The following is a 538,378-nucleotide window of genomic DNA, read 5'->3' on the forward strand; positions in this document are numbered from 1 at the left end:
AGCTAAAGAAAGGAAGGACAAGTTACTTGATTTCTGAGTTTGTTTTCTCATTATGAAATGAAATTAATCAAATAATGCACTCCAGGTTACATATATACATAATAAACAACTGGTGGCTATTATGATTATAGAGAAAGTAAAGTAGAGTCTTTTTGAACGCACCTAGTTAGGAATTTGGCAGAAAAGCACTGGACAACAGCAGATAGTAATAACATACCTATTTGCTAATTCAGGAGTAATAAAACAACATTTTATTTTAAGTGAATATAAGAACTTTTTATGTTCAAAGTGTTTCTCAGCTGTACTTGTAACCAAAGGATACCACATTCATACAATTTTGTGACAAGGTGTTTTACAAATACACAGGACAACTATATGGCTGTTATGCTTTTAATGAATGGAGGGAGGTACAAAATGCATCAATGCAAAAGAATGGTTTACATACTCATTAGCATAGTGATTAATGTTAATTTAGGGATACACAATGTGTTTAACCTCAACTACAAAGTTTCCTGCAACCTAAGATAATGGAAAAGCTCCTTAAGTTTTTACCCACCACCTTTAAAGTTCTGAATGGTGTCTGGAAGAACTAAAAAGTAATAGGCTCCTTTCAGCTGTGGTTAAGAACTCTAGTGAAGCTGTATGGCAATGACACTGGGACTGTGAAGTTTCCCCAAAAGGGCTTTCTAGATTACCACATCACAAACTTTAAAGGTATTTCCAGTAACAGGCAAGTTGAGTGGCTTAATAGTTGAAAAGTGGAAAGGAGTCAAGATGTCTCATTTTAGAGAATTTTAAAACCTGGTTATAAATACCATCTCTCTCCTACAGAGAAACTTTTTTAAAGCACGGATATAACTTTAAGGATACTAAGGAAACATCGATAGTTTTCATAAAGCTTCAATAAACACCCCAAGGCACAAGTGTTCAAAACTTCCTATTCACTAAAATGTCACTGCATTATACTTTTATTAGAGGTATAGGTATGCTATGCTTGCAGTGAGCGGACGTTTAATTTATGCCTAGTTAAAAGCACCAGGTGTCAAGTTCAGCTTCCATTTACACAGGATGCACCAATAACACTTAGGATAGTGAATCGTTCAAGTACTACATTTCCAACATACTTTGCTTTTTGATTAGTCAGCACTGGGGGCTCTGCTGCCTGTAGTTCTTCAGAATATTTTGGAAGAGGCTAGAACTACTCTGAATATAGGCTTCAAGCAATATGGAGCCCTTCTGAAAGAGATGTTCTTCTTTCATAATAACATTTAGAGAAGGAAATACAAACTTGCAAAATCTGAATGTCTTTCAAAAGAAGAAAAATAATGTAGAATCTGGCACCTAAGCTAAAATGTTTTGTGACAAATGTCAAAAATTGCCAAGACTTTCAATATGTATTTTGGTAAGAAAAAAACACTATATTGGCAAGGTTAATGATATACAATAGTATATTAATTAAATAGAAGAATTCATTAATGGAAGAAAACCCACGATAAGGGAAGCATCCAAAGACTGCCAATCAAAAGCTTAAGTAATTTTACTCGCTTTAGAATACATGAACACACTTTGATTATAGAACTATTTCATTTTTAAAACTACAATGTTGTAATGTACTTCTAATAACAACCCAATCTGAGGAGCCATGGAGGCTTATGAGAAAGACCTACCCACTAAGATGCATTTCTAGCGTAGGGGTGAATTAATACTTCTGTAAGAAGGAACCTGAATCACCTCAGCATCAACAAATCGCCTTTTTCTTTTACACAGTAATTCATAATTTGATGACTAATTTCTCTTCATTAGTTCAAAACTGGGGAAGAAAGGAACTACATCAGACCCAGAGACAATGATTTCGCAAGCCACAGTCACTCAGCTCATGGATTTGTGATAATCTGCAGAAAATTTGCTTGACTAGTACTTGATTCCTTCACATCTGTAAAGAAAAGTCCACATAAAAAGTCACTTCACTGTAAGATTAAAAGCAAATGTCTTCCCACTTTAAAGCTCTCGTTTCTCAATAAGCTATTAGAAACCACACAGGCTCCAAAAATTCTGACAGCTACATCATCTGGAAAGGTTACTTTCAAGTATGTCCTAGTGATTTCATGGAGCAAGTTCAAGTGAAACGAAGTTTCTATGATCTCTCTTTTCCCACCTCACCTAATACACAAACCATTAACAGAAATACAGTTCGGTGAGCAAACTGAATTCATATATAAGACAAATCATAAGCAGCTAAAACTCTAATATTTGCACTAGTGGTATATACCAACCTGTAGAGGAGTTCGATACAACCACTTTTCTTTATCAACTTTAAGCTGCATACAGGCAAAGAGATCACAAACTGCTGGGAGGCCGTAACGGTCTGGGGGAAAGTTGTGTTCCTCCTGTAGGGGCGAATTAAGTAATACTTCCTGCAACAAGACAAAGGGTGGGTTGCTACGTGACAAGTGGGATGCATGATACCAACAATTCATCTTCCAAACAGTCTAATGTCTATAAAGAATGATGTGAATGTTGGGCATTCTAGTAACAGAGCAAAAGTGACAACTATTTTCTCTACCCCTAATCTCTTCCATAAATTGCAATAAAATAGGCCAGATGGGGATTTGGGGCATAGAAAATGCACACAAACTTCAGTATGAGTAATCATAAATGTTCCGTTGCTAACATGGCACAAAAATTAATACTTAAGCCATATTTAACAGTTAAGATAGTTACGGGTCTGGTCCATTTATTTGCAAGGTTTGAGATTAAGAAAATAAGTATCTATTGAATATACTTCAAATGGTGCTTTTTTAATATCTTGGCTCACCTTGGCCTTCTTTCGAAGTAGCCACTTGTCCTCTCCTGAGGATAACTGGCTAAGATTTCCTGTCTTCTTTCCTGGCAAGACCCAGTCAGCTGTGTTAAAGGGACACCAGGCAGTGGCCAAGGGGCTTGTAAGCTTTTGTTTGCCACCCCTGTCCTCTATAAGAGGCACTTCCTTGTTGGGACATCCTTCTTTGTGTGAGGGAGTCATGAGCCACTCTGACAAGGGACTGTTCCTGATGACTTGGAAGGAATCAGCAATTCGAGAAGAAGCCATTGCCTTTGGTGCCTTAGCTTGTTCTGCTGCCTCTCTTCTGGATGGAGAGAGCCACATGTTCAGCGAATCTTTATATTTCTCAGGTTCAGGTTTTGGTTCCACAGGCATACCATTTTTATCCTTTCCTTCTTTCTTCAGAAGCCATTTACACAGAGCTTCCTTCTCACAATTTTCATCACATACACACTCTGCAAAACTTGTACAGGGCTCATTGGCTTTGCAGACCTCCTCTACTTTATATGGGTCTTGATGGTTCTGGACAAGCCAATCCTCAGCAATCAGGCTGGGAGCGGACAAGGGTTTCTTGGCCTCCAAGTGGTCATTCAGGCATTTCAGATTGCCCAGGTTCTCAATCTCCACACCTTTGGGCTGGTTACCCTGACAATTGGTACAGGAATCAGACTTGACAAGCCAATCATTCACATTGTAGGACTCCTGGAACACCTGGAACAAGAGCTTAAACTTCTCACTGGTGGTTTCACAGCCGCCATTCTCAGGCTTCTCAAGCTTATGGGATTCCTGGGGAGTTACCAGCCAGTCAGAGAGATCCATCTCATCTTGATCAAGAGGCTCTAGATCTCCAACCTTTTCGATTTCAATGGAGTAAGAACTGGTAGTAGAATAGCTGTTAGACTTTTGGTAACTTGGTTTTTCAGAAACTTCTTGTTGCTGACTGTTTTGGAGCCAGTTTTCCAAACCCTTCAGGTTGCCCCAGACTTTATTCAAGAAACTGCAGGCTCTAGCAGATGTCTACACAAGAAATACACATTATTACTTTGCTAGAATATTATGACTGCCTTGAAATTCAATGATAAGAGTTCTACTTATATTTACCACACTACAAAATGTTTTTAAGTATACGTAGCCAAAAGACATGGGATTTCTCTGAGATATTAAAATACATAACTATATTAAAACTTATATTTCTGCAGTTAAAAAAAAAAGGCAAACTAGGAGAAAGCATTAATAGCATATCTTGTAGAAAGAGATAAGTAGTTTTGACATGTGCATTTATGAGTAAAGAAGACAAAAATGAGCCATAGATAGAGAAGTCATCGAAGTTGGCTAATAAACATGAAAAATACTCAATCTCCTTAGTAACCTAAGAAACTCAAAAAGTAAAATTATTCTTTGTGTTAAATTCAGAGAAAGAAACTTGTAAATGACTACCACTGTTAGAGATGTTTAGGGAAGAAGGCAAATAAACTGGTATGGACTTTCTGGAAACCCAAATCGACAGTATGTGTGGAAAGCCTTAAAGGGTCTGCAGAACTATAGGAACACAATTTCTAAGAATTCGTTCCTAAAGAACTAATCAAGAATGCATATAAATAATTATCTCCTGGACATGCAAAAGAAATTTATTTATATTCAGAAAAACTGAAGTTTATAGCCAATCAATGAAATACTATATACTATGAGTGATTTTATGGAAGAAATTAAATGACAGAAATATATTCATGCAAGTATATGTACGCATAAACAAAATGTTACAGTGGTAGTTTCTGCATGTGGGATTATGATCTTGTATTTCTTTATATAGTTTTTTCCTAAGCTTTTAATCTACAGTGCAGAAGTGTCACTATTGTAATAAAATATTATTTTTAAAATATATGTTTCCCAGACTACAACTAAAAACCAAAGACATACTATCAGTTAATAACTAACCCCATTATGTCACCTATCTCAGAAACAATAAAGGCAGCAACACACCTGACTATTCTCCAAGGTCTGCTTTTGGTTGAGCCAGTCCTGGAGATTGGTGCTGGGTAGGTAAGGAGCCTGGTGACCAACGGCAGGTTTACTTCCAAGGAGCCATTCACTGAGAGGGACAGCTGTGGTGCTGGATGCTGACTTCTGCTAATCACATAATACTTTGCTGCTTAACAAGGCAATGTCAAATGCAGCAAAAACTTTGCCAGAAAAACAGGAGACCCAAGCTCTTTAATCTTGGCTCGGTGCTGACCTTGCACAAGTCAAATGATTTCCCTAAGCCTCCATTTTCACAATTACAAAACAAAGAGTATAGCTGGAAATCAGCTTCTCAACCCAAAACTTCTCAAAACTTTTAGGACCCTATATTCACACTTCTCACACTGCCTTCAGAAGTAAATGATAAAGAGAAGGATCCCTAAGAGAACCAACCCAATCACAAAGCTAATGATAATTTCTTATGAACTAACTGATAACAATTACTTTCTTACTGAACACCTCTAAAACCTCTAAACTTCTGACATTCAGTCTCAAGGGAAGTATAAACTCATTTATTACCACTGGTGCCTTTTTACAAATAAATGATAGCCAAAAAAAAAAAAAGTGATATAATCAAAACCCCAAAGAAATACAAGCCAAATAATAACTCAGTTACCAGAAACAAAATGACACTTTACCTGCTCTGGCAATGGGATATAGCCTCTCTTCTCTAAGAAGGACCCAATATTTGATGAACTAGCATGAGCCATCAGGTGCTCAGGAATTTGCTATAAGATAAAAAGCAAATTAGTTGTGTTTACTAATGTTATGCTTTCATACCAAAAAAGTGAACTTGTAATCCCTAAATTTCAAAAGTACTAAGCAAAGTGTTACAGTTCACTAGAATAAATATTCTTCACACTAAATTCAGTGACCTATGAAGTAGTTACAAAATCTGAGAATTCTCTATCTACTACATAACTATCTTCACAGAAGAAACCTTCGCCAGAACCGATAGTATTACAACTACTAACGAGACCCAGATGAGATGGTATTTGACTCTTATAGACCATTCAAGCCATAAATTTCTTAAGAAATAAGTCAAAGGTATTTAAAGAGGTACAAAGATGAATTCCAGAGACAATCAATCAGTCAATAATACATTCCAAGCACTACCAGCCTAATGCTCTATAAATTCAATCAGAACATTTAAGTATCTAAAGTTTACCAAATTCTCAACAAAGTCCCTGTGCATAGTGAAAATGTGCTATTTTTAAGACCATCTGTCTGGCCACAGACCTGAGAAGCTCACTATGAACCTTCTGAGATGAACATTACTTACAATGGTCTTGAGAGACCCAAATGTGGTGATTGCCTGGCGCAGGGCAGTTATGTCAGCTTCAAAGAGTAAAGCAGTTGAATCTTCAGGTTTGAGGGTCAGATTGCCCAATCTGGAGAAAAAAGTAAACAAAATCTGGCTATTTTAAAGGAATATCTATTTCAAATTCATCCAAAATAAAAACCAAATTGTGAGTTATTTGAAGTTTGGTTGAGTAACTCAACCAAAAGATAGATGACTTAACCATGTACCACCAAGTATGATATTAAATATTTAAAGCAAGATGATATTATCAAACAAACATTAAGTTTAACACCAAGTTAAATCCAAGTCACTCAAAGAGTTACAAAGTGACTTTTTAATACACCAAAGTCAAAGAGCCAAAATCAAAACACACAAAAAGGGTCTTTACCTCTCCAGGCAAGCTGAGACTTGATTGGCTAGGTCTTTGTTTTGGGTGCACTCCAGCTGATGAATAAGACAATTGAACTGGCCCAGTAACTAGAAGAAAATTGAAATCATAGAGCCACAATGATCCGAAAAGCACCAAGTGTTTCCAAGTTAACAAATAGCAAATAACACTTGAGATTAGATTTTTATCTGATCTGTATTAATGCTTCATTACAGAAAAGACAGTCTCTGGAAACCAGAAACCATATTATGGCCTTGCCGTCATCTTACCCAGTAGAGCTGTTGGGCCTGCTGCTGAAGTGTCTCCTCTTTAAGCTGATAGATGAGATCTACCTGTTCATACAGCCACACCTCACGGCTTCGAAGGCATTCCAGGTGGCGACTTATGCAGCTGTGAATCTGGGCTTTGACCTAGGAAACATAAATATGTTAGCTTCACCAAAGAACAGTGTTTCCCACAGAATGGTAAGGTTCTTAAATTTCTGGGGGTCACAAATCCTTCTGATTATCCAATGATGACATGTATGGAGTACCTCCCCAGAAAAATGCATACACTTAAAATTTTGCCTATAATTTCAGGGTTGAATGTTCCAAAGCCCACCCATCGAACAATCAAAGCCCCATGGACCCAGTTTAAGGTTTTCAGCCATAAAAGCATCTTTAAGCTCTAAAACCCTCAATACCCTTCCTTCTAAGAGGATAAGGTTTATTTTTGGGTGTCCTAAAGAAGTCAAAAGAAAATACAAGGATTGTCATGTAATACTGATTCCCCTATGTTTTCCACATAATTTGAAAACCTATAGTTTTACAAATTCATCAGTGGAATAAGACAAGAATGTAACTAGCTAGCCCTTATCTCTTTTCTCACCCTACGAATAAGCAACACATTTACAGCAGACCAATTTCGTGAAGAGATGAACCACTACGTGTCAACAGCCAGGGGACTATTAGGGTAGACAGTTTACATAAAATTATTAACTAAATGTTTCTGGAAGTACAAACAGTGATGCAAAAGAGGGATAAAAACAAAAATCCTATGGAAGAAAATCTTAATGGCTCTATTATTTATGATTTATCCATGAGAATTATCCATGAGAATCTACATAAGGAACTATATTTCAAAACACCTTTTCAGGTATAGTAAAATAGTATTTCAGTCATGTAATACTTGGTCTACCAATTCACCAACAGAATGCTGTTAGGCCAATAGAAGGAACAGATTTCATCTTGGCCTGCTCTTAACAACTAACTCATTTACAGAATCATGCCATGCCAATACCAAATTAAAAGACAGCAGGGGATGTGGAAATGCCATCCTTTGTGCACCAGGAACACAACTGACCAGTTCAATGGCTGAGCTCATTCATTTTGCTACTTTTTAGTTGATGGCAGTGCTTGGCACAGGCACCACAGAGAGGAGCAATCAAAAATGCAGGCTAAACTGAACTCTGTAAGGTGGTACAAGAATTTCTAGATTCTTCTAACATCTGCTCCATTTCCCCTTTGGAATCAAAGGCACCAAACATTTCAGGCGGATAATGCAAGGCATGGGATAAAAACTTTTTGGTTTGGAGAAGCCAATCCTTGGCTATGCTCTAACTAGACCTGTGCTAAGAGTTCAGACAAGGGAAAAGAAAAGCATACATCACACCTCTCGCAAGTTATCTTTAATTTGCTGCTCAGCCCGGAGAACTCCACCAATAGCAAGCTCCAAGTCCCTCCGTGCATCACAACACCTCAAAAGGGGTTCTCTATTAGTGGAGCAGCCACTCTGGTCCTGTGAGGTACTCATTCTGCACCTTGTTCCTTTAAAAAAAAAAAAAAATCCAAATTACACTATAATTACAACCAAACACCTTGCAATCATTCCCCCAACCAACTCCCAGTTACTATTCATGACTATTTAACATTACTTCCAACATAGGACCTGGCACACAGCATACCCTTAATATATATAACCTGTCTATCTGCTGCACCACCCCCCTCCCCTGACCACGACTGTCATCCTTCCCTATCTATCCTGGATAAATCTAAAATCAGAGATGGTTTCTAAATACTGAGAAAAAGAAGGTCGTGATCACAGTAGCCCAGCATGGATTCACTAGGCCCTGTGAATTTTTTTTACTTAGAATCCAAAGTTACTTCTTTCTTGGGTAGTTTTACTAAACTGGCCCGTCAAGTCAATGCTGTAGACATGATATATTTGGACAACAGTAAGACCTGTGACAAGGTTGTATACTACCTTTGTGGACAAAGTAAACATGGGCAAAACAGGACAACTAAATTGAATCATAAAATTATGTTTTACAAAGTACTCAAAAGATAATGGATTAAAACCAGTCTGTTAAGTTTTTAGAGGTATGCCCCTGTTTTCCCCAATTAGTCAACAGTTGCCTCTAATTGCGTGGATGAAAACATAGAAGACATTAAAGCTGGAGATAACATGGGGCTATGACAAAAACAGATTTCAAGACAAGCTCTACAGAGCTGTTAAATCTTGTAAAGCAAAATGCGCTTTTGTTTTTACTTGAATGGGGGAGGCCAAAATGGAAAACAGTGTATTTCAAAGAATGGAGATTTTTTTTTTTTTATTTTTTATTGAAGGACAATTGCTTTACAGAATTTTTTCTGTCAAACCTCAACATTAATCAGCCACAGGTATACATATACCCCCTCCCTTTTGAACCTCCCTCCATCTCCCTCCCCATCCCACCCCTCTAGGTTGATACAGAGCCCCTGTTTGACTTTCCTGAGCCAGACAGCAAATTCCCGTTGACTGTCTATTTTCCATATGGTAATGTAAGTTCCATGTTACTCCTCCCATACATGTCACCCCTCCTCCCCTCTCCCCAAGTCCATAAGTGTATTCTCTATGTCTGTTTCTCCATTGTTGCCCCTGTAATTAAATTCTTCAGTACCATTTTTCTAGATTTCCGTATACATGCATTAGGATACGGTATTTATAAAAGAATGGAGATTTTTAATTGAAAGCAAGCTTTATGTGAGTTAGCAGTACACTGGATCTCAAGGAAAAAATTACTTACTATATGACTACATTTACCGAAAGCATAGCATTTGCCACAGGACTAATCTGTTCCACGTTTATTAGACTAATTTTGAAATTTCTCTCTGAATAACAAACTTCAGAAACAGGCACTTAGGGAAAAAAAAAGAGGGGGGGGGCCTCAAAACCGTGAAAAATTTCTCCAGGAAGACAGGCTGTTTAGTCTAGATAAGAGAAGTCTCTGGGACAACAAGATTACTATTCTGGAATATGTGGAGACCTGTTAAATAAAATTAGCCTTGTTCAGAATGACCCAAAAGGAGTAGAGAAGGACTAAGAGCAGATATCTGAGGCAACACATAAAAGAAATTTCCTAACAATCCTGAAGGAAACGACCTTCGCAGAGAAGCCAGCCAGCTCTCAGGTGAACAGCAGTCTACCCGGAGCAGAGCCCTGCAAACGTCTGACGGCTCCTGTGAGACGCAAGGAACTCTGGCCTCCCCTGCATCTTCAAGCGGAAGTTTAGCGCCAGGTGGCTGGTTAGCTAGAACCTGAGAAGGGCCAAATGCAGCGAGATTCCCCATCCTCAGAAACAAGGCAACGGGAGGAAGAAATTCAGTAGGCTCACTTCTGACCACCTCAGCAAAAGAGATTCACATTCACGAACTAGATTTACTAAAAATAACAGAAAGATTCAGGAAATTTTCTAACTTCCCCCTGCTATTTTGTTGCCACAGTCTGGTTCCCTATAATCATCTCTGAAAATGGAAGGGCTTCATTAACTGGATTCGACAGGAATCCCCTTGGAGATTTTTTCACCCCTTAAAACACTAGCTGTAGCTACTTTGCTGCTTTCATTTTCACACTGTAAGCGGCCCTGTTTTAAACACACCCATTAGTGTACACTCAGAGCATACAGTAGGAACCTGCCAAATGTGGGTAAAATGCTGGCTCATATTCAGAGAGCAGAATGTCACCTTATTACCACAAGTTGCTTTACTTTGCACGTAAGTTACATGCAAAGCATATTCAGCTTTCAAATATACTAAACAACTTTCACCTTTGCCTAATTTCCCACTCTTGGTTCCTTACCATTTGTGTAGAATGCCACAATGTCTAGCACAGTGTAAATTTTAAACAGTAACATTAAATTAAAATGTTGCTTCACAATGTTAAAAAACCCCATAGCTGTAGATCATGTGGGAAACAAATTCAAATGCATACAATGCAGAAAAGTAGGTCTTCTCAAAGCAATCACAAATACTACACCTTGCCTAACAAGAATAGAATATGGCAAAAATACACAAATTGGATTTTCGCCTTATTAGCTATGGATACAAATTAGGATGAGATTTTAAAGTTATAAAACTGATTCTTTGCCACATATTTACCCACCTTGTTTTCAAAATAAAATGAGCATTATCCTTCAAAACAGTCACCTGGTTAGAGTAAGAGTCTTTAAAAACCTGTTTCAAAAAAAAAAAAAAAACCTGTTTCATTCTCTTACACCCAACCCGGAGATGTCTGTCTCTTTGCTGCCCTTGGCTCTGACCCTCCTCCTTCCTGTGGAGCAGTCACGGGGTAGTCAGCTTCCACAGCCTAGATCCCAAGAAAGAAGCTGTGCAAAGGTTTGTCTTCTTGTACTGCAGTGAGGAGGAAACCCTCAGAGCTGAAATCAAGAACTCTACCACACAGGTCAATTCAAACCACAGTAAGGTGAAGCCAGAGCTAGATTCCTGAACTGTCACATTCAAAGACACTTGTATCAGTTATCTTAAGTCCATAGGGTCAATTTCAACAATTTATTTGTTTCAGGTTGGAGAGCCAGTGTAGCAAGTGTGATGTTGAAGAGATTACTCTGAGGCTTGAGAAACCAGAATTCCAGTTACATCTGCAACCTTGAGACCCATGAGCTAGTTACTTAACCTCTCTGGACCACAATTTCTCTAGAAAAATGGAGACAACAGTAGCTATTAATACAAAGTGCTGCAATAAAGATAAACTGAGATAATATCTGCCTATAGGCACTTAACCCAAGCCCTGCACTTTTAACCTTTGGTTGCTTCTGTAATTAGGTTTAGCTGAGTTAATAGGGACCTTCAGAATCTCTACCTTTGGACTGTAGAAAGAAGCACTGAAACTAGAAAAGGCTCTCAAGTGACAATGCTCTGACTCAGAATCAATTAGCCATTAATTAATGCTATGACCTTGAACCATTTGCCCTTTTTGAACCTAATGTTCTAATTAACAAGTGAAGATAACAATGTCTACCTCAGAGACTTAGCGGTCAGGGTGTGGTACTTGTTTAATCAACATAGCTCTCCATCTACTCGCTCACTATATAACATAGCAAAACCTAAGTTGTTTTTATGGCAAAAACTCAGTGGTCTAAACCCTCCAGTATATTAATATACGAAGTATACACACACTTCTCTGCCCTACTACCTTCAAAAGAGGATTGACTTAAAAAAAAAAAAGTATTGCCTTAAATGTGTGGGGTGTTTTTGTTTGAGACAAGTTAAAAGTTTAAGTGCTTTCCAAAACGTCCCTGCCTCTAGGATTTCTGTTCGAGGTTTTGGGGAAGGAGAGAGATCATGGGAGAAATACACACATTCCTCACATAAATAAAGCTCCAGGAAAAACATAGAGCTTTCCTCAAAGTAGGCTCCGCCACTCGGGCGGCCCACTAGGCCCTCCTGCTGCCAGAGGAACCCCCAAACCCTTCTCCCTCAAGATTCCGTCAAGGGCTGCCTTTGTAGCTCAGCTGGTAAAGAATCTGCCCGCAATGTGGGAGACCTGGGTTCGATCCCTGGGTTGGGAAGCTCCCCTGGAGAAGGGAAAGGCTATCCACTCCAGTATTCTGGCCTGGAGAGCGCCATGGACTGTATAGTCCGTGGGGTCGCAGAGAGTCAGACACAACTGAGCAACTTTCATTTTCTTTCCTCGAAGAGTTCCACAAACTATATATGCCATATTTGCACAATACTCTGCACAAATCTAGTTATGAAATCCAAAGGACAGGGAACAATAATTGAGCAACTAAACCGCAAATGAAGCTAAGTGCTTGTCATATGGTTTAACCATAAAATTTCCAAAGAGCTAGAACCCTCTTGTGACCAATACTAAACACAATTTAAAATTAGAAAAACCTTAGGCATCTCTGTGGTAGACTACTCTCATTACACTGATGATGCCACAAAGACCCAGAGTGTTTAAACGACCTATCTAAAGGGTCCCCACAGCCGTAACATGAAGACACGGGTTTAGAACTAGGGTTCCTAGGGTGAAGTCCTGAATTCTCTCCTGACCAGTTTGTTCTTCCTTAGTGCATCACCCATATATTCTTTTTATTTGCCAACAGGAGGTTAAAATCAACATTCCAATGGGTTACTACTGGAACACCTTCCATTAAGACTCTCAGTCCATTCATAATCCTCAAAAAACCCAATTTTTCATAACCTTCTTCCTTAGATAATGCTAACAAAAACAAACAACATGTCATGACAGGCTCAGAATAACCAAAACACTTCCAAGTATGAAAGACAGGAGCAAGAGCCCTGGGATCTTACCTCACATCTTATCACAACCACTCTGCATCCTCTGTCTAAAAGAAGGTTTGTATCATTTCTAACTGCACCTTCCAGGTCTCACTGACTCCTTCCCAAATGCTCTCCTCTCCAAAAAGATGTCCATTTTTCACTTATATTCCTAGCATCTAAATCATTGCTAAAAGACCCATAAGGTACTTATTATATTCTATGAATTACTAAATTAGAATACTAATGGTCCATTTGGTTATCTCTGATGAGACAACATATATCAGAATATTTGTACAAATTTTCAAGAAAAAAATTTACACTAATAGTCCACATGCAATTTTACCCTGACACATTTCTTAATGGGTTCTTTCTTCTGTCAGTTTTTAAAGCTAAAGGTTTGTTTTTTTAGTATCACAAATCATTAACTCAAAGGTTATATATACGTATCGCATCCTAGCCCACAGTTTCTGAAATTCAGGATGAATCTCCGTTAATTTTTTAAAGCATGTAAATAAAGGTTAACGCCTGAAGAAACGCACAAAATAAGGGAATTACAATTCACGACAGCATATTTTAAGATCGTTTAACACTTCAGACCTTACTGCACTCAGATCTGTCCACCTTTATACATGTAACTATAAGCAACCAATTCGAGCACATCAACTTTCCAAAGCAAAAACTGAAAACGAACCACAATATTAGTCATTACCATCTAATGCTAAGTACGGCGTTTCTAGTTCAAAAGCAACAGTGACACATGCGACCTTCCAGGCTCCCCAACACTTTCTAGGAGCACAGCTGCCCAAAAAAGCCTGCGTCTGTTCCTCCCAGAAAGCCGCAGCCGCGCGTTCACTGTTTCAGAGCAGGTACCGGTACAGATCAGTACGCATGCGCACAGCAGGGACCTTTCCCGGCCCACCCAAGGAAGCCCATCCGGAGGGCTCCCGCTGCGGCTCTGGGCTGCCGGACATACCTCCTCTCAAGCTAGGCCCCGGCGCGCGAGCTGCCCAGCAAGCAGGACGCTGTTTTATCAGGGACAGGGGTGAGAAAGGTTCCTGGGCCCGCAGACAGCGCCCCGCCCCGCCAGCGCGTCTGGCAGCGCCCCACGGGCGGGCGGGAGCGCGCACGTCGGTCGCGGGGCGGGGCCAGAGGCTCCGCCCACTCGGGAGGCCCCCTGGGTCCCCTCCGCGGCCCGAGGAGGCCCCACCCCACTCCCGCCCCGCCTCCCTCAAGACTCTTGGTTCCGAGTCGCTTGGGCGCCACCGCCACCGGCCACTCCGGGAGAAGCCAGCCGGCAGAGCCTCGAGAGACACCAGGGAACTCCTCTCCAGCCTCTCCGCGGCCCACCTGCTCCTCCATTTAGCCTCTGTGTCCACCCTGATCCACACCCCAAATCGTCAAGACGTCTTTAAGGATTTTGCTGCTAATCACTACAAAGAAATAACAAACGTGGGTCAGTAAGGTTTCCGAAGTTGTTATTAGAATGTTCTGGCAGTAGTTCGTGACTCCCTCTGAGATCACCACTGCCAGCCTAGCTGAAGTTCAGGTCTCGGCTTTTGTTTCAGGCTCTGACATTTCCTCACATCTGTGACATACCTCTACCTGTACCCCGGTGTCCCTTTGTCTCTCAAACACACTCCCACATGGCCTCAGTCCACTTCTGCATTTAATGCTCATAGATGCTTTTCATTCAACAAATTGACTGAGCACCAACCAGATGCAAAGCTCTATTCTAGGTGCTGGGAAGACAGTAGTGAAATAAAAGCCCTACCTGGAGAGTCAGTAATACGGAGTAGTTGAGAGAATGAACTCTGGAGCTACACCATTTGGGTACAAAACCTGGCTCTGTCGTTTAGATGCTCTGTAACCTTAGGCAAGTCACTTAACCAATCTATGCCTCAGTTTCCCCATCTGTAAAATGAGGACAATAATAATGGGTCAACTCAATGAGAATTCTATGAATTGGTATATAAAAAAGTGTTTAGATGAACATTGGAGTACACGTGTCTCTTTCAGATCTGGTGTCCTCGGTGTGTATGCCCAGGAGTGGGATTCCTGGGTCATATGACAGTTCTACTTCCAGTTTTTTAAGGAATCTCCACACTGTTCTCCATAGTGGCTGTACTAGTGTGCATTCCCACCAACAGTGTAAGAGGGTTCCCTTTTCTCCACAGCCTCTCCAGCATTTATTGCTTGTAGACTTTTGGATAGCAGCCATCCTGACTGGCGTGTAATGGTACCTTATTGAGGTTTTGATTAGCATTTCTTTGATAATGAGTGATGTTGAGTGTCTTTTCATGTGTTTGTTAGCCATCTGTATGTCTTCTTTGGAGAAATGTCTGTTTAGATCTTTCGCCCATTTTTTGATTGGGTCATTTATTTTTCTGGAATTGAGCTTCAGGAGTTGCTTGTATATTTTTGAGATTAATCCTTTGTCTGTTTCTTCATTTGCTATTATTTTCTCCCAATCTGAGGGCTGTCTTTTCACCTTACTTATAGTTTCCTTTGTAGTGCAAAAGCTTTTAAGTTTCATTAGGTCCCATTTGTTTAGTTTTGCTTTTATTTCCAATACTCTGGGAGGTGGGTCATAGAGGATCCTGCTGTGATTTATGTCGGAGAGTGTTTTGCCTATGTTCTCCTCTAGGAGTTTTATAGTTTCTGGTCTTACATTTTAGATGTTTAATCCAGTTTGAGTTTATTTTTGTGTATGGTGTTAGAAAGTGTTCTAGTTTCATTCTTTTACAAATGGTTGACCAGTTTTCCCAGCACCACTGTTTATAATAGCCAGGACATGGAAGCAACCTAGATGCCCATCAGCAGACGAATGGATAAGGAAGCTGTGGTACATATACACTATGGAATATTACTCAGCCATTAAAAAGAATTCATCTGAATCAGTTCTAATGAGATGGATGAAACTGGAGCCCATTATATAGAGTGAAGTAAGCCAGAAAGATAAACACCAATAGAGTATACTAGCGCATATATATGGAATTTAAAAAGATGGTAACGATAACCCTATATGCAAAACAGAAAAAGAGACACAGATGTACAGAACAGACTTTTAGACTCTATGGGCGAAGGCAAGGGTGGGATGTTCTGAGAGAACAGCATTGAAACAAGTATACTATCAAGGGTGAAACAGATCACCAGCCCAGGTTGGATGCATGAGACAAGTGCTCGGGGCTGGTGCACTGGGAAGACCCAGAGGGATGGGATGGAGAGGGAGGCGGGAGGGGGGATCGGATGGGGAACACATGTAAATCCATGGCTGATTCATGTCAATGTATGGCAAAAACCACTACAATATTGTAAAGTAATTAGCCTCCAACTAATAAAAACAAATGGAAAAAAATAAATAAAGAGAAAATAAATGTTTAGGACAGTACCTGGCACATAATAAGTGCTTCCTGTCTGATGATTATAATGCTCATGGTACTCTAGTTTGATGTCCTTTTCTCTGAAGATAATCCTTATAGTCTGCATATCCAATCAGGTCGAAGACAAAATTCTATACAGCCTTGTCACACCTTTTAAATCAATTATTTTTACTGTAAAATATGAATTCTCATCAGGCTGCATAACTTATATGCAGGGTATATCATGCAAAATGCCAGGCTGGATGAAGCACAAGCTGGAATCAAGACTGCCAGGAGAAATAACAATAACCTCAGATATGCAGATGACACCACCCTTATGGCAGAAAGTGTAGAGGAACTAAAGAGCCTCTTGATGAAAGTGAAAGAGGAGAGTGAAAAAGTTGGCTTAAAATTCAACATTCAAAAAAAAAAAAAAAAAAAACTCAACATTCAAAAAAAAAAAAACAACACTCAACATTCAAAAAAACAAAAACAACACTCAACATTCAAAAAACTAAGATCATGACATCCAGTTCCATCATTTCATGGCAAATAGATGAGGAAACAATGGAAACAGTGACAGACTTTATTTTCTTGGGCTCCAAAATCACTGCAGATGGTGACTGCAGCCATGAAATTAAAAGACACTTGCTCCTTGGAAGAAAAGCTATGACCAACCTAGACAGCATATTAAAAAGCAGAGACATTACTTTGCCAACAAAAGTCTGTCTAGTCAAAGCTATGGTTTTTCCAGTAGTCATGTATGGATGTGAGAGTTGGACTATAAAGAAAACGGAGCGCTGAAGAATTGATGCTTTTGAACTGTGGTGTTGGAGAAGACTCTTGAGACTCCCCTGGACTGCAAGGAGATCCAACCAGTCCATCCTAAAGGAAATCAGTCCTGAGTATTCATTGGAAGGACTGATGCCGAAGCTGAAACTCCAATACTTTGGCCACCTGATGTGAAGAACTAACTCACTGGAAAAGACCCTGATGCTGGGAAAGATTGAAGGCAGGAGGAGAAGGGGATGACAGAGGATGAGATGGTTGGATGGCATCACTGACTCAACGGACACTGAGTCTGAGCAAGCTCCGGGAGTTGGTGACGGACAGGGAAGCCTGGAGTGCTGCAGTCCATGGGGTCGCAAAGAGTCAGACACAACTGAGCGACTGAACTGACTGACTCATCTATGCACATGAAGCCACTTTCATAACAGTGAAGAGTAAAGTAAAACCACCTGACAAAAAGCAAAGGCCAGTGAACACTATCAACCTCAAGTAAGCATCCCTCAGATTTCAGATGAACAGAATCTATGGACGTGCCTGCTTCATCTGTGATGCACACAGTTTCTGGGGTCCCATGTCAGTCATTCACTACCGAAATTAGTGAGGAAACAATTTCTCTCTTAATTCAAAATATCTTCACTGGATAGCATATTTTGTGAAGATACAAATAAAGCTAGACATACCTCTGAATGACTAAAGTTAAAATTTGATAGCCCTTTGTACTTTAAGTCAACAGCTAGAAAGAAGCAATTCTCTGTATTTTACAGCAATTTTCTGTAAAAATATGACTAATGTCAAGAACTTTCATCTCTCTTATATGCCCCTAAAGATAGTTACAATGTGAATACAATAGGAAATTTGTTGACCGCCACCTACATAACCAGTGGTCTCTATGCCCTCTCTACCAGATCCTGACCAATGCCTGCTCTCCTTCACTTGAACTGAGCTACACAGTTACTGAGAGTCAGTGTTATTCTGTTTATGACAGCTTTAATTGTTACTATAATGAAGTGACTAAAGAGCATACAAATGCAAAGACTGGAGAGAGAAAAAAATAATAAAAATCTAAACAAATTCCACATTCAGACTTTGCAGGTAGCTTTTTACTTCCTTAAGCTTTGTTATTTGCCCTTGCATATTTATGAAATGTTTAGGTTCTAAAGGGGAAAAAGTCATAAGACATTTTACCTCTCTTCTGTTTCAAGATTTCTTCACTGTCTCCCAACAAGAGAACCATCTATTTCCTAGTATATTAGTAGATCATCTCATTTAAAGAGCATAAACTACAACTGTCCAATGGTTTCCCACCTGCCTACAGGATAAAGTCCAAATTTCTCTAATAAAGTTCTGAGCCTTCTGACTTCAGCCTGACTCTCCTGCTATCTCCCCAGAGCAGCCCTCACATCGTGATCTTCTGGACAGCAGTTTCTCATGCATAGACCTGGCTGGTTCATCTTGTCCAGTCTGGCTCTCCTAGCTCTCTCTGCCAGCAATGCCAGATCCCTCCCTTCTCCCCACCTGTCTGCTTTTCTGACTATACTTAAGTCAGAAAAGCATAGTCACCACTATTAAGCCTTTTCTGACCAAGCATCCCATTTTGCAATAGTTTTAACCTATAGAGGCTTCCCTGGTGGCTCAGATGGTAAAGAAACCGCCTGCCATGCAGGAGACCCAGGTTCAATCTCTGGGTCGGGAAGATCCCCTGGAGAAGGGAATGGCAACCCACTCCAGTATTCCTGCCTGGAGAATTCCATGGACAGAGGAGTCCATGGGGTCGCAAAGAGTTAGACACGAGTCAATGCCTAACATACACAATAGAGTTAGCTGCTGCCTCCTCTGGGCTCAGTGTAATATGTATAAGTTTCCAGTATGACACCTATTACACATGTTATCCTTACTGTTTCATGTCTGCCTCCTTAGTCTGAGAGGTCCCTGAGAGAAGGGACCATGTATTGTTGGCTTGGTATCAGTATCATGGTGTTACCAACCCCCCTTCATATTCCATGTGCTCTATTGAACTGACCTAAAAAGAATGGTGTCCCTGGAGTTGTGCAGTGCTGTAACCCTCAACTCAACAGAGGCTTAATACATATTTAATAAACGGATGGATGACTAAATGAGAAATGAATGCTCAGTTTCAGACCAGCCACAGTAAGTTTGGTAGAGTTCTGCTTTAAACATAAGTAGTCAACTTGATGTCCCATTCAGAAAGGTTTTTCAGAAGTGGAAATGTTTCTATCATAACTGTTACTTTCCGTTTTCTTTCAAACAAGACAAAACTAGCAAGGATACTGCTACTGAAACTATGATTTCAGGCTAGGCTCTGATATAAAATGCCTTTCCTAATGCCAGAACCATCAAAGCCCAACTATACAGATTCACAAGCACTAGCTGATATGTGAGTTAAAGGTGAAACAGTAACTGTGTTTACAGCCATCTCTGGATTTTTTTTTTCTCTGATTTTACAGTACCACAGATATTCCAGCCTACATCACAGAAGTTTCGTAAGCTTTCAGAACTAGGGCTGTACCCTATCTTCAACTAGAAACTTCTTGCCATAATATAGGAAAAGATGTTATTTATCTATCATCACAGTAATAATACAATTTATCCCTAATTTTATATAGTAAATATCTTGTGGTTTTCCTGACAGAAACAAGCAAATGATAAAATATGTTCCCTCCTCTGAAGCCTAGAGGTCTAGAAATAATGCCAAACTAAAACTCAAAATATCCCCAAGATCATTTTCTTATGAAATCTGTAATTGTTCAAGTATCAAGAGACTTAACTTCCTGTCTATGACCAACTGACAAGCAAAAACTTTTTAACCTATTTTGCCAGTTATTCACTCCTTCACTGAACCAAACTGTCATGTTTCTAGAGGACTCAAGACGATGCTAGCTGAAAGGAATATTTAGTCCCAAACATACACTCAGCCTCAAAACAGAATATCTTGATTTCATTGCATAATCAAGCCAAGTAAAATCAGGGATGACAAGAGAATCAGGGATGGCTAAGAGAGTCAGAATGAAGCATTCATGCCAGAAATTTGTTGTTGTTGTTGTTTTAAAGGGGCCCTCAAGATAACCTTTTGTTGACTTGCCAGTGAATATTTAATTCAAAGGGTAAGGATGACATGCCAGGATTTCAGGTAATGGTAGACTAGGTGGGAAGTTCACAAATTATGACTGTAATATTAGGATTTAGCAAGCAAAGAATACAAGCTGAGAAGGACCATATGGCTGCTTCTCTAACTGACAAGCAGAGAAACACTACTAAAACAATTCACCAGAGCAGAAGTGGTCAACCTGGCCCCCTTATCAGCTCAGGCCATCTGCATTGCTTGCATCTTCTATGTGCAACAATGTGTTTAGACATACCTACATTGAAAACAAAGCCAAAATAAAAACTGATAGAAAAATTTTAAGTGGGCCAAAGTCAGCAAAAAGAGTAGTAAAACTGCCACAGCAATCTATAGTTCCTTCATGAAACTGAATTTAACCCCGTACATACATACTGGTTGGTCCCTTGTAACAATCACTTAAGACTTGCAAGTTAACTAGTACATATACAGAGACACTGAATTCACTGATTTCAGTAACACTCAGAAAATGCTCTCTGATCTAGCAGCACATGCCACTGTGTATCCCTCATAGAAACACGTCTTGGTTCTCTGAGACTTGGTATACTTTTTTGGAAAGAGTCAAAGATTAATACATGCAATCATTAATATGTGTATGGTATACATGTATTGTAATACATTATTACAAAGTAACACATTAATACATGTAATTAATATATGATAAAGCATTCAGAATAGTCTCGGATTACTTCTGGTAAGAGAATGGGTATACTAATAAAGGAAGACATTTTTTGTAGTTCATCAGTTAAATAAGTCACCCTCATCTGTCTCCAGGATTCCTGCAGAAACCTCATTACCTCTGCCCACTTCTCCCCTCCTCTTAGCCCACTCATCCCTGCCACAATGGCTTTTTTGCTGCTCCGCCAGCATACCAGGAATGCCTCAGGGCACTTGCATTTTCCTCCAGATATCTGTGCCTGCTCCTCTTCCTAGTGTCATCTTCCTTATTATCCTATATAAAATAAGTCTTCCTTCCACACACTTCCCCTTAATATATTTTAAATTATCTCCATAGTATTTATCACAATCTGACACAGAGAAACCATTTATTTTCTGATCCCACTTCAGAAAACAACTCTAGAAGGTACATTCCCCACAGACAGAGGCTATCTTTTTGTTCACTGTCACACAGAGGTGCTCAGTAAATAGTTGCTGGAGGAATGGATTCAGTAACTATTTAATATATCTATGAAGCAAGACTTTTTTTTAACACATCATCTCATTTAGTCCTCACAAAACTTTAAGGTACCTACATATTACAAATACAATTTTTAAAACAGGGAAACTAAGGCTTGACAAGGTTAGATGTATTACCTACAGTCACAGGCTTCCAAGTAAAAGAACTAAGATTTAATCCAAGATCTGAGCCTGTGTTCTCCAACCACACAATGGATGGTGAAGGGATCATTTAAGTGTTAAGATTTTACTGTTATTTTTCTTACTCATTCTAAAAATATTTACTGTCTAAGCTGACACATACTGTGATAGTCCCTAGGGACACAATGGCAAACTTGGCATCTAGAGGAAAATTTATGCCACTGAGTCACCAAAAACTAAGAAAATAAGAAAACTTTGAAATCAGAGACTGAGATTTACAAGTTCAGCAGTCGCAACAATGACTGCTCTGAATGCCTTCAAGTATGCTAACACTTACTCTGGGAAGGAAATTATCATAAAATTCTAGCCAAGAAGCTAGTAGGGGAGGAATCTGTATCAGAATCACCTGTGCAGTGTTATGAAACCCCTACAGAGGCTCCTGAGATTCTGGCACAGCTAAACTGACTTTAAGTAAAATGGCGGTGGGATAGGGAGTCATATCTAATTCTAAAATAAGATATCTCCTCCCTCTTAGAGAATCACATCTTCCTTTCCCTACATGGCTCACCATGCTTGTCCACTTTTAAAATACCTATTTGCCCAAAATAAGGTAACTGGAGAAGTTAATTTTAACACAAAACACATTATAAAACTTGAGGATTTTCCCTAGGGACCCAAGAACAATAGAAAAGGAGGGAGAAATAAAATGTAAGATATGCTACCCTGCTAGACTTTACATATATCATCTCACTTAACAAATCTGCAAACTAGCAAACCTTCAAAGAGCAAAGCAAGTGACTTGCCTCAAGGTACATGCACCACACTCCCAACTCCACTGTAGCATTTGAGTGAGTCTTCCTCAAAGACTCTGAGGTTCTTTAAAGTTCAGAAATGTCACACTAGTACCCCCGTGCAGAAATGAGTCAACTATGATTACCTGCGCCAACCCCATCCAGAAGTAACTCAATAGTCCCTACAAATATATGTCCATATTACCAACTGGGTAGTGGAAACAGTTGTGGTACAAGGAACCTTACCCTGATTAGAAAACAACACAAAACAGTATGGCGAAAAAAGCTCTGCCTCTGGCGTCAAGTATTACTCTCCGCCTTCTGCCATTCTTGATCTCACCATCCCATGTTATACCACGTGGCACTTAAGCTTATTGACACGATTATTGTTCCTGCTCCAATTATTTAGTTCCATGAAAATAAGGACTATGCCCATTTTTTTTTTCAGTGTCACATCCTCAACACCCTGAACATACAGGTGCTGAATTAAACAATTATTGGTGGAGTGAAGCAATGGACTAACAAGCGTAGCTTTTCTCGTTTGTAAAAAGGAGATAAGGGAGCCACCTCTCAGGGTTTTGGAGAGAATTACAAGCACTTTACCGTAAGTTACGCTGGGTTGGCGGGTAGAGGGCCGAAAAAAATGACGGTCTGTCTGTTTCCACCCAACAGGCTAGGAATGTATATACTCTGGGACCGTTCGGGAAAACAGGCCCCTCCTCGCTCCAAGAGACTTCGGCGAGAGCGAGCAAAAACTTGGAGCTGTCACACGCGGGGCTGGGGGGAAGGCGGAAGGGCAGGCTGGCGTTGGTGGTTCCCGGGCCAAGTGTGTCCAAGGACGAAGAAAGGAGGACAGGCTGGGCAGGAAGAAAGAGGTGACCCCTCAGGCCGAGAGTAAAGGGTCAGAGAAAGGAGGGCAAGCCCAGGCCGGCGGGCAGGTAGAAGGTCGCCCTCTGGGCAGGCAAGTCTAGGCAGAGGCTGGCCTCCAAAAGCAGGCCCAGACAAGCCCGGGTCGGGCCGAAAAACGGCCACGGCGCCTCAGACCCTCCCGCGGCGTGAGAACGGAAGGAGGCCCTCCCGCCCCGCTGGCCACTCCGGTTCTTACCACCTCCGAGTATCGCTCCGGACGTTCAGCAGAGACCTTCACCAAGCCGCCTCCAGACACACGCCAAGGGCCCAAAGGTAGAGTTCTCGCGAGAACACAACCTTCCTCCCACGCCTCATACCACACGTTTGACAGTCTCGCGAGATCTCAAGTCCGGGTCAGCCCAAGGTTCTCGCCTGCCCTCCAGAGGGATCAGAGGGACGGTGCACAAGTTTTCCTGCTCCCCTGATCAGTCTTTTTGCCAGTTTAATAGATAAGGTTAAATGAAAGAAACGTTTGTTGAAGGCAAGTTCTGAAAGGAGGACTATCCTAAGTGATTTTCTCATACCAGATGTCCTCACAAGGTGCATATTATTAAACTTTAACGCTCAGATGCAAAATTAAATGTCAGAAGACACAAAAGGACAAAATGTGGTTCCATTTACATAAGATACCTACAGAAAAATACAATAATGGTTTGCCAGACTTGGGGAGGGGGAATTATTTTCATGGATACAAAGTTTCTGTTTAGATAATGGGAAATTCTGGATATGCGGTGTGATGATGATTGCACAGCCATGTCAATGTGCTTAATACCACACAACTGTACCCCAAAATGGCCAAAATGGTAAATTTTAAGTTATGTGTACTTTGCCACAGTTTTTTAAAATTCAATAAATAAATGTCAGAGCCCTATTCCAAACTACACTATCTGACTGCAAAGCATTTGTTTGTACCATATCACACACCACACAATTTTCTACACTCCGTATTCTACCACTCTGTTTGCACCACCACCACACACCTCCCCTCACAATTTGACATTATCCACATTGGAATTTTATTTGTTTGTTTGTTTATTACCAGGTGTTAAAATAAGGATCTTTGTCTTGGTTTTGAAGAAGTCCCCAATACTATTAATAGCTGCTAACCTGCTCCTCAGATTTCCCAGAAAGATGGAAAGCCATCTGAGTAGGATTTGCAAAGGAAATGATTTTGATAGAGCTTTGTGCAACTCACCCAAGAATGATAAGGGGCAAGGCTATCTCAGCAGAAGGCAACAGGAAACAAATGCAGAAGCTAAAAGGGCTGTCATGAAGGGAATTGGAAGGGGATGTTGTTGTTGTCACTAAATTGTGTCCAACTCTTTGTGACCCCACGGACTGTAGGTGGCCAGCCTCCTTTGTCCATTGGATTTCCCAGGCAAGAATACTGGAGTGGGTTGCCATTTTTTTTTTCCAGGGGATCTTCCCAACCCAGGGCTTGAACCCGTGTCTCCTGCATTGCAGACAGATTCTTTATCATCTGAGTTACCAGAGAAACCAGATTGGAAAGGGAGCTATGGAGAAAGAGGAGCAGGAGGGAATGTCTAAGAAGCCCATGAAAGGCCCATGAAAAAGTAAATCATCTTAAACACTGTCAGGCAGATGAAGCCAAAATGGCATCATACTCTTAATGTTCCTGTCCCCCATTCCTTTTCGATTCAGATGAAGATTCTGGATTAAGACTTTTTCTTTTTTTTGCAACTAAAAGTGACCAAGGGATTTTTTTAAAAAACTTATCTTATGGTGACCAAGATCTAGGACCTACCGAGATTGCTCAACTAGTCCACATAGTATGTTTGCACAGATGGGGTGAGGGGCCAGAGGTGAACTAAAGTTCTTTACCAGTTGTCCATGGATTGATCAACAGAGGACTGTTTGCTTGCCTGTGATTTGTCATGTACACACACACCCAACTCTAAGCCACAAGAGAGCAGGGGCCTGGCTCACTACTGTATCCCCAGGCCCAGAGCACTGCCAGGCACCCAGTAAGGACCTGTTGACTGACGAAATATTCTGTTCACAGAAACAGCAAGAGACAATCAACATTGCCACCGTTTTAAGTTCCTAGGTTTTGAAAATTGATACTGGAGCCCTGTACTGGAAAACTGTACTGGAGCCATTCTCCAACTGCAAGTCAAGACTCCTGGCTTTTTCACACCCCACTGGGCTGCATGTGGTCTTGGAGGCACTTCTTCCAGGTTACCCTTCTCTAACCTCAGGCAAACACGGATGGATGTGAGGGACCCAGCAGATGCTCTCTGAAGAACAGGAAGGAAGAATGAACATGAAAACCTCAAAGAAAAGAGGATTTTGTCTTGATTTCATCTCAAAGACCTATTTCTTTTTTGAATTGTTCACCAGATAGTGGGTCACTGGGGCAGCAGGGCACAGATTATCAAAAGCAAGAAAAGCAGCAGTGGTCTTCTGAGTAAGGGATACACAATGATCTACTGGAGTGGAGGGAAAATATTATAACTTTTATCAACATTTATTTTTGTTTCCTCCTTTATCTGTTTGCATGCTTTATATTGTGTGTTATATCAATGCATACATAATTTATCAATTAAAAGTATACACATACTCAAGTGTTTGCTTAAAACATTTTTTACTAATAGGTAGGGTTATACAATCAGACTGTTAGAGGCCATAGGAGAATGAAGCCTGACCTGGGAGAACCTGGGACCCTCCGGGCGGGAAGCTCTGGGCTGATGAAAAGCACATTATAACACCCATGCCTTGACAGTACAGGTCTTTAATGGGTTCTTCTTCTCCAGCACTGTATAGGTGCAGGTCTTCTTGTTGAGGACTGCCTGACACTTGTCTCTGTCATAATCCGCAGGTATAGCTGCACTGTCATTGAGAGAAGAACAACACCTGTTAGAAGGAACAGGATGCCCAGCCTCCCTGGGGGCTAACTTTGAGCTGGAAGCTGCCCAAACTCCAGGTGTCTGGAGTGCCCCTTACCTACATAAGGGATTAACATGTCACCCTCAGAAATCTGCACCCCAATACACAGGGCCTGAACTATGAGCACAGACCATCCCTGACGTCATGGCTAAATTCCATCCTGCACATGCTGGACCGCAGCGAGTTCCAACAGGCGCAGAGGTCTGGACTCCTCTGAGGCCAGGCAGCTTACTTCAGCCTGACTCTTTTTGTCCTTGCTGCTCAAGAAGTAGCCAGCAGTACTGTTGCTTGAATGTGAGAAGGGAACTGTCGTCCCAACCCTGGCACGGAGGGCCTGTTATGTCAGGAGCTATCTCAGCCAACGGGAGCAATGGATCACTTCAGTCAGGGACCATGAAGCCCAGGGAGAAGATGATGAAAACTGGAAAATATCTCCCTGGGGAGAATCCACCCACACATTCAAGGACGCAAACAATTTTAGGGCTCATTGCCCTCTTGAAACCCACCTATAAACTCCAAATTTAAATTGCCCATCTTCAAAGTGCATACAAAATACAAAATAGCCATCTCCATGGCCTTTATGACAACGTTTCTTCCCACAAAGTGACCTTTGACTTATTTTAACAAAAGAGGACATTTCAATCCTATTCCCAAAGGGTAATATGGAAACCAAAGGAAACACTGGAAGAAGCTTTTCCCAAGGGTGGGTGACCTGGGTAGTGGGGAGTCCAGAGCAGCCTGGGCCTGGGCCACCAACCTCAAGCTCGATTGCTTCTGGGCAGCTTCAGATCTGGACAGTGTCCCCTAAAGAGTGCAATGAGTTAAGAAATTCCCCCAAAGAAAATTTTACCAAAACATGTATCACCAAAAAAAAAAAAAAATTCACAAGAGAAACTTCATAGGGAGTGATATAATTGTAGGAGAAAGGGGTTGAAAACTCTGAGCAGTAGAGAAAATGTGCCGATTTCCTCCATGTGGAGCTCTGTGCTGAGTGAGATAGGCAAGATGGCAGGAAACAGGGAAGGGGCTCTGTGGGCTCTGACTTGAAGTCAGTTTCTATCCCAGGATCGAGGGACATAACTGGTCTAGAGAAGACGTTAAATGTGATTTAAGTTAATGAATTTAAATGAATCTCTGTGTGTGTTAGTCACTCAGTAGTGTTCAGCTCTTTGTGATCCATGGACTGTTGCTCGAGGCTCCTCTGTCCATGGAACTCTGCAGGCAAGAATACTGGAGTGGTTTGCCATTCCCTTCTCTAGATGATCTTCCTGACCCAGGGATCCAACCCATTTCTCTTATGTTTCCTGCATGGCAGGAGGGTTCTTTACTGACTGAGCCACCAGGGTAGCCTGAATTTATATGAAGAATCTCATTTAATTAATTTATTTTTTTGGCCTTACTTCTCATCTTGCAGGATCTTTGTTCGCCAACCAGAAATTGAACCCAGGCCCATGGCAGTGAAAATGTCAAGTCCTAAACACTGAACCACCAGGGAACTCCCTCATTTAATTCTCATATTCACTTAATTATCCCTATTTTATGGTGAGGAAACTGAGTCTCAGCGAGATTAAGAAACAGCTGGTATACAAGGGAATGGAGATTCAGACTCAGTTACTCTGGCCCCAGCATTGAGGCTCTTTTCACTTCACTGTTTTCCACACTAGGTCCATGAGACCCCTAGAAAAGGATCCTAGAAAAGGATCACATTGACATGGCTGTGATGAGGCATCACAGAGGTGGGTGGGGAGGGTCAAATCTAGTGGACAAGGATGCTTTGGCCACTGTGGAGGGGTACTCTGATGTCAGAGAGGAATGGCTCAGTGGGTTTAATCTTGCTGATGCTATCACACTCCACAGTCACATTGACACTTGATACAGAGACAAAAATCAGGTTTCAGGAGCACAGAATCAAGGTTCAGTTGTAATATATGACTCAGTCAAGGCAATAACTGCAAACATGCTTCAGATAGCCAGACATACAGTCTCTGGATCTGATATTCCTTTTGTTCCACTTAGCACTTGGCATGGGGCATGCTCACCAAATGGATTCAGAACTTTCCAGGTACTTAAACCTCAGTAACACTTGGGTGTTTTGATTTAAGTCAAGTGTTTGTGCTTCTATTCCTTGGTGGTAGGTATCACAAGACTCTCTGAGGCACCTATTAAAATCCAAATTGCATGGCCTCATGTAGATCCTGACTCAGTAGGTTTCAGAGGTGGGCCCCAGGAATCTGTACTTCATTAAGCTTCTCAGATGAGTCTCTGATCAGGCAAGTTTGGGGAACACTTCTTTACACTAATGCTTCTATCATCAAAGCCACTCTTGTTCTTGTGAAACACTATAGGGCCAAGACTGATGTCAAGATAACAGATGGATGGGGGTGGGGAGGAGTGGAGGTGGAGTGGCTGATTTGGATGCAACTGCTGAGGAAACAGGAGAATTAGGACCACTTTGCAGGTACTCTCTGCTTTATTGGCCCAAGTACCAGAACTTTGGCATCCAGAAGAAAACATCTGCACAACCTTTCAGGTGACTTGAGTTAAACTTGAGCAGTGAAGCAACTTCGGATGCAGAATACAAAGTTCACTACAGAGAGCATCCTTTGCTCATCACATTCATACCCTCTGCCTGTGTTCAGAGCCATTCCTGTTCCTGCAAATTGCCACAGGCCAAGCGAGGCTGCAGGAAAACCAGATCCCTTCTAGAACAGCTTCAGACTGTTGGGTACCCTTTCCTGTTTTTAGCAACCCATATGGATATAGATATTTAATAATAAAAGTTATTATCAGGATTCAAAAATGACCTAAAAGAAATAAGCCTGAGGTAGAAGCAACCCATTAACAGATACATGGATAAACAAAATGTGATTATATATATATATGTATATACATATATAACAGTATCTATAGATATCTATGTATCCATACAGATAATCTATAGATATCTATATATCTATATATAATATAGACATAATTTAATACATTTAAATATATTATTTATATTAGATATATTATTATATATTTAAATTTAATTATATTTATCTATCTAATATATATGTGATATATTGAATGTAATTTTCTCCTTTTTTTAAAATTTTCTCCTTTTTGAAGCTGAAAAATGTTTACTGTATATATACAGTGAAACATTATTCAGCTTTAAAAAGGAAGGAAATTCTGAGACATGCTACAACATGAATGATTCTTGAGGACATTATACTGACATAAGCCAGTGTGGGTGTTCAGGATGAGCCTCCCCAGTATGTGCCACTTTTTCATGAAGCTTATTTTGAGCTAAAAGCAACAGACCCATTGCAGGCTCAAAAGAAACTACTGACCCCCCCCCAATACCAGTCATAAAAGGACAAATAGTGTACAACTCCACTTAGGGTTGTCAAATTCATAGAAACAGAGTAGAACGGCGCCAGGAACTAGGGAGAGTAGGAGACGGGGAGTTATTGTTTAATGGGTCTGGGATTTTAGTTTGGGAAGAAGAAAGATATCTGGAGATGAATGGTGGAGATGGTTGCACAAAATCGCAAATACACTTAATGCCACTGAAAGTTACTTTTTAAAATGGTTAAAATGGTAAATTTTATGTTATGTATATTTTACCATGATTTAAAAAAAGAAAAGAAAGAAGTAGGATTGAAAACTAAACTTCCTTCAAGACGGGATTTGGGGATTTTGGTTTTTTTGTTTGTTTTTTTAATTTTTTGGCATGGCTGCCCAGCATGTGGGATCTTAGTCCCCTAACCAGGAATCAAGTCTGAGCCCCTTGCATTGTAAGAAACGAGTCTCCACGGCTGGACCACCAGGGAAGCCCCAGGATGGGATTTTGAAAGAGGGAGTAGCTGTTCCTCAGACAGCACCCCAGCAGTGGCTGCCTCCCCCTCTCAGCCCGGTTGGCTTGAGACTTACGTGTTGCAACAGTGAATCCCAGCTTCATCACAATGACAGCTTTCACAGTTGTCAGTGTTCCAGTCTGATTTCAGCTGGTGTGTGACTCCACTGAGATCCGTGCATCCTAAAATAATGCATGTGGCATCATCAGCAGAGTCTTAAAGTTATGCAACCAGAAAAAGGACACTGGGGCTAGTTGGTACCCTCTACTCCACCCCACTCAGAGAGAGAGAATCGCAATGATTTTACAAGCATCTCAGAAAAGTACTCATGTATTCATTCATGGCTAAATTCAGTACTTTCTAACTCATGCTACTTTTTTTTTTTTTTAGTTGGAGGCTAATTACTTTACAATATTGTAGTGCTTTTTGCCATACATTGACATGAATCAGCCATGGATTTACATGTGTTCCCCATCCTGAACCCCCCTCCCACCTCCCTAACTCATACTACTTATCATATTTTCCTTATAACAAGATTAAATCTATCGAGAGTTCATTTCAGAAGGGACATTTCAAGAAAATCTAAGCCCCTCCCTCTTGAATTAGATAGCTATTATGAGCCAAAATTGCCTGATAGCTAACTTGCCAAACCTGAGATAGAGAAAAAAAGAAAAAAAAGAACCCACCTGCCAATGCAGAAGACTTCGGTTCAGTCTCTGGGTCAAGAAGATCCCCTGGAGAAGGAAATGGCAACCCACTCTGTTATGCTTGCCTGGGAAATCCCATGGACAGAGGACCCTGGTGGGCTACAGTCCATGGGGTTGCAAAAGAGTTGAACTTGACTTAGAAACTAAACAACAGCAACAAATTATGAGCCTTGGAGTACTTAGGGCGACTTTTTTCTGCTATATTATCTCTGGATAAATGCCTCTTTTCTCCTCTTTTACTTGGTTTTCAACCTCAAAAGCACATATGAAACATCTTAGACACTTAAAAAAAACAAAACAACAACAACAAAAAAAACCCTGTGCCTGGGTACTAACACAGAACAAAGAAATCAGACTCTCTGGGCATGGGGCTCAGGCTGCCATATTTTTGGACATTTCCCTCAGTTGGTTCAAATGTTCAATCATGAATGAGAACCATTGCTGTCGATCCACGGTGGTCTGTGGCTCTCATGTTTGCTTGAGGGACCAGCAACATTAGGACCACCTGAGCTCATGAGACATGAAGACTCACTCCACTCCAGGCCCACAGAATCAGAATCTGTACTTTAGTAAGAGTCCCAGAGGGTTTGCACACACAATTAGTGTTTGAGAAGTACTGGAATAATTAATGACTCTCAACCCTAACTGCATGTAGGAGTCAATCAAGAAGCTTCTAAATATGTAGATCCTATCCTTGAGATTCTGATTTACCTGGTTTTGAATGGGGCCTGAACATTAGTAAGCTTCAAGAATTCTCCAGGCAATTCTCATACAGCTAGGATTGAGAACCACTTTCTTATATAAATGGAATGTTGAAGTACCTCATTTTACTCCATTTATACGTCTGCCCTAACCCTCTATCTCATGCAGATTTAATGTTATTCATCTGCCAATAGTTTATATTTACTGAGATACAATCAAACAACAAAACATTGAAAAGTCAGGACTTACCATTAGATGTAGAGCTCTCATTAGGTATGAAATAGCACTGGGCATTGCATAAAGTCACAAAGGTGGCTAAAACCACAAAGCTGCCCAGAAGAGCATTCTGTAAAGTAAAGAAGGGTCAGGGAAGAAGAATGAATGGATTCAGTTGGTAATTATTGACTGAGTGTCCTGTATGGGGGGTAGCTCAGGGCCCTGCTGGACTCTGACAGGTGGTTCGAAGGTAGAGTTTTTATCTTCAGATAATCTAACAAAGAAACAAGATCTATAAAGTTACTAAAATTAACTGGGGAAAAAGCAAAATGTGAGTGAAAAGTCATAGAGCAATCATTTTAGTGTGCTATTTTCTTACAGAGGAGTTCAGGAAACCCTTGTGGATAGATTTTTAGCTGCTTTGCAGGGCATGTATAATTTAAATGACAGAAATAAGGGAATGAAAAGAGTTTCAAGAAGATAATAGAATGATGAGAAAGATAATAAAACATTGACAAAGATATGAAGACAAATAAACCACAATTGGAGACTTGCTGGAGCTAATTGGGAAAGTTAAGTTTCTTAGGCCACAAGGCTAAGAACTTCAGTTTCCAGATGATAAAGGCATTGCTGATGGCTGATGAACATATCAGCTCATCTAGGCTGATATTGGATCTGTAGAACAAAGGAAAGCATCAGATTGCTCTTGTCATCATTTTGAGGTAAGCAAACTAAACAAATAAACTTTAAGGTGGGAATTTCCAAGAACCTTTTAAAAAGGAAGATGGGATGAGGGTACTTTTTCTGTAAGTGTCTAAAATTAATTATGAGCTGATGCTACTTGAAGTAATGTGTTGCTGATATAAAGAGAGACAAATAAATGGAACAAGATAGAAAACCCAGAAAAAATACTTATTTATGAGTAAATATACATTATTAAAATAAATTTAGTCTTTGAAATCTGTAGAGAATGATTATTCAATAAATGGTATTAGAACAAATGGTGAACTATTTGAGGAAGAAAAAAAGTTAATTTTCTACTTTAGTTCTCACAATAAAATACTTTCTAAAAGGATTCAAAGGTTACATTTTTACAATAAGACCATGAACTAATCACAGAAATACAGGCAAATATTCTAAGCAGAAAAGGAAAAGAAAATAAATAGGTTTAAATATGTAAAAGTTGTAAGTCATAAAATTAAAAAAACAATTATCAAATTTGGAGAACATCAATATATGAAGAGTTTCTATACATCAATGAGAATAAGAGAAGCATAGCTGAAAGACGATAAAGGAAACAAAGTGACATTTCACACACACAGGCACAGACCCTAATAGAAATGATGAATAGATACATGAGAAAGTTCCACTGACACATAACACAAGAAATGTAACCATGTAGATAAAACAGAATCATAACAGGGTGACAAAAATAATGATTTAATTTATAACACCCAGAGGGAAATAGAGACATATATGGGAAGTAAAATGCACAAGGGTGGTTTGTATTAGAACAATTTTTATGGAGTGTATATCCGTTTAAATTCTTAAAACTATTTACAACCTCTGCCTTCATCACTTCTAAGTCTTTTCACTTCTAAGACTTGATCCTAAATAGAACAGCACAGAGGATATCAACTTCTCCTCAAGGATGTTCACTGCTGTGGGAAAATAGAAATAATCAATGCTCAAGAACAGGACTGGTTTAGAAGATGAAGATTCAGAGAAGAAACCGGTCAGCTGAGGAAGTAAGAGAAAATGAAGTGATGTGAGTAAACGATCACTATATATCATTAAGTGAAATACAGGTTACAAAGCAGTTTGCTTGGTGTGATTCCTACAATGTAAAAAGATACAGAGAGAGACTGATGGTTTTGTGGCACATTTTAACAAGTCATTTTTGAGCTGAGGGATTATGACTATTTCTTCTTTGGACTTTTATTTTCTAAATTGTCCACAATGAAATGCCTTGATTTTATGATCAAAGAAATAAATGAATTCTCACAACAAACCCTCCATACATTTAACTCACTCCAGGACTTGAGGCTGCACCTGTTCTCCCTGTTTTTTTCTTTCGAATAATCTTCAGCTTAAGATCACTGTGAAAACCTGAATGTTTTCTCAAAAAAAAAAAAAAAAAGCCAGCCTCATTAGCAAAATTTCTGCTCTCTTCATCCAAAAAGGGGGCTACTGGAAGGGGGAAAATGATCACAGAAATCTTGAAGGTCTTGTTTCACCGAGTCTCAGAACAGAGGTGTCAATGAACATGAGCCAGGGTTGCGGTCCAGGGTGAGTGAGGAGTGCAGAATTCCCATAACTCCTGCAGGTCTGAGCAGAGGCCCGTGATTCAGTGACTGGAAGATGGAATCCAAACATGGTGACACAGGGAGAACCAGTTATTCAGTTTTGAGATTAACCAATTGACACTGTCTCAAAAATAGCTTGCCACTGGCATGCATTTTCTCTCTCTCTCTCTCTCTCTCTCCCCTCGTGAAAAGAGAGGTTCCCCTACTTGGGTGGGCATCACCTGGGTTGCTAATAAGGAACACCCAGTTTCAAGCTCATTGAAGAAGGATAGGGCCTGGGGCTTTGAATATTTACCAAGTGCCCCAGGTGAGAAGCACAAGAGAAATTAACAAACCCAGTGCTGCTGCAATGTGCATATGAATCCCTGGGGGATCTTAGTAAATAAAAAGCAGGTTCTGATTCAGTGGAATTTAATGAGTCCTCATTCTAGCAAGCTCCCTGACAATGCCAATATTGCTGGTCTGAGGACCACTTCTAAACAGAGAAACTCTAAACTTCCTTCCTGTTCCCTTATTCTAGCCTTCCACAGTCCCTCCCTCCTTTCTCTGCTTCCTTTCCTGTCTTCAGTAAACATGGGCCCCTGGTACCTGCAGGCACAGGGGACGGTGCAGCTATAAGGTTGGCATCTGTTATATTTTCTAGACGGTGGGGCTTTGTGCTCAGCCTTAGATGAAGCAGGCTGGTGGTGCTCCTAGAAATTGTGTCCTTTGAGCTAAGTCACTGCTCCTGGAAGAGACTTGTCCTTATGATCAAGAGTCAGGGGTCTTCAGAAGGAGTCTGAGGCTGGGCAGGGGTCCTGTCAGGGCTGTAGCTTAGGGTTAAGTTCACCCTGAAGCTGGAGGAGGGGGTCTGAGCGGAATTGGGAGGATCCCACCATTTTTCTACTATTTCTAGCTCTGTCTCAAGACAGTTTCTGAAGCGTGGCCTGAGGGAGGATACTCTCCAGCATCACTTTCTACTCCTTCCGGGGTAGGGGGCCACTTCCTTCTCCTTCCCTTGCACCCTGAGTGCAGCCCACTCCATTCCCTTTTACTTATTCTACAAAAGGATACTTTTTAAAAGATCAAGTTTAAAAGACAGAGAAGGGTCAGATGAGTTTTTATGGATTTTGATGCACATTTCTTTCTTAATACAACTTGAAACAATGAAAAGGGCCTAGGGTGTTGTCCCCAAATTTCACTGAACATAAAAATCACCTGGGCAGCTTAAAAACCCTGCAACTCAGGCAGGCCTCACTGCAGACCAATTAAATCAGAATATATGGGATGGGAGTCAGGTATCAGTATTTTTCACTGACCCCCAGGTGATTCCACTGCACGGGCAAGTTTAGGGACCACTGGCCTAGAGAGAGGGGCTCCTGGGTTCACGTCTCAGCTGCCCAACAGGCTCCTGGTGAGATCCCTGAGGCAGCTTCTTGCCTTCCCCAGGTTCAGTTTCCTGTAAAATGACACAGTACTGTAGCTCTGAAGTTATATTTAATTTCACAAATCACTCACTCAAAGCCAAGGAATTAAAGAATTAGAGACATATATGAAACCCAATTTAATCCCCAAATTACTGGAAGAAATAACAGCTTAGAAAACAGAAATAATGCTAAATTCACAAAGATGTTCCCAAGCTTCCAGATGCTCCTCCTCCTACAGATTGTATTTCAAGAATAGAAGATTCATGACCAGGTCACATTTACCCTGAATAGTACTCAGTAGAAACATCCATCACAGTTTATGAAAATAAAGACTCTACATATCTTTTTTTTTCCTTTTCTTTTCTGTATGAAACCCAGTTACCTACCATTGTGATGAGCAGGAGTCCTTGCAGGCATGTGCATCCAGGGAAAGTCACACTGCACTTATATCAGAGACAGCAACCGCATGTTTGGCATCATTAGAAAAGATAACACGCCAAGGTCACATTCAGTGTTTACAGAGGCTTGACTATCAACAGGAAAGTATGGTTTCAGATGATTTATGAGTCGTTCATAAATCAGGTCTCCACCCCAATCATGTGTTTACCCTTGCTGTTCCCACCCCCAATATGCATTTGCCTCTGATGTGAAAGAGCAGAGGAAGAGAACACTGCTTTCCTGAGCCTTCCCTTGTGCTGAGTGGGTGGTTAAGCACAGGGCCTGTATCTTTTTTGATTTCACACACAAAGAAATGAAGACTTACAAAGTCAGGTGTAGAAGGTGGGCTTCAAGAAGGAACATAAGAATAGTTTAGTGGTCAGCCCAGCAGGCTTCCTGAGGGTATGTTTTGAGACAACAGAAATGTCCCAAGCCACTCTCCATGGCTTGAGGACACAGCACCCTTGCAGCCAGGGTTCCCTGGACAACCCAGACTTTCTAAAACCCCTCTTCAATCTGCAGTCGTTGCTCCTGACTACATCAGGCAAGCTTTCCTTCTCTTTGTTCAACCATGATCTTCTGAAAAGCCCTGCATGCCCATGATGGCCTTTGGGGAGTTGCATCAAAGAGAACCTTCTGGTATATTTGAGGAACTTAGCATTTTACTAATTTGCTCGGGCTGCCATAACAAAATATTTTAGACTGGGTGGCTTAAACAACAGACATTTATTTTCCCACAATTCTGGAGGCTAGAAGTCTGAGATCAAGGCTGTTAGCAGGGTTGATTTCTGCTGAAGTCTCTCTCTTGGGCTTGTAGATGGCCACCTTCTCGCTGTGCCTTCACAGGTCTTCTCTCTAAGCACATCTGTGTCCTAATCTCCTTTTCTTACGAGGATACCAGTCATATTGGATTATGGTACAGTCTAATAATGACCTCACTTTACCTCTTTAAAGGCCCTATCTTGAATACAGTCATTTCCTGAGGTACTAGGGCTTAGGATTTCAACATACGAATTTGGGGGTTAACACAATTCAACCCATAGCACCATTATATCCCCAAGTGTCCCCCTACAGCTTGCCACAGTGCCTAAAATTTCACCCTGGGTTTTCTTCTGCCCACAGAGGTTCACTCTTACTCAATTGGCTCTTAGAGCTCTTCGGAGCTGGCCATGTGATCTTTTCCAGTGCCAGCCTCTACCTCCCCTAAAATAAGCCTTACATCCCCAACACCGCTTGGGGGAGCTCTCCTGTTCCCCTTAAGGGGCTACCTTCCTTCTCACCAGGGACCCCAAAGGCCCCTGCACACTTCTGCTTTCATCTCATGTGTTTAAACTGCCCGCTGCTGCCTCGAAGTTCCTGAAAGTCAGGGGCACATTTGTCATGGTTCATGGCCCTTTGGTCTCTTTTGAAACAGGTGTGAAGAATCTCACACAATGTGAGTCCCATCACACCTAAGCAGCACCTAGGACTTGCCGTCCTAGAATCCTTGTCACAGGTGTGTGACTTCAGCTCCACACTCCAGACACACTGAGCAAGACCCCCTTAAGAAGGACACATGGCAACTGCCACTATACAGAGTCCCCAAGGAAAGATGGCAGTGGCTGACGCTACTCCCAGGGTGAGGGTGTCCAGAGTGCGGTGTCAATGGCATGAGCGGCAGTGACTGTGAACAAAGGCAGTGACGTCTTGCTGGAGCCGTGAGGTTTGGGAGTCTATCTGGCCTCGTGGCAACCAAGCCTATCTCTCTGGCCTTCCACAAAGCCTGTGAGCTGCCTGACATCTTTAATAAATTTCTTTCCTACTCACAGACTGGAGCAGGTTTGTGGCTTGCCACTAAAAGCTCTGTGACCAATTAGCGACCGTAACTTATTCTTGTCCATGTTCTTCCCAATGACTGACCCAATGCCTGGCACAGAGCAGGCATGCAGGATAGAATCACACTAGGTGATTCCAGGTATTCCAGCAAAGGAAAAAGATCCTGACATTGTCAACCAGGGCCATAGCTAGAAAGTGCTCACCAGCTATTCACTAGGTGCTACAAGGAAGGCAGTGCCTATCTGTGTCCAGAGGAGCTAAGCTGGGGCTTCTGATGGGGAAGGGATTTTGTGAGCAAGTATGGGGGCTGTCCACAGGGAGCGGGGAGGAAGGAGCGCAAAAATGAACAGTCCTCAGATGGTGCTGCAGCCAGCTCTGTCCAAACCTGCCTGACAAATTTTCACAGTTTGATCCTATTTCAATTTCATAGACTGAAAGGACTTTTTTTTTTTTTATTAGTTGGAGGCTAATTACTGAAAGGACTTTATTTACTTTTCTTATTTTAGATTTTTATACACACACATGCACGCAGTGGTAGAAACAAAGAGAACGTGGAGATAAGCAAAATAAATTCTGTGAAATTTTTAAAAAAAATTCTGTGGTTGTCCTGTCTGAAGAGAACTATTGTCAGCATTTTGGAAGATTTCCTTTAAGAACTTTCTATGTATATCTATCTATCTATCTATCTGTACCATGGATTGTAACCTGCCAGTCTCCGCTGTCCATGGAATTCTCTAGGCAAGAATACTGGAATGGGTAGCCATTCCCTTCTCCAAGGGATCTTTCTGACCCAAGGATCGAAACTGGGTCTCCCGCATTGCAGACAGTTTCTTTACTGTCTGAGCCACCGGGGAAGCCCCAGGTATATTTTCATTAAGGAAAGGCAAAAATCATAAGCACTTTCCCCCAAGATAGAACATGTACATAATACTATACATAGGCTATAGAATGTCATTACAGAATCTGCTTTTCTCATTTAGCAATACTCTGACCATCTTTGTATATTAACTATTTTAATGCCTACATTTTATTCCATAGAATGGCTGGGCTCTCATTTACTTAATCAACCTCCTCTTGTTGAACACTCAGGTTGTTTCTGACTTTTTTTTTTTAAGAATTAGGAACACCAACCTAGGGATTTTGTTTTTTAGATAAAAATTTCCCCACACTTATACTACTTTCCTTAGGATATATTCATAGAGGTAGAAATTCTGGGTTGGAAGTATTATTTCATTATTTGCTAACCTGAAAGGTGGGAAATGTTACTTTGTTTTAGTTTACTTTTTTCTGATAATTGGCAAGATTGGACATTTTTGGTATATTTATTTGTCACCTGTATTTCTCCTTTTGTGGGTAGCACATTGCCTTGTTCTTTTACCTACTTTTCTATTTTGATGGTATTTATATTTTTCTTTTGGATGAGTAAATAGGCTTTTAATATATTAAAGATATTAATCTTCAACTGTCACAAATGTTAAAATTTTTCCCTCACTTTTTTAAATTTAGAACACTGACTCTGGAGATTGAACTAAGGAACGAGTAATTTTCCTCACCTCTATTTTTACCTTTAATGTGGTATTTTGACATACAGAGATTTTAGCCTTTTTCTTAGATCTATTGGGTATTGACTATGCAGTTCCTGCTTTTATTTATGCATGATTAATAGCTAGAAAGGTCATGAGGTTCCCTTTTGGTGGTGTACCACATTTCAGAACATTTTGCTTTCAAATAGGTAATTGTATGTATCTGATAAAAACATTTAAGAAAAAAACCTCTCGTCTTGTCTCCCAGACTCTCAGTTTCTCTAGTTAGAATTGGCTATTACTGATCCCTTAAATATCTGTCTTCCTAGAGACGGTTTATACAGACATATTTGTGTGCACTTGCCTTTTGAAACACCATTCATAGCATGTTGCACACATTGTTCTGCATTTGCTTTTTCCTCTTTTCCTCTTAGCGCTCTACTCTTTTTAATACTTGCCTAATAGAGATTTGAGTTCGATCCCTGGGTCAGGAAGATCCCCTGGAGAAGAAAATGGCAACCCACTCCAATATTCTTGCCTGGGAAATCCTATGGACAGAGGATGCTGGTGGGCTACAAATGAGCCCATGGGCTCACAAATGAGTTGGACACAAATTTGCAACTAAACATTAATTATATCCTACCATCTGGCTATAGGGTAACAAGTCTCTTATTGATGAGATCACTATTTAAGTTGCTTCCAGGTTTTACTCTTACTAACCATGCTGCTACAAACATGCCTTTGAACCCCATTCCCATTAAAAAAAAAAAAAACCTTTTATCTTTAAATAATTTAAGATTCACAAGAATTTGCAAAAACAGTACAGAGAGTTCCTGTGTATCATCAGCCAGCTTTTGCCAATGATAACATCTTAAATAACCATGGAACATTTTCAAACCAACAAGAGATTGACCTTGATACAATGTTAACGTACTAAAACTAAACTATAACTTTACTCTGATTTTATTGGTTTTCATATGCACTTTATGGCAATTTCGTGTGTCCAATTGCCACTTAACAGCACTTCCCACTTGCCTTCCTGGCCCTTTTCTACTTGTGTTATTTTCAAAGCAGCATGGGGATAAGTGTAGGTGCCCCAACACACGTGACATCTTACAACAGCTTTGTCCTCACTCAAATAACACTGGACACTGCCTAACCTTTTCATGATCGACAATCTCTACCAGATGGTCTTTATAAAGGTCCTCGATTCATTGTCAGTTTATCTCTGGATGTGTGTGTGTGTGTGTGTTTGAGAGAGAGAGAGAGAGAGAGAGCCTGGAATAGCAGGGAGAGTCTAGGATTCATACCACTTTAAAAATATTTCACAAATTTGTTCCTTACTTTTTTCCATAAAGATGGACATGATAAATTAAAAACAAATATGACATATTGGGGCAAGGGAAAAATGATTTCAACTAGTTCAGTGACTCCACATCTGCCTGGGTGTGTGATCCTGGGCAACACACTCTAAGGAGTGGCACAAGCTTCCTAGTGCTAAAAAGTCAGTATCGCTTCGGAAGGCTTAGGATCCTGCGCTCTGCAGGCAGACAGACCAGAACTGGACTCCTGATTCCGAAATGTTCACTGTGTGTTCTCCAGCAAGTTACTTAACCTCTCTGTGTTTAACTATTCATCTAAAAGGGGGACTATAATAGCACCTACCTCTGTCGAGTTGTTCTGAAAATTAAAGGGGGTAAAAGTACTAAAAGTAAAGCCAGATCACCTCCAGTGGTTTCTCATCCTGCTCAGAGTCAGGCTGGAGTCCTTCTGGGCCCATCAGCTCCTCCATGACCCTTGGCCCCCTGGCCCCTCTGACCGTGTCTTCCCTGCAAGCCAGTCACAGGATCCATGCCTACTGGCCTTGCCCTCCTTGCAGACCCCCAGACATCTCCAGATCTTTACCCAAATATCACCTTCTCTGGAGGTCCTTTCCTGAGCAGCTACAGACCATCTACCCACAGGCCCATCCTCCTACCTGCCTCCTCTCCCCTTCCCCACTTCATTTCTCTGCCAGGCACTGATCATCACAACACCTATTTCTCATTGTCTCTCCCTCCCCCAGCTAGGACATCAGCTCTTTTAGGGCTGGTACTTTCACTCTTTTGCTCATGTCTTTATTCCCAACCCTCAGAAAAGTGCCTGGCACAGAGTAGGGGCTCAACAATTTGTGTTGAGGGATTGAAAAACAAAAAAGGGTTTGCACAGTTCCTAACACCCAGTTCGTGCTCTGTAAATGGAACCACAGCTGTATAAACTGAGAATGATGGTAACACCCACCAGGCCTGCTGCGAGATTTAAACTAAACCATGTAAGTCCGAAGCGTTGTAGAAAGTGTAAAGTGCTATGCAAATAGGGGAGGAGAGTTCTTATTACAAGGTTGTTTATTGATAAGCTTTTTACTCATTAGAACCTTCATTAATTGTTTGGACTGCTGCTTGGATCTCAACAGATCACAGCTTGTCACAGATTAACCATGTGCAGGTTCGTTTGTCCCCATCAGGGTGCAAAGCTTACTGTTCCATGTTCTGCCGGTACAACTTGCCAGGATAAATGCTTGGCGAGGGGGCACACATGCTCTCCACCTTGTTTCAGCAGCATGTGCCAGTCTCTTCCTCCACCCAAGTCACTACTGACCTCTGGGGGGCATTTGCCACACCATCCCAGGCTCCAACTATCCGGAGAGAAAATTTTCCATTACTCTCCTTTGAAATTGATTTTAATTTATTTATTTTATTTATTTAATTTAATTCACTTTAATAATTTAATTTTATTTTTATTTTTAAATTTAATTTATTTAATCTTTCTGTAATTAAAAAGGACAATGTGAAGACACTCTCCGGGGGAAGATGGCTTGCTTAGCAGCCAGGTCTTTAAGGGGAGTAGTGTCCTGGTGGGGTTGCCGTGTTCTAGGCTGTAATGTTCTGCAGAGAAAGCTGGGTCTACAGACCAAAGCATTGCATGTTCTGGTCTGTGAACCCACAGGGTTGCACCAAACTCCCCAGAAGCCCATATATGAATGCTGACCTAACCAGGTCCCTCTATCACACTGGGTAGCACAAAAGGGAAAAGAAACTGCATGTGTCGGGAGGCTGCCCTGTGGCAGCACTCTAGTGGCCAGTGAGGGGCTTCCTGGCAAGATCTCTGAGTTCTCCCACTCTGCAGACTGGGACAGAAGACCCTCTCACTGTCCAAGAGCTCATGAAAAAGAGCGCCTGATTGGAACTCAGATATGCTGTCTCCAAACTCCACTCTCTCCTGTGTCACTGCATCTGTGGGCCTGTCTCTTCTTTTAGAAAATGCCGCCTGAGGAGCTGGGTGAGTGCAGAATCAGAGGGAGATTTAGACCAAAGGCTAAGACAGAAGTACGTTCTAATCAAAGTTCTGCCCCTCCTAAAACCTGGGGCAAATTTCTTAACATTTCTGATCCTTATTTTTCTCATTTATTAAGTAGAGATGATGATCTCCATCCCAAAGAATTGGCCTGAAAAAATAATGAGAAATGTGTCTAAAGTGTTCAACCCAGTTCTAAGTAAAGGGTGATGTCATCTTTTTTTTTTATTATAAAAGTATTTTAGTATAAAAGTATTTAATGTATAATATTATATTAGTTTCAGATGTACAATATAGTAATTCAACATTTAAATACATTACAAAATGATCACCACAATAGTCTAGTAGCCATCTGTCTTCATACAGTTCTTAACAGTTTTATTGACCATATTCTTTATGTTGTGTTATACTCCTCTGATTTATTTATTTTATAACTGAAAGTTTATACTTAATCGCTTTCACCTGTTTCACTCAAGCCGCCATCTTGTTCCTTCTGGTGACCACTGGTCTTTTCTCTGTATCTATGAGTCTGTTTACTTTTTCTTTGTCCATTTGTTTTGCTTTTCCATACATTTCACTTATAAGCGAACTAATACAGTATTGGTCTTTCTCTGACTTATTTCACTTAACATAATACCCTCTAGATCCATCCATTTTGTTGCAAATGGCAAGATTTCGTTCTTTTTTTATGGGTGAGTAGTACTCTTGCCTGGAGAAACCCAGGGACGGTGGAGCCTGGTGGGCTGCTGTCTATGGGGTCCCACAGAGTTGGACACGACTGAAGTGACTTAGCAGCAGCAGCAGCAGCAGTATTCCATTGTATACCAAATCTTTATCCATTCTTCTACCGATAGACACTTAGGTTGCTTCCATATCTTGACTATGGTAAATAATGCTGTAATGAACACAGGGATGCACATATTTTTTTGAGTTAGTGCTTTCATTTTCTTCAGGTAAATACTTGGAAATGGAATTACTGGATTGTATTCTATTTTAATTTATTGAGGAACCTCTGCGCTGTTTTCCATAGTGGCTGTACCAACTTACATTCCCATCTACAGTGCACACAGTTTTCCTTTTCTGCACATCCTCACCAATGCTTCTTATTTGTTTTTTTTATGATGAAGACCACTCTGACAGGTGTAAGGTGGTATCTCATTATGGTTTTGATTTGCACTTCTCTAAAGATTAGCCTCTATTCCTATGACTGTTGGCCATCTGTATGAATTCTTTGGAAGCTTTTGCACAGTGAAGGAAACCATCAACAAAACAAAAAGGCAGCCTACTAAATGGGAGAAGATATTTGCAAACAGTATATCCTGCAAGGGTTAATATTCAAAACATGTACATATCTCAAGCAACTCGGTTCCCAAAACCCAAATAATCATGACCAAATGGGCAGAGGATCTGAGTAGGCATTTTTCCAAAGAAGACATACAGATGGCCAACAGGCACATATTATGATTTTTGGTGATGACTGGTGCCACCAAGTAGCAGCAGCTTGTTGCATTCTTCTCCCCTGGGAGTCTGGCGGCCAAGGCCTCCTCTGCTCTGGGACGTGCCGCTGATGCCCTGCTTGGTTCTGTCTCTGTAATATCCCATCTGCTTTCACACTGGGGACGGTTCCATGAGCCACAAGCATGAAAGCACCCTTTACTGGGAAAGCACCCTTCCCAACATGTGGTCTATAGCTGGTGATTCTGGAGAAGAGGGAAGATAGAAGCAGTTACCTTCTATAGGTGGGTGACCTCTATGCATGTAGGCTTTTATTTACTAATTTTCTCTCAGAGGTAGCCTCAATGTCACATTTTATGAGATATCTTGTGAAATCCCATTATATTTGCTAGGTAAACACTTTTCCTGATGATCTCAAAACCTTACTTCCCTATAGTTTGGTTCTTTTCTGTAATTTCACAGGTAGGCCTTTAAGAAAAGGTGGGTAAAATACTGGCACATTGAAGAAGAGTTTTGATGCATTTGTTTGATAAATATTGGCTGAGTGACTGTTTAAAGTTTTCTGATCGTACAGAAACCTTTTAAGTCTCAATCCAGGATTATCTTATTTTCAGAGATACAACTTTCCTTCACTTAACCCCAGGGGAGTCATGTTTGCTAAAGTGATAAATAGCCTGTCTTTTAATAAAATTAACATAGATCGCTGCTTCCAATGGGAGAGAGATGTTGCCAAAAAACATTGCTGGCTCTTTATGTATTTTTTTGCCAAGTTGATTTTACACGTGAACCTTTAAAATGTTTCACTGTAACAAACTGTATTATATCGGTTAAACAGAAACTATTGTAATCAGCAGCATCTCAGAACTAGAGGGACCCTCCAAGGACTGTGTGCTCTGACTTTATGGACAAGGACTGAGATTGGGAGAATCCAGTGATTAGCTAGTAAATTGCAGAGTTCCATACATTGTCAAGGGAAATGACTGTAGTCTCAGGGAGTGGAGCAAAGGGCAGATAAAGAATGAAAGTGGGTCACCTCAGGTTCATCCGAAGTATAGAAATAATAGGACCAACCTGCTTATCTCCCAGGGTGATCTCCCATTTGAGGAAATTGATAGACAGCAAAGAATAAATATAAAACACTTTAAGACAAACTAAGCTTTTCTTGCTATAACCATAGCAAGGAGTGTTCAGGAGTTCCTGGTGAACAACTGTTGGTCTAATTTTTAATGTTTTGGGATGAGCCATCTTTGAAATGGAAAATACTGTTTTGCCAGCAGGAATTCAGTCCTGCTGACACTTGGGATTAAGCAGATGATGATGGGAGAGAATACGACATTCTCTAAGATGTCCTTGGGAAACCGGGCTTTGAAATGGAGCCTCCATAATAGACATTGTTCTTGTAGATAATTTTTCACAGAGCCTATAGAGCCAGACAAGAATGATCAAGGCACATTTCCAAATCAGTCTCAGCCACATTCTTGTGTCTTCTAAATCGCTGTTTCTGGGAATATGGGCTACTGTGGTTAGAGGTGTTACTTCCCCTGAAATGCGGTTTGTCACACAAAAGAGGGTGGATTCCAGTGAGACGTCAGCCAGAGTGAGGTCCTCAGCACCTCACCTTCTGCTGCACCCAGTGGAGCCAAACCTGGGGAGCAGCTTTACAAGTCCCAAGCCTCAGCTCTGCCCCATGAGTTGCTCAGAATCCATAGAATCACACAGCCCACAGTGGAGGCTGCTACAAGATGGGTACCCAGGATCAGGGTGGCCCCCACTCACTAGTCTTCAAGGTGATTACTTATCTCCCATCTCTCACTCTGCATTCCTTCCAGAGCCTGTTCAGATTGTTTTCACTTCTCTTAAACCTCCCACACACCTGTGAAGCTTCCTTCACATCCAGAAGATAATCTCACAGGTAACAGAGGTGAGAACTGCCCACCTGCCCCTACACAGTGACCTGCACCTTCTCCTATTCCTATCCTTTCCCTTCAGGTGCCTTTTCTCTATCAGACTTACTGTCTGTATCCCACCCCACCCCCACCTCACATACAGACACACACACACAGACACACACACCTTTGTAGGGACTTTCCCCAGCCTGCCTGGTGACAGGTGGTCATGAAGGTGCAGATGGAAAAGTATCCAGCACTCGAGAGTTGTCGAGCTCCCAGCCAGGGAAAGTGTGATCCTCACCAAAGAACCATCCTCCCTGAAGGCCCACGCAGCCCCCTGTCAGTTTTTCACTTTAGAGCCTGATACCCTACGACTGGGAACTGGGAGGCCTAGCATGCTGTAGTCCATGGGATCACAAAGAGTTGGACACGATAGGGCGGCTGAACAACACCCCCACCACCACCTCCATCCTCGGGAGGACCAGTTTCTGCATTAGCCAGGATGCCGTCCATTAGAAAAATGAACTCAGATGAACATAGGCCACATTTTGGGTTCAAGCATTCAGACCAGGGGTAAACTAGCTTCTGGGTTTAGGGGATCAGACCTTGTCAGGCCTTGTGATATGAGTTTTCACTCTCCAAGGACTTCACTGGCTGTCCAGGGGTTAAGACTCCCTGCCTCCACTGCAGGGGGCATGGGCCTGATCCCTGGGCAGGGAACTAAGATCCCACATGCTGCATGGCCTGGCCAAAGAAAAACAAAGGAAAGAAAAAGTTTTACTCTCTAGAAATCAAAAAGATGGAGGCCGATGATAGTCCATATATTAATTTATGCCAAATGAGTATTTCCATCTATTTTAATACAATAAGATGAATTCACTGCCATTTGCCAAAAGATGCAGCAGAGGAGACTTAAACACCAATAGAACAGCAGGAATGTCACAGGTGTGGGTTTCCTGAACCATCCAGGAACAATGTAAATGCCATGAGCCATGTCCGCCTTGAATAGGTGTTGAAAGAATGAGCTTGAAGCTGACAAGCAATGGACCAGGAAGATTTCTGGTGAATTAGTTGTTGTTTTTTTTTCCCGTAAGGCAATTGAAACCCTGATCTGGAGGAGTGTAAAAACAACAAACGCAAATGAAACACTGAAACAAAGAAAAGGAGCTAAAGCAAACATATCTGGGATTAGCTACCAGAACCTGAGAAACAAAAGCAAGTTTTGTTCCAGAGAAATTGAAGACCCAGGCATCCCCAAGGAAGCTCAGAAGTCTCATTTGTCAAGTGGATTAAAGGCTATTTGGTCAAGGATCATGTGTTCACAGCTTAGAGTGACTGCGCAAAGAACCCGGGAACCACTGCCTCCCTGACCTTGGCCAGGGCTGTCCAAAGACTGCACCCTTTGTGAAGCTGATGCTTGCCTTCTTTTGAAGATAAGGCGATGACAGTAAGGTTCTGTGGACATATAGCTTGTTCCTTTTCTCTGGAATAGTATTCAAAACATTGAGCAACCAATAGGACTGGACCACCAACCCACCAGTACGGCTGGCAATGTGCCTAGGGGACCCTGTTGTATTAGGTGTTACATCTTCGATTTCTGTGCCTGGTGAGGTGGAGGGGTCAGGTTCTTAGCTGAATGGAGGCACTCAGGGGTTTCAGGGCAGTAGTCATTGATTCGCCAGGACACCTGAACTGATGCCTGCCAGCATCACCAGCCTTGACGCTCTCCTACAGAGCACCTACAAAGTAAAGCACCCCCCAGAACCAGGGAAGACAGTTAGCCAGCAACCTTTACAGTCTTGCTATGAGCAGAACCTTCCAGAACCACCTAAGAATTGAGGGCTAAGAGGTAGGAATAGAGCAGGAGCCAACACAGCAGGCCCCTCATAACTGCTGATATGTGTCACCTCATTGAGTTCTCACTCCCATTTTATTAATGGGACAATCGAGGCTTAGAGGGATGCAGAAATCGATCTGGGGTTTTCAGGTGGTGAGAAGGAGGCAAGATCTGAACTCTGGTCTGCTGACTCAAAGCCTGTGGTCTCTTTTTTGTAAACCTTTTATTTTTACATTGAAATATAGTTAATTTACAATGTTGTGTTAATTCCTGGTATATAGCAAAGCATTTCATATATAGATATGTATGTGTATATATTTATTTTTCAGATTCTTCTCCAGTATATGTTATTACAAGAGAAGGTCCTTGTGCTACACAGTAGAGTCCTTGTTGTTTACTATTTTATATATAGTAGTATGTATATTTTAGTCCCAAACTCCTAACTTATTCCTCTCTCCATTCCCCTTTGGTAACCATAAGTTTGTTTTCCATGTCTGTGAGTTTCTTTCTGTTTTGTAAATAAGTTCATTTGTATCATTTTTAAAGATCCATATCTTGGTATAACTGTCCTCCTTTTATGGTCTTCCCACACCTGCCTGAAGGGCCCTGCAGCCGCTGGATTCAAGCAAAAAGAAATAAGCACCATGGAGCCAGAGCACCAGGATGGCAGCTGCTACCTGGATGGGGTTTTCAGGCCAGGGAAATCCAATGCCCTCTTCCTTTCCCTTCCTGCTCCCTTGACAATAGGTCTGAGCCTCCCATAGCTTTTGGCATCAGGAAATTCCAATAGATGCTAATCAGCCTAACAATTTTGGCCGAGGTTAACAACCCACATGCTTTTATTTTTCAAACCCACCCTTTCTTTTAGGCATTCACTTGGGAAATAAGTGCCTCTCAGACTTTGTTAAATAACCACGGTTAACTAACTGAAAAGGAGCATACAGCTAATTCAGTAGTGACCTTGGGCAAATGGATCGTTCTCCCCAGGTCTCAGGTTCCTCTTTGGCGACTGAAGGAGAGTCCTCAAGAGGACTTTTGAGGTGACAAGCTCAAATGCTTCAGTGGCAGTAGGAAACTTGAGTGAAGTGGGTGTGGTATTTAGATGTTAAACACAAGTTAAGAAGAGCCTTCACTTCTCTGAGTAAATTTGCATTCTGTTTCTCATGAAATGTATTATCACTTCCAGTTTGTCTTGCTTTATCTCAGTTTTGATGGAGACATATGTGTAGAAGGTAACAGGGAACTGGGCCAGTGTGATAAGTGACTGCTGACACCCAGTTTAAGAAGACAATAGGAGTGGCAGCCTTCATGCTGGCCCAGGGAGTGTTAGTAACCCATGACCAAAGGGCCAGCACAACTACGCATCAGCCAGCTGTTTTAAGGCCTCAGTTATAGCTTTGATTTCTGATATTTTCTGATACTATTTTTATTTATTTTTAAAAATAATTTTATTTATTCATTTATGGCTGTGCTGGGCCTTTGTTCCTGCATGGACTTTTCTCTAGTTGCGGGGAGCAGGGTCTACTCTATAGTTGTGGTGCGTGGGCTTCTCACTGTGGTGGCTTCTCTTGCTGTGGAGCAAGGATTCTAGAGTGCACAGGCTACAGTAGTTGTGGTCCTTGGGCTCTAGAGCACAGGCTCAATAGTTGTGGCACACAGTCTTTGTTGCTCCAAGGCATGTGGGATCTTCCCGGATCAGGGATTGCACCAGTATCTCCTGCCTTGACTGGCAGATTCTTTAGCACTGAGCCACCTGGGAAGCCCCTATTATTATTTATAAATGAAGACATAGGCAATAAGCATGCAAACTTAAAAGTGCATATATTTACTCTTTGGATATATTGGTGAAATACACTATCAGAAAACAGATGGGACTAATTTTAGACAAGTATTATAGACTGAACGTTTGTGCCTCCTATGTTGAAGTCCTACCCCACCATTGTGATCCTCTCTTAAGGATATATCTGGCAGGTTCCACAAACTACAAGCTTGTGTATGGCAATGGCTGGGAAACTTAATATGAAGTGCATTTAACGACAGTATAAAAGCAAACAGACACACACATAAAATCAAGGATGTGCATCCTTGTTTACACAAGAGTATACAAGGAGATTCAGGTGGAGGTTCACAAGTCTTAAGCAACCGAAGGCAGAATTTTGACAGTAGCAAGGGAAGTTGGGAGACAATTTTCAAGCTTGTGAGGCGACTGGCTGGCTGAAATAGTATTAGTAGTTAAATTTATACAGTGCTTTATGGTTTCCTTTACATTGCATTTTTGTTTTAGTTCTGTAATCCAGTTACACTTATTCTGCAGGTGGTCATGCTGAGTGACCTTTAAAGTTACCTAGGACTTCCCTAGTGGTCTAGTGGTTAAAACTCCATGCTTCCAACGCAGAGAGCGTTCTCTGGTCAGCAAACTAAGATCTTGTATGGCTAGCAACATGGCCCCCCCCAAAAAGGAAAAAAATATGCCTAGGCTATTAGGGGCTCAAATCCAATTCTAAATTTTTCCAACATTAGATCTCCTCTCAAATCCCATCCTGATTCTCATCTGTTATATCCAAGTTCATGTAGATTCCTATCCCTCATACTGCCTATTTATTTGTAATATTAAACTTTTCTTTTTTTATTATCTTCTTCTTATTGAAGTATACTTGATTTATAATAGTATGTTAGTTTCAGGTATACAGCATAAGGATTCAGTATTTTACAGATTACACCCCACTTAAAGTTATTACAAGATAACAGTTACAATATATCATTATCACTTATGTATTAATATTTTATACATAATAGTTCATCTCTCTTAATTCTATACCCCTAGTATGTCCCTCACCCCTTTCCTCTCCTCTGTGGCAAACATTGGTTTGTTTTCTATATCTTTGAGTCTGTTTCTGTTTGCATATATGTTTCTTTGTATTATTTTTGAGATTCACATAAATGATATCATAAAGTATTTGTCTTTGTCTGATTTACTTCACTAAGCATAGTATTCTCTAGATCCATTCATGTTACTTCAAATGGAAGAATTCCATTCTTTTTCTGGCTGACTGTTACTTCATTATGTGTGCATACACATTTTCTTTACCCATTCATCTGCTGAATGGCATTTGGGTTGCTTCCATATGTTGACTATTGTAAATGGTGCTGCTCGAACATTGCGGTGCATGTATTTTTTTTCAAATGAGTGTTTTCATTTTTTTCAAATATATTCCTAGGAGTGGAATTGCCATATCATATGACAGCTCTATTTTTAGTTTTTTGAGGAACCTTTATACTGTTCACCACTGTGAAAGCACTAATTTACATTTCTACCAACAATGCAGGAGGGTTCCCTTTTCTCCACATCCAGGTCAACAATTTGTTATTTGTATGCTTTATATAATGGCCATTCTGACAGGTGGGAGGTGACAGCTTACTGTGGTTTTGATTCCCTCATGCTGATTAAAGCAATGCCCCAGACCTCACCACACAGAACGGAAGATGTCACAGTCACTAGAATCACTAGAATTAAGCCAGAATTCCTGAGGTCTGGGAAGGACACTGAGAAACTATTCATAACATTCCAGGAGAAGTGAAAGTGGTATTAGATTTATTACATTTTTATAAATGTATTTATTGTACAATGAACATACCTAGGTTGAGATGAACTTTGAGGCCATGGCCTCCTTTTCTCTCCAGATAACCTTACTCTGTTTGATCAACCCACATACCATCTTCCTTACTGCTTAGTAAGCTCTCTTTCCCTCAGGCCCAGGCACTCCGTTCTACCAAGCCTCAACTCACATCCCATCACAAAATCTAATCCTTAAAGATCTTATCATCTTTGTTTGCCTTTATGTCCCTTCCCACTTGCTACACTACTAGAAAAGAAAAATAAAAAGTAAATAAAGATATTTCCTTATTTGGTTTGCTCAGAGGTCAAAAGAAGGCGAGACTGATGTTGATAAATAATGATAATGTTTAAGGTAGGTAAACATGAAGTCGTGTGTTTATTTCTCCCAAATCAGCTGTACAATGATGGGATGGTATAAGACAAATATTAGGCAATGAGACTTGCTCTTTCTTCCCACCCTACTCTACTTTCTGGTATCCTTCCATTGAGAGTGGGATGCTTCTTGTGGTAATTCAGAAAAAAGTGACTCAGGATTCAACTTTTAGTTTCAAAACAGATTTTCATAACCCATGGCAGAGACGATAGCTTTAGGAGAAAAAGGCTTTGGGGGCATCAACACATTCAATTCTTAGCCTGAACACTAGGCACAGAAAATACCTAACAGCCACACAGATTGATGAAGATCCCATGGGCCTGGGGAAAAGAGAGAGTTGGACAGGGGAACAATACAGTGAGTCACGGCTCCCTGATAAGAATATGTAGATATGGACCCATATAGGTCCTTGAATGGGACTTCTGTGTTCTACTCATTACCCTACCTGGGGTGGGCAGCAGAGGAAATGGTAGAGGCAACGGCGTGCATGTGTGCTAAGTCACTCAGTTGCATCCAACTCTTTGCGATCCTGTGGACTATAGCCCACCAGTCTCCTCTGTCCATGGGATTTCCCAGGCAAGAATACTGGAGTGGGTTGCCATGCCCTCCTCCAGGGGATCTTCCCAACCCAAGGAAGATTTCCTGCATCTCCTGGAATTGGCAGGTGGCGTCTTCACCACTGACCACTCAGGAAACCAACAGAGGTCCCAAAACAGAGACCCTCCAGGGTCCTGGAGTGGGGAAAGGAGAGCTGTGCTCACTTCTCAAGGGGCCGAGGGAGAACAAGGGAGGTCTTGGAACATCGCCACAGTGCGGCACATGGTGACAGCGCCAAGGTGCAGCACACGTGTGCTGTCTCCTGGGCTCTCAGAGTGGTGACGACGCATGTCTACAAGCCCCCGTCCGCTCCAAGAGGCCACTGGGCAGGCATGAGCCTTGTGCTGAGGACAAGCAGAACTCTGAGTGTGCAGAGAAATACCTTGGGGAACATTTCCAGATGGGTTTTCCTGTTCTGTGAGTCCTGTTGCCTGGAGTCCTCTCACTCACTGAGTCAGGGAAGAGGCGGGTACCACCTAGGACAAAGAGGTTGTTGTTCTGCTTTGGGCCTCAACACTGGCTTCTGTTTTGGGTTCCTACCAAGACAATATGGCAACCCACTCCAGTAATCTTGCCTGGAGAATCCCATGGAGGGAGGAGCCTGGTAGGTTACAGCCCATGGGGTCACAAAGAGTCGGACACGACTGAGTGACTTCACTTTCACTTTCACCAAGACAATAATCTTAAAGACCAGGCCTGCTTCAGAAACAGACTGAGTTTCTTAAGATTAGAATAGGACATGTCTAGTTTATGTCTGTTGACCCACATAATTAAGAAGGGCTCCCTTTCAGTCTTTGTAGAGTAATGGAAATGTAAATTTTTATGATGGTGATGGCTGCATGACTCTGCACAGTTGTCAAAACTAACCCAATTAGAAATGCAAAATAGATATATTTTCATTGTATATAAATTATACCCCAAAACTTATTTTAAAAAAGACACAGGATGCTGGAAATTTTCCAGCAGTCCTGTGGTTAGGACTTTGTTCTTTTGCTGCCTGCAAGCTATGCAGCGCTGTCCAAAAAAAGGACACAATATGCTGAGACCAGTGAATGAAAGTTAATGAAGGACAGAATGTTATACCATCTCAAAATTGCTTATTAATTACAAAAGGAAAATTAGTAATTTTGCAATGCATACTAAGTGATACGTCTTTAACCAAGTATTCAAAGTTAATTGCCAACGATGGGGTAAGAAAGCTTCCTGCCACAATGCCCTAGGATGTTCTTTTGTGGAATTCCTGCCAAAAATGCATAATGTAATCTAATCGCAAGGAAATATGAGACAAATCTATTCTACAAAATAACTAGCCCCTACTCTTCAAATACCAAGGCCATGAAAGATCAAGAAAGGCCGAGGAGTTGTTTCGGATTAAAGGCAATTAAAGAAATAAGACAACAGAGTACAATCTTTGATCCTGGGCTTGAATCGGGACTATTGAGACAAGTACTAAAGTTCAGATATGGACTGTGGATTTGATAACATTATTTTGTTAAGGAAACTTAACAAGCTTCCTGATTTTGATAAATGTACTGAAGTTATACTTAATAAAATTGCCCTTGTTCTCAGGAAATTCACACAAGCATTCATAGATAAAGGGGCATGATATGCAAATTACTCTCAGATTACTAAAAAAAAGTGCGTGTGTGTAGAAAGAGACAGAGACAGAGAGAAGAAATGATAACACAAATGGGATGAAATGCTTATAGTTAGGGTGAATACGGGTGAAGGGTAATCAGGACTTTTAAAGAAAGCTCTTTTATAACTTTTCTGTAAATGTGAACCTATGTCAAAACAAAAGTTTTTAAAAATGTCGTCTTCATCATCAACAAGCACATGAAAGATGTTCACCATCATTAGTCATTAGGGACTAATTGAAAATAGAAAATAAAACTAATTGAAAATAGAAATAATAGTAACTGAAAATAGAAATAATGATTGAAAATAGATACTCAAACAAATGCTTCTACACATATGCTCATAGCAGTATTATTCTCAATAGTCAAAAAACAGAAACAATGTCCATCAGCTGTTGAATGGATTAAAAAAGATGTAGAATATACATTCAATAAAATATAATCAGGCAGTAGAAAGGAAGAGTAGGGATTCATGTAACAAGGCTGAATCTCAAAACACTGCTCATTAAAAGAAGCCAGTTGAAAAAGGCCATGTATTATATAATTCCATTTATATGAAATATCTAAAGCAAGCAAAATTATAGAGACAAAAAGTAGATTAATGGTTTCTAGGGGGTGGGAGATTGGAGGACAGTGGAATGATAGCTAAGAGGTATGGGGTTTGTCTTCGAGTATTCTAAAATTCTACATAGTTCTGAAATTGATTTTGGTAATAATTAGACAACTCTGTGAATATACTAAAACCCAGTAAACTGGACAGTTTAAAATGATGAATTTTGTGGTTTTTGAACTATATCTCAATAAAGTTTTTATTAAGAATTAATTCTACCAAGGAATAAAAAGACAACTAAGACAACATGATTAAATGGAAATGCATGCTCTGTTCTTGACTAGAAACAGAGAAGATGTCAATTCTTCCTGTTGACCTATAAATATATTTTTAAAATATTCACAGGATATTTTTGGTACTAGATGATTCTAATGTTCATTTAGGAAAAGAAACAAGCAACAGTAGTTCAAATAATTCTGAAAAAGAATAAGAGTAATAATAGATTTAAATGGGATTTTAAAAAACTCGAAGTCTTAAACACTTGGAACCTCTTAAAACTTTTAGAAAACTAACTGGCAAGTTCTGAAAACCATGAAATGACAAGTATCTGCGAGATGAAGAGAAGAGCCAAGAAGAAAACATTATGCTCCTTTTTTCTGTCTCTCTTAATAAGAGTCCCAACTACTTATTTATGGGATGTGGGCAGTCAGGATGCTGAAAGCCTCCTAAGTAACAGTGTTAGTAAAGATGTTAGGGAGATATTCTAATATCACGAATGTTTATTCCTATGACCTGCTTCTGCTTCAACCATAAAGTTATGAGGCCAGTGATACTTTCCAAGCCTATGTGAACATAATATTCTGATATTCTCTTAGTTACTGAAGACCTTAAAAGATGATGACTGCTAAGAAGGTATCCTAGTAAGGTAACTATCAGGGTCATGATAACTACCCTTAACAAAGTGCCCACAATGTATTGGAATCATTCAAATGCATCGTGTCAACCTCACAACAGATCTATAAACCAAATATCATGATCCTCATGTTACAGATGAAGAAGCAAATTCTCAAAAAGATTAGTTAGCTAGTTTATGGTGATATAGCTAGTGAGGCGGCAGACTTAACCACTGAGTTCTACCATCCAGAAACAAAAATGTATGACCAGCACTGTTGTTTATTTAATCAGAATCATGTTGCAATTATTTTGAACGTGTGGTTTTAGAGTGTAAGAGACACCTGGCAAACCCTTTAGATCTTGGTTTTACTTTGTGCAATTAGTTCAGAGTCAGACCAGAAAAGCATGACTGTGCTTATATTCCATGCTGGTACCTCATGGGATCTCTGTCAGCAACAAATACCAGAAACATTCTTGAACTGGAACTGGGTCTCCATCAAAAACTGGAGAATAGTCTAATTCTTACAGAGGTTCCTGCTACCTACCCATCGAGCACCAGATTTCCAGGAGAGAGTATTTCTGGGGTATTTCTAGGCAGGATAACTCTTAATGGTTGTGTGGTTAACGCACTGAGGGACTGGCCCGTGACCACTGAGGAGCAGTGAATGACTGAGTCTATGATTGGAATAAACCATGACCAGTGAAACCAGCTAACTTAGAATGTGATTTCACCAATTGCCTAATCTTGGAGGAGACAAGTGACTGTGGGCGGGCAAGTCTTTCTGGGGAAAAGCTGCCCTTCCTTGTACTCTGAATAAAGATAGGGAGAGGTATCTGGTGGGCTTTGCTGAGAGTTCAGTCCTCCAAGAGCAGCCGCATAGATGGAGTTTGAGGTGTGTGATATTTAATAAGAGTTCAACACCTATGAAGGGAAGGAGACGAAAGCAGATGGGCAGAGACTGCAAAGCCTCCCCCTACCTTAGGATGCCACAGAGCAACTGTGCCATCACTGTCCACTTCAAACCAGGCTGGTCAGGGCTTTGGACTCTACCTCACCTCACTGCTGGATGAGGCTGCCCCAGGAAGGCAGCAGCCCGGGCGATCCAAGGTCACTCTGAAAGACCAGGGACCTTGAAACAGCTGACAGCTGGAGGCCATCCACTGACCACACTCCCTGAAGCTGGGCAGCATGTTCTTCCCTTATGGGGGTGGGGGAGTCTGTGGTCAATGACTTTTTCTTAAATGTCGTTGCAGCAGATGCTATCAATGTTTGTTCCACATTCCTTCAGCCCACGCTTGAATTCATCTGTAGCCGTGGGGGATTTTTCCTGTGCAGGCTCATAGCTTCTCCTTTTTGCTGTTCGGGTCAGTTAACTCTCAGCTACAGGCGACACACATAAACACACACAACCCACACCACATGAAAGAAAACTGTTGTGTTTTCAGATGTCAGATTCTGAGAAATTTGGGGGCCAGAATTTGCCACAGAGCTTTGAATTCAAGGAATGGACTGGCATTGTTGAAAGAAACTGACTCATTCGAGAGAAGAATTTGTACCTGCGTTTCTCATGAACAAAATTCCATTACCTTATAGCTATAACCTATCTGGATTGTGATACGTAGGGGCTGGCATCTTCCCAGCTTTTCAGTTGCAGTATTAGCTTTGGGGCTTCTTGGGATTTCTTATCTGAGAAAGTTACTTCTTATCAAATTACCCATGAAATACATTGGGCAAACAGGATTTGATGAAAGAAGAAGGAACTTCTTTAGATGCATTGGATGTTTATATTTTAGATTTAAATCATGCATGTACATATTGGTTCTTCCTTAAATAATCATCAGTTAACTGTTGTCAAAGTTCAGATTAACAATGGAAAGAGTTTCTTTGTAAAGAAAAACAGCTCTGCTGGTTTCCTGCTATAGGGCAAGTTATCCTGCTACTGATTAAGGCCCCACAGAGATCTATACCCAATTTTGATCCTCTTAAGTGTCATCCTTAAAATGTTAGGCCAGGCCCTTCAACTAGAAACCAGGCAAAGCTAAGTGAAATACATGATCTGTTTCATACTTATCCAGAAGGGATTCTAAGCAAAGCTTAAATGAGAGTCATACAATTAAGCTGATTTAATAGAATTAGCAAATCAAGAGAAGGAAATAAGGCAGAAGAATTCATAGGAGTAAAAGGGCCATTGTAGCTACAATTAGAACTTGGGCAGGAGGTTCCTGGTTTCCAGGGGGCAAAAAAAAAAGCAAGTTACATAATTCTTCTCAGAAAGAGAGAAGCATTTCAGATTCTTAATGGTTTTCGTCCTAGATTTCTAAAATTTTTAAATAACAAAAAGTTTTTGAAGTTTTTAATTAAATTTTATAAAAGAGGGGCTTCCCTGGTGGCTCAGTGGTAAAGAATCTGTCTGCCAACATAGGAGACAAGGATTCGATCTCTGGTCTGGGAAGATCACACATGCTGTGGAGCAACTACGCTTGTGTGCCACAACTACTGAAGCTTGCGTGCCCTAGAGCTTGTGCTGCACAACGAGAGGCCACTGCAATGAGAAGCCTGCACACCACAACGAGAGAGTTGCCCCCCCTTGCCACAACTAGAGAAAAGTCAGCGCATCAGCAAAGACCCAGTACAACCCAAAATAATAAAAAAGTAAATAAAAAGTGTTTTTTAAAAGCTCCTTGAAATCCCTTAAAAAATTTATAAAATAAATTTCTCATGTGGAACTTTATGGTGGTCCGTCATATCCAACTCTACAGCCTCATGGACTATAGCCTGCCAGGGACCTCTGCCCATGGAATTTTCCAGGCAAGAATACTGCAGTGGGCTACCATGCCCTCCTCCAGGAATCTTTCCAACTCAGGGATCAAACCCTCTTCTCTTGCGTCTCCTGCCTTAGCAGGTGGACTCTTTACTACTAGCACCACCTGGGAAGGCTTTACCTGGCAGATACTAATTGGTTTCATTTGTGTAGCAGTTTTTGCAGCACAGAAGTGAATCTTGCATAATATCTGCAGTTCTTATAGGGGAAAGAATATGGGTTTTAGATTTAGGAAGACCTGGGTTTAAATCCCCCCAGCTCTTTTCACTATTTGGGGGATCTAGAGAAATTGTTTAATCTCTCAGAAAGTAGAGATGATGGAATCTTTATTACAAGTTTGTTGTGAAGATAACATAAAGTGCAAAACTAACAGTGTCTGGCATATGAGAGAAGCTGGTTCCTTTTCTGGCGTCAGCGTGTCCCCGTCCTCATTTCCTCTCTTCCCCCCGATGTGTCAGTCAGACTTCTGCTGGGAAAAGGACTGCACATACAGGTGGGGTGCAGGAGGTGGTGCTCCCAGAGGCTGCCAGGAACAGGGCGCCTTCTCACCCCAGGGCTGGGGACCATTGCCAGAAGCTGGATCCATGGGAGACGGACCACAACAGAAGCCTCTTCCAGAGGAACACAACTAAGGCAGGGAAGGAGCCAAGGTCATAATTTAAAGTCTCCGGTCTATTTTGAGTTTTTTTTTTTTTGGCTGTTCCATGAGGCATGCAGGATCTTAGCTCCCTGACCAGGGATTGGACCCTTGCCCCTGCAGTGGAGGCACAGAGTCTTAATCGTTGCACAGCCAGTTGGGTTGATTTTTGTATATGGTATAAAGTAAGGGTTCCACTTCATTCTTTGCATATGGATGTTCAGTTTTCCTAATACCAAATTGTAGTTTTTCCAATGCCAAAAGACTGCTCTTTCCTCATTGAATTGCTTTGACAGTCTTGTTAAAAATCATCTAACCATATATATGAGGATTCATTTCCAGTCTCTCTGCTCTATTGGTCTATATGTTTGTCCTTATGTCAACATCATACTACCTTGATTACCTTGTAGATTTGTAGTAAGTTACGAAATCAACAGGTGTGAATCCTTAAACTTCGTTCTTCTTTTTCAAGATTGCTCTGCCTGTGGGGTTCCTTGAGAGTCCATATAAATCTTAGGATGGGTTTTTCTATTTCTAAATTGCAAATTGCATAAAATTAAAAAAAAACATAAAAAAAATAAATTGCAAATAGCAAAAAAGTCTTTGCAGTTTTCATAGGAGTTGCATTGAGTCTGTAGTTTTCTTTGGGCAGCATTGTTATCTTAACAATATTAAGATAATATTAGTCGTTCAATCTATAACATAGGATATGTTTCCATTTATTTATGTCTTCTGTAATTTCTTTCAATAATTTTGTGTAGTTTTTAGTGTAGAAGTCTTTTGCCGTTTTTTTTTTTTGTGCATAAGACTTTAATTAATTTATTTTGAAGTATTTTATTCTATTTGATATTATAAATGGAATTGTTTTTATTAATTTCTTTGGTATTGCTCATTGTTAGTATATAAAAATGCAATTAGTTTATGTGAGTTCATCTTCTATCCTGACACTTTGCTAAATTTGTTTATCGTCTCTAACAGATATTTTGTGCAATACTTAGGGATTTCTACTTTAGAGAAGGAAAACATTTTCCCTTAACTCTCTTAAAGTTCCTTGCTGGGTTTGAAATAAACTAACAAAAACAGATTAACCAGAGAAAGGCATATACAAATTCATTTAGTATTAAGTTTTATGAGATACAAGAGACTTTATAAGGAAACGAACACCCAAAGAAACAGTTAGAATTGAGTGTATTTATACTAGGCAACAGTGGAAACAGTGACAGACTATTTTTGGGGGGGTTCCAAAATCACTGTAAATGGTGACTGCAGCCATGAAATTAAAAGACATTTGCTCTTTGGAAGGAAAGTTATGACCAACCTAGACAGCATATTGAAAAGCAGAGACATTACTTTGCCAACAAAGGTCCGTCTAGTCAAGGCTGTGGTTTTTCCAGTGGTCATGTATGGATGTGAGAGTTGGACTATAAAGAAAGCTGAGCACCGAAGACTTGATGCTTTTGAGCTGTGGTGTTGGAGAAGACTGTTGAGAGTCCCTTGGACTGCAACAAGATCTGACCAGTCCATCCTAAAATAGATCAGTCCTGAATATTCACTGGAAGGACTGATGCTGAAGCTGAAATTCCAGTACATTGGCCACCTCTTGTGAAGAACTGACTCACTGAAAAAGCCCCTGATGGTGGGAAAGATTGAAGGCAGGAAGAGAAGGGGACGACAGAGGCTGAGATGGTTAGATGGCAACAGACTCAGTGGACATGAGTTTGAGTAAACTCTGGGAGTTGGTGAAGGACAGGGAGGCCTGGCATGCTGCAGTCCATTGGGTCGCAAAGAGTCAGACACGACTGAGTGACTGAACTGACTGACTGATACTAGGTTTAATGAAGAGTTGGTAGTCATGGAGGAAAATGATAGTTTAAGTAATAGGAGGTATTTGTAGTAAACTGGAGGAAACTATGCAAGACCTTTTCATTAGTATTCTTCTTGGCATCCTTTGGTCATCAGAGATTAAAATGTTCCTTTTCTCCAGGTATAGAAAGGGCACATATGAGAGTTTTATTATCTGTTTCAGTGGAGAAGTGGGGAAAGATCAGAATGACCTTGCTTCTGCTGTTTTCTGAAAATTGTATAGCTTCCATGTCCCATGGTGCCATATTTTGGGGTAGCATATCCTGAGCCTCATCACTATATATAACATCACGTCATCTGCAGATTCCTTTCCATTTCGGATACCTTTTATGTATTTTATTGTCTACTTTGTTTAGAACTTCTGTTACTATAATGAACAGAAGTGGCAAGAGTGGACATCCTTGTCTTGTTCCTGATTTTGGGGGAAAGCATTTAGTCTTTCATTGAGCGTGATTTTAGCTGTGGGTTTTTTCCTACATGACTTTTATTATGTTAAGGACACACATTCCTCTCGAATGTGTTCTATGTGTCAAGCATTTCTAAGTGCTCTTCATGTACTATCTCCTTAATTGCTTATAACCCTGTGAAATAGGGATTACCATCCTTTTTTGCAGATAAGAAAACAGACCCCCAAAATTTATTTTCTCCATAAGTGAAGTCTTTGCATGTAGTTTTTGGTTTCACAGTTACTACATTGTATTTTTAGTAAAACAGTGAATTATTGGGATATATTAAGCATTAATTTTAAAACAAACTTTGTGGCATCATGAATCATACTGTATTATGACTTTAGATCACTCAGTCATTTATTAGATGGTGGATTACTGCAGTCCAGTGCTAGGCTCATGATTACTCTGTACTCTGAGTACTTAGTACACAATTTTTAACTGCTTGGATTCTTAAATACTTATTGATTTATCAATATTTATTAATTCCTAATATGTGTAAAAATGATAAAAAAATTTTTCCAGATAAGAACAGCATTACCACTTTGTAACATACAATGGTTCAGTTAATTGGTCTAAGAATTCATCATTGCTTAGTTGTTAAGAACCAGCCACCTGGAGCCATATGGTCTGGATTCAAGTACAGACTCTATTACTTGTGAGCTGTGTGACCTTGAAAAAATTATTTACCTCTTCTGTGTCTCTGTTCACCTTAAAATGAGGAGTAGTGACGACATACCTAAACTTTATAGAATGAAGACATTCTACAAAATGACTGGTCAGTACTTTCCAAAAGAATCAAGGTCATGAAAGGAAAACAAAAGAAAACAAGAGTGAGGTACCATTCCAGATTAAATGAGACTAAAGAGATACAACAACTGAATGCAATGTGAGGTGTTGGGTGGGATGCTGGAGCAGGAAAAGGCATCAGAGGGACAAATAATAGGCTATATGAATATAACAACTCCCTCCTCCCCCTGGAGAGAGAGAATTCTGAGGAGTGTGTTTGAAGGATCTTCTAAGGATTCCCTGCAGGAGTAGGCTCCAGTCACTCATCATGATAGCTTGACTTTTAATCTTCCCTTTGTTGGCAGCTGCCTTCCATCCTCTGTTTGCTCACTCCCTGCCTAGTGTTCACTCTACCTTTGCAATGAACCACCTGCTCTAAAGTCCTTCTCTCAAGGTCAGCTTCTAAGGGAACTGAAACTAGGATATTTCTTTCCATTGATACAAAGCACAATAATAGCTGGAATTAATCTATAATAGAAGTCTGAGTAGAGCTGGATGGGACAGAAGAGGGGCTCCTGGGGTGTTTGCAATGGTCTGTTTTTTGATCTAAGTACCGGTTATATGGCTTTGTTCCATTTGTGAAAATTAGTTGAGCTCTATAGGTACAATAGGTGTGCTTTTCTATAGGTATGTTATAATCCAAATAATTCTGTTAGTTTTGGCAAAGTGTTTTTTATTTTTACAGTAAAGAAATGATTAAAAAAATCTTATTTACTGGCTTGGCAGTGAAAATAGGGATAATATGTTTATATTAGCTAAAACAACAAATCATTTTTATAATTTTTTTTTCTGGTTCACATAGTCAGAAAAGAAGAAGAAACAAAGACCAGATGGGAACTTGGGCCCAGATGGCAAAAGAGAAGATGAGAAAAAGAAGATGAAGATGGCATAGTATTCACAGATCAAGGAAGCAAGAGATAACAATAAAAGTTATCTAAACAGATGTTTTTAATCTCCATAGGGTCCAAATAGGTCATGAAGATTCCTCTCCAGGAAGACAAATAAAATATAATGTCACTTAAGTGTGGAATAGGAAAACAAAAACAAATCCAAACAAGGAAACAAACTTCCTCCTCAAATATGAACTCGTACCTATAAAGAACACATTGGTGGTTCCCAGAGGTGGAGGGTGGAGGGGTGTGAGAAGTGGGTGAAGGAAGTCAAAAGGTACAAACTTCCAGTTATAAAATAAATAAGTCATGGAAATGTAATTTACAGCATGGTGACTATAATTAATAATACTTATTTTATATTTGAAAGTTTCCAAGAGTAAATCTTATTATAAAAGTACTCATCACAAGGAAAAAAATCTGTAACTATGTATGGTGATGCTGATTAAGTAGACCTACTGTGGTGATCATTTTGCAAAATATACAAATATCAAATCATTATGCCATACACCTAAAACTAAATATATGTTGATTACATCTCAAAAATTCATTAAAAAACACTCTTCTCCAAAGCTTAGATGCACAGACATTCGTAAGATGACCTTTATTTCTTATATTCAACAGAGAAAAATCCCTAAAATATTTTCCTATATTCAATAAAGAAAAATTTATTTGCAGAGAAACTGCAGTCAGTCAGTCCCAGTTTATAAGGAAGTACATCTTGTTTCAAAGCATCATGTTACCATCCTGTGGCTTTTTGCCAGAGGACTCAAGATTCACAGGCAAGGCAGAGAGGATATTTTCCACTGCATTTGCCCAGTAGTTTAAGCAATAAGCCCAAACCTCAGAGGAGAGTCCTCACTATTGTTGTTGCAGATTGTAATGAGAGACAAGGACAGAGCTACTTGAACTGGCTCTATGAATTTTATTTTATTGGATTGAGCAACAGTATTCACAACAAAAACAAGAAGATTATATTATCATGAAATTTGGAATTATTTATCAATTACTCCTTTAAAGTATTCCTTATAGATATTAACCCTCCTTTTTTTTTTAAAATAGGAGATTCCAGATTGACTTACACAAACTAAATTGAATTATTTAGTGTACTGACACTAAAACATTATTTCAAGTTAAAATGTCACAGCATGGGCATGCGAACACACACATGCACACTCACAAAACCACATACCTACTTTGAGCCAATGTCTGATACTCTCTACTCCCCTAAGTAAAAAGCAAAACTTTTGCTGAGATTTTTAAAAAATGTTTTTTTAAAAATATTTTAGGGATTTAAGATTATACAGTAAAGATAGCCTGAAAATTACTCATCTCCAGCCCCTGTCCTTATACATGATAAAACAGATATAAGAATTAAATCTCTGGGGTCATGCCTGAGCTTGAAATCATGAAGAGGCAGTACTTGAGAGTACAGAAACAAACAACGAGGTCCCCAAAGAAAGCAACTGACAGGAAGCCAGGAGAGAAGCCAAGGCCTCAGGCAACCTAAGTTTACACCCACAAAGAAATTCTGCTGAATTCTGAATCAGGTGGGATAGTTCTAAACCAGAAAATTAGTGTACAATCAAGAAGTGCCAGTGTCAGAGGAAGGCAATGAGCAAATGGAAGATCTTATACATGATCAATAGATTATTAAAACAAATTCATTCAGTATCTTAGCACCATAAAGAAAAATAAACTTGCAGAACGTTGTGTTTGATAATTTGGAATAAGTTTCCACTGTTAACTCAAGTTCAACTTATGGTTCTTTATGAGCCATAGACTATTATTCAGTGGATTTAAGAAAGTTATGTTATTTGTCAACTATTATTTCTGTAGGCATTTTTTATTTCTCCTATTTACCCAACTAAAGAGATACTGTTTTATTAAGCCAGGTGTTGAAGAGGTCTGCAAAAATGTAAGCCAATGCACTCTCTGACTAAACTGTTTTTGTGAACATATAATTAATTTTTCATAAAATATATAATTTATGCTATGCAATGGATTTATTATTGTTATAATAAATTAATAAATATATTTTTAAAAAGCAAAATAAAACCAAAGAGTTATGAAAAAGAACCATTTAGAAATGTTGATAATTTAAGCCCAAATTATTGAAAAGAAAAAGCTCAAATTATATTCTGAATAACAGAACAGACAAATTAAAGTGTAAATTAGCCAGCTGGGGATTAAGTTGAGAGGGTCTTATAGAATAGTACAAAGAATTAAAGAAAATGAAAAAGTTAAGAGACATAAAGAACAGAGAAGGACATTTTAGCTTTCATTTAGGAATTCCAGAGGGAGAGAAGAGAGAGAAAAGAGGAGAAAATACGTAATCAATGGCTAAGTGTTCCCCAGAAGTGAAGAAAGCTATGAAATTTCAGCACATCAAAATAAAGGGAAAAAATGCTAAAAGTTACCATAGCAGAAAGATGGTTTGAAGAAATAAGGATCAGATTTTCATTGTCAATTTCATTAGCAACACTATATACAAAAAGACAATGAGGCAATATTTTCAACAAGCTATTGAAAAGTCACAGTTATTTTAGAATTCTACACTCAGAGATAGTATCACTTAAAAGCACAGGTGAAAAGGCATATTTTAAGCATTCAGCATCTAAGAAAGTTCAGCACCAGCAGATTCTCACTGAAACAAGTACTTAAGGTGTACACCTACACAGGAGAAAGACTGAAGGAATCCAGAAGAAAAAGGAATATGAAAAAAGTAATCCCAACCACTTCATCAGCTATTAATATAGTTTAATAAGACTAAGTTAGTATTAATTACCAAAAATGTTTAAAAGAAGAATCTAGAATTAGAATTCTGGATGATATCAATGGAGGATTTGGGGAAAAGGGAAACAGCAGAAGGAAGCGAAAATGTCCTCTTTGGGAAGAGTATATTCATACTGATTAACTTTAGATTTTGTTAGGCAAGTATAACTTTCTGTGTGGATATTAAAAATTGAGTAAAAAATAGCAATGAAATATATAAATTTCACACCAGCAGAGGGGAAAAAAATGGAACAAAGAAAATGTAATCAACCAAACAGAAATCAGGAATGGGGAGAAAAAAGAAACAAAAGGAGACCACAGGAAATAGCAAATGCAAAGTAAGATAACATGGTTAAATTAAAACAAATGATTGACTATAATAAGAAAAAAATTTAAAGTGAATAAAAAAATGGGAGATTTGTGTGAAAAAACCATTTGAGGAAAATGAAAGTTGCCAATAAGCTAAGGAAAAGATGCTCAATCTCCCCAGTTATGAAGGAAATACAAATATATGGCACCGAGATGCCATTTTTACTGAGCAGATTGCAAATATTTTACTTTTGATAATAGCACATGTTAGTTAGGAAGTTGGACAGTTACACCCTCAGAGATCACCATTGGGGTGTATTTTGGCACAAGTTGGAGAACAATTTAGCATATCTATTAAAATCAAAATATTTGCACATGGGTGCAAGGAAGCATAGTCAAGGATAGCTAGCAGCTTGCCTTGTAACAGTGAGATATTAGAAAGAACCTAAATTAAGTGAGATAACAACTAAATAAGCCATAGTATGTTCTTACTGCAGAATACTTCACAGTAGTTAAAAAGAATAATTTAGCTTCTGATAATATGGATAGGTATATTGTGAATATTTAAAAATATGCAGAATGAAAGGTACAAAATACGTGTACATGTGTACAGGCATGCATGCATGCTTAGTCGCGTTTGATTTTTTGTGACCCTTTGGACTGTATCCCGCCAGGCTCCTCTATCCATGGGATTTTCCAGGCAAGAATACTGGAGTGGTGTGCCATTTCCTCCTCCAGGGGATCTTCCTGACCCGGGGACTGAACCCAAGTCTCTTGCATCCCCTGAATTGCAGGCGGATTCTTTACTACTAAGCCATCAGGGAAGCAGTTTACATGTATAAAACCACATAAACAAATACTGTATGTATAGATAAGATAGATAGATGGGTAGACACATATACTTAAACACCTAGAAAAAGCTCTGAAAATGTAAACATCAGACTCAGAGTTAAGGTCATCTCTGAGGGATGAGCTGAGATGAAGAGTGGGGTGAGTGGTACATGTTGGCTTGTGGGGAGAGATTGGAGTGGGGTACATACAAGGGCTTTAGTCTTTGTAAAGTCTGATTTTACTTTCAAAGAAAATATCTGGAAAATGAAAAACTAACTCTTTCATTTTCTGTATTATTTGCTGAATGAGTTTGATTACAGTTCTTTTCCTTCTGGACACGCTTACCTTTGCACAGATGGCAGATCTGCTAACCTAGACTAGCTATGCATTCAGGGAATGGGCTGTGTACGCACAAGTGGTTTACCAACCTTTGCACAACAGGATTCATGATCTCTCTCTTCTCCCTCCCTTCTACCCACAGTACTCACCAGACGCTGGAATCTTAAGGAAGGAGAGGTGTCCGCCATATTCAGCTGTGGACTAAGGATGGTAGCACCCACTCTTGAATATGCAGGTTACTAGCACCTTGCTAAGCAAAGCCGTGTGTGTATATGGGAAAGTAGTCTTTTATATAAGCAGGCTGGAAAAATTATACTTCAGGTAAGGTTTCAGTGACACAATGAAACCAACCCAATAGTTTCTAGACTATTAAAGCTTTTCTGTGACCTCTCTTGAGCTATCCACTTTCCGAGCTCTAACATATAATATCAAGAAAAGGGAAATCCTCTCCACTTGAGCAGTGAGAAGCTTGAAACACACTCAGAACAACTCTTTACGCCACTCATTAGTATCAGGCTTATGCATTTTGCTACTTTAAATTTGTCCCTTATTTCCAATCAACTGCTTATAAATCCTTCTGTTTGGCAACCTGGAAAATTTAATTAGAGCTCTTCTAAAATGATGCTGTTGTAGAAATAAAATAATTACGAGAACATTAAATTCAAATTTCATACTGCAAAGTCTAAAGTATTTCCTCTCTACCCCCACAGCCCTCAGAACTTTATCCATATTCTGAAACCCCAGTATTAAGTCATAATTTGCAGAATCTATTTGGAATTTACATTTTGAGTTTTTACAGTATTGTTAGTTGTATTCTACTGATAGCTTAGGGTGAACGATGTCGGATTCCTGATCTCCAAAGAAGATTTAGCTTAGGGACCAGGGTCCAGGATTGATCACTCAAGAGCTTTCATGTAGCAGAGTTTTATTAAAGTATAAAATGGGACAGAGAAAGCTTCTGACATAGACATCAGTAGGGGGACAGAGGCAGTGTCCCCACTCACTAGCCTTATCAAGGCCTTATATACTTTTACCAGGCCCACTCCCACAACATACATCTTAAATTAACAAGATTAGAGCTAACAATAGAAAGGTCTTACCAGACTCACTCCCACAACATATGTCTTAAGATAACAAGATTAGTCAGAAAACCTCCTTAAGGAGAAACATGTCCTTGAGTAAGATACATTGTTAAATTGACTAAGACAAAACAATGTAGAAGAAAATGTTTGTACTTTTCTCCTGGAGAACCTCAGACTCCTTTCTCCTTCTCAAGGGCTCTGGACCCCTTTCTCCTCCTTGGGGACCCTGGACTTCTTATCAACCTACCTAGGAACTGACTCTCTCAGTACCACTGGTTCTATTTCTTTCTCTACTTTGAAGTTCCTAATGCAGTGGTTACTGGTTACTTAATTGACTAGAATCTCAAAGTTCCAAGAATCATTAATACTTGATTCCCTAAATTTGCATTGGCTTGGTGCCTGGGACAATGACTGGTAAGATCTCTCTCCTTCTCCCCTGTGGTCCAGTGGTCCAGGGGGCTGCAAGGAAAGTGTGGGGAGTCCTTCAATGTCTGGGCCTCCCTAAAGCCAATAGTTCAAGAGAGGGCTACTTCAGTTTCTAAGCCTAAGCAATTTTCTTCCACTACCATCCAAAGAGTTTGACCCTAATACATTGCACTCCCACCGAAGATACTCTACATAAATTGTAGGGCCCAGTTCCTGGCTTCCATGGGAGCCTCCCAAAGCAAGATTTGGCCTCTCTCCTCTGTGACAACATTTCTTAGAGACTTTTCATATGGCACAGAGACACACTGCCTGACAAGGTTGGCCATGGAGCTGTATTGCTCACCGGGAAACTCTTAGCCTGGCTCTTTATTCCAACACTCTTTAGTTTGAGGAGTCTGGGCATCACCTGGGAGCTTGTCAGAAATGCAATGTCTCAGGCCCCATCTCATACCTGTTCATTTAGAATCTGCATTTTAGCAAGATCCCCGTGGAGACACCTCAGGACAGAAAATCAGATTAACTCAGAGAAACTCAGATTAGGGTTCTGGGTCTGAGATCTCCCCTGATACACTTGATTTCACAAATATCCTTACAGGAAATTCCTCTAGGATTTTCACTGGTTGACAATTTTAATCATGTAAGGATAGCAAGAGGGTCACCTGTATGATAGGTAGATTTATGTGAATTTTCATGCATGGTTATTACAGTATAAGATCTCTTTAACATGAATAAATTCAATACAAAACATGACTCAGAAACATGTGAAGGAATACCAGTAAAGACAGTAAGACTGAACACACAGGAAGGGGAGTTCAAAGCAGCACCATCCCAGGGGAAGCAGGAAAGGCTCAACCAAGAACATGGTGGTTACTGGCCTTGGGCAAAAAGGGGTTGACTTTTCCAGAGACTGGAAGCAAGGAGCCAGGCAGTTTGTAGTCTGTTTCTTTTGCTTGCCAAGCATCCCTTCTTCCTACTTTTTGCAGCATTTTTCTTATCATAGGCTTGTGTGCATGCACGTTCACTCGTGTCTGACTCTATGCAGCTCCATGGACTGCAGCGCATCAGACTCCTCTGTCAACGGAATTTTCCAGGCAAGAATACTGGCGGGGGTTGCCATTTCCTACTCCAGGGGATCTTTCCAATCAGGACTGAACCAGCATCTCCTGCATTGGTGGGGAGATTCTTTACCACTAGCGCCACCTGGGAATCCCCCTTCTTTCTGCTTTTGGTAACAGTCCCAAATTTTCATTTGAGGACTACTTCTCTCCATTCTAGGGCTTCCCTGGTGGCTCAGAGGTTAAAGCGTCTGCCTGCAATGCGGGAGACCTGGCTTCAATCCCTGGGTTGGGAAGATCCCCTGGAGAAGGCTATGGCAACCCACTGCAGTATTCTTGCCTGAAGAATCTCAAGGATGGAGGAGCCTGGTAGGCTACAGCTCATGGGGTCTCAAAGAGTCGGACACTACTGAGAGACTTCACTTCACTTTCTTTCCACTCTAGGTAGAAGAACCAACTAGGGAAGTGGGAATGTGATCCAGGGGAAGCTAATGAGATTCTACTTATCTCAGGAATGTGAAATTCAGAGGCAAAAACCAAGAAGGGAGATGACTGAAACTGAGTTCTTCTGATGGTGGTAACTCAGAGGAGACTGTCCCAAGTTCCTCTGATTTATGGTCTTCCCAAGACCAGTGTCTGCTTGGCTTTCCTTAAGTTCAGTGAGCTCTGCAATATCTTTCTCCAACCCCAATTCTGTTTTGTTTGAGTTTTCCAGTCATATTCTGTTACGTGCAAAGAAAAAAAAACTGTATGGGATACAGAACGTGTAGACACAGAAACATCTTAAGTTGAAATGAGAAGTGGAAGTCTGTTTTCTCTGGCAGAGGCAAACAGAGTGGACAGTTTGAACCTCATGGTAAAGTTACGGAAGAGATCTAATCAAGGATAAGTACACGGATCAAGTATAAGTAAAAGAACTGTTAACCAGTGCTGAGGGGCCAGCTAAGTTTGCAGAATATGAAATTGTAGTGATTTCCTTCAGGAACCTAGGTGCCAGGAAGGAGAAAGAGCATAGTTGGACTGATTCAAAGCTAGGAGGTAGCAGGGACCATGTGTCAAAACTATGAAGTGAGGCTATTAATGGGCTGTCAAGAGAAGTCGAAGGCTAATATCATGAGCTCTAGGTAGAAGGAGCAAAGAAATAAAGCAGAGAGGGTGAAATGGCGTGGTGGGGCACTGAGAGACTTGGGTTAGTTGAGAAAAGACCAGGGAATAAAAGAGGGACTTGGAAGTTTAAGGGGCAGCTCTATTACAGTCCACACTGAGAAGTCAGAAAGTTTCAGCTGATAAGGTCCAGAGTGTGGGTAATTCAGGGGCCCTGAGAATTGGAATGCAGATTAAGGTTATTAAGGCATATTGAGGCCAAGCTCATCCATGTGCCCACTGAAGTTGTCCATGATGATGTTAGAGGAGATGTAAATTTGGTAATTGGCTCACCCCAGTTTTACCAACCAAATTCTAAAGTGGTTTTATTTATGAAAAATATTTTAAATGAATGTGAAGGAATGGCCAGGAGGTTGGTAGACTGCAAAGCAGGGGTCAGAGTACAAATGGATTTTACCTATCATACGAGAAATTTGGACTTGAATCTGAGGGGCACTGCCTACGGAGTAAAGGATTTAGGGAGTAAAGGATTTTAAGGAGGCCCTACCCAGTGAGTTGAAACCGACCATGTCCTTAAAAGCATGATGATAACGAGATAGATCAATTTCCAGTAAATCTGGGTTTCTGTGTGCTGATTCAGTGACAGTCAGTGGATATGTAGCAAGGAAGAGGCGCAGCAGCCGCGAGCTCTTCTTCTGCACACACCTCCAGACGTTTAAAGCTCCTTGGATGGGTCTTCCAAGACCTTTTGGCTCCCCTCTGAACACATCTGGTTCCCTGCATACTTTCGGACTAATTACGCGCGGGCCACTCGGGCCCTTCAGCTGAAGCTCAACTTGACTCACGCACCCCTTCAGCGCCCCCTGGCTTCCGCAGTCTTCCTGCCTTTTTTTTTTTTTTTCCTTTTCTAAAGTGAAACAGATTAAAAAAAAATATTTTATTAAAGTATAGTTGATTTACAGTGTTTTAATTCCTGCTGTACACCAAAGTGATGGTTATACACATATACATTCTTTTTCATATTCTTTTCCATTACGATTTACCACAGGATATTGAATAGAGTTTCCTAGGACTGTGTTGTTTATCCGTTAAATATGTAACAGTTTGCATCTGCTAACCCCAAACTCCCAATCCATTCCTCCCCTGACCGCCCCATCCCTTTGACAACCACAAGTTTGTTCTCTACATTTGCGAGTCTGTTTCACATACAGTTCATTTGTCTCATTTCACATATAGTTTCTGCATATAAGTGATATCATATATTTACCTTTCTCCTTTTCACTTAGTTTCTTCAGTAGGATCATCGCTAGATCCATCCACGTGACTACAGGTTCACTCACCCTCAGCCAGCTGGCCCAGCCTCCCTTCAGCGGCACCCCCACATCCGGTCACGTGAGGGGCAGGTCACGGGGCGCTCTGGTCACGTGAGGTTGGTCACGTGCCAGGGCCGCACTGCTGGGGGCTAGGCTTCCGGAGACTGCGGGGGCTCAGCGGGTGCGGTCCTGCGGCTTCGGAGCCCACCAAACTGCACAGCCGGGATGGTGAGGGCGGCGCTCTGGGTTAGGGCTGGGCCGCGTCCGCCGCCTCCCCGGAGCTCAGCCCCTCTTCTCGTCCTTCCCGCTGCAGATGAACCGGACCACCCCCGACCAGGAGCGAGCGCCGGCGTCCGAGCCCGTTTGGGAGCGTCCCTGGTCGGTGGAGGAGATCCGCAGGAGCAGCCAGAGCTGGTCGCTGGCGGCCGACGCGGGCGTGAGAGACTGGACCCGGGACGGGAGGGGAGGGCGGCCCGTCTGGGGGTGATGCGCGGCCTGCGAGTGGGAGGACATCAGTCCCAGTCCCTCTCCACCCAGTCGATCCCGCTCTGTCTCCCGTGGACTAAATAACATCCCTTCTTTGCTCTCGAAAACTTCCTGGTGGCAGTCCTCAGGCACTTGGGCGGATGCCGGCCGGTTGACTTCAGCTCTCTTGAGTGCTCCAACTCGGACTGCAGCCCATCGCAGGGTGTTCTCTTCCTTGTTTGGTTTTTTTTCCCCCTTGTTTGTTTTTTTTTAGCCAGGCGCCAGCTCCATCCTGAGCGGAGAGTTAGGCTTCCACCACGCCGCAGGCTTACAGTGGCACCTCATAGGCGACTCCCTGTTGAGACCTGGACTGAGTGGGATGGGAGACAAACCAGTATATGAATATCGTTGAGTAAGACATCTTAGGCCTGGGACCCAGTAAGCTCAGAGCCGTGATTCCAAAGTCCCACTTGAGTAGGATTTTTGGATGAGTAGTTATTTTGCCTTTCGTCTGTGATCCCTGTGGAATGACAACCAAATAGCACTTTAAAATTTCTGCAGAAACGAGATAGGAAGTATCCATTGACTCACTGCCACTGTTTTGATGAGCTTTCTTTATGTTTTTCTATGCTACTTGGTCATGGTACTGTTAAAAGCAGCATCCCTTTTCCATTCCAGCACACACACACACACAAAGGTGAAAGAAAATGACTGCTTTTCTGTTTTGACATGCAGAATAGATGCATGTAATAGATGCATATTGATACTACTGTATATGTTTGTTTTTTAAATAGCTACTGCAGTTTCTACAGGAATTTTCACAACAGACTATCTCTAGGACTCATGAAATCAAGAAACAAGTGGATGGACTAATTCGGGAGACTAAAGCCACAGATTGCCGCCTGCATAATGTCTTCAATGACTTCCTTATGCTGTCTAATACCCAGTTCATTGAAAACGTGAGTTACTTAGTTACATCCGAATTTTAAAGAAATAATAATGTTAGAAGGAGCAGTACTCACTGTGATATTAAGTGACGTATTGTTAGGTTCTCTTAAATTTTGGTGTAAGTAGTACTTCTCGGTAATTGATGTTCCCTCCCTTTTTATTAGTAAAGTTTACTTTTTTTCAAGCCTTTGAGAAAACCTAATGATAAAAATTTCCTCATATTCCAACGTTTTCATCAATTGTTAATTCTGGAGTTGTCTGCAGTTTTGGTGAATTGCATGGCCCTCCAACAAGTCTTATTATCCTCTATAAGGAAAGTCATACACCTGATCTGATCCTCTGGGCACCAGCATGTTATTAATTGTATGCATTATGTTCTGTTAAGTTATATTAAAAGTATGTGTGTGTCTGCTTGTAATATTCTGAACTAATGCTTTGTTATGCTGGCTGAACCTGTGTCATAAAATGAACTCTAAACAGATTGTTGCACTTAACCCAAGTGCAGTTTTGTCGTTTATCAAGTTTCAAAGTTTTAGGTTCTAGGAACACATAGATAAACTAGAGCCCCTTCTTAGAGAATATCACAATTTTCTGTAATAGTGTTATTCCAGAAAAAAAAGTAATAAAATGTGGCTGGAGCTCCATGACTGTAGGGGAGATTATTCTAGAGGATGGAGAGGAAGCTTAGTTAAGCTGACCTGTGTTTCTTCCAGGGTGACTAACTTTCTAAGTATCAGTGTTAGTTATACTGTGAAAAGAGGATTATTAAATTAGGCTATCTCCTGAGACTGTTAGATACAAAATAATAAAAATGATTTTGAAAATTGCAAGATTATACAAAGATTTAGGATTGTTGAGACTAAATATTGTCATGCAGATATCTTACACAGTATGTTTGAACATTTTTAGTAATTCAGGTTGAAATGCCACTACTGGGCTTTTGGGGGAACCTGTGTGTAAAATAAAGATCTTAATAAAGATTTTAGTATGTGTAACTCCATGGCTGATTCATGTCAATGTATGACAAAACCCACTACAATATTGTAAAATAATTAGCCTCCAACTAATAAAAAAAAAAATCTTAATAAAGATTTTAAATAACTCTTTGCCTGTAATTTAAGATACAGCAGATATTCTAGTTAAATCTGTAGTCATTTTCTGGTCATCTGCACAGAATGTCCATGCTTGGTCCTGAGCATTGTTCCTATTGGAAGAGGCAGTTTACAGGACTCTCATCTCTACTTTAGTAGTGTGTGTAGTCCCATCATTTTTTCATCACGCTGAATTCTGTGTCCTTTTAAATATATCTGTTGCTTTCATTCTGTACCTTTCTTGCTGGATCAGGTGCTTAGCTCTTCTCAGCAGTGAGTCTTGCAGCCCTAGACTGGGCAAGGAATAGAATTGGGAGCCTTCTTTTGTACCTGATGTGCCTGTAGCACATTGATACTGGCTTGGTACCGACTGATACTTTTGGGGAAATGGGCATTATAAGCTGCTTTTTCTGAATCATAACCTTCAGGTCTTCTCTTTCCCCAGCTCTTCTTTTCAAGTTTTCTTAGTTTCTGATAATCCAGTTTTTGTGGGAGGTTTTTTGGTTTACTTTTTGTTTTTGTTGATTATTTTTTGATAATAGTTCATTATTTCTGTTCACTTCTTGGATTCCCTCCATCCATCTCTCTGTCTCCTTTGTCTTGTGCTTCTTCCCCTTCCAATCTGCAGCCAAATTTCCCTCTAGATGTGCTTGTGGCCACTGCCAACTCGAACTGCTTCCCAGACCTCCCTATAATGCCATGTGTTTCATGTTCTTTGCTTTAGTGGTAGAGCGTCATGTTGTTAAAAGGATGGCTAACACTTAATCAAACTCTGAAGGAATCTACCTGCTGATAATACATTTGGCAGTGATTTGGTTTTGCAAATGTTTTCTTCAAACCCTGACATCAGGACTCATGTATTACAATTCTGTCTTAAATGATGGTGCCATCTGGTTTCATGGTAGTTTATTGGAAAGATACACAACGTAATCGGTTTTTGGGTTTTAGTAACTGACCTCAGAGGCAGCTAATAGAGTGCAAACTGCATTATAGAGTTAGTGAAACCGAAGAGCAATCAAGACTCTTTAGGGCAAGAAAAATTAGCACCTTTAGTTAAAGGCTCACTAGGGGATTCTGAAGGAGGAAAAATGCTAATTAAGTGACCAGTGCATCAGTGCGCTATCAGTAGGGAATACAATTCTTGCAGCTTCATTAATCTGTTCCTTTAGGAATTTTGTCCTGAAACATTGAGTGACCTAATTAATGACTTCTTTCATAGCACTTCCTATGATTGTAATTCTACATCTGTCGATATGGCAGGAGAAAAAGGAGGGTATTGGTGCTGCTCAGACCTAAGCTTGAAGCTCATTCTTTTAAGTTAAATGGTTTTGCTATTTAAAGTTTGAAGTAACCTTGGCAGCTGTCTTGTCTTAAAGTCTCAATTTTAAGATTTATTTGCCATTTTTTGTTCATGCCTTTGAAAATTACTCCCCTAATTTCTGGTCTTTGTAGAATGATTTTTTTTTTTTTTTTTTAATACAGAAAAAGAAGCAGCATCTGAAATTTCAGATGCTAAAGAAGAGCCTCTCAACATATTGACATGTAGATTCCAAGTTCATTCCCTTGCAGACATTGGACTTTAAGTTTTTTCCTTTTTTCTTGTGAGAATAATGGACACTTACAGTAGGAGAGATAGATATATATATATAAAGTATTAAAATGTGAAAAAATTTAAACTACAGAAGTCAACTATAATTCTACCACCCCAAATTAACTGGCCACTGAACACTTTGGCATATTTTTTTTCTAATCATATGTATGTATATAACTTTAACCTTCTCTGTATGTATGTATTTGCAGCCTGCATTTTTCTTCATGTTAGCATATTATTTTATAAGCATTTTAACACATCTGTAAGATTTACTGAACTTAATTTCTGTTTCTATTTCATTTTATGGCTGCCATTATTTAACAATCCCCCATACAAAACTTTTTAAGATAAAATATTTTGTGTTATCTCGGAAAGAACAGATAATACCCACAAATGTTAATAATGTGCACTACCTTGTATTAACAGATGTTAATATTTTTTTTTCCTTAACTGTAAATATTTTGGGTGTGGGCTCATTTGTTTTGCTGTTTTTTTACTCTTCTTATGTGGAGAATATATGTAGTCTTTGGATGTATATTGGTACAGGTGTATATAATATGAGGTAGGGATCTCATTTGTTTCTTTTCCATATAGGTACTTTTATTATGTAGTCCTTTTCCTCAGTGACATATGTATGAATGTGTGTTTTTGTAGATATAAATAGGCTTACATGTACTTGTTAGTCTGTCTCTTACCTCTGTCTTTTACTGTCTTTATCTGCTGTAGTAAGTATCACAATCTTAAATACCAGAGATTTCTAATAAGTCTTAATAGGGTAAATCTCTGTGACTTCTTTTTTTATTTTTTTCCTGTGACTTCTTTTTATTCATAATTTTCATGGTTATCCGTGGCTTTTTTTTACTTCTGTGAATTTGAGGATTATCTTGCTAATTTCCCCAGAAAATTCTAGTAGTATTTTGATTGGAATTGCAGAGAGTTACAGATTTGATGTTTGTGACTTTAAATGTAAATCTGATGCCATGAGCATCTTACTGCTTGTATTTATTTTTCTTGGAACTAAATTTCAAGAAGTAGAATTCTTGGGTTAGAAGATGTGAACATTTAAAAATAACACCGTTTAATCAGATTGATATTGGGTTAGAAGATATGAACATTTAAAAATAACATTGTCTAATCAGATTGATAAGTTATTTTGAAAAGATGGACAACATCGTTCCACTGCTGGCAAAGGTCTGGGAAGTGGGCACTTGAATGTGTTGTGATGACAGTGAGAGTTGTTCCACACAGAAATCTACAAGAAGCTCTTAAGAGTAAAAAAGAGGAGCAGCGCGGCGACGGCGGCGGCGGTTGTTATTCGGAGCCGTTGGGTCCTCTGCGGCAGCTGGTGGCGCAGGTGGCTTGCGTGGACGTGGGCAGAGGTGGCCGGCCCGCCACCGCAGCCTCGCCGCCCGCGGCCCCAGCAGGCGCGTCGGGGCACCCCGAGGCAGCCTCCCCCTGCCGCCACCGCGGGAGCCGCGGCTCCGGTCCGCCCTCCCGCATCCTCTCGCAGTCCGCACCGCCGCACCTCCTCCCTGGGCTTCGGACCCTCGGCCTCGTCCCTGAAACATGACTTGCGACTTCAAACCTGGGGACCTCATCTTCGCCAAGATGAAAGGTTATCCTCATTGGCCAGCTCGAGTAGATGAAGTTCCTGATGGAGCTGTAAAACCACCGACAAACAAACTACCGATTTTCTTTTTTGGAACTCATGAGACTGCTTTTTTAGGCCCAAAGAACATATTTCCTTACTCAGAAAATAAGGAAAAGTACAGCAAACCAAATATACGAAAAGGCTTTAATGAAGGTTTATGGGAGATAGATAACAATCCGAAAGTGAAATTTTCAAGTCAACAGGCATCAGCTAAACAGTCAAATGCGTCATCTGATGTTGAAGTTGAAGAAAAAGAAACAAGTGTTTCAAAGGAAGATACCAACCATGAAGAAAAAGCCAGCAATGAGGATGTGACTAAAGCAATTGACATAACCACTCCAAAAGCTGCCAGAAGAGGGAGGAAGAGAAAGGCAGAAAAACAAGTAGCAACTGAGGAGGCTGGAGTAGTGACTACAGCAACAGCATCTGCTAATCTAAAAGTGAGTCCTAAAAGAGGACGACCTGCAGCTACAGAGGTCAAGATTCCAAAACCAAGAGGCAGACCCAAAATGGTAAAACAGCCTTGTCCTTCAGAGAGTGACATGATAACTGAAGAAGACAAAAGCAAGAAAAAAGGGCAAGAGGAAAAACAACCTAAAAAACAGCTTAAAAAGGATGAAGAGGGCCAGAAGGAAGAAGAAAAGCCAAGAAAAGAGCCAGATAAAAAAGAGGGGAAAAAGGAAGTTGAATCAAAAAGGAAAAATTTAGCCAAAACAGAGGTTACATCAACCTCTGATTCTGAAGAAGAAGGAGATGATCAAGAAGGTGAAAAGAAGAGAAAAGGTGGAAGAAACTTTCAGACTGCTCATAGAAGGAATATGCTCAAAGGAAAACATGAGAAAGAAGCTGCAGATAGAAAATGCAAGCAAGGAGAACAAATGGAAACTGAGCACCAAACAGCATGTAATCTACAGTAATAAAAAATATATCTCATTTTGGGCTCAAAGCATTAATCCAGTTACTGAAAAGAGAATACAAGTGGAGCAAACAAGAGATGAAGATCTTGAGACAGACTCATTGGACTGAATTTCCCCCTCCCCGCCTTTGATGGAAGAATGTTCCAGATTCTAAATTGAGGACTTCATTAATGGCATTGTATTACTGTGTTATGATTGTTAAAAAAAACATTTCCTGTAAGGTACACACTGCATACTAAGGTCGGCCATCATTCCTGTTTTTTACCAAGCTTAAAATGAAGCTTTGTGTTTGAAAGTTACAAGCTCAGATGAAGATGGTGGTTGTACATTATTTCATTTAGAAAATATAAAAATTTATTTTGTTTTGAAGCTAGGTGTTAAACTGGAGTAGCTATATTATACCCCTAGAGAGTGGGGCAGTTGTGCCCTTCCCTTGACATACCTTTGTTGTTTAATTCTTTAGAATATTAATAATTGTTTTTTTAATCCTGAGAGATTAAACAGTAGACTTGTTAAGAAAACAAAAATGAAACTGTAACCAAAATTTTAAAATAAAGTTCAAAAAAAAAAAGTAAAAAAGAGTTTTGTCCTTTGGCTTGGCAATCCTGTTTTTGCGAAGCCTGTAGATTTAAACGATCCATGGCCTAAGAATTTCGTATATATTTACAGTAGCTGGTTTGCACTAGCAAAAACTGGAAATGTCCTTGATGTTCTCTAATAGAGAATTCTTGAACTAACTGTAGTCAACTTCATACCATAAAATATTATGTAGATATAAAAACAATTGAGTCAAATCTATATGCATTGACCTAGAAAGTGGTTTATGAGAACATCAACTGAAAAAGTGGGGCAGAAGGATATGTGTCGTATAAATGCATTTTTGTTTAAAAGCTGGAAGGGCAGAAAACTCTGAATATGTGCATATGTCTGTATAAATTTGTGTAAGAGCCTTGGGAAACAAAGAGGAGCACACACCAGACTATATTAGTTATTCTGAGGATTAGGTTGGAGATAGGGATGGAATTATTTTTAAATACATCTCTTCTGCAACTATCTTTATATTGACATTTTAATTTTGATTGACATGTAGTTTACACACCAATAAAATACTCCCTTTAAAAGTGTAGAAGGCAGTTGGTGTTAGTGTATTCTTAAAGTTTTGTAACCATTACCAGTATCTAATTCTAGAACATTTTCATCACTGTGGTATTTATAATGAGAATGTTTTGCTTTGGGAGTTTAAACAACAATAAATAGTTAAAAAGGAAATCACAATGAGTTGCCAGAATGATGGCTCTATATTGGAAAAGAGAAGCCACCTGTCCAAGCTGTATGGATGAGTCCCATGACTGGTCTTCTGGCAAATCAGTGGTGGGCTTGGCCTATCTATTTTCTTATAAATGAGATAATAAAAATGTATCAACCATTTTAAGCAACAGGATAAAAATAACTTACCTTTATGGTTTCTACTGTATAAAATGTAAAAACTCTTATACCCAGTGGGTAAGTTTTACCAGTTGACATGCTCAAAGCCTCACATTTGAGTGCCTGTATCAGTGCCCTGTCAGCATTGTGTTAGATTAAACAAGAAAATGTGGAACACTGGTTTCTTATTAATTTTGTGACTGTGGTCAACCATGAGATTGAAAGTTTTTTTTTTTTTTCATGTTTCCTAGTCTTTTGTGTCTTTTCTTTAAACTTAATTTTGGGAAAGTTGTCTACTCTGCTTTGGCCTCAGCCATTTCTTAAATAATCATTTCTTCTTGTCTTTGTCTTTTTTAAATTGTATATTGAATTCTTACATTGTGATTGATTCCAAATGCTGTTTTGACTAAAAGCTGAACTTTGCTTCCATGTTTAGCGTGTATATGATGAGGAAGTGGAGGAGCCGGTGCTCAAGATTGAGGCAGAAAAACCAGAACAGGTACTTGCTTTGAATCATTCTTCTCTTGGTCTCCTTTAGAGAAGAAAAGTAGTGATTTGTGATATGGCTGCTGGAGGGAGAGTGGGGCAGGGAGATGGACTTTGGGAGAAATGGGAGAAGCTGCTTTTGACAGCTCAACACTTGAACTTGTTTGTTTCTGAAATCTATTGTATTAAGAAATGTATAGATTAAGTTCCTGATTTCTGGCTTAAGAGTAGAGCAGAGGTATGTAGAGATTTTCTGTAAAGGACCAGGTAAGAAATATTTTGTTCACTGGCCACATTGATCTCTATCCTTTGCTGCTTTTTCTTCTTTTCTTCCTCTCCTATCCCTTCCCCTTCCTCCTTTAAAAAGGTAAAAACTTTTTTTACCTTGAGGGTTATTTAAAAAAAACCCAAAACGGGCCATACTGGGCAGTAGGTGGTGAGTTCTTTGAAGATTGTGTACCCCTGTCCTTTCATGACTGCTTTGCTTCTTATTACTACCAGTTTAAAAATGAAAGTAAGAAGAAAACCATACTACTTGTAACATATGAAAGTGTTAGACTAAGAAAGGGTACTAGAAACCAGCTACAGTTTTGCATATTTCTAGCCTTTAAAAATTTATTAAAAAAAATTTTATTTTCAATGGATTTGCTAAACTGTTTTAAGTGTAGTAGTAACTGAACCAAGTCCAGGTTCAGTTTAAAGTGATAGCTATTTAGTGAATTATCTTTAAAAAATCCGCAAGCATGTTTTTGCACACTTAGTACAGTGTTAGCTATTTAACTTAGAATCAAACATACCAGAGTGCAAAAAAGATGCAGCCAAAACAAAAAAGGTAAATTAGAAAGACTTCTGCACTTGAGGTAGAAGTAGAAAACACTCCTCAGCTTTCCCTTTTGGCTTTCAAAACAGCACTGTCTGGGGGCTACCCAGGGTCCAGTGCTTAAGATGCCCCTCTCCCCGTGTAGGGGACACAGGTTTGGTCACTAGTTGGGGAACTAAGATCCCACATGCCACATGGGTGCCAGAAAAACAAACGGAAAAACTGTATGGTTTGTTTGTTTCTGTAATTATATATCAACTTGTAGAATATTTGTGAGGAGAGGAAATGACACTAAATGTATTCTGCAATACTTCCTACAACTGATGACACAGTTGAGTGTGTGAGAGCTGCTGTTACAGGAAGTGGAGATGTTGGAATATTTTCAGCAGGTTGGTGTTGTGTTCAAAGTTTTGTCGAGGTCGGGGGCATTGTTCTAGGGTAACCTACAGGATAGATTAGAGATGAAACCGACTCTCTCTTGGTTTGAAACAAGTTTATAAAATGTAATTGTCCAGTTATTTTTTTAACTGTAATTGGAAAATGACATCTCTGCCTGGAGTATTTTCTCTTAAGTCTTAACCTCTAAAATTGTGCTAAGGACCATTAACCAAGGTTAGTGGGATATAGTCATGGCAAAGCTAAAATTCTAGGCCCTTCTTTTTTTCAGATGCAGGGAGGGAAGGTGCCCCTTAATATCTTGTGATGTGCTATTCATTGTTGTAGGGTAATTTTACATAGTCTATAGAGGCTGAACCATCACACCATTGTGCTTTTGTTTTTGTAAATGATGAACCTGGAGCTCCAGAACCTTCTGTAGTTTGGTGTGTGTTCAATGCATAGACACATTTGGGACTTAACACTCCAAAGTCTGTGCTGAGGCATTCAGCAAAATCTTTGACTTTCAACATTTTTAACTGTTTAACATTGTAAATGGTTAACAACAATGTTTTTAATTAAGTTTTTTTGATTTTGTTTGTGTTTGAGCACGAGTCTAGGCTTCAGTGAATATTCTCAGTGTTTTATTAGGGTGGTATCAACATACTGGAGATCTTACTAAAAATTACTTTTTCCTAGGAAAAGACCCGGGAACAGAAAGAAGTAGATCTGATTCCTAAAGTCCAGGAGGCTGTGAACTACGGTTTACAAGTGTTGGACAGTGCATTTGAGCAACTAGATATAAAAGCAGGAAACTCAGACTCTGAAGAAGATGATGCTAATGAGCGGATGGAGTTGATCCTTGAGCCAAAGGTAAAGACATTCAACTGTACTATTTATTGTTATACCTGTTGTGATCTGGGTCCTTTACTTGGGTGCAGAATTGTTAAGATGTGGCCTTCACGTCTCAGAAGTGAGGATGTCACTTAGTGCTCTCATATTGACTCCATCAGTCAGAGGGTTGCAGTACAGGAGCATCGGTTGAGCACTTACTAGGTCCTAGCATGCCAAGTTGGGGGAGTACGAAGATGCAGGGCTTCATTCCTACTTTCAAGATGCTTGTTACAACCATACCAGATGGTCAGAGAAAGGAGGCAGTTACAAAAGTCACCATCATAAGTGTTTTGACTTCTAGCTGGAGAAATTGGGGTGAAGATGAGATTTGAATTGGGTTTCGAAGGATGAGGAGGCTCATGAGAGGCAGGGGTTGTTGGGAAACTGACATTCTGTAGCTTGCACAAAGAGGGACCTCAGAAGTGTTAAGAGACATGTGGGGTATGGCAAAAATCACTACAATATTGTAATTAGCCTCCAACTAATAAAAATAAATGAAAAAGAAAAAGACATGTGGGTTGTTTCAGGTTTTAGCCAATATGAGTGAACCTGCTGTGAGTGTTCATGAAGAGATTATTGGCCTAGCAGGTGCTTATTGCTTTACTGTTACTTCCTCTCAGGTTGGCTCTGTAGTAAACACAAGAGTTTGCCTTACTGATTCTGAGAGTCCTTGTGACACATCAGTGCTTTGTGAATTGAAGCATGCTGCAAAACCAGTCTCTTCTAATCATGTATTCACTGCACATTTCTCTTCCAGTTTGAGCTTACAGCGCCCTGCCGAGCTGGGGCTGATCCTTTAAAGATCCTTTAATGATATGCTGTCATCATTTTGCTTTTTCACTGTAGGGATTTAGAAGTCAGCAGCAGGGTTTCCCTGGTGGCTCATGCAGTAGAGAATCTGCCTGCAGTGCAGGAGACCGGGGTTCAGTCCCTGGGTTGGGAAGATCCCCTGAAGAAGGGCATGGCCACCCGCTCCAGTATTCTTGCCTGGAGAATGCATGGACAGACCTGGGGGGCTACAGTCCATGGAGTTGCAAAGAACTGGACACGACTGAGTGACTAACACACAGAGCAGACCTTGGGAAATGTGTTGCCTGGGTCACATTTCCTCCTTCCAAGTCTCTCACCAGTTTTTCTGTTATAGAAAGACATAGGATCAAGCCTTCTGAGTCAGTGAACAGTCAGCCTGGTTAGCACTTTGATTTCTTTGCACTAAATTAGTTTTTGCTGTATCTTTGACCTTTACATTAACCTTCCTAAACTTTCTGTCATTTCCCAAGGACAGAACTGTTCTCTTCTGTCCCCAAGGTCTTTTTTATAGGGAAGAGTTGTTGAAGCCAAAGGACCATGCCTCCAGGGCGGAGTGCTTTCTTGGCTCTAAATTTTTGATGTTTGCGATGGCCTGAAATGGAAGAATCTCTACATGTACCTGTAGACAGTGTACTTCATTTTATTCTGTTGTTTGATCTTCTGATCTTATTTTACCAACTTCACTTCTCTAAATTCTACTGTGTGAACCTCTGAGGGGTATTATTATTATTTTCTTTGTTTTGTTTTTTTTTTCCTCCCTCTCCTGGATAGGTTCTTATCAGTCTGTTGGAAGCATTCCTTTAGTTAATTATGTTGACTGTAGATATTTGCCCTGTAGGTAGCTGATATTCGATGGTAAAGATCTGTTTCTTTTCGCCTAGCCCATGTTTTGTATCTGTGCTCCTGCCTCTCTGCTCCGACGAAGCATGGAGGAGGCCTTCTCCATTCCCTTCCTTTGTGCCTTGTGCCCTGTTTGTCTGCACGTCCCACTACCCACCTAACTATTTGTGTTATTTCCTCCGTGTGCTTCTCCATATTTAGGACTTGATTCTCAAGAGTGGTTGATTGGTTGATTTTTGCTCATCACGTTGCTTTTCAGGGGAGGACGATAGGTCACTATCATCAAAGCTTGTCAGGATTTCCTGTTTCTTTCCTTGGTCCTCCTTTTGGGCATGTTGCTATGAAGTTGTGCCCCTTTCCTTGTTCAGTTACTGCTGGTAAACGTTTTACAAGCCTTTGCCATTTTTGTTAATATAATTAGGCACTTGAGAAGGGAAAGTCTCTATGAATCAGCTTTACTTTTCTATCTTTACCTAGGATTTAACTTTTTTTAAATCAGTGATTAAGAAAAAAATCCTGCTGTGTTTCTTATTCTTATTCTCTTTTATTATGTAACTTTTTTGGGGTAGTCAGATGGAACAGGATGTCAAATGGAATACCTAATTTTATTTTAACTTAAATATTTAACTGCTTATTCCCTTTCATTGTTTACAGGATCTGTACATTGACCGTCCTTTACCTTATTTAATTGGGTCAAAGCTATTCATGGAGCAGGAAGATGTAGGTCTTGGAGAGCTTACTAGTGAAGGTACACTTTTACACTACATATTTTTGTTGCTTTTAACATTTATAGCTTAACTTTTTATTTAAAAATAATTTCAAACTTCACTTTAAAGTCTTAAAGTTACAAGACTAGGACAAGGAACTCTCACATACCCTTTACCCAGGTTACCATTTGTGAATATTTTACCATACTTATGTATCATTCTCTGTATATGTACATAGTATTACTTTCTCCTGAACCTACTTAGGAGACATCATGCCGCCTTCCTCATGTATATGGTTGGCAGTTCATGTCCGTGGGTTTTGCATCTATGTATTTAACCAACCTGGATAGAAAATATTTGGGAATAAAAAATTACAGAAAGTCCCAAAAGCAAATAGTTGCTATGATGCACAGGCAGCTATTTACATAGCATTTACATTGTATTAGGTATTATAGGTAATCTGGAGACGAGTTAAAGTTGTATACAGGAGAAGGATGTGGGTTATACGTGGATACTACACCATCTTGGTGTCTGTGTGTGTGTTTGTGTCTGTGTGTGTGTGTGTGTGTGTGTTGGGGAAAGGGGGTCCTGGAACCTATCCCTTGAGGGACAAATGTATTTCTTTGTGTATTTTCTAAGAATAAGAACTTTCTCTTATTTAGTTGCACGTTCATTTGCCCATCTGTCGTCTTGTTTGGATGTGTGTATTGGGCTTTGATGTGAGACTTTTAATTTTTGTATCCTGTTTATTAATAGAAAAAAATTAATCCAAGTGGTTGAATCCTGTGAGACTTGGCAAGAATGTACAAATCAAGTATACTTGACTTTTTAACCTCTTCCCATAGTAACTTTTATATGAAATAAAGTCACCAATTGATAGGTTTCCAACAACAGTGACAAAAAGTATAATCACCAAAGTTAGGAAATTTTACTGGATTTAATACTAGCTAATCCTTAGTCATACTCAAATTTTTCCAGTTGTCCCAGTAATGTCCTTTACAGTCTCTTTTTCTCTGGTTCAAAATCCAATCTACTCACTGCATTTAGTTGTCAAATCTCTCTAGTCTTTTAGTTGGATACCATTTCTCAGCCTTTTTTTGCTTTTCACAACCTTGACATCTTCAGAGAGTATAAGCCAGTTTTTTTGTTTGTAACTAATATATTTTTTTTGTAATTAATAAATATCCTGTGGGGAAATACTTTGAGCCTATGTAAATGATCCGTTCCTCACTATAGTGAAGATACTTTTAATTCCAATGAATGAGTATGGATGGATGGTTTTATCAAAATCTTTTGATGGTTTTGTCAAAAGATGTATGGTGGTTTGTGATCTTGAGAAGATATTAAGAATGTTTCCTTATGAATATTGGCTATAACCTTTATCTTTCTTCTAACAGAAGGTTCAGTAGGCAGTGATCGCGGGAGTATTGCAGACAGTGAAGAAGAGAATGAAGAAGAGGTAAGGGCTTGCTGGTGTGTCCAGGTCATACTGGGCAGGAAACTTAGGGTGCATTTGGCAGGTTCAGTAAATAACATATTCATGAATTAGCAATTTGTTTACATCAATCTCTTAATAGCAATAGAAGCCATATTCTCAAGTCTTCCTTGGCATGGGAAATTCCTTTATTTTTGTGTACAAAACCAAAGAAAACTGCTTTAATCCTTTACATTACCTTTACCATTACCCTCCCTCTCACCTCCCCACCAAATCCTCTTCTTACCAATGTATTTTGAGGGGGATATCTTAGATAGTTTGGTGGAATCTCTGCCTGAGATACAGTCTTTGAATAAGTTCTATCTTTGAGTAATTCTAGGAGAAAAGTCCATATTTAAAACTTTCTTTACTCTAAAATCTTCTAGGCCAGAAGATTGCTGAAAGCATCCACTTACGTGTTAACTTTACTGCTACCTCTGGCATCTTCACACCCAAAGAGCCTGATCTGACTCCCTGTTCTCTAAGGCCTCAGAGTCTGCGGGCCTTGGCCTTGACCCCTATTATATCTGGCATTGTTCCTTTAAATGGAATATTTGTTACTGCAAAGGGTAGAAACTCTTTGAAGGATCATTCCTGAATGTTGCTTTCTAAAAGGTGACAGTTTTGTAGTGTGCTCCTCCCCTCTGTTTCCACAATCTGTTTCCTTTCCTCCTGCCTCCAGCCCTTCCCTCAAAAAACCTGATAGAAGGAAATGAACTTCTTAAAAACAGCCTTGCTTTCACTGATTGTCATTAGCTAAACCCTTTGCTTTTAGCCACTGAAGCAACTCTTTACCTAATGGCTTGTATTATTAAATACTAATGTTCCTTTCCTGGGTCTGATGAAGTAATGGTTTTACTTAGGAGGAAAATAGAGAATGCAAACCAATGCAAACTAGCTTTTGATAATTTAGTTAATTACATGTGCAACTCTTAATCCAAAGGTTAGAAATGATGGGGCAGATTGATACGAGTAAATTGTCAGAGAGGTTTAAAAGAATTACAAAAATGACATGTAACTGGAATAACCCTTGGTGATATTGCCAACTCTCCACCTCATCTACACCTTGATACTTCAGGTGATCAGTAGTCAATTCAGAGACCAGTCGGTGGTGGCTGTCCCAGAGACTTAGACATGACATCATTTCTGTACTTCCAAGTAGAGCCGGTGTTAACAAAGCCTTTTTTTTCCCCCCCCAAAAAGGAGTCAGATGAAGATTTTGCCAATCATAGTGACAATGATCAAAACCGGGTAAGATGCATATATTGAAGTGACTTTTAAATTTTAATTTAAGCATAGCATGTATAATAAATTTATATTAAAATTGCTTTTGAATGACTTATGGGAAAGTAAGGATTTATTCATATTTATAGATATTCATGTTTCCTTCAAATTTTAATGTTTTTAGGCTAATTACTTCCTTGTATATTTTTTCTCAATTTTACTCAATTTTGTATTTTTCTCAAATTTTTCTCAATTTTATATTTTCTTCATTTTTTTGGACAACAAAGAAGTAAAAAAAAAATTGAGAAACAGAGCCTCTAAAACATAGCCCAATTACCCATATTGAAATTTTCACACGAATTCACCTTTCCTTTTTTAAAATTTAAGATAATCTTACAGCAAGGCTAAGGAACACTCAAGAAATGGAAATCTTATCATCCTACTGTTTTAGCACTGTTGTCTTAATTTTTATATATCCTTCTAAGGACATGTTCTTTTCATTAACATGTGTAGTTTATTTTTTTGTTATTTTATATTAACTCATCAGAAGGATTTCTTTGTCGTTTTAAATAGTCTTTGTAATTTGCTTTGTAAACTTACGTATTTGTTTAACATACATGTATGATATTGTTATAGTCTCTAAATGTGTATGGGAAATAGTTTTAAGATTTATAGTTTTGAGATAGTACTGCATTCAGAGTTTTCCTTCATAAAAACTCTTTGCCTCTGACCTCTTTTCTTAGGAATTAGGTGATCTAATACTACTTGATACTGCTGTGTAATACACATTGCAGATTAACAGGTGGCACATAATGATTTTCCCAGAATCTCATCAGCACTGGGATTATGTGTGATTTTTGCTACCATAGTGTATGTTCAGCGGTATATTGAGATGATTCCAGTTTGTATTTCACTTTCCTAATTGAGAAAAATTTTTTCCACAAAAATTTCCAACTGATAAATGAAAGATTCGGCACTTTCTGATTGTTACTTTTATTTTTCACTGTTGTGTTTCACAAATGTGGCTTGTCTTTATGATTTTAATAATCAGTCCTTCTGGAGAGAGTATGTATTTCTATGGAACTTACTATTAAGATTGATAAATTCAGACAGTTTTTCAAATAATATGGTGATTTAAAAGCATTGGTGGAAAAAAAATAAAAGCATTGGTGGAACTATTTATATTGTTAAAAATAGACTTGTTTTGTGTGCCGTTGCTAACCTCAGAGTTCAAAGGATTAAATTAGTTGAAAAAATGCTCTAAGCATATTGATTGGCACAGTTTATTGATTTAAATGTTAAAAGTTTTAGAAAAAGTAAACAGTTTTTACATACAGTGGCTACCTTTGTAAAAATTAGAACTTAACACATAAGATTAAGTTTGAGTCATCTATTCTTCATATCTTTACACTCTCTGGAGGTAACTGGTGTAATCTGAAAGTACATATTTGCAAGTGTTGTCCTTTGCTTTTACAAATATGTCTGTGTTTATAGCAATGGTGTGTGTGTCAGAGGGTAGTGAATTCCTTCTGGGTTTATCATTCACTGTTTCGTCACTTGGACCGCCTTGGATGTCTCTCCAGTTGTTACAGCTTATTCTTTTTTTTTTTTTCTTTATCAAGCTTATTCTTTCTATTAGTATTTTTATTAAGATAATAGTATACTTATTTAGTTTATTCATTTCTCTAGTGGTGGACATTTTTAATATTTCATTTTTTTCCTATTGCACTGAAAATAAATCTTGTGTATGATTTGCTCTAGCACATTTACTGCTCTGTAACTTTTGGTGCATTATTTGTTCTTCCATTTTGAAGGAGAAGTCTAAAGACTGAGTGGTAGTATCTTTTTCAGCTTGATGCCCGTATCTGATACTTTTAATCTGATGGTTTATGTTCTTAGCACACTGCACAGATGAGTGATGAAGAAGAGGATGATGATGGTTGCGACATTTTTGCTGACTCTGAGAAGGAGGAGGAAGATGCTGAAGACACTGAAGAAAATTCTAGACCTGTAAGAAAGGCTATAATTGCCATCACCTGTCGAGGTTTTAGAAATGATTCCTAGGATTCATTTTTTTTATTGTCATTTATGTTTGTAACTGTCTCATTTTGCATCATATCATTTTTCATTTCATCACTTTGATCAGTAATTCATTTTCACTTTTGGAAATAATAGTTGAGCATCCCAAGTTGCCAAATAAGTTCCACTTTCTTCTCCAAATGTTAAGATTTTACTAGTTAGATCACTCAATATATATTCACATTCAGAGTTTCAAGATCCTAATACTTCTACCCCCAAGGACCTTGTAGTATTTTTCTTACCTAGATCTGTGAGTATTAAAGTTGAAGTATTAAAATAAGGAAATAAAGAGCATCTCCCTTTGAAGGAACACTGAGTCCTCTTTCTCAGGTGATCTGTTACAGGGTGAATATGTTTACATTTATTTAGTTAAAACATATCTTCTCATCAGACCGATTTCTTTGCCATTGTTTGCATAGTTTTGTTAGGTGTCCCAAAATAAACTGTACTAGTTAGTACAAAAAATAGTACAAAAAAGTGATTCTTTTGGTCTTCCCTGGCTGTAGAAAAGAAGTAGGCCTACATCATTTGCTGATGAACTGGCAGCTCGGATCAAAGGGGATGTCTCGAGCCGGATGGAAGAGGAGCACACGAGTACGTCACCTCCTCTGAGAGTCACTCATAGGGCGGTGGGGCCGTAGGGACCCCTCTCTGGGGTTCCCTGAGGGTGGGTTTCCTTGTTTAATTACTAAGGCACAAGAAGCATAAATTGTATTTCTTATAAGATTTACTTTATAGATTCTCTGATAAGTAAACACTGGACCGTGCCCCCCCCACCCAAGAAAAATGCACATATTCATATCTATATGTGAAGTTTCAGGGGATTAATGAATAACGCAGAGAATCATTCACTCTGGATTAAAAATCCCTGGCTTAATATTTACTCCTGTATTTTATTTTGACTAAATAAAAATGTAGCATACAGTATTTTCTAGTGATTTAACAAAGTGGAAAGATATCAGAAGAAATCTTTCAGCAAGTGCAATCCTGGCATGCGCATGATCTGCTCTGATAGCTGGACTCTTCTGCCTTAAAAAGAGGCACTTCTGAGTGTCTTCTCTGGGTAGGGCACTGAGTAGGTGCTCAGGTGGGGCAGAGACACAGAGTTGAATGTCTTGCTCTTAGCTTAGGAGTTGTGAGGGTGGCCGATGTGCCTGAAGGTTCAGTAGTAGATAAATATTAAGAATAGACTGAGTGTTATTAAACTGTGAAATATTCTTCAAGCCTTATCCCCAGGGGAAGCAAAACCTCAGAAGACGTTGAAAGAGAAGAAGGAAAGGAAAACTCCCTCAGATGGTAGGCCTTTCCCCTTGATCCTCTTCTTTAGGAGGCTCTTGACTCAGGAATGGGAATATCGCTTCTGTAATTCATTAAAATGCCTCTATTAAAGCTGACAAATGAGGTCTGTGATTTAAGAGTATGCTTTTGGGGGTGTGGGGAGAAGTGAGTGTGGGTTAAAAATGCTTTAAAGGTTTGATTTACTGGATTTTACAGGGACCATTAGCTGTCTTTCTAGACATTTATAAATTAGGGATTGCTAGCATTTGTTTTCAGTAAGGAATATTCTGTCAGGCCTTTTCACGTTCAACAGTAATGTCCATTGTATTTCTACTTGGGGCTGTGTCAATCTGATCTCTCCTCTGTTTACCCTTCTGTCCCCCAAATTCTGGTGGGATAGGTCTTGATGGCAACTGAAGCATATACTTGCTTTAGAAGAAATGAGATGAAAGGGATCACCTGCAGAGTTCACTCTGCTCCAGACACTTAATAGACTTGAGAGTGGGAACCCAAAGAACCTTTAAGGGATTTGATGGCCTGTTTTTTGATGGGTTTTTGTCTGAAGGCCCTCAGACCACCAGCATTCAAATAGTGCTTATTACAAATGGTTAGATAAACTTCCTGCCAGTTTTGGTGGTATTGTAATGTTAATCCCCAGAATTGGAGTTCCAAACCTATCTTTAATTCTCCATGCAAAGCAGTCCCTTCTGTTTGCTAGATGAAGAAGATAATTTATTCGCACCCCCGAAGCTGACAGATGAGGACTTCTCGCCGTTTGGTTCTAGAGGCGGCCTGTTCAGTGGAGGGAAGGGACTTTTTGATGATGAGGATGAGGAGGTGAGTCCCTGGTAATCAGTGAAGCTGTCCATAGCTGTGTCATGGGTTTGCAAGGAGGAAATAACTTTCAGTTCCTTTAGTAAGGAAACAATGGCTTCTTGGTTGGAAGTTGCTTCTACTTTCATATTTTAGAAGATTTTGAACTAAGGATCACAAAGTGAGGAAATACTGATCTTGATGCCTTTGTTAAGTAGGGAGAGGATGTGAGAGTGTTAATAGTGAAAAATTTACATTTACTTGCTTAAGTGGTTGTTTCTTAACCTTGTCTTTTGTCTTCCATGTTTGTATTTAATTTCTCTATAGACTAAATTGGGTTTCCATGATGGCTTGGTGGTAAAGAATCTGCCTGCCAATGCAGGAGATGTGGGTTTGAGTCCTGGTCCAGGAAGATACCCTGGAGAAGGAAATGGCAACCCACTTCAATGTCTTTGCCTGGGAAATCCCATGGACGGAGGATCCTGGAGGGGCTACAGTTCATGTGGTCACAAAGAGCTGGACATGACTTAGCGACTGAATAATAACAATAAGACCTAAATTGTTTCAGGGTCTGATTTCATCAATGTCTTCACTTTGGAATTGATTTTCTGGCAGAACAGTAGATGTGTATTTTTTAAACTTTATAAGACACTTTTCTTTAGAAATCTTTAAATGCAACTTCATTTTCCTGTGCTGTTTTGAACTGTGTTGTTTAATTTATTATAAGCAGAGTGACCTCTTCACAGAAGCCCCTCAGGATCGGGGAGCTCGAACCCCTGTTAATGAAGGTGAGTGTGGATTGAGGCTGGCTGTGCTTCTTTGTTATAGATTTCCAGAACTGGTTCCTTCTCATCAGGAGATGGAGCCCCAGAAGTTATCCCCAAACTTTGTTTCTCTGTTAGGCAGAAAACTGTTATGTTTGCCTTCATCTAGTTAAAAGCGATTCATTTGCACTAATTCATGTCTTGTAAAAACAAAAAGGTACCATTTGTAAACCCATATCACAATTTTGTCTCTTTCATAGAGAAAGCAGAAAAAGTTAACCAGGGAAAGCACTCTAGCAGTGTTGAGGATATCTTAATTTAATCAAGTTCAGTTCAAAGAAACATTTCTGAAATTCTGCATCTAAATTGGAGACCAGTAATTCCTTAGCCCAGTGTACATTAGAATAATTTGTGACATTTTTAAAAAGCACACATATGCTATTAAAAAACTTAAAAATTTTATTCCATTAGGTCTGTGATAGTCTTGAGAATTGGGAATGAGTTATTTTAAGTGACTTGGTCTCCCCAGGCCAGAAGTCATCAGATTTTGGACTTACTATGATGCTGGCTGACCTGATTGTCTTGAGGTTCCTACTCTCCACTTTATGGCATCTGTGACTTGCCTAGTTTCCTGCTTTCCTGTTATTGTCTTCGTTTTGGGCACTAATGTGTCAGATATTTTGCTGTTTGTTTTTTACTTGCATGTTCTCATTAAACGGGATGGATGGAGTCAGAACTATTGAACCCTGCTTGCTCTGCTCCCGCCTTCCCCATCTGTGCTCTACATCTTCCTTGGCCTCGGCAGGCAGCCCCACTGTAATTGTCTGCCCAGAGTCTGTGATCTTCCATGGGAGTCACAGCCTAGATTGGTTTAATACCAAGAGAAAAGTCATGACATTGGTAGAGAAGATAATACTAAGGAATTTTTAAATGGCTCTTCGAGGAAAAATTAGTTTTTGAAAGTCTCCTGTTAGCTTTGTGTTGTGTTGTACATATTTTAGGAAGGTGCATTTAGCAAGGAAAGTTGTTTTCTTTGTTGAAATGTTATCTCTTTGTTTCTCATTTTAGCATCTTCATCCTCTAAACCTGGAAAGAAAATCCCGGCAGGAGCTGTTTCTGTATTTTTAGGTATCGTAACTCAAGAGTTTGTTTTTGAGAACTATATAGTGTTGTAATTTTTTTGTTTGTTTGTTTTGTAGTTTTTAATACTATCCTCTTCAAAGAGCTGACTAGGGAGGAGAATAGGAAGAACTTCAGAGGGCATCCACAGAGAGCTCACTTACCTGTGTTAGCTCATATTCCCTCAGAAACCAGTGGCCTTGGGTTTTTTTTCATTCTGGGAGATCAGTTGATTTTGCACTGTGGGACATTCTATACCAGTAAAGGATGCATGTTGTTGGGTCCTGTTAATGTGTTTGTGGATGAATTGAAACTACAAGTTCCTGGTGGTGATACTGTTGTTGTTTTTTTTTTTTTCCCTGTGAAGTCAGGAGGCCCACCCACACTGGCTCACAGCTGGTTTGTCCTGTCCTTCCACCCACAGGGGAAACTGATGTGTTCGGTGCTGCATCTGCCCCGTCACTGAAGGAGCCCCAGAAGCCCGAGCAGCCCCCTCCAGGGAAAAGCTCGTACGTCCCGGCATCTGCTGGCCTCTTCGATGATGACGATGATGACGACGACTTTTTCGCAGCATCCCGTAGCAAACCTCCCAAGACAGGTGCTGCTCCAGCCTCTGTTTCAGGGAACGTAGCTGGATAAAGAATATTGACCTAAAAAGGCATGAAGTTCCTCTGGTGCCTCATCTCGCACAGTGCTAGAATCCCTCCTCAGGGATTCCTATCAGAGGTGTCTCATCTCTATTTAGTTATGGTGCTTTGGCAGTCTCTATTTTATGGACCAGTCTTTTCTTTAGAAACTAATTACTAGGATTATCTTCCTCATAGGGAGAAAAATCTGCTCCCCTCTAATAGCTGATCAGGATTCTAGTTTCTATCCTCTCAGTTACCAAGAAAGTTTGAATTATGCTCTCTTCCAGCGTCCTTAGTAAACTGTATGTGAACAGAGTGTCTATGCCAGGTATTCAGTTCCAGCAAGCCCAGGTGACCTTGACTTTTCTATGATGGAGTTTTCAGCCCCTTGACTGCTTTGGCACTGTCCTTTCTTCCCCCCTCAAATTTCAGCCATTTCGTTCCTGAAGTCACGCCTCTGAATCAGTTGTTATTTAATGAGCAGATGGCTCTCCCAGGACTGTTGTAAAAATGCAGATTCCAGTTCAGTGGAATTACGGTGAGGCCCTTGAGTTTCCATTTCTAACAGGCTCCCTGGTGGGCAGAGATCACTGGTCCGTTTGTTGCACCTGGAGTAGCAAAAGATGTGGTTCATTGGTTGTTTTCCAGAAGAGAAAGGTAGACCACTGAGGTGCACACAACTTCCAGCAACCTGAGCAAAGAGCTGTTTCTCCTAAGGACTGTGGACCAGGAAGCATCGAGAATCAGGCTCTTCAAATTTAGCTTATTTTCCAGCAATAAGTGTGAAAGTAAGGATAGCAGCAGAAATGCAAGGGAAATAATGGCCTGGTTTTAGAAAGGGTTGCAGACTAGACATGTAATATGCTCATATATAGGCTGACTGAAATGACAGTGAATAAAGGGTGTGCTGCTTCTCATGGCTTGGAAGGACTCTCACTTGGTATCATTAACTGATTTGGAATCACAGGTAAGTGCGTGCCACTTTGCTGGACCTGCTGCTCTCCTGGGACATTCACGAACCAGTGCCCTCATTTCAGGGATACACCCCTCACACCTCATTCAGTGAAGCAGTGCTTGTGGTTGCAAAAGGTTGAAAACCACCCTAATAGTCACCAGTAGGGTAAACTATGGTCCTTCCATTCAGTGGAATTTTGTGAAGCTGTGGAAAAAAATTGAAGTTTATCTGTGTTGACATGGGAACCTATGTACCCTAGGTGCATGGAAGGAAAATTGCAAATCATAAGAGTTTTTTTTTTTAAATTATGTTATTTAGAGCCATGTTTGTGAATTGCTAGAGTTAGCACGTTATTATATCTTTTGTGGAAATTAGAAGTATATACATCAAACTGTTCCTGCTGGCCTTCTCATTTGGGTGGGCAGGTGGAATTATGGGGGATGTTTCATTATTTGATTATATATAGTATAGTTCGGTGCTTTTAAAAAATTATTTATTTATGGTGGTGCTGGATCGTCATTGCTGCTCGTGGGCTTTCTCTAGTTGTGGGGAGTGGGGCTACACTCCAGTTGCGGTGTGTGGGCTTCTTATTAGGTGGCTTCTTTTGTTGGGGAGCACAGGCCCTTGGGTGCCCAGGCTCAATAGTTGTGCCCCAAAGGCTTAGTTGTCCTGAAGCGTGTGGGATCTTCCCAGACCAGAGATAGAACCTGTGTCCCCTGCGTTGGTAGGCGAATTCTTTACCCCTAAATCTCCAGGGACGTCCCTGGCTTTTTTTTTCCCTTGGCTATGCAGCTTGTGGGATCTTAGTTTTCTGCCCAAGGATTGAACCTGGGTAGCAGAAGCCAACCCTCACTTCTCAGATTCTTAGAGTGGTTGCCTCATAAATGATCTTTCTGTTGGTCTCTTTCTACCTTTTATGCCAGTCCAGACTACTGAAAGCATGTGCCGCTGCTTGGAGAAGGATGTAAGCCAGATAGTTAAACTGTCCTGTGTGTTTCATTGGAGCAGCTGTTACACTCTTTGAAAAATTCCAGCTAGTCCACTTCTTAACTAATCTAGCAATAACATACTTGTCCTGTTTATTCTTTGAGAGAGAAGAAGTTTTCATCTTCGAATTCTGTGGTGGGATTTTTGACCTTCGTATAACTTTATGCTGTGGTCTCTTTCTAAAGACAAAGTCAAATCCACTGCCAGTATCTTTGACGATGAGGAAGGAGACCTGTTCAAAGAAAAAACAGTGGCTCTGCCAGAAGCTACTGTGAATCAGACAGATGAAAATAAAGCAAGAGCAGAAACAAAGGTGAGCATGAGGGAAGACTAAACCTAGGAGTGTATATATGGGGCATTTTGTTAATTCATCTGGAACCCAAAGGGAAGTATCATTTCCTTTCAAGTGTATAGTGAACTTCAGATGTATAGAGTGTTGAAAGAATACAGCAAACACCCAAGTAACTACTACCACCTAGATTAAGCAGGTACTGGGTTTTTGTCTTCCAGAGTGGTTTTAATGGATGCATTAAATGCATTAAATGGATGCATTGATGATCTTTTCCTGAATCAGTTATTGTGGCAAAAGAATATTGTTTTACTTCTGTCATTTCTCCTGTGTTTATTAGCTGGGATTCTTCTGAACAGAAGAGCTTTCTCTCCCTCTTCTTCCTTGCCTTTTTAGTATCATTATAGAATCATGGATTCTCCATTCATTATCTTATAATCCATTAACATTGTTATTTTTTTTTATCATTTTTTTTTTTTTGATGCTCAAATTGGCCTGTCTTTGGCCAGTGGGCTGCGTTCCCCTCAGTCTTAAGCTCTGCTCACTCCTGTCCCTTCCTTTGCTATCCTGCACGGCTTGATCTGTCCGCTTTCTAAAGCACATCCCTTGTCATGTGTCTGTATGAAACCCTGGCCTTCCCACTGCCACCCACCTGGGTGCCAGCATTCAGAACACGGCAGGCTGCTACCCCGGCTCCAGCTGTACACATCCCGTTTGTGCTTTGCACACTGTAGGCAGTCCATTCCACACTGACGCCCGCAGATGAGCCCCCTGCTTTACCTGTTTTTTCTCTTCTCTCATGGTTCTCTCTGCCCAGAATGTCCTTGCTCGTACCGTGTCCCATGTCCAGGTCCCGTCTCTCCTGAGAAATTTACAAGGACTGCTTCTTCCTTCTTTCCTAACATATACCAATTTTTAAGTCCTTTTTCGTGGTACTTCTCTTTTTCCATTAATTCTTTATATGCACTTGATAGGTGGCCGATGTCTATGATGTTTTTATTCCTCTGGTGCATGACCTGGGACCTTATCTAGCAGAGATTCAGTACATCTTCTGAACAAATGAGTGAATGAACCTTTATTTCCAGGTTTCTGGTTTGTTAATTCTTTAATTTTTTTTTTTTTCAACAAAGGTTATGGTACCTTCCAGCAAAAATCTCAAGCTCTCATCGGAAACAAAAACTCACAAAGGTTTATTTTCAGATGAGGAGGACTCTGAGGTAAGGAATTATTCTTCTCAGTTCTGGAAATTACTTCATGGATATGACATTGGGAACTATTTCTGATTCAGGATGTCTCAGAGGTATAAGACTTAGTCAGTACTTTAGTTCTTTCTTTGGAAACAATGTTTTGAGAACACATGGTATTTAGAAAGCAATGTGTGTATAGTCCTTTCACTGTTGAGTTTAAGCCTAGTGCATCTCCTAGGAGGAAAACTCAGGATGCCCAAATTTTAGCCTATGCATTGATGCGCAGTGTAGTGAGGTGCTTCTACCAGAACAGAAATATACACATAGTTTCCTCTTTCAGGAGGAAGTGGGTATCCTATGCACAGTGGGTATCGTGTGTAGTGATAAACATACTCTGTGTATCACTGGAAGTAATAGACTTCCTTCACAGAAAAAGACGTGGACATGGCAGAAATTTACATGTAGTTTCAGGAAATTGTGAACTCTGGGCTAGACGCTTGTGGGTTTTTTTTTTTCTTTTTTTAAAGCAACAGAGCTCTTTCTTTAAGTGAAATGTTGCCAGTGTGTAAAATGCAGGAGAGGTATGGGAAGCTTGGTGCTTCTCCTGTGTGGCTCTTTCTACCTAAACAGACCTATGGGACTCTTTAGGGCCCAGGCAAAAACCCCTGGGCTGAGTGTAGCTCTTTTCACTTAATGAACTCATTAGCGCTATATTGAATAAACATTGATTCCGTGATTAAAAACAAATTCATCGAGAGAAGTCTTTGAAACTGTGTTCTTGTCCTATTTGTCTGACTCTTACGTATTGAAGATTTTCTTCCTGAGGGAATAGTTGTCCTATTTCATGTTTCTGATTCATTTAACTCAGTTTGCAGGTCTTGCTTTGCATTGTAGGCTAACATTTTACAGCATTTTGGAAATTTCTTCATAAGCTACAAGATCTTTGTCTATTTTGCAACATTTCCTAGCTGTCATGTCAAGAGTACAAAAGATTTTAAAGTTAAAACTGAATATGTTTTTATTTAAAAGAAATCATATCCTACTCTCAGGAAGCATGTCACGTGGTCTGGCAGAGACATTACTTTGCCAACAAAGGTCCATCTAGTCAAAGCTTCAGTTTTTCTAGTAGTCATGTGTGACTGTGAGAGTTGGACTATAAAGAAAGCTGAGCACCAAAGAATTGATGCTTTTGAACTGTGGTGTTGAAGAAGACTCTTTAGAGTCCCTTGGACTGCAAGGAGATCCAACTAGTCCATCCTAAAGGAAATCAGTCCTGAATATTCATTGGAAGGACTGATGCTGAAGCTGAGACTCCAATACTTTGGCCACCTGATGTGAAGAACGGTCTCATTTGAAAACACTCTGATGTTGGGAAAGATTGAAGGCAGGAGGAGAAGGGGACGGCAGAGGATGAGGTGGCTGGATGGCATCACCGACTCAATGGATATGAGTTTGAGTGAGCTCCAGGAATTGGTGTTGGACAGGGAAGCCTGGCATACTGCAGTCCATGGGATTGCGAGGAGTCGGACATGACTGAGTGACTGAACTGAACTGAACTGACATCTTACTCTTATTAGAGGAAAAAGGGGTATAACTACATTAAACAGAGTCACAGGTCCAGTAATTTGGGAATCTAGCTTCTATTTCCATTGTTACATGTGTTTATCTGGACAGAAAAAGGAAGTTATTTTTTAAGCATGGTAGGAAATTAATTGGAAAAATTTCCCCTATCCTTTGTCATCCAGGTGGGAGTATGGGACCTGTGGGTTCCTGTGAGGCCACCTGGAGTCAGGTGTGGGTCTCCTCCTTCTCACCTGCGCAGAGTGAGGACAGAGTCTGATGTGTGTTCCTCAAGGACTGTGACAGCCAGCTTTCCTCTCTGACAAAAGAGACCTGGACGGACGGCATCTGTCGTGCCATAAACTTTAGTATTTTATATCTGATACTTTAAAAACTGATGCATTTTATTAACCAGGAACTTTAATCTTGATCCAACAGGATTTATTTTCTTCTCAAAGTGTGAGTAAGTCAAAAGATGCAACTCTCCTGCCTAGCAAACCCCCCACCTCAGTCATGCTTTTTGATGATGAAGATGGAGAGGTAAACATTGTTACTGCAACATAAGCTAGTCAAGTTTTCAGTTAGTAGAAAACCATTGCCAATGTAGCTTTATATCCAGAGGCTCTTACAGGAGAACAGGGTGACGGGAAAGCAACCAAGTTATCTGAGGCATATGTACCAAATACATTTCGGTTTTTATTTCAGTGATTCCTTTCTTAAGTTCTCAGCCGCACAGTGGGCAGGCCCTTAGATTTCTTGACCCAGCTGTATACAAGACTGTGTAGATTTCACTTGTATAATCTGCCTTTAAGGAATAGTTTTTAGGGGATGAAATCCAGTGATCTACAAGAGTGTCTCAGATGAAGTGGGAGTAGAGGGGAGAAGACAGCCATGTCCCCACTTTGCTTTTCTTCCCCACCCTGGATGAGAGAGCAAAGTGGGGGAAAGAAATGAGAGGGAAGAGAAACCAAACTTTTGCTCTTACGCAGAATCATGGGGTGGCTGAGCTCATGGGCTTTGGCATCAGACCCCCATGTTCATATCCTAGGTCCACCACATGCAGACCAGGGACCTTGGGCAAGTATTCATAACAACCTTTCTGAGTCTCATCTGGCTTAATAGTGTATAGCGTCATTGTGACATTTGTAACAACTAGTGCACAGCCCTTGGCACAGTGCCTGGCACATAGTAAATGCATAGTAAATGTTAGCTCTATCTCTGGTATCCCCAGTGAGTGCCAGTTCGTTACTCTCACGGCTTTTTCTGCCTTTCCACAATTTCCTTAAAGGCTCCCTTTATCTAATCTTTACACTTCAGGACTATTCACCTGTTGTGGTACATTGTTAAGAGTGTTTTTCTGTCTCACCTGGGCTCAGGCCCTTTGATGGTTTTGTCCTCTCTTCCCCAGGTGTGTGTCTTTCATAAATGTAAGAGAGTAGAGAAAGCTTCCCATTTCTTTCTTTTTATTCATTGCTCTGGTTTGTAATTCACAGAAAGAAGGGTGCAGGTTTCTGGCTGCTGCAGGGGCTGTACTGTTCTCATGCCACTTGTGGGCTTTGGGCCCTCCCAGTGAGCATAGAAGACCCCCCCACAGGAGGGCCAGACGGAGCCAAGTTCCCTCCTGTTTCTATGACCTTGTCCTCTTGTTACTCCCCCTTCTGCTCCCACCCAAGTGTTCTGCCTTTGAATTCTGTTTCACTTCTGTGACCGAATACCGTCAGAGAAGATGATAAGTTGTTGCTGTAGGGTTATACATAAGAGAGAAGTGGCATTTACTATCACTGTATGATTTTTTACCCCCAAAGATGTTATATATATATTTTTCACTTGACTGGAGGCTTACTCTCTAATAATTTAACACAAGGGAATATCTAGTTTTTTGTTTTATGTGTTCAAAGTTGTCATACTTTTCTGCCTTTTTTTTTCCTAGGATAATCTTTTTGATACTCCAGCTGCTAAGAAGCAGACATCATCTCTACTGACTCAGAGCCAAAAGAAAGCAAAGCCCTCTGAGCCTCCCAGAAAGAAAGCACCTGCCTTACTGTTCAGCAGTGATGAGGAGGTGGGTGGAAGGTTATCTCCTAGTGAGGAGTAGGGGATGGTTTGATGGATTCAAGAGTTATGGCTGTCCTAAACATCTTCTTTTTCTACCTAGTGTAGATCTAGTGAAGTTTGGTCACTAAAGACTATACTCACAAAATTGTCATTCAGTTCTGGAAGAAAGATATTTATTATAGTATATTAGTTTAAAGATTAATCTTTTCAAAATGCTTGGGCATAAAGTGAGTATGGTCCTCAAATATATAATATATACTTATCCAAATGAATTAGGGCTTATTTCACTTTTTTAAATGATCGCTGTGTTTCATTAATCAAGGACTATAGCTTGACAAGGTAGGAGTGGCTTATGCTGGTTTAACTCCTTTTCTGTAAGAGTCTTCACAGTATTGCCATTTGGTATCTGGATTATATATATTGTTGCAGCCAGTGGAGAAGTCGGACATGACTGAGTGACTGTTTAGCAGCTGTTCAGATTTAGCTGTGTAGAAAAAGACTAAGTATAATGATAATAAAAACTGTGAGCATTAAAAATTTTCTTATTTTATAATAATTACTCTGTTTTAACTTTGTTGTTAAGTTTTGAGGGTAAGATACAGATAGATAAATCATAGACATGTTCAGTTTTTTATTGAAAGAAACTTAAAATGATACAACATAATTTGCTTTTTCTATTCAAACCTGTGAACGTTGATGGATTTTCCTTTTTTTTTTTTTCCTTTCTAGCATTGTTAGTGGGTGGTTCTCCCTGTAGTAATGGCCAACCATCATTTGAATTTTCTATCACATTATTGCAGTTCAGGGACAGTTAAAATACCAGCTAAAGTAGGGAGTAATAGTACCTGCAGAGGAAAGATAAAGAGGCTTCCATTATAGAAAAGTGGCTTGACTTTGGCTGCCATTGAGATCACTTGGAACCTGAGAGAGCACTGATCCTGGATTCTACCACTGGGGGTTCTGAATGAATTGGTTTGGGGAATGACCCATCAGTGGAGTTTTCTAAGGCTCATTTGGGGGTTCTGGCTTGTGGTCAGTGTTGAGTCTGACTTCTTCAGGGAAGCACTTCTCAAACTGTAACTTGTGAAGAAGTCACTGGATATACTGTTAATGAAGGCAGATTCTGATTCAAAAGGTCTGGAGGTAGAACCTGAGACTCTCTATAACAGCAGCTGCTGCTTTACAAAACCCACTTGGATTTGTAAAGCTCTAAACTCCAGAGACCAAAGGACCACTTAAGCAAGTGCTCAGGAGCTCCTTGATTTGAAGGGGTGAGCATAGCCAGGTGGGGTTTCCTTAAATGCTTTCTGAAGGCCAGATTCAGAATTTTGTGATAAGGATCACTTCCAGATTTCATTGTGTCTTATGTACGTTGTGTGAGCTTCTTTTTCTTTTTTCTTTTAATTTGGCTGGGTCGGGTCTTAGTTGCAGCTTGTGGGATCTTTAGTTACAGCTTGCAGATTCTTAGTTGTGGCACATGGGATCTAGCTCCCTGACCAGGGATCAAACCCGGGTTCTCTGTGTTGGGAGTCTGGAGGTTTAGCCACTGCTAAGGGAAATCTCAGGGAAATCCCCTGCATGAACTTTTTATGCATTTTTTTTCCCCAGCTTACTTTGGAATTTAAAAATTTTTTAATTCAAATAATCATTCTCCTCTAAAGTTGAGAGTTCTTGACTTTTTTAAAACATTTTTGTTCCTTCTCATTCCCCTTCATAGTTAATTTTGATCTCTAAAGTAGAGGAGATCCCTTGTCCTAACAGAGAGAGAGAGAGAGAGAGGTAGGTAGTGATGGGGGGAGACACCAGAAGGTCTGTGAGCTCAGTGGACCTAGCTGTCTAGATTTGAGTTCAAGGAAAAGCCTTGGACATGAACTTTCCTCAAAAGTGGTACACTTAGTTTAGATGCAGCTTAGTTTAATGAATGGTAATTTTATTTTATTTTTCAAGTTTCTTAATCTGAGTTGCCAGAGGACTTTAACATGTATTTTATCTTTTAAGGACCAGTGGCATATTACTGACTCACAGACCAACTCGACATCTGACAAGTCTAAAGGAGAACTTAGGGACCCTGAGACCACCCACAAGGAGGTTAAGGCGGTGAAGAAGACCAGCCTCTTTGAGGAGGATGACGAGGATGACCTGTTTGCTATTGCCAAGGACAGGTGAGATAGTCATTGTAAGAAATCATTTCATCAGTGTCTGGTAACAGGTGAAGGTATTTGATGTGCAAGATGTCAATTGCTGGGGGTGACATGCTGATCATTCATCACCTGGTAATGGTCCAAATGAGAATGTCTTCGATTTTCACTTGCAAAGTATTCTCCTTTGGTACTATGAAATGTTTTTCTTCATAGATCCATACCTAATTTCTTTTGCTTATCTCTGCATGGCTTATGGGATCTTCATTTCCCAACCAGGGATGGAACCCATGCTCCCTGCATTGGAAGCATAGAGTCTTAACCACTAGGCTGCCAGGGATGCACTCTCTCTCTTTTTTTTTAACCTTAAAATACTGGTTGTCTTAAGTTTGTTAGGGTTTTAAGTATAGTTTATCTTTTTTTGTCCCCCCCCCCCCCCCCCGGGATACCCTAAAGAATGTGAAGTTTTGTCCAAGTTACTTAAGTTTGTCACCTGATTAGAAATGCAACTGCATAAGGTCAACGATTGACTTGGTGGTAGGTGGGTTCCTGTAGGTATGGCCTGGAAAGAATACTGTAATTTTAAAATCACATTTGCCTCCGATTGGACTCTTTGTTTGTTTGTACAGCCAGAAGAAGGCCCAGAGAGCATCACTTCTGTTTGAAGATGATGGTGACAGCGGAAGCTCTCTGTTTGGCTCTCCTCCCACATCTATTCCTCCTGCAACAACGGTATTCCTAACCTCTTAGCCCAGGAAGTATCCTTGAGATGATGTTACGTGAATATTGATGCTTCCCTCAATGAGGTCCTAAAACCTAACCTTGGAGCCTGAGTCTTGTGGAAAAACTCCTTTGCCTGACTTTAGAGATCTTCTGGTAATGGTATTTTACAGGTGAAGGAAACATGCAAAGCCTGGAGAAAAGCATCACACGAGCCCCTTCAGTGTGAGTTGTAGGCATCCGAGTCTCAGGGGAGACCAGGGAACAGCACTGCTGCACCCCTTCTTGGGGAACTGCTGGGTTTAGTCCCAGTAGCATGGAATTCTGTTAACGTTAGACCAGGCCAGTTAATGTACAGGTTATCCCTTATAAAAGCAAGTTTCAAGTACTAACAGTTTGGTCCTGGATTATAATTCTTCACTATTATTATTAATAGTGAATAAGTAAAAAAAGGAAGGAAATTCTGACACAGGCTATAGCATGGATGAAACTTGAGGACATAATGCTGAGTGAAATAAACCAGTCACAAAAAGACAAATGCTGTATGATCATTCTTACATGAGATACTTAGGGTAGTCAGATTCATGGAAATAGTAGAATGGTGTTTACCAGGGCCTGGAGTGTGGTGGAGAGGGGAATGGGGAGTTGTTTAATGGGTAGAGAATTAGTTTTGTAAGATGAAAAAATTCTGGAGGTTGGTTTTACAATAATGTGGATATACTTAATAGTACTGAACTCTCCACTTAGAAGTGATTAAGATGGTAAATTTTGTGGGTTTTTTTTTTTTTAAATCAGCATTAAAGTTTTTTTAAAAATTGGTAATAGTATGTGATAAGAAAAGTCCATTAGTGCCTATCTAGTCTAAATAGCTTTCAGCGATTACATCTAAATGGCATTACTACCATGATCACTTGAGCTAAAAAATTAGCAAGTCTTCATGTTAATTATATTAAAAGGAGTATCAAGGGATGAGAGGATGGTGACATTATGGTAGTATTTGTGCTGAGCTTGTGCTGAACCCTTACTTGGTATAAAACACTGTGACTGGCTACAGACATGTACTGCTTGATCCTTTCAAATGAATGGATAAAGATGTATGATAGCTATTAATGTAAGTTAGGAAAACAGTAAAGTAAGGGCTTGGTATAGATATACATATTCTTATCAATGAGGCAACTGATAACTTAGCAAAGAGAACAGGAAAACCTTTATGGGTGACACCTGAGCTGAGCCTTGCTGGAACGATGAAGAGGATTTGCTTCTCTAGACAGTGAGGGTCAGGTGTGGAAGTGTGGAAGTGTACAATAGGTGTAAGGAAGTGTGAGGATTGAAGAGGTGGAGGTAGATGCGGGTCTAAAAAGGGGCCAGTTTATTGCATGTTTGAGTGAGTGAGTCAAGTCGCTCAGTCGTGTCCGACTCTTTGTGACCCCATGGATTGTAGCAGGCTCCTCCGTCCATGGGATTTTCCAAGCAAGAATATTGGAGTGGGTTGCCATTTCCTTCTCCAGGAGATCTTCCCAACCCAGGGACTGAACCTGGGTTTCCCGCATTGTAGGCAGACGCTTTACTGTCTGAGCCACCAGGGAAGTCTAGTTTAGGGTTTGATTAATACAAACTTATGCATGTTTGGGATGGGAGACGAAGTAATCTGGTAGGTGTTTTATTTTAGCAAGTCAGCTCTGGATGATGACATATAGCTGAAATGTGTAGGGAGGGAGGGAGACAGAGAAGAGAGACTAATGATCGTCTGGGTAGCAGAGGTTACAGTCTACTTGATGGTGCCCCCAAGGGGTTAACAGACATAGGAGTCAACTACAGACTGTGGTGGCAGAAACTGTCTGCAGGTTTGAGACAGTGGTAGTTACTGCTCTGCTTCTCCCTGTTTGTGCCCTTTTACTACCCTGTCCTGTCTCTCCTGACCCCAGCATTTAGCTAATAACCCTGAAGAAGTACACTTTGGTCGTCTTCTCTACATTGCCATGCTTGTCAGGCACACCGTGTTTGTTTGTTTTTAGCCACACCGTGAGTCATGCAGGATCTTGGGTCCATGACCAGGGATCGAACCTGTGCCCCCTGTAGTGGAGGCATAGTGTCTTAACCACTGGACCACCAGGGAAGCCCCTTTCCTTTTGTTTTTTTTTTTTTTGAGGATGTCATTTGCACTTCTTTTGATAGAAAAAAGAGACTGTTCCTGAAGTACCGCCTTTGCTGTTCAGTGATGAAGAAGAAAAGGAGGCACAGTTTGGAGTGAAACCTGTAGCTAAGAAGGCTGAGAGCGCCAAGGAGACATCAGAATTTGGGAAAACTCCTGTGGTCAAGGAGTCAGGAAAGGTGGACTCTTTTTTTCTTGTATCATCTGTTATTTTTGTCTCTCAGATGTTCTTGTAAAACCCATACATGTACGCACTTACCCTTACATTTTTCTACCACAGAAAATAATGACTCAATTGTTGAAAATTTTGAGAACACTGAAAAGTATGAAGAAGAAAATATCTGATCTCACCATTCTCGGAGGTCTTCACGTTGTTCTTGCCTTTGTTCTCTTTTCTAGGCACATGTGTGCACACTGTGATATGCTTTTTCCCCATTTTATATTATTGTGTCAATGCCCGTTTTGCCTTTCTCTGTCTCATTTCAGTTTTCCTTTTGGTTTTCTCCCTGTACACCTGTTCTTTTTGACTTACCCTGTTCTCTGTAGTCTGTTTCCCCTTGGTCTCTTTGAGTTTCCACTTGTACTTGAATTATAGTAACAGCCTTTTAAAAAAAAATATTAACTAAAATCCATACTTTATTCAGATTTCTTTAGTTTTAATCTGATACACCCCCTTTTTCTCCAGGATATCACATTTACAGTGACAACTTTTAAGAAGATTTTCATTTTCATTTACCAGTCTTTGATGATATTGCCTGTGAATTACAGAGTGAAGTGTTTCTTCTGCATTAGCTTTCTTCTCCTAGGATGTCTGTCCTTTCGTATAGGAGACCTGTGAATAAGACTTCTGGCTTCATCTGGGAATCAACAATCATTCAGTCTCTACCTTTTCTCTCATTGGTAACTCTTCTCCACTGTGTGTGATCCAGCTCTCTTCTAGGGCCTATGTGAGGAAATGTCACAAACACTTTTCCTGTTGAGGCTCCTTGGGGCTACAGTGATGCAAACGTTTTCTCTATATCTGAATCATTGTGTGACATTCTCTTCTCATCATCTCCATGTGGACCTTTTCTGTGGTGCTGTGGCCCATTTTCCCACTGAATTCTAGCTGTGTGTTGTACTGCTGCCTCCCTGGCTTGAAGATAAGCCCTTTGAGGACCGGGGCCACGTTTGTTTTGCTCTCCGTTATATCTGTGAGAGTGCTTAGTGCATTACCTTGCACCTAGTAGGCACATTCAAACTCACATATTTTATTTAAAGAAGCATATTTTCTTCACAGTTTAACCATTGTGAAATTAGGATGCACCTCACAATTGATGGCATGTTTAATTATAAGTTGTTCCTTTTTTTTTTTCTTGGCGGTTCATCCATAAACAGTAGTTATTCTAATCAAAGGTATCTTGCCTGAAACATGGTGCTTGTTGAACGAGTAAATGCTGCCTTTTACGATTATTTTAGAGGTTCTTCTAGTTGCACAGTATAGTAAGAGCCGTCTACAATTTAAGTGTCCAGTTCTATTGGTTAGATTCCTCCCTTGGAGTTATGTGTTAGTTAGTTATTAGGGAATATATGATCCATTCGCAATGATTGGCTTTTGTGTTCTATCTGTGACTTTGAAGCTCTTTCTAGCTCATGAGCAACCTGTGTCACTCAGGGCTATAACTGATACGTAATGTATCTTGGTTGGATGGAGTTATAAACACAGGTTTTAAACTGATTGGAAAAATCATCTTTGATTACGAATTATCTGTTCTAGACTCTCCATTAGAGTGACTGATCAAGAATTGCCTGAATATTTTGTCACCTAGGAGTAAGTGTGATTAGCTGTCCTGCTCTGAAAAAAGCAGATATGATAGTAACTGAATTAGTGAGGATCTTGGTAGGCCCCACAATAGTGTTTGTGTTTCCAGATGTTACTCACTTTTTTCCCTTACCTTACTGTTTCCATTTTCAGGAAGGATCTTTGAATGTACCTACTCAGGAAACAGCCAAGAACTCTGATTTATTTTCTTCATCATCCCCATTGGACAAAGGAACTAAAAGTAGAACCCAAACGGTTCTTAGCTTATTTGATGAGGAAGAGGATAAAACGGAAGATCAGAACAGCTTCCAAGCTCCAAAAAAAGAAGTAGGAAAGGTGAGCCAAAGCTATGAAGGTTCAAGCCTTCAGAAGGATAATAGTATCTCATTTTGATGTCAGTTATGTGATGTGAGTCACTGGATAATGGAGGATTCCAGTTTCTTCAGATTCTCACCCACTGTTGACTTCTTTGATGATGGCCAAATGTTGGTGAGGATGTGGAGAAGCTGGTGCCCTCATTCATTGCTGATGGGAAGGTAAATGGTGCTGCCACTTCAGATATCAGTTTGGTGTTCCCTCAGATTCTTAAATAGCAAGAGTTACCATGTGACCTAGCAGTTCCAGTCCTAGGTGTATATCTAAGAGAAATGAAAACTTCATGCAAAAACTTGAATGTAATGTTCCTAACAGGTATTCTTCATAATAGCCAAAAGATGGAAACAGCTCAAGTGTCCATCAGCTGATGAATGGATAGACACAATGTGTTATAGCTATACGAGAGAATATTCTTTGGCAATAAAGAGAGTAAATTATTAACACATGCTACAACACAGATGAACCTTGAAAACATGTTGAATGAAAGAAGCCAGGGGGGGAGAAAACCCACATTATTGTATGAATTCCTTTATTTGAAATGTCTTGAATAGGCAAATCCATTGTGATAGGAAGTATTAGATTAGTGGTTCCTGCATCTGGGGACAGAAGTGGATGGAAATGGAGAGTGTTTGCTGGTAGGCTTGGAGGTTCTTTTTGGGATGGTGAGAATTTTGTAAACTTAGATTGTGGTGGTATTTGCACAACTCTCTGAATATACTATAAACCATTGAATTACACACTTTAAGTAGGTGAATTTTATCTCAACAGAGGTGTTAAAAAGAAAACTGGCGATGGGCCATAGATTGCCAGTACTTTTTGTAAATCAAACTGAGGATATAGTCCCAACAACAAATGTTTTATGAATTTTTTTTTGTTATACTAGTAGGATAGCCTTGTTTATAAATGAGAGCTACACATGGTAAATGTAATAATTTGCTGCATTTTTTTCCCATCTCTTACTGTGTATGATTTTGTATGTAAATTTCAGATATAAAACTTTTAATCTTAGCTGCTGTGTTACACTCTTATGTGTAATCAATAATCATTAGTTAATTTTAATGAGACACATTTTGTCAGAAATGAGTGTTTTTGTTTGTTTCTATCTGTGCTTGTGATACTAAAGAATAAAGGGAAGAATTTTAGAATGGCAGATCTGGGGCATCATAGTATCAAACCAAGTAATGTGAGTAGTAATTTGCAAATGTCAGATATCCTAGCAAACAGAAAACACTTGTTTGGAGTCTGAAGGTAATGAGGTGGAATGTGAATGGACAAAGTGGAAGATTTGTGCCAGGTATTTGGCCTAAGATGCTGGTAAGCAGAAGTTAGGTAAATGTGCTGGACCACCTGTGAGTTTCTGATGTTAAGTTACCTGCTGTCTCTTCTTCCCTTTGGGAATGAGATAGAAAGAATTTGTTTAATTTTATATTTTCATTCCTAAAATGTTCCTCAGTATAAAGATTGGTGTTAAATAACAATTCAGATACCACACAAAGGTCGAAAGATCATCATCCCAGATTATGTATATTTCATCTGTTTTTATAAATATATTCTCCACTGTTTCTGGTATCTTCTGAGTATTCTATCCTGTGAATATGTCATTCCCTTTGTGATGGACATTCAGCTTGAGTCCAACCTTTGGACACTATAAACAGAGCCACAGGCGACATCTTTGTTGTCTAATCTTTATATCTGTGTTATTTCTTTGGATAAATTCCCGGGAGTCTACAAAACACGTGACCTTCCCTCTTTCCTAGAGTCCTGATCCTGGTACCCGCCCCAAGAGCACAGGTGTCTTTCAGGATGAAGAGCTCCTTTTTAGTCACAAGCTCCAAAAGGACAACGACCCAGATGTTGACCTTTTCTCTGGCACCAAAAAATCCAGGGTCAGTTCCAAGTGGTTCTCCACAACATAGCTTTGTTATTGTATTAAATATCACTTCTGCAGCTCACCTGACTCTGTAAACTATTTTTGTTTTGGATGTTGAATTTGAGTTTTGTCTGTTCTAGTTGTTAGAGCCCAGTGTTGGGAGCCTGTTTGGAGATGATGACGATGATGATCTTTTCAGCTCTGCCAAGTCGCAACCTTTGGTACCAGCCTTTTGTTCTCAATACTATGGCATGTGGGAAAACTTCTGGGAAAGGAAATGAATTATCCAATTATACAGTTAAGGCAAATGCTCATAAGTAAATGAACGGCAGATAATGTGCTGATGAGGGCATTCATGTTGTCCCCATCTTATGTTTCCTAGTTAACTAACATTAAAGCAATAACTAACCAGGTTTTCTTACTGTATTACAAATCTTGTTTGATTTTAAAGTTGTTCATTGAAAGACCACTGCATATCATACGATGACTGAATATTCATGCCTTTCAGGTGCAGAGTTATAAATCTGAATGTTATCTATGTTGTCATTCCCACCCCCCGCCCCCCGACTTCTGCAGTAGCTTTTCTAAGGACTCTCTATTTTCTCTTTACCATAGAGAGGATGCCAGCAAAGTCACAGTCTTTAGAAAGCTATTTCTGAAATGCTGCCTTTGTATTTGTTCAACCCTCATTTGAGAAATGACTTTTAAAACTCAGCAGTCATTTTCTTTTTTTGCATTATGACTTTTCCTTAAAATGTCTTATGATACTTGACAGACTTTGGGTGTTCTTTGTTTTTGAAGATTCCAGAAAAGAAGAAGGTAGTGAAAAAAGACAACTCTGTTTCCTCTGTCAAGAACCAGAAACATCCTGAATCCACTCAGGGTATCAAAGAAAAAGGCTTATGGAAATCGGAAACACCTCAGGTTAGAACTGATCTCTTTAAGGACTTCCTTCTCCTGTTTGCCTTGTAATACAGATTAACTCCATCATCCTGCCCCAGGGTCATTCAGAGTTGTCTTAATTAAGGAAAAAATAACAACTAGGACTGCTTCTCTTTGTTTACTGCTTCCCCCAACCCCTGCTTATCTCTCCTCTCTTCACTGCACAGTGTTTCCATGAATCTATACTTAGCATTATTATTTTTGGGGTACCTGCAGACTCGATTCCAAGGTAGAGTGAAGATAGAATGAAAGTTTTCTTCCCATTAGAACCTCATTTCTCCCTTTGGGCTACCTTGGAGTAGGACTTCATTAGAATTCAATATCAATTACATCCAGCCTCTTGATTCCTCTCTGTGTCACTCTTCTGAGAATGCTGCTATTCGGCCTCCTCAGCAGTCTTCTCTGGTGCTCCTCTGAGAGCAGACCAGTGTGTCCCAGTCCCGGCTTACAGCTGTCCTGGGGTACCTCACCGAGGCCTCAGTGGTCTGAGCTGTGGAAATGAAGCTCTGGGACTTGCACATCTCCAGCAACTCAAGTCTCAGCTGCTTTTGCTTCTAGAACTAGTGCATTAAGCTGTGGGTGAATTTCTGTGTGCGCTGATATTTGCTGTGTGAAATAACCAGCGTCATAATGTTTCCAGCTGGTGCTCTAAACACTATAATTCTTATGAATATTATTCATGATCTTTCTCTCCTTTTACTCCATATATGGTCTTACAGCCTTCCACTAACACAATGGATAAGGAAGCACAAATGAAGTAATGTTAGTGAAATGTTCTGAGGGTCCAGGAAAGATTCAAATGCCTTTTCCATTGTAGAATTACAGAAACCGATAGCTTTGTTCCATCACAAATTTATTTTCAGATATATATGTGATCCAAGAGACACTTCTCTATTTCCCCAATGGATTTTTAACTGAATGTAATTTCACGCAGGACTCACCAGGTCCCACTCCACTTAAAACCAAAGAGCCATCCTCTCGGATCTGGAAACTACAAGTAATTATAACATGTCTGGAATCTTCATTGCCTGCCTTGTGGCATCTATACACTTCTTTGGGTTTTCCTTTTCGTCAGCTGCTGCCGGGTGTTTTCTCATCTCTTCCCCACCCTCGAGTTGTTGCTTCCTGTGTGCTGGGTCTGTAACATCTCTTCTTTGGGCCCTGTGATGGGCATCGGTGATAGCCCTCCATCTTAATTCTGAGTGGATCAGGAGATTTCCCTGCATTTCTCTTTCTCATCTCATATTATTCATCATGTACACCAAGTCTTTCGTCATGTGTCGCAGTAACAATAACTGACTGTTGTGTTTAAGAAAACAATACAGAGTCAGCTTCCTTTCTTTTCTTTAGGCAAATTTAGCGATCAACCCAGCAGCCTTGCTGCCTCCAGCAGCTCCCCAGATCTCTGGAATGAAGTCTGTTTTGCCAGAATCTGGTGTTCCTTCGTCTGAACCTGGGAGGATGCAGAGTCTGGAAAGTGTGCCCACTCTTTCTGGGAGTGGGGAGGCTGGTGTGAGTTTTGACCTTCCAGCTCAGGCAGATACCTTACACTGTGCGAACAAGGTAATGAAACCTCCTTTGCTTGCTTGCCTGCCTTTTTTTTTTTTTTTTTTTAAAGAAAAACAAACCAGAACAATTTGTATGTTTCTTCTGAGTTCATTGGTTACACAGGATACGCTGACCCCGATTCCTCATTTGAAGGAGGCGCCCCTTCTTTCCTTCAGCCTCCTCGCTTTCCTTCAGCCTCCTCGCTTTCCTTCCATCTCTCTAGTTCTGTGTCCACTCTTTCACCACCCACGTTTGTTACGTTTACGTTCTAACTCAGTGACTAGCTCACTAGCTCCCGGCTGCCCCCTGGAAGCCTTCTAGACACTGGGCGGATCATATCCTCACCATGTACTTCTTCCTTTCCTTACTGCTCAAAAGAACGTTAAAGCTCCGTGGTTTAGTATTAAAGCCATTTACAGTCTGCGCTAACTGAATCTTCCAGCTCCCACCAGTCCCCTCACACTGTCAGCCTAAATCAAGTCCCCAGGCATCATCCCCTGAACACACACGCCCCAGCGTGCTGCCGCCATCCGTTCATGCCGCCCCCTGTGTCAGCAGTGCTCGTTCCTCATTGACAGCTCTGCACAGACTTCACAGCTTCTGTCCTATTTCTCCTCCTGTTCCTTGTCCTGGGCTTCCTCTCTGAGATCCCGTGGCAATTATCCCATGTCACACTGTTGCACAAGACTGTGGACTTGTGCTGCATGGACTGTGAACTCTTTGGGGTTTTACTTTTATTTTAGTTTGTTCTCTTTTTTTTCTATACAGTCTTCCTTCTCTGAGAAGTCTTAGCTGTACTCTGAGTAAGCAATAGTACATAGGATGACCCTGCAAATACATGCATTTTAAGTATTTCCCAACCTGTTTTCCTTACAAAAAAACGAAATATCCCTCATTTTGTTATATTTCTGTGTTTAGCTTTTTTGTTGTTGTTAAGTTTAAATGGACTACTTCTTGAAATTATGAAATTTCCTTGATATAGGCAAACACCATTGAGTACTTTGCCTAAAGTAGCATGTGCCTTTTTGAAACTACTTGACAGTGTATTTTGGAAAAGTATTATAAATACTAGGTTATTACTAATAAGTGATGCATATTTTGAGGTTATATTGAAAGTTTTGATTCCCAGGCCAAATTTTTTTTTAATGTGAAATATTTAAAATTGGATTTAGTGTTTGTTGACTAGAAGGAAAGAGCCCCTCTCTTTCTTCATTGTCTTAGTTCCCTGTTTCTGGAGCCTGATTTTTTATTAGCCTCCTGAGAAAGCTTAGTGCCAGAATCCCCCCTGATTCTTTCTTGTTTTGAAAGATACCTGCATTTAAACTAGGGCAGAGCAGGGCCCAGGGAGCACTGTGGGACAGAGAGTAGTGTGGCCTCTAGTGGTGAGGGAAGCCTTTATCAAACTGAACAAAAATTGTCCTCAAAAGACTCAAAAATGGGGGATACTAAAGGATTAAGAACGACTTAGTCTTGGAGTAGTAGGAGCTGTTAAATGCCTTTGGAAATCTTTAACAAATAACCTTGTCTACGTTAGATAGTATCTTAACTGAAATGGACCAGACAACCTTACAGTATTTTGAGTTGTTGGTTATTTGCTATGTTAGCTTGGAGCACGTTTTAAAAAAACCATCAGATCAACATGTGGTTCTTGCCATTGCAGACCCGGGTCAAAGTGAGAGGGAAGCGCAGACCACAGACACGCGCAGCTCGACAATTGGCTGCCCAGGAGTCCACTGAGGCCGAGGATATGGGTTCCCCCAGGGGATTTGTGGCACAGTTGACAGATGGCGCCACATCACCAGTTGGTCGTCAGCCACAGCTAAGGGCAGCTGGTGGAGCAGACATCTCTGAAGAAGCAGTGGCAGCTGCCACTCCAACGTGGGCAGGTGGTCCTGTGCCTGGAATGAACAGAGGCCTGTTTGCAAAATCTGTGGGTCAACCTGTTGAGGATGATCTGTTTGATTCTGGAGATATCTTTTCCAAGGGCATTGCATCTCAGTCTGCAGGAAGAAGAAAAGCCAAGGTGAAGGCAGCCAACAGCCTGGCCAACCTGGCAGAGGGAAGTAAAGACAGAAGCCCCATGTTCCCTGCTCTCGGTGAGGCGGGCAGTGATGATGATCTCTTTCAGTCTTTTAAACCAAAACCAGCAAGGAAAACAAATCCTTTCCCTCTCCTGGAAGATGAGGACGATCTCTTTACAGACCAGAGAGGCAAGAAGAATGGGTCAAAATCCAACAGTCAGCAGGATGTTATCTCAAAAGCACAAGATATATTTGAGGTAATAGGACATAAAAATACGTCTCTGTGCCTGGTTCTTTGTTAAGGAAGATATCTGATTGTCTTATTTGAACCGTAGATTACCTTAAAGCTGTTTTGTTGCTGCTCAGTATCTACTTGCTTACTAATTATACTTAGGTTCTCTTACTAATTAAACTTAGGTTCTCTTACTAATTATACTTAGGTTCTCTTATTAGGTTAATTATTAGGGCTTCCCTGGTGGCTAAGACAGTGAAGAGTCCACCTGCAATACAGGAGACCTGGGTTTGATCCCTGGGTTGAGAAGATCCCCTGGAGAAGGAAACAGCTACCCACTCCAGTATTCTGGCCTGGAGAAATCCATGGACTGTATAGTCCATGGGGTCGCAAAGACTCTGACATGACTGAGTGACTTTCACTTTCTTTCTCTTATGAAACAACTCTGAAACTTTTTCGGAAGTGATTTTCTGTTTTGTTCTTGGCCATTACCATTGACACAAGTCTTGATTTTTATCATTTTTATATGGATGTTGCTGCAATCAGCATACATAAAGTGGTATCTCTACAGCTTGGATGTTTAATCTCTGGTTCTTGGGGAAACAGGCCATGGCAGGAGCTGATGATTTAATGTAGACAGTAAGGCCTTGAGTGATACTCTTCAGGAGATGTTTACTGAGCATCTGGATACTGGATGTCATTAGGCAGATGTTTATTGAGCATCTGGATACTGGATGTCTTTAAGCAGATGTTTATTGAGCATCTGGATACTGGATACATAAGGTGAACCAGGACCCATGCTCTGCCCTCCAGAGCTCTCAGGGAGGGGAACTGGATCAGACAGGGCAGTGTACAAGTAACGTTTCCAGGTAATGTTAAGTGCCTGGAAACAACCCAGGGGCAGTGGGGCAGAGTGGGGGATTGGTGTGGGAGGTGGTTCTTCCGGTAGGACTGGTAGAGAAGGGCTCTCTGTAGAGCTTGTGTTTTAGCTGGGACCTGGAAGAATGAGAAGGACTTTGCCAGGCAGAGATTTGGAGTAGGACACTCCAGACAGAGGAGCAGCTCACATGGCTGTTACAGAACACCGTGGCAGTTGGCATTTCTGCAATTTGTTGAAATGAATGTATGTAGTAAAGAAAAAAAAAAAAACCTTGATTAAAAATTGTTTTGGTTGTTTTTTGGCTTACAAGGATGATATATTTGCTACAGAAGCAATTAAACCCTCACAAAAAACAAGAGAGAAGGAAAGAACATTTGACTCCAACTTGTTTGATGATAACATTGATATCTTTGCTGACCTAACTGTAAAACCAAAAGAAAAGTCCAAAAAGAAAGTGGAAGCTAAATCTATATTTGACGATGATACAGGTAAGTTTGGCTTTCTGTACATGACAGAGAGTCATCACCGTTCAGTGACTTGATATTTCTCTTGCTGTCTTTGTCTTGACTCTTTCCTGGAAGATGTTCCCCAGTTGGTTTCCTTTGACCTGCTCTATATTCCTGAGATAGACTGAAGGTGGATAAATAAATCGACTAGTCATTTTGGTGAAACAATGTTTTGTTATGATGGATGTCAAGAAATTTAATACATATCATAGCAGTGAAGAGCCTAGACAAGTGAATTAGCCTTGACTGTGAAGTCTAATTTAACTTTTATCTTAGTGTGCCCCCTGCCAGTCATCTAAAGTAGGCTAAAGACTACATTTTTGGCATTGAGATCCTGCAAATTGATGTATTTATTCTGAAAGACTGAGATTGGAATTTTCCTTTGCTAATTTTTAGTGCCTTTTCCTTTTAGAATCCAAAGGGAAAAGAATGTAGAGTAGAAATAAGTATAATGTCACAGATGGTAAAGTCATGGGCTAGATTTAAAATTAACTCATCCTTCTGCTTTTCCTCTCCTGCCTGTGCACACATGGCTTTGTAGCTGAGAAAATTATACTCAGAGAGAAACTATAACTTGTATGTGATCAGAAGACTTGGTTAGTAGCAGAGTTAGGACTGGAGTCTTAAGAGGCTTAGCTTCCTCTTAGTGGTTTTTGGTATCCCATGCTATTATCAGACTTGAGTCTTTGCTGGTTTGTGTAGATATGTCTTAAAAGCACTCATTTTCTTGCCTATTCTGTGACACTTTTTTTTCCCCCCATTTTTAAAGATGATATCTTCTCCTCTGGTATCCAGACTAAGACAACCAAATCAAAAAGTCGATCTTCACAGACAGTGACCGAATCAAGATCTGGACAGAAGGTTTCCAACATATTTGATGATCCTTTGAATGCCTTTGGAGGCCAGTAGAGTGTACAGGGTATCTTTCAACTACATCCTTGAGTTAATGATGCTGTCTTCCGTGCTCCTTAACTGAATTATAGAAAACAAATACTGAAACAAACTTGCTCACCTCTTACCCAACATACTTAGTATTTTTCTGTACTGGTTTTAAAATCATGCTTAATTCTGCAAACAAAAATAAATGTTTCACAGTGCTACTTTTTTTTTTAAAACCATATTTTGATTAGCCTTGGTAGGGCCATGGTTTAGGGTCTGTTAGAGAAGAAACCTATTTTTGCCTTTCATGGTGGGTGGTGACTCCCAGAGGAAGCAAATGCCTGACATGACCAGAAGTCTTCCCTAAATGTATGGGAGCCCTAACTTACAGCCTGGGCACTAGATAGAAGAAGAGGATGAGAGATTATATACTTCATGTGTCTTTATGCTAGGAGAGCATTCCACTAAATTTTGAAGATACCTTACAGGTCCACTACAGTGAGTTGACAAATTACAGTCCTCTATAGTTTATTTATTTATTTTTGTAAATAGAGTTTTACTTGAAGGCAGTCATACCCATTCATTTCTCTGGGAGTTGGTGATGGACAGGGAGTCCTGGCATGCTGCAGTCCGTGGGGTCGCAAAGAGTCAGACGCAACTGAGTGACTGAACTGATGGCTGTTTTCACCCTTAGTAGGTAAATGCCAGAGTTGACAGTTGTATCAGAGACTGGATGGCCCACAGAGTTTAAGATGTTTCCTTTTTGGCCCTTTACAGAAACAATTTGCTGACCCTTGTCTTAATGCATCCATTTCCACTCCTTGGAGCTTTGCATTATTTTTTGAAAGAGGCAGAATGAACCCAAATAATGGTAGGGAGAAATGCTGAGGATGGGAATGTCAGCTTCTAGAGCACCACTGTTCCATAGAACTCCACATTGATGGGAATAATCTATAACTGTTGTCCACTGTGGATGGCTCTCACTTCTAGTCTATTTTCCTGTGCGGTGCTCTCTCGCTTATGAGTATTCAGTCTGTAAACATGGTGCAATCTTGTAAGCAGACCCAGTTGGCTTCACCCATTCAGAAGCCACTAACTTCTTTCTTCTTTCTTGGATACTTTAAAATTGAATTGAGAATTGCTTATTCTCAAGAGATTTTGTATAGCTGTCACAGATCAGCTGTTTGTCCTGCTCTGCTGAGAGAATGACCCAGAAGGTTTATACTAGTTTCCTGTTCCTTTTCCCTACCCATTTAATGCATCTTCCTTCTGTCCCTTAGGTTATTTGTATTCAGAGTTACTTGTATGCTCTTGAGTCAGAGCCCAATGTGTGATCTTCCTCACTCAGGAAGCATTTGTTAAACATGTGTTCCTTTTGGAATGATAAAATCTGCTGACCCACCATTAGGACTGATTCCAGGGAATTCAAGAGACAACAGAGTTAGAAAATATGCAAATTGCTATTTTGAAATGCTTGAAAGGGAGAGGGAACTAAACACTTACTGGTTCAATGGTTGGCACTATTCCTGCTATTTTCAAGTGGTAAAGAATCAATCTGCCAGTGCAGGAGACGCAAGAGATGTGGGTTTGATCCCTGGGTTGGGAAGATCCCCTGGAGGAGGAAATAGCAACCTGTTCCAGTATTCTTGCTTGGAAAATTCCAGGTACAGAGGAGCCTGGGGGGCTACAGTCGATGGGGTTGCAAAGAGTCGGACCTGGCTGAGCATGCACACACACACATTCAGTCTCCATAACTACCAGATAGATATTGCCCTCATTTCACAGATGAGGCGAAATCTGGAAGCAGCGTAGTGGAACAAGTTTGGATTTTTGTGTTGAGACCTAGATTTAAATCTGCCACTTGGAACTGTTTTGAGTGTAGGCAACTTGTTTTACCTTAGTTATTTCCTTCTTTGTCAAGTAGGGGCCTCAGTACCAACCTTGCAGGATTGTTATGGGAGAATATGCAAAGATCCTCATTAACTATCTGGCACTTGAAACTTGGTAGATGATGATGATAATGAATGAACTGGCTTCCAGTGTTGGAACCCAAGGCTTTTTTTTTTTTTTTTTTAATTGGAGGCTAATTACAATATTGTGGTGGTTATTGCCATGCATTGACATCAACTCATTCGCCTGACTCTATAGCTTGTTTCAGTTCTCCTGACTGAGAGAGGAGGCAGGTTTGGAAGCTAAGGTTTAATTTAGTAACATTGACTCCATTATAGGCTGTACACAAAGATAATAATCTTATCTTGTTTCTCAAGGAGCTCCAATCTACTCAATATTAGAATTTAAGAAGGAATCATTGGTAAGACAGCTTGAAGATGTGTGAAAGCCCAGTACCTCATAAACTTTAGTGTATTCTCAGTTTTCTGAATTGTGGAGATAAATTGGTGGGTAGGGTCTCAGAGAATGAGAAAGGACGGGTGACAAAAGATTAGATACTGCAGTTCATTTTAGACTGGTTCCTCTGAGTCACAAGATGAGGATGAGTAAAAGCTTCTGGGAGAGGGAGATTACTTTGTCAGCTAACTAATCCACCTAGTAAAACAATAGGCTAAGAGAGCTGGAAAACCGTAAGGGTTGGATTTAGAACACCTCGGGGAAATGAGAAAAAGAAGCAATGGAGGCTCATGTCAGGCTGAAAGGCTTGTGTTGTCTGTTATGGTGTACACTGAGCTCAACAGCTTGAGAATTTGAAAACAGAAGTTGGCTGGCATACCCAACACTGCAGTTTAAGAACCCAAAGTACCCACTCAGTTTCAACTCTACACAATTCTCAGTAGGTTGGATGAGGAATAAATGGATAAGACCTACAGAACTTGTTTTCTTTCCCCCTTGCTTTCAACCAGGCATGGCAATGGCCCCATGTTTCAGATAAGGTAGGCAGGACTAGAAACATTAGGGGACAGTGAAGTGCGTGGAGAAGGATCCGTTCAAGGCATGCCTCCTGGGCCGCACTAGAAGTGCACAGGTTCTTGGAAGACCATCGACTGGGACTGTGGCTTCAGCAAGTCAGGCACCTCTAAGAGCGCCTTAGGTTGGTCTCGGTAAAGGTGCTGTCCACACCCTTGTCCGGCCAGAGGCCAACCCTATTGTTCCCAGAAGGCTGTGCGACTGGTCTCCTGCCTCCAGCTTTGGCCCTAGTCAGGCGGCCACTGTTAGTAATAAAGGATTAACATCCGGGCCTCTTCTAACCGACAACCACCACCGAACACGAAGGAAGCCTGGGCTTCCAAGCAACAGCCGGCATCCGGCGGTCAGGTCCCGCCCCCGACCCCACTGATTGGAGGGCGACGCGAGCGTCGGCGAGCGATTGGTACGTGGTGTCACAAAGGGGCGGGGTCGCGGCGGCGGCGGAGCGTTGCTCGTCTGTACCTGCAGCAGCGTCGCTCGTGGGACAGCGCCTCCCTAAAGGCCTGCGGGCGGGCGAGCGAGTGGAAGAGAGCCGGTGAGGGCGAGCGGGCTGGATGGGGAGGGCGCCCAGGGTCGCGGGCCGCTGAGCGGGGCCGCGCTGTTGTCGCTGGCCTGGCTGCGCCCCCTCCGCCGCCGCTGCCCCGAGACCGGCGCGGTGGGCTGCTTTGGTGGAGGAGACTGTCTCCACTTTACGTCCCCCCGGGAGCGCGACGCGGGGTGCCCGCCCCGCCGGACAGGTGCTGCCCTTCGAGTCGCCGATTCTGACGCGGAGCCTGACCTCTGCGGTCCTGATCGGGCCAGTGCGTGTGGGTAGCCGGAGTTTATCTTGGAGGAACACGGGCTGCGCAGGTGACTCCGTCCTCTTCAAATGTCAATACTTTGAAGGCTTTGGCTCCGAAGAATTTCCCAATCCCGCTAGAAAATTGATTTCAGAGCTTAGGGTACAGATGGGTGATGCGGTGAATGTAATTCTGAAGCTTGTATTTAAAACTTACGGATATTTCCAGACATTAGTAAAAACAGTTAATTAAAAGTTGGTATATTGAAGAGCTGCGTAATATGCTGGATCTCTTCATGTTGGGAGAAGAGTTTAAAAGAACTGCTTTTATGTGACTAATACTCTTTAGAACAGAGAGGATAAAGCTGATTTTGAGTTACTGAAATTAATTATTCAGCATAGGTCCTGCATTACCTGTCTTTCATTTCCCTTACATCTGTGGTGGTGGTATTTTAAGAACTTTTTCAGAAGACAAGAGAGAAATGTTTTGGAAATTGATTTAGAAATGATTGCTAAAAAAAAAAGAAATGATTGCTGCCATTACTCTTAATAGCTAGGCATGTTTTTTTTAATTATTGGTAAAAATTTTGGAAGTAATTTTTTCCCCCTGCTTTCTTCGTTTTTCCTTTTCTGTTTTTTTCTTTTTTAAGCTGTCCTTGTATCATGTTCCATCCTGTTTTTGATTCTTCATTGCCCCTCATTTTCCAACATCTTAAGGTTCCATAATAAGCTCAGTCAAGCATATTCACCCACAACTTTCAGAAAGTGTCCTGATGCAGTGATTTCTATTGCTGAGGAAAGGTGTAATTATTTCTTAGAGGCATACATTTCAGTTTCGAATTTGATTACCAATCTTGCTTCTTTTTGGATTTTGAAAATTACTTCATGATTAGGACCCAAATGTGTGGTAGTGTTCTAGTACCAGTAATGCTCTTCTAAGTTACCATAATTACTGTATCCATTCTCATTGTAGATGAAGGGCTTCCAAATTTGTCTTTATGTTACCCCTTGTTTGTTATATTCAGGGTATTGCTGTGGAAGACTACTGTGGTGAAAGAAATGCTTTTTATGTCTTGTCTCTGAATTCCTTGGGCAGGCACTGGTCACCCATGGCTTTATTTTTCTAGTGCTCAATTTAATATTCCTGACCCCTGACCTCTGTTACTAGATCTCTTACAATGTAGATAGAAGTGCTCTTTGCTTTGAGGGTACAGACATTGATAATTCTGTAGTATGTTGTTATTTGATACAGCATGATAAGTATGTTCTAAAGAATCCACATTCTATCCAAAACTGTATTTTGAATCCAAAAGCTGTCATTTCAGTGAGATGGAAAAAGGGGTTAGGGGTTCATTTTATACATTCATTATTTTTACAGGCCTGTGAATGTATTAAGGAAATCAGAAACACAGCCTGAGCAATACAGCCATTTATTTGGCTTTTATGTGAAAGTAATGGTCTTTTACCACTATTGCTAGCAGTAGTATTAGCACAGTACTTTGTGTTATTATTTTTATTAGTCATTATTTTAATAGTATAACAGCACTTGAAGCAGCTGTGCTGCCAGCAAAAGCTTTTCTTCCATCACATCTTCAGGACCTTTTGCAGTATATGCACAATGCAATTCAGGTTCCCTAATTATAGGGAAATTAATTATATTAATATATAATAATATATAATTATAATTAATTGTATTAAATTAATTAATTAATCAATTATATTAAATATACTTCATTATATTAAATATGAGCCAGAATACTGGAGTGGGTAGCCTATCCCTTCTCCAGAGAATCTTCCCAACCCAGGGATTGAACCAGGGTCTCCTGCATTGCAGGTGGATTCTTTACCAGCTGAGCCACAAGGGAAGCCCTGTATTATAGTTTTGCTCTAAAAATCAGTTGAGAGGGTGAAAATTTATTCACTCTCTCATTGAACAACCTTTTAATGTGCACCAGTATGTACAAAATACTGTGTTAGGTGATGGGGTGGTAAATCCCTCAAGTAGCTTACAGTTAAGTAGAGTAAAAAAGCCATCTTGAAAATGAAACTGATTGTAATGGGTGCAGTGTATTATGGAGGTCAGAGTGTGAAGGGGAGTAACCATAAAAGGCTTTGTGGACTAGCTACTATTTGAGTTGAGTCTTGAAAGGTCATAGGTGCTTGTCAAGTGGCCAGGTGTGGGGATGGCAGTGAGGAGAGGAAAACAGGAGCAACATATAGAGACCAATGTATTCTGAAGCTGCAGGTGCAAATGATTAGCGGAGAGAATGCCAGGTATTGCAGGATGGGATGAGGTATGGGTATAAATGAAGTAGGGCTTGGGAGCCTTTCTAAGGTGTCAAATCTGTAGACAGTGGGAAGCCATTGTGGGGCCTTGAGCTAAGGAATAACGTGATCAGTTCTACATTTTAAAAAGATAACCATGCTCTACATTGCATGTGATCAGGGGCAAGCAAATGAAAGCAGTGAGATACCATTACATGCCTGTTAGAATGGTCAGAATCCAGATCACTGACAACATCAAATGTTCATGAGGAAGTAGAGCAGTAGGAGCTATTATTCATTGCTGGTGGGAAGACAGTATAGAACAGCCACTTGGGAAGACAATTTGACAGTTTCTTAAAAACTAAACATATATTTACCATAAGATCTAGCAGTTATACTCATTGGTATTTACCCCAGTAAGTCTTAAGTCCATACAAAGTGTGCACATGGATGTTTATAGCAGCTTTATCTACAATTGACGAAACCTGGCATCAACCAAGAGGTGAATGGATAAATAAACTTCGGTACATTTAGGCAGCAGAATATTTTTCAGTGCTCTAAAGAAATGGGCTGTATCAACCCATGAAAAAACATAGAGGAAACTTAAATGCAAATCACTAAATGAAGGAAGCCAATCTGAAAAGTCTACATACTGTATGATTCCAACTGTATGACATTTAGAAAAAGGCAAAACTGTGGGGATGGTAAAAAGATCAGTAGATCAGTGGTTGCCAGGGATTGAAGGGAGAGAAGGATAAAGAGACAAACCACAAAGGATTTTTAGGGCAGTGAAGCTGCTCTATGTGTTACTATAATGATGTTACTACAATCAGTAGAATTTGCAGTACCAAGAGTGAACCCCAATGTGAACTGTGGGCTTTGAGTGATGCTGCTGTGTCTATGTGTTCATCGATTGTAACAAATACACTACTCTCATGTAACTAAGTTGTTGGTAGTGAGAGGCTGTGTGTGTGTGCGGGCAAAGGGTGTATGGAAACTCTGTTGTTCGGTTGCTAAGTCGTGTCTGACTCTGCAACCCACCGACTCCAGCATTCCAGGCTTTCCTGTCCTTTACTGCCTCCCGGAGTTTCCTCAAATTCATGCCCATTGAGTTTGCAATGCTATGTAACTGTCGCGTCCTCTGCCGCCCGCTTCTCCTCTTGCCTTCAATCTTTCCCAGCATCTGGGTCTTTTCTAGGGAGTTGGCTTTTCTCATCAGGTGACCAAAGTATCGGAGCTTCAGCTTCAGCGGCAGTCCTCGCAATGGAAATTCAGGGTTGATTTGCTTTAGTATTGACTGGTTTGATCTCCTTGAAGTCCAAGGGACTCTCAAGAGTCTTCTGTAGCACCACAATTTGAAAGCATCAGTTCTTTGGAGCTCAGCTTTCTGTCTCGTCCAGCTCTCACACCTGTACATGACTACTGGAAAAACCATTGCTTTGACTATACAGACTTTTGTTGGTAAAGTGATGTCTCTGCTTTTTAATGCGCTGTCTAGGTTTGTCATAACTTTCCTTCCAAGGAGCAAGCGTGTTTTAATTTCATGACTGTGGTCACCATCTGCAGTGATCTTGGAGCCCAAGAAAATAAAATCTGTCACTGTTTACACTTTATCCCCTTCTGTTTACCATAAAGTTACGGGACTGGATGCCATGATCTTAGTTTTTTGAATCTTGAGTTTCAAAACAGCTTTTTCACTCTCCTCTGTACTTGGAGACTGTACTTTCTGGGAACTCTATACTTTCTGCTTTATCTTGCTGTGAACCTAAAACTGCTCTGAAAATAGTTTATTTAAACGGAAATCAAATTCAGGCTTTAGGCTGTCTAGGTTCATTTTCCTCATTTAGTCTGAATGAGTGATTTCACTGCAGTGCATTCTAAAGTCAAATATTAAGTGATTTAAAAATTTTGTGTGACCTTTTCCCCTGCTTAAATATAATTAAGAATAAAATAATTTCTGAACTATGTGATATGATGCCTTAATCCAATTTTTATTAAACTTTCCTTTTTTTTTTTTTTTTTAAAAGATAACTGACATTATAGAGAATGGATCAGAAGAATGAAGGGCAGGAGTCAAAGATCATAGCTCGGCTATCAAAATTTCTCCATTAAGAGCTAATTATGGCCTGAACTAAGTCCTAATCAGTGAGGTTGGAGAGGGTCATGTATTACAGAAATGTTAAGTTGTCCTGTTAGAATTGGTCACATCTGGATACCTTGAGGATTGTGAAAAAAAAATCTAAAATGATTCCTAGATTTCTGGCTTGAGTGACTAGGTTAATAGTGGTACTCTTTACCAAGATGGAGACTAGGACAAGAAGGAGGTTTGTAGAAAAGATGGTTAGGTTTGGATGTGTTGGATTTCAGGTGTCTGTCTAGTATCTGGATTTCAGATACCTGTGAAAATCATGTGTATAGAATGGAGATATAGGTTATTAATTAAACCACACGTTTTAAAAAATAAGTGCTCCCTTACTCACATTGTTAATGAAAATTGCAGTGAGTTCAGTGATATATACTTTGGCAAAAAAAAATAGTAAAAAATATATCCTTCGTTTTTCTTCTTGATTCTTGCACTGCCCTCATGTTCCCATTCTGTTCACCTCGTCTTCCAGATATTCTTCTCCCACTTGGAGGTTTTACCCATTCAGTGTGATTCACATGTACAATGGTTACAACAGTATGCTTTATATGGGTTATAAATGTAGCTTGTGTATTTCAGGAAAGGATGTGCATAACATTCAAGGTCTTGCAAATATATACCTACATGTTGAAGTCATTGGTTTAAATATCATTACCAAGAAGACATAATTGTTCAGCATGCAGTATACATAAGTAACTGCTGAGCTCTAGTAAGATAAAATATAGCAAATATACCTATTCTTAATAATCTTAGATTCTAACTGGTAGACATTGCTTTCAAAGACAGTCGTGAATAGTTTAGGAGTAGACATAATAAGCACTAAAATGAATTCTGGGCTGTCTGGAAGATTGATATAGGCCAGAGTTGTTCAGAGAATCTTTGTGGAGGAATGAGACTTTCACATGGGCTTGTTAAAAAAATTATTCTTGTTTTTTAGGTATAAAACTCAAAACATGAGCAACCATATATATAACCAGTGTTCAAAGCTGATTTGGCTAGAACTGGAATACAGTTGCCTACAGCATATTCCAGAGGAATTAGAAAAGTCAAAGTAATGGATAACAGAAAAGATCCTCCATTCTTCAATGAAGATAACGTGGGACCACTTTACTACAGACTTCCTTTTTATGATACCATGGAGCTCTTCATTGAAACACTGACTGGAACTTGTTTTGAGCTGAGAGTTTCACCCTTTGAAGCTATTATTTCGGTGAAAGCGAAAATTCAAAGATTGGAAGGTACTAGTCTTTTTTTTTAATTTTTAGGATATGAGGATTAAATTTGTTCTTCAAAATTGTATAATACCTTTTTAGCTTTTCTTGTGGAAAAATGTCAAACATCCATGAATTAGAATTGGATAATGAATCCTTATATACCCCCTATTTAGCCTCAGCAGTTATCATGAACTGTCTTGTTTTCATTCCTGCATTTCCCCCACTCTTCCCTTTCTACCAGATTCTTTTGAAGCAAATCCCTGGCATTATGTTAATGGTGTGAAACAATATTTTAAAATGGTTTTTCAGTAGGTTATGATGATGTGCAGATTCTGCCATAACTGCCTTACAGTGATGATTTACTGACTCTTTTTACTTTTTTACAGTGCTTTGCAAATACCTTTTTTTTTTTTTTTTTAATGTGGAGACTTTCTGTGGAGAGTTTTTGGTGTACATTTACATAGATTTGAAGTTTCCTCAGTATAGAGGGATACTGAATGTTGTATAATATCTCTTTTTTTGACTGGTGTATTTGTGAAAAGTGTTATGAGTTACTTCGTGTTAAAAATTAATCTTTTTCTTTGGCAGATTTCTGAAAGAAGTGGTTTTCTTTTTTTGCCTTTTACAGTTGTTAAAATACAGTAAAGACTAGAAAATTGTTCTGTGTAACACTAAATGGGTCTTTGCATTTTGAGCCAGCTAGAACTAGCTTATAATTTAAGGCAGAAACTAGCATTGCCCTCCAGCCCAGTTTAAGTTCAGAATTAAAGAAGGATGAGGAAGATTGGGATTTTTTTATCTTTGTAAAGTCAAGGATCTTGGTATTTGAGCTTCTGAATAATAGTTCATTTTTGACTTTGTTCTGCTTTTTTATTTATATGATGTTGTACTGGTAACTTTTTAGGAGCAGGAGGATTAAAAAAAAAAAAAACCTGTTGTGTTGTAAATAATCTCTGCATTATTTTCTTGCTTTCATGCATAATCTCTCTGCAGCTAAAGCACTCTAGAGGGAATCCTGTTTAGTTATCCTAATGTCAGAAGAGTAAATTTGGGCTTAGGGAAGATTAGAGACTCATCCAAGGGAACTATTTACTGACAGGGTTGGACAAGAGCCAAGATGTAGGAGACATTGTCAGGATAAAAGCTCTGTACTTTGTAGTTATTAGACAGTTGAATCCTAGTTTAGACATACAAAACAAATATACTTGTTGGGAGATTAAATGAGATAATGTAAAATCTCTACTGTCTTTGTCTGATAGGGCTGTCATAACAAAATACCATAGAGTAGGAGGCTTAAACAACAGAAATTTATTTTCTCACAGTTCCAGAAACCGAAAGTCTGAGATCAGGGTACCAGCATGGTCAGGTTCTTGTGAGGCTTTCTTCCTGTCCTGTCGATAGGTTTGTTTTCAGTCCTCACATGGGCATCTCTTCTTATAAGGATGTGGATCCAGCCACAAGGGCCTCACCCTCATGACCTCATCTAAACCTAATAATCTCCCAAAGGTCACATCTCCAAATGCCATCACTTTGGGATTTAGACTTCGAGATACAAATTTTGGGGGAATACAGTTCGGTTCATAGCACTTACCACTAGTGGTCATGCTTTGTGTGCTGTCACGTCCCACTCTTTGCAACCGCATGGACTGTAGCCCTTCAGGCTCCTTTGTCCATGGGATTTCCTAGGCAGGAATACTGGAATGGGTTGCCATTTCCTTCTCCATGGAATCTTCCCAACCCAGGGTTTGAACCTGAGTCTCTTGTGTCTTCTGCATTGGCAAGCAGATTCTTTACCACTGTACCACCTGAGAGGAGAGAGAATCCTTATTACAGAAAATGTTACTGTGTTTCTCGCTTAGGCTGGAAATGCCTTCAAACCAGGATCAGCATACTTAGCAATCAGAGAAGCAACGTGATTTCTTCTTAGCAATCAGAAGAAGAAAAACTCACACCTGAGACTCACCCACTTGTGAGCAATTCACTCAGGTACCTGGAGACCTAGGATCAACTCTCTATTCCAAGGGTTGGACCATCATCAAGGGAAGGAAAGGTGGGAGGCACCTCTAGTGGTCAGTAGATCTTAATTCCTGTTCCCATTCCCCATCCTTATAGTCCTCACCCCTTCTTTCCTTCCTCTTCTTTAAGCTTTGATAACTCCTTGCAGCATGTGGGCAGGGACAGTCACTCTTCTTCAGGAGGCTTCAAGAGGGATTCCTTCATGTAAAATATATTTTAATCCTTTAATAGGTGATCTTTCTATTTCTACCCTGGACAACATTTGAGAATAACATTTTGGATCAGTCTTTCCCAAGATAGAGGAATATGGAATAGGTAGGATTGGAGGGCAGAGTGACACTGCTTGGTTTAATTATTCAGGAAAATTGTGGTTCTGCTGGACTGCTTTTCCTGTTGGGCAGCTTTAGGAAGCTGGGAACTAGAGCATCATAGAAGATAAGAGGGTAGATGGAGAGGACTGCAAAGAAAGGGTTGACGGAGTGTGCTGGATAGAAATGATGAGGCTTAATGAGAAAGGAACAGTACCTACAAGGGAATTTAAATGGGCCTTGATGGGACAGGAGCACTGAAGCCGCACTGCCTGATTTCAGATTACCAACTGAATAAATCACCCTCTCTTTACCTCAGTTGTGCTAATTTAAAATGGGAATAATAATAATACCTATTTCAAAGAATTTTTCTCAGGATCGGATGAATTGAATGAAAAGCACTTAGCCGAACATCTGTGCTTTTTTTAGTCTATGGAGATAGTGCGATATGTACTGAAGAATATAAATGCTGTGCCCTTGGGAAGAGATGTGATTTAGTTCTCTTGAGTTTCCAGAGAAGGGAAATTGTTTGGAGCTTATCATTACGTAGAGCAGTAATCTGTAGAGAAGAGTACATAGTACTCAGAGAATAGGAATTTGGAAAGAAAAAATGTGCCAAGAAATGTAAGGAATTATTGTCAACTGGTTCTTTATTGCCGTGGGCAGTGGGTTCCCTGGGCTTGCCATCAAGTCATTGGCATTACTGCTTTCTAATAAAGATTTCTGTTCATGGGATAGGATTGTTTTCCTGGCCATTTTTATGAGTAGATGGGACCATGTTAATAGTTCTGACCAGTGAGCTATGAATGGAAGTCTCCATCAACCTGAGTTGCTGAGTGGCTGTAGTGAGCAGAGCCCTCATCGTGACATGCAGTAGACATGTAACTTATGCAGAAAATAAGTTAAATGTCACTTAAACCAGTGACATTTTAGGCATGGTTTGGGATGAGTTCAATTTAACCTACTTTATTTTGCCCCATACAGTATCAAGTAGGCATCCATTTTTTTTTTTTACTTTATAAATAATTAGTTATGCAAATACCACTAATTCAGTCTAGTCTCTTCTCACTAATTTCATACCTGTCATCTATTATTTATATATATACAGAACTGTTAATCACCTGATATATCTCCCTGTGCCAGTATTATACTGTCTTTCTGTAAGGCTTCAAGTTCCTCTAGTTTCCTTGTTTTGCCTCCTCTTTTCTTTTTGGGTTTCCCTGAGAACTCCTCCATAGAAAGAATCTGTGTGCTTAATAGCTCTTTCTGTTGTAATCTTATACTAGAGTCCTGTTAGTGTGGTGGTAAGGTATTGGGTAGGGGAAACTGTCTGCTGTCTAATGATTAAATCTCAATCTTTTAGTGGGCCCATGTGTCTGGGGCAAAGTGTTTAGCTTCTTACCTTCCCCACCATATAATCACTTAGGTGAAAAAGCAAGGCTAGAGGAGTCTGAAATCACTGCAGTGTCCTTGCACCAGGTGGGATCAGCCCCTAATAAAGTGAGTTGGCCTCCATTATGGAGAATGCTCTGGGATTTTTCATAATGTTTATGTCCCCCTCCCTCTGCCTGAGCTATAGGGGAATCTTTCTTGACTTCTGAGTAAGAACCTCATGGAGTTTCTAGAGATAAAACTCTCAAAAGTGTTACAGCTCCACTAAGACTATGACTTCAGGGATTCCTCAGTCACATGTTAGCCCATACTCAGCCTCTACCAGATTATGAAACTACCATTTAAATTTTCCTTCCAGCTTATGTCTCTGGAGGCTTCTGCTTCAGGTAAGCAGATCTTGGCTGTAAGTCTCTGGATTTTCTTATCTGTAGATTTGGAGGTGGTGGTTTGCCATCCTGTCTCATATCTCTGGTGGCTCCAAGAAAAGTTGTTGAATTTGTTTGTTCAGCGCTTTTCTTACTGTAAGGATGGGAGTGGCAGTTTACATGCCCTTTACATGTTTTACCTAAGACTGGAAGTCTAAACTTTCTTTTAAATGTAGCCATTTATAATTTAAAATTTCTTTCCGAGAACTGTGTTAGCCAAATCCTACAAGTTTTCATAAGTTGAATTTTGTTGACATTAAATTCTCAGTGTTTGTTTTGCTAAAAATATTTATTTTACTATTTAAAAATTATGTTAAGGGCTCTGTAACCACAGTTATATATAGGATTGGATACATTTGATCACTTTTTAAAAAAGATAATTTATTTATTTTAATTGGAGGTTAATTGCTTTACAATATTGTGGTGGTTTTTGCCACACATCACATGAATCAGCCATGGGTGTACATGTGTCCCACCATCCTGAACCCCCTTCTCCTCTTCCTCCCCACCCCATCCCTCAGAGTTGTCCAAGAGCACCAGCTCTGAATGCTCTGCTTCATACATCGAACTTGCACTGGTCTACTGTTTGACATATGGTAATATACATGTTTCTTGTATAGTCCCACCCTCCCCTTCTCCCACAGAGTCCAAAAGTCTGTTTTTACATCTGTGTCTCTTGCTGTCTTGCATATAGGTTTGTCATTACTGTCTTTCTAAATTCCACATATATGTGTTAATATACTGTATTGGTGTTTCTCTTTCTGACTTACTTCACTCTGTATAATAGGCTCCAGTTTCATCCACTTCATTAGAACTGACTGAAATGTATTTTTTTAAATAGCTGAGTAATATTCCATTGTGTATATGTACCACAACTTCTTATCCATTCCTCTGCCGCTGGACATTTAGGTTGCTTCCATGTCCTGGCTATTGTAAACAGTGCTGCAGTGAACATTGGGGTACTTGTGTCTCTTTCAGTTCTGCTTTCCTGGGTGTGTATGCCCAACAGTCGGATTGCTGGGTTGTATGGCAGTTATATTTCCAGTTTTTTAAGGAGTCTCCACACTGTTCTCCATAGTGGCTGTACTGGTTTGCATTCCCACCAGCAGTGTAAGAAGGTTGCCTTTTCTCCACGCCCTCTCCAGCATTTATTGCTTGTAGACTTTTTCATGGCAGCCATTCTGACCGGCATGAGATAATACCTCTTTGTGGTTTTGATTTGCATTTCTCTGATAATGAGTGATGTTGAGCATCTTTTCATGTATGTGTTAGCCATCTGTATGTCTTCTTTGGAGCAATGTCTGTTTAGTTCTTTGGTCCGTTTTTTGATTGGGTTGTTTATTTTTCTGGTATTGAGCTGCATGAGTTGCTTGTATATGATTTAATCACTTTTTGTAGTTTATACTCACTCCCAATATTCTGACCAATAATACAACATGTTTTCATTTGTCTCCAAGATCTAGCAAACTCTTTTACTCCATTTTTTAATGAAGATATAAGTACAATTTTATATATTATGAAAAACAATTTTGCATATTGTAAAACTCACTATTTCTAGTATTATATTCGTTTTCTAGGGCTGCCATAACAAGGTATCACAAACCAAGTGGCTTAAAGAATAGAAATTTATTGTCTCATAGATTCAGAGGCTTAAAGTCCAAGATCAGGGTGTTGGTATTATTAGTTCCTTCTGAGGGCTCTTAGAGAAAATCCATAACATGTCTTTTGCCTAGGTTCTGGTAGTTTTCTGGCAGTTTTTTTTGTTTCTTAACTTGTAGAAGCATCACCCCAGTCTCTTTACATCTCCCTGTGTATGTCTGTGTCTATCTCCAGATTTCCCCTTTTTATAATGACACCAATCATACTGAATTAGGGCCCTCCCTAATGACCTCATTTTAACTTGATTAATTTGTGAAGACTGTCTCTACAAGTAAGGTCAGATGCTGAGGTTCTGAGGGTTAGGACTTAAGCATGTGAACTCTTGGGGACACAGTTCATCCCATAGCTAGTCTATATTAATAGTTCTATCAGTACTGACAAGTGTTACTGTCATAAAACTACCACCATGATCAAGGTATAGAACAGTTCCATCACCCACCAAAATTCTAATGTGCCTTTGTGGTCAACTTTCCTTCAAACCTGGTACCTGCCATCTACTAATGTGTTTTTGTCCTCATAATTTTACCTTTTCCAAAATTTCATATAACTGTATACAATAGTATGTAACCTTTTGAGTCAGCTTTCTTTTGCTTATACGTAATACACATGCATTTGAGATTTATTCATATTGTTCTGTATATCAGTAGGTCATTCTGTTTATGGCTGAATAGTGTTCCATTGTATGGATTTACTACACTTATTCATTCCTAAGTTGAGGGACCCTTCACTTTTTGATGATTTTGAATAAAGCCATTTTTAAGTTTCATGACAGTTTTTTATGGGTGCATAAGTTTTCATTTCACCTGGGTCAGTATTTAGGAGTAGAATTGCTGAGTTGTGTTGTAAGTGGTTTTTTAACTTAATATGAAACTGCCAAACTTTTCCAGAGTGGCTGTATCATTTTGTATTCCTGTGAGTAGTGTCTAAAAGTTCTAGTTGCTCTGTATCATCAGAACATGGTATTGTCTGGGTGTTTTTGTTTCTTTTTTGCCATTTTAATAGATACTGGTGATAACCTCATTGTTGTCAGGGAATGTTTGATGGGAGGATTCCTACGTGCTGTCTCTCATGAGTCCTTTGTCCCTCTTCAAGCGGAACAGCACGCTGCTCCCAGGGACTGAGGTCATTGTGTGAGGCAGGCTTGGGTCTCCTTTAGTAAACATTCTCTTTAGGACAAAACTGCTTAGTCTCGTTCCCTTTCTTGAGATATGGATTGTGTCATGACCTTGTGACTAACATTACCCCTTGTTCCCTTGGTAACGGTTGCTGTACGTTTGGTTTTCTGATCTTTATCATTCCTGAAAGAAGTTTCTTGTACCACAGCCTATATATACTCACAGGAAAATCATTAAAGCACCTTTGCTTCATCAGAGCTTAGGTTCCCGGGTCTTTTTTGTCTCTCTCTCTCTCTGGCTGACTCTCTGGAGCGTGGAGACCTGTCATGCTCACTTTTCTGCCCAGGCTTCTCAGACCCCCTCGAGAGGGCGCCTGGTGTCTTCGTGAGCAATGCAAGTCCTGTGTCAAGGACTTTATTGGTCCTCTGCGTAAACCAAGGGATATCAGCCTCTTTCTTTCACTTTCTCATCGTCGACTCCATACCACAAGGTTCCGGTCCATTAAAGGACCCCAACACATTGTGGTTTTAATTTGCATCTCCCTAACTAATGATTTTGAGCATATTTCTATTTGCCTATTGATTACGTCTTCTTTGGTAAAGTTCCTATTCAATCTTTGCCCATTTTTAAAAATTAAGTTGTTTTCTTATTGTGTTTTTAAAGTCCTAGTGTTTTTAAATTTTTCATATGTTTCCTTGTGTCTTCTTTGACCCCTGAAGTTTTGGAAGTACACTTTTATTTCCATACTTAGGGGAATTAAAAAGTTTCATTTTATTATTAATTGTGAATTTAATTGCAGGTGGTCAGAGTAAATAGAATATTTATGGTAAGCATGGTATTTATGTGCACAATTGTCTTTGAATCTTATAGCAACTTGGGGCTCTATAAAAAGTCATGTGTGGCATAGAAGAAACAGGAAGAAAAAATTTGATGAGATAAATTATTGACATTATGAGTTCAAGTGTATCTAAGCAGAGTGGGAGGTTGGCTCTGATGTAAATCTTTGTTCTCCACACCCCACAACCACTGTGTTTTTTTGTTTTGTTTTCCCACCTGCTTTCTGGTATTGTAAGATGCTCTAGGATCATCCTGTATACATTTTGCCCTATCTTAGAACTAACCATTTCTTCAAGAAGCTCTGGTTCCTTTTTTTGGAGTATGGTATTAAAAACCAAGATCTGGGCATGACAATTGATTTTTCAGCAACAATAATAGAAACCAGAAGACAGTGGAATATTATCTTCATAGTGCTGAGAAAAATAACAGTTTCTACTTAGAATTGAATTTAACTTTCAAGGGTGAAGACAAAGACATTTCCAGACAAAAACAAAGCTTGAATTTCCTAACAGCAAATTCTTGCCAAAGGGACTTCTGAAAGATATATCTTAGAATGCATATAATCCCTAAAGGAAGTTGATGATGCAAGATGGAATGGCATATTTGTGGAAAAATCTAAATAAACATGTACTTAAAAAGCAGTATGTGAAGGTTTGAAAAAATTGAATTAAAATCTTAGTAACTGGCATGCAAATCAAGGTGAAATTGTTCATAACGGAAGTCATTAAGGCTGTGAGCATTGTTCATGAGGAGGATAAAGATGTGATTAGCTTTAGACTTTATTTTGTTAAATATGATCATTTAAATTTCTAAATTAATCACTTGAGATTAGCAATAGAATTAATTTCAAAATGACAGAAGTGCCTCACCTTTTCCAATCATTCAGAATTAATACATAAAGGAGGGGGAGGAGCCAAGATGGCGGAGGAGTAGGACGGGGAGACCACTTTCTCTCCTACAAATTCATCAGAAGAATAACTGAACGCAGAGCAAACTTCGCAAAACAACTTCTGATTGCTAGCTGAGGTCATCAGGCGCCCAGAAAAGCAGCCCATTGTCTTCGAAAGGAGGTAGGACAAAATATAAAAGATAAAAAGTGAGACAAAAGAGCTAAGGACGGAGGTCCATCCTGGGAAGGGAGTCTTAGGCGGCATTGCTTGGGGTAGGGTCCGGGCCTGAGTGCCCTGAGGACAATCGGAGGGAGCTTCTGTGAGTTGTCAACTTGAACTGTGGGAGACCAAAAGAGAGAGAGAAAATTAACCGGCCGGAACACACTGCCGGCCGTTCGCAGAACAAAGAGACCGAGAAAGTCCAGAGAAGAGCTCGCAGGCTGCGGACCGGCCCAGCCCCGCTGGAGGCAGGGAGGCAGGGGGGAGGGGAAGGTCGCGGCGAGACACAGGGCGCAGGCACCCGACCGGCGCGGGTGGGACTGGGGCTGGGGACGCGGAGGGCAGAAGGCGCGCGCACCCGACTGGCGCCAGGGGAAACTGAAACTGGGTCCGTGGAAGAGAGTGGGCGCGCACACCTGGGGAGAGTGCGCCCATCAAGCCCCTGGCTGCCTGGACCGCTCTGATGGGGAAGGCACAGAGAGCAGGCTCAGCTTTTCGTTCCGCGCTTTTGTGGAACACCCGAGGGCTGGAACCTAGCGCAGGGCGCGGTGCGCTCTATATAGAACAGCTCGGAGCCTGAGCAGCGCAGAAGGAGAAAGCAGCGTCACCCCCTCCCGGCAGCGCCAGCCCCTCCCGGCAGCGCCAGCCCCTCCCTGCAGCGCCAGCCCCTCCCCACAGTACCAGCCCCTCCCCACAGCGCCAGCCCCTCCCTGCAGCGCCAGCCCCTCCCCGCAGAGCGACGGAACTAGCTACCTGAATAAGAGTCCACCTCTGCCCGCCTGTGTCAGGGCGGAAATGAGGCTCTGAAGAGACAGGCAAACAGAAGCCAAATAAACAAAGGGAACTGGTTCAGAAGGGCCTGGTTCAACAGATTAAAATCCCTGTACAAAACACCGACTACACCGGAAGGGGCCTGTAGATATTGAGAAGTGTAAGCTGGAACGAGGAGCTGTCTGAAACTGAGCCGAACCCACACTGACTGCAACAGCTCCAGAGAAACTCCTAGATATATTTTTACTTTTTTTTTTTCTTTTTTTCTTTTTTCTCTTTTATTTTCCTTTAAAATTCCCTATTACTCCCCCATTACTCCTTAACTTTGATTTTCATAGGTTTTTACGATTTTTTTAATTAGGGAAAAAAAAATTTTAATTCTTTCTTTTTTTTTTCTTTTCTTTTTTCTTCTTTCCTTTTTCTCTTCTATATTCTATTTTTCTTTTTCTCTTATTTCTTTTAAAGTCCTCTAGTACTCCTCTACTACTCCTTAATTTTCATTTTCAATACACTATAACCTTACAAAAAAAAAGAGAAGCCCTATTTTTAAACCGAAGATTATTCTCTCCCAATCTTGACTCTCTGTTTTCTTCCTCAGAACACTTCTATTTCCTCCTTTCCCCTTCTCTTCCCAATCCAATTCTGTGAATCTTTGTAGGTGACTGGACTACGGAGAACACTCTGGGAACAGACAGCTGCGTAGATCTGTCTCTCTCCTCTTGAGTCCCCCTTTTTCTCCTCCTGCTCATCTCTATCTCCCTCCTCCCTCTCCTCTCCTTCATGTAACTCTGTGAACCTCTCTGGGTGTACCTAACGGGGGAGAATCTTTTCGCCATTAACCTAGAAGTTTTCTTATCAGTGCTGTGTAGTTGGAGAAGTCCTGAGACTACAGGAAGAATAAAACTGAAATCCAGAGGCAGGAGACTTAAGCCCAAAACCTGAGAACACCAGAAAACTCCTGACTACATGGAACTTTAAGTAATAAGTGACCGTCCAAAAGCCTCCATACCTACACTGAAACCAACCACCACCCAAGAGCCAATAAGTTTTAGAGCAAGACATACCACGCAAATTCTCCAGCAACGCAGGAACATAGCCCTGAACGTCAACATACAGGCTGCCCAAGGTCACACCTAACACATAGACCCATCTCAAAACTCATTACTGGGCACTCCATTGCTCTCCAAAGAGAAGAAATCAAGTTCCACGCACCAGAACACTGACGCAAGCTTCCCTAAGCAGGAAACCTTGACAAGCCAATCGTCTAACCCCACCCACTGGGTAAATCCTCCACAATAAAAAGGAACCACAGACCTCCAGAATACAGAAAGCCCACTCCAGACACAGCAATCTAAACAAGATGAAAAGGCACAGAAATACCCAAACAGGTAAAGGAACATGAAAAATGCCCACCAAGTCAAACAAAAGAGGAGGAGATAGGGAATCTACCTGAAAAAGAATTTAGAATAATGATAATAAAAATGATCCAAAATCTTGAAAACAAAATGGAGTTACAGATAAATAGCCTGGAGACAAAGATTGAAAAGATACAAGAAATGTTTAATAAAGACCTAGAAAAGAAATAAAAAAGAGTCAGTTAGAAATGAATAATGCAATGAATGAGATCAAAAACACTTTGGAGGGAACAAAGAGTAGAATAACGGAGGCAGAAGATAGGACAAGTGAGGTAGAAGATAAAATGGTGGAAATAAATGAAGCAGAGAGGAAAAAAGAAAAAAGGATCAAAAGAAATGAGGACAACCTCAGGGACCTCTGGGACAATGTGAAACGCCCCAACATTCGAATCATAGGAGTTCCAGAAGAAGAAGACAAAAAGAAAGGCCATGAGAAAATACTCGAGAAGATAATAGCTGAAAACTTCCCTACAATGGGGAAGGAAATAGCCACCCAAGTCCAAGAAACCCAGAGAGTCCCAAACAGGATAAACCCAAGGCGAAACACCCCAAGACACATATTAATCAAATTAACAAAGATCAAACACAAAGAACAAATATTAAAAGCAGCAAGGGAGAAACAACAAATAACACACAAAGGGATCCCCATAAGGATAACAGCTGATCTATCAATAGAAACCCTCCAGGCCAGAAGGGAATGGCAGGACGTACTGAAAGTAATGAAAGAGAATAACCTACAACCTAGATTACTGTATCCAGCAAGGATCTCATTCAGATATGAAGGAGAATTCAAAAGCTTTACAGATAAGCAAAAGCTGAGAGAATTCAGCACCACCAAACCAGCTCTTCAACAAATGCTAAAGGATCTTCTCTAGACAGGAAATGCAGAAAGGCTGTATAAACGTGAACCCAAAACAACAAAGTAAATGGCAACGGGACCACACCTATCAATAATTACCCTAAATGTAAATGGGTTGAATGCCCCAACCAAAAGACAAAGATTGGCTGAATGGATACAAAAACAAGACCCCTATATATGCTGTCTACAAGAGACCCACCTCAAAACAAGAGACACATACAGACTAAAAGTGAAGGGCTGGAAAAAAATATTTCATGCAAACGGAGACCAAAAGAAAGCAGGAGTCGCAATACTCATATCAGATAAAATAGACTTTCAAATAAAGGATGTGAAAAGAGACAAAGAAGGACACTACATAATGATCAAAGGATTAATGCAAGAAGAAGATATAACAATTATAAATATATATGCACCCAACATAGGAGCACCGCAATATGTATGGCAAACGCTAACGAGTATGAAAGAGGAAATTAATAGTAACACAATAATAGTGGGAGACTTTAATACCCCACTCACAACTATGGATAGATCAACTAAACAGAAAATTAACAAGGAAACACAAACCTTGAATGACACAATGGACCAGCTAGACCTCATTGATATCTATAGGACATTTCACCCCAAAACAATCAACTTCACCTTTTTCTCAAGTGCACACGGAACCTTCTCCAGAATAGATCACATCCTGGGCCATAAATCTGGTCTTGGAAAATTCAAAAAAATTGAAATCATTCCAGTCATCTTTTCTGACCACAGTGCAGTAAGATTAGATCTCAATTACAGGAAAAAAATTGTTAAAAATTCAAACATATGGAGGCTAAATAACACGCTTCTGAATAACCAACAAATCATAGAAGAAATCAAAAAGGAAATCAAAATATGCATAGAAATGAATGAAAATGAAAACACAACAACCCAAAACCTATGGGACACTGTAAAAGCAGTGCTAAGGGGAAGGTTCATAGCATTACAGGCTCACATCAAGAAACAAGAAAAAAGCCAAATAAATAACCTAACTCTACACCTAAAGCAATTAGAGAAGGAAGAAATAAAGAACCCCAGGGTTAGCAGAAGGAAAGAAATCTTAAAAGTCAGGGCAGAAATAAATGCAAAAGAAACTAAAGAGACCATAGCAAAAATCAACAAAGCTAAAAGCTGGTTTTTTTAAAAAATAAACAAAATTGACAAACCATTAGCAAGACTCATTAAGAAACAAAGAGAGAAGAACCAAATTAACAAAATTAGAAATGAAAATGGAGAGATCACAACTTACAACACTGAAATACAAAGGATCATAAGAGACTACTACCAGCAGCTCTATGCCAATAAAATGGACAACTTGGATGAAATGGACAAATTCTTAGAAAAGTATAACTTTCCAAAACTGAACCAGGAAGAAATAGAAGATCTTAACAGACCCATCACAAGCAAGGAAATCGAAACTGTAATCAGAAATCTTCCAGCAAACAAAAGCCCAGGAGGAGATGGCTTCACAGCTGAATTCTACCAACAATTTAGAGAAGAGCTAACACCTATCTTACTCAAACTCTTCCAGAAAATTGCAGATGAAGGTAAGCTTCCAAACTCATTCTATGAGGCCACCATCACCCTAATTCCAAAACCAGACAAAGATGCCACAAAAAAAGAAAACTACAGGCCAATATCACTGATGAACATAGATGCAAAAATCCTTAACAAAATTCTAGCAAACAGAATCCAAAGACATATTTAAAAACTCATACACCATGACCAAGTGGGCTTTATCCCAGGAATGCAAGGATTCTTTAATATCCACAAATCAATCAATATAATACACCACATTAACAAATTGAAAGATCAGAACCATATGATTATCTCAATAGATGCAGAGAAAGCCTTTGACAAAATTCAACACTCATTTATGATTAAAACTCTCCAAAAAGCAGGAATAGAAGGAACATACCTCAACATAATAAAAGCTATATATGACAAACCCACAGCAAGCATCACCCTCAATGGTGAAAAATTGAAAGCATTTCCCCTGAAATCAGGAACAAGACAAGGGTGCCCACTCTCACCACTAGTATTCAACATAGTGTTGGAAGTTTTGGCCACAGCAATCAGAGCAGAAAAAGAAGTAAAAGGAATCCAGATAGGAAAAGAAGAAGTGAAACTCTCACTGTTTGCAGATGACATGATCCTCTACATAGAAAACCCTAAAGACTCTACCAGAAAATTACTAGAGCTAATCAATGAATATAGTAAAGTTGCAGGATATAAAATTAACACACAGAAATCCCTTGCATTCCTATATACTAACAATGAAAAAACAGAAAGAGAAATTAAGGAAACAATACCATTCACCATTGCAACAAAAAGAATAAAATACTTAGGAGTATATCTACCTAAAGAAATAAAAGACCTATACATAGAAAACTATAAAACACTGATGAAAGAAATCAAAGAGGACACAAACAGATGGAGAAATATACCGTGTTCATGGATTGGAAGAATCAATATTGTCAAAATGGCTATTCTACCCAAAGCAATCTATAGATTCAATGCAATCCCTATCAAGCTACCAACGGTATTTTTCACAGAACTAGAACAAATAATTTCACAATTTGTATGGAAATACAAAAAACCTCGAATAGCCAAAGTAATCTTGAGAAAGAAGAATGGAACTGGAGGAATCAATCTGCCCGACTTCAGACTCTACTACAAAGCCACAGTCATCAAGACAGTATGGTACTGGCACAAAGACAGAAATACAGATCAATGGAACAGAAATAGAAAGCCCAGAGATAAATCCACGAACCTATGGACACCTTATCTTTGACAAAGGAGGCAAGGATATATAATGGAAAAAAGACAACCTCTTTAACAAGTGGTGCTGGGAAAACTGGTCAAACACTTGTAAAAGAATGAAACTAGAACACTTTCTAACACCATACACAAAAATAAACTCAAAATGGATTAAAGATCTAAATGTAAGACCAGAAACTATAAAACTCCTAGAGGAGAGCATAGGCAAAACACTCTCCGACATAAATCACAGCAGGATCCTCTATGACCCACCTCCCAGAATATTGGAAATAAAAGCAAAACTAAACAAATGGGACCTAATGAAACTTAAAAGCTTTTGCACTACAAAGGAAACTATAAGTAAGGTGAAAAGACAGCCCTCAGATTGGGAGAAAATAATAGCAAATGAAGAAACAGACAAAGGATTAATCTCAAAAATATACAAGCAACTCCTGCAGCTCAACTCCAGAAAAATAAATGACCCAATCAAAAAATGGGCCAAAGAACTAAACAGACATTTCTCCAAAGAAGACATACAGATGGCTAACAAACACATGAAAAGATGCTCAACATCACTCATTATTAGAGAAATGCAAATCAAAACCACAATGAGGTACCATTACACGCCAGTCAGGATGGCTGCTATCCAAAAGTCTACAAGCAATAAATGCTGGAGAGGGTGTGGAGGAAAGGGAACCCTCTTACACTGTTGGTGGGAATGCACACTAGTATAGCCACTATGGAGAACAGTGTGGAGATTTCTTAAAAAACTGGAAATAGAACTGCCATATGACCCAGCAATCCCACTTCTGGGCATACACACTGAGGAAACCAGATCTGAAAGAGACACGTGCACCCCAATGTTCATCGCAGCACTGTTTATAATAGCCAGGACATGGAAGCAACCTAGATGCCCATCAGCAGATGAATGGATAAGGAAGCTGTGGTACATATACACCATGGAATATTACTCAACCGTTAAAAAGAATTCATTTGAACCAGTCCTAATGAGATGGATGAAGCTGGAGCCCATTATACAGAGTGAAGTAAGCCAGAAAGATAAAGAACATTACAGCATACTAACACATATATATGGAATTTAGAAAGATGGTAATGATAACCCTATATGCAAAACAGAAAAAGAGACACAGAAATACAGAACAGACTTTTGAACTCTGTGGGAGAAGGTGAGGGTGGGATATTTCAAAAGAACAGCATGTATACTATCTATGGTGAAAGAGATCACCAGCCCAGGTGGGATGCATGAGACAAGCGCCCGGGCCTGGTGCACTGGGAAGACCCAGAGGAATCGGGTGGAAAGGGAGGTGGGAGGGGGGATCGGGATGGGGAATATGTGTAAATCTATGGCTGATTCATATCAATGTATGACAAAACCCACTGAAATGTTGTGAAGTAATTAGCCTCCAACTAATTTAAAAAAAAAAAAAGAAAAAAAATACATAAAGGAGGCAAGTAGTTAAAGCAGAGCAATTAGAATGCACAAAATATGGTAGTAAAAACGAATAGAAATATGTCAGTAATCCCCATAAGGTAAAATGGATACAACTTTCTAATTGAAAAGCTATTAGCAGACTATTTTTTATTAGCTATTTTTTATTAGCATAAAAAATCATATGACATACTGTTTGCCAGAGGCCTAATCTAAAATAAAAGGACCTCAAAATGTTGAAAACAGAAGAATTGAGAAAGATATACCAGGAAAAACTAACCTGAAGAAAGCTGGTGTGTGTATTAGTAAAGTTGTTTTGTAAAATACATTTCAAAGTTAAACATGTGAACAAGCCTTATGGAGGGATATTCCTGGTAGTCTTGTTGATAATGTCAGAAATCTAGCAACAAGTTGAATGACTATGCTAGAATGTGTAAGTTGTGGTATATGTAAATATTTGTGTCCTATGGCGCAATCAAATTCTGTGAAGTAGTTGACAACAAGGAAAATAATGAAGTAGTAGCTTTGTACATGGCATGGATAAATTAAGAACAATGGTGAATTAAAAAAAGCAAGACAGATAACACAGTATGATTCTACTTAAATAAAGGTCAGAAAGGGGCAAAAAAACCCACTATCACTAGAAGTAAAGCACTAACAAAAAGCAGAGGAATAAATCATACCACATTCAGAACATTGATTACCCCTGGGTGGAGTAAAGAGGATGCAGTTGGGGAGAAGCAGGAATATTGTTTTTCTTTATATCCTTCACTTGGTATAGTCAATCTTTTTTTAGTCATTCTAGTAGGTATGCAGTGATATCTCATTATGACTTTAAGTTGCATTTCCCTAATGATTAATGATATTGAGCATCTTCATGAACTTATTTGCCATCCTTATATATTCTTTGTTAAAGTGTCTATTCATTTTTTTTACCCATTAAAAAGATCTGGTTGGTTGTTTTCTTACTGTCAAGTTTTAAGTATTCTTTATTCCAAATACAAGTTTTTAATCAGATACACATTTTGCTGAGATTTTTCTCCCAGACTGTGGCTTGTCTTTTTATTCTCTTAAACAGTATCTTTTGAAGAGCAAAAAAGTTAATTTTGCTGAAGTCCAATTTATGAATATGAAAATGGATATCATATCTAAGAATATGTCAATCTGAGATCACAAAAAATTTCTTCTATATTTTCCTGTAAAGGTTCACTTGTGTTGATTTTTTGTTGTTTTTGTCGCACCGTAGCAGGACTAGTTTCCCAATCAGGAATCAAACCTGTGCTCCTTGCATTAATAGCAGAGTCTCAACCACCGGACTGCCAGGGAAGTCCCAATTACATTGATTTTTAAAATATTAAACTAGCATTTCTGGAATTTCCTTTACTTGAACATGTTGTATTATCTTTTTAATATATTGTTAAGTTTTGTTTGTTAAGACTGTGTCGGAATATTTGTATCTTTTTTCATGAAGAATATTAATTTTATTTTGTAATGTTGTGTTTGGTTTTGGTAGGGTAGTAGTGTCCTCATTGAATGAGTTGGGGCTATTCTTTCCTTTGCAGTTTTTAGATAGAGTAGAATTGGTGTTATAGCATCAAATATGAAGCTATCTCTTTAATAAGTATAGGGCTATTCAGGTTATCTTTTTCTTCTTAAGTGAGTTTGGGTAGCTTATATCTTTCAAGGATTTTGTTGATCTGTTGTTAAATTTTATTGGCATAGAGTTCATAATATTCCCTTATTCTTTCAATATCTGTGTAGTCAGTCTGTAATGTTACCCTTTTTATCCCTAATACTGGTAACTTGCATATTATTTAACAAATTAGCCTTTATTAATTTTAATGAATTTCTTAAAGAATCAGATTTTGTTTTGATTTTTTTTCCTCCTGTTTTTCTTTTTTCTATTTCATTGAATTCTCTTTTGATTTTTATTAATGTTTTGGCTTACTTTGGATTTAATTTACTCTTTTTATAGTTTCTTGAGACCATGGTTATTGATATGATTCATTTCTTCTTATGAAATATTGGTATTTAGTGCTTTGTTTCCTCCTAAGTGCTACTGTCTTCTTGGTATTCCATACATTTTGATATGTTGTGCTTTCATTTTCATTTGGTTCAAATTATTTTCTAATTTTCCTTTTGATACCTTTTTGATCCATGGGTTATCTTGAAATATATTGCTTAGTTTCTAAAAATTTGGGGAATTTCTAGAAATTTTTCTTACATTGGCTTATAATTTAATTCTGCATAATTTTGATTCTTTTAAAATTTAGGAACTTGTTCTGTGGTCCAGAATATTGTCTATCTTGGTAAATGTTACCTATGCACTTGAGAAGAGTATGCATCCTGTTATTGATGTGTGCAGTGTTCTACAAATGTCAATCAGATCAGTTTCTGTGGTAGTGTTGTATATATTCTGTATATTTACTTTTCTGTGAACTTTGGGGAAAGGAATATTGAAATGTCCAACTAGAATTGTGGATTTGTCTTTTTCTCCTTCCAATTCTGTCAACCTCTGATTTGTGTGTTTTGAAGTTCTGTAATCAAGTGCATACATTTTTTGGATTGTATGTCCTCTTGAGTTTATTGACCTCTTCATTATTGTGAGATGAAATTCTTTATCCTTGGTAATAATTTTTACCCTAAAATCCACCGTATCTGATGTTAATATCATCAGTTTAGAATTTTTTGATTAGTAGTCAGCATAAAATGTTTTTCTGTCCTTTTAATCTATTTATGTCTTTATATTTAAGATGTCTGTTTCTTGCAGGCAGCATATAATTGAGTTTTGTTTTTATTTCTAGTTAATCCAATCTGTGTTTGCTTTTAACTTTCAGCTTAATTTAGACCACTTCATTTAAGATGACTGTAGTTGTGATTAGATTTTAGTTTGTTATTTTATTGTCTTCTATTTGTTCCATTTGTTCTTTATTCCCTTTTCCCTCTTTTCCACATTTGTTTTGAATAAATTGAGTATTTGTTATTCTATTTTGTTCTCCTTTGTTGGCTTATCAATTATAACTCTTTCCCCTACTATTTTAGCTGTTGCTTTGTTGGTCTGTAATGTACATCTTTACTTATTTTCTGTCTTCAAGTGATATACCATTTCACATATCTTGCAAGAACCTTACAATAGTTTGCTTTCATATCTCCCCTTATGGCCTTTCCGCTATTATTGTCACGCATTTTCTTTAACATATGTTGTAAACTCCACAATACATTGTTTTTCTTTTTGCTTGCACCATCAATTATCTTTTTTGCCTGAACCATCTGTTATCTTTTTGCTTGAACTGTCAGTTATCTTTTCTGAGTTCTGTCAGCAGTCATTTTTTTTTTCTTTTTAAAAATATGGAATGCTTCACGAATTTGCGTGTCATCCTTGCGCAGGGGCCATGCTAATCTTCTCTGTATCGTTCCAATTCTAGTATACGTGCTGCCGAAGCGAGCACTGTCAGCAATCATTTTATCTCCTCTACCTTTTTGGACATTTTCTGTCCTTAATTTTTGAATTTCTGATTCAGAGTACTGAATATTTCAGATGCTTTAGTATGTTTAGGGTGTGGCCTTACAGTTTTGCTTCATGGTTATTGTTCTGGGTAAAATTTACCTTGGTTGATAGGTACGGAATTTCATTTTTTTAGATTTTACTGTTAACTTTCTGTGGGTTTGTTATTTTTTCTCCTCTTGATTTTTGTGATATTCAGGTATTCTACAGATGCTGTTTAATGGTACTCTACCAGTTTATCAATGTCCAGATATTTACATAGATGTTTTATGTCTGTTTTGTGGTGATGATGGGGAGAAATGAGTTTCTCCAGTTTTGTGGTTATCTTTTTACCTGCAGGACTCTAAGTTTTTACCCATTGTTTCTTTTCCCCCTGAACACTGAAATTACTAATGGATGCTCTTCCTTTTTTGCTTTTTGCCTCCTATAGAAGTTCTCTCAAATTGTTTGTCCTTAAAAGTCCTTTGCTTGCAGGCAGTTTTCTGGTGTGAGTCCTTTTTGTAGACTTTTCAGACTTAAAGTGCCTTCCTCTTCCTTGTGATGGTTTTGTATTGAACTTGTATACCACCATTAGCATTAACTTCTCCATAATTTTTCTTGATCAGCCTTGTGGGGCAGGAGTATAAGACTTCCCACTCTGGGACAGAGAGATTGCCCCTTTTTATTTCCAGTCATTTGGAGTTTAGACATTCTCAGTCTTCAAATTATGAGGGCTGAGGGCATAGTTTCTGTGTAGATTCACTTCTGTTCTTTTTATTCTGTACTATCTTGGGAGAAAGTATTGGAAGAGGGGAGCTATGGCCCACCACTGTCTTTAATTATCCATAAGTGCTTTTGATTCTGGGTTTATTTTATAAATGTAGATATGAACAAACTCAAACATACAAGTATCTATGTGAAAATTCTAAAAAAGACATAGGAAACATGTTTGAGTCATTATTACGGTTAGATGAGGTTATAAGTGTAAGGATCCCTCCGCCCTTAATTGGAATAGTGCCCTTTTTAGAAGAGATACTTGGGAATTCTTTTTTCTGGACATGCTCATAAAGAAGAAAACGTGAGCACACAGAAAAAATGTCAGCCACCTATAAGCTGTTTTTAGAAAAATGTTAGCCACCTATAAGCTAAGAGATGTGGTTTCAGAATGAAACTTATGCTTTGATCTTGGATTTCCCAGCCTTGAGAATTGTGAAAAAATAAATTTCTGTTGTTTAAACCACCCAGTCTGTTGTATTTTGTTATAGCAGCCTAAGTAGACCAAGACACACACACACAGACGCACACACATTCACAGATACATGTACACTTGTATATTATTATAGATTTTTTTGTAACAGTAAAAAATTGGATGTGTGAAAATATATCTTAGTAATGGACTGGGTAAATAAAATTTATGACAGAAACATATATTGGAATACCGTCTAGTCATTATACAATGTGTATTTTCATTTATTGATAGCAAAGATAAATGCAGTATATTAAGTGAAAACTGTTTATACTCAAAGTATGTTCCTATTTTATTAAAAAGAATAAGTTTTTAAAGGAAATTTACCCCAAATATTGAATATAGATTTTACTGGACTTAGGACAGCATATAGTTTTAATTTTCTTTTGTATATTTCTGTGTTGTCTTCTTAATAAGTTGTTGTTTTTATCATAAACAAATATTTGAATTTGTGAAAAGTTCTAAAAACATTGAACGGAAAAATCATATATATGGAATCTGTCTTTTGGGAAGACATGTTTGTTTAATAGGAATTAATTTTTCTGAATATAGTTGTAAGAAGTTAAGAGTTGAGGCTTAAAGGCAAAGGGCCACCTTTAAAGAGGGATGCCGTATTTCTATTTGCTAAATCTGGCCACTCTATATTAAAGGAATATGATTTGCTTTGTATATTTGAGATTCTAAAAGTGTTCATAGTAGAAGGAACCCTAGTATTTTTTAATGTGCAAGTGAGGAGGTTAAGAGTCACAGAGGTTGATGACTTTTTCAAGGTCATCCAGCAACTCAGGTGGCCGTCAGGACCACAACTCAGTCTTGCACAATTCTTGCCACCCTGTCTTGCTTGTCAACCTCCTATATTTTTAGTTTGCTAACTGATAGCTAAATTCTGTTAATAGTGATTATAGGAGTTAATCTAAGCAGTGTTGTCACTTTGTCTTTACTCCTGTTCTAAAGTTTTTTTTTCTTTAACACAATAATGCTATACAATGTTGGTTGAATAAATAATGGTCTTACCTACCCATAGGCTTCCCTGATAGCTCAGTTGATAAAAAATCCGGCTGCAATGCAGGAGACCCTGGTTTGATTCCTGTGTCAGGAAGATCCGCTGGAGAAGGGATAGGATACTCACTCCAGTATTCCTGGGCTTTCCTTGTGGCTCAGCTGGTAAAGAATCTGCATGCAGTGTTGGAAACCTCAGTTCCATCCCCGAGTTGGGAAGATCCCCTGGAGAAGGGAATGGCTACCCACTCCAGTATTCTTGCATGGAGAATTCCATGGACTGTAGAGTCCATGGGGTCGCCAAGAGTCGGACACAACTGAGCTACTTTCACTTCACTTCACTTCACTTCGCTACCTACCCATATTGCTTTTATCTAGCTATTCTGGTGAAATCCTGTAATTTAGGTTGAAAAGATGACCACAGCATATTAAACAAATTAAAAAAATATATTTATTTATTTATTTTTGGCTGTGCTGGGTCTTTGTTGCTGCTTGAGCTTTGCCCTAGTTGTGCTGAGTGGGGGCTACTCTCCAGTTGTGGTGCATGGGCTTCTCATTGCAGTGGCTTCTGTTGTTGTGGTACATGGACTCTGGGGCATGTGGGCTCAGCAGTTGCAGTTCCTGGGCTCTAGACCACAGACTCAATAGTTATGGTGTACCGGCTTAGTTACCCGTGGCATGTGGGATCTTTCCAGACGGGGCTCGAACCTGCCCTGTTCTTGGCATGCAGATTCTTTACCACTGAGCCACCGGGGAAGCACTAAATTTTTTAAAATATTAAAGTACTTTTAACATGAAATAATTTCTAGCTTAAAAGCCTTTCCTCACTGGCATTCTTTTTTAACTGGAAGCAAAAAAGGTGAACTGTTCCCAGTTGGGAGATACATGTATATCCACCTACTGAGCCCATGGGCTGTATTTCAGGATGATCTTTTGGAACATTTGAAGACTGTTTAGTAGACGTTCAGGTCTACTAACAGGCAATACTACTTAAACATACACCCAGACAGCTACTTTTGCTTTGTGGAGACTGACTGTCTTCAGACTGATTAGCATAAAGGTTGACTGCAGTCTCTGGAGTTAGCCTGTTGGGGCTTTACATCTCTAATCCACATTCTCTAGGTGTCACTTAATCTCTCAATGCTTCAATTTTAGCATTTGTGAAATATACATAGTAGTGTTGCCTGCTTCAGAAGATTATTATTGTTGCAGTAAATTATGATAATACAGGTCAAGCATTTATAACAGTGCCTAGCTTATAATAATAAAAACTAACACATATTGCACTTACTGCTATCATTCTAGTCAACTTATTTTGTAGCATCACAAGCAAAAGTAACGAGAAGGCAGTATGTGAAATACTTGGAAAATATATTCATTGACATGTCAACCATTAAATGTTCTATTCAATATAATGCTCACTCTGGCTAGTGTAGTCTTCAGGCATTCAAATATGGAGTTTGCAGAAAAAAAAGTTTACGCTGAGGTATGGAATCTGGGTTTCCCAGGTGCTGCAGTGGTAAAGAATCCAGCTGCCAATGCTGGAGATGCAAGAGATGCTGGTTGGATCCCTGGGTCGGGAAGACCCCCTGGAGTAGGAGATGGCAACTCACTCCAGTATTATTGCCTGGAAAATACAATGGACAGAGAAGCCTGTTGGGCTACAGTCCTTGGGTCCCAAAGGGTTGGACACAACTGAGCACATGCACACACACACTCACAGACATGGAATCTACCTTAACATTCTTTTAACATCACGGAAATGCAAAGATACCGTCTTTTAGACCATAATTTTCAGCGTTGAAAATTGCCCATGTGTATGTATACTTAGTCACTCAGTCATGTCCAACTCTTTTCAAGTATTCTTGTCCAGGCAAGAATACTGGAGTGGGTAGTCATTCCCTTCTCCAGGGTATCTTCACAACTCAGAGATCGAACCCAGGTCTCTTGCATTGCAGTTGGATTCTTTACCATCTGAGCCACCAAGGAAGCCTGAAAATAATCCATAATATACTCTTTTTTCAAGATTAAATTATTCTTTACTTAGTGTTCAGACTAAAGGCATGTTAATATGCAGTTATGGACTATAATCACATTCAAGGTGGAAGGAATTTCCTAATATATTAATGTTTTATGGTAAATTATATTCTGTGCCCTGTTTCAAGATTATTGACCTTTCCATTTGGAAGAGGTATGAAAGATGCCATCTGAATCACTAAATAATCTCACATATAAACAATCATTATTCCATGCATACATGCTGCTCTGGGAACAAACTTTTAGAATACAAATGCTTAAGGCCAAGTAAACTAAATTAAATGTTGTATTTGTAAATATAGATATAATTGACATTATATTATTTCAGAGGTATACAGCATAATGATTTGATTTTGTATATAAAGTTGGTGCCTCATACCCTCTGGGTCTGCAGGATTTAATTAACTACGGATTGAAAATATTGGGGAAAAATTACAGAAAATAACAAAAAGCAAAACTTGAATTTGCATCGTTAGCAACTATTTACATAGTGTTTATATTGTATTAAGTATTGTAAGTAGTCTAGAGATGACTTAAAGTATACAGGAGGATGAGTATAAGGTTATATATATAACCTTATATATATATGGGTTATATATATATATATACACACACATATGTATATGTATGTATATATATACAAAAAAATGCTATGTCATTTTATATGTAAGGTACTTGAACATCCAGTGATTTTGGTATTTGTGGGGGACCTGGAACCAGTATCCCTTGGATACCCAGGGGCTGCTGTATTGTAAAATGATCAATGCAGTAAGTCTAGTTAATAGTTAACATCCATCACCATACAGTTACAAAATTTTGTTTTCTTAATGATGAAAAATTTGAGGACCTACTCTTTTAGCAACTTTTAGATATACAGCACAGTCTTATTAACAATAGTCTGCATGTTGTGCATTATATTCCCATGACTTTCTTATTTTATAGCTTGGAGTTTACACATTTAACCCCCTGCACCCATTTTGCTCACCTTCTACTCATAATACACTTTTAACACTTAATATAACTAAATGGAGGCTGTACTTTGCAATATTGAGAACTGTTCTCTAGGCCTTAGATCTTAAACTCTTCAGGACTGATTTCAAGATATTTTTTTAAATGACTTCCTATTCTTAAACGTTGTTTCAAGGCCAGAGAGTTACTGAAACATACTGTTGTCACTGTTCTTTTCTAGTGAGTGGATAGAGCCATATCTACTTTTAGCCACGCCTTTTACCTACAATGCTGTACATTTTAGCTAAGCATCTATCATTCAGTTTAGAATTGTGTTTCTTATTTCTTTAATGAAATAGATTTGTATCATACTCTTCCAAAGATTCTATTGAATTTTTAACCAGTTTCTTTATAACTTTCCCCTAAGGTATTCCCATCTGTCAGCAGCACTTAATTTGGAATAACATGGAACTTGAAGATGATTACTGCTTGAATCATTACAAGTGAGTGTAATTGCACATCAGATGTTTTATAGATGCTCAGAATTATGACTTCATTTGCCATTGTTTTTCTTCTGAATCCTTGAATCATGTCTCATCTTCTGAATAATTCTTAGCCCTGGATTTCAGTGTAAATTCCAAATTTTAAGATGTGTTGGCTCCATACCCATACTATGTGATCCTTGTCCTCTGATTTCTTTGCTTTACCTTTTCATTATTTATACCAAGCTATTTACCCCTGCAATTTTAGACTTCCTCTTCTTATGTTACTTTCTTTGCTCCTTTCTTTGAATATTGACTTATTACCACCTGGCTTCGTTCCTTTTCTTTCATTTTCACAAGTGTACTGGGTAAGAGAGTATTGCTCTTCATGTCTTTCATTTTTCTTAAGCTCTCCTGATGTGACACTAAGTGACATTGTGTGCATCAGTGATTGCAAATATGTTGTCTGACCTTTTGTCTTTCTCCCTTCTCTCACATCATTCTTCATTCTTTCCTAAAACAAAAAGGTCAGAGGCCATGTGGAATAGCTGGGAGAGCAGTGGGCATTGGGAGATTTGTAGATTTGCAATTTTTCTATTTTGTTAGTTAGATCTGTTATTTCTGACACTTTGGGTTTTAACAGCTTCTTTTCTTCTTAGGGCCTAACATGTGAAATGATGAGGTTGAACTACAGAGGTCCTTTTCGTACTTTTTATTCATTTCATATTTAAGTCTTATGAGAACTTCATGTTTTCATTATTTATACAAGTAAATAAGTTAACATTTTATATTTATGCACATTACTATATCTTTTAAAAAATCTTTTAGAGTAGGCACTATGCCTGATAAACAACACATAAGTATGTGTATATTTAACACTGAATGTATTTTGATGTTTGTGGTTTTTTTTGTGTGTGTTAATTATCCACAGCATTTCAGAAGGTTGTACCTTGAAGCTGGTTTTGGCTATGCGCGGTGGACCTATAAACACTAGTAGAGGTAGGCATATGTTAAAATTACGTATATTAAAGCAGTTTGACAGTAGTAATCTTCAAGCCAGATGATCTTATAGCCTCAGGTTTTATTCAGTTTTTTTCCCTTCTATTATGTCTTAGAAGAACCACACTTGTTTCTCTCAGCATTTTTTAAAAATTTTTTAAAAATTTATTTTTATTGAAGTATGGTTGATTTACAGTGTTGTGTTAGTTTCAAGTATCTAGCAAAGTGATTCAGTCATACATATTTATATGTGTGTTTATTTGTATATGTATGTATCTTTTTTAGATTCTTTTCCCTTATAGGTTATTATAAAATATTAAGTATACATCCTTGTGCCATATAATAGGTCCTTCAGCATTGTTTTTTAAAGCCTAAATGCACAGAGGCAGGAACTCATTCTCCAGAAAATCTCATGATTGCTCATTCAATCCAGAAAGTTTAAATATAAACCTCACCAGTATAGGAAAGGAGAATGGGATGGCATAGTATAAATATTACATTGTTATCCCTGTGTTTAGGTGCAGTTTACTGGTCTTGTTGCTTTTTTCAATCCACCAAGTCTTCAACTCCTGGGGTAATGATTCTTATAGGAAATTCCAAAGATACCTCTTAGCCTGGTTTGTGATGCATTTGGATTTTATAGATATTATCATGGTCCTGTTAAAGCCCTTTTTTCAGAATGTGGGTGTCTCTAAAAGTCCATTCATTCATTCATTCATTCAGGAAGCACATTTTGAGTATCTCCTAGATGTTCAGTGCAGTGTTTCTTGGGAGAGAATGTTCCTGCTTCATTACAGTGCCCACAATAGATGGGAGAAGAATTGATGTTGCTTCAAGGAGTTGTAAGTGCTGTGGGGGCAGTAGTAGCATAACAGTGTCTATGGAAGTAGGGTAGTAGGAGGACAGTTGTGGAAGAGCCCTTGGAGATGGTGATATGAGCAAAGACTTGATTAACAAGAAAGTTCTAAGCTTGGGAAAAACTGGGAGTGTTCACCTTTGTCCTTGATTCAGGTTTGTCGCATGAATCCCTACAAAGTAGAGGCATCCTTCAATTTCTCAGAGCAATCCTGCTCTGTAGGCCTCATTTTGGGGAAGGTCTTTGTATTTGATCCTTTACTAACCAGAAAATTGAATGTTAAGTATTGATTCCACTGATGGCTTAATACTTCTTCCACAAGTCAGATTTCATCTCCATGCTTCCTAATTTTGATTAGAAAATAGGGTTATCACCGTCTTTTTCTTAGCTACTTCAAGAGGATTTTTTGAGATAGGTTACTGTGACTGTTGAACTCTTATGGATAATTTAGAAAAAAACAAAGATAATACTGTGAGAGCTAATTAACCAGACTGGTAATATCAGGGACTTCCTGTTAATTGGACTTAAATTGTCCCATGTGACATATGATGTCTATACTACTGATTGTGAGAGTAGTACAAAAACCCTAATGCATTTACTGAGCTGTTATGATAAGACGTGAATTTAATATCATGTGAATTCCATTGTATTATATTTTCAAAGTTTGTTATTTATGTATAGTATTTAAACACGGATGTTTTATTATTTATTATTATTATTTATTACCTGCTTTTCTTACTAGGACTACAATTATATATATGAGGATGAGTATGAGCACCACAGGTTCTGAATTTAAAATATATGTATTTTTTAAATTTAAAGTAAGTGAAAGTTAATCACTACCCTTTGGTAGTTGAAGTGTTGTCATACTTTTTTCCTACAATTTCCTGTGCCTTATTTGTAACTGAAAAAATCAGACCCTAGAACTTGTCTTATTTGATATTTTAGATTAGGTTTTTAATAAGTTTGCCTTTACTGAATCAGCTTTTAAAATTTTAACAGCTTGCTGTTCTTCTACCTTTGTTCCTTTGGTTGCTAAGTTGTATCCAACTCTGCAACTTTATGGACTATCTTTATTGCCTGCTAGTCTCCATTCCCCCTTGAGGTTCTCCAGGCAAAAATAATGGAGTGGGTTACCATTTTCTTCTCCAGTTGTCTGCTTTACATCATTGAACACTTTGTGAAAAGGGAAAACTACCCAAATCTAGAACTTTTCCATATTGTATATCAGAAACCTTATTTTTAGCTACTGAGTCTTACTTGAAATTCGTGGTTTAGAAAATATCTTTATCATGTGAATTCTAGTAATAGTTAGCTTTTAAAATTGTTTTTTGAATTAAACATTATCAAAGCAACCTAGAAAAGGACTTCCTTGGCAGTCCAGTGGTTTGGACTCTGTGCTTCCACTGCAGGGGGCAATGATTTTGATCCCTGGTGGGAACTAAGATCCTTGAAAGCTGCATGGCACAGCCAAAAAAGAAAAATATTTTCGTTTCTAAAACTAAATTTTATCCTAAACTATATGCATAATATTTTATACATGATGAAATCTAAATGATTTTTCTATTATGAAGAGGGATGTGTGTGTGTATAGACATAAGTGCATACACATAGTCAATGCCAATGACTCCCGAAGTAAGGCACACTCTGTTGGTTTAAACAAGACTTTTGTGTGGTTTTAGTAATGGCAGCAGCATAGTTTTTGTGTCTTGTTAATGTAATGTGGAAAGTGTAGCATAAATACATTTTGTGTCTATGAAAGTCTTATCAAAAACAAGGTAAATCTTACTGTGTTTCTGAAGTTTCTGTGTTTTATTAATAGTGGTGGTATTGAATTTAGGACATGGGGACATCTTCAATGGTTAATTAGCTTCAGAGTTTAATATTCATTATTGTTGTGACTTTCTAAAGGGTAGTTCAGCACAGTGATTCTGTTAATAAATAAGCTACTTGAAAGAAAGTTACAGAGTTTGAGAAATTGTTGTCTCTTTTAAGAAAGAACAGTGTTTGTGCAACTTGACATGAAAATGTCTTGGGGAATGAACTTTTTTTTGCTGTAGCCATTACTTAGACCCCCTGATCTGGGGATCAGGGGCTTTTAGAACATTCAGCCTGTGAGCTAGCCACCTCTTGAGGCTTGTTCCCACCACAAGAGCAGAATCTGTGGCTGCTGTGGATGAGAGTGGCTTGAGATGATGGTAGCAATATCATTCAAACCTGACGACTACTCTGGACCACTAGAGCCATGTGCGCTGACTAGACACATAGGTGTATACCAGAACAAGTGGGGTCCTGGGATGATGCTTTCAAGTAACAACATATTAATCATTACAGACATAGCAGTTTTTGTATAATAAGTCACCCCCTCGTGGTCTTGAGTTACCATATACTGAAATGGCAACCCACTCCAGTACTCTTGCCTAGAAAACCCCATGGACAGAGCAGCCTGGTAGGCTACAGTCCATGGGGTTGCAAAGAGTTGGACATGACTGAGTGACTTCACTTTTACTTTTTTTAAATTACCTGTCTTCATGTCAAGAAAGAACTCTGAGAAGAATCAGCCTTTATATAAAACCAGAAAGAAAAAAGGGATTTACTTCTAATTTCTAAAATATGTCTCCCAGTTGTGTGTGTTTGTTTTTTTTAATCTAAAGTAAGTGGAATTTACATTGATTTTTAATTATTGATTGTTGAAACCAATATTGGAACATATAGGGAGTGGAAGATATGAAGTGAAAATAGTTATAGATAATTATGTCATAGAATCAATGAACATACACTCCAGTAGCACAGGAAAAACCTCTTGTATTTAGTTAAACCCTGTCTTTGTACATAAAAACATATTTCTTTTCTTTCATATTAATACAGCATAGAAAATGTTGTATTAACTGTAAAAAGACCAAAAACTTATTTGAAGAATGTAATATATATGTATTGTATGCACAGGATTGTTGTTCAAATTTGACATGTTATATCCTGATGGTGTACCAAAATGCATTGAACTTGATATAAATTGAAAGCTTACCTATTAGTGTTTCCATTTGTAGTTCCTATGGAAGATCCCCTTAAGGAGATGGCTGAGTACATGGATTCCAGTCGAGATGAGGTCTGGGAGAAGACCTCCTGCAACAAGCAAGTTACACTTTTGGTATACCAAGAAGGAGATCAATTGAATTTCTTCCGTGTAGTAGACAGGGGAGACGGCACTCTAACACCATTATCTGAATCTTTAAGGTAAATAGGTTTTCATTTACATGTCTCACTTAGAAAAGGAGAATATCATATGATACACCCATAAACCTTATATTTACCTTGTGTTGTCAGAATAATCTTACTATAGTCACAAGATTAACTAAATTTTATGCATTCTCCCCTCCTCCCCATCCCACCTCAGTTATGTAATTCTGAAATTGTCTTTCCTATGATCGATAGGGGAGAAGGCAGTGGCACCCCACTCCAGTACTCTTGCCTGGAAAATCCCATGGACGGAGGAGCCTGGTAGACTATAGTCCATGGGGTTGCGAAGAGTCTGACACGACTGAGCAACTTCACTTTCACTTTTCACTTTCATGCACTGGAGAGGGAAATGGCAGCCCATTCCAGTATTCTTGCCTGGAGAATCCCAGGGACGGGAGCCTGGTGGGCTGCTGTCTATGGCATCACACAGAGTTGGACACGACTGATGTCATGTCACAGCAGCAGCATGATCGATAGGAGTAATTTCTAAAACTGAAAATTCTTTATGGAGTAGGATTTTTTGTAAAAATATTTGTCATTAAAACTCTAAGATGCCTACTAGATTATTGAGTTTTGTTATAATAGTATGATGTTATATCAGTATAGCCGTGGCATAATATAAAGGATTAAGCCTAAAGTTACTCTTTTTTTTTCCCCCCAAAATTTAACTGTTGCTTAAAGGTGGATAAATCTTTGCTTCTCTAGTCCTATTTTCCTACTCTGTAAAAGGAGGAGGGGGAATTCCTTGGTGGTCCAGTTGTTAGGACTCAGTGTTCTCACTGACAAGGGCCCAGATTCAATCCCTGGTTTGGGAACTAAGATCCTACAAGCCGTGGGGCACAGCCTCAAAAAATAATAAATAAATAAAATAAAAAATTATGTAATGTAGAATCCTTAGAAAAAGGAAGGAGGGTTGTTTTAAAGTCAGAAGGAAACAAAGGTACTTGTGCGAGGCAGTAGAGAAGTTAGTAAATTGGGTAAGGTAAGTTTTAAGTTTCTGTGCACTCTGCCTTACTATGTTTTTTTTAAACTTATTTCACTTTAAAACATTCACTAAACATTTAACTGAGCTTTTATAGTCAGTTTTTATACTACACACTAAGTTATAAAGATTATATTCCTTCCTTTATGGAACATGAAATCTGCTATAAATTGTATCTATAATATAATTTTGTCAGTTGTTGTAAAAAGACATTAAAATCTCTGGAAAAGCAGATAAGAGGGCCTTCATTTTATCTGAAAGGTGGGGAGTTAGGAATAACCTCTGAGAAAAAGTGACCTTAAAAGAGGAGTAGGACAGGCAAGAAAGGAAAGGTATTACAGGTAACTAAAATTTAATTCCACAGCATTAAAACCTGGTGGCAATACCATTCATACAAAAATTAACTTGCAGTCTGAAATCAGTTTCCATGGCTTGGGAATCTAGGCACAGTTTAGCCAGGTGCTCTTCTCAGGTTTCCACAAAGCTTCAGTCAAGGTGTTGGCAAAGGTGCACCCCCACCTGGAAATTTCAGTGAGGAAGATAATCTGCTTGCAAGCTCATTCATTTTGTTGGCCTATTTCCTGATGGTCATATGACTGAGGGCCCTGGTTTTTTTGCTGGCTTTTGGGTAGAGGCTGCCTTCAGTTCTCTTTTGATTAACTCAAAATCAGCTGATTTGGAGCCTGAATTATATCTGAAAACCCCCTCTACTTTTGCCATATTCTGTTGAATAGAAGCAAGTCATAGGTCATGCCAAGCTCAAGGTTAGGAGAATACACAGGGTGTGAGCACCTGGAATTGGGAATCAGGGAATTCCTTTAGGATTCACCTCACCTAAGTGTGTTATGTGGAAGAGAGATTATACTTATTCTTTTGGCAGAGAGCAGACATCACGAATGGTGCTTTTGTTGACTGTATGTGTCAGAATCTGGTTAGCACTGCAAACATGCCTTAAACATAAAAGTAGAGAAGAGGAAGCAGTGAGGCTGCAGCTTTAATCCAGCATCTCTTGTTTTAGACTGTGAGTAGAATTTCTTTATAGCAGTCTTTCCATTTGCTTGTTTACTGTTATTTGGGTTTTCCTCCTCAGGACATCCTCTTTTGGCTCTCCTTTCCTAGAGAAGAGGGTCTAAGCTCCATAGCTTTGTGTGGAGGCCCTTTACAACCTGTTATCATTTTTACAGCTCGTGTTTATTATCCCTTGCTTTTGTGCTTCTTTCTTCATTTGCTTGAAACATCACTTACTCCTTTTACTAAGAGTAAACTCAAAACTTCTATTTGTGTTTAAGACATAATCCAAATGTTATTATGGATTTCAATTAAAATTGTATTATTGTTCCTCTTAATATATTCTTTGCTTCTTTTTCTTTTCCTCTCTCTTCACTTGCCAGAATTGGACAAGGGGTAGGGTGGATGAGGAAGCAGAGCAGAAAGCTCTTTTCTTATCCCGAGAGAGACTTTCTTAACTCTTATAATAGGAGACAGCAACTGTTTCTGTAAAGGGCCAGATAGTAACTATTTTAGGGTTTTCAGGCCAAGAGATGAAGCTAAGGATACCATGTAAAAGTACTTATATAGCCAGATAAAGCAAATTTTCACAAAATTTTTACAGATAAAATTCAAAATATAATAATAATTGAGTGTGTGTGTATCTAATTCAGGTCTACTAACGAGAAGGATGGAGTTCTTTTTTATGGGAGTAATAGTTTAGTTAATTGGGGTTGAAAGCTAGCGTTACCTGTCAAATTTTTGAAATCAGTTGTGAAAATTTATTTGTTAATGTTGATCTGGAATGAGATTTTATATATTTTATCTTTAAAAATTTGTACTTCCAAATACTGGTAGCAGTCCATGAGCATATGATTTTAATTGAGCACTTTCATCACTAGGAAGGCATTTATAGACTACTCTTAGAGTCATTTTTTGCTGTTTGCCTTTAGTATGTCACTATGTTGCACTTCCAGTAGAACATAGGTGGAGCTTCTCAATTGCACATTTAAATAGATTTTTGAAATATACAGATTTCCTTTAACTTCCATTGACACTGTTGGTTAAGTAATATGTGATAGATTCAAATATTTACTGCAGAATACCTTCTGATGAATAACACAAATAACCATAGGTTTTAAACACCTCACATTTTCATTAGCTTTGTAAATTTGTTCAACAAAGTTTTTTCCTGTTCTATCAGTTGTAGCAGGTTTCACTTCTTGGTGGCTCAGGTGGTAAAGAGTCTACCTACAGTGCAGAAAACCTGGGGTTCTTTCCCTGGGTTGGGAAGATCCCCTGGAGAAGGGAATGGCAACCCACTCCCAGTATTCTTGCCTGAGAAATCCATGGTGAGAGAAGCCTGGCAGGCCACAGTTCATGGGGTCTCAAAGAGTGGGACACAACTGAAGTGACCAACACTTTCACTTGTTTCACTTCAAGTTGTACTTAGTGTTTTAGCAATTTCTTTGAAAATATTCTTACCTGTAGTTGTTTCATGCAGACATGCATCATGCAGTTGTTCATGCAGATGAACTAGACATTGGGTCTAGTTCATCAGTCACTTCAAATTTGGTATTGATACCCTGAATAAACAAAAACAACTGAGTAACATCTGGCTTAAAAAGCCAAGGAAGAAAGTGACTCATTTGCCTCATCTTTTAACTGACTATTGATGTTGCTTCCATTGTTTTCAGTTCTTCTAGAAAATTATTCTTGCCAAAAAATATAGTCTTTAAACAAGTTTATTTTCTCTGGCTACAGTTTTTCAACTGCTGTGATCAACTGCTTAATTCACAATTGGTAAACATTTCCTTGTTTGGCTAGTAAATAAGCCACTTTGAAACTTCTTTCAGTTGCGCTCTCATTTTCATTTTTATACTGTGATGAGATATTCCATTTTTAATTTTCTGCTCGTTCTTATCATTGCTTTCCTGCAAGTTGGGCATGTTGTCATGATTCCTTAATCTGATAATGTCCAAATATGTTGTTTTGCTTTAGCATACCTGTAGTGTCCTTGTATCATAAACAGAATACTCTGCTGCTTAATTGATAGCAAAATGATCTTCCCTGGTGGCTCAGTGGTAAAGAATCCACCTGCCAAGCAGGAGACCTGGGTTCAATCCCTGCGTTGGGAAGATCCCCTGGAGGAGAAAGTGGCAACCTGCTCCATTACTGTTGCCTGGGAAATCCCATGGACAGAGGAGCCTGATGGGCTACAGTTCATGGGGTTGCAGAGTCAGACATGACTGAGCACTCTCTGCAGTGCTTTAAAACTGTAACTTTTTAAATTCATTCTTCTCTTTGTTTTGACATGTTGGGTATGTACTAGTAATAAAATATCATTGTACAGTGATACACATGGCACTCAAAATGCTGTTGAATTCTGACAGTGCCCCTGTGATTTATAGTGCTAAGCCACAGTACAAAGCAAGGAGAGAGCCACATAAAATTTCTGTAGTAGCTATCAACTCTGCCATTGTAGTGCAAGAGTAGTATGCAGTATGTGTAATGTGTGATCGAGTGTGATTATATTCCAGTAAAACTTTATTGGACACAAATAGGAATTTCACATTTTCACATTATGAAATATTATTTTGATTTTTTTCAACCATTTAAAGTTACAAAGACTATTCTTAGCTCATGGGCCTAAGTGGTGGACTAAATTTGATCTTGGTCTAAGTTTGCTAATTCTTGCTCTAAAAAAGAAATAGAATTATTTGATTTGTTTTGACGCAACACCTAGTATCAGTCATCACTGTTAATCTCAAATCTTTCCACCTTACTGCATTTTTAAGTGGGAAGAAATAAAAGGAAGCATTGCAAAAGTTAATTAAATGGTAACTTATCTGTGAAAGTCACATGAGGACTTGGCTTCAGGATGAACAGTATTCTTGTTGAAATAAATATTGCATTTGCACATCTCTTATTCTTTAATCATATTATTAGATTAAAAGATTTAGAAAAAGTTAAATACAGCATTCAAGAAAATATAGCATTTAAATATAAAGAAAGATATTCTTGGATTAAGTTGATAAATTAATGTGTTATCCTAGTTACATTTTTCCATTTAGAAAAAAATTGAGATTGGCTTCTCAGTGAATCATGAATCTATGCTTCATGAGAGAAAATACAATAATGTGGTACTTGAAAAAATTAGGTGAACTTAAAAGTGTTTTTTATCTGCTAAAGTGCATCCCATGAAATATTTTTCACGTGTGTGTGTGTGTGTATGTGTATACACACACACACAGAAACATTGATCTCTGTGGGAAAACGGTAAAGGACCAGTGTTTTATTACAGGAAGATTGAGTCAGAAACCTCTTTCATTATTCAATATGGATAAATTTAAAATGCCATGGGATATATTGAGAAGTAGTTGAAGTTAAAGTATTATAAGGTGAGCAAGAATAGAATATACTTGAGTTATTCCTTCCAACTCCAAGGGAGAACTGGCAGAAATCTTCACTCAACCCTCTTTTTCAGGTGTAGTTAACCTCAAGATGAGAGCCTTCATGTACTATAAGTTCTGTCACTTATTTGGATACATAAGCATGATGCAGTAAGGTCTGTAGTTTGGTGCCTGGGGAAGCAACAGGAAGTAGTATTAAGAATAGGCTTTGGAACCAGAGATGAAGGATTTTAATCTTAGATGCATCATTTATGAGCTCTGATTTTGCTAATGATTGAACAAAATCATTTAACTTCTCTCAGCTACAGGTTCCTCATTTATAAAAATGGGATATAATATCACTTTATGTAATTTTTGTGAAGGATTAGAAATATTATGTGGAAAGTGCCTGGCAGATTAGGCGTTCAGTAAATAGTAGCAATGTTAATTTGGTCTTATGTCATTGTGTCAGTTTTCATATTATACTAGACATCTCTTGTATTTAGGTAGAAATGATAGTCACAGATTAAGCAGAGGGACTGAATTGATTATGGAGACCAATTCCCATCATTATTCCTCCTGATACCCATTTTTGCTGTGTAGTGTAATTAACCCATGATTTCAAAATGTCACCAGTTACACATTTAGTTTCCTAAATGTAAATTTTAGGAGTGGACATATCCACTCTCAGCTTCACCTTTGTGTGATAGTAGTATGTCCTTCAGAAGTGGTATGGAATGTGCCTTGTTAGGGTTATCTTAAATTGTTTCCATTTCTTAACAATCATATAGTATAGTACAGGAAATCTTATTAATTCTCATACCGCTTTAGCATACATACTTTAGTTCTCCTATAGTACATTGGACACAGTGACTAGTATACATTCTTGCTATGCTCTATTTAAAATTTCAGTCATTCTTCAAATACACTGAGATTATGTAACCATTTAAGTTTTCCCATTATTGAAAAAGTTGAATGAAATTACAATTATTTGTGTTCTAACAGACATTTATTAAATGTTTAATAAATCTAGCAAACATTTATGAAATATGTGCCAGGCATTGTGCCAGGTGCTAAGACTGGGAAGATGAAAAAAGCCCAGTATTAATATCTGCTTTCAACTTGCTTACATATAGAGGAGTAAGAGGGAAAGATAGACATATAATAGTAGGACAGTGTGATAGTACCATTATATTATGGCATTATGTACTCAGAAGGGATTCCAGATAATAAGATATGAATAAATGTTATTGTAATTGATCAGTAATTGGAGTGTTTTACATTTGTAATAATTTGTGTCATGACTTGACCAAAGTGTGTCTTTTCATTGTAAAATCTATGCTATTCTGAGTGGTTCCATTTCCAAACATAAAAGATCTTCACTTTTGGTATATTAACTTTAGAAAAGCTCAGTTGTACTAGATTTTTGATAATGTTAAATCATGATTTTTATCCCCATTTATTTTTTCTCATAAGAAATACATTTTTGAAGTACATTTGCCTTGAATTTCCATTGAGAAAATGAACTTATTTTATCATTAGTAGCATCTATAGCTTTATATTATACTTAAATATTTTAGTCATTGGGCAGGTATCAGGTGCATTTCAATAGTAATTATCATTTTCTTTGCAGTAGTGGTTCTGTGTATAGTTTGTATGCTGATGAAGATGAGGAAATAGAGCCTTCTCCTTCTGGGCAACAGATAATTGAAAATTCAATAACTATGAATAAGATGAAGCTGCTGAAGGCTAAGATGGAGAACATGAATCTCAGCAAAAAGGTGAAGCTTGGCCAGGTCTTTCTTGAGTTTATCCTTGCAGGGCTCGCAGCATTGAGGTCTGTTGGTAATTGTTGGGAAAAAATTTTATATAAAATACTATTCATCTCAAGTTTCTGACCTCATTTATTGAAATATTAACTATAAAGAATTAATTTTTTTTCAGCCAGCAGTGTATTTAATGTGATAATATTGCACTCAAAATAACTCATGGCTTTAAAAAATTTCATGGGTCTAGAACTAAGAAGGATAATAAAAGAGAGTCTAACCTTAATTTTGCAAGTTACTTTTTAAAATGCTGTTAATATTTACTTATTATGGATAGGTCTGTCTGGGTGTTGATAAGGAATGTTTAGCTATCTTAGATATTGTCCATTTTCCAGAATAATTGAATGAATTCTCTCCAAACTGAATGAGAGTTACAGTTTTCATGGATTCTTACCAGTATTTGATATGGTTCTTCTTTTTTATTTTTGTCATTCTCATTGGTGTGTAGTGGCATTACATTATAGTTTTAATTCATTTCTCTGATTAATGAAGTTGAGCACCTTTCATATATTTATTGGGTATTTGGATATCCTTTTTTGTAAAAATGTGTATTCAGATTTTTTGCCCATTTAAAAAATTGGATTGTATTCATTTTGCATACTGATTTTTTTGGAGATTTTTATATATTCTGTTTATTAGTTCTTTGTCATATGTATATCACTACTCTATAACTTTGCTTTTCACTCTGTTGATAACTTTTTCTTTATTGAAATGTACTATGTACATAAAATAAAATTCACAAGTCTTGAATATAGCTTGATGAATTTTTACATTTATATAGTCATGTAGGTACAACTCAAATTAAAATAGGACCTGTTTTTCTCCCCAGATTTCCTTATAGACTTTCCCAGTCAATGCCTACCTTTCCCTACTCCCCAAATAACTACTATTCTTACATGTGTCGTCACAAATTAGTTTTTACTGTTCTTGAACTTGGTATAAATGATATCATATGTAATATACTTTCTTTTTTTTGATCTGGTTTCTTTTGCTCAACATAATACTTTTGCAGTTCATCCATTTGTTGCATGTATTGGTTCATCCTCTTTTACTGCTGTGTACTAATCCATTGTATGACTATACAGGCATACCTCGGAGATATTGCAGATTTGGTTCCAGACCGCCACAATAAAGCGAATATCACAATAAAGTGAGTCAACACGAATTTTTTGGTTTCCCAGTGCATATAAAATCTATATTTCACTATACTATAGTCTGTTAAGTGTACAATAGCATTATATCTAAAAACCAATGTACATACCTTAATTGAAAATATTTACTTCTAAAAAATGCTAGCCATCATCTGAGCCTTCAGTGAGTTGTAGCAGTAACATCAAAGATCACTGATCACAGATCACCATAAGAAATACAATAATAATAATGAAAAAGCCTGAAATACTACAAGAATTACCAAAATGTGACCCAGAGATGCAAAGTGAGCAAATGCTGTTGGAAAAATGGCATCAATATAGATTTGCTCAATGCAGGGTTGCAGCAAACCTTCAGCTTGTAAAAAAGCAATATCTACAAAGTGCAATAAAACGAGGTATGCCTGTACTTCGTTTATTCTTTCTCCTTTTGACATTTTTGGCTTTCATCAACAAAGCTGCTTTGAGCATTCTTTTATACATGTCTTATGTGGACACATGCACTCTTTTCTTTGGGATATGTAGCTAGGAATGGACTTGTAGAGTACTTCTGGGCTCTTAATTCTGTTCTATTGGCCAGTATGTCTGTCTTTATGCCAGTACTACACTTTTCTGATTACTGAGCTTTGCACTAGGTTTTGAAATCAGGAAGTGTGAGACCTGCAGCTTTGTTCTTTGTCAAGATTATTTTGACTCTTTGGAGTTCCTTGTGGTCACTTACAAATTTTAGGATGGATTATTATATTTTTGCAAAAAAAAAAAAAATCCATTGGGATTTTGATAGGGGTTATATTTAATCTTTAGATCCATGTGACTCATGGCTCTGAACTTCTTAGTTTACAAATATGTGGAATAATATATTTTTTTGATACATCTTTTTTTATTGATTTGTAGTTTAATATTACTGTAGTCAGAGAACATACTCTAAAAGATTTCAGACCTTTGAAATAAGTTGAGGATTGATTTGTGACTAAGCATATTGGTAAATGCCACTTGGAAAGACTGTAGTCTGTCACTCTGTGTGTGTGTGTGTGTGTGTGTGGTATTCTGTATGTATCAGTTAGGTAAGTGTTATTTGTGTTCAGTCTTCTGGAGCCTTACTGATTTTTGTGTGTGTCTGTTTTCCATCAGTTATTGAAAGAGGTTTATTAGAAATCTCCCCTTTGGTTGTGAATTTGTGTTTCTTCTTTTAGTATGTTTATTTTTGCTTTATATATTTTGAAACTGTCAAACTAGGTCAAGTGATCTAGTACAGATTTGTTTGATATCCAAGGAATTATGGTATCTTTCTTGTAGTTTGTATTATTATAAATGTGTTTGTCTTGTAATGCACTTGTCTTAAAAGCTATTTTGTCTAATATTAGTGTAGCTAAGCTAGCTTTCTTTTGATTTATATTTCTATTGTGTATCCTTTCTATTTTATTACTTTAGTCCTTCTATGTGTCTATATTTTAAGAATTTTTCTTACAATCAGTGGATGATGGACTTTTTATTATTTTTTATCCAAACTGACAAGCTTTTCATTCTGTAGCATTTAATATAATTACCAATACATGTGGATTTTTATCATCTTACTATTTGTTTTCTATTTAACCACCTGTTTTATGTTTCTTTTTCCTCTCTCTTTTTTCCTTTCTTTAGTCTACTTTTTGTTTTTCAGTTTTTATCCTATTTATTTATTATTAGTTTTTTCAAATGGTTACTCTAGAGATTATTTGTACATTCTTGACTATAGTATAATAAAAATGATTTTTATCCCTTTTCTTTTAATGCTAGAATCTTAGAACACTAACTCCAGTTATACATATGAACATCTTTTGTGTTGTTTTTGCCATGCATTTTAATTTATATATATATATTTTGAATACCTCAAGTTGTTTTATATTGCCAATATTATTTATATTTATCCATATACTTACCTTTTCTGTTGCTCTTTATTCTTTCCTGCAATTACTTGCTTCCTTTAATGATTATTTTCCTTCTTCTGAATCATCTAGCCTTTTTTTTTCATTTATGACTCTTGGCAAATAAATCTCTCAGTCTTTGTCTGAACCCTTACTTTGCCTTTTTTTATTTTGAAAAATGTTCAGTCCTTCAGAAATGTTATACCTGTGAACATCCATGGATATTTTACCTAGATTCAACAATTAACATTTTTTCTACGTTTGCTTTCTCTGTTTTTTTTACCTGATTCATTTGGGAGTTAGTTGCAAATATCATGACATTTCCCCCTAAATATTCAATATATAACTCCTAAGAATAGAGTCTTCTCCTGTATAGCTGCAATACAGTTATCATACACACAATTTATCACTGATACACATTATATAATCTACATTCATATTTCTTCATTTCTCAATAATGTATTTGCTAGCATTTTGTTTTATTTTGATTTTTTGTTCTCTTTTCAATTTGAGATCCAATCAAGAATCATGTGTTGTATTTAGTTGTAATGTTTTCTTGGTCTGCTTTTTTATGCATTATTATTTCTTAGCCTTTTTTAAACGTTCATGTCAGATAGTTTTGAAGTGTTGGCTAGTTTTGTAGAATATCCTCAATTTGAATTTATCTTATTGTTTCATCATGATTAGATGCAAGTCAAACATTTTTGGCTGGATATTACATTATCTACATTTTCCTATATTTCTAGGTTGGGAGTTTTGGTATTCCATCAGGTATTCCATTCTTTGTCATGCTCATATCAGTGCATATCTTAAAGATAAGTGCTAAGGCTTTATATTTTTAATTTCTAACTTTAACCATACATCATGAATTGTTGCGACACTTCTATTAAAATCAACTATATTGGGAACTCCTAGACCACTCCTAGATTTGATGATTTGCTTGAAGGACTCACAGGACTAGCATATCGTTTTACTCATGGTTAAGATTTATTTTAGCAAAAGGGTACAAAGCAAAATAAGCAAAGGGAAAAGGTGCATGGTGGGTGAAGTATAGAGGAAATCAGGTACAAACTTTCCCAATGAAGTCTCATAAGATGTATATAATTACTTTGTCAGTGAATTTTATCAGCACATGTGGAATGTTGTCTACTAGGGAAGCTTATTAAAGACTTTGTGCCCAGGGATTTCATTAGGAGCTCTTAATGAAGGCACCCTCTGCCTAGCATGTACCAAAATTCCAGATTCCCAGAAGAAAACTCGATGTTCAGCATAAACCGTATTGCTTGCACAAACAAGTTAGGCACAATGAGTGTCTCCTACACGTTAGGGTAGCAGGAATCTTCTTGAAATACAGGTTTCTAGAAGCCAGCCAAGGGCCAGACTTGCAAGCAGGCATTTTCAAGGATAGCAGTTTAGGTCATCTATTAACTCTCTTCTGCAGTAGCTACCTATCCAAACACTTGACTCATCTTACTAGGAAAAGTTGTTGGGGATCTGAAATAGGTCAGCTGTGTCATATCGAATCAATTTTCTTCTCAACAAAACTGACAAATAATCAATAATGATGAAAAAGAAAATTGGTTTTCTTTAACATTGTCGGAAATTATACTCAATGAGGAAAGATAGCAAAATGCTTCTCAATCATAAGCTGAAGATTTTAATCTTTTTAAATATTTTAGATTGAGGTAATCCAAATGCCAATATGTAAGTAACATTTTCTTACTTCGATAATTTTTGTTAATGGGTGGAGAAAATGATTGTGTAAAGAATTATGTATTCATTCCTTTCTTTTAGCCTAAGAAAGCTGTCAAGGTAAAACCTTGTCCACCCATAGCTCCTCGACCTTCTAGTAGTTCCACAGCAGCTGCTCGCCATAGATTGTTAAGAGTTCTTCCCCACATTGGGCAGTCTTGTTTACCTTCTCCTGGGAACACATATCTACCTGACTTGGCCAGCAGTGCAGTTTCAAGTTTGGCAGCTCTGCCCCCTGCTGATAGACCCATATCATCTATCACTAGTGATTTCCTTAAAGAAGATGATAACTGGGAGAGTTACACACTGTCTCATTCCAGTAGTGGCTTCAAACTGCCATCTCAGGTACCTCATATGGAGTTTGAAACTGACAAAGAGCTTGCTGATACTATTCTCCATCTTGGATCATCCCTGCCTAGGCGGACAAAGCACTTTTCAGGAAATCTGTCATCTAACAATGAGGATGACACTGTTTTATTTCCAACTTCAGAAGAGTGTGTAACTGAAGAATCACTTCTACCTGAAGTGGGTTCATTTGCTTCCATTACAGAAGGAAATGCTGATGAACAGAGCAGTGGCGTAGAAGGCACACGGAAGGTAAACCCAGAATTCTCTCTCATTAATGGTGATAAAGGGTTGAAAGCTAAAGAGCCGCTTAAACATGTTGCAAAAGTGTTGAATGGTGAATCAGTAGAGGCTTCAGTTCTCAAACACCATGAATTAAGTCCTCACAAGAATAGACTCTTATCACCTCTTCGCTGTTCTGCACCAATGTCATTCCATAATTCTCTGGTGAAACCACAGAGACAGTCCAAGTGTTTTGAGTCTGGGAGCCTCCAGTCTTCTGCTTCACAAAACGTGCTTCGGTCCTTGGATGTTCGAAATATAACTGATTCTTCTTTCTCTAGGACTACTCGCTTTCGAGCTGTTAAAGTTGATTCACCTGGGAAAAGATCTGATATTATTTCTAAAGTTGAGGCTCGGGATATCGCAGAAATGGCTAACAGGGCATCCAAAGAGCCTGTTGGTTTTGTAAATAATATAGGTTTTCTTGCTTCGCTGGCCCGGAGCGCAAGCAGAGACAGCTTACAGAGTGCACGTGGGGCAGGCAGGCTGCGGACCTCTGGAATTGGGCTGTCTGCAAACCTCCAGCATTTTCAGGAAGAAAGCCTTAGGAAAAGTTCTCCTCAGTTAGAACCTACAGAATTTTTTTTAGTAAGTATTTGCCTTTCAATATGTTCTACTAGTTATTCTTGTAGTGATTCAGGATACTTTGTTTTTTGTTTACATGTTAAATAAAGAGGTCTAAGGTTGAATTCTTTTCATAACTTCCTCTTAAAATGTCTGTCTAGTATATAGAAAATTTTTTGACAGTTGAATTTTAAATAATGTTTTAGTTCTAAATTTAGAACTGTAATTTGAAAGTAATTTAATATAAACTAGTTTTTTATACTGCCTTAAGATGATTTTAATTTTAAACAATTTATCCTGTATTTTAAAATGCTAAATATTTTAATTAATGTTTTTCCCTAATAAGAACTTTGATTTGAGCCATCAAATTTTACTCTTTTCCATCCGAGTACTAACCAGACCTGACCTTGCTTAGCTTCCAAGATCAGACAGGGTCAGGCACGTTCAGAGCTAACCAGACCTGACCTTGCTTAGCTTCTAGGCTCAGACAGGATCAGGCACATTCATAGTCATATGGCCATAGACAACTTTTACTCTCTTGAAGGTAAAGAATAAGTACAATATTGATGGATGTGACAGCCAGGTCCCAAGTTAATTTACCTAAAAATAGATTAAATAATTTAAAATGAAAGTTCATCAACATTTTTGTCATAAAATATAATTATTTCATGTTAGGTAATCTCTGTTTTCCATTAACTCACCTCTGTAGATGTTTTGTGTTTTAATTGTAGTCTGCCCGTGGTATTGGAATGAATGGAAATAATACAACATCAGGGAAAAGAGTAGGTAAGCTACAGATAATTTTAAAAACAATATAAGGCTAATAATCATAGCATTATGCATACTATGAATTTGAATTTTCAAAGAGTAATGAGAAGAACATTCTCTGTGGTATATACAGAGTAAACTTCCTTAGACTTTGTTCCACTAAAGAAAATGATTAAGAGAACTGAATGTAGGGCATATTTGAAGAATAAAACAAAAATTGAAACTGAGGTCTCTATTGTCTGGAAAAGGATATGGTCTATGTGAAAAGATAAGATGAATTAAAAATTAACATGTATTTCACAATTTATCTAGTCCCTGGCCACTCTAGAGCCATGCTGGGTACAGGATGAATTTTGAGAAAATACTCTAGAAAGGTGTTTCTTAAACTCATGGTCCAGTATCAAGGACAGTAAGAGCTCCATTTGATGAACTGGTTATTTCTGGATAAAAGAAAGGGACAGTCTCTTTGACTAGCCCTTTCCAAGGCATACTAGCAGAAATGACTGTATTATTAGCATTACTTCTACCAGTAATATCTTAAAGGTATACTGACCAAATATTTCCGAAGAAGCCATTACAATCATCTTTTGTGTTCTAATACCCAGTCTAGAGATGGAAACTCTTAACAAATATGTACCACGTTTGTAGCCCCAAGATTCTAAAGGATACATTATGTGTTATGATTGTCATGTGAGTTTCATGTCTTTAAAGAGATAACTAAGGTTTGTTTCCACTACTGTATAAAGCCCAAGGTTCTAAAGTTGTAATATATCTACTTTTTTCAATTTTTTATTGTAATAAAATTTGCTGTCCTAACCATTTTTAAGTGTACATTTGAATGGTATTAAGTACATTCACATTTTTAGCCAAACAATATCACCATGTATCTCCAGAACTCATTTCATCTTCAAAATCGAAACTCTGAACCCATTAAACTTTAACTCCTCATTACTGTCTCTCCCCAAACTCTGGCAACCACCGTTCTTTTTTCTGTTTATAATTTTAACTACTCTCAGTACCTCACATAAGTGAAATCATTCAGTATTTGTCTTTTTGTGCCTGGCTTACTTTATGTAGCATAATGTTCCCAAGGTTCATCTATGTTGTAGCATGTGTCAAAATTCCCATACTTTTTAAGCTGAATAATACTCTATTGTTGTATATACAGTATCTTGCTTACCTATGCATCTATGAATGAACACATGTCACTTCCACATTTTAGCTACTGTGAATAATGTTACTACAAACACAAGTGTACAAGTATCTCTTTGAGACTCTGATTGCAATTCTTTTGAGTGTATATCCAGAAGTGGCATTACTGGATCATATGGTAGTTCTGTTTTTAATTTTTTTTTTAAATTTTTTTAGGAATTACTGTATTCTTTTCCATAGTAGCTGAGCTATGTTACATTCCCAGCAGCAATGTACAAGGTTTCCAATTTCTCTTTCTCACCATACTTGTTATTTTCTGTTTGTTTGATAGTGAGCATCCTAACAGATATGAGGTGGTATCTTGTGATTTAGATTGGCATTTCCCTGATGATTAGTTATGTTGAGTATCTCTTAATGTGCTGTTTGGAGATCTTTGGAGAATTGTGTGTTCAAATTCCTTGCCCTGGAGGCAGGAAACAACAAAAAAAAACACCTTGCCCATTTTTGAATTTGTTTCTTGGTTTTCTTGTCTCCATATATTCTAGATATTAATTCCTTATGTATGGTTTGCAAATATTTCTCCCATCTATAGGTCACCTTTTTACTCTGTTGATTATGTCTTGATGCTCAACAGTTTTTAATTTTCATAAAGTTCAATTTGTCTGTTTTTTTTTTTTCTTTGTTGCCTGTGCCTCATATTGTGTTCAATAAATTGTTGCCAAATCCACTGTTAATGAAGCTTTTCCCTTACATTTTCTTCTAGAAGTTGTGTAGTTTTAGGTCTTACATTAGATCTTTAATACATTTGAATTAATTTTTATACATGGTGTAATGTAAGGGTCCAACTTCATTCTTTTCCATGTGGATATCCAGTTTTCGGGGCTTCCCTGATAGCTGCATTGGCAAAGAATCAGCCTGCAATGCAGGAGACCCTGGTTCGATTCCTGGGTCAGGGAGATCCGCTGGAGAAGGGATAGACTACCCACCCCAATATTCTTGGACTTCCCTTTTGTGGCTCAGCTGGTGAAGAATCGACCTGCAATGTGGGAGACCTGGGTTCGATCCCTGGGTTGGGAAGATTCCCTGGAAAAGGGAAAGGCTACCCACTCCAGTACTCTGGCCTGGAGAATTCTATGGATTGTATAGTCCCATGGGGTTGCAAATTTTTCATTCCGTTTTGGAGGCTATATTCGTTTAAAAAAAACTGTCTTTTCCCCCATCAAATGGTCTTATTAGTACCTTGTCAAAAATCATTTGATTATATTTGTGAGAGTTGATTTCAGAGTTCTCTGTTATGTTCCATTGATCTATATGTCTGTCTTTATGCCAGTGCCATGCTGTTTTTGATTAATGTATCTACTTTTAATCTTATAATTATTTTCCTTTGTACATGTGTGCTAAGTTGCTTCAGTTGTGTCCAGCTCTTTGCGACTCCGTGGACTGTAGCCCGCCAGGCTCCTCTGTCTATGGGATTCTCCAGGCAAGAATACTGGCGTGGGTTGCCACATCCTTCTCCAGGGGATCTTCCCGACCCAGGGATCGAACCTGCATCTCTTACATATCCTGCATTGGCTGGTGGGTTCTTTCCAGTGCCACCTGGAAAGCCATAAATAGATGTCAATTTTCTTTTGACATCTATTTAAATCTGTCTTGTACTAATCTACAGCTCAGCCTCTTGGAAGTTTGAGTTGTACTTATTCTATCTCTCTAAACTCTAATTTAAGCTACAGTGCTTTCTTCTGAAACTGCTGTTGCTGAAAAGATCTTCATAATTTTCAATTCAATGGATGATTCTGTATACTTATCTTGATTGTTATGGTCCTTCTTCTTAAGAGTTTTTCTCTTTCCTTTCTTTTTTTATTCTGGGCTGTTAACATTTTTATAGATTTTTGTTTTTGTGTTTTTTTAAACTTCCGGTTTCTTTTGCATTTGTTTTACCAGCCCCTCTGCTTGTCCCCAGATATATACTCTTTTGATTGATTTCATTTAGGTCATCAACTGCTACCTGCAGTTTGCATGTGTGTTAGTCGCTTAGTCGTGTCTGACTCTTTGTGACCCCATGGACTGCAGCCCACCAGGCTCCTCTGTCCATCAGATTTTCTAGGCAAGGATACTGGAGTGGGTTGCTATTTCCTTCTCCAGGGGATCTTCCCAACCCAGGGATCGAACCCAGGTCTCCTGCACTGCACGCAGATCCTTTACTGACTGAGCTACCCAAACTAGAGCTATGTAACTTGCTGCCATTTCCTTCCTGCCATACAATAATAACAGTATCATTCTCAATTACTTAGAAGAGTTTTTGAAAATTCTGGCATAAATTTTGTTTAATTAAGTTTTTTCATTGGTTATCTTTGCTTTTCACTGTAAGGTCTTCCTTGGAAATCGTACCCATCTTCATCATTTTAGTTATCATTTTTAGGCAGATGACTACCAAACTTGTATCACAAACACTGCCTTATTACATTATTGGCTGACTTTTCTGTTGGGTGAATTTTTATAGATCATCGTGTTAGACCAAATATTAAAGTAGAAAGTGCCAAACAAGTGCCTTAATCCAAATATCTTTACTCTCATTCTGAAAAGCAGCTCTTCACATCGGCATTATTTTATTGACTTTTTCTTTTTCCATATATGTTCATTACATATTGGAGAGAAGGCTTCAGAGAAGAGTTAATAATTAATAAAATAATAATAAGTAGAATTTTACTAAGTTGACAAAAGTTACTGAGCATTTTAGAAGAGGAGATGGCACTTGTAAATGGATCTGGTGCATCATTCAGGGTGGGGATGATGTGGCACATGATAGAGCATGACTCTGAAAAGGTATAAAGGCATATTGGACACACAAGTCCTTGAATGTCGGTCCATGGAAGTTGAATTTTTCCTCTTTGTAGGAGGGAACTTACCTATTTGGGCTGGTTCCCAGCATGGAGCATGTGACTAATAAATTTTTTTTCTCTAGTGGGGAGGAGGATAAATGGAAACCGTTGTTGTAGGAGAGGACTGCAGTTATGTTTATGTGCCACCTCATTCTGGTCACTGCTGGGTGCTGTTTCTGCACATTCGCAAGAGTTCCTGAATGAAAAAAGGGTTGGGAAACTTACGTACCCCAAGGAAACAAAAACATGAAAATATGACTACACTAAACTAAATTTTTGTCAACAGATTCTTTTTTTTTTTTAACTTTTATTTAAGGAACAACATCCTAAGCCTGAATTCCAAAGATAATTGCTATTGGATGAACTTCAGAGGATATCTGGTAGTATGTGCCTTTCCTCTGTGTCCTATGCAAATGCCTGTCTTATTTTTATTACTTAAGAAGAGGAAAGTATCCCATCACCTTTGTGAAATGTTCTTAAGAACTCTTAAGTGCCCTTGAAGAAGAAAGTGCTTATTGGCTTGAGTTGGTACCTGACCACCATTAGAAGTCATAAGTTAGTTTCCAGTTTGGGGCAGTTTTTTTTTTTTCCCCAGTTTTGGGTAAGATCTGGGAGTGTATCTTAGACTAGTCATAAAGCATTAATTTTATTCTGCTTGATATACAGAACCCAATCTGGATTGTGGCAAAAGGCATACTGCCAATTAACTGTAACTCCAACTTTTTGAACCCTTGGAAGATTACTTTTAGCTTGCTAGTAGCATTAAGCCCAGGCCTCCCAAACGTTTTTTGGTAGTAGAGAATGGGTCCCATTTCCATTGACACTCTACACTGTTTTTCTTCTCACTCCTTCCCTTTGTTTTTGCTTTGTTTGTTTCTTCCTTCTTGGCCTCTGGGTGCCACCAAGCACCGTGTACTTGGACTTTAGTGTGACAGCTATGGATGAGGACATTGAGCCTCTGCTCATGAGTGGGGTTTGTTGGAGTTCTGCTCAGTTTTAAAAGCATTTCACTTAGTTTTAAACTGATTTAATTCTTTCTCATATAATAGCAGATGTGCTGTTATATTTAAGATAAAAAATCAACCTGTTGCTATAGCCCAGAATTTAGTAAATGTTTTTTGGAACGGTTGTAGTACTGTGAAATTGAACAGTGCACCCTACAGATCACTATTGGTGATACTGCTTTAAAAATTCAGAATGCTTTCTGTTGTGAGAAGAACTGAGTTGACCTTTGAAACTTAGGGAGTTAGAAACTTAGGGAGAAAAATACATGTCCTGTTATCTTAAAAATGAACAAATTGAAGTTTTAAAGTTAAATAATTTGCTCATGGTTCGATGAATTTAGTTTCTATGGTATAGTTAGTACTAAGAAATGAGTTTCATGATATTCTCATGCTCCTTCTTGGTGTGAAAGAACAGGGTGATTTTAATACATACTATGTTGTTCCTTAAATACGATTTTGAGCCAGATATTTTTCTTGATTATCTGTCAAAGTTTAGTGTACTTTAAATATACATATTGCCCTCAGAAATAATCAGAAAGGTGTTGGTATGGATAAAAATGTCTTAGTCAGTAGAAATTACCATGTCTTAAGAGAAATAACAGTTCTAGATCATCTTTATTACAGATTCTATAAGTAATTTTAGATATAAAAAAGCACAAATTAATATTTATGGCTTAGAGGTTTGCTGTGACAGGAATGTGTTTAATGTTTTGTTTTATAGCATTTCACATTTAGAATTTTATTTCTGTATTAATCAAGGTGTCCTTTCTCTGAACAGGAGAATGTACTCATCACCTCCCACCTGTGAAAGCCCCTATTCAAACAAAGAAGAAAACAACAAAGCATTGTTTTCTTTGTGGAAAGAAGACTGGACTGGCTACTAGCTACGAATGCAGGCAGGTTGGCTAGCTGAAAAGTTGAGATGCTTTGTGGTGACCCAGCTTAAGGATACAATAGAATATGTTCTCTAAATTGCCTCTTCATAATACCATTTAGATGATGTTCAAATAGCAGTCCTCAGCTGAACTCCTTATTGGCTGAAGTAAAGAGCAAATAGATAGCTTATGCATTTCCAAACTCCTGAGATCCTCTCCTGCCCTCTAAAGTAGGATATATAAGCCAATGGAAGAGTGTGTTCTCTTTGTCTTGTGATAGATAGATTTGGTTTTTCTTTGAATGTAGCTTGGGAGAATGCCTGTTTCCAAGATTCTATTTTAAATTGAATAAAAAGGACTAAATTTAATGTTAATGTACTGTTAATTATATGGTACACTTTTGTTTCAAAAGAGATGAATAATATGTTTACAAAAATAATGAGTTTTTTCTACCAATAACTATTTAGTAGTATTGATTAATATGCTCCAAGGATGGTGTCTGCCCTTAGGTTGAGGCCAGGCTTTAAGTAAAGCTGCTGCTTTTTAAAGTGTATTCTGTTCAAATGGAAACAGCTTACCTTGTTGTTGAAATACTTTAAAATCCTTTCATGGCATAGTTAGGTATTACATAATTTGATTTTCTTATTAGACTGAATTTCTCAGAAATTAACAGTTTTCCCAGGCTTACTAGATATGAAAGAAGGTACACATATCTGTTGGCTTTCGCAGTTTTACTACTTCATAAAGGTCTACATCCTCTTTCACTGCAGAAGAGATTCTTTATTATACACTTCCACATTCATGGACAATTAACTTGTTCTTTTGGAGCTGGGGGAAGCCTGTGCTTGTTTATATGTAGAAGGGAAAATGTCAATTCTGAAATTGCTAAAGAGAACCAAAGGGCTCCTGTTGGACTACCTGAAGTCAAGCTTTGATCTTCCAAAGAGAGGAGGCTCTTAGAGAAATGTGACTATTCACATAAACTTTTTTTGTGCTTTAGATGTGGAAACAACTTCTGTGCATCTCATCGCTATGCAGAAACTCACAGCTGCACCTATGATTACAAGAGTGCAGGGAGGAGATACTTACAGGAGGCAAATCCTGTGGTTAATGCACCAAAACTTCCAAAAATCTAACTCTTGCTCTGCGCCTAACTGTTCTGCACAAGGAATCGTATTACAGTGACAGAAGAAATGTTGTTTAGACTGCATTATTTTTGTTCGACTCCAAAAGACTTGCCAAATAACAAAAGCTTATTATGCATACTGTTGGAGAATGAGAAAGCTACTGTATTTGACACCTCTATTCTTTGGTGAATCAAAAAGTTTTAAAAGTAGTTTTAAAAACTTTATAATGATGTAGCTTTGTTATTACATGTCTTGTGTTAAGTATTGATATTGCAATTTTACTAAACAAGTCTTCAAAAGATGCACTTTAGGAAGTTAACATTGACTGTGTAACCAGCTTCCATGTTGTACAGAAATGAGCTGTCATATAATGGCTCTACTCAAATCTACAGTCTTTTTGTGGGGGTGGTGTGGGTGGGGATTTAAAAAAAAACCCATACGTGAAAGTTCATTGAGTTTACTGGCAAGTTCCTTTTTATGTCAAGCTTTTTATAAAAAAAGAACATTTGGTTTTCCAGTGTGGTTTTAACATATGTATTTCTTCTATATTCAGATTGGCATTTGGATATGTATCCATTCTACAATATAAAACACATCATGTAAATCATAGTATATATTTCTTAAAATATTGCTTTTTGAATGGTAGTCCCACTTGTTGCCATTAAATAGAGAACCCAACTTTTCACTTTTTGAAAAATGAGTATATTGAAAACAGAATCTCACAGCTTGGTTTGTTTTTCTTATGTTGAGTGCTATTACCAGGAAAAATTCAAATAAATATTCAATTTCATTATGATTTTGATTTGATTACTTACAACAGTTTTCTCTTATAAATACTTAAAAGATAAAACCATTTAAATAAATCAGTAATTTATTCTGCTTGGAAAAAATGACTATCAGTATAAAAGAATTCTTTTACAGTATAAGGATCCTGCTCCCCAGATGCAGCTAATACAGCATTCAAGCTTTGAGGAGGCCACTTGCTTTATGGAAGCTTAGTTGAATCTGATGCTGAACCCTGGCAAATAGCTAACTGGCAACCCAAGTGGACTCTGCAACTCTAGTCCAACCCAGGTGGGATGTGCATGGGTACCAGAGGCTACCAGAGGTGAACAAAATGGAGAGTTCTGTTACCCTTCCTCTATTTCTTGTGCTCAGTTGTGTCCAACTCTTTGCAACCACGTGGAATGTAGTCCACCAGGCTCCTCTGTATATGAGATTTTTTCCAGGCAAAAATACTAGAGTGGGTTGCCATTTCCTACTCTGGGGGATCTTCCTGACCCAGGGATTGAACCAGCATCTCTTATGTCTCCTGCATTGGCAGGCAGATTTTTTACCACTGTGCCAGCTGGGAAGCCCTCTACTTCCCTCTACTATTAGGGGTTAATAGCATACTTTTTAAGGGGGGCTATCTGTATAGGCTAGTGAAAAATATTTCTGTGTCGCGTAGTTCACTTTTTCTTCCCTTTATCAAGACCACCTGTGCTTTAGATATTTAAAATCTTAAGAACTCTGTTATGTAGATAGGCTGCTGAAAAATGGACCAAAACATTTTATTCTATAGATAAAAATGAATGCTTAGGACATATTTGATATATGCTTAGTGCACTATGCTTTTTAAACCAAGACCATGCATAGTAGAAATCAATCTTGCTTTAAGTTTATCAGAGATTTTGGTCAAAGTTGAGTCTTTTTACTAATTTCTAAGTCACTGAGAATTAAACCAGTTTAATTCAAGAAATTATATCATTATTGGGAGGCATTTCTTTATGTCTTAAATTCTTATGAGAAAGTGATCATAATTTTTAGAGACCTCAGATCTATCCTTGAATTGCTAGTAAATAGAATGCCTTACATATAGGCACTGGTTGAACATTAGTTAAATTAATTAATTGTATTGGACAGTTTAACCATAATAAAAATAAATGCATTTATACTGTTTATATAACTGACTTTAATAAAATCTAGCTTCTGGATTTTTTAGAACAGTAAGCATTTGGTTTTAGCAGCACTAAAAATGTCTGAAAAATTTTAACTTTTAACTTGCAAATATTTCACATAGTTTAGTGAATTTTAGTCATTCTAATATGGAAATTTCACATACTAGGATGTTTTAAAATTATATAAGTGTTGTGACTTATGGAGGTATTTAATTATGAAAAAGGAATTAATTTTCTGATGTTTAATAATATGGTTTTATGCCATTATGACAGATAATTCAGTCTTACATTTAGCAGTGTTTTCCAAATTATGACCCCTATACCATTCCTTGGAGAAGGAAATGGCAACCCACTCCAGTACTCTTGCCTAGAAAATCCCATGGACGGTGGAGCCTGATGCAGGCTACTGTCCATGGGGTCACAAAGAGTCGGACATGACTGAGCGACTTCACTAACTAATACCACTCCTGGAACATGAGATGATTTTAAGTGGTACAGGTGAACATTTTAAGAATAATTATATTTTTAATGTGTATCAGAAGAAAAATGTAACTAAGTAACAAGTAGAAAATAAATTGATATAGGTTAAGAAAGTTGATTGAAAACTGACAAACAAGGTTACATACAACAAAAATTGTAAAAGTAGATGTGAGTGGCAGGAATTTAGGAAAAAAGGTATGATCTTTTCACTTTTCTTTGAAAATTATGTTAAACTTTCAAAGTGATGAAAGTAAATTACATATTTTTAGGAAAACTATAAAAGGATGAAAAATGAAAGTAAAGATTTCACCAAATACCTCCCCAGTCTCTTAATGAGCTCTAATTTTTTTGGTAGTTACCATCATAATAGTAGCCAAGGTAAATAGACATTATTTTTTGATACCACATTATTACAGATATGGAATTTAGCATGATAATACATTACCTTAAGACTTTTACTTTCCAGTTTTTTAGTGCATTAGTCTGCTCATGCTGCCATAACACAAACTACCACGGACTGTGTGGCTTAAACCACAGAATTAATTTTCTCACAGTTCTGGAGGCTAGAAGTCCCAGGTCAGGGTTCAGCAGGGTGCGTTTCTGGTGAGCCCTCTCTCTCTCTCTGCCTTTCAGAGAGCTGCTTTCTGACATGGCCTTTCCTTAGTGTGTACACGTGGAACTCTGACGTCTCTTCTCATAAAGACATACATTAATAGCATGACTTCCTTGGCGGGCCAGCGGTTAAGAATCTGCCTTGCAATGCAGGGGACACTGGTTTGATCCCTCTTCAGGGAACTGAGATCCCACATCTCCGGAGCAGCGAAGCCTGTGAGCCACAACTAAGACCCATTGAAAGCAAATCAATAAATATTAAAAAAAAAACACATTAATACCATGGGATCCTCTGATGATCCTTTCACTCTTATGACCTCATTTAATCTTAATTACTTCCTTACTCCAAATACATCCTCATTGGGTTTATGGCTTCAACATAGGAATTTGGAGGAGACACATATTTAGCCCACAGCAGTCGTTGAGTTACATTGATAAAAGTGAAAATGTTAGTCCCTCAGTCTTGTCTGACTCTCTGCGACCCCATGGGCTGTAGCCTGCCAGTTTCTTCTGTCCGTGGAGTTGTCCAGGCAAGAATACTGGAGTGGGTAGCCATTTCCTCCTCCAGGGATCTTCCTGACCCAGGGATAGAACCCAGATCTTCTATATTGCAGGTAGATTCTTTACCATCTGAGTCACCAGGGAAGTATTTCAAATTCACCTACTCCTCTGCAGTTACCCTAGCCCATGTTACCATAGCTTTCACCTGAGCTATTGCAATAGCTTCCTCACCAAGCTCTTTGAATTTAGTTCTATGTCCTTCATGACCCATTTTATGTTCTTAAATGTACTGTGCTTGCAGAACCAAAAAAATTAAGCACATCAACGTCAAAATGTATCAGTGACTCTTCTTATGTTCTTATTCTAAGACTCAAATCCCAACCCTTCTTATTAGTAAGACCCCTGTATTCTGGCTTCCATCTGCATCTCCAGCCTCATGCTGTACTGGTTTATCCACGTTTTCAGGGATTTGCCCACACTAACTTTTAGTTTTCCTAGCTTGTTTGCCCATTAACATCTACTCTATTTTGTCAGATGCCAGCTTGATCATTACTTTCTGAAGAAAGCTTCCCTGATCTCTCTCTAAGTCAATACCCTTTCTTTTACATTAATACTTTTGCTTCATGGAATATACCATGGTATTATTTTGATACTTGTGCTATCCTTTAAATTGCACAAGATGGCAAGTCCGTGAAGGCAGGAATTGCCTTCCTGTCTGTCTATCCTTGTTCCCAAGCATTGCATATAAACCCTTGTTAAATCAACTTTAAGTGATTATATAGTCTTTTCTGCTTTGCTTTTAGGTTGATTTTACATTAAAAGGCAAAAAATAAGTTAAAATATTAAATTTATAGAAATATTATTGAAGACACAAATAGCCTGATAGTATGATATTTTCTTTTCCATAATCCAGGGTTGCTAGAATGGGCTTTCCTTTAATTCCTTTCTTTGGCTTAAAAATATATGTTTTTTTGTCATTTTTATTCTTTTTTTGTACAGCCCATGGGGTTTTGTTTTGTTTCCAGTTGCTTTGCTTTCTCTTAATGTAATAAAGAAAATGTACTTGCTCTTATCAGATTAAGAATGTTCATGTTCTCAATCATATTGTTTTGTTATGAATTCTTCATTTTTAAAAATAATTTTAATTTTTTATTAATTCATTCACTTTGGTCATGCCACACGTGGCTTATGGGTTCTTAGTTCCTCAGCCAGGGATTGAATGAACCATGGCCCTCAGCTTTGACAGTGAAAGCGCAGAGTCCATTGGACTGCCAGGGAATTCCCTGTGAATTATTCTTGAAGACATTCTTCACATAATCATTTGCCTTCTGTTTTAATTTAGTCTGTTTTATTTTGAAATTCTTCCAAATTTATAGAAAAGTTGTAAGCACAGGAAAAAGAATGCCCACAGTCCTTTTACTGATTCCTTAGCTGTTGATTTTTCATATTTGTATTCTCTTTGAGTGTCTTGAGAAACCTGTATGCAGGTCAGGAAGCAACAGTTAGAACTGGACATGGAACAACAGACTGGTTCCAAATAGGAAAAGGAGTACGTCAAGGCTGTATATTGTCACCCTGCTTATTTAACTTATATGCAGAGTACATCATGGGAAACGTTGGGCTGGAGGAAGCACAAGCTGGAATCAAGATTGCCGGGAGAAATATCAATAAGCTCAGATATGCAGATGACACCACTCTTATGTCAGAGAGTGAAGAGGAACTAAAAAGCCTCTTGATGAAAGTGAAAGAGGAGAGTGAAAAAGTTGGCTTAAAGCTTAACATTAAGAAAACTAAGATCATGGCATCTGGTCTCATCACCTCATGGGAAATAGATGGGGAGACAGTGGAAACAGTGTCAGACTTTATTTTTTTGGGCTCCAAAATCAGTGCCGATGGTGACTGCAGCCATGAAATTAAAGACGCTTACTCCTTGGAAGGAAAGTTATGACCAACCTAGATAGCATATTAAAAAGCAGAGACATTACTTTGCCAACAAAGGTCTGTCTAGTCAAGGCTATGGTTTTTCCAGTGGTTATGTATGGATGTGAGAGTTGGACTCTGAAGAAAGATGAACGCCGAAAAATTGATGCTTTTGAACTGTGGTGTTGGAGAAGACTCTTGAGAGTCCCTTGGACTGCAAGGAGGTCCAACCAGTCCATCCTAAAGGAGATCAGTCCTGGGTGTTCATTGGAAGGACTGATGCTGAAGCTGAAACTCCAATACTTTGGCCACCTCATGCGAAGAGTTGACTCATTGGAAAAGACCCTGATGCTGGGAGGGATTGGGGGCAGGAGGAGAAGGGGACGACAGAGGATGAGATGGCTGGATGGCATCACCGACTCAATGGGCATGAGTTTGAGTAAACTCCGGGAGTTTGTGATGGACAGGGAGTCCTGGTGTGCTGTGATTCATGGGGTTGCAGAGTCGGACACGACTGAGCAACTGAACTGAGTGTATATAACCATTTTCATTTGTCTTTTTCTGAACCGTTTAAGAGTAACATGCAGACATGATGCCCATCCAGCAAATAAATATTCCAGAGTGTATTTCCTCTAAGGACACTCTCCTATACAACTTCTATCCAACCCTCCAAAAAAAGGAAATCAGTATTGACTTTTATATTACCATCCAGTCTTAACACACCCCATTCAAACTTCATCAACTTAGACAACAATGTTTCTTTTCATCTCTGGTTCAGGATCCTTGAGGAAAATCTCAAGGGCCTAGGAAATAGAAGCTTTGAGGCCTTCCTGACATGTATAAAGTGTCTTTCATATGCCCTCACACTTGACTGGTGGCTTGTCTGGGTCTAGAAGTCTTTTCCCTCAAAAGTTTGAAGACCCTTGACCACTGACTTGTGTATGCAGTGTTGGTGACAGAACCCTAGTGCTAGTCTAATACGTAGGTCTTGGATGGTTTTTTATTTGTTTCTGGAGACTACAGATTTTTGTCTTAGTTTTTAGACATCTGAAATTTCACTTGCATCAATTTTTCTTGATGTTTGTTTACTTGTTTTGAACTCTCAACATTTTCTATAGCTCAGGGATTTAATTTAAAAAATTAATCTCTGCATTGCCTCTATTCTATCATGATAATTCTGTTGGATGGTTGGTCCCCTAGACCTAAGCCTGCATTTTGATTTTTTTTTTCATTTTTAACCATTTAAAAATTTAAAAACAAAGAAAAGTGAATATATTCAAAATATATGTAGTTCAGGGACTTACCACGGAGCAAATCACTGTGTAAACTATTGCCCACATTAAGAAATATTAAACATTGTTAGTACCCAGAACTCATTCCTGCTTTCGACCCTTTCCCAGTCACTATCCCCTCGTCTCTAAAGGTAGCCACCATTCTTCCTTGCTGTGATAGTAATTTTCTTGCATTTTTTAAAGTGGTTTTACCACCTAAGCATGTATTCCTGTAGTTTTGCTTTTCAAAAAAAAAAAAAAAAACACAAAAAAAAAACCCCCAAAAACCTTTACTTAGTGGCATTGTATGGCATGTATTTACATGGCTTTTTTCATTCAATGTTGATTGTGGGACTTATTTGGGTTGCATGTAGTTGTACTGAATTTTTCATCAATGTATTATTTTATTGGGTTGGCCAAAAAGTTCAGTCGGATTTTTTGTACCGTGTTACAGAAAAACCCGTATGGTTTGGCCAACCCGATATATGACTGTGCCACAATTCTTCCATCTACTGTTAATGGACATTTGGGTTGTTTCTAGCTCTGAGTATTACATATAGTGCTGCTGTGGACATTGGTACATATGTCTCTTGGAGCACATGTATACACATTTCTTTGCAGTCTGTGCCTAAGAGCAGAATTCCTGGATCACAGACCTATTGGATGATATTAATGAGTTTTCCAAAGTAGGTTTTACCAGTTTATCTCTACTCATAATAGTTTAAGGGTTCCCCTTAGTTTAAATTTCATTTAAATACAGGATTCATTCATTATTTACTGAGCCTCTGTGAGGTTTCAGATACTATTCTAAAGGCTGTGGACGTAGCGTGCTTTCATTGTGTGCTTATATTCTAGAGAAGGGAAACAACAGAAATAAACATGCCAGGTGGAGCATTGGTGTTAGGATGTATTTGTTTACTCGGGCTGTCATAACAACGTACCATAGACTGGGTGGCTTAAATGATTTATTTTCTCCCAGCTCTGGAAGCTGGAAGTCTTAGATAAGGAGTTGGCAGGGTTGGTTTCCTGTGACGCCTCTATCCATGGCTTCCAGATAGGGGTCTTCTCCCTGTGTCTTCATATGGTCTTCCCTCTGTGGGCATCTGTCCTCCTCTTATGAGGACACCCACTCATAATGGATGAGGGACCACTTGAATGACCTTATTTTAACTTAAGTACCTTTTTAAAGGGCCTTTCTTCAATACAGTCACATTCAGAGGTACTGGGACTTAGGACTTAAACATATAAATTTTAAAGAGATATAATTCAGACCATAATAAATAGATGCTGTTATGATGTGGTAACACATAAAGCCCCCAAAGCTCAGTGGCTTAAACACAACAAAGTTTATTCCTCACCCCTGCAACTTCTCAGGCAACTAACTGCCTGATGAGGTGACTCAGTGATTCAGTCTGTTTCTGTTGTATGGCCTGCTGGTGCAACACGTGGTCTCCGAAATTGCTGCAACAGCGGAAGAGAGCTGGAGGGTTGCATGGTGGCTCCAATATGCTTTTGCCTAGAAGCATAGAAGCATCCTTCTGCTCACAGCCCATTGGTTGGAGCTAGGCATATGGCCCTACCTAATTGTAAGAATTGTGGGGGTGGGGAATGGATATTTCATGAGCTGGAAATGTCTCAGCCACAGATGGTAATAAGTGCTAAGACAAAAGCCAAGCAGAGAAGGGTGACAGATATGAGTGCTGTTTTAAAAAGGGTGGTCACGTACAGTCACTATGAGAAAGTTAACATTTAAGGAGAGTCATAAAGTGAAGAAATGGGGAGAAAGTGTTCTTTGCCTGAGGTAATGAAGAAATGAGGGCAGACAGAATGGAAACCACAATTACAGAAAACTAACCTAACTGATCCCTTGGATCACAGCCTTGTCTAACTTAATGAAACTATGAGCCATGCCGTGTAGGGCCACTCAAAACAGATGGGTCATGGTGGAGAGTTCTGACAAAATGTGGTCCACTGGAGAAGGGGATGGCAAAAAACCACTTCAGTATTCTTAGAGCCTTGAGAACCCCATGAACAGTATGAAAAAGCAAAAAGATACGACACTGAGAGGCCCGTAGGTGCCCAATATGCTACTGGAGAAGAGTGGAGAAATAGCTCCAGCGTTGGGAGAGACCTTGATTCTGGGAAGGACTGAAGGAAGGAGGAGAAAGGGATGGCAGAGAATGAGATGGTTGGATGGTATCACCAACTAGACAGACATGAGTTTGAGCAAGTTCCCAGAGTTGGTGATGGACAGGGAAGGCTGGTGTGCTGCAGTCCATGGGGTCTCAAAGAGTTGGACACGACTAAGTGACTGAACTGAATGAAGAAATACCAGAGAAGCCTGGTGGCTGGAGCAAAGCAAGTGAGGGAGATGACAGGAAATAAAGGGCTATTTCATGGAGGGGTCTATAGGCAAGAACTTTGGGCTTTATTCTGAATTGAGAAAACTGGATTTAAGTTTTGAAAACTCATACTGGGGATAGTGTAGAAAAAAGACTGTAGGATGGAAGTCAGGAAATGGAAAGGTATAGCAGTCGTCCATGTGAAAAATCATGGGGCTTGGCTGGGTGGGGCTGCAACATTCTCCTGGATGATTTTCACCCTCTCCCGAAACCAATAGCATCTCCCCCCCTCAGCTTTTTTTTTTTTAGTTAAACTTTGAATAACTGGAGAAGAAATTCCACATGCTTCAAACAAGTCTACCAAGCTAACCATGTCTGTCTGCTCACCAGCCCTTGTTTACCCATCTACAGATGACCAACCCCTTCATGAGGAGATTTTTCCTACGGTTGTCACTCTCCTGCACAGTCTTTCCTTATCACTGGGCTGTTTCTATTAGCATATAAACATTTAAACAGAAAAACCTTAACATTCACATCTTTTGCCTGCTGTTGTGCCATTCCCCTGCTCCTCTTTACAACAAAAAACAGCTACTTGCTGTCACCATTTACTATCTCGAAAATAAAATTTGAAAAAAATCAAGTTTGTATCCCTAGCACTTTTAAAAAAAAGTTAATTTATTTTAATTGGAGGCTAATTACTGTAGTGGTTTTTGCCATACATTGACATGAATCAGCCATGGGTGTACATGTGTCCCCCATCTTGAACCCCCCCTTTCACCTCCCTCCCCATCCCATCCCTCAGGGTTGTCCCAGCCTGGCACTGTCTTAAATGCTGTGTTCTCAAACTCTCAACAGACTGTAGTACTGCCGAACCCAAAGGTCAGTTTTCACTGTACTCAACTTCTTAGGACCAATGACACAGCTGAAGCATTTTCTTCCTTCAGGCTTTAGGATTCCTCTCTTTTGTTTCTCCTCTTACCTCTGGCTGCTCCTAAGTTTCCTTTGCTGATCTAATTTCTAAAGTGCCATGTGACTAGCCTTTGGATTTCTTTTTTGCCAGAAATTATGTAATTAATGTCCTTGGTCAGCAACTTTCAGTGATTTTCAAACTAGGACACAACAAGTACTCAGTTAAAAAGTCAATTGAGTTGGAAGCAGAAGTTTAAAAAAACAAAAATACCCAACAAAATAAAGATAAAAGGAGGGTAAATTTGCTTCTTGAAACTTTTAAGTTATACACATATATTTGGTCAGTATAGAAAATATATTTTGTATTCTGGATTGAGGTCAGAAGTTATCAAAGTTAGTGCTCTGTGTGATCTCATTCAATCCTGTGGCTTTCTTTAATACATTGATCAATCAATTTTTATATCTCTGTGTGTCTCCCCAGAGTTACACTATTTTATAATCCATTGCTAACTGTACAGCTCCATTTCAATGTCTATTAGGCATGTAGAGTTTAACTGTTCAGAATCAAATTATTGATTTCCCCCCAAAACTGCACATATCCCTTCTCTATCTAAATGACAGTTCTCTTCCTTTGGATGTGCAGGTCTGAAACCTTCCAGTCATCTTCACTCTGTTGTTTCACATCCACCTCTAATCAATCTGAAAATCCCATTTACTCTATATTTGAAATATACCAAACAACATGTGAAAGAAAATTGTCACCAGTGTACTACAGAGAGTTCAAAATCAAGAAAGAACAGGCAAATGGCATGATGAAACCACGCACTTTTTAATTATTAATAAAAAGACACTTAAAATCAGGAAACATAAATACAAGGGCTGGTGCTACCACTTCATAGCCTTGCAGCACCTTAGCAGGTTACTGTTCACTCTCTGTTTGAAAGTCCCCCATTATTCCTTTATAGTCATCATTCTGGGTACACTTGTATAGCCACTGTGTTAGATGAAATGCCACTATAGAGTTCTACTCAATTGCAGTATATCTTATATCTTGTTTGCAGTGAAACATTAAAAAACTAGAAATGGTTACATGTGTTTAACCATTTGGTGGATGGTCAGGTTTGACTGGCTCTTAGGGTAACACTGGTCACCTGGCTCAGGACTGACCCTTTGCCCACAACTCTAGGAAAAAGTAGGCGATGCCTGTCTGTGGGTTTAGGCAATGGAAAGGTAGTATATTAGGAGTCCCCATCACCACAGACAGACTTGGAACTGTACTCCCCTTGGAGTGAGCCCCTGGTCACCCATACTTCCCTTACCAGCAAACTCCCATTCTAGGTGCAAAGACTTCTTTCCAGTTGTGCTTATAATTTCCTTGCTGGCAATCTTGTCCTCAACCCCAGTCCCTGCATGCTGAGTCACTTCAGTCTTGTCTGCCTCTTTGTGACCCCATGGACTATACAGCATGCCAGGCTCCTTGCTCCATGGGATTATCCTGGCAAGAAGACTACAGTGGGTTGCCATTTCCTCCTCCAGAGTTATCTTACCAATCCAGAGATCAAATCCATGTCTCTGCATTGACAGGAGGATGCTTTACCACTGAGCCACCTGGGAAGCCCCCAACTCCAGTCCATGTGGCAAGAATCCAGACCTACGACCTGGATATATTCAAGTTGTCAGCTCCCATTCCCTTGGGACTCTGCTCTATCCTACTAGCCTCTTGCCAAAGGCCTATAATATGATTAGCATTTAATGGGCACTGTATGTGCTAGGCACTTTAAAGTGGTGTGCCAGCATTATTTTATTTCATCTTTATTAAACAGGTATTTTCTTAGATAGATGGAGAAAGGGGCTCAAATGTTAAATTGTCTACACAGTAATGGGTGAGCCAGGACTTTCCTTAGCATTGCCTCTATGAATACTGCCTAACTCACAGATCCTTCTGGATCTACAAAGGTTCTTTGCCACTTCCTACAGAAGAATGGCAGGATTCCATGCCCATAGATCAGACAACTTTCTTTGCTTCCCAGATATGGTCTAGGCATAAGGTATACCAATGGAAGATACCATTCCTGCTTCCATGCTACATCTGCTGCCAGAGGCAGTGGAAATCAGCCAAGTTGTGGCACCTTGCCTTGTAACCTATTTCCCATAGTAGAGGATGAACATGCAGATGATTCATCACTATATTTTGTACTCTCTGTAGTGTTGCATTCTAGGCGTGTTATAGAAATGAAGATGGTATTTGACCTTGTCCTATTGTCCCTGGTGGCTCAGATAGTAAAGAATTTGCCTGCAATGCAGGAGCCATGGGTTCCATCCCTGGACTAGGAAGATGCCCTGGAGGAGGGCATGGCAACCCACTCAAATATTCTTGCCCGGAGAATCCCCATGGACAGAGGAGCCTGGTGGACTACAGTTCATAGGGTCACAGAGTTGGACACGACTGAACCACTTAAGCACACTGGGGGTAAATATTGACCTAGAGAATATTTTGAGTCCACCGTTTTTACCCTGTCAATTTGCTCATAGATAGCTAAGTATGCAAAGTGATCGGAAATAAATGGAGGAACATGATTATTCCATAGTTCACACCTTGACAACAGAACGACTCTGGAATATTTAGGGGTATTTGCTCACATTTTACCCATGAATTCAGTAAGATAATATAAACTATGTCTTTTACCCAGTTTATAGTGAATATTATGGGAGAACCTGTCAGTGGCTGAATCTATGCTTCTGCCAAGTTTGATCTAGGAAAAACTATACTTGTTAGAAGTAGTCACTACAATCAGAGTGACTTCGCTATAGTGAGGAAAGTCTAAGGTGGACAAAAGCTCAACGCCAAATCAAATATTTACTCAGATATGTTTGTACTTACATATACAAACACTAATCATGGAAAAATCGATAATATAAAATATAATTTAAAATAAAAATAGGAAGTCCCATAAGCCATCCTCACACACATCCTTTCTATGGCGGGGGAGATTGTTGGCTGAGGACCTTCATTCCACAGTAGGGAGCAAAGCCAAACAATTGTTCGTTAATGAAGCTCAAATCATCATTACTTATTCCTCTGCTCTCCGTTTGTTCGCTAGCTTTGGGTAGGTAAGGCAGTGTTTTCCATTTTTCTCTCCAAGTTCAACATCTTAAAGCCGGGCGGAATTCCCTCCCCCATCCAAGACACGAATAATACAGGCAGTCAGCCCTAGAGGTCACTAAACGATGAAGCCGGGTGGTGGGAGACTTTCCTTTTCCTCGCCGAGTCGGTCAGGGGGCGTCGTTTGTCGACTCTGTACAGACGCAGGTGAGGGGGGAGCGCTGAGGAACCACGTCGTCGCCGCAGTTGCCCGCCCCTAGAGCGCCGTCGTCGCTGGGCAACGCCTCCGCCCCACCCCGGGCGAGCACGTGACGTATGCATCACGTGACGGCCAAGTCGGCGTCCTCCCGCGGAGGGGTGTAAACAGGCGCTGCGGTGGCCGAGCTGCAGCGTCTGCTGTGTCCGCGTCTCCGGCATGCTCCAGGCCGGCGGGGGCGGCCCTGCCGCGAGCTCAGCGCCCACTTGAGGTAATTCCTGCGGCCTTCAGGCCAGCGTAGCCCGCGCCGCGCGCAGCAGCCGGTGCCAGGCGCCGTCGAGGCCAGCCGAACCCCTGGCCCTAGCAGGGGGTGTGGCTGCCGACCGTGCGGTCCGCGACAGGTGGGCGGGTCGGGGGCGGCCGTTGAGGTCGGCGCTCCGTACCACCCTGGGCCAGGGCCCGGCGCGGAGCCGGTCGAAAGTAGGCAGGGACCCCGAGATGTGGGCTCTTCCGCCCAGGCTCTCTAGCGCCCTTGGATCCGGCCAAGCTGGGGGCCTCAGGAGCCATCGGGAGCTGAGGGCCCGGGGCTGCCAACGTGGAGTCCCAGTTGAAGTCCTGCCCCCGACGGACTGTGAGACCTTGGGCAAGTCAGCCCTCCCCTCGGCCTGAGTTCCCACATCTGTAAAATGCAAGTCTGGACTAGATGATTTGTGAGGACCTTCCGTTCCTGACGTGTGTGATCTCGGGAGAGACCTGCATACATTGGCAGCTGCCAGAGAGAAAGGATAGGTAGATAGTTTGTCCTTTAATTTCTGAATTTCTGTTTGACTTTCAGTTTTTCATCTGGCACGATTTGGATTGTTGTTCACTAGGGTGAAGTTTTTAATAGAAAACTTAGAGAAAGTCATAGTGGTGTATGTTACTTCCCCCGCCCCGCGCCCCCGGCAACGGAACCTTCTTTCTTAAAATCTTGTTTGGGACCCTGATACGTCAAAAGCAAAATCTTTATCTGCCTACTGCCTTCCTCCCCCTTCCCCGGTTCCCACTACCCCTGAGGCCCCCAGAGATCCCAGGTTGAGAAGTGCTGTTATAGAGCGACTGTTTTATGTATTTGTTAACATGATGGGATCCGGAAGATGACTGTAACGAGTATATAAAGTTTTTTATTTTTTCCTTTGATTTTGTCCAACTCTATGTCTTGTAGTATGTTCCACATATGTAGTGGAAGAAGGCCCCAGATTTCCTAGAAAGACCTTTCTGTTTCCATCTTTTGTTGCATCCCCGTCCCGGGAAAGGAAGCGTGTTGTGATAGTGAGACCTCATGCCTTTTTGCTGGTTTAGCTTGGACACAGAATGGGAATGGAGGACTTTGCGAGACTTTTGAGACCAACTGAATGCACTAGGATATTTTCTCTGAAAAATAGGAAAGTTGGGAGAATATAGGAACTAAAATCGTTAGAGCCATGGACTAATGTGAACACATTCCAAATTTGGAACCCTGGGGCAAGAGACTTTTGGATTGTGAGAGAATTATGTTTGGGACAAAAGAAGATCCTGTTTCTTGTAGTGAGTGAACATAAACAGAATCTGAGGTGGTGGTGTGTAGGCAGAAAGATTGCCAGGAGGATTTTTTTTTAAGCTAAGAGAAATAGTTTCCTATTATTTTGTTGTTGTTGTGTGGTTTGTCCATTCTTTTTTTTTTTTTTTTTAATTTTTATTTACTTTTGACTGTGCCTAGTCTTCGTTGCTGCAAGTGGACTTCCTCTTGTTGCAGTGAGGGGGCGCTATTGTTTTGTTGCAGTATGGGAACTTCTCATTGCAGTGACTTCTCTTGTGGAGCCCAGGTTTTGGGGAGCATGGGCTTCAGTAGGGCTTCAGTAGTTGCAGCGCGTGGGCTCGATAGTTGCAGCCCCGGAGCTCTAGAGCAGAGGCTCAATAGTTGTGGCACCCTGGCTTTGTTGCTCTGTGTGGTATGTGGGATCTTCCCGGACCAGGGATCAAACCCGTGTCTCCTGCATTGGCAGGCAGGTTCTTTACCACTGAGCCACCAGGGAAGCACTCCTAATTTGTTTTTGAAGACTAAAGTTGGTAAGTGTATTAAAATTCACAGTTTATTATTAGAAGTGGAAGACCATAGTTGCAAGCTTGTCTGCTTGGTGCTTCAGTGAGGTGTATGAAAATTGGCGGTCTAGTGGACCATAAGTGGAACCCAAGGTGACCCTTGTAGGTTTGTGTTTTCTTTTTTCAAAGCAGACTCACTTCCTTGATCTTTGGCTTAAGTTTAGGCAAGTCACTTCCCTTCTTGGGGTCATAGTTTCTGCTACTAAGTGAGGAAATTGGACTGATTTTGGCTTCCCTCAGGGTTGCCAGATAAAATACAGGACACCCAGTTAAATTTGAATTTCACTAAACAATGGGTAAGTTTTTAGTATAAGTATTGCATAGGGCTTGCTTTACTAAAAATTCATTGTTTATCTAAAACTTAACTTGGGTCTACTGTATTTTTATTTGCTAGATCTGACAACCTTAGCTCCAGCATTTTTGTCTTCTTTAAAATAGTTCCAGGAAGATTTTATAGATGCATAGACAGGGGTGAATTGATTCAAGCAGTCAAGACCCCTTGTTTGTTACCTGTAGCAGTGTCTAGTTCTTGAAGAATTGCTCTGTTTCTAATTGGCTTCCCCCCACCCCCCCACCTCATGTAGCAGTTCCCTTTCTGCTATAATCACATACTATTTAGGTTTATGTTCTTGGTTGTAAACAATTTAAATAACTGAAAGAAAAAAAAGTTGCCAGAATTTCTAAAAGCAACAATATTGGGTCACGAAATGATATATACTAGAATGTATATATACTAGTGTATATATACACTTTTTTCCTAGAAAAAGTGCTTTACAATCCCACTTATTCTCCAGTTATCTGACTGACTTGAAGACATTTTTCCAAAGCAGTGGACTGCTCCAATAGTAAATAATCCTTCAGGAAGTCCTTAGGCCTTTTGCTTTGGCTGCCTGTGAGTATGGAAGTGACCAGTATAGGGCACTGTAGACATTTGTTTTAACTGTTTATCAGTTTGTGTTGTTTTGAAGATTTTCAATGTTGAAATTCTTTTTTAAGGAGTATAATTTTTAACTCTTCATTTTTGAGGATTAAAAAAAAAAAAACAACTAGGCCTGATCTAGTTTCTCTGCTCAACTCATTCTGAAATTCCTGAAGTTTCTAATTCATGTTTTCATTTAACAGCCAGTAACAGCAAAAGCATGGGTGCCACCTTTGAGCCAGGCTGATGTGATCAGTGTTCTAGTTCTTCAGGTGCTTAATCTGATAGAGGAGTTTAATCATGTGCAATCCAGGGATACTGTGATGAGGACCTTGAAGTGATACAAATGTTGTGGAAGTTGAGAGGAGGATCCTCACCTAACAGGTTAGATTGAATGGCAGAACTTCCCAGAGGAGGTGGTATTTAATCTGAGTCATGGAGGTCGAGATGGGGTCAGGAAGACAGGCTTACAGAAGGGTGGGAAGATGCTGAAAAGTGCAGGGGAATCCTTTTCAGTTCTACAAAGCATACACTTTGTTGAATTGGAAATAGTTGATAATTTTGTTTACATGTAGTTTTTGATTCACTGTGATACTCGTCATCTGCATTAAGTTTATTAGCATGGCACTGCTTCAGTGTGTATCTCTGTATTACAAAGACCTTCAGATGTCAGTGTAGCTCTTTGGGAGAATGTTTATGAAATATGTCACTCATGAAACCGTATGAATGAGGAACTCACAGTGAGTTTTGAAATTTTATTTTAAATGAAGACATGTTTCAAAAAATTTTAAGGATTTTCTCTATATTTTTCTTACTTTTTAAAAAATGCAAAAGATTTATATTTATTAACATTAAAAGATACTTGGGGGAAGAAAAAGATACCTGAGACATTGTATGAAAAATGTAGACCATAGAAGTTTTCTTGTATATTTTCTTTTTGAAAGTTTTATGGTTTTAGGTCATATATTCATATATTTAAATTGTGATCTATTTTGGGGGGCTGATGGAGGTGTGAGGTGTGGGTTTGGGTTCATTATTTTCCTTTGTGGATACACAGTTGTTTTTGTATATTTGTTGAAAAGATTATCCTTTCGCTATTGAATTTCTCCATCCTTTGCCCACTGAATTTCGTTGGAAATTAGCTGACGGTACATGTGTGTGGTTTGTTTCTGGACCCTGTCTCCTCTTGATTTGTTATGTCCTTATGTCAGTACCATACTGTCTGCCTTACTGTGGCTTTATGTATGGTTTGAAATCGGTCAGTATAAATCCTCCACCTTTGTTCATTATTTTCAAAACTGTTTCAGGTATTTTAGGTTTTATGTATTTTCATAAATATTTTAAAATTGGCTTGTTAGTTTCAAAAACTTCTTGAAATTTAAATTGCAATTGCCTTGAGTTTCTGGATCAATTTGTAGAAAATTGCTATCTTAATAGCGAATTTCCCAATCTGTCATTTATTTAATTCTTTAATATTTTGCAACATGTTTTTAGTTTTTAGTGTATGCAGGTCCTATACATATTTTGTCAAATTTATATCTTCAATATTTTATGGTTTTTTATGTCATTATAAATGGATTTTATTTATTTATTTTTTTTCTTTTTTTTGCAAGAAGAGAGCGGGGTGTATAAATGGATTTTAAAAAGTAACTGTCCACTTTTTCACTGCTAATATGTAAAAATGCATTGGTTTTGTATATTCCCTCTGTATCTCACAGCATTTCTAAATTCACTTATTATTTCTAGTAGTCTTTAGGTCCGTTTTTCAGGATTTTCTTTGTATATAATCATTGAATAAAGACAGTTTTACTAATTCATTTCTACTCATTACTTCTTGCCTTCCCTCCTGCCTTTCTCTTTTTTTCTTTTTTGCCTGAGTGGCTAAACCTGGCTAGGACCTCAAGTCCAATATGATGCTAGAGGTGGTAAGCAGATATCCATATTTTGTTTCCAGTCTGAGGAGTAAACATTCAGTCATATACATGATACAAAATAAAGCACTAACTATGAAATTTTTAATGTTAAATTAGGCTTAATAAAAATTAAAAGCTTCTGTACTTTAAAATTTAAATTTTCTGTACTGTTTTAGGGCTTCCCAGGTGGCACAGTGATAAAGCATCTGCCTGCCAGTGCAGGAGATGCAGGAGGCGATGATTCAATCCCTGGGTCAGGAAGATCCCCTGGAGGAGGAAATGGCAACCCACTCCAGTATTCTTGCCTGGAGAATCCCATGGACAGAGGAGCCTTGCGGGCTACAGTCCATGGGGTCGTAAAGAGTCGGACACTACTGAGCGACTGAGCATGTACACATGTAGTGTTTTAAGAAAAGGGAAACATATGCTCCAGTTGGAAATGGATATTTGCGATTCATATATCTGACAAAGAACCTTTATCCAGTGTATAGAAAGGACCTCTATAATCAATAATGGGCTTCCCTGGTGGTTTAGTGGTAAAGAATCCACCTGCCAATTCAGGAGACATGGGTTTGATCCCTCGTTTGGAAAGATTCCCCTGGAGAGGGAAGTGGCAACCCACTCCAGTATTGTTGCCTGGAAAATCCTATAGACAGAGGATCCTGGCCGATTACAGTCCATTGGGTTGCAAAAGAGCCGGACGTGACTTAGTGACTAATCAACAGCAATAATCAATAATAAAAAGGCAGACAGTGCCCAAATTGCAACATTGGTAAAAGACTTGGACAGACACTTCACGAAAGAAGACATTTAAATTTTTTGATAGGCACTTTAAAAATTCTCAACGTATCTAGTCATTTATGGAAATGCAAATAAAAATGAACAGCCGTTTGCCTACAGGAGTGGTTAAAATTTGTAAGACTGACAGTAGCAAGTGTTGGTCGGGATGAGGAGCAACTAAAACTTGCATAAATTGCTAGTAGGATTGTATAATGATACAGAAACTTTGAATAACAGTGTGGCAGTTTTCTGTTAAAGTTACATATACTAAAAAAAAAAAACATGACGTATACTCTTTGGTCCAGCAATTCTATCCCTGATTATAAAATAAAAACTTAATATCACAAATGACTTACACATCAATGTTTAGAGATGAAAACTGGAAATAGGCCAAATGTCTATTAATGACTATACAAATGAAGTACTACTCAGCAGTATAAAGGGAATTACTGATAGTGTAAATTTTACACTGAACAAAAGCCCCACACAAAAGAATGCATACTGTATAATTCCATTCACGTTGATCCTAAGCCAGCAAAACTAATCTATAATAAAGCAGTTTAATGATTGCTTGCAGTCAGAGGTGAGGGAATTGATTGCAGAGGCACAGGAAAGAACTTTTTGTGGTAATGAAAATGTTTTGTCTGAATTTTGATTGGGTAGTTGTTACACTACATACACTTCTGTCAGAGCTTTTCCAACACTTAATATGGGTTCATTTCATGTAAAGTGTAACTTAATACACTTGATTTTTAAAAAGCAGGGATCTAAACAGCATTTATAGAATAAGCAAATATATTTGTGTATATGTAATGATTTTATTTAAAATACTTTAATGTGTAAACATGTGTACATGCAATGTCCCGAAGCATGTTCAGATTTTTAGCAATTATGTCTTGATGGTGGAATTTTAGGTGATTAAAAAAAAGATTGGACTTTTATATATTATTTGAATTGTTTTTTCAATGAACTTATCTTGACAAAAGAAAAGGAAGGATTGTTTTTTGTCATGTAGATATTTTATTCCTGGATGATTTTGTTCTCTAAATACTGAATAAACATAGTAATAATTCTAAACTATGTTTTAGAATTTAAACACTATTACTCTGTAATCAGTACCAGTTAAGACCAAAACCTTATGTTACCTTCAGTATCCCTTGGTTTTCCCTTCACCCCATCCTCTGACCTCCCCACAGACATGACTGCTACTCTTAAGATTTATGTTCATTATTTCTTTTTTTAAAGTAGTTTTACCACATGTGCACCTCTAAGCTTTGTTGTTTCTATCTATGCACTGTTGAACTTCTAACTAGAATTATCCTCAGTGTACACTTTTGTCACTTGCTTTCTTATCTTACATAACATGACTTGACATTCATCTGTATATTCATGTGTGGTTGTAGGTCATTGATGTTTCATTGTTGTATTGCATTATTTTATATAAATATTCCACCATTTTACCTTTATACTTTTGATGAATGAATAGGTTGTTGATTTATTTTCTTTTTGTCATGAGCAGTGGTGATGTGAACATTTTGTGTGTGTCTTCTGGTACAAATGGGCAAGACTTTCTCTGAATATATAATTACTTCTAACCATAGCTGCTGGGTTGTAGAGTAATGCATTTCTTCAGCTTTTCTAGAAGTATTTGTTTTTTATTGAACTCTAATGAATTACCACAAACTTTAGAGGCTTAAACCGAGACATTTTTAATCTCATAGTTCTGTAGGTCAGAAGTGAGTTTGGCTTGCCTGGGTTATCTGCTTTTTGTCTTAGAAGGCTGAAATCGAGTTGAGTGGGTGAGTACATGCTGAGTCGCTTCAGTTGTGTCTGACACTGTGTGACCCCTCGGACTGTAGCCCTCCAGGCTCCTCTGTTCATGGGTTTCTCCAGGCAAGAATACTGGAGTGGGTTGCCGTGCCCTTCTCCAGGGGATCTTCCCCACCCAGGGATGGAACCCTCTTCTCTTATGTCTCCTGCATTGGCAGGTGAGTTTTTTCCCACTAGCGCCACCTCAGAAGCCCCCAGGTTGGGTACATTTATTCATAATTAATCCAACTCTTCCCCTGTTATTAGTGGATATTTAGTATACTCTGGCTTTTCTCTTTTTTAACAGTATTGCACTGACCATTCTTGTGTAAATGTCTTTGAATATTTGTGGGAGTGTTCTTGTAGTATAGAATGCTAAAAGTGGAATTGTCTGGTTAAGGGGATTTAAATTGAGTAGTGGTAGTGTCTCAGTTTTTATTTCATCTGCATTTCCCCTGATAATGTTGATCTTTTCCCCATTTTTTTTTTTTTGCCCATACTATCTATTGCCAATCTCTTTGTTTTTCTGTATTTTAAAATTAATGTTTAAATTTTTATCACAGTAATACTTGGATATTGTTTAAAAATAGTAAGCATAAATGCTTGTAATGAAAAACAGAGGCACCTTTTGTTTTCTTGTTTGTTATGGTGGTTACCTCCATATTCCATAACTTAATGCTTATCTCACTGTTAATGATTTATCAACTTTAAATGTTAGGCATTGCTGTCCTGTTTTGAGAATGTAAGCGTTTTGAATTCTCCTCACTTACCTTTTCTCCATTTCAATAATGGTTATAGGCCTATTTTTATTGAAATCAGTAATTACTATTTGCTGCTGCTGCTGCTAAGTCACTTCGGTCGTGTCCGACTCTGGGCAACCCCATAGACGGCAGCCCACCAGGCTCCCCCATCCCTGGGATTCTCCAGGCAAGGACACTGGAGTGGGTTGCCATTGCCTTCTCCAATTAGTATTTAGTCACTGACTAAACTCTTTTTAAACTATAGAGCCAAATTGTAGTCTGTGACTACATTTCCTTTCTTCAGTTCAGTTGCTCATTCCTGTCTGACTCTTTGAGACCCCATGGACGGCAGCACGCCTGGCTTCTCTGTCCATCACCAACTTGCTCAAACTCATATCTGTTGAGTTGATGATGCCATCCAGCCGTCTCATCCTCTGTCATCCCTTTCTCCTCCTGCCTTCAATCTTTCCCAGCATCAGGGTCTTTTCCAATGAGTCAGTTCTTCACATCAGGTGGCCAAAGTATTGGAGTTTCAGCTTCAGCATCAGTCCTTCCAGTGAATATTCAGGACTGATTTCCTTTAGGATGGACTGGTTGGATCTCCTTGCAGTCCAAGGGGTTCTCAGGAGTCTTCTCCAACACCACAGTTTAAAAGCATCAGTTCTTCAGCACTCAGCTTTCTTTATGGTTCAGCTCTCACATCCATATATGACTACTGGAAAAACCATAGCTTTGACTAGATGGACCTTTGTTGACAAAATAAAGTTGTTACCTCACTTTTTTACATACATCGCATTTTTCATATACCTTTTCATAGACAAATTATTACTTCTAACAGATGCTGTATCACATCGTCTACAATATCACCTTTCCTGTCAATCTCTATACTCTCCTGGATATTTTTCCTTGTAAAGCCTTTCATCATCTTGCTTTAATGTGAGTCTGAATTCTCTAGTCTTACTGCTCAGTCCCTGTGGGAGGCCTTTTCTCTGGGTCATTCAGTTTCTCCAGAGAATCATCTGTTCTCCCACTGTGTATTTGTCTTGGTAGTTGAAGGCTCTTGCTCTTCACAGAGTATTCCATAGACCGTCCACATTAGTATCATCTCGGTGCTTGTTCAAGATGTAGGATTTCAGGCCACATCATGAACCTGCGTCAGAACAAGATGACTTATTTGCAGCAACATTTTTGAAAGTGCTGGCCTGTGCTATGGCAACAGCGATAATAGCAACAAAATATTTTTTGTCATGCAAAGTCTTAACACAAGTTGGATGTAACTCCTCCCTCTGTAGCCGTACCATCTGACTTTCAAGATGGCAGTAGAAGAGAGCTGGAGGAACTCAATGAATGTTTTTAAAGGCCAGGTCTAGAAGTGGCTAGTGTTACTCTTCCCATATTATATTGGTCAGAAATCAGTCACATTAACTCTAACATAATTGCAAGTGAGACCGGCAAATATAGTCTTCTAATTTGCCCAGAAACAGGGAACAGTGTAGTGGATAAGTAGTACTGACTTTTCTTCAGTTGTCCATTCTGGTCCCCAAACTGTTTCATTCTCAGTTCAAAGTATGGGCATACCTTGGACATATTGTGGGTTCGGTTCTAGACCAAGGCAATAAAGGAAATGTTGAGATAAAGCAAATCACCTTTTTTTTTGGTTTCCCAAAGCACATAAAGGTTATGTTTATGCTATACTGTAATCTGTTAAGTATGCAAGAGCATACTCATAATACTATCTAAAAACAACTTACATACCTTAATTTAAAAATAACTTATCACTAAAATGTGCTTACCATCATCTGAGCTCCCAGCGAGTCACAGTCTGTTTCCTGGTGGAGGGTCTTGCCTTGATGTTGATGGCTACAGCTGACAATGACGGAGGCATCTCTGAATCTGAGTGACTGTGGCAGTGTCTTAAAATAAGACAGCAATGGAATTTGCTGCTTTGATCAACTCTTCCTTCCATGACCCATTTCTCTGTAGCATGCAGTGCAATTTGATAACATTTCATCCTCAGTAGAACATCTTTCAAAATTGGAGTCCATCCTCTTAAACCTTTGCCACTGCTTTATTAACTAAGTGTATATAACATTCTAAATCCTTTGTTGTCATTTCAGCAGTTCAGCGGCATCTTCACCAGGAGTAGATTTCTTCCCAAGATACCACTTTCTTTGCTCATCCATAAAAGTAATTCTTCCATTAAAGTTTTGTCATGCATGTGTGCTAAGTCACTTCAGTCATGTCTGACTCTATGCAACCCCATGGACTATAGCCTTCCAGCCTTCTCTGTCCATGGGATTTCCCAGGCAAGAATACTGGAGTGGGTTGCCGTTTCCTTCTCCAGGGGATCTTCCCAACTTGTGGATCGAACCCCTGTCTGTGTGTCTTCTGCATCAGCACGTTGGTTCTCTACCACTAGTGCCACCTGGGAAACCCATGCCAAACTCTCCTTAATTTTGATAAAGTTGATCAACTTCCAAATGCCCTGTAATTCTTTCCATGAATCATGAATGTTTTTAGTGATGTCTAGAATGATGAGATCCTTTCTAGAAAGTTTTCAGTTTTGCCCAGATGTAGCAAAGGAATCACTGTCTATGGCTGCTGTAGCCTTCTGAGATGTATATGTTAAATAATGAGATTTGAAAGTCAAAATGACTCCTTAATCTATGAGCTGCAGAATGGATGTGTTAATGGTCATGAAAACAACAATACAATGATCTCATTACAGTATACCGCCCCCCCCCCCCCCCCCCCCCCCCAGTGCTCTTGTGTAACCAAGTGTGTGGTCAAAGAGCAGTAATATTTTGAAAGGAATCTCTTTTCCCGGACATTGGGTCTCAATAGTGGGCTTGAAATATTTAGTAACATGTTGTGAAGCGATGTGCTGTCACCCAGGCTTTGTTGTTCCATTTATAGAGCGCAGGCAGAGTAGACTTAGCATAATTCTTAGAGACCATAGGATTTTCATAATTGAGCATTGACTTTAACTTAAAGTAACCAGCTGCAGTAGTCCCTAATAAGAGTGAGTCTGTCCTTGGAAGTTTTGAAACCAGGCATTGACTTCCTTCTAGCCATGAAAGTTTTGGATAGCATCTTCTTCCAATATAATGCTGTTTTGAGATTTCATCTTCATTGAAATCTCTCATTTACTGTAGCAGGCTCATTAATTATCTGGATTAGGCTTTGGCTTAAGAACATGTGGCTAGTTTGATCTTCTGTACAGACCACTAAAACTTTCTCCATGTCAGCAGTAAAGATATTTCTCGTCAATTCAGAGTACTAGTAGCCAAACATGTTTCTGGTTTTTGCTAGCAACAGCCAATAGTAAATAACAGCCAATAGAAAATAAAGTTTCATTTTCCAGTTGTTCCCCAAACAGTTTTAAAGTCATCATGTGTATGATCTGTTTTCTGAATTATAGCCATCAACAGATTTTGTAACTATTTTTGCAGTCACTAAAAGTGGATCATCATCTTTTCATTTTCTTATATGAAGTTTATCATTGCCTACAGAATGGTGACTAAGAAAATGCAACTTGTTCAGGTTTTCATTATGATAGCACCCCACTTCTGGTAGCGGTTTCTTCTGGGGAGGTGGCCAAGGTACCAGTTGTTGTTTTATCTCTGTTTTTAGCCAGTATTTTACTGCTACTCATAACCTGAGGCACAGGCTCTTTGGCATCTTATAGGTAAATTAGCTCATTATGTATCTTTATTATTTCATATACTTCTATTATGGCTTTCTCCATCTTGCTAATTTAATTACTATTCCCATATTTTCTGTCTTTAAAAAACAGTTGAAATCATTTTCATCTGCTTGAATGCTCTCTTACCTCATTTGTGGCCTTGTGATTTGTCTTTTTTGTTTCCTTTTTAAAAATTTTAATTTTTCATTTTGAGATAAATGTAGGTTGATATGCAGTTGTAAGAAATAATGTAGAGAGATCCTGTTTAAGAGATCCAGTTTTCCCCAAAGTTAACAGCTTGCAAAATTTTATTAGTACAATATCATGACTGTAATATTGACATCTGTGTGGTTCAGATGTAGAATATGTCTGTCATCACAAGGATCCTTTATGTTATTCTTTGTAATTCCCCCTACTCTCCCTACTCCCACTGCCGTCTTAACCTCTGGCAACCTCTAATCTCTTTTCCCACTTCTATATTTTGTCTTTTCAAGGATATTCTATGAATGGAATTATACATTGTGTGACCTTTTCAGATAGGCTTTTATCACTCAGCATAATTCTCTGGAGATTGCTCATGGTTGTTTCATGTCCAAATAGTTCTTTTTTATTCGTTTTTTATTTCCAAGTAGTATTCTGTGATATGAATGTGCCATAGTTTGTTGAATCGTTCACCTGCTGAAGAACATCTAGTTGAATAAAGCTGTTGCTAACATTTGTGTGCAGGTTTTCCGGTAATCATATTACTTCATTTCTCTGGTATAAAAGTCCTGGAGTGCAGTTGCTGGGCTGTATGATAGTCACCTGGTTTAAGAAGTTGCCCAAGTGTTTTCCAGAGAGAATGTACCATTTTACATTCCTACCAATACTGAAAGGATGATTCAGTTTCTCCTTATCCTTGCCCATGTTTTGGTGTTGGCACCATTTCTTGTTTTAGTAATTCTGGTAGGTATGTAATGATACTTCATTGTGATTTTCACTTGCTTTTCCCTAATCGCAGAGTTGGACATCACTGAGTGACTGAACAACAGCAATGGCTAGTAAGATTGAACGTATTTTGATGTGTTTATTTGTCACTTGTATATTCTCTCAGTGAAAGTCTCTTCATGTCTTTTGCCCATTTACTAATTGGATTTTTGTTGTTAACTTTTGAGGGTCCTTTATATACAATATTTTAGATACTAGTGCATTGTCAGTGGTTTGTAAATATTTTCTCTCAGTCTGTGGCTTACCTTTTCACCCTTTGAAGTTCAATTTATAAATTTTCCCAGTTGGGAATCATGTCTTTGGTGTCAAGTTTAATAACTGTCTAGCCCTAAATCCTAAAGATTTTTTAAAATGCTTTTTTTCTCCCTAAAAGCTTTATAGTTTCAGGTTGTGCATATAAGTGAATGAACTGTTTCAGTTAAGGTGTTGAAACTTCACTCGAGGTTCATTTTTTTCCCTTATTGCTTTGGCACCATTGGTTGAAAAGTTATTTTTCCTTCATTGAATTGCTTAATCAAAAATCATTTGGGCATATTTGTGTGGGTCTATTCATGTGTTATCTATTCTGTTCCTTGAATTGTATGTCTCTCTCTCTGCTAATGCCACACAGTCTTGATTAGGGTCGCTGTGTGTTGTCTTTCAGTAGCTAAGTTGTGTCCTACTTTTTGTGACCCTGTAGACTGCAGCATTCCTGGGTTCCCTGTCTTTCACCATCTCTTGGAGTTTGCTCAAACTCACATCTGTTGAGTCAGTGATATTATCCAGTCCTGTCATCCTCTCTTGCCCAGTTTTTCTCCTGCCCTCAATCTTTCCCAGCATCGAGCGAAAGGGAAATCTTTCCTGTGAGTCGGCTCTTCACCTCAGGTGGCCAGAGTATTGGAGCTTCAGCTTCAGCATCAGTCCTTCCAGTGAATATTCAGGGTTGATTTCCTTTAAGATTGTCTGGTTTGATCTCCTTGCTGTCCAAGGGACTCTCAAGAGTCTTCTCCAGCACCACAATTTGAGAGCATCAATTCTTTGGCACTCAGTCTTCTTTATGCTCCAGCTCTTACATCTGTACATTATTGCTGGAAAAACCATAGCTTTGACTCTACAGACCTTGTCTTGAATTCAGTAGACTGAATTCTCCCCTTCTATTATCTTTCAAAGGTGGTTTAGCTTTTGTCTTTCCATATACATTTCAAAATATTTGTGTCTGTGTCTACAAAAGTCTTTAAAAGAATTTAACAGGAATCTTCTTGAGTTAGTGTATTCATTAGGGAATAATAGACATTTTTACTTTGTTGAGTCATGAACACAGTTATTTATTACTTTTTTATTCTCTTAATTTCTTTCACAAGCATTTTATAGTTTTCAGCATAGAAGATCTTTCTTACATTTACGCCTAATATGCTGTTTTTTCCGTGATTGTAAATGATGTTGTATTTTTAATTTCCATGTCCTTGTTTTCATTGCTAGTCTTTAGAAGTACAGATAATTTTTGTATGTTTATCTTGTATCCTGCAACTTTGCTGAATTCTGTTAATCTGGGAGTTTTTTTTTTTTTGGTAGTTTCCTTAGGATGTTCTTTGTAATCTGAAAATAGGTGCAGTTTTATTTGTTTCTTTCTAACCTGTGTGCCTTTTATTTCTTTTCTTGCTCTACTGCATTGGCTAGAACTTCTAGCACCATATTAGGGGCAGAGCAGTGATTTTTTTCATCATTAAGTGTAATGTTAGTTGTAGGTTTTTTTTTTTTGGTAGATGCTCTTTTTCAAATTATGTTCTTTTTTATTCCTATTTTTCTGAGATTTTTTTAAAAAGTCATGAATTGATGTTGAATTCTGTCATATGCTTTTTCTTTGTTTATTGGTATCATCCTATGATTTTATTCATTAGCCTCTTAACACTGTAGATTACACTGATTAATTTTTTTAAAAAAGTTTTTATTGAAGTTAATTTGCAATGTTGTGTTACTTTCTGCTTGTGTATACTTTCTATTGTGTTATTTTCTGTATAACTGATTCACTTTGCTGTACAAAGTGAATCAGTTATATAGCATATAACATATATCCAGTCTTTTTAAAGATTTCCCCATATAGGCCATTACAGAGTGTTGAATACAGTTCTGTGTGATATATAGTAGGTCCTTATTTGTTACCTGTTTTATGTATTGTAGTGTGTATATGTCAGCCCCAATCTCCCAATTTATCCCTTCTCCTGATTAATTTTCAAAAATTGAAAAAGAATCTTGTATCCTTGAGATAAGCCTCAGTTGATCATGGTTTATAATTATTTTTGTATTTGCTGAATTCTGTTTGCTAATACCTTAAGGATTTTTCTTTCTGTTCAGAGAACTTCCTTTAGCCATTTCATCCTTTCAGGGTACATCTGCTGCTGTCACTGTCTCTTAGTTTACTTTTATCTCAAATGTCTTGATTTCCCCTTCCTCTTTGAAGGATATTTTTATTGGATATTGAGCTCTGAGTTGACAGTTCTTTTCTTTCAGTACTTGAAAACTGTTGTGTCTTTCTGACCTCTCTATATTCTGATGAAATATATGCTACCATTTAAATAATTTTTCCCCTATAGGTAAGGTGTTATTTCTGTCTCATTGCTTTCAAGGTTTTTTTTCCTTTAGTGTTCAGAAGTTTAACTGTTTACATATCTTACTGAGGATTTCTTTGAGTTTATCCTGTTTGCTCAGATGTTTGCTCAGAATCTTGAGCCTGTAAATGTATCTTTTACCAAGTTTGAATACTTTCAGCCATTATTTCAAGTACTTTTCAGCTCATTTCTCTCCAATGACATGAATGTTAACTTTTAGTTATAGGCCCATAGGTCCCTGAGGCTCTGTTCATTTTTCTTTTGCGGTCTATTTTTCTCTTTGTCATTCAGATTGGGTAGTTTCTATTTGTCTATCTTCTGGGTTACTGCTTTTTTCTGTCTACACCATTCTGCTGGTTTTTATATTTTGGTAGTTGTATTTTTCAGTTCTGAAATTTCCTTTTGGCTCTTCTTTGTATCTTTGCTGAGGCCCCCCCCCCCCTTTTTTTTAAACCAAGACACAACAGTAGTAAGGAAGAAAGTTGCAGCTACTTACCCAACCTCCTCTTGACACCACCCTGATGAGGATGTTGGGATTCTTGGTTATATCTTGGTGAGAGAAGATGTCTTATCTACCCTTGGTCTTTGCTGGCATGGGTAGGGATGTGACCACAGGTTTTTTTCCTGTGGTGTTGTGGCTCAGTGGTAAAGAATCTACCTGTCATGCAGGAGACGCAAGAGACACACGTTTGATCCCTGGGTTAGGAAGATCCCCTGGAAGAGGGCATGCTCACTCACTCCAGTATTTTGGCCAGGAAAATTCCATGGGCAGAGGAGCCTGGTGGGCTACAATCCATAGGGTCTCAAAGAGCCGGATGTGACTGAAGCAACCGAGCGCAGCAAAGCATGAGCACACGTTTGTCTGCAGTAAGGTGATTGCCTTTTTTTTTTTTTAACTTTCAAGGCTGACTCTCCTACTCCTCTGGTTAGAAAGAGCAAGTTTTTCTTGGAGCTTTTGTTCACTTCTTGATGTTTCTGGATTTGCCAATTCTTTGGCTCCAACTTTGGATTATATGAGGCAAAAAGAAAACTCAGGAGACTTAACAAGACATCATTCCTTGAATCCTGAGATCCCTAGCTAGTCTGCCTTCTTCTTTCTGCCTTTGAAATCTTCTATTTGTTTTATATAAAATATGCAGAGTCTTCACTTGTCCTTATTGGAAAAGTACATTTACTCTAACTTCTGAGAAGTGTAAGCTTCTTTTTAAGAAAGCCCTTTTATTATTTTAATAGGATCTTGGTGGAAAAAGAACTTATCCACACCTTTATTACTTCTTAATATTTCATAACATTTGTGTGAATTAGGCAGATTGAATATATTATTTGCTTAGTGCTTATATATTATTCATGGCACACATCTTATGTGGAAGAGCCTTTGGGAAATGATTGAGAGCGTGAAGCTTTGCTTGCTTAGGGTTTCTCAAAAAGCTCCCTGTGATAAATGAGTTCCTTCTGTGTTACTCCCCAAAAGATTAGTTTGCTTCTTGGTGAATTTCTTTAGGGTAGTTGATGTAGAAGATGATACTGTAATACTATAACCTAATTTTTTAAGTTAAAATGACCTTTTATTTTATGCCAGGAGGCTATAAACTGTAAATCTTTAAATTTATCTTGATTTGTTAAAAAATAATTTAAATATTTTCTCGGGAATGGTATCTTTTATATTAGATTATATCAAAGCATTAACATTTTAAAGAATCACTGGAAGTCTTAAGTTTGTTAATTCAGTTGTGATAGTATTGGGAATGTTCTAGTGCTTACCCAGGTTGCATAGTGGTTTAAGAATTTGGCTTCTAGAGCTTCAGGGCTTACTGGTGACCTCGGAGCTGGGTTTCTTCCATCCATAAAGTGTGAATGGTCACAATTACACTAGTTCATAAGGTGATTGTGATGATGTAAGTTGTTTTGAACTTGTGACAACTGAAAATATTTTTCTGTTTTATCATAAAACTTAAAAAAATGTCCACTTTATTAGTAACAGCATCTAATACAACTTGATACAGTTCTGTGGAGATTAGACTTAAGAGTTAGGAAACCTGAGTTCCACTTCAAGCTTTCCTGTATAGCTGCTTGATTTTTGGCAAGCAGCCTTGCTTCATCCTTTTCTATCTTATTTTACTCATTTATAAAGGTAGGATTGAGTTTGAACTGGTTGATCTTTAATATTCCTTCTATTTCTTCCATTCTGGGCTTTTTCTTTTTTTGTCTCAATGAATCATAATTGAGTTCATCAGGAGAGTGCATTTTACAGCCTGTAGAAGAAAAGGGTTTGGGGTGAGGAGGACAAGATAATTTTACAGAAACTTTTAAGTACTAATGTATTGAAAGTAATTAAGTTTCTCGCAATTCTAATTGAGGGCAAAACTAATGTCTGTGGATGGAAGGAGGGCCCCAGGGTAATGGACACACTTCTAACATTTATTGATACTCCTGTCCAACATTGAAATGGGCCACCTTAGGTGCTGGATGCTTCGTAACCCTGCAGGGATGAGAGTCAAGGTCAGACTGGCAAATGATGTATCAGAGTCAGGTCAAAATTACTGAAGTCTCAGCCAGGGATGGTGCTGGATGACTTCTCTTAACTTTCTAGCCTCCTATGGGTGGAAGTCATGACATGATAAAATTGTTAAAGTAATCAAGAAAAAAGATACTGTAGTATGCCACAGATGTCACTAACCTTAACTGAATTATAATAATGGCATTTTATATGCTAAATTCCTTTTTATCTGCAGGTTTTTTTTGTTGTTGAAGTGCAGACTAAATACTTTTTGTTCTCAGTTTTTGAAGATGTTGCTTCTCTTAAGTCTTACGTAGTTTTTGATGATTTGTGTGGGGGAAGGGAGCATTATTATTTTCTTCTCCTTGAATGATCTTTGAATGTTTGCCATTTTTAAGCTAAGCTGGGAACTGTGAGTTTGGGTTCTTAGGTCCTTGAGATAGGCAGCTAAATTTGTCATCAACTATGTGGGTGCATTGCCAACTTCTCTGGAGATGTTTACCAGTCTGGGCAATTTTGATAGTATTATCTTCTTACAGTTTCTGCTGTGAGGCAGCCTTTGAAGAAATATGTGACATGTGGCAGAGCAAGCCCTTGAGGAAGAAGAGGTATTCTTATTACTTTTATTAAATTATAATGTTCTTGTTCCCAACTCCTGCAGTGGAATTTTGGTCCAAGGGAACAACTCTCTCAGTCTGCCTTAAGCATCTGGCTGAGGAGGCTTTGTGTGCATGTGTGTGTGTATTTACATTTCCTAAAATGCCTCAAATCTCCTTTACCCACTGTGTGTCCTGTTCCTCCTGAGTTGGGTTTAGATTCTGCTGTATTGGCGGATAAATCAATTTATGGCAGGTTTCTCCACTTTAGCACTGCTGGCATTTGGGTATGGATAATTTGTTGTGGGGACTGTCTGGCATTTTAGAATGGTTAGCAGCTTTCTTGGCCTCTTCACACTGGATGCCAGTAATATCCCAAGGGTTAGGGCAACCAAAAATATCTCCAGGACTTTGCCAAAAGTCCCCCGAGTGGCAAAAATCACCTCAGTTGAAGACCACTGACTTATGATGCCTCTCAGTCAGTCTTGTGCCACAGTTGTGGTCATTCTACTCCCTTCTGGTTTCTCCATGTTGCCAGCCTTGCTTAGAGCTTCTTCCTCCTGACTGTGCTCTGCTCATCTAATTAGGTGGAAAGTTGCCAAGTGGAAGGTGGATTCAGTGGGGAATAGGGTGGGGCTGGAGTCAGGTGTGGCCCTGGGTAGTGGCTGAGCACTGCAACATGCAGATGGGTGTGTTTTTTGGTGGCAGCTAATGATTAGACTTAAAAACAAATGTCCTTTGATGCAAGCCTGAGATGACAATGGCACTGGTGGTCCTGGCACACAACACTAATCAGGTATGTGATGTCTTTTCTGTTTCCTGAAGCCTGCCTTGGGAGTCTGGAGTGTTGAAAGAAAGCTCTTTTCTCCTTAATGTTTTTATTTGAAAGAAGCAAAGGAAAGAGAAGCTGCATCTTGGTGAACTTCCATATTCAATTTAGATTTCATTTTTGAGGTGACTTCAGTAGCTGGATAGAGCCAGTTGTTTTTTTTTTAATGTGTATGAAATGAGGTGGGAGAATTTGTAAATATTAAGCAGCAAATGTTTAATGAGTGCAACTGGGGATGGTGCCATGCCCTCAAGAAATGCTCAGGGTGCTGAGAGGGAACAAGAAACAGGTCATTGCAGATGTACCACCTTGGAAGGAGTGGTGGCTCTGTCTGGGGTCGGGGCAGGTGGTGAGGGGTGGGCAAGATAGATAAACGAGACTAGAACAAGTGTTTGCAGCCCTTGTTTTATTAATTTTCAGACAGTGTTCATTATTGGTACTTTTTTCTGGGTGTTACTGATTGTTTTTTTACCTAATTGGAGTCATCCTGAATGCCTGTTTTTATAAGCTTTATTCTCTTAACATTTATTGCATGACATTTCCCATTTTTAGTACTTCTTAAGGACTGCATATTGTATTTTATGATTATATATCAGTTTATTTAACCACTTCCCTGGCTCTTAACATATAGCTTATTTTAAAGAACTTTTGCTACTGGAAATATCCTTTGATGAGTAACTTTGGGCGTACACTTAAATCCACAGTTCAGATGATTTCCTTAGGATAGTGTCATGAACTGGGTGAAGTGGTACAGATATTTTTAAGATTCTTAGATTATATTGCTGAAGTGCATTGCTGAAAGTTTCTAATTAACATTCCCACGAGCAGGACGTTGAGTGGCCATTTTAGAATATTCTTGCCAATGTTGGGTGTTTTAAAAAAGAAAATAACTGATTTAACAGATGGAAAACATCTCATTGTTATCTTCCTTTGCCTGTTTAAATTATTAGTGAAGTTGGCTTTTTGTTATTGTTTTTCCTTTAAAAGTACATTAGTTCCTTTTGTGAATTGGCTGCACATGTTTTTTCCCATTAATCTTTTGGGGGTGTTACTGCTTTTTTCTGATTCCTTTATACAGTTTGTTTATATATTGAGGGAAGTGATCATTTGTCCTTCGTGTTTATCCAGACATTTTTCCAATTTTCCAGTTGTGCCTTTTGCTTTATGTGTGACTTTTAATTTTGATATGATTTCAGATTTAGAGAAAAAGTGTAAGAGTACAAAGAACTACCACATATCCTTTACTAAGATTTACCAATTGTTAGAAATTTAGCCCGTTAGCTTTATCACTCACTCTCTATGCATATATATATAAATACATTTTTTATGATTCATTTGAGTCTAAGTTGTGTATTTCTTAAGACCTGGGACAATCTCTTATATGACCATATAAAAATTTTATAATTAATACAGTACTGTTACCTAATTCAGACTTCATATTGCATTTTCAGCAGTTGTCCCTATAATGTCCTTTATTGTTCTTGTGTTCTCTGTTCAGTGTCCAATCCAGAATAACACTGAATTTGATTGTCATGTTTCTTTAATCTCTTTTGATTTGGAATAGTTCCTTAACCTGAATTTTTCATTCTTGACATTTGACATTTTTGAAGACTATGGACCAGTTTTTTTCTTTTTTTTTTCCCCTCCAGAATGTTTCCCAATTTGTGTTTCTCTGAAGTTTCCTCCTGATTAGACTCAGGGTATACATTGTAGACAGAATTACACAAGAGTGATTTTATTGTTCTCAGCACAAGATGTCTGGAGCCCCCAGTGCTAGTTTGTTCCAATATTGATGATGACATTGGACACTTGATTAAGTCAATATTTTCCAGATTTCTCTACTGCCAAGATACAGATTTTTCCTTTGACGTTATTAAGTATCGAAAAGTGAAAGTGTTAGTCCCTCAGTGGTATCTGACTCTTTGCTATTCTGTGGACTGTAGCCTGCCAGGCTCCTCTGTCCATGGAATTCTCCAGGCAAGAACACTGGAGTGGGTAGCTATTCCCTTTTCCAGAGGGTCTTCCTGACCCAGGGATCGAACCTGGGTGTCCTGTATGGCAGGCAGATTCTTTACCGACTGAGCCATCAGGGAATCCTGTTCCTCTTTGAACATTCACCCACATGTTTTCACGTCCAGTGATGATTTTAGCATCCAGTGATGAAATACATACTTCCTTTTGTATTTATTTGGATAGGGAAATGACAACCCACTCCAGTACTCTTGCCTAGAAAATTCCATGGATGGAGGAGCCTGGTGGGCTACAGTCCATGGGATTGCAAAGAGTCAGACATGACTGAGCGACTTCACTTCTGTATTTATTAGTTGGTATTCTGCTGCAAAGAAGAGCTTCACCCCTGTTTATTTATCTATTTGAATTATTCGTAGATCTGTTCTTATTTGGGATTTGCCTGGTGGCTCAGATGGTAAAGAATCTGCCTGCAACGCAGGAGACGTGGGTTCAATCCTTGGGTTGGGAAGATCCCCTGGAGGAGGGCATGGCAATCCACTCCAGTATTCTTAACCTGGAGAATCCTCATGGATAGAGGATCCTGATGGGCTATAGTCTATGAGGTCACAGAGTCGGATGCAACTGAGTGACATAGCACTTTATTATTTAGTGGCCTATAATTCACTACTCAGATTATTTTATATATCGCCATAATTCTTTGAACATTTTTTGCTTTCTGATGCAACAAGCTACTCTGGGCCCATTTTGTGTGCCTCAGCCCTCAAATCAGCTTTTCTTCAGGGAGCCTTGTTCCTATTAGTGGGAAACAAGATCCGGGTGCATGGTGCATGCAACTTGTATCATTACTTCTACTCCTGTTTTGTGGACAGAGCTAGGATATGTTTGTGGGTGTGTAGATACACATACACATGCACACATACATTCACGGTTTTTACTTATATTTTTAAAAAACTGTCAGCTTGTATTGATACTACCCAGTGTTAATTAAAACATTCTGGTGCCCCTCCTTATGTTGAATTTGTCGTATGCTTTTGCATCTTGTTTATACATGAGGTATAAAGATATTCTTCTGTGTTTATTTCTAGGAGTTTCATAGTTTTGGCTTTAGGTTAAAATTAAGAGGTACAAACTTTCAGTTGCAAAATAAATGATTCATAGGTATAAAATACACAGTGTGGGGAATATAATCAGTAATTATGTAATATCTTTATATAGTGACATGATAACATGCTTATCATGGTGATCATTTTGAAATGTATAGAAATATTGAATTACTGTGTTGTGTACCAGGAATCAACATAGTGTTGTAGGTCAATTATACTTCAACAACAAACAAACTTACAGAAAAAGAGATGAGACTTGTTGTTATTGGAGGTGAGATGGGGGCTGGAGAGAGAAATTGGATGAAGGTAGTTGAAAGGTACAGACACTCATGTAAAAGATACTTAGGGATGTCATGTACAACATGATAAATACAGTTAACACTCCTATATGTTATATATGAAAGTTATTAAGGGAGTAAGTCCTAAGAGTTCTCATCACAAGGGAGGAAATGTATTTTTCTCTTTCTTTAATATTGTATCTGTGTAAAATGGTGTATGTCCAATAAGCTTATTGTGGTAATGTTTCGTGATGTAGGTCAAATCATTATGCTGTATACCTTAAATTTACATAGTGCTATATGTTAATTATACCTCAGTAAGACTAGAAGGAAAAAAGAATTGCTGTGTGTACTGAACTAAAACTTTTGAAGTTTACTGTCTCATTAAAACCTGATACTTTGAAACTGACTTGGAAAAATAGCATATTAAAAGTAAAATTCAGAGCATGAAACTTACTTTATAAATTTTGACATCAGAAGACTATTTTATTCGTCAAAGTAAATGCATCAAAAATGTGAAAAAGATTTGGGACCCATCTGAAATTATTTGTGGTTTATGATGTCAGATAGAGGTTAAAGTTGATTGTTTTTTCTGTATGAACATCCAGTTGCTTCAGCACTGTTTGTTGAAAAGAATTTCCATTTTCTGTTGAATTGCTTTTGTGCCTCTTAAGAAAATTGGGTGACAGTGTCAGTGTGAGTCTATTCCTGGACTCTCTGTTTTGATCGATTTGTCTGTCGTTAGACCAGGACCACACTTTGACGATTACTGTGGGTTTAGAATAAGTCTTACAGTGTAAGTCCTTCAACTTATTCTTTTTTAAGATTGTTTTGGCTCTTTTACATCCTTCACATTTTCTGGTATGTTTTAGAATCAAATGGCCAATTTCTGCAAAAACATCTGTTGGAAATATGAACAGAATTCTGTGCAGAATCAACATCTTCATAGTAATGAATTTTCCAAATTACAAACAAGATGTATGTTTCCATGCCCTTAGATATTTAATTTCTCTCATCAGTGTTTTTTAGTTTTCAGTATATGAGACATGCATGTCTTTTGTAAAGATGATTCATAATTAGTCTGGCTAGGACCTTCTGTCTGTTGTTCAATAGAAGTGGTAAGAGTGGGCATCCTTCCCTTGTTGCCAATCAAGTGGAAGGGGCCTCAGGATTTTACTGTTAAGTATATTATTTGCTGTAGGTTTATATGATTAAGGAAGTTTCTCTGTTTCTAGTGTGCTGAGGAGTTTTTTTTTTTTTAAAACTCAGAATGGATGTTGATTTTTGTTAAGTGCTTTTGCTGCATCAGTTATTCTGTGACATGACCCTGACTTTCAGATATTAATATAACTTTATGTTCCTGGGATAAACTCCACTTGGTCATTATATATTATTATTTTTATAAGTTGTTGATTTTTCCAATAGTTTGCTAAGGATGTTTTCATCTGGGTTCATGAACTACCCTGCATTGGAGAAGGAAATGACAACCCACTCCAATGTTCTTGCCTGGAGAATCCCAGGGACGGGGGAGTCTGGTGGGCTGCCGTCTGTGGGGTCGCACAGAGTCGGACATGACTGAAGTGACTTAGCAGCAGCAGCAGCAGCATAAACTATGTTCATGATTTGTAGTTGTTTTTTTTTTAATTGTTTAGATTTTTCTGATAGTTTTATGCAAAGCATGTAAATGAGGTGGGAATTATTCTCTTCCTTATTTTTTGATAGGATTCACTAGTGAAACCATTTGAGCTTTGAGTTTTCTTTTTGCAGGAGGGTAGACTAACCAGTTAATTTGTTTAACAGATATATTGCTATTCAGATTTTTAAAATTTCAACGTGTGTCAGTTGTGGAAAGTTGTGTTTCTTTTTTTCCATTCTCTCTACTTTAGACCTGTGTTTTTAAACTCAAAGTGTATCTCTGCATATCTTGCAGGGTATGGTTGAGTCTTGATCTTTTGGTTTTTGTTTTTCTTTATTCCCATTCTGACAGTCTCTACCTTTTAATTGGACTATTTGGTCCTTTTATATTTAATGTACTTACTGATACACAGTTGATTCTCTTTATTCACGTATTCTATATTTGCAAATATAGAATAGAATCTATAAACCTACTCAATAAAATTTAAATCTGATCCCCAAATCAGTACTGACAGTGCTTTCAGCATCATTCACGGACATGCACAAAGCAGTGAAATTTTTGAGTCATCTAGTTTTCAGGCTCTGAACTGATGTTGAACAAGTCATACTCTACCTTCTTGTTTCATTTCTCACACTGTAAACATATGTCCTTTTCATGATCTATTCAGTACCATGATTTTCACATTTTGTGTGTTTTTTTTTTTTTATGATTTCACTGTTTAAAATTGCCCCTAAGCATAGTGCTGAGGTGCTGCCTAGTGTTCCTAAGTAAAGAAGACTGTAATGTGCCTTACAGAGAAAATAGGCTTGTTATTAGGTAAGCTGCCTCAGGCAGGAGTTAAAATACTATTGATCATGAGTTTAGTGTTAATGAATGGACAAAACATATTTGCTTCAAACACAAGCAAACTAAGACAAGCTTGTGTATTGATGGTTGGCTGAAGTGTTGTGACCAGAGGCTCCCTGGAACCTAACCTTGTATTTCCCCTAGGAGCAATGGTTCTGTGTTCACTAATTCCATGTTCCTGCCAACTTTATAGAAGATAACTATGCACAGTGAGAACTGACTAAAGTCGGGTTTAGATCTTTTTTTTCCTCCCTTTTTCTGTTACTCTGTTACTACCTTACTCTATTGATTGTTTTTGATATTCCATTTAATAACTTATTTTTAGTGGTTGCATTTGCAATTGCAGCGTTCATCCTCAAATTACTGCAGTCTGTCCTACTCTCATAATTAATGTCTTACCAATTCTTGTAAAATAGAAACACTTTGCAACAATATAATCCCATCTCGTCACATTCATTGTGCTGTTGTTTTCATATATTTTACATAAATCTACATTGTAAGCCTCCATGTTACACTTGCTGCGTTAAGAGGAGAAAATGAGAGACAGTTCTTTGTTAATCCACATATTTCCATCTCTGGTACTCTTCTTTTCTTTTTGTAGATTCTAGTCTTTATCAGGTATCATTTGTTGGGAGTAAATTTCCTTAGTTTTTGTTCATCTGGACTTCTTTTTTTGCTTGATTTTTGAAGGATATTTTTGCTGCATATGGAATTTTTTCAACATTATGGTTATCATTTCATTGTCTTCTGGCTTCTTTTTTCTGATAGAAAGCGATAATTGATACTGTATTTACTGTTATTGTTGTTACTATTTCTTTCTAGGTGCTTTCAAGATTTTTCTCTTTATTTTTGGTTTCCAGCAGTTTATGATGCTCAGATGCAGTTCTGTTTATATTCATCCTACGTAGGGTTCTTTCCTTTTCTCCTTTGTCTTTTGCTTCTCTTCTTTTCTCAGCTATTTGTAAGGCCTCCTCAGACAACCATTTTGCCTTTTTGCATTTCTTTTTCTTGGGGATGGTCTGATCACTGCCTCCTGTACAATGTCACGAACCTCTGTTCATGGTTCTTCAGACACGCTATCGGGTCTAATCCCTTGAATCTATTTGTCACTTCCACTGTAAAATCGTAAAGGATTTGATTTAGATCATACCTGAATTGTCTAGTGGTTTTTCCTACTTTCTTCAATTTGTCTGAATTTGGCCATAAGGATTTCATGATCTGAGCCACAGTCAGCTCCCGGTCTTGTTTTTGCTGACTGTGTAGAGCTTCTCCATCTTTGGCTGCAAAGAATATACAATACTGCTGATTTTGGTGTTGGCCCTCTGGTGATGTCCATGTTTAGATTCTTCTCTTGTGTTGTTGGAAGAGGGTGTTTGCTATGACCAGTGCGTTCTCTGGGCAAAACTCTGTTGGCCTTTGCCCTGACTTTTTTTTTTGTATTCCAAGGCCAAATTTGCCTGTTACTCCAGGTATCTCTTAACTTCCTACTTTTGCATTCTTGTCCCCTATAATGAAAAGGACATCTTTTTTGGGTGCTAGTTCTAGAAGGTCTTGTAGCTCTTCATCGAACCATTCAACTTCAGCTTCTTCAGCATTACTGGTCAGGGCATAGACTTGGATTACTGTGATATTGAATGGTTTGCCTTGGAAACAAATGAGATCATCCTGTCATTTTTGAGATTGCATCCAAGTACTGCATTTCTGGATCTTTTGTTGACTATGATGGCTACTCCATTTCTTCTAAGGGATTCTTGCCCACAGTAGTAGATATAATGGTCATCTGAGTTAATTCACCCATTCCAGTCCATTTTAGTTTACTGATTTCTAAAATGTTGATGTTCACTCTTGCCATCTCCTGTTTGACCACTTCCAATTTGCCTTGATTCATGGACCTAACATTCCAGGTTCCTATGCAGTATTGCTCTTGACAGCACTGGACTTTACTTCCATCACCAGTCACATCCACAGCTGGGTGTTGTGTTTGCTTTGGCTCATCTCTTCATTCTTTCTGGAGTTATTTCTCCACTGATCCAAAGAATTACAAAGAATAGCAAACAACAGAAGAGTTCTGCAAAGAATAGCACAGTACCAAAGAAGAGCGAGGAGAGATAAGAAAGCCTTCCTCAGTGATCAATGCAAAGAAATTGACAAAAACAACAGAATGGGAAAGACTAGAGATCTCTTCAAGAAAATTAGAGATTCCAAGGGAACATTTCATGCAAAGATGAGCACAATAAAGGACAGAAATGCTATGGCTCTAACAGAAGCAGAAGGTATTAAGAAGAGGTGGCAATACACCGAAGTACTATACAAAAAAGATCTTCATGACCCAGATAACCACGATGGTGTGATTACTCACCCAGACATCCTGGAATGCGAAGTCAAATGGGCCTTAGGAAGCATCACTAGGAACAAAGCTAGTGGAGGTGATGGAATTCCAGTTGAGCTATTTCAAATCCTAAAAGATGATGCTGTGAAAGTGCTGCACTCAATATGCCAGCAAATTTGGAAAACTCAACAGTGGCCATAGGACCATTTTTCATTCCAATCCCAAAGAAAGGCAATGCCAAAGAATGTTCAGACTACCACACAGTTGCACTCATCTCACACGCTCGCAAAGTAATGTTCAAAATCCTCCAAGCCAGAACTTCAACAGTACACGAACCATGAACTTCCAGATGTTCAAGCTGGGTTTAGAAAAGGCAGAGGAACCAGAGATCAAATTGCCAACATCCGTTGAGTCATCGAAAAAGCAAGATAGTTCCAGAGAAATATCTACTTCTGTTTTATTGACAAAGCCTTTGACTGTGTGGATCACCACAAACTGTGGAAAATTTTTAAAGAGATGGGAATACCAGACCACCTGACCTGCCTCCTGAGAGATATGTATGCAGGTCAAGAAGCAACAGTTAGAACTGGACATGGAACAATAGATTGGTTCCAAATCGGGAAAGGAGTACATCAAGGCTGTATATTGTCACCCTGCTTATTTAACTTATATGCAGAGTATATCCTGTGAAATGCTGGGCTGGAAGAAGCACAAGCTTCTTCTGGCAATCAAGATTGCCAGGAGAAATAGCAATAACCTCAGATATGCAGATGACACCACCCTTATGGCAGAAAGTGAAGAACTAAAGAGCCTCTTGGTGAAAGTGAAAGAGGAGAGTGAAAAGTTGGCTTAAAACTCAACATTCAAAAAACTAAGATCATGGCATCCAGTCCCATCAGTTCATGGCAAATAGATGGGGAAACAATGGAAACAGTGAGACTTTATTTTCTTGGGCTCCAAAATCACTGCAGATGGTGACTGCAGCCATGAAATTAAAAAGACGCTTGCTTATTGGAAGAAAAGCTATGACTAACCTAGACAGCATATTAAAAAGCAGAGACATTACTTTGCCAACAAAGGTCCATCTAATCAAAGCTATGGTTTTTCCAGTAATCATGTATGGATGTGAGAGTTGGACTATAAAGAAGGCTGAATGTCAAGGAATTGATGCTTGGCTGAGCGCCAAGGAATTGATGCTTTTGAATTGTGGTGTTGGAGAAGACTCTTGAGAGTCCCTTGGACAGCAAGGAGATTTAACCAGTCCATCCTAAAGGAAATCAGTCCTGAATATTCATTGGAAGGACTGATGCTGAAGCTGAAATTGTGATTCTTTGACCACCTGATGTGAAGAACTGACTCATTGGAAAAGACCCTGATGCTGGAAGATTGAAGGCAGGGGGAGAAAGGGATGACAGAGGATGAGATGGTTGGATGGCATCACCAACTCAATGGACATGAGTTTGAGTAAGCTTTGGGAGTTGGTGATGGACAGAGAAGTCTGGCATGCTGCAGTCTATGGGATCACAAAGAGTCGGACACAACTGAGCGACTGAACGAACTGAATGTGGGGTTCACTAAGTTTCTTGGGTTTATAATGTAAGTCAGTGTCTTCTAATCAAATTTTGGAGGTTTACAGCTGTTGGACCTTCAGATGCTTTTTCTGTTCCAATATTGCTCATCGCCATCTGATCTCCAATCATACATGTATTATTCTGCTTGATGTTATTTCACAGTTCTGTGAGAGTGTTTCTTTTTCTACAGTCTGTTTTTTTTTTTCAGCTTGTATAATTTACATTAGTTTGTTTTCTAGTTTCCTAACTTTTCCATCATCTCCAAACTACTGTTAAGATCATCCAAGTTTTCATTCTTTTCAATTCTAGGATTTGTATTTGGTTCTGTTTCATAATTTTCATTTCTCAGTTGAGATTTCCATTCTTTAAGACCATGTTTTCTCAACATTCTCTCACTTACAGTGAATAACAGATAAAATTGGCTTATATTTTGTTATTAGAGCTATTCTTGTTTTATTTTGGTTAATATTTAACATTTTAAATTCTTTTATTTTAACTTTTTGTGTTATTATTCATCATGTGTCTTCTATAAGCAGTATATAACTGGAACTATTTGTATTGTATAAAATTATCTCATAAGTTGTATTTTAATTAGCAGTTTTAAGTAAATTTTGATTGTGAGCTTTTCTTCTTATTCAGATTTAATCTGTGAGAGTCCGGAGGACCTTAATTGAAGATATTTTCCTGAAGAGACCATTTGAATACAAATTCTGCCAGGAGGTAGGGTGTACCTTTGTCATGGATAACATTGTCCACTTTTCAGAGTACAGTACTTAACTACTCATCCCAGGCATATTTTATTCGCATGACCTTGTGAGTGGAAAGGGGTTCTAATAATTTCTTGATTGGCTTATCTGTTACCCTCCTGATTCTAACTGTACCTTCACTCCTTATTCCTTCTGGAGCTGTCCAGTGTTAACTCCTCAGACCTTTGGAAGTTCTGCAGTGTCATTATCACCCATGCCACTCTCAGTTTTGTGACTAACAGCTGCTGCTTCCTGTGCTGCCTATTCCTTGAACTTTCATTGTTCTACAGTCTTTTTGAGACGTGCCTTAACTCCTGTATTTATAACTCCCTTGTCTTATGCAGTGTAGTGTGAATGACAGGCATCATGTTCTCCAAGCCACATTCTGTTCTCATGCTCTGTGACTTTCTTTGGACTAAACTTAGACTTTTGATTTAGAATGAATGGTGCCCCACCCCCAGTCCCCCCACCTCTTTGAGAGTTCCCAGACTTCTGTAAACTGGCCTTTAGCAGGACTGACCCTGCGCATAACCTCAGTCATGTGCAAAATCCCTCTTATCTTTCCTGGAGTGGTCCCAGTGCAGGCTCAGCTGGGAGTCAGGCTTTGGAAGAAAATGTATGTAAGTGATTTTCAAAGCTAGTGGTTTAATAAGGGTTCATCTTTCTAAAATAGAAACACCAAAGTTACATTTAAAGTATAGTAACAGGCAGAAAAATATAAGCAATACTTTTGTTAAGCATTTATACTGTGGTAGGTTATTTTACTAGATTTATAGTTAAGTCATCATTATTATTGTAATTATTTTGTAGGCCTGAATAGACCTATTTAGCTAAAAGTCTGTTGAATGAGGGGTGGCACAGTGCATCTGTTAGATTGGCACTGTATACTTCCCAGCAGTCTTGCCATCCTTCCTATGGGGCAGCCGGAGGAGTGGTAAACCCCAATTGAACGCAGTCCCCAGAGGGCTACTGCTTCTGTAGTTGGTGCTGCCTCATTTGACTTGCTTTAGCTGTGGGCCCCCTCTTCTGACTCCTCATTTGCATTCAGAGTGATCGTGAAGCCATATTCCAGCTGTGCCCTCTCTCTACACAGGGGTTCATATGGAGCTTCTGTTCATGGCCATACTTCTGACCTCTTCCATTTCCTTGAACAATTATTTTTTAAATCTGCTGTTATTCTGCTAGTAGTCCATAACATTTATTGTGAAAATAATTTTACTTCATGTATAGAATAAAATAGGCAGTGGGTAGAAACTATTAAGAATAAGCATCTTTTTTGCTGTTGGTTTATTTTTTTTCTTCCAGTTTTATTGAGGTCTAATTGGCATACAGCATTGTATAAGGTTAAGGTATACAGAAAAGTGATTTGATTTACATGCACCATGAAATGATTACTACTATAACTTTGGTGAATTTATTGCATCTTTTGTTTAAAGGGTATAGAGTTTCAGTTTTGGAAATTGAAAATGTTTTGGAAATCTTTTCCTGACAATGTGAATATAATTAATGATTAGTGTTAATTATATTAATATATTAAATTATAATATATTAAATATTAATTAACACACCACATAATATATTAATTATAATTATATTAGTAATTATATTGATATATTAATAATTAACAATTTATATTATTAATAATAGTAATTATATTAATATATATCTACCAAACTGTACACCTAAAATGGCTAATTTCATAAATTTTGTTATTTTTTCCCCCTACAGTAAAAAAAAAAAAGTATCTTTTGTGGAATATAGATTTAAACGGTTAAGGGCAGAGTTTTGAATTTTTTTACCTTATTCATTGTACTTGGTTCTATTTACTCATCCTTTACCACAGATTGAATCAACAGATTGGAGTTATTGGAGGGTCCAGAGCAGAGGAGATGTTTAGCAAACAGAATTTATAGGTGCTCAGAAAATATTAGATGAGTTATTTCAGTGTTTGGGTTATGCTGACTTTCTTGTCTGTATGAAAGTACATGCTTGTCTGTTTTTTGATTCAGATGTTTTATGTGTCTTCCCAAAGAGAAGGGTTTTATAATGAGGTGAAAATCTCTGAGAAGTGATAGCTGACTTTAAAAACAAATAACTGTTTCCTGGTTTGCATTTATATTATTTTAAAATTAGATCTTGGGTTACTTGGGCTTCCCTTGTTACTCAGCTGGTAAAGAATCCGCCTGCAATGCAGGAGATCTGGGTTCGATCCCTGGGTTGGGAATATCCCCTGGAGAAGGGAAAGGCTACCCACTCCAGTATTCTGGCTTGGAGAAGTCCATGGTCTGTATAGTCCATGGGTTTGCAAAGAATCAGACATGACTGAGCAACTTGCACTGGGTTACTACTTTGATGACTGACTAAGAAGTTTTTCTCACTATAGTTTTTTCCACTGAAAAGTGCTATCTAGAGGGAGGAAACTGAGTTTCAGGATCATAGAGCAAACAGTAAACTGAAGACTTTTACATTGTACCACTTGTGCAAATTAATATTAAAATTCCCAATTCTTAATAGACTATAACTACCTTTGGGATTTACCCAGAGGAAAATGGGGCCAGAGTTGCTTTTCTTTCTTTCACCTTATGCTTTGTAATACATTATCGTGCCGATCACAGTAATTAAGGCAGAAAGATTAGGAAACTGGGAGGATTCAAGGTTTAGTCATAAAGAAACACCAGTTAAATTTTCAGAAGTATTTCACCTGTGCTCTATATAGAACACTGTGGGGAATGCTTAAAAGAAATACATGATGATCCAGAACACTGTAGGGAATGCTAAAGAAATATGTAATGGTCCAAAGAGAGTTCAGCCTTTTTAGTAGGCCAAGATTTCTACACTGTAAGGAATGATCTGTAACTAGATAGTATTTTGTTTTAGGGTTCACCAAAGAAACAGAACCAATAGTATATAAAAAGATAGATGGATAGAGAAAGATTCTTATTGATAGATTTTAAGAAATTGGCTCGTGTGATTGTAGAGGCTGCCAAGTGTGCCAGCTAGGCTGGCAGATTGGGGAACTGAGAGAAGAATTGAATCTGAAATTTGAGACCACAGGTCTACTGGCAGAATTCTCTCTTCTTCTAGGAGAGGCTAGGGTTTTTGTTTTAAGGCCTTCGTATGAGTAGATGATTACTATCCACATTATAGGCACTTCCCTGGTGGCTGACACAGTGAAGAATCTGACTGCAATGCAGGAGACCGGGTTTGATCCCTGGAGAAGGCAACCCACTCCAGTATTCCTGCCTGGAGAATCCCACGGACAGAGTAGCCTGGCAGGCTACTCTGTCCGTGGGGTCGGAAAAAGGCGGACATGACTGAGTGACTAACACACACCCACATTGTGGATAGTGATATCTTTTACACAAAGTCTCTTGATTTAAGTGTTAATCATATCTATGAATATACCTTCACAGAAACATCTCGAATAATATTTGACCAAATATCTGCGTACTGTGGCCTATTCAAGTTGATACATAAAACTAACCAGCACATATATTGAAGAAGCATTTTGTGTATAATTAAATGTCAAACTGTGAAGAATATTGGGTATGTGTTGTGGGTGGTAAGGTAGGAGTGGGGGAGCCTGTTTTGACGTTTCTTTGCTCACAGAGGAGATAAATTTTAAAATGTGCTCTGAAGGCCAGGAGGTTTTTGGCCTAGTGTATGGAGTGTGTACAACATCCCAAGAGGGTGGATTAGAATGAACAAGGGTGGAGCTGACCGTGGCATGGGCAGGAGAGGATTTGTCCTGGCTGGAGAGATATTTCTTAAATGGTAAGGCAGGCCCTGCTCTGATTTCTCTACCTTACTTACTGCGTTAAGTAGAGAAGATGCTTGCTCCAGCCTGAGATGACAGATGGCTGGTGCAGGGCTGTCTGTACCACCAGCTTTATATGCTACATTATACAGTGTAATGAGATGAGAATTCTTCTGCATAAAGCATTTCAAATGAGATAGAGCTGCCTTAAATTTTTCTGTTATAAAATGTGCCCAGAATTCTTTCTTCAGTTAGTTTAATGAATTGCTTCGAAAGATGTATATGTTTGTGAAGAAACATAAGATCTTCAAATGATGTGAATTGCTGCCAGTAGTAATTCTAATATTTAAGCCTTGAAATGTTTTTGGATCCATTCTGAAGTAGAAATAGAGCCCAGTAACTCCCCCTCCCTCCACATTACAAATTAAGGAACATAATCAAATTTTTAGATGTAATAGGTGTAAAGACACTTTATAATAAAAATTCTACCAATGAAAGTAGTTATCAGAGAGAAAAATAGCAAAAACAATGTATGTTAAATAATGGCACAAAATAGCCCCTGAATGAACCACCGCTCCATGTCTCTCCCCCTTGCAATGTGGGTCTGCTTGTTTTCCAATCAGGTGGTAGAGTCTGTTTCCATACCGTTTGTACTGGACTGTGCCACGTGGCTTGAAGTGGCCAGGGGGGCATAAGCAGACACGATGCAGGCAGAGGCACCATGTGCAGTGGGTCAGCTTCTCTGCCCGCTGCTGCCGTTCTGTGAGGAAGGCTGAGAGGAAGGCCAGCTGGAAAGGGAGGTCCAAACCTCCTCACTGAGCCCGGTCCCCAGCTGACCTGGGCCCAGTGCGGCAGCACATCAGTCAGGTAAGAGCAGCAGAAGAGCTGTGCAGTCAGCCCATGGAATTGTGAGAAATAGGAAATCGCTGATGTTTAGGCAACTAAGGCTGGGTTAGTTTGTTACCCAGCAATGGCAAGCAGAAACATCCTGTGACTAATAGCAGGAATTCATCTCTGTAATTCTAATTCAGGCTTCATTCCTGAACCCTCAAGGAGCCCACAGTGCGGTGAGGGAGGCAAAAATGTAAGCAAGTCACTCCAGTACAGTGTGGTGCATGCCCAGGAAGGGCTCTGGGCTGCTGCAGCCTTGACGTTTTCTCTGTCTCCCTTTCCTCATCTGTAAGGATTAGATTTTTCTCTGCAGGACAAGCATTGAAGAACGCTTGGAGAAACTAGAGGAAGATTAGTTCTGTACTTCATTGAAGGTATTTTCCTTCTCTTACGTCTGTCAGACCCACACTTCCCTTTCTCAGAAGTGAAATGCTGAAAGAACCCCAACAAGTCTCCTCTTTGCCTTTTGTTAAGAACTGGTGTTTTCAGTATCCTTGTATTTGTCCTGAAGAATGCCCACAGGTATGCCTCCTTAGCTTTCCTCAGGTTCAGACTCTTCTGGAAAATTCAGACATTAGAGTCCAGGCCCTTTCCTTGTAATCATCTCAGGTTCACCTAATTCACACACACGGTGGAGTGGTTCTGCTGAGGCCTCTCTGCGTCACAGATGGCATGCACTGTTTGGATCTGAGTCCTGCCTGCCTCACCTATCTGCTACTCACTCACCGTCAGCTTTGGTCTGCCCCTCTCTTACTCTGTTCCTTGAGATTCTAAACTGCACATTGCAGCCTGTAGCACTGTCCTCTCCTGGCCCAGTTGGGTTTGCTCAAGACTTCCAGCACCAGGCTCCCTCAGTTTTCTTCAGCTGCCCATTCTCCTTCTGCTGGCCAGCATTTTGGGGGATACCTAGAGTCCACTCTCTTTCTTCTTGGCTGCCTCGTGGTAGATGGTAAAGAATCTGCCTGCAGCGCAGGAGAACAGGGTTCAGCCCTTGGGTCAGGAAGATCCTCTGGAGAAGGAAATGGCTGCCCACTCCAATATTCTTGCCTGGAGAATTCTATGCACAGAGGAGCATGGTGGGCTACAGTCCATGGGGTTGCAGAGTCGGACACTGCTGAGCAACTAACACTTTCTTTTCACCAGCCTTTCAGGTTGCGTGTTAGAAAATTAATCTTGAATAATCTACTCGAGTAGTTTAAAGATATAGCTTTAGTTTTAAATAGTTGTAGTGGTTTAAGGTTATGTTATTGTATATGTAATATATGTGTAACATAGAATATGCACTATAATTTTAAAATGCAGTATTTTTCTGTGGCTTGTGATACATATTTGTAAATCAACTCAAAATGATAAATATCCAATTTTTGTGATAAATTGGACCTAACTTTTCAGGCATGTCTTACAGCCTTGAAGTATATAAATTATTATTTTGTCAAATTTTTAAAAGTATATCCATTACTTTGGTCAGATGTCCCCCTATGCAGACAAAATTGCAGCAAAAAGCATGTTGCTATTTAATGCTTAAAACTGTGGATTCTGTGTTTTTGTATCCGTGTTGATCATACCTCTTCTTTATCATAGTAAAGCCAACAACACACCAGGTTTTGTCTTTTTCTAACAGCTGTGCTACAGTGAGATGAAAAAGAAAAAAACCTACATATTTTAGATTCACCTTGTAAATTGCCACAGGCTACTACATCTAGTGAAATATGGCTGAGCAGCCTTAGGCAAGTTGCTTAACTTCTCTGAGCCATGTGTGAAGGGAAGATAAGACAGTTTCTCTACCTTCTGGCACTGCTGTGAGAATCAAATGAGATAATTCATGTGAAGCATTTACCATTTGTCAGTGCTTTCATCTGTTGTGTTTTTCTCCAGAAAATTACAGTTCAGAAGTTCTATTTCTATACTTCTCAGTTTGTTTCTCTTATACTATCATTTTAAAATTTTTTATTCTTTGGATTTCATTTTCTAGTTATCCTCAGCATTGCTTATTTGTTATTCTTCATGTAACATTGAAATTATTGTTTATTACCTCTGGTCATACTCTGAATTATTCTAGAGGATTTTATTTTGTTTAACATTTCTGTCTTTAATTTTATTCATTTATTTATTTTTGACTGTGCTGGGTCTTCGTTGTTGTGCGGGCTTTTCCCCAGCTGCGGTGCGCTGGGGCTAATCTCTAGTTGCGGTGCCTGTTTCTCATGCGGTGGCTTCTCCTGTTGCAGGGGCACAGGCTCTAGGGCATGCAGTCTTCAGCAGTTGCCGCACGTGGGCTCGGTAGTTGTGGCTCGCAGGCTCTAGAGCACAGACTTGGTTGTTGAGCACGGGTTTAGTTGCTCCGTGCATGCAGGATCTTTCTGAATCAAAGATCGAACCCCTGTCTCCTGCATTGGCAGGTGAATTCTTTACCACTGAGGTAGGTAACAGGGATACCCTCTAGGGGATTTTAAAACTAACAAAATCTTTTTTTGTTTGTTTCTGAGTAAACTTCATTTAGTCTGTGGGATGTGTTTGTGTGTTTTATCATTTTTTTCTTCACTTTTAGTAATTGCACCTATATTTTCTGGTAGTTACTACTTTATTCTGACACATTTAACCTTTTAAAATTCATTTTGATATTTTTAATGAGCTCATTGTTCTTGAAGATCATAGTGTTAAACAGACCAAGTCAAAGCTTTGTCTCAGACTGCTTTTAATGGGTGGCATATGGAGGCCTTGTAGTGTTACTCTACCATCTTCCCTAAAATTCTCAGAACCCTGAACTTTAATTTTGATTTTAATTTCAATAAAGAGTGGGAATAGGGTGATCTTGATGCCTTGTTACCTATTGGTCTGGTGTGGGCATGACAGTGGCCAGATGTGAGTTGCTTGTGAGAGAGCATTCTTCCCTGGTTGAGTGAGGGGAATAGGCCTTTCAAGGATGCTGTTAGTGAAGTAGCATGTTTTACGCCCTTCTTTAGTAACTTGCCACCTATTCTTAAGCGTATTTCTGACTCAAAGATTGAAATTGCTAAACTGAATTTTATGAAACTTGTTTTTCTTTCTTTTTTTTTTTGTTTTTCTCTTTCTTAAAAGAGCTCTTATCCTCAGTTCTTAACAACTTATAATTGTAACCTTTTAGAATTATTCTTAAAAATACTTGGATTGGATTTTGAATTATTACAATTTTGGACTTAGTCTGATGTGGTCAAACTGTTGCACATATTTAAAGATCAGTTGTTTCTTCTCAATTGATATGAATTGTACCAGGATAAAAAATACTGAATTTTTGTGTTGTCTAAATTTTCACTGTGCTACTTGATCAGCATTTGAGACAGTAAACAGTGTTAGTTATAGTTTGAGTTATAAATGAAATTCCTAGTTAGTTCTGGCTCTTGTGGGAGAAAAGTTGATTTAGTCAATATTTACTGAATGGATATTATGTGACAACATTGGGCTAGAGAGTGCTAATACAAAGGTGAGCAAAGTGAGATAGGATTTCTGCCTTTAGGGAGCTTACTGCCCAGTAAGGGTGAATGTCATTAATTAAAGAATTTAACAAAAGTAAAATTCCAATTGTGATCCTTGTTAATGAAGTAGAGGTTCTTCATCAATGCTATAAAGACCTGTAAATGTGGGATTTCCTGAGGATGTTGTTATTGTTGTTTAAGTTTACGTTTGACTTATAATAACTGTCAAGACTGTTTTCCAAGGTCTCTAAAGCACTTCACATTCTCAAGGGCAGTATATGAGGGCTTCAGTTTCTCCACATGCTACAGTTGATGTCAGTGGTCTTTCTGATTATAGCCCTTCTACAGGGGATATGTTAGTTACTCAGTCATGTACAAATGTTTGTGTCCACACGGACTGTAGCCTGCCAGGCTCCTCTGTCCATGGGATCCTCCGGACAAGAACACTGGAGTGGATAGTTGTTCCCTTCTTCAGGGAATCATCCCGAACCAGGCATCAAACCTGGGTCTCCTGCGTTGCAGGCAGATTCTTTACAGTCTGAACTATCAGGGATGCTCAGGAAGGGAAGCCCAGGAGGGATATAGTATTACCTCATTGTGGTTTTAATTTGCAGATCATTTCATGAGCTTACTAACTATTCATTTATCTTCTTTGGTGACATGGCTATTAAAAACTTTTGCCCATCTTTAAATTGTGTTGTTTGTCTTAAGTTCTAGGCGTTCTTTAGATATTCTAGATACAAGTCTATCAGATAGATGATTGTCAGATTTTTCCCCTCAGTTCATCTTTTTAGCTTTCTTGATGATGACTTTTAGAGCACAGAAGTCTTATTAAATTTGATCATCTGATTTATCAGTATTTTCTTTTGGAGTAAAATGCGTAGAGGTGGTCATTGGAGCCAGAGATACGGATTTGATAACTTGGGAGAAGGGAACACAGAATGAGACTCAGAGAGATCTCACGATCTCAGAGACAAATATCTATGGCTGTTCAAGTTGCTGATTTTATTGCAGTTTGTAAGTATGTTCTCAGAAGTGTGAGGCTGACAGTTCCAGTCACTTCCAATTTTAAAGTAGTATTTCAAACTATCCTCATACTACATGGTGAAGTCACTCAGTTGTGTCCGACTCTTTGCAACCCCATGGACTGTAGCCCACCAGGCTCCTCGGCCCATGGGATTTTCCAGGCATAAATACTGGAGTGGGTTGCCATTTCCTTCTCCAGGGGATCTTCCCAACCCAGGGATCAAACCCGGGTCTCCTGCATTGTAGACAGATGCTTTACCGTCTGAGCTACCAGGGAAGCCCAGAGACTGGGAGAGGGTAGAACGGAGCTTTGAGGAACCAGAAGATTCACTGTCATGTGAGGAAGTAAATGTGTCAAGTCAAATAACATGGGCTCAGGAAATGTCCTTTAGGCTTAGCCGCCATGGAGATGACTGTTGACCTTACTGTACTGAAGCTAGATTGTGATGAGATGAAATGTGCATGGGAGGTAAAAAAATGTCAATTTGAGTGTAGAAGAGCTCTAGGGTATAGAGGAAGAGCCCTGTTTTGCTCTAGAAAAGCAAGATAGATGGGATGATCCCAGGAGACAAACGATGAGTCAGATGAAGTTTTATTCCTTTCTTTTTTCCTTTCTTTTTAAACTTTTCATTGAGAGAGTGAATATCCTTATTCAGTACCTAAATTGTGACCCAGGTATAATGCCACATTTGGTAAAAATATGTGATATAGGTATTGTTCTCTCTGAGGTCACATGAGTCTCCTGTTTTCTGTTTATAATTTCTCTCCATTTATTTCTTAAAAATATATTCAAAATGAAAAAAGTAATAAATGCACACAGCTTTTTAAAAAAATGTAATGGAGGCCCAGACTCTCTTCTCCAGACATCTTAGGTCAGAAATACTTTAAACTTCAGAAATTTTCAAATTCTCGAAAGGTAATCTATACATAGTATGTAATAGTGCTTGTATTGGGGTAATACCCATAAAACTCATTAATATTTCCTTATTGAAGTATAATATTTATACTGAGTTGCATAAGTATTAATAGAAACTATAAGTAGCCTCCTATTAGTTCAGGTCAGGTTTTGGCCCCTAAAGAGTTTAAGATTAGGTCTTAATGTTAAATGGGACCTAATACTTAATGTTAAATAAGACTTACACATTTCTTTACTAAATATAAGTAAGTAAAAGCTAGCTTTGTTTTGGTATTTTTCTGAATTTTATAAGTGTGTGTAGGAGATGGTAGTACCCAACCTCCTACAATGAAAAATGGTAGTCCTTTGCTCCACTCCTCCGCAGCCCTTGTCCTGCTCCACAGAGGCAGCTACATATATGGCATCATTGCATCTTCTGATTGTTGCCTCCATGTTTTCAGATGATGCACTCATGCTGTTTCTTGACTTGTAAATATTAGACCTTATCCCTTGACTTCCTTTTATACCCCATTTCTCTTCTCCCCATCCTCCGGTTATGTTTGTCATGATGTTGTTTATATCACTATAATACTTACACTGTAATCAATACTGAACTATTTATTGTTCACTTTAGAACCAAATGATTATGCTGTCTTTTTACTATAATTTTGTTGTTGTTACTTTATATTTTCACTGGTATGATCGTTATTAGACGATCTTAGTTCTTCTAAGATGTCCTTGGTATTATCTGTTACTCCGTCTTCCCTGTTGAGACTTCCTTTGTTCTGGAGACCTGCTTCTGGAAGTGTTCCTTGTGTCCGCTCCACTCTGTACCAGGAGTCTCTAGGCCAGCAGTGCAGTTGCAATCCTGGAACTTGCATTTCGTGCCCCTCCTAAGTTATAATGGCTGTTTTGTGCATTCTTTGTTTTTCTCTTCCTTGATTTAGTCCTTTATTTTGCTAGAGTACATCTTCCAGGAGTTTACCGTAAAAGGGTGCATGGGAAATTTATTACCCGGCTGTACATCTATAGGGATGTTGATTGACTTGTTTAAAAGGAATTTTAAAACTTTAGAAAGTTATCTTTATTTCCCTGAGATTTTTTTTTTCCTTTTTGTGCGTATATATTATTTTGGTTCCTTCATTCAGAGCTCTTCTCCTAAGTGAGAAAGGCCAAGAACAGGGAGCAGAGATTAGATAGACTGCATTGAATTCAAGAAAGTGAAGAGCACTGAAATGTAACTTAAAAAGTGGTTATAGAGGGAGAGTGAATAGGAGCATTGAAAGCATTTTCTCTCTACTTCTGTTTTTAAAGATGAGAGACCCAAAAAGCACTTTGAAATTCTGTATCAGTGTAGATTTTTATTATTTTTCTACAGCATCTAGTGATATAAACTACGTGTTCTATGCATTTTTGGGGAAAACTGATTCTGTTACTTTGTTGACATGAAGGAGTCTTTAGAAAGGATGGGATGACAATATGGGGTAAGGGGGGTGGATGTTAGAGTGAGGCCCCTGAATAGCCAGGTGGGGAGGATGGCAAAGAGCCCAGGTACACTAACAGAGCTGGGGCTGCTTCTTCCCTGAACTGCATAATGTAATTTATTTAATTCATGAAAGGGTTGAGGGCAATGGGCAGGTTTATATGGTTGGTGGCGGGAAATTGAGGGACTTTTACAATAAATTGTCATTTAAACAGCAGAAGTGCCTGATCTCATGGTCAGATACACAAGGGCTTGCTTCATACAAGGAAATCTGTTATTAAGAGAGAACAGTCTCTTTTCCTCTGGTGGAAAGAAGTCTTTCACTATTTTGGAACAAGAGGTTTCTTTTATAACCATCATTAAAAGAAAAAAACATTTACTAATAGCCCATGTTTATTATTCTTTTCTGTGTTCTGTGAAAGATAATGGTTCCTGCTGCAGATTTTTTTTTGGCCATAGCAACAGGGACAAACATATACTGGAAAAAAAGCAGTGTAAGCAACAGATAGTCTTAGTGCTGGGCAGATGCTCAGATTTATTGATGGTGGACAAGTACTAACCTCCCCTTGTCTGCCATGTTAATAATGCTGTGTCCTTAGCACTGCATGTTCTGAGCCGCCATTTCTAAGGATGTATAAAGACCATCCCATAGCAGTTGCATTTTGCGGGAAATATATGAACTGAAAGTGGTATGACATTGAAATATTAATAAAGTCTTGTGTTGCTTAAGTGTTAAGTCAGTCAGTCATGTCCAACTCTTTGTGACCGCATGGACTGCAGCCCACAAGGCTCCTCTATTCATGGAATTCTCCAGGCAAGAATACTGGTGTGGGTAACCATTACCTACTCCAGGGTATCTTCTTGACCCAGGGATCAAACCTGGGTCTCCCACATTGCAGGCAGATTCTTTACCATCTGAGCCACCAGGGAAGTCCAATAAAGGCTTACTATGCATAAAATATGTAAGAAAGCAGTCTTCAAAATCAGTAGCTGCAATGAAAGTTAGATGTAATAAAACCCTGAAAAGAAAGGCAAGCTAGTCCCATAATACACTGTGCTTTTTTTTTTTTTTTTTTTTTAAGGAAAAGCACTCTGCAAAAATATTAGAGGAATTGCTGAAAAAAATCTGAAGGGAGCATAAAACAAACACTACAGTAGTTGAAAACATTGGTGTCCTGAGAATGCACTTTCTACTTTATTTAGGCTTGATTTCTATGAGGTCTTCAGAAATGTATGCATCACAGAAAATGAGTCCTCTTACGGTTGTATACATTCATCAATAACGTAAAATTCTGACTATTACCGACCTATGTGGAATGACTTGTGCTTTTAACACTTTAAAAATAGGTATCTAAACTATAAAAGTATTACATTGTTACTGAAAGTTTAGAAAATAGAGAAATGAAAAGTCATTAGTATTGCCACATCATTAAACTGCTGTTAGCATTTTTATGAATTTCTCTCCTAGTATCTAACTATGTATTAATATTAAATAATAGTGACAGGAATATGCTTATTTTGCTTTTTAATTTAAAACTTATTTAAAACTCTAAGAGTTTTGCTGTGTGAATATAATGGTAAGTTTTGGTTGAGATAGGTTTTTTTTAATAGGCATTTTCCTTTGCTTTTTCCTAAAAGGTTTTAAAATCCTGTAATGGTGTTGAGTTTTATCATTTGATTATGTTAATAGCATCTAATGACATAAATGCTTGATTCTGCAGGTTTTCCTTGGAAACCAGATTCTATTCCTGTGTACTCAGATGTGACAACATGCTGGTGACTCCCAGTGTCCACTGTGTACATATCTTGGGTTTCCCACCGGCAGGTCAAGCTCAGTGTGCCCGTGGCCAAACCCTCGTGCATCTCCCAGTCCTCTCTGCATTCCAGTCTTGTGAAGGCACAGCCAGAAACCAGGGGACAGTTTAGACCCCTCACGAAGTCATGTTGGTCCTCCTTTTCTAATGGTCTCTCTCCTCCCCCCAAGTTCTGTTCTAGGTCTGGTCTTGGTCATTCAGTGCTGTGTGTTACAACTGGTTTCCTCACTTCTAATGCTTTTGTGTGTGTGTGTGTGTCTGCTAGCTGCTGTTCATAGGCTTCTCATTTCTTATATGAACCATTCTTCTGATAAAAACAGGCTTAACTTAAAGTTGTTTATTTAGAGTGCCATTCAGGATACTGCGATTCAGCAGCTCACAATGGGGAGGAGGAGGGCACTGCTGGAGACTGGTACCCTGTGTGCCAGGATTCATGGAGGCATGCAGACCCGGGGTGATCGTCTCCTAGGGGATTTGCCACTGATATCTTGTGTCTTCTCCTGGCTGCCTTCTTTGTCATCTGTATTTGTCCCCAGTATTGTTGAAATGGGCAGAATCCTTCGCTTATCTTGACCATCTGGGAAGCACACAGAACAGCCTGATTATTAAGCTACTCTCGTTGTCTTCTGGATTGGGCCTTCCTGCCTCTCCCCTTAAAGGGATAGCATTGTCAGCCACACTTCCCCCTGGAGTCATGCTGCTAGAGGTCCTAAGTAAATGTCAGAAAGGATTTGAGGTCCCAGTGGTGTATATCTTGTGTCAGACTGAGGTGTAGAAGGACAGAAAATAGTACTGGGAAGACAAAGCAAATAAACTGACTTATGTAAAGCAGTAAGAGGCATCATTTCAGATGCTTGAAAAAGCAGACTGGAAAATATGCTGATGGTAAAAACCCTGATATTTGTGTATGTGGACATAATCTTATTTGGCTTCACAATAACTCTGTGAACTGAGTAGAGATTATTACCTTTCTGTTTTACAGATGAAGAAACAGCCTTTGAAATTCATCAGTTTGCCCAACATCATGTACTTAGTATTAATATTTAATAGAATCATGACTTGAACTTAGGTTTCTGATTGCCAATTTTATGTACTCCCTTTTACCTTTCTTAAAACCAGAAGAGTGGTAACAGTGGCCATCTCCATGTCATCAGATAAATTACATTAGGGATAGCACAAAGGAAAAATAAAAAGTAATCTGTCTTAATCCATGTGATTTTCATATTTTTACACATTATTATTGAAATATGGGCTTCTGTGGTGACTCAGATGGTAAAGAAGCTGCCTGCAATGCAGGACACCTGAGTTTGATCCCTGGGTTGGGAAGATCCCCTGGAGAAGGGAGTGGTAACCCACTCCAGTATTCTTGCCTAGAGAATTCCATGGACAGAGGAGCCTGACAAGCTACAGTCCATGGGGTTGCAGAGTCGGGCACAACTGAGCGACTAACACTTTCACTTTCACTTTATTGAGATATAATTCACATCCATTACAATCTACTCATTAAATGGTACAATTCTGTGCCTTTTAGTATACTTAAGAGTTATGCAGCCATCACCATAATAAATATTTTTGAGAGTTATGTTTTAATAGATTTTAGAACATATTCTTTGCCCTAAAAAGAAACCCTTTTAGCCATCACTGCTGCCTTCCCCTAAGTCCTTACCTCAGCCCTTGGCAAGCACTAATTAATTTTCTGTCTCTGTATATTTACCTACTCCAGACATTTCACACAAATGTAATCTTATGATATGTGGTCCTTGTTTCATTTAGTATACGGTTATCAAGGGCCATCCATGTTGCAGTGTGTACCCATATTTCTTTTCAGCAAAATTTCTGCTGAAAATCAGCTGATAGCCTTATGTGGATTCCCTTGTGCATAGTTTTTTTTCTTGCTGCTTTTAAGATTCTCTCTTTAGCTTTTGACATTTTAATTATAACGTGTCTTGATGTGGATCTTTTTGGGTTCATCTTGTTTGAGACTCTCTTTGCCTGTGGGACCTGGATGTCTGTTTCTTCCCTAGGTTAAGGAAGTTTTTAGCCATTATGTCAAATACGTTTTCTGTCCCTTTCTTTCTCTCTTTCCCCTCTGGAACCTCTATAATGCAGATGTTAGTGCATTTTATGTTGTCCCTTGGGTCTGTTAAACTATCCTCATTTTTTAACAATTCTTTTCTCTTTTTTGCCTTTCTATTTGGAGATTTCCACTGCCCTGTCTTCCAGGTCACTGGTCTGTTCTTCTGTATCACTTAGCCTGCTGTCGATCCCCACTAGTGTTTTACAGTTCACTTGTGTTCTTCAGCTCTGTGTATTCTGTTTGGAAATTTCTTATATTTTCTGTCTCATTGTGGAATTTTTCACTGTGTTTCTCCCTTGTTCTCCCAAGTTCAGTGAGCATTTTATGACCATTGCTTTGAACTCTTTATCGGGTAAATTGCTTATTTCCATTTCATTAGTTGTTTTTTTCTCTAGGGTTTTACCTTTTTCCTTCATTTGGAGAATGTTCCTCTGTTTCCTCATCTTGCTTGATTCTCTTGTAAGTTTTTTCTGTGTATCATGTAAAGCAGCTGTCTCTCCCTGTCTCCAAGGGGTGGCTCTGTGTGGGAGATGAACCTTATTTCTTAACCTTTGCCCTAATTTTTGTTTGTTTCTTGAACTCTCTTTGCACTTGTTGGGGTTTGTGGTGTCCAGAAACACAGTCCTCCTGTCAGCTTGAGCCTGGCACCCAAGGGACATCCCCTGTGTAGGCTGTGCATGCCTGCTGGCTCCCATGGGATTGTGTGAGTGGAATGGGGATGTGTGGCTGCTCACCAACGGCATGTACTGGTGCTGTGACTTGAACAGGGCTGTTCACACGCCACTGTTGGCAGGTTAGAATGAGAGTGCAAAATGGTGCCTGCCAGCGCCGGCTAGGTAGAGGGAGCCTGTAAAAATGGCATCTGCCAGCATTCCGTCCCTGGAGAGTCCCGGTAGACTTCTGCCCCTTTGCCAGATGCTGTAAGATCAGTAAGTGAATTTCCTTCACATATGGTCTAAGCTCTTTAGAAGCTGTTGCTCTTTGCTCTGGGTCTTGGGGTGAGTGGTTCTGTTGGAGAGGAGTGAAGTCTTTATTCCCTGCAGTCCTGAGTTTCTCCATGAGATAATCCCTGTTGGTTTTCAGATCTAGACATTTGGGTGAGTCTCTTCTCTCTGATGTAGGACCCAAGGATTGTGGTGTCTGGTGTGGGTATAAACCCCTTACTTCTTGGGGAGAAGGTCCATTTATTTGTTTGTTTGTTGATTGATTTGTTGATTAATTTATTAAGATTTCTCTTGATCTTGCGTCACCACACGAAGAGTGGAGTTTTCGGTGAGAGCATGCCTTTCCTACCCGTTTGAGTGTGACCCTTTATCCTTTGTTGTGGAGCTGGTGTTCAGATAGTTCTCAGGTTCTGTTCAGAGGAATTTATCCTCCTGTGTAGCTGTCTATTTGTTATGTCTGTAGAAGGAGGTGAATTTAGGATCTTCCTATGCTGCCGTCTTGAACCCAATTCCACAATGGTTTGCTTACCATCCGTTTGAGGTAAGTTTTGAAATCAGGAGATATGAATTATCCAACTTTGTTCTTTCAAGATTGTTTTGGATATTCTGGGTCCATATAACTTTTAGGATCAGCTTGTCCAACTTCTGCAAAGAAGTCAGCAGAGTTTTCAATGGGGATTACTTTATTTGTAGCTAAGTTTTGGGAGGACTGCCATCTTAACAATAGTAAGGCTTCCGATCCATAAACATGCTGTATTCATTCCCATATTCTCTTCAGCAATCAGTTTTTTCAGTTCAGTTCTTCTAAATAATGGGTTCTCATATTAGGTGTCTTGTATTTTGTAAGGTAACTTTAGTGAAATTAAAGTCCTCATGCCTGGATTGTCAGGCATAGTGCAAAGGTTTAACTATTGCTCTTAATTAAGCATGACTTGAATTGTTATAAAATGATTCTTGGAAATTATGTGAAGAAAATAGTATGAGTAATACCTGCTTTATGCTTTTCGTATGAACCTTCACATGCAAAGTGGCATGGTTTATTTTGTAGGTTGGTTTTTTAAATTATCATTTTTTATCCTAAGTATGTCTGGCATAGGACAGGGATGCTTCAGGCAAGCTTTCAGGTATAGTATCTGGAGTAGGGGTGTATAACAGAAGAGTAACTTATGTGGCTGTAACGAGGGAGGTCCTGTAAAACTTTGCAATAAAATTTAAAATACTCTCAGTTTGTGTTTCTGTGGCATAAATAGTCTTCCCAAGCTTGACATGGTCAGGTACCAATGATGTAATAATGATGATTATACCAGATGCACCAAAGGCTACTCTTGGTATGCCATGTGGTGGGACTCCAGGCATGGTTAGTTTGAGTAATTGTTCTGAGGCCACATGGAGTTTGTCATCTCTCACAGAGGAATTTGATTCATTAGTGTAAGACATCGCAGCAGTAGGTCAGTGCCTCTTGTCTTATGTAATGTGAATACATGTATTCAGACCACTTGTTTGAGCACAGTGCTCTATCTTGGGTCAGCCTCATACAAAGCCTTGAAATAGAGTATGTGATGTATAATGTCTAGACTTTAACATTTTATATATTATTGAATATAATAATATCTAGACACAGGTGAAGAATCTGCCAGCAATGCTGGAGACCCGGCTTCAATCCCTGGGTTGGGAAGATCCCCTGGAAAAGGGAATAGGCTACCCACTCCAGTATTTTTGCCTGGAGAATCCCATGGACAGAGGAGCCTGGCAGGTTAAAATCCATGGGGTTTCAAAGAGTCAGACACTACTGAACAACTTTCACTTTCACTTTTTTCAATATTACTGACTCTCTTTTCCTGTTCTGTTGGCTATCAGTGATTACTTGTAACTTATTAAACTAGGCTCTTTAAAAGCAGGATTTTCTTTTGGCTTGTCTTCTCACGTGTGTTGAGTCTCTCTGGCTTCTTGTTCCTTCCTGTTGCTGGTTGATCAGAGTCCTGTGGAAGAAATCAATTCTGTGAGTCCTGCTGCTCTTCAGTTTGGTTAGTAACACTGCGGAGGTGGGAGCAGCCGCTCAAACACCTGCCTTCGGTCCTGAGCACAGTTAGGGGAGAGGGGTAACAAATGGCTGCTTGGTAAGTGTGAGCTTAGTGTTATCAGGCCCTACGTTGTTCACCCGCCCTGTCTACCTCCCCAGCTCCAGTACATGTTTAATAAACGAAAATCCCCAAGTTAGAGATTCATTCTTTTGGATTAAGGCTTCCATCCTTTGTTAAAACTGAAGCAGCATCAAACATTATCTTGTTAAACATTATGGATTTTTTGGATAGTTTATATTTAATTGGTTTTGTACACAGAGTTTGATAGATCTCTGTGTAGGCAGAGATAAAGAACATATAATTCAGTTGCTAGGCACTTTGGAGGAATGTAGGAGAAAACTAGAAAAAAGAGTAAGGGCTGCCTGGAACCATGAATATAGCTTATTCAGACATGTTACTTTACCTACAGGCAGCCTTCAATGGTTCCAGGAATGTCTGGGATGACCCTCCTCTTCCCTATAATATTCTTAGAGCAGGATTAGCAAACCCCAGGCCCATGCGCCAAATCTAATCTGCCACCTGTTTTTGTAAGTGAAGTTTTATTGCAATGTGACCATTCTCATTTGTTTACATACTCACTATGGGTACTTTCATGTTACATTGGCAAAATTGAGTAGCTGTAACAAATAGGCCCACAATGTATAAAATACTTGCTTCTGGCTCTCTGTAGGAGACCTTTGCCAGTAACAGGTCTAGAGAGTCCAGACTTTCAGAAGTTTAAACATGGATCATAGATATCTTAAACTTATTTTAGACTTCTTAACTTTTATTCTCACCATTATATGGACTCAAGTTCTGTGGTTTTAAGGAAAGATCACTACTGATATCAGCTGGTTCAAGAAAAAATGTGTAACTTCAAAAATATTATTAAAGGATGACACTGCTATGTTTAAAAACTAAGTTGCCATTGGAAGATTAATATCTGATTGTACACATACCTGGGGGTTTCCCAGGTGGCTCAGTGGTAAAGAATCCACCTGCCAGTGCAGGAGACTCAGGAGACACAGGTTTTCTCCCTCGGTTGGGAAGATCCCTGGTGAAGGCAGTGGTAACCCACTCAAGTATTCTTGCCTGGGAAATTCCATGGACAGAAGAGTGTGGCAGGCTACAGTCCATGGGGTTGCAAAGAGTTGACAGGACTATGCAACTGAGCATGCACACAGGCATACATGTACCTGATCCACCAGACTTTTTCAGGTGCTCCCATCTTATATGAGAAAAGTGTTGTAGTTCTTACCCCACATAGGCATTTATATTCTGTCATTTTTGAAGATGAAGTATTTATGTTAGACATTGTAACTTATTTAAATAAATATGAATATAAATATAAAATGTTAATCTCACTGTTGGAAATTTTAAGTGTTTCAGACCAGTTATGTCTTACCTTCCCTTCTCTCTCTCAGCTTGAAGTCCATGGCCCAAAATGACTCTACCACTGGAGACTTTCTTCCGTAAAGAGGAAGATCAGACAGGAGGCTGGGATGAACATGCCACTGCATCAGATCTCTGCCATTCCATCCCAGGATGCCACTTCTGCTAGAGTCTACAGAAGTAAAACCAAAGAAAAGGAGAGGGAAGAACAGGTATGGGGGGAAATATCATTTTTAGCTTCATTATTTTTGTTCTTTGTATTAAAACAGTCTAGAATAAGCTCTGGTGATCCAGTTTTTTTCTGATAATAATTTATAAAAGCATATGGTGTGAACAGTTTTACTCAGAAGAAGTTGTCTTTTTGTAGGTTTCTAAGTTTTCAGATTTTGCAGTCATCTCTAGTGGTAGAGTACATGGTTTCTGGATGTCATATGTTCAGTATTTTTTTTTTCAACTTGCTGCAGATGCAAAAACATCTCCAAATATGTTTCCCATATTCCATCAATTGTCATTTAAGTTAATAGTTTTCATTTAAGGTTCAATTAAGTTAATAGCCTCTTCTTATAATTATTCTTAGCCCAAATGGATATTTAAATACCACTCGGTAGAACATTTCCTTGGTCTAGAGTACTTGCTAATACCAAGCTGAGGCTGTTAATTCTTCATTCATTGTAGTGTTGAATGAGTAGCAGATAGGAATTTCTTAGTATGCATTTATATGTGGAAGCTGTACATATTTGTGTTGAATAGAGAAAGGAAAGTGTCCAACATTGCAGCAAAGGGATGTCTTTTGTATAAAACCCTATTGCAGATTTGTTGTAGGTGGGTATTCAGTAAATACTTACTGAATGATATGATCTATTTGATGGAATTTTTAAGGTTTAAATAAGTAACATTTCCCTCATGTGCTTATTTATCATCCATATATCTTTTTTTGTTGGACTGTCTATTCAAATCTTTTGTCCATTTAAAGAAAACCACTAGTTTTCTTACTGTTAATTTTGAGCATTTCTAATGTAATCTAGATACATGTCCTTTGTCAGATATGTGCTTAACAAGTGTTTACTCCAAATGTTCAGATTGCCTTTTCATGCTTCTGCTGGTGTCTTTCAAAGATGAGAGGTTTTTAATTTTGGTCAAGTCAAATTTGATTGATTTTTTTTCCTTGTTTGCATTATACTTTTGGCATTCTATTTAAGAAATTTTGGCCTAACCCAGGGTTGCAAATAATATCTTCTGTGTTTTCTTCTAAAAGTCTTATAGTTTTGGCTTTATGGCTTTATACTTTTGGCTTTATAGTTTTGGATCTATTTTGAATTAATTATTTTAGACTGTATGAAATATATATCCAAAGTTATTTTTTTAATATGAATATCCAGTTGTGGCCAGTAACATCTGTTGAATGGATTGTCTTTTCTCTACCACATTACCTTAAATCTGTTGCTTATATAGAGGTGTGCTTATTTTTGGAGTCTCCTGTTCCATTGAGGTATTTGCCTATCTTTACATCAGTACCTTACTGTCATGAACATTCTGACTTTATAAGTCTTAAAAATCAGATAGTGTTCTTCGGCAAACTTGTTTTGCCTATTTTAGGTTTCTTGCATGTTTATATGAATTTGAGAATCGGCTTGTCAGTTTTTACACAAAAAAGTCTACCGGGATTTTTGTTGAATTTGTAGTGAGTCTGTAGTTCAGTTTGAGGGAGAACTGACATTTTGACAATATTGAGTCTCAACCCATGAACCAAGTGTATCTTCTCGTGAAAGTGAAAGTCACTCAGTCGTGTCTGACTCTGCGACCCCATGCATTCTACAGTAGTCCATTCCAGGCCAGAACACTGGAGTGGGTAGCCTTTCCCTGCTCTAGGGGATCTTCCCAACCCAGGGATTGAACCCAGGTCTCCCACACTGTAGGCTGATTCTTTACCATCTGAGCCACAAAGGAAACCCAAATTATTTAATTGCTCTCAGCATTGTTTTGTAGATTTCAGTGTATGGTCTTTACACACCTTCTGTCAGATTTATCCCTAAGTACTTTGTAATTTTGATGCTATTGTAAATGATACTGCTTTAAAAATTTTAACTTCCTCTTGTTCATTGCAAGCACAGAGAAATAAAATTGATTTTTTTGTGTCTTGATCTTATATCTTGCAATTTTGCCAAACTTGCTTATTAGTTCTAGTAAATTTTTTGTAGAGTCCACTGAATTTTCTGCATAAGTAGTCATGTCATCTGTAAATGAAGATAGTTTTATACTACCCTTTCTCTTTGGATACCTCTCTCCATCTTTCTTCTCCTAGTGAAAATCTCCAGTAATATACTAAATAGAAGTGGTGAGAATAGTCATCCTTGTGTTTCTTGTGACCTTAGAGGGAAGCATTCATTCTTTCAGCACTAGATGTGATGATAGTTATGTTTTTTGTAGATAATTTTCAACATATGGTTCCCTTCTATTTCTAGTTTCCTGAGAGTTTTTATACTGGTAATTTGTATTTTCTCTCTTTTTTTTTTCCCTTGATCTGGCCAGAGGTTTATCAATTTTATTGATCTTCTTAAAGAATTCTTTTGATGTCATAGATTTTTCTCTGTTGACATTCTGTTTTCTGTTTCTTTCATTTCTGGTGTGGTATTTATGATTTCCTTTCCTCTGTTTCCTTTAGTTTGTTATTCCTTTTCTAGCTTTTTAAGGTGGAAGTCAGGATTATTTGAGATCTTTCTTATTTTCTATCATAGGATTTAGTGATTATAAATTTTCCAAGTTCTGTTTTCATGGCATTCCACGAATTCTGCTATGTTGAGTTTAATTTTCATTCAGTTCAAAATACTTTCTAATCTCCCTTTTCATTTTTTCTTAGATCCATGGGTTATTTTTAAGTGTGCTATTTAATTTCCAAATTTTCTGGACTTTCCAGAGATCTCACTCTTAATTCATCTCTAATTTAAATCCATTTTGGTCTGAAAACATGTTTTGAATAACTTAAATCCTTTTAAATTTATCAAGACTTGTTTCAAGGTACAGAATGTGGTCTCTTTTGGTAAATATTATGTGTATACTTTAAAAGAATGTATTTCACTGTCATTGGATATTTTATTTTGGGTAATTCTAATTGTTGTGTTTTTAAGTTCACTGTGTGTTAGTCACTCAGTCATGTCCAACTCTGCAACAGTAGCCCATAAGGCCCCTCTGTCCATGAAATTCTCTAGACAAGAATACTAGAGTGGGTTGCCATTCCCTTTCCAGGGGATCTTCCTGACCCAGGGATTGAAGCCAGGTCTCCTGCATTGCAGGCAATTTCTTTACCCTCTGAACCACCAGGGTAATCTTTTCTCTTTCAATGTCTGATCTGCCATTAACTCTACTTAGTGTATTTTTTTTTTTTATCTCAAACGTGGTATAGGGTTTTAGACCATGCCTAGTTTTTTTCCTAGAAATACGTTTAAATAAAGAGATGAATATACATCTTTAAAATGTACCTGTCCCAAATTACTGCCTTTGATTGGGTGTCATCTAGCATGAGATCATTTCTATGGCTTCTTGAATCATCTATCTGCTTGACCTGCAAGAGTCCCATGAGTTGTAACTTCATACCTAGAAACCATAATTTCCTTTGTCATCTGTTTATCTTTTCTTGGTCCCTGGAGTGGCTTTTTTCAAACTTGCTTCCAAGCATGTTTTTCCTGTCTGGCAGTCAAATCTCCTTGTGACAGGGTGAGAGCTATTCTAGTTTGCTCAAGTACACACAGGAAGTCATAGCATGGTTGCAGTTTGAGAAGTATATAATATAATATACTTATTTTCTTTGAGAATGAAGAAATAAGGTTAGATATTTTTCTAGTAATGATGTTATCAAACATGAAATACAAGTTGATCTGTTTGAACCATTACATTTTCTTGTAATCTACATGCATAGATTTTGAAGCTTAAATGTAGATAAAATTATACATGGCTATGAGATCTGGCCATTTTAAATATTCTTAGTCAAAAGCCAGCAGTATTGGTTCTAGCTGTTTTGTGTGTTAGCAACTTACCTTTCCCAGCCAACTCTCACATGAGTCTTAAACTGGTAACGGTTTGCTCTTTACTTATTTGGGGTATAGAATTGGAAGGATGTGCAGAATAACTGTAGCTGACCTCTGTGTTGTTGGTCTGTTGAGAATTTGCTCGATAAGAGTTTATGTCATGTGGGTCAAACCAGGAGTATAGTTAGGGCATATGGGAGTGAAGCACTAGCAGTTGGCTTCAGAGTGTTACATATAAATTGGGTGAAAAAGGCACATGAATATATATGTCTGGTACCGATGCAGGGCTCAGTGATTATGGTTTATTGGTTGTCACTTTTCTCTTACAGATGTCCTATTAATTAAATGATTGAGAGGCAGATCATTTTTCAGATTTTCTGTCAGTAAGCCATTGAAATAAGAAAACCACCCAAATTTGTTTTTATTTATTTATTTTTTCCCATTTATTCTTATTAGTTGGAGGCTGATTACTTTACAGTATTGTAGCGGTTTTTGCCATACATTGACAGGAATCAGCCATGGATTTACATGTGTTCCCCATCCTGAAACCCCCTCCCACCTCCCTCCCCATCCCATCCCTCTGGGTCATCCCAGTGCACCAGCCCTGAGCACTTGTCTCATGCATCCAACCTGGACTGGCGATCTGTTTCACACTTGATAATACATATGTTTCAATGCTATTCTCTCACATCCCACCCTCGCCTTCTCCCATAGAGTCCAAAAGTCTGTTCTGTACAGCTGTGTCTCTTTTTCTGTCTTGTATATAGGGTTATCGTTATCATCTTTATAAATTCCATATATATGCTTTAGTATACTGTATTGGTGTTTATCTTTCTGGCTTACTTCACTCTGTATAATGGGCTCCAGTTTCATCCATCTCATTAGAACTGATTCAAATGTATTCTTTTTAATGACTGAGTAATATTCCATCATGTATATGTACCATAGCTTTCTTATCCATTCTTCTGCTGATCCAAATTTGTTTTTAAATGCAGAGGTTTCAAAAATTAATATAGCTGTAGCATTCTATAATAGTTGTTAATGACTTTTATATTTGATGTCATCAAGATAACTCCTGTATTTTACACAAATGGAGAAACAGGTCTAAAGAGAAATATCTTGCCCACGGACACTTGAATTTGTGTATTTTTTTCTAGGTTATTTTATTTGCTCTTTAAAAATAGTTTCACGTGAATACAAATGCCCTCCACACATTTATTCTTTCACTCGATTATATGTCAAGCAGGTATTCACAGAATATAATGTACTGGAAGGGATCCTGCCCTGGCGGAGCCTGTCATCCAGCAGGGAGACATGTAACACTGCATGTTACAGAATGCAGTGAATGTTCTGATGGCAGCCTCCTCAGTGTGTTGTAACAGGAACTTTTTGATCTGTGATGCTGTAACTGTGCTTTTGTTTTATCTCATTTCTGCTTGGTATTTAGGTGTTCTTTTTCAGTTTTTGAATTTGAGGACCCAAACATTTCTTCACTTTTGAAATTTTTCCACCCATTATTTCCTTAAATATTGCCTCCCCTGCGTTCTCTTCATTCTTTTCCTGGGAATAAAGCTCACTGTGTCTTCTGCCGTGTTTCATGGCTGTCTGTGCACTGGACTCTGGGTGATTTCTGCACTGACTTCTTCTGTTTGCTGATACTCTCCTTGGCCATGTCTAGACCTTCCATTGAGATTTTAACATCTACATGTTTTTATTTCACATATTTTTTCCCATAATTTCTGGTATTTGCATTATGTTTTCTTATTTCTCATTTAACTCTGTGAACATATAATTCAAGTTTCTTTCCTTTAGTTTTCCTAGTGTACTATGAATTTTTGTGCTTATGTATAGAAACCTGAAACTCTAGATGATAAGAAAATTCTTCATGGTTTGCAGTAAATATGCTTGATACATTACCTTCTAATAAGTAGAGGTGTGTAGTTGTCCACTGGTTAATTACTCACTTCACATGTGGCCATTTTTACAGCATCTGAATAGGTGAAGGCACCACTAAAGATTTGTTTTATTTAATTTAATATAGTATACTTATATATACTTGGGCTTTCCGGGTGGTGCTAGTAGTAAAGAACCCTCCTGCCAGGGCAGGAGATGGGAGAGATGCGGGTTCTGTCCCTGGATCAAGAAGGTCCCCTGGAGGGAGGGAATGGCAACCCACTCCAATATCTTTGCCTGGAGAATCCCATGGACAGAGGAGCCTAGCGGGCTATAGCCCATGGTGTTACAAAGAGTTGGACATGAGTGAAGCAACTTAGCACATGTATATACTTATATCATGTTTATTCTGTACAAGGCACTGTTCTTCTAAGAGCTTTACAAATATTAATTCATTTGATCCTCGTATGAGCCCTATGAGGTAGGTATTGTTGTTGTCTTTATATAGGTGTGGCACAGAAAAATTGAATGAGCTGCCCCAGGTTCCCTGGTTGGTGATTGGCCTGTTGTGGAATTGGTATTCAGATCCAGCCTCCACACCCTTGCTGTTCACTCACTTGCTCTTTGCATGCCACTCAGCCAGCCACTATCTCTTCAAGCCACATGTCCCTCTTAAAGCACCTCACCCAGCTCCACTCCCTTTGTGTCTACAATCCTGTAGTACTTAATAAGTCTGTACTGAGCCAATTTTAGGTATTCTGTTTACTTTGTATGTCTAAATCATGTCTTCATTAATTTATTCGTTCTTTGAAAAGTATTTAAGCACCTGTTACACAGTGGCTTTCAGTATAAATGTGGGATAAACACAAAGACACTCTCTGTGCTGCTTAAATCTCTCTCAAGCCGTGTACTTCTGTCAGCCCCCATCACAGCTGTGGTCCAGGACCTCACTGTTCTATTACTGCAGCAGCCAACACACCAGTCTCCATACTTCAACCAGTCTCTTCTTGCCTTGGGCACTGCTGATGGGGAAAAGAGTATGCAGTTCAGTGACAGTATGGTAGGTGCCATAGTCCAGGGACGCACCCCTGATCCAGTCTCGTGGTGACAAGGAAGGTTTTTCTGGAAGAAGAAATGTCAAAGATGAGTCCTTAAAAAGTAAGAGTTAGGTGACGATAAAGGAGAACAGTGCTTAAGGCAGAGAGAGAGGTAGAAGGCCAGAACTCCTAGGGAATAGAAGAACACATGGCATGTTTGAGATACTAAGAAAAAACTCACTGTGCTGGAATTTGAAGTGTGCAGACCAGGCAGTGAGATAAGTCAGGAGTGGCCACATCGGTGCTGAGGGTACTGAAATGTCAATGCAGGCAAAGAGTCCAGAGTTGAAGTTCTGTTTTAGTTAGGTGACTGTGTAGTTTGGTGAGGGAAGCTGGGGAGGAGACCACTAGTTTTAATTTGCTAAGTCATGTCCAACTCTTTGCAACCCCATGGACTGCAGCATGCCAGGCTTCTCTGTCCTTTACTATCTCTTGGAGTTTGCCCAGACTCAAGTTCATTAAGTCAGTGATGCCATCCAACCTCTGTTGTCCCCTTCTCCTCTTGCCCTCAATCATTCCCAGCATCAGGGTATTTCCAGCAAAGTCTGAACTTTGCATCAGGTGGCCAAAGTATTGGAGTTTCAGCTTCAGCATCAGTCCTTCCAATGAATATTCAGGACTGATTTCCTTTAGAATGGACTGGTTGGATCTCCTTGCTCTCCAAGGGACTCTCAAAAATCTTCAGCACCACAGTTCAAGAGCATCAGTTCTTCGGTGCTCAGCCTTCTTTATAGTCCAACTCTCACATCCATACATGACTAACTGAAAAACCATAGCCTTGGCTAGATGGACCTTTGTTGGCAAAGTAATATCTCTGCTTTTTAATATGCTGTCTAGGTTTGTCATAGCTTTTCTTCCAAAGAACAAACAAATGTCTTAATTTTGTGGCTGCAGTCACCATCCACAGTGATTTTGAGATCTGAGAAAATAAAATTTGTCACTGTTTCCATTGTTTCCCCATCTATTTGCCGTGAACTGATGGGACCAGGTGCCATGATCTTAGTTTTTTGAATGTTGAGTTTCAAGCCAGCTTTTTCACTCTCCTCTTTCACCTTCATCAAGAGGCTCTTTAGTGCCTCTTCATTTTCTGCCATTGGAGTGGTATCATCTGCATATCTGAGGTTGTTGATATTTCTCCCAGTAACCTTGATTCCAGTTTGTGATTCATCCCGCCTGGCATTTCACATCATGTACTCTGAATATAAGTTAAATAAGCAGGGTGACAGTATACAGCCTTAATGTACTCCTTTCTCAATTTTGAACCAGTCAATTGTTCCATGTCTGATTCTAACTGTTGCTTCTTGACCCACATACAGGATTCTTAGGAGACAGGTAAGGTGGTCTGGTTTTCCCATCTGTTTTAGAAATTTCCATGGTTTGTTGTGATCTACACAGTCAAAGGCTTTAGGATACTCAGTGAAGTGGAAGTGGATTATTTTTCTGGAATTCTCTTGCTTTTTCTATGATCCAGTGGATGTTGGCAATTTGATCTCTGGTTCCTCTGCCTTTTCTAAATCCAGCTTGTACATTTGGAAGTTCTCTGTTCACGTACTACTGAAGCGTAGCTTGAAGGATTTTGAGCATTATCTTGTTAGCATGTGAAATAAGTGCAGTTATACAGTAGTTTGAAAATTCTTTGGCATTGCTTTCTTTGGGATAGGAATGAAAACTGACCTTTTCCAGTCCTGTGGCCACTGCTGAGTTTTCCAAATTTGCTGGCATATTGTGTTCAGCACTTTGACAGCATCATCTTTTAGGAATTGAAACACATCAGGTAGAATTGCATCACCTCCACTAACTTTGTAGTAATGCTTCTGAAGGCCCACCCCACTTGACTACACACTCCAGGATGTCTGACTGTAGGTGAAGGACCACACCATTGTGGTCATATCCTGGTCATTAAGACCTTTTTCTTACAGTTCTTTTGTATATTCTTGACACCTCTTCTTAATCTTGTTGTTGGAAGAGGGTGTTTGCTGTGACCAGTGTGTTCTCTTGGCAGAACTCTATTAGCCTTTGCCCTGCTTCATTCTGTACTCCAAGGCCAAATTTGTCTGTTACCCCAGGTGTTTCTTGACTTCCTACTTTTGCATTCTAGTCCACTATGATGAAAAGGACATCTTTTTTGGGTGTTAGTTCTAGAAGGTCTTGTAGATCTTCATAGAACTGTTCAGCTTCTTCAGCATTACTGGTCGGGGCATAGACTTGGATTACTGTGACATTGAATGGTTTGCCTTGGAAATGAACAAAGATCATTCTGTCGTTTTTGAGATTGCATCCAAGTACTGCATTTCGGACTCTTTTGTTGACTATATGGCTACTCCATTTCTTCTAAGGGATTCCTGCCCACAGTAGTAGATATAATGGTCATCTGAGTTAAATTCACCCATTCCAGTCCATCTTAGTTCACTGATTCCTAGAATGTTGATGTTCACTCTTGTCTCCTGTTTGACCACTTCCAATTTGCCTATATTCATGGACCTGACATTCCGGGTTCCTATGCAATATTGCTCTTTACAGCATCGAACCTTGGTTCTATCACCAGTCTCATCCACAACTGGGTGTTGTTTTTGCTTTGGCTCCATCCCTTCATTCTTTCTGGAGTTTTTTCTCCACTGATCTCCAGTAGCATGTTGGGCACCTACCGACCTGGGGAGTTCATCTTTCAGTGTCCTGTCATTTTGCCTTTTCATACTGTTCATCGGGTTCTCAAGGCAAGAATACTGAAGTGGTTTGCCATTCCCTTGGGAGTAAAGTTATGACCAACCTAGACAGTATATTAAAAAGCAGAGACATTACTTTGCCAACAAAGGTCTGTCTAGTCAAGGCTATGGTTTTTGCAGTGGTCATGTATGGATGTGAGAGTTGGACTATAAAGAAAACTGAGTGCCAAAGAATTGATGCTTCTGAACTGTGTCTCCAACAAGGAGACAACAAGTCTCCAACAAGGAGAAGACTCTTGAGAGTCCCTTGGACTGCAAGGAGATCCAACCAGTCCATCCTAAAGGAGATCAGTACTGGGTGTTCATTGGAAGGATTGATGTTGAAGCTGAAACTCCGATACTTTGGCCACCTGATGTGAAGAGCTGACTCATTTGTAAAGACCCTGATGCTGGGAAAGATTGAAGGCAGGAGAAGGGGACGACAGAGGATAAGATGGTTGGATGGCATCACTGACTCAATGGACATGGGTTTGGGTGGACTCCGGGAGTTGGTGATGGACAGGGAGGCCTGGCATGCTACAGTCCATGGGGTCGCAAAGAGTCAGACACGACTGAGCCACTAAACTGAACTGAGCTGAACTTCTTAATCATTTCTGCTTCTGTTAAGTCCTTGCCTTTTCTGTCCTTTATTGTGCCCATGTTTGCATGAAATGTTTCCTTAGTATCTCTAACTTTCTTAAAGAGATCTCTAGTCTTTCCTCTTTTATTGTTTTCCTCTATTTCTTTGCATTGTTTTCTTAAGAAGGCTTTTCTTATCTCTCCTTGCTATTCTCTGGAACTCTGTGTTCAGTTGGGTATATATTTCCCTCTCTCCTTTGCCTTTTACTTCTCTTCTTTTCTCAGCTGTTTTTAAGGCCTCCTCAGACAACCACTTTGCTTTCTTGCATTTCTTTTTCTTTGGGACAGTTTTGGTTACGACCTCCTGTACAATGTTATGAACCTCCATCCATGGTTCTCTCAGCACTCTGTCTACCAGATCTAATCCCTTGAATATGTTTCTCATCTCCACTGTGTAATCATAAGGGATTTGATTTAGGTCATACCTGAATGACCTAGTGGTTTTCCCTACTTTCTTCAATTTAAGCCTGAATGTTGCCACAAGGAGCTCATTATCTGAGCCACAGTTGTCTCCTGGTCTTGCTTTTGCTGACCATATAGAGCTTCTCCATCTTTGGCTGCAAAGAATATAATCAGTCTTATTTTGGTACTGACCATCTAAGGATGTCCATATGTGAAGTCATCTCTAATGTTGGAAGAGAGTGTTTGCTATGACCATTGTAGTCTCTTGGCAAAACTCTGTTAGCCTTTGCCCGGCTTCATTTTGTACTCCAAGGCCAAACTTGCCTGTTACTTCAGGTATCTCTTGAATTCCTACTTTTGCATTCCAATCCCCTATGATGAAAGGACATCTTTTTTTTTTTTTTTTTTTTGGTGTTAGTTCTAGAAGGTTTTGTAGATCTTCATAGAACCGTTTGACTTCATCTTCTTCAGCATTAGTGGTTGGGGCATAGACTTGGATTACTGTGATGTTGAATGGTTTGCCTTGGTAAGGAACTGAGATCATTCGGTCATTTTTGAGATTGCACCCAACTACTGCATTTAGGACTCTTGTTGACTATGAGGGCTACTCCATTTCTTCTAAGGGATTCTTACCTACAGTTGTAGATATAATGGTCACCTGAATTAAATTTGCCCATACCAGTCCATTTTACTTGCTGATTCCTAAAATGTTGATGTTCACTCTTTCCATTTCCTCCTGGACCATGTTCAATTTATGCTGATTCATGGACCTAACATTCCAGGTTCCTATGAAGTATTTACAACATCAGATATTACTTTCACTACTGACTCTTCCACAACTGAGCGTTGTTTCCACTTTGGCCCAGCCTCTTCATTCTTTCTGGAGCTATTTCTCTGCTCTTGCCCAGTAGCATATTGGACACCTGTCAACTTGGGGGGCTTATCTTCCAGTGTCATATTCTTTTTGTCTTTTCATACTGTTTCTCAAGGCACGAATACTGGAATGGTTTGCCATTCCCTTCTCCAGTGGACCTTGCTTTGTCAGAACTCTCCACCATGACCTGTCTGTCTTGGGTGGCCCTGTAAGGCATGGCTCATAGCTTCATTGAGTTAGCAAGACTGATCCATGTGATCATTTGGTTAGCTTTCTGTGATTGTGATTGTTGTGGAGGCTGTGGAATTGTAGTTCTGGCTTCTTCCGTCTGCCCTCTGATGGATGAGGGTAAATGGCTTTTTTAGGCTTCCTGTTGGGAGGGACTGGCTATGGGGAAAACTAGGTTTTGCTCTGGTGGGCAGGGCCATGCTCAGTAAATCTTTAATACTGTTGTCTCTGATGGGTGGGGCTTTACTCCCTCCGCATTAGTTGTTTGGCCTGACTCCAGTCCTGGAATCTACAGGCTCTGCCTGCATGCTAAGGCACTTCAGTCTAACTCTTTGTGACCCTATGGACTGTATTCCACCAGCTTCCTCTGTCCATGGGGATTCTCCAGGCAAGAATACTGGAGTGGGTTGCCATGCCCTCCACCAGGGAATCTTCCCCATCCAGGGATCAAACCCGTGTCTCTCACGTAGCCTGCATTGGCATCTGGGTCCTTGACCACTAGCACCACCTGGGAAGCCCTAGCTCCTATAGGCTCTGCTGCTGCTGCTGCTGCTGCGTCGCTTCAGTCGTGTCCAACTCTATGTGACCCCATAGATGGCAGCCCACCAGGCTCCCCCGTCCCTGGGATTCTCCAGGCAAGAACACTGGAGTGGGTTGCCGTTTCCTTCTCCAATGCAGGAAAGTGAAAAGTGAAAGTGAAGTCGCTCAGTCGTGTCTGACTCTTAGCGACCCCATGGACTGCAGCCTACCAGGCTCCTCTCTCCATGGGGTTTTCCAGGCAAGGGTACTGGAGTGGGGTGCCATTGGCTTTTCCACCTATAGGCTCTATGGTAGCGCTAAGACTGGATGATGATGGTCTGAACCAAGGAGGTGGTGCTGAGGATGAGAAAAGTGAGCAGATCGCAAAGAGATGATCAAGAGATCAGAAGACTAGAACAACAGTGCTGGTGGCTGATAGATTGTGGTGGTCAGATAGAGGGCCAGATAAATGAGCCTCTGGCCCAGATTAAAGGCTAACATCATTCACTTTGACAAAGGAGAGGTGGCAGATGTGCAAGTATGAGGTACTTGTGGGGTGTCCAGCTGAAAGTATCCAGAATTCAGTTTTGTCTGAATCTCTGGAGGAAAGTCTCTCTAAGCCAGAGATAGAAATTTTAGAGTTGGTAACATATAGACAGTAAAGGATGCCCTAGGAATAGATAAAATTTTCATTTAGAATGAAGAGCCTGAGGAGAAATCAGGATATGTGATCGGACCCTAAAGAAGCAGAGTCACCATGTTGCATCACTGTGTCACAGACACCCCGTGCTGATAGTTACCTTTGGCGCTTGCTGTATTTCGGAGTATTTTATATCTTTCTTCCATGCCTCTTCTGCATAGAAGAGGCACCCCTTTCATTCAGTTGTCCTTATGCTTTGTTTGTGCATTTTTTGTGTTCGCTTGTGAACTCAGTTGACCACGTTTCAGAAGCCTGTCTGTTTTAAAGCATCAGGAGACTACTTCTGGATTCACAACATCTGAGTATATGTGAATAACTAGTAGAGACTGCAGTTACAGGAACATCTTAATAATATCTTTTCACTCAGGGTTTTGGTTTTTGAATTAGGCTTAGGTCGGACATGACTGAGCGACTGAACTGAACTGAACTGAACTAGGCTGACTAAGGCATAAAGCTTGTGTATTGCTAGCTGCCATATTAGCTCTTATAATATGTAGCAGAATCACCACCCAAATTGTGAAAGACATGATCAGGTCAGTTGTCCAGTACCCTAAGGTTCATCCCTATCTGTTCCCTGAGAGCGAAGATCTTCTCTTCAAATTTGCTCTGTGAACATTTGCTTACCAGCATGGTGCTTGTGGCCACTCAGTGTCACCATCTTTCTCTCTGGGCGTCAGTGGCCCTCTCATACCAACCTCCAGATAGCAGTTGTCATCCTAAATCTAACTCACAGGTGTAGCGACTAGAATCTTTTACCAAATGAAGTTTGAAACTGCCTTTGAAAAAATTATTCCTTAAAGCTCAAGATAATGCTGAGAGATTTTTGAAGAAAATTTGAGATTTAAGCCCCTTACTTAAAAAGTGTTTATTATGAAAAACAGAAAAATTGTGGGGAGACTACTTTAGGTTTAAAGAAATTAAACAGGCATAGCAACCAAATATAATGTATAAACCTTGATGGAACCTGCTAGGAAAAATTAGCAGCCATAAGCTGAGTTTTTTAAGACAGATGGGAAATCTGAATACTGTCTGTATTTTAGATGATAATTATAGAATTATGGCTAATATTCTTAGATGTGAAAATGGCACTGTGGTTATACAGGTGAATGTTCTTGTTCTTAGGACATGCATGCAGAAGTATGTAGAGGTATCGTGTGTCTGCAACTTACTTTCAAATGGTTCAGCAAGGAAAAGAAAAAATGTGTGTGTGTGTGTTTCAGAGAAAGAGGAAGAAAGCAATTGTGGCAAATTCTTTAACAGTTGTTGCATCTTGTTGAAGGATAATAGGGTATTCATTATACTGTTTTTCCAGCTTTTCTGTGGCTTTTTAAAATTTTCAAAATAAAAAGTTTTGGGAGATAAAAGGCCATTTTCTAATGTGAGGTAAAGCTAGAGTTGATAGATCATTAAAAAAGCCAGTTGATGAATTATCTAATGAGTTGCTTCGTAGGTATTCAGATACTTAAAAATCTGATTCCAGATGTTTTAGGATTGTGCTATCATTGGTTGATATTTATGTCCAGTTGTTGAAAGAGAGTTCTAAAAAAAGAAATAGAGTTCTATTTTTAAATTGTTTATTGCTGATCATTGATGTTTCTCATCCATCTCATTAGAATATTAAAAATGTAAGTTGTGATTAGATGAGATTTTCTCTGTGTTGTATTTGAGGAGGTGTACTTCCTTTGTTCAGATTTTCATGCTGTTGAATATCTGTACTTGAGGTGTTCTCAGATGTGTGTCTTACTCTGTCTCTTGCTGCCCTTTCTTCTGTGATGTACTGAAGAAGAGTCTTCAAACTAGTGTGTCCAAGGCTGGGAGGCGTGTGCAGTTTTTCCAAAGAGCAAACAAGCATGGGTGGGCTTAAGAGGATCTGTGTTCATATCTTCCTTTTCGACATATACTTGAGCTAAAACTACTCCTATGAGTTTTCCACTTGCGTCTCCTTTTCTACTTGAAGAAAGGAGATGCAAGTGGAAAACTCACTCAGCAACATTGTCTTAGGAAATAAAAACCTCAAGCCATCAAAGGGACAATCAGAATTACTGTTTTGGGGAATCTCCTTTTACTAAATAATCAAATGACTGTGTGCCTGCCTGGTTATTTTGTCTCTTCCTGTCTTATATAAACTATATTTCTGAGGCTTCAGAAGTAGGGTATGTTGGCCTGTGATTACATGTTCTGAACTCAGATACACTATAGACACAGGTTGGTATAAAAAATACCTTCATCTCTTCCATCCCTCCAAAATGCCATTCTCCAATGAAGATTTTTTGAGGGAGAAACCTTTAAAATCTTTAAGAGCAAAGCAAAGGAAACTTCAAGTGACAAAATGGCTTTTTAAAAAACTGGTACTGATGAACCTATTTGCGAGGCAGAAGTAGAGACAGAGACATGGAAGAACAGATTTGTGGACACAGTCTGGGGAGTGGAAGGGTGGAGGAGAGGGTGGGACGAATTGAGAGAGTAGCATTGAAATGCATACATTAACATACATAAAATAAATAGCTAATGGGAAGTACTGTAGACACAGGAAGCTCAGCCCAGTGCTCTGTGACAACCTGAAGTGGTGGGTTAGGGAAGGGAGTGGGAGCAAGGTTCAAGAGGGAGGGGATGTGTGTGTATACTTACGGGTGATTCATGTTGTTGTACATCAGAAGCCAATATAACATTGTAAAGCAATTATCCTCCTATTAGACATAAATTTTAAAAAGTGTAACTTATTTAAAAATAGCTGATTTTTTAGCTATTCTTGGTTCTTAATTGCTAGGATGGTCATTAGCTATAGAGTAGTGCACATTTGAACAGCTGAAGTAGCACTCGCTAGTGAAACCAGTTGTTTTAAATGTGATGTTTCTTGTATGGAATGTTTTCTTGGTCTATACAGTTTTTCAAGATATTCCAGGTAAAATATGAGGGTAAAAATGTTTTTACATCTTTCTGATAAAATGTATGTCATTCAGTAAAGTAGTTAATACCTCTTTTACTGAGTTATATCATGAAATATCTATTTCAATTATACTTAATTCTCAGAAAATAATTTATATTTTCTACCTCCTATTAATAAAAAATGAAATTTTATTCTTGCTGCCAGACTGATTTATTTTTATAAGTGTTGTAATTACAGTAAGTTATTAGTAATTTCACCTTGTATATGCTCCACACTATCTCATGTGGTAGAATGGAATTCATAGCTTACATAAGTTTTTAGATCATAACAGAAGCACATGATTGAGTTCTCCTGGAAACCTGGTTATTGGCCCAAGCCTGATTCCTATGTGACACCCAATTTAGACCCTAGTCCTTTAGACCCTAGTCCTTTACACCTTTAGACCCCAGTCCTAGTCCTTAAGTCTGACTTGACTTTGCCCAAATCACATATATCTTCATTCATACATTTTATCCTGGCCAACACTACTTCTGCATTGATTTTTCCAGCATTGAGGAGATTTAACCTGCTATTAATATAATTTAGATTAAAAGTGCCATGTACTGTGTCAAGTATTCAAGGATCACTTAAACGCTGAAGAATGTTATTATTGTGAGACTGTGTTTTTCCTCTCTTTAAGTGGGTTCTCTTTAAACTCTCTGTAATGTGTATGTTCAATAGAGACTCCATTCTTCCTTGTCATTCTCCATTCTCTTTCTCCATGGGTGGGTGGTGGTGGGTAGATTTGTAAAAGAGAAAGAGAGAAGCTAGCATCTCTGTCTCTGATGTGGCATTCAAGAAATTCTGCTATGTAGTTGTTACCAGTTAGTTGTTTACCTGTTTATATCCCATAGTAGAGTATGAATTCCTTACTGGTAGGGATGATACCTTCTTCATCAACAGAAATCCCTTGTAACTAAGGATGGTGCTATCCATGTTTGAGTGAACATACACTCAATCTTTTGTGAATGATAATTGTAATGCCTAAACACATATTTATATTTTCATGTTAAGATAGGTCAAAAAATATATAAGATGGCAGTTGGAAAAATCTAGCAAATTTTTTTTGTTTAAACTTCCTGCCAATATATCTGTTAGAACTTCCATAGCTGTGGGATTCTCAATTCTTCTGTTATAAACCTGACCTATTCTCCAGGTCTCTGACAAGTTCAGTGGTTTGAAAGCTAAGTCATTTTAATTACTGTATGATGCACCCTTTATTAGAAGCATTGTGGTCTAGAGCAATGATATGATACTGATGGCTTCAAGAATGCTCTTCAATGTGGCATATAAAGAAAAGGGTCCTAGGTAGAAAACTATACCAGTGTCTGAGGACATGGTTTCCAGCTGAGCTAGAATCAACTGACCAGGTCAGGACTGACATAGAGATAATGTGGAAAGGTTCCCACAGGGGTTCTCCCTCAGGCAACCTGTTAATAGCTGAGGAAGTCCAGTCCTCCTGAAATGCTCAGATAAGCTTATAATAAAGGTCAGAGCAAACGGGATATCTCATTCAGAGTTTTGGGCAACATTTGAGGGACCGAGTTTCGAGATTATGGGGAGTAAAAGTTCATCAGATGCAAGGTCTGATGAACAATGGCAGAGCAATGGCAGAGAATTCACCAATCCGTTGGGTGCTGACTGCAGGCAGGCAGGGTTATTGATACTTCCCTTTTATAATTCCTACTGCTTCAGGGATGTGTGATTGCATTTGTCTTAAGAGTTTGAAGGTCTTGGTTGGAATGTCAGTAGTAAGGAGAATACACATATCCTCAAGTGTGGACTCTGCATTCTGTCTCACTTCAGTCTCTCTTTTCTACATTTCATGTGGCACTATGATCATAGAATCAAAAGTGCTCTGGGGCAGCCCCAACTTTGATGCAGAGTTCTTATGAAAATTGAAAGGACTTGCCTGACAACTGTTGCCTTGCCCTATTTCAGAATTCTTACAAAAACTTGGCCCTCCATAATCAAACCTTTCACCTCACACACCCAAAGGGAATCAGAATTCTTTATGAAATACTTGGAATATGTGTGAGTCCATCACTTGTATTAACTGCCAGGGAGGCTACTCTGTGGAGAAATACCTTTACCTGTATACACGTAGGTTTTAAGGTCTTCAAGGATGGTTCTGTCAGTGGTAATTTTAAACCCAGTGACAGAGATATTTGAAAAGAGGATATGAGTCAAGGAATAGATGATAGTAGTTGAGAGACAGTAAGAACAAACAAAATGATAACTCAGTAAATTTACTTTACAGTTTACAATATAGAAGAAAGTGAATTGGTGACCATGGTGGTGATTTTCTTAAAACTGGAGAATTAGTTTATCACATAGAATTCATGTATTACTTCACAATTCCTTGTGCCTCTCTGATGTTTTATCATGGGGAGAATGTTGAAAACCCTTTCCTGTGTTAAATATGTTTAAGATTTGTTCACCTAAGCCTTAGCCTACTAAGGGAGGACATGGAAAACTCAGGAAAATGTGAATGACACTATGTTCCAGCACCTTCCCTTGTGAAGTTTTAGTTTCTTACAACAGTTCCAGGCCCTTCATGTAGAAATTCTCCCTTTACAATATAGGCTCAGTCCTCTGTATCCATAGGCTCCACATCTGCAAAGTCAGTCAACTTTGGATCGAAGATATTTGAGAAAAAAATTCCAGGAATTTCCCAAAAGCAAAACTGAATTTGTCACAGCTATTTACACAACACTTACATTGTATTAGATATTATAACTAATCTAGGGATGGGTTAAGGTATATGGAAGGGTGTATATAGACTATATACTAATACATTTATATAAATAACTTGAGCATCTGTGGATTTTGATATCCATGAAGGTCCTGGAACTAACCCTCCGTGGGTACAGAGGGACAGCTATATATACATATTATCATTCCTGGAGTAAGGAGTAGAAGAAGCCTCCGGAACCTAGGGTAGATTTATACATGTATGTGGGCCATAAGAAAGAGTTTTAATAACCTGGTTAAATGCTAATGAAGTCATAATCCTGCTACCAGCTGACTGATAGTCTAGGGAAAATTGATGTCCGTGGTATGTTTTGTTAATGCCATCATGATGGGCTTCAGGGGTGGTTGATCCAGCATACCAGGGACATACGTGAAGACCTGGGTTCTATCTGTCCATCTGCTCTGCCATTAATGGGGTTTACTTCATCTCAAGGCGGATTTTCACTGATGTTGTAGTTAGTTGTCAGCCTTCATGGCTGTACATGAAAAGAGGAGCTGTTGCTCTCTCTGAGGCTGAGAACGTATTCCCTGGGTGCCTCCTGCAGATCTCACCTCCTGAGCCAAGAAGAGGGTTCTTGCCAGTCCACCTGCTCCAGGAAAAAGTGCTGAGGTCAGCACCCTGAGATGGTAAATGGGGAGAGAGGAATACTGAAGAGAATTGGGGCTCTGTTGAGGAGGAAGATGGGGAGGCAGGCTAATAATACTCACTTTAGTCATTTTATTTTAATGCTACTCTTTTGATGTCTATTATGCCATAAGGTTTTTGAGTTAAAACTGTTTTTTTATGTGGCCATGTCAGATGTCTTTCTTTTTTACTGAGTAGTGTGACTTCTGTTTTAGGATGGCAGAATGAAGCCAAATTTCAAAATATCCGTCCTTTTAAACTTAACTCTATGAACAACAAATGGATAAAAAATTAGCAGAAATATGCTAGCAACAAATTCAAAGAACACAGCTGATGGTCAGTGAGAGAAATGAAAAGTCTCCACAAATTCAGAGGGTTTGGCTCAGGGTCATTCTTAGCCTCTCCCTGGGCAGAAGCTCTATAAGAGAAAAGGAGAGTGAGCAAATACTGCAAAATCACAATCAGGTGTAGCAGGAGAGCAGGTGAGGACAGGCAGTGCTGTGCTGTAGGAGCACTGGGATTTCCAGGAGACTGGAAACCCTGCCTGGGTGGTTCTCTCCTGTGACAAAGACAAGCAAACTGGAGATCATCACTTTGAGATGTCCAGGCTGGGAGAGAAGTAGAAAAGAAAGGTAGAATGACACTATACCCTGGTGCTGATTATCTACATCAGTAAACCGGGAGTTAACAGGACACCTGACAGAAGGTAGCCTTGATAAAGTCGGTCTCTGGAGCACAGTAAATGGAGGAAGGGGCACAGAGTGAGCCCAGGGTGACAGGGCTCCCTTATCTCACTCATGATTGAGGTGGGGGTGTGCAGGGGGTTGTCAGGATTAGGAGGAAAGGGAATGATTACAAAGGAACAACCTGATTCTGATGGGAATGCAATCTCACAAGGATTGCGGAAATTGGAGAATGTTAGAATACATCCCTGGGAGAAGAGAGCAGAGTGAGGCTGCTTGGAGCCCTAGCCCCAGCTGAGCTTTCTCCTTCGTCACACTCCCGAACTTCCCTTCCGATCAGCACACCTGCACAAAGCCGCTAGCCGCTGAGGATATGGCTGGGAGGGGACGGGTTCCCCTGGACTGCATAGTAACACCAACAGAAGTGCTCCACAGAACGTCCTGTGAGGAATGTCCTGAGCCAAGCAGAAGACACGGCCAGGCCCCTGCACTAAGAGCAAGGCAAAGAGAAAGGCACAGTGCCTGAGGAGGAGAGATGCAGTCTGTTCTGGAGGAAATAATAATTTCCCTTCAAAAAAGAAGAGAATTCCTGCATGAGCTATTAAGAACCTGAGTTTCATAGAACATTGGCTCAGAAATGATGATGATAATAAAATAACAGAATGAGGTGGAAAGGGTCAAATGCAGAGCCAGGGAGACTCAGCGAGAACCAGTTTGCAGAACGCACAGAAGCAACTAGGAAAGGAATAGCCTTCTCTAGTGGCTCAGTGATAAAGAATCACTGAGCGACTAAACAACTACATCAACTCCTTATAGATCATTTTTTAGGGCTTCCGTGGTGGCACAATGGTAAAGAACCCACCTGCCAGTGCAGAAGACATGGGTTCAATCCCTGGTCTGGGAAGATCCCCTGGAGAAGGAAATGGAAACCCACTCCAGTATTCTTGCCTGGAGAATCCCATGGGCAGAGGAGCCTGGTGGACTGTGGTCCATGGGGTCTCGAAGAGTCGGACATGACTTACTGACTGAACAACAACAGCAAAGGGATGGAATGATCATGGCTGAAAAATTAACTTACTGACAGAACGCAGTCTTGAGAAATTCGGTGAGTGCAGAAGAAAAAAAAACGAAGATCGAAACAGGTGAAAATGATAGGCGTGGCATTGGAGTTCCTGGAGGCAGAGCTGAACTAGAAGTATGGGCCTTCAGTTTTTCTGTTCAAGTTCCTCTTGGAATTAGGTTTCTTTTTTGTTGCAGAAAACGGATCACTTTAGACAGCACTTATTTGGAAATGTATAAGCATTGACAAATGGTGAAAATGAATGTTCATGTTCTTCCTAGAAGAATACCAATGAGATGAAAGATTTATTTATAGCCTGAGAGACCAGGAAAATTCCCCTTTGAAGCAATTTGTTTCCTGGCAGTGATACTAAAAGCTCCCCTCCCCCACCACACGACGATTTTCTGTGCTTTGCAGGAACTGGTCTTTTGTTAAATGTAAATCCTGACCTGCTGAGCTCAGGGCAAACTGCTTTTCCTACAACCAGAACCCACTTTGTAGGACAGGTTCTGTGGAAAAAAAAATTTGTGTGTGTGTGTGTTCTGTCAGACATCTATGGTTAATCATTGACATTTTCTACATTAAAAAAAAAAAATCTCTCAAGTAAGTCCGGGTGATAGGTTATCATGAAAGAAGAGCAAACAAATCCACTAACATTTACTTTAGTTGACCAGAATACTGAACTTTCATGTCTTGCATGTCACCAAGTATGGTTTAGAATCCTTACACTATAAATTGCTGTGGGTAGTAGTGGATCGTAGAGCAGAAATTGGTTGCTGGAATGGACTTGTCATGAATTATTCATTCACTACCTAGTTCCTAGGAAATCAGCTGGAGGAAGTGGTTAGTCCAGTTTGATCACAGGAGTGGTATGCCGCGGGCTCCAGCAAGCCCTCACAAGTCCGGCAGCAGGGACTGTGTGCTTCTGCTGGCGGCTGTCGGGCGGCAGCTGCGGTGCACTGCAGGCGGAACCAGGGAGCATGCTGCTGGCAGAGAGCTTCCCTGAGGACTCCCTGATGCTTCTTGCCAGAAGATGAAACTTCAGGTAGGAGAACTGCCCTGCTCGCAGTGGCCGGATTTCTCATCCATCCTAGGGATGCCAGTAGGCCTCATGGAACAAGACTACATAGAACTGGAGTTGCATCAAGGGTACCTCATTAGTAAGGTCGCCAGCTAGAGAGGCTTAGCAGTTTATTTCCATTTTTCAAGTGTGTACTTTGTTTCTGACAAAACTGTTCCTTGAAATTGTGAAAAGTATTCTTGCTTCAAATACACATGTAAGTCTATAAGTTATAGTATATTTTTTAATGCTATCTCCTACTCCTGGTGTAAAAAACGTGGCTTTTAAAAAAAAAAAATGGCTTTTTTATTGACTTAATATTGGTCATATAATTTAAAATCATGGAACTATGGCTTTAGAAAATCATGAGAAAGACCACTTAGTTTATACTGTGAGTGAGTGCAGCTGCAGAGTCCATTGTGTTTTCTAGAGGAAAAGCACCTTGGTCCTTTCTGCCGGATCATTCATTCTGGGAAGGTCTTTTAGCTTCTCATAAGACGGAAAATGCATAAAGGATAGAACAGTAACAAAGGGCCTTTGTTCTGTCTGTTGGTATTATTTACTGTGTGTTTGTGTGTCTGTGTGCGTACACTGTCTCGCTCTTGCCCTATCTTTCTCAGTAAGCCAGACATGTAATTTCATTTGGCAGGGACATTCTAATGTTGCCATTTGCATGTCTGTCTTATTTTGTATGGATGCTCTGTCTAGTGACTTTGCTGAGGCTATGAAATGCTCTTGAGCTGGAGGGACAAAAATAGTAAAGATGCAAAAAGTCAGTCTCCAGGAACCTGGGCCAAATGGGATATATGTATTTGATCATGAAATACTATTTATATTTTGAAACTCTTTAAGTAAGCAAACATCCCTTAAACACATGCACTGTGAGCTCTGACACAATCAGAGAAGATCAGCAGTCTCCTTCTGCATCATTTCTTAAGCTCCACAAGAGAAAGGGATCTTTATTTTGTTCACTCGTCATTCCCAAGGGCCTGGAACAGTATAGGCACATAGTGGTTGATAATTGTGTTCCCTAAATGAGAACATTCTATACTAAAGAATGGTTAGAACCATTCCTACAAAGGTTGTATAGTAATCACAGTGTTACAATTTCTGTAACTTTTAAAGTAATAAGTAGTATTTATTATTAGTCATATCTATATGTACTGTAAACTGGCATAAAATTACACATGAAAATGAGTGAATAATTTATTATTAGTCATATCTATATGGACTGTAAACTGGCATAAACTTACACGTGAAAATGAGTACATAATATTCTGAGCCAGCAAAGAGAATAAGCTGAAGCAACAGTTACTCGAACATCTCAAAAACCCAATATCAGGGAAACCGTTTTATAATAACTTTTATAAAGATATAGTCTGAATTTTATTGATAAAGGTTTTTCAGCTGACTTCAAGGATTTATGTATTTTTGGATATATAAAGAGTTTTAAAATAGCAGGAATTAAAATTGTTCATTTTACTTTATATTCAAAAAATGAAAATTACTTAATGGAAAAATAGATTTGAAAAGGATTATTTTCATCAATACATTATTAGGGATATAATCATGCCATGTCACATGTAACATTTTAAAAGGTATTGAATTTATTTGTCTATGTCAGAGGCTTTTTAAACTATAAACCTGTTTATTCATGACTTCTAGGGTAAGTTTAAGATGGCAGTGTGTGTGGTGCTGAGTGGAACTAAGCAGGACAACGTATTCCTCATAGATAATATCACATTTGAGAGCTCTGTGCAATGAAAAGAAGTTATCTCTGTTAACCTCTCTCTCCTCCCCACTCCCACACAAATCCACTTTATAAAGAACAAAACTAAATCCAGAAAACACAGATGAATGGCCCAAGAACAAATGGTTGGTTAGCTGATAGGGTTTTAATGCTTGACAAGCTCAAATTTTTTAGTTGCTTGTCACTTTATTGTTGTCACAGTAAAGTTTTAAAAAATGAAGAAGATAACCACACTATTATGAATTTGGACTGTATTTCACTGAAGGCAACTATTTTGCATTACTTATTGCGTTAGTCCACTTGTTGAAATACAGTTTTAGAAATTGTAGGTTTTTCACCATTTTTTTTTTCCTGAGTTAAAATTGTAATGACTAAATGTGCCCTAAATTTTATTTTAAATTTGAATTTTTTTGTAAAATGATATTTTGTGCTGTTTTTGTTATTCCTTAAAACTGCCTAGGTTTTGCTTTTATTTTTCAGGTAGAGATTGTTGCATAATTTTTCTAAATCCTTTTTACCACTTTGTTAGTCTGCTTGGGCTGCCTTGATAAAACATTATGTGTATAGAGACAGGGAAGGATCTCTTTGTCTTTCCCTTCTCAAAGGAATAAGCAAAATGTGGCAAATCCAAACAATAGAATGTTATACAGCCGCAAAAAGGATAAAGTATTGATACATACTGCAGCATCAGCGAGCTTTGACAGCATTATATTAAGTGAAAGAAAGCAGGCGCAAAAGGGCACATTATTTTTTGTCTGACTCCATTTATGTAAAATATAGAGATAGAAAGCGATAAATGATTGTTACTGAGGGGCTTGAAAGAGAGGAGTGGGGTTCCATTTTAGGGGAATGAAAATGTTTTAGAACTAGAGAGTGAAGATGGTTGCTGCACATTGCAGGAGTACTAAATTTCACTGAATTGTGTACTTTAGAATGGTTGAAATGATAATTTTTCTATGTGTTTCACCACACACAAGAAGAATGAAACAGATAAGATGAACTTAAAAGCAGAAAAAATATTTCAGGAAAGGGTAAAATAATAACTCTCATGAACACATATTAAGGAGTTTATTATATTCATGTGATATGAAAGAACTAAGTTGATGCCTCACCAGTTCAAAGGAAGAGTCAAAAGAGCATCAATTTATGTAAAGGAAATATTGAGAAAATTTCAAATGAAGATAAAACTGGTTTTTCCATGGGGTTGAGGGATAGAAGTCAAAGTCACTCTCAGATAGGACATATATCAGGTATCTACAGTGTAGAAAGAATTGCACACAGCTCAGTAGTTTTCCACTGAAACTCAACATTTTTTCCTTCTCTCTTTTGATAAAAAAAAAATAAAATCTCATAGAAGAATTACTATTAATCAAAATTAAGATACTATTATATTTGGCCTGATGATTTATATATATGCACAGTAAAAGTTAATTTCTCTTACAGTCCTTCTTAAGTTTGCTTTACGGTAAGTTTTTCTAAGGAATATCAGATTGGATCTTTTAAAGCTTCATTAATTGTGGTCCTAACTGTAGGATGCCAAGCCAAGAACTTGCTCTCCAATTTCACCTACAGTACCTATAAAAATTTCTGATTTCTTGAGATTTCATAAATATTTCAAGTTTTCCAGGCCTGCCAGGAAGTGGCTTTCCTTCCTTATCTGTAAGGCTGGAAATCCTGTAAGCCAGTTTTCCCAAAAAGGCTTTGCATTCATGGCTCCGAGAATGCAACCTAAGTTCCTGAAATGTGCGTTATCGTATCTGATTGAATGAACACCATCCTCAAATGTGAGCTTGGTTGCAAATTCAGTGTTTCCAATTATGTCCTGGTAAGAAAGAGGACAGATCTTATTGAAACCTATGCAGATAACTTTATTTCTATGAAAATAGGAATATGCAGTAAGAGTTTCTGAAATCTGGAGGGCTCAGACAGGAAGAATAAGATCATTGACAGGGATTATTTTGTTTCAGTTTATGAAAGCAGAGTCTATTGAATTGTGAGTTAAAGGAAAGAGAAAGGGCTTCCTTATATATTTAGAAAATAGAACATTCAGACAGTATCAAGAAAGCTTAAAACAAAACTAACAATATTCCAGCAATTCATTTAACCTTATTCGATTAATTCTTATTCCATTGAATCTTGATAAGAGTTCTGGAAATCATGACCTAGTCCACTGGTGTGGTCTCAGGGTTGTTTAAACGATGCTGTCAGAAGGCTGTACTGAAAAGTACCTGGCAGAGTCCTTTTCAGTGAGCCTCTGACACAGCCATCCAGCCTGTAGCTGATTGCAAGGGGTTTCAGGGAAACATCAGACTAAAATAAACAAATAGAAAGTATTTGTAGATGACAGAATACTTAAATGGCTCTGCTTACTCTGTTAGTGATCCTTTTAAAAATGAAATATTTGATGAGAGAACTTCTTTTAAGAAGAAATGTAACTGGCAGGGAAATTTGGTTATTTCTCTCACATGCAAAGCACGATAATTAAGTCAACCCTCCAATTTTAGAGAAATAATTATAAACACAATTAACTCTGTGTTCAAAGAATGCAGTGAACAGTATATCTGGTTTATAAAAATGAGTGAGCATAAACTTTTCAGAGAAAAAATCTTGAGATATAATAATCCTTAGATATTAACATACCATGAATACAGCACAGATTTATCAGGACTGTCAAGTAAAGAGATTCAGTAAGCCTGGAATAGGTCCTAAACTTTATGTATATTAATGAAACTCTATAGTAAGTGTTGGGAATCCCTAACTGAAAACCATGGCCTAGATGATGCTAGATTCAAATATTTAAAGTAGTGACCAAGTTAACATTAAAAAACCAGAAATCACGTCTGATAACAATGATGTAGTATAGAGCATGAATATATCTTGCTCATGAATCTCTTGTCACTCATAACTTCTTATGCATTTCATCAGTAGTAAATCAAGTAAACTGAGTTTCAGTACCTCTCCCTTTATAGGATAAGAATACAAAAAAAGATACATTTTTGTCATTTTTCAGGGCCCTTTGGGAAATCTCAAAGATAGGTTTAGGAGCAAAAGATATCATGGAATTTTTATTGTATTTTATTTTACATTTAGGATTTGATTTTGTGTAGACAAAACCCAGAAGTTTTCAGGAGATTTGAACATTTAAAAGAGAAATCAGATCATGGGTACTTGGAAAAGCAATGACTACTCATTTTAAAAGTGATGATAAACATTATCCACCACTGTGAGCTTAGTAGCTTTTCTATAATTAAAGATTCTTCTGATACAGTTGATGGTCATATTAATGAGTGTGGTTTTTTTGATATTGCATAGTACAATGTGTTAATCTTGGAGATTTGCATAATTCAGTGAGCCAGTAATTTCTAAATGGCCAGTGTGTGATGTTACAAAGTCATGCATGGTTAAGATATTGTTTCAAAGAAAGATTGAGCAGTTGATTTTACTGGAGTATTAAAAGTTCATTAATGTCAGAGTCTGAATCCCAGGTAGTTACTGAGTTTTTGTGTAGTACAAAGTAATATCCACATTTGTTTCATGATTATTAAAATACATACTCCTTTTCTAACTTCATAACTGTATAAAGCCAAAGTCTTTACTTCAATCAAAACAACATATCAGAGGAGATTGAATGCATAAGTAGATATGAGAATCCAGCTGTCTTCCATTAATTAGACAATAACAAGATTTATAAAAATGTAAAAATGTGCTACTCTGCTAGCTTTTTTTGTTTGGAAAAAATAGTTGTTTTTCATAGAAATGTTGTTTAACTGGGTTTATTATTGCTAATTCTAAATGAAATAAGAGATTCCTATTTTTTAAATTGTCCATTTTAATTTTGAATATAGTAAATATCCATAGGTATAATCCACATAAACAAAAGGTTTTTGGAGTTCTCAATAATTTTTTATGTTGCAAAGGAGTCCTGAGACTAAAGGTACTGCTGTATCCCCTGGCATGGCATATATATTCCAGGGTGGAGGAGGGCAGGAGGAATGCTAGAGAATGGAATAGCAGCTGCATCAGGAAAGGAAAATGTGCTCCCAGAAAACATCAAGGGTAATATCTTTAGAACTATCTTACGTATTTACCCTTAACTGCAAAATAGTGTGAGAAAGTGAGAACTTTGGGTTCTGTTGTTGCTCAGAACAATGTTGGAGTTCTGCTGGAGATGATGGATTTTGGTTAGATAGTTACCAATGTCTTTTACACATAAATTGGGGTGTGTGTGTGTTTAATGACTTAACTGGTCATGGTCAGAGTTTCAGGGAAGTTCTGTCATTTGACTGTTTTGTGCAGATTCCCCAAGACTTGCTTAGACATCTCACTTCTTTGTCTTCTTGTTAATTCTTGGCTTCTTCCATGGTGTGTTTGGTCTCAGTAGGCTCTGCCCCCAGGTCCATTTTATTGGAGTCACACATAGACTTGCAAAATCATTGACAGAACTGATTAAATTGGGAAATGTCCCATGTTTTTCAACAGAGATTCTCTTTATCTTTGTGATTTGGTAACTACTACTCAACATTAACAAAACTTTGCTTTCTTATACCCTTAAACTGTTTTTCTCAAACTTGTTTATCAGTCTTGTTTCCTGACTGATTTATTTATTTGTATTAATTCAATTATGAGCTCACTGCCATCTTTTAAAGAGAAATTTACTTTGTCAGGAGTCATGATTCACTTTAAAAAAAAAAATGAGTCAGAGCCTATATGGATTATTCTGGCCCAGGATTTACAATCAGACTTACATCTTAAAATGTGGCCTGGGGGCCGGCAGCATGGAGTCATCTGGGAGCTCATTAGAAACACAGAATCCCAACTGTCCTCAGGCCTAAAAGTCTGCATTTTAGCAAGGTCCCTAAGTAATTCAAATGTACAAAGTTTCAGAAGGACTGGTCTGAGAGAGGCAACAGATGAGAAGAGGAACTGTATTCTGAGAAGTTTTCTTGTTTAATGTAGAGAAAAAGAGCCCATAAAGAGAGGCAGAGATGAGAGTCAGCTGGGGAGGTGTGTGGTATGATATCTCCGTGCTTCCTTGAGGAAGGAGCAGGCAGTGAGGCGCTCTCCTGTCAAGATGGTGGTACCCAGTGAGCAGTGATGGAATGTATTAGAGACTGTGTGAAGATAATTTGCCAGGGTTTTTATCACTTGGGCACTGAAGCTTAGTTTCAGCTTGAGCTGCAGTGAAACTCTCTCTCTGTTATTCCTCATTCCAGTTCTTGATATTGATGTTCGGTAAACTTTCCTTCTTCTCATGTAGAAACTTGATGTTCTTTGACTGTAGGAGAGAATGATGTCACCCACTCTACCCACTGGAATTTATGTATGTGCTTTTTTGTGTCATTCTTTGCCTCTTCCCTAGTTGTACAGTCCTCAATGAAACACTATTTCAAGGCACTTCTGTGATAATGTTACCATTGGTGCAGGCCTCAGAGTTAGATTTATTTTTGTCAGTATTCTGTGCCTGATACAGTTGTTTGTATATGGCAGTCACATAGTAAATAAATATGGAATGAATGAGAAACTGATTTGAATGAATCCTGGAATTTGCTTCCTTTCAGTTAGTGCAAATAAATGTGGCAATGTTTTTAAAAAAACTATGGTCTATTGGAACTGAATTGTTAATTTCCTACCAAACAGTGGAGAAGCAATACCAAATATCGAGGCTTTAAAACATCTGTATCTTCTGGTGCTCTGGGGCTAGTTATTTGTTTTTACCCTATAGAATACTGAATTCTTCTAACAAGGAAAACAGGATAAAGTTTGCATCATTAAGGTTATTTCTCAAGTTCATAAGGTAAAGAGCAATTTTTAGATCTCAGTCTTGATTTATAATGTTACCTAGCTTAACAGCTAGGCTCTCCCCACTCAGTACCATTCTCTATGGAATAATGGATGTTGGGAAGGTCTAGGACATGAATTATTGCTGCTTGGAACTTCTCTGTAGATTTCCATATGGTATTAAACTGGCTATTTCTTGTAAGGTGGCCGGTAATTTGATAGCAGTTATAATTGGTTTTCTGTACAAATAATACAAAGCATATGGTATCTTTGTTTTAATTTAGGAGACTAAATTAAAATTTAGTAGTAAATTGCCAGTAGATGAGCCTTTAAGTTAGATTTGCAGCAGTGTCCTGTGTTTGTCCCTAGTGCGTTCTTGACTCATGAATGAAACTTCGATGTTTGTAGATTTACCTTTCATGTGGACTCTCATTTTCCAGAGAAATAGATATTGGTGATATATTGCTAACACCTTGAACATTGTTTATAATTTTATTCTTTTCCTTTATAGCTAGCTAAGTGATGAGCTTAAGACCAAGAAACAATCCATGAAACTAAACACTTAATAACATTGTCATGTTGTTTTACATTTAAGAGATATGAACTTCTGTTTGTACTCAGATTTATAAAGTAAGGGAGAATATAATAAAATCATTCCCCAAATTACACAAACACACTGCTATGAAGACAAGACAGTATTGCCAAAACATGTGCTGAGTGGCAGGCTACTCGTGAGGTCTTGAAACGTTTCTTCAGAATCATTTTAGTGATACCAAGTGTACAGAAGCAAAGTGTGCGAAAGTCAAAGCCATCTGTGACTTGATGGATTGAGGGGAAGGAGAAAATCAGAATTTTCTTGGTGGCCAGCTTTCTTGAAGGAGAGCCGTAGTGGAATGGAATCAGCTCTTCCTCAAAGGAGTTTTTATATGATCCAACCGCTCCTTTGTACTTCTTTATGATAAAAGAATTCTGCCTCCATCTCAGCATTTTGTGGTCTTTGCCGTGGTTATTTTCTGGCATGTGAACTGAATGGAGAAAAGATAATCTTAAAAATACACATAAGATCATCTCTTCCATTTCCAGTAGTTTTTTTTTTTTTTTTTTTTTTACTCATTTGATTTAGAGCAAGCCTGAGTGGATGCAGGGAAAGTTACTGTATTATTATTATTTTTTTTTTTTTTACAATTTTATAGTGTGGAATATTGCTGTATTCATATGCTAGGGATATCATAACAAAGTACCATAGACTGGATAGTTAAAACAACAGGAGTTTATTTTCTTATTGTTCTGGAAGTTTTAAGTCCAGGATCAAGGTGTCAACAACAGGTTAGGTTTTTCTTGTGGACCTCTTTCCTTAATGGGTAGATAAATGGCTGTCTTCTCCCCATGTCTTCTGTGTTCGTGTATCTGTGTCCTAATTTCCTCTTTTTATAAGGACACCAGTCATATTGCTTTAGGGCCCGACCCTAATGGCCTCATTTTAGTAGTTTCTTCTTTAAAGACTTCCATCTCCAAATGTAGTCACATTCTCAGTATTTAGAGTTAGGGCATCAACATAATTGGAGGTGGGCGGGGTAACAATTCAGTCTATAACAATTATGTATCAGGGAGGTCAATTTAAAAGCAGAAAGACCAGAAGGAAAGTTATTCAAGAATTCCAAGTAAGAAATGAAGGGAACATAAAGGCATTGACAGTAGAAACAGAGATGGGATTTGAGATTGAGAGACACTGGTGGGGAAGCATTTGATAAAAAGACTTTGTAACTTGAAGGTAGAGGAGAGTGAGAGGGAGGAGACTAGCAGGACTCTGTTTTCTCTAATCCAGGAGGAGAGATAGGCTTGAGGGAGTAGGTGTGAGCTGTGGAGTGTCCCTGCAGAGTATTAGCACTTTTCAGCCATCCTTTGTTAGGGTCTTTTGTCCCTGTCTTATGGCAGCTCCTCATAGCATGGACCACATCATACACAACTGAAGACACAGTTTAACCCCTCTGAACCTCCTCTTGAATGCTTCTTAAGATATGTATTGCCCTCATATTTTTACAGTTAGCTCTAAATTCCTGTCCTTTTCTTATTAATAAGTTCCTTTAGGGAAAAGACTTGTTTTATTCATATTTGCCAAATTCTCCAGTGTCTAATAGCTGGCCCTGTACACAATAGTTGGTGCACAGCAAATTCTAATTGAGGGAACAATTTGTTAGTAGAATTGTTATGTTCAGTTACTTGTTTGCCCATTTTAATCAAAACTTGATGCCTTAGGTAAAGTAAACCTGTTTGGTTTTCTTGCAGAATGAGAAGACTTTGGGACATTCCATGAGTCATTCAAGCAACATTTCTAAGGTAGGGTGCCACTGAAATATGTTATTTTTATAACGGGGTTTTTATATTCTTTTATATTTATACCTGGCATGTGTTTTATACTCTTTTCAAGACATAAAGATCTCAATACATTGCTTTAATCTGCTCTGGAACCAGATTATATGTGAGGTATGTAACAGTCATATTTTTCTAGGGAGGCAGTTCTGAGCATGTGTTTGAGGGGAGTGAGTAATAAGAGAAAACCCTATTTCTTCCGGTAGAAATAATTTACTTCCAGGTAAAAGAATTCTCAGAGAGCTATCAGAGAATCTGTCACCTCAATTAGGAATGCATTTGAGAGACAGTAACAAAACAACAGTTCTACTGACTTAAATAATCATGGATTTATGTGGTTCTGATGACAAGATGTCTGGAGGTGGATGGTTCATGGCTGATGTGTTGTTGCTCACAGCTGTTGCCAGGGACCCAAGCTCTTTCTGCTTCCTTTGTGCCATCTTCCTTGGCACACTGTCATCCTCTTTGACACCTTATGGTCTTGGGTTGGGAGTTGGACCTTAGCTGACACTGTAGCTTGTGCAGTCTGTCAGCTGAGAGTGACCCTTTTCAGTCAGAAGGCAAAAGCTTTCCCAGAAGCTCCACTCAGTTGCCTGACTTCTGCTTACATCTCACTGGTGAGAACTGGATCACAAGACCACTGCCAGCTGGAACATGGCTAGGAAAAGGAGGGCAGAGAGGGCGAATCAGCCAGCCAACAGCACCTGATCACCTGTGGGATAGTCAGTTGGGTAGTCTGTCAGGAGTACGTCAGATGCTTGGGGTGACCCCAGAGCCTACAGACAGTGTCTCCCATGCCGTGAGCTTGCTCACATGCCCTGCTCATCTCTCAGCCCAGACACAGGCGCCGACCCACCCCTTGTTCGTGTAGCTATGTCTGTGAAGGTTCCTGGCAAAGGTGGACTTTCTCCCCAAGTCTATGTCAGGTCTGGACAGTATGGCAAAACCTGGCCTGCTGTGCGGTGGTACCTCATTACTGTCAGAGTGAAATGGCCAGTTTTGACTTCTGACTTTTTGAAGGAGCTGTCCAAAATGTTCCTCTAGACACAACTCTCCAACAGTGTCTAGAGGAACATTTTATGGGCTTGGCACAGACCTGGGGTGTGGGCCATCTGAGTTCGGTGAGGGTTTTTAGGGTAAGGTGAACAAAGGTTTACCAGACATGTGACTTTGAGTAAGGACACTCCTCTCAACTTTAATTTCTTGATGAGTAAAATTAGGATAATAATAGAATCTTCAGGCTTATTGTGAATCTTAGCGGTGATGTTTGCCAGAAGCCATGTGACAGCTTCCTCAATGTAGTGAGTCAGTAAATAAAGTGACTCTTACTAAACTTGGTTGAACCCTGAAGACCTTCAACTGATTGGATCAGGATAGTCTTATTATTATTTCACTGCTGATTGAAGAACTGCAGGCAGGCTTTGTTTTATTGCATTTCACTTTATTACACTTTTCAAATGTTGCATTTTTTATAAATTGAAGGTTTGTGGCAACCTTGCTTTGAGGCAGTCAGTCAGCACCATTTTTCCAACAGTATTTGCTCACTTGTTTCTGTGTCACATTTTGGTAATTCTCTAAATACTTCAAGCTTTTTTGTTACTGCTATTGTATTTGTTATGGTGATCTGGGATTGGTGATCTTTGATGTTACTACTGCAACTTGCTGAAAGCTCAGGTGATGGTTAGCGTTTTTTAACAATAACGTATTTTTTAATTGAGGTATGGCTTCACTGATAGCTCAGTTGGTAAAGAATCCACCTGGAATTCAGGAGACCCCGGTTCAATTCCTGGGTCTAGAAGATCCACTGGAGAAGGGATAGGCTACCCACTCCAGTATTCTTGGGCTTCCCTTGTGGCTCAGATGGTAAAGAATCCGCCTGTAATGTGGGAGACCTGGGTTTGATTCCTGGGTTGGGAAGATCCCTTGGAGAAGGGAAAGGCTACCCACTCCAGTATACCGGCCTGGAGAATTCCATGGACTGTATAGTCTATGGGGTTGCAGAGAGTCGGACACCACGTGACTTTCACTTTGTTTTTCAGTTATAGTGTTACTTCAGAGTTAATGGAGAACTGTGAAAGCCCAAAGCTTTCTTCCATAGAGCAGAAAGAAGATCTGGGCTTCTTGCATTTCCACAGCAGGAATTCCTGCACACTTCACTGGGATCAAAAGAAAACTTCAGTAGTGGGGAGTCTTGTTTGCTTACACAACTAACTTCCCAGTGATCCCATCAGCACGAAATTTTGTTGCAAAAGCCTCCTTAAGTTTGTTAAGAGATGAACAAGTTAAATGGGGCTGAAGAACAGAGGGCAGGATTGCTATGAAACTTGTTTTTGAGAATGCAGTTCTTTCTTGTTCTATTTATAAAACAAGCCTGTTATTTGAGGCTACTTTTAGGCCACGACATGTAAAACTCTTGTCTTCAGTGTAGCAGACATACTTAAGCAGACGCTTCCTACCCTTGAACTAGAAGATACAAGGGAAGGTCAGTCTGTGGACAGGTTATGCTACCTGAGATTCTGTCTTTGTCAAGACTTTTCCTGCCGACTCGGCCTGTACCCAGGTTTCAGGGTGGTCTGCCCGTGTCAGTCACGTGCAGTCTGCGTTACACTCCTATTAGAAAGCTTATAAAATGTTCTTCATCATGTCACCTAAACTCTGATTCTATCAACCCCCACTGGTGCTGATTCTGCCCTTTGTGAACTAGAGCTCTGACAGACAGTGGGATTTGGGAGGCTTTGTGTTGGAGAGAAGGGAGGGAGTGAGGTGGGTCTCTGCTGTCGGAGTGATGGGCAGTCTCTGACTGGTGGCCATCACTCCTGGGTTACTTGGAGCACGAGCTGGTGGGGGAATGCGCCCAGGTACTGACATGGCCTTCAGGTGAACTCAGGTGGTCACAGAGGTTGCTCCTGGAACGCCTACCATGTAAGGGTGAGGTGACCTGACTCCCTGTCCAGGGGTATTGTACCATCACTGCCCCCCACCTGCAAGCTGTCTCATCACCTGGCATAAAGTACCCTCAACTGTAAGGTGCACAAGGAGGTCCAGCGCGGTGTTTAGGAGTATTACATGAGTTCAGATTTCATCCGCACATAGCTCTGTGCCAGACATTATGCTTTGAGTGCTGAACTAAACAGAGGAGAGAGGAATAAGCAGATGTCCATGAAATACCTTTAGGCAGAATCATGAATGGGAAGGAAAAGGGGCTAAGGTACAAAATGGTGAGGCCCCAGAGTTGGAAGGGCTGTTCAGGGAAGGTCTGGCTGAGGAGGGGATGCGGACGTAGAGGGTTGAAAGCAGCTGGCTGGGATGAAGTTAAACTGTAGTAGAAAACTGGTCTGTCACCTCCTTGGGAAATCCAGTGCTTTAGGTAGAGATAAAAGGAAGGTATTTGCAACCTTAGTCAATAGGAGTGATGGCTATCTCGCCCATCCACTTTCAGGTACCTGTAAACCCTGGGGCTGTGTTGGTTGGGGCTGTTCCAGTGAGGATCACTGTTTAAGGCTTCCCAAGTGGTGCTAGTAGTAAAGAACCCGCCTGTCAGTGCAGGAGACAGAAGTGGGTTCGATCCCTGGGTCAGGAAGATTCCCAGGAGGAGGGCATGGCAACCCGACTCCAGTATTCTTGCCTGGAGAATCCCATGGACAGAGGAACCTGGCAGGCTATGGTCCATAGGGTCACACAGAGTCAGACATGACTGAAGCAACTTAGCATGTTGTTGTTCAGTCGCTAAGTCGTGTCTGACTCTTCGTGACCCTGTGGACTGTAGCCCGCCAAGCTCCTCTGTCCACGGGATTTCCCAGTCAAGAATACTGGAGTGGGTTGCCATTTCCTTCTCCAGGGGATCTTCGAGACCCAGGGACTGAACCTTCATCTCCTGCATGGGCAGGCAGATTCTTTACCATTGACCCACCAGGGAAGCCCTGAGGACCACTTTACTTCGAACAGAAATCCTTTAGAGGAAGATTGGGATTCCCTGAGGAGGCTTGAATTCACTCTGTCCAAATGAAATTTTTTAAGATACATGGAATCAGCTTAGGCCAGGTTCACTGTGGGGGCTGTACTTCCTCGAGCCTCTGCTGACACCTCTCTGGGAGACTTATATGCAGGAAAGCACAGCACCCAGACACAGCATTAGTTTACCCCTAGGGAAGCATTCTCATTCAGCTCTGGGAACTGGATTTGGTCCAGGTGACACAATTTCTTGAACAAGTTCATGACTAGCAGTGCTTCCTACGGGGAGATGGCAGTGGCAAGCTGCACATTGCTCATGAAGCCTGGAACATGTGTGCCTCCTCCTCCTGCAGCGAGGTGAGGTGACTAAGCTCTGGCAGTTTCCAAAGGCTGGTACCCAGCAGAATATTTTAGAGCTCTGCATAATTTTATTCAGATATCTCAAGAATCATGTGCCTGCCTCTGGTTAATCACATATTCCTGGGGAGAAGTCAGATTGGGCATATTTAATGAACACTTAAAATTATAGCTGTTCTGTTGTTTGGCAGGCAGATCTCAGTGAATTTGAGCATTTAATATTTTCCTGTTAATGTTGCCATTAGATAGGAATGAGGAGTTGTCACATGTCAGATGTAAACACAGCCTTAGGGTTGTGACTCGCTGGCCACACACCTTGATTTGATTGTCACAACCAAGTTTTTCTCTCTATTTCTGAATACAGAGTTAACCAGTGACAGACAGTTTACTCAGACCTATGGGTTAAGTATAAGGCAGATGTGCCTTTCTCAATTTATACTGAAGAAAGCAGCTATCTCAAAGACAGTGTACTTATTTCATTGAATAGAAACAAGGAGAATGAATTGGCAGGGTTAATGGCATCACGTGGTGACAGCCTGCTTCATGTGTATCATGAATACCATGTAGACTCACTTTGGGTCCTGATGAAGCTCTGTGGTCAGTGTCTTGCTATTTGGCTCTCCTTTTGCACAAATTGACTGACTCTATTTTTTTTTTTTTCCTCCTGATTTATTACAGTTGAGTTTTTGGCTATAGCTTTAGACCAGCAGTTTTCAGTTTTGTTCTGGACCCCCTGGCAGAGCAGGGGACCAGACTAAAGCTGGTTTCATAATAATATGAAGACATGATTTGCTTGTGTTACTCTCACTGTCTCACAAGTGTACAGAGGAGTTTCTAGAGTCTGAGTGGCATGCAAGATGGTATCTTCTGTCTGTCACTAACAGAATGTGTGCTGGCAGTCTTGTGTTTTAAAAATTTCTAATCTTTGGTTGATGTAACCTACCTAAACACACACTCTTTGGGGCCCTCATTCATTTTTCTTTTTTTTCTTTTAGTGTGTAAAGTGACCCTGAGACCAACTAGTTTGAGAACCTCTGTTTTAGACGTATTAATAGAGATGCGGTTGCTCCAGAGTGTCCTTGTTTTATTTATTCAACAAGTGTTCAGTGAACACCTCCTGTGTGCAAGGCACCATGCACAACTAAATAGCAGCAACTTCTGAGTGAATATATTGTTCTAGTAACGTCTTTTTGTAAACCTTGACAGTGCCAGGAAAGAAGTGAACAGGGTACATAGATAGTGAATAAGAGGGGTGGAAAGCCTTTTTTGAGAAGAAACCTGAGGAAGGGCCAGTCATACTGGGTGGTGTGTGAGAGCACCCCCAGGAAGAGGAAGGAGGGGGTGAAATGCTAGGTGGTGGCCAATGCCGAGTCTCAGAGCAGAGAGGGAGGCGGGGCCTGGGATGTTGAGGCAGCAGTGGGGTTTCAGGCAGGTCTCTGAATATTCTTTTAGATTTTGGGTTGGGGAGGACATGTGCTTAAAGAGATTACTGATTTCATTTGTTACCTAACATGTTGGCTTTAGAGGAAGAGCCTTAGCATTAAGTTTGAGTTCATCTTCTTGTCTCCTGAGTTCTTCTCAGTTGAATTTCCCAGGGCAAAGGTTAACCTCACAGGTGAGTAGCCTGAGCAGAAACTCTTTGCATCTCAAGTGAGTAGACGGTGGTAGCCTGTTGGAATGGGGGCATTTCATCACAGAAACACCTGCAGGTTCACTCTGCAGACCAGTAAGCAGTGGTCAGTAGTATAGCTGGAAGCCTTCTTCTCAATGGAGGCTTTCCGAGAATGGTGTGTCACATTTCTGCATCTCTGATTTTTTTTTTTTTTTTTAGTTGAAGGCTAATTACTTCACAACATTTCAGTGGGTTTTGTCATACATTGATATGAATCAGCCATAGATTTACACGTATTCCCCATCCCGATCCCCCCTCCCACCTCCCTTTCCACCCGATTCCTCTGGGTCTTCCCAGTGCACCAGGCCCGAGCACTTGTCTCATGCATTCCACCTGGGCTGGTGATCTGTTTCACCATAGATAGTATACATGCTGTTCTTTCAAAACATCCCACCCTCACCTTCTCCCACAGAGTTCAAAAGTCTGTTCTGTATTTCTGTGTCTCTTTTTCTGTTTTGCATATAGGGTTATCGTTACCATCTTTCTAAATTCCATATATATGTGTTAGTATGCTGTAATGTTCTTTATCTTTCTGGCTTACTTCACTCTGTATAATGGGCTCCAGTTTCATCCATCTCATTAGGACTGATTCAAATGAATTCTTTTTAACGGCTGAGTAATATTCCATGGTGTATATGTACCACAGCTTCCTTATCGATTCATCTGCTGATGGGCATCTAGGTTGCTTCCATGTCCTGGCTATTATAAACAGTGCTGCGATGAACATTGGGGTGCACGTGTCTCTTTCAGATCTGGTTTCCTCAGTGTGTATGCCCAGAAGTGGGATTGCTGGGTCATATGGCAGTTCTATTTCCAGTTTTTTAAGAAATCTCCACACTGTTCTCCATAGTGGCTGTACTAGTTTGCATTCCCACCAACAGTGTAAGAGGGTTCCCTTTTCTCCACACCCTCTCCAGCATTTATTGCTTGTAGACTTTTGGATAGCAGCCATCCTGACTGACGTGTAATGGTACCTCATTCTGGTTTTGATTTGCATTTATCTAATAATGAGTGATGTTGAGCATCTTTTCATGTGTTTGTTAGCCATCTGTATGTCTTCTTTGGAGAAATGTCTGTTTAGTTCTTTGGCCCATTTTTTGATTGGGTCATTTATTTTTCTGGAATTGAGCTGCAGGAGTTGCTTGTATATTTTTGAGATTAATCCTTTGTCTGTTGCTTCATTTGCTATTATTTTCTCCCAATCTGAGGGCTGTCTTTTCACCTTACTTATAGTTTCCTTTGTAGTGCAAAAGCTTTTAAGTTTCATTAGGTCCCATTTGTTTAGTTTTGCTTTTATTTCCAATATTCTGGGAGGTGGGTCATAGAGGATCTTGCAGTGATTTATGTCGGAGAGTGTTTTGCCTATGTTCTCCTCTAGGAGTTTTATAGTTTCTGGTCTTACATTTAGATCTTTAATCCATTTTGAGTTTATTTTTGTGTATGGTGTTAGAAAGTGTTCTAGTTTCATTCTTTTACAAGTGTTTGACCAGTTTTCCCAGCACCACTTGTTAAAGAGGTTGTCTTTTTTCCATTGTATATCCTTGCCTCCTTTGTCAAAGATAAGGTGTCCATAGGTTCGTGGATTTATCTCTGGGCTTTCTATTTCTGTTCCATTGATCTATATTTCTGTCTTTGTGCCAGTACCATACTGTCTTGATGACTGTGGCTTTGTAGTAGAGTCTGAAGTTGGGCAGATTGATTCCTCCAGTTCCATTCTTCTTTCTCAAGATTACTTTGGCTATTCGAGGTTTTTTGTATTTCCATACAAATTGTGAAATTATTTGTTCTAGTTCTGTGAAAAATACCGTTGGTAGCTTGATAGGGATTGCATTGAATCTATAGATTGCTTTGGGTAGAATAGCCATTTTGACAATATTGATTCTTCCAATCCATGAACACGGTATGTTTCTCCATCTGTTTGTGTCCTCTTTGATTTCTTTCATCAGTGTTTTATAGTTTTCTATGTATAGGTCTTTTGTTTCTTTAGGTAGATATACTCCTAAGTATTTTATTCTTTTTGTTGCAGTGGTGAATGGTATTGTTTCCTTAATTTCTCTTTCTGTTTTTTCATTGTTAGTATATAGGAATGCAAGGGATTTCTGTGTGTTAATTTTATATCCTGCAACTTTACTATATTCATTGATTAGCTCTAGTAATTTTCTGGTAGAGTCTTTAGGGTTTTCTATCTTGAGGATCATGTCATCTGCAAACAGTGAGAATTTCACTTCTTCTTTTCCTATCTGGATTCCTTTTACTTCTTTTTCTGCTCTGATTGCTGTGGCCAAAACTTCCAACACTATGTTGAATAGTAGTGGTGAGAGTGGGCACCCTTGTCTTGTTCCTGATTTCAGGGGAAATGCTTTCAATTTTTCACCATTGAGGGTGATGCTTGCTGTGGGTTTGTCATATATAGCTTTTATTATGTTGAGGTATGTTCCTTCTATTCCTGCTTTTTGGAGAGTTTTAATCATAAATGAGTGTTGAATTTTGTCAAAGGCTTTCTCTGCATCTATTGAGATAATCATATGGTTTTTATCTTTCAATTTGTTAATGTGGTGTATTACATTGATTGATTTGCGGATATTAAAGAATCCTTGCATTCCTGGGATAAAGCCCACTTGGTCATGGTGTATGAGTTTTTAAATATGTCTTTGGATTCTGTTTGCTAGAATTTTGTTAAGGATTTTTGCATCTATGTTCATCAGTGATATTGGCCTTTAGTTTTCTTTTTTTGTGACATCTTTGTCTGGTTTTGGAATTAGGGTGATGGTGGCCTCATAGAATGAGTTTGGAAGCTTACCTTCATCTGCAATTTTCTGGAAGAGTTTGAGTAAGATAGGTGTTAGCTCTTCTCTAAATTTTTGGTAGAATTCAGCTGTGAAGCCATCTGGTCCTGGGCTTTTGTTTGCTGGAAGGTTTTTGATTACAGTTTTGATTTCCTTGCCTGTGATGGGTCTGTTAAGATCTTCTATTTCTTCCTGGTTCAGGCTGCTGGTAGTAGTCTCTTATGATCCTTTGTATTTCAGTGTTGTCTGTTGTGATCTCTCCATTTTCATTTCTAATTTTGTTAATTTGGTTCTTCTCTCTTTGTTTCTTAATGAGTCTTGCTAATGGTTTGTCAATTTTGTTTATTTTTTCAAAAAACCAGCTTTTAGCTTTGTTGATTTTTGCTATGGTCTCTTTAGTTTCTATTGCATTTATTTCTGCCCTGATTTTTAAGATTTCTTTCCTTCTGCTAACCCTGGGGTTCTTCATTTCTTCCTTCTCTAATTGCTTTAGGTGTAGAGTTAGGTTATTTGTTTGGCTTTTTTCTTGTTTCTTGATGTAAGCCTGTAATGCTATGAACCTTCCCCTTAGCACTGCTTTTACAGTGTCCCATAGGTTTTGGGTTGTTGTGTTTTCATTTTCATTCATTTCTATACATATTTTGATTTCTTTTTTGATTTCTTCTATGATTTGTTGGTTATTCAGAAGCATGTTATTTAGCCTCCATATGTTTGAATTTTTAACAATTTTTTCCCTGTAATTGAGATCTAATCTTACTGCACTGTGGTCAGAAAAGATGACTGGAATGATTTCAATTTTTTTGAATTTTCCAAGACCAGATTTATGGCCCAGGATGTGATCTATTCTGGAGAAGGTTCCGTGTGCACTTGAGAAAAAGGTGAAGTTGATTGTTTTGGGGTGAAATGTCCTATAGATATCAATTAGGTCTAGCTGGTCCGTTGTGTCATTTAAGGTTTGTGTTTCCTTATTAATTTTCTGTTTAGTTGATCTATCCATAGTTGTGAGTGGGGTATTAAAGTCTCCCACTATTATTGTGTTACTATTAATTTCCTCTTTCATACTCGTTAGCGTTTGCCGTACATATTGCGGTGCTCCTATGTTGGGTGCATATATATTTATAATTGTTATATCTTCTTCTTGGATTGATCCTTTGATCATTATGTAGTGTCCTTCTTTGTCTCTTTTCACATCCTTTATTTGAAAGTCTATTTTATCTGATATGAGTATTGCGACTCCTGCTTTCTTTTGGTCTCCGTTTGCGTGAAATATTTTTTTTCCAGCCCTTCACTTTTAGTCTGTATGTGTCTCTTGTTTTGAGGTGGGTCTCTTGTAGACAGCATATATAGGGGTCTTGTTTTTGTATCCATTCAGCCAATCTTTGTCTTTTGGTTGGGGCATTCAACCCATTTACATTTAGGGTAATTATTGATAGGTGTGGTCCCGTTGCCATTTACTTTGTAGGTGTGGTCCCGTTGCCATTTACTTTGTTGTTTTGGGTTCACGTTTATACAGCCTTTCTGCATTTCCTGTCTAGAGAAGATCCTTTAGCATTTGTTTGAAGAGCTGGTTTGGTGGTGCTGAATTCTCTCAGCTTTTGCTTATCTGTAAAGCTTTTGAATTCTCCTTCATATCTGAATGAGATCCTTGCTGGATACAGTAATCTAGGTTGTAGGTTATTCTCTTTCATTACTTTCAGTACGTCCTGCCATTCCCTTCTGGCCTGGAGGGTTTCTATTGATAGATCAGCTGTTATCCTTATGGGGATCCCTTTGTGTGTTATTTGTTGTTTCTCCCTTGCTGCTTTTAATATTTGTTCTTTGTGTTTGATCTTTGTTAATTTGATTAATATGTGTCTTGGGGTGTTTCGCCTTGGGTTTATCCTGTTTGGGACTCTCTGGGTTTCTTGGACTTGGGTGGCTATTTCCTTCCCCATTGTAGGGAAGTTTTCAGCTATTATCTTCTCGAGTATTTTCTCATGGCCTTTCTTTTTGTCTTCTTCTTCTGGAACTCCTATGATTCGAATGTTGGGGCGTTTCACATTGTCCCAGAGGTCCCTGAGGTTGTCCTCATTTCTTTTGATCCTTTTTTCTTTTTTCCTCTCTGCTTCATTTATTTCCACCATTTTATCTTCTACCTCACTTATCCTATCTTCTGCGTCCGTTATTCTACTCTTGGTTCCCTCCAAAGTGTTTTTGATCTCATTCATTGCATTATTCATTTCTAACTGACTCTTTTTTATTTCTTCTAGGTCTTTATTAAACATTTCTTGTATCTTTTCAATCTTTGTCTCCAGGCTATTTATCTGTAACTCCATTTTGTTTTCAAGATTTTGGATCATTTTTATTATCATTATTCTAAATTCTTTTTCAGGTAGATTCCCTGTCTCCTCCTCTTTTGTTTGACTTGGTGGGCATTTTTCATGTTCCTTTACCTGTTGGGTATTTCTGTGCCTTTTCATCTTGTTTAGATTGCTGTGTCTGGAGTGGGCTTTCTGTATTCTGGAGGTCTGTGGTTCCTTTTTATTGTGGAGGATTTACCCAGTGGGTGGGGTTAGACGATTGGCTTGTCAAGGTTTCCTGCTTAGGGAAGCTTGCGTCAGTGTTCTGGTGCGTGGAATTTGATTTCTTCTCTTTGGAGAGCAATGGAGTGCCCAGTAATGAGTTTTGAGATGGGTCTATGTGTTAGGTGTGACCTTGGGCAGCCTGTATGTTGACGTTCAGGGCTATGTTCCTGCGTTGGTGGAGAATTTGCGTGGTATGCCTTGCTCTAAAACTTATTGGCTCTTGGGTGGTGGTTGGTTTCAGTGTAGGTATGGAGGCTTTTGGACGGTCACTTATTACTTAAAGTTCCATGTAGTCAGGAGTTTTCTGGTGTTCTCAGGTTTTGGGCTTAAGTCTCCTGCCTCTGGATTTCAGTTTTATTCTTCCTGTAGTCTCAGGACTTCTCCAACTATACAGCACTGATAAGAAAACCTCTAGGTTAATGGCGAAAAGATTCTCCCCCGTTAGGGACACCCAGAGAGGTTCACAGAGTTACATGAAGGAGAGGAGAGGGAGGAGGGAGATAGAGATGAGCAGGAGGAGAAAAAGGGGGACTCAAGAGGAGAGAGACAGATCTACACAGTTGTCTGTTCCCAGAGTGTTCTCCGTAGCCCAGTCACCTACAAAGATTCACAGAATTGGATTGGGAAGAGAAGGGGAAAGGAGGAAATAGAGGTGTTCTGAGGAAGAAAACAGAGAGTCAAGATTGGGAGAGAATAATCTTCGGTTTAAAAATAGGGCTTCTCTTCTTTTTTTTTTTTTTTAGGTTATAGTGTATTGAAAATGAAAATTAAGGAGTAGTAGAGGAGTACTAGAGGACTTTAAAATAAATAAGAGAAAAAGAAAAATAGAAAATAGAAGAGAAAAAGGAAAGAAAAAAAAGAAGAAAAATGAAAAGAAAAGAAAAAAAAAATTTTTTTTCCCTAACTAAAAAAATCGTAAAAATCTATGAAAATGAAAGTGAAGGAGTAATGGGGGAGTAATAGGGAATTTTATCTGATTTTATAAGGTCCTCATAGCAGCCCTATGGTTTATTGACCTGATTTTTAAATAATTAAATTCCTGTGCCAGTTGGTGTGCTCTTGGGAGGTGGTATGCTTAGCCAGGTAGCCCCAGAACACACACAGACTGAGGACTTTGGAGTCAAAAGCCACTGCTTTTGCTACCACCTCATAATTTTCTCCAAGAATTATTGGAAATAAAAATGTATTTAAATTATATTTGAAAAGTTAAATACTTGAAGTCTGTAATAGTGAAGGGTCCTTTTGAGTAGTAAATGACTCGGAAACCCAGCCCTTCTACCATGGTATTTCTGGTGATTTCAGTTCAGTTCAGTTCAGTTGCTCCATCGTGTGTGACTCTTTGCGATCCCATGGACTGCAGCACGCCAGGCTTCCCTGTCCATCACCAACTCCTGGAGCTTACTCAAACTCATGTCCTTTGAGTCGGTGAAGCCATCCAACCATCTCATCCTCTGTCGTCCCCTTCTCCTCCCGCCTTTAGTCTTTACCACTATCAGGGTCTTTTCAAATGAGTTAGTTCTTTGCATCAGTTGGCCAAAGTATTGGAATTTCAACTTCAGCATCAGTCCTTCCAATGAATATTCAGGACTGATTTCCTTTAGGATGGACTAGTTGGATCTCCTGGCAGTCCAAGGGACTCTCAAGAGTCTTCTTCAGCACCACAGTTCAAGAGCATCAGTTCTTTGGTGCTCAGTTTTCTTTATAGTCCAACTCTCACATCCATACATGACTCCTGGAAAAACCATAGCTTTGACTAGATGGACCTTTGTTGGCAAAGTAATGTCTCTGCTTTTTAATATGTTGTCTAGATTGGTCATGGCTTTTCTTCGAAGGAGCAAGCGTCTTCTAATTTCATGACTGCAGTCACCATTTGCAGTAATTTTGGATCCCCCAAAAATAAAGTCTGTTACTATTTCCATTGTTTCCCCATCTATTTGCCATGAAGTGATGGGACTGGATGCCATCATCTTAGTTTTCTGAGTGTTGAGTTTTAAGCCAACTTTTTCACTCTCCTCTTTCATTTTCATCACGAGGCTCTTTAGTTCTTCTTTGCTTTTTGCCATAAGGGTGGTGTCATCTGCATATCTGAGGTTATTGTTATTTCTCCCAGCAATCTTGATTCCAGCTTGTGTTTCATCCAGCCCAGTGTTTCTCATGATGTACTCTGCATATAAGTTAAATAAGCAGGGTGACAATATACAGCTTTGACGTATTCCTTTTCCAATTTGGAACCAGTCTGTTGTTCCATGTCTAGTTCTAACTGTTGCTTCTTGACCTGCATGCAGATTTCTCAGGAGGCAGGCCAGGTGGTCTGGTATTCCCATCTCTTTAAGATTTTTCCAGTTTGTTGTGATCCACACAGTCAAAGGCTTTGGCACAGTCAGTAAAGCAGAAATAGATGTTATTCTGAAACTCTCTTGCTTTTTCTATGATCCAGTGAATGTTGGCAATTTGATCTCTGGTGACTTTGAGGGTCTTTATGTGGTTACAATTAGAGCTTCTGGGAATGTGAATCCATCTTTGCTCAGAAACGATTGCCTTCAATGTAATTTATTGAAAACAAGTTATATTAGCAAGATTCCCAACAGTAGCTTAAAGACCTGCTTTGTAAGATGGGCCATGATAGAGCCCCTTCAGCTGTTGCTTTCCCTCTAGCAGTGCTGTGACATAGGCCCCTCATTATGCTGGGGATATATTGTTATTCACGTAATTCCAACCCTCTCTAAAAGGCCACCAAAGAAAAGAATTCAGTGTTTGTGCTACTCACTAGACAATACTGAGAGTCATTTGTAATGGAAATCATTTTAGAATTCAGTACACTCTCCTCCATGAATTCTATATTGTACATATTCTATATTGACTTTTTTAATGGTCAGTTTTAATTAATTGCTATCGAGAAAGCTCATTCTTGGCACAGCCCTTCATCAGGAGTCAACATGTATTTATCAGAGCAGCCACAGAACTGGCCTGTCCTTTAATTGTAGATCATTTTGGAAGTTGAATACAACTGGGTGTTTATTTTTAGAAATCAAGAATCTCTCAGAATGAAGCATTTCTTTTCACAGAGAAACTTCTGTGCTAAGCAGAAAGTTTGCTGAAATGCTGTCTCAGTTTGTACATTGCAGTGTCTAAACACCAAGTGAGATGCTATTTGGTTTTATTATTTGAAGTCAGACTTGCTGAGTGGCAGTAAGGACCCGATCTCTATCTCCTGCTTTGAGGGCAGGAGGGCAGAAGCATTTAGTAACTTCCTGAGCAGAAAGTAAAGGTAAGGTGGTCTGGTAAGCAGAATTTCTAAAGTGCCACCCCTCCCCACCCAAGATGTCCCACCCTGATGCCCGAAGCTTGTCACTGTGATGAGAGATATTGCTGATAAGATCATTGTACAAAAGGAATCATGTGAGCTCTTAAAGGCAGAGAGCTTTCCCTGCCTGGCGGCAGAGACTGGAAGCAAGAGTGGGCTTGAACATGGGGAAGGATGGTTGGGGAATGCAGGCAGCCCCTGGCTGACATCCAGGAAGTAAATTGGTCCTCAGTCCTAAAGCTGCTGGGAACTGCCTTCTGCCAGCAGCCTAAATGAACGTGGGAGTGCGTTCTTCCCCAGAGCCTCTGCAAAGAAGGGAGGCCCTGAGCAGAGGGTCCCATTGCGTTGTGGGTCAGATGACATATTTGTGGTAATGAGCCACTAAGTTTGTGGTAATTTGTTAACAGGATAGTAGCAATCTGTTACAGGTGGCAAGTACCATCTTTGTAGAGAAAAAACCTCTTTCTTGGTAGCTGTCAGAGCTTTTCACTTCCAAACTTTCTATGCTGACAATGTAACATGTTTTCTTAATTTAGCCATATTCTTCTAAAGGAAGAAATATACATGGCTCTTAGAACATTGATTTTGATGTTTTGGGTTTTTGTTTCTTTGGTAGAAATACAGTAGTGCAGTGACTTGCTACACTAGTATTGACATTCAGGTCCAAGCCCACGGGCAGTGAGGTTATGCCAGCCCTTTGCTCCCAGGCAGTTTTGTACAAACCTTTTTGTGCATATGTATAAAGATGAATTCTTAAGAGAAGAGTTGCTGGGACAAAGTACACATGCATTTGTAATTCCGAGCGAAATTGCCAAATTGCCATCTTCGGTGGGGGGTTTACCAGGTTGCTTTCACACCAGCAATGTGTGAGAGTGATTGTTACCTCATACTTTTGCCAATGTGGGTATTTGATTTTTTTAAAAACTCTTGTTAATGATGAAGGCATTTCTCATTTGAGCTTTAATTTGTATTTCTCATTGTGAGAAAGGCTAAGCATCTTCTTATGTTGTAAGAGCCGTCTGTATTTCCTTTCCCATTTTTTGATCAAGTCATTGCTTGATATGTTATAATTTGAGATCCGTTGTAAACACAAGCCCTCTGTATCTTGCCCTCCTTCTCTAGTCCTTTCTCAAGTTCCTCCTGGCTTAAAAAGCAGGCCCAACCAGACCATTTCCTGTGGTCCTACACCTGTTGATGAAAATCAGATGGACAGATTCACTTTTAGTAGAGCACAAAATGTATTAAAAATAGCTTTGCTGGTAAATGAAAAAGGGCCCAGTGGAGTTTTGCAATAGAGAAGGAGGAGGAAGTGGCCTAGAGGGAGGTTGGGATGTAATGTAGTAAAAGGAGCAAGGGAAGGAAGTGAAGCAAAAAGCAGGTGGGGAAGGTAAGGGTGAGGGAAGGTACAGCTGGTGTCCCGCAGGGAGGAAGTCCTCTCTAGCGTCAAATTGCTAAGTTCCTTCCAGGGACTGAGAACACTACCTGTTGAGTCTGTTATGACAGGCCTGTCAGTGGTCGTTTGTTCTCTTAAAAAAAAACAGAGGTGAGGGGGCATGCCAACTTCTACCAGGGATATGTGATAAGTTTTCTGTTTGCTGTAAGTGTTTGGCAGCCTTGATAAAATCATTTAGAACAGTGCATTGATAGAAAAACCACCATTAAGTGACTTGAGGACAGCAAAACAAACTTGTCATTCCTAAGAAATAAGAGCAACTGGGATTTAGGCCTAGACAGAATCCAGAGGTTTATTTGGGCATAATTGATTACAACATCTTAAAAAAAAGGGGGATTTTTATGAAAATTTTTTTGCAGTGAGATTGCTTTACATTCTTTTTCATGACTGGAATGTCTCTTGTTTGAGAACCAACAAAGAACTTGAGGAACAGAGGGCTTCAGTTTTCTCAACACATTTGAATTGTCTCCTCATGAACATTCACACCTTTTGTCAGTAACTGCAGAGTCTTGTGTGGCCTGATCCTCCCTCGAGGAGGGGAAAGTATGTTCCCCCGTGTTGTGTGGGCACAGAGTCTCCTTCTCCCTTAAGCCAGCACTGCCCCACAACCTCCCACACGTCACCCCACTCGCTGTTGCTGTCCAGAGGAGCTAGGGAGCTATTGGCTGAGCCTCTGAGAGGGGACTGCAGCCTCTTGACCTACCTAGATTCCTCTGGTTAGACCCTGGAACTGTGTTTGAAGCTGTCTTCCTCATTTCATTGTCACCATTAAGTCCTTGTGGGTAGATTGATAGATTTTACTCAGCCTGATACCAGCAACAAGTTGAGCTCTTGAAAGATGCTGTCGCTGTGCTCGGGGATCATTCTGCACGAGGACTGGTCCTGACCTTCATGACGTACTCTTCTCTAGCTGATAATGGAAGGAACCTCTCCAGGGGCTGTGATGGCCCCGTGAGTCTTGCTTATTTTCTTGCTCTTGAGAAGGGTAAGGCATGTGTTGGTTTGTATGTATGTAAAGCAGCAGTTTTCCCATAATCTCCTCATCTAATAAGAAGGGAGAGTTTACCTCTGCTATTGGGAGGCTTGTTGAGGCTTGGATGTTACCTGCTGAGAATGTTTCGTAATGTCCTTTGTGGGATCGGAGAGGATGGAGTGAGGGTAGGAGCACAGAGGGAGGCGGTTGGAGCTATTCCTGTTTGCTGAACAAGCAGAGCCAGGTCTCGGGGCCACTGCAAGCGCAGACACGACTGTGTGGGAGTCCCTGTGGCGCACCTGAGACAGGAGACTCCCAGGGAGAGGATGACCAATGTCAAGTGTGTGGCTAGTCTGGCTGCCGCCTCAGTGCAGGTTTTTGTTCCGCTCTGAGGCTCTTCCCTCCTGCTGCTAAGCCTTGCCCCCTTCAGGGCCTTGGATAATGTGAATTGTTACCCTGGATGTCCCTTTTTCATGTGAATTACTTGAGGTTCAGAACAGGAGTAAGAGAACATTTTGTCTTGATTTCAGCTTCCCATCTGACTCCTGCCTCCTCTCAAGGACACTGACCCTGGGAGCATCTCATTCCGCAGATGAGACCCGACTCTCCTTTCACAGGGTTTGCCTTCTTTTCAGAATATAGACAGTATGTGTGTTTCATGAGGCTCCTGTCCTCAGAATGTAACAGGGAAGGAGATGACAAGATGTTGCCTTGTGTCTGGATGAGCATGCACTTGGCCATTCCTCACGTGGGGAGGGCACTTCCTTCTCTGCCTCAGTCCGAGTGACTCAGCTTGACCCAGCAGCCTCGAGGAATGAGAGCTGAAGGCACAGGGATGCGCACCTACTTTCCTATCCTCCCTTCCTCCCAGGTCTGCTTGGGGAGGCTCCTTCTCTACACCATGACTGGCCTTTGGCCCCGCCTACAGATACTGAACAAAACTGGTCACCCTCACAGGTTAAAGAAGGGAGCGAGAAGTTCAAGGAGGCTGTCCATCTCAGAGTAGGGTTGGGACTGAATATCAGAGACCAGGCCGATAGTAGGAGCTAGGGACATTAGTGTGGCTCTCCTTATCCCGCCTCCTGCGATATAACAGTAAAGGCTCCCTGTTCCCATTTCGGGAGAATAGAGGGGCCCATGACAGCTGTCTGGGAGGAGGGTGCAGGAGAAAGGGTTGTGGGGAGTGGGTAGCTCATGCAATGGGAATGTGGTAGCAAAGTGTTGAGGACCCCCCACTTTTGTTTTAGAAAGAATCGTAACCAAGTAGTGCAAGATTATTTGGGGGAATGTCATTTTTCTGGCTCCAAATAAAGTTTAGATTCTTAAGAACTTTGACCAAAAATGCTTTTAGAAAATAAATGTGGATTCTTTGGTAACTCTGAAGATGTGCTTGTTGAGTAATACTACATAATTTTAGCATATACATGTGCCATGATAACGTATAACTTCATGGATCAAGTTTCATTAGGTTGACTTGGGTCTACGATGATGTTTCAGCTCCGTGTTGAGGAACAGGAGTCACTGTCCAATGAACCTCAGGCAGAGTGCCGGTTCTCTCTGGTTCTGTTCAGGCTGATGCACATGCTAACAGGGGAGTTGGTGATGCAAGTCAGGGGTTCCTTAGCTGCAGTGCCAGGATGAGAGTATGCCCCGGGGGTGACACTTCGCAAGAGTGGAGGCTTGGCCTCAGCTGGGGAATGGTGGCCAGAGTGGGGCTTTCCCGAATCAAGGGACAGGGCTGAGGGCCTTTTGAGTGGGCCTGGGGAGGGTGGGGAGGAGATGCTGGCTTGCCCTTGATAACAGACTCAGTACTATTTCCACGTGGCCCCTGAGGTTGCACAGAGCAGATGCTCCCTCAGAACAACTGTCCTAAGGAGGGAAGAACACACTTGCTGCTATGAGGGCCAAGGAAGCTCAGGAGTCAGTCTTGATGAGGCCTCGCAAGTGCCCTGCAGAGGCTGGAGTGGAGGTTGGGGGACACCCTAAACAGTAGTTGTACAACCTCAACTCAGCTGTACTCCCTGTTCCTATTTCTCTCCTCTGCTTCTCTTTCCACCATGGTATTTCCTCACCCTCTCAGATCTTTTCTGTAAGTTTGGCATGTTCAGGGAGTCTCCCCTCTGTGTAAGGAGTGCTGGCAGGGGCTTGGGAGTTCGTGGACCCACTGCCAAGTGGTGAGGGCGGAGGAGCTCTTGTGTCCTGCCAACCTCCACAAGGATGACCCCAGATACAGGGTTAGAGAGTGCTGGCTGGGGGGAAGTAAGGCTGGCAGGGAAGGCACCTCACGTTCCTTTTGTATTTACATGCACCTGTGGTGCTTGGTTTCTTGGCTTATGTATGAACTAATTTAAGTTTAGATGCTTAGAGGATGAATGACCGTTGAATCCATACAAGGTAGATGCTGCTGCTCCACGGTCTCAAATATTCTTGACTACAGTTTTACCTTCATCTTAGAAGAGAAGAATGCTGCTTGTTCTGTTCTTGGCTTGGCTCGTAGGGACCTAACATGAGTACTGCTCACTGAGCAGTGGGCAGCAGCAGACCCAGTGCCATTCAGGAGAAGGTGTTCGTGGTCCCCTGGCTCTCCCTAAAAACTGACCAGAGGTATGTGTTGCAGGCTGGGGGCTCCTCGGTGGCGTCGGCTCCAGTGTCCTCCTTCGCTCGCACTTCCGTCACGCCCTCCAATCAGGACATCTGCAGGTAACACTCTGCACGCTGCCGTGGCTCGTGTGCGTCCTGGGAATACGCGTTAATGTCTGCAGATTCTTGATTCTCCATATGCCTCTGCTCTGAACAGTCAGCCTGGTTTTATGTGCTGTGTGCTCACCAGGTTATCATGCGAGTCTCATTTCTTCACTTTGATGTCTATTCTCTTTTAATATTGTTTTTACTTTCTGTGCTTTTATTCCACTGTTCTCTGCATGCAGTTCCAGTGCAGTGTTTTCTGAGTGTTGTCACCACAGTCCCGTGCCATCTGCTGTTGTCTTGAAAGCTCCTCCCTGCCAGAGTTCTCTGACCCAAGGGCTTACTGTGACAGTTGTCTGTCAAGATACAGCGCAGGCGTCAAAGAGAAATTCCTGTGGTTCAGAGTGGGTCCAGGTCTTGAAGCCTACTAAGAATACCAAAGCCAGAAGAACACTAAAGTTCTCAAAATCCCTAAACGATGTGGGTGAGAACGCCCGGGATGCCTTGGAAAGTTTTGACTACGTGGAGAGAACCTGCTCTGAAGGGAAACTGGTACTCCCTCAGGACCCATGTCTCAGAACCAACAGGTTCCACCAGAGAGAAAGAAGAATACTGAATCGCAAAGCCCTGGGCAGTTCCAAGCATTCTTGTGTCTCATCCCTTTCTGCCAATCGTTCAGCAGCCTCAGAAGCAGGAGCCAGCAAGGGGGGCATGCATGTCCTGCTTCTGGATGAGAAGGCGGACGGCGAGGCCCTGTCCCGAAGCCGGAGGCTGCTGCGGTACCTGCTGTCCCTGTCACACGGCTCGAGCACCAGCAGCCTGCACCGTTTCCACGAGCTGGAGAGCCGTGCCACCAGCCCACAGCCCGCCAAGTCCTCCAGCAGGCTGGCCGGGAGTGCCGGCTTCTACTCCGATGAGATGGGGGATGACGACGTCTTTGAGGACAGCACATCTGCAAAACTGAAGAGTAGGGTGCTGCGGGCGCCCCTCTGCTCCGTGGAGAAGGACAGTGACCTGGATTGTCCTTCCCCCACCTCTGAAAAGGGCCCCCGCATCTCTCCTGTGTCCACATCAGGGGATGCCTGCAGGTTGGTTTGCCGAGAACCACCATCCTGGCCACCTCTGCTCCCTGTAGCTCCACGGCCTCATCTTGCTTTAATATGTGAAGTTTCCGGAGAATGTATAGGCAGTTGTACACAATTACAGATGAATAGTTTTTCTCCAGAAGGATAGATTATTGATATCATTTGAAAATCCAATTTCTATGACATGGGTCCCCAAGATAGTCTCATAGATGGTAAAAGATGAAGAAGCTACACATATTAAAGGCCAAGCTGACTCTTCTCAACCAAAAATAAGTAGCCTTTGCATAAAGAAATTGGAAGAAGGAATAGTACCTCCAGTCTTCTAGCCTGATGGTCTAGATGTTAAGCGTTGGCTTCCCCTCCAGGCCTCGTTTTGACCCCCTGCTCCACCTGCAGCACCGTGTGTGGGGGAAAGGCTGTTCTCCAGCAGCTGCTTTCTTCCTTCTCTTTAACTTGGATGCAGCCACCTCTGCCCAGATCCTCACCCACTTCCCAACTTTATCTTCCCGGGTGTAGCATCCTTGTCAGGCCTTCAGAAGCTTTCAGAATTTCCTTTTGTCACCACTCTTAGCCTTCTTCCCCATTCTCACCTTTCTACAGTGTCCCCTCCTCAGGATCAGCTATTATTTCTTTCAACAGCTGGATCAGATGCCCCCCTCATAGACACAAACAGCTGAGAGCCTGGCCTGGGCCAGAGCCCAGCTCCTTTTAGGCCAGGTATCCCTACCTGCTCTCCAGCTTCTGGAAAAGGCCCTTCTGTTTCTCAAAAATCTGTTAAGTTTCTTGAGGTTAGTGCCTACATCCTGTTGCATGCACCCTTAGAAATAATGATTTAAATTTCTCACTCATTGCTGAGTGGTCCTGAAAAAGAAATGAAATGGCAGTATCTTATAATGGTTTTTCAGGTCCAGGAGAAGCTCTGTGGTTTCTCTGTTTACTTGCTGATAGAGGACGGGAATATGTAGTGTGGTGTGTGAAGGTGAAGTCAGTGATTATAGCTAACAAGCAATGTTCATCATCCTTCCAAGTTCCTGGTATTTTTGAAAGGTAGAGTGCTGGTTTTGTTTTACACAGGAATTTTACCTCTGATTATTTTAACGTCATAAGTTCTGGAAGATGCTTCCACGTTGCCTTAAAATCACCTTTTAGTGAAGTTCTAAAGTCTTACCCAAAATGACTGCTTTGTCATTTCTTATATCATTTTTTCCTCTCTGATGCCAAATGCCATCCAGACTTTCCGTGTTGGTGCGGTAAGCTAGAAAGTTTTAGTTTGTAGTAGCTGTTTTCTTTTGTGTTTGTATGTTTTTGTGCTTATAGTCATTTTGTGATGTTTGTTTCTGAACATTTTCCTTGGGCGGACTGACCTTCCACTGAAGCGTCGTCTTCCCTGTCATGTGGCCCTCCTTCTAAGGACCGACTTTCCTTCTGCTGCAGGATCTGTCACTGTGAAGGGGATGACGAGAGCCCTCTGATCACGCCCTGCCACTGCACAGGGAGCCTCCACTTCGTGCACCAGACCTGCCTGCAGCAGTGGATCAAGAGCTCTGACACGCGCTGCTGTGAGCTCTGCAAGTACGAGTTCATCATGGAGACCAAGCTGAAGCCGCTGAGGAAAGTACGTGCGGGGCCGCCCTTGGCGGCGGTTCCGTCTCGCAGAGACAAACTCCTGAAGAGTCAGCGCTTGGGGTTGGGTGGGCCACAGTCGACCTGTGTTCACTTCTTTCGGAAGTGGAGGCCAGTGTGTACGTTCATGTTACTGGTACCGATTTCCAAGTCCCCTCTCTCAAGAACAAGCTCTTTCTGACTGTTCAGTGATCATGTTTTCTTTTTCCTTGAAACTAAGACTGCTTGCTTGTCTGTATCAGTCATTTGGCCCTTGACCACACACCACTTTGTGATGTCTTAGTCAGCATTAGACTTTATATGTATTAACTATTCAGGCCTTGCCTCTAATTAGGACCTCATTGTGGAGATTAGTGCCTCCCCTGCACGAAACACAGCCTAATGTAGTAAATTTATTTTTATAAACTTGTGACGAATATTTGCTAGATAGGAGGTGGGGGCAAATGGGAAAAGAAAGGAACTACAGGCATTACATGAAACACAACTCTCGTCAGGTCTTATATCCTTACTTTTTCTGAGAGGAGCCTCATCCGGCACTCCCCTCCTGTGTAAACACTGGCTATTTTATGTGTCTTTGTACCTAGCATATGGAGAGGCTTTGTTTGGAAGAATAAAAGACTTGTTCTTATCTCAGAACTTTAGTACGTAAATTGCAGGGAGAATCACATAATCAAGTAATAGCACTTGATGTGCCAATAAAACGCTAACTTCCGTGGGGACAGCGCATATCAGATATTCAGAGAAGGAAGTGTTCATTGTGGATTGAAGTGCTGGGGAAGCAGAGTGGGGTGGCATCATAGAATGTTTGGTGTTGAAGCAGTTCTTGAAAGATCACTAGGATTTAGAGAGAAAGTGAAAGGAGTCTAGAAAGGTTGCATTGTCTCCAGAGGAAAGCATCCAACCTAAAGGTAGGTGAGCATTTCAGAGGAGGATGAAAGGCTGAAACTGAATGTATCTTAGAAACTCAGGGGAGTGTTTTAGGAGGGAAACCAGGTGAAGATACAGTATCACACCACAGCAGAAAGCAGTCTAGATGTTAGAGAAGGCAGGCCCAAGCTACTTTAAAAAAAATGCTTTTCCCCATAAAAGCCTTATCATTTATCAGGTACCTTACTCTATACTGATCCCTCAAGTGAGGCTTATGGCTCTGTGACCAATATAGGTAGTCCACGAGGCTCTACTTTCAGCTTATCCTACATAGAACCATCTGGAAAGGCTGTGACTAGCTAGGGCTGGCAGAGGATATGCAGTGTTCACACTTGTTCTTTCTCTCTACCTTTATGTGTTTTCTTCTGATTCGGAAACCGGTAAATGAAAAAGAAAATCTGGCTATTTGGAGTAAATTAATGAGCTCCTAGAGGAGATGGGACTGGGACAGACTGCTTGTACCAGGAACTCTTAGCATCGATTTCACGGTGTTGCTGCCAAAGTAGCAGAGGACCAAAGAGTGAGCGCCTCCCACCATCACCTTCACGCCATAGGGCCACCCATCTGCTAGTGTGTTGTGGTGTCATCCGCCCCCCTTCTTCCCCTCACTCACGCCAGTCAGCAAGTCAGGGAAACAAAAACGTGCCACCTGGGTCTTGGCCCAACATGCTGTTTTCATCTGGACCAAAACCATAAAATCTTTTATCAAGCCAGTGAATGCCTGCTTGCAGGAATAAGCAGCCAGGGGGATTGGATTGCTGGTGGTGATTCATAGCTCATCTCGACCCCGGCTTCTCTTCATTGCATAGAAAGTTGGCTGTCGACAGAATACCAGAGCCTGGTACCTGGTTGAAGCCACATGGTTTAAAGGGAACGACTCAGTGTCTGGGGAAATTCATCTAGCTTGGGCGTGGGGTAGCGGGGAGGGAAGCCGGTCTTGCCATCAGCAAAGCTCTCACCCTGTCGTAGCCCCTGAGGCCCGGGAGCCTGAGCCTCACATCTGTGTGCTGTCTTTCCAGTGGGAGAAGCTGCAGATGACGTCCAGCGAGCGCAGGAAGATCATGTGCTCCGTGACCTTCCACGTCATCGCCATCACCTGTGTGGTCTGGTCCTTGTATGTGCTCATAGACCGCACCGCCGAGGAGATCAGGCAGGGTCAGGCAACAGGTACGTGGTCAGAACGAAAGGTGTGCCCAGCCAGGGTATCCTGAATGGCACAGTGGGTCTTAGGATTGGGGTATTACTCCATGTTGATTTCCAAGTCCGACCTCCAGTGTCTGGGCTTCTGGAGGGAGATATCAGTTATGATGCACCATACATCCTTTTTGGATGTTTCTTGTGCTGTGGTGGTAGTTTGTATAACCCAGTCAGGGGATTTCCCTGGCAATCCAGTGGTTAAGACTTTGCCTTCCAATGCAGGGGGCACAGGTTCGATCCCTGGTCAGGGAGCTAAGATCGATCCCACATGCCTTGCAGCCAGGAAGCAAAATACAAAGTAGAAACAGTATTGTAACAAATTGAATAAAAAGACTTTAAAAATGGTTCATATTTTTAAAAAAAAACAAAAAACCAAAAAACTTTAAAAAAAGAAAAAAAACCCAGTCAGGAGAGATCAAATCATGGAGAGAGAGAATTTCCATGAATGCCCCTTGGAAGCACAGGATGCAAGGGTATGGACGAGCTCTTCCATGCCTCCTCCAACAAAACTGGATTTGATGAGTTAAGAATCTGCGGCTGTGACAGACTCAGAAACTGTGTTTTATTTACTTCACGTCTTGAATAAGGTCTGCTGATAGGCTAACTGGGTTTTTTCCCTTCCAGGAATCCTAGAGTGGCCCTTTTGGACTAAGTTGGTGGTTGTTGCCATTGGCTTTACTGGTGGACTTCTTTTCATGTACGTTCAGTGCAAAGTGTACATACAGTTATGGAGGAGACTCAAGGCTTATAACAGAGTAATCTATGTCCAAAACTGTCCAGAAACAAGCAAAAGGAATATTTTTGAAAAATCTGCACTAACAGAGCCCAGCTTTGAAAATAAAGACGGACGTGGAGTCTGTCATTCCGATACAAACTCTTCTTGTTGCACAGAACCTGAAGACACTGGAGCGGAGATCATTCACGTCTGATGGCGTGGAGGTTGTGTTCTCTTGGACCGCTGAGAACAGCCGAAGGAAATTGTTTACTGCCAATTGTATACATTTTCTTATGTCCTTGAATAGCATAGACTGGGCAGGTGACTATTTTTAATGGCTTCTCTTTTTTCTAAACCCTCCTTAGTGACTCTCCTGGAAAACCCTCACGTCAGCTGTGCCTGGCTGGGTTCTGCTTCTGCCAGCGAGTCTACAGGAAGGGAGGGTGGACGAGCCTGTGACACCACGATGGGGTGCTGGCTGGGTTCTGGCTCGTAGTCTTGCGCAGAATGAGAGAACAAGATGCCAAACCTGAGGGAAGAAGAGGAGCAGGTGGTGCCTGGGCCCTGCCACGCCTCTTCAGGTGGGCAGGTCCCCGCCTCCTGCCCGCTCGGTGAACTGTTGGGAAGGACCAGCCTTGGGGAGAGGCTTCTCCACCACTAGTCAGGGTCCGGGGAGGCTGCCACTGACAGTCCCCGAGCAGACGGGCCGTGGTGCTCTGTGCGTGGTGGTGAGTGATTCACTAAGCAAAGCAAAGCACTTTACAAAAAGAGAATCTTTATTTTGTAATACGTGTGTCACGTGGGGTTGACATTTGAAAGAACGTCTCATTTAGAAACCTTCCTTTCATGACCCTGATTATCTCCTTCACATTATAATAGATCTGAAACCCTTTTTGCCTTATATATGCTAAGAAATGTGACTTCCACTCTGTGTCCATAAAAGGGACTTGTAAAGCAGAACAAACAGGTCGGAGGCATTTTTCATAACATTTTGTGGGGATGACTGGATGGTAAATGGCAGTTGGAGCGTAATTCCTGTGGTTTTGAGCCTGTTTTATGACAAGTCTTCATGTCATCTGGCTGCCCTAAACGTTTCTTTTTTTGTCAGTCCTAAAGAAGAAGGGTTCATGAGATCTAAATGAAAGGAAGTGAGGCATCAGAACAAAATGGAATATTTAAAAACTATTCCTTTACAGACAGACCTCTCCAGTTTGTGCTGACTTCACACTGAAGGAGTAGGCGTGTATCGCCCAGCTGGGGCACACGCTGAAGGTACTCTCAGGGGCCCCTGCTCCTGGCACCTTCTGTGGGTCGCTGCCCAGAGCAGAGAGGCAGATGGGCTGTCTCTGGGCTGAGGGCCAGGAGTGAGCAGCAGACTGCCACGGTCCACCGTGTCCCTGCTCCCAGCCACACCCCTGCCCATTTGTCGCCTTAACTGGACTGAACCCCTGGCCCTGCTTTCAGTCCATTCTGTCATCAGGGATTATCTCCTGTACCATTTTTTCATAAAACCAAAATCACTACCATCAAATGGCCTTTGTACCTTTAAAAAGGTCTGCTTAAAATTCTATTTTTAAAGACCAGTTTCATCATACCAGGCAAAAGAGAGTCAACTCCAGAAAAATAGCCCAGGGAGTTCTGCAGTGTGAGATGAGTGTGCCCAGGCACTTACTCTCCAGGCAGCTCTCTGGATGTCTTGGGTGGGAGGCCCTGGGGTCCTGCCCTCCATCCTCTGAGCCTCAGGTGTTTCATCCAACCTGTTAGAGTAGGAAGCAAACAGAAGATGATTCCTTTGCATTTCAGTGTGGAAGCCCTATGGTTTGTTTTGAAAGCCAGGAGGTTCTTAAGCCCTTGGGGGAGGGCTTTGCCCTGCCATGGCTTCTCTGGCCTGGCAGGTGCTATCCAGCCATAGCCCACCCCTGGAAATAGGTCAGCTCGTCCTCTCCATCTCCAAGGCCACATCCAGCGCGTGCCTGAGCTCACTGTGCCCCAAAGTGCAATTACCTACGCCCCTTTTCCCAGCCTGGGGACACCAAATAGCTACAGACAGTCCGCTCAGGAGAGCCACATCCCAGGTCTGCCTTGCCAGTGCCCTTTAGGAACTGCCCGGGCAAGGCCCCTTGTCCCTCTTGACGGCAGGTGAGTCATCAGGGGATACTGAGAGAGATTTCTAAGTGGGCACCATTCCCCTTCTCCCCAGTGGCGCTTCTTGTGCTGCCCCTGAAAAGCACTGAGACTTCTGATAGAGAGGAGAGTGTGCTCAGGTGGGGATGGCCCTGGGACAGCCCAGCCAGTGTGGCTGGCGCCCCACCTGTGGCAGAGGTGACTTCATAACCAGCCCTGTTGTGTTGCTCCCATGGCCCACCCAGGCTCTCACGGGACGCTCTCTCACACCATCTCGTCACCTTCAGCCAAGCTCCTAAAAGCCTCTGCCTGTGGGTGGTCTGCCCCGTGTCCTCCTCTTCTTTCCTAGGATGGCACACACACAGCTACCGCATTGCCTTCTTCTGTCTTTGCGGGTTCTGCTGACCACCTCTGACCCCCAACTTAGTCCCAGCACTAACCCCCCGCCCCCCAGCCGCAGGGACTGAGTGACGTGCGAGGCCCTGGTGAAGTGGCGCTGTGCTGCTGCCGAGTGGGGGCTGTGGCTGTGCCAGGCGTTCCTTTAGTCTGTCAGCTTGCCCTCTAGGTTCCTGGAAGAGTTAATCATTCCCCATTTCCTCATCGTTTTGCACCTGACTGAACAAATTACAGAAACGTGGGGTGAGCTTGCAGGTCTCAGGGCCTGGAGGGCTGGTAATCTGAAGGCCAGGCGAAGGGGAGAGGGAAGCAGCCTGGGGTGTCGCCAGCCAACCATCTCTGACTCGGCCTCTGCTTCCCCTCAAACTGTAGTTCCACTGAAGCACTTTTGTGCCTGAGTTTAAAATTTTACTGAAAATTATAAAAGATCTCTTCATCCTCCAGACCTGTACTGTCTCTTGCTTTTTTTTTTTTTTTTGCTTCGGTCCACTCTTTTCAACCTTACGGGTCCAGTTTCAAATCCTGCAGGTGTCCCCTAACCAGGCTACAGACAGACAGACAGGCCCCGGGCAGTTGGAGGGGTCCGAAAGCCTCGTGTAGAGCTGCCCCCCTGACTGGTGGTCGGCCCTGGAGCCAGAGGATGATAGGGCACACAGGATAAAGATCCACGATGGTGTGGATTTGGCCTGACGCAAACCACTTTTAAGATACTTTCCCTCTTGGATCTGATTTGAAGTTTGCAGCTTCTATCTCTAGCCCAAGGAAAGACTGAAACATAGGGAAACAAATGCATTTGTCTTTGTTTTGACAGTAATGAAATTGTGCAACTCATCACCTATTTAGAGGCAGTGTTTATAGGATGTTGATTGTTAATAAAGACCAAATTTACACTGGCATGTGTGTGGTAGTTTCTAACAGGCACTTCACACTTGAAGTTTTTCTCAACTTAGAAACTTTCTAGTTATCTAAATGTCTAGTTTTGTATCATTTTGTGTATGTTCACTGTTTCTCAGTATTACTGCTTGAATAATTCTCTGTATGGGTGGGGGGGTGTTTGTACTATACACGGAGTGTCTAAGTGCAGCAATAAAGCATTTCTTTAAAAAGGAGCTTTGCCATGCAAGTGTTTTCCTGCCAGGAAGCTGGGAATATTGGCAGCCCCTCCAGTGGTCTGATCCCCTTTCCTCTGGCTTCTGTATCAGAGAAAATCATGCAGCCTTGGTCTGTCCCTGTAAGGGAGGCTGGACCCCCCAGACGCTGGTGGTCAGTGGGGAAGAGTGGGTTCCGGAGAGTGGGTGAGCATGGGAGTGAAAGCTGAAGTAATTCTCACAAGTGTGCTTGTTCCAAATATCTGGACCCTACTTGGACTCACTGCGCTGAGGAAAGCCAGACTCGAGTTCAGGGTGTGTATGGCACCATGACCACTGGAGCGGTCCATGGCTTAACTGACCTCATTTCTGTTAAATCATTGACTGATACCGTCCAGCAGAGTGAGGAAGTGCGGCAGGGCTGGCAGGATTGCCGGCGATAGCTGAGCCTAGCTGTACTTCCTGGCTCATGGTGAAAGGTTGTTGCTGAACCACAAAAGACACTGGGATTCTTGGCCTCTGGAGGAGAAAAATTCAATCCGGGGCCAGAGACGAGGCTTGATCGCTCAGATTTTGTGTAGTAAAGTTTTATTAAAGTATAAGAGATAGAGAAAGCTTCTGACATAGACATCAGAAGGGGGCAGAAAGAATACCCCCCTGCTAGTCTTTAGCTGGATGTTATACAGCTACTAGAAGTCTGCCAATTAAAGAAAGGAAATGTCTCAAAACTCAGAGAATGGCACCAGGTGAGTCATCCAGGGCCATAGAATGATTGACTTGAATCTTGAAGAAAGATTACCAAACAAATAGTTTCATTAACATAGATTAGGAGAACACTGTGTGAGTATAACCTACTGGTTTGTCAAATTAGTTCTGAGCCTTAAGGCGGAACGGACTTGAAGACAGAGTTGGGGGTAAATGCATAGTACATGAACATAGCTTAAAACAAACATTTCCATAAAAATGCATTGGTTAGCAGAGTTAAGTTAGGGTGGAGCCAGGTGTCGTTATGGTAACACAGAGTTTTAAGAGAAACTGCTTTTTAAATTTGTATAGAGAAGGGGAAAAGTGTGACACTAATTTGTTTCCTCCTGCCTTAAGAGAGAAAAGGTGTCTGACACTTGCAGCCTATTTCCTCCCTTTGGAGACCCCTGGCCTTCCTGCCTGTACCCTCTCACTGCCAGGGCTTCCCCGAATAATGCCCATGTGGTTGATCCTCCAGTCTTGGGACTGCAAACCACTCCTGGGGCTGGGAGTGCTGAGGGTGGGTGCCTGGTTTCACCTGTGCTCAGGAGATGAAAGGAGGGAGGCCAAGGTTGCCCCAACATACTGTGTGGGTGAGCCGGGAGAATTGGCCCCCAAGTTCAGGGCACCACAGAGGGCAGCCAGGAGACTGGGGAGCTACTCAGGGGGTTGCTTTGCTAGCGTCCTTCTTGCCTGACTTGGGAGAACAGGTCCTGGGAATTGAGCGCAGCTGTGGAAGCTCCTAGAGGAGGGGATGGCCGCAGAACAGCTGAACCTGCTCAGGAGTGTGCTTGCAGGAGGGACAGAGACTAGTGCCCCCTGGGCTCACTTGCACTCAACTGTTGGTTGGAGGGAATGTTGGGAGCCTGGAGCTGGAAGAGAAATCTTCCCTAAGAATGTGAGGAGGGGGCTTCCCGTGAGGGGCTTCGATTTTTTGGGGACCCAATGAATTTTAGTGAGTTTGGCTGAAGAGACACCGGATAAGGTCTTGTTGCAGCGAGGCTTTGAAACAACACCACCCCCAAGCCTCTTCGCTCTTCGAAGTGAGCCACAGAATGATGGATTAAGGCACACTGCTAGGGGAACTTCCAGTCCTCTAGGTCAGGGGGTGGCCACTGGTGCTCGCAGACCAGCCTCCTGTTTGGTAAATACACTTACAGACACACAGCCTTGTCCCTTCGTGGATGTGCTGTGTTCAGCTTATTTCCTGCTACACTGGCAGATCCTGTGTCCTGGAAAGCCTACAATATTTACACGCCCCTTTATAGAAAAAGTTTGCCAACCCTTGGTCTGTGTGATCGGTGCCCCTGGAGTTGTTGGTGCACAGCCCACGTGGTGACAGAGGTGTAGACGGCCCTCTTCTAGGGCCTGTCCTTTCTCCCAGCCTCAGAGGTGCCCCAGTGACCAGTTTTCCTGCTATGCATCTCTGTTGCTGGTTCTGGATAGAGCTGAGGTTAGTTCAGGAGTAAAAGGAAGAAGGGATGAAACTGCTGTCCTGAGCTGAGAGCTTCCCTCGGCCCTTCAGCTGTCAGAGAAGCCTCGTCTGGCCTGCCTCGCCAAGCTGCTTCTGGGAGCTGAAATGAGAGAAGCAGAGTCCAGGCTCTGTGGGGGCATCGCAGGGTCCCCTCTGCATGAAGTAGGTGTCTGGAGGTCCAGTGGTCCAGGGAGCCGAACTGGGCTCCGCTTTGGTCCCTTCGTCCAGCTTCCACCCTTTCATTCAAGACACACAGAGCCAGGGTCTTGGCAGAGGGGAGCTGGCCTCACTGTGTTGCCTGGCACCACTGTGGGGGGACCAGGGGTTAGATGGGAAAAAGACAACATAGGTTGTTGCGAGAAAGAGTAGTCTGTTATCCTCATTCTCCCACTTTTCTGTTGTTAAATGCCCTGTTACAGAACAGTGACGAGAGCAGATGGTAGCTCTTGGTGGGGGTGATTTTTTTAAATTTATTTTTTAATTGAAGGATAATTGCTTTACAGAATTGTGTTGGTTTCTGCCAAACAGCAACATGAATCAGCCATTGGTATAGTTTGTCCCTTCCCTCTTGAACCTCCCTCTGGTGGGGGTGATTTTGTGGATTGGGTGGTTCATAGCAACAAAAACTTGGTAACAATGTCCCTCCTGATTTTTCCTGCAAAACTTTTTTGGTCCATAAAATCTAGTCACCTGAGAGCCCTGGTCCTGGGGCTCCTTCACAGACATAGGAGGTGTCCTGAAGGAAGTGTGTTCTGAAGGAAGCATAGGAACTTTCTGGGCAAAGAAGAGAGAAAAGTACCTTTTCTCCAAATGGAACGGGGGCAGTTTTTGCCTAGATGGGATCACAAAGATTATGGCTTTTTTGTGTGGGGAGGGGTTTGGGCTTTGAGCTGTTTGGGAGGGGTTTGGGAGAGGATATGAGCTGTTTGGGGTGATTGGAACATAGCATGTTTGAGAATTGTTTTAAGCAAACTCCTTTATTTTTATAACAACCAGTTCTTAATTCATTCAACAAGAATTTATCTGGGTACCTACTGTATGCAAGAGTTGGGACTAAGCATAAATAGAACAGAAAATCATCTTCCCATTTCTCAGCAAGAACATCCATCATTTGTGTTGCTCTTCTGGGCTGCCTACCATGAAGCGCTGAGCTGGGTGAAAGGGCTGGAAGGGGCACAGTCCTGTGTAGGAAAGGTCCCTGCAGTCTTAACATACTCTGATCAAAGTATGGCACTTGCTAAAGACTGAGGAACAAACAGGAAAATGCTCCAAAGCTGAGCTACTTTGTGGTCCAATCTGGGGAGTGTTTGGTTTGAAGCCAGGAGCCTGGGTCCCACAGGCCACTTCCCAGGAATCCGAAGGCCCACCCCTTGGCGGCCCCAGGAGCCCGCCCAACCCGGCAGGCTGCAGTCTGGGAGCCGAGCCCAGCCTCGAGCAGCTGGGCCTCCTGCAATGAGACGGGCTCAGGCGACTACTCAGATGGCCACGCTATTGGGAATCCGGTCTGGGGACAAGTAGTAATAAGGCAGCTTCTTATTCTTGTTGCGCTCGGCGATCACGCTGACGATGGAGTCGAGGTTCTTACGAAACCGGGCCATGGCCTCCTTTACCGGCTTCTCGATGAAATGCTCCTCCGGGTACATGCCCAGGAACAGCTGACAGACAGAGACAGGTTAACCTGTGATGAGGCGATGTAAACTGACAGGACTCGTCCTGTCCCCAGAGCTCAGCCTCTGGGAGTCAATTCCTATGCTCATCACCGCTCCCCGCATCTCTGCCCCCTGCCACCTGCTGAGAGCACCCGAGTATGCTCTTGGGCTGGGGCCTCACAGATCAATGTCCCACTGCAGGGAGGCTATAAGGACCAGTAATGGCTCAGGCAGATGTGGATGGAGGCTGGCGTGGTCCTGGCTGTGGTGGGCATGTGGCCCAGTCCCCAGGTGCACTCCCACCTGGTGTCGGGGCCACAGGGGCACAGGGCCAGTCTGGCCTTCTCTCCAGCCCAGGTCAGCCACAGCCAGGCTCTGCTGGGGTGGTGTGCCCATTTGCACACTCACAAATGTCTGCAAATTGGAACTAGGTGTATCTTTTAGAAACAAGATCCGAGAATGTTAAAATTGGAAAGTTTCATAGCCAGGGCTGGGCAGGATGGGAGAAGTGTTCTGCACTGTTGATGGGATGTTGGATTCAGTTTGTGGAGGGCCATTCAGTCTCAGCATTCTTTGACCAAGAAATTCCTCTACAAGGAATGTACTGGTTCTGTTGAACACACGTGCTGAGACCTATATGTGAAGATGTTAGGGACCAAGACAAAGGTCCCAAAGCAACACACTGCCAACAAATGCCGGTGGGTCTGGGGCCTGTTCCACCGACCAGTCATTCTTAGCAGCACTGAGGTAACAGCAGGGGGTGGTGTCTGAGAGGCGGCTTTGGGGCTTTGGAATTAGGTTCAACAGGTTGTATGAGTATGGGAATGTCTCAAAAGATACCCAGGAAACTCAGCTCTCACCTCTGGGGTACCAGGGAGGAATTCACATGGAAGAACTTTACCAACAGTGGGGACGGGTGGGGTGTGCCCTTGTGGGGAGCATCACAGTGGAACAGTGACCCCTGCTCTCCTGCCCCATCCCACTCTGAGCTCCATCCAGGCTCTGGCCTGAGGACCTCACAGGTCCCTCCAGCCTTGCAAGCCAGGATTCCTGGCCGGCAGGGGTACAGCCTGAGCCCTGAATCACAAAACCCTGGGAGTGAGGAAGGGGTTAAACCTGGTCTCACCTCATTGTCCTGGAACTGGCTCAGTGCCCACACTGCGCCCAGATGCCAGCAGGAGCGGCCACGGTCAGGCAGCGTGTCCACGATCTGCTCAATGGTGACCACACCCTTGGCCGTCGGCGGCGGGGCTCGCATGGTCGGGGGGGCGTTGGGGATCCAGGAGCACCAGTCGTACTGCAGGGACAGCCACCGACCCAGCTGGGTGCCCCTGCAGTGCAGCCCTCACCCACCTCTGCCTCCGGTGCCACTTCCCTGAACCCCTTCCTCCAACTCCAGCGGGGCTAGGGAAGCCCCCTCCCTCATACTGGCATCCAGTGCTTAGCACAGAACCGAACTCCACTGGCCACCGGGAACACCAGACTCCTGGTCCCTCCGCCCCTCTGTCCCCACTCCTGTTGAGGAAGTGGGGTGGCCCACCCAGGGCCCTCAGAAGCAGCCGAGCTGGCCCTGGCCATCTCCCGCCCAGAGGGCTTGCCCTGTCCTTGCCCACCTGGCCGAAGTTCACCGCCGCATGCTGGGCTGAGGCCGTGAAGATCACCACGGTCAGGTACTCACACAGCTTCTCCTTGGTCTTGATGCACTTGGGGAAGCCTAAGGGAGAGCCCTGGGCTGGCTGAGGCCCCAACCCCAGGGAAGGCCACCCGACCAGCAGACACCCACTCCCATGCATACAGGTCCCGGGTGCCCACACACCAGTGTTGGGAGGGCCCGGGCATGAGCAAGATGCACTGGAAGAACACGGCTGCTTGGCCCAGTGTTCCAGTTGCTTCTGCCCTGGCTCTTGGAAAGCCCCTGAGATATCCCGGTGGGGTACAGTGAAGGGCAGGGGTCCCCTGGGAGCCGTGGGCTCAGCCCCAGGTGCGAAGATGGAGGCCAACGGCCAGCATCACCTAAAGCAATTCAGTGGTACAGGGGAGAGAGAGAGGGCCGCGGGGTGGAGAGTGGTCCCCACCTGAGGCCTTCTTGCCCCGCATGCCGTACATATAAACGTCCTTCACAAAGTCCTGTAGCTCCTGGTCCTCCTCCACCACCTGGTCGCTCTCGTAGTAGATGTCCACCACCTCGGCCGTGAACCTGGCCCAGGGGGAGAGGCCCAGCCAAGAGTGGGTGACCAGCCAGGGTCTGCAGAACTGGCCCCTTGGCTCCATCCGTGACCCCATCACTTCTTGATGTCTGGATTCAGGTCACCCTCTCCCCAACCCCCGTCCAACCTGCCATAGCCCCGTTTCCCCATCACTGCCCTGACAATGAGCCAGGCCTCCCGGCCCACTGAGGCAGCAGGCCAGCATCCCAGTCATGACTGTCAGAGCCCCGCCCACTCCTCCTGCAGGCCCTCAGCTCCCGCTGCCCAGAGCTGACCCCCCAGCCCTGTAGCTCACGTCTTGATGGCCTCCCACACCAGGAGCCCGTCGTCCCGGTAGAAGTAGTAGGGAATGTCTTCCGTGTTGTCCATGCCCCTGGCCTTGATGGCCTCAGGGAAGCACAGGGAAGTGTAGGTCAGGTCCTGCATGGCCCTCTGCACCATCTGCACATGCCCACCGCCCCCGGTGGCATTGGCCTTGAGCAGGAGGGGAGGAAGTGCTGTGAGCCAAGGCCGGTTCCTCCAGGGCCAGAGCTCAGCATGAGAAACTGTGAAAGGGCAGGGAGATGCCCAGGCCCACCAGAGCAAGCCCATGTCCAGTGAGGTGGAGTGGGAGGGACATTTAACTCAGAGCATGCCCAGGGCAGCCCCAGGAGGAGGTTATGGGGAGGAGCCTCGTCCTGATCCAAATATGAAGGGCTGAGATGCAGGAGGGAGGGGTGAGCTCCCCATCCAAGTGGTGCAGTTGAGGACAGCAGGGAGTGTGGAATCCAGGCCAGAGCAACCCCTGGACCAGACCTGCCTTTGTTCTGAGCACAGGTTCTGAGCTTGTTCTGAGCTGCCTGGAGCCACGCATTGCTCTCAGAGACCTGATCTTTGAGCATAAGACAGGGGCATACACTGGACCCCAGGACACACACCACTCTGCTGAGGGCCTCTTGCATGCCTAGTGAGGGCTGCTGGTCATCATCCCAGCTGCAGAGATGCTGGTACACGTGCTTGCAGGCAGGCACACACATGGCTGAGTGCTCAGGGCATAGAATCTTCCAAGGAGAACTTGGGGGCTGGGTCCAGACACTGGTCCTCGGTTGGTGTTTGACCCAAGCAGAACCAACAGAGTTGCTCCCTGGTACTTTCTATTTGTATGGAAGATGATGTCACTGTGTGGGAATGTAATCCTGGAGCTCACTGTGATGTCCCCCTCCCACTGGGGGAAGCCTGTCTGCAGAGCCCGTCTCAGAGAGTAAGGCCCACACAGTTTAAAGAGAGGAAGAGTGCCAGCCAGTGGGCTTGTACCCTGGGGACACTGAGTCCTGGGCCGTGTATGAGGCATCCTAGAGGGCAGGGGTCGCCTGGGGGGCTTTGGGCCCCTCACCAGGTGTTGAGGTGGAGGCCATGGGCCAGCGTTGTCCAAGGGAACATGGAGCGAGGAGCTGAAGCGCCCGAACATGTCCCGGTGTGTGAGATGACACGGTCCCATTCCAGCTGTAGCTGGCCTGAGATGAGTTTTGTCATTTTCCACCCAAATGGCGACTCAACCCTTGGGATGGTCTGGCTGGCTTACTAACTGGAGGTGGGAAAGAGCAAGGTTGGGGGTAAGGCTGTGGGAGGGTCCAGTAAGCCTCCAGAGGGGTCACAGCAAGGGGTACTGCCTGCGAGGGCGTGATGGGTGGGTGGGGGCCCAAGGCCCCACTGAAGGGAAGAGTGGGTTGGGAGTTCCGACAGCCTGGAAGGGAGGAAGGGTGGGAGGCTGTGCTCAGAGTGATGGGGGGCAGAGTGGGTGGGGAGGTGCAGGAAACTAGTGTGGGCCGCAGGGCAGGCAGGCAGGGTTTACACCCACATGTCAGGGGGAGGGGAAGGGAGGGATGGGAGGAGGTGACAAAGTGAGGAGGAAGAGAGGGTGGATGGAAGGGGTGGACCCCAACCAGAGAACATGGGAGACTTCACTCGGAGCGCACCCAGCCTCTAACCCTTCCCAGGCCTTCACCCAGGTGGTGCCTAGGGGGCTGGTCTCTGAAGAGGAAATCTGGGCCTCAGGTCGGGTGGGGGCCGCTGAGATTCTTCCGGCCCTGGGGTGGGCCCTCACCTTGTCAAAGAGGCCGTACTCGCAGATGAGCTGCTCCCGGGCCTTGGTGTTGATGGCGATGGTGAACCGCACGTGTGCCACCAGGAGCTGGTGCAGCGACAGGGGCAGACCTCAGAGGTGGCCAGGGCAGGGGCTCCCGACCCGGTCTGCGCCTCTTCGGGGTCCCCAGGACCCCCAGCCCCACCCCACCCCAGTGCACTGTGGAGGAGCGATGCCAGGGCTCACGGAGGGAGTGAAGCTGGCGTGTCGACCTGCACTGCTGAGAGCTGCTGGCATGGCAGCCTGGGGACTGCCGCTCTGATGCTCAGTAAGAATGATCATGATGAAATGACCATCGTCAACACTTGCACAGAGCACAACTGTGCGCTGGGCACTCTTTGAAATTCTCCGAATTTGTCCACTATGTCAACCCTGACAGTGATCCTAGAGGGCAGGGCTACTATCTGATCTCGGTGTTACAGATGGGGAAATGGAGGTAATTTAAGCCTGCAGTTGCTCCAGCAGTCAGTGTCTGCAGGATGCAGGAGAGAGAAGGGCAGTGAATGTGGGGCTGCCCCCTGGGATCAGACAGAGCAGCACTGAACTCATTCGTCTCTTCAGACTCTGCTGCCTCCCCCAAGGCTAGCCAGATCCAGGGCAGGCCCAGGCACCAGCCCCTGCCCCATGTTCTCAGGACCCAGCAGGCTCTGAGCTGCTTTCTTCCTGGGGGTGCCTCCCCACCTCCCCAGCCTCTCCAGGGCTCTCTTACAGCCTCTCCTAGCCTCAGGCCTGTGGGGATGTCGGGGCCCCTCCTCTGTTCCTTCTGTCCTTTACCCCCGTATCTGATACCTCTCCCCCCAGGGTGAGGCAGGAACTTGCTGTACCTTGAAAATGGGGTGCACGGCAGGCAGCTGGCGGTACATGGCGATGCCAAACACCTCAGACACCAGATGTGTACGCAGAAGGTGGGTGATGGTCTGGTGAACGTGGAAGTCACTGGAGCGCACCCAGATCTTGGCCAGGAGCCAGTCATACTTTGCATCCGAAGGGAGAAAAATGGGATTCTCTTCTCCCGGCACCTGGTTGAGCTGATACGTTGGAGAAAGAGAAGGCATTGCAATATTTCACTCCAGATCTAACCGTAGGAGAGTCGGGCCTCTCAGGAAATCCCAGGAGAATCCAGATTTCTTAAACAGAGACTTTGAATCATGAGAGGATCGTGGAGGAGGGTAGCGGCCCAGGGTTTGTAACAATTTCTCCTCCCGGCTACATCATTTACTGCCTGTAGGACCCTGGACAACTTAGCCTTTATGAACTCCACCTTCACTGTTGTTAACAAGGGGACAGGGTCTATTCGCCTGGCAGTTACTAGGGGAAGTGAATGAAAGGGTGTGACGGTGACAACACGGGGTGAATGTTGTGGTGTGAGAAGGTGTGGGCAGTGGTCTTCCACCCGCTCCCCATCTCTGTCCCTCCCTCCCGGTCCCACCCACTTCTCTGCAGCTGCTTTCTGGTCTCCTGATTTTTCCTTCCTCGGCTCTCCCCTTAAATGCTGCTGCTCCCCAGCCTCTGTCTGGGTGCTTCTGAATCCCCTTGTTGCCCTTGATTGATTAGAGGTGGGGGTGGGGGAGGGGGACACAAACTCTGGAGCCAGATGACCTGGCCCCATCTCAGTTCTGCCGCTGACTGTGTGCCCTGATGCCTTGGTTCCCTTATCTGCTTAAAATGATCAGCAGATGGAGTGCCTGCCTACTCCGAGGGTTGTAGTGACAATTATGTAAATAAAGGCAGGTTTTCTGGTCTGAAACCCTGATGGCCAAATGTTTCAGAATCCAGGATTTTTAGGATTTTTAGCAGCATGTACACATCATTATGTGACACCTGTCTTTCTCTCCCTGGGTTTTCACCAACACAATATTTTACACTCAATCATGCTAATATTTCTGCATGAAACACACCTTTCACACTGAGTGGGAGAAAGCCTCTTAAGTATTCCCTTCTATCAGGAAGATCCCCTGGAGGAGGAAATGGCAACCCACTCCGGTATTCTTGCCTGGAAAACCCCACGGACAGAGGAGCCTGGTGGGCTAGTCCATAGAGTTGCAAAGGTTCAGACACGACTGAGCGATGGAGAATGCATGCACATTGGTTCAGAGCAAGCTTTGCTGCCAATGAATCTGCTACAAATTTTTTGAGAATCGAAGAGTTTTAGATTTCAGAATTGAGAGTAAGGGGTTGTGGACTGTGTGGGCAAACCCTTGGGATAATCTTGGCATGCGGTTAACATCTGGCAACACTAGCTGCCCATGCCCATGGCACCCACTGCCGGGTTCATGAGTGACTCAGGGTGCTGTTTGCTGAGATCTGTCTGCCTTCCCCCTGGGGGCCCTGTGAAGCCTCGCTCCTTCACAGATCCACGCCAGGTCCTGGCCTCGGCGTGGTTTCCTACTGCTGGTGTAATATCTCTCACAGTTGTTGCCGTGGCGTGATACCCTGAGAAAGCAGATGCAGCCAGGAACAGGGAGAGAGGAAGCTCTGGCCCCGCCTGTCCCTCCTCCAAACTGCACCCCTCTCCTCCTCCATCATCCTCGGTGGAGACAAGAACCGGGAGCATCTTAGGACTGCAGTGGTTCCTGACCTCCATGGTCCTCCCTCGGCAACCTCAGCTTCGAGCTCATCTCACAGCTTCACCTGCTCAGGCCCTACTGGTGTTTTTTTTTTTTTAATTTATTTATTTTTTTATTGAAGGACAATTGCTTTACAGAATTTTTTCTGTCAAACCTCAGCATGAATCAGCCACAGGTATACATGTACCCCCTCCCTCTTGAACCTCCCTCCCGTCTCCCTCCCCATCCCACCCCTCCAGGTTGATACAGAGCCCTGTTTGAGCTTCCTGAGCCACACAGCAAATCCCCGTTGACTGTCTATTTTGCATATGGTAATGTGAGTTTCCATGTTACTCCTCCCATACATGTCACCCCTCCTCCCCTCTCCCCAAGTCCATAAGTGTATTCTCTATGTCTGTTTCTCCATTGTTGCCCCTGTAATTAAGTTCTTCAGTACCATTTTTCTAGATTCCGTATATGTATTAGAATATGGTATTTATCTTTCTCTTTCTGACTCACTTCACTCTGTATAATAGGTTCTAGGTTCATCCACCTCATTAGAACTGACTCAAATGCATTCCTTTTTTATGGCTGAGTAATATTCCATTGTGTATATGTACCACAACTTCTTAATCCATTCATCTGTCGATGGACATCTAGGTTGCTTCCATATTCTAACTATTGTAAATAGTCCTGCAATGAACAATGGGATACTTGTGTCTCTTTCAATTTTGGTTTCCTCAGGGTATATGCCTAGGAGTGGGATTGCTGGGTCATATGGTGGTTTTATTCCTAGATTTTAAGGAATCTCCACACCATCTTCCATAGTGGCTGTATCAATTTACATTCCCACCAACAGTGCAAGAGCATTCCCTTTTCTCTACACCCTTTCCAGCATTTATTGTTTGTAGTCTTTTTGATGAGGGCCATTCTGACCAGTGTGAGGTGATACCTCATAGTTTTGATTTGCATTTCTCTAATAATGAGCAATGTTGAGCATCTTTTCATGTGTTTATTAGGCATCTGTGTGTCTTCTTTGGAGAAATGTTTGTTTAGGTCTTTTCCCCACTTTTTGATTGGGTTGTTTGTTTTTCTGAGTTGTATATGAGCTGCTTGTATATGTTGGAAATTAATCTTTGTCAGTTGTTTCATTTGCTATTATTTTCTCCCATTCTTGAGGGTTGTCTTTTCACCTTGCTTACAGTTTCCTTTGCTGTGTAAAAGCTTTTAAGTTTAATCAGGTCCCAATTGTTTACTTTTGTTTTTATTTCCATTACTCTAGGAGGCGGGTCATAGAGGATCTTGCTTTGATTTATGTCATTGAGTGTTCTGCCTATGTTTTCCTCTAAAACTTTTATAGTTTCTGGTCTTACATTTAGATCTTTAATCCATTTTGAGTTTATCTTTGTGTATGGTGTTAGGAAGTGTTCTAGTTTCATTCTTTTACATGTAGCTGTCCAGTTTTCCCAGCACCATTTATTGAAGAGGCTATCTTTGCCCCATTGTATATTCTTGCCTCCTTTGTCAAAAATAAGGTACCCATAGGTGCATGGGTTTATTTCTGGGCTTTCTATCTTGTTCCATTGGTCCAGAGTTCTGTCTTTGTGCCAGTACCATACTGCCTTAATGATTGTAGCTTTGTAGTATAATCTGAAGTCAGGAAGGTTGATTCCTCCAGCTCCATTCTTCTTTCTCAAGACTGCTTTGGCTATTCAGGGTCTTTTGTGTTTCCATATGAATTGTGAAATTTTTTGTTCTAGTTTTGTGAAAAATGCCATTGGTAATTTGATAGAGATTGCATTAAATCTGTAGATTGCATTTGGTAGTATAGTCATTTTCACAATATTGATTCTTCCTACCAAGGAACGTGGAATATCTCTCCATCTGTTTATGTCATCTTTGATTTTTTTCATTAGTGTCTTATAATTTTCTGTGTACAGTTCTTTTGTCTCCTTAGGTAAGTTTGTTCCTAGATATTTAATTCTTTTTCTTGCAGTGGTGAATGGGATTGATTCCTTAATTGTTCTTTCTGATTTTTCATTGTTGGTATATAGAAATGCAAGTGATTTCTGTGTATTGATTTTGTATCCTGCAACTTTGCTAAATTCACTGATTAGCTCTAGTAGTTTCCTGATACTATCTTTAGGGTTTTCTATGTCCTACTGGTGTTTTGATTTAGGGCTGGTCAGAATGCTGCGGTGGGGAGCCCATACCATCCCAGGGAAGGTCCTCCCCAGAGCCAGGAAGTGTTCAAGGGTATCTCGTGGAGTGGAGCCCTTTCTGCCCACTATGGTCAGCCCTCCCCACGACTGGCAGGAAGCCCTATGTTCTTGTTTGTCCTGTCCCCCTGGCAAAGCCTTAAGCAGGAGATTCCAGGCAGGGCTGCTGCCTTTCCCTCCTGGAGGTTTGTTGGATCCACCCAGGAAATCCTCCCTGAGCCCTGGCTACTGAGGATGAAGCCGCCCAGGATGAGAACCGGGCTGGGCCGCCTACCTGGATGGCAATGGGGACAATCTTATTGGCCAGATTCTTGTACAGCAAGCAGATGGGCGCAGCCAGGAACTGCAGAGTGCAGGGGTCTGTTTTGTTGGCATCGATGCCATCCAACAGCTTAAAGTCCACAATGAAGATGTTCCCTTGCTGCAGGAGGTAAGAGGAAATACATCCAAATCAGGTTCAGTCTGAGACAGACCCAGGAATTGGGCACAGTGGGAGGGATAGGAGGTCCAGTCAACATAGTGGAGTTCAGAGCTTAGAGTTCTTGGAGTCCTCTGACTCCAAGGCTGATTGACAGCAGTTTTCATAGGCTATGGTGGGGCTCAGCAAGGTGAAGAAATGCAGGGGCTCCTAACACACTTGCTGTACCTGCAGTCTGCCTGAGCCTCATGAAAGATGTTGAGTCTCATGAAAGACCACCCAGAGTGACAGTAAAGAAAGAAGACAGAATTTAGATGAAATAAATGAGAGAAGTCAAATGCCAAGAGTGATGCTGCAGGATTCCACTTATAAGAGTTCAAAGCTGGGTGTCAGAGTCAGGACAAATGTTACCCTTGGGAGGAGAGATGGAAAGGTGGCAGGAGGGAGCTTCTGATGTTGAAAAGCAGGTGTCCACCGTGTCAGAGTCAGGACAAATGTTACCCTTGGGAGGAGAGATGGAAAGGTGGCAGGAGGGAGCTTCTGATGTTCAAAAGCAGGTGTCCACCGTGTCAAGAGGGGGTAGTCAGGGCTGGGGGACCCTGAGGTTTTAAGGGAGGGTCTTCAGAGGTAAGGAGGTCTACAAGGGTGGGGGTGGGGTCTACAGGGGTGGTGTGTGTTCTGTGTCCTGGTGTGAGGTTCTGGCATGGCTGGGTAACTTGGTGCTACCAAGCCATCATTGAGCTTGCTGCCACTCTTGATTCCTGTAGATATCACACTTCAATATAAAACAAAAATGCATGTGGGGAAGGTAGCAAGTTGCCCACCCCAGTTTACACTTGAGTCCCCTGCGTGTGTTAGTCACTCAGTCATGTGTGACTCTGTGACCCCATGGACTGTAGCCTTCCAGGCTCCTCTGTCCATGGAATTCTCCAGGCAAGAATACTGGCTGCTGCTGCTGCTAAGTCGCTTCAGTCGTGTCTGACTCTGTGCGACCCCATAGACGGCAGCCCACCATGCTCTGCCGCCCCTGGGATTCTCCAGGCAAGAACACTGGAGTGGGTTGTCATTTCCTTCTCCAGTGCATGAAAGTTAAAAGTGAAAGTGAAGTTGTTCAGTCGTGTCCGACTCTTCCCGACCCCATGGACTGCAGCCTACCAGGCTCCTCTGTCCATGGGATTTTCCAGGCAAGAATACTAGAGTGGGTTTCCGTTGCCTTCTCCAAGAATACTGGAGTAGGTAGCCATTCCCTTCTCCAGGGGATTTTCCGGATCCAGGGATGGAACCTGGAGTCTCCTCCATTGCAGGCAGATTCTCTACCATCTGAGCTACCAAGATGGAGCCTAACCTGAGCGTCGTGAGGGCTCCTTTTGCAGGGCCGGGGCCTGCTCAGGCCAGAGCTGGAAGAGTCTGGGTGGAGGACAAATGGTGCTTCTTGTGTTTTAAGCTAGAAATGGAGGCAGGGGTTGCGATCCGGTTGGGGAAGGGGGTCAGGGTAGATGTGGTAGATAGAGACCTGTTAAGAGGTGCTCAAGTCAGCTGCATGTCCATATGTCTGCCAGCAGAGGGCGCCAGGTGACCACAGCTCACAGGCCTCAAGAACACCAGCTGCAGGACACTGCAGTTGTCGGACACCAGTGATGAGCTCTGAGCATCCGCCTGAGTGGCACTTGGGGCAGGAAGGGGACGGGGTGTGGGAAAGAGGTAAGGGTGCCCTTGGCCAGTCAGGGCAGGGGGAAGGTGGGGATAGGCTGCTTCCAGGAGAGTATGTGATGGTCCCTCAGGACACCTTGGCCAGAAACTGGAGACACCCAGGCCTGGTGGGTCACGGGGCTGGTTGGGCTTCTGAGATGCGCTGGACAAATGGACTTTCAGAGCAGAGTGGCCATCAGTGACCACTATGCAGAATAAATGGCTGCCAATCAACTCTTGAGCAGACCAAATTATTTAACTTGATGAATGACAGACTAAAGGGAGACCCTGGGAACCAGGAGGCCTGGGATTTGGGGCTGCCTATAGGGAATTTCTCTGTCATTCCAGGCCACCTCCTTTCTCTGGGCTGTGATTTCATCCTTCTGGGAAGTGAGGAGCCAACTGTATCTCTCAGTTCTGATATTCTAGGTTCTGTAGAAGATACAGGTGGTCTCGCTTATCTGGTGTCTCTGTCCTCTCCTTTTGGCCAGCATTCTCCATTCTCCTGGCTGTAGTGACTGGCTACAGCCAGTAGTCACTCAGGGAATTGTCTCACAACTCAAACTGGACCCATGACATTTGCTGAAAGTGTTGGGAAATAGGGACTTTTTTTTTTTTTTCCTGGGATTCAGCAGTGTTTGCTAAAAGGATGGAAGGTAAGTCTGAAGCTCTTAGTGGTCATATTTATCTACACATAAGGACACCCTAAGAAAAAAAATAATTCCAACAGCAGCAGAAAATTGATAACTGGAGAAATGATGCTAATGGAGTATCTGAATCTTAGACCCAGCTAGTTCAGTCTGCTTTATGCTGTTGCCCCAACCAAGGCATTTCTTAGATTAAATTGGTTTTAACTTGAAACCACAGAATCCTAATATAAAGTCTAAGAACTAAGACACTCTTGAAGAGTTGTGACAATGACTCAAAAAGAACAACAGGGGTAGAATTTACCTATTCATATTGCAAAAAAATAATTGCATAGGTAAAGATGAGAAAAACAATTTGGAGTTTTAGTTGGCCACAAATCTATGATCTCTGTAGCTCATAAGATGCTGCCAAAGAGAGGTAGCAGAAAAGACTGTGGGGATTGAGAACTACATTGCAGGGGATGAAGCTATGTATGCGTAAGAGATGGGGGATGGAGCCATGTATGCATAAGAGATGGGTGGTGCATGTCTAAGGATCCAGTCAATGGTGGCTATTGGATTACTGCTTCACCCTTGAAACCACAGCTGAGCACCAAGACCATTACTCAAAGGAAAGGTGACCACTGTGGTGGCAAGGACTCCTAAGTGGAGGCTGATCCCCCTGCTAGGGTGGCTGGGTACGTGGGTGGCTGCTCAGTCCCTTCCAGTTCTAGGATTCTCTGACTTTCAGGGTTCAGTGATTCTCTGACTTGAAGCTTGAAATCAATATCACTGAATCAATGTTACCATGTCCAGCAATTAAGTCTACAGAGAAGCACTGCTGTGTATGCCTATCTGCGTGGAGGTATGTGTTGTCACCTGTCCATGTGACTAGGCAGGAGCCCTGCCTGGGGACCTTACCTGGGCAGGCGGCCCTCTGGAGTCAGGTGGGCAGGGTGTGAGGGCTAGGAGGTCTATCTTCAAATGGCACTGACCATCCCTCTCTTGCCAGCCTCCTAAGATGAGCCGAGCAAGCAACATGGGGTGCCTAGAAACAGTAGGAGGCCCCCTAGACACCTGAGGGGCCGCTGGCAGGAGGCCTGCTCATCCTGGCTCTAGTGGGAAGGGGCCAGCTGACGAGAGACTAAAGGCCATTCCCAGAGCCTCAAGCTCCCGGCGTGGAGGTGGCTGACATCAAGTCCCTCCAGAGGAGGAGATTTGAACCCTTTCTGTCTCAAAACTAGACGAGTCTTGGAACTGGAGACAGCTGACCCTGCAGATGAGGGCCAAGAAGAGGGGTGGGAAGAGGGTGAGGACAGGAGCAGAAGACCAACACTTCTAATTAAAAAGTCAGAGTTCCATCAGTTTTCTCCTTTTGTTTTTGTTTTGTTTTGTCCTGATGTAAGATTAGCTTTTTCTCCAGTTTCTTTACCTTTGCAAGGTGGGTAACAATGGATGGTTCTGCATGTAAAGCATCTCTCAGAATACTTGACCCATAACTGGTCCTTTGTTACAGGGAGCTCTTTTATTTATTTATTTATTTTTTAGAGGGAGCTCTTTTAATTGTGATATTGATACTGAAAACATTGATCTTATGCTCTCAGACCTGAGCATCATGGAGAAATGTTACTCTCAATTCCCTCACTTACGTTGGACAAGACTGTTTTCATAAATGCTCAGGAAAAGGAAGAGGCCACTTCACCAAAGGCAGCCAATCTGACCATCAACCAGAGCCTGGAGATAGTGGCCTGGAGGCCAGCAAGCATGGGCCTGCAGGACGTGGTTTCTGCCTGACTGAGTGTGACCCGGCCACCTGAGCTGCCTCTGGCCCGGGCCACTGTCTCCAGCCGACCAGGTCCTACCTCAACCTCCTGCTCCAGGGTGAGCTGCCGCTCCAGGCTGCACTCCACCATCTCTGTGGTCACCGGCAGATTGTCTGGCAGCTTCAGACAGCGCTGGATCATCACAGGGTTGCAGCCGTTCAGGAACTGGTAGCCGAACATGAGGTCTTCCTGCCAGTGATTCATGACCCGCTCTGCAGAGAGAGAACTGCAGCTCAGCCTGAGCTCTGAGCCGGGCTGAGGTCGTCCTGATGCAGACCGAGGGCCAGAGTCCCTGCTGGTACCCTCTCCCAGGCATTCACTGCACAGCCCACCATGCCAAACTGCTTGACCACTCAGTCAGGCCAGGGCACCACCCCATCCTCCCTGAGCTAGCCTTTAGGCTAAGGAGCTAGCTCCTTAGCCAGAAGGAATAAAAATAGACAAATGGGACTGCATCAAATTAAAAAGCTTCTGCACAGTAAAGGAAACAATCAAGAGTGAAAAGACAACCTACACAACAGGAGAAAATGTTTGCAAACCATATATCTGATAGAGGTTAATTTTCAAAACATATAAGGAATTCCTACAACTCAACAGCAAAAACACCAATAACCCAATTGAAAAGGGGCAAAGGATCTGAACAGACATTTCTCTGAATAAGGCATAGAGATAGCCAGCAGGCATATGACAAAATGCTCAACATTACTAATCATCAGCAAAATGCAAATCAAAACCACCATGAGATACCACCTCACACCTGTGAGGACGCTATTATTTTTTTTTTTTAAAGGCAAGTATTGGTGAGGCTGTGGAGGAGCTGGAGCCCTTGTGCATAGTTGGTGGGAAGGCAGGATGCACAACTGTCATGAAGAACAGTGTGGAGCTTCCTCAAAAGGTTCAAAATAGAATGACCACGTGATCCAGCAATCCCAATTCTGGGTCTTCGTCCCAAAGAATTGAAATCAGGATCTTGAAGAGGTATCTGTATCCTGGTGTTCATTCCAGCACAATCTGTAACAGCCAATATGTGGCAACCATGTAAATGCTCATCTACAGACAGATGAAGAAAATGTGGTGTATACAGTCAATGGAATACTATTCAGCCTTAAAAAAGAAGTATATGTGCAGTATATGACAGCATAGATGAATCTGGAGGACATTATGCTCAATGAAAAAAGCCAGTCTCAGAAGGACAAATACTGCATGATTCTACTTACAGGAAAAATCAAAATTAGTCAAACTCATAGAATCAAAGGGGACTTCCCTGGCAGTCCAGTGGTTAAGACTTTGCCTTCCAGTGCAGGGGTTGTGAGTTCAATCCCTGGTCGGGGAGCTAAGATTCCCATATGCCTTGTGGCCAAATAACCAAAACATAAAACAGAAACAATAATGCAAAATAGTCAATAAAGACTTTTTAAATGGTCCACATTAAAAAAAAAATCTTGAAAACATCAATACAAAAAGCAGCATAGCCTGGTGGTGGTTAAGAGGGAGTGGGGGAGTTAGTAATCCATGAGCATGAAGTTTCAATCAAGCAAGATGAATAAGTTCTAGAGATCTGCTGTGCAACGCTGTACCTACAGAGAGAAAAAGAACCCAGGTCCTGTGCCCAGGAAGGAGGGGGGCCCGGGATGCGGGAGAAGGAGGGGAGCAGGGGGACAGCCTGGGGATGAGTTGGTGAAGGCAGCTGTTCCCTGTGCTTGCTTCCTTACTGTCTCCTAACTTTTCTGTTGCTGCATGGTCCGTCCTATGCCATTCCTGGCAGGTATACGATGCTACTGCTCTACCAAACACATCCTAGTCCAAAGGAACCCATTGTTGCTTTCATGTAAATGCTTAAAAAACCACTCTAACTCCAGCCTTTTCTTTGTTAAGAAGCATAAAAAATGATTGATTTATGTAAAGAAAAAAGTCTGATATTTTCAGGACTTCTGATGGTGGAATGAGGTTGAGGGTGCTCAGCCTTGAACATCCAAGGAGTAGAAACCTCTGGCCAGGGGAGTGGTCCCCAGAAGAGGGCGCTGTGTGGGTGCAGGCGGTGCCAGCCTAGGGGACAGGGAGGGCCTGGACTGGAGCAGGTGGGTCAGCCCTTTCCCATGCCCAGGCAAGGCTCCCCCAGCACCACGAGAGTGCCCCAAAACACACTCACCAGAAATAGTGTTGCTGATCCTGACAAAGATTTTCTCAAAGTCGGCGAAGTCGCTCCAGGACGACTGGAACATGTGCATAAAGCGGTTGATGAACAGGTTCTCCATCCTGCAGATCGAGACATGGTGGCCCCCTTGCACACGCTCTGGCCTCGCCTCCCCCTGCCAGGTCCCTTTGCACCCAGGTCTCATGGGGCCTTTAGGGGCTTTGAACCCAGGACAGCTCCAAGGGGCAGCTGATTGGCCTTGTGGAAAGCAGGATGAAACTGGCACCCATGTCCACGTGCTTCCTTCTGCACTCCCCTAAGAAAGAGCCCAGTGGCCTGCCCTCAACAACAGTCTACAGTGCTCATGCCTTCATTCAGTCATCAAACTGCTGCTTCCCCCAATCAGTGGAAGCTTCCAGGGACAGAGCACTATTATTTCCTCTGCAGCTGCTCTCCTGAGTCTCCTGGATTTGGTAGGATGAGCAGTTCAGTAGAGTTTAGCCATCCTTTACTGTCTCCCTAACTCTGGCTCTTTGCCTGGTGCTGAGGAGGACACAGCTTCCAAATATTCATTACACAGGAAAGCAAAGTAACCCAGGATAGGAACTTACTAAATTCAAAAGGCCGGCTGCAGGCAACAAGGAGAGAGATCCGAGTGGCCTGAGCAACCCGGGGGGCTTCCTGGAGGGGGCAGGTGTGCGATGGGTCTGGGAAAGGTGGGGAAGGCAGGAAGGGGTATCCCAGGCTTTCCTACATAACCTAGGCAAGGTGCAGGACGGAGGTGTGGGAACTCTGGCCAGTGCTCATGGTGGCAGCCTCTGCTTCATTTTCCCTCTCTGGCACATGCACAGCTGAGAGTGACGAGCAGTCACCCCGTTTCCTGCCTGCCATCCAGTCTTCCAGGGTTCAGGCCTCCCCACCAGCTCTGTCTCTTTTATCCTGACTTGGTGGTGTTGGCAAGCATGGTCTCCCCATTTGGAATGTCGTGTGCCCCTCTTTCTCCTCCTCCTGAGCATATGGGGTGAATGTCTCTGGTGGGCTTGCCTAGTGAACCCCGCTTCTCCTCTGACCTCATGAAGCCTCCCCTTCCCCACAGGCCTGTGATGTTACTTCTACATTGCTGATGGCAGGTTAAGTACAAACACATTCACATGAAAACCTGCCTACTGCCCAAGCACCAGGAGGGTGAAGGTGGGTCTGCATTGCTCCGTTGGGCCTGGGCTCCGGGCAACAGTGGGCTCAGGGTGTATGGTCACAGCATAGTCAGGGCCTGGGGTGGGGGACCTTGCCGGTGCTCCTCCAGTGGGCTGCCTGTCCTGCCCACCCATCTTCCCCAAGGGTGCCTCCCCCCGAAAGCAGCCCTTACGGAGAGGCCCCAGCCCCATCCTTGCATTTACTCCTGGGGCAGTGGGCTGGCGGGGACTGAGTGTGTCCACAAAGGTCTGGGAATCCTGGAGCCTCCTCATGCCTTCCAAGGACTGAGGTTTGGGTGTTTTGTCTGGAGTGAACCTGGCTGACGGGCACAGAGGGCTCTGAATAGCATCGTCGGGGGGACACCCGTGAACATGCAGGAGGGCAGCAAGTCCCAGTGACTAAAGATGGGGACTCAGCAGACTGGGGCCCCTCCTGGCCCTGCCGGTCACAGCAAAGGTCACAGGCAGAAAAGGACACACCTGCCTGAAGACTCCTGTTTGGGTCCTGCCTCGATTTAGCAAATACTTTTCTTGTTGGTCCTGGCTACCTGGAGACCTGGGAGCCCACTCTGCTTGAGGGCAGGTCCTGGGGCCATGAGGCCAATGACCTCAGCGAGTTAGAGGAATCAGCTGCCTACGGAAGGTGGATACACTGTGAGGCCTGGAATGTGCTACAGCACAGCCTGGGTTGTGGTGGCTGCACACAGTAGGTGCTCGGTGCCTCAGAGCCTGAGAAGAACCGTGGTTTCGTTCTGTCTATCGTCATCAGCAATTTGATCCCAGCCCTTCATGGGGAAGGGGGAGCTTTTACCCACACACTTGCTTTACTCACGTGCTTGTTGCAGTCTCACCACTGCCAGGCAGGCCTCCAGGAATGCCCCCAGCTAAGCTTCTACCAGCCACGTTCCTCCTTCCTCACCCAGCACCCAGCCCTCCTCCTCCAACCTCCTTTGTTAACTGAGCTCCCTGGGACAGGAATCCTTGTGAAGGTGGAGGACTAAATCTCTAATGATCTCTGGTGTCTGGGTGCGGAGAGGCCTTCCCAGGCCTGTACAATCCTCCCTGCCCGGAGGATGGCCCAGCACCACACTGCCCTGGAAAGAGGGCACTTTGTGGGGGACTGGGAGGGTGTCACAGCCCCACGTGGGTCACGGGTCTCCCTAGCTGGTCTCTTTGACCTTTAAACAGAAGGTTGGCACCGAACACAGGGTGGGGTGTGGTAGGACTACCCAGAGGAAGCCAGAGATCCAGGAAAAAGAGGAGTTAGGAGGAAAACTATTTGCAAGTCATCTAGAGGCAAAATATTGCTACATAAAAAGACGTGTTATCACACAAAGCAGAACCCGTGGCCAGAGAGGGCACCTGGCTCGTCTGAGGTCACACAGCCAGGTGACAGCAAGGACAGGTAATGGCACAGCCAGGTAAAAACAGAACCAGATATAGACACAGCCAGGCGGGAACTCACATGGAGCCGCCTCCTGGCCTGGGCTGGGCACCAGCTGTGGGGCCTGCGCTGGCAGAGGCGGGAGCTCCCGCTTCCTCCGCCCCCTCCACCCCTTTCCTTCTTTGAACAGCTTCTCCATTTCCCATTTCATGGTTTTGCTCTTTGGGGGTGGGGGGGCCAAGCTTACTGGACAGGGCCAGCCCCGTTCCAGGCAGAGCAGGTGGCTTCGAGGAAACTTGCCAGTTACCCAGAAGTGACGCGGAAACCGAGCTGTCCAGAGGCGGATGTTCAAGAGGGAAGGGCCCTGAAGATCTCCCTGAGTCTGTTTCCTATAGTAAACGCCGGAAGGACGGAGTGGCGCCTCATGGAGGGAGCTGTAGGGAGGCCGGCCAGGCCCCAGGTCAGGTCAGATCAGGGACCTTCAGGGCAGTAGGGCTGCCATGTGCAGGGTGGACACCTTTTCCCCTTCAGACCACTGAGGGGATGGACCAGAGGGTCTTGGAGCCCCAGCTCCACTGCTGGGGTCTGGACACAAGAATCCTGAGTGGGGCTGGAGTCCATATGCAAGCCCAGGCCAAGGCTAAAGAGGACAGTTGAGATGGATGCAGGTCACTACAGCCTGGCTGAAGATCCTAGCCCCATCTCTTCCCTGAAGTGTGGTCTCAGACAAATCCTTAACCTTCTGTGCCCCAGTGTCCTCATCCATGAAATGGGTATAACGATTGTCCCTGCCTCACAGGGCTGACATGATATATAAAAAGCACTGGTATGTAAAATGAGTTCAACAAATATTAGTGACTAGCACCCCGATTATCACTTACTGTTAATGTTAATATTAAAGTCTGTAGCCTTAAGCTATGGTGTTCTGGGGGGACCAGTGGGTAAGTTCACAATCCAAGCTACAGCACAGTACTTGCCCCCTCCCTCCTGCCCTCTCCTTCCTGGGGTCCTGCTGTTTAATTCACTCATCCCTTTCTTCCTTCACACTCAGTTCACCAAGGAATCTGTACGTATTGGTTCCTCTTTGCTTCCTCTCATCTGCTGCCCCTGAGTGCTCTCCTCCATGACACTGGGTGTCATATCCTAGTCACTGTATCCACAGAGTCAGCTCTAAACTCCCCTGATCTCCCTGAAGCATCTGACAGTCAACTTCTCTTTCCTTGACACTAAAATGCTGACCCCCATGGACCTCATCCGTGCTTCAAACCCTCATGGTCCAGCAGTCTCATCCCAGTAAAGGCTGGGATCCTTGCCCCATTCCCTGCATTGGCAGCCTCAGTCCCACTTCCCTACACAGGCCCCCCAACTCCAGTCCTCATGGATCATGGAGTTCTCACTGCCCTGAATGCCACCCCTCCACTCCTCCAATCAGCCCAGTGAACTCCTATACATCCTTCAAGACCCAGGTTGGGCTTCCCTCTTAGAAAGCTCTCTCCTGATGCTGCTTCCTCAGAGCTTCCTCCCTGCCTCCCGCTTCCCGAGTGCTCCTTTCCTAAGGAATATCCATCAGATGCCATTGTGATGATCCGTCCACAGCTCGGTCTTCAATAGACTGTGAGCTTTTTGGACTGCTTTTGATTCATCTCAGGTCCCCACTCGCAGGAGCCCAATAAACGTTTGTCAAAGGATGAGCAGCAGATAGCCTGCTCTGGGCCAGCTTCCACGGGGGTGGAGGAAGCCCAGAGGAGCCAGCAAACAGGCAGTGACAGAGCCTCAGGTGGCAGCTCCCTGGCCAGTCTCCTTCCTTGGACTCAGGAAGGAGAAGGAGGTCCCCCCCAATCACCCAGAACGGAGCTACTAGAGGCCACACCCCTACAGGGTGCTAGACCTCCCCACAGCAGCAGTGCCTACATGACTTCATTTCAATCTCACAACAATTCTAGCAGTCAGGCAGCATCGGCCTTCCTTTATAGTCAGGGAACTTTTAAGCCAGGAAACTTAAAAACCTCTACCAAGATGATGCAGCTAGAATCTGAAATGGCCACTGCTTTCCAGGCTCTAGAAAAGGTGACCTCTTGCTTGTAAGGGGTACTTAGAGATGAGATAACATTTGTTATAATTTTAATAGATTAATAGATTCCCCCCCCCTCCACCCAGCATTGCCATGACGGTTAAAACAGACAATTCTACGGAGAAATTCTACATACCCACAGCCTGGCACTGAGTAGGGGCTTGGTAAGTGTCAGGCCCTTGTTACTTTCTTCCTCCCAGAGACGCAGCCTCAGGAAGACAGATAAACTGGGTCTCTGGATCTCTCTGATATAAGGGGGATTCCCTGCAGAGTTTGCTTCTCAGGCTGTGTGTGTGTCTGTGTAGGGTTTTTCTTAAATGTCCCAAGGAAGAAGACCTGGGGGTGTGGCCTCCCACCTCTTCTTTACAGAAGTTCAGAAGCTCGACCAAATGAAGCAACTTCTTGAGGGGAGAAGCTTTGCAACTAAGCAAACGTTGCCACAGAAGCTAACTGAATGAGTACTTCTCAACCTGTCTGCCTCCTGGTTATGCCAATCCACGGCTAGGGCCCACTTGGGGAAACTCTCACCCTAGCGGTAGGGAGTGGCCGGCACCAGGAGGTGCTGAAGCTCCTCAGGGCAGTCCAAGGCTTGGTCAGGTAGCACGTCCATGGATTTAGGGTTTTCCAGATTTGCATGACTGGGAGAATTCCCTAAAGTGTCAGTGTACTGATTCAAAGACCCCTCTGCTAGCCCCGGGGCGGGCCTGGGGCTCCATGTTGGTAACAAGCACCCAAGGAGTCTTTGAAAACCATCAGTAATTCAGCCACCAAGAAGGAGCACAGAAGTCAGGTCTCTGCCATTTATTAGCAGGAGCTATCAGGCAAATATCTGACTTCCTTCTTCTGCAGATTCTTCAACTGCAGAATGGGGTTAAGAACTGTGCCCACCACATGGGGCTGCAGTGAAAGATGAACAGAGATGCAGGTGAGCCACCGGCACAGGCATGCTGGCTGCTATTACCGCAGGACCCTACCACTTAGGGCACAGCTTACATCTGGTCTACCCTGGAACCGGCCCGAGGGGAGATGAGGCACCCCCAAGTAAAGACCTCCACTCTGGGCTGAAAACAGCTCTGTTTGGTGTCTGGAGCCCTATGTTCTGTAACTTTGTTTAGATACAGGTTCCCCTGTGATTGCACATTCAGGATCCATGCTATGACCAAGATGGAATCAAGTGATTTGGGAGGAGTTGCTCAGCAGAGCTGCTCCCTCAGCCCAAGACCCCCACGAGGGGAGGAGTGAGAGTCCCGCCTCCGGCCCCAGCTGCTCAAGCTCTCACACACTTACGCTTTGGAGTAGTTCAGAACGAAGTCCACGCCCTTCTCACTATCGAACTGGATATCTCGGGGTAAATCCTTGTGGCATTTGGCATCAATACTCAAGGGGAAGCCGGGGTTCCACTCCATCCATCTGAGCGTGAAAGCGAAGGAGAAAAAATAGAATTAAATGTCTGACTTCTGGGCCTGCCCCTCAGGCTGAAGGTTGCCCATCAGGTCATCACGTTGTGGCTGAGCACGTGCCAGGTGAGGTATGGGGATGCCTCTCAGGGTCTGGTAGCCTCCCACCTTGCTGTGTCCTGAGCCTCCCAGTGGGAGGCCTGAGGTCTCCTAAACCTGAGGCTGGGCTTCCAGCAGAGGAGTGGATGGTAGGTGCATACAGAGAGCATCAGAAGACCTCATTTGTTTGAGATGACATTCAAGGGCGATGTCCCCCCAGCCCAGAACTGCCTTGCTGGTCACTGGAGGTGGAAGTGGTAGCCCCCCACATCTGACCTGGACATCCAATGTCTCACCAGCTTGGTCAACACCCTTGTATCGTGTGTGGCAGTCAGGGGAAAGGGGACAGTGGTCATGCCTTCACACACGGGGCACAAGGCAGCAGGGTGGTTGGGCAAGGACCTCCAGGCACAGACTGCTGCCAATAGTGGGTTCAGACATTGCTATAGTCAAAAGAGCTCCCCTCAAACACAGGCCATGTACTCTACCCAACCAAAGATTTTAGAGTCTGTTATCCTTGAACTTTATCCTGCAGCACTGGGCATTTAAATTTTATTTATTTTTTTGCCATGTCTCACAGTTTGTGGGGTCTTAGTTCCCCAACCAGGGATCAAACCCAGCCCCTTGCAGTGGAAGCTCAGAGTCTTAACCACTGGACTGCCAGAGAATTCTCTGTCTTTTTAAAATTTTCTTTTTGTTTATTGCAGAAGCAAACCAAACCAAAAATCTGTTAACTTCTTTAGGGCAGGGAGAACGATCTTATATTTGTTTAAAAACCAAAATTTACATTCTGGGATTTCAGCTTTTCCATTTGTATTCCTAATTATCTTTCCTTTTTAATCTCTCTTATGAGAGGGAAGTAAAACATCGAGTGTACAGGTCATTAAAAAGTTGCGAGGCCCTTTAGTATCATCTTGCACTTTTATTGTCACAAAAATTCCCAGTGTTTTTTCAGTCATCCTGTTTGTCCAGTAAGCCTCTCACTATTATCATTAGAGGTGAAGAGGAGTTGGATATGAGCACTCTTATAATCACTCAGGGTGTATTTTGAAAAGTGTTTTCTGTTGCACAGAACCTTACATTTCCTGCTCTTGGTTTACTTACAACATTCTATTTTCTTAGATATTAAGAAAACCTTCTATTTTTGTTGTTTGTATTAATACCAATGCTGGGACACTAACCAGACTAAAAATGCAGGTGAATGTACAAAATAAATCAACCAATTTATTGATTTTTTTTCCTTTGTTTAAAAAATTATTCAAGGCATCTCCAATATACGTCTAAAACTGAGACAGTTATCTGGTAGCCCAGCTGGTATTAACTATCAATTGTGGGTGCATGCCTGCTCACTTGCACAGTCATGTCTGACTCTTTGCAACTCCATGGACTATAGACCGCCAGGCTCTTCTGTCCATGGGGTTTTTCAGGCAATAATACAGGAGTGGCTTGCTATTTCCTCCTCCAGGGGATCTTCCCGACCCAGGGATTGAACCCCCGTAACCTGTGTCTACTGCATTGGCAAGTAAATTCTTTATCACTGTGTCACCAATTACTGTTGGTCAAATCAATTTAAACATCACTAAACATTTTCTCTTAGCCACTGGAAGTCCAAGGGCTCTAATCATTTAAGAGCTTAGTGGAGCTGGATTTTTTTCAGGATGCAAGCACTGAGCCCAACGAGGGGAGATGTGCCAGCTAATGCATTCCCATTTTTTTTTTAAGTGCAGTTTACCTGGAGTACATTTGCTTAGGACCTCCCTGACTCCCGCTGACCCCAGCCTCCAAAATGCTTTCACCTCGGGTGGTCATGAGACCACAGCCTCTTCAATGCAAGGAGACAGTACAGTTTGCCAGCTAGTTTACAACTGGCACCTGAAACCAAATGCTATATTCCTTCGACTCAAGGACTGCTGCCTGAGAGACCTGACAGGCTGACCTGTGCAAGGCCCAAAGACCTTCCCATCTGCAGATAAATAGGCCAAGAAAAATCACACTCCACTGGGGAGACCATGTTGAACAACCAACCAGAAGGAAAAAGCAGAAAAGACATTTAATTTCTTTAAAAAGAGAGAGGGCTAGAGAGGTCTTAAGGAGATGTAATTAGAATCTAAAAAGACTTTCTGCAACCATAAAACATGATTTCTGAATAGAAAATTCCATAGAAAAATGGGAAGAGAATACTAGTCACTGTGAGATCTGATCAGTCTCCTGGAAGACAAAAATCTATTCATTATCTCATTAGTGAGCACTGTTATATGACAGGAACTGCCTTGGGCCAAATAGAAGAAATTGTAACACCGATATACAAAGAAATGGAAGCCATGGAAGAAAACACAGGAGACATGAAAGTTGGGTATAGAGGATTTGATTTGTGGAGAGTCAGAGTTCCAAAGGACAGAGAGCAATATATGGAAGAGTAAAAATCAAAGAAATAGGAGAAAAACTTCCTTAAGCTGAAGAGACCTCAATTTTCTGAGTAAATCCTATACAGAAAAAAATAACAAAGGGGAAAAAAGGCATTCCTAGATATATTCTGGCTATATTGTAAATGTCAAAGAGGAGAATGTTGGAGGGAGGGAGGGGAGAGGAAGGAAGGGGTAAAGAGGGAGGAAAGCTGTTCCTACAAACTCACAAGCTTCCGGGAAAAGGAAACTAACCAAACTATTATTAGGTTTCTTATTTGTCATGGTGACGACCGGGAGATAGTGTTAGGTGTTTAATGGACATTTTTTAGATCATCATTTAAGCCTCTTATATCAAGTCAAGGAATTCGTGAGGGCAGGAGAAATATTTTTTTGGGGAGGGGTTGTGGGGACAAGTATGGACTGGGACATTATATTACCCACATATATTACTAACTTTTTCATATAATTAATTGAAAGTGCATGTATGCATGTCCAGTTGTTTCAGTCACGTGCAACTCTGTGACCCTGTGGATTGTAACCCACTAGGTTTCTCAGTTCATGGGATTCTCCAGGCAAGAATACTGGAGTGGGTTGCCATGCCCTCCTCCAGGGATCTTCCCAACTCAGGGATCTAACCTGCACCTCCTGCATTGCAAGAGGATTCTTTGCTGCTGAGCCATCAGGGAAGCCCCATATTAACTGAACAACTTCAGCTAAACAAACATGATGTTAAAATGAACCATGAAGTTACTGTTTATTAGAAAACAGTAGCAAATATATTGAACAAATAAATAAGCAAAGAGCGTTTGTCAGAAAACAACATATTGAACAAATAAAAATATCAAAGGTATTTTCTCAAAAATCAAGACTCATAAAGGATGTTCATCCTTGCTACGTTACTTTGTTCTGGCAATAAGAATAAAATCACTGATGTAAATAATGTAAACTAAGACAAAAAAGTATCATCATTTTTATAACATGATCAAATAACCAGACAATTTAAAAAGACTCACTTAAAAATAATTAGAACCAATAAAATAGTTTAGCAAGGTGTCAATACAAAGTAAATAGTGAAAAATGAGTAATTCATCTTTATCCCAGCAATATTCATTTAAAATGGAAAAACATCCCACTTAGAATGGTAACAGCTGCAGTTTCCATTGGTATAAGGCAACTGGAACGGTGAAAGCACTTCATGAATAAAACCAGAAATTCTACTGAAGGATATCACACAGATCTAAGTGGGTGGAAAGATGGAACATTATTAAAATGCCAGTATGGGACACATTTATTTGTAATTCAGAGCAATTCTCATCATGAAAAACTAAAAAGAACAATGAGAATACAAAACAACCATTCACATTTATCAGGAAGTCCTGATCACCAAAAGATGGTGCTGGGTCATGCGGTAGAAAAACAGACCCAAGAAAATATGTGAATGTAATACAAAACTAGCTAATACGTACTCAGTGTTTCCTGTGTGTCGAATACTAGTCTATGTGTTTTCATAGTGTAACCTATTTAATTCAAAACCCTAAGAGGTGGTATTACTATTTCTCCCACTTTACAGATGGGGCAGTTGAGGCGCAAAGAGACTGAACAGCTTTCACAGTGGCAGTAAGTGGGGCTGAGCCCAGGCATTGACTGCAGGGTCCGCACGCGTGGTTGCCACATCAGCTCCGCGTGCCGTGGGTATCATCCCAAAGCAGCAGGGAGAAACTTATTACCTAATAAATGATACCAGAAACATTTGATTCCGATTTCACATCATGTATAAAAATGCATAGCAGATGAATTAAAAGCCTAAAGTTAACAAAATTATAAAAAATATTAGACAAAAATATGAGTACTTATGTAACACTGGGATGGGGAGGGCCTTCTTAAGCAAAGCAGGAAACCCAAAATTTACAAAGAAAAAGAATGCATATATTAAGAAAATAAAGAGCTAAAATCTGTGGTAAGAGCAACAGAAGACAAATGAAATACACTATACATATAACAAAGGGATACTATCCCAATATATGAAGAGCTCCTTTAGATTAATAATAAACTCATAGAAAAATAAAGTGCATAAACAGGCAATGTGAACAAGAAGCAAAGCAGAGGCTAAACTCACCAGTGGCCAGAGGCATGCAGATTAAGACAGCAGTGGGCTCTTACTTCAGGGTAAGGGCCTTTTGTTTTGTTAAAAATTTAAAAGATTGATGTCATCAGGCATTAGTGAAGGTATAGGTAATACTATATCTTCATATACCATTGGTGAGATTGAAAACTGCTGTAAAATTTTGGGAAGAGAATTTTGCCATTATTTCTTAAAGTGAAAACTGATGATTTGACTCAGGTATGTGAGTTCTGGAAATTAATCTGACAGTAATTCAAGCACCAGTACATCAACCTGTTTGTACGAGGTTGCTTCTTGCAGCACTGGTTTTAATACAAAATATAATCCAATATACAAATGGGAAACAAACTGAATGCCCGTCTATAGGAGAATGGTTGAATAAACTCTGGTACTGTCACATAAAGCAAGAAATAGTGGCAAATTAAGGATGAGGAAAACAGTAAAAGAGATGCTATTGCACACACATTAGATTGACAAGGATGAAAATGTCTCAAGGTGTAAAACGGGTGGACGATGTAGGGAAATAGCAACTCAGGAACAGCGCCTGGGGTGAAAATTGGCAGAACCTCTTTGGAAAACAATAGGCAATATTTTGAAAATTTAACATGTGGTCTGCAACCCTGCGTGTCTGCTCCTGTGTATGTTCCATAGAGCAACTCATTAAAGAAATCAGGAGACAAGGTGTATGAGGAAACTGATTGCACTGGCTTGTGACAGCCAGAAATTAAAGACTTCCAACATGTCCACCAGCAGGGGAGTGGGGGAGCATGATGGTTTATTCACACGATGGTGTGCTACACAGAAGCTAAATGAAAGCACGGCACCTATCAATTGGCAGCTCTTTGCAACAGAATAATGGGGGAAGAAAAAGCAAGTCATGGAATGATTAGATTAAATGATGTAGACGAAAACCCACTTCTCTATAGTTTGCTCTCTGTGTGTGTGTGACTGTGTACCACACATGCAATCACAGTGAGAGAACCTAGGTGCTGGGTTATGAACTGTGTGGGCTTCTCCATCTTCCAGCTTGGCTGATTGAGTGAAGAGAACCAGCTGAATTTGCCAGCTTCTGACATACTGGAGACTATTCTTAGCTGTTAACTTCACTTTCAAACTCTTATCTGGAAGCCTGAGGGTTCCTGTGAAAGAGGAACTCTAAGAATACGCAGACAGTGCAAAGTTCAGTGTTTCCTAAACGGAAACAGAGCAGGAGGTCTGAAAAGAACAGATGAGCAGAAGGAAGAAGAAAAATGATGATTAGATCTACGAAAGGGGCAAACAATCTCATCAGAATACCCTCTGCCCCGTGTCCCTGTGTGTCCGTGCGTGGTGTGTGCTCAGCCAGGAACGACTCTTTGCAACCCTATGAACTGTAGCCCGCCAGGTTTCTCTAGACCCTGCCAAAGCCCGGTCCCTGTAAGACCAACACACCACTGAACCCACCTCTCCCTGGGGAAGGGGTGTTTCCCAAAGGGGCTTCACAGAGCACTCCTTCTGCAGGACATTGAGTCCTACATCAAATTCTCTTGGGAGATCTTGGGTTATAAAAGATCAACCAGGGATCATTACCTCCAAAAACGTCTCAGTATTCTCAGTGCTTATGTGCACTGTGAACCGCCAGGAGAATGTGATAAACAGTTTCCCAAACTTGTTTTACCATGGAGCCCTTTTTTGGAGAGAAAGTTTGGGGACCAACGTCCCAGGATGCATTTTGGAAAACACTGGGTTAAGACAAAATGCCTGTTATAACAATTAACATCTTAGTCTGAATTAGTGTGGAACTGATAAAATCTGCTCTCCACTCTCTTACTTGGACATAAACTAGCAGATTCTCTGGAAGCTGCTTAACTCACCGTAGTATAGGACTCCTTCCTTCCATAAGCACGTGGAGTACTTGCTGTAGGGGCTTTCCACCGTGGGTGAAATGGGAAGGGAAGGGGTATAAGAACACCAACCCCTTAGGATGGGGACGGGTGGTGCAGTGCTCTTGGCCAATGCCTCGTGCACTGCATCAAGCACAAAATTCTCAAAGCTCATATGGTGCCTGAGCTGAGAGGCTTACTCACAAATATTCTACAGCAAGTCGCAAATTCATAGATGCTTAACATCACACATTGCATTATCAGATTATTCTTCCGAGTGTGTGTGTGTGTGTGTGTGTGTGTGTGTGTGTGTGCACGTGCACACGCACGCTCAGTTGCTTAGTCATGTCCGACTCTTTGTGACCCCATGGACTGTAGCCCATCAGGCTCCTCTGTTCATGGTATTTTCCAGGTAAAAATACTGGAGTGGGTTGCTGTTTTGGTGATCTTCCTGAACCAGGGATCGAACTCACATCTCCTGTGTCTCCTGCATTGGCAGGCGTATTCTTTATCACTGTGCCACCTGGGAAGCCCTTTATTCTCCTATATGTGGTACTAAAATCATAGAAGTTTCATTAAAATTTTTTTTACTATGGAAAAGAAAATATAAATATGGAAAAGAAAAAAGAAAAAATTTAATACTCACATATGAAAAATGCACAAAACATCGTATAAGCAACATCCAGATCAAGAATCAGAACATTGCCAGTAGCCTCAGCCTCCCACATGCCAACTCAACCTCCCCAATCACCTCAACTTTGTAATAATCACTTCCTGCTACTATTTATTGTTCTACTGTTATACAAGCTTCCCTAAACAACATAATTTCAAACCTCATAAATTGACCAGACATGTGGCTGGCTTCTGTTCTTCAGCACTGTGTTTGAGGTTTGTTCCTGTTGCTATGGGTACCAGCAGTTCATTGCTCTTCCTAGCAGGGTAGAATTATCATAATTTATTTACCTCTTCTACTGTTGATGGACATTGGGTGGTTTCCATTTTTTTGCTCTCATAAATAATACTGTGACCATCTCTGTACATGTATCCAGGTGCACCTGCACACCTGGATTTGGATCCAGGAGTAGAACTTCTGACCATAGATCAAATGTAGCTTGACTTCCATCAGATATTACAAAACTGTGTTGTACAGAGGTTGTTTCAATTTTTAGCCCTGTTAGCAGTGCCTGAGCCTTCCCATCCCTTCATACCTTCTTTGACACTTGGGTATTGTCAAGGTGTTTCAACTCTGACTGTGTGTGTATAGTATAGTATAGTAGTAGCAATCATTCATTGTGATCTTCTGATTTCTCCGATTACAAATGAGGCTAAGCACCTTTTTGTATACTTGCGGTTCACATTTTGTGCAGTGACTGCAAGTGCCTTTTTTTTTTTTTTTTTTTTTACTGAACTGACAATCCTCTTTTTGTAGATTTGTAGAGATCCTTGGTACACAGTGAATAATAATTCTCTTTGTACTGTTTTGTAGGGAATAAGACTTCCTCACTTTGAAATAGCTGAGATTATTCTTTCCTTTATGGTTAGGGCATTTTGAGTCTTATTTGAAAAATCTTTTTTCCTGAGGTCATGAAGAAGAATCTTTTATGGTTTAAAAGTGTTAAAAGTTTTGCCTTTAATATTTAAGCCTACTCACTCCAAAAATAAATTTTCTGAACAACATGAGTTTAGTCTCCTTTTCCTCTTTCTCTGCCTCTTTCTTTCCATTCTGTATGATGCTTAATAACCCCACACCACTTATCATCACTGCCTTTGTAATACATCAAAGTATATTTATAATATATCAAATATATCCACATGTGTATGACTCTCTCATTTTCCATTCTGTTTTATGGAAATGTAAATTTTTGAAGGGAAGGGGGATAGAGCTAAACATAATTTTGAGACTGGGGGAATCAGTGGTCTCAGTGGGGATTTCTCAACCACTGGACAGGAGTGGGTCTCTGAGAAGCGGGGGAAGAATAAGGAACTAAGAGATGCTTTCACAAATTAGGAAAGTTAAAAAATAAAAGATACTATTCAGCTTTGGCAAGTATTAAGTGAAATGGATGCCCACACACTGATCCTGAAAACTAGCTAAAAGATTTTTGAAAAGAAATTTGTCAATACATACTAATAATTTCTGCTATTTGATTTAGTAATTTCACTCCTGGGCACCTATCCTGAGGAAATACTTAAAAATGCACACAAAAATGGAAAGATAATAAAAGCCCGATTCACTCAGAATTCCACAATGACGCATTAACTTATAGGCTGCATATAGCACATTGAGCATCACTTTCCAGATGTGAACACTTGCTCATGTGTATTATTTTTTTAAAACAGTTGTCTTAAGGGACTTCCATGGTGGTCCAGTGGGTAACAGCCCACACTCCCAATACAGAGGGCCTGGGTTCAATCCCTGGTCGGGGAACTAGATACCACAGGCTGCAACTAAGAGTTCGCATGCTGCAACTAAAGATCCTGTGTGCCACAACAAAGACCAGGCACAGCCAAATAAATACATAAAAATAAACATGAAAAACAGCAGTATTGAGATATAATTTACATACAATGAAATTCATCCCTTAAAAGTATCCAATTATAAGGTTTTTAGTATATTTTCAGAGTTGTGCAACCATCACCATAATCTAATTTTGGAATATTTTCACCCCCAAAAGAAACTTTGTATCCACCTAATAGTCATTCTCCATGTCCCATTCCCAACTTTCAGCCCTAGCTGATGACTAATCTACTAACGTCTGTCCATAGACTTGCCTATACTGGACATTTCACAAAAATAGATTCACATAACATACAGCCTTTTGTAAATAACATTTGGCATAATGTTTTTGAGATTCATCTATAGTTTAGCATGTATTCATAATTCAATGCCATTGAGAGGATGTTCCAGTGCCCGCTGCATTGGAAATGCAGAGTCTTAACCACTGGACCACCAGGGAAGTGCCTCATCTAAGTTATCTAACAGGTTGGTATACAGTTATTCATACTATTCCCTTTCATTCATTTTAATTTCTGTGAGGTTGGTATTGATGTTCCCTCTTTTCTTTCTAATTTTAATAATTTGAGTCCTTTCTCTTTTCTTGGTCTGTTTGCTAAATATTTGTCCATTTTCTTGTGGATCATGTATCACATTTATAACTTAAGTATGATAAGAAGACAAAAAGTGAGGGGTAATCCCTACAATGGGAAGTGAGAGAATACCAAGGTGAGTTCAAGCCTTTGCTGTCCCATTCCTTCTAAATGTCAATGAGGTTGATTCCACATTTTTCGTAACTCTTTAACCATCTCTGCTTGGAGTGGTGGTAAGGTGGAGTGAGGAGAATAGAAGGGATCTGGCGCTTCAGTCATCACGTACCAACACTGATGGGCCACAAACTGCGGGCAGAGTTATGCCTCTGAGATAGAAGAAACCATGGCTCCTCAGCTATTTGGCCTGACGTCACAACTCACCGATACTGTTTTTGTCGTGTTTCCAGTTCTTTGCGTCTATGCTGCTTGAGAATGTGAATCTGGTCATCACAGGCCAACTTCGCTGTGAAGAAAGCACATGTGTGAAATGACCCTAGAGAAGGACAGAAACAACATCCAGTGTTCAGGCTTCCCGCAGAAACCTACTTATGTCAATAGAATACGGGGGACATCACACTGAGCCAGTTTCCAGAGTCAGGTGTCAGGAAACTGGCAGCATCCACTTTCTGCCTCTTGGAATACCTGCTCTTGGAAGTCTACCACCACTTAAGAAGCATGAGTCCCCTGAGACCACCAAACTGTGAGACGTCTAAGCTTTAAAATGAGATGCCATGTGGAGAGCGAGAGACCATGGAGCCCTGAAGCTCTAGCCACATGAGAGAACCATCCTAGAAGTGGATCCTCTAGCCCTCCCCCCTCAGTGGATGCCCATGGCTCACAGAGGAACCACCCAGCTAAGCCCTTCCCAACTTCCTGACCCCTAAGATCATGAGCAAAATAAAATGGCTATTTAAAGCCACTAAGATTGCTACACAGCAATGGGTCAGTGAGACATGCTGGGTGGCTTCCATGTGCCTCTCCAGAGCCACCCTTCATCTTGTCCTATCCCTCAGGGTCCCTGATCAGTGCATCAGTGGGCTCCACGTTGGGTCGAGCCACTGGGAACTCTTGCCAGAGAGTGGAGCGCATGGGACAGTGAGGAGAGGACATTTCTTCCCCAGCCTCTCTGCAGTGTCTCCCCAGACTGTCTGCAGGGGCTGAGACAGCCCCTGCTACAGCTCCTCCCAAGGTAGCTCTGGCTCCAGAACAATCCCCTTCTGAATTATTCTGGCATTTTTTTCCCTCCCCCACCCTCCTAGGCCATTAGGACTAGCAGTGCTAATGGCCTTCCACACAGGCCTATGCCTTCTAAATATCCCAGTTTGAATGTGCCATATATTTTATTGCTGGAAAGAGCTTTGGGGTCTGTGGGAAGAAGGATTGGACTTTATAGCTGAGACCTTGGGTGGCAGGTGGGTGGCAGGTGGGTAGCAGGAAGTGGAGCTCGTGATTTTAAAATCTTGGTAGAAGAGAAGTGTCCTGTCTGCAACCTTTGGTGGCCACCAAAAGACAGAATGACTTTTGTGATCTTTTCCCTGCCATGAGGACAGAGGGTAAAAATCCTTCTTGCCCCAATCATGTAGTTCAGAAATGCTCCTGAAATTTTCTTTCTTAAGTTAAATTCCAGATCAGAAAAAACGGGATGTGGTCTGAGAGTTTAAGAGCACCAGGCATGGATTTGAATCATGCTAAGAGGCTGGGGCACCCCACTCCAGTACTCTTGCCTGGAAAATCCCATGGATGGAGGAGCCTGGTAGGCTACAGTCAACGGGGTCGCGAAGAGTCGGACACGACTGAGCGACTTCACTTTCACTTTTCACTTTCATGCACTGGAGAAGGAAATGGCAGCCCACTCCAGTATTCTTGCCTGGAGAATCCCAGGGACGGGAGCCTGGTGGGCTGCCGTCTATGGGGTCACACAGAGTTGGACACGACTGACATGACTTAGCAGCAGCAAGAGGCTGGTGAGCCAAGTGGGGAGGCACATTGTTCAGAGGGAAAGTGGCCTGAGATCACCCCACCATCTGCTTCTCTCTCCTCCACCTCCAAGCAAGCCAGCCGTGTGTCTCTTACCAAGAATGGCCTCGTGAGGAAGTGTCAGATTGGGGTCTGCACATTTGAGGGTCTTGCTTAAGAGGGCACATTTTAGGTTCTTCTCTCTTTCAGCAAAAATGTGAGACTTCAGGTTTAATGGCTGGTGACCACTGAACATGAACTCTGCCCATGATTCCTCCGAGCTGGCACATAGGCACTCCTGGTCACCCCCTTCCTTTCCCTGGCCTGAGTGGGATCCCTAGGAGCCCAAGCCCCACCATGACCTCCCAGAGAGGAGAGCCAAGAACTAAACTGGAGAACCGTCCATCCAGGGACACGTCCTAGGGGTGTGTGCTACTAGAGATCCTGGTTACCCTCTGACAAAAGTGGGGGGCTCATAATCTTCCCCCTGACGGACTGTATGGCAGAGAGGGGACATGGCTGGATGGAGCTTGGAGCCTGTCACTCCACCCTCTGAGCCTGGGACTTATCAGTACCCAGAGGAAGTCACATCTCCTGCAGGTGCATCAGGACACAGAGCAGGTGCTCAGCCATGGGCAGCACTGTTATTATTCCCATGGATACAGATCTTCGGGGATGGAGGGGCTGCAAACCCTCTCATTCCCTGGAAACCCGGGAGGTGGACGGGGTCTGAGCTGCTCACCTCGTCCATCTCTCAGGACAATCTCGCCCTCGCCCGATATCCAGCGGTAGCAGGGGAACTCGATGTAATCCCCACAAGGTGTCTTCACTGTGATGTACTTCAGGTACCAGTCGTCATGGAGCCAGTACTTGCGCTTCTCGATTTTGATCAGTTGGATGTCGCCCAGTTCTTCATCCACTGTCACATCATAAGAATCAACCTGAGAAGAAGAAAAGGCAAATCACACGGTCTGGGAGCCCCTGAGCCTTTGCATCATCCTCAGTTCATTTAGCAGAGATGTCTGCTGATGTCTGCCCTTGGCATGGCTCTGTGCTGCCCCCTGGGTGACAGAGATGGCCAAGTCCCCCAACTCTGCCCCAAGGAGATGGAAGTGAATAAGTGAAAGCGCTGCTTGGAGGGAGACCGTCTGCTGTCTTCATAAGGCCCAGGGTGGAGGAGGTGGAGGCTCCAGGCAGGCGTGCCCTCCTCCAGGCCAGGCTCAGTGAGGGCCTCTGCAGCTGACCCCACTCACAAGGGCAGCAGGCTGCTGGCCCTGCTACCCTCTAGGGCTGGATGAGACAAACTGGCCCTTACACACAGGGGCAACTGGCAAAGGGCTCTCTGAGCTGCTATCGATTCCACAGGCATTTTGGGAAGAGGGAGGGTTAGGACCTGTGTCTCAGATGCAGACAGTGAGACTCAGTCCCACTTCCACTGCTAACTGGCAGAGTTGGACTTCCAATCCAAGCCCTTCCATATGTCTCTCATTATCAGTGGGGCAAATAGCTGAGTGAAAATGAGGAGGCTCAGGTAAAACTGAAACCACACAGATTCAAGCTGTCCCGGGGCCTCTGCACATTCCCTGAGCCACAGTGATGCCAAGAAAATCAGACGAGTGGTTCCCACTACGTCGCAGGCATAGCGAGGGGCTGAGGCTGGCCTTGCTGCCCCAGGCCACGTGCAGCACTGCACCCCAGGCTGCTGCCAGGCTCCTGACCCCAGAAGACAAGCTGGCATGGTGGCAGTGCTGCTGGAGGCTCTCCTCTCCATATGTGTAGCTGGGAGAGAAGGATGGGGGCTCAAACACTGCATTGGGTGTTCTGAAGACCAGCAGGTTTGGGAAGCCCCAGACTCAATGCCATCTGAGGCACTTTCTAAGCCAGATTTCACTCATCTCTGAAGTTTTTCCTTGGTGGCAGCACTTAAAGAGTTCTCAGTGCAATAGTGAGATAAGTGGAGGGGACGGGTGTTCCTCATGCACAAGACCCTGTGCATCCCCATTTCCATCCTTGCCCTCCAAACGCCAGGACACCCCTGGGAGGACTTCTTAAGAAGAGTGGGAAGTTGGATATTTTCAGCAAACCCTCTGGCTCCGAGCACAGGGAGCTATTTGTGTGTCTTTGCTGCTGCGGATGCTAGATGCTTATGGTCAGAAAGCGGAAGCCTCTTGCCAGTTTCCTGTGGTCTGGGCCTTTCCTTTCCCTCCTCCCAGCTCCTCTGGTCATCCAGCCCCTCACTGGGACTCCTCTCCCAACCTGGGGCCAGCCACTTTCTCCCTAGAGATCAGCAGTCTGTAGTACAGACAGCCCCCTCCCTGCCCAAGGCCCCATGGGCCTGGGGGTCACCGTTCCCTGTGAACTTTTCTGAGATCCCTGCTCTCTCACGAGAAACACTGTGGGACAGGAGGGTTCTTTTGCTTGAAGGGTGGGGCATCCGGCAGAACAGATAAGCTGGCTCACCTGTCAGGGACCCACCACACGGGCTGGCTACTCTGTCGTCAGAAACTGTTTCTCACTGAGAACCCCACTGAGGCCAAGTGAGACCTGCAGGCATCTTGCTGCTGGCAGCACAGACCCAGCAGAGGGAAGTCAACCTGTGGCGAAGTGTGGTGAATCCTGGGCCCCGGGTGGCGGCTCCAGGGGAAGTGGCTTTCCTGTGGCTCCTCAGGGGTGGGGGTGGGGGGCTGCAGGTGTCTGGAGGCTGACGCAGGAAGGCTGAGGTGAAGGGGGAGAGGACAGCCACTGTCAAGTAACAAGAGCCATGAGCCTCTGAGGTGGACATTCTCAGGGAAGTGGGATGGAGCCCCGGGAGCCTCTCCAGGGTGATTCTCAGACGGAGGGCCAGACGTCCAGCTTTGGGTAGGGACTGATAAAGAAGGGACAGAGTAGCTTCTTTGAGGGAAGGGAGAGCAAGGTCACCCTGTGCACGCCTATGTGCAGTCACAGGAGAATGGACCCTTCAGGTGCCCCGGCCCCAGTGGCCCCTACAGGTACCTGGTGGAAGGCCCTGGAGCTTCACCTGGGATAGAATCAGTGGACAGACTTATAGGGACTCAACATGCTATCTGACGGGGAGCAGGAAGGACAGGCCTGAGAGTCTGGTTGGTCTCCGGCTGGCCCTGGCTTTGGAGCAGTGCCCCAGGAGGTGAATGAGGGTCCGAGGAATTCAGTCCTCACTCGGGCTGTCTAGGGACAAAGTCTGGTGGCTTGGCACTGGCTTCTGAGGGAGTTACTGCTGGAGAGTCACAGAGGATAGAGGGGGCTTCTGGGAAGATCTCAGGGTCCTGTACGTCAAACAGAAAGTCAGGTCTTAGGAAGGAACAAAGAGCCAGAAGGTGTAATGGCCTTCCTTCCTCCTTTGCCTGGGCCAGTATGCTGGATGGATACTATGTTTGTTGACTCATTTGCCTTGACTCATTAACATCACATGTCCATTCTGCACATTCTACAGTGCCAACAGTGGATGGCATGATGCACAATAAATATAGTACATGTGCATGGCCGAGTGGATGATTATCTTATTTTATAGCTGGAAACTGAGGTTCAGAGAGGTCAGGCAGCTACCACACTAGTGAGTAACTGGTGGCCCCATGACTGGAACCCATAGCTGTGTGATGGCCCAATCTGGGTTCCTCTCAATTTTCCCGATGATCACATCATGGGAAAAGCCTGGCCTGGGAGCCAGGCGACCTGGCTTTGAGCCTGGGTTCAAGCCCTCCATGGAGTATGAAGGTGATGTGGAATAGGGTGGAGGACATGGAAAAGCTTCCTACGAGATGGCATTTGAGGCAGCTCTTAGGAGTTTGTAATATTTTGGAGGTGAGCTGAGTGGAGAAGGGGAATGAGCAGGGCACTCTGAATGTGGAGAAAGGAGGTGAGGAATTCACATGTGGGAGGAGGAGTCTGGTGCATGGAGTCCTTGGGGCAGAAGTGGTGGGTGCAGCAGTCAGGCACTGGACAGAGACGTGGAGGCAGGGAAACCTGATATTCACTAGTCTCCTTTCTCAGAAGGGCCAGCTTGCTGATTTCATCCAGTTGCTCTCAACTCAACATTGGACACATAGCTCTAAGGCTTTGGAATATTTAGGCAAAGTATTAGTTGGTCAGTTTTTGTTTTGATCTTTATATCGGCATTTAAAGAAAGGTTCCATTTGTCTCTGCCCCAGATTCCTGCTACAGCAAGAACAGAGAACAGTCATGATGTGGTCCAGCATGGACTGCCTGTTGTGGAGGGGGCTAACGAGGGGCTGATGGGGGGTGGGAAGGGAGAGGAGGGGGCTGTGGAGCAGAGAGAGAGAGAGAGAGGGAGGTGATTAAGGGGTGGATAAGGGAGAGGCTAGGGCAGAAAGAGGGAGAAAAGGGGCAGTGGCTAGGGAGGTTAAAGAAGCAAAGAATTGGGGAGCTGCGGGAATCTAGGAGACAGCAGAAGGGAGAAACTGGAGCGGAAAAGAAGACAAGAGATTTGGGGCATTGGGGAACTGTGAGGAAAACGGAGCAGAGGAAGGAAGAGAAGGAGGAGGAAGAGGCAGAACGTAGGGAATAGATGGCGCAGAGACGGAAGGTGAAGGATAGACTGAGGATCAGAAGGAAATACTCTTTCTTCAGATTTCCCAGGCAAGAATACTGGAGGGGTTGCCGTTTCCTTCTCCAGGGGATCTTCCCCACCCTGGGGACTGAACCCGAGTCTCCTGCGTTCCAGGCAGATTCTTTACCACCTGAGCCACCAGGGAAGCTCTTATTCTTCAGTAATATAGTCTTTCTGGGAAGGCAGTATTCTAGAATATATTCTTCATGAACATATTGTAAGAATATTCCCTGAAAATATTTAAGAAGCAAAGCTGTAAGACGTTCACACTTACTGACTACGTTCAAGGAGATATACTAAATATCACTCTATGACCTTTGCTTTGCTGCCAGGGAATGAAAAAGGCTCAGGTTAAGATTTCCCAGAAGTCTTCGGATCTGTGAAAGTCATCCCACCTGGACTTGAATTACTTTAAATGGACAGAGTCGAAGAAGCACCAGTTTGCTAAATTTGCCTTGACAGGAGAATCTCACCTGTGAAGGACTCTGATTCCCACTCCAGTCCTGAATCACTCTGCAGAACTCTGATGAGAATAACCAGTGATTTGTGACTCAATTTATTGCTGGGGGAAAGAAGCAATCCTGTTCATTACAGGGACTGAATTTTGAGTGAGGGGAGTGGGGTGTTGACCTGACAATGACCTGGAAATGTCTGAATTGGTTGCCTCGAAAAAGTCTTTATTGTTGTTACTATTACTGTTATTATCTATGATGACTGTAACACTTTTTAGGTTAAATGGGATAGCATTATCTTCTACACAAGTATTTCCTCTAAGATTTCTCCCTCACCTTTACTACAAAGGGACAGATTGTCCTTAAAGAGACATTAGCTGGAGAATGAGGAAGTAGCTCTGGGCTGTGCAAGACCAAGTGTGGAGTAACTTTGCATCAACGGGAACTTTCTCAAAAGCTGATTTTTTTCAAAGAGCCTTTCGGAGACAGCAAGTCCCCTGCAGTGCCCTTCCTGAAGTGCCCCTTCTCCTAATGGAAATGTGATATGCAAATCTCTCCTGAAATTTGTTTCTGGGACTCTCACAGGTGTTTAATCACAATGTCATTTGAATGAATTGTCAGGGTGGGGAAATAATGAACAGAGGGATGCTTTCATCTCTCTTCCAATGACCCTGTTATGGTCACATCCTTATATCCCCTCTGAGAAGCCACACCCAGGTGTCCCATGCCAAACAGCATGAGCACATCGATATGTGATATTCGTAGTGTATGAAGGAGAATGGACCCCCTGAAGACAGATTATAAAGATCAAGCAGTCTGTACCCTGTCCTCCTTGCATACGTGTTGGCGGAATCCACAATATAATGGAAATAAATGATGGTGCTTCAGAAATAGCTGAGGGTGTCATCACCCTGAATGGATGATTCATTAGCCCTCCTGCACCACCATCCTCTCAGCCAGGTCCCTGGTTGGGGAAGCCAAACAACAGGAGGTAGTTCTTATACTCAATGCCTAACTCTTCCAGAAGGGTACTCTCTAGCCGCATAAGTATGCTGAACTTGGCGAAGTGTCAGTTGGGCTTATAGAGCGAGGTTCTGAGGCTCCTGGGTAGGAATCAAGCCCATTCTGAGTTTCCAGTCTGGAAAAGGAGTGGAGTATTAGTGGCTGACTTTAGGCTCTGCAAACCTAAAACATGCTTTGTAAATATTATCCAAGAAGTGTTAGGTTGAACCGTAGGAAATTGCCAGTTTTATTTGTCAAAAATAGTCAACTATGAGTAATTCCTTTTGATTCAACAAAATAATGAAGAGGTAAAAAGACAGCTTTATGAAATCTAAATCTTTACGGTCCAGTTCAGAAGTTGGGAGTGGCAGAAGGGAACAGATATTTTCTGGGCACCTGTAGTGTGTTGGGACTACCAGCACATTTAATGAGCACTTAAGTAACGATCATGTAATAAACCCAGTGGACTGGACACCAAACACCTGGCAAGGACCAGTTGTGAGCACCTTTGTGCTCACAGAGAACGCTGCAGGCTAGAATTCACTCCCAGGTCGGCACTGGGAATCCACTTCTGAACGAAACCTCACTGCAGCGCGTGTTACCGCAGACTAGAGGTGCAGTCCACACGGGGTCCCTTTGCTGCCTGTACTCCCAAGGCGTCAGGGTCTCCGGTGAGGTGGGGAAACGGGAAGGCTTCCTCCCTCTTCCTCTTCTGAACACTCACACCCCGGGGGGAAGTGTTCCCCGGTGTACGCTCTACTGGAAGCCAGTGAAGACCTCGAGGTTTGCAAAAGGCAAGAAGCCTCGGTCTCTTGTTCCTTCGCTCTGCCTCCCTCTGGGAACCTGGCCTGGGAATGTGAGCTGCCCAGGTGTGGAGGCATCAGCTAGTGCCACACTGAGCCACCGCCCGGGACTCCTAGACCAGCCGGAAGCCCACCCTTGCACTTTATGTCTGGGGAAACTGAGGCCCGGGATGGGGGCGGAGCGAGCTAGGGATCAGGCCCCGGTGGAACTCAGGTCTCTGGATCCCTTGCCCTACCCATTCTCCCCACGGCTGAGGTGCCATCTATGGAGTCCCAGGAAGTGGGCGCAAGTAATGGTCACAGCACTTGCCCAGTTAAGGATTCTCTTAGAGCCCCTCGCCCCCAAGCTCGGGTCCCCGCCACCCTGATGGGTCCTGGACGCGCGCGCACCCCGTCCCGCGGCCGCCCAGCCCGTCCCGGCCGCGCGCGCTCACCGCGCCGCGCTCGAAGTCGTTGTAGAAGGGCTTGTCCAGCAGGTGCTTCTCGCTGCAGCCCGCGGAGCCTACGAGGCTCAGGTAGATGTAGTCGTCGGTGCCCGCGAACCACTGGCTGCCGGTGGCCACGGTGACGGTGTAGGAGGGCATGGCAACGCGCAGCGGGGGCCGCGGGGCGCGGGCGCAGCCAGGACGGGTAGCCTCGGCGCGCCTCGGCACCTCTCCCGCCGGGCGCCGCAGCTTCCTCCCTCCGGGCGCCCCGGGTCCCCGCCGCCCCGCGCCCCCCACTCCGCCCCCGCCCCGCCCCGGGCCCGCCCTCCCGCGGCTCTGGCCCCGCCGGACTCGCCTAGGGCTCCGGGAGCGTCACCCCGGCCTGCACCTCACGTCCTCGACTTGGCGTCAGTTTTAGCAGTCAGGGGACTGGGGCCGCCCAGCTGCTCCCTCTCCTCCCTCTCTCTGTCCCTCCGTTCACTCACTCAGTTTCTCCTTCGCTGTTTCCACTCATCACCCTTCCCTCCTGCCTCGGCCTCCCTCAGTCCCGAGTTCCTGTGAGGCATTACGGCTGGGCTCCAGGGACCCCTAGAAAACCAGACATAGCCCCTGCCCTCACTGAGTCCCCGGGGAGTGGGAAGCCGCGCGACCGAGGCAGTTCTGTGATTCTTGAGAGCAAGGGGTGCTCTGGGAGTCTAGGGCGGGAAAAGGAGCCCACGTGGGGCGTCAGCTAAGCTTCTCAGGGGTGACACCTGAGTAGGTACTTTGACACTTCCGTGGGCATGGGCTTCCTCCACGGCCTTGGTGGAAGGTCGCAATAGGCCGGGTGTAGGGGGGCCCAGAGGGGAGTCAGGTGCCAGCCACGCTGAGGCCTAGAGATGGTCGGTGTGTAGTGGGAGGCAGGGCAGCCAGAGAGGGAGGGGAGGCCAGGACGGGAAAACTGGAATCCGGACACCTAGGAGGGTGTATGGAGGGGGCTAGCGCTCGGAAGGGTTGCAGAAACTTGGGGGCAGGGAGGCTGGGCGCGCAATAGGACTTGTTTGGAGATGGTTTGGGAGTGGAAGCATGGCCGGAAGTCCAGGGAAGATGATGTGGACTCCATAGCAAGGATGTTCCAGGAGTTAGAGCTGGTTTTGGAAAACCCGCTGCCTGGCAGAGTATTATTTATTCATTTATCTATTTTAATTATTTTTTAATCGGCTTTGTAACTGATGATGGGCAAGAGGCCTGGAAGGGATGGTAGTAAAAGGCTTTGTGTGCAAGAGGGAGGAGAAGGCAATGGCAACCCACTCTAGCACTCTTGCCTGGAAAATCCCATGGACGGAGGAGCCTGGTAGGCTGCAGTCCATGGGGTCGCTAGGGGTCGGATATGACCGAGCGACTTCACTTTCACTTTTCACTTTCATGCATTAGAGAGGGAAATGGCAACCCACTCCAGTGTTCTTGCCTGGAGGATCCCAGGGACGGGGGAGCCTGGTGGGCTGCCGTCTATGGGGTCGCACAGAGTCCGACAAGACTGAAGCGACTTAGCAGCAGCAGCAGCAGCAGTGCTAGAGGGAAACTTCCCGCCGGTGGTCAGCTTTCTAACTGCTGTGTCCTGATCTCAGAAGTCTTCGGTATTCCCCTACACCTCCCCCATGCCCAACTGCAAAACTGACTGTGGTGTGCATTCAGTAATGAGTTGAACTAAATTTAAAAATAAATTCATTCCACCTGAGGTAGTGGGTCCATAAAATTGCCTGTTTTGCACACTCACTTTTGGGGACAGGCAGAGGCAGGCTAAAGGCAGACCTCTCATTTCTGGGAGCTGAGACTACCTAGTGGCAAATTCTGCTTCCTCCTCTGCCTGGTAGGACCACTGCTCTGGGCAGAGATAGAGAGTGAGTACCTGCCATTCTCTACAGGTGGGAATGAGGGCAGATTTCAGTCGGACTGGCTTTATTTATCAGAGTACAAATACCAGAGGGATTCTCTGGGAATCAAATTGTAGGGCATGAAAGACTGGCCACAGTTGAGATATGGTGGATGATGATAGCACAAAAGTGGGATCCAGCCCCTGCCAGCCAAAATATGTGCTCCAGGGAACTCTGGAGAAGGTATGCAGGATGGCTATGGAAATGTTCTTCAAATCTAGGAATAAAATGGCCATTATTTTTTTAGAAAAAGGAAATACAGTATGTTTTTTGATGAAAGTAATGAACTATCTTTGTAGGAAGTAGAAGTTTGATACACAAATAAAACTCATAACAATGTGCAGAAAAAGCAATTAGTAAACACTTACTAATTGCCTTATATATTTTTACATTAAGAGCACATTATATGCATAATCTCCTGTCATATTTCTGTTCTCCTTACTATTATAAGATATTTTGTTGTGTAATTTCATGGTTTAAATATTTTGTCAACTGTGTAATATTTAATTATAATTATATGCCATCATTCTCTTAGTTAATCCATTATTATTGGGCATTTAGATTGCTTTCCTTCATAAATAATGCTGTAGTACATATTTTGTGCTTAATACATTAAAAAAAAGTTTTTCTTAATATAGGGACCAAAGTGTATGAACATTTTGAAACCTTTGTAACATGTTATTAAGCTACTTCCCCAAGCACTGAGTTCATTTACACGCATGCCCTTTACTCTCAAGCAGAAAATGAAATGAAATGTCTGTTTCAACAGAAACTTAGCCATCTTGGGATAGTATCTCCCAAAATATCTCCATCTTGTCCTTGCTGCTCTGCCCTGGCTCAGTCTTTCAACATCTTCTGTATGGATTGTAGTGACTGCGTCCTATCTACTATCTTTATCTCTAGTCTAACTGCCATCCCCCCACCCCATCCCCCAATTCTTTGTAGCATAGGTGGAGTCATCTGTTGCCTTACTTAAAGTCCAGGGTGGTTTACTTTTTTCCTTTTGTCCCTCTCTTCCTTTCTTCTTCTTCTTCTTTTTTTTAACAGCTTTATCGAGATGTAATTAGCATGCCATGCATTTCACTCATTTAAAGGATACATGTCAATAGTGTTTAGTAATGTAATGTTCAGAGAGTTCTGAGACTTTCACCACAGTCAATTTCAGAATATTTTCATCATCTGCATTAGCAGTCACTTCCCATTGGTGGTGGTGGTTTAGTCGCTGAGTGGTGTCTGACTCTTGTGATCCCGTGGACTGTAGTCTGTCAGGCTCCTCTGTCCATGGGATTCTCCAGACAAGAATACCAGAGTGTGTTGCCATTTCCTTCTCTCCTCCTTTTTCCAGTCAGGGCAAACAAATCTATTTTCTATCTTTACAGATTTGCCTGTCCTGGACTTTTCTTATGAGTGGAATCATACAATATATGACCTTTTGTGACTGACTTCTTTCACTTAGTATAATTTTTTCCAGGTTGATCCATGTTGCATCATGTATCAGTACTTTACTCCTTTTTGTAACTGAATAATATTCCATTTTATGGATATACCACATTGTGTTTATCTGTTCATCAGATGATGGAAATTTGAGTTAGGGCTATTATAAATAATGGTGATATGAACATTCAAATGTTTGTGTATACTTATGTTTTCATTTCTCTTCAGGAAATAACTATGAAGAGAATTGCTGGATCATTCCCCTTGATCCAGGGGGTACAAATAACTTGATGTGTTTATCATTTTGAGGAAATGCCTGATTGTTTTCCAAAGTGGTTGTACCATTCTGTGTTTTCATCAGCAATATACAAAGTTCCATTCTCTCCATATCCTCATCAACACATTATATTCTTTGTGAAGGGGTATCTCACTGTGGTTTTGATTTACACTTCCCTAGTGTTCTTGCCTGGAGAATCCCAGGGCCAGCGGATCCTGGTGGGCTGCCATCAATGGGGTCGCACAGAGTTGGATATGACAGAATTGGAAGCGACTTAGCAGCAGCAGCAGCAATTGCTAATGATGATGAGCATCTTATCTCATGTTATTGGGTCACTAGTATATATTCTTTTGAGAAATGTATATTTAGATCTTTGACTCATTAAAATGTTTAGCTAGTTTATCTTTTCATTATTGAGTTGTATGTGTTCATACATTGTTGATAGAAGCCCCTTATCAACTCTTTTATAGATACTTTGTTGCTTTCTTTTCAGTTTTTTAAATGGTTATATTTGAAGCACAAAAGTTTTTAATTTTAAGTAAGCCCAAGTTATATATATTTTCTTTTGTTGCTTGTGATTTTAGTGCCATATCCAAGAGACAGTTGCCTATGCTAAAGTCACAAAAATTTACTCCTATGTTTTCTTCTAAGAATTTTATCACCTGAGTCTTCATTTAGACCTATGGTCCATTTGCTAGTTTTTATGTATGGTATAATATAGGATCCAAATTCATTCTTTGGCATATGAATATACAGTTGTCCTGGACTGCTGAAAAGAAGATTCTTTCTCCACTGAATTGCCTTGGCATCTTTGTAAAAAGTGAATTCACCATAAATGTAAGGGTTTATTTATGGACTATCAACTTTATTCCATTGACCAATATGTGTGTCTTTTGTCAGCACCACACTGTGTTGATTACTGTAACTTTTTAGTGAGTTTTAAATTGAGAAGTGTGAATCTGCCCTTGTTCTTTATTTTCCAAGAATGTTTTGCCTATTTTGTGTCCATTGCATTTTCATATAAACTATAGGATCAACTTGTAAATTTCTGCAAAAAATAAAAGCCAACCGTGACATGATTACCACAGTCAAACCAGTAAACACATCTGTTACTTCATTAGTAACTTTTTTTTTGGGGGGTGTGGCAAGAACACTTAAGATACTCTGTTAGCACATTTCAAGTATACAAAAGAGTATTATTAACTATAGTCACCATGCTGTGCATTAGATGCCTAGAACTTATACATCTTATAGCTGAAAGTTTGTACCCTTTGACCAACCTTTCCTGATTTTCCCTACCACTGCCCTGGGTAACTACTGCTGTTCTCTCTGGCTTTGAGTTTGACTTTTTAAGATTCCACATAGAAGTGAAATCATACAGTGTTTGCTTTCTGTGTTTAGTTTGTTTTACTTGGCATGATGTTCTCCAGGTTCATCCATGTTGTCACAACTGGCAGAATTTCCTTTTTTATGGCTGAACACTATTCCATTGGGTGACGCACACACACACACATACACATATATAGGTATGTCTATATCACATTTTCTTTATTCATTCATTTATTTGTCAAAACTTAGGTTGTTTCTGTTTCTTGCTATTGTGAATAGTGTTTCAATGAACATTGAAGTACAGATATCTCTTCAAGATCCTTTCATTTCCTTTGGATATATACCCAGAAGTGGGATTGCTGGATCATATGGTAATTCTATTTTTAACTTTTTGAGGAAACTCTCTACTGTTTTCCATAGTTGCTACACCAATTTACATACCAGCAATGTACAAGGATGCCCTTTCCTCCACATCCTGACCAACACTTATCTTTTTGATAATCCTAACAAGTGTGAGGTGGTATCTCACTGTGGCTTTGATTTGCATTTCTCTGCTAAGTGATGCTGAGCATCACTTGTTGACCATTTGTTCGTCTTTGTCATCTTCAGATCCTTTGCCTATTTTTAAATTGGACATTTTGTTTTGTTTTTCTACAGAGTTGTACGAGTTCCTTGTCCCTTGTATAGCTTGAAGGTTAACCAGACAGACTGTCGCCCGACAGGCTCCTCTGCCCATGGAATTCTCCAGGTAAGAATACTGGAGTGGGTTGCCTTTATCTTCTCCAGGGAATCTTCCCAACCCAGGGATTTAACCCAGATCTTCTGCACTGTGGGCAGATTCTTTACCATCTGAGCCACCAGGGAAGCCCCTTTTATCAGATACATGGTTTACAAATATTTCTCCCATTTGGTAGGTGGCCATTTCATCTAGTTAACTGTTTCCTTTGCTGTGCAGAAGTTTTTAGTTTGATATAGTCCTATTTTATTTTTACCTTTGTTGTCCTGTGTGGTGTCATATCCAGAAATCATTGCCAAGACAGATTTTAGACAGCTTTTCCCCTATGTTTTCTCCTACAGTTTTGTGACTTCACATCTTACATTTAGGTCTTTAATCCATCTTGAGTTGATTTTGCATATAGTGTAAGATAAGGATCTGACTTCATTTTGCTTATGGATATCCAGTTTTCCCAACATCATTTAATGAAGAGGCTTTTCCTTCGCCATTGGTGTTCTTTCTACCCTTTTCATAGGTTAGTTGACATGTATATACATATATATATACACACACACACACACACACACACACATTTATTTCTGAACTCTCTACTCTGTTCCATTGATCTATGTGTCTGTTTTTATGCCAGTATCATACTGTTTTGATTATTATAACTTTGTAATATAATTTGATACCAAAAATACCTCCATATTTGCTCCTGTTTCTCAAGATTGCTTTGGCTGTTTGTGGTTCCATATGAATTTTTGGATCATTTTCTTTATTTCTGGGAAAAGTCCTATTGCAATTTTGATAGGGATTGCCTTGATTCTGTACATTATTTTGTGTAGGTTGGAAGTTAATCCCTTATCATATATATATATATATATATATATATATATAAATCTTCACAATTTTAATTCTTTTAATCTGAGAACATGGAGTATCTTTCCATTTTTTGGTGTCTTCAATTTCTTTTATTATAATCTTACAGTTTTTGATGATCTTTTGCCTCCTTGGTTAAATTTATCAGTATGTATTTTTTCTCTTTTGGCATCACTGTAAATGGAATTGGTTTATAATTTTATTTTCAGATTGCTTGTTGCTAGTTTATAGAAAAACATTTGACTAACTGCCTTGGCCAGAATCTCCAGCACAAGACAGAATCTAAGTGTTGAAGGCAAGCACCCTTGTCTTGTTCCTAATTTAATACATGTGTCTTTTAAATCAGTTAAAAGGAGAAAGGAAAAAATATATGCTTGTACTGAATTATACTGTATTTTATAATTACCCATATAATTAAATTTACTGGTTCTCTTGGTTTTTATGGGTGGGTTCAAATTATTGTCTGATGTCACTTGCTTCATCCTGAAAAACTTGTTTTAGTGTTTCTTTTAGGGTTAGCCTGCTACCTATGAATTCTCTCTGTGAGTGTCTTTATTTCAGCTTCATCTTTGTAAAGTAGTTTTGCTAGATGTGCGATTCTTTTTATTATTGTGTATAAATACATAAACTAAATTTATAATTAAAAAATTTTATTTTAATGAAAGTTTCTTTTTACTGTCACAAAACACATATAAAATAAAATTTACTACTATTTGCATAATTTTTAGGTGTAAATTTTAGGTGTAAATTTTTAGGTGTAAACTGTAGTTCAGTTCAGTTCAGTTGCTCAGTCATGTCCGACTCCTTGTCACCCCATGAATCGCAGCATGCCAGGCCTCCCTGTCCATCACCAACTCCTGGAGTTTACTCAAACCCATGTCCATCGAGTCGGTGATGCCATCCAGCCATCTCATCCTCTGTCGTCCTCTTCTCCTGCCCCCAATCCCTCCCAGCATCAGGGTCTTTTCCAATGAGTCAACTCTTTGCATGAGGTGGCCAAAGTACTGGAGTTTCAGCTTCAGCATCAGTCCTTCCAATGAACACCCAGGACTGATCTCCTCTAGGATGGACTGGTTGGATCTCCTTGCAGTCCAAGGGACTCTCAAGAATCTTCTCCAACACCACAGTTCAAAAGCATCAATTTTTTGGTGCTCAGCTTTCTTCACAGTCCAACTCTCACATCCATACATGACCGCTGGAAAAACCATAGCCTTGACCAGACAGACTTTGTTGGCAAAGTAATGTCTCTGCTTTTTAATATGCTATGAGGTTGGTCATAACTTTCCTTCCAAGGAGTAAGCGTCTTTTAATTTCATGGCTGCAGTCACCATCTGCAGTGATTTTGGAGTCTGACACTGTTTCTACTGTTTCCCCATCTATTTCCCATAAGGTGATGGGACCAGATGCCATGATCTCAGTTTTCTGAATGTTAAGCTTTAAGCCCACTTTCTCACTCTCCTCTTTCACTTTCACCAAGAGGCTTTTTAGTTCCTCTTCACTTTCTGAAGGGTGGTGTCATCTGCATATCTGAGGTTACTGATATTTCTCCCGGCAATACAGTCGGTGGCTTTAAGTACATTATGATGTTTTGCCTCCCTCTCCAGAACTTTTTCAGCTTTCCAAATGGAAACTCTGTATCCATGAAACAGTTACTCTCTATTCCCTCCTGTCTATGGCCCCTGGCATCACCAATTTATTTTGTATTTATGAACTTGAAGTATTCTAAATACCTCCTAGATGTGAATCATACAATATTTGTCCTTTTGTGTCTGGCTTACTTCACTTAGCATAATGTCTAACATGTTTCGTAGCATGTGTCAGTTCATTCCTTTTTTTAAGGCTGAACAATATTCCAGTATACCGTATTTTGTTTATCCATTCCCTGTTGATGAACATTTGGGTTGTTTTTACCTTTCGGCTATTGTGAATATTGCTGCTATGGACATTGGTGTAAAATATCTGTTCCAATCCCTGCTTTCAGTTTTTTGGAATGTATACTCAGAAGTTGAGTTGCTGGATCATATGGTAATTCTGTGTTTAACTTTTTTGATTATACATGTATATGTATGTATCTATATTCTTTCTTGAATTCTTTTCCTTTGTAGTTTATTATAAGATATTGAGTATTGTTTCCTGTGCTAACAGTAAACGCATGCTGTTTATTTTACATATAGCAGCATGCATCTGTTAATCCCACACTCCCTATTTATCCTTCTCCACACTGACCCTTTGGCAACTATAAGTTTGTTTCCTATGTGTCTTTGATCCATTTTGATTTAATTTTTGTATGTGGTGTAGGATAAGTTTTCAACCTTTGCTGATATAACACTGTTTTGATTACTTTGGAATAAGAATTTAAATCAGGAATTGTGGTGCTTCCAGCTTTATTTTTCTTTTGCAAGATTATTTGGCTATTCAAGGTCCCTTGCCATTCCATATGAATTTTGGGATGGACTTTCTGTTTCTGTAAAAAAAAAATTGTGGGGATTTTAATAGGGATTGGATTGAATATATACATTGTTTTGGGTAGTATTGTCATCTTAACAAGATTAACATGAGATGTTTATTTTATTTGTGTCTCTATTTTTTTTTTCAACAATGTTTTGTAGTTTTCTGTGTACCAGTCTTTTATCTCTTTGGTTGATCTTATTTCAAAGTATTTTATTCTTTTTGATGTTATTGTAAGTGGAATTGCTTTCTTAATTTCCTTTTTAAATAGTTCGTTATTGTATGGACATGTAACAGTTGTTGCATGTTGTGTTGTTGTTGTGTGTTGATTTTTTACTGTGGTTGTATTTTTTAAATATATTTATTTTATTGAAGTATAGTTGACTTAAGTGTTTCCGGTGCACAGCAAGGTGATTCAGTTATACAAATACATATATATTATTTTTTAAATTATTTTCCATCATGGGTTATTACAGATATTGACTACAGTTTCCTATGCTATACAGCAAACCTTTGTTGCATATCTATTTTTGAATTAGAAATCTAGCATTCTATTCATACTAAGTCAAACAAGTGGAATAAAAATGTCATAATTTTTTTAGTTAGGCAAAAATTCATAAGTTTTCTAAAATGTACTATCTTGGTGTCTCAGATGATAAAGCGTCTGCCTGAAAAGTGGGAGACCTGGTTTGATCCCTGGGTTGGGAAGATCCCCTGGAGAAGGAAATGGCAACCCACTCCAGTACTCTTGTCTGGAAAATACCATGGATGGAGGAGCCTGGTAGGCTACAGTCCATGTGGTTGCAAAGAGTCGGATGCAACTGAGCAACTTCACTTTCCCTTTTCACTTTCACTTATACATATATATCTTCATGACCCAGATGATCATGATGGTGTGATCACTCACCTAGAGCCAGACATCCTGGAATGTGAAGTCAAGTGAAGCATCGCTACAAACAAAGCTAGTGGAGGTGATGGAATTCCAGTTGAGCTATTTCAAATCCTAAAAGATGATGCTGTGAAAGTGCTGCACTCAATATGCCAGCAAATTCGGAAAACTCAGCAATAGCCACAAGACTGGAAAAGGTCAGTTTTCATTCCAATCCCAAAGAAAGGCAATGCCAAAGAATGCTCAAACTACCGCACAATTGAACTCATCTCACGCGCTAGTAAAGTAATTCTCAAAATTCTCCAAGCCAGGGTTGAACAATACATGAACCGTGAACTTTCAGATGTTCAAGCTGGATTTAGACAAGGCAGAGGAACCAGAGATCAAATTGCCAACATCTGCTGGATCATTGAAAAAGCAAGAGAGTTCCAGAAAAACACCTATTTCTGCTTTATTGACTATGCCAAAGGCTTTGACTGTGTGCATCACAACAAACTGTGGAAAATTCTTCGAGAGATAGAAATACCAGACTACCTGACCTGCCTCCTGAGAAATCTGTATGCAGGTCAGAAAGCAACAGTTAGAACTGGACATGGAACAACAGACTAGTTCCAAATAGGAAAGGGAGTATGTCAAGGCTGTATATTGTCACCCTGCTTATTTAACTTACATGCAGAGAACATCATGAGAAATGCTGGGCTGGATGAAGCGCAAGCTGGAATCAAGATTGCTGGGAGAAATATCAATAACCTCAGATATGCAGATGACACCACCCTTATGGCAGAAAGTGAAGAACTAAAGAGCCCCTTGATGAAAGTGAAAGAGGAGAGTGAAAACGTTGGCTTAAAGCTCAACATTCAGAAAACAAAGATCATGGTGTCTGGTCCCATCACTTCATGGCAAATAGATGGGGAAACAGTGGAAACAGTGAGAGACTTTATTTTCTTGGGATCCAAAATCACTGAAGATGGTGACTGCAGCCATGAAATTAAAAGACGCTTACTCCTTGGAAGGAAAGTTATGACCAACTTAGATAGCATATTAAAAAGCAGACATTACTTTGCAACAAATGTCTGTCTAGTCAAGGCTATGATTTTTCCAGTAGTCATGTATGGATGTGAGAGTTGGACTATAAAGAAAGCTGAGCACCGAAGAATTGATGGTTTTGAACTGTGGTGTTGGAGAAGACTCTTGAGAGTCCCTTGGACTGCAAGGAGATCCAACCAGTTCATCCTAAAGGAAATCAGTCCTGAATATTCATTGGAAGGACTGATGCTGAAGCTGAAACTCCAATAATTTGGCCACCTGATGTGAAGAGCTGACTCATTGGAAAAGACCCTGATGCTGGGAAAGATTGAAGGTGGGAGGAGAAGGGGATAACAGAGGATGAGATGGTTGGATGGCATCACTGACTCAATGGACATGAGTTTGAGTAAACTCCGGGAGTTGGTGATGGACATGGAGCCCTGGCGTGCTTCAGTCCATGGAGTCGCAAAGAGTCGGACATGACTGAGCAACTGAACTGAACTGAACTGAACTGATACATATATATGTATACAAAAGCTTTCTACTACACTTGATAAAAGCTTGAGAAAGAACATTAAAAAAAAAGAAGAGATGGAGAAATTGGAGAACATATACTAAATGAAATGGGAGCCCTGAATTTGAAATAGAAAAAGTGAAACAAACTAGATAAAAGTAAAAGATCATCATATAGTCCGGTTGTTTTTAAACATGACTGCTCATGAGAAACATATCTGGAGCTCTGGTGAAAAAAAGCAATAACTGGGCATTGTATTTTTCAAAAATTTCAAGATAATTCTGATATGTATCTAGATTTTTAAAAGTGATTGCAGGTTTTTCTCTTAGATCCTAGTTTTGGTGATGTAGAATTCTATTATTTTTCTGTTGACCAATCACGATACAATGGTTTAGTGAGTATAGTTACATAATCATAATGTTTATCAGTTTTCACAATCAATAGCCAGATAAAAATAAAAGACAATTACAACTGCAAGCCATAATGGGAACATGATTAACAATTTAGAATAATTGCATACAACTTGGGGGCGGGCATCAAGCAGAGTGATGTGGTGAGTGGAAGTGCATACATGCACATGTTTTCATCCACCCAGTCAGTCTATGTCTTTTGGTTGGTGCATTTAATCCATTTATGTTTAAGATAATTATCGATATGTATGATCCTGTTACTGTTTTCTTAATTGTTCGGGGTTATTTTCTGTAGATCTTTTCCTTCTCTTGTGTTTTCTGTCTAGAGAAGTTCCTTTAGCATTTGTTGTAAAGTTGGTTGGGTGGTGCTGAATTCTCTTAACTTTTGTCTGGAAAGCTTTTGATTTCTCCATCAAATCTGAAGGGGAGTCTCGCTGGGTAGAGTATTCTTGGTAGTAGGTTCTTCCCTTTCATTACTTTAAATATATCATGCCGTTTCCTTCTGGCTTATAGAGTTTCTGTTGAGAGATCAGCTGATAGCCCGATGGGAGTTCCCTTGTATGTTATTTGTGATTTTTCCCTTGTTGCTTTTAATATTTTATCTCTGTCTTTAATTTTTATCAGTTTGATTACTGTGTTCTCAGTGTGTTGCTCCTTGGGTTTATCCTTTCTGGGACTCTATGTGCTTCCTGGACTTGATTGACTATTTCCTTTCCCATGTTCAGGAAGTTTTCAGCTATTATCTCTTCAAATATTTTCTCAGGTCCTCTCTCTCTCTCTGCTGTTGGGGACCCCTATAATGTGAATGTTGGTGCATTTAATGTCACCCCAGAGGTCTCTTGGGCTGTCTTCATTTCATTATTTTTTCTATATTGTGTTCTGTGGCAGTGATTTCCACCATACTGTCCTCCAGGTCATTTTTCTGTTCTTCTGCCTCAGTCATTCTGCTATTGATTCCTTCTAGTGTATTATTCCTCTCTGTTTGTTCTTTAGTTCTTCTAGGTCTTTGGTAAACATTTCTTGCATCTTCTCAATCTTGGCCTCCATTCTTTTCCCGAGATCCTGGATCATCTTCACTATCATTGTTCTGAATTTTTTTCTGGAAGGTTGTCTATCTTCACTTCATTTAGTTGCTTTTCTGGGGTTTTATCTTGTCCCTTTCTCTGGGACATAACTTTCTGCTTTTTCATCATGATTAACTTTCTGTAAAATGGTTTTTGTTTTCGCTGCTGTGAGACTGTGCTTCTTGTTTCTTCTGTCTGCCCTCTGAGAGGTGAGGCTAAGAGGCTTGTGTAAACTTCTTGATGGGATGGAGTGGTGATGGGAAAAACTGGGTCTTGCTCTGGTGGGCAGGGCCTTGCTCAGTAAAGTTTTAATCCAATTATCTGCTGATGGATGGGATTGCACTTCCTCCCTATAGTTGGCCTGAGATGACCCAGTCCTAGGGTCTATGGGCTCTTCAGTAGGGTTAATGGCAAACTCCAAGAGGGTTTACACAAGGGGGAGCTTCCAGTGCCCCCATTCCTGTGGTTAGCCCTTGTCCACCCATGCCTCCACAGGAGGTCTCCAACACTAGAAAGTAGTTTTGGTTCAGTCTCTTGTGGAGTCACTGCTCCTCTCCTCTGGGTCTTGGTGTATGCAACGTTTTGTTTGTGCCCTTCAAGACTGGAATCTCTGTTTCTCTCAGTCCCCTGGAAGGTCTATAGTCAAATATTTCTGGCTCTCAAGGCCGTTCCCTGGGGAGGGAATCCCCTTTGTTGGATCCCCAGGCTGAAAGCCTGATGTGGGTTTCAGAACCTTCACAATAGTGTGAGTATTTCTTTAGAATTATTGTTCTCCAGTCTGTGGGTTACTTACCTAGAGGGTATGGGATTTGATTTTATCATGATTGCCCCCGTCCTACTATCTCTCTGTGGCTTCTTCTTTGTCTTTGAAAGTGGCGTATCTTTTTTTTTTTTTGGTGGGTTCCCGCATCCTCCTGTCAATGGTTGTTCAACAACTAGTTGCAATTTTGGTGCTCTTGCAGGAGGAGATGAGTGTATGCCCTTCTACTCCACTATCTTGAACTGGAAGCTCCTGTATGTTGATTTTGTATGCTTCAGCTTTGCTGAATTCAATTATTTTTTCTAACATTTTATATTTGGGGGGGGGTGTAGAATCTTTAGGGTTTTCTACATATAAGATCATGTCATCTGTTAGGAAAGATAATTTTATTTCTTCCTTTCCAATTTGGATGCCTTCTATTTCTTTTCTTTGCCTAATTACTTTGGCTAGCACTTCATATACCATATTGAATGGATGTAAGATTCTTTATTGACAGTTTTTCCCCTCAATACTTTGAATCTCCATCTCACTGCCTCCTGGCTGCTATTGTTTCTAGTGAGAAGCTAGTTGTTAACCTAACTGAGGTTTCATTGTGTGTGGCAAGTTGTTTTCTCTTGCTGTTTTCAACATTTTCTCTTTACCTTTCAACATTTTGACCATAAGGTATCTGAGTGTAGATTTCTTTGTGTTTACCCTTCTTACATTTCCTCAAGCTTCTTGGATGTGTAGATTAATATTTTTCATCAAATTTGGGGATCTTCAACCGTTACTTCTTTGAATATTTTTTTCTGTACATTTCTCTTTCTCCTCTCCTTCGAATGTTCTTAGTGGTGTATGTAGGGATGTTTAATGGTTTCCCATGTTACTCTGAACCCACTCTGGTATTCTTGCCTGGAAAACTTCATGGACAGTGGAGCCTGGTGGGCTACAGTCCATGGGATCACAAAAGAGTCAGACACTACTTAGCGACTAAACAACAACAATATTACTCGGAGGTTCTGTTCATTATTCTTTATTCTTTTTTCTCTTTTGATCTTCAGACTTTATAGTCTCTGTTGGTCTGCCTTCAAGTTCTTTGATTATTTCTTCTACTAGCTCAAGTCTACTATTGATCCCTTGTAGTGAAATTTTTATTTTGATTGTACTTTTTAACTTTAGAATTTTTGTGTTTTTATTGATATTCTCTAATTAACAAGACATTTTGTCATGATTTCCTTTAGTCTTTAAGCGTGGTTCCCTTTAGTGTTTTGAACATTTAAAAAATTGTTGCTTTGATGTTTCTATGCTATGTCTTATATCTGGACTCTTTCAAAGGGGGTTTCTGTTGCTTGCCTTGTTTCTTCTATATGGGTCATTTTATGTTCAGAACAGGATGTTTTAAATAATAAATTTTTTTAAAAAAAAGAAATTCTGGATACTCGTTTCTGTCTCATCATCCAGAGTTGTCATTTGATTATTTATTTTTTATTGATTTGATTGACTTGCCTGTAACATATATGAAGTCTATTTCACTTGCAATGTGGCGAATGCTCTGATGTCACTCTTCAGGGGAACAGCCTTGGGCATGTGTATTCTTAAGGTGGGATGACAGGATTTTAGCAGTGCTTTCTTTGTCTCCCTGATCTGTTCAATTTTTCTGCCTCTTTTGGCATCACACTCCACTGTTAAGCTCCACTGAATACTGGTTAATTGCTCTCTGAGGCATAAATTGCTCCACAGTCTAACCTGAGTTAGTGAAGAAGAACTAAAGAACCTCTTGATGAAAGTGAAAGAGGAGAGTGAAAAAGTTGACTTAAAGCTCAACATTCAGAAAACTAAGATCATGGCATCCGGTCCCATCACTTCATGGCAAATAGATGAGGAAACAGTGGAAATAGGAAGAGACTTTATTTTCTTGGACTCCAAAATCACTGCAGATGGTGACTGCAGCCATGAAATTAAAAGACACTTACTCCTTGGAAGGAAAGTTATGACCAACCTAGACAGCATATTAAAATGCAGAGACATTACTTTGCTAGCAAAGGTCCATCTCGTCAAGGCTATGGTTTTTCCAGTAGTCATGTATGGATGTGAGAGTTGGACTATAAAGAAAGCTGAGCACAGAAGAATTGATGCTTTTGAACTGTGGTGTTGGAGAAGACTTTTGAGAGTCCCTTGGTTGCAAGGAGATCAACCAGTCCATCCTAAAGGAGATAAGTCCTGAGTGTTCATTGGAAGGACTGATACTGAAGCTGAAACTCCAGTACTTTGGCCACCTGATGTGAAGAGATGACTCATTTGAAAAGATCCTGATGCTGGGAAAGATTGAGGGTGGGAGGAGAAAGGGATAACAGAGGATGAGATGGTTGGATGCATCACTGACTCACTGGAGATGAGTTTGAGTAAACTCTGGGAGTTGGTGATGGACAGGGAGGCCTGGTGTGCTGTGATCCATGGGGTCATGAAGAGTCGGATACGACTGAGTGACTGAACTGAGCTGAACTTACAGGAGTAGTCTTTGAAACCTGCCTTTGAATTTTGTTTAAACCTAGGAAGTCTCTCCTTAACTGTCTCCTTACTTAGTTTCTCTTACATATGTCTAGTTGGTTTATGGTTTAGACTGTTGTTCTCATAAAGCTGCCATTCTCTTCTTAATTGCTTACCACCAAAATCTCCCATTTTTGAACAGAACAGGGTTGAACTTCCCCATGGTCTCTTCCAAATAAAGGTAGTCCCCTTAGGGAGATGCATGGAGGTCTTTGCTGTCCTACCTCTCTCTATGTGAGCAGATTCTCCATGCCACTGCTCTTGACCTGGGTTGGAGGCAGTGGCGTACTTTTCTCAGATGGATTTCCTTATTTATGAGTAGGGCAGTAGCCCTTGTTCTTCTGCATCTCCTGGTATGGAACCATTTCTTTTGGCATGTAATTTCCACCCTATAAGTGATCCAAGGTGAGATCATTCAAGGTCCATTCTTTTCAGTCTGCTGCACCTGGGATAGTTTCTAAGTGTAGAGGTTGAGTGGAAGAAAGGAGCTTCAAGACTTTTCTGCCAAGCTTGCCTGGAATAGACCTTTGGCAATGTAGAGCCAGATGAGATGAGAAATGGTGATTGCTCCTCAGGGTGAAACTATAACTCTAGTCTGGGAACCAGGTAACAGGGCAGCCCTATCTTCTTGGCCACACATCATCAGAGTAGAATTTTGATTTCACTGGGCTGGGTGGAAAGGAGGGAGAAAGCATGTCAAGGCTTAAATGTCATAGACTCTCACTTCTCTTACTGCGATTAACAGATTTTCTTGGATAAATGTGTCTTCATTTGCTACATGCCTTTAGGACAATTTCCACTCACTTTAATATTTTTTGTTTTGTTTTAATTTTCACAAGTTATGATTGTTTCACTCTGGAGAATGTTTGTGGAGCTCTTCATGTTATTGTTTTGGAAATATTTCTTGCATCCTTACTCCCATAACCTGAAGAGTGAATTCCTTATTTTATTTTCCCCAAATGAAATCCTGTAAGGAAACAGATAAAAGTGGAGACACTCTGGTTGAATATAAACTCAACTAATGTTCTTGGCTTTTCTCTTGTTTCATCCCTCCCCCTCATCCCTATCCTCTCAGTCATTTATGCAGGTGGAAACACACTTTGAGAATCATTTGCCTTTAAGATAAAGTATTTACTTTGTGCACTGGACCTTTACTATCTTCTACCTTCCCTCATCCACTCACTTCTTTACATTTCCATGTGTATCTGAAGGAGTTTCTTCAGAGAAACAGCCAGAAGGATATGTGTACAAATGAAGAGATTTATTACAGATTGTCTTATGTGATTGTAAGAGCTGGGTAAGCCTGACTCTTGTGGGTCCCGCTATCAGGAAGGCAGGCTGGAAACTCTCAGGCAGGTGCTGATGCTGCTGGAATGTCTGTTTTCTTAGGGAAAACTCATTTCTGTACTTAAAGCCTTTCAAAGGACTGAATCAGTTCCACCCAGATAATCCAGGATAATGTTTTCTAACATAAAGTCAGTTGATTATAGATATTAATTATGTCTTCAAAATATCTTCATAGAAATACCTAGACCAGAGTTTGACTGAATAACTAAGTACTGTAGCCTAGCCATGTTGATGAATAAAGCTGACCTACTGTGCTTCACCTATTCTGTTCTTTCTTGAACACTCTACATTTTCTTATCCCATGAAATTCTGGCACATTTCTTTCCCTTGGTAGGAAATACTCCTATTCTTCTTTGTCTCTGGACTTCCTCATCCAAAAACCTGCACTAATGTGCTTCTTCCATGTAGCCCTACTTGATTTCCCCAGGCAGAGTTAACTGCATGTATTCTGAGTTCTCACGACTTCGGCTCTTGCCATAATTTGGAGTATTGCCTCTCCATCTTGTCAGTATTTGCTATTGTCTCCATTTTCTTTAACATATTCTGAAGTACTTGAGGGCAGGGATTGTCTTATTCATGTCTTGGTCTCCAGCACAATGCCAGTCATAGAGAAGCTATAAATAATTCCTAGGTAGGCTCTTACTGGAGAGCCTGAAATTTGCTAAGAAAGTATGTTGTTGTTTTTTTTTCCATGACGTGTGGCATGTGGGCTCTTAGTTCCCCAACCAGGGATTGAACCTACGTCCCCTGCGTTGGAAGGGTGAAGTCTTAATCACTGGACCACCAGGAAAGTTTTGGAAAGTATGGTTTTTGTGGTTGGCAGAGCAGACAGGCAGCATGAGCCTAAACTCAAGAGAATAACTCTAACTTCCCCTCTAGTTGGTCATGTGATGCCATGAGTCATGGAGTGGAACTGGTGACATGTCCACAGGAAGCCCTGCAGCGACGGCATTCCTAACTGCAACAGGACGAACACTCCTGCAGGACAACAGCCCTGATGCTCTAGCTGGCCAAGAACATCACTGGGCATGGGTCCTTTAAGCAGTCCGTTTTCTCTGGAGGATGTTTTGTAGGACCATTCTGTCTTCTGGCTCCAAATGTTTATAGCTCATTTCAATTTCACCCTGACCCATTTGCTGTTAAACAGAATTAAACATTGTCTACCATTGAACACTATAAAGCAATGCTCATTCATTGGGGATTTAGAGAAAGAAAAAAATAAGTCTTGTCCAGACATCCATCCCTGCACCAGAGTCCTAGGATAGATGTTTTCATAATTCTGACCGACTTCCCCTCAGGGTAGATATTATCAACTCCTCCCAGCTTCATTGTTTATTTGTTGCCATTTGTTCTCTCCCAGGAAGAACAAGAGGGATAAAACTAAGTCTTATGAAGCATCAGTGTCTTTCTTTGTAAGGATCCTGCTGAAAGGATAACAATGAAATGTCTATTTTACCTTCTTCAGTCTGTGATGGGAGCTCAGACACTTTTGATGAGAGCCTCCCCTTCCCTCATTTTCTCCCTCTTTGTGCTTTTCAGAATAGGATCAGACTCTAGCTGATTGGTCTGTCTCCTCTCCCTCAAGGCTGTTAAGTAAGAAGCTGGGTGGGGAAACCCACACTGCATTACCTTGCCTTATGCTCTCCTTTCCTAAGACCAGGGTAGGTTTACTATCTGCAGCTCAGTTCAGCTACTCTATTTATATACTCGGAAGGAGAAGCTAATGAAGGTTTTTTCCTTTGAAACTTCTCGACTAAGTACAAAGATACTTGTTGACCCATGAAGGACAAGATTCAAATAGAATTTGTGATTAGTATGTTTTTTTCAATAAAGAGAATAATTCAAATTGTGATTAGTGTGTTTTTCAAAAAAGAGAACAAGTCAAATTCTCAGACTGAAATGTGTCTAAATTTTTTTTTATCCCAAGATTAATCACAGAAGACTAAGTCTATGAGCTTGGATTGAACAAGCATAAGAGAAATAATTTACTCCAAAAATCTGAGCATCTCTCTCTTTCCTCAGAGTCCTGCCCTAATGCCATCTGAAAGGACCACAGGCTGTCTTTATCTCTTAATACCCTTATGAACTTTCTTCATTGCACTTACTTAACATTGTCTTCTGTTTTTCCTTGTTTATCAGCTGTATCTCCCACTAGAGGCTGAGCAATGTGAGATCTTAACAATTCTGTTCACTTTCATACATGTGATCCCCATGATGACTTGTAGTGATAAGTAGGTAGGGAAAAAGGGAACTAATAATTTTTTAGGTACTCTGTGCTAAGAAATTTTACATACTCTAGCTCATGTATGCTTTTAACCCCCCAGCAAGTAAATAAATTACTCAGTTTTACAGAGAAAGAAGCCCAAATTAAAATATCCCCTGAATAGCAGTGTGTGTATGTTTGTATATATATGGATGTGTGTGATTTAAATGTCTAAAGTATGGGAGAAGTGCAGTCAGTATTCAAGAAAGTTCCAAAAAATCTTAAAGAAGAAAAATCATCCTGTATGATTAAAAACCCAGTACCTGAAAGTGTCAATCATGTGTGTGATGTTAGCTAACCTTTACTTGGGTTACATGCTGCCAGGCGCTGTGCCGAGCATCTTATTTGGGCAGGTACTATTCTGACCCTCATTTTACAGATGGCAAAACTGGGATAAAGAGGGACCAAAGAGCATTCCCAGAGTCACACAGCTAGTGAGTGACGGAGCTGGGATTTGAATCTTGGCAGTCTAACCACAGGATCCTAGCTCTTAACCAAAGATGTGGGTGAGAAGGTAGGTGTGATTTGTAAAATGAATGAAAAATAATAGTTTCCTTCAAAGGATTAGATTTAAAATTTTTTTGATCTACAAGACGATTGATAACAGTTTCAACTAACATTTGCATAACACTTCATATAATACAGAGCATTTTCATATAACAGGACTTTATTGTGCTTCTCATGATGGCTTTGAGAGGCAGCAGAGGTGAGTTCTAGTTGTTACTCTCCGCTGACAACTGGGAAGAAGTTCAAAAGTGTGAAGTGACTTACCCTGTAAGTCTATTCCATGAGGCAGTCATGATGGAAGAGTTCTCACCAGAAATGGAATAGACTGGTATTTGATCTTGGATTTTCTAGACTCCAGATCTGTGAGAAGATTTTTCACTTCTGTTCTTTAAGCTGCTCAATCTATGGTATTTTATATGACAGCCATAGCTGAATAATACAATATACTAATATAACACCAAATTTTGTGCAGTAAAACTGCGGGAAATATAAGCGCAAATAGATAAATTCAACTCATTTCTTTTAGAAACAATAAATGAATCAAGAAATATAAAATTTTGCAAAATTAAGTAAGAATGATGATAGAGGAAAAACCTATTTATAAAAGTTACAAAAAAGATAAAATAACTAGAAATACACCTGGTAATATGTGTTCAAGATTTATATGTCAAAAACCTTTAATCTTTTACTAAGAAATATGAAACAGGAGATTAAAATGGAAAAACATGGTTAATGGTTAACTCTTAGAGAGGAGGATCAATATTGTGAAAATGTCTAATCCTTTTAAATTGACTCATAAGTCAGTGTAACATCAGTAAAGCTACCAAGGTTATATTTGAAACTACACAAGGTGATTTTAAAGTTCCTGCTGGGTAAAGATAAGGTAAGAGTTAAAAACATTCTGGATACTATGTTAGTACATATCGTTTCACTACAATAAATAAAACAGTTTGATAATAAAAGAGAAACAGGCAGATAAGAATTGAGAATTTCAATATAATGGTGGAAATTTGAAGGAAGATAAATACTGCATTTCAAAGAAGTAGTGAAAAAGACAATTTTTTTCAATAAATGGTTAGAATAATGGCTACCATCTCCCCATCTTAATACTTAGATGAATTTAAAAAAATTTTTGGTAAACAATTTAAAAAAATTTTGGTAAAATGTACATATACATAAAGTATATTTTACCATCTTAGCCATTTGTGACTATATCATTCAGTCACATTAAGTTCATTAACATTGTATGCAACCATTGTAACCATCCATGACTTTTTTGTCTTCCCAATCTGAAACTTCATATCCATTAAACAATAACTCTCCATTCCCTTCTCCTAGAACTTTATTACCACAGTTTTCCTTTCTATTTTTATGAAGGTGGCTACTCTAGTTACTTTATATAAGGGGAATCATAGAGTATTTGTCATTCTGTGACTGGTTTACTTCACTCAGCATAAAGTCTTAAATTCATTCATGTTGCAGCATGTGCCAGAATTCCCTTCATTTCTAAAACTAATAATATTCCATGTTATGTATGCATCAAATGTTTATCCATTCATCTATAAATGGATGCTTCGGATGCTTTCATCTTCTGGCTATTGGGAATAATGTTGCTATGATCATGTGTATACAAGTATCTGTTTGAATGTCTGCTTTTGCTTCTTTTGAGTATATACCTAGAAGTGGAATTGCTGAGTCACGTGATAATTCTATGTTAAAGTTTTGAGGAACTGTTGACTTATAGTTTTAGGTATAAAATAGTAGGCCTCAAAATTGCTAAGTAGAAACACTATTTTTTAACATTCTAGAGTAAAGAATGCTTTTTCCAGCAAGAGAGAAAAGCCAAAACTCACAACAGGAAAGACTTTTTAATTTGACTACATGAAAAGTTCAGAATTTCTGTACACAGATACACACATAGATATACATACACCAAACAAAAGCTATTTGTAATGTGCAGTAGATAATAACTTCTAAATATAACAAGACTCCAAGCAAATAATTGGGAAAAATAATAGCTATGCAAATTTAATATGTATGAAAAGCTGTTCAACCTTTCTAATTAAATAAATATAATATAAAAAAAGAACATATTTTTTCACTTAACAAGGATGAAATACCAAAACAGTATGGGTGTAGTTGTAAAAACATTTCCTTGCTTGGCAATTAGGCAATATGTATCAAAATTCTTTGTCATAGAATTTTAGTTCTAAACATTTGTATTATATTGCTATATTTATTGTCCTGTAACCACAGATTCCACAGTTGCTTAGTGATGATTTTATATTTAAATGCATTTCATGCTGACTCTTAGTATTTTTTCTTTTTTGCCATAGCTTCTTCATTCTGAGTCCTTTATTTTGATTCATTCCTAGACAACTGCAACTTGCTGTCAGGTAGGGTTTTTTTTTGTTGTTGGTTGTGGTTAAAAATAAATTCTTAATGACTGTACTGAAATATAATTGACATACAACAAACTGCGCATATTTAAAGTTTACAATATGAAAAGCTCAGGCACAGGTGAAACCATCACAGAAACAAGAAAATTAACAAACATATTTATCACTATCAAAAGTTGCCCTATGCTTTCTCCTAATCATTTCTCATTCCTTCCCCAGGAAACCATTGATCTGTTTTCTGTTACTACAGAATAGTATACATTTTTCTAGAATTTGTATATAGATGGAATCATGTAGTATGTACCTTTTTTTCTTCACTCAATCTGGTTACTTGGGGATTCTGTCATATAATTGCATGTATCCATTGTACATCCTTTTTATTTTTGAGAGGTTTTCAATTGTATCACTTTTGTTTATCCATTCACATATTGATAAACATTGCATTTTTTTTGATGGTTAGCATTTTTAGCAGTAAAGTATTTTGTTATTTATTTTTTAACTTTTAATTTTATATTGGAGTATAGTTGATAACAATGTTGTGATAGTTTCAGATGTACAACAAGGTGATTCAGTTATACTTATACATATATCTATTCTTCTTCAAATTCTTTTCTCATTTAGGTTTTTATATAATATAAAGCAGAGTTCCCTGTGCTATACAAAAGTCCTTGTTGGTTATCTGTTTCAAATATAGCAGTGTGTAATGTCAATCTCAAACTCCCTAATTATCTCTTCCACCCACCCTTAAACATTTCAGTTTTCTTCCAGTTTTTGGCTAGTAAAATGAAGCTGTATGAACATTTATATACAAGTTTTGGTAAGGATGTACATTCTCATTTCTCTTGGCTAAATGCCCACTTGAATGGGATGGTAAGTGTTTAAGAAACTGACTGTCTTCCAAAGTGATTATACCATCTTCATTTTTATCAGCAGTGTATTTTTTTTTTAGCAGTGTATTTTTAACACTTAGTATAGTTGTTTTAATGTTAGCCATTTAGGTGTGTATGAGTATCTCATGGTGATTTTTTTTTTAATTTTTTTTTTCCAGTGGGTTTTGTCATACATTGATATGAATCCGCCATGGATTTACATGTATTCCCAATCCCGATCCCCCCTCCCACCTCCCTCACCACCCGATTCCTCTGGGTCTTCCCAGTGCACCAGGCCGGAGCACTTGTCTCGTGCATCCCACCTGGGCTGGTGATCTGTTTCACCATAGATAGTATACATGCTGTTCTTTTGAAATATCCCACCCTCACATTCTCCCACAAAGTTCAAAAGTCTGTTCTGTATTTCTGTGTCTCTTTTTCTGTTCTGCATATAGGGTTATCGTTATCACCTTTCTAAATTCCATATACATGTGTCAGTATGCTGTAATGTTCTTTATCTTTCTGGCTTACTTCACTCTGTATAAGGGGCTCCAGCTTCATCCATCTCATTAGGACTGGTTCAAATGAATTCTTTTTAATGGCTGAGTAATATTCCATGGTGTATATGTACCACAGCTTCCTTATCCATTCATCTGCTGATGGGCATCTAGGTTGCTTCCATGTCCTGGCTATTATAAACAGTGCTGCGATGAACATTGGGGTGCACGTGTCTCTTTCAGATCTGGTTTCCTCAGTGTGTATGCCCAGAAGTGGGATTGCTGGGTCATATGGCAGTTCTATTTCCAGTTTTTTAAGAAATCTCCACACTGTTTTCCATAGCGGCTGTACTAGTTTGCATTCCCATCTCATGGTGATTTTAATCTGCTTTTTCCTGCTGACTAATCACATTTACATGTTTTCATAGGCTTATTTGTATATTTTCTCTGGTGAAGTATCTGATCAAATCTCTTGTCCATTTTTTTTTAATTCGATAGTTTGTTGTCCTACTATTGAGATTTGAGTATTCTTTTCCATTCTGTATAAAAGTCTTTTACCAGGAATGTGATTTAAACATATTTTATCTCAATCTGGGATTTACCTTTAACAGGTTTTTTTTTTGAAGAGCAAAACTTACATAGTTTTGATGAAGTACAATTTATTAATTCTTTTTCTTTTATGGATCATACTTTTGATATTGCATTTAAGAAGTCTTTGTCTAATCAAAAAATTAAAAACCATTTTCCTATATTTTCTTATAGAAGTTGTATAGTTTTAGGTTTTTATACATTTGGGTCTCTGATTCATTTTGAGTTGATTTTTATATATCTGTCGCCCCCTTCTCCTCCTGCCCCCAATCTCTCCCAGAATCAGGGTCTTTTCCAACGAGTCAACTCTTCCCATGAGGTAGCCAAAGTACTGGAGTTTCAGTTTCAGCATCAGTCCTTCCAATGAACACCCAGGACTGATTTCCTTTAGGATGGACTGGTTGGATCTCCTTGCAGTCCAAGGGACTCTCAAGAGTCTTCTCCAACACCACAGTTCAAAACCATCAATTTTTCGGTGTTCAGCGTTCTTCACAGTCCAACTCTCACATCCATACATGACAATGGGAAAAACCATAGCCGTGCCCAGATGGACCTTTGTTGGCAAAGTAATGTCTCTGCTTTTTAATATGCTATCTAGGTTGGTCATAACTTTCCTTCCAAGGAGTAAGCGTCTTTTAATTTCATGGCTGCAGTCACCATCTGCAGTGATTTTGGAGCCCCCAAAAATAAAGTCTGACACTGTTTCCACTCTCTCCCCACCTATTTCCCATGAGGTGATGGGACCAGATGCCATGATCTTAGTTTTCTGAATGTTAAACTTTAAGCCAACTTTTTCACTCTCCTCTTTCACTTTCAATAGGCTTTTTAGTTCCTCTTCACTTTCTGCCATAAGGGTGGTATCATCTGCATATCTGAAGTTATTGATATTTCTCCCAGCAATCTTGATTCCAGCTTGTGCTTCTTCCAGCCCAGCATTTCTCATGACGTACTCTGCATGTAAGTTAAATAAGCAGGGTGACAATATACAGCCTTGATGTACTCCTTTTCCTGTTTGGAACCAGTCTGTTGTTCCATGTCCAGTTCTAACTGTTGCTTCCTGACCTGCATACAGAATTCTCAAGAGGCAGGTCAGGTGGTCTGGTATTCCCATCTCTTTCAGAATTTTCCACAGTTTATTGTGATCCACACAGTCGAAGGCTTTGGCATAGTCAATAAAGCAGAAATAGATGTTTTTCTGGAACTCTCTTGCTTTTTTCAAGAAAAAATTAGGCCACCACATATTTGGGTCTCTTCATTGTAGCAGTTTAGCCCTTAACTAATACACATTTATTCCTGAATGGTAGTATATGAGTAACATCATAGAAAAGGGATTCTTTCTTTATATATCTTCATTATTTTTTTTTTGGAAAAATAGATAACCTACTTGGACTTAACACTGCCAAGTCAGAATTTTTCTATGTAATTTCTATTGATGATTGACCCACCCATACTAATGACTAAAATGGGTTCATATATAGCATGCTTTTTAGTCTAAGGAAATATGCTGAAGGTATATATTATTATTCCTATTCTGTAGGCTAAAATTTTTGGATTCAGAGGGATTGTGAGAATTATACAAATTTACCCAGCTACTCAGTTTCCCAGGTGGCTCAGTGATAAAGAATCCACCTGCCAGTGCAGGAGATGTGGGCTTGACCCCTCGGTCAGGAAGATCCTCTGGAGAAGGAAATGTCAACCCACTCCAGTGTTCTTACTGGGGAAATTCCATGGACAGAGGAACCTGGCAGGCTACAGTCCATGTGATCACAAAGAGTCAGACATGTCTTAGCAACTAAACAACAACAACAGCACAGCTACTTAACCAGCAGAGTCAAGTAGTTTAGAGCTGTGTCCAAGTATATCATACTGTTTACAAAACTAGAACTCTTTGGAGTGCCTTTTAATGGCAAACCCACTTAACACTCCAACCAAATAAATCATTCACTTAACCAACTGTCATGTGTTAAGTGCCAGTTATATTCAAGGAATTTTCAGAGTGTCAGATAATAGATATCTAGCCTGTTCTCTGATTGCTAACTAATACAGAACAACAGATCTATGTAAATATATGCCAAGTTGGGAAAAGGAAGCAAAATATTACCAAACCCTTTTCATGTGTTAGGCAATGTGATAATGAGGTAGGTCTTATCTTTATTATAATGAAGTTCTGGAGTGGTTAGGAGACTTGCCCACAGTCACATAACCAGGAACTTTCAGGGTTGGGATTGGACCTTGGGTCTGTAAAGACCCTGAAGCCCATGTCATTCCCATGAAAACATGAGGAAACCCTGACAATGGCCAAGATTCAGCAGAGCGATCATTTCCCTTTTGGGAGTCAGAGAAGGCTTGATAGAGGAGACAGAGTTAGATCTGGGTAGAATTTGGGTAGGGAGAGAAAATATGGGGATGGGGAAGGGAAGATAGCTGGGGAATAGAGCCAAGGTATGAATGCTGGACGGTGAGGGGCCAGCTCATCCTAGGTAGGGCTGTTTTACGCAAGGGAGCATGGGGATGTTTGCTGCATGCCTCTATCTTCAGGGAGTCAGTCCAGAAATGCTGGCTTCCTGCCAGCACCCTCTGCCCAGTCCACAAGTATGAGCACATTATTTTCAATACCTGAACCTGGATCTGCTCTGTCCCAGTTTCTGTGAACTAAGAGAGAGATCTGGTTCTGCCCCCTGCTCATCCTTATACCCCTTTTCATACATTTGAATCAGAAGTCTGAATTGGCCTTTGTATGAACAGTGATGACAACCAAGTACCCAGCAAAGAGACACTTAATTTAATTGCTCCTTCAGGGTCCACTTAGAGAAATAACTGAGAATATCTCTCCCCAGTGTCTCCCACAGGCAGTGACAAACTTTGCTAAAGAGTCACCAAATCTTGCCAATAACAGCTTAAATAGGGAAAGAAAGCTTTCATCCTATCTAGACTGCTCTTGACTTAGATTACACATTGCCTCAGTGTTACCACGTTTCCAACCTTGATTGCAGTTGACAGAGAAGGGACGCCTGTACTTAAAATCCACAAAGCTGAAAGAATTTTTTCACAATAATTAACAATATTCTGAAGGTGGTTCATTCTGCTCGTAACTGTAAGTCTGCTTAGTTTGGATCATTAACTATATAAAAGATCTAAATTTTTGTTTAGCTGATCCAGAGTCAGTAACATTTATGGATTTCTTACTGTGTATAATTACCACTGAATCAGTAAGTGAAATACTGGAACAAATAGGTTGACAAAAATGCTAAACTGGTTTAGTATTTGCATTTCCACGCCTTGCTCATAATAAATTGTCATGTAAATCGTTGGTTGATTTTTCTTTTTCTTGACTTTTTTTTTGACATTTGGCAAGGTTGGATTCAGCAGGGCAACTAACAAATTACATAGCAAAAAATTCTAGGATAGAATTCCAAAACCCTATACTAGATATCAACTTCATCACTACTGCTCTGTGTGACTAGGATAAGTCACTTAGATGCCTTTGTGATTTTATAATAAGTAGGTAGAACTGGGTCATCGTCAAACTATCTTTCAGATTTAAACCTAAACATATGAGATTTTGACATTTTCTGAGTTTTAGTTTTCTGTTCTTGGATTACGTTTATAATAAGAATGTTTATCTTCCTATATAATAGGACATTGGATTAATTATATGGTGTCTGTGAACATCTTTAAACTCCTTCAGAGATGAAAATGATGAAAGTAGTCAATTTACTCATTGTTAGTGAAATATCTTAAAATAGCAATAATTCTCCATTTTAAAAATTAAGAGTAGTAAATTGAAACTAAGATAAAAATTCACTAAAAATAACTTGCCTTCCACAGAAAATTCAATCTACCTTTTCGCCAAAAAAAGAAAGAAAACAACAACAAAAAAAACAACCCCAAAGAAACCCTCAATGAAATGTTTTTAATTTCAGGAATTCTGAGGACACTGCATACTGTTTCTTTAAAGTGATTAAATCATCCAAGATGCATTTGTCTTTTCATTGAAAATGGAGTGCCAAGTGGCCTGGTGAGTGTGGAAAATGACCACTGTTTAAATGCCTTATCACTTTGCATTTGGGGAGCCATGTTGTCTGAATGTAGAATGTGTTAAAACTTGACTGTTGGTACCTGAAATCTCTTTTTCCCCTTGCATCTTTGTAATAATCTTGTGATGCTTGATGAAAATTAAAGCCAATGCCCTCTGAACCTCAGGAGAGAAAAGTTTCCAGGAGAGGAAATGACTGGCTAAGTTCCAACAGAGATTTTAAGGTCATTCTCAGAGAGAGTCTTGGTACCCTGACTCTTTGATCTTTCTGTTAATCAGTTGGATGGAGAGGATGTCCACCTGCCTTGGAAATTACAATAAGAGGGCAATTATCTGAGAGGTTATTTGTTCTTTGAATGTGAATCAGTTCTTTGAAACTTCCTTGTACTCAGTACCTGTTCAAAACTTCCATTTATATTGTAGTTTATTTAAAATTTTTAAACCTTCATTCTGGAGCTGAATTCAGAGAAGGAACAGGCTTAAAGTTTCCTTCATAATTGGTTCTCTTGTTGCTCCACTAACAGTATGTGATAGGCCTGCACACTACTGCTCAGCGTCTGTCTCCTCCTAGGAGTGGCCATAGCATCTTGAGTCTCTGGTTTGTGGTCTGTACTGTGGAGTGACTGAGAGTGATAACTGGAGGCATCAGATGGTTAGAATTCTAGGGAGGACACTAGTGGGAAATACAGAAACCTTGTATAGTGACATCCATGGGGGCAAACCCAGCTCTGTTCCTTTTCAGCCTACCCCAGCTTTTCAGGCTCACAGGAGTCCCTGGACTTAAACAGGAATCACTCACCAGATTGGTGGGCAGCAAAAACAGTTTCAGAGGAAGCAAATATTACCTCCAGATCCTCAACATAAACTGGGCAAAAGTAGTATATGTTATTTTTCTGTCCCAAACAAAAATGAAATAAGCTGAATCACATTGTGTTGGTTATATCCACCAAGCTGATTAACTGACAGGATACTTTGCTGCAGAGAAGAAGCAGGTGGTGCTCCATCATTTGCATCTGTTTTGAACAGACTCCACACTAACATAGCCTATTGCTCTGAGTCAGAGGAACTATGCTCTTCTTGGAAAAAGCAGTTTTCACCTTACAAAGATGGTGATATAATTCAATTGTAGGTGAAATTTAGTCATTTCATGTAAACCTTTTAATGCTTCAGAGATAATTGCATTCACTGAATTTTGATAAAAAACAGAATGCTGAATTGAAAGTGAGCATCTTTCTTTAATTAACTATTTTAATGAAATAAAAGTTGAAAAGAAGGAAGAAACAAATGTGGTTAAACACTTCATGTTAAACAATACAGAATGTACCCTGTGTTGAGAACAGAAAGGACTCTGCTTTTATTTATATTTGACTATGTGCTCCGTCGCTCAGTCATGGCTGACTCTGCAACCCCATGCATGTAGCCTGCCAGGCTTCCCTGTCCATAGGATTTTCCAGGCAAGAAATACTGGACTGGGTTGCCATTTCCTTCTCCATACTAGACTATTCTCCAACGTTATTTCAACAAACATATCAGAGGGTCCACTTGTTCCATGCCAGGCCTTGGGCTGAGTGCCCAAAAAGGATGCCCAGAGAGAAATGAGGCAGATATATCTACCAGAGGGCAGATATTTGGATACCTTGATCACGAAGTGACTTGTAATGGATTCTACAATAGAAGTGAGTTCAGGATCCTGAAGGGCTATGAAGGAGAAAGTGGTCCTTTGTTTCTAGGGAAGGGATATTTGAAAAGTGTGGGGTACTGGTAAGAAAGCTGGCTCATGAGAAGGAGGGCATTCCTGGCTGAGTGGGTTGCAAGAATGAAGCCACAAAAGCCTAGTATAGTTCATGCTTTGACAAGTCTAGGAGTTGTGGGTGTGGTTGGAGCTTTGGCTTTGAGGGGTGAGATCACTGGGAAGATATTGGCTGAAGAGGAGGTGGATCCAGGAGTAGCAGGTGGGAGCCTTTCATCTGTCAGTGATGGGGAGCTACAGAAGAATTGTTAGAAAGAGAATTCCATGATATATATGCCTTTTAGAAAGGTTAGTAAATGGAAAAATCAGAAAATACAGAGCAGCAAAAACAAGGACAGGAAATCAACTACAATCCATCCTCACTGTTCAAATTCTAGTCTATCACTCACCAGTTGTTTTTTTCCTACAGGTACACATACAGACATGCCTTTTTAAAACTCAAAATGATCAAAAGTTGTACACACTTACTTTGAACCTTTTTCATTTATTCTCATAAGCATCAGCATTTCATAAGCATTCTAAAACATCATTCTGATAAGTACACTGCAATATATTGTATCAATGTATCATACAGACTCATCTTTAAGAGTATAGGTTACTTTAAAATTTTCACTATTATAAATAATGCTGTAACGACAACTTGAAGATCCTCTTCATTATTTCTTTAGGATAAATTCCCAGAAGTGAATGTTCTGGCTCAAATGAAATATGAATTGTAAGAGGCCTATATCTTGGCACCTGTGCTAATGTCAGCCAATATCATGCATTTCCAATTTTGTCAAATCATGGCTGATAAAGAGTGAATTATTTATTTAACACGCATTTCTTTGAGGTTGAGTGATGCTTCATGAGTTCAGTTGGACATTTTTACCTGATTTTTATGAACTGAATGTTTTATCCTTTGCCTACTGTTATATTTTTGTGTTTATCTTGACTCAGTCTTAATACATCTATTTAACATTGCTTGTGCATCTTGCTGGGAATGAATGAAACAAGGTAGCAACTTTCCTTAGGACACCTCTGGTTTCTGTCTCTAGCCCTGAAATCACATGACACTGTGGTCAGAGATTCACCTCATAGTCCCAGAAACCCCTTTCAGCCTGAGGACCATGAGTAACCAGACTCTGGTGACAGGATTTGTCCTGCAGGGTTTCTCAGAGCACCCAGAATACAGTGTTCTCTTCTTCAGCTGTTTCCTCTCTCTCTACTTTGTGGCACTCACAGGAAATATTCTTATCATTTTGGCTATCGCCTTCAACCCCGGGCTCCATACCCCCATGTACTTTTTCCTCTTCAACTTGGCAACTATGGACATTATCTGCACATCTTCCGTCATACCCAAGGCACTGGAGGGTCTAGTATTAGAGGAGAACTCCATCTCCTATGGGGGCTGCATGGCCCAGCTTTACTTCCTCACCTGGGCTGCATCTTCTGAGCTGCTCCTCCTCACGGTCATGGCCTATGACCGGTATGCAGCCATCTGCCACCCACTGCACTATAGCACCATGATGAGCAAGGCATTCTGTGGCATGCTGGCTGCAGGTGTGTGGGTACTGTGTGCCTTCAACACGGCCATCCACACTGGCCTGATGCTGCACTTGAATTTCTGTGGCCCCAATGTTATCACCCATTTCTTCTGTGAGGTCCCTCCTCTGTTACTTCTCTCCTGTAGCTCCACCTATGTGAACAGCATCATGATTGTCCTGGCTGATGCCTTTTATGGTATATTGAACTTCCTGATGACCATCGTGTCATATGGCTTCATCATCTCCAGCATCCTAAAGATGCGGACTGTGGAGGGGAAGAAGAAAGCCTTTTCCACCTGCTCTTCCCACCTTATTGTGGTGTGCATGTACTACATTGCTGTCTTCTATGCCTACATAAGCCCTGTCTCCAGCTACAGTGCAGAGAAGAGCGAGTTGGCTGGTGTACTATACACCATGTTGAGCCCTACTCCCAATCCCCTCATCTATACTTTGAGAAACAAGGAGGTCAAAGCAGCTCTCAGGAAGCTTTCCCCCTTCTTCAGAAATTAACTTGTGTCTTCTGAAGCTCTTCTTTGAGACTGCAGTTTAAGTGGAAATTGACCTTTCTATGAAGGGTCTGATGAGTGAGTTTCTGGCCTGGAAAGTAAGTAAATTTGTCTCTTCTACCCAAAAGAATGGGTGAGCTTCAAATTCTGGGGCCCTGAGGCTGGCTGACACGAAGACTGTGGTTGAATGTGAGCCTCCAGTACGTGAGGTCTCATGGTCTGACCCCGAAGTAATGTCGTTACTATGTTGGCAGGGGAACAAAGATCTCCGGGAGAAGAGAAGGCGCCTGGTGTTGTAGAATTACAAGTGTACGGAAATGTTTTCCTTTTTTCTTTTGTTTGTACCATGTTCAGACTGTAAATCTTGCAATGACACCAAATATTTAGGTGTGTGGACCTTAAAAGAGTTAGGCAGCAAGTGTGCCTAGCACTTGGAGAATTGCCAGACTGAAGAATTTCTTAAAGGTGACCACCCACTCGTAAGAAACCTACTCCTGCTATCTTACCCCAAGTATTTCCTCTGGAGCCAATTACGCTTTAAAAATAGTTTCTGATTCTAACAAAAACTGTTGCTGTTGTTTTTGTTTCTCCCTTTTCTTCTCAGCAACACTCAAAGTGAAAAGTACTGTTAGAATCATCACTTTGTTTCAACAGCTTTGTTAAGGGATAATTTATGTATAAAAACTGTGCATACTTAATGCATACAGTTTGATGAGTATGACACATGCAATCACTACTTTGTTTTGAATGTAGAAATTTCAGCTTTAAAATCTGGGCTAAAGAAGAAGATATAACAATTATAAATATATATGCACCCAGCATAGGAGCACCGCAATATGTAAGGCAAATGCTAACGAGTATGAAAGGGGAAATTAACAAAAACACAATAATAGTGGGAGACTTTAATACCCCACTCACACCTATGGATAGATCAATTAAACAGAAAATTAATAAGGAAACACAAACTTTAAATGACACAATGGACCAGCTAGACCTAATTGATATCTATAGGACATTTCACTCCCAAAACAATAAATTTCACCTTTTTCTCAAGTGCATATGGAACCTTCTCCAGAATAGATCACATCTTGGGCCATAAATCTAGCCTTGGTAAATTCAAAAAAATTGAAATCATTCCAGTCATGTTTTCTGACCACAATGCAGTAACACTAGATCTCAATTGCAGGAAAAAAACTATTAAAAATTCAAACATATGGAGGCTGAACAACACGCTTCTGAAGAACCAACAAATCATAGAAGAAATCAAAAAGGAAATCAAAATATGCATAGAAACAAATGAAAATGAAAACACGACAACCCCAAACCTATGGAACACTGTAAAAGCAGTGCTAAGGGGAAGGTTCATAGCATTACAGGCTTACTCAAGAAACAAGAAAAAAGTCAAATAAATAACCTAGCTCTACACCTAAAGCAACTAGAGAAGAAAGAAATGAAGAAACCCAGGGTTAGTATAAGGAAAGAAATCTTAAAAATTAGGGTAGAAATACATGCAAAAGAAACAAAAGAGACCATAGCAAAAATCAACAAAGCTGAAAGCTGGTTTTTTGAAAAGATAAACAAAATTGACAAATCATTAGCAAGACTCATTAAGAAACAAAGGGAGAAGAACCAAATCAACAAAATTAGAAATGAAAATGGAGAGATCACAACAGACAACATTGAAATACAAAGGATCATAAGAGATTACTACCAGCAGCTCTATGCCAATAAAATGGACAACTTGGAAGAAATGAACAAATTCCTAGAAAAGTATAACTTTCCAAAACTGAGCCAGGAAGAAACAGAAGATCTTAACAGACCTATCACAAGCACGGAAATCAAAACTGTAATCAGAAATCTTCCAGCAAACAAAAGCCCAGGACCAGATGGCTTCACAGCTGAATTCTACCAAAAATTTAGAGAAGAGCTAACACCTATCTTACTCAAGCTCTTCCAGAAAACTGCAGAAGAAGGTAAGCTTCCAAACTCATTCTATGAGGCCACCATCACCCTAATTCCAAAACCAGACAAAGATGCCACAAAAAAAGAAAACTACAGGCCAATATCACTGATGCATATAGATGCAAAAATCCTTAATAAAATTCTGGCAAACAGAATCCAACAACATATTAAAAAGATCATACATCATGACCAAGTGGGCTTTATCCCAGGAATGCAAAGATTCTTTAATATCTGCAAATCAATCAATGTAATACACCACATTAACAAATTGAAAGATAAAAACCATTTGATTATCTCAATAGATGCAGAGAAAGCCATTGACAAAATTCAACATCCATTTATGATAAAAACTCTCCAGAAAGCAGGAATAGAAGGAACATACCTCAACATAATAAAAGCTATATATGACAAACCCACAGCAAGCTTTATCCTCAATGGTGAAAAATTGAGAGCATTTCCCCTAAAATCAGGAACAAGACAAGGGTGCCCACTCTCACCACTACTATTCAACATAGTTTTGGAAGTTTTGGCCACAGCAATCAGAGCAGAAAAAGAAGTAAAAGGAATCCAGATAGGAAAAGAAGAAGTAAAACTCTCACTGTTTTCAGATGACATGATCCTCTACATAGAAAACCCTAAAGACTCTGCCAGAAAACTACCAGAGCTAATCAATGAATATAGTAAAGTTGCAGGATATAAAATTAACACACAGAAATCCCTTGCATTCCTATACACTAACAATGAGAAAACAGAAAGTGAAATTAAGGAACCAATACCATTCACCATTGCAACAAAAAGAATAAAATACTTAGGAGTATATCTACCTAAAGAAACAAAAGGCTTATACATAGAAAACTATAAAACACTGATGAAAGAAATCAAAGAGGACACAAACAGATGGAGAAATATACCATGTTCACGGATTGGAAGAATCAATATTGTGAAAATGAATATACTACCCAAAGCAATCTATAGATTCAATGCAATCCCTATCAAGCTACCAACAGTATTCTTCACAGAACTAGAACAAATAATTTCGCAATTTGTATGGATATGCAAAAAACATCGAATAGCCAAAGCAATCTTGAGAAAGAAGAATGGAACTGGAGAAATCAACCTGCCTGACTTCAGGGTCTACTACAAACCCACAGTCCTCAAGACAGTATGGTACTGGCACAAAGACAGAAATATAGATCAATGGAACAGAAATAGAAAGCCCAGAGATAAATCCAAGTACCTACAGACACCTTATTTTCGACAAAGGAGGCAAGAATATACAATGGAGAAAAGACAACCTCTTTAACAAGTGGTGCTGGGAAAACTGGTCAACCACTTGTAAAAGAGTGAAACTAGAACACTTTCTAACACCATACACAAAAATAAACTCAAAATGGATTAAAGATCTAAATGTAAGACCAGAAACTATAAAACTCCTGGAGGAGAGCATAGGCAAAACACTCTCTGACAAAAATCACAGCAAGATCCTCTATGACCCACCTCTCAGAATATTGGAAATAAAAGCAAAAATAAACAAATGGGACCTAATTAAAATTAAAAGCTTTTGCACTACAAAGGAAACTATAAGCAAGGTGAAAAGACAGCCTTCAGAATGGGAGAAAATAATAGCATATGAAGAAACAGACAAAGGATTAATCTCAAAAATACAAGCAACTCCTGCAGCTCAATTCCAGAAAAATAAATGACCCAATAAAAAAATGGGCCAAAGAGCTAAACAGACATTTCTTCAAAGAAGACATACAGATGGCTAAAAAGCACATGAAAAGATGCTCAACATCACTCATTATCAGAGAAATGCAAATCAAAACCTTTATAATGTACCATTACACACCAGTCAGAATGGCTGCTATTCAAAAGTCTACAAGCAATAAATGCTGGAGAGGGTATGGAGAAAAGGGAACCCTCTTACACTGTTGGTGGGAATGCAAACTAGTACAGCTGCTATGGAGAACAGTGTGGAGATTCCTTAAAAAACTGGAAGTAGAACTGCCATATGACCCAGCAATCCCACTTCTGGGCATACACACTGAGGAAACCAGATCTGAAAGAGACACGTGTATCCCAGTGTTCATTGCAGCACTGTTTATAATAGCCAGGACATGCAAGTAACCTAGATGCCCATCAGCAGACAAATGGATAAGGAAGCTATGGTACATATACACTATGGAATATTACTCAGCCATTAAAAGGAATTCATTTGAATCAGTCCTAATGAGATGGATGAAACTGGAGCCCATTATACAGAGTGAAGTAAGCCAGAAAGATAAAGACCAGTACAGTATACACACGCATATATATGGAATTTTAAAAGATGGTAATGATAACCCTATATGCAAAATAGAAAAAGAGACACAGATGTACAGAACAGACTTTTAGACTTTGTGGGAGAAGGCGAGGGTGGGATGTTCTGAGAGAACAGCATTGAAACAAGTATATTATCAAGGGTGAAACAGATCACCAGCCCAGGTTGGATGCATGAGACGGGTGCTCAGGGCTGGTGCACTGGGAAGACCCAGAGGGATGGGATGGAGAGGGAGGCGGGAGCAGGTGTCGGGATGGGGAACACATGTAAATCCATGGCTGATTCATGTCAATGTATGGCAAAAACCACTACAATATTGTAAAGTAACTAGCCTCCAACTAATAAAAATAAATGGGAAAAAAATTAAAAAATAATAAATAAAATAAAATCTGGGCTAAGCATTTAGAAAAATACCTGTGATTTCTTATTCTTTCTTTTCTTTATTCTCAAATCATGAGTACCTGACCTACCTTATTGACCTGGAGTGGGGACTACTGCTATGGTTTAGCTTTAAAAGTTACACAGCTTTGCAAGAAGACAATGCTACACTTCTATTGTTGCAGAATACTACAGGGTGGACAAGTCCTCTGTGTCTAATGGGACTGAAAGATTGATTCTGTTTATTATGACCCATTAAAAATAATAGGAGCAAGTCATGACTATTTAGCTGAATCTTTGGGGTTGAAGAAAAACACATATTTTTTGCAATTGCATAAGGAGGCTGAGAGTAGAATTTGATGTTGATTTATAAGGAATGAGTTGTCCATGATTCTTCATCCAGTATTCTCTTTGGCATTCAACAGAAGCACAGTGATGTGGGGCATGAAATTCAAGAATTTGATGAACCACAGGCTGACTGAAGCAATGGTACGTAGGTTGGTAGGGACTGAGTCTATCACCTCTAATGGAATTCTGACACCCAAATAGCACGTTCAAGCCCTCAGTGATCTCAGAGACTTTGCAATGAACAGGGCTTTGAAAACTACCACTAATGACTCAGTGTGTTCACTGATTTTCAACACGCATTGAAGAACATATGTTGTGTTTTTCATCTTGGTTGTTTATAATTTTTATATTTTCTACATTTTGTAATGGGTTAACAAGCAAATAAAATGCTTAGACACTTATTGAGCGTTTAACAGAGCATTACTCATTTGAAAAAACAGAAATATGAAACTTGACTCATATCCTTAGAAAACTGGTAACCTAATTAAGAAGACACTAGTATCCATACTGATGAATATAAAAAGAAAAGGCGTGAAGAGAGCTGCATTACAGGGTGTAGTGTAGTGGTGCTGCAGATGCCCAGAGATGTGTGTAGTGTAGAAAGAGCCCTGAATTGGGAGGAAGAAGATTTAGGTTCATGTTCAGGCTCTTTCAGAGCACTCAGTCCATCTGAGCTCTCAATTACTTGTAAGAATAATGAGGACAATAATTCAACCTAGAGATGCAGCCAAGACTGAGAGAGAGAACTTAAGCCGAAAGTATTAAGTGCTATGTGAGTTTAAAATGTTGCTATTGGTGAATGATCACCAAGGATAGGAGCAGCCAAGGAAGCCTGGATGTCACAGCTCCTCACCCCTGCCTATCTCAGAGTGATGTTTGCAGTGGTTAGCTGGAAAGGGTGAGTGCGGGCTAAGTGGCAGGACCACATGGGACCACACAGAAAGGGGCCACTGGGCCTGCCAAGGATTTGACTGTGAAAATGACCTGGTGAGGAGAAGCAGTTGAGACAGATGAATGAGAAACCATTCAGTGGTCCCTGATGTAAAGTGGATCCTGTTTATCTTAGGTAGCCTCAGGCTCTTGAGGGACACCACCCCTATCCAGAAAAGGTCAAAAAAAGGAGTTCCTTGATGGAGATAGATCATCAACCTTTCTTTAGTCCTAGATTCTCTCCCAGATCCCAAAGTCCATCTTCTTTCAGGCCCAATGTTTTTTTTTCCTGCTCTTTAAATTCAAACAGGTCCATTTTTTTTTTTTTTTTTTTTTTTTTTGTTTTTAGGCAACCTTTTCATTTTCCTGTTCAGTTGAGTCCCCTGTCTCAGGTTCTGTTATCTTATCCATCTGAACAACTGCTCCTTCTCTCTATAGCACTTCTGGTACAGGTAGCACCTCCCTCCCTACTGAGTTTTGTCTTGCTTGGAGTTTGCCTTCTCAGAACAAACGATTCTTTTTTATTTTTTTGTTTCTTTTTTTTTTTTTTTCCACTTTTTAAAATTAGTTGGAGGCTAATTACTTTACAATATTGTAGTGTTTTTTTGCCATACATTGACATGAATCAGCCATAGATTTACATGTGTTCCCCATCCTGAATCCCCCTCCCACCTCCCTTCCCGTCCCATCCCTCTGGGTCATCCCAGTGCACCAGCCCCGAGCACTAACTGACCTGGCAACTGAAACTTTGTTCTTTTTGTGAGAATTGGCACTAATGTGAGAGCTTCCCAGGTGGCACTAGTGGTAAAGAACCCATCTGCAAATGCAGGAGACATGGGTTCAATCCCTGAGTCAGGAAGATCCCCTGGAGGAGGGCATCGTAACCCACTCCAGTATCCTTGCCTGGAGAATCCCATGGACAGAGGAGCCTGTCTGGCTCTGGTCCAGAGGGTTGCAAAGAGTCAGACACGACTGAAACGACTTAGCACGCATGCACAACACCAATGTACCTCACTTAGCTGATACAGAGAAGTGTTTCTTGCTTTCATGTGTTACCTTTTAAAATTATTAGTCTTCGTGATTTGATGCAGATAAACTCATGATCCCACAGGCATCCAGCAGGCAGCCCTTTCTATGACTTCACATTATCAGTCCTTTGAAGAGTCACAGAGAGGAACTGATAAACATTTCACTTCTTTCCTTTTCTCTGCTTTTTGTCTTTGATAATAAATATCAGTCAGGGGGAAAGGCGACCACTTCCTTCTTTAAAATGATTCACCAACCATGAGCCCTTGCCATTTTGGTTTCCCTGACTCAAGCAGACCTCCTGCAAGTGATTGGAATCAGACTGATCTACCAGCACCAGCACCCACAAAAGTAGGGTCTGCTGATGAAAATAAGATATGGGCCTGTGGTGCATCCAGCTCCCTCTCTGTGGAGGCTGCTTCATGAACTTCAGTCTTAGCCACATTCCTGACTGACTTCTGGGCCAAGACAATATGGTAGGTGCATGGTTGTGTTTTAGACTGGCTTTCATTTTTCTTTGGGGTTTGTCAACCTCAACACTGTGGACATTTGAGTTGAATCATTGCTGTGGTGGTTGTCCTGTGCATTGTAGGATATTTAGCAACAAACTTGGCCTCTACCACCTAGATGCCAGTAAGACAAACCCCAGTTTAAGACAGTCAAGAGTGTCTTTAGAGATGCCAAATCTTGGGAGGTGAGCGGGAAGGGAGAAAAATTATCCCTGGGTGAGAATCACTGAACTACAGCCAACCAGAGATGTCCTCTCTCACATTTGAAAGGTTAATGATTGCTGCTATGCTGCTTTTGCCACTATGACAACTGCATCCAATATGAGAGTCTCTGTATGTCAGATCTGGGATGAAGTACACCCACAATTTGTCTCTGGTTTTTCAGCAATGCTGTAAGAGGCTAGGTAACAGGGCCAAGTCACAAAATGAATGGGTGTTGGAGATAGGATTTGAAAGGAAGCTCCATGAATTAAGAGCATAAGCTCCTAATCATCAATATATATTATAGCTTATCATGGACTCCAGCTTCTGGTACTGTCCTTGGTTGTGACAATAAGGTGTTAATAAGTGGCAAACCTGTTGAAGCTCCTGGCCAACCTGACCAATGGACCTGGAGGAGCAAACTTTTTGAAAGTTTTTTGAAAATGCTACTACACTAGCCTCTGCAAAGGACACAAGATTTAGATCCTGCTAACTTTTGTCAGATCTATTGAATTGGTACAGTGCTGTCTGCCACTCAGTTATCACAGACAGCATACCTGAGCCACTTTCCCAAATGTGGATTTCTTAGAGCTCTGTGCAGCAGGCGCAGGCAATTGTTTACAGAGAAAGGGCACTCCATAAGACTGGAGAAGTCCTATCACATTTAGTTTCCATTGCATGAAACTGATTCTTAGTTTATCTTTTAAATGTACTACAATGTTGTAAAGTAATTAGCCTCCAACTAATAAAAATAAATGGAAAAAAATATACTCTGAGAACCCCTCTTCTCTTGGAAAAGGAGGCTGGGGGGATTACTTTTATCAAAGGCAAGCAAAAGGTATTTGGCTCACTCTTCCTGGAAGAGGACATAACCCAGAAGCATGGCTAGGCCTTGGTCCACTACTGCCAGCTAGGGTGAGCCCAGGACTCTCCTCAGAGGAGAGCACTACCCATCAGCCAGCCACCACAGCTGGACTGTACTATCTCGGCAGCCTGGCTAGAGTGCTCCTGGTATTTTCTAAAGAATCATACTTGGAGGAGGGGATTTGGGCTCCTGAGAACAACATTTCTTTACACTGGCTCCATGTCACATTCATGAACTAAGTCATGATTCTGTCTTGCTTTGTTCCTTTTGAGGGGTAAGCAAGCCTCATGCTTTTAGCATGTTGTTATATCCATATATCGCAGCATGTTGGTAGTATGATACTGAGTTGATTTGCCTTTGTGTGCTCCTATAGGCTTTCTTTTCCTTTTTAAACACTTGTACTCAGACTATGATAGACTAATCAGGAAATTGAGAACTTTTAGAATGCTTCATTTTCCTGAATTGTAATGAATTATGATCAACAGAGACTTTCTTTTTCTTCTTTCCTTCCCTCCTTCCTTTCCTTATTTCTTTCTTCTTCCTTGAATGCAGAGAGTTAACACCTTCTTCAGGTCATGATGCATTATCATTATTCATCTATGCAAAAACTCTGTTACATTTTTTATTTATAAATATATTCAGTTTTATCCCCCTTTAGTAAGTCCTTTCTCTCTTCGATATGCAACCCTTTTAATATAGATTTAAAAAAATGTGTGTTCTTGTGAAAAGGTATATTTGTTTTGTATGTATATATTATTAATTTGTGTAAATGATATTATTTTATTTTTCTCATTTCTTTTTTCACTTGGCACTGTTTTTAATATAGTTTTGGAAATCCTTAACAAAGCAATCAGAGAAGAAAAAGAAATAAATCCAAATTGGAAAGGAAGAAGTAAAACTGTCACTGTTTGCAGATGACATACTATACATAGAAAATCCTGAAGACACCAGCAGAAAACTATAACTCATCAAAGAATTCTATAAATTTGCAGGATACAAAATTAATATACAGAAATCTGTTGCATTTCTATACACTAACAATGAAATATCAGAAAGAAAAATTAAGGAAATGATTATGTTTACCATCACATCAAAAATAATAAAATACCTAGGAATGAACCTCCCTAAGGAGGCAAAAGACCTGTACTCTGAAAACTATAAGACACTGATGAGAGAAATTGAATACAACAGAAACAGAAAGATATATCATGTTCTTGGATTGGAAGAATCAATATTGTTACAGTGGTCATACAACTGAAGGCAATCTACAGATTCATGCAATCTTTATCAAAATACCAATGGCATTTTTCACAGACCTAGAAAAAATAATTTTAAATTTTGTATGGAAACATGAAGACCTAGATTAGCCAAAAAAAAAAAAAAAAAAAATTAAAAAGGAAGAACAGAGCTGGAGAAAGCATGCTTCCTGACCTCAGGCTGTTCTACAAAGCTATAACAATCAAAAGAGTATGGTACTGACACAAAAACAGACATACAGATCAATGTAATATGATAGGGAACCCATAAATAAATCCACACACTTATGGTCACTTAATCTACAACAGTTAGAACCAGACATGAAACAACAGACTGGTTCAAAATTGGGAAAGGAGTACGTCAAGACTGTATATTGTCACCCTGTTCCTTTAACTTCTATGCATGGTACATCATGTAAAATTCAGGGCTGGATGACTCACAAGCTGGAATCAAGATTCCTGGGAGAAATATCAATAACCTCAGATTCACAGATGATACTACTCTAATGACAGAAATCAAAGAGGAACTAAAGAGTCTCTTGAGTAGAGTGAAAGAGGAGAGTGAAAGAGCAGAGTGAAAAAGCTGGCTCAACACTCAACATTCAGGAAACTAAGAATATGGCATCCAGTTCCATCATTTCATGGCAAATAGATGGGGAAAAAGTGGAAACAGCTGCTGATTTTATTTTCTTGGCCTCCAAAATCACAGTGGATGGTGACTGCAGCCACAAAATTAAGATTCTTGCTCCTTGGAGGAAAAGCTATGACAAATCTAGACAGCATATTAGAAAGCAGAGACATCACTTTGCTGACAAAGGTCCATGTAGTCAAAGCTATGGTTTTTCCAGTAGTCATGTATGGATGTGAGAGGTGGACCATAAAGAAAGCTGAGCACTGAAAAATTAATGCTTTTGTATTGTGGTGCTGGAGAAGACTCTTAAGAGTCCCTTGGGCAGCAAGGAGATCAAAGCAGTCAACCCTAAAGGAAATAAACCCTGAATATTCATTGGAAGGACTGATGCTGAAGCTGAAACTCTAATACTTTGGCCATAGATGCGAAGAGCCAACTCATTAGAAAAGACCCTAATGCTGGGAAAGATTGAGGGTAGGAGGAGAAGGGAGTGACTAAGGATAAGATAGTTGGATGGCATCACTGACTTAATGAACATGAGTTTGAGCAAACTGTGGGAGATAGTGAAGGACAGGGAAGCCTGGCATGCTGCAGTTCATGGGGTTGAAAAGAGTCGGACATAACTTAGAAACTGAACAATAGTCTACAACAAAAGAGGGAATTTATAATGGAGAAAAGAGAGTTTTTTCAATAAGTGGGGCTGGGAAAATGGGACAGCTACATGGAAAAGAATGAAACTGGAACATTCTCTAACACCATATATAAAAATTAACCCAAAATGAATTAAAGACCCAAATGTAAGACTGAATACTATGTAACTCTTAGAGGAAAAACATAGGCAAAACACTCTTCTGACATAAATAGCAAAATTTTTTGATCCATCTCCAAAAGTAAAGGAAACAAAAATAAACATATGGGATCTAAATAACTTAAAAACTTTTGCATAGTGGAGGAAGCCATTGAAAAAATGAAAAGACAACCTACTGAATGGAAGAAAATATTTGCAAATGATATAACTGATATCCAACATATATAACCAGCTCATACAACTCAACATTAGAAAATGAAACAACCAGATTAATAAACTGGCAGAACTCAATAGACGTTTTTCCAAAGGGAAGTGCTGGTGACCAATAGGGTCATGAAAAGATGGTCAACCTTGCTAATCATCAGGGAAATGCAAATCAAAACCACAATGAGATATCATATCATTTCACACCTGTCAAAATGGTTATCATCAAAAAGAACACAAATAACAAATGTTGGTAAGGATGTGAGAAAAGGGAACCTTTGTACACTGTTGGTGGAAATGTACATTGGTGCAGCCACCACCAAAAACAAAACTAGTGGTTACTGGTTACCCAGCTTGAGAAAGCACCACCAATGATCACTGTCACCCAGGCTCTTTTCTGGGAATGGATCACCTCTGCATTCTAAGGCTAAGCCTTTTCTCTGGCGCTGGCCACCTCAGATTCAGTACATGGAGTGAGCCTGGCCAGAGTGTTTCCTCAGCTTGGGCTGGGTCATGTGGTGAGGGAGTTGTGGGAAACCTAGGGACCACTAGGGCAGATGTCTCTCCACCCCACCTAGTGGCAAGCCATTGTACACACACTCCTCGTGAGCTGAGTCTAGGCTTCTTTTCCATCTGTCCCAGTGGTCCTCCAACCAGGCAAGAGGGTTTGTCTCCTCCATGTGGGACCCCAGAACTGGGATGCACAGTCTTGTGCTTGACCTGCTCAGTCCTCAGTGCAGGTACAATCTCCCTTTTCTTCTGAGTCCCCTCCCAGGAACAGAGATCCCAACTGTCACTTTTCTTCCTCTCCTACCCAATGATGGATGTATCTTTCTTTCAGTTTTGGTTGTGTTAAGAGTCCTTCTGCTAGTTTCCAGTTAGTTTTCACTGAGCATTATTGTACACATAGATGTATTTTTGATGTGCTTATGGAGGGAAGTGAGCTCCATGTATTCTTATTCTGCCACCTTGATCTCTCCTCTCTAGTTTTCAAATGCATGAACATAGTATATCTCTTTATTATTTTGATCTTTCTTTTTCAGTAGCTTGTAGTTTTCATTATATAAGTTCTACACATGTTTTGTTAGATTCACACAGAAGCATTTCATTTTTCCTGAGTGATTGTAAGTGCTTTGTACTTTTAGTTTTGATGTCCACATGTTCATTGCTGGTATACAGAAATTCCTTACTCAGTTTCTCATCTTTTTAGACTTCAAAGATAAAATTGTTAGATCTTTTTAAAGTAGTTCCACAGGCCCATGTGACTGTGTTTAGATTTTTTTCAGTCTATTTTCTTTTTGTCACTCCTACTGAATAATTTCTACTGTTCTGTCATTTCACTGATTCCCCCCTCTTTCCCTTCCATTGTGCTGTTGAGCCCATCCATTGAATTTTTAAAAATTTTAGCTACTGTATTTTTCAGTTCCAAAATTTTCATTTGATTACTCTTTATGCCTTCCATTTCCTGACTGAAATTTTCCAAAAAATTGTTTCAAGTATGTTTTTAATTTATTGTTGAAGCATTTTTCATAATGCCACCTTAATGTCTTTGTCATGTAATTCTAGTATCTCTGTCATCTTGATATTGGTGTTAATTTTATTGTCTTTTTTTCTTTTGAGTTGAGATCGTCCTTGTTCTTGATATGACTAGTTACTATCAACTGAAACCTGGACATTTTTTGGCATTAAGTTATGAGACCCTAGCTCTTATTGAAGTATTTTATTTGTTGTCTTTGACACTGCTATGACAGAATAAGGGAGAATTTTACTTTATTAGGGCCACATATGGATCCAAATTCTCCATTTGACTTTACAACTCCACCTTAGAAACATAATGCAATGGGACTTTATAAACTCCAGGAGGATTATATGTAGTCCACCACTGAAGATTTTCATGCAGGAAAATCCAGACCTTTGTGAGTCAATATTGTCATATTTGCATACATAATGAAAGACTATAATGTGTGTGCTATAATTTTATATTTCCAACAATGCCCAATTAGCAGTCACCAGGGATCCTGGAGCAGCCTTGATCTCTAGAAGGCTTTGTTCTATCTTCTTCTAATGAGGTCAGGTGTGCCCACTGGTCCTGGTGAATCCTAAGTGGTGTCGAGAGACAGTCCAGTGCTAAAATATAGATGGGAAAATTCATTTCACTTTCATCTCTGCTCCCAGAGACATGTGCATTTCCCCAAAACTGGAGAGATGGGGAGTGGTAATGCATTTTATCTGCCCTACAAGCCATTTTTGAGAAATTTTAGAGAACTGTGTGCACCAGGGACCAGTTTAAGAGGAGGCTGTTGTCTCCCACAATGCCCTGTAATGTTTCCCAGCCAGCGGCATCTCCTGCTGGTGGTGGCTGAGGTAGGAGCAGAATGGGAGTCTGGGGAACTGGGAGCCTGCAAGGAGAGTATGATGGATTTTTGAAATTTCTAGAGAACTCACTCCCAGATTCCAGTAGAGTATCAAGGGCAATATGTGCTCTTCTTTCTTTCCCAGAATTTCATCAGAAAGGATGGCCATGAAACTGTCACTTTGGTTTATCCCAATTTTGGAAAACTCTGGATTCATATGAAGAGGAATGTTTAGCAGATATGATACATATGTTGAAACTTTCTCTGGGAAAAATTAGGGTTATTTCAAATACAGGTGTTTCCCTTTATTCTTTCCTTCTTCCTTCCTTTCTACTCTCTTTCCTTCCCTCCTTTTCTCTCTCTTGCTCTTTCCTTCCTTCCTTTATGCCTTTCTTTCTTTTTCTTTCCTCCCTTCCTTCTGCCTAAACCAGTATCTTCCTTTGTTACAAGAGTAGAGGACAAGTCTTTGGTTACTGTTAGTTGCATGTGGGTGAGTATATGACCTTAGTGTGATTGGATAATTTTTTAATTTATTTATTTTAAACTGAAGCAAAGTCTGCTTCTCTTTAAGCTGGTCTTACAATACTGGGCTGTATCAGATGGTCTAGTTCAGAGATCAAAGATTAACATTAATTGCGTGAGAAAGGCTCACATAAGAGAGATTTATGGGTTAAAGAGTGAAAGGTATTATTTTATTTAGGTAGACAGTTGGAGAGAAAATGAATCAGAAAATAATTGAGGGAATCAAAGCATGCACTCTCTTTTTGTCCTTAACCTGAGTGAAAGTGTTAGTCACTCAGTCGTGTTTGACTCTTTACGACCCTGTGGACTGTAGCCTGCAAGGTTTCACTGTCCATGGGATTCTCTAGGGTTGCCATGCCCTCCTCCAGAGGGTCTTCCTGATTTAGGGATTCAGGGATTCAGGAAACCTGCATCTCTTACACTCCCTGCATTGGCAGGCAAGTTCTTTACCATTAGTGTCACCTGGGAAGCCTGCACAGAACAAAGGAAAAATTCTCCTCTTTTACTAGCTAGTCTCAGACTTTGTAAAAAACTGACCTTGGTTGGCTCTCCAACAATCTGATCAGAGTCTGTTTGTTAACTCTTCTAATCTGACTCACTTTAGAAAGCTGCAACTCGGACCACCAGAAAATTTCCTGCAAGTGATGCTATAAATGCAGATGTCAAATCCTAAGCACATCAAGGGGGGATTTTTTTTGTGCAGTGACAGACTCCACGACCATAAGTTTTTTAAGGCTATAATTTTCCTTTTGCCATATTCATCTTGTAGATGCATGGTATGAGAGATATCTTACCAGGAATATGTTGCATAAGTAGATACACAACTAAAAGGACTTTTTTCTGCTTGGCAATAGACTATTTAGGAAAATGACTAGCCCTGTTAAAATGATTTTATGAAAACTTGTAGCTACATGCAGTTCTTATTTGTCCAAGATTTTAGGCTGTGTCTCCATAAACAAAATTAAAGATAGAAATCACTTATTTTTACTTATTAATGGACAAAAACTATACATAAAATATAATGTTTAAAATAATAAACAATCTAGTCACCATGCCTACATTATTTTATATATGTAATAAAATAAGGTTCTTCATTCCTTAGTCACGACACTGCATAACAGAAAGAGAGTTTATTAAAGAAATGGAAAAGTCATTAATGGGGGATGCAAGAAATAGGACAGCAGCTCAGGAATTCACCCTCGAGGGGTTTCCTGCTGTCCAGCACCTGGGGAAGGTCCTCTTCTTGGTGCACCTGCTGATGTATCTGGCCTCCATCACAGGAAACATACTCATCATCACCATCACCTGGGCTGACCATCACCTCCAGACACCTATGTACTTCTTCCTCAGCAGTTTTTCCTTTTTAGAATGCTGTTTTATAACCACCGTTATTCCTAAATTGCTGGCCATCTTTCTGTTGGGGAGGCAAAAAATTTCCTTTGCTGCCTGCATCACACAAGCCTTTGTCTTTCTTTTCCTGGGAGCAACTGTTTTCTTCCTTATGGCTGTATTATCCTTGGATCGGTACATGGACATTTGCCAGCCTCTTTATTATCCAACCATCATGAACCCGAGGATGTGTTCCCTTCTGGTCACTGTTTGCCTAGTTTTGGGGTTCTCCCTCATGGTGGTTCCAGTTACAAAGCTTTCTCAGTTATCCTTTTGTGGCTCCCGTGTCATTCCTCACTTCTTCTGTGATTTAGGGCCCTTGATTAATCTTTCTTGTTCTGACATCAGATCTATTGAAATGTTGGCCTTTGGCCTTGCTTTGTTTATCCTTTTGACATCCTTCATTATAACCATCATTTCATACAGCAACATAGTAGTCACAATCATGCATCTCCCATCAGCCAAGGAGCGACAGAAAGCTTTCTCCACCTGCTCCTCTCATCTCATCGTCCTCTCTCTTATGTATGGCAGCTGTGTCTTTATATATATGAAACCAAAGGGAACAAATCAACTGTACTCCAACAAGGAGGCTGCCCTTGTGAACACGGTGGTGACCCCGATGCTGAACCCTGTCATCTACACTCTACGGAACAAGCAGGTCCACCAGGCTCTGAGGAATGCCCTGACCAGGGTGCGATTACAGAAATAGAACCACAGACTCGTGGAGGGCAAATCCACCTTTTCCATCTAATGCAGTCTCCCTCCTATTTCTGGAATCTCCTATATAGACTTACAAATATGTTTTTTAAGGTTCTGCTTATTTCTTCTTATAATAAATTTTTTGTCTTATGAATGTCCACTATTTGCAATTACTAATATTCTTCTTTATATTCAGATGAAAAATCTTCCTGGACCTTCTTCTATTAATTCATTTTTTGAAATTAATTTATTTTTATTTTTGGCTATGCTGGGTCTTCATTGCTTCATGCAGACTTTCTCTAATTGTGGCAAATGGGGGCTACTCTCTGGTTGTGGTGTGGGCTTCTCCTTGTAGTGGTTTCTCTTGTTGCAGAGCATGAACTCTAGAGTGTGCAGGCATCAGTAGTTGTTGCACGTGAGCTCAATAGTTGCAGCTCATGTGCCCTAGGGTGCAGGCTCACTAGTTGTGGTACATGAGCTTAACTGAACCCACAGCATGTGGAATTTTCCTGGATCAGATATCAAATCTGTGTCCCCTGCATTGGCAGGTGCATTCTTAACAATTGGACCACTAGGGAAGTCCTATTCATTTGTTTTAGATCAATAGCATTCAACAAATTTTAATGAAGAACCCAACATACATAATTCCATTTGATGCATGTGGAATCTCAAAGTTGGGAAAATGTGGTTTTAAGTATCTACTTGTGATGAGTGCAAGGGGATGGGGAGTAAAATTCACAAGTATTAAGAATATCAAATTGGTTCAGGCATAGATGTAACACAGTCACTATATTGAGTTTTGAAGGACATATATGTACATAACTGTCATAATGATAATAAAATTACTTAAAATGACTCAATAAAATTATTTCAATGTTGAATATGTTGTATATAAGTAGAATATAAATCTTTACAACTCTAGTTCCCACTATGATGAAAATTTATATGTCTGTAGTTGAAAGTTCCCATTGGTTTTACTGCTTTGCCAGATTGATTTCACTACAAAAGACCTGAATAAGAAGGAACACAGGAAGGGAAACTACAGAAAGTTTAAAGAAGTTTAATCATAGATGGAAATAAGTCTAACTGTAATTGAAAGTCTCGTCAAATAAATCTATAACAAGGATCTATATTTATGAATGAGAGATTTGATACAATAACCTGTGGGTGTCCATTGTTAGTTCTAATGTGAAATAACACTGTTGCTACCTGATACGACACATGTACATGCTATAATAGAAATACAGTTTGAGCATGGCAGAGAGATGATAGGATGTTTTAATGAAAGAATTACAACTGTAATTTAATTAGTCAAGATTTTGATAGGAAATGATAGATGTGGGGTCAAAACGGTGAGAAAAACCCCGGAGCTGGAATTTACCTGGCTTGGTTGGTTGATAGCCACAATGCTTTTCTCTGACCATATTATTCTGTAACTGCAGACATAATAAAATTCCATGTTGGAAAGACTTTTGGCACAAGATTATGTGAGAATTTGAAGAACAGATTTACTCAACTTACAGAACACATTTTTGTCCAATCTAAGCATATGCATTGGGCTTCCCTAGTGGCTCAGATGGTAAAGAATCTGCCTTCAATGCGGGAGACCTGGGTTCAATCCCTGGGTTGGGAAGATCCCCTGGTTGGGCATGGCAACCCACTCCAGTATTCTTGCCGGGAGAATCCCCACGGACAGAGGAGCCTAGTGGGCTATGGTCCATGGGGTCACAAAGAGTTGGACATGACTCAGCAACTAAACACACATGCGTATATAAAGATCCCTGTATTTTTTGTGTGTAGGCATCTCTTTTTTCCTCATACTTGGGATGCTCCTTTGGCTCGAGGTGTTGTGTCAACAATGATTTTCCCCAGAACTACTAATGAACTGTGTAGTTATTGACAGCAGGATCTCCTTACATGAGGGCACATGGCAGAGGAGGCTGGGGGGATTGAGGGCATGCAGGTGCACAGCTAGGAGGGGCTAGCTTAAGGTGAAACTTGTGTGCAGGGTAATGAGAGGAGGTAATGCTGAATTGGGGCCATACATAGCCTTTAGTACCCCAAATATATAAAGAAAACACAAACCAGTGACAAAACCCCCAGAAATAACCCTGATAAAATAAGGGTTTTGTAAAAGACGTAAGTAGGCATTTTCTCAAAGACGACATACCAATGACTAACAGGCACATGAAACTATGCTCAGCATCACTAATCAAAAGGGAAATGCAAATCAAAACTATGGTTAGATCTCATCTCACACCTGTGAAGATGTCTGCTACCAAAATAATCAAAGGACAAGAAGTGTTGATTAGGATATTGAGAAAGGGGAACTGTTGTGCACTTTTAAAAGGTAATTTTATTTATTTATTTTGGCTGTGCTGGGTCTTTGTTGCTTCACAGGCTTTTTTTCACTTGCAGGTAGCAGAGGCTACTCTCTAGATGTGGTATGCAGGCTTCTTGTTGCAGTGGCTTTCTTGTTATGGAAGATGGGCTCTAGGGTGTGCAGGCTTCAGTAGTTGCAGTTCCTGTGCTCTAGAGCACAGATTCAGTAGTTGTGGTGCATGGGCTTAGTTGCTCTGAGGCACATGAATCTTCCCAGGTCAGGGATCAAACACATATTTCCTGCACTGGCAGGTGAATTTTTTTTACCACTGAGCCACCAGGGAAGACCCTGTTGTACACTTTTGATGGGGATGTAAACTGGTGAAGCCAGAGTGGAAAAATACTATGGAAGTTCATTAAAAAATTAAAAATAGAACTACCATATGATTTCCAAATCCTCTTGTGGGTATGTATTCAAGAAATGGAAATCCAGGCGCTTCCCTGGTGGTTTAGTGATTAAGAATCTGCCTGTAAATGCAGACATGATTTCAATCTCTGCTCTGGGAAGATCCCACATGCTGCTGAGTAACTGAGCCCATGTACCACAACTACTGAAGCTTGTGTGCCTAGAGCCCATGCTCTGCAACGAGAGGCCACCACAATGAGAAGCCCTCACATTGCAATGAAGAGCAGCCCCTGCTCTTTGCAACTAGAAAAAGTTCACACACAGCAATGAAGACTCAATGCAGCCAAGAATAAATAAATGAGAAATTGAAATCCAGATATTGAAGAGACATCTGCACTCCCAGACTCCTTGCAACATTATTCATAATAGCCATGATATAGAAACAACTGTGACCATTGAAGGATGAATGGATAAAAACTTATGGTATATACATCAGTAGAATATTATTGAACTGTAAAAGAAGGAAATCCTAAAATACGTGACAACGTGAATGGATCTAGAGAACACTGTACTGAATAAAACAAGCTGGACCCAGAAAGACAAATACTATATGATCTCTTTTTTTTAAAATGAGGAATCTGAAATAGCCAAACTCAAAGGACAGAGAGTAGAACAGTGGTTTAAGAGGGTCTGAGGTGAGCCAGAAAGAGGGAGGTAGGTGTCAGTCAAAATATGCAAGTTTCAGCACTGCAAGATGAGTGAGTTTTAGACTCTACTGTACAACATGGGGCCTAGTGTTATGATACTGTACTGTGTTAAATTTTTGGTTAGTAGGCAGATCTTATGTTGTGTTCTTAACTACAAAAGCAAACAAAACTAAAGGGGTTGGTAAAAACTTTTGGAGGTGATGTATAGATTTATGGCCTTGACTGTGATAATGGTTTCATGAGTGCATACTTATCTTCAATGTCGTCAAGTTGTACACATTAAGGATGCACAGCTTTTTATACATCAATCATACCTCAATATGGGGGCTTAACAATAACCCTATATGCAAAACAGAAAAAGAGACACAGAAGTACAGAACAGACTTTTGAACTCTGTGGGAGAAGGTGAGGGTGGGATGTTTCGAAAGAACAGCATGTATATTATCTATGGTGAAACAGATCACCAATCCAGGTGGGAAGCATGAGACAAGTGCTCGGGCCTGGTGCACTGGGAAGACCCAGAGGAATCGGGTGGAGAGGGAGGTGGGAGGGGGGATCGGGATGGGGAATACGTGTAAATCTATGGCTGATTCATATCAATGTATGACAAAAAAACCCACTAAAATGTTGTGAAGTAATTAGCCTCCAACTAATAAATAAATAAATAAATAAAATGCAAAGTGCACCTTCTTTTAGTCAAAACAACATGCCTCACCTCAGATGAAAATTTTATTGGATGGAATGAATAGCATATTGGACGTTACGGATGACAGTATAGCAAATTTGAGGATGTAATTATAGAAAATTAAAAAATTAAAACACATACATAAACCATTCATTTAAGTTGAAAAGAGCATCAGTGAAGTTTGCTCCTTGGAAGAAAAGTTATGACCAGCCTAGACAGCGTATTAAAAAGCAGAGACATTACTTTGCCAACAAAGGTCCATCTAGTCAAAGCTATGGTTTTTCCAGTAGTCATGTATGGATGTGAGAGTTGGACTATAAAGAAAGCTGAGCACCAAAGAATTGATGCTTTTGAGCTGTGGTGTTGGAGAAGACTCTTGAGAGTCCCTTGGACTGCAAAGAGATCCAACCAGTTCATCCTAAAGGAAATCAGTCCTGGGTGTTCACTGGAAGGATTGATGTTGAAGCTGAAACTCCAATACTTTGGCCACCTGATACAAAGAGCTGACTCATTTGAAAAGACCCTGATACTGGGAAAGACTGAGGACAGGAGGAGAAGGGGACATCAGAGGATGAGGTGGTTGGATGGCATTACTGACTCAATGGATGTGAGTTTGGGTAAACTCCGGGATTTGGTGATGAACAAGGAGGCCTTGTGTGCTGCGGTTCATGGGGTCACAAAGAGTTGGACACGACTGAGTGACTGAACTAAACTGAATTAAATCCAAGAGGATGGGACATCTCTCCATTTTCTTGAATCATCTTCAATTTTCTTTATCAGTTTTTACAGTTTTCAGCATGTAAATCTTTCACCTCCTCTGTTAAGTTTATTCTCATGTAGTTTTTGGTGTTATTTTAAATTGGATTTTTTTCTTTACTTTTTCTTTGTCATATTTTGTTCATAAGAAACTATCTAATTGTACTTTTACACACAAAGTGTTGTGTGGTATTTTGTACACCCTAGGGTAATTATGACTAATTTTATTTGAAGATGCTACAAGGGTAGTATAGTCTTTGAGAGCACTTATTACACTGTTTCCATTCACAATTCATGCAATTCATTCCCTGTTAATATGACAATATTTTGCTTCCAACAACAACCAATGAACTTCCTCAGACTTATGTAGTATGTTCAGTATCTATCCAACTGTATTGTAAATTCTCCTAATGAGACCTAGGTATCTTTAAGGTTTGCTCATAGTCTCTGTTGCATCAACACTGATAAAAATTCCATATGTCACTTGAGTTTCCCTTTCTGACTGCAATGGTGTATATTTAAAGAAATTGAAATATGGATTTCAAAGAGATAACTGTACTCTTGTTTGCTGCAGCATTTATAATAGCTAAGATATATAAATAAGCTAAATGTACATCTACAGAGGAACAGATAAAGAATTTGTGGAATATATGTATATATTATATATGTGGAATATATGTATATATTATATATGTGGAAAAAAAATATATATGTAGTGTTATATTTTTCACCCTTAAAAATAGAAGAAACTCCTGTTATTTGCCACAACATGGATGTAACTGGGGGATATTATCTAAGTAAAATATTCCAGATGCAAAAGACAAATGCTATTTGATCTCAGATATATGTGGAATCTAATCAAACACACAGAGCAGAAAATTGAGTGTTGGTTTTCAGAAGCAGGGGGAAGGATAAAATAGAGAGGTATTAATAAAGGAACAAAGTTTTAGTTACACAAAATAAAGGGGTTCTGGACAGTTGTATGATATAGAGCCTATCATTAACAATGTTCTGTTGTCTATTTAAAATTTTTTTAAGATGGTAGATCTTATATTAAGTGCTTTTACCATATAAGGAAAAAACAACAGCAAAGGCAACAGGATGAAACTCTCAGAGGTGATAGATAGGTTTATGGCATTAGAGTGATGACAGTTTCACAAGTGTATCCTTATCTCCAAACACATCAAGTTGCATACATTAAATATCTACAGCTTTTTGTGTTTTAATCTTATCTCTTTGAAATATTTTAATGTTTTAAAAATTATTATTGGAATTTTTTTTGTGTGTAAAATTAACTCAGAAGTCTGTCTCAAGAAAATATTTTACATCCCCAGAATCTAATGTATTAATCCTCATGTTAGAATTCGTCCTTCACCGGGTATTACCTGTGGCGGGCAATGGCCAGCCTGGATCCACAAATTCAATTTGAGCTTTCTGGTCTTTAATTTTCTATTTGTCAGGCTCACACTTTAATCATTGTCTCAAGTAAATGAAAAGTACAACTGATTAGTTTAAATTAAGTAAATTATTATAAAATCTTGATTAAAATCTTGGCTTACCCCCTTTTCAGTAGATTTGTCATGATTTGTTCCTAAAATACTAGACCTCAACAACTTCAATACATTTTCCAGTAATTCACCTCTCACAGTGGAACTTATTTATAATTTCCAGATTCTTGCAGCATCTGGAATCTATATATCTCCATGATATTTTCAAATGGACTCTACAGATTATCTAGCCCAAACTCCACATTTGACGGATAAGGTACCTGATGAGTTTTGGGAATTTGATGAGTTAGTAGCAAGCTTAGAACCCAGGCTTGTCCAAAGCAAAATGATTCAGAATTTACTATTGGTCTTTGTGTATTCCATTCCCACTGCTACTTCCTAAACTATTGTTCTCTTTCTCCCAATTTTTGTAACACTCTCTGTACCCACTTTGCTACTTTGACCTTGGCATTTCCAGTCTCTTTTTAATATAACACCCATAGCTATGGCATATAATATGTAGCTAATTATAACACATAAGTGATTTTTTAAGAGAAAGTTTAGTACTTCTTGATTGTCAATAAGCGGAAATATAAATTTTGTAACAGGAACTTCATGATAAGTATGATCCAATCATGATGTGGGAAGTATTTCATAAAATGTATTTGTGATTATCTAACTTCAGACATTGGTTTAAAAAACAAGCAAAAGAAAAATATGTCGATCTTTTTTTGTGGTGTTTCTTCTGAAGGAAAAGTAGACACATTTCTACCTGGGCAAAAGTGACTAAACTTTGGAAATTTCAAGCACATGGCTTATAACAGAAGAAAGAGTAAAAATACATTAAAGGATTTGGCAATTAAAATCAGCTGCCATCAATATGTGGTATATTTAGGAAGAAATACCATGATAAATGTGGCCTTGAGAACACAGAGATTTCCATTTTACTGGGGACTAGTGAGCAGATTAAGTGAGGTCTGCAAGAGACTCTCAATTATGAACTCTGGAATGAAGATGGATGGTTTTTAGAAGCCTTCCACTCCAAGGCTAGGTGATTTTTTTTTTTTTTTTTTTAATCTTGATATTTTCATTCTGCTCCTGGTCTCGCTCAGAGCCTGGTGGACCTGCTTGTTCCGTAGAGTGTAGATGACAGGGTTCAGCAGGGGGGTCACCACCGTGTTCACAAGGGCAGCCGCCTTGTTGGAGTCCAGCCTGTTCACCTGCTTTGGTCTCATGTATATAAAGACACAGCTGCCATACATCAGAGAGAGGACAATGAGGTGAGAGGAGCAGGTGGAGAAAGCTTTCTGTCGCTCTTTGGCTGATGGGAGTCCAATGATTGTGATGACTCTGTTGGTGTATGCAGTGATGGTTATGATGAGGGATGTCAAAAGGACACACAAAGCAAGGACAAACAGCAATGTTTCAACTGACCTGGTGTCAGAGCAGGAGAGATGGATCAGGGGGCCGAGGTCACAGAAGAAGTGAGGTATGACTTGGGGGCCACAGAAGGATAACTGGGACACCTTCACCACCAGACAAGCCATGAGAGTGAAGCCCAAAGCAAAGCAGGCTGTGACCAGGAGGCAACAAGTCCTCAGGTTCATGATGGTCGTGTAATGAAGAGGCTTGCAAATGGCCAGGTACCTATCCAGCGATATCACTGCTATGAGGAGGAACCCTGCTGCTCCCAGAAATACAAAGACAAAGGCTTGTATGAAACAGGCAGCAAAGGAAATCGTTTGCTTGCCGAAAAGAAAGATGACCAGCAACTTAGGAATAACAGCACTTGTGAAGCAACATTCAAAGAAAGAGAAAATGCTTAAGAAAAAGTACATAGGTGTCCGTAGCCTGGAGTCAGCACAGGTGGTGGTGACTATGACTGCATTGCCTGCAATGGACGCCAGGTATGCCAGCAGGTGCACCAGGAAGAGGATTTTGCCCAGGTGCTGGACAGCAGGAAAGCCCTCCAAGGTAAATTCTTGGACATTTGTCCCATTCTTCATTTCCATGGACATCTTTTTCCACTCAGCATCACCTGCTGGTCTTCACCTAAAATAAAGACATTATAATGAGCTCAAAAGTTTTAGAGAAGCATAAGAACAAGTATTTGGCTCCTCAGAAAGGAATTAGGCACATAGCAGCGTGGTTCAGTGAATCGATTCTTGACCTGGAAGAAGCTCAGTTCCATACTATTTCAATACTGAGTCCAACTTTGTAGAGACAGATCATCTTTGGAATGTTCTTTTGTGGACTTCATTTTCACCTTCTGATGCTTGTCCAAGTTCTTACAAGAATTAAGTAAGATAAAACATGTAACTCACTTGACATGTAATGTTCACATTTCCTACATGTCCCTTAATGTCCAATTTCAATATTAGGGTCATTATTATACTCTTAAATATAGTTGGATCAGTAGATGGACTTATTGACATTTATTTATTAATCCAACCCAGGGATTGAACCCAGGTTTCCTGCACTGCAGGTGGATTCTTTACTATTTACCATTACCTTTACCAAGGGGTACCAGGGAAGCCCTTATTGACATTGGCATATTTAACCACTTTATATGTTTTACAGTATTATCAGTTTGTAAATAAATGCAACAGTAATAGTAGTAACACTTCCTTTAAATATCCAATTAAAAATATACAACAAACTCTATGGTTGAAATCATCATTTGATGAGGACTTTACCATTGCCTGATACTTTGCTGGTCGCCAAAATCCAGTATTTCTGTTTCTATCCACCATAATCATGTTAGCTATTGTTTTCCTCACCTGTTCTTCTATAAAAGGAGAAATTGAGAATTAAGAGAGTTCGAGGGGAGTTATGTCACCTAGGTGGGACTTTAGCTCTATCTCCTAGAATCCAGACCTCCTGCTGTTTCCAGATGCTGTGACCAAAATATTTTAAAATACAAAGAAATATATTGTTGATGATTTCAAGCCCAGGTGAAAGCTTAGGTGTATTTATCTTGAATTTTCCATTATCCTGTTAGTATCATTAATTAACTGTGCGTTAGTCGTTCAGTCGTGTCTAACTCTTCGCGACTACAAGGACTGTAACCTGTCAGACTCCTCTGTTTATGGAGTTCTCCAGGCAATAATACTGGAGTGGGTTGCCATTTCCTTCTCCAATCTTTGATTAATGCTGACCTACAAAAAACACAGGCCTTAGAGATGATCTTCTTCAGAACAATCAATTTATAGAAGAAGCTGGAGGCCAGAGATATTTGGGGTTGCACAACAGCATAAGTTGTGAATCCAGGATGGACTCTGCCATTCTGAGGCTCCTGCTAGCATGTAAGTGAGATGAAGAGTAATAGCAGTTCACGAGATTGGCCAGTTTACGAAGGATGGTCTGGGAACATTGCACCAGTATGGCATCGCTCATATCAATGGTCAATGAGCATTCTCTTTCTCTCTTCAGTCTCCTCAGTAAATTCTATCTATTTTGAGAGTGTTAGGCTCTAGAATCTTTATGATAAGCTGAAAGACTGCAACATGGAGTGAATTTTTCTTTCTAACCTCTCATGGGTCAAGTTGTGAGAAGTGGTGCTCATACAACCAAACTGCTCACTCCAGAGTGACAATGCCCCCAGGGTAGCCTGGAGGAGCAACTGCGTGTCTTCCATTAACTGCGGCAGGTCCTCCAAGGTACCACTGTCTCTGAGGCCAGGAATATACTCATCATTTCATGAGGGGTAAAGCTTCCTCCTCCTGCAGTGATTCTCTTCCAAGAAATCCCGTGCTTGCTCTGGGCTGAGCAGAAAGTAGAGGAAAAGGAAGCTCAGTGTCACAGCCTGTTGTGACCAAGTGGGGTTAATATGCATCCCATGCTCCCCGACCGAGGAAATCCTATTTCTAAAGCCCAGGTTCTTTCATACCACAACAAGGCTTCACAAAGCCTTGACCACCGAAGTCCCAGAAAGGAGCAGAATTGAATAAAACAACCACATGTCATGGCCTGCAATTCTGGGTTAGAACTTGACTCTGGGACTACTTAGGGTCCTGACAGTAGGTCTGGACTTGCCTCCCTCAGTGGGTTAACAGATCTTCTAACATGCAACACTGCTGCCTCATCCTATATCAGCTAATAAGAGCAGGGGTCTTCTTCTGAACCCAGCCCCGGGTGATGCTGAGACAAAGATCCTTCTGCTGAAGCATATCATTTTGCTGACATATCTGCTCCAAGTCTCCTTTTGTTACACTGGCCTCCTCCACCATATGCTCACCTTTCCATGTGCAGAAGCCTGCTTGGTCCACTGCATTAATGTCAAGATGCTCCTGACATGCACATCTGGGGCCTCTGTGATAGTTTCCCAACAGGATTGTGTTTGGTTACCAAGCAGGATGTACTCAGCCAGTGAGTAGCAAGGACAGGCTCCCTTGCTGGGAGCTGAAAGGACAAGGGCCAGAAGTAAAGGCAAGGCCAGTGCCCTGGGTGCAGCCAACTGGTCATGACTGAGAATAAAAGTTATTTGCACAAACCTTATATTTATCTTCTTTTGTCTGTGATGACATGGGCTCCCATATGTCCAGAGTTCTCTGCCAAGATTTTTTCAAAGAAAACGCATGACTTCATTTCCCAAGGGTTCCTAAATCCCAATTCGAATGTTGCTACTGATGTGAAGTAGAATTCCAGACTAAAATTTCCGCATGTGATGTGTACACTGAGGCCGAGAATTGGAGGTTAAAAAAAACAAATTTTATTGTGAGAAAGAGCTGAATTGATAGAGCTGTAAGAAAGGCTTTTGGGAAATAAATTGGTTACTGAGAAAGGAGATGGTAGAAATCTACTTACCTCTCTCAAGTATCTTCCTGCCTCTGCCAATATTATGATGCTATGACTCTTCACTGGCTATTTCTTTTTTAAAAAGTTTATTTATTTATTATTTTACTTTACCATATTGTATTGGTTTTGCCATACATTGACTTGAATCCTCCATGGGTGTACATGTGTTCCCCATCCTAAACCCCCCTCCCACATCCCTCCCCATCCCATCCTCTGGGTCATCCCAGTGCACCAGCCCTGACCACCCTGTCTCATGCATTGAACCTGGACTGGCAATTCATTTCACATATGATAATTTACATGTTTCAGTGCTATTCTCCCAGATCATCACACCCTTGCCCTCTCCCACAGAGTCCAAAAGGCTGTTCAATACATCTGTGTCTCTTTTGATGTCTCACATACAGGGTTATCAGTACCATTTTCCTAAATTCCATATATATGCATTAGTATACTATATTGGTGTTTTTCTTTCTGGCTTACTTCACTCTGTATAATAGGCTCTGGTTTCATCCACCTCATTAGAACTGATTCAAATGTATTCTTTTTAATGGCTGAGTAATATTCCATTGTGTGTATGTACCACAGGTTTCTTATCCATTTATCTGCTGATGGACATCTAGGCTGCTTCCATGTCCTGGCTATTGTAAACGGTGCCACGATGAACATTGGGGTACACGTGTCTCTTTAAATTCTGGTTTCTTCAGTGTGTATGTCCAGCAGGGGGATTGCTGGGTCATATAGCAGTTCTATTTCCAGTTTTTTAAGAAATCTCCACACGTGTTCTCCATAGCGGCTGTACTACTTTGCATTCCCACCAACAGTGTAAGAGGGTTCCCTTTTCTCCATACCCTTTCCAGCATTTATTGCTTGTAGACTTTTGGATAGCAGCCATTCTGCCTGGTGTGAAATGGTACCTCATTGTGGTTTTGATTTGCATTTCTCTGATAATGAGTGATGTTGAGCATCTTTTCATGTGTTTGTTAGCCATCTGTATGTCTTCTTTGAAGAAATGTCTGTTTAGTTCTTTGGCCCATTTTTTGATTGGGTCTTTTATTTTTCTGGAACTGAGCTGCAGGAGTTGCTTGTATATTTTTGAGATTAATTCTTTGTCTGCTTCTTCGTTTGCTTTTATTTTCTCCCATTCTGAAGGCTGTCTTTTCACCTTGTTTATAGTTTCCTTAGTTGTGCAAAAGCTTATAATTTTAATTAGGTCCCATTTGTTTAGTTTTGCTTTTATTTCCAATATTCTGGGAGGTGGGTCATAGAGGATCCTGCTGTGGTTTATTTTGGAGAATGTTTTGCCTATGTTCTCCTCGAGGAGTTTTATAGTTTCTGGTCTTACATTTAGATCTTTAATCCATTTTGAGTTTATTTTTGTGTATGGTGTTAGAAAGTGTTCTAGTTTCATTCTTTTACAAGTGGTTGACCAGTTTTCCCAGCACCACTTGTTAAAGAGATTGTCTTTTCTCCATTGTATATTCTTGCCTCCTTTGTCAAAGATAAGGTGTCCATAGGTGTGTGGATTTATCTCTGGGCTTTCTATTTTGTTCCATTGATCTATATTTCTGTCTTTGTGCCAGCACCATACTGCCTTGATGACTGTGGCTTTGTAGTAAAGACTGAAGTCAGGCAGGTTGATTCCTCCAGTTCCACTCTTCTTTCTCAAGATTGCTTTGGCTATTTGAGGTTTTTTGTATTTCCATACAAATTGTGAAATGATTTGTTCTAGTTCTCTGAAAAATACCGTTTGTAGCTTGATAGGGATTGCATTGAATCTATAGATTGCTTTGGGTAGTATACTCATTTTCACTGTATTGATTCTTTTGATCCATGAACACGGTATATTTCTCCATCTATTTGTGTCCTCTTTGATTTCTTTCTCCTGGGTTTTACAGTTTTCTATATATAGGTCTTTTGTTTCTTTAGGTATCTATACTCCTAAGTATTTTATTCTTTTTGTTGCAATGGTGAATGGAATTGTTTCCTTAATTTCACTTTCTGTTTTCTCATTGTTAGTGTATAGGAATGCAAGGGATTTCTTTTCTTTTATTTATTTATTTATTTATTTTTGCAAGGGATTTCTGTGTGTTAATTTTATATCCTGCAACTTTACTATATTCATTGATTAGCTCTGGTAGATTTCTGGTAGAGTCTTTAGGGTTTTCTATGTAGAGGATTATGTCATCTGAAAACAGTGAGAGTTTTACTTCTTCTTTTCCAATCTGGATTCCTTTTATTTCCTTTTCTGCTCTGATTGCTGTGGCCAAAACTTCCAAAACTATGTTGAATAGTAGTGGTGAGAGTGGGCACCCTTGTCTTGTTCCTGACTTTAGGGGAAATGCTTTCAGTTTTTCACCATTGAGGATAAAGTTTGCTGAGGGTTTGTCATATATAGCCTTTATTATGTTGAGGTATGTTCCTTCTATTCCTGCTTTCTGGAGAGTTTTTTTTTTTTTTTTTTTAATCATAAATGGATGTTGAATTTTGTCAAATGCTTTTTTCTGCATCTATTGAGATAATCATATGGTTTTTATTTTTCAATTTGTTAATGTGGTGTATTACATTGATTGATTTGCAGATATTGAAGAATCCTTGCATCTTTGGGATAAAGCCCACTTGGTCATGATGTACGATCTTTTAAATATGTTGTTGGATTCTGTTTGCTAGAATTTTGTTAAGGATTTTTGCATCTGTGTTCATCAATGATATTGGCCTGTAGTTTTCTTTTTTCTTTTTCTTTTTTGTAGTTTTCTTTTTTTGTGGCATCTTTGTCAGGTTTTGGTATTAGAGTGATGGTGTCCTCATAAAATGAGTGTGGAAGTTTACTTTCCTCTGCAATTTTCTGGAAGAGTTTGAGTAGGATAGGTGTTAGCTCTTCTCTAAATTTTTGGTAGAATTCAGCTGTGAAGCCGTCTGGTCCTGGGCTTTTGTTTGTTGGAAGATTTCTGATTACAGTTTCAATTTCCATGCTTGTGATGGGTCTGTTAAGATTTTCTATTTCTTCCTGGTTCAATTTTGGAAAGCTGTACTTTTCTAAGAATTTGTCCATTTCTTCCAAGTTGTCCATTTTATTTGCATATAGTTGCTGATAATAGTCTCTTATGATCCTTTGTATTTCTGTGTTGTCTGTTGTGATCTTTCCATTTTCATTTCTAGTTTTGTTGATTTGATTTTTCTCCCTTTGTTTCTTGATGAGTCTGGCTAATGGTTTGTCAATGTTATTTATCTCAAAGAACTAGCTTTTGGTTTTGTTGATTTTTGCTATGGTCTCTTTTGTTTCTTTTGCATTTATTTCTGCCCTGGTTTTTAAGATTTCTTTCCTTCTACTGACCCTGGGATTCATAATTTCTTCTTTTTCAAGTTGCTTTAGGTGTAGAGTTAGGTTATTTATTTGGCTTTTTTCTTGTTTCTTGAGGTAAGCCTGTATTGCTATGAATCTTCCCCTTAGCACTGCTTTTACAGTGTCCCATAGGTTTGGGTTGTCGTGTTTTCATTTTCATTTCTTTCTATGCATATTTTTATTTCTTTTTTGATTTCTTCTGTGATTTGTTGGTTATTCAGTAGCGTGTTGTTCAGCCTCCATGTGTTGGAATTTTTAATAGTTTTCCTCCTGTAATTGACATCTAATCTTACTGCATTGTGGTCAGAAAAGACGCTTGGAATGACTTCAAGTTTTTTGAATTTACCAAGGCTAGATTTATGGCCAGGAAGTGATCTATCCTGAAGATTCTGTGTGTGCTTGAGAAAAAGGTGAAATTCATTGTTTTGGGGTAAAATGTCCTATAGATATCAATTAGGTCTAACTGGTCTATAGTATCATTTAAAGTTTGTGTTTCCTTGTTAATTTTCTGTTTAGTTGATCTATCCATAGGCGTGAGTGGGATATTAAAGTCTCCCACTATCATTGTGTTATTGTTAATTTCCCCTTTCATACTTGTTAGCATTTGTCATACATATTGTAGCGCTCCTATGTTGGGTGCATATATATCTATGATTGTTATATCTTCTTCTTGGATTGATCCTTTGATCATTATGTAGTGTCCATCTTTGTCTCTTTTCACCATCTTTGTTTTAAAGTCTATTTTATCTGATATGAGTATTGCTACTCCTGCTTTCTTTTGGTCTCTATTTGCATGGGATATCTTTTTCTAGCCCTTCACTTTCAATGAATTTGTGGGGGAGAAAGTGGTCTCCCCATCCTATTTCTCTGCCATCTTAGGACCACCCTCACTGGCTATCTGAAGAATATTTTTGTTGCCCTCCTCAATCGTCTTGAAAAAATAAGATATCTTCCTCTTTCACACATCTTCCTGTTTCAAGAAGAAAAAGAAACACTAGTTGCTTTCTGTGACATATCTAACCTGTCCAGATTCTCTCTCTCTCTTTTTTTTTCTTCTCCCAATTATTTTTGTTAGTTGGAGGCTAATTACTTTACAATATTGTAGTGGTTTTTGCCATACATTGACATGAATCAGCCATGGATTTACATGTGTTCCCCATCCTGAACCTCCCTCCCACCTCCCTCTCCATCCCATCCCTCTGGGTCATCCCAGTGCACCAGCCCCGAGCACTTGTTTCATGCATCCAACCTGGACTGGTGATCTGTTTCACACTTGATAATATACATGTTTCAATGCTGTTCTCTCAGATCATCCCACCCTCGCCTTCTCCCATAGAGTCCAAAAGTCTGTTCTATACATCTGTGTATAGATATACATATGTATATACATACATATACATATGTGTAGATATACATCTCTTTTTCTGTCTTGCATATAGTGTTATCATTACCATCTTTCTAAATTCCATATATATGCGTTAGTATACTGTATTGGTGTTTATCTTTCTGGCTTACTTCACTCTGTATAACGGGCTCCAGTTTTAAAGAATTTGTAAAGTGGGTTTTGAATTTCTTTAAGATATAGACAAAGAGAAAGAGATGCAAGACTCACTGTGAAGAAAGTGTGAAAGTGGAAGTGTTAGTCATTCAGTTGTGCCTGACTCTTTGCAAGCCCGGGGACTCTAGCCCGTCAGGCTCCTCTGTCCATGGGATTTTCCAGGCAAGAACACTGGAATGGGTAGCCATTCCCTTCTTCAGAGGATCTTCCCAACCCAGGGATCGAACCCAGTTCTCCTGCATTGCAGGCAGGTTCTTTGTCGTTTGAGCCAACAGGAAACTGTTGCTATAGTAATCACTGGCTTGGAAGGCTACTTTTCTTACAGGGTACCTCATTTGGGCTATTGTGGCCTGAGGGACCAATTTTTCTGTGGCCTCTGGCTTCAAAACCATACTGAGGTATCAGCTCACATGTGTCAGAATGGCTATCATCAAAAGGTCTACAAATAACACATTTTGGAAAGGATGTGTAGAAAAGGGAACCCTCATACACTGTTGATAGGACTGTAAATAGGTGTATCCACTATGGAAAACAGTACGGAGGTTCCTTAAAAAACTAAAAATAGAATGACCAAGAAAGTGAAAGTCACTCAGTCGTGTCTGACTCTTTGTGACCCCATGGACTAGACAGTGCATGGAATTCTTCAGGCCAGAATACTGGAGTGGGTAGGCTTTCCCTTCTTCAGCGGATCTTCCCAACCCAGGGATCAAACCCAGGTCTTCTGCAGTGCAGGCAGATTCTGTACCAGCTGAGCCACAAAAGAAGCCTGAGAACACCGGAGTGGATAAACTAATCCTTCTCCAGGGGATCTTCCTGACCCAGGAATTAACCCGGAGTCTCCTGCACTTCAGGCATATTCTTTACCAACTGAGCTATCAGGGAAACCAAAGTGAAAGTCATTCAGTCATGTCTGATTCTTTGTGACCCCATGGACTACACAGTCCATGGAATTCTCCAGGCCAGAATACTGGAGTGGGTAGTCTTTCCCTTCTCCATGGGATCTTCCCAACCCAGAGACCAAATGCAGGTCTCCTGCATTGCAGGTGGATTCTTTACACTGAGCTATCAGGCTAGCTCAGAATGACCATATGATCCAGTAATTCCACTCCTGGTATATATCCAAAAACACCTGATGTAACTAATTTGAAAACATACATGCACTCCAATGTTTACAACAACACTATTTACAATAATCAAGACATGAGAGCAAACCAGTTGCCCATCAACAGATGAATGGATTAGGAAGATGTAGTATATATACAATGAAATATTAACCATAAAAAGAATGAAATACTGCCATTTGCAGGAACTTGAATGGACCTAGAGAATATTATGCTTAATGAAATAAGTCAGAGAAAGCCAAATACTATATAATATCACTTACATATGGAATCTAAAAAATAATACAAATGAATGTATATGCACAAGAAAAACAGACTCACAGATGAGAAAACAAACTTGTGGTTATCAAAGGGGAGAGGAAAGCATGTAGGGAAAAATTAGGGTTATGGGACTAACAGATACAAATTACTGTAAAAAATAGATAAGCAATATGGATATACTGAATAGCACTGGAAGTTATATCCATTGTCTTGTAATAACCTATAATGGAATATAGTTTACAAAATATTGAAGAACTTTGCTATACATCTGAAACTAACAGAATATAATAGTTTTAAATCAATTATACTTAAGAGAAACAACTTACAAGATCAAGTATTGGGGCAAATGTGTAACACCTCCATTTATCATGCATCGTTCCTGAGAGCTCTACACCAAATTTTGGAAACTGTTTTACAATCTCTTATAGTGTTAAGAACTATCCTATAATTAATTCAGTATCTGCACTCCAAGTTATATACTCAGAAGAAAATTAATGGTATAACTTCAGAAAGATTTATATAAAAATATTTATAACAGCTTTATTCATAGTAGCCCTTAACTGGAAAGAAAACAAGTGACCTTCAATGGAGGCATGGAAAGCTGTGGTGTACATATACACAAAATTTGTAGTGGACTACTACATAGCAATGGAAAAGGATGTTATTGATACATGAAATAGTATGGATAACTCCTAGAAACATGTTGAGGAAAAAGAGCAGACAAAAGGAACACACGCTGTGTTCAATTTATGTGATCTTCTAGAAGAGACAAAAGGAAATTTTGATGATAGTAATCAAAGATGTTTTCTCTTGATGTGGACTAGTGACTCAGAAGGGGCAAAGCAAACTTTTGATGAGATGGAAATGTTTGTAGTTAGATTCATTGGTGGTCAAATGGCTGTTTACATATGAAAAATGACTGATTTCTACAGTGAAATGTGGGATTCCCTGGTGGCTCAGCAGTAAAGAATCCGCTTGCAATGCAGAAGTTGTAGGAGATGCAGGTGCGATCCCTGGGTGGGGAAGATTTCCCGGAGGAAGGCATTGCAACCCACTCCAGTATTCTTGGCTGGAGAATCCCATGGGCTGAGGAGCCTGGTGGACTTCAGTCCATAGGGTTGCAAAGAGTTGGACATGACAGAGGCGACTTAGCTTGCACAAACGCACAGTTAAATGTGGTACATTTTATAGAATGCAAATAATACCTCAATAAAGAAAATACCAGGTTAAAAAGATAAAAAAGTAAAGATAATTCTAATGTAAAAAAGAGTTTCTGTTGTTTAAGCCTTTCTTGACATATGTAATTTGTGATTCTGTAAATTTTACAACTCTAGGGCAGTTGTGCAAAATCTACCTTTAAGGACTTTCACAAAGGACTGTGCAGCCTATTGAGAAAGATAATAGATATGCAGTGAAAGGGTAATTATAACATATGTCAGCTGGAATTTTCCATTTCCAAATATGAAGCAATTAAATGTCCTCTGGGACTCTGTTGTGATTTTGGCTCCTATTTCATTAAAAAAAGTCCCCTCTAATGAATTTTAAAGTTCCAAAGATGTGTCCATTGGACCCCAAGCATCCTCACTGGTGATAGTAAATAAGCTTGTGATAATTATATCATAAGGGCATTTGAATGTGTTCTCGCTTATGACTGCTGTGATCCTTCCCTATATGAAGTGGGGTGTCTGGTTGATGGAAAAGTGACTGATAACAGAGTCATTAAACAAGAAATTGTCCTTTGTTGTTTCATCTTTTTGACTCTCTTCTGGGATGGATACACAACCAAAGAAGTTTGATGTTCATGATACATTGTAGAATGGAAATAATTATGTCTAGGTATTCCAAACACAGAAAGTGCTAGTGGATGATTGGGGCAGCTTGTATTGTCTTAACGGTCCAGAATTTATCAGATTGTCATGGAGAAAAACTATGACTGTAGGTTACTCTGGAGTTTGGAAATGTGTCTTTTAAAAAAGTGAAGCCTTAGTAATTTCCTATTAATTTAAGACATAGGCATCCATTAATTTTGTATGAGGTCCAAGAAAGGTATATCTCAACTAAAAGTGTTTTTTACCCTTTTCCATTAGCCTCGGAAAAACATCCTGGTTTGTTTTAAGAAGAGAAGCACATTGTCAACTAAACACTGTTTCCTGTGAGCTGCTTCGTGGTGAGTACTTGATCATGGGGCTAGCTTGCAATCTAACAGGTCAGATATTTTAACCAGAGACTGGCTCTGTTTAAGTTTCTAATGTGGATCTTGCATAGTTAAAGTAATAGATTTGCCAAAAGGAATTAAGTAAAATACAATTAAATTATGGTTACTTATTTTTTCAAGCACTCACCTCTTCTCGAAAGATTATATCAATATACTTGGATTCTAGTTAGATATCGGAATTTTTTTAAGAAAAAAAAAAAAAAGAATGTTCCTCTAGTGATTGCAATGGAAACAGGTTTAATTGTGCCATACTGAATACTTACAATGTAAAAAAAATATTCCCAGAAAAAGGAATGTTGAACAGTAATCTATAACTAATAGCAGAATGAAACACTACCATTCTGCTAGTTGGTAGAGTGTGAGGGAATATGATTCACCCATTATATGTGTGTTCATTGAATCTGAATAAGCAAGTCATGAAACCATTTCCCTCTCAAATTTAGATATGGTTTCTCTAAACCCACAGACGAGGTGGTTATGATAGTATAATATGTTACCCTTATTCGGAGAAGGCAGTGGCAACCCACTCCAGTACTCTTGCTTGGAAAATCCCATGGACGGACGAGCCTTATAGGCTGCAGTCCATGGGGTCACTAAAAGTCAGACACAACTGAGCGACTTCACTTTCATGCATTGGAGAAGGAAATGGCAACCCACTCCAGTGTTCTTGCCTGGAGGGACTGCAGAGCCTGGTGGGCTGCTGTCTATGGGGTCCCACAGAGTCCAACAAGACTGAAGCGACTTAGCAGCTGCAGCAGCAGCTACCTTTATTGCTCACCCTAGGGTCTTGAAAAAAGAACTCAGGATGAACAGACTTCAGAAAAATAACTGATTTGAAACATGGTAATAAGAAAATGTCTCTTTCACATTTTCTATTTTCAAAGAGCTAAAATCAGTGCATAGGAGGGCTCCTACACTGTGTCTTGCTGAAGCATAGAATGAATAAAGTGAGTCCATGAGATGTATTTCTGCAGGATGATAGCTTTCATTGTTGAACCATTAATTCTGTTTGTGTCTGCAAAAAATCATTTTTATTTTGTGTTGTTTATCTTGTGGACTGTTGTTTACTGATATTATTTTCCAAAAGAGTTAAGTGACACATTAAAATTTATTAGCAAAAACAAAAATAAATATTTAATGTTATAATTTAATGACTATCATTACTATAAATATAATAATGTGATGATAGTAGATATCATTATAGTAAAATATTTTAAAATATGAAATGATCTCATTCAAAAATGTAGCATAAAGTAGTGTTTTTATATTATTTAATAGTTGACATCATTTAAATTCTTTACTCTTCAGTGATAGTATTTTCTGTTTCACAGATTAGGCAGAGAATGATGACAAACAGAGAAACAGAGATAACTATGGGGGTAAAAAATGAGTCTACCATTCAGGAGTTCATCCTGGAGGCGTTTCCTGCTGTCCAGCATTTGGGGAACCTCCTCTTCCTGGTGCACCTGCTGGCATACCTGGCCTCTATCATGGGAAACATGGTCATAATCATCATCACCTGGGCTGACCATCGCCTCCAGATGCCAATGTATGTTTTACTGAGCACTTTCTCCTTCTGCGAATGCTGTTTCATCACCACAGTTATTCCCAAACTGCTGTCCATCTTCCTTTCAGGAAGGCAAACAATTCCCTTTACTGCTTGTCTCACACAAGCCTTTTTCTTTTTATTTATTGGAGCAGGAATTTTCTTTCTCATGGCTGTGATGTCATTGGATCGATACCTGGCCATTTGCAAGCCTCTGCACTATGCATCCATTATGAACCTGAGGGTTAGTTTCCTTCTGATATTCTTGTGCTATTCCTTGTCCTTCATCTTCTTCACTGGCATGATACTCAGAGTTTCCCAGTTATCATTCTGTGGCCCCAACATCATCTCTCATTTCTTCTGTGACCTTGGCTCCTTAATTCATCTCTCCTGCTCTGACACCAGATCTGTTGAGATACATTTCTTCTTCCTTACTTCGTTTGTCATTCTACTATCCCTCATTGTAACCACCATTGCATACAGCAACATAGTAGTCACAATCCTGCGACTGCCATCAGCCAAGGAGCGACAGAAAGCTTTCTCCACCTGCTCCTCTCACCTCATTGTCCTCTCTCTGATGTACGGCAGCTGTGTGTTTATATATGTGAAACCAAAGCAAGTGAACAGGCTGGACTCCAACAGGGAGGCTGCCCTTGTGAACACGGTGGTGACCCCGCTGCTGAACCCTGTCATCTACACCCTGAGGAACAAGCAGGTCCACCAGGCTCTGAGGGACACACTGTCTGGGGTGAGGTTGCAGAAATAATACAGTTTGGAGGCTAAGTGGATCCTCTTGATCTTCTAGTTCTGTTTCCCACCACTGGCAAAGTCTGTTCTTGAGAAGCTCTCCATATGGCGATCTATCTTGTGCTACTTTTCAGCTGGATGGTACTGTCCTATTTTGTTATTCAATACTTTCTTCTATTTGAAAGTTTCATTTATTCTCTATATTGTGCTGAAAAGATCTTCCAAGATTTTTCTACTGATTGGTCTCAAATGCATTCAAACCATATTTATGGAGCACATTATACATAAATCATAAGATATAAAGTCTTTAATCAAATAATAAAAGTGTTGCCAGATTTTATGATATCTGTACATGATACATTCTTATTTTTGAAGTTCATGATACCTCAGGAGAAATAGATAGAAACCCTTCTTTCCCATTTGACACTCAAGGTTTGACACTCCATTTACAAATTATTTCTGAAAATCATATAAAGTTATAGTACAACTTAATGGTGTTTCTTTATTTAGTCTATTTATGTAAATGAGTCAGTTCTGTACTCATTAGTTCCTCTTTGGATCTATTGGTTTTAGTGTACAAGTAGCTCAGTGTAACTCCAAAAATTTAGGTGTGCTCATCAGTGTAACTTCTTCCAGCAGGATCACACATTATTAATAAAATTTTCTTTAATTCTTTCTTGAAATATAAACAAATTATAAAACTTTAAGATTTGTAAAGTTTATTTTCTGTAATTTCTGTTGCCAAGTCCTGGAACCAACAAGTTGCTCAAAGGTAGGTGATCCCAGTAGTAAATTCTTTCCTCTCATATAAGAGGTATTTTCAGCTTGGTGTGATCTTGAGTGTAGGAGATGCCAGTGTTGTCTCTGGTAACCTAAATTGTGGTTGAGATTTTATGTAGCAAAACCTAATTGAACTCATAATTAGAAAGGCATAAAAAGAAAATGAGTACATTAATAATAAAGAAAAGTGGATCAAAATGGACTAATTTACAGTGTTTGAAGTTTCATTAAGCAAGTGGCTCCAACCTGAAGGTATTTGGCCCTAAAGGGATGTAGGTCCTGTCACATCTAACCCTGCATGTACATAGCATGCATTTGATTTTTGCTATGTCTTATGTGAGTGTGTATTTCCCTTTAGCCTGACTTGAAAATTACTTATAGTTTAAGGCATAATGTTATTAGGAAGAGTTTTAGATTGTCAAAAGTACTGGGTGATTTAGATTTTTATGTTTGGGAGTGATTTGATGATAGGTTGTCCTAGGTATTGTGGTCTTCCAAGGACATCTGTATCTATGTCTCTCCCTTTTCCAAAATAGAAGTTCCATGAATAATTCTTGAATCTGACAAAAGTTAGGAAGTCCTGAGAATCCTCTGTGTTGGTTTCTGTCCATTAGATAAAAGAGTAAATCTTCATAGCTTGGAGTCCTGAGCCAGGCTAGTGCAGGAGATGGACATCACCAATCACCCAAAATGAGACAAACTTATGCTCTTCTAAACCACTGTCTCTGTTTTAGCGTCTCCCAAGGGACTAAGGTGTGTCATCCCTATTACCCCAGCCCTAAGACAGGTAGATAGAATCCAATCCTTCTGTTAACAACTGGGAAAGTTGGGGTACTAGAAATGTTGTCCAATTCCTTCTATGTTCAAGGAGAAACTAAGAACTGATAAGCTCATCTGTTTATACTATACTGACCCTGAGGACAGAGCTGTGAGGAGTGACTCCTTAGGAGAAGCTGGACGTTGGGAGTTCTGATCAGATTGTAAGGTGCTGTGTTGGGTTAGAACTCACAGTTTCTCTTTGTTTAAGACTGGTTTGCCTTTGACCCAGCCCATGTGGGCCAGAATAAGTCAGAATGAATATGTTCAGGAGTTCCATCAATAGCTTTAAGTCACCAGTATGATGAGGTTAAACTGTTTCCTGTGTTTGAACTCTATTAGCCCAGACTTTCATAGGAATGAAACTTTGGTTTCCTCATGTGTTAGAAAGTTCCAAGTACACAAAAATTGCAGGCATTTCTTATTGTGGGATCTTTTGAGGCTATTATATGAATATAGAATTTTAAGCTGAAACAAACATCTTTACTTAAAAAATTTCTTCCTTTAAAGCAGAATTTTATTATTTTATCAATGAAAAAAGCAGAACAAAGTTCAAATTCTGTGAAATACATTTATCTGAGTATGTGACTTCATTGTGATCGATCAACTAGTAGTATTATAAACTAAAGCCAGCTTTGTACGAAACAAATTGATCAGGCAATGAGTTTGGCCACATCAGCTAACTGGTGTAGACAACTAGCCCTAAACAGCCAAGATTTCCATGGTACTAAAGGATAACTTTAAGGGAGAAAAGAAGGGAAGCTTTTTATTTTTGCCTAGGTGCAAGAGAGTCACAAGAATCAGCAATAACATCAGTGCCTTGAAAAAAAAAATTCTGGGAAAGCAGAAACTAACTCAAGAAGAAATAGAAAATACAAATAGGCAAATAGCGATTAAAAAATATATAAGTGATCACAGAGTTCCCACAAAAAAAATCCCAGGAGCATGTGTATTTACTAATGATTTCTGTGAAACATTTAAAGAAGGATTAGCTCCAATTATTCACAAGCTTCTAAAAATGCCAGTGAAAAAATCACTTTCCAGTTCTTTCTAAGAGGTCAGTATTACCCTGATATCAATACAAAACAAGTATATCACAAGAAAAGAAAACTGCACAACAATTTCTCTGATAAAAATAGGGATACAAGAATACCCAAGAAGATGCTGAGAAAACTATATCAGGAACATATACAAAGGATAACACCACCAAGTGGGGTTTATCCCAGAAATGCAAGGGGACTTTAATAGATAAAAATCAGTCAATAGTGTACACATATTAGTAAAATAAAGGACAGCAAACACATGATGATCTCAATAGATGCAGAAAAAGCATTGGACAAAATCTAAGCTACCTATGACAAACATTTGGAAAACTAAAAATGAAAGGGAAATTCCTCAACCTGAAGAAGTGTATATATTAAAAATCATTGGATAATATCATCCTTGACAGGGAAAGACTGAAAACTTCCTCCCTAAGGTCAAAAACAAGAGGAGGATGTATCTATTTAACATTGTCCTAGAGGTTGGTACAAGAGCAATTAAACAAGAAAAACAAATAAAAGAACTTCAGATTGGAAAATAAATAAAATTATCTTATTTGCAGATGCCACAATTTTGTAGATAGAAAATTCTAAGGAATACACAGTAAAATTTTCAGAGTTATTAAATGGGTCAAAGAAGATTTCAGAATTAAAAATTTAAAGTTCTTTCTTTAATTTTATTTTTTATTGCAGTAGAGGTGATTTACAGTATTATATAAATTTCATAGTACAACATAGTTTTGATTTTTTAAAAGTAATTTTCTTTTTATTTTATGTATTCATTTTTATTTTTGGCTACACTAGTCTTCGTTGCTATGTGCAGGCTTTGTCTAGTTGTGGCAAGTGGTGACTACTCTTCATTGTAGTGTTTGGGATTCTTATCGCTGTGACTTTTCTCTAGGAGGAGCACAGGATAGGTTGCTCCGAGATATGAGAAATCTTCAAGGATCAGTGTTCATTTTGTTGGCAGGCAAATTCTTAACCATTGGAACACCAAGGAAGTCTCAGTGATTCACATTTTAAAAATGTTATAACCATTTATAGTTTTTAGTGTTGTACAATGTATCATTGTAGTTTGTTTATTTTATATAATAGTACATACCTCATTCTTGAACCTTAGTCTTGCACTTCCCCTTTTCCCTCTCCCCACTGTAACTACTAGTTTTCTTTCTACATCTGTGAGTCTATATTTTTTTGAGTCTATTTAAAAAGAAAAAAAAATTCACTAGTTTGTATCACTTTGAGAATCCACATATAAGAGATAACAAATGGGTGCTTGTGCGTGCCTAATTGCTCAGTCGTGTCCAGCTCTTTGCAACCCTTTGGACTGTAGCCCCCCAGGCTCCTCTGTCCATGTGATTTTTCAGGCAAGAATACTGGAGTGGATTGCCATTTCCTCCTCCAGGGGACCTTCCAGACCCAGGGAGCTAGCCCACATCTCCTGTGTCTCTGGCACTGGAGGTGGGTTCTTTACCTGCTGAGCCATCAGGAGAGCCCAAGAGATAACATACAGTATTTTTCTTTCCCTGTCTGACTTATTTCACTAAGCATGGTGGTGGTTGTGGTTTAGTCTCTAAGGCAAATCTGACTCTATGACTTCATGGACTTTAGCCCGCAAGGATACTCAGTCCACGGGATTTCCCAGGCAAGAATTCGAGAGACGGTTGCCATTTTCTTCTCCAGGGCATCTGCCTGGCCCAAAAATCAAACCTGCTTCTCCTTCATTGTAGGTGGGTTTTATTTTTTAAAACCACTGAGCCACCTGGGAAGCCGTATAGAGTCCACATTCTCTATTAAAAATGTACAAAAACGAGAAATTAGCAAGAATTTTATGAAGAATACTTTGCTAGAATATTGAAAACCTTCCTATACAACTTCACATCTTCCTAGGTGGCACAGTGGTTAAGAATCCCCCTGCCAGTGAGGTAGACCCAGGAGATGCAGGCTCAATCTCTAGGTCAGGAAGAGCCTCTGGAGAAGGAAATGGCAACCCACTCCAGTGTTCTTTCTGGGGAATCCTATGGATAGTGGTGCCTGGCGGGCTACAGTTCATGGGGCCACAGAAGAGTCTGATACAACTTGACGACTGAACAAGAGGGCATTTGTGCAAAATCTGCCTTTGAGGACTTTCCCAGAGGACTGTGGAGCCTATTGAGAAGGCTATGTATGTAATAAATTTAGCCATATGTCATCATATACATTGAAAGTGTAACTATGATATATGTCTCCTGGAATTTCCCATTTCCAAATATGAAGCAATTAAATGTCCTGTGAGACTCTGTTGTGTTTTTAGTTCCTTTTGCATTAAAAAAATTCCCTCTAATGAATTCTGAAATTTCCAAAGGTGTGTCCATTGGACCCAGTGTGTCCTCACTGGTGATGGTAAATAAGCCTGTGATAATTATATCATAAGTGCATTTGAATGTATTCTTGCTTATGACTGCTCTGATCCTCTGCTATATGAGGTGGGGTGACTGGTTGGGGAAGTGACTGATAACAGGGTCATTAGACAAGGAAATTGACCTTTGTTGTCTCTTCTTTTTGATTATCTTCTGAGATGAATACACAACGAACCACGTTTGTTGTTTCGATGCATTGTAGAATGGCAATAAATATGTCCAGGTATTCCAAATAGTAGCATCAGAAAGTGCTAGTGTGTGATGGGGACAAGTTGTACTGTCCTAATGGTCCAGAATTCATCAGTCAGATTGCCATGGGGAAAAACTATGACTGTTAATCCTCCAGAGTATGGAAACATTTTTAATTAAACCTTAATAATTTTTCCTACTACTTTAGGACATAGGTGAAGTGAAGTTGCTCAGTCGTGTCTGACTCTGCCCACCAGGATCCTCCATCCATGGGATTCTCCAGGCAAGAATACTGGAGTGAGTTGCCATTTCCTTCTCCAGGGGATCTTCCCAACCCAGGGATTGAACCCAGGTCTCCTGCAATGCAGGCAGATGCTTTAACCTCTGAGCCACCATGGAAGTCCACAGAACATAAAGCCTCCATTAATTTTGTATTAGGTCAAAGAAAGGTATATCTCAACTAAGAGAATTTTCCCCCTTTTCCATTAGCCTAGGAGAAAGATCCTGGTTTGTTTTGAGAAAGAAGCACATTGTCAAAGAAACACTGTTTCCTATGAGCTGCTTCCTGGTGAGTACTTGATTATGGAGCTAGCTTGTAATCTACCAGGTCTGATAATTTAACCAGAGACTGGTTCTGTTTAAGTATCTACTGTGGATCATGCATAGTTAGAAAGTAATGAAAAGAAGTGTTAGTTGCTCAATTGTGTCTGACTCTGCGACCCCATGGACTGTATCTCACCAGGCTCTTTGTCCATGAGATTCTCCAGGTAAGAATCCTGGAGTGGGTTGCCTTTCTCTTCTCCAGTGGATATTCCTGACCCAGAAATCAAACCCAAGTCTCCTGCATTGCAGATGGATTGTTGATTGTCTGAGCCACCAGTAAAAGTAATCAGTCAGTTCAGTTTAGTTCAGTTGCTCAGTCGTGTCCGACTCTTTGCAACCCCATGAATCACAGCACGCCAGGCCTCCCTGTCTGTCACCAGCTCCCAGAGAGTACTCAAACTCATGTCCATCGAGTCAGTGATGCCATCTAGGCATCTCATCCTCTGTCATCCCCTTCTCTTCCTGCCCCCAATCCCTCCCAGCATCAGGGTCTTTTCCAATGAGTCAACTCTTCGCATGAGGTGGCCAAAGTATTGGAGTTTCAGCTTCAGCATCAGTCCTTCCAATGAACACCCAGTAATAGTTTGGACCAAAAGGAGTTAAGTAAAATACAATTAAATTACAATTTCTTATTCACTCAAGCACCAATTTGCAGCAGATGCCCAGACCCCTTCCTCAAAGATTGTATCAAAATACTTAGTTTCTAATTAAGCATTGAATTTTCTTTTTCTTTTCTTTTTGCATTTTCTTAAATAAAGAAGAGTGTTACTGTAGGGATTGCAATGGAAATACAGGTTTAAATCTGCCACACCAAGTACCTCCAATGGAAAAAACTATTCCCAGAAAAAGGCATGTTGAAGAGTAATCTATGAAATGATTGAATAGCAGAATGAAACACTACCATTCTGCCAGGGAGGTAGACTGTGAGGGAATCTGATCACCCATTAAAATGAGCTCATTGAATCAGGACACCATGTCATGAAAACATTTCCCTCCCAACAGTAGGTTTGGTTTCTCTTAAACCAACAGACTGTGTGGTTATGCTACTATAATATACTACCTTTACTGGTCACACTGGGGTCTTGAAAAAAAGAGCTCAGGCTGAAAAGACTTCAGGAAAATAACTGATTAGGAATATGGTAATAAGAAAACTGCTCTTTCACACTTTGCATTTCCAAAGGGCTAAAATCAGTGCATAGGAGGCTTCCTACATTGTATGTCATACCTGAAGCCTAGAAATGAACACGGTGAGTCCGTGAGATATATTTTCTGCAGCATGACAGCCTTCATTGCTAACCATTAGTTGTTATGTGTCTGCAGTCATTTTCATTTTGAGTTGTTTACCTTTTGGATTGCTTAACTTGTGGAATATTTTTCTCAGATATTCTTTTCCAGAAAAGTTAAGTGACATATTAAAAATAGAAACAAATATTACCAAAATAGAAACAAATCTTTTATTTAACAATTTAATAAGTATTATGATTAATATTATAATGTTTAATTGTAAATGTTAGTCATTTATTGTAAAATACTTTCAAAATATAAAATGATCCCTCACTCACAAATATACCTGAAAATAGCGATTTTGGTTCCATTTTTGTTTTTTAAAAGTCGATATCATTTAAATTCTCTATTCTTCAGTGATAGTATTTTCCATTCCACAGGTTAGGCAGAGAATGATGACAGAGAAACAGAGATAACAATGGAGGTGAAAAATGAGTCTACCATCCAGGAATTCATTCTGGAGGCATTTCCTGCCGTCCAGCACTTGGGGAACCTCCTCTTCCTGGTGCACCTGCTGGCATACCTGGCCTCTATCATGGGAAACATGGTCATAATCATCATCACCTGGGCTGACCATCGCCTCCAGACGCCAATGTATGTTTTACTGAGCGCTTTCTCCTTCTGCGAATGCTGTTTCATCACCACAGTTATTCCCAAACTGCTGTCCATCTTCCTTTCAGGAAGGCAAACAATTTCCTTTTCTGCTTGTCTCACACAAGCCTTCTTCTTTTTATTTCTTGGTGCAGTGATTTTCTTTCTCATGGCTGTGATGTCATTGGATCGATACCTGGCCATTTGCAAGCCTCTGCACTATGCATCCATCATGAACCTGAGGGTTAGTTTCCTTCTGATTTTCTTGTGCTATACTTTGTCCTTCATCTTAATCACTTGTCTGATGCTCAAAGTTTCCCAGTTATTGTTCTGTGGCCCTCATGCCCTTCCTCATTTCTTCTGTGACCTTGGCTCTTTAATTCACCTCTCGTGCTCTGACACCAGATCTGTTGAAATGTATTTCTTCTTTGCTGCTGTGTTTGTCATTCTGCTGTCCCTCATTGTAACCATCATTGCATACAGCAACATAGTAGTCACAATCCTACGACTGCCATCAGCCAAAGAGCGACAGAAAGCTTTCTCCACCTGCTCATCTCACCTCATTGTCCTCTCTCTGATGTACGGCAGCTGTGTGTTTATTTACCTGAAACCAAAGCAGGTGAACAGGCTGGACTCCAACAGGGAGGCTGCCCTTGTGAACACGGTGGTGACCCCGCTGCTGAACCCTGTCATTTATACCCTACGGAACAAGCAGGTCCACCAGGCTCTGAGGGACACACTGTCTAGGGTGAGGTTGCAGAAATAGAGCTTTGGAGGCTTAGGATATGGGCTTGCTTCTCTAGTTCAGTTTCCCACCATTGGCAAAATCTATTTTTGAGAAGCTCTCCGTATAGCTGTTTATCTTGTGCTACTTTTCAGCTGGATGGGTACTCTCTTATTTTGCAAGTCAGTACCTTCTATTTGAAAATTTCATTTGTTCTCTATATTTTGCTGAAGCTATTGTCCTCGACTTTTTTACTTATTGGTCTTAAGTAAATTAAATTCAAATGATATTTATGGAGCCAACTATTATATATGTCATAATATACAAAGTCATTAATGTAATGATAAATATGTTGCCAGATTTTATAATTTCTGCCCATAAGGCATTTTTATGCTTGAACTTTATGATACTTCTGAAAAAAATAAATAGAAACCCTTCTTCACCATTTGATATTCAGTGTTTGAAATTCTAGAAACAAATTGTTTCTGAAAATTATATAAAGTCATAGTACAACTTAATGGTGTTTCATTATTTGAATCTACTTATGTGAACGAATCAGTGGTATTATCACTAGGTCTTCCTTGGGTCTATTGGTTTTAGTATACAAATAGCTCCATGTAACTCCAGATTTTCGTATGGGCTCTTTCAGTATCATCTTCCAGCTGTATCAAGTGTTATCAATAAAATTCTTTTATTCTTTCTTGAATTATAAACAAAATGTAAAACTCTAAAAATTTGTACAGTTTTTTTTTCCCCTGTAATTGATGTTGTCAAGTCCTGGAAACAACAAATTGCTCAAAAGTGGGTGAGCCCATACCTCCCATCTAAGGGGTATTTTCACCTTAGTGTGATCTTAGGTGTAGGAGCTCCCAGTGTCCTCCATGTTAACCTAATGTGGTTGACATTTTATGTAGTAAAAACAACTAGAACTCATGATTAGAAAAATATAAAAGAATAATTAGTACATCAGTAATAAAGAGGGGATCAAAATGGACTCATTTACTGTGATTGAAGGTTCACTGAGGACGTGGCTCCCACCTGAAGATAATTGGCCCTAATGGGACATAGGTCCTGTCACATCTAACACTGCATGTGCATAACGTGCATTTGATTTTTACTATGTCTGGTATGAGTGTATTTCCCTTTTAGCTTGATTTGAAAATTGGTTATAATTTAAGACATAATCTTATTAGGAAGAATTTTACATTGTTGATAGTACTCAGTGATAGATTTTTATGTTTGGGAGTGATTTAATTATAAGTTATCCTAGGAATTATGGTTTTCCAAGGACATCTCTGCCTTTGTCTCTCTCCTTTCTAAAATAGACGTTAAATGAATAATTTTAAACCTGATAAATTTGGGAATTCCTGAGAGTCTTCTATTTTGGTTTCTGTGTCTTAGATAAAAGAGCCAATCTTCACAGCCTGGAGTCCAGAACCAGGCTAGTGCAGGAGATGGACATCACCAGTCAGCCAAAATGAGCCAAACCTCGTGCTCATACAAGCCACTGTCTTTGCTGTTAGTGTGTCTCAAGAGACTAAGTTTTGTCAAGCTCTAGTATCTCAGCCGATAGAAGCCAAACCCTCTTGTAGCAACTGGAAAAGTTGGGGTGCTGGAAATGTTGTCTAATTCCTTGTATTTGTAGTTGTTCAGTTGATAAGCTGTGTCTGACTCTTTGCATTTTCATGGACTGCAGCACACTAGGCTTCCCTTTCCTTCACTGTCTCCCAGAGTTTGCTCAAACTCATGGCCATTGCGTCAGTGATGCTATCTAACCATCTCCTCCTCACTGCCCTCTTCTCCTTTTCCCTTCAACCTTTTCCACCGTCAGGGTCTTTTCCAATGAGTTGGCTCATCACATCAGGTGGCCAAAGGATTGGAGCATCAGCTTTACATCAGTCCTTCCAGTGAATATTCTGGGTTGATTTCCTTTAGGATTGGTTGAATCTCCTTGCAGTCCAAGTGGATTTCGAGAGTCTCCTCCAACACCACAATTTGAAAGCATCAGTTCTTCAGTGCTCAGCCTTCTTCATGGTCCAACTATCACATCCATACATGACTGCTGGGAAAATCATAGCTTTGAATATCTGGACCTTTGTCAGTAATGTGATGTCTTTGCTTTTTAATATTCTGTCTATGTTTGTCAAAGCTTTCCTTCCAAGGAGCAAGAATCTTTGAATTTCATTGCTGTAGTCACTGTCTGCAGTCATTTTGGAGCCCCCCAAAATAAAATCTGTCACCACTTCTATTTATTCCACTTTAATTTGCCACTTCTATTTTTTCCACTTCTTTCCAGTGCTTTTTCCACTTCCATCTATTCCATCTGGTGATGGAACCAGATGCCATGATCTTAACTTTTTTAATGTTGTGTTTTGAGCCAGATTTTTCACTCTTCTCTTTCATCCTCATCAAGAGGTTCTTTAGTGCCACTTTCTGCCATTAGAGTGGTATTATCTGCATATCTGAGGTCGTTGATATTTCTTCCGGCTATCTTGATTCCATCTTGTGATTCATCCAGCCCGACATTTTGCATGATGTACTCTTCATATTAGTTTAATAAATAGGATGATAATTAACAGTCTTGTCATATTCCTTTCCCAATTTTGATCCAGTCCATTGTTCCATGACTGGTTCTAACTATTGCTTCTTCACCTGCATACAGGTTTGTCCAGAGACAGCTAAGGTGGTCTGGTATTCCCATCACTGTAAGAATTTTCCACAGTTTGTTGTGATCCACACAGTCAAAGGCTTTCCATAGTCCAGAAGCAGAAGTAGATGCTTTTCTGGAATTCCCTTGCTTTCTATATGATCCAACAAATGTTGGCAATTTGATCTCTGGTTCCTCTACCTTTTCTAAAGCCAGCTTGTACATCTGGAAGTTCTCGGTTCATGTACTACTGAAGCCTAGCTTGAAGGATTTTGAGTATAACCTTACTTGCATGTGAAATGAGCACAATTGTCTGGAAATTTGAATGTTCTTTTACACTGCCCTTCTTAAAACCTGACCTTTTCCAGTCATCTGACCACTGCTGAGTTTTCCAAATTTGCTGGCATATTGAGTGCAGCACTTTCACAGCATCATCTTTTAGGATTTGAAATAGCTCAGCTGGAATTCCATCACCTCCACTAGCTTTGTTTGTAGCAATACTTCCTAAGGCCCACTTGACTTCACGTTCCAGGATGTCTGGCTCTAGATGACTCACCATACCATCATGGTTATCCCAGTCATTAAGATCTGCTTTGTATAATTCTTCTGTTTATTCTTTCCACCTCTTCTTAATCTCTTCTGCCTCTTATAGGTCCATACCAGTTGATTATATTCTTTATATTATATTCAGATTGATTATATTCTTTGCAGCTAAAGATGGAGAAGCTCTGTTCAGTCAGTAAAAACAAGATCTGTAGCTGACTGTGGGTCAGATCCTCAGCTCCTTATTACAAAATTCAGGATCAAATTGAAGAAAGTAGGGAAAACCACTTGGCCATTGAGGTATGACCTAAATCAAATTCCTTATGATTTTACAATGGACGTGACAAATAGATTCAAGGGATTATATCTGGTAGACAGGGTACTTGAAGAACTATGGACAGAGGTTGATAACATTGTGCAGGAGTCAATGACCAAAGCCATCCCAAAGAAAAAGAAATTCCTTCTATATCTAGGGAGAAACTGAGAGCTGGTATATTTGCCTACTACACACTACTGACCCAGGGGAAAGAACTGCAGGAAGTGACCCTTTACTCCTTAGAAGAAACTGGGAGTTGGGGGTTCCCTCCTGATTATAAGGTGCCATGTTGGGTTGGAACTCACCATCCCCTTCCAAAGACTGGTTTGCTTTGACTCAGCCATGTGGACCAGAATAGGTCAGAATGAATATGTTCAGGGGTTCCACCAATAACTTTAAGTCACCTGTATGATAAGTTTAATCTATATTTTCTGTGTATAAACTCTATTAGTTAAGACTTTCATAGTAATAAAACTGTGGCATCCTCATATGTTAGAAAGCTCCAAGATCACAAAAATATAGGCATTTGTTATTTTGGGATCTTTGAGGCTATTATCTGAATATAGAATTTTGAGTTGAAACAAATATAGAAACATCTCCAGTTAAAAAATTTCTTCTTTATTTATCAGTTTAAAATGACATTTTATTATTTTAGAGAGGAAAAAAAGCAGAAGATAGTTCAAATTCTGTGAAATACATCTAGTTGAGTATGTGACTTCGATGTGATTGATCAACTGGTAGTGTTATAAACTAAAATGAGCTTTGCAGAAAACGAATTGGTTGGGCAGAGTTTGGCCACATCGGATAACTTGTTTAGACAACTACGCCCTAAACATCAGCAATTTCCATGGTACTAAAGGAGAATTTTAATGCAGAAAAGAAGGGAACCTTTTCATTTTTTGCCTAGGTCCAAGAGAGATAAGAATCAGTTACATCAAGCAATTGAAAAAAAATTCTGGGAAAGCACAAAGTAACTCAAGAAGAAATAGAATATACAAATAGGTAAATAACAATTGAAAAATATATAAGTGATCAAAAACTTCCAACGAAAAAAGCCCAGGAACAGATGTCTTTACTAATGATTTCTGTGAAATATATAAAGAAGAATTAGCTCCAATTATTCACAGACTTCTAAAAATATAAGTGAAATGATCACTTTCCAGCTCTTTCAATGAGATCAGTATTATCCTGATATCAAGACTAAATGAAAGTATCATAAGAGAAGAAAACTAGACACCGATTTCTGTGATGAAGAGAGGTACATAATACCCAAAAAAATGCTTTCAAACCTAAATCAGGAACACATTACAAAGGATAACACACAATCACCAAGTGCAGTTTATCCCATAAATGCGAGGGTACTTTAACATATAAATATCAATCAATAGTATACACCATATTAATAAAACTGAGGACATCAAACACATGATGATCACAGTAGATGCAGAAAAACCATTTGACAAAGCAGAGATTTGACACTTTTGAACTGTGGTGTTGCAGAGGACTCTTGCATGTCCCTTGGACTTAAAGGAGATCAAGCCAGTCCATCTTAAAGGAAATCAGTCCTGAATATTCATTGGAAGGACTGATGTTGAAGCTGAGACTCTGATACTTTGGCCACCTAATGTGAAGAGCTGACTCTTTGGAAAAGACCCTGATGCTGAGAAAAATTGAAGGCAGGAGGAGAAGGGGAAGACAGAAGATGAGATAGTTGGATGGCATCACTGACTTGATGGACATGAGTTTGAGCAAGCTCCAGGAGTTCATGATGGACAGGGAAGCCTGGCGTGCTGCAGTCCATGGGGTTGCAGAGTCAGACATGACTGAGAGACTGAACTGAACTGAAACCTCCCATGACAAAAACATTTGGAAAACTAAATACAAAACTGAAATTCCTCAACCTGATAATCTGTATCTATTAAAAATAACTGAATAATAGTATCCTTGACAAGGAAAGACTGACTACTTCCTCCCTAAAATCAAAAAGAAGAGGATGTCTCTATTTAACACTGTTCTAGAGGTTGTTACAAGAACAATTAGGCAAGAAAAATAGACAAAAGACCTTTAGATTGGAAAGGAGGAAAAAGATTATCTTATACACAGATGCCATAATTTTGTACATAGAAAATTCTAAGGCATAGACAGTAAAATTTTTAGAGCTATTAAATAGGTCAAACAAGGTTTCAGAATTAAAATATTTAAAGTTCTTTTTTAATTTTAGTTTTTATTTATTTTTATTACAGTAGAGTTGGATTATAATAGTACACAATTTCAGAGGTACAACATAGTGATTTTCATTTTTAAAAGAGTAATCTTCTTTTTATTTTATTTGTTCATTTTTATTTTTGGCTACACTGGTTGTCCTTGCTGTGTGCAGGCTTTCTCTAGCTGTGGCAGGTGGGGGCTACTCTGCATTGTAGTGTTTGGGTTTCTTATTGTGGTGGCTTCTCTTGTTGCAGAGCAGAGGCTCTAGGCATGTGGGCATCAGTATTTTCAGCACACAGGCTTAGTTCTCCAAGGTATGTGAGATCTCCTAATCCAGGGATCTAACCTGTGCCCCTGTATTGGCAAGAGGATTCTTAACCACTGGAACACCAAGGAAGTCCTAGTGGGTCACATTTTAAAATATTCTACTCCATTTATAGTTATTTTGGCTATATTTTCTTTGTTGTACAATGCATCACTGTGGCTTATTTATTTTATATATAGTAGTTTGTACCTCTTATCCTCAACCCCTATCTTGCCGCTCCCCACTTCTCTCTCTCCACTGGAAAGTACTAGTTTGTTTTCTATACCTGAGTCATTTTTTGTTTGTTTGTTTATTTTATATTCAGTCTATTTCATTTTTAGAGTCCACATATAAGAGATAACACCCCACTCCAGCACTCTTGCCTGGAAGATCCCATGGACTGAGGAGCCTGGTAGGCTGCAGTCCATGGGGTCACTAAGAGTCGGACACAACTGAGCGACTTCACTTTCACTTTTCACTTTCATGCATTGGAGAAGGAAATGGCAACCCACTCCAGTGTTCTTGCCTGGAGAATCTCAGGGATGGGGGAACCCGATGGGCTGCCATCTATGGGGTTGCACAGAGTCGGACACGACTGAAGTGACTTAGCAGCAGCATAAGAGATAACATATGTGTGTTTAATTGCTCTGTCATGTCCAACTCTTTGCAACCCTTAGGACTGTGACCCACCAGGCTCCTCTGTATATGGGAATTCTCCCCTTAAGAATACTGGTGTGGGTTTCCATTTTCTTCTCCAGGGAATCTTCCTGACCCAGAGATCAGACCCAGGTCTCTAGTATTGACAGGCAACTTCTTTACCAACTGAGCCACTGAGGAAGGTGGGGCACACATAAAAGCTCCTAAAAATTTCTATGAAATTTGCCGTGACTTTGAAGATTAGTGAGGAGATATTCAGACAGATCTCCAGACAGCTACTTTATGCCCCAGTGTTGCCAGAAAATAGACTGTTGGTGGTTAGCCACCTGGCGTTCAATGGGAAGCTAGAGGCCAAAGAAAAGTGGATAACTCCTGTGTCAGCAGCCCAGCTGACATACCACAGGAGGAGAAGCAGACTTCCAAAGGGTGGTTTCTATGGCAACAGCTTCTCCTCACTGGGAGTCATGTCTCAAATTTTCTCTCCTGTGTTTTGAAGAAGTCTGGCATCCACTTTACAGCTTTCATTTCAAAAGAGAGAGGCTGGCCATGTGAGTATGTTGAAGAAACCACCTAGCGTTCCCTTTTCTGCCCTGAAGAGGAAGAAATTTGTGCTTCCCCTTTTTCAAAGAGATTGAGGAAGGCAACAAAAATATTCTCCAGAGACAAATATCCAATGAAAAGAATCATAATGTTGGTGGAGACATGAAGAATGATTGAGTGCGGATGGTGGCTTTTCACCTCCTTACTCAGAATCCAGTGTCTTCCCCAAAGCCTGACAATATCCAGCGTGTGATCCATCCCTTCTGAATGATATACTCTATTCTTAAACCTCAGTGCTCTGGCCTCAGTGCACACATCCCGCATAGAAAATTTTAATCTGTACTTTTACCTCAAACAGATAGAGACATTCCAATTGGGATTTTAGGATCCCTTGGGAAATCATCATATAGTTTCTTGGACAAATCTCAGCAGAAAACAACATGGACATCTGGGAACAGAGTGTTTCTTCCTCTAGCAGTGAGGTCTCTGTATTGGTACCTGGCCATTTGCAAGCCCCTTCATTATACAACTGTCACAAATCTGAGGACTTGCTGTCTCCTGGTCACAGCCTGCTTTGCTTTGGGCTTCACTCTTATGGCTGGTCTGGTGGTGAAGGTGTCCCAGTTATCCTTCTGTGGCCCCCATGTCATACATCACTTCTTCTGTGACCTCAGCCCCCTGATCCATCTCTCCTGCTCTGACACCAGGTCTGTTGAGACATTGCTCTTTGTCCTTGCTTTGTGTGTCCTTTTGGCATCCCTCATCATAACCATCACTGCATACAGCCACATAGGCGTCACAATCATTGGACTCCCATCAGCCAAAGAGCGACAGAAAGCTTTCTCCACCTGCTCCTCTCACCTCATTGTCCTCTCTCTGATGTACGGCAGTTCTGTCTATATATACCTGAAACCAAAGCAGGTGAACAGGCTGGACTCCAACAAGGAGGCTGCCTGCCCTTGTGAACACGAGGTGACTCCCCTGCTGAACCCTGTCGTCTATACTCTATGGAACAAACAGGTCCACCAGGCTCTGAGGGAGACCATGTGCAGAGTGAAAATATCAAGATAAAAAAGTCATACTGTCTTGGAAGTGTGAGGTGATAGCTCATTGTGGTTTTGATTTGCATTTCTCTTAATGATGTTTGAATTATTTCCATTTCTGATTTTGAGCACCTTTTTATGTACTATTTACTTTTGTATGTCTATTTGGAAAAATGTTGACTAGTTTCCCTGATCATTTTTTAAAACTTTTGTTATAAGTGAAGTATGGTTGAATCACAATGTGTTAGTTTCTGGTGCACAGCAAAGCGATTCAGACATATATATATTCAGATTCTTTTCCATTATAGGTTCAGTTCAGTTCAGTTCAGTCACTCAGTCGTGTCTGACTCTTAGTGACACCGTGAACTGCAGCAAGCCAGGCTTCCCTGTCCATCACCAACTCCCAGAGCGCGCTCAAACTCATATCCATCGACTCGGTGATGCCATCCAACCATCTCATTCTCTGCCGTCCCCTTCTCCTCCCGCTTTCAGTCTTTCCCAGTATCAGGATCTTTTCCAATGAGTCCGTTCTTCACATCAGGTGGCCAAAATGTTAGAACTTCAGCTTCAGCCTCAGTCCTGCCAATGAATATTCAGGACTGATTATAGAAGTTACTGAATATAGTTACTTTTACTATATAGTTGGACCTTGTTATTTATCTATTTTATATATAGTAGTATAAATCTGTTAATCCTAAACCCTTACCTAATCCCCCCACATTCCATAAATTAAATGTATTCATAAGTCTGTTTTCTATGACTGTGAGTCTGTTTCTGTTTTATAAATAAGTTCATTTGTATCATTTTTTATGTTTCGACACACAAGTGATATTACATATGATTTGTCTTTCTCTGTCTGACTTAATTCATTTAGTTTGAAGTAGGTCCATCCACGTTGCTACAAATGGCACTATTTCAACCTTTTTATGGCTGAATAATATTTTATCACAAACACATACACCGTATCTTCTTTATCCATTTATCTATTGATGGACACTTAGATTTTCTTCCATGTCTTGGCTATTGCAAATAATACTGCTACAAGCATTGGGGTACATGTATCTTTTCAAATTAGAGTTTTTGTCTTTTCCAGTTATATACCAAGGGATAGGAATGCTGGATTATATGGCAACTTTAGTTTTTAAAAGAACCTCTGCTGTTCTCTGTAGTGGCTTTACCAGTTCACATTCTCACCAAGAGTGTAGGAGGATTCCTTTTCTCCACACTCTCTCTAGCATGTATTATTTATAGATTTTCTTTTGAGAGGGAAAAAAAGTTTATTAAAGTGGGAGACGCAGTTAGAACAGTGGGCCAGCTCAAGGGAGAACCGACGTTGAACAGGGGTCCTTAGCCCACTTTTATACCCAGGGTGTGAGGAGTGGGATAGGGGTCTTGTGGGTCATTTGCTGATTGGACGAGGCATGTATACTGGGTGGGGGAAGAGTAGGGCAAATACCTTCTCCCTATGGGGTAGGAGGGGAGACAGGTTATACTGTTTCATTAATAGTTACAACATGGGGAGGGAAGGACAATAAGGGATGGTTTTTCTGTTCCTGCATTCCAAGACCCTCCTCGGTTTTATCTGCTCTTTCATCCTTGGCTCACCACATTCCTCCCTCTTTATTTTTAGGGCGAATTCTTTGGCCCCTTTTGATACCCTGCTCATGTCTAACTATCTAGTGCCGGGAGCCAACACACAAGTCCTACCCATGACAAGGTCATGAGGGAGAAAACCTGACAGGCAAGGCAGATCAGGTTTTCAGGGATTTTGAAAGGCCAGCTCATGAGATCCCACCCATGAAGGTCATGAGGAGAAAACCTGACAGGCAAGGCAGATCAGGTTTTCAGGGATTTCGAAAAGCTGCCCCTGGCGCTCACCTTAAAGATGATATCTGTCTTTCTGATGCTTGCTTCAATAGACTACTCCCTAATTTCTGTGATACAGGCAGAAGGCCTTCCCCGATCTCTTTCCAAATAAGAATCAATTTAGAACTTTAATCTATAAGTTTCCCAGGTGGTGGTATTTTATGAGATTATCCAGGGTGAAAGGAGTGTTTTAATTTAAACTCCTTTGCTGGTATTTTCGTTTGTTTAGCAAATGCGTCTATGCCCTTAGTACTATTATGCGTGACTGCTTATAATACCCTAATCATAAAACAGCATAAAGAACCTGATCATATAAAGGCCCTAATAGACATAGAACCCTTGGGGAGTGAGGAAACCCTATTAGAACACACAAGAAAAATTATTCTAAAAGTGGCTATTGGGTTAACATTTGCTTACTGTGTTTTTGCTCTTAATGTGCTAAGGTTGTGTTATGGAAACCATTGTTAATATAGTTAAAGATCTAGAAAAATAAGAGCTTAGCCCTAGTGTGGTAACAATGGGGTGGTTGTTAATTGTCAGCCAGGAGTGCTAGGCAGAGGCTGCCTCACTGAAGCCACAGAGTCTGTGTGGGGTAAACCTCTTAGATAAATTCAACTGACAACTTCTGCAAAGAATTGACTTTTACGTTAACAAGGTTATACTTCTACTATGTTGTGACATGCTGTACTGTTGCCCTATGAGACTGTAACTTTTCTGTTAAGATCACCACAGAAACAGAAAATAGGTTTACATTCACCTGACTTACATAAAATGTTAATAGGTCCCAAGGCCAGAAGATAATGTACAAGACCCTCATAAACAAAGAAGTATGCAGAAAACACCCTGGTTTCATGAAGGACAAGCTGATGTAATGTTAAACTATCTTCCCCTTAGAAATGTACTAACTTAGGGTATAAAAGCTACGGTAAAAAATAAAGCATTGCCAGACCCTGCTGCAAACACCCCCGTCTGGTCACTCTCTCTCTCTCTTTCTTTCTCTCTTTCTCTCTCTCGCTGATGCCGTTCATCCTGAGGGTACCCCTGGATCCTGCCAGGGCTGGACCCTGGCAATCTAGCTATTTCCCTTCTCAGGCACTTGGGAACCCAATCTCAAAGATTTGTAGACTTTTGATGATGGCCATTCTGACTGGTTCCACTTTATTGCAGATTTGATTTGTATTCATCTATTAATAAGTAATGTTAAGTATCTTGTCATGTGCTTGTTAGCTATCTCTTGTCTTTGGAGAAATGTATGTTTAGATCTACTGCCAATTTATTGATTGGGTGGTCTGTTTTTTTGATATTGAGCTGTATGAACTATTTGTAAATTTTGGAAATTCAATCCTTAAAATTCAGTTGGGTAGATATTGAATGTACATGTGTCTGAGGAAGTTCACTGGTTGTTGTAGAAAAAATAAAAGTGTCAAAGATATGGGCCATTTTTTTCTGTGTTGTACAATCTATCATTGTAGCCTATTTATTTTATACATAGTGGTTTGTACCTCTTATTCCTGAACCCTATCTTGCCCATTCCTGCTTCCTTCTCCCCACTGGGAACCACAAGATTTTTTTTCTACATCTGTGAGTCTGGTTTATTTTTTAAATATTCACTAGTTTGTTTCATTTTTTGAGTTCCCATGTAAGAGATAACATATGGGTGCTTGTGTGTACATAATTGCTCAGTCTTGTCTGAATCCTTGCCACCCTTTGGACTATAGCCTGCTAGGCTCCTCTGTCCATGGGGTTTCCCAGGCAAGAATGTTGTGGGTTGTGGGTTGCCATTTCCTTCCCCAGGGGATCTTCCTGACACAGAGATCGAACTCGTTTCTCCTGCATTGTAGGTGGGTTGTTTTATTTGCCACTCAACCACCAAGGAAGACCTACAGAGTTCACATTCTCGATTAAAAATGTACAAAAGCTAGAAATGAGCAAGAGGTTTACAAAGAATACGTTGCTTGACAGTTGGAAACCTTCCTATACAACTTCAAGGCTTCCTAGGTGGCACAGTGGTAAAGAATCCCCCTGCCAGTGCAGGAGACACAGGAGATGCAAGTTCAATCCCTGGGTCAGGGAGATCACCTGGAGAAGAAACGGCAATACACTTGTATTCTTGCCTGGGAAGTCACATGGAAAGAGGCGGGCTATAGTCTATGGGGTCACAGAAGAGTTGGGCACACCTAGGTGACTAAACAACAGGCAGTTGTGCAAAATGTACCTTTGAGGACTATCACAGAGGACTGGGTAGCCTATTGAGAATGATAGCAGTGTTTTACCCATGCAGGGAAGGGGTAATTATAACACCTGTCAGCTGGAATTTCCTATTTCCAAATATGAAGTAATTAAATGTCCACTGGGACTCAACTGTGATTTTAGTTTCTATCCCATTAAAAAAAAATCTATTCTTATGAATTTGAAAGTTCCATAGGTGTGTCCATTTGACCCTGAGCGTCCTCACTGGTGATGTTAAATAAGCCTGTGATAATTGTATCATAAGGGCATTTGAATGTGTTCTCGCTTATGACTGCTGTGATCCTTCTCTATAATATGGGGTGACAGGTTGATTGGGAAGTGACTGATAACAGGGTCATTAAACAAGGAAATTGACCTTTGTTGTCTCTTCTTTTTTATTCTTTTCTGGGATGGATGCAAAACTAACAAAGTTTGTTTTTCATGGTGCATTGTAGAGTGGAAAAAAATATGTCCAGGTATTCTAAATAGTAATATCAGAAAGTGCTAGTGGATGATTGGGGCAGCTTGTATTATCCTAATGGTCCAGAATTTATCAGTCAGATTGCCATGGAAAAAACTATGCTCATTAATCCTCCAGAGTTTGGAAATGTATTTTTTAATGGAGCCTTTGGCCACCTCATGCGAAGAGTTGACTCATTGGAAAAGACACTGGTGCTTAGAGGGATTGGGGGTCTGAAGGAGAAGGGAATGACAGAGGATAAGATGGCTGGATGGCATCACCGACTCAATGGGCATGAGTTTGAGTAAACTCCGGGAGTTTGTGATGGAAAGGGAGGCCCGGCATGCTGCGATTCATGGGGTCGCAAAGAGTCGGACACGACTGAGCGACTGAACTGAACTGAACTGAACTAATGATTTCCTCCTAATGTAGAACATAAGGCATCCATTAATTTTTTATTAGGTCAAGGAACGGTATATCTCAACTAAGAGTGTTTTTCCCACTTTCCATTAGCCTAGGAGAATGTTACATTAGCCTGCTTTGTTTTAAGAAGAGAAAGAAGCACATTGTCAAAAACACACTGTTTCCTGTGAACTGCTTTGTGGTGAGTACTTGATCATGGGGCTAACTTGCAATCTAAAAGGTCAGGTATTTTAACCAGAGATTGGTTATGTTTAAGTATCTTATGTGGATCATGCATAGTTAAAGTAATGAAAAATGGTGCTAGTCAGTCAGTCTTATCGACAGTTTGCAACACCATGGACTGGAGCCCACAAGGCTCCTCTGTCCATGGAATTCTCTAGGCAAGAATGCTGGAGTGTGTAGCCATTCCCTTCGCCAGGGGATCTTCCCGACCCAGAGATCAAACCCGAGTCTCCTGCATGGCAGATGGATTTTTTACCATCTGGACTACCAGTTAAAGTAATAGTTTTGGCCAAAAGGAAGTGAGTAAAACACAGTTAAATTATGGTTTCTTATTCATTTAAGCACTGACTCACAGCAGAGCCCAGACCCCTTCCCCAATGATTCTATCAATATACTTAGCTTCTAGTTAGGTTTGGCATTATTTTTTAATAAAGACAAATGTTCGTCTAGTGATTGCAATGAAATACAGGTTTAATTCTGCCACACTGAATACCTCCAATGTAAAAATTTATTCCCAGAAAAGGAATGTTGATGAGTAAACTGTGACTAACAGCAGAATGAAGCACTACCATTCTGCTAGGTAGGTAGAGTGTGAAGGAGTCTGATTCACCCATTCAATGAATGTTCATCTGATTAACCAAGTCATGAAACCATTCCCTCATAATTTTAGATGTGATTTCTCTTAATCCTCAGACTGTGTCATTATAATATTATAATAAACTAGCTTTACTGCTCACACTGGGGTCTTGAAAAAAGAACTCAGACTGAACAGGTTTAGGAAAATAACTAATTTTGAACATGGTAATAAGAAAACGGCTCTTTCAACTTTACATTTTCAAAGGGCTTGAGTCAGTGTGTAGGAGGGTTCCTACACTGCATGTCACACCTGAATGAAGCATAGAAATGACTGGGAGCCCATGAGATGTATTTTCTGCAGGATGACAGCCTTCATTGTTAACCTAAGTTGCGGATGTGTCCAGAAACAATCATTTTTATTTGCCCTGTTTACTTTGTAGCCAATTATTCACAGATGTTATTTTCCAGAAGAGTTAAGTGACACATTAAAAATAATTTTCAAAAATAAAAAATGAACCTTTAATTTAATAATTAGTATAGTTAATGTAATAATGTTATAATAGTAAAACATCTGTTATAGTAAAATATTTTAAAAATATGAAATGATCCCTGCTTCACAAATACAGATGAAAGTAGTGATTATTTTATTTTTTTTAAGACTTGTCATCATTTAAATTTTTTTTTTCAGTGATAGTATTTTCTGTTCCACAGGTTAAGCAGAGGATGATGAGAGTCAGAGAAACAGAGATAACTATGGGGATAAAAAATGAGTCTACCATTCAGGAGTTCATTCTGGAGGCGTTTCCTGCCGTCCAGCATTTGGGGAACCTCCTCTTCCTGGTGCACCTGCTGGCATACCTGGCCTCTATCGTGGGAAACATGGTCATAATCATCATCACCTGGGCTGACCATCGCCTCCAGACGCCAATGTATGTTTTACTGAGCGCTTTCTCCTTCTGCGAATGCTGTTTCATCACTACAGTTATTCCTAAACTGCTGTCCATCTTCCTTTCAGGAAGGCAAACAATTGCCTTTTCTGCTTGTCTCACACAAGCCTTTTTCTTTTTATTTTTTGGTGCAGTGATTTTCTTTCTCATGGCAGTGATGTCATTGGATCGATACCTGGCCATTTGCAAGCCTCTGCACTACGCACCCATCATGAACCTGAGGGTTAGTTTCCTTCTGATATTCTTGTGCTATTCCTTGTCCTTCATCTTCTTCGCTGGTCTGATGCTCAGAGTTTCCCAGTTATCATTCTGTGGCCCCAACATCGTCTCTCATTTCTTCTGTGGCCTTGGCTCCTTAATTCATCTCTCCTGCTCTGACACCAGATCTGTTGAGATACATTTCTTCTTCCTTACTTCGTTTGTCATTCTACTATCCCTCATTGTAACCACCATTGCATACAGCAACATAGTAGTCACAATCCTGCGACTGCCATCAGCCAAGGAGCGACAGAAAGCTTTCTCCACCTGCTCCTCTCACCTCATTGTCCTCTCTCTGATGTACGGCAGCTGTGTGTTTATATATGTGAAACCAAAGCAAGTGAACAGGCTGGACTCCAACAGGGAGGCTGCCCTTGTGAACACGGTGGTAACTCCGCTGCTGAACCCTGTCATCTACACCCTGAGGAACAAGCAGGTCCACCAGGCTCTGAGGGACACACTGTCTAGGGTGAGGTTGCAGAAATAGAGCTTGGAGGCTAAGTGGATCCTCTTGATCCTCTAGTTCTGTTTCCCACCATTGGCAAAATCTATTCTTGAGAAGCTCTGCATATGGCGATCTATCTTGTGCTACTTTTCAGCTGGATGGTACTGTCTTATTTTGTTATTCAATACTTTCTTCTATTTGAAAGTTTCATTTATTCTCTATATTGTGCTGAAAATATTTTCCATGATTTTTCTACCGATTGGTCTCAAATGCATTCAAACAATATTTATGGAGCACATTATACATAAATCATAAGGTATAAAGTCTTTAATCAAATAATAAAAATGTTGCCAGATTTTATGATATCTGTACATGATACATTCTTATTTTTGAAGTTCATGATACCTCAGGAGAAATAGATAGAAACCCTTCTTTCCCAATTGACACTCAAGGTTTGGCACTCCATTTACAAATTATTTCTGAAAATCATATAAAGTTATACTACAACTTAATGGTGTTTCTTTATTTAGTCTATTTATGTGAATGAGTCAGTTGTATACTCATTAGTTCCTCTTTGGATCTATTGGTTTTAGTGTACAAGTAGCTCAGTGTAACTCCAAAAATTTTCGTGTGCCCATCAGTGTAACTTCTTCCAGCAGGATCAAACATTATTAATAAAATTTTCTTTAATTCTTTCTTGAAATATAAACAAATTATAAAACTTTAAGATTTGTAAAGTTTATTTTCTGTAATTTCTGTTGCCAAGTCCTGGAACCAACAAGTTGCTCAAATGTAGGTGATCCCAGTAGTAAATTCTTTCCTCTCATATAAGAGGTATTTTCAGCTTGGTGTGATCTTGAGTGTAGGAGATGCCAGTGTTGTCTCTGGTAACCTAAATTGTGGTTGAGATTTTATGTAGCAAAACCTAATTGAACTCATAATTAGAAAGGCATAAAAAGAAAATGAGTACATTAATAATAAAGAAAAGTGGATCAAAATGGACTAATTTACAGTGTTTGAAGTTTCATTAAGCAAATGGCTCCAACCTGAAGGTATTTGGCCCTAAAGGGATGTAGGTCCTGTCACATCTAACCCTGCATGTACATAGCATGCATTTGATTTTTGCTATGTCTTATGTGAGTGTGTATTTCCCTTTAGCCTGACTTGAAAATTACTTATAGTTTAAGGCATAATGTTATTAGGAAGAGTTTTAGATTGTCAAAAGTACTGGGTGATTTAGATTTTTATGTTTGGGAGTGATTTGATGATAGGTTGTCCTAGGTATTGTGGTCTTCCAAGGACATCTGTATCTATGTCTCTCCCTTTTCCAAAATAGAAGTTCCATGAATAATTCTTGAATCTGACAAAAGTTAGGAAGTCCTGAGAATCCTCTGTGTTGGTTTCTGTCCATTAGATAAAAGAGTAAATCTTCATAGCTTGGAGTCCTGAACCAGGCTAGTGCAGGAGATGGACATCACCAATCACCTGAAATGAGACAAACTTATGCTTATCTAAACCACTGTCTCTGTTTTAGTGTCTCCCAAGGGACTAAGGTGTGTCATCCCTATTACCCCAGCCCTAAGACAGGTAGATAGAATTCAATCCTTCTATTAACAGCTGGGAAAGTTGGGGTACTAGAAATGTTGTCCAATTCCTTCTATGTTCAAGGAGAAACTAAGAACTGATAAGCTCATCTGTTCATACTGTACTGACCCTGAGGACAGAGCTGTGAGGAGTGACTCCTTAGGAGAAGCTGGAAGTTGGGAGTTCTGATCAGATTGCAAGGTGCTGTGTTGGATTAGAACTCACAGTTTCTCTTTGTTTAAGACTGGTTTGCCTTTGACCCAGCCCATGTGGACCAGAATAAGTCATAATGAATATGTTCAGGAGTTCCATCAATAACTTTTAGTCACCAGCATGTTGAGTTTAAACTGTGTTTCCTGTGTTTGAACTCTACTAGCCAAGACTTTTATAGGAATGAAACTTTGGTTTCCTTATGTGTTAGAAAGTTCCAAGTACACAAAAATTGCAGGCATTTCTTATTGTGAAATCTTTTGAGGCTTTTATATGAATATATTAATTTAAACTGAGACCAAAAAAATCTCCAGTCAAAAATTTCTTCCTTAAGATCAGTTTAAAGAATAATTTTATTATTTTAGAGAGGAAAAAAAGCAGAGCAAAGTTCAAATTCTGTGAAATACATTTAGCTGAGTATGTGACTTCGGTGTGATTGATCAACAAGTAGTATTATAAACTAAAGCCAGCTTTGTGGAAAACAAATTGATCAGGCAATGAGCTTGGCCACATCAGATAACTGGTGTAGGCAACTAGCCCTAAACAGCCGAGATTTCCATGGTACTAAAGGAGAACTTTAAAGGAGAAAGGAAGGGAAGTTTTTTATTTTTGCCTAGGTGCAAGAGAGTGAGAAGAATCAACAATAACATCAGTGACTTGAAAAAAAAAAATTTCTGGGAAAGCACAAACTAACTCAAGAAGAATAAAAAATACAAATAGGTAAATAGCAATTAAAAATATATTAGTGATCAAAAAGTTCACACAAAAAAAGCCCAGGAACAGGTGTATTTACTAATGATTTCTGTGAAACATTTAAAGAAGAATTAGCTCCAATTATTCACAAGCTCCTAAAAATACAAGTGAAAAATCACTTTCCAGCTCTTCCTAAGAGGTCAGTATTATCCTGATATCAAGACCAAACAAGGATATCACAAGAAAAGAAAACTGCACACCAATTTCTCTGATAAAAATAGGGATACAAGAATACCCAAGAAGATGCTGAGAAAACTATATCAGTAACATTTTTACAAAGAATAACACCACTAAGTTGGGTTTATCCCAGAAATGCAAGGGTATTTTTAAAGATAAAAATCAATCAATCGTGGACACATATTAATAAAATAAAGGACAGCAAACACATGATGATCTCAATAGATACAGAAAAAACATTTGACAAAATCTAAGCTCCCTATGACAAACATTTGGAAAACTAAAAATGAAAGGGAAATTCCTCAACCTGAAGAAGTGTATGTATTAAAAATCATTGGATAATATCATCTTTGATAGGGAAAGACTGAAAACTTCCTCCCTAAGGTCAAAAACAAGAGGAGGATGTCTCTATTTAACAGTGTCCTAGAGGTTGTTATAAGAGCAATTAGACAAAAGCAATGAAAGACCTTCAGATTGGAAAGTAAGAAATAAAATTATCTTATTCGCAGATGCCATAATTTTGTACATAGAAAATTCTAAGGAATACAGAGTAAGATTTTTAGAGCTATTACATGGGCCCAGGAAGGTCAGAATTAAAAAATTTAAAGTACTTTCTTTAATTTTATTTTTTATTTTTTCTTACAGTAGAGGTGATTTACAATATTATATGAATTTCATAGGTACAACATAGTTTTGATTTTTAAAAAATAATTTTTATTTTATGTATTCATTTTTATTTTTGGCTACACTAGTCTTCATTGCTATGTTCAGGCTTTGTCTAGTTGTGGCGAGTGGCAACACCTCTTTTTTTTTTTTCCATTTTTTTATTAGTTGGAGGCTAATTAGCTTACAGTATTGTAGTGGTTTTTGCCATACATTGACATGAATCAGCCATGGATTTACATGTGTTCCCCATCCCAACCCCTGCTCCCACCTCAGAGGGAGGCAACACTCTTCACTGTAGTGTTTGGGATTCTTATCAAAGTGACTTTTCTTGAGGAGGAGTACAGGATTAGTTGCTCTGAGGTATGAGGAATCCTCCAGGATCAGTGTTCCTTTTGTTGGCAGGCAAATTCTTAACCACTGGAACACAAGGAAGTCTCAGTGATTCACATTTTAAAAGTATTATAACCATTTATAGTTTTTAATGTTGTACAATGTATCATTTTTCTGTGTTGTACAGTGTATCATTATAGTTTGTTTATTTTATATACTAGTACATACCTCATTCTTGACGCCTAGTCTTGCGCTTCCCCTTTTCCCTCTCCCCACTGTAACTACTAGTTTTCTTTCTAATCTGTGAGTCTATTTAAAAAAAAAAATTCACTAGTTTGTATCATTTTGAGAATCCACATATAAGAGATAACAAATGGGTGCTTGTGCGTGCCTAATTGCTCAGTCGTGTCCAACTCTTTGCAACCCTTTGGACTGTAGCCCCCCAGGCTCCTCTGTCCATGTGATTTTTCAGGCAAGAATACTGGAGTGGATTGCCATTTCCTCCTCCAGGGGACCTTCCAGACCCAGGGAGCTAGCCCACATCTCCTGTGTCTCTGGCACTGGAGGTGGGTTCTTTACCTGCTGAGCCATCAGGAGAGCCCAAGAGATAACATACAGTATTTTTCTTTCCCTGTCTGACTTATTTCACTAAGCATGGTGGTGGTGGTGGTTGTGGTTTAGTCTCTAAGGCGAATCTGACTCTTTATGACTTCATGGACTTTAGCCCGCAAGGATACTCAGTCCACGGGATTTCCCAGGCAAGAATTCGAGAGACGGTTGCCATTTTCTTCTCCAGGGCATCTGCCTGGCCCAAAAATCAAACCTGCTTCTCCTTCATTGTAGGTGGGTTTTTTTTTTTCAAACCACTGAGCCACCTGGGAAGCCCTATAGAGTCCACATTTTCTATTAAAAATGTACAAAAATGAGAAATTAGCAAGAATTTTATGAAGAATACTTTGCTAGAATATTGAAAACCTTCCTATACAACTTCACATCTTCCTAGGTGGCACAGTGGTTAAGAATCCCCCTGCCAGTGAGGTAGACCCAGGAGATGCAGGCTCAATCTCTAGGTCAGGAAGAGCCTCTGGAGAAGGAAATGGCAACCCACTCCAATGTTCTTTCTGGGGAATCTTATGGATAGTGGTGCCTGGCGGGCTACAGTCCATGGGGCCACAGGAGAGTCTGATACAACTTGACGACTGAACAAGAGGGCATTTGTGCAAAATCTGCCTTTGAGGACTTTCCCAGAGGACTGTGGAGCCTATTGAGAAGGCTATGTATGTAATAAATTTAGCCATATGTCATCATATACATTGAAAGTGTAACTATGATATATGTCTCCTGGAATTTCCCATTTCCAAATATGAAGCAATTAAATGTCCTGTGAGACTCTGTTGTGTTTTTAGTTCCTTTTGCATTAAAAAAATTCCCTCTAATGAGTTCTGAAAGTTCCAAAGGTGTGTCCATTGGACCCAGTGTGTCCTCACTGGTGATGGTAAATAAGCCTGTGATAATTATATCATAAGTGCATTTGAATGTGTACTTGCCTATGGCAAGTACAGCTGCTTATGGCAGCTGTGATCCTCCGCTATATGAGGTGGGGTGACTGGTTGGGGAAGTGACTGATAACAGGGTCATTAGACAACGAAATTGACCTTTGTTGTCTCTTCTTTTTGATTCTCTTCTGAGATGAATACACAACGAATCACGTTTGTTGTTTCGATGCATTGTAGAATGGCAATAAATATGTCCAGGTATTCCAAATAGTAGCATCAGAAAATGCTAGTGTGTGATGGGGACAAGTTGTACTGTCCTAATGGTCCAGAATTTATCAGTCAGATAGCCACGGGGAAAAAATATGACTGTTAATCCTCTAGAGTATGGAAAATTTTTAAATTAAACCTTAATAATTTTTCCTACTAATTTAGGACTTAAAGCCTCCATTAATTTTGTATTAGGCCAAAGAAAGGTATATCTCAACTAAGATAGTTTTCCCCCTTTTCATTAGCCTCGGAGAAAAATCCTGGTTTGTTTTGAGAAAGAAGCACATTGTCAAAGAATCACTGTTTCCTATGAGCTGCTTCCTGGTGAGTACTTGATCATGGGGCTAACTTGTAACCTAACAGGTCTGATAATTTAACCAGAGACTGGTTCTGTTTAAGTATCTACTGTGAATCATGCATAGTTAGAAAGTAATGTAAAGAAGTATTAGTTGCTCAATTGTGTCTGACTCTTTTGGACGCCATGGACTGTATCTCACCAGGCTCCTCTGTCCATGAGATTCTCCAGGTAAGAATCCTGGAGTGGGTTGCCCTTCTCTTCTCCAGTGCATATTCCTGACCCAAGTTTCCTGCATTACAGATGGATTCTTGATTGTCTGAGCCACCAGTTAAAGTAATAGTTTTGACCAAAAGGAGTTAAGTAAAATATAATTAAATTACAGTTTCTTATTCACTCAAGCACCAATTTGCAGCAGATGCCCAGACCCTTTCCTCAAAGATTGTATCAAAATACTTAGCTTCTAATTAGGCATTGGCATTTCCTTTTTCTTTTCTTTTTGCCTTTTCTTAAATAAAGAAGAGTGTTACTGTAGGTGTTGCAATGGAAATACAGGTTTAAATATGCCACACCAAGTACCTCCAATGGAAAAAACTATTCCCAGAAAAAGGCATGTTGAAGAGTATTCTATGAAATGATTGAATAGCAGAATGAAACACTACCATTCTGCCAGGGAGGTAGACTGTGAGGGAATCTGATCACCCATTAAAAGTGAGCTCCCTGAATCAGGACACCTAGTCATGAAAACATTTCCCCCGCAATGGTAGGTTTGGTTTCTCTTAAACCCACAGACTGTGTGGTTATGCTACTATAATATACTACCTTTACTGGTCACACTGGGGTCTTAAAAAAAGAGCTCAGGCTGAAAAGACTTCAGGAAAATAACTGATTAGGAATATGGTAATAAGAAAACTGCTCTTTCACACTTTGCATTTCCAAAGGGCTAAGATCAGTGCATAGAAGTCTTCCTACATTGCATGTCATACCTGAAGCATAGAAATGAACACTGTGAGCCCATGAGATGTATTTTCTACAGGATGACAGCCTTCTTTGCTAACTATTACTTGTGTATGTGTCGGCAAACAGTCATTTTCATTTTGTGTTGTTTACCTTTTGGATTACTTACCTTATGGACTATTTTTCTCAGATATTCTTTTCCAAAAATGTTAAGTGATGTATTAAAAATTATTATCAAAAATAAAAACAAATCTTTAATTTAACAATTTAACAAGTATTATGATTTATATTATGTTATAACAGTAAATGTCAGTCGTTTATTGTAAAATACTTTCAAAATATAAAATGATCCCTCATTCACAACTATACCTGAAAGTAGTGATTTTGATTCCATTTTTGTTTTTTAAAAGTCGATATCATTTAAATTCTCTATTCTTCAGTAATATATTTTCCGTTCCACAGATTAAGCAGAGAATGATGACAGTCAGAGAAACAGAGATAACTATGGGGATAAAAAATGAGACTACCGTTCAGGAGTTCATTCTGGAGGCGTTTCCTGCCGTCCAGCACTTGGGGAACCTCCTCTTCCTGGTGCACCTGCTGGCATACCTGGCCTCTATCGTGGGAAACATGGTCATAATCATCATCACCTGGGCTGACCATCGCCTCCAGACGCCAATGTATGTTTTACTGAGCGCTTTCTCCTTCTGCGAATGCTGTTTCATCACTACAGTTATTCCTAAACTGCTGTCCATCTTCCTTTCAGGAAGGCAAACAATTGCCTTTTCTGCTTGTCTCACACAAGCCTTCTTCTTTTTATTTCTTGGTGCAGTGATTTTCTTTCTCATGGCAGTGATGTCATTGGATCGATACCTGGCCATTTGCAAGCCTCTGCACTATGCATCCATCATGAACCTGAGGGTTAGTTTCCTTCTGATTTTCTTGTGCTATACTTTGTCCTTCATCTTAATCACTTGTCTGATGCTCAAAGTTTCCCAGTTATTGTTCTGTGGCCCTAATGTCCTTTCTCATTTCTTCTGTGACCTTGGCTCCTTAATTCATCTCTCCTGCTCTGACACCAGATCTGTTGAAATCTATTTCTTCTTTGTTACTTCATTTGTCATTCTGCTGTCCCTCATTGTAACCACCATCGTATACAGCAACATAGTAGTCACAGTCCTGCGACTGCCATCAGCCAAGGGGGACAGAAAGCTTTCTCCACCTGCTCCTCTCACCTCATTGTCCTCTCTCTGATGTACGGCAGCTGTGTGTTTATTTACCTGAAACCAAAGCAGGTGAACAGGCTGGACTCCAACAGGGAGGCTGCCCTTGTGAACACGGTGGTGACCCCGCTGCTGAACCCTGTCATTTATACCCTACGGAACAAGCAGGTCCACCAGGCTCTGAGGGACACACTGTCTGGGGTGAGGTTGCAGAAATAGAGCTTTGGAGGCTAAGCGGATGGGCTTGATCCTCTAGGTCAGTTTCCCACCATTGGCAAAATCTATTCTTGAGAAGCTCTCCGTCTGGCAATCTAGCTTGTGCTACTTTTAGCTGGATGGGTAGTGTCTTATTTGGCAATTCAGTTCCTTCTTCTAGTTGAAAATTTCATTTGTTCTCTATATTCTGCTAAAGCTATCTTCCTTAACTTTTCTACTTATTTTTATAAGTCTTAAATAAATTAAATTCAAATTAAGTAAATTAAGTAAATTTAAGTAAATTAAATTCAAATAATATTTATGGAGCCAACTATTCTATAAAGGTCATAATATACAAAGTCATTAATGTAAAGATAAAAATGTTGCCAGATTTTATAATTTCTGTCCATGATGCATTTTTAGGCTTGAAGTTTATGATACTTCAGAAAAAATAAATAGAAACCCTTCTTTACCATTTGATATTTAATGTGTGAAATTCCAGAAACAAATTATTTCTGAAAATTATATAAAGTCATAGTACAACTTAATGGTGTTTCACTATTTAAATCTACTTATGTGAATGAATCAGTTTTATTCTCACTAGTTCTTCCTTGGGTCTATTGGTTTTACTGTACAAACAGCTCAGTGGAACTCCAGATTTTTATATGGGCTCTTTCACAGTGTATCATCTTCCAGATGTATCAAATGTTTTCAATAAAGTTTTCTTTATTAATTATTTCTTGAAATATAAACAAACTGTAAAACGCTAAAATTTGTAGTTTTTTTTTTTTTTTCTTGTCATTGATGTTGCCAGGTCCTGGAACCAACAAATTGCTCAAAGGTAGGTGATCCCAGTAGCAAATTCTTTCCTCCCATCTAAGGGGTATTTTCACCTTAGTGTGATCTTAGGTGTAGGAGTTGTCAGTGTCCTTCATGTTAAGCTAAATGTGGTTGACATTTTATGTAGCAAAAACTAATTGAAAACTTATAATTAGAAAAATATGAAAGGAAAATGAGTGCATTAAAAATGTAAAAAGGGGATCAAAATGAACTCATTTACTGTGATTGAAGGTTCATTGAGGAAGTGGCTCCCACCTGAAGATAATTGGCCCTAATGGGACATAGGTCCTGTCACATCTAACACTGTATGTGCATAACGTGCATTTGATTTTTACTATGTCTGGTATGAGTGTATTTCCCTTTTAGCTTGATTTTAAAATTGCTTGTAATTTAAGACATAATCTTATTAGGAAGAATTTTTCATTGTTGATAGTACTCGGTGATAGATTTTTACGTATGGGAGTGATTTAATTATAAGTTATCCTAGGAATTATCATTTCCCAAGGACATTCCTGCCTTTGTCTCTCTCCTTTCCAAAATAGAAGCTAAATGAATAATTTTTGAACCTAACAAAATTTGGGAAGTCTGAGAGTCCTCTATTTTGGTTTTGTGTATTAGATAAAAGAGCCGATCTTCACAGCCTGGAGTCCAGAACCAGGCTAGTGCAGGAGATGGACAGCACCAGTCAGCCAAAATGAGCCAAACCTCATGCTCATACAAGCCACTCTTTGCTGTTAGTGTGTCTCAAGAGACTAAGTTTTGTCAAGCTCTATTATCTCAGCCCTGATAGAAACAAAACCCTCTTGTAGCAACTGGAAAAGGTGGGGTGCTGGAAATGTTGTCTAATTCCTTCTATTTGTAGTTGTTCAGTTGATAAGCTGTGTCTGACTCTGCAACTCCATGGACTGCAACACACTAGGCTTCCCTTTCCTTCACTGTCTCCCAGAGTTTGCTCAAACTCATTGTCATTGCGTCAGTGATGCTCTCTAACCATCTGCTCCTCTGTTGCCCTCTTCTCCTTTTCCCTTCAACCTTTTTCAGCATCAGGGTCTTTTCCAGTGAGTTGGCTCATTGCATCAGGTGGCCAAAGGATTGGAGCATCAGCTTTAGCATCAGTCTTTCCAGTGAATATTCTGGGTTGATTTCCTTTAGGATGGGTTGGATCTCCTTGCAGTCCAAGGCTCTCAAGAGTCTTCTTCAACACTATAATTCAACAGCATCAGTTCTTCAGTGCTCAGCCTTCTTCATGGGCCAAATGTCACATCCATACATTATTGCTGGGAAAACCATAGCTTCGAATATACGGACTTTTGTCAGTAAAGTGGTCTTTGCTTTTTAACATGCTGTCTATGTTCGTCATAGCTTTCCTTCCAAGGAGCATGTGTCTTTGAATTTCATTACTGTAGTCACTGTCTGCAGTCATTTTGGAGCCCCCCAAAATAAAATCTGTCACTGCTTCTATATTTTCCACTTCTATTTGCTATGAAGTGATGGAACCAGATTGCCATGATCTTAGCTTTTTTAATATTGTCTTTTAAGCCAAGTTTTTCACTCTTCTCTTTCATCCTCATCAAGAGGTTCTTTAGTACCTCTTCACTTTCTGCCATTAGAGTGGTATTATCTGCACATCTGAGGTTGTTGATATTTCTCCCAGCTATCTTGATTGTAGCTTGTGATTCATCCAACCCGACATTTTACATGATATACTTTGCATATTAGTTAAATAAACAGGGTAATGATAAACAGCCTTGTCGTATTCCTTTCCCAATCTTGATACAGTCCATTTTCCATGTCTGGTTCTAACTACTGCTTCTTTACCTGCATACAGATTTGTCCGGAGACAGCTAAGGTGGTCTGGTATTCCCATCACTGTAAGAATTTTCCACAGTTTGTTGTGATCCACACAGTCAAAGGCTTTTACATAGTCCAGAAGCAGAAGTAGATGTTTTTCTGGAATTCCCTTACTTTCCCTATGATCCAGCAAATGTTGGCAATTTGATCTCTGGTTCCTTTACCTTTCCTAAAGCCAGCTTGTACATCTGGAAGTTCTCGGTTCATATACTACCAAAGCCTAGCTTGAAAGATTTTGAGTATAACCTTACTTGCATGTGAAATGAGCACAATTGTCTGGAAATTTGATTGTTCTTTTGCACTGCCCTTCTTTGGGTTTGGAATAAAACCTGACCTTTTCCAGTCATCTGACCACTGCTGAGTTTTCCAAATTTGCTGGCATATTGAGTGCAGCACTTTCACAGCATCATCTTTTAGGATTTGAAATAGCTCAGCTGGAATTCCATCACCTCCACTAGCTTTGTAGCAATGCTTCTTAAGGCCCACTTGACTTCACGTTCCAGGATGTCTGGCTCTAGATGACTCACCATACCATCATGGTTATCCCAGTCATTAAGATCTGTTTGGTATAGTTCTTCTGTTTATTCTTTCCACCTCTTCTTAATCTCTTCTGCCTCTTATAGGTCCATACCAGTTGATTATATTCTTTATATTATATTCAGATTGATTATATTCTTTGCAGCTAAAGATGGAGAAACTCTGTTCAGTCAGTAAAAACAAGATCTGTAGCTGACTGTGGGTCAGATCATCAGCTCCTTATTGCAAAATTCAGGATCAAATTGAAGAAAGTAGGGAAAACCTCTTGGCCATTGAGGTATGACCTAAATCAAATTCCTTATGATTTTACAATGGACGTGACAAATAGATTCAAGGGATTATATCTGGTAGACAGGGTACTTGAAGAACTATGGACAGAGGTTCATGACATTGTGCAGGAGTCAATGACCAGAGCCATCCCAAAGAAAAAGAAATTCCTTCTATATCTAGGGAGAAACTGAGAGCTGGTATATTTGCCTACTACACACTACTGACCCAGGGGAAAGAACTGCAGGAAGTGACCCTTTACTCCTTAGAAGAAACTGGGAGTTGGGGGTTCCCTCCTGATTATAAGGTGCTGTGTTGGTTGGGGACTCACAGTCTCCTTCCCTAAGACTGGTTTACTTTGACCCAGCCCATATGGACCAGAATAGGTCAGAATGAATATGTTCAGGAGTTCCATCAGTAACTTTAAGTCACCAGTAGGATGAGTTTAAACTGTTTTCTGTGTATGGGCCCTGTTAGCCAAGACTTTCATAGTAATAAAACTTTGGCATCCTCATGTGTTAGAAAGTCCCAAGTTCACAAAAACACAGGTATTTGTTATTTTGGGATCTTTGAGGCTATTATCTGAATATAGAATTTTAAGTTGAAACAAAGATAGAAACCTCTCCAGTTACAAAATTTCCACTTCATCAGTTTAAAATGACATTTTATTATTTTAGAGAGGAAAAAAAGCAGAACAAAGTTCAAATTCTGTGTAATACATCTAGCTGAGTATGTGACTTCAATTTGATTGATCAACTAATGGTGTTATAAACTAAAACCAGCTTTGCGTGAAACAAATCCGTTGGGCAATGAGTTTGGCCACATCAGGTGACTTGTTTAGACAGCTAAGCCGTGTGCTTAGGTTACTCAGTCGTGTCCGACTCTCTGCTACCCCATGGACTATAGCTCGCCTGGCTCCTCTGTCCATGGAATTCTCCAGACAAGAGCACTGGAGGGGGTTGCCATGTCCTTCTCTAACTACGCCCTAAAGAGCAGCAATTTCCATGATACTAAGGAAGACTTTAAAAGGAAAAAGAAGAGAAGCTTTTCAATTTTTGCCTCTGTCCAAGAGAGGGATGAGAATCAGAGATATCAATGATTTGAAAAAAAAATTATGGGAAAGCACAAAGTAACTCAAGAAGAAAGAATAAATACAAATAAGTAAATAACAATTGAAAAACCTATTAATGATCAGAAACTTCCCACAAATAAGCTCAGGAAGAGATGTCTTTACTAATGATTTCTGTGAAACATTTAAAGAAGAATTAGCTCCAATTATTTACAGACTTCTAAAAATATAAGTGAAATGATCACTTTCCAGCTCTTTCCATGAGATCAGTATTACCCTAATATCAAGACTAAATGAAAGTATCATAAGAAAACTAAAAAAAAAAAAAAAAAAAAGAAAGAAAACAAAACTACACATGGATTTCTGTGATGAAAAGAGGTACATAAGAATAACCAAGATAATGCTGACAAACCTAAATCAGGAACATATACAAAGGATAACACACAATCACCAAGTGCAGTTTATCACATAAATGCGAGGGTACTGTAACATATAAAAATCAATCAATAGTATACACCATATTAATAAAACTAAGGACATCAAACACATGATGATCACAGTAGATGCAGAAAAACCATTTGACAAAGCGAAGATTTGATACTTTTGAACTGTGGTGTTGGAGAGTGTCCCTTGGTCTTGAGTGTCCCTTGGACTTAAAGGAGATCAAGCCAGACAGTCCTAAAGGAAATCAGTCCTGAATATTCATTGGAAGGACTGCTGCTGAAGCTGAAACTCCGATACTTTGGCCGCCTGATGTGAAGAGCTGACTCTTTGGAAAAGACCCTGATGCTGGGAAAGATTGAAGGCAGGAGGAGATGGGGACGACAGAGGATGAGATGGTTGGATGGCATCACTGACTCAATGGACGTGAGTTTGAGCAAGCTCCGGGAGTTCATGATGGACAGGGAAGCCTCGTGTGCTGCAGTCCACGGGGTCGCAGAGTCAGACACGACTGAGAGACTGAACTGAACTGAAACTTCCCATGACAAAAACATTTGGAAAGCTAAATACAAAAGGGAAATTCCTCAACCTGATGAAGTGTATATATTAAAAATAACTGAATAATAGTATCCTTGACAAGGAAAGACTGAACACTTCTTTCTATCAAAAAGAAGAGGATGTCTCTATTTAATACTGTCCTAGAGGTTGTTACAAGAGCAAAAATAAATAAAAGACCTTCAGATTGGAAAGGAAGAAAAAGATTATCTTATTCACAGATGTCATAATTTTGTACATAGAAAATTCTAATGCATAGACAGTAAAATTTTTAGAGCTATTAAATGGGTCAAACAAGGTTTCAGAATTAAAATATTTAAAGTATTTTTTAAATTTTAGTTTTTATTTTTATTACAGTAGAGTTGGAATACAATAGTATACAATTTCAGAGGTATAACATAGTGATTTTCATTTTTAAAAAAGTAATTTTCTTTTTATTTTACTTATTCATTTTTATTTTTGGCTACACTGGTCTTCCTTGCTGTGTGCAGACTTTCTTTAGGTGTGGCAGGTGGGGGCTACTCTGCGTTGTAGTGTTTGGATTTCTTATTGTGGTGGCTTCTCTTGTTGCGGACCAGAGGCTCTAGGCACGTGGGTTTTCGGCGCATAGGCTTAGTTCTCCAAGGTATGTGAGATCTCCCAATCCAGGGATCTAACCTGTGCCCCTGTATTGGCAAGAAGATTCTTAACCACTAGAACACCAAGGAAGTCCTAGTGGGTCACATTTTTAAATATTCTACTCCATTTATAGTTATTTTGGCTATATTTTCTGTGTTGTACAATGCATCACTGTGGTTTATTTATTTTATATATAGTAGCTTGTACCTCTTGTCCTCAACCCCTATCTTGCTGCTCCCCACTTCCCTCTCTCCACTGGAAACTACTAGTTTGTTTTCTATATCTATGAGTCTTTTTTTTTTTTTTTTTTTGGTTTGTTTGTCTTATATTCACTAGTATGTTTCATTTTTAGAGTCCACATGTAAGAGATAACATATGTGTGCTTAATCGCTCTGTCATGTCCGACTCTTTGCAAGCATTTGGACTGTAACCCAACAGGCTACTCTGTACATGGGATTCTCCCCTCAAGAATCCTGGTGTGGGTTTCCATTTCCTTCTCCAGGGAATCTTCCTGACCCAGAGATCAGACCCAGGTCTCTAGTATTGACAGGCAACTTCTTTACCAACTGAGCCACTGAGGAAGGTGGGGCACACATAAAAGCTCCTAAAAATTTCTATGAAATTTGCCGTGACTTTGAAGATTAGTGAGGAGATATTCAGACAGATCTCCAGACAGCTACTGTATGCCCCAGTGTTGCCAGAAAATAGACTCTGGGTGGTTAGCCACCTGGCTCTCAATGGGAAGCTAGAGGCCAAAGAAAAGTGGGTAACTCCCGTGTCAGCAGCCCAGCTGAGATACCACAGGAGGAGAAGCAGCCTTCCAAAAGGGGGTTGCTATGGCAACAGCTTCTCCTCACTGGAAGTCATGTCTCAAACTTTCTTGTGTTTTGAAGAAGTCTGGCATCCACTTTACAGCTTTCATTTCAAAAGAGAGAGGCTGGCCATGTGAGTATGTCAAAGAAACCACCTAGCATTCCCTTTTCTATGCTGAGGAGGAAGAAATTTGTGCTTCCCCTTTTTCAAAGAGATTGAAGAAGGCAACAAAAATATTCTCCAGACATAAATATCTGATGAAAAGTATCATAATGTTGGTGGAGACATGAAGAATGATTGAGTGAGGATGGTGGCTTTTCATCTCCGTCCTCAGCATCCAGTGTCTTCCCCAAAGCCTGACAATATCCAGCGTGTGATCCATCCCTTCTGCATGATATACTTTATTCTTAAACCCCAGTGCTCTGGCCTCAGTGCACACAACCCATGTAGACAATTTTAATCTGTACTTTTACCTCAAACAGATAGAGACATTCCAATTGGGATTTTAGGATCCCTTGGAAAATCATCATATAATTTCTTGGACAGATCTTAGCAGAAAACAACACGGACATCTGGGAGCCAATCACAATGCAGACAATGGGAAGAGAAATATAAAGGTGTGCTAGTGACGCTTATTTTCAACAGTGATCAATTAGCTTCCCTCAGTCCTGTCTCTGCTTTCTGTCTATGTCCTTTCAGTTCCTCATGCAGTTTGGAAGCCTGCACTCTCTGCTCATTGGCTGGGTACATCCTGCTTGGTGACTAAATGCTGTCATCTGGGAAAACTATTACAGAGGGCTCAGATGTGCATGTCAGAAGCATGTGGCAGTAATATAGTGGGACAAGGATGCTTCTCCATGTGGAAAGGTGAACATATGATGGAGGAGCATAGAGCAGTATGTGTCTAGGAGCAGATGGATTACCACAATGATGTGCTTCAGTAGAAGAAGACTCATCTCAGCAGCTCTCAGGGCTGAACTCAGAAGAAACTGCCTGTTCCCATTAGTTGGTATAGCAGGTGGACAACAATTTTGCATGTGAGGCTAGGCTGTGGAGTCTGAACTTTCATCAGAACCTTAAGTGGTCCTGGAACCAAATTTTCACCAAGGATGGGGCCAGTGGATTGTGATTGCTTTATTCTGTCTGCTCTTTTCTGGGGTTTCAGAGACCAAAGTTGAGAAGAACCTTTGTGGTATGAAAAATTCTGCCTCTGAAATCAGGGCTCTGTCAACCAGGAACACTGGGAACATGAGATGTATAGTCATCCCACTTGAAGATAACAGACTGTGACCGATGGTTTCCTTTTCCAATCCTTTTTCCTATCCCAGAGAGATCTCTTGATTTCTTGGAAGAGAATAACTCCAGGAGGAGAATGCCCTGTTTCCCATGAAAACACCTGTGCATGCCTGTGTCAGGAACAGCGGTGAACTGTAACAGGGACTGCTGTAACTGGGACAGACGCAGAGGCACCTTGAGTGTCGTTCTGAGGTGAGCAGTTTGGTTGCATAAGCATCGCTTCAGAGAACTTGGCCCAACGCAGTTAGTCACACACCCACCCACCCACCCACACACACACTCCACATTGCAGACCTTCAGTTTAGTATTGAGATGGTAGAGTCAAACACTATTATCTTAGGAAAAGTGTTTTATTAAGAGGACTGAAGAGAAAAGTGTTCATTGAGCTTTGGTGTAAGAGTGAGTAGGAGGCAAGTACCAAGTTCTAGAATACTGTGTTGCTATTTGACTAATCTTATGAACTACTGTCATTCCCCATATCTCTTACCTGCAAGCATGGAGCCTCAAAAGGTTGGAGTAATTCCTGGATTTATAACTTGTATTACATTGTTGAGCAATCCCCAATGTCTCTGGTCTCCAGTGTCTTCTGTAAAATGGTTGTGCTAAAGGAGATCATCTCTAAGGCCTGTATAGTATCACAGGTCTGTATTTCATGAAAAGGGCTTCCCTGGTGGTTTGGACAGTAAAGAATCTGACTGCAATGCAGAAGACCTGGGTTCGATCCCTGGATTGGGAAGATCCCCTGGAGGAGGGCATGGCAACCCACTCCAGTATTCTTGGCTAGAGAATCCCATGGACAAAGGAGCCTGAGGGGCTGCAGTTATGGGGTCACAACGAGTCGGACACGACTGAGCGACTAAGCATAGCACATTTCATGAAAAGATGTTAACGGAAGGGTAGAAAAAAATAAAGCTGAACTTTCACTTAAGTCTGAGAGATAATCAACAATGTATTTCTTCCTATTGAAAGATATTTTGTCACAGCATTTGGAACTAACAGGAGCTTTGGATGCTGGCAGATCTAACTGCAGTCTCAGCTATGTGACTTAACTTCTCTGGAATTTCTCCAAGCCTCGTTGTCTCCTTTTGGAGAAGGGTTTGGGACTACCTAGCTGACATTCTTCATTATCGTGGAGAACAGTAGAAAGACTGAATCTTGATGAATAGCAAAGTAACAGACATTCATAAAGTCCTCATAAATGATGGTGGTGATGGTGATGATTTGGACCATAGAATTTATTTTATAGTATATTTTATATACTATATATATATATAGTATATAGTATATGTTCAAATGGATATTCAAAAGAAATATTAATAATATCACTGTTAAGTTTACTTATAAGCTGATAATAATATAAAACACAATGATTTATTTTATAAATGTGCAAATGTAAATAACTCTGTCTACTGGTCATGCTGTATTTAAGAGTATATTAATGACCCTAATAATTAGACTTCGAGGAACACAAAGAAAACACTGACATGACATGTCAAGTGAGTTACATGCTTATTTTACTTCATCCTCACAGGAACATGAACAAATAGATCCTTACATCTTCATTTTACAGATGATGAAAGTGAAATTTAGGAAATTTAACTAACTTTTCAAAGATGACCCATGTCTCCAGGATTAGAACTCAGTGTTGACATAGTATTGAACTCAAGTCCTACTAGTTCAAGAACCAACTCAGCAAGAGTCTGCTATCTGGCCAGCTACCTTGTGGAGGAGTCAGATAACTTGATCTCATGCTCGCCTAAGACTCTTTTTGCTTGTTGTAACATCTTCATTCTAGATTAAGAGCAGCAGGTGAGGATACTGTGGGGAAAAAAGCCTCTGGAAATGAAGAATGGGACAAGTGTCCAAGAATTCACCTTGGAGGGCTTTCCTGCTGCCCAGCAGCTGGGAAAGGTCCTCTTTCTGGTGCACCTGCTGGCATACCTGGCGTCCATTGCAGGTAATGCTGTCATAGTCGCCATCACCTGTGCTGACTCCAGGCTACAGACACCTATGTACTTTTTCCTCAGCATTTTCTCCTTCACTGAGTCTTGTCTCATAAGTGCTATTATTCCTAAGTTGCTGGTCATCTTTCTTTTAGGCAAGCAAACGATTTCCTTTGTTGCCTGTTTCATACAAGCCTTTGTTTTTGTATTTCTGGGAGCAGCAGGGTTCCTCCTCATAGCAGTGATGTCTCTGGATCGGTACCTGGCCATTTGCAAGCCTCTTCATTACGCATCTGTCATGAATCTGAGGACTTGCTGTCTCCTGGTCACAGCCTGCTTTGCTTTGGGCTTCACTCTTATGGCTGGTCTGGTGGTGAAGGTGTCCCAGTTATCCTTCTGTGGCCCCCATGTCATACATCACTTCTTCTGTGACCTCGGCCCCCTGATCCATCTCTCCTGCTCTGACACCAGGTCTGTTGAGACATTGCTCTTTGTCCTCGCTTTGTGTGTCCTTTTGGCATCCCTCATCATAACCATCACTGCATACAGCCACATAGGCGTCACAATCATTGGACTCCCATCAGCCAAAGAGCGACAGAAAGCTTTCTCCACCTGCTCCTCTCACCTCATTGTCCTCTCTCTGATGTATGGCAGCAGTGCCTTCATATACATGAAACCAAAGCAGGTGAACAGGCTGGACTCCAACAAGGAGGCTGCCCTTGTAAACATGGTTGTGACCCCCCTACTGAACCCTGTCATCTACACTCTATGGAACAAGCAGGTCCACCAGGCTCTGAGGGAGACCGTGTGCAGAATGAAAACATCAAGATAAAGAAGTCACACTGTCTTGGAAGTGTGAGGTGACAGCTCACTGTGGTTCTGATTTGCATTTCTCTTAATGATGTTTGAATTATTTCCATTAATGATTCTGAGCACATTTTCATGTACTGACTATTTATTTGTAAGTCTATTTGGAAAAATGTTGACTAGTTCCTCTTTGTTTTAAGTGAAGTATAGTGGAATCATAGTTTCTGGTGTACAGCAAAGCGATTCAGACATATATATATATTCAGATTCTTTTCCATTATAGGTTCAGTTCAGTTCAGTTCAGTCACTTAGTCGTGTGTGACTCATTGTGACCCCATGAATTGCAGCACGTCAGGCTTCCCTGTTCATCTCCAATTCCCAGAGCTTGCTCAAACTCATGTCCATCAACTCGGTGATGCCATCCAACCATCTCATCCTCTGCCATCCCCTTCTCCTCCTGCCTTCAGTCTTTCCCAGTATCAGGGTCTTTTCCAATGAATTCATTCTTCCTATCAGGTGGCAAAGTTTTGGAACTTCAGCTTCAGCCTCAGTCTTTCCAATGAATATTCAGGACTGATTATAGGTTATTAGAAGTTACTGAATATAGTTACTTTTACCATATAGTTGGACCTTGTTGTTTATCTATTTTATATATAGTAGTATAAATCTGTTAATCCTAAACTCCTAATTCCCTCACTTTTCATAAATTAAATGTAATCATAAGTTTGTTTTCTATGCCTATGAGTCTGTTTCTGTTTTGTAAATAAGTTCATTTGTATAATTTTTTATGTTTCCATACTTAAGTGATATTATAGGTATTTGTTTTTCTCTGTCTCACTTAATTCATTTAGTTTGAAGTAGGTCCATCCACATTGCTACAAATAGCATTATTTCAATCTTTTTATGGCTGAATAATATTTCATCACACACACATACACCATATTTTCTTTATTTGTTTATCTATTGATAGAAACTTAGATTTCTTCCATGTCTTGGCTATTGCAGAGAGTACTGTGGTGAACATTGGAGTGCATGTATGTTTTCAAATTAGAGTTTTTGTCTTTTCCAGTTATATGCCTGGGGATGGGATTGATGGATTATATGGCAACTTTATTTTTAGTTTTTTAAGGAACCTCTATACTGTTCTCTATAGTGGCTTTACCAGTTTACATTCTCACCAACAGTGTAGGAGGATTCCTTTTCTCCACACTCTCTCTAGCATATATTATTTGTAGAATATTTTTTGAGAGGGAAAAAAAAGTTTATTAAAGTGGGATACACAGTTAGAACAGCAGCAGCTCAAGGGAAAACTGATGTTGAACAGGGGTCCTTAGCCCACTTTTATACCCAGGGTGCAAGAAGTGGGATAGGGGTCTTGCGGGTCATTTGCTAAATGGATGAGGCACGTATACTGGGTGGGGGAAGAGTAGGGCAAATACCTTCTCCCTATGGGGTAGGAGGGGAGACAGTTTATACTGTTTCATTGATAGTTACAACATGGGGATGGAAGGACAATAAGGGATGATTTTTCTGTTCCTGCATTCCAGGACCCTCCTTGGTTTTATCTGCTCTTTTATCGTTGGCTCACCACATTCTTCCCCCTCTTTATTTTTAGGGCCAATTCTTTGGCCCCCTTTGATACCCTGTTCATGTCTAACTATCTACCTATTTCCCGTTTCAGGCACTTGGGAACCCAGTCTCAGGCACTTGGGAACCCAGTCTCAAAGATTTGTAGACTTTTGATGATGGCCATTCTGACTGGTTCTACCTTATTGCAGTTTTGATGTGTATTTGTCTTTTAATAAGTGATGTTGAGCATCTTTTCATGTGCCTGTTAGCTGTCTGGATGTCTTCTTTGGAGAAATGTGTTTTAGGTCTTCTGCCAATTTATTGATTGGGTGGTCTGTCTTTTTGATATTGAGCTGTATGAGCTATTTGTATGTTTTGGAAATTCAACCCTTAGAATTCAGTTGGGTAGATGCCAAATGTATATGTGTCTGAGGAAGTGCACTGGTTGTTGTAGAAAACATAAAAGTGTCAAATTACCAATGAATGAATCGCATGAACTGTAATGAAAATTGTGTAAAATATGCCCTCCCACATCTATATTGTCCTTGTAACACCTTCAAAGAAAATTAGTCATAATTACCCTAGAGTGTACAAAATACCACATAACACTATGTGAGAAAAGGTACAATTAAATGTTTTCTTATGAAACTTGTGTTTGCTTTGAAATGCAACATCTTTGCATAAATATTTTTAATGACAAAAATCAACAAGGAAAAAAAAATCAACAATGAAGTGTGGGGAGCACGATCAAGATGGCAGAGTAGGAGAATGCAAAACTTTACCTCCCTCCACGAATCAGTCAAAAATGCATGTACATGCAGAACAATTCTCACTGAAAACTGCCAATAGCTGGAGACTGACAGAAAGACTGCTGCAGAATCAAGGCTGTTAGATAGAGCCACATGGTGTTTCACTGGGAGGGAAGCTAAACATCAGGTTGGGATCTGTGCCTCTGGAAGGGGACTCAGTGAAGAAGGGAGATTACAAGGGCAGAGGACGTCTCTGGGGGGCTAGGAGTTCAAGCTACATTGAGTGTCGCTGCCCTGGGGTCTGACACAGTGAAGATGGGTACCCCGGGTGGAAAGAGGACTGGTGAGACTAAAAGCAGTGGTGTGCGAAGGCTGGGCTTCACTCATGAGGAGTGAGCACATGCTTGCACGCACACAAAACAGGGTGGAGAGAGCAGATTGAAACTGCATGGGTTGCTGGCCTGTTTTACCCGGTCACCCTGGAATGCACCCTAACCTGAGTGTAGCAACTGCTCTGGCCCCGCCTGCTTCAGGATGCAGCTCCGCAGTAGGTTATGAATGCTTGTGCTGGTTGGGGGAGAGAGCTTACTTGAAAGGAATGGAAGCAGTTCAGACCCACTAGTTTAAAAATAATTTTAATATCTGATATTCTAGAGTGAGTGCTCAGTTGCGAAGTGGTGTCTGACTCTTTGCAACCCCATGGACTGTAGCCCATCAAATTCCTCTGTCCATGGAATTCTCCAGGCAAGAATACTGGAGTGGGTTGCCATTTCCTTCTCCAAGGGATCTTCCTGACCTAGGGATCCAACTGTGTCTTCTGCATTGCAGGCACCTAGGAAGCCCCATAGAGTTCACATTCACTATTAAAAATGTACAAAACTAGAAATTAGCAAGAGTTTTGTAAAAAATACTTTGCTTGGCAACTTAAAACCTTCCTGTACAACTTCAAGGCTCCTAGGTGGTGCAGTGGTAAAAAGTCCCCCTGCCCATGCAGGAGATGCCAGAGACGTGGGTTCCATCCCTGAGTCAGAAAGATCCCCTGGAGTAGGAACTGGCAATCCACTCCAGGATTCTTACCTGAGAAATCCTATGGCTAGAAGAACTTGGCAGGCTATAGTCTATGGGGTTGCAAAGAGCTGGGGGCGACTGAGCACACATGCAACATACAACTACAAAGATCTACTTGAAATTGCTGCTCTAGAAAATTGAACATTTTAATCTTCAAGGATTTAACCTCCTGGAATTTCTCATTGCTCCTTCACTTTCATCATTGCTTTGGATATACTCTTTATTTGTCTTTTTAAAAAAAAACTCGTATGATTTCTATATTGAAAATCACACAAAGCTGAAATGTTTCATTTTGCCTTCTGCTATCAAAAGCTGATGTATTAGAAAAACAATTTTCAGTCATTGGCAGAAAGTAGCATTAAGAGCAGAATCAGGCAAACTTGTACAACTAAAGATTTTTTTGTTTAAAAAAAAGCAATTCAAACCTGGGGTAAAATATTCTCAGTCCTGTCATGACAAATATGTAGAATAGATAATCTTTGGGGTAAAAAGGCAAAACAAAATGAATAAAAGCCTTGACAATTAAAAATGAGCAAGACTTTTTAACAGGCACTTCACAAAAAAGGATTTCTATTTGTCACAAGTATATTAAAAAAAGTGTTCATCATAAGTAGTCATTAGGAAAATGTAAATCTAAATGAAATACTACTAGAATGTCTCCAGTTTTTAAAAGTTGAACTACGCTTGACATTATATATGCTTAATGTGGTCGTGTTGATATGTACATGTATGAATGCAATATGATTAGCATTGTAGCATTAAATAAGATCTTGATCATGTCATGTAATCATTTCTTTTCTTTTGGTCAGAATAGATGAGATATAATCTCTTAGCAAGTTTGATATTTATAATGCAATATTGCCTTTTATAATCAATATGTTAGATTTCCAGGACTTATTTATCTACTAGTTGCAAGTTTGAGCCCTTAAACAAAATCTCTCCTACATTCCTTCCCCTACCCCTCAGCAACCACTATTTTACTCTAATTTTGTGAGTTTACCTTTTTTAGATTCTACATGTAAGTAATAAACAGCATTTGTCTTTCTCTGACCTGGCATAATGCCATGAAGGTCGTCCATCAATGTTGGCACAAATGACAGGATTTCCATTTTCCTGTAATTGAATAATATTCCATTGTATATGCATGTATATACACATATTTCACATATTCTTTACCAATTCATCCCTAGCAGAAATTTAGGTTGAATCTATGTGATGGCTATTTGGAATAATGCTGCAATAAACATAGGAGTGCCAATATGTCTCCCATATTCTGTTTTCATTTACTTTGGGTATATAATCAGAGGTCAATTGCTCTAACATATGTTAGTTCTATTTTTAGTTTTTTAAGGCACCTCCATATTGTTTTCCATAGAGGCTGAATGAATTTACAGAAATGTACCAATTAAATGACTTAGAGACTAAGTGTTGGTGAGAAAGTGGAGCACCTTGAATTCTCATGCATTGCTGCTGAGAGCTTAAATCCAGTTTTGGAAAGTGTTTTACAGTTTTGTAGTGTTAAGACCTGTCTTATATAATTAATTCAATACTTTTACTCCAAGTTATATACTCAGGAGAAATAAATGCTATATCTTCAAAAAGATTTTACAGAATATTCATAGCAGCTTTATTCATGGTAGCCCTGAACTAGAAAGGATGCAAATAACCTTCAGTGAAATGACCTTCAGTGGAGGAATGGAAAGCTGTGGGGTACCTATACAATGGACTACTACAAAACAGCATAAAAGAGTAAATCATTCACCTGAAACAGCATGGATAATTCCTACAGACATGTTGAGGAAAAAAGGCAGACAAAGGAATACATGCTATTTTGGATTTCTATGATTTTCAATAAACTGGCAAAAGTAAATTTTCATGATTGAAATCAGTGTATTTCTTTGGTGTGGGTTATTGATTTGAAAAGGGAAAAGACAAACTTATGAAATGAGATGGAAAAATGTCATTGCTTGATTTCAATAGACGTTACATGACTGTTACATACACAAATTACTGATCTGTACAATTAAATTTTGTGTATTTTATAGAATGCAAGTAATAATTCAATAAAGAAAATATTAGGTTAAAAAGAAAAAGGCAAAGTAATTCAAAAGTAAATAAGAGTTTCTGTTGTTTAAGCCTTTCTTAATACATGTAATTTGTGATTTTTAAATTTTGTAACTCTATTTGATAAATTTTACAATTCCCTGGGTCAGGAAGATCCCCTGGAGAAGAAAATGACAACCCACTCCCGTATTCTTGTCCATGAGAAATCCCATGGACAGAGGAGCCTGGCAGACTACAGTCTATGGGGTCACAGAAGAGTCGACACAACTTAGTGACTAAACAACAACAGGGCAGTTGTGCAAAATCTGCCTTTGAAGACGTTCACAGAGGACTGTGTAGCCTATTGAGAATGATAGTATTTTACCATATGCAGTGAAAGGGCAATTATGATATATGCCACCTGGAATCTCCCCTTTCCAAATATGAAGCAATTAAATGTCCTCTGGGACTCTGTTGTGATTTTAGTTCTTATTCCATTAAAAAAAAAACCCTCTTCTAATGAATTTGAAAACTCCAAAGATGCATCCACTGGACCCAATGCGTCCTCACTGGTGATGGTAGATAAGCCTGTGATAATTATATCATAAGGGCATTTGAATGTGTTCTCGCTTATGACTGCTGTGATCCTTCCCTATATAAGTTGGGGTGACTGGTTGATGGAAAAGTGACTGATAACAGGGTCATTAAATAAGGGAATTGACCTTTATTGTCTCTTCTTTTTGACTCTCTTCTGCGATAGATACACAACCAACCACATTTGTTGTTCATGATGCACTGTAGAATGGTAATAATTATGTCCAGGTATTCCAAACGGCAGCACAGAAAGTGCTAGTACATGATTGGGGCATCTTGTGTTGTCTTAATGGTCCAGGATTTATCAGTTAGATTGCCATGGAAAAAACTATGCCCGTTAATCCTCCAGAGTTTGAAGATTTCCTTAACAATTTCATACTAATTTAGGACATAAGGCATCCATTAATTTTTTTATTAGGTCAATGAAATGTGTATCTCAACTAAGTGTTTTCCTCCCTTTCTGTTAACCTAGGAGAAAGATCCTGGTTTGTTTTAAGAGAAAGAAGCACACTGTTAAAGGAACACTGTTTCTTATGGTAAGTACTTGACCATGGGACTAACTTGCAATCTAAAAGGTCAGATGTTTTAACCAGAGCCTCATTATGTTTAAGCTTCTAATGTGGATCATACATAGGCAAAGTAATAGTTTGGCCAAAAGGAATTAAATAAAATACAATCAAATTATGATTTCTTATTTACTAGAGCACTGATTTGCAGGAGATGCCCAGATCCCTTCCCCAAAGATTGTTTCAATATACTTGGTTTACTTGGCTTCTAGTTAGGCATTGGCATTTTTTTTTTTAGAGAAAAAAAGAATGGTCCTCTAGTGATTGCAATGGAAATACAGGTTTAACTATGACACACCAAATACTTCCAATGTAAAAAATTATTCCCCGAGAAAGGAAGATTGAAGAGTAATCTATGAAATAATTGGGTAGCAGAATGAAGCGCTACCATTCTGCTAGGTTGGTATAGTGTGAGGGAATTTGATCCACCCATTAAATGTGTATTCATTGAATTTGAACAACCAAGTCATGAAACCATTTCCCCCCACCTCCAGTTTTAGGTATGTTTTCTCTTAAACCCACAGACTGTGTGGTTATGATACTATAAAATACTAGCTTTACTGTTCACACTGGCAGTGTCGGTGTGTGTATGCGTGCAATGTTACTTTAGTCATGTCTGACTCTTTGTGACCCTACTGACTCTAGCCCAACACCCCCCCCCCGCCCACCTCCTCTGTCCATGGGCTTCTCCAGGCAAGAATACTGGAGTAGATTGTTGTGCCTTTCTCCAGGGAATCTTCTTGACCCAGGAATCGAACCTGCATCTCTTACGTCTCCTGCGTTGGCAGATGGGTTCTTTGCCACTAGCACACACAGGTCTTGAAGAAATAACTCAGGCTGAATAGACTTCAGGAAAATACCTGATTTGGAACCTGGTAATAAAAAACCGCTCTTTCACACCTTCTATTACCAAAGGGTTAAAGTCAGAAGGCTTCCTACATTGCATGGCATCACTGAAACATAGAAATTACCACTGTGACCCCATGAAAAATATTTTCTGCAGGATGACAACCTTCACTCTTTCTTTTTTAAGCCTATGACACATGTTTAATTAATTATTTATTTATTTCCATTTATTTTTATTCGTTGGAGGCTAATTACTTTACAATATTGTAGTGGTTTTTGCCATACATTGACATGAATCAGCCATGGATTTACATGTGTTCCCCATCCCGATCCCCCCTCCCACCTCCCTCCCCATCCCATCCCTCTGGGTCTTCCCAGTGCACCAGCCCTGAGCACCTGTCTCATGCATCCAACCTGGGCTGGTGATCTGTTTCACCCTTGATAGTATACTTGTTTCAACGCTGTTCTCTCAGAACATCCCACCCTCACCTTCTCCCACAGAGTCTAAAAGTCTGTTCTGTACATCTGTGTCTCTTTTTCTGTTTTGCATATAGGGTTATCATTACCATCCTTTTAAATTCCATATATATGTGTTAGTATACTGTATTGGTCTTTATCTTTCTGGCTTACTTCTCTCTGTATAATGGGCTCCAGTTTCATCCATCTCATTAGAACTGATTCAAATGAATTCTTTTTAATGGCTGAGTAATATTCCATGGTGTATATGTACCACAGCTTCCTTATCCATTTGTCTGCTGATGGGCATCTAGGTTACTTGCATGTCCTGGCTATTATAAACAGTGCTGCGATGAACATTGGGATACACGTGTCTCTTTCAGTTCTGGTTTCCTTGGTGTGTATGCCCACGAGTGGGATTGCTGGGTCATATGGCAGTTCTATTTCCAATTTTTTAAGGAATCTCCACACTGTTCTCCATAGCGGCTGTACTAGTTTGCATTCCCACCAACAGTGTAAGAGGGTTCCCTTTTCTCCACACCCTCTCCAGCATTTATTGCTTGTAGACTTTTGGATTGAAGCCATTCTGACTGGTGTGTAATTGTACCTCATTGATGTTTTGATTTGCATTTCTCTAATAATGAGTGATGTTGAGCATCTTTTCATGTGCTTGTTAGCCATCTGTATGTCTTCTTTGGAGAAATGTCTGTTTAGATCTTTGACCCATTTTTTGATTGGGTCATTTACTTTTCTGGAATTGAGCTGCAGGAGTTGCTTGTATATTTTTGAGATTAATCCTTTGTCTGTTTCTTCATTTGCTATTATTTTCTCCCATTCTGAAGGCTGTCTTTTCACCTTGCTTATAGTTTCCTTTGTTGTGCAAAAGCCTTTAAGTTTCATTACGTCCCATTTGTTTATTTTTGCTTTTATTTTATTTTTTTGCTTTTATTTTCAATATTCTGGGAGGTGGGTCATAGAGGATCCTGCTGTGATTTATGTCAGAGAGTATTTTGCCTATGTTCTCCTCTAGGAGTTTTATAGTTTCTGGTCTTACATTTAGATCTTTAATCCATTTTGAGTTTATTTTTGTGTATGGTGTTAGAAAGTGTTCTAGTTTCGTTCTTTTACAAGTGGTTGACCAGTTTTCCCAGCACCACTTGTTAAAGAAGTTGTCTTTTTTCCATTGTATATTCTTGCCTCCTTTGTCAAAGATAAGGTGTCTGTAGGTACGTGGATTTATCTCTGGGCTTTCTATTTTGTTCCATTGATCTATATTTCTGTCTTTGTGCCAGTACCATACTGTCTTGATGACTGTGACAGCCTTCACTCTTAACTGTTTGTTGTGTATGTGTCTGCAGTCATTTTTGTTTTGTATTATTTACCTTGTGGACTATTATTCACAGATATTATTTTCCAAAAAAGTTAGGTGACACATTAAAAATTGTTATAAAAAATAAAAACAAATATTTAATTTTACAATTTAAAAATAACTGTTATAATTAGTATAATAATGTTATAATAGTAAAATGTTTGTCATTTATTGCAAAATATTTTCAAAATATAAAATGATCCCTCATTCACAAATATACCTGAAAGCAGTGTTTTTGTTTTTTATTTTATTTTTGTTATTTTTAAAGTTGCTATCATTTAAATTCTTTATTCTTCAGTGATAGTATTTCCTGATTCACAGATTAGGCAGAGAATGATGAAAAACAGAGAAACAGAGATAAACACGGAGGTAAAAAATGAGTCTATCATTCAGGAGTTCATTCTGGAGGCATTTCCTGCCGTCCAGCACTTGGGGAACCTCCTCTTCCTGGTGCACCTGCTGGCATACCTGGCCTCTATCGTGGGAAACATGGTCATAATCATCATCACCTGGGTTGACCATCGCCTCCAGACGCCAATGTATGTTTTACTGAGCGCTTTCTCCTTCTGTGAATGCTGTTTCATCACCACAGTTATTCCTAAACTGCTGTCCATCTTCCTTTCAGGAAGGCAAATAATTCCCTTTACTGCTTGCCTCACACAAGCCTTTTTCTCTTTTTTTCTTGGGGCAATAATTTTCTTTCTCATGGCAGTGATGTCATTGGATCGATACCTGGCCATTTGCAAGCCTCTGCACTATGCATCCATTATGAACCTGAAGGTTAGTTTCCTCCTGATTTCCTTGTGCTATTCTTTGTCCTTCATCTTAATCACTTGTCTGATGCTCAAGGTGTCCCAGTTACTGTTCTGTGGCCCTAATGTCCTTTCTCATTTCTTCTGTGACCTTATCGCCTTAATTCATCTCTCCTGCTCTGACACCAGGTCTGTTGAAATCTATTTCTTCTTTGTTACTTCATTTGTCATTCTACTATCCCTCATTGTAACCATCATTGCATACAGCAACATAGTAGTCACAGTCCTGCGACTGCCATCAGCCAAGGAGCGACAGAAAGCTTTCTCCACCTGCTCCTCTCACCTCATTGTCCTCTCTCTGATGTACGGCAGCTGTGTGTTTATTTACCTGAAACCAAAGCAGGTGAACAGGCTGGACTCCAACAGGGAGGCTGCCCTTGTGAACATGGTGGTGACCCCGCTGCTGAATCCTGTCATTTATACTCTACGGAACAAGCAGGTCCACCAGGCTCTGAGGGACACACTGTCTAGGGTGAGGTTGCAGAAATAGAGTTTGGAGGCTAAATTGATTCTCTTGACCCTCTAGTCAGTTTCCTACCATTGGCAAAATCTATTCTAGAGAAGCCATCCACATGACGACCTAGCTTGTGCTACTTTCCAGCCGGATGGGGCCTGTCTTTATCTTGCAATTCCATCTTGTGCCTGTGCTCAGCTGCTCAGTCATGCTGTTTGTGACTCCATGGACTGTAGCCCACCAGGCTCGTCTGTCCCTGGGATTTCCTGGGCAAGAATACTGGAGTAAGTTGCCATTTCCTCCTCCATGGCTTCCCAACCCAGGGATCAAACCTGTGTCTCCCGAGTCTCCTGCATTGGCATGCAGATTCTTTCCCACTGGGCCACCTGTGAAGGCTTGTTCCTTTATTTGAAAATTTCATTTGTTCTCCATGTTGCACTGATGATATCTTGCTTGATTTTCTACTTATTGGTCTTATATGAATTCAATTCAAACAACATTTATGGAGCAACTATTTTACATAAATTATAAGATACAATATCTTTAAGGTAATAATTAAAGTGTTGCCAATCAGATTTAATAAATGTCATTCATGATATATTCTGATGCTTTAATTTTCTGATACCTATGAAAAATAGATAGAACTGTTCTTTACCATTAGATATTCAGGTTTGAATTTTAAGAAAGAAATTTGTTTCTGAAAACTATGAAAAGTCATAATACAAATTAATGTTGTTTCATTAACTGAATTTGTTTATGTAAATGAATCTGCTATATGCTCATTGGCTCTTCTCTGGGTCTGTTGATATTAGTGTAGTAACAAATCAGTGTATTTCCAGGTGGTTAAGATGAGCTCTTCAGTTTATCATCTTTGGCTGTGTCAAACATTACTAATAAAATTTTCTTTAACTTCTTAAAATACAGACAAAAGCACATTTTTTTCATATTTCCGTAACTTTATTACTTACAGCAGCAACTGGGAGAGTGTTTTATGGGATTTCCTAGCATAATAATTCTGGATGTTTGGTTAAAATCTACCCTGGCTGAAAAAGAAATAAAAAATGGTAATGTTAATGACGTATGTAATTACTAAATAAGTCTAGTTCATATGGTTGGAAAAACTTTTTAAAACCTGAAGATCAAAGGGGAACAATTAAGAAAATGCATGGAACTGCATTCTCTGGTGGGAACCTTTGGTCTACAATCCTGGGTGGCCCCCTGCCCTATTACAGGAGAGATAAGAGAATTAAGGTAAGCAGGTTTAAACCTGTGCACTTATTTTTCTCTAACTGATGTTGCCAAGTTCTGGATTCAACCATTTGTTGAAAGGCAGATGATCCCAGTAGCAAATGCTTTCTTCCCATCTAAGAGATATTTTCTCTTTAGTGTGACCTGAAGTTGTGGGAGCTGCTTCCCTTAACATGTCTTCCATGTTAAAGTAAATTCTGATTGACATTTTAGGTAGCAAAAACTAATAGAACTCATACTTAGAAAACTGTAAAAGGAAAATGAGTTCATTAATAATTAAAAAGTGGATTAAAATGAAGTCAGTTATTGTGTTTACAGGTTCACTGAGGAAGTGACTCCCATCAGAAGACAATAGGCCCTAGTGGAAATTAGGTTCAGTCACATCTGATACTGCATGTGCATGATCTACACTGGAATTTTAGTATGTCTGACTTGAGGGCATATCTTCCTTTTAGTTTGTTCTGAGGAAAAAAATTATATTTAAGATGTAATCTCATTAGGAAGAATTTTAGACTGTCAATAGAGTGTTCTGTGATTTAGATTTTTAAGTTTGGGAATGGTTTGATTATAAGCAGTCCTGGATTATGGTTTTCCAAGGACAGGTATGTCTATGCCACTCCTTTCTCCAAAGTAGAAATTAGATGGGTAATTTTTGAGCCTGATCTAAAGGTAGGGAACTCCTGTGAGTTCTCTGTACTGGTTTCTGTGCATTAGATAAAAGAGCCATTTCTACCAGTCTTCACAGATTTGATGTGGTCTAATTCACCAGTTTTTCATCTTATAGATCATATATTTGATATCAAGCCTAAGAGCTGCTTAGCCCTAGATTCCAAAAAAATTCCTCTTTTATTTCCTAAAAAAATTATTTTTGTGTTTTAAGTTTGTAATCCATTTTGAGTTAGTATTTGTATAAGCTGTCAGGCTTAGACTGAAGTTTTCTTTTGCCTGTGAATGTCTAATTGATCCATTACCATTTGTTGAAAAATTATCCTTCCTCCATTGAACTACTTATATATTTTTGTCAAAAATCAGTTGGGCTTATTGTTAAAGGTCTATTTCTGGTTTATCTATTCTGTTCCACCAATCTGTGTGTTTATGTCTCTACCAATATCACACTGTCTTGATTTCTGTACCTACACAATAAAAATTAATACTGAATAATCACTCCTATTTTCTTTATTTTTCAAGATTAAAAAACTTATTATCTGACCCAGGCCTTTCAATATAATTTTTAGAGTAAGTTTGTCTATGTCTACAAAAACTTTTCTGAGATTTTGTTGAAAACTGCCTAAAACCTGTTGATCAATTTAAAAACATCCTATATCATTACTATGTTGAATCTCCTAATTCATAAACACTGTATGTTTCCTCATTTATTTAGGCTTCTTTGATTTCTTTCATCACAGTAGTCTAGTTTTCCACACATAGATTATGTACATATTTTGTTATATTTATACCTAAGCATTTTATTTCCTTTGGAGCTATTATAAATGGCAATGTGTTTTACTTTGTTTCCACAATTTTATTGTTATTATACAAATATGTAGTTTTTCTTCTGTGTGTTGATCTTGCACCCTGTGACCATGCTGAAATCACTTATTAGTTACAGTAATACTTTTGTAGTTTGCTTAGGGTTGTCTATGTAGATATTCATATAATTTCCCAACAGAAACTGTTTTCTCTCTTTCTTTCCAGTCTTTATGCATTTTACTTCTTTTTCTTGCCTTACTGCAGTGGCTAGAACTTCCAGAGTTGTCATGTTCTCTATCTCAGAGAGGAAGCATTTAGTCTTTTAGCATTAAGTATGGTGTCACCTCCATCTTTTTCATAGATTTTTTTTGTCAAGTTGAGATGGTTTCTCTCTGCTACTAGCTTGCTGAGAATTTATTTATGTTTATTTTTTATCATGAATATGTGGGGAAGCACAAATCACTGCTCAACTTTGATGAAGAAGGTGTGGTTTTTCCTTTGGCATTCAGTTGGAGTAAGATTGGTACTGACAAAAATTCATTTTCTATTAGGCCACTGTCTTCTCAGTCTTTTGGCTAGGGGGCACAGGCTTTTTTTTTTTCTTGAAATATTTTAAAAAATCTACCTATTGGCGATTCTATGCTGAAGGATTCTGCTGCACCCTGTCTGGAAAATATGAGAGGCAATAAGGAAACCCAGGGAAAGGACTGGCATGCTGTTCATCAAGACTGTCCCTAGGCAGTCCACTGCCTTCTTTCTACTCTTCCAGAATCTTTCTATGGTTCTTTGTTGTGTTATGTCCAGGGTATTTTAATTAAAGAAAGAGGACCTGGGAGAAATGGGTTACTTTACCTTGGTGAAAAAGTCCTTGATGAACTTCTGATAAATCAGTTATTTTGATGTGAAAGACATTCCTCGTGCAGAAACCCATGTAAATTTAGATAAAGGATTGATTCACAGAAGAACCTTCATATTAGTGTGTGTGTGTGTGTGTGTGTGTGCGTGCGCGTGAGCACTCTGTTGCCCAGCCATGTCCAACTCTTTGTGACCCTCTGGACTGTAGCCTGTCAGGCTCCTCTGTCCATGGGATTTCCCAGGCAAGATTACTGGAATGGGTTGCCATTCCCTTCTCCGGGAGATCTTCCCGACCCAGGGATGGAACTCGAGTCTCCTGAGTCGCCTGCATTGGCAGGAGGATTCTTTACCACTGAGGCACCAGGAAGCCATATTATTACTATGTACATGGGCATGCTTGGTCGCACAGCTGTGTCTCACCCTTTGTGACCCCATGGACTGTAGTCCACCAGACTTCTCTGTCCATGGGATTTTTCCAGGCAGGAATACTGGAGTGGGTTGCCATTCCCTCCTCCAGGGGATCTTCCCAACCCAGGGATCGAACGCGAGTCTCCTACATTGACAAGCAGATTCTTTATCACTGAGCCACCTGGGAAGCACCTATTGTGCATATAAATATGGACAAAAGTTTTGAATTTCTTCTGACTATGCCACATGTTATTCATTAAAGCTCTGTTTTGAAACCAGTAAAAAAGTTGTGAATTTTTGAAGAAATGAACTAGGTAGTAGAAGAAAATTCAGTGTCTGATTTGAATTAGTCAGAAGTAGACCTGTAAGCAAGGATTTGAAGATGATTAGCTTATTTGAATGTTGATTCTATGAAACACCAGTCAGGTGGAGAGAAAGTGACATAGTGAGAACTGTGCTTCATCAAGCCAGTTACCATTCTAGGAAACTGAAATTCAGTCTCACTGTGGACTTCTGGGTGGTAGGCTAGAACACCCTTCAGAGTTATACAAACCAAGAGGAAAATAAGACAGAGTATATATATAGCAAGTCTCCACCCAACATTGACTGAAGATTACTCATAAAAATAGTTAATCTCCAGCATTTCTGGCATGAGAAATGTACCCCCACAGCCAGAAGATAGTGCTCTGGCAGAGTCTACAGGATTTTTGCAGTAAAGAATCCATAGGATGCCAGTTAGGTTGAATACCAAGGTAAAATTTGTGGGGTTCTACTGGTGTCTTCAATTCATCCATCACACTACTTATATTCACTTGCCTACCACAGTGCAAGTAAGTGCAACCTGCCTATTACTTATTCTTCAATGTAATGGTTGGCCATGTTTAAAAAAATAAATAAATCAGACTTACAGTAGGAAGATAAATATGTAAACTATGTTTCATGCTGCTGTCATTGGTCTCTTGGTCAAATAAATGTTACATCATGTCTTTCCATGATCATCCATATTAGATTTTTCCTTCATCCTTGGCCAGCACAACTGTTGGCTTAATTTGCTTGCCCTTTAAATTAACATAGACCTTCATACCTGAGAGCTCCGAGTCCCTAGTCACCAAGTCCTTAACAGATCATGAGCATGACTGCTGTAATTTAATTTACAACATTATTACCATGGAAATAATGAGGAACATCCTAATGAATCCTATTAGTTTCAGATATATTTCTTACTTCCTTTGTTTTATCATAGAAGCCTTATCTCCTTGTGCTTAAAAGGCCAATTATTATTGCTTATGTATGCTAACTGTTTTTTGCATGCTAGCCTATTGTCATGAGATATACAAAGTGAACTAGGTTTAGTGGACCTCTTCCTGGGTTCCCTTGTAGAAGCATTCTGCAACTCCCCCATCTAGAGAAACAGAACCTCTGTTACAGTAGAGCTAAAACTTGTGATTTTTGGAGACACAAAAATCCCCAAGTCAAAATAAATGACCCAATCAAAAACTGGGCCAAAGAACTAAACAGACATTTCTCCAAAGAAGACATACAGATGGCTAACACATACATGAAAAGATGCTCAACATCACTCATTATCTGAGAAATGCAAATCAAAACCACAATGAGGTACCACTTCACGCCAGGCAGAATGGCTGCTATCAAAAAGTCTACAAACAATAAATATTGGAGAGGGTGTGGAGAAAAGGGAACCCTCTTACGCTGCTGGTGGGAATGTAAACTAGTACAGCCACTGTGGAGAACAGTGTGGAGATTTCTTAAAAATCTGGAACTAGAACTGCCATATGACCCAGCAATCCCACTCCTGGGCATACACACCAAGGAAACCAGATCTGAAACAGACACGTGTACCCCAATGTTCATTGCAGCACTGTTTACAATAGCCAGGACATGGAAGCAATCTAAATGTTCATCAGCAGACAAATGGATAAGAAAGCTGTGGTATATATACACAATGGAATATTACTCAGCTATTAAAAAAGAAAGCATTTGAATCAGTTCTAATGAGGTGGATGAAACTGGAGCCTCTTATACAGACTTAAGTAAGTCAGAAAGAAAAACACCAATACAGTATACTAACACATATATATGGAATTTAGAAAGATGGTAACAATGACCCTATATGCGAGACAGCAAAAGAGACACAGATATAAAGAATAGTCTTTTGGACTCTGTGAGAAGGCGAGGGTGGGATGATTTGAGAGAATAGCATTGAAACATGTATATTATCATATGTGAAACAGATCTCCAGTCCAGGCTTGATGCATGAGACAGGGTGCTCAAGGCTGATACACTAGGATAACCCTGAGGGATGGAATGGGGAGGGAGGTGGGAGGGGGGTTCAGGATGGGGAACACATGTATACCAATGGTTGATTCACGTCAATGTATGGCAAAAACCATCACAACATTGTAAAGTAATTAGCCTCCAATTAAAATAAATAAATTAATTTTAAAAATCCCCAAGTCAGTAAATTGATGAAATGGTAAAATGGGCTCTGCTTCTACCTCCTTGGTTTCAGATTCACACATTTTACCCTCAAGAGCCAGAATGTTATAGTGGTCAATGGTTCCAATGATTTTGTATGCAAGGGAGGCTGTCATTCTCAAGCTAGCAAATGATATAGCTTTGATTCAGAATCCAAAGGTTGAGTGCTGTATCTTTCCTATTGTGACCTGCTCATATTTCACCTGGTGTTGTCTCCCTAATGCACAGCTTGAGAATCATGAGTAAAGTTTTATCTGGGTCAAAATGAGGACTGCAGCCCAGGAGACATCATCTCAGATAGCTCTGAGAAGCTGCTCCAAAGAGTCAGGAGCAAGGTCAGTATATATGTGATTTTAGTGAAGGGAGAGTACATTCAGTCAAGCCCACATTTTTCCAGAAGCTTTTTGCTAGTCTCGTGAAGTTTTCTGCTAGTTACAAGGAATAGTCATCAGGAATTAATAGCAGGAATTAACACAACATAGTAAATAAACTATACTTCAATGAAAAATCCATTATTGTCAATTAATGTAAAATCTATGGAGAAGATAGTTATGCAGAACAAGGTAAATCTAACTTTGAGAAAACAGAGATTTCATTTTCCTGGGGATGTGTAAACAGAGGTCATATGAGGTTGGCCACAGACTCTCCTCCAGGAACCCTGTGGACTTCTACATTGGCTGGATGAAAACACATGGTTTTCTGAAATCGTCCGCTCTTACTCTGACGTATTTATTCTTCTTGTGAATGCAATATTGTCTTAAAGCAAACTGTACTTTGTTTTTCATTTAGATTTTGCTGGGAAGGAGGTAGCAGCATTTATTTTCACCCCCCCCCCCCCCCCCCCCGCTTTATCCTCTCTTCCAGATTATAGCAGCTGGAATCTGGGGAACTATATTTAAGGGCACCCCTTGCCATCAGGGATTTAATTCCTCCAATGAAAGGCATCAATGGATAGCTAGCAAGAAGGAGAAAGAGAAGTAGAACATTTATTATTCCCATAGAAGTGGTTGGTATGTGGGCAGCAAGGAAAATGGTACCCAAGATTCAAGGCTGAAGAATACTGTGTGCTTGTGATACAACATTTAGCAAAATTATAAACTCCAATTAGGGCTTCCCTGTTGCCTAGCTGGTAAAGAATCTGCCTGCAATGTGGAAGACCTGGGTTTGATCCCTGTGTTGGGAAGATCCTCTGGAGAAGGGAAAGGCTACCCACTCCTGTATTTTTGCCTGGAGAATTCCGTGGATAGAGGAGCCTGGCAGACTACAGTCCCTGGGGTTGCAAATTGTCGGATGAGACTTTCACTTCACTTGATAAGCTCCAATTAATCAGAATGCCACTCAATCCCCAAATCAGCCCCAGTGATTTTGATAATACATGGTGATACCATTTCAGTTAAAAACACTACTGTCTTCTAGTGCCCTCAGGTAAACTTATTGATAAGTGGTATACAAACATGTCTTCCTATGTACTATACATAACTGATCTAATGTTTCACTTAAAGCTCATGCTCCCTTGTGGGCTTTCTCTTTGTATGATCTGCCCATTAATGTAAATGGGGTATTAAAATCTCCTGCTATTATTGTGTTGCTGTCAATTTCTCCATTTAGGTCTGTTAATAATTACTATGTGTATTTTGATGCTCCTGTGTTAGGTGCACGTATATATTATAAATGTTATTTCTTTATGGATTGTCCTCTTCATTACTATATATTTTCCATCTTTGTCTCTTGTTACATTCTTTGACTTGAAGTCTATTTCATCTGATATGAGTATGATTATAGCTACTTTCTTTTGGCTGCTCTGTGCTTGGAGTATCATCTTCCATACCTACATTTTCAGCCTGTATTTATCTTTAGAGCTGAGAAGAGTCTTCTGGAGGCACTTATCATTGGTTTTATCATTTAATCCATCCAGCCAATCTGTGTCTTTTGATTGATGAATTAAATCCATTTACATTTAGGATAGTTGTAATATGAGAACTTAATGCTTCAATTTTGTCTTGTTTTCTGATTATTCTGACTCCATTGTTTATTTTTCCTTGTGATTCTATTTGCCATTTCAGTTTGATGGTTTCTATAATGTTTTTCCCAGTTTTTCTTTTTTCATGTTTCATGATTGTGTTCTTGATTTTTGTCTTGTGGTTACCCTAAGGCTTATATAAAAAGGTTTCAAAGATAAATTACAATAAATCACCTATTAGAGTTCCATTCTAAGAGTGCATTCATAAGTCCAATTTGTTCTTAAGTTTAACAAGTTTAACCAGGTACCCAAGTAATACAATTGGCTATATAATACTGTACTATAATAGACTTATAAGGCTTTCTCCACAAATAATACATAACAAACAGACAAGCACAAAAAGTGAAGAAAACATTTTTTTTTTAATTTATTTTTATTCGTTGGAGGCTAATTACTTTAAAATATTGTAGTGGTTTTTGCCATACATTGACTTGAATCAGCCATGGATTTACATGTGTTCCCCATCCCAATCCCCCCTCCCACCTCCCTCCCCATCCCATCCCTCTGGGTCTTCCCAGTGCACCAGCCCTGAGCACCTGTCTCATGCATCCAACCTGGGTTGGTGATCTGTTTCACCCTTGATAGTATACTTGTTTCAATGCTGTTCTCTCTGAACATCCCACCCTCACCTTCTTCTACAGAGTCTAAAAGTCTGTTCTGTACATCTGTGTCTCTTTTTCTGTTTTGCATATAGGGTTATCGTTACCATCTTTCTAAATTCCATATATATGCGTTAGTATACTGTATTGGTCTTTATCTTTCTGGCTTACTTCTCTCTGTATAATGGGCTCCAGTTTCATCCATCTCATTAGAACTGATTCAAATGAATTCTTTTTAATGGCTGAGTAATATTCCATGGTGTATATGTACCACAGCTTCCTTATCCATTTGTCTGCTGATGGGCATCTAAGTTGCTTCCATGGCCTGGCTATTATAAACAGTGCTGTGATGAACATTGGGGTACACATGTCTCTTTCAGATCTGGTTTCCTTGGTGTGTATGCCCAGGAGGGGGATTATATGGTCATATAATTATGCTGGGTCATATGGCAGTACTAATTCCAGTTTTTTAAGGAATCTCCACACTGTTTTCCATAGTGGCTGTACTAGTTTGCATTCCCACCAGCAGTGTAAGAGGGTTCCCTTTTCTCCACACCCTCTCCAGAATTTATTGCTTGTAGATTTTTTGATAGCAGCCATTCTGACTGGTGTGTAATGGTACCTCATTGCGGTTCTGCTTGGCATTTCTCAGATATTGAGTGATGCTGAGCATCTTTTCATGTATGTGTTAGCCATCTGTATGTCTTCTTTGGAGAAATGTCTGTTTAGATCTTTGGCTCATTTTTTGATTGGGTCATTTATATTTCTGGCATTGAGCTGCAGGAGTTGCTTGTATATTTTTGAGATTAATCCTTTGTCTGTTCCTTCATTTGCTATTATTTTCTCCCATTCTGAAGGCTGTATTTTCACCTTGCTTATAGTTTCCTTTGTTGTGCAAAAGCCTTTAAGTTTCATCAGGTGTCCAATTTGTTTATTTTTGCTTTTATTTCCAATATTCTGGGAGGTGGGTCATAGAGGATCCTGCTGTGATTTATGTCGGGGAGTGTTTTGCCTATGCTCTCCTCTAGGAGTTTTATAGTTTCTGGTCTTACATTTAGATTTTTAATCCATTTTGAGTTTATTTTTGTGTATGGTGTTAGAAAGTGTTCTAGTTTCATTCTTTTACAAGTGGTTGACCAGTTTTCCCAGCACCACTTGTTAAAGAAGTTGTCTTTTTTCCATTGTATATTCTTGCCTCCTTTGTCGAAGATAAGGTGTCCATAGGTACGTGGATTTATCTCTGGGCTTTCTATTTTGTTCCATTGATCTATATTTCTGTCTTTGTGCCAGTACCATACTGTCTTGATGACTGTGGCTTTGTAGTAGAGTCTGAAGTCGGGCAGGTTGATTCCTCCAGTTCCATTCTTCTTTCTCAAGATTACTTTGGCTATTCGAGGTTTTTTGTATTTCCATACAAATTTTGAAATTATTTGTTCTAGTTCTGTGAAAAATACCGTTGGTAGCTTGATAGGGATTGCATTGAATCTATAGATTGCTTTGGGTAGAATAGCCATTTTGACAATATTGATTCTTCCAATCCATGAACACGGTATGTTTCTCCATTGTGTCCTCTTTGATTTCTTTCATCAGTGTTTTATAGTTTTCTATGTATAGGTCTTTTGTTTCTTTAGGTAGATATACTCCTAAGTATTTTATTCTTTTTGTTGCAATGGTGAATGGTATTGTTTCCTTAATTTCTCTTTCTGTTTTTTCATTGTTAGTATATAGGAATGCAAGGGATTTCTGTGTGTTAATTTTATATCCTGCAACTTTACTATATTCATTGATTAGCTCTAGTAATTTTCTGGTAGAGTCTTTAGGGTTTTCTATGTAGAGGATCATGTCATCTGCAAACAGTGAGAGTTTCACTTCTTCTTTTCCTATCTGGATTCCTTTTACTTCTTTTTCTGCTCTGATTGCTGTGGCCAAAACTTCCAAAACCATGTTGAATAGTAGTGGTGAGAGTGGGCACCCTTGTCTTGTTCCTGATTTTAGGGGAAATGCTCTCAGTTTTTCACCATTGAGGATAATGCTTGCTGTGGGTTTCTCATATATAGCTTTTATTATGTTGAGGTATGTTCCTCCTACTCCTGCTTTCTGGAGAATTTTTATCGTAAATGGATGTTGAATTTTGTCAAAGGCTTTTTCTGCATCTATTGAGATAATCACATGGTTTTTATCTTTCAGTTTGTTAATGTGGTGTATTACATTGATTGATTTGTGGATATTAAAGAACCCTTGCATTCCTGGGATAAAGCCCACTTGGTCACGACGTATGATCTTTTTAATATGTTGTTGGATTCTGTTTGCCAGAATTTTGTTAAGGATTTTTGCATCTATGTTCATCAGTGATATTGGCCTGTAGTTTTCTTTTTTTGTTGCATCTTTGTCTGGTTTTGGAATTAGGGTGATGGTGGCCTCATAGAATGAGTTTGGAAGTTTACCTTCTTCTGCAATTTTCTGGAAGAGTTTGAGTAGGATAGGTGTTAGCTCTTCTCTAAATTTTTGGTAGAATTCAGCTGTGAAGCCATCTCGTCCTGGGCTTTTGTTTGCTGGAAGATTTCTGATTACAGTTTTGATTTCCGTGCTTGTGATGGGTCTGTTAAGATCTTCTATTTCTCCCTGGTTCAGTTTTGGAAAGTTATCCTTTTCTAGGAATTTGTCCATTTCTTTGAAGTTGTTCATTTTATTGGCACAGAGCTGCTGGTAGTAATCTCTTATGATCCTTTGTATTTCAGTGTTGTCTACTGTGATCTCTCCATTTCCATTTCTAATTTTGTTGATTTGGTTCTTCTCCCTTTGTTTCATAATGAGTCTTGCTAACCGTTTGTCAATTTTGTTTATCTTTTCAAAAAAACCAGCTTTTAGCTTTGTTGATTTTTGCTATGGTCCCTTTTGTTTCTTTTGCACTTATTTCTGCCCGAATTTTTAAGATTTCTTTCCTTATACTAACCCTGGGTTTCTTCATTTCTTTCTTCTCTAGTTGCTTTAGGTGTAGAGCTAGGTTATTTATTTGACTTTTTTCTTGTTTCTTGAGGTAAGCCTGTAATGCTATGAACCTTCCCTTAGCACTGCTTTTACAGTGTCCCATAGGTTTTGGGTTGTTGTGTTTTCATTTTCATTTGTTTCTATGCATATTTTGATTTCTTCTATGATTTGTTGGTTCTTCAGAAGCGTGTTATTTAGCCTCCATATGTTTGAATTTTTAATAGTTTTTTTTCCTGCAGTTGAGATCTAGTGTTACTGCATTGTGGTCAGAAAACATGACTGGAATGATTTCAATTTTTTTTTGAATTTACCAAGGCTAGTTTTATGGTCCAGGATGTGATCTATTCTGGAGAAGTTTCCATGTGCACTTGAGAAAAAGGTGAAATTGATTGTTTTGGGGTGAAATGTCCTATAGATATCAATTAGGTCTAGCTGGTCCATTGTGTCATTTAAAGTTTGTGTTTCCTTGTTAATTTTCTGTTTAGTTGATCTATCCATAGGTATTATGGGGTATTAAAGTCTCCCACTATTATTGTGTTATTGTTAATTTTCCCTTTCATACTCGTTAGCATTTGCCTTACATATTGTGGTGCTCCTATGTTGGGTGCATATATATTTATAATTGTTATATCTTCTTCTTGGACTGATCCTTTGATCATTATGTAGTGTCCTTCTTTGTCTCTTTTCACAGCCTTTATTTTGAAGTCTATTTTATCTGATATGAGTATTGCGACTCCTGCTTTCTTTTGGTCTCCGTTTGTGTGAAATATTTTTTTCCAGCCCTTCACTTTCAGTCGGTATGTGTCCCTTGTTTTGAGGTGGGTCTCTTGTAGACAGCATATATAGGGCTCTTGTTTTTGTATCCATTCAGCCAGTCTTTGTCTTTTGGTTGGGGCGTTCAACCCATTTACATTTAAGGTAATTATTGATAGGTATGGTCCCGTTGCCATTTACTTTGTTGTTCTGGGTTCGCGTTTATACAACCTTTCTGTGTTTTCTGTCTAGAGAAGATCCTTTAGCATTGTTGAAGAGCTGGTTTGGTGGTGCTGACTTCTCTCAGCTTTTTTAAGAAAACATTTTTACTATTAAAGTATGGTACTTTGAAAAGTACAGTGGTACAGTATAACAGTTGGCATACAGGAGCTGGTATCGAGTGAACAGGCAAGAAGAGTTACTGACTGGAGGAGGGAGAGGAGATGGGAGATGGTAGAGCTGAAGGATCATCAGTAATAGGAGATGGAGGGAAAGCTGCAATTTCACTCACACCTGTCATCAGTGGCACAAGTTCTGGTTCCTTGCTGGATTCAATTCTGTCTACCCTTTTGAAAAAAGAAATCCAGTGATGTCTGGGAATAGCTCTTTTTTTCTCATCATAGATGACCCAGTACCATGAGATTGCATTCTAAACAGCTGCTGTAACCTTCACGTACCATTCTAGGTTTGGTTCCTGTGCCCCAGAAACTAACAGTGCCTCCTCAAATAAAGAAAATCCTCTTACCATTTCCTGCACTGTGAATCTCTTTGGTTCTTCAGTTATTTCTTCTTCCTCTTGTCTCCCTTTGTCCTTTCTTTTGGCTTCCAATTCCATCTGGTTTTCATTAGTAAGTACCATGTTCACATCTTTGAACCTTCACAACTTGAAGCTTCATATGTAGGGGACTTACTGTAGTCCTTTTTCTGCTGATAGCATTTTATCTTCATTTGCCTATATAGGTTCCATCCTTTTTCTCTTCCTTTATCCATTTTTTAGATTGTGAGTTCATTACAGAGTTGAATTATCTATTATTTGTAATGATTTTTCCCTTTGATTTTTATGCTATAATTGTATTTAACAAACTATTCTGACATATATTTGCAATTTTCTGATTCTATTTATCACCTACTCAAAGTTTTGTGTATCTTTGCCTTTTATAGAAAAGCTCCTTTCAACACTCTTTGTAAGGCAAATCTAGTGGTTACAAATTCCCTCAGGTTTCATTTGTCTGGAAAAGTCTTTATACTCCATATCTGAAGAATAACTTTGCTGGATAGAATATACTTGGCTAACAGCTTTTATGTTTGCAATATTTTGACTGTGTCATTTTTAGATTTCTATTTTTTTAATTAATTAATTTTTTATTGAAGAATAATTGCTTTACAGAATTTTGTTTTCTGTCAAACCTCAACATGAATCAGCCATAGGTATACATATATGCCCTCCCTTTTGAACCTTGCTCCTGTCTCCCTCCCCATCCCACCCCTCTAGGTTGATACAGAGCCCCTGTTTGAGTTTCCTGAGCCACACAGCAAATTCCCGTAGGCTATTTACATACGGTGATGTAAGTTTCCATGTTACTCTTTCCATATATCTCACTCTCTTCTCCCCTCTCCCCATGTCCATAAGTCTATCCAATTGTCTGTTTCTCCATTGCTGCCCTGTAAATAAATTCTTCAGTACCATTTTTCTTGATTCCGTATATATTCATTAGAATATGATATTTACCTTTCTCTTTATGACTTACTTCACTCTGTGTAATAGGTTCTAGGTTCATCCACCTCATTAGAACTGACTCAAATGTGTTCCTTTTTATGGCTGAGTAATATTCCATTGTGTATATGTACCACAACTTCTTTATCCATTCCTCTGTCAGTGGACATCTAGGTTGCTTCCATGTTCTAGCTATTGTAAATAGTACTGCAATGAACAATGGGATACATGTGTCTCTTTCAATTTTGGTTTCCTCAGGGTATATGCCTAGGAGTGGGATTGCTGGGTCATATGGTGGTTTTATTCCTAGTTTTTTAAAGGAATCTCCATGCCGTCTTCCATAGTGGCTGTATCAGTTTACATTCCCACCAACAGGGTAAGAGCATTCCCTTTTCTCCACACCCTCTCCAGCATTTATTGTTTGTAGTCTTTTTGATGAGGGCCATTCTGACCAGTGTGAGGTCACTGTAGTTTTGATTTGCATTTCTCTACTAATGAGTGATGTTGAGCATCTTTTCATGTGTTAGCCATCTGTATGTCTTCTTTGGAGAAATGTCTGTTTAGCTCTTTTTCCCACTTTTTGATTGGGTTGTTTGTTTTTCTGGTATTGAGTTGTATGAGCTGCTTGTATATTTTGGAAATTAATCTTTGTCAGTTGTTTCATTTGTTATTATTTTCTCTCATTCTGAGGGTTGTCTTTTCACCTTGCTTACAGTTTCCTTTGCTGTGCAAAAGCTTTTAAGTTTAATCAGGTGCCACTTGTTTACTTTCGTTTTTATTTCTGTGACTCTAGGAGGTGGGTCATAGAGGATCTTGCTTTGATTTATGTCATCGAGTGTTCTGCCTATGTTTTCTTCTAAGAGTTTTATAGTTTCTGGTCTTACAGTTAGGTCTTTAATCCATTTTGAGTTTATCTTTGTGTATGGCATTAAGAAGTGTTCTAATTTCATTCTTTTACATGTAGCTGTCCAGTTTTCCCAGCACCATTTACTGAAGAGGCTGTCTTTGCCCCATTGTATATTCTTGCCTCTTTTGTCAAAAATAAGGTATCCATAGGTGCATGGGTTTATTTCTGGGCTTTCTATCTTGTTCCATTGGTCTATATTTCTGTTTCAGTCCCGGCATCATACGTCTTGATGACTGTAGCTTTGTAGTATAACTTGAAGTCAGGAAGCTTGATTCCTCTAGCTCCATTCTTCTTTCTCAAGACTGCTTTGGCTATTTGGGGTCTTTTGTGTTTCCACATGACTTGTGAAGATTTTTGTTCTAGTTCTGTGAAAAATGCCATTGGTAATTTGATATGGATCGCATTGAATCTGTAGATTGTGTTTGGTAGTATAGTCATTTTCACAATATTGATTCTTCCTACCCAGGAACATGGATTATCTTTCCATCTGTTTATGTCATCTCTGATTTCTTTCATTAGTGTCTTATAGTTTTCTGTGTACAGTTCTTTTGTCTCCTTAGGTAAGCTTGTTCCTAGATATTTAATTCTTTTTGCTGCAACGGTGAATGGGATTGATTCCTTAATTGCTTTTTCTGATGTTTCATTGTTAGTTTATAGAAATGCAAGTGATTACTGTGTATTGATTTTGTATCCTGCAACTTTGCCAAATTCATTGATTAGCTCTAGTAACTTTCTGATACTGTGTTTAGGGTTTTCTATGTACAGTATCATGTCATCTGCAAACAGTGAGAGCTTTACTTATTCTTTTCCGATCTGGATTCCTTTTATTTCTTTTTCTACTCTGATTGCTACAGCTAGGACTTCCAGAACTATGTTGAACAATAGTGGTGAAAGTTGACAGGCTTTTCTTGTTCCTGATCTTAGTGGGTGTGCTTTCAGTTTTTCACCATTGAGAATGATGTTTGCTGTAGGCTTTCCATACATGGCCTTTATTATGTTGAGGTAGGTTCCTTCTATGCCCATTTTTTGAAGAATTTTAGTCATAAAAGAGTGTTGAATTTTGTCAAAAGCTTTTTCTGCATCTATTGAGATTATCATATGGTTTTTATCTTTCAATTTGTTAATATGGTGTATCACATTGATCTGTTTGAGTATATTGAAGAATCTTTGCATCCCTGGAATAATCCAACTTGATCATGGTATATGAGCTTTTTGATGTGTTGCTGAATTCTATTTGCTAAAATTTTGTTGCAGATTTTTGAATCTATATTCATCAGTGATATTGGCCTGTAGTTTTCTTTTTTGTGTGTTGTCTTTATCTTGTTTTGGTATCAGTGTGATGGTGGCCTCATAGAATGAGTTTGGGAGTGTTCCTTCCTTTGCAATTTTTGGAAAGAGTTTTAGAAGGATAGGCCTCAGCTTTTCTCTAGATGCTTGATACAATTCTCCTGTGAAGCCACCTGCTCCTGGGTTTTTGTTTTTTGGGAGAATTTTGATCACAGCTTCAATTTCAGTGCTTGTAGTTGGGTTGTTCACAATTTCTATTTCTTCTAGGTTCAGTTGTGGAAGATTGAACTTCTCTAAGAATCTGTGCATTTCTTCCCGGCTATCCATTTTATTGCCATAATGTTGTTCATAATAGTCTCTTACAATCCTTTGTATTTCTGAATTGTCTGTTTTAACGTCTCCTTTTTCATTTCTAATTTTGTTGATTTGATTTTTCTCTTTTTTTCTTGATGAGTCTGGCTAAATGTTTGTCAATTTTGTCTTCTCAAAGAACCAGCTTTTAGTTTTATTAATCTTTACTATTCCTTCATTTTTTTTCCATTTATTTCTGCTCTGATTTTTAAATTTCTTTTCTTCTTATTTTGGGGGGTTTTTTTTGCTCTTCTTTTTCCAGTTGTTTTAGATGTAAAGTTAGGTTGTCTATTTGATGTTTGTCTTGTTTCTTGAGGTAGAATTGTATTGCTATAAACTTCCCTCTTAGAATTGCTTTTGCTGCATCCCATAGGTTTTGAGTTGTTGTGTTTTCATTGTCATTTGTTTCTAGAAATTTTTTTATTTCTTCAGTAACCTGTCGGTTATTTAGAAATGTATTGTTTAATCTCCATGTGTTTGTGTTTCTTACAGTTTTTTTTTTCTTGTAATTGTTACCTAGTTGTTATCTAATTGTTATCTAGTCTCACAGTGTTGTGGTCAGAGAAGATGCTTGATACAATTTCAATTTTCTTAAGTTTACTGAGGTTTGATTTGTGACCCAAGATGTGGTCTATCCTGGAGAATGTTCCATGTGCACTTGAGAAGAAGGTGTATTATGCATTTGGATGGAATGTCCTAAAGATATCAATGAGATCCATCTCATCTAATGTATCAATTAAGGCTTGTGTTTCCTTATTAATTTTCTGTTTTGATGATCAGTCCATTGGTGTGAGTGGGGTGTCAAAGCCTCCTACTACTATTGTGTTGCTGTCAGTTTCTCCTTTTATGTCTGTTAGTGTTTGTCTTATGTAATGAAGTTCTCCTATGTTGGGTGCATAGGTATTTACAATTGTTATGTCTTCCTCTTGGATTGATCCCTTGACCATTATGTAGTGTCCTTCCCTATCTCTTGTAATATTCTTTATTTTAAGGTCTATTTTGTCTGATATGATGATTGCTACTCCAGCTTTCTTATGCTTCCCATTTGCATGGAATATATTTTCCCATCCTCTCACTTTCAGTCTCTATGTGTCTTTACGACTGAAGTGGATTTCTTGTATGTATACAGGTCTTGTTTTTGTATCCATTCAGCCAGTCTGTGTCTTTTGGTTGGAGCATTAAATCCATTTACATTTAAAGTAATGATTGATATATATGTCTCTATTGCCATTTTCTTAATTGTTTGGGGTTGATTTTGTAGATCTTTTTTCTTCTCTTGTATTTCTTGACCACATAAATCCTTTTCACATTTGCTGTAAAGCTGGTTTGGTGGTACTGAATTCTCTTAAATTTAGCTTGTCTGAAAAGCTTTTTATTTCTCCATCAATTTTGAATGAGATCCTTGCTGGATACAGTAATCTTGGTTGTAGATTTTTCCCTTTCAGTACTTTAAATATATCCTGCCATTCCCTTCTGGCCTGCAGAATTTCTGCTGAAAGATCAGCTGTTAAGCATATGGGGTTTCCCCTTGTATGTTACTTCTTGATTTTCCCTTCTTTTAATATTCTTTCTTTTGTTTAGTCTTTGTTAGTTTAATTAGTGTGTGTCTTGGCATGTTTCTCCTTGGGTTTATCTTGTATGGGACTCTTTGTGCCTCTTGAACTTGATTGACTATTTCCTTTTCCATGTTGGGAAAATTTTCAACTATAATGTCTTCAAAAATTTTCTCATACCCTTTCTTTTTTTCTTCTTCTTTTGGGACCGCTATAATTTCCCAGAGGTCTCTGAGACTATCCTCAGTTCTTTTCATTCTTTTTACTTTATTCTGGTCTTCAGAAGTTATTTCCACCATTTTATCTTCCAGCTCACTGATTCATTCTTCTGCTTCAGATATTCTGCTATTGATTCCTTTTAGAGTATTTTTAATTTCAGTAATTGTGTTGTTTGTCTCTGTATATTTTTTCTTTAATTCTTATAGGTCTTTGTTAATTGATTCTTGTATTTTCTCCATTTTGTTTTCAAGGTTTTTGATCATCTTTACTATCATTATTCTGAATTCTTTTCAGGTAGTTTGCCTACTTCCTCTTCATTTATTTGGACTTCTGTACTTCTAGTTTGTTCCTTCATTTGTGTAGTATTTCTCTGCTTTTTCATTATTTTTTTAAACTTATTTGTTTGAGGTCTTTTCCCAGGCTACAAGGAAAGTGGAATTCTTTCCTTGAAGAAGGTTGAATTCTTTCTTCCTTTCAGTTTCTGCCCTCCTAAGGTTGGTCCAGTGGTTTGTTTGAGCTTTGTATAGGGTCCGATTTGTGCTGAGTTTTTGTTTGTTTGTTTTTCCTCTGATGGGCAAGGCTGAGTGAGGTGGCAATCCTGTCTGCTGATGACTGGGTTTGTACTTTTGTTTTGTTTGTTGTTTAGACGAGGCATCCTGCACAGGGTGCTACTGGTCATTGGGTGATTCTGGGTCTTGTATTCAAGTCATTTCCTTTGTGTGAGTTCTCACTATTTGATACTCCCTAGGGTTAGTTCTCCGGTAGTCTAGGATCTTGGAGTCAGTGCTCCCACTCCAAAGGCTCAGGTCTTGATCTCTGGTCAGGAACAAAGATTTCACAAGTGGTTTGTTATGGCATTAAGTGGGATTAAGACAAATATCCAAAAATGAGAAACCAAAGATGAACCCCAGACAAATAGCAGTTACAAAATCAGGCAAATAATAATTAAAATAATGGAATATACACATATACATATACACCCATGAGCAAAATCAAAACAGTCCAAAAAATAAAGTACAGCAAATTGACCTGGCTAACAAAGGAAATAAAAAATTATACTTTCCAGTTAAGCACAAACTGGAAAACAAAACTAAAGCAAGGTGTCAAGTGGGAAATAAAGCAATGAAAACAAAACTAACAAATATTTTGAGAGGAAAGGAAAGAAAGAAAGAAAGAAAGGAAAGAAAGGAAGAAAGAAAGAATAGATATGCAAAGTTAAATAGAGGTAGATAATGACGATTTAGATTTGTTAAATATTAACTGCAAGGGGAAAAGAATAGTAGGAAAAGCAAACAAAGGAATAAATGTAGAAAAAAATAATAATAGGTTTAAAAAATTAAAATTCAAATTAGAGAAGAGAAAGAGAGAGAGAAGAAAAGGAAAACTCCACAGAACTGCAAAGTCCAATGTAGAGGCAGAGGTTTATAACAATAAAATATGTGACTGAGGAAAAAAAAAAAAAAAAACACTCAAAAGCGTAACTGGATTTCATAGTGCAAATAAAATTGACAACTACAATGTGGCGGGGGACGGGGGAGGGAAGGAAAAAGGAAGAAGAAGAAGAAGAAGAAGAAGAAAAAACACCCAAAGGATCCATAGAACAAGTCAAAAAACAAGAATAATAAATGTTTTTCTTGAGTTAACTGCTGTCAGAGTCCTTTCCCTCACTGGGAGTCACAGCCCACCTTACCTCATAGGATGCCCTCCACCTCGGTGTTGATCTCTGGACATGCTGTGGGGGCAGCTCAGATTCGAATCTGGTTCTACTCCTTCCTGTGTGTTCTTACCTCCAATGTCCACAGCTATCAGAACGAGTGCATTTTCTTTCGTGGGAGCTCTCAGTGATCTTTTATATAATCCATAGATACGGAGTCTTCCTAGTTGATCGTGTGGATTTAATCTGCAGCTTGTACAGCTGGTGAGAAGGTTTTGGGTCTTCTTCCTTAGCCACACTGTGTCTGGGTTTCAACTCAGGGTTGAGACCACCTTTACATGTGGGTTATCCACTGGGATTTGCTCCAGAGGCTTCCCTGGAGGACTTGGTTTGCCCCTGTGAGGGCAGATGTGGAAGTGGAAGGGCTGCTTGGGTCTCAGGGGTTCTGGCAGCAGCAGGTACTCAGGAGAGTTGGCAGCTAGGGCAGCAGGAACTATAGTGCTCTAGAAGGGTATGGCAACCAGTATTGGCCAATACGCTCCAGTATTCTTGCCTGGAGAACCCCTCTCCCTGATAGAGAAGCCTGGCAGGCCACAGCCTACAGGGTTGCAAAGAGTCAGACACGACCAAAGCGACCCTGTGTGCATAGACACACGACTTTTTTTGCCTGTGGCAACTCTGCCCCAGTGAGAGTTGAGTGTAAAGGTGGCACACCTGCCTGGCTTGTGGGGATCCTGGCAGTGCCAAGTGTGCAAGGACATGGACTGCCTCTGCCTCAGGAGTTATGGCCCTATCAGAGTCTTTCTCTGAGTCTCTTGTAGCTGGTGATCTGAATGCCTCTTTAACCAGTCTTTCTCTATTGCTCCACCCCTTCAGGCACTTAGAGGGCTCCCTTGCCTGGGGTCCTTCTCTGTTGTTTGGCACATTAGGCACATAGAGTGGCCCCCCTGACTGGGGTCCTACAGTGTAGATCAGCGTGTCAGGCACTTAAAGGGTGGGTTTTACTCTGTAGTTTGAAGCATCAGTCACTTAAAGGAGCACCCTGGGTGTGGTCCTACTCTATATTTCAGTGTTTCAGGCATTTGATGGGCCAGCCTCTCTATTGTTCAGCTGCTGATGCTAGCATGTGGGGAGAGGGAGGCTATGGTGATGGCTCCACCCCTACACATGACTCAGCAGTATCGCTTTGCTTCCATGGCTGCCTGGCTTTCCTCCACTGGCATTTCCCACCAGGATCTCCTCCCTCACATCCCCTCAGTCCATCTGTCTGTAATCAACAGCAGCCCTCACCCTGGGATTGCTCCACAATCCCTGAACTCCAGCTCCCAGTCGCTGTGCCTTCCAGGGGACCAGAGTTCCTGTGTGCAATGTGTATGGTTGCGGCAAGGACTGTCTGATTCTCATTCCATTTAGGCTGCCACAGATCAGCTGTTTCACTCTCAGCCTTAAATGTTTCTCCTCTGACTCAGACAATTGCCCTGATATGGGGATCAGACCCCTGCTTCAGTTCTCCCACCCATCGAGAGCTGGTCCAGTCCTACTAACACTCCTGTTTTTTCCCCTAGTTCCTTCATCCTACTGAGTTTTTTTTTTTTTTTTCTACTGAGTTTTGTGTGGTTCTATATATTCTTTTCCACTGGTCAGGTACTCCTGTCCGCTCTCAGCTGGTGTTCTGCATGCACTTTTGTGTCTAAAGGTGTATTCTTGATGTATCCAAGGAGAGAGATGTACTCCATGTCCACATACTCCTCCGCCATCTTCTAGATTTCTATTTTTGAGTTTGCTAATTCTCTCTTCCATATGGTCTGCTCTATTTCCAGAGTTTCCTAATGACCTTTTTATCTCATTCATCAAGTCCTACAGCTCCAGAAATTTTGTTTGGTTGTTTTTAGTTTCAATCTCTTTGGTAAAGATTTTCTTCTTTCATTAATTTTATTCCCGAGCTCATTGAACTGCCTTTCTGAGTTTTTTTCTTACAGCTAATTGAGTTTTTAAATGACCACTATTTTGAATTCTCTATCAGTTACATCACAAACTTCCATGACTTTAAGTTTGGTTTCTGAAGAATATTCATCTTCTTTTTGTGATACTGTGTTACTGTGGTTTTTCATGGTGCTTAATGAGTTGTTCCTCAGTCCCCATCACGTAATGAACACCATTCTCATTTAGGCAAAGATGTGTTTACTTTGACTCTAACAAGCCAACAGATTGGTAATTAGAGACCTTTTTTTTTTTTTTTTTTTTTTTCAGTAGGTGGCAATATAGCACAAGTTTCTGGTTTTTCTTACCTGTGCTGCCTCTGGCTATATTTGAGAATCTGCACTTTCTGCCTCCCATTGTCTGTGCCAGCAGTGTTGCTCATACCCTCACTGATACTACTTGAGCCCCTGGGGTCTCTGGGGCCTTGAAGCTGCCAATAGCACTGCTGTCACTAGTTGGTACTGGGGGCACTGGGTTGGTAACAAGAGGCAAAGAAGGTTATTCTATAATGATAAAAGAGTCGATCCATCAAGATGATATGACAATTGTGTGTATATATATATAATGTAAATTATATGTATAGCAATCATGTATATATATGCTTCATATGTACCAAACATCGAAGCACCTAAACATATTAAGCAAATACTAACAGAACTGAGGGAGAAATAGACAATACAAGTAGTGGTTTCAACACCCCACTCTCATCATCGCGATGATTTCATCAAATTCATGTAGACTGAAAATCAACCAGGAAACACGACTTGAACCATATGCTAGATCAAATGAACCTAACAGACTTTTAAAAACATTCCATCCAGACAGCCAGCAGCAGCAGAATACATATTATTCTTAAGTGTGCACAGATCATTCTCCAGATATACCATAAGATCAAAAAACAGGTCTTAGCAAAATTAAAGACTGAAATAATATCAAGTATTTTTTCTGATCACCATTGTTTGAAATTAGAAATCAAGAACATGAGGAAAATCTACAAATATGTGAAAAATAACCAACATATTCCTGAACAGTCATAGTCAAGATAAGTCAAAAGAGAAATAAAAAATATTTTGAAGCAAATGGAAATGAAAACACAACATACCAAAACTTATGACGTGTTGGGAAAGCAATTCTGAGAGGGAAATGTATGATGGGGAATGAATATGTTAAAAAAAAGAGAAAGATATCAAATAATCAACCTAACTTTACAGCTTAAGAAACTAGAAATGAATAGACTAAGTTGAAAGTCAATAGAAGGAAGGAAATAACAAAGATCAAAGCTGAAATAAATGAAATAAACAAAAAGAATGGGAAAGTTAAGCAAAACTAAGAGCTTTTTTTTTTTTTTTTTGAATGATAAACAAGGGAAGTCTGGCATGCTTGTAGTCTATGGGGTTGCAAAGAATCAGACATGACTGAGTTACTGAACTGAACTGAAACAAGGGAAAAAGAGGGAACACTCTTCCTAGGTGGCACAGTGCTAACTAAAGTCTGCCAATGTAAGAGATGCTGGTTTGATCCATGGGTCTGGAAGATCCCCTGTAGGAGGAAATGGCAACCCAATCCAGTATTCTTGCCTGGAAAATTCCATGGGCAGAGGAGCCTGGCAGGGTACAGTCCATGGGGTTGCGAAGAGTCAGACATGACTGAGCACACACAAGCATGAGCACTTAAGTAAATTTTATTCAGCCTTAAAGTAAAAAGATGACAATCCTGCCATTTGTGACAACATGGATGTACCTGGGGACATTATTCCAAGTAAGATAAGCCAGACACAAGAAGGAGCAACACTGTATGATTTCACATATGTGTGGAGTTTAACCAAACCCATAGAAGCTGAGAATAGAATGGTGATGGTCAGGGCTTGAATGAGGGAGAAATAGGGAGGTATTGATCAAAGGGTACAAAGATTTGAGTTATATGAAATAAATAATTTCTGGAGATATGTGCAACATAGGGCCTATGATATATAATACAGTATTGTCTATGAACAAAGATGGCTAGAAGAAGCCTTTGGAGGTGATCTGTTAGTGATGATTTCACAGATGTCTATGTCTCTCCAAACACATCAAATAACATACATTAAATATATATAGCTTTTCTGTCAGTCATACTTCAATAAAATTATTTTAAATGTTTTAAATGAATGGAAATATTATTTTAAATGAATGGAAACATCTTTGATGCAGAATTAGGTTAGGGCACTAGTCTCAATAAAATGTTTTACAGCACCAGAATCTAGTGCATTAATCTTCACGTTAGAGTTTGTCCTCATTGGGTACCACCTGTAGCTAGCAATGACCAGGCTAGATTCATAAATTAAAATTTGGCTTTCTGGGGTTTATTTTTCTATTTACCAAGTTCACCATTCAATCATAGTCTATCTTAAGTAACATCATCTGAATAGTTTAAGTATAAAAAATTATAATCAAATCTTGATTAAACCTAAGTAGTCTTCCTGTCATTTCTTGATTCCTCGACTTATTAATAAAATACTAAACATCAACAACTTCAATACACTTTTCAGTAGTTTATCCCTCAGGGTGGAACATTATTTCCATGCTCCTATGACATCTTGAGTCATTTTCAAGTGGACTTGAGATTATCTGGCTCAATCTCCATGTTCTATGGATAACATGACTTAAGTATTTTAGGAAGTTGACCAGTTAGAGAAAGGCAGCATCAGGCTTAGAACTCAGGGCTTCCAGTGAAAATTGTTTCAGAATCTACCAGAGGTCCCTTTGTATTCCATTTCTACTGCTAGTTCCCTAAGCCATCATTCTCTTTCTCTTGATTTCTGCAACAGTCTTTGTACCCACTTTCCTCCTTTGATCTTGGTTTTTCCAATATCTTTTTCATACAACATCCACAGCTATGAATTATAATACACAGCTAATCAGAACATACCTGTGATATTTTTAGAATGCATTTGATACTTCTTCATTGTCAGTAAGATGAAATCTGAACTTTGTAATATGACCTTCAAGGCCAAGTATGATTCAATCATGGTATAGGATGTATTTCATAAAATTCATTTGTGATTATTCAATCTCAGAGTTTGGGTTAAAAAGCAAACAAGAGAGAAGAAAAATGGTATTAATCTTCTAGAGGTATTTCCTCTGGAAATGAAACAGACACATTTCTATCCTGGAAATAAGAGCTAAAACCACACAAAGGATGAGAATTGAGATAATAGAAATGTTGGTTTTAAAAGAAGTTATCATTCAGAAGATAACCTGGTAGTCGACAACACAAGTCTACCAGAAAAAATTGTTTAAATTATTTTCATTAGTAACATGAAGTAGGTTGATAAGCAAATAACTTAGATTTCATTGCCTTGTGACTTTGGAAGTGATCAGACGAATGTGGATTAAGTGCTCCTTTTCAATAATGAGCACACCCATTCTGTAGTAACAATTTTAGGATAAGAACCAATCATAAGTATACATTGTGCAACTGGAGTTGGAATAAATTATTTAGAAAATAGAAGCACTGATCAGCTGTGGAATACTGTGGTTAATCCCCTTTCTTAGAGGATGGTCTGAGAGCTAACACAGTTCTATTTCTTTCAGCATGAAAGTGATTCATACATGTGTAGCTAAGCTATCTAAAAACAGCAATTAAGAGCACATCAGGCGCAAGCCATCTATATCCCAATATGAAGGGTACTATAACCATTATTTCCTCAAGGTAGGCATGAAGGGCACGTAGACCTGGGCACTGGTACTATAGCTATCATTTTCTATATTGTTTTAATTATATGGATGCTTGGAATGAGTTGCCATGCCCTTCTCCAGGCAATCTTCCCGACCTGAGGATCAAACCCATGTGTCCTACGTCTCCTGCATTGCAGGCGGATTCCTTACCCATGCGGAGCCACCTGAGAAGCCCCAAATAATTGTTAATTCAGTTGAATGATGTTTATGGCCAGATGGTGCATGCATGCTGAGTCATTTCAGTCGTGTCCAACTCTGCGACACTATGGACTCAGGCCACTCCATCCGTGGCTTTCTTCAGGCAGGAATACTGGAGTGGGTTGCCATTAGGGCCAGATGGTAGTAAAATAAAGAGTATAAGTTACTAAATTTCAGAAATTTCAAAACATGGTTTATATCAGAGGGAAGAATGAAAATGTTTTAAGGGATTTTGCAGTCAAAGTCAAATGTCATCAGTTTGTGGCATATTTAGGGAGAAAATATTCATGCACACTAAGGTGAAAAGTGGCCTTGAGAAAACAGATCTTCACTGGTGGGGATGAGTTAGCAGAGATCGGGTGAGGTCTGCCACAGACTTCCCACTACAGCTCTGGGGACTGCTACAGTGTCTGGAATGAAGACAAATGGTTTTCTGAAGCCTTCCACTCCAAGACCATATGATATTTTTTTAGCTTGATATTTTCATCCTGAACATCATTTTTCTCAGAGCCTGGTGGACCTCCTTGTTCTATAGAGTATAGATGACAGGGTTCAGCAGCGGGGTCACCACTGTGTTCACAAGGGCAGCCTCCTTGTTGGAATCCAGCCTGTTCACTTGCTTTGGTTTCACATATATAAAGATACATCAGGGAGAGGACAATGAGGTGAGAGGAGTAGGTGGAAAAAGCTTTCTGTTGCTCCTTGGCTGATGGGAGATGCATGATTGTGGCTGCTATGTTGCTTACGCAATGATGGTTATGATGAGAGATGTCAAAAGGACCCACAAAGCAAGGATAAAGGCATACATTTCAAGTTTGGTGTCAGAGGAGGAGAGATGGATCAGGGGGCCAAGGTCACAGAAGAAGTAAGGGATGACTTGGGGGCCGCAGAAAGATAACTGGGACACCTTCACCACCAGACCAGACATAACAGTGAACCCCAAAGCACAGCAGGTTGTGACCAGGAGGCAGCATGTGCTCAGGGTCATGATGGTTGTGTAATACAGAAGCTTGTAAATGGCCAAGTACTGGTCCAGAGACAACACTGCTATGAGGAGGAAGCCTGCTGCTCCCAGAAATACTAACACAAAGGCTTGTGTGAGACAGGAAGCAAAGGAAATTGTTTGTTTGCCTGAAAGAAGGATGACCAACAATTCAGGAATAACTGTACTTGTGAAGCAACACTCAAAGAAGAAGAACATGCTGAGGAAAAAGTACACAGTCGTCTGTAGCCTGGAGTCAGCACAGGTGATGGTGACTATGAGTGTATTGCCTGCAATGGGTGCCAGGTATGCCAGCAAGTGCACCAAGAAGAGGATTTTGCCCAGGTGCTGGGCACCAGGAAAGCCCTCCAAGGTGAACTCTTGGACAGCTGTCCCATTTCTCATTTCCATCAGCATCTCTTTCCACAGCAGCATCATCTGTGGATGTTAGCCTACAATAGAGACATCACAGCGAGAACAAAGGTTTTAGAGGAGCACAAGATCAATCTTCTTAACTACCCAAGAAGGCAGCTACATGGAGAGCAAAGTAGTCCTGTTCACTGGTTATTGGATCAAAAAGACATGACTTCAATACTAATTCAAAACTGAGTTCTAATCCCTTGAGAGAGTGATTCTTTTGGAAAGTTATTAGTGCTTAACATTTGTGAACTTCATTTTTACTCTGTGTAAAAAGAAGACAGGATCTATAGTTCACGTACTGGTGAGAATTAAATAAAATAAAGCAAGTAATTCACTTGTCATGTGATATCAATGATTCTTATGTGTTCCTCAAGGTCTAATTTTAATATTGAAATCACTAGTGTATTCTTAAATATGGCATGATGAATAGGCAGCATTATTCACATCTGCAAGTTATAAAATATTTTACAGTATTACCAATTTATATTTAAATAAAGACAATAGTAGTATAATAATATTCCCTTCGAATATGGCTTTTACTGCTGTTGCTGCTGCTAAGTCGCTTCAGTCCTGTCCGACTCTATGTGACCCCATGGACTGCAGCCTACCAGGCTCCTCCGTCTATGGAATTTTCCAGGCAAAAATACTGGAGTGGAGTGCCAATGCCTTTTACAATATGCAATAAATTCTATGGTTCAAATTATAATCATCATTATTGTTGAGGACTTTACTAACGCTTGGTATTATGCTGGTCACTGAAATTCAGTGTTTCTCTTACTCTACACAATAATTATGAGTGTTAGATTTCCCTCACTCCTTCTACACAAGGAGAATTTGAGACATAGAGAAGTTCCAGAGAGGTTAGGCCACACAGCTGGGACTTTAGCATCTTCTGTCCGAAAGCCCTTACTACTTCCAAATGCTGTGACAAAATATTAAAATAGAAACAAATCTCTCGGTGATGTTCTCTTAACCTTAAGTGAAAGTTTAGCTTTATTTATCTTAATTGTTCATCATTCAGTTAATATCATTGATGAATTACTGACCCACAGTATGACAGGTCTTAGTTTAGTATAACCAGTTCTAGTTTAGTATAATCATTTCACAGAACAGATTGGAGACCAGGGATGTTGGGGAACTGCTCAACAACATGGCACAAATTATCAGTCCAGGATTTGCTCTGCCCTTTTAAGTCTCCATGATGGCAGATAAGAGAGATGGGGAATGACAGCAATTCACGGAATTAGCATCCTTAGGAAAGTAGCCTGGCAATGTGGCACTTGCACACTCACTTTTGCATCAAAGCTCATTCCTTCAGCCTGCTCAATAAATCACTTCTCTTGTGATGATGCTTGGCTCTAGAATCTCAATACTAAGCTAAAGATCTGTTGTTATTTAGTTGCTCAGTCACATCTGACTCTTTTGCGACCCCATGGACTGTAGCCCACCAGGCTCCTCTGTCCATGAGATTTCCCAGACAAGAATACTGAAGAAAAAAAAAAAAAAAGGAATACTGGAGTGGGTTGCCATTTCCTTCTCCAGGGGATCTTCCCAATCCAGGGACTGAGTCCATGTCTCCTGCATCGGGAGGCAAATTCTTTACCACTGAGCTACCAGGGAAGCCCGAAGGTCTGTAGCAGGGAGTAAATCTTTCTGTCCTGCTGAGGGGCTAAGTTCTCTTTAGTGATGCTCAGGCAACCAAACTGTTTGCTCACCCCAGGGTGACACTGCTCCCGAGGCAACCTAAAGGCGCCTCTGCTTCTGTTTCAGTTACAGTAGCTAGTCCTCAAAGCTACCATGGTCCCTGACCCAGGAACACAGGAGTCACCTCATTGTGGGGCTAGGGGGGCTGGTTTCCCTCCTCTTACAGTCATTCTCTTTCAAGAAATCAAGAACTTTCTCTATGCTGAGGAAAAAGGAGAGGAGAAGGAAACTTGTCAGCTTGCTGTTCAGTGTGGGGGGAGTGCACATCCCATGTTCTCTGTGTCCCTGGCTGGCAAAACCCAATTTCTATACCCCATAATTTTTTACACCACAACAAGGCTACATGGCAGCCTTGACCACTGAAATCCCAGAAAGGAGCACATGGAATAAAACAATCACAAATTGCTGCCCCCAATTCTAAGTGATAGCTTGATTCTAGGACTACTGAGGATCCTGATGAAAGTTCGGGCTCTGCTTCCCTTAGTTGGTAATTGCCCAGCCTAACATGAAACACTGCCATCCACCTCCTATACCAGCTAATGAGAATAGGCAGTTTCTTTTGAGTCCAGCTCTGGAAGCTGCTGAGACAAGTCTTCTGCTGAAGTACACAGTGGTCATGGGCACCTCTGCTCCAAGACATCTTCTATTGACCTACACTCCTCCATGATATCCTCACCTTCCTATGTGAAGAAGCATCCTTGTTCCACTGAGTCAACTATGAGAAGCTCCAGATGTACTGGTCTGGGGCCTCTGTGATAGTTTTCCTATAAGATTGTATTTGATTACCAAGCAAGATGGACCCAGTAGGTGAGCAGAGTGCAGGCTCTCAAACCTCATTAGCAGTCAGAGGGACAGGTTCAGAAAGTAAAGGCAGGGCTGGTGCCTTGGGGATAGCTAATGGGTCACTGTGGAGAATAAGATTTACTGGCACAATGCTTATGTTTATCTTTCCATTGTTTGTCGTTACAATGGCTCCCAAATTTCCACGGTGTTCTCTGCCAAGATTTTCAAAGAAATTAAATGACTTAATTTCCCATGGGTTTTTAAAATCCCAATTTGAATGTTGCTACTGATTCCAGGTAAAAGTCCAGACTACAACTTTCTACATGTTATGTGTACCCTGAAACCAGATCACAGAGGTTAAAAGAACATATTTTGTCATGAGAAATAGCTGGCTTACTGGTTTTTATCAGGCTTTGGGGAAGATCGTTTCTGAGAAAGGAAATGTGGGGAAACTACCTTCTTCTCTCAGCTATTCTTCAAGCCTCCACCAACATTTAAATTTTTTTACTGGTTTTATTTGTCTGAAGAATATTTTTGTTGCCCTCCCTAAACACCTTGAAAAAAGGGAAGTATGTGCTTCTTCTTTAGAGAAAAGAAGGGAACTGTGGGTGTTTTCTGTGACATCTCTAACCTGGCCTGTCTCTCTCTTTTTAAAAGAATATATAAAGTGGATCCCTAGATTACTTCTAATGCAGAACAGGAAGAAAGAGATGTGAGCCCCATGGTGGAAAAACTATTGCCATGGCAACCACTCCCTTGGAAGTTTGCTTCTCTTCCTCGGTACCCTAGCTGGGTTGCTGTGGCAAGACTGGCCCATTTTTTTTGTAGCCTCTGGCTTCCTGTTGAAAGCCAAGGAAGGGAGCTAAACTCCCAAGGTGTATCTGGAGGAATTCCTGAGGTATACAGTGTCTGTCTGCAGATCTGTTCTGCCTATGTTTTCCCTTACCTGTGTTGATCTTACAAGGTCAAGGCAAATGTCATAGAAGTTTTCATGAGTATTCATGTGGGTCCCATGTTCCTATAAACAGTCAAAATCATTTTTGAAACATCCATCCATACATACACTTTGCTGTCAGTCAAGGCCAAACCAAACCTGGACTTCATTTTCACACTTTCAGTTAGAAGGTAGGGAAAATAAAGAATAATAGATGAGTAACAGAAGCTGGAACAAATTGAGACTAGTCATAGTAATGTCCTAAGGTTTATTTGGGCTGCCCTGGTGGCTCCCACCAGTAAAGAATCTGCCTGCAATGCGGGAGACCTGGGTTCAATTTCTGGGTGGGGAAGATCCCTTGGAGAAGGACATGGAAACCCATTCCAATATCCTTGCCTGGAGAATCCCATGGACAGAGGATCCTGGTGGGCTACAGATCATGGGGTCACAAAGAGTTGAACACAACAGAGTGGCTAAGAATGCGAGGCTTATTTGCATGTAGTTGTTTTAATTTTTTTGGTACCAGCGCCATGGTTCAGGAATACCTATCTCATCTGAACAAGTCCCAGTGGTAACATGATGGTGTGAAGGTGTGAAGAGGTCTAGCATGTGGCTGGATAAAAAAAGCTTACAAAGGTAATACTCATATAGAAATGGGGTAAACTAACCATAAGCAGGAGATGAGGGTTCAATCCCTGGGTTGGGAAGATCCCCTGGATGGACAGAGAAGCCTGGTGGGCTATAGTCCAGGGGGTAGCAAAAGAGTTGGATGTGGACTCAGCGACTAAACAATAACAGCAAAATTAACTATACTATGCATCTAGCTTAAGAGGTAGAGCCTGGCAGCAAGAAATGTTTCAAAATTTTCTTGGTCTATGTTTCTCTTTTCTGGATAGTGTCTTCACTGCTCTCCAATAATCAGTAATTTTTTTGCTTTTGATGATACCTTGAGTCTCCTGCATCTTTGAAGTTTTTCTGAATTCTTATTGTTTGAGGATCTAATTAGCCAGGTAGGGTAAAGAAAGGGATAATTCTTAAAACTGTATTTGTGATAATCTAAACATGGAAGGGTAAAGCAAACATTGCTATGTGGACTTTCCTTTACAGAATATTGTTTTGTTTATCAGTCTGTGAGCCAGTCTTGAAAAAATTAAGCTGCACCAATATTTGGAATCTAGATACTAAGAATATTTTGGTTTAAAATGATTAATATAATCTATTCATAGAAAGGTTTTGATTTTGAGGGGTTTATCCCTGAGCAAGAAGTCTATGTGGGCTTCCCAGGTAGTTCAGTGGTAAAGAATCCACCTGCCAAGCAGGAGGTACAGGTTCAATCCCTGAGTCAGTAAGATGCCTGGAGAAGGTAAGGGCAACCCACGCTGGTATTCTTGCCTGGAGAATCCCATGGACAGAGGAGCCTGGTGGGCTACAGTGCATAGGGTCACAAAGTCAGACACCACTTAGCGCTAAACAACAAACAAGAAGGCTGTGTAAGGACTGTAGAAAGGTAAATCCTATCAACCATGATACTGTGGGAGAGGGACTAGGGGATGGTGTGTTGAACTGGAAATGGTGGTTGGGATGGGAGAAAGCACTCTCAGCAGGCTGAAACCCAGTCTGAGGGTGGACTTGGTATAATATTAATAATACTTTGAGAACCAAACTGTCCTTTCATGGAATTTCCATTAAAATAGGCCAATAATCCAATCCCAAAGGGGACCCAGAACACATCAGTTCTGATCCAGTTCAGTTCAGTTCATTTCAGTCGCTCAGTCATGTCCGACTTTTTGCAACCCCATGGACTGTAGCATGCCAGACCTCCCTGTCCATCACCAACTCCCGGAGATAACTCAAACTCATGTCCATTGAGTCGGTGATGCCATCCAACCATCTCATCCTCTGCCATCCCCTTCTCCTCCTGCCCTCAATCTTTCCCAGCATCAGGGTCTTTTCAAATGAGTCAGCTCTTCGCATCAGGTGGCCAAAGTATTGAAGTTTCAGCTTCAACACCAGCCCTTCCAAAGAATATTCAGGACTGATTTCCTTTAGGATGGACTGGTTGGATCTCCTTGCAGTCCAAGGGACTCTCAAACACAATTCCTTTAAAATAGGAGCAAGGTTCACATTTGTAAGTTCACGTGTCTCCTAAGATCCTCACAGTTTATCACATGATATAGTTTTACCACTTTGGGAGGGGAACCTACTAGGAGGAAAAGATGAAAGATGTGCAATGGAGAAATAAAATGAAGTTATATAATCCCCTTTTAGAAAATGTGGTCCTTCTGACTGGGCTTGAGACATCACCTCACCAACTAACATTATATAGGTGTGTGTCATAAAGTCAGTTTCTAAAATTCTGTGAATCAGATAGATCTCTTTCCACACGTGGAACTCTGTGGATCTCAGGGTTCAGAGTTGTTTGTAAAGATGTTGGGGAAATATTCTCCAGAACAATGACATAATCAAATTCTGTCTTATTTAGTCATTGCTTAAAGGCAAAGTTTCTGAAAAGAACTCTCAGGAACTAGAGGAGATGTACTAGGATTCTTCAACATCCTAATATGATTGAACTGCTCTACTTTGGATGGAGGTAGCTATCTGCCTCTCTCAACTACTTTGGAGGTGAGGCCAGCCACAAAACAGTGAAGGAAAAGGACCAGATCCGGTATATTGGGGAACCTGTGCTCAGCATTACGGAAAGACACGCTTCCAGGGCAAGCATGTGCTAAACCGTCAGAAGGCTGGCTTCTCCTGGAAGTGTGCCTCTCCTTCATACATCATGTCTAAGAAGGAGAGAGACATACAGGCAAATGTAAAGAGCTGGGTGGGCACAGCTCTGCCTTCTCCATGTATCTATTTCAGTTTGACTCTGTTTTGAAAAGAAGAGAAATTTAATCAACCTTGGTCAATTGAAGGGGTTTTATTTCATGAGTGGCATCTCATTCATAGAAATAAAAAAAAAAAAAGATGTCACAATAGCCTTGGTCCTCATGGATGCTAAAGGTGGAGAAAGGCCCTAAGTTTAAGACAATTCTAGAAATTTCAGCATCTGTGTTTTTGGATCATCTTCCAATGCTCTCTCCAAAGCACTCTAGCCACATTCTTTGTCTGCCTCCTTATGGCCTTCTACCAATGGTATTTCTGTACTCTTAATTTTTATCTCTTTAACGCTTCAGTGACACAGGGTCCATAGCAGCTGTGATGCTTTCTTGTGGTACATCTCAGTGCTTTAATTAGGGGAGAAGCGATGTAAATCCTAAGCACTCTTGCAAAAAGTATGAAAAGAATTTATATAATAAAATTTCCAAAATATTCTATGGAGCAGATTATCATTCCCCCGCTGCCGGGTTTATGCATATGCAATTTACACATAATGTGTATGTTTAAGGTATATATAGTAATGATTTGACATGTGTATATATTACAAAATGTTTTCCAAAATAAGATTAGTTAGCCCATCCTTCACTTCATATGATTACCGTTTTGTTGTTCTATGGTAATAACATTAAAGATCTGCTCTCACAGCAACTTTCAAGTATGCAATGCAGTTTTTTGACGACAGTCACCAGGCTGTACCTCAGGTCCTAGGAACTTACTCATCTTTTATGAGTAAGTTATAGAAAAATAAATTACAATGGAAAATCTGACCATTTGACCAACCTCTTTTCATTTCCTTTACTCAGCCCCTGACAACCATCATTCCAATCTGAGGTCAGTGTTTCAGATTCCATATATAATTGAGAACAAAAAGTATTTGTCATTCTCTGTCTGACTTGTTTTGTTTAGCAAAATGCCCTCAAGGTCCATTCATATTGTTAAAATGACAGGATTTCCTCCTTTATAAGGCTAAACAGTGGCCCACTCTGTTCCATTCCATATATCACATTTTATTTTTTTCTTCTTCTTTAATTAATAGTAGTCACCCTGCTATAAAATACATTCCCAGGACTATTTATTTTATAACTGTAATTAATTCTGTGCCTTAACCTCCTTCATCCATTTGCATACCCTAAACATCACACCCTGCTTTCGGCAACCACCAATTTGTCTGCTGTATCTATGCACTCTTTTTTTGTTTGTTTGTTTTTTGTTTTAGTTTAGATTCCACGTATCAATGAGATCATGCAGTGTTTGTCTTTCTCTGTCTGACTTACTTCACTTACCATAATGCACTCAAGGTCCATCCATGTTTTCTTACATGGCAGGATATCTTTTTAAAATAGCTGAATACTGTTCTATTGTATTTGTCTATCACATATCTTTATCCACTCATCTGCTGATAGACCTGTTTCCATATCTTAACTATTGTAAATCATGTTGCAAAGAACATGATGATGCAGACATATGTTGGAGTTAGTGATTTCATTTTCATTGGACGTATACCTAGAAGTAGGATTGCTGAACCATACAGTAGTTCTATATATAATTCCCTGAGGAGTCTCATACCGTTTTCCATAGGGCTGGACCAATCTCCTTTCCTATCAATAATGTACAAGTGTTCCCTTTTCTCCATATCTTTGTCAGCACTCATTATTTCTTGTCTTTTTGATAATCGCCATTCCAACGGGTGTGAGGTGATAGATCATTGTGGTTTCTGTTTGCATTTTCCTGATAATTGGTTGTACTGAGTAACCTTTTATGTATCTGTTATGCATTTGTGCTACTTCTTTAGAGAAATATCTATTCAATTCCTTTCCCCATTTTTAAAATGGGTTGTTTGTTTTGGCAGTAGGTTGTATGAGTTCCTTATACGTTTTAGAGGTTAATTCTTTATCAGATATGTGGTTTACAAATATTTTCTCCCATTACTTAGGTTACCTTTTCATTTTGTTGATAGTTTCTTTTGTTATGCAGGAACACAGCAAAAAAACTGAAATTAAGAAGTTTATTGTTTAGAAACACAATCTTCTAAAACAAAGTTGACCCTGAACAATATGGATTTTAACTGCACAGGTGCACTTATTCGGGGATTTTTTTTTCAGCAGTAAATACTACAATGCAAGATGATTCAAGGTTGGTTGTATCTGTGGATGTAAAACCACATATATGGAGAAGCCAAGTATGTGGAGGGCCAACTCTAAGTTATACACAGATTTTTGATTGCAAGGAGGGTCAGCATCCCTAACTCCTGCATTGTTCAGAGGCCGACTGTAATTATCTTTGAGCTGTCAATGTATTTTGTGCAAAAATTAAGTGTTGTAAAACTCTTTCTGATTTTAATGTTTTAATGATATTTTAATGATTAATGCTTTAATGATTAAAGTTTTAATGGTATTTATGAGTAAAGTACAAAAACTTTCCTCTGACTCTACTGTTCACATCACTTCATATCTTGTTTGCTGACTTTGAGGAAACTTTTAGAAAAATATGAGTTTTTTTAGGTGCCAGTGTTTCTATTGGTAGTGAATTGTAGAGTATTTAAAAATATGTATACCTTTTTATTTCTTCAGTGGCTCAGCAGTAAAGAATCTGCCTGCAATACAGAAGATGTGCATTTAATCCCTGGGTCAGGAAGATCCCCTGGAGGAGGGCATGGCAACCCACTCCAGTACTCTTGCCTGGAGAATCCCATGGACAGAGGAGCCTGACGGGCTACAGTACAAGGGGGTCACAAAGGGTTGGACACAGCTGAAGCAACTTAGTTCACTCTGCACAAACTTTCCTACTCTTTATTTTCATGATGCTTAGATGGAAATGCCAGTGTAGGATCACCAGGATCAATTTCAGTACTACCATGGACATATTCCACTTGCTCAAAATTTCTCTGAAGAAAGAATTTTTCTTATAATAGAAGTTTTGTTTAACCAATCACCATGTCCTTATCTCCCTTGTAGATTACAGTGATGTAGAGGAATGCTTCATACAAAAGGACAGATTTTGTTCAATTACAAATTCTAGTGCAGCATATAATTCTGTGTCCACCACAAGACATAGTGATTCAGATTTCAGATTATTTATAATATTTAAATAATTGTATTATGTTAACAAAAACCAGGTTTGGCTGAATAAAAAATTTATGTGATGTTAAGAACTGTAAAAGCCAGCCAAGAAGTCTCAGTGGGTTATTGAAGTAATACACGGAGAAGACAATAAGGCCATATTTGTGACTTCTGATTATTAAAAATGTGCTTGTCAAGTGCTCCCAGGACCTTTGAAAGAGAAAAAACCTAGCAGAACAATGAGTGGGTTTCTATTAGAAAAGTGCCACTTGGGATAACTGCCAAAGTGTTTACAGCAGCCATAGAGATTACTGTGGAAACCAGTAGATGGAGCAGGGAGAGATGAAATGAAGACTTTTGGCATTGCCAACCCATCTTGTCCAACATTTATACTTTGTCTCCTCTCCCCACTCCGCCCAGCCACTTGCTAGCAACAAGTCTCCTTCCAAGCATTGTTGAGTAACCAGTTCAATTGGCCTTTACAAGCTGACAAAAAGTCCACATCAGGAGCACACTCTTCTTCCTCCTTCTGCCAGTGCCAGGCAATGATTAAATCAACATTTGCAATAGTCCCCAAGTTTTGCATGCATCAGTATCACTTGGCCTGTTAAAACACAGACTGTTGGACTACAACCCAAGAGTTTCTGGTTCTGTTGGTGGGACCCAAGAGTTTGAATTTGTAACAAGTTATCAAGCGATATATTGCTACTGGTGTAGAACCAATGAAATACTTCATTCCTTTGACATCATTCCACTTCTAGTAAGTGTAAGTTAGTCTTTCAAGAAGATTAGCAGTGAGAAAAATGAAACTGAGGGAAAAATAAGCTGTTTTATGTCCAGGAACAAAGTGGAGTATAAGCAAATCGATGTAGTGGGGAATAAGCCGCGCGCAAGTGTGTTAGTTGCTCAGTCATGGTCTGACTTTTTGCGACCCAATGGACTGTAGCCCGCCAGGCTCCTCTGTCTGTGGAATTCTCTAGGCAAGGATACTGGAGTGGGTAGCCATTCTCTTCTCCAGGGTTTCCTCTTGACCTAGGGATCGAACCGGGGTCTCCTGCATTGCAGGCAGATTCTTTACCATCTGAGCCACCAGGCAAGCACTAAAGCCTTAAACTAGGGGCTTCTTGAAACTGAGCTCTTTGTAGGAAGTGGGGACAGAAAGAATGAAGAGGCAAAAGAAAGAAAAATGAATTTTACTTTTTTATTTATATTCGCCTACTTTGTGTGTCAACTGACTGTGAGATTCATGAGCAAAACCAGTTAGTGGTAATTGTGATAGAGCATTTTCAAGGAAGGGCTTCCCAGGTGGCGCTAGTGGGGAAGAATCTGCCTGCCAATGAAGGAGATGCAAGTTTTGATCCCTGGGTAGGGAAGATACCCTGATGCAGGAAATGGCTACCCACTCCTCTATGCTTGCCTGGAGAACCCCATGGACAGAGGACCCTGGCGGGTTACAGTCCATGAGGCTGCAAAGAGTTGGACATGACTGAGCACAAGCCTGCATTTTCAGGGAATTCTCCTGGACTCCACAGGACTCTTGTCATCCTTGAACACCATGAGTAAGGAGCCACCAAAGGGAATTTCTCCATATATTTGAACTTAACAGGAAGTAATAAATTTATTTCCTAGCTTGCCAGTCACTCCAGTGGTGATAAATTAGCAGAGAGTTAATTTGTTAGGGAGTACATTTTTTCATTGTTTAGTTCAACTTGGAAATGTTTTCTGTGAAACTTATACCCCTATGGGAAATCATAAAATATTTCATTCTTGCTGATGTTCTAATTAATTAATACAGGAAAGTGGTTATCAGGCATCCCCTCCCCCCATACAACCAAAACTCAGTAAGTCTGCTCTTTGAACTCAGAGCAAAGCTAGACAAAGCAGTTACGACATAAAAGGCATTAATGTCATTTAATGACACTGAGACTGCGTCCTTTGACTGGGGGAGAAGGGAAATGAATCAGGATCAGAAGTATTCAGAAACTGGCCAGGCAGGATGGGATGTAGGTGATATGCAGAAATAAAGAGTAAATTAGTAATTCTAGGAATTATTCCAAGTAAGTTGGAGAAAACATGTTCCACCCTATCTCTAGAGAGGCCCCTGTGCAGCTCTGAAGCAGAATGGATGGAGCAGCTATCAGAGGACTCTGCAGAGTGAACAGCAGCAGGAGGATTGGAGAGAGGACCAGAGTTTACAGTATCAACAAATCAGTGGTGAATTTACACAGTCTTTATCCTCTGGTCCTCTTGCTGCTTACGCTATGCCACAGGTGAAATCAGCAAAAGTGAGCAACAGAGAAGAGTAACTAAGGCCCCATGTTCCTGGATACAGAAACTAAAAGAGGCATTTCAAGGAAATGATATATACTGAAGCGATTATGATGAGCTGGGAAACTCAAGAAAGAAATCCTGTTAAACTGTTAAATAATTCTAAGAATTACTCCCAAACAGTGTGTGACTAGATATGAATTATCCTAATCAGTATAATAAAGATTTTGAAAACTGAATTTCCAGAAAAATCTCTGGCCAGAACCCAGACTACCATTGGATGCACATGTGGGGCAGTTCTGAATAGCTCTGCAAAGCTTTTAAAACTGAACTGACATTGAAACCACAGCCTATAGAAGATGGGAGGGGGGACTTATGGCCTGAGTTTAATCTGGTCAATTTTTTGGCAAAATAAACATATCAATATTTTTCAAAGGATTAAAAAAAAAACCATAAAGAGTTTGAAAACATGATATCCCAGTCCAAAATTACTCAGCAGATGAAGAAACTGGAAAATTTCAGTTCTTATGAGAAACAACAATCAACAGACATCATTACTGACTGGACAAAGATGTTAGAATTATCTGACAAAGATTTTAAATTGGTTACTTAAAATATTCTATCAAGCAATTGCAAGCACTTTTAAAATTAATAGATAAGTAGAAGGACTCAGAAATGATGTGTAAAGAAAAATCAAATGGAAATGTTAGAACTGAAAAATATAATAACTGAAATATAAAACTCATTGAATGAGCTTAAAAACATAATGGAGATAGGTAAAACTGAAAATTTATCAATAGAAATTATCTAACCTGGAAAATAAAGAGAAACAATATTTAAAGCAAATTAACAAAGCCTCAGCAACCTGTAGGAAAACAACAAAAAATATAACATTCTTGTCATCAGAGTCTGAGGACAGCAGAAAGAGTTCAGTGCTGAAAAATATTTTATATACTTATTTATTTTATTTGGCTGCACTGGGTCTTAGTTGCAGTGTGTGGGATCTAGTTCTCTGACCAGGATTGAACCTGGGCTCCTTGCATTGGAAATATGGAGTCTTAGCCACTGGGACCACCAGGGAAGTCCCTAAATATATTTTATTTATCTATTTTATTCGGCTGTACTGGGTCTTAGTTGCAGCATGAGTGCTGAAAAAATATATTCCAAGATATAATGCCTGAAAACTTCCTAAGTTTGGCAAACCACCTAAGCCTACAGATTCAAGAAGCTGAACAAATCTGAAACAGAATAAGCCCAAAGAAATTCCATTCTCAGATCAATCATAATAAACTATTGAAATGAAAGACAAACAAAAACCTTGAAATCACAGGGAAAAATGGCACAGTATGTGTAGGGGAAGAACAATTTGAATGACTTAATTTTTAACCAGAAACTACAGAAGGGAGTGGCGTGACATTTTCAATTGCTGAAAGAAAAGAACTGTTAGCTCGAAAATTTATATTTAGTAAGAAGGGCCTTAGGAAGGAAGGTGAAATGAAGGTTTTTCAGATGAAGGAAAACTAAGAAAACTTGCTGCCAGCAGATCTGTTGTAAAGACATTGTTATAGGAAGTTTAACAATTCCCCTTCAGATAGAAGGGGAATGATATCAGAAAAAAACAGTACATCAGGGGTAATAGGCAAGAGAAATGGTAAATATCATGGTACATATAATAGGTTATTCTATCCTTGAATTCTTTAAAATATGTTTGATGATTGAAAGCAAAATGTAAAACACCATCTGCAAGTTAAAAAAAAATTAAATATAAGACAACCATAACACATAGGGGGTAAAGGTTGTCAGACAAAATATCAGTTGTAAGACAGTTGTAAGACAAAATGTCAGTTAAGAGGTAAAGTACTAATTCCATTAGGCTGTGAAAAGTTAAATATATAAATTGTAATTTTCAAAGTAATCACCAAAAACAATCTATACAAAGAGATATACTAAAGCACACTTTGCCAATTAAAGTAGATTAATAAAAATATACCAATAATTCAAATAAAGGCAAAATTTGAGGAAACAAAGGAAGGGAAAACAGGAAAACCACATAAATCATATAATAAAATGGTAGACCAAAATCCAAGCATATCAATAATTACATTAAATTGAAATGACCTATACTCACCAATGAAAAGATAGATTGTCACAACAAATACTATAAGATTCTACTTATACAAGGAATCTAGAGGAGTCACTCTCTCAGGAAAAGAAAATAAAATAATGGGTGCCAGGAGCTGGAAAGAAGGGAGTTTTTTAATGGATATAGACTTTGAGTGTCATAAGAATAAAAATTCTAGAGATCTGTTACACAATGATGTACATAGAGTTAACACTTTTGTTCACTTAAAATGGTTAAGATAGTAAATTGTATGGTTTTTTTTACCACAATAAAAAGTTGAAAAAATTATTTAAATCTAATAAAAATTCCTTAAACAGCAAAAAAAAAAAAAAAAAAAAAACCCGTTGAAAGTATCGATTAATTTTAAAAATACAAATAAACAAATAAAACATGACCAAACTGTATGTGATTTACAAGACACTAATTTCAAATATGATATCAGTTGTTATAAGCAAAAGAACAGAAAATAACATAGTATGTGAACATTCATCAAAATAATGCTGGAGTGGCTGTATTAATATCAGAAAAAGGTATACTGGAAAACCAGGAAAATTAGCAAGAATAAAGAGGAACATTATATACTGACAAACATTAATTCACCGAGGTGCAAAATTCCTAAATGTATGTATCAAAGAACCTCAAATGCATGGAACAAAAGGGGCAGAATTAATGAGAAATAAATCCACAAATATAATTGGATACTTCAAGACTCCTCTATTTATAATGAATTCAGCTAGGAAAAAGAAAGTCAGCAAGTATGTGGAAGAACTGAACACCACCATTAACCAAATAGATACAATTGACAATTACAGAATGCTTTTACTGGCTAAAGAGCAGAATATACATTATAAAATACTGTATCCAAAATATACAAAGAGCTTTTAAAACTCAACAGTAATAATCTGATTAAAACTGGACAACAGATCTGAACAGATATCTCACTGAAGATTTTCAGAAAGCAAAAAAGCATGTGAAAAGATGTTCAATATCATTCATCACTAGGGGGCTGAAAACTCAACAGTGAGTTACGTTAAATGACTAAACCGTAAACTGATAATACCAGTTGCTGGTGAGGATGCAGAGTAACAGGAACTCTCATTCAATGCTGCTGGAAATGGAAAATGGTACAGCCACTTTGGAAGATAATTTGGGAATGTCTTACAAAGTTTGCAATACTACCATAAAATTCAGCAATTGCACTCCTGGGTATTTAATGATTTGAAAGCCATATCCACACAAAATCCAGCACATAAATGTTTATAGTAGCTTTATTCAATATTGGCAAAAACTGAAAGCAACCAACATGTCCTTGAGTGTGTCAATGCATAAAAAAACTGTGGTATATCTATACAATGGAACACTATTCACTGAGAAAAAAAGCAATGCGCCATCATGCTATGAAAATACATGGATAAATCTTAAATGCATATTACTAAGTTAAACCCATCTGAAAAGGCTACATATTGTGTGATTCCTCTTATATGACACTCTGAATAAGACAAAACTATAAATATTATAAACAGATCGGTGGTTGCAAGGAGTTCAGGGGAAAAGTGGGAGGGATCAGTTTACCAGGTGAAGCTTATAGGATTTCTCAGCATGGTAAAACTATTTTATAGGATACTGTAAATGCAGGTACATGACACACATATGTCAAAACCCATAGCACTTTATAGTACAAAGAATAAATCTTGATGTATGCAATTTAAGAATCATTAGGAAGTCAGAGTATCCCCGAATGGAGTGTAGAATGTGACTAAAGAATCTAACTGTATACAAATGTATATAAAAACTTCACAGAGGGGAAAAAGTTGCTGACCTGAGAAACTGTGATGTGTGTATAATCTGTGAGAATAAAGGCTAAAGAAACTACATAGCACTATACTCTAGTTGATAAAGTTGTCTGCCTTGGGGGTATGGGTTAACAATTCTGAAAGCACTACATATATATAATCGAATTGAACAGTTGAGTAAATGATTGGTAGATGGCAGGAACCAGGTTATCTATTGTTGGAGTTGGAGATACAGACAATCAAGGGAAGAAAGCTAGAATGATCCATGTAGTCATGAATTAGAGTTGAAGAGATCCATATGAACTAAAGTTTAGCTTAATGTAGATATATGTGGTTATAAATAGAAATATTTGTTTGTTTATAGGATATTAAATATGTTTCCTTAATCTGTCAGCTGAGAAGGCTTAGAAGCAGTGACAACCCAGTGGCAATTAACAGACTTAGCATTCCCAGATCATGGTTCCTACTGCTATTTTCAATAGAAGTCACCAGGGCTCCTTGGAGAAATGGCTGATTGTAAGATTGGTACAGGAAATATACAAGATAAGCATAGAACATCTTGTAGTGTAAGAAAAAAGGATGTGCTAAAAAGAAAAAAAATCCCCAAATGATAGAGATGTAGCAAAGGGAAACAGAAGCCAACTGAAAGAGCTCTCAAAGAACAGTGCTGGAACAATCTGCGCAATGAAATAAGTGAAACAGTGCTGGATAATAAGCCATGTTTGAGACAGAAAGCATGTTTGAGGAACATCCACTACAGCTGAGTATAAACTCAGAACTGGGATGAGAATCTCCAACGGTGAAGAGCTAAAGACAAAATGGTAACGGATACAGCTCAGAAGAGGCAATGTTCATCTGAAATACACGGGTAATCAAAAACTGCAAAGTAAATAATAGATGATATTGAAATAGCATTTTATCTCATATTGGCCAACACTTAAAAGAATAGTAACAGTAAGTGTAAGCAAAGGATATTGGAAAAAGGCCCATTCCTCTGCTGTGGATGGGTGAATTGCTACAGCCTTCATGGATTTCTTGAAATAGAACTTGGCCGTACCTAGTGACATTTAGAACATGGTCCAACAATCACACCTGGGAAAGCCATCCTATAAAAATTAAGGCCCAGTATGTACGAATCTATGGGCAAAGATCTGTATCCCAGACACAGCCTCCATACTGGTAAATCGTTGACGATGATGTGTACCTGAGGCCATTGGAAGAATGAAGGCTAATATATAGGAAATACATTTTGCAAATTAGGTGTCAATATTAAAACACACAGCAATGTGGAAACACTGTGAGACTTCCGCAAGAGGACCTCAGCTTTCCTGCTGTGATTGCTCAGAGATCACCCTCTGCACTCTCCCACAGCCCAGCACTTAGTGAAGCAGCAAGGGAAACAGCAGACACAAACGTGACGGTGTAGGAGAGAAGCCTATGTATCCCCAGCCCAAAACAGATTCACCTTGGAGGCCTGCCCCCTGGAACTCTGGCTCCGAAGTTTACTGATGTTTCTCTTGAGTATTAATTACTACCAGAAAGTGTGAGTTGAGGGCCAAAAAGAAGTCTCTGGATCTTGGAGACAGAGACTGAGCCCTGGCCATGTCTTCAGGAACCCTGGGATCCAGCCATCATCTGCTTGTCTCTGCGGGCTTTGTTATCTCACAGAAGCAGGTCTCCCAGTGGGTGCTTCCAGGGAGCACAGAGGCTCTGGGACAAGTTTTCAGGGACTGTTTCTGGCCAGAGATGACTCTAGGAACCTTTGTTAAACTTCCTCTAGTAGATCAGAGACAGATGGGTTTCAGGGGAATTATGATAGTTAAGAGAAAAGTCTATAGGCTGGAGTGAGTGCACGCTAGGAGAAATGGAGGCCCCAAAGAACTCCTTTCTTGGGGAATCATTTACCTTTGTGTTAATGATGCCCCAAGTTAGTGAGCAGGCTTTTGCAAAAGCCTGATCTGCAGGGGTTAGAATGCTCGCTGCTGACTAAATGGAGATGTGTAGAGCTTATAAGGGTCTTCTTCCTTGACCCTTAACTAAAATGTATTCCTCTTAGCCCAACTCCCATGTCTCTCTACCACCTCTCTGGCTATTAGAATGCCATGGCCCTTTAAAAACAGTCAATGTTATGAAGCTAGTGTGACGAGGTGAGGTAAATAGAACTCAGCTGGAATCTACTTTATAAGATCCTGTGTTTGTACAGAGAGTCAGAAAGATGCAGTGCATGTGAAGTAGGACGACTGAGAACACTTCTCTAACTGCTTGTCATGTGTGTATCACAAGTGGCTTTGCCTCTGAAATCTCTCTCTTTTATAAAGTGGCGTGAAACCACAGAGGAGCCCAGCATGCATGTGTTCCCTTACTTTTGAAGTAAAAGCTGTGCTTTTGAAAGCTGGCATGATGGGCTTTGAGCTTCCCAGGTGGCGCTAGTGGTAAAGAACTTGCCTGTCAATGCAGGAGATGTTAAGAGATGCAGGCTCGATCCCTGTGCTGGGAAAATCCCCTGGAGTAGGGCATGGCAACCCACTCTAGTATTCTTGCATGGAGAATTCTATGGACAGAGGATCCTGGCAGGCTACAGTGAATGGGGTTGCCAAGAGTCGGACACAACTGAAGCCACTTAACATGCACATACGCATGATCAGCTGGCTATGCCTTCCAGTGGTCATGTGTGGATGTGCGGGTTGGATCATAAAGAAAGCTGAGCATGAAGAATTGATGCTTTTGAACTGTGGTGTTAGAGAAGACTCTTGAGAGTCCCTTGGACTGCAAGGATATCCAATCAGTCAATCCAAAAGGAAATCACTCCTGAATATTCATTGGAAGGACTCATGCTGAAATTGAAGCTCCAACACCGTGGCCACCTGATGTGAAGAACTGACTCATTGGAAAAGACCCTGATGGTGGGAAAGACTGAAGGCAGGAGGAGAAGGGGACGACAGAAGATGAAATGGTTGGACGGTATCACCAACTCAATGGACATGAGTTTGAGCAAGTTCTGGGAGTTGGTGATGAACAGGGAAGCCTGGTATGCTGTAGTCCATGGGGTCACAAAGAGTCAGACATGACTGAGTGACTGAACTGAACTAATGGTTTCCAAATAAAATTATTATAATTTAATATAACAGAAAAGTAGCCTTCAAATAAACTATAAATATTTAATAAATTAATATGTAGCACATAGAGCTTCACAAGTAAGTGTTGGTGTTTGAAGTATTTATAAAAATAGGTACTCAGTTCACAATGTAACAGTAAATCAATTCTATTTGAATTAAAGAGTTAAAAATGGAAAATGAAACCATGGAAAGGTATGATGTCTATTTAATTAATCTCTTAATGGCAAATGGGCTTCCCTGGTAGCTCAGACAGTAAAGAATCTGCCTGAAATGTGGGAGACCTGGATTTGATCCCTGGGTTGGGAAGATTCCCTGGGGAAGGGAATGGCTACCCACTCCAGTACTCTGGCCTGGAGAATTCCATGGATAGAGGAAACTGGCAGGCTATAATCCATGGGGTTTCAAAGAGTCAGACACAACTGAGGGACTTTCACTTCACTTCACTTAATGGCAAATAACTTAAGCACAAAACTGAAGAAGGAGAAGGAAAATTAGTGAGATAATAGATTTAACTATGTAAAAATTTAAACCTCTGTATATTGAAAACTATTGGGACTATATGAGAGAAAGAATTAATATTATTAATATGTAAAAAGATCATCCAAGTCAGTAAATAAAATATAAACACTTTAAAAGAAATGTGGTCAAAGGATAGGAGCAGATAACAACAAAAGAAATTCAAGTGATAACACACAAGTGAAAAATTCATCTCATTGTCCATCATTTAAAAGAGCAAGATCCAGATGTTGCCTATACAATGGCAAAGGCCCAGATGTGCATTAACACACCTTTTAGAATGTTTATATTTTATTTACTGACTTGGAAGATCTTTTTTACACATTAATAATATTAATTCTTTCTCTCATATAGTCCCAATAGTTTTCAATATAAAAAGGTTTAAATTTTTACATAGTTAAATCTATTATCTCACTAATTTTCCTTCTTCTTCAGCACTGGTGACGGTGCAGACAAATGGGCCCTATAACACACCTTTGAAGTTGGGGACACAAGTGACCCCACATAGTGGAACTGCCACTGGAGACATAAGGATTGTGGGGCAGCTCACTTCTAAGAGGAAAGGGAAAGAAAAGGACTAGGACATACCTGCTCAGTTTTTCCTTCAAAATTCACCAATAACGTAGGTCATCCCCAACTCACACCTCTGTGGGAGAAGAGTGAATAAGACTGGAAGAAAGCAAATGTGCTACAATTGCAGGAGCTTTGCATGGATAGAAGCATCAAGAACTGAGAGGAAGTTCCTCCTTTCAACAAGTAGAGCCTGTTTTTTTCAGTTGTTTAATTACTCGGGTTAATTTTCTATTGCTGAGTAACAAATTATCACAAAGTTAAAAACTTAAAGCAACACACAGTAATTATCTTAAAGTTTTTCTGTGGGTCAGGAGTCTGGGCATAGCTTAGCTGGATTGTAAGATTCCAGCCAAGGTGTTGGCCCGGATTTGGTTCTCATCCAGAAACTTGACTGGTCACGTATCCACTCCCAGACTTACTCAGGTTGTTGGCAGAATTTACTTCCTTGTCACTATTAAGACTAAGGCCTGGCTTCTTGCTGACTTTTAGCTGGAGGCACCCTGAGCTCCTAAAGGCTATTTGTAGTTCTTTCACTTGTGGCTCTCTCTGTAGGTCCTCTCTCAATGTGGCAGCTTGCTTCTTAGAAGCCAGTATGGAAAAGAAAGAAGTACTAGTAAGATAAAGTCTTGTACAATGTAATGTAATCACAAGAGTGACAACCATCATCTTTGCCACATTCTGTTGGTCACAAGCAAGTCAGAAGGGTCATCTGCACTCAAAGTTAGATCACACAGGGCCTGAACACCAGGAGGAGGGTCATGTGGGCCATCTTAGAGTATACCCACCACACTGCTGGAAAACAGGTGCATTCTTTGGAAGAGAGTCTGACTAAACACTCTTATCATGTAACCCAGCAATTGTACTTCTGAGTATTTGCCCAAAGAAGTTGAAAATTATGTCTACACAAAAACACAGACATACATTTTCAACTTCATCGGGAAGATCCCCTGGAGGAGGGCATGGCAATCCACTCCAGTATTCTTGCCTGGAGAATCCCCACGGACAGAGAAGCCTGGCAGGCTACAGTCCATAGGGTCACAAAGAGTCAGACATAACTGAAGCGACTTAGCCCACACACACAATAAAACCTACATGCAGATATTCGAAGCAGCTTTATTCATAATTGCCCAAGCCTGGAAGCAACGAAGATGTCGTTTAATAGGTGAATGGAAAATAAACTGTGTTATATCCAGGGGAATATTCAGTTCAGTTCAGTTCAGTTGCTCAATCATGTCTGACTGTTTGCGACCCCATGATTTGCAGCACTCCAGGCCTCCCTGTCTATCACTAACTCCCGGAGTTTACCCAAACTCATGTCCATGGAATCGGTGATGCCATCCAGCCATCTCATCCTCTGTCATCCCCTTCTCCTCCTGCCCCCAATCCCTCCTAGCATCAGGGTCTTTTCCAATGAGTCAACTCTTTGCATGAGGTGGCCAAAGTATTGGAGTTTCAGCTTCAGCATCAGGGGAGTATTATTCAGCGCTAAAAAGAAATGAGCTACCAAGCCATGGAGGAATTTTAAATGCATATTACTAAGTGAAAGAAGCCAATCTGAATAATAGATTGATAACAGAATAGCCTATTCACATGTTGAGGAATATGAGCAATCTCAGTACATTCCCGCTAGTTCTGCTGTGTGAACCCACAATTGTTCTAAAGTCATAGTCTTAATTTAAAAATGTAAATAGAAAAATGTAACAAAGCCAAAGTTAACTTTTTTGATAGATGAATAAAGCTGACACATTTCTAGCAACATTGATAGATTACTAGAAAGGAAAACAGATGCGAAAATAGATTGCAAAGAAAGACTGAGATCAGAGACTGCGGCTCACTGTCAAGCACACATTGTCGTTTTTCAGTCTCTAAGTTGTGTCCGACTCTTTGCTACCTCATGAACTGCAGCACGCCAGGCTCCTCTGTTTTTCACTGTCTCCTGGAGTCTGCTCAAATTCATGTCCACTGTGTCTATGATGCCATCCAACCATCTCATCCTCTGTTGTCCCCTTCTCCTCCTGCCCTCAATCTTTCCCAGCATCTTTTCTAATGAATTGGCTCTTTGAATCAGGTGGTCAAAGTATTTGAGTTTCAGTTTCAGCATCAGTCCTTCCAATGAATATTCAGGGTTGATTTCCTTTGGAATTGACTGGTTTGATCTCCTTGCAGTTCAAGGGACTCTCAAGAGTCTTCTCCAGCACCACGGTTCAAAAGCATCAATTCTTTGGTGCTCAACTTTCTTCATGGTCCAACTCTCACATCCATATGTGACTACTGGAAAAACCACAGCTTTGACTAGACAGACTTTGTTTGCAAAATGATATCTCTGCTTCTTAATATGCTGCTAGGTTTGTCATAGCTTTTCTTCCAAGGAGCAAATGTCTTTTAATTTCATGGCTGTAGTCACCATGTGCAGTGATTTTGGAATCCAAGAAAATAAAGTCAGTCACTGTTTCCATTGTTTTCCCATCTATTTGCCATGAAGTGATGGGGCCAGATGCCATGATCGTCATTTTTTGAATGTTGAGTGTTAAGCCAGCTTTTTCACTTTCCTCTTTCACCTTCATCAAGAGGCTCTTTAGTTCCTCTTTGCTTTCTGCCATTAGGGTGACGTCATCTGCATATCTAAGGTTATTGATATTCTCCCCGAAATCTTGATTTCAGCTTGAGCTGCATCCAGCCTGGCATTTTGCATGATGTACTATGTATACAAGTTAAATAAGCAGGGTGACAATATACAGCCTTGACGTACTCCTTTCCCAATGTCAAACCAGTCCGTTGTTCCATGTCCAGTTCTGACTGTTGCTTCTTGACCTGCATACAGAATTCTCAGGAGGCAGGTAAGGTGGTCTGGTTTTCCCATCATTTTAAGAATTTTCCACAGTTTGTCCTGATCCACACGGTCAAAGGCTTTAGCACAGTCAATGAAGCAGATGTTTTTTCTGGAATTCCCTTGCTTTTTCTATGATACAACAGATGCTGGCAACTTGATCTCTGGTCCCTCTGCCTTTTTAAAATCCAGCTTTACATCTGGAAGTTCTTGGTTCATGTACTGTTGAAGCCTAGCTTGAAGGATTTTGAACATTACCTTGCTAGCATGTGAAATGTGTGCTGTTGTGCAGTAGTTTGAACATTCTTTGACACTGCCCTTTTTTGGGATTGGAATGAAACTGACCTTTTCCAGACCTTTTTCAGGCCACTGCTGAGTTTTCCAAATTTGCTGGCATATTGAGTGCAGCACTTTCACAGCATCATTTTTTTAGGATTTGAAATAGTTCAGCTGGAATTTCATCACCTCCACTAGCTTTGTAGTAATGCTTCCAAAGGCCAACTTGACTTCACTGGATTTTTCTTTAGTTGGCCAAAATCAGTTTCAGCAACTTACAACCATAGAATCATAAATGAAACAACTGGTTTAACTGCCAAACTCGTCTTTATTTGATAGATGAGCAGATTTAGGACCAGAGAGGAAAAATGAATTGCCCAAGGGCACATGGGTTTTCCACAGAAATGGATCTAGAACTCAGAACTAATCATTTCAATTCAGAGATATTTCTCTATGTTATACTGCCTCAATGCCTCTTACATTCAATAGTCCCTTTCTCCCTGCCCCACCCCAGATGAACACAACCACTGAATACAAAGTTTTCCCACATGTAGGCTCTGTGATATAATTCAGCCTTTTAGAAGTGGGGGAAAATAAAAGTACCAGGAAAAGGATGAGAGGAATAAACTCTAGATGAAGTGGTGAGTTTATGAAGTGAGTGCTACTTAGGACTTCTCATCCACCAGGCAGAAGTGATACAGTGCCTGGGCACTGCTCTGGGAGCACACTGCCTATTTCCCAGACTGTTCCCCATCTCCATCTTGCTATAGGAATGTAATTGGCTTCACATTTATATTTAAATTGTAAGTATAATGCATTCACATGGTAAAAAGTTCAAATAGTTGTACTGAATCAAAGGTTCAAACTGCGGAGAGCAAACTAACTGTTCACCCAACTCTAAAACATTCTCTGATGTTAGTCTCTTCAACTGCATTCTACCCCGCAAGGGTAAGGTTCTAGCCTTACCTTTGAACCTTCCTCTTAGTGGCCCCGAGCCACTGCTCTGAATGAATTTTCAGAGAATCCTTGGAAACAGTTTTTCTGAGCAGAGAAGTGTTGAAAGCCTGATGGATTTTAACATGGAATGAGCTAAGGAAAGAATGTCAGGTATGTAAAGGGGGAAATAGAAACAAATCAAGGAGTAGGCTGTAGAGGAGCGCAAAGAAAGAGAGGAGCACAAAAAATAGCTACGATTTAAAAAAAAAAAGAAATACTTTACATGATTTACTTTCCTACCAAAATAAGAAAGGGACTTGCTTATACCCCTGTGCTTTGTATATATTTAATGTCTAAGTTACAGTGGAAATGGAAATGACATCCAGGTAATTTGACTAAAATATGCTCAATTTAAAAAATTAAGTTTGTATCCTCAAAAACATTTTACTAAATCCTAGCTGACTGTAAAGAGAGGCCTCAAATTTGTTAGCATTTTGAGTATGGAACTTTCAAGGGAAAATACAAGTTCAATGTAGAGAGGCTAGTTTCCATTTTATTTCCTTTGCTGCCATCTAGTGACTATTTCAGGTAATGTAAATAAATGAAGGAGTCCAGCATCCCAGATGGAGAAGGAAATGGCAACCCACTCCAGTACTCTTGCCTAGAGAATTCCGTGGACAGAGGAGCCTGGTGGGCTGCTGTCCCTGGGATCGCACAGATTCGGACACGACTGAAGCGAACAGCATGCATGCATGGGAGAAGGAAATGGCAACCCACTCCAGTATTCTTGACTGGAGAGTCCCAGGGACAGAGGATCCTGGTGGGCTGCCGTCTATGGGGTCGCACAGAGTCGGACGTGACTGAAGCGACTTAGCAGCAGCAGCGGCCAGCATCCCAGAAGAATGAAGACTTCAGGAACTAAGTACATTCCATTTCTTTTGCCCATGCAGTGCCCTCATTGGCCTGGAGTGTTTCTGATTGAGCCTTGGAATCTGATCTGCTGATTTGCAACAGTGCTGACACTTAACTCCTCACGAGCACTTACTAAACGTGTTTCTGGGTCCTCTATAAAAGGCAAGCAGACACCTGAAAATGAGAAGTGGGATTCAATTAAAGCGCAAGCAAAGAGCCATGAGGACATCATGAAAAACAAACCCATCACTGAACAGATGAATATATGATTACACTGAAGCTAAATGTTTTACAGTGAGAAATGAGCCTTTTCTATAAGAATTTGCTGCCATGTATGTACATTTGTTATTATATATTTGGGACCAGTTTCTCCAAAGCATAATTTCTAGGTCAAACAGTAAACCCATATATAAATCTGCTAGATATTGCCAAATTCCCCTCTGTAGAGGTTCCAATATTGTGTATCCCCAGCAACAAAATGTGAGTTTGGCTGGTTCTCCTTAGCTTCGCCGGCAGAGCAGGGTAATACCAATATTATTTGGTAATAATACCAAATATTTTTTGATAATATCAATCTGGTAGGTAGAAAATGATAAGATTCTTGTACTTTCGGTTTGCTTCTGTTTTTACTATTGTTTCAATCAAAGTCTACTGAGGACAAGAAAACTATACCAAATAATATAGAAAACTAAATGCAGGTAAAAGGTTAAAACAAAAATTGGACTAAAAAGGCAAAAAGAAAGCATGAGGAAATAGAGAAAGAGTGCAAGCTAAATCAACTATATTAAAACTCTTCATATTTGGAATATACAGAATGACTTTGGCCTTCAACTGAACCTTGACTTTTCTCCATGACTGTTGGCCCCAAATCATCAATGACCTCTCTCTGACTTACCTGGTCAAACTTTGACACTTAGCCTTTTAATCTCACTGAATTTAGAGGGGCTTCTTACGTGCCAGAAGATTGCCTTGAACATAAAGATATGACTGGGAGGGTTCTCTGAGATCTGAGAAAGATACTCATCTCAGAAGCTTTATTTAAATCAACATGCCCATCCCCAATTTCTGAATTTTTAAAAATCTGTGCCTGAGAGGTCTCTTGAAAAACTAGGGGGCAGAATGGCACGTTAAACAAACCACTATAATCTTGGCTCAGTTTCTCAAAAACTATGACATGGAGTAATCAATAGCAATGTATTTTACAACAAAGATAACACGTAAGAAAAAACTTACAACAAGGTTAATTTATGTATGCTGATGCAAAAACTCTGAATAAAATACTATCAGATATTATAATGCTAATAATAAAACAGCACTAGTAACAAAATCCTATTACTTAGTAGGTATATTTTCTAGAATTTATTCAGTACATTACCAAGTATATGGATCAAAGGAGAAAAATATAAATCACTACCTCATAAAATAATCACAAAAGATTTAATGCTAGTTATATTTAAATTTTAGACAACACTGCTATGTGTACTGGGTTTTTCTCCAAGGAATGTAACCAAGAATTGTATCTCTGTGGTTTGCATCTTTTCTCATTTTTCAGTAGCAAAATTTATGTTTCAAACTGGAGTGGACTATTTTGCACTTATTACAAAAAACGAAGCAAAACTAATTATTTTACCAGATAAGCCCCTGTGCTTTATCTAAAACTGACAGAAAAGAATTTCTGGGTTATGAGTTTTATTATAGAACTCTGAATTTAAGAAACAGCTTAATACATTTTTACCTGAACAAAAAAAAAAAAAAAAAAAAGGGAAATGGATAGCCCCTTTCGTCTCTAGGGTGGTGAAAAATCTAGTCTCAATCCTGTTTTGTAGTCCCCTCAGCCCCTCTAGAGTTGCATCACACAGTACCCTATGTGGTACCTGGACTTCAGAGGAACGTCCTCTGGTCTTCACCATGGCTGTGGTTGGGATGTTCACTGTCCAGGATGACTCATCTATTTGAAATCAAGGTGAGGTAGCAGATCCATCCCCTGTGCACTAAACGATCTTGCTCTTACAGGTGGGTCCTCCTGGTACCTACGCAGCATGCTGTCACTGGTCCTGTCACACACACTCTGTTAAGAGGTATGCACACCCCTTTCTCCCATGTCTTAAGAAAGTGAATAGGTCTTAGGATCAATTTTTTAATTCCAGGGGTGATGTCAGCAATCCTGGATTTTCCGATTGCCTTAGTGACTGTATGGGATTTAGGATCAACTTCCCTGGATGAGTGTATTCTGTCTGGAGGAATGAGGATAAGAAAGGGATGCCTCTGGATCACTGGTATATCAGGTCTGGCCTCTCACTGGTCCAGAGCCCCCTGTATGTGTGCTCAGTCATGTCCGACTCTGCGACCCCACAGACTGTAGCCCACCAGGCTCCTCTGTCCATGACATTTCCCAAGCAAGAATACTGGAATGGGGTACCATTTCTTTCTCTGGGAGGATCTTCCTGACCCAGTGATCGAACCCATGTCTCTTGCATCTCCTGCATTGGCAGATTCTTTACCACTAGCAAGGTCCAGAGCCCTACGAGCCAAAAAAGATTCACTATCTGCACCCCCACCCCCACCCACTCCAAAACGTGGTTCAGGGACAGAGCACTGCATCACATTGTACTCTCAGGGACACCAAACGTCAACAAAGCAGCCACTTGCTGTTCTCTGAGCAGATTCTTGTGCTTTGCAGCTTCCACTCCATCATGTACCTCTACCTCTCACCATGCCAGGCTGTCCACCTCCACCGCCAACACAGCCAGCCACACACAAGGCCTTGAAAAGATAGTGCAGGTGTGGTAAACTGCTAAGAAGTACTGTGACTTTTAAAATCTGGATTTCTGGTTTCTCTTGAAATTATCAAGATGTGGCGTATCTGGGCCTGATTCTCTGCATGGCAACGACTAAAATTGAGTCAGGTTATCCTTTTAGATGGGCATGCGCACTTCAGGTTACAGCACTCTTCTCACTTCACTCATTTGCACTAGCTACCTCACCTCTACAGACTTCTATTCCTTGAGTGTACACGGCATCTGTTCCAAGAGCCCTTCCTTCTTCCCTGTACCTGATGAAAATTCTCCCAATTTGAATGGCAATCAGACGGTATATTCATTACCTACTTTTTACTTTCACTTAAAAAAAATTTACCTTTTCTACCAGTCTTTGGTAGAAATAGACATGGGCAGTACTTAACAAATATTTTACTTTCTCAACAGAATGATAGCACTTTCCTTCCCTATCATGGGGCCTAAATTCCGTCTGTAGCTATGTATCTTTATTTTGAAGACATATTCCCACTACCTGTCAAAAGTTCAAATGAATATTTCAATTGCCCTTAGGAACTTACTAGATGGTTCTTGTCCTTTATAACTTTCTTTCAAGAGTACTGACTCAGTCAAAATAAAATTGAACTCACCTTTAAATCTGTGGGGGTAATACTTTTGCTGCTGACAAGTTTAGATTTAATTCAATAGCTTTTCTGCGTCCGAAGACCTAATAAGTCAATCAGTAAAATCTAAACAATGTCTTTTGTAAAAGATAACTGTGATCACTTTGTAAAGCATACCTTTTGTTATTATGCTTTATTGCTTAAAAAAAAAATTAAGGTTTGTGGCAACCCTGCATCAAGTGTTTATCAGTGCCATCTTTCCAATAGAACTTGTTCACTTTGTTTCTGTGTCATATTTTGGCAATCCTTGCAACATTTCAAACTTTTTCATTGTATTTGTTACATAGTAGGTGGTGTTTCATGTTACTGCTATGATTCACTGAAAGCTCAGATGATGGTTAGCATGTTTAACAGTATTTTTAATTACAATATTACGTTGTTTTTTAGACATAATGAATGCTATTGCAGTTAATAGACTACAATATAGTGTAAACACAACTTCACTATACACTGGGAAACCAAAAAATTCATGTGACTCACTTTACTGTGATATTTGCTTTATTGTGGTACTCTAAGGCATGCCTGTACTCACACAACACTGTGAATATCCTATTGGATCAAACTGCTGTCGACAAAGCCATCTTCATGACTTGGCACTCAAATACAAGGCCATGAGGGAGGCAAAGTTCAAGTTTGAGGCAATCAAAGACAGGCAAAGCAAGTGATTCTTCCAAGGCTGTGATTTTAGATGCTGCCTATATCATCAAAGCAACTTCCCAGGAGAAAAATAAACAGAAGGTAGTAATATGCAAAATACTCTTTAAAAAAATTTTTTTATGGGTAACTGTCATTAATACAGCAGGATCAGATATGATTATGAAAGATAAAAAAAAAAATCAGAAGAATGTTAGCATTTAATAGAAATTAAAACCTGAGCTGAAGGCTGATCAAAATGTTTGATACTTGGCACTGTTCTCATGAAAGATAAGAAACTTATTTGGTCTTATAAATAAGATAGGTAACTCAGAAAAAGTTAAACTTAGATTTCAAAAAAGCTACAATGCAGTAACACTTGACTTTTTAAAAACTTCACTATGCTACTGGCAAACATTCAAGATAACCAGGGTTATATGAAGCTCTTGAAGGGGGAGGCAGGGAAGCATATAAATTATAGATTTTTAATTTGCAAGTTGAGATTATTTTGAAGAAATAATTTTGGTTTATTTATTCATTTAGCTCTAAAAGGCTGGCTCAGTTTGTCAGAGCACAAGAGAGAGCTGAAAGAAGTCAAAGACATGGGTATGGGCTAACATAAAGCCATTCCAACTTCTAAAAACAAGTGACACAGTGTAATACCATCACAAAGGACAGCATTAGCAGGAATAGGGCACCTGTGATCTAATTCACTTCTCTCTTTGGCTTCCAGAGTATCACTTACTAAGAATTTGATGAAAAATAGGGAAATTCTACTCCTTTAATTAGTAACTATCATTAAACAGGAGAAACAAACAAAAAAAGCTAACACAAAGTGATGTACTTCACTGACTAAAAATCTGTGAACATGAATTCATTTTAGTATGCTGAATCTTGAGACATACTTACAAAACAATGGTTAATATACTACAAAACTTTAAAAACATAAAATCTCGTCTACGGCAGAACTCCAAAACTGATGGAATTAATTTCTCCCTTTTAATTATTCCTTCTAAGGAAAGTCCTAAAACTGAGCAGTCACTGGAATTTCTACACTTTTACACGTCATCAAAACATGATTTTTTTTTTGTCAAAATGATGCAGGAAGCAATTTCGAATGAGATCAAGGAGCTTATGTTCTCTAGAAACACATTTTCTGTTTTCTGTACTGCAGGTTACATATAAAATAAGGAAGGCTGGACTCATAACTTCTCTGAGCCCAATGTCATTAAACTCCCAATGTCCTCATGCTAGGAAAGGATACGGTATTTAAGTACACTACTAAATTTAAAAAATATCTCCAGTTCCAAAAGAAGCACTTTTCATTTTTTAAAAAAGGGCTGATGCAGTGCCCTTACTTAGCGGAGACCAGCCACTGACTTTCTTCCTTTACCAGCTTTCCAAGATGATACCAAGTGAGTTTTTGCCCTGATATTTTTGCCTCGGGTTTTACGGGGCTTCTCTTCTTTGTGTACCTTCATGTGCTGCCTAAGGTGAGAGCTCTGGCTGAAGCATTTGCCACATTCACTGCACTGGTAGGGTTTCTCCCCAGTGTGGGTTCTCTGATGCTGAATGAGGTGGGAACTCTGGCTGAAGCATCGGCCACATTCATCACACTGATAAGGTTTTTCTCCAGTATGAATTCTCTGGTGCTGAATGAGATTTGAGCTCTGTTTAAACCTCTCTCCACACTCATCGCATTTATAGGGCTTTTCCCCGGTGTGGATGCGGCGATGCTGAATGAGATTAGAACTCTGAAAGAAACTTTTCCCACAATCTGCACATTTATGGGATTTCTTTCCAGTATGGATCTTCTGGTGTTGAAAAAGAGTTGAGCTCTGACTGAAGCTCTTTTCACATTCAACACATTTATAAGGCTTCTCATCCAAGCTTCTTCTCAGTCTACTCAAGCTTGAGTCAAATCGGACAGTCATCCCCCATCTCTGCCGCTGCCGGCCTGTTTTGCGCTGGTTCTCATAGACTTTTCCTTGGCTTGAGCTCCGAGATATACCTCCTTTAGGTTTTCCTAACCGCATGGTGAAGAGTCAAATGTATTCTTAAGAGAGTCTATGTTCTTCTTCTGAATGAGTGTTCCACTTCCTAGAGATACACAGCTCAGAATTTTCTGTATAAAAGAAAAAAATAAAAAACAAATTATAGATGATTTGTTATTCAACTTTAACACCTCTTTAGCCCATCAAAATTGATCTATTTTAAAATTGTGAATGTATTCAATATATATATGAAAACAAATATAATTCTAGGGGAAAATATGTGCAAAATAATTCTAATAATTTCAGTGAAAGTTGCTCAGTCCTGTCCGACTCTTTGCAATCTCATGAACTATACAGTCCACGGAATTCTCCAGGCCAGAATACTGGAGTGGAGAGCTGTTCCCTTCTCCAGGGGATCTTCCCAACTCAGGGATTGAACCCAGGTCTCCCATATTGCAGGCAGATTCTTTAAAAGCTGAGACACAAGGGAAGCCCAATAATTTCAGAGTCTAAACTTAATAAATACAACCAAATTTACCTTTGGAGTTCTTGTCTATTTGGACAGGACACAAAAAAGTGATAATATATAATACAAATTTTTGTTGGGCAATAACAAATAAGTATGTCATTCTGAAAGATTAAAAAGTAGAAACAACATAATATTTTAATGGGAATAAAAAATAGCTCCAAAAGACAATCGAAATTTGGGCAACAGATTATCATTATGTTTTAATATTTGCTCCCATATTAAGCTTGTAGTCATTTATGGGTGGCTAATTAGGGTGTCCAAATTAGAAAGAAATGACAAATCATACTACTTTATTAAATATTTGTTTATCCTTATTTGCTTAGCCATTTTACTTTCACAGCTGTGGAGGACAATTTAGTTCTACCTTTGTAGCATAAACTGTTTTGAATGTAAGAACTATTCTATAAGGAGTGGAAAGTTTCTGTGAATCTATTCAATAAATACTGGGTGAGGAAAATGTCAACAAAGAAATGTCTCCTTATTATTTCTTCTACATTCCAATGATCCAAGAAAGGACAATTGTTTGAAAGCTTGATACAAGAGGATTTTTTTCTGGGAGGCAAAAATTTCCAAAGAACTTTATTTGATAGTGTAATGAAACAGAATAAAAGGTGGTAGGTAAAACACAAGAAGAAGAGAAGAAAGTAAGTTTACACGTAAAAATAGGGAGGAACTTTAAAAATACCTAAATGCTGCAAGAATTCAAAATTTCAAATAAATTAATTTCATTTAATTACTTACAAGGTTATTTAAAATTATGGCCACAAACAAGCACAAACTCCAAATAGGTGAGAAATGTGTGAGAGCCTAAGACTGCAAAGGTAATACAATTATTGGAACTAATTTCCACCTCCTGTGTCAGCAAGTAGACTCTAAAATGGGAATAATCACCTTGGTCTTTGCATACAAGCTTACAAAGCAAATAACTGAAAACAAAAATTATTTCATTGTTACTGCTTTTCCTTCATTATATTGTATAACTGAGACTCTAGACCTGATAGTGCTGAGATTTTAACTGTGTATTTAACAGTTACATCTGCTGTAATTAAGGTAAGTACCAGAGAGAGAAAACAGCCTACAACACAAAATTAGAGAGCACTGCTCATTTCTTAACTTGGTAAATATTTGTGGAACATCTATTTCAAGGAGACATCAGTTAGGTTCATGATGTTGGTGTTCAAAAATAGCTATAATGGTAATTATATGTTTAAAAAAACATATTTATTTTTCAATACTATAGAAGGCAGTTCTAGTAGGAAACTCTAATTCAGCTAGAACACTACAGACGACGAAATCATACAGGTAGCCTGCGTCACCGTGCTATTTCATTCTCAGAACAGGTTTATGGGATTATCTTCATTCTACTTCCATTTCTAAGGAAAGGGTAGGCATACTTTGGCCAGGTTCCCAGCCCCTAGCAGCCTGACCCCAGAGCCTGTACTCGCAGTGGCAGAACTGACTGCAACCCCAACTTGCAATGTCAAATCCAGCGCTCCGACTGGTGCTGTGCCAAACTCCATGGCAGTCGCGGGCATTACGGTAAACTTGAGTGAATGGAGCGAACAAGCTGGAATGTGCTTGCCTTCTCGCCAATAAAAATTGGGATGACAATAAAGCCGCAAGATTATCAGGGTGTTAGAAATTTACATGAGTCAAGGTCTGTAAATTGCTCAGAACAGCCCTGCGCTACCCAAGCGTTTATTCAATCTGTTTAATCCGGACACGCGCCTGATGGATGGCGAAAGGAATGCAGCTCAGAAGCCCAGGCCAGTCCTCTGGCCTCAATTCGCCCGGACTCCGGTTAAGGCCTCCGCCCTGCCGAGGCCTCCGACTGCCGGGCCCACGCCACCCCCTTCGCCCCCGGCCGGCGGGGAGCCCTCGGGGCCTCCCGGTAGCTGAGGCCCGAAGCCGCGCCCCCCACGCCGTTCCCGGGTCGGCGCCGCCCAACCGCGGCCAGCTCGCGCCCCTGCGGGCTCGGCCCACTCACCGCCGCCACCCTCGCTCGCCTGCCCCGAGCCCTTCGCGCTGCCGGAAGTGCAGGCCGCGCGGTTAGTCTGCGCCACGCGGTCGCTCTAGGATCCTGGCGGAGTGACCCTCTATGGTCCCGAGCCCACCGGAAAAAACCGCTCTTCGTTTCTTCCTGTGCTTTTGTTTTCATCTCCTATCCTTCGAAAGGCGTCGTGTGGCCTCCCAGGAGCACAAGATCTGTGGTTATCTCCCTTTGTGATGAAGGAGCCACCAACCGGCCGGGAACTGCAGCCAGTGTTTCAGGGCTTTTGAACTCAATACCAGCCCGTTCGACCCCGAGACTTCATTGTACAAATATTAATTACTGATTATATAGAGGTACTTCTGGAGAGCCTAAACTATTCCTGATACTTTTGAGTCACCTTATTTAATTATACCAAAAAGCCCCTACAAAATGGGAACGATCATAACTCTTTTTTTTTTTTTTTCCCTTAAATGTTTTTATTGGAGTATAGTTGCTTTTTGGGAGGCTTCCCTGATGGCTCAGCGGGTAAAGAATCCGCCTGCAAAGCAGGAGACATAAGAGATGTGGGTTCAATCCCTGGGTCGGGAAGATGTCCCTGGATGAGAAAATGGAAACCCACTTCAGTGTTCTTGCCTGGAGAATCTCGTGGACAGAGGAGCCTGGCGGACTACAGTCCATGGGGTAACAGAGTTGGACAGGACTGAGAGACGAAGCGCACACACGTAGTTGTGTTAATTGATTGTACTCATTTTACAGTTAAGGAAACCAAGGCTTAGAGTAGCAGTTTGCTCAAGTTCCGACAGTGTGTAAGTAGATGGCCACATATTGCAATGTGTCTTTTTGACTCCAAGTCTGGTGATTTTCAACACACCACCTGTTTTTCTTTAGTAATGATCTTTCCTGGTTTTCATCTCTTGCAGCCAATCGCCTTCTTGTCCCACCTAGCCTGTGCTGGGTCACCTGATCCCTCCTGTTCTTCCTGGGCCCTCCTTTGCCTACAGAACACCTCCAATCTAATAGCTTCAGATACTATCTGTATGTGCTGAAGACTCTTGAACTGCTAACTCCAGTCTGAAGTTGGGATGCAAATATTACTGAGCTCTAGACTTGTATGTAGAGTTACTCAGTGCCCATGCCTGTGTGGTATAACCCCAGATGAACTTACTATATTCACCAAACATGTTACTTCAGCAGTCTTCATCCTGACAGTTGATGGCAACTCCAAATTTCCAGTTGCTCAGGTCAAAAATCTTGATGTCACTGTTGTCTCTTCTTTTCACCCCAAACCCAATTCCAAGCCATCTATAATTCTGTTGGCTCAATCTTCAAAATATATCCAGAATTGAACCACTTTCAACACCACCACTGCTATTAATGCCACCAGGCTGCTATTACTTCCTATCTGGATTATTGCATTAGCTTCCTCTCTGGTCGTCCTACATCTACTCACAGCCCCAGAGTGGTCCTCTGAAAAACCCAACTCAGATCATGTCATTCATTTTGTTTAAAATCCTCCAAAGGCTTCCTAAATTCTCGAAAGACTTTGCTCTTATTAGAGCAAAAGCTCCCCATGTTTCTAGAACAAGAGCTCATGACTTCACAGGGGCACCAAAGCTGTCATGATCTATCTCCTGTTCTGTGTCATATCTGTAGTGCTCAGAACAGTGCTCAGAAGGTAGCAGGCACTCAGAAAATATTTGTTGAATGAATGAATTTATAAGATGTCTCATTGTTCACAAAGTGTTTTTACATCTGTTCTCTGGTCATTCATCTTTACTATAGTCTCACGAAGCAGGGATCCTAGTATCTGTCTTAAAGAGCAATAAAATAAGGCTGAGAAGGAAACTTGCCTGGAATACATAGTGGGTTGAAGGCAGAAGCAAGACTAGATCAAAGGTTCAGATCTCAAGATGGAGCCTTCTGCTCTGCAGATGGAAAAGCGTGAAACGGACTAAGTCCTGGACAGGGACTGTCAACTCAGTAATCTAGATGATAGCCAGACTGTTAAGATTAAATAAGATAATGGAAGGCACTTAGCACAATGCCTGCCACATAGGAAATATGAGGCATGGTTTGTTGTTCAGTTGCTAAGTTGTGTCCGACTCTGTGTGACCCTATGGGCTGGAGCATACCAGGCATTGTTATTTTACTATTAAATTATTATTACAAGTGGTTGATTCTGATGGCTGGATGGGGGTAGGGGTATGGGACAGTGCCCAAAGATAGTTTAGGTAAAGTTTCAAGAACAAAAGTGACCTGCTGGGACTGTTTGCTTTATGTTCCTTAAAATAGTAAAAATTTATTTAAAAAATTTTACTAGTAAGAGAAGCGTTACTCACTCAGTTGTGTCTGACTCTTCTGCAACTCCATGGACTGTATCCTGCCAGGCTCCTCTGTCCACGGAATTCTCCAGGCAAGAATACTGGAGTGAATTGCCATGTCCTTCTCCAGGGATCTTCTCAACCCAGGGATCGAACCCAGGCCTCCTGCACTGCAGACAGATTCTTTATCATTTGAGCTACCTGGGAAGCCCAGTTAAAACTACACAGCCCACGTAAAGGTGGATTATCCCTTTTGCCTGTACCTGAAAACAGTTGGGCCAGCTACAGAAGGCCCAGAGATGTGTAGATGAGACAAGTAGAGAACTAGATGAAGGAAGATGAATCTTAAAAAGGAGAGAACAGCAGTCAGGAAATAAAGGGCTGCGGGTAACCAAGAGTGAACAGAGTGGGAGGTAAGGATGGAGAGAGGCAAGAGATAGAAAAGGATATGGGGTGGAGAGGAGGGGGAGGAGTAAAGAAGAAAAGGAAGAAGAGAGGGAGAGAAAGTAGGCAGGGTTTTATGCTCTCAATTTATGTCGGTATGATAATAGCCAACACCTATTGAGTGCTTACTAGGTTCCAGGTACTGTTGGAAGCCCTGGCAGTTCCTCATTCAGTATTCCCGTGGTGTGATGGTTCCTGAGCATTTGCTCCACCCTTCTTGAGTTTTACATCCTTGCTTAAAGCTGTGTGACTTTCATTGTATCCTAGTGAATGACTGCCCATTCCACTGATATTAACTTTATATGAGTAGCATTGGCCAGCTGCATGTGTGTGCATGCAACATGTAGCCCATTCCAGAAGAAGCTTTGGGTCACTCTGTTTTTGCCACCATTCTTTTTTCCCTCTGCTTCAAGAATAATATGTCCCAAGTAGTGGCTTCTCCAGGATGAGAGGACATGTGGAGTGGACCCACATGAGCCCACTTGCAGCCACCTGCAGTCACATGTAACAGGCCAGAGAAATAAACGCTCTTGTAACCACTCTTAAGAGATAAGAATTGTTATAATCCTGTAACAATGAGAAAATGGAGGCATGTCGCTTGCCTAAGATTACATGTTCATAGTGGCAGACAGTTTGGCCTCAGAGCCTATGCTCTTTGCCTCTACCTAGCAGTATCTGTCAAATAGAATTCCATAGAATTACTTTTAAACAGAGTAAATGATTGAAATTGGTCACACTGGATATTTACAGATCCAGTGTAAATATTTACAGATCTAGGGGATCTTCCCAACCCAGGGATTAAAGCCAGGTCTCCTGCACTGCAGGCAGATTCTTTACCAGCAAAGCCACAAGGAAGGCCTGGATATTTACAAAGCAGAAAGGAAAAAGGGGGGGAAGGGAGAGGGAGGACTGTACAGCCAGGGCCACAGAGATAGGCTGTGTTCTCCTAACAGAACATCTTTCTGAGAAAATTGGGTCAAGACAGGCCAGCTCTCTCAGTGGTTAGGGCTTCTCTGGGAAACTGCTCACAGCAGGGGCCAGAGTGTCCCTGGGCCCAGTTGTATCTGAAGGGCTCATTCTAGGAAGAAGAGGCTTCTGGGCTGAGAACAGTTTGTTTTTTTTTTTTTTTTTTTGAGTATAATTGCTATAGAGTGTTGTGTTACAGACTGAGAACCGTCTTGGCAAGACAGCTTCTTTTTACTCTAGTTTTGTTCCTTGCACCCCAATTCCCTTGCGGACAGAGACACACACCAGCAAGCACTGCCTTGACAGGGAGCGCTGCTGCCTGGGGTCTGCACTGGCAACAGTGCAAAGGAGGCTGGTCACACGTGTGGCCCAGGGACCAAGAGCAGTAACAGGGGCCATCTCTCTCCCATAAAGGGCCCCCGAACAATGGTTCTGCCCTCCAAGCCTGAGACGTTGCTTTCTGTTTCCTTTGGGAAAGGAAACTCTGGGAATTCCCGTTCCTGAGTTTGCAGAAAACATCTCTGTTAAAAGCCCAGCCAGGAGGGAGCAGAGTCCAAGGGCGGATCAGCAGCTGGCTTTCTCCCAGATAATCACAGCTCCTGGGACCTGAAGACAGCATGTGCACTTGCCGTTTTTACATTTGGAAAGGCTTGAGTCTGACTGCCTTTCCTGGGAGGTAGGGGCAGGGCACCTGACAAAAATATCCCACTGCTGCCTTGCAGCTGTGGGCACCTGGATCCTGCCCACATGGGCATATTGTGTATTGCTAGCTTCTCCACAATCACACGATCTGACAGGGTAAGCCTTGTGCTTTATTTCCCTAGGACTAAGGGGCCAGGTGTGTCCTTGGTGAACCAATGGTTTTATTTTAACAGTGGGAAGGTCTTTTTTTTTTTTTTTAATCTTTTTTTTTTTTTATTAGTTGGAGGCCAATCACTTCACAACATTTCAGTGGGTTTTGTCATACATGGATTTACACGTATTCCCCATCCCGATCCCTGCTCCCACCTCCCTCTCCACCTGATTCCCCCGAGTCCTCCCAGTGCACCGGGCTGGAGCACTTGTCTCATGCATCCCACCTGGGCTGGTGATCTGTTTCACCATAGATAGTATACATGCTGTTCTTTTGAAATATCCCACCCTCACATTCTCCCACAGAGTTCAAAAGTCTGTTCTGTATTTCTGTGTCTCTTTTTCTGTTTTGCATATAGGGTTATCGTTACCATCTTTAATCCATCTTCTGGTAAACATTCTAAGCTGGTAGCAAATGGTTATCACCACAGGAAAAACAAGCTTTTTTTTTTTTTTTTATTCCTTCTGCTCATTTGCTCTGGGCAAATTACCCTGTTTTTCCTGAGTTCAGATCTTTTGCAATCATGTTGATTTTATCTTGTGTTTATTATTTTCCCTGGTTCCTGAGGTCTGACCTGGGAAGACCATCCTGATCTAGAAGAGGATGCTCATCACCACAATCTTCACTTTACCTTTGGATACATTTTTCTACCTGAGATACTAGTGAGTGAAGCAAGGTATGACAAACTCTCTAAAAGCTCTATGGAGAGAGGTACATGGAACTCCCACATAAACCAGCAGGAAACCTCAGAGCCTAGGAGAAAGTCTGAAATTGTGGGGTCCTAGTGAGCTGAATTAGCATCTTTTCAAATCGCCTCTGAAAAGCGAGTATTGTTGATAGAAAGCTTTGTAATCCTCAGATGGCTGTAGAACTGTACAGGCATACTTTGTTTTATTGTTCTTTGCAGACATTGCATTTTTTAAAAATTGAAGGTTTGTGGCAAGCTTGCATTGAATAAGTCTATTGGTGCCATTTTTCCAATAGCCTTTGCTCACTTCATATCTCTGTGTCACATTTTGGTAATTCTCACTACGGACAAAAAAATGTTGCATGTTGCCAGCCATTTCTGTAAACAAGAAATGTTGCCTGCTATCAAGCCATCGGTCACTGCAGCTGCTCCAAGGGTGTACCCCGAGGGGAATTCAGGATAGAGAAAAACAGGATACTGGCCCTACATAATTAAGATGCATATCTAAGGAGTAATTTTAATGACCCAGACTCTTGTATCTTTGT

General features: G+C 40.1%; 16 protein-coding genes, 1 long non-coding RNA gene, 1 other non-coding gene and 2 pseudogenes across 36 annotated transcripts; 13 read left to right on the forward strand and 7 right to left on the reverse strand.

Moving 5' to 3' along the window:
• Positions 1-376: 376 nt before the first annotated feature.
• On the reverse strand, positions 377-23,691 carry NCOA4 (nuclear receptor coactivator 4). Of its 7 annotated transcripts, XM_061162018.1 has the most exons (11): positions 14,047-14,157; positions 10,930-11,000; positions 8,182-8,336; positions 6,801-6,941; positions 6,532-6,620; positions 6,123-6,231; positions 5,479-5,568; positions 4,802-4,948; positions 2,816-3,838; positions 2,274-2,414; positions 377-1,933 (listed from the first exon to the last, which is right to left on the reverse strand). In XM_061162018.1, the coding sequence occupies exons 3-11, from the start codon at positions 8,320-8,322 to the stop codon at positions 1,928-1,930; spliced, it is 1,887 nt and encodes a 628-aa protein (XP_061018001.1). In that variant the 5' UTR covers positions 8,323-8,336; positions 10,930-11,000; positions 14,047-14,157; the 3' UTR covers positions 377-1,927. The 7 variants fall into 7 exon arrangements, with proteins under 7 accessions (XP_061018001.1, XP_061018000.1, XP_061018002.1 ...); XM_061162017.1 differs by lacking the exons at positions 10,930-11,000; positions 14,047-14,157 and adding an exon at positions 23,574-23,691; XM_061162019.1 differs by lacking the exons at positions 10,930-11,000; positions 14,047-14,157 and adding an exon at positions 23,577-23,651.
• A 2,311-nt stretch (positions 23,692-26,002) lies between these two features.
• On the reverse strand, positions 26,003-36,019 carry MSMB (microseminoprotein beta). The gene is made up of 5 exons (XM_061163083.1): positions 35,850-36,019; positions 31,785-31,881; positions 30,813-30,860; positions 30,203-30,308; positions 26,003-26,227 (listed from the first exon to the last, which is right to left on the reverse strand). Exons 1-5 carry the CDS (start codon positions 35,850-35,852, stop codon positions 26,098-26,100), a joined length of 384 nt encoding a protein of 127 aa, XP_061019066.1. The 5' UTR covers positions 35,853-36,019; the 3' UTR covers positions 26,003-26,097.
• Positions 36,020-72,190: 36,171 nt separating this feature from the next.
• LOC133070181 (WASH complex subunit 2-like) lies at positions 72,191-117,819 on the forward strand. 5 transcript variants are annotated; one of them, XM_061162025.1, is made up of 31 exons: positions 72,191-72,329; positions 72,415-72,537; positions 73,361-73,525; positions 80,626-80,688; positions 82,570-82,743; positions 85,069-85,162; positions 86,519-86,580; positions 87,799-87,846; positions 89,719-89,829; positions 90,405-90,492; positions 91,123-91,194; positions 91,895-92,013; positions 92,717-92,777; positions 93,822-93,881; positions 94,297-94,470; positions 96,629-96,756; positions 97,863-97,949; positions 99,918-100,019; positions 101,410-101,541; positions 103,533-103,696; positions 104,302-104,404; positions 106,568-106,723; positions 108,499-108,681; positions 110,478-110,606; positions 110,731-110,811; positions 111,392-111,514; positions 112,467-112,529; positions 112,883-113,095; positions 114,741-115,358; positions 116,524-116,701; positions 117,489-117,819. In XM_061162025.1, the coding sequence occupies exons 1-31, from the start codon at positions 72,327-72,329 to the stop codon at positions 117,626-117,628; spliced, it is 4,017 nt and encodes a 1,338-aa protein (XP_061018008.1). In that variant the 5' UTR covers positions 72,191-72,326; the 3' UTR covers positions 117,629-117,819. The 5 variants fall into 5 exon arrangements, with proteins under 5 accessions (XP_061018008.1, XP_061018009.1, XP_061018010.1 ...); XM_061162026.1 differs by having other exon boundaries at positions 92,720-92,777; XM_061162027.1 differs by lacking the exon at positions 112,467-112,529.
• On the forward strand, positions 77,663-79,343 carry LOC133070182 (PC4 and SFRS1-interacting protein-like). Its single transcript, XM_061162030.1, has one exon. The coding sequence runs from the start codon at positions 77,763-77,765 to the stop codon at positions 78,762-78,764; it is 1,002 nt and encodes a 333-aa protein (XP_061018013.1). The 5' UTR covers positions 77,663-77,762; the 3' UTR covers positions 78,765-79,343.
• Positions 117,820-121,058: 3,239 nt separating the features above from the next.
• ZFAND4 (zinc finger AN1-type containing 4) lies at positions 121,059-182,788 on the forward strand. 2 transcript variants are annotated; one of them, XM_061162031.1, is made up of 12 exons: positions 121,059-121,366; positions 126,641-126,941; positions 152,199-152,274; positions 153,185-153,252; positions 157,156-157,342; positions 164,340-164,487; positions 165,618-165,682; positions 168,331-168,355; positions 169,379-170,551; positions 171,259-171,313; positions 177,109-177,226; positions 178,206-182,788. In XM_061162031.1, the coding sequence occupies exons 2-12, from the start codon at positions 126,758-126,760 to the stop codon at positions 178,339-178,341; spliced, it is 2,235 nt and encodes a 744-aa protein (XP_061018014.1). In that variant the 5' UTR covers positions 121,059-121,366; positions 126,641-126,757; the 3' UTR covers positions 178,342-182,788. The 2 variants fall into 2 exon arrangements, with proteins under 2 accessions (XP_061018014.1, XP_061018016.1); XM_061162033.1 differs by lacking the exons at positions 165,618-165,682; positions 168,331-168,355.
• LOC133070832 (U6 spliceosomal RNA) lies at positions 146,400-146,506 on the reverse strand. The gene has a single exon (XR_009696236.1). It is a non-coding gene; the product is annotated as a U6 spliceosomal RNA (small nuclear RNA).
• An 8,950-nt stretch (positions 182,789-191,738) lies between the features above and the next one.
• On the forward strand, positions 191,739-302,338 carry MARCHF8 (membrane associated ring-CH-type finger 8). Of its 7 annotated transcripts, none has more exons than XM_061162040.1 (9): positions 191,739-191,877; positions 221,441-221,521; positions 241,368-241,547; positions 273,334-273,384; positions 293,095-293,177; positions 293,405-294,250; positions 295,682-295,862; positions 297,817-297,964; positions 298,619-302,338. In XM_061162040.1, the coding sequence occupies exons 3-9, from the start codon at positions 241,446-241,448 to the stop codon at positions 298,921-298,923; spliced, it is 1,716 nt and encodes a 571-aa protein (XP_061018023.1). In that variant the 5' UTR covers positions 191,739-191,877; positions 221,441-221,521; positions 241,368-241,445; the 3' UTR covers positions 298,924-302,338. The 7 variants fall into 7 exon arrangements, with proteins under 7 accessions (XP_061018023.1, XP_061018017.1, XP_061018019.1 ...); XM_061162035.1 differs by lacking the exon at positions 293,405-294,250 and adding an exon at positions 210,182-210,250 and having other exon boundaries at positions 191,749-191,877; XM_061162034.1 differs by lacking the exon at positions 293,405-294,250.
• A 2,768-nt stretch (positions 302,339-305,106) lies between these two features.
• Positions 305,107-347,047, reverse strand: ALOX5 (arachidonate 5-lipoxygenase). The gene is made up of 14 exons (XM_061162041.1): positions 346,821-347,047; positions 340,287-340,485; positions 337,970-338,051; positions 327,904-328,026; positions 321,984-322,090; positions 319,874-320,046; positions 315,553-315,699; positions 311,338-311,541; positions 310,475-310,561; positions 308,687-308,865; positions 308,260-308,381; positions 307,798-307,898; positions 307,311-307,481; positions 305,107-306,190 (listed from the first exon to the last, which is right to left on the reverse strand). The coding sequence occupies exons 1-14, from the start codon at positions 346,968-346,970 to the stop codon at positions 306,011-306,013; spliced, it is 2,025 nt and encodes a 674-aa protein (XP_061018024.1). The 5' UTR covers positions 346,971-347,047; the 3' UTR covers positions 305,107-306,010.
• Positions 347,048-352,425: 5,378 nt separating this feature from the next.
• Positions 352,426-417,655, forward strand: LOC133070684 (olfactory receptor 6C4-like). Of its 2 annotated transcripts, none has more exons than XR_009696197.1 (3): positions 352,426-352,512; positions 375,392-375,486; positions 384,372-384,543. XR_009696197.1 is itself a non-coding variant. In XM_061163086.1 (3 exons), exon 3 carries the CDS (start codon positions 416,687-416,689, stop codon positions 417,653-417,655), a length of 969 nt encoding a protein of 322 aa, XP_061019069.1. In that variant the 5' UTR covers positions 375,462-375,486; positions 415,216-415,295; positions 416,675-416,686. The 2 variants fall into 2 exon arrangements, 1 of the variants encoding a protein (XP_061019069.1); XM_061163086.1 differs by lacking the exons at positions 352,426-352,512; positions 384,372-384,543 and adding exons at positions 415,216-415,295; positions 416,675-417,655 and having other exon boundaries at positions 375,462-375,486.
• Positions 378,304-379,290, forward strand: LOC133070683 (olfactory receptor 13A1). The gene has a single exon (XM_061163084.1). The coding sequence runs from the start codon at positions 378,304-378,306 to the stop codon at positions 379,288-379,290; it is 987 nt and encodes a 328-aa protein (XP_061019067.1).
• On the forward strand, positions 394,757-395,795 carry LOC133069862 (olfactory receptor 6C2-like). Its single transcript, XM_061161326.1, has one exon. It carries the CDS (start codon positions 394,757-394,759, stop codon positions 395,696-395,698), a length of 942 nt encoding a protein of 313 aa, XP_061017309.1. The 3' UTR covers positions 395,699-395,795.
• Positions 403,077-404,171, reverse strand: LOC133069863 (olfactory receptor 6C74-like). Its single transcript, XM_061161327.1, has one exon. It carries the CDS (start codon positions 404,067-404,069, stop codon positions 403,077-403,079), a length of 993 nt encoding a protein of 330 aa, XP_061017310.1. The 5' UTR covers positions 404,070-404,171.
• Positions 417,656-425,153: 7,498 nt separating the features above from the next.
• On the forward strand, positions 425,154-426,104 carry LOC133070685 (olfactory receptor 6C2-like). Its single transcript, XM_061163087.1, has one exon. The coding sequence runs from the start codon at positions 425,166-425,168 to the stop codon at positions 426,102-426,104; it is 939 nt and encodes a 312-aa protein (XP_061019070.1). The 5' UTR covers positions 425,154-425,165.
• A 7,353-nt stretch (positions 426,105-433,457) lies between these two features.
• On the forward strand, positions 433,458-434,345 carry LOC133069864 (olfactory receptor 6C74-like). Its single transcript, XM_061161328.1, has 2 exons — positions 433,458-433,521; positions 433,633-434,345. Exons 1-2 carry the CDS (start codon positions 433,458-433,460, stop codon positions 434,343-434,345), a joined length of 777 nt encoding a protein of 258 aa, XP_061017311.1.
• Positions 434,346-440,812: 6,467 nt separating this feature from the next.
• Positions 440,813-441,785, forward strand: LOC133070686 (olfactory receptor 6C2-like). Its single transcript, XM_061163088.1, has one exon. The coding sequence runs from the start codon at positions 440,817-440,819 to the stop codon at positions 441,783-441,785; it is 969 nt and encodes a 322-aa protein (XP_061019071.1). The 5' UTR covers positions 440,813-440,816.
• Positions 441,786-447,513: 5,728 nt separating this feature from the next.
• Positions 447,514-450,051, forward strand: LOC133070687 (olfactory receptor 6C74-like; annotated as a pseudogene).
• A 9,953-nt stretch (positions 450,052-460,004) lies between these two features.
• Positions 460,005-460,958, forward strand: LOC133070689 (olfactory receptor 6E1-like). The gene has a single exon (XM_061163089.1). The coding sequence runs from the start codon at positions 460,026-460,028 to the stop codon at positions 460,956-460,958; it is 933 nt and encodes a 310-aa protein (XP_061019072.1). The 5' UTR covers positions 460,005-460,025.
• A 9,568-nt stretch (positions 460,959-470,526) lies between these two features.
• On the forward strand, positions 470,527-471,495 carry LOC133069865 (olfactory receptor 2AP1-like). Its single transcript, XM_061161329.1, has one exon. The coding sequence runs from the start codon at positions 470,527-470,529 to the stop codon at positions 471,493-471,495; it is 969 nt and encodes a 322-aa protein (XP_061017312.1).
• A 26,849-nt stretch (positions 471,496-498,344) lies between these two features.
• On the reverse strand, positions 498,345-499,292 carry LOC133069866 (olfactory receptor 6C75-like; annotated as a pseudogene).
• A 28,600-nt stretch (positions 499,293-527,892) lies between these two features.
• Positions 527,893-532,953, reverse strand: LOC133070186 (uncharacterized). Its single transcript, XR_009696093.1, has 2 exons — positions 532,556-532,953; positions 527,893-530,170 (listed from the first exon to the last, which is right to left on the reverse strand). It is a non-coding gene; the product is annotated as an uncharacterized LOC133070186 (long non-coding RNA).
• Positions 532,954-538,378: the final 5,425 nt, after the last annotated feature.

Source organism: Dama dama, chromosome 15, assembly GCF_033118175.1.
Source record: "Dama dama isolate Ldn47 chromosome 15, ASM3311817v1, whole genome shotgun sequence".
In the NCBI taxonomy this organism is placed as follows: domain Eukaryota; kingdom Metazoa; phylum Chordata; class Mammalia; order Artiodactyla; family Cervidae; genus Dama; species Dama dama.

Coding starts and splice junctions, on each gene's coding strand:
- NCOA4 (XM_061162017.1), bottom strand. CDS start 8,322: ATGAGTACCTCACAGGACCAGAGTGGCTGCTCCACTAATAGAGAACCC. Junction 3,839..4,801: donor AGACCTTGGAGAATAGTCAG/GTGTGTTGCTGC, acceptor TTTCTTGTGTAG/ACATCTGCTAGAGCCTGCAG. Junction 2,415..2,815: donor TACTTCGAAAGAAGGCCAAG/GTGAGCCAAGAT, acceptor GTCTTGTTGCAG/GAAGTATTACTTAATTCGCC.
- MSMB (XM_061163083.1), bottom strand. Junction 30,861..31,784: donor TGAGAGCTCTACATCTAATG/GTAAGTCCTGAC, acceptor TTCCTTCTCCAG/GGGATCTTCTTGACCCAGAG. Junction 26,228..30,202: donor GGGATTCACTGTTGCAACAC/GTAAGTCTCAAG, acceptor TCTCAATGACAG/TGCAGCTATACCTGCGGATT.
- LOC133070181 (XM_061162025.1), top strand. Junction 87,847..89,718: donor GTGACAATGATCAAAACCGG/GTAAGATGCATA, acceptor TTATGTTCTTAG/CACACTGCACAGATGAGTGA. Junction 92,778..93,821: donor TCGAACCCCTGTTAATGAAG/GTGAGTGTGGAT, acceptor TTCTCATTTTAG/CATCTTCATCCTCTAAACCT.
- LOC133070182 (XM_061162030.1), top strand. CDS start 77,763: ATGACTTGCGACTTCAAACCTGGGGACCTCATCTTCGCCAAGATGAAA.
- ZFAND4 (XM_061162031.1), top strand. CDS start 126,758: ATGGATAACAGAAAAGATCCTCCATTCTTCAATGAAGATAACGTGGGA. Junction 157,343..164,339: donor CCATTATCTGAATCTTTAAG/GTAAATAGGTTT, acceptor TTTTCTTTGCAG/TAGTGGTTCTGTGTATAGTT. Junction 165,683..168,330: donor AAAGCGAATATCACAATAAA/GTGAGTCAACAC, acceptor CTATATTTCTAG/GTTGGGAGTTTTGGTATTCC.
- MARCHF8 (XM_061162040.1), top strand. CDS start 241,446: ATGAACATGCCACTGCATCAGATCTCTGCCATTCCATCCCAGGATGCC. Junction 241,548..273,333: donor AAAAGGAGAGGGAAGAACAG/GTATGGGGGGAA, acceptor GTTTTCTTGCAG/AATGAGAAGACTTTGGGACA. Junction 273,385..293,094: donor ATTCAAGCAACATTTCTAAG/GTAGGGTGCCAC, acceptor TATGTGTTGCAG/GCTGGGGGCTCCTCGGTGGC.
- ALOX5 (XM_061162041.1), bottom strand. CDS start 346,970: ATGCCCTCCTACACCGTCACCGTGGCCACCGGCAGCCAGTGGTTCGCG. Junction 311,542..315,552: donor TTGTCCCCATTGCCATCCAG/GTAGGCGGCCCA, acceptor CCAACGTATCAG/CTCAACCAGGTGCCGGGAGA. Junction 306,191..307,310: donor GCCAGTTCCAGGACAATGAG/GTGAGACCAGGT, acceptor TCTGTCTGTCAG/CTGTTCCTGGGCATGTACCC.
- LOC133070683 (XM_061163084.1), top strand. CDS start 378,304: ATGACACTGTGGTCAGAGATTCACCTCATAGTCCCAGAAACCCCTTTC.
- LOC133069862 (XM_061161326.1), top strand. CDS start 394,757: ATGGGGGATGCAAGAAATAGGACAGCAGCTCAGGAATTCACCCTCGAG.
- LOC133069863 (XM_061161327.1), bottom strand. CDS start 404,069: ATGTCCATGGAAATGAAGAATGGGACAAATGTCCAAGAATTTACCTTG.
- LOC133070684 (XM_061163086.1), top strand. CDS start 416,687: ATGATGACAAACAGAGAAACAGAGATAACTATGGGGGTAAAAAATGAG.
- LOC133070685 (XM_061163087.1), top strand. CDS start 425,166: ATGGAGGTGAAAAATGAGTCTACCATCCAGGAATTCATTCTGGAGGCA.
- LOC133069864 (XM_061161328.1), top strand. CDS start 433,458: ATGGTGGCTTTTCACCTCCTTACTCAGAATCCAGTGTCTTCCCCAAAG. Junction 433,522..433,632: donor AAAGCCTGACAATATCCAGC/GTGTGATCCATC, acceptor TACCTCAAACAG/ATAGAGACATTCCAATTGGG.
- LOC133070686 (XM_061163088.1), top strand. CDS start 440,817: ATGATGAGAGTCAGAGAAACAGAGATAACTATGGGGATAAAAAATGAG.
- LOC133070689 (XM_061163089.1), top strand. CDS start 460,026: ATGAAGAATGGGACAAGTGTCCAAGAATTCACCTTGGAGGGCTTTCCT.
- LOC133069865 (XM_061161329.1), top strand. CDS start 470,527: ATGATGAAAAACAGAGAAACAGAGATAAACACGGAGGTAAAAAATGAG.